Source organism: Ambystoma mexicanum, chromosome 3q (assembly GCF_040938575.1).
Source record: "Ambystoma mexicanum isolate Mex_15411 chromosome 3q, UKY_AmexF1_1, whole genome shotgun sequence".
NCBI lineage: Eukaryota > Metazoa > Chordata > Amphibia > Caudata > Ambystomatidae > Ambystoma > Ambystoma mexicanum.
The window spans coordinates 892,263,379-892,840,094 of record NC_090926.1 but is presented as its reverse complement, the minus strand read 5'-3'; the positions used below and the strand labels follow the sequence as shown (position 1 = coordinate 892,840,094).

General features: G+C 47.5%; 1 protein-coding gene across 1 annotated transcript; it reads right to left on the bottom strand.

Annotated features, from left to right (window-relative positions):
* Positions 1-185,714: 185,714 nt before the first annotated feature.
* On the bottom strand, positions 185,715-456,413 carry PSMD12 (proteasome 26S subunit, non-ATPase 12). Its single transcript, XM_069655033.1, has 11 exons — positions 456,037-456,413; positions 430,579-430,638; positions 381,114-381,242; positions 365,228-365,335; positions 322,891-322,995; positions 316,607-316,756; positions 300,771-300,905; positions 250,726-250,838; positions 225,490-225,664; positions 225,099-225,176; positions 185,715-186,420 (listed from the first exon to the last, which is right to left on the bottom strand). Exons 1-11 carry the CDS (start codon positions 456,142-456,144, stop codon positions 186,211-186,213), a joined length of 1,371 nt encoding a protein of 456 aa, XP_069511134.1. The 5' UTR covers positions 456,145-456,413; the 3' UTR covers positions 185,715-186,210.
* Between the last annotated feature and the right edge of the window lie 120,303 nt (positions 456,414-576,716).

The window sequence follows — 576,716 nt, the reverse complement described above, 5'->3', positions numbered from 1 at the left end:
CGAGGCACCAGAGGCAATTACGATGAGGGTCGGTCAGCGACAATTTTCTCCCACACCTTTGGCATTTCTTAAAACCCGCTTTCGGTGTGGACGGGTTCAAAGAAGACGACATAATTAGTTATAACTGAAGCGCCGTTTATCTCGATCCGAAGCAAAGCTAACAGAAAAACGGAACTGAGGCCAACGGGCGCGCTGAAGGCTTTTATTCAACAGATGACATCGGTGCTCAACGGATGCCGCCGAGGGACATCGACGCCGTCGCCTCGAGTGGAGCGCCATCTGCTGGAGAGAGAAAACATTTTCCGAAGCGGAACTGAAGGTAAGGAGATATATCTAAGATGAGGAATACGTGAGAGGGCACAATCCATTCGAAGATATAGGTTGCACATTCACAGAAGATATAGGTTTGAATGGTTTATGGGCCAAGGCCATCAAGATCATGTTCAAGTATCACGCCGGAATAGACCTATGCGTAAGTAGAAACAAGTGCCCCATGAAACAGCATGTGTTAATTGAACAAGCTTTCATCCTTCTCCTGGTTTGATAAATAGGCCCCCAGCAACGCAAGATGGTTCTGCAGGAGGAAACATGCATTGCTGAGGGAACCAAGCTCGATAAAGGACAAAACATCACCCACAAAAACTTGGATACGATTCCGAGCCCTTCCCAGCATTTAGAGGAAGAATTTAAGCGAATTGCTTTTATTTTGCAATCTGTTTTTTGATGTTGAAGGAGGCCTGGAGGGGACGGTAGGAGAGGTGGTTCAGATGCCATATGCAGGAAGTTGGAAAACCAGTCTCTTGCACAACCAGTAGAATGACAAGTAGAATGACAAATCCTGGAAGTCTGAACTTTAGGAATTAGGGGAAGATGGGGCCAATGCATACCCAGACTCGGTTTAGAAGAGAAATAAGCAATGTGGTTAATTAGCAAGTCGTCTGGATACACTGGGGCAAACTTACACACTAGTTTCAGTGTATTCTCCTAACAAGAGGCAGGAACCAGGCCTCCAAATAAGGTGCATACTAGTGTCATGATTCCTGCCCCTCATGTCCCCAGCCCTCCAAGATGTCAGGCTGGCGCCAGGCCACGATCACCTACATGGCCCTCATGGTCCTCTCCATCCCTCCAAAGACCCACTTGGAGTCAGACTTGGCGCTTCTGGCACCAGACTCACTCACTCCCATAGGATAACATTGGGGATTGGACTTGTAGTGCATTGATGGGGACAAGATGGATGCACCCACATATTTCGGTTCCCAGAACTGCATGTGCAGTCTAGTCTTTTGGGTGTGGTTCAGCCCAGAGACACCTGGGATAACTAGAGACTATTTGAGCCACGCCCAGGCTGAATAACATGCTTTGTGTTTTCTGCACCTGCAGCGTGACACTCACCGTGTTCGGATCGGTCTCCAGTAGGCCAGCATCTTTCTTCTGCGCTCAGTTCCTGCAAGAACAAGAACACAGATAGGAACAGCCTTACCTTGCGGCGCTTCTGCCCATCATTCATCGCTTCTTCTGTTCTGCGGGCATCTTCGGCGGTGTCATTCCCATCCCGGCACGCCGCTTCCTAAGGAAAAGGGAAAAGAACAGAAAAAAGGCATTAGTAAGCATTCAGCAAATCTTCGCTTATTTTTAAAGACTGTACAAGCTTCAAACGCTTACCTGAATCCCAGCCGCTCTGGGGGAACTCTGTCTTCGGAACTTCTCATCCATCTGCAAGAGGGAAAAGACACTCCAGGTTAGCGTGGAAACATCTAGAGGCACCGCATACCTCGCTTACTCACCGCATTTCTTCTTCATAACCGGCATCCACGCTGAAAATGTCGCGGCACCTAAAAGACACAGAAAAAGAACTCAGTTCAATACAAATACGAAAGGGTTGCATTGCGCATCGCGCTCTCACTCACCTTCAGCGCTACTCATCTCAGCAGCACGTCGCCATCCCCGGACGCCAGCCATCATCTAAGGAAGGAAAGAAATGAAGTTAGAGAACTGTTCAAAAGGCTCATTATAATTACCTGTCAGACTCTTGCCGGTGAAGTAACTAAGCAGCAACGAGCCTGCATCAATATACGTGCCCCTGCGTGGAAAGCAGGACGGAGAGCACACTTTCCAAGAAAACAAGGTGAGCTGTGGATCAAAGGGAAGGGTTGGACCCTGGGGAAGAAGGGGTTCACGTACACAGACACAATAGGGAGTTAAACTCTACCAATCCTGTGTTTCAGGCCCAGTCTCCAGTCGAGTAGACTCCAGGGAAGGGTTCGATGTCATAAGAGGTCAGAACAGGCTGAGTGACGTCCCCGTGGATACCAGGTGAGTGTTACAACTAGGCCTTTTTACACATGAAAATCTTGTAAATATGACAGCGTTGTTATTTTTCTGTGTACATTTACACACAAGTTTAGAGCAGAGGGCAGTGCAAAGGTCCACTTTTTTGTAGTTGCGTAATTGTTTTTCTCTTAGTTGCGTATTTATAAAGCGTTTAAACACCCAGAGATTTCTAAGCGCGGACCCAGGGATCAGAACCTGTGTTGCTTCGTGTCGTCTTGCTACCAAGGCACGCACGTTGCCGCTGAGCTATCCTCCCAGGATGATGGAGCAGCCTTTAATGAAGTAAGGGCGAGGGTATGGGATGTCCTACAAAGGATGTACCCAGATACCTGAGTTACATTCTTTAATGCAGTGCACAATGGGTGATGATGAGGAGCCAGTTAGGTTTTTTCTTAAGTTACAGGAAATGTGGAGAGTTGAGACAGGAGGGCAATGGGACCATTTGGTGCAATTTTTCTACTTTATCGTAAAGGGGGGATTACCAAAAGAGGTCCAGAAGGCACTAGATAAAATTGTGGGAATTGAACCCAAAGGGTGGGCGGAGATAGAAAGTATAATAGTCCACCATTGTAAGAGAACCAAGGAGCGGGACAGGGAGACAGCCTAGAAGCGGCAAACGGATGAGGCAAAACTAGTGAAAAAGAAACTAAATAAGGTTGTCATCGAAGCATCAGTGACGCACTGGCTCAGGGGGAAAGGACAGGAGACACTCAACAAATTGTGAATGCCATAATTGCGGCACTTTGGGGCGAAGGAGGACGGGGACAATGGATTGGGGGGCCAGTACACCACCCCAGAGTAGCAGTATGAAGGAGCACCAAGGGGAAGAGGAAGATTTTGAGGAGCAAGAAAAGGAGGCTTGGGGGGGGTAGGGCCCCAGGGAGGAGGGTTGGGAACATTGCAGTGCTGGTATTCGGGAGATGAGAGCATTTCGCAAGGGAATGCAGGAACCAGCCTGGGATGGGCTTTAATTATGGGCCATCACCTCCAGGGCATGGATTCCAAGGGCCTCAAGGAATCGGACAACAGCAATTTGGGCGAGGGGGTCAAAATCAGTTTCCTTATGGAGCTGACAGGCAAGCGAAACGTGGAAGGAGCCCAGTTCCAAGGAGTTACAATGGTGGGGAACGGCCCTTTTTAATTCCCCGGACAAATACATATTCTGTTAAGGACAGCCCACAGAGAGCACTTGCATGTCCAATCCTATTGACAACCGCGCACACTGAAGGGGAGCCCTTGGTGGAGGTGGAAATAGGAAACAAACAATTTATGTTTATGGTACATTCAGGTGCAACTAAATCATGCATTATGAACAGGAACTTTCAATTATCAGGTAAAACACGTGACACGCAGGGAGTCTCTGGGGCTATTTCTACGATCCATACACTGAGGAGCTGGATATATAGGGGGGGGAAGGTAGTACGAGCCCCCTTGTTATATTCATAGAGTTCCCCTATTAACTTATTGGGTAGGGATCTGCTCAGTAAACCTAATGTGACTTTATCATTCACAGATCAAGGGGTAGTGTGTTCCACTCCAGGGATGTGTAGCTCGAGCGATGGTAATAATCAATGCAATGACAAGGGAGTCAGATGTCGGTGGGGTTCCTGTGGTCCAGGACATATTTGTCTATTGTCAGGCCTCCAGATAAGGTGTATACTAGGCCTTTTTACGCATGAAAATCTTGTAAATACGAGAGCTTTATTATTTTCCTGTGTACATTTACACACAAGTTTAGAGCAGAGGGCAGTGCAAAGGTCCAGTTACTTGACAGAAACCAGAACGCTTCTTTTGATTTTTATCTACATGGATGTAATTGCAAGCAATGGATAAAAGATTCTGAAACAGAATGTATTTCTCAGAAGCCTTTCAAAAAAGGAAACTGCACACTGTGATAAAGGAACGGTTTCTTCCCATTCAACTTCTGCTGTGTTGATGCTCATGGAGCAAACAGTAGCACTGTGCATATTTATTTTCCTAGTATTTTAGGATTGTATAATGAATAAGATGAAAAACTAAGTTGCAATTGAGAATTCATCTTTTGTAATAAATTATGCTTTCTTCCAGTGAAAGCAAACCAGCATTGCACAATTGTATTTTTCAGAGTCCCTGTGCTGTGTGCATAATCATGCAAATCATTTTACACTTATAATTAAATTTACATTCTAATTATAAAAACAGTGTGCAAAATTATGAGTATGCACAGCCTAGTTTACATCCATTCAATCTTGCAGTCAATGGGGTACAGAATTATAAATGGTCATTGGCAGGGGAGTCTTTGCTCAAGGGTGAGTGATTGTCATTGCACCAATCACATGTGCTCTAGCCTCTCAAATCTTCAAGACTACAATTAAAACATCCAAAACCTGACTCTCCAGGAAGTGCAATCGTCGTTCAAAAACAAACAAATAAATGTTACATTTGTAAGTGAAATAGAAACTCAGCAAAACATGCCCCTGTGATAATCCAGATATGTATTTAACTTTATGTAGCATTTCATACATGGTTCGTCAAACATCTAGGCACTGTGATTATTATACCTCAGTCGATACTCAGTTTACTGACCTCTGAAGGATGTTAGTCAATAAGAATGTTCAGCTGGTTGAGAGCTTGTTGCTGCATCGTGTGCATGATCTGTAGGTTGCAGGTTTGAATCCCAGCAAGGCCAACTCAGCCTTTAATCCATTTGAGGTCGATAAAGGAGTACTGACTTAGGTTTGGTGATAATTGTGATAAATAGGTTCTATGTACAGCGCTTTGCCAAAAGCACTATATAAATAACTATTTGACCATGAGATAAGACATAGAATTTAGCATGGAGTCCTTGCCCCTCTGCAGTGATGTATCATATCATTGGCATACCATTAGGTAGTAATAGCTCCAGGAAATGAGGACTTTCATTAAGCATCAAAAGACAATTCTGCTATCGAACCTCAAAACACACCATAAAATGTGAGTTTTAAACATTTAAATATATACAGTAGAGATCAAATGGCCAGATCTTAGAGAAATAATGAAAAGTGTACTCTGTCATAATGCAGAAAGCTGCCATATAGTAATGATTTCCATAGTTTGTGCGCACGTCGGCAGGACATCACACACATTTTACTCTCTTTCAAAGGAGAAAAGTCATTTTTAATCTCTTGAAATCACATTTACTCTCAAAGTTAAAAAATGGGGAGTAAAATACTCCCACCTCAAAATCTTACCTGGGGCACTAGCTGGGAGGCAAAGCAGGTACAGCGAGACATGGAATATTGCAGGTTAGATTCAGGCCCATAAATCTTGGTCTGGGATGGTACAATACTGACGGCACGCATGACTTTTGGTTTACTACTGCCGGGACTCTGAGTCGCATCTGGGACATCGCTTCTGTTCGCAGTGTTTCCCAGGAGGACTCCACTTGAGAGTTGGGGCTATATCATCAAGTTGATGGTGAGGGTGAGGTGCATGGCTTGGCAGCCATGGAGTAGGCTGCATCTCTACTGAGCTCCGTGATGCGGCAATTGATCCTGGGAAGTGTGCGCTGCCTGACAGCAGATGGCTGCATTAAAACAGCATCACAGATGTATGAAGGTGATTGGAATAAAAAGCACGCATCCGCGAACAAATTGACCCAAGCGAATGCAAGATCCGACACTTTGTGCCATGGACCGAGAGCGGCTACAATAATAACAAGATGGCGGCGACCTCAGGACAAAGGGACCCGTGAAGATACCAGGAGCAAATGCGAAACGGGCTGTTGAGGGAGGCGCAATACATAAGCGATTGAAAGAAGACTTGCGGCTGTGACAACATAAATACACTGGCCCGCATACATAAGAGAGCGTAGAGTGCAGCACCCAGTGGCGAGCGGAGACCGTGGGAGACTACGCGGCACAGCAAGTGGCTCGTTGCTGTGCACGAATGGAAAGAACTGCGGACCCGCCCCCCGTGAACACTGGGAAACACAGGGTGCCCCCCTGTGCAGGAATAGTAGCGCGCATACGCACACAGCGTATACGGCTGACGGCGGGGGCACCCACGAGAACAATAGCGTGTCGGGGGCTTGAAAGGTTCGTGGCCGCAAGTGTTGCGCTGGTGAGGAGGAAGCGGACACCGTAGGACACACTCCCTACCGCATCGAGTGCCAACAAGAAGCAGAGGCCATGCGACCTGGAAGACATGCACTCAAGAACAACGGAGTAACACAGAGGACCGTGCTACGTTTTTTGGGGAGTCGGTATGGGTGCGCACCACTGGAGATGGAGGATGCGGGAACCCTGCACATCACATGGCCAGTAAGCGGCGGCAGCCAGACCCGAGCACTGTACAACGATCGTCGCAGGAGGATGCCTGCACCCACACAGAGGCTTAAAGATAAGCCGACAAAGTAAGGAGCGGAGAACGATCACTGAGAGACGGGATTGGATAGTCGTGGGCCCCCTCCCCCCCTGGGGTCGGTCAGTAGGGCGATCTCCTGAAAGGGGTGGTAGAGCTATACATAGCCCCCTGAGATGTTGCACACAGCGAAGTAACTAAGCACAACATTCCTGCAACAAGCATGATGGACATCAGAGCAAATAAGTCTGTAAATAAAACGCACCAGGAAGAACTGGATTAACAGGCAAGCTGAGGTGCAGGTGGCAGCACAACATAAGACACTAAATGTGACCATAGTAAGGGGAAGGTACAGCCGCAGACAACACGCTAAGACACGGCCTGGGACAATAATCACTGGGGAGCATTAAAATGCATAACACCGGATGGAAACACATGATAAATTGGAGTAGCCAGCCACCGGCGAGGACGGGCCCTGGGGCACAAACTGGGCAGAGCAATGTCTGTAAGGGGCGGAAAAGTCAAAAGCAAGCAGCCCATGATAGCCATCTTTGCCAAGTCACAGCAATCTCCCACCACCCCAACGCAAGGTACAGCAACTTTACCGACAGACGTGGCCACTCCACGAGAGGACAGTGCAATCTTGACAGCCATAACAGAACTGAAAACCTCATGGGGGGAGCGATGGCAGACCTGAGAACGGCACTGGAAAACAAAATAGATGCAGTGGGAATTGAGGTCAACCTGCTGAGACAGGATGTGAGAGCTCTGGCGGAATGAACGAGCAGCCTAGAAAGTGCAGTGAAGATTAACACAGACACTAGCAGGAACAATGCCAAGGAAGTCCACATATTGAAGCAACAAGTGGCTAACTTGGAGAATCGAGCAGAGGAGGCTGAAGGACGGGCGAGACGCAACAATATATGAGTGGTCTGGCTCCCGGAGGGGGAGGAAGGGCAAGACACCACAAACTATGTGGAGAACATGATATTGCAGGAGATAGGAGCAGGCGAGCTCTCCCAAGGGTTTGCAACTGAGTGCGCACACAGGGCTCTGATGAGAAGACCGCAACCTGGGGCCCATCCCAGAGCAATTATAACAAGAATCTTGAACTACAGAGACAGAGAGAAGATATTGGAATTCTTCTGAAAAGGAGGAACAATAAAAAGAGGATCTACGACCATCACTGCATATCCCCAATACACCATGCAGGTACAAAGACAGCGGTATAGCTACGTGGCGATCAAGAGGAAACTACGCACAGCTGGATACAAATACATGCTCCTATACCCCGCAAAGCTCAACATTTTCCACAAAGGCAGAGCGCACTTTTTTGATACTCCGGAGGAGGTGGCGACATGGCTGGATGCAAACGGCTGTCTGGAACGACAAGGCCAACAAGAACACGATAAGTGATTATAGTGCCATTTATGATGGGAGGAGGGAGGAGGGAGCCAGGAAAGTGGCAACAGAACTGGTAAATAGAATAATGTTGGGAGATGTTAAACAATTGACATTTGGACATGTTGGACTAGAATATAACCCGCGAAATGCAAGATGGGCAGCGATGGGAGCGCTTAGACTGATATATGAAGTAGGAGCTATCAGTTGGAGAAGGCCTACCCCCTAGTAATAGAATAGTTGGATCGCTGTTAGGGCGATATTTCCCTGCTGAGCCATGAGGACGGCATTTGCTGGAAAAGGGCTAGATGCGGGGGTGCCTGAGATCCAGGGATGGAGCTGGGCATCTGTTGACGGAGGGTAGGGGTGGGAGGGAATTGCAGTGGAAGTTGGGGCAGGGTGGGAAGGGGGAGAGGGGAGGGACGGGGTTGGGGATTTTGAGGTGTTTGTAGTTGGGGAGAGCTTGGGGAGGGGGGAAGTTGGAGAAACAGTTGGGGTACGGGCCTACACCCCGAAAAGACAAGATATGGACTGGATTTGTGGAGGGAAGAGTGGGCACTGAATATGTCATGGGGTTCCTTAGAGTAGTCACCTGGAATGTCAGGGGGCTCAATAGCTATTTAAAAAGAAATAAGATTATGATGTACCTGCGCAGGCAGAAAATAGACATAGCCTTGCTACAAGAAACTCACCTGACGCAAGAAAAGCTCGAGGTGGTCCGCAGGAAGTGGAGGGGGACCGTTGTGGGTGCAGCATATTCAGCCTATGCTAGAGGGGTAAATAGCTGGGTGGTACTGCATGTCCCATTTCAATTACTGCACTCTACGGTCGAAACAGACGGAAGGATGGTAGTGATAAGGGGGTTGGTGGAAAGCAAGGGAATATGTATTATAAACACTTACGCCCTGAATCAGGATACGGCGGCATATTTTAGAACTCTGTTTAGCAAACTCAGTGTGAACCTTGGGGGGGGGGCGGTTATTTGGGGAGAAGACTTCAATTCTATGTCAAGACCGGAGGCTCCCATTATGCTTCTCTTTCTTTTATTCGACAATAAAGAAAAAAGCTCAGCAGCAAGATATTTGTGCACCAAAAGTGAATGTGCCATGAGTAATGTGCAGAAAACAGGTGCACCAAATATATATAATAAATATAGCAATATAACAGTATTATAACAGTAATATCTTAACATAAAAGGTAAGAGTCTCTGAAGAAAACTACATTTCCCAGGGATCTTGGCTCCAGTTCATTTTGAGGCCATCAACACGTGACCTAGTCCACCAATAGTAGTTCAGATCCCCTGCATAAACAATCCTAAACATGATGACACTTCCTCTTTCTTTGCTGCTCACAGCAAGAGATATGTACTTCATGTTTAGCACTGCTTACGTCATGATTTTATAATTTAAAAGACAACGTTGCAAAATGTCATAATATATGTTTACTGCATAGTTATAGACTTATATGAATTTTACTTTCAATATTTAAAAAAAAAAAATATATATATATATATAATATTAATAATTTGTACTTTTATGTTGGGCTCCGGCGTCAGCCCACTGACCTCGGAGACCGCTTCACACGGTTACAACTGATCAGTTATTTATTGCTCGTCGAGCGGATTCTCCGACGGCTCGCGCCGCTTCGCCGCAACTTTGTTGCGCTCCTGAGGTACTGGGGATCCCGCGCGGCCTAGTCGGACCACGCTGCACCGCATGCAGGCCGCCAGGGGAGCTCTTGCTCTCCGGGTCCTTTCCTCTCCATTCCGGCGCTCGAGCTCGCATGCCCGTTATAATATAACGGTTCTTGCAACTTGAGCGCCAGAATCTTTCCTCAGACAAGAGCGACCGTTTCTTCTCGCTGTTTTTTCACCGCGCATATATCAAAGAAATTTGCTATTCAGCATTTAAGAACAATTACAAATCTGAACTGAAATAACATTCCTGGGCAGTGAGAGAAGGCGTTCGGAAGCCCAGAAAAAAAAAAAAAAAAAAAAAAAAAAAGTGAGTAAGGTCCATTTATTTTATAATGGCAGAACAGTACTCGCCTCAATTAGATCAGGCTTGGTCTGAGGCTGAGGGAGATCACTGTTACATAGATGAAGTGACAATGGATAATAGTTTACAGAAGGTTCTGGGATCCTCTGTGGAGACAAGTGTTAAGAAAGCTGTAACGGATATGCTCATTCCCATACAAAATCGTCTAGACACTATGGAGGAGCATTTCAGAGGGACCTCCCCTCCTGGGAGGAAGAGAACACAGAAAAGGAAGCACCTTACCGAAGGGGGATGTATACCGGCTCGCAAGTGTAAAAGCTCTACGACCCGCCCCGAGCCAGCCATCTAATGCCACAGCTGCCGTAACGGCCGCCTTCTCAAGGCTGAAACAAGCCTTCATGAAAAGGAAGGTAACCCCTTCCCATCTACCCTCTTACCCCGAGGAGGAAACCAGGGGAACTAGACCCTCAAGCCCGGAGGGACATGGACAGGGCTCGGAAGAAGAAGATCATAACAAAAACATCTACGACGCTGATCTTTCTCACTCCTCTTCAGATGAGGAATTTCATTTCGAGGATTCAAGACCCTCTGCGTCAGGGATTGCGGCAGAGCCCATCCCTAATGACACAACCGGGACCAAACCTTCTACTGAAGGTACATTTACCCCGGAAGACTTAATACACCCCAGGTCCACCGACTGGGAACCATCTTCCAAGACATCGAGTTACATCCACCTTAGGCTGCGCAAGCCGCTTGATAAAGAAGTTCGCACCAGACTACGTGCTGAATGTCCACGACCGGACATTGCGGATAAAGTAGCTCTGACTCCAGAGCTCGATTCTAAAATGATTACCTTTTTGGGTAAAAACGTTAAAGACCCCAGGAAGGGTATTGATCGTGCCTGGAAAGCCTGCCAGGACAAAGTATTGGACATAGCAGGTCCACTAGCAAAAATCTCCGATCTTGCGAATGCAGCCATCTCCTCATCGGACCCCATCGACCCAGTGATACTGTCCTGTTGGGTCCAGAGGGCTATTTGCCTCTTGGGCAACGCCAGTTGCGCCATCTCAACAGAGCGACGGAAAGGCATCCTATACAAGATAGATGCCACATTAACCAAGCTGGCAGACACAGAATCCAGCCCAAAGGCGCAAGGCCAGCTTTTCAGAGAACCTTTCATGAAGGAGATGGCAACATTTGTCGGGACATTCACGGCGTTGGACAAAGCACAGGCTTCAATAAAAAGAGTATTTGCTACCAAGGCTTTCTCCAGGGCCGGATGAGGAAGAGGTCGCTCTTCTGGCCGTTACTTCTTCGACAAGAGACCTCCACAATCTCGAGGTCAGCATAATTCCTGGCAAGAATGCCCCGACACTTTCTTCCCCTCGAGAGGTCGTGGAAGAGGGCGTCCCTGGAGGAGAGCGGCCAGATACCCAGCCCAGCAACAACCCACAGATCAGTGTACTGATAACTGGGCCAGCACCACTAACACCTATAGGAGGGAGGTTAAGGATGTTTGCAAATGCTTGGGATACCTTATCGGGAGATGCCTGGGTCAGGGACACAGCTCGTGGTCTACACCTAGAGTTTTTTACACAGCCCGTTCAGACATGTCGCCCCACTCCCATAGTAATGTCTCTATCAGACCAAACCGCCTTAGACAGCAAAATACTCCATCAGAAGCAAGCGATTCGCCCCTGCTCAAGTCAGGGAGGCTTCTTCAGTCCCATTTTTCTGGTACGCAGGAAGCAAAAAGTGCGCCCAGTCATAAACCTTAGAGCGCTCAACGAGTTCATCCTTTACCCCCATTTCAAAATGGAAGGTATACACATGCTCAGAGATCTTCTCAGACCGAACGACTGGCTTATGCGCCTATGCTTAAAAGACGCTTACCTCGCAGTACCGATTCATCAAACACACATCAGTTACCTCAGATTCTCCTGGAAAAACCGAGATTGGGAATTTACAAGTCTCCCATTCGGACTCTCTTCGGCGCCTTGGGTATTCACCAAACTCTTAAGACCTGTAGTAGCTCGATTAAGAGAGCAAGGTGTCCGTCTCATAATTTATCTAGACGACATTATTTTCATGGCTCAATCACAGGAGTTAGTTCAGAAACAAATCAAACTAGCAATAAACTTGCTACACAGCCTAGGTTTTCTTATAAAATGGGAGAAGTCAGTTCTACTTCCATCCAAAAATATGGAATTTCTAGGATTCATAGTGGATACACAGAATTCGCAGCTTCGACTCCCATCAGCCAAGATTCACTCTACGAAAAGAGAAATACGCAGACTCTTACAGAAGAACATGTTCTCCCTTCGAGAACTAGTGAGAGTGATAGGGCTACTTTCATCTTCCATCCAAGCAATATTTCCCGGCCCTCTTCACTATCGAGAGCTGCAAAGACTAAAAGGCCAACACTTAAGGAGAAACCTTTGTTATTCTCAACTCCTGACACTGTCTCCCCAAGCGAGGACAGAGCTCAACTGGTGGCTCTCTCACATGGAAGCCTGGAACGGCAGAGCCATCTTCGGCTCCGCTCCAGATATTATTATCGAGTCGGATGCCAGTCGCTCTGGTTGGGGAGCGAGATGCGGTCCCATAGCCACGGGAGGGACTTGGTCCCCACAGGAGCTGAGCCTTCATATCAATTGTCTAGAGCTTCTTGCAGGTTCCTTTGCAGTGCGCTCTTTTGCCAAAGACAAATCGAGTTGCTGTATTTTACTAAAGATGGACAACATCTCAGTGGTAAGATACATCAACCATCTGGGCGGCACCAAGTCGAGATCCCTAGCAGAATTAGCCAAAGACTTCTGGCATTTCTGTCTGGATCACCAGATTTCAGTTACAACGGAGTACCTTCCCGGCCTCTCAAATGCAGTAGCGGACTGGTACTCACGCCACTCGACAGATTACAGCGATTGGAGAATCAACAGAGAGATTTTCCTCCGCCTTCAGGAGATCTGGGGTCCGATGTCCATAGACCTCTTTGCTTCCAGACTCAACTTCCAACTACCAGCTTTCTACAGCTGGAGGCCGGACCCAGCAGCAGCTGCAACAGATGCATTCCTACAGTCATGGTCCCAGGGAATACTGTATGCCTTTCCTCCTTTCACTATGATAGCGAGGACCCTGGCAAAGGCCCGTCAGGAGCATGCGAATCTGATCCTTATAGCGCCGGTCTGGACATCTCAGACTTGGTATCCAGTTCTTCTGGAACTTTCTACGGATTCTCCAATCCTACTACCCAGTTTCCGGATCTTCTATTAGATCCATCAGGTCAACGTCATCCTCTCCTCCTCAACAGATCTCTGACCTTAGCAGCCTGGAGGATTTCAGGTCAAGATGGAGAGTCCCAGGCATGTCTCACAAAGCGATCAACCTTATCGAAGAGAGCTGGGCTCCTAGTACCCGGAAGAGATATTCCAACTCTTGGAGCATCTGGAGCTCCTGGTGTCTTGAGAAAGGATTGCATCCAATTTCAGCACCTGTAGAAGAGATTTTGAATTTTCTAGCATCCCTAGCGGAAAAAGGGCTCGCCTACAGGTCTGTGAACGCCAGCAATTTCCGCAGGTCATGACCTTATCCAAGGAGTACCAACAGGAGAACACCACCTCGTCTGCAGGTTGCTCAAGGGTGTTAAGACTTACCGTCCCACGTCCAGCTCGCTATGACAAGCTTTGGGACGTTAATAAAGTACTGAAACTTTTTCTGGCATGGCCTAGTAACGAAGAACTATCGCGTACAGCCCTATCTTGCAAACTCACTACTCTGCTTGGTCTCCTGCAGGAGAGTCTCAGACATCAAAGCTCTAGATCTAGCAGGCAGAACATTTTCTCCTGATGGCATTGTATTCCATATTCATAGAAGAACAAAGTGCAATTCCAGGGTGATTTCCTATCCCGCCTTTAGAGATCAACCGAAGCTCTGCTTGGTTAAATGCTTGAAAGTCTACAAAGAAAGGACGGCTCCACTCCAGCTACTGATCGCTCTGCGTAAACCGCACAAAGCAGTATCAGCACCGACCTTAGCACGTTGGATCCGGTGGACGCTAGCTCAAGCAGGGATAGACACCAAGCATTTCGGAGCCCACTCAGTTAGAGGAGCCATGGCCTCCAAAGCCTTTCAAGCAGGAGTTTGCCTAGAAGATATCATGAGGATGGCAGACTGGGCTAGTGAATCAGTGTTCAAACAATTCTACCTAAAGCCAGTAGATCAGCCGGCATCTATTGTGGTAAGTAAACTTTAAACAAGCATAATGGGAGCCTCCGGTCTTGACATAGAATAAAGATTTTCCATAATAACTTACTAGAAAGTCTTAATTCTATTAAAGACTCGGAGGCGAGCATTATCCCACCCGGCGAGAAAATAACAGCATGTTACCTGATGTTAATTAAAGATGTAATGAAAAGGCCCTAGAGCCCCATGCGATATACCTGAGGCAGCAGTATGACATAATAGGTATCACCATATAAGGGGAACCGCATTTAATTTCTTTGTACGCAGATGATATGTTGCTGTATTTACGCTACCCCGAAGAAAACCTCCAGTATGTCCTGGAAGTGATGGAGCGATTTGCAAGGCTCTCAGGCATAGCTGTGAACCCCAAAAAATCTTGTATATTTCCACTGGGCAGGTACAAAGGGATCCCCTAATAACAGCTGCCAATCCTGCAGATACCATGGGAGATCAGCAATTTTCGATATCTTGGGATAGACATATACCACACGGTGGAAGCAGAGCATCAATGCAACACTGAGAAAGCTATCAAGAATATTGAAAACAGTATGAAGTTCTGGGCAAATCTCCCCTTGGCGATGATGGGACGGGAAGCAATGCTGAAAATGGTGGTCCTACCAAGACTATTGCACTATTTTGGGAACATCCCATATTTGATACCTAGACGATTCTTTGTTAGAATAAACAGCATATGTAGGGAATTCCTATGGCATGGGACAAGGAACAGAGTGGCCCTTTGGAAACTACAAAACCCACATGAGAAAGGGGGCATAAAATTACCCAACTATGAGATTTATTATATAGCAAGTCAACTACAATACTTAGCTAAATGGCTCTCTGAAGAGCCGACCTCGGAATCTAGGTTGCTCCGCTTGGACTGTGCCGCATTCTTCCTAAAAGAAATGATGTGGCTGCCCAGATCGGATATGGAAGGACGTCCAAAGATGATGATACTCGGATGGGAGATATGGCGCAGAGCCTGCCAGATAATGAGGATACCACTCCCGTGTTCCCCGCTGGTCCCACTGGTTGCTTTGGCGGGGAAAGATAAGCAATTAAAACTGACGATTAGGAAGAAATGGAAACCGGTGGGGATAGCAACAATGGGCGACATATGGCAAGAGGGAAGTATAAGGGACTTTGAGGGGCTGGTGGAGGAAACGGGGCTACACACGGGGCAGTATATCACATACCATAGGGTGGTGCAGCAAATTAAAGAGGCTTAGTCCGAAGTAGTGCTAGCGGATGAACCAGACGCCACTATAGACATAATATATGACATAGCAGAGGGGGGACATGAAATATCCAGAATATATGAGCTGATGATGACCAAAGTGGGAAAGGAAGTGGCACAGTTTAGACTGTACTGGGAAGAGGAAGTGGGTACCCCAATGAGTGACAGGATGTGGGAGCGGGCACAAGGATATCACAAGAAAGTGTAAAGAAATGCCAGATTACAGCAGATACAGTTATATATAAGCCACAGAGCGTATATGACCCCACAAAGGATTGCCAAATTCAAAAATGCAGGACGACAGTCATGCCTCAAATGTCACGAAGAAAACGCTGCAATGGTACACATGGTTTGGTCGTGCCCAATAATAGAGAGATTCTGGGGAGAAATAGCACATGGGATGGAAGAAAAAGGGATCAAAATGGTGGTGGACACAGTGTGGGCTTGCCTGATAGGAGAGTTTCCTAGACCACGTAAACTCAAGCACGTGAGTAAATTAAAAGACCTGGCTTATGTACTAGCAAAGAGAAGAATCGCTATGGGGTGGAAGGCATGTCATAGACCAAGAATAGAAGTTTGGTGGAAAGATCTACAGAAATGGGCAGAGGCAGAAACTGCAGTATGGCAGGAAGCAAGCAACGTTGTGGGGGATGAAGAGGTTGGAACCTTGATAGCTTGGAAACAACTAATAACTGAACTATTTGGGCCCACATATGATGGAGCAAGTGACCAAGATCCAACAGAAAACATTGAAATGGAATCCCTACCGCAAGACGGAGAAACAAAACATGAGGGAGAGTAGGTTCAGGAGGGGGGGAGGGAGGGAATGGGCGAATCAGTGGACACGGATACAGCGATGTATATTCAAATGTTATTATGTGCACTGTAAATTTGGTTTATGTTGTTGGTTGAAATAAAATGAAAAAAAATTGTCTTAAAAAAACCAAAACAAAAAAAGTTGATGGTGAGGGTGGGGAATGGGGAGGGGTCAAGGGGCAGTCAGGTTGGTGTAGGGGTGAGGAGGGTGGAGGCGGGGGGGGTTGAAGGGGTTTGGTTATTAAAGTTGGTAGACATGATGTATCTTGCCTGCGAGCTGGGACCAGGACATTATATGTGAGATGGAAATGGTGGTATGGCTCATTGTCTCAATGATAATAAAAGGTTGATTCGTTAACGATAATCACCTTATACATCCGCGTACTCAATAATCCTGTTAAAGCCAGGAGAGTACTGGCGTATCTGGACCGCCACATGCCCAATATTGTGATGCTGCAGAAACTCATGCCTCTGCACAAGGGGTTTGCGCCTAGATGGGGGTGGCAACAACGCTTTTATACAGATTACATCATCCCAGGCTAAAGGGGTTCTCACTTTGATTAACTGGTCTTTGTGTTTTCAGGTCGATAAGAGCTGTATAGACTCTGAGGTGCGTTATGTAAATGTGTGGGTGAGCATTTTGGGAGTGAAACTTAGTTTGGTTAACATGTATGGTCCAAATATAGATACACTAGATTTTTACTGTTGCTTGTCAGAATTGTTATTGAACACATCAAACGCCCCTTTTATGTGGTGAGGTGATTTCAACACTACTTGATGCTATATTGGACCATTCCAGGTCTACCCAGCGCACCCTCACAGAGACGGCACAGATGATTAGGCAGTTTATGTCCCAGATGCGCCTTGTTGATGCCAGGAGGAATGAACATCCAGGGACGAATGAATATATGCATTATTCAACGGTCCATGACAATACGTCTAGAATCGACTTCTAGCTGTTATCCTCCAATTGGGTGCCACGAGTGTGCAACTGTACTATACACCCGAGGACCTCATCAGATCATTCGCCTGTAAGACTGGCCCGGCGGCTGGAGGTAGCCCCTAGACCCAGGCAATTGTGGAGAATGTCACCAGTGCTACTGCAGGATGCTGGTGTGGTGGCTTCCTTGCAGGGCAAGATTGACATTTTTTATTAGAAATGAAGGGTTGGTGGCACAGTATTCCACTATTTGGGAAACATTTAAGATATGGCTGCAGGGGGGAGCTGATATCCACAATAACAGAGATACTGAATGACCGGCGTAGAGCGCTGATGGTGGTTGAGGGGCAGCTGAGTCATCTGGAGAATGAGTATGGGGTGACAAGCGATAGGGCACTTTTAGGAATGATTAAGGGGAACATGCTGACATTTCAGGAGTTGCTGTATAAAGAGGTACAGTGTATGTCAAAAACCCATACTGGCACGTAGATAAAGGGAGGCTACCAAACCTGAGCAATTCTTTGCAGGGTTTGGAAGGTTCAAAGGGGGGTGCAATCCATTGCGAGGATTGATGGGCAGATTGAAGAGGTGTTGACCACCGCTGAGGAGATTAATGGCAAATTCCTTCACTATTATGTGTTCCTATATGGCAACGCGGACACCTGTATAAGGAATTTGGGTAGACTTACACCTAGACTGCTCAAGGTATGGGAGGAATCGCTGAAACGAGGGAAGCTCCCGCCAATGCTTTCTGAAGCCATTATCACAGAGTTGGCAAAGCCAGGTAGGCCTCCCCATGAAATGGGGTCATACAGGCCTCTCTTGCTCATAAACGCAGATGTTAAAATATTTGCGAAAATATTGGCTTCCCCGGTTGCTCCCATACATGCAAGGGTTGATACATCAATCAGGCTTCATTCCCAGTCAATCCACAGCATTACATTTACGTAACATTGCAAATTAATTCACAGACTCAGGTGGTTGCTGCATAGCTCGATCCAGAGAAAGCATTTGACTCTATTTCATGGAAATTCCTTTTCGCAGTATTACAACATTTTCAGTTGGGACCTGTTTCATAAACTGTGTGCGGCTGACGTATGCAGCGCCAACTGCAGGGTCTGCATGAACGCGGTCCTGTTGTGCGCCTTCCATCTAGGTCGGGGGATGAGACCGGGATGTCTCTTGTCCCTGCTGCTGTCCACCCTTACAATAGAGCCACTGGCCTGCCTGATGAGATCACTGCATGGCCAGAAGGTGATTAGAATAGCGGGGGCACCACAGATCATGGCCTTATAAGCCCCATAACGGAAGAGGTGCAAGCGTTTATGCATTTTCTTGGCTTACTGCACAAAAACCCAGACTCATTTAAAAGTGGAAAAGGTCGCTTTAATGTGACAGGCCAAAGCTTACAATTCAAAATGCTTAACTGGCTCCAATGGCCTAACAAACTAAATAAATATTTCAACAAACAATTAAATAATTAAACATTCTCCTTTTTCATTTTCATTTTTCCCAACAATTAAATAAATAACTCAGCTATTTCCTCCCTACTTACCCCTTGGAGCCTACCGTCTCCTTGCCCTTTTCCCAGGCGTCCCGCTTTCTCCCAGGGGCCATGCCCCTCCAGGCTCAATACCTGTTCCCCCGGGGTGACCTGCTTGTGCAAACAGCGCCACCCCATCCTTTCCCGTGTCATTCCCCATTGTGCTTCCCTCCCCCCACATCAAAAGGGGCCATGCCCCCGGCACCAGAAAAATCCTCCCCTGAGGAGTTCTTTCTGCCCCCCTCCAACTTCTTACCCAGTCTCCCAGCCAGGAACTCAAATCCGCCAGGTAATGATTATTCCCATACATGGACAAGTGTACTCCATCCTCTCTAAAAATAAGGAGCCCTTCATACGTTATTTTTTTGTGGTCCATCACTTGTACCGCCACCGAGGCACAAAACGTAACCATTTCCCTGTTTATCCCTTTCCTAGTCCTCTCTGTTGCTCCCTCATTTCTCGCCCGCCTCCAAACTCTCCGCGGCAACAACTTGGTCCAAACCACCTTTGCTTGAGGCCACATTTCCCTCATCCAAACTAAATCCCTCTTCATTTTCCTTCGCAGAGAAACCCCCGTATCCTTCACCAGGTCATTCTCTCCTGCGTGAATAATCACCACCTCTGGAACCCCATAGCGTTCCCTTATCCCTGCTAATATAGGAAGCAGCTGATCCCAGCGCAGACCCCCCAAACCGTGCCATCTTACCACCACCTCCTTATAGCTGCATCCCAGCTGCCTCCCAAGCACCCTTTTCTCCGCCTCTTTCCCAGCCCACTTAACAATTGAATGGCCAACAATCCACACTTGCGCCAACTCCCCTTCCTTTCGCGCAGCATCTGAAAAAGAAATTAAAAATCACTGACAAGTCAAAAACATTACAATAAAAGCACTCGTCCCAAAATCCTTTCCTTCCTTTCTTCAAACATTCCCCTTATCAAAATCCCTGACGTACCCCTTGTATTTCCCAGACCTCCAACGCCCCAAGCTTTTCACTTTGTCTTCGGAAAATCCCAACCTACTACCTTCAGATGCTGCGCCCATCCTAAAAGAATGAGTCCGAAAATCCTCTGCCTTTTCACCCACTGCCGCCAACGCCTTCCTCAATACCCCCAGCACATGTGCCGCTGCCACCGGCGATCCATCCTCATGCTGAAACACCAAGCCTGTCCTACCCCCACAACGCTCCTTCCACACCCTTCCTACCTGTACTGGACATAAATCCTTACTCCCCCTACCCAGTAGAACCCAAGAACCCCTCCCCTTCTGGTCAGTCTTGGATCTTCTGATCTTGATGTCCAGACCTTCTTCTGTAATTCGAACATCTTCCCATTGCAGTCCTCCTACCCCCCCTTTTCCCCCTACCAACTCAGAAACCCTGAAAGCCCCAAAAAATAACCAAGTAAAACAAGTCACAAACAATTCCCCTTCCCATACCGACCAGCAAACTCCCCCCACCACCTCGATCAGCCTCTGCAACAATTCCGCCGATATCGGCCTCCTCTTATCCTTGTCCCTCTTACTCTCCCTTGCCCATCCTTCCAACATCCTATTTGCCATTTCCCCCCCACTTGGTTGAAAACCCCAAAACCATTTCCCATAGAAAGCAATCCCTGCTAACTTCCCCGCAATCGTTGCCTTTGACCAGCCCCTGTCCATACACCTCAGGAGAAAATTCATAACATCATCTCTCCTCCTCTCTTCCGCGTCCCATCTACCCTTCCAACTACAAGCTCCCCCTCTAATAAAATACTCCCAGGCCCTCCTATATGCCTCCTTAGATGCCGAGGCCAATGAACCCTCCACCAATGAAAGCGCTCTCAGCTTCCTATCTTCCACAGCTCCTCCGGAATCTGTTGCCCCTCCTGCTCTGCATCTGGAGCCAATCCACGGAATTTCTGCCATTGAAAACGAGATAATGCATCAGCGATGCCATTATCCTTCCCCGGCACATGTGTTGCCTTAAACACCACATTCCATTCCATGCAGCGCAGAACAAATTCTCTCATCAGTCTCACCACCCTCTGATCCTTAGCTGACTGCCTGTTCACCACATGAACTACGCATTCATTGTCAACATTGAAATTCACCTTCTTGTTTTGCAAATCTTTCCCCCACAACTGCAATGCCACTAGTAGTGGAAAAAATCCAAGAAATGCTATACTCCTTCCTTCCTTCAACCACCGCAATGGCCATTTCTCCGCACACCACTTTCCTCCCCAGAAAACTCCGAAACCTCCCGCTCCTGCTGCATCAGAAAATATCTGTACTTCCCAAGTCACCGGGTCTCCCTGCAACCACATCGACACTCCGTTGAAACTCTCCAAAAAGCGCAGCCAAATTCTGCAATCCTCCCTCACTGTCCCTGACACTCTTATCCGATGATGTGGGCACTTCGCTCCCGCCATAGCCCTCGCCATGTTCCTGCAAAATGTCCACCCTGGGGCCACCACCTTGCATGGAAAATTCAGATGCCCCACCAAACTCTGCATTTCAACCAGCATCATTGGCCGCCACCGCTTTTTCCAACAAAACCACCAATTTGCTCACCTTGTCGTGCGGCAAGCGTGAGGTCAGGGCCACTGAATCCAGCTCAATTCCTAGAAATGTCAATACCACTGCCGGCCCCTCTGTTTTGTCTTCCGCTAAGGGCACCCCCAGCTCCTCCATCAGCTCCTGAAACGACTGTAGCATTTTTTCACAATCCTCCACTCTTTCTGCCCCGCTAATGAAAAGAAAATCATCCAAATAGTGCAGCACACTCTCCCAACCTGAACTGAATGAGAAGACCCACTGTAAGAAAGAGCTGAACTGCTCAAACAAAGCACAGGAAATTGCGCACCCCATTGGCAAGGCTTTATCTATGTATATGTCATCCTCAAACTGCAAACCCAACAACCAAAAATCCTCCGGGTGCACCGGCAATAACCTGAAAGCCGCCTTGATATCACACTTGGCCATGAAGGCCCCTCGCCCTTCCTTCCTTATCAGTTCCACCGCCTGGTCAACACTGGCATACACAACCCCACACTCTTCCGGGGCAATAAAATCATTAACTGACATACCCTCCGGCCATGACAAATGATGTATCAGTCTGAACTCCCCCAGAGCTTTCTTCGGCACGGCACCACCCCCAATGGGGATATAACTAAATCACCCGGCAGGTCATCAAATGGGCCCACTATCCTTCCTGCCGCTATTTCTTTGGTCAATTTATGTCTCACCACGTCAACATTTTCTCTTGCTGACTTCAAATTTTCAGCCCACCTGCGCACTCTTGGGCCCTGGTACCCTAATCTGAACCCCTGACAGAAACCCTCACTCAAAATCTTTGCCCCTTCCCTGTCCGGATAAAATTGCAACCATTTTTCGAGCACCCCTACTTTAATTGGAGTAAAAGCTTTTCCCCACAACCCCTCTACCTGTCCCCCTCCCCCTGTCCCCCTGTTGGAAACACTGAGTGAGAGGGTGTTTTCCACCACACTTGCTACACTCGTGCCTGAACCTACACAGGGTCCTTGCGCAGCCGTCCTTATTATACCCCCAGCACGCTGCTGATGACTGCCCCCTACCTCCTCCCCCCACCCCCTCATGGGCGGGGCGACCAAGAAAGGGCCGGAAAGGTACGGGCAGCCCGCTCGCCGTGTGCAGCGTCGGGGCAGGCCTCGTTGGAGCCATCCATTGCAACCAGAGATCCATGTCTATCTCTCCCCAGACCACCTGACTGTCCTCCGCCAATCTCGCTCTGAATTCCTCATCATACCGTACCCATGCAAAGCCCCCAAAACTCGTGAAAGCCTTCCTGATAACATCCATATATTTGAGCAGGGCCACGCAACGCTCTGGAAATTTTTCACAATAAACACTGGCATAAATGATAAATGCCGACGTCCAATTCTCAATAGTCACCGGGACCCTTGGGCACAACGCCAGTTCCCTTTCTTCTTCTTTAGACCCCTCTTTTGCTCTCACTTCCCAATGCAGCAATTTGAACACATCTACAAATTCCCCAGCCTGAATCTTCTCCCTTGTCGTTGCCATCAAGTGTGCCCCCAATGGTTTTGTTATCCCCATGTACGGCAATTTTTTCTCCTTTCCTTTCACTTCATCCTCTTTTTTATTTTCAGCTTGCACTTCGAGCACCAATGGCTCCATTACCTTGTCCGTTTGGACCTCCACTGAGCAAATGCTCTTCTCAACCCCCACGGCTCCAATGGCCTGCACACCAGCTTCTTTCCTTACCCCATGCAAATTCGCCCCTTTATTCCCCGTCACCCTTCTCGTGACTCCTCTCTGCCATGCAGATGACCATTCCCGTTCCTGCTCACCTCTTTCCACGCCTGCCGTCTGTGGTCTGGCGTCCACCCCGATGCTCCTCATCTCCTTTCTTAGAGGGCTCCTACTGCGGGGACAAAACATGTCAACAGACTCACCCAGCCAATAGTTTCCCCGACCCCCTACCTCAAGCTTCTTTTCTCCTCCACCCTTTCCCTTGCCGATCTATAACCTTCTACCTCCCATTGCCCCACATATTCCTCCAATCCAACTTCATCATCCCTTATATATCACTGCTGATGCGAGCTCATGCCCGAGTTGAGATGATCTTCTTCTTGCGAGCCCGGGGTGTACGCCCCATCACTCCTTTGACGTCTTCTCGGCGGGGCCGAGGGGACCCCTGCCTGGTCCTCTTCTCTCGGGCGAGGCGTTCCGTCCTCCACCCTGTAATCCTCATTGCTAGGGGCCATGCTGCTCCCTCTAGGCTCTCCTTGTGCTGATCGAGGCGGGGCCGTACTAAAACCCTCAACCTCCCTCTGACCAGCGGGGGCTGCGCAGCGCCCTCCACCCTCCATCCTCCTACCCATGGGGGCCGTTCCACGCCCCACTCTAACCTCCTCAATTGATGGGGACCTCTCCCTCCTTCTCCCTCCTGTACTCTTCTGCAAGTATTTACCCCCTCCTCCCCTCTGCCCTACCATCCCTCTCTGTACCCCCTCACTCGCCCCGCTCGGGTTCCCAAGAGCCCTCTCCATCTGCGCACTCCTATCTTCCCTAGGGTTATTACTCACTCCCTCCCTCACTGGCTCCCCACACGAAATCATCTCTCCCTCAGACGCCCTCCTGTCTATCTCCCTTCTCAACCTCCTTCCCCTGGATTCCCATACCTCCCCTCTCCCCGCCGTGGGGGTGCAAGCCACCACTGCCGCAAGAGCCCCATCAGCCGCGGCTCTACGCTGCGGCCTGCCCCCCCTACCTCCCTCACACCCGTGACCTCCCCCACCGCCCCCTCCAGCTGGGCCTTAGACGCCCGGCTAATAATTTCAAGGGCCTCCCACAAAGCCCTAGCATCGACCATACCCTTCTCACTAGCTCCCTGTCCCACCATGGTGCACTACTCCTCTTAGAGTGCACTAATATTCCGCCCTATGAAGCTAACTAGCTAAGCCCCCGAGCCAGAACCTACCCTTGGAATGTCCTTGTAAACTGGCAACCCCAATAAAATAAATTGCTATAAAGAAATAATAAAGAAGCAAAAATACCTCATGATACTATATAAGGATAATAAATAATTATTACCCCAAAAAACAAATTATTTATTATTTTTTTTTTTAATAAACCCTTAATTACAATTGCCTAAATAGCACCCCCTAACAAAAGGAACCACTGTATAAAGTTTGAACCAAAAATAAAACACCCAGATAAAATATACTTAGATATAAAATTTTTCACACTGCCCCCTGCCTGATACACAACCTTAAAGCACCCTATTAAAATTAAGACACGGTCCCTTTAAGGAAGACCATGCCTCTCGCTCAGGAGAACGCAACACGCGCCGCTCCAGGCGAAGAAGCCGACGGTCCGCACCACAGCAGCACGCGGGGTCCCGAAGCCAGACAAGCCCGCGAGAAATCCCGCTCCCCCCCCGACACAAAGAAAAAGAAAATACAAATTCCTCCACCCACCCCCACGCCGTGCAGAGACGCCCGCCCGGCCCCCGAAACACACAGAAAACGCTCCCGACCGCGACCCGCCCCAACACGCAGGTAAGAAACAGGGGTGCTTTATTTTCCGGCACCCCTGAATGAAAATAAAATAATTTCTCTTATTTTTTTTTTTTTATAACTAAAAACCTAACCTCCTACTCCCACTAAACCCTCCCCTACCTCACCTGCACTATACTCGCCCACACAACTAGGCCTGGCTATCTCAGGGAAGGCTCGGGAGCAGGCGACCCGGACTGACAACAATCTTCAAGTCCTAACCGTCGCCTGGCTCCCGAACCTTCCCTGAGCCCCTTAAATACCCAGGGAGGCGCTCTGCCTCCCACGGCCACTCGCTGGCCATGTGCAGCGCCAAAAACTCCCCGGGGGGAAACGCTTTGCGTTCCCCCCGGGGCACCCCTTCTGGCTTTCGGATCAACAGGGCCAAATCAGAGCTATTCCCGCTAACAGAGGGAACGTTGTGCCCGGGAGATCTGATGGGGTTTTGTTGGCTTCCCCAGCAGGTTAAGTATTTGGAAATCTTAGTGTCCCGTTCACAGCGCTCGCTGTGCAAATACAAGCACAAAGCATATTTGACTACTCTGGCGCACGCACACGGGCAAGTAAACAAACAAGTACCGCTTTGCCACTGTTCCCCTGTTGGATTACTGGACTGCTGCCTTCACAGCGACCGCAGCATTTCAAGACTTTTTACAAAGTGAATGACAAGCACTTTGTGCATTTGAATTGGTCCTGCCCTGAAGTATTGGGATTGGCCTCTGTTTGGACTAACAACTTCCTATTTAAACGTGCCTGCATGCGCACAGCGCGCACGCACACGGGCAAGTACACAGAAAAGTACCGCTTTACCGCTGTTCCCCTGTTGGATTACTGGACTGCTGCCTTTCACAGCGACCGCAGTGCTTTCAGTGCAAAGGTGACTCTGTGTATGGTCTTGCTTAGTGGACACATAGCTGGAGCACCATGTTTTGTCATTGTAATTGATTGCTGACGCCTATCTGACGCCGTGTTTTCTCCTTTGCCTTAGTGAATGACAAGCACTTTGTGCATTTGAATTGGTCCCGCCCTGAAGTATTGGGATTGGCCTTTGTTTGGACTAACAACTTCCTATTTAAACGTGCCCGCATGCGCCCAGCGAGCACGCACATGGGCAAGTACATGAACAAGTACCGCTTTGCCGCTTCGCTGCGGGGGTGCGGCTCCCGGCATTAGAGGTCTGGTAGACGTCCTTTTTTTGATTCAAAGTAGGTTTTTGTGTAATCTGTATGCTTTTGAATTTTATACCTACAAATGTATACTTTGAAATCAAACATGCCGGTGGGTCTTGTACACATGAACACACCTGTAGCCCCCATGGCACTACACCCAAAACCCGTTCACTCTTCCTGTACTGCAATTATGCTAACACCAGTGAACACACGGCCATCAATTCAAGGGCAAAATATGGCCAAACTTAGTTCTAATACAATCAATCCCTTGATTTGCAAAATGCCCTTTCCTCCATTCAGGATGTGGACATCTCGGACCTGATGAACATAGCCGGTCAAGTACCTTTGTCTACGCAGCAGCACCATGGGCGTACTATATCCAACCTCACCCTACTTGATTCAGTAAGATCAAAGGCCTCAATAACGATGTTTCCGTTCCTTTGATATTGTCGCCTATCCCATATCCTAAGCATACGGAAGACAGCTCGGGTATCTCAATCTATGCGAGCCAATGTGAGTCTCCGATATCTATTATGGAGGAATTACAAGTGACCAAGGCCTCCGTAAGGGTACTTGGATCCTCGCTTTCACTTTCCCGTTCCTCATTGCCTTCTTTTGCACAGCCTACACCTAGGGCATCCAGGAATATGCTAGAGACTCATGCAATTCAAACACATGGTTTAGCTAATTCAGCTATGTCTGAATTGGCTCTAACGGCCATTAACACTTCTGTTTTGAGCTTATTTAAACTGTTTGAAACCTTAGAAGTCAAAATGGAGAACCAAGCTGCCATGATAGCTAACATAACACGGGGGATTGATTACAATACAAGACAATTAACATTGAATCAAACCCTTCAGGTACAATGCCCATAAATCATCCAAGGTTCGCTCAGAGACCCCAATGCAATGTTGCAGTCGAGGCGTATACACCATCTTTACCAACTATTTTGGACATCATTCGCCCAGCTACTTTGGTTACTTTAGACGAGTCCATACTTGTGACCCAAGATGCCTCCTATATTGATCTTTTGTCAGATGTTGAAGAGATGGGGGGTGAGGAAGTAGCACTAAATTTCCCTAGCTATGCCAATGTTCGCCAACCAGCAAAAAAGATAAAACTCATACGCTTATGTACACAGGGTCCTCGGACCATGACAAAAAAATCTAAGAACATATTAGGATCTAGGGGCCCCAAACATACGCTCAGTGCATTTTTTCGGGCTATTGGTGGTACAGTGCCGCCCACTAACACTTGTAAGCTCCCCACTTGTGAGCAATCTGGCAATGAAAGACCAAAGTTGTCTGAAGCGAAAACAAAAACTAACATTTGGAATAACCCTAAAGATATCAGTGAGACAGTTATTCAACCTCTTCTTCCACCTTCACACTCACCATTAAATAATTTAGTTGCCTCTCTTGAATCTATACAAGTACCAAATACAAAAAGTCTGAGTGAAAATCATATTAAAGACATGAATGCCTTAAATCCGCCACCAGCGTCACTCACCACCTCAGGCGAGGGTCAGTCACAGGCTATTACTGCAATGATTAAACATATGATTGATGCTTATTTGGCAGAACACACAGTGGCCCAAGTGCCACCTGTGACCCCTGTGGCTTTTGCTCATCAAAATGAGCAAGCATCAAATAACTCGTTGAGAGTTTTCCATCACTTACCACTGTGAATAATTCTGAATGAGGCCCCCTGTCTAACAATGTATCATTCACCATTCCAGTTCGACAACTGAACAATGTTTTAACTGGTTCAAGTTTACCTATCTCTAGCCAATCTACATAACATATGTTTGGGAAGTTACATTCCCTCATCCTAAAATGCACAGAAGGTAATTTTCTGAGTTATTTGTTAAATCGTAGAAGTGTGCTCAACATCTTTAGTGATGTGAGTGCCCTTTGCGATGTGTCATCACATGACATAGCGCAAACTGAATTCATCTCTCATATTTCAAATTCGATCATAAGATTATGTATCCTGTCTGGTGTGGTGGTCAATCTATTATGGCAAGAAAGAATGAGGCTATTTGACATGGGCTTTTTATTGGTGGAAGATCCAGAGCGTAGTACTCCGCAGTTTCAATGCTCTGCCCCAAAATCTAATATATACGAAAGTACCTATTCTATTGAGACGAGAGGGGGTGCTACTCTTCCAGAGAAGCGCTCGTAACCATTATCGTCAGCTGCTATCCCAACGCTGAATATTGCGAGCTGTAACTCTAGAGGGCATTCTCATTTACAAACCTTGTTATCCAATTTTCAACAAACTTTTCATATTATTGCTTTACAGGAAACGTGGTTGTTGGAGCCACCAATATGGGATAGCTTTGACATGATCTTGCTACCTCTCTACCTACTGGAGGTAGACCATCTTCAGGACTGCTGGTTGCGGTTAATCTAAAAATGGGTCTTACAATCACTGAGTGGGCAGTTGAAAGTGCTTATATCCTTCTGGTAAAAATTATGTATGATTCCCAAACTATAGCCCTTGTGAATATATACCACAATCCGGCAGCAATGACGGACCAGGCTTTCTATACTAGCCTAGGACGTATCCTACACAAAATTAACATCACTAGCCACATAACCTATACCATCATTTTAGGCAACCTGAATCTAGATTGCTGGAATCCAAAAAGAGACTCTAAAGACGTTCGTCAATTGACAACATTTATGTCAGATAGACAATTCCAGATGGTCAACGCGTCAGTATGCGGGGATATGCCAGCACACCCCACATGGTTTTGTCAGTCCAGTACCAGCACCATCGATTACATTTATGTAGATAGGTTGCTGTTTCAACAGGTTCAGAGCCTAGAGATGATCAACTTGTAATGCAGCGATCATAAGCTTCTATCTCTTACAATTTTGGGAACTTCTGACCAGAATCATAGACTATCAATCAACCAAAACTTGGCCATTAATCCCTCCAAAAATCGTCTCAAATGGACCGACACAACAGTGTTAGCTTATCGTCATATCTTAGAAAAGAATGAAAGAGCTGCTAACCCAGTTCATCATACAGATTTATTATTATCATTTACTAACTTGGTCACTATTTTATCTAAAGGCCATATAAAACATAAAGAGCTATCATAGCAATGGCTGGTCCAACATACCTAGAAGAGTTGAAGATTGCAAAATGTCAATATAAAAACTGGATTAAATCCAAGAAACGTACCATGTTCCAACAAGACAGTGAGTATATGGGACACGTGATGGCAAACAAAAACTCGGCACAAATGTGGATCCTATTAAATAATCAATCCCATAATTTGCAAGCCGATGCACAACTAATGGCTGTAAAAGAGCATATATGGATTGAATATTTTACCAATTTATATGCTGATCCATATTTTATAAATAAACAGATACAACAATCTTCAATAGGGACATGGTCTTTGAAATTCTCACCAAAAATTATTGAGGACCTCATACGAAGCACTAGCACTTCAAGGACAGCCAGCCCCGATGGCATCTCAAATGTCACATTAAAATCCAACATTGTTAAATGGGTCCTAATTTTGGACAAAATCTTTCAAATGGTAGTAAGGACGAAGCACTAGCACTTCAAGGGCAGCCGGCACTGATGGCATCTCAAATGTAACATTAAAATCCAACATTGTTGAATGGGCCTTAATTTTGGACAAAATCTTTTGAATGGTAGTAAGGACTCGAACCATTCCATTGTCTTGGAAAACCTTGGTGATCATACCGATTTTCAAAAAGGGTGATCATTCGCTACTGCAAAGTTATCGGCCCATAGCCTTGCTAGACACGCCAGGCAAGATTTTTACAAAGTCAGTGCTTCAAGAGTTCAATATATGGACTCAAAACAATAGATTGCGTGACCTGTCGCAAACAGGGTTTGTGCCTGGTATGGGCACGCAAGTCAATTTGTTATATCTGAACGCAATCAAAGCACAGTGCCAGTCCACTAAACAAGCAATATTTTTTGCATTCGTGGACTTGCAGTCTGCTTTTGATTCCATCTCCCGAGTCCTCCTCATGGAAAAATTGGTGAGAGACCAGTGTCCACCCACACTATTTGAAATTATTTATGCTCTCCATTCTGAAACTTCTATCCGTGTCCGTCTCTCATTAGATGGTGTTCTTTCTGCTCCCATAAAGACGGAGTGCGGACTGAAACAGGGATGCCTTTTAGCATCCTCTGTATTCAACTACTTTTTACATGATCTTAGAGATGCATTCCATAAAGTAATCTCAGATTCACCAGAATTAGGAAGTTTTGAGGTTAAAGCTGTCATTTATGCAGATGACCTTGTGCTTCTTCCGAAAACCCAGATGGGTTTACAAAGGCTTCTGTCAGCCTTTCAATTGTATATTCATCAAAATGAACTCAAAGTAAACACACAGAAAACACAGACTGTCAGATATGTGCCCTCGAGGACCACCACACGATGCTTTAAATGGTCAATCAATCAAGTACCCTTACAAATAGTAACACAGTACATATATCTAGGCATGTGTTTTGAGGGCTGTCTTAATCCAAAAGGTCAACTTGATACAGTGCGGAGGAAACTGGACACAGCTATAGCCCAAACTAAAATAATTATGTTTAGATATGGTAAATTTTCAATCAGACCAGCATGGCTATATTGGACACAGAAAGCCACACCAGCTCTATTATATGGACTGGAAACACTAGCCATTAATACTCGCTTCCAATTTGACCAATGGTAAGCCAGATTCTGGCGTCAACTTCTCCATCTAGCTATCTGTGTTCCCATTGCCTGGTTAAGGTATGAACTGGGCCTAGTTTCTCTTAACACACTATACAAGTGGAGACTTTGTTCCTTATTCAGGAAATGTTTATTCTATACCAATAATTAAATGATTTTGAAATCACTGTCTACCTATATGTTTTCTACTAAACATTGTTTTATGGGCAATTGGGTTAACAAAATTTCCCAAATCCTTGGGTCTTGTGATATTTCTATAGAATTGTTGCTTTACAATCCCAACAAGGCCAAAGAGAAATTATACCAGGCCGATCGGATAAACACCTATGACCTTTGTTTGTGGTACCAAGGGGGCGATAGCATTAGGTTTCCTCCAAAGAAAGGGCATACTCTACCTTGTTACCTTGAGAGAGCTCCCACAGTAAAATATAGATTGGCGATTCTACGCCTACGCTTTAATCTATGGCACACAAAGGAGGTCTTGACAAAGCGACATCTTTTACAACCACGAGACAACATATGTCGCTATTGCACCAAATCTGAGTCCACAGAGACACTAGAACATCTATTAATTGAGTGCCCTGCTCTGCGAACTCGTAGACAAATTCATTTTGCCAAGTATTGTAAGTACTTAGGTAATCTTGAGGAGAAAATGTGTTGGTCCATAATCCTGGGTAGCTCTTTTTTTCCAATACAACTAGCCACTGTTAATTTCCTGGAAAGTTTACGAATGGAAACTAATATGGTGTACATGTCAAAGTTTGGTGACCTTTAGTGGTTCTGCTTGATTGACTACTAGCTTGCAACTACATGTACTGTACTCTCCCATAAATCAATAGTTAACAAACAAGAGAAGCAAAGTATGTTATCTAGGTTTAGTGTATCGTGTTGCACATTTACTATGGTTTTTATTTTGCTTGTATAGCTTTGATTCCATTTTGGATATGAATTAGCTATCATTAGGGGTTATGAGTTTTGACTCTTCATTTTTATTCATACTTTGTGTTTATGAGGAAAACAATATACTACTTTTTGCTTATGTATTGTATATTATAATGTTTTTTAATGATGTTATAATTATTGAAAGGTTGATTAAATTCAACGAAACCAATAAAAAATATATATATATTTGACCACTCTTGCAGTAGTTCAGCTACCTCTTTGGGCTAACCTCCCTATCTCCTTGTACGCAAGGCTGTCGTTATTCAAAATGATAGTGGTCCCTAAGCCGATATACTATTTTAATACCATTCCAATATGGCCTGGGCATGCCTTTTTTAATAGACTGCACTCATTGGCAGTCAGCTTTGTCTGGGGAGCAAGAGCGGCTCAAATTAGCTGGGATAAAATGGTGGAATCAGATAACCGGGGGAGGATTAGCCGCACCCGATTTTGAAGGCTACTATATCGTAGCACAGGCCCAACTCGCCAGTAACTGGTATGCTCCGGATCCTGGTCTGGTACATAGGGCGTTAGAGCGATATAGCACTGCGCCTATGCAGATTCCTGCAACTTTGATCCGGTCCGCGTCACTGCGTGGGCAAGGCTATTTAAAAGGTTGGGTGTTTTAGCGCCCCGTACGGTGGCGCGATCCCCCTATGGAACTGCCCTTGGCTTCCTCCTGCGTATGACTCAGATGTTCAAATGTTCTGGGATTGTGACGGGCAGATGGTTCTGTGGGATCTATTCCCGGTGGGCAGATTTGTGTCACGGGAGGGGTTTACAGAGAAATTGGATACTTCTCCCATCAAAACGTTACAATACTTCAGAATGAGGACAGCTGTCCGTCGTAGAGGGCAGTCGTTTCCGCAAGAACTAGATCACCAGAACTACATAGAGGTAACAATGTTAAATGGAGGTACTAGCAAGTTGATATCTAAATATCGGTCCAAACCAGCCAGCCTTCAGGTAACATGGCGCGCAGTAAATGGGAACGCGATCTGTTGGTAGAAATACAGGATGCACAATGGCTTAAATACTGTCCTCTGACAAAAGAAGTTTTGCTAAATGCACGATTTCAACTCATACAGCTTAAGGAACTTAACCAATTGTATTACACCCCAAAAGAAATCTCTAGGTTTTCGACAATGAATGATGAATGTCTAAAGTGTCGATGGTGTGTCGATGGTGTGGGCGGACTGTTACCATATGTTTTGGGATTACCCGAGTGTGAGACGTTTATGGCAGGAGGTTGCTGGTGTGTTAAACAAGGTTGTGGAAGTCCCCCCAACGATGTTGCCACTAGAATATGTTTTGGGAGATATTGGGAAGGTATCCATAATTGTGTGCACACTATTTGACCTTGGATATGTTATAGCAAAAAAAAATGTATTTAGAAATATTGGAAATCTAAAGTATCTCCCACATGCAATGAATGGCTTAGAAATGTAACTTATGTTAATGAGAAGGAGGAAGGTTACATGATGATGGTCGTATTCTCGGGCCGACCAGAGGATATTTGGGAACCTTTCCAGGACTACCTCCTAAGGTCACATGAGAATGTAGACTGTAGTGCTACATTAGGTGGTGACTCTGATGGGCTTGGCACCGCAGGACAAATATAGTTGCCCAGAGAACTACTGGGTTGTAGTAAAGGAACTGAACAGATGTGATGTATTTGAATTGGTCTTAGAATGTGTATCATGTAATGTCAAGTGCAATGTGACTGCCTGTACTAATAAATAATGGTTTAAAAAAAAGAAGAAATGTCTAGCATACGCAGTATTGAGGGGATATACAGTCAATTGGCATCCTTAAGGGAATACGCTATTAAGGGAGACCAAACATTCCAGAACCGTGCTGGCATCATGACTAGCTGCTGTTATTTTTTCCATACTAAGGAGTTCCCATGCTACATAATACTATTGTACAATCCAGGGTGACTCTCTTCCGCCACTGCCTTGCAATACAGCGCTTGGTACTTAGCACCAAGTTTGCACCCAAAATTCTCCCCCTGATCATAGTTTCTCCTGTCGCAGGGATGTTAAGCAATACCAGGGCTAAGTCAAGGTGAGGCTAACCCCTAAGATCTCGCTAACCCTTGATTTCGCTTCGTGACAGAAGTGTTTTGGTTGCCGACACCCTCACCAGATGTGATTCACCATCCCCTCCACCCCACAGTCTTGCTAGCACAGTTGGGAGTTGGATTCTTTCAATTCATTCAGATTTTTTGGTGATTAGTTCTGCCTATGCAGGATTTTATATTGCTGTTCCTGGCTTTGTGCGGACCCCTTGTGTTGCGTGTTCCCCCTCCCTGTCTGCGAACTGCCTACCTGCATCTAACTCCCACTTGCTCCTTATCTTCAGTGGACCTTGCTCCGCCTCCCCGGTTAGAATGTTATAGTTTGTGGAAATAAGACCTCTGTTAATCCCACTGTCTGAGAATGTCCTCTCTCATGCAGTTTGCGTTCTGGTCGCCTCTTCACTAATTGTTGATGTGCATGGACAATGTTTAAGCTGCTGATATGTGAAGAGATCTCTTTTATTTAACCCAAATTCCAGAGTATATTAATCAAATGTCTAGAACAGCGCTGCGTCGTGCAAATACCGAAGTTCCCTCAAGCCCCCTACTAACCATTGTGTGAACTTGTTGTGCTCGATCCCGGGCTGGAAAGCTAGATTTCTACAAATGGGTGTTCTTGGTGATGGCCATGGTGTCAAATAATACTTCCTGTTCATCATGTCCCATATCTCCAACATGCATCTCATTATAATGTTTTACCTAAGTCCCATGGGCCTATCCCCTCTTCTCAACCACTGTATCTTCCATCTGTACCCAGTGTCTCATATTGCCCTTTGTGAGGGGTGAGAAATGAGGCAGACACAAAGTTGTAGTTTTCTTAATGTTTGCCATATTTATTAAAAGAAAAGAGGGGTGAGATAAACGCCTATCTGTCCCTATCCTATTGAATGTTCTTACCTAGCAAACTAAAGAAAGATGACCTTATGTCAAATGTATCCAACCCTCACACTAACACATATAATCAAAGTGTACCAGGTAAATGTATCTGATTTCAGTTCAACAAAATAGTGCAAAAGTTCAAACTTCTAATTCTCACAAAGTACTCCTTTTGACAAGGTTTTGGTTCCCTTCCCCAGAATGGGCCTTCAATTCAGGAAGACCTTTGAAAAAGTTCAGATTCAACACAGGTCTTTTCAGTTCAACACAAGCCTCATCGCGAGTTGGGCGGTAGCGCCAGCGGTATTACTGCCGGCGCTATTAGCCCTACCGCCAAACCCCCCGGCGCTATTAGTGCCGGATCACGGGTTTGGCAGAACGATAGTGCCCATTCCCCATTGGGCCCATTTGGGAATTCCTCATTCCTCATTGGGCCCAATTGGGGAAAATTCATGCTATTACCACTCAAACATTTCACTGATTTTCGTACACCCCACCTTTCCCCGGCTCCCATAGGCCCCTTTTTCCTGTCCCGGAGGGAATTCAGGGTTCCCAAACATTGGTGTAAACGGACCCGCGATCCCTGTAAGGGTGCCAATCCGTGCTGGATCGTCCCATACAGGGGAGTTGCTAGGTCTGGAAAAGACCCGGGGCTACGCTGATGTCGGAACTGTTGGGACTGGGGCTAGCTAGTCTTTTGGCTGTAGCTCCTGAGATTCTATCCGGGGCTACAACCAAAAGACCAGGGGCTATAGCCCCCTTAGCCCCCCCTAGCAACGCCCCTGGTCCCATACATCCAGCTAGGCCATCATAACTTCACTAATGCGTAGGTTTGGGTGCCGAGTCTGTCTCCTCTTCCACAGCAGTTCCTTCATTGGGGTTCTCGCCACCGCCCTGTCCTGCTCGGCCCAAACTTTCTGATGCCCCCCCACCAACCATTCTTTCAGGGTCCACAATTGCGCTGCCTGGTAATACTTTAGAAAGTGCGGCAATGCCATACCTCCTTTTTGGGTTGGCGCTGATAAAACTGCCCTCGCTACCCTTGGGGCCTTCCCCTCCAAACAAATGAAGATATTGCCTTAGATAGAGCCCTGAAATAGGACCTAGGGACCCTAATCGGAATAGCCTGAAAAGGATACAAGAGTTTAGGAAGTATGGTCATCTTAACCGCTGAGATTCTCCCCCACCAGGAGATCACCAGCGGGCTCCACCTCTCTAGTTCCCTCTTGACTTCCCCCATGAGAGCCGGGTAGTTCCCCCCCCATATAGCTTGTCGACCCTAGCCGTAGGGGTTATGCCAAGGTATTTGATCCCTTCTTGTACCCTCTTTAACCCGAGGGTGTCTGCCACTCTCTTTATTTACCCTCTCTCCCCCCGCCAACAGAAGAATTTCTGACTTATTCCTAATGATCTTCAACCCAGGAAATGCCCCAAATATCTCTATTTCCCGTATTACCTCAGGGAGAGTACAAGTCGGGTCAGTGATAGCTACCAGTAGGTTATCAGCATACGCCACCACCTTATGCCGCCTTCTTCCCATTTCGATCCCTGTATCGCGGCGGACTCCCTTATACTAATTAAAAGAGGTTCCAGGAAAATTGCGTACAGAAGGGGCGAGAGAGGACGCCCTTGTTTGGTGCCCCTAGACAGCTGCACTTTGCCCGTGACCTCACCATTTATGGCAATTCTAACTGAGGGAGAGTTATAATTCGCCCTTATCATGCTTAAGTATTTCTCCCCAAAGCCCACCCGCGCTAATATTCTAAATAAGATTGACCATTCCACCCGGTCAAATGCCTTTTCGGCATCTACTTGTAGCAATATTGCGGGGGTCTGTGTGACTCCTATTTTCTCCACCAAATGGATTATACGCCTCAAATTATCGTGGATTTGTCTACCGGAGACAAAACTCGACTGATCTTCATTAATGAAGTCTGGAAGGAGTGGGGACAGCCTGGCAGCGAGGATTTTTGGATAGATTTTGGAATCTAAATGTATCAGGGCTATTGGGCAGTATGACCCGGCTAGTGATGGATCCTTTCCCACCTTGTGAAAAACCAGGACCTTAGCCTCATTCATAGATGTGGTCACGTTCCCTTCCTCCCTGAATGAGTTGTATAGTTTTGCCAGGAATGGCATTAGGTCCTTCACATGCGTTTTATAAAAGGCGGCGGTGAACCCGTCTGGCCCCGACGCCCTGTTCACCCTGAGCCCCTTGATTTCTAACAGCATTTCTTCTTCACTTATATCCTCGTCCAGCTTCCCCCTATCAGCATTCGTTATCTGCTGCAGGGTGAGGGTGTCAAGAAATGTGTCTTGTACGGTCCCGCTAGGGTTCTCTGTATACAGTTCCTGGTAGAAATTCCTAAACACCTCCCCCATATCCCTAGAGCTTTTGAATTTGACTCCATGTGCATTACGAATTTCCTTAATCGTTAATTTATGGTGCTTAGCCCGCAGTTGCCTTGCTAAGAGCTTGTCTGCCTTATTAGCCTTCGTGTAGTACCAATGTCTGAGCAGTGGCGTAACACAAGATCTGGGGGCCCCCTGCAAGCCATGCTGAGGGGGCCCCCTCCAACTCAGCAACAAATCACGAGTAGCGCTACACTCTGGGCCGTCCTAGATTGCCACGCTTGCGCAATACGCACAAACATGTTGCTGAAGGGGTATGCCACACACTGCACTAGGAGGAAGATATAAATATGTGTTTTAATGCAATATACAGCACACTCTGAGAAAAATTGGCTAAAAAGCCACAGTGTTTGCTATTGTTTTGTAGGGTAACAGCAATCCAATACATGCAATTCACCAACAGTGCACATGAACATTACTGCTTTGCTATTGAAAATGCCATTGTCATGATGCCTACCTCTAAGGAGCCAGGCCGGGCCCAGCAACCCCAGAGGCAGACATAATTTTCCCCAGGGAAGTCTCAGCGGGCCCAAGTCGGGGCCCTTTGGACTCAGTCCTGGTGCCTTAGGTGCCAGGCTCATAGCGGACCCCAGTCCTGGCGCCTTAGGCGCCAGGCTCATAGAAGAGGATATGTGTTTAAGTGCTTGGGTGCACACTTACCTGAGGCAGACTTTGCTGCTTCATCCAGGCCCTCTTGAGGCCTGAATGGGACTACTTAACCTGTAGGACTACTTCACCACCCGGGTGTGGTCGGGGAAGGATACATACCTGATTGGTGGAAGGATACATACCAGGAACTTCTTCCAAGGCTATTTAAACCCCACCCGAACAGCCACACATGCTTCGCGTTGTTCTGCACCTAGCAGCTGGACGCTCACCGTGTCAGCTCCTGCATCCGGACTTCAGCCACGCCTGCCAGCACCCTGGAACACCTGCAAGGGGAGAAAGGAAGAAAATGAAAACATGTCGAATTGGCTGCACAATGTAGACCAGTGTAGGCATATAATAACATGACAGTAAAGCATGCCAGGCCACATTAAGACATGCCTAGACTGGTTGCACCAAAATGCCAGTTGAAGCAATAAGACTCATCAACACAGCCAAACTCTTTAAAATATGCAAGGAACTGGCCAATCCTGTTGTGGTTTCTACCTCTCCTGTTCCCCCAACAGGCCCTCCATACAGCTTTGGCCTCTCACTTCTCCGCTAAAACTCAGGACATCCTGCCCACTATCTCCTCTTCCTCTCCCTCTTCCTCACTTGGTCCCCTTTGGCTATCTCTCCCTTTCCTCCTTCTTTCTCCTCTTTCTCTCTAACACCTGACAAGGTTTCTAGACAAGTCATATCTATGGAAGTGTCGTCGAAAAAGGTGCTTGCCTGCGCCTCCAGAACCTTTAAGGACCACATTGACACCCTTGATCCAGCCTTGGCCGATTTCTGTAATCATTCTTTTGCCACTGGAACTTGCCCCTCTCCCAAACTCCTGGAAAAGCTGGCCAACTGCCAGCTTACTCTCCGCACTGAATCTGTTGGTTGTCTCCATGACCATCAGTTTGGCTTAAGAGGTGCCAGAGGCACGGAAACTGCTCTCCTGAACACCTGTGAAGATCTGATCTCTAACCTTGATTCCAGCATTCCCTCTGTCCTCATCATCCTGGAACTTTCCTCTGCTTTCGACACGGTGAACCACGCCATCCTGATCAATTGACTCTGTGAGAACCTGGGCATCATGGATGAGGCCCTGGAGTGACTGACGACCTTCCTCTTGGACCGCCCCTCCCAGGTCCAACTTGGTCACTTTCACTCTGCCACCCCTCTCTACATGTAGCATTCTCCAGGGCTCTATCCTCTCACCCTGGTTTTTCAACCTCTACTTGGCCCCTTTGACCCACCTGATCTCTACCTTCTCCTCTAACTTACAGTGTTATGCGGATGACACTCAGCTTTCCTTCAGGCTCCCCTCAACCTACTCTGCTCTCTTGCTCATTCCTGGTGTCATCTTCAACTCTACTCTCTCGTTCTCTCCTCACATCATGGAAGTCGCCAAGAAGTCCCACTTCCAGCTTCACCTCCTCAAAGGGACTCTTCCATTTCTCACTTTCTCCCAGAAGCTCACTGTCTCCAGAGCTCTGGTTCTCTCTAGGCTGGACTACTGCAACAGCCACTTTCTCAATCTGCCTTCCTCTACTCTCCGCCCTCTTCAACCAATCCAGAACAGGGCTGCAAGATTTATCCTTGGCCTCAAGTCAAGGGATTGTATCTCTCCAGTCATGAAATCTCTCCACTGGCTCTCGGTGGCTGCAAGGATCAAGTTCAAGACCCTTTTCATTGTCCACAAAGGCTTTCTGGCGCTGGGATCCGCACTACATCCAACGCTATCTTCCAAAATACCTTCCTTCTCGAGCCCTAAGGGTTAGCTGCTTCTCCAGGCAGAGAGTGGGGGGGGGGGGGGTTTGATCCTACTCCCCTGTAGGTGCCTCCCTCTGAAATGGCCTCCCTGACCCTCCCAAACTTGAGCCAGACCACCTGAAGCTCCGGAAGCAGCTCAAAACATTCCTCTTCTCCTCTGCTTTCTCTCTCTCCCTCCCCTGCTGACCTACATGTCCGCTGTACCAACTGGTTGCTTGGCTACTCTCTGTCTCACTGTGTCCAGGCTCTTTCTTGATCAGTCACCCTTGCACTCCCTCCAGACCTACCACGCAGTTAGGGGCTGTAACTGTAACCCTACAGTCCCTTGTTCTCCTTGCACTACCCAGAGCCGCGCTGCCCTGGCGTCACTTACTCAGAGCACTGCTGCCATGTTTTCCCCTCCCCTCTCCCTTGCACTTCCCCCCTCCCTTTTCCCTTGCACTTCTCATTCTCACACTTGCACAATCTGAATGACACAAGGCTTTGTAAGATCATTTGTCTTGTCCTCCCTCAGTTTACCTTCCGTTGTCTTGTCGTGCCTAAAAACACTTGTGTACAGGTGTGTTATATCTGACTTATCATATCGTAACATATCATTTTATCACAGATGCCCAGAAAAATATACAGTGCCGCACTAGCAGGACTGCTTTGATCAGAAATGCCCAGTTAAAAAAAGTCATATCAAACTGAGGAATGACTAGACTGGCTGCACCAAAATGCCTCTCTAGCCACTAATACCACATATCATGCCTGCTTAGCATGGACATGGATGACCATTATGATTTATTGCACAACCCCACCCCCCACACATCCCCTCTCCCTCCCATCCCCTACCCCAACCTGAAAAATCAGCTCATTGGCCCAGAATTACCTCCATTTCCCTCTTCCTTGTCCCAGTGCTTACGTATGAGGCTCCTTGCCTCACTGGTAAGTACTGGGACGAGGAAGAGTGGGACTAGGAGTAATGAAGATTACAGGTAGCTAAGTCAGGCATTACCTTCATGTACCTCTACCAAAACCAAACTATGGTTACTTGAACAACCATTACTTGCCCCGGCCTCTGTCAGCTGCTAGTGCTGTTTTGCGCTGCTGACCGCACTTTCTGTGACTCTGAACACGTCTGTATCTATATGTGCATAATTTGCTTAGGCTCGCTACCATATCGACCTTGCTGTGATATAATTTGACCTTGATGTAAATCTTGTAACTTGTAATTGCATACTGCTTTTACCTTCTGCTGTAACTTGTAACCTTGACTTTGATGTAACTATAACCTGTAACTGTATATTGTTTTACCTCTGCTGTAACCTGCAACTTCCCCCAAACATGCGCCCGCAAGCCTCTGGGCAAGGTGCGCAATACAAATAAATACAAATACAAATACCTTAACCCAGTACGTGCGTATGAGGCATAGTGCCTCATACGCAAGTACTGGGATGAGGAAGAATGGGGCTTGGTGTAAAGAACATTACCAATAATTAATCAAGGCATTAAACACAAGTAGTGGTGCAACACCATTGATCTGACTGGGCTTCAACAATCCCCCCTGGGCTATGTTGACTTGACCTGGCTGACCTACAGAGCAGTTGCCAGACAGAAAAGGACACAGATGTTAAAGGGCTCCTGGGTTTTGCAGTTAACAAGGGCCCGGCAAATTCTTTAAGCAATTGAAAATGTGATGTGGGTTTAGTATTTGCATGCCAGGAGAGTGATTGGAAGGGTAGAGAGGAAGCAGGAGACCAGTCATTCTCACAGCAGCCCATAATTGGGTGCTTTCAAACCTAAAGGAGAGAGTTAACTGCTTGTAACACTGAAGCTGCACTAGAATAGTCTCATTAAAATGCGTAAAGAAGTTAGATGCTCCCACACAAATAAGTTTGCTCCTCCCGACTATACGTGAAGTTAGCGCCTCTCCCAACATTTGAAGGGTTAGCCCCCCTGAAATGTAGGTTTTGTTGCGGCCCTGAACACAACCACACACACCATTCACCATATATACACATGCACACCCAGCCATTCATATATTTAAGAGTACACTATGTCACCATACAGGTACTCCCAGGCAGCCACCCGTACATTTAAGTGTGCAACGTTTCACCACACAGGCACACATTCCCAGTCACCTACCCATACATTTAAGTGTGCACCCTTTCACCATACAGGCACACCCAGGTAGCCACCAATACATTTGTGTGCACCCTTTCACCATACACTCACACAGGCAACCACCTATACATTTAAGTGTGCACCCTTTCACCATACCCTCACACAGACAGTCACCTATACATTTAAGTGTGGACACTTTCACCATACAGGCACACCCAGACAGCCACCGATGCATTTAAGTGTACATCCTTTCACCGTACACACACACATAACCAGCCACCCATACATTTGTGTGTACCCTTTCACCGCACACTCACACACGCACACGTCATGGGTTGAGGGGTGCCATAAGACTTCAAAAATACATTGGGCCTCATTAGGACCCTGGCGGTGACGGTATGAACGGTGGTGGTAAGGCACCAGCACCGTTCATACTGTCCCGCCGCATTACGAATTCTACTCATGGGTTCCTGACAGCCCGCCAGGTCTTACCTGGAGGTTTGTGCGGCACCAGCGAGCATAACTCGTAATTGCGCCAGCACAGTTATCAACATTGCCGGCGCAACCATGCTCCCCACCCCCATTCTGCGCTAAGGGGCAGAATGGGGATCGGGAGCCCAGCAATACCGCCACCCGTGAATGGGCAATTACCGGTCCATTCATCTTGTAATGGGCCGGTTATTGCCCAATCGCGGGAGGCGGTGCCGGTAATGCGCATAGGGGTAGCCGTGCCTGCTATACAGGCACGGCTACCGCCATGCTCGTAATGAGGCCCATTGTTTTTTTTTTTAAGTCACTCTGACTTCATAAATACATTATTTCCGTTAAGGACTGAACCATAATGGAAATAATTTCTTTATGAAGGCAGAGTGACATCAAAAATAAACTATTTATTTTTTAAGTCATAGGGCTTCCCTCACCCCATGACATGGAGGCCTCCAGCCTCGGGTCTTCATGTCATGGGGTGTGGGTAGCCACCAGACTTTTTGTATTCACTCTGCCCTCATAAAGAAATTATTTCTGTTAGAGAAATAATTTCTTTAGAAATGCAGAGTGAATTCAAAAAGAAAATGTAAAAAAAAGAAATGTTGAAAAAAAAAACCTTTTTGTTTTTTACTCCAAGTGGGGCCCCCTTCCAGAACATGTGGTTGTGGGGGCCCCCGCACCGTGGGGGTTGCGGGGGCCCCTGTTACGCCAGTGTGTCTGAGGCATAATAGAATAGACTCTGCATGTTTTGTGCAAAGAGCATCCAACTGGTCCTGCACATGTCTCAGTGCCCTTTTCAAAGTCAGCGTGGGTTTTTTCAGGAGTTCCCCCTGTATTTCTGCTAGCTGCTTTTCCAATTCCCTTTCCCACCCACACCTCTGCTTGTCTTTCGAGGCCTTCATGGCTATGAGATGACCCCTAATAACCGCCTTAAAGGCCTCCCACAACGTTCCCAGCTTAACTTCTCTCGTATCATTATGAGCAAAGCACTCATGTATCTTTTCCCTGATGTCGTCTCTCATGATGAGATCTTGGATAATGTCATATGGGAACATCCACCTCCAGAGGTCCCTTCAGCCGGCCAGACTCTTCACTTCCAACCACAATGGGGCGTGATCCGACAGTGAAATTTGGCCGATTTCCATCCCCTGAACTTCCCCCAGCAGCCTTACTGAGACCCAGAAGTAGTATATTCTTGAAATAGAGTTGCAACATGTGAGAAGTGGGTATACCCACTCTGTTGGTCTTTGAGTTCCCACTACACATCTCTTAGTGCCAAGTGGTCTATCATGCGGCAGAGAGATTTTGAAGGAGCCCCCTGGCCCGCGTGCCCTCCCGATCTTTTGTCTGTTGTCGGATGCCATGCCAGGTTCAGGTCCCCTCCCAAGATTATCTCCCCTTTGGGAAACACCTCCAATTTTCTGAGGGTCTCCCGTAGGAAACCTTCTTGCCCCGAATTCGGAGCGTATACTGAAGCTAAGGTAAGCCTGAGCTCATCTAATGTTACATTCGCGAATGTGTATCTGCCCAATTAATCCACTAAGATATTCTGTACAAGTATGTTCTGACCTTCATGGACCGCAATCAATACCCCTGCTTTCTTGTCTACAGTGTTGGATTGCTCAATTACCTTGTAACCCCTTAATCGCATCTTTGCCTTGACCCGCTGCCTGATGTGAGTTTCTTGCAGCATTAGTACATCCCCTTTCTCCCCGCCAAGCATACCCTCCACTTTCCTCCGTTTCACTGGGGAAGTTAGTCCCCTAACATTAAATGAAAGGATTCTCAACTTACCCATGGGCCCTAATATCCCACAGCATCTCCCCCCTCCCAACCAGCTGTCCCGAGCCTACCCTCCTGCTCCCCTCAGCAACCCTCCCCCTACCACCCATCCCCCTAACCCCCCCAACAATAAACCCCCCCAAAAATTTAACAACGAACCTGAGGAGGCCCAGGTACCTAAGGATGCTAGGGCGCCCGGCCCATCACTCCTGGCCCTCAGATAACTCGGGAATAACTTCCCGGGGAGTCCTTAACTCTGTATTACCTCTGTGGGGGAAGAACTCCAGAGGCGGCGCCCCTGTCGGGCCGCATTCCTGACTGGACCTTGGAATGCAACATGACCCATCCTACCTCCGACCAGCGGCCGTCCCTCTCTACACAGCTGTAGCATCGTTCCCGCTCAGTTCCATCCGTGAGCGAGTCCAGCCCTTCACCATTTCCTGCCGCCAGGCTGCTTCTTCTTATTCTGTACCGTTTTCCACTCCTATGGTTTCCTATTGGTCTCCTCCCTTAAGCGGCTAGCTCCAGAGTCCTGGCCCTCCTCTTGTAAGCCCAACACATGCAGGCCCTTGTCACACGCCGGTATACAAGGGGAGAACTGAGCTACCCACATGGGTTGCTTAGCAAACTTCTAATTTTAGTGTGATTATTTAGTAAGAGGTGAGGCTCATATAAAGTTTGCCTCCAAGAGCAATAAATGTTGAACCCAGAAAAAGCTCTGGATAATTCAGTGAGTCTAAATCCTTGGCTGACCCATTTGGAGACAGAGGGCCTCATTCCGAGATTGGAGGTAGTCATGGTGCTATTTGCGCCATGACTGCCTCCAATAACGGTACTGGCACCGGTCTCGTTCAATGGGGACTTACCGGTGTAGTCCGACCTTTGCGGGACCGGTAAGTCTCCATTGAAAAAACCATTCCCCATTCCCATTTGAGCCCCCATAGGGCTCAATGGGAATGGGGAAGCAGCTAATAACGGTACTGCAATTTGCGGCACCGTTATTAGCTCTGAAGTCCCTTAGCGGGTCCCGTCCATAACGTCTGGTAAAACCAGGAATTGAAGGAGGGACCCGCTAAGGGAACTCGTAGTAGGGCGCTAAGGGATTACCGGCACCGGTCTCCGCCCTACTCGTAATGAAGCCCAGAGGCACCAATCTGGAGGGAGCGAGCAATAACTCTGACTGACTACTGTATTGACTTAGTAGTCATTATTTAATTTAAAAATGAAAAAGCAAAACATTTATAGATGTAAAACAGTTTAAATTTTGAGGTATTCACCAACAAATGGTGTGCATATTGATTTCCAAGTTTTTACCAACAAATGGTGAACAAACATATAAGTTCATACAGGCATTGATTAGAACAAATCAAGTGTCATAGACAATACCCCAAGTATAAAAAATTGTTGGATTTCCCTACCGTTCATCCTGATGTGATCCAGACCCCTCGCTTTCCTCAGGATCTCTGCATTCTGTGAGTACGATGACATTGCCACTAACACATCTCTCGGCCTCTCCCCCGCCTCTCCCGTTCTCTTGGGGCCCACCCGATGCACTCTGTCAATTTTAATATCTTCTACCTCTTCAACAGCTATGATATCCCTAAAGACTTCCTGCACCGCCGTTTTGAGGTCCTATCTTCCACCGATTCGGCCATATTTTTAATGCAAATGTTTGCCCGGCGGGACCTATTTTTAAGATCCTCGCACTGCAGCTCTAAGATATCGGTGAGCTGCACCAAATGCTCTTGCGTCTCGCTGTGTTGCTGAGCTTCCTCCTCCGCATTCTGGACTATCTTCTCCAGGGTGTCTGTACGTTCTTCCAGTTTCGCTACATCCATTTTCACGTCCTGCACCGCCTGTTTCATATCCTGCCGCAGAGTTCTGAATTGCTCCTGCACCGTGGACATGAACCTATCTTGAAGTTTCCCAAACCATGAGTGCATGTCCTCCTTCGAGGCCTGTATCTCTTGTGAGAGGCAATGCATTCAGTCATCCTGCGACTCTGGGGGTGGCTTCCCTCTTGCATGCACCAAATTGTCTGTTGCCCACATTTGAGTCAGGCTAGCGTCCTGCCTGGATGCCTGGGCTGGGATGGCCGGATTGACCAGGGCTGGACTGGGAACTAAAAGAGGCCCTGGAACTAATTACTGGGGACCAAACGAGGCCCTGGAAATAAAGTTCAAAGTGGCCCCAAATGACACATTTTCAGCAAGCCCAATGCTTTTCCTATGAAAAAATTTGGAAATACCACAGAAAAGAGGCCCAGGGTGCAGAGGCCCACCGGGAAATCTCCAGAGTTCCGTATAGGCCAGTCCACCCCTGGGATTGACCCCCTTCCCTTTCGCCTTGGACATCCTGTCGGGCTGCTCTTCTTTTAAACAGCCCCAGGCAAAGGTTGCTAGTAGGCCCCTGCAGCTCCGTCTGAATGCGTCCCGACCCCGCAGTGACCACCCGGGGTCCTCTCAGTGTGTGCCTGCGAGGGCCGTGTCCACTGCCTGCCAAGGGCCATTGCGGGAGGGGGGCATTGTCCAGCACCCTCTCCTTTGTATGTCTTACAGTGGACAATGGCCCGATAGCCTACCCGGGCCTCCTTGTGGATTTCGAATCGTTGCTCCTTTCACTCCAAGTGAGGGCCCAGTCCGGACCGGACCTGACCCGCTCCAGGGATTGCACTCCCCGCCGGGGGCCCGCAGGTTCCTCCAGGTATGCCCCTGAACCCGTCCCCCCCACTCCAGATGGGGCACCACGACTCCCTGCTCACTCTGTATCCCCCCACGGGTGTTTGGGAGCCTTCCCACGGCACTTAGGGTAGCCGCTACTGCCGGGTCTCCTGCGGTCCGTGTACACATACTTCCCTTGGGAGGGGGCAGCTTCCTCACCTTCACCAGTGGGCCAGCGGGATCTCCTGTGGGCCGGGATCCCAGGCCTCACTGATCTCGTTTACTAGACCCTCCGCTGGTTTCCAATCTTCGTGCTCGGCCCGCCAACGCTCTATCCCCCCGTCTCCAGCCTTGCAATCGACTTCAGCTCCCTCTCAGGTGGAGACCCGCTTCTCTCTTCCTGCACCTTCTCAGCCGGGAAGCCTCTCCACCTGCGGGCGGGGCACCACCTCTCCTTACGCAGCCCAGCCTTCCCCCACACGGCCGCACCGCAGCTTGCCCTTCACCTCGTCTTCGGGGGACTCGGCGCCAGCCACTCAGCGCTGCATCACTTCTTCACCAGCGGCGATCTGCCACGCCCTCCAGGGCGCGCACCTGTTCCACCCGATCTGCTCTGGGCGGTCCCTCCAAGGCAGGGCTGATATGGGCTACTATGGTGGAGTCACCCGGCAGTGGCGTAGTGCCAAAGCTTTGCTGGAAACATTATGGAGCAGCCGGCGGTGACGCGCACACCCCTGCGCTTCTGGCCACTGTAGTGCCCTAACCGCTGGTCTGGAGCGCACTTTCTGGTCTCGTAGCTGCTTCTAATGTGTGCTGTTGTCACGGCCCAGCGGGAGAGACTTCTACTCACGTCTCCTCACTGCGGCCGCCATCTTGGAATTACAGGGATAGTTTACTTTAAAACGTGTTTCTAGATTTGGGTTAAGTTCACTCCCAGAGATCGCACTGGTCCTTCTACCCAGCAAAGGGTGTTTGAGTTTTAAGGTGCTACTACTCCCCCAGCCCCAGCGATAAGGTCAGTATTTCAGATTTGGAAATGTTTACCTTGAACCTTGAGACCCTTGAACTTGTGGATTTCCCCCATGATCTCTTGCAGCAACAGTGTCGGTGTTAGGACAGTTTTTCTAAAGTCCAACTAAGGGCTTCATAAAACCATACATCTGAGACAGTACATAAGCTCCACTCTTAGTATGAGGCTGTACCACCTGAGAATGAGGTAGCATGGACAGAGCAGCCAGGCTTATTTTAAGAAGGAGTGAGGGCTGTAGCTTGGTACAAACAGTTTGTAGCATACATATGGTCCAAAGAAACACTGAAACACTATGGGCCTCATCACGAGTTGGGCTGTATTCCCTCTGTGATACCGCCGACTGCAATAGCCCTAGCACCGACCGGCCCGGTGGTATTACCACTGGATCACGGGTTGGGCCTTAACGGTAAATTCCCATTCCTGATTCCCCATTGGATCCAATGGGGAATTTTCGGCGCTAATACTGAAGGCTAATACAGCCGGCTGTAATACCGCCAAAAACAGGGATTTTCACCTCCAGAAAAAAGCTGGAGGTAAAACAGCCGGTTTAGCGCCCAACTCGTGATAGGGCCAGCCCTTAAATGTGGCGGTAATACCGTTACCACCGCTTTTAAGGGATACAGCCCAACTCGTGACAAGGCCCTATGTTTGTAAAAATAAATGGTTTATTTAAATTCAAGTAGGCCCAGATAAATCTTGGGGAAATAAGTACTAAAACATATCGTATAAACACAATTCTAAAAACCAACTCAATACTGGAGGGATACAACCCAAATTATTAAGAATAGCAATCAGCAATTCAAGATGAGTCCAAACCTATTACACATTCAAAATGCAATCAACTATTCTTGGGGAGTAAAACTGGGTTAGATATATTTTGAAAATGCAGTCAGTAATTCAACGGTAGTAGACCCTGCTAGTCATGCAGTGACACTCAGTTAAAAGATCCCTTAATAAACCAACGCTGTTACAAGTATACTCATTGCAACATTACTTTTTAGAACTCAGTTCAGAGTTAGTAAAACAACTACTATACTTTCTGGAGAGTCCTTAAACTACTCAATTACAGGTATGAACACACAGTAGTTATTTTAGGATGCACTAAGCAAACCAGGGAAAGAAAAACCCTATTCCACTTTAAGAAGAATACAATGTTATTCAAGGTAAGTAATTGACCAGATGACTATTTTGGAAGTGCTCTAGGCAGCTTTCAGGATCAGTCACAACCCAGTGTTACAAGTTGAGAAGAGTAGCAGCTATTCAAGGTAAGTAAGCCTGTACTTTTTAAGAGGGGCTTCAAGCAACTCGTAAGACCTGTATTAACTTGTAGACTGTTTTAGGTCTGTATAAACCTGATCAAGGGGAGCAAAACCCATTTACACTTTAAGAAAAACACAATGTTATTAAAGGTAAGTAAATCCTATTGGTAAGCTTTTATACTCATTCAGGTAAGCAATGCTAAAACACTACCAGCACGTATTACTTTTGAAGTGTGGGGGACACCATTCAAAGTAAGTAGTAGTTCACCGAAGTACATTAACCCAGCCTAAGCCCAAAAGTTATGGGAAACTATAACTCCAACCTTACACTATGGAGAAACATGAAAAGGTCATCCATACAAAGAGTAAAAAACTAGGTGAGAGGGGAAAAAGATTCCCTTTGACCTAGGGACAAGGGAAATTAATCACCAAGTCCAAGCAAAAGGTTCTGGGGTTGACACAAGTTGGGAAGATTTATCACGAATATGAAAATCTTACTCAACAGTCGGGTTAGTTACCATTAGCATGACATTGTTCACAAACAAACTGTTTTTTTGCTGCGACTTGTCCCACTTTACCCCCTCTATCACTGGGTTATCTCTTTTCTTTTGCGCAAATGGCTCCATCACTATGGCAAATAGAAGGGGGGGTGGTGAATAAAGGCCACCCCTGCTTGGTTTTTCTAGTGAAAGGGTCTAGTGAGCCTGCCAATTACCTTTACCCTGGCTAGTTGGTGCTGATAGTTAGCTTGAACCATCTTCAAGAAATATAGTCCCACTTCCAGCATTTGCAGTACTTTAAACATATAGGTCCAATTTACTTGATCGAATGCCTTCTCGGCATCAAGCGCCAAGAGAAGCGTGGGGACCGTAGCACGATCTATGATATGGAGTATTCTCCATATGGTATCAAAGTGTGTTCTTCCCCTCTAGGAATCCTGACTGGTCTTGTGCAATCCGTTTTGTAGAAGGTATCTGTGAGGACATCGGCCCCTTGGCTTTTGTGTAACTTGAGTCTGTCTATAGTTCGCCAGACCTCTGCCCCCATTATCCGTGCCTCCAAACACTCCTCCTGCTCACCTGACAGTCTTATCCCTGTCCAGTTCCCTAGATAGGCTTCCTGTTTCTGTGTGTCACATGGCTCTGCACTTTACAATTACGTGAAAAAGTTCTCCATTAACTTTCTTTTGCCTCCTTCTGTGACTACCATCCTCTCTCCCTGGTTCCTTAGGCACGTCATGAAGTGTTTCTTTTCCCTTGCTCTTAATTTTCTTGCTAGAATGTTTCCCACTATATTCCTGTGTTTGTAGAAAGGTTGCCTACATTTTAATGAAGTACTCCCCACCGACCGTTGGACCAGTTGTTTCAGTTGCCACCCCTATGTGCCAGTAGCCTTGCTAATTTAGTAGTCTCTGACTCCTTGTGTGCTGCCTCAAGTCTCACTATTTCTTCTCCAAGTGCTTTTCCTCCTCCCTCTTTGCATCCCTCAGCTCTTTTGCGATATTATTGTAATTTCTTTATACAGGTTTTTGTGGGCATTTTCTTTAAACAAAACTTAAAATAAACTCCCCCCCTTCCAAGTTCCAGTCCTCAATTTGGTTTTGCTCCTCAGTTTTTCTCCCATAGGGCACAATTGCCTCCTCACTTCTCTTTTCGTAGGTTTGTGGGTTGCTCTCTCTCATTCCCCTCCCTATTAACTGCCCCCTCCATTCCCTTCATTGGTTTGTTAACATTTCTGTTTCTCCAGGCGGGGGCTAAAGCTTTAGATTACTGCCAGTAGTTTCATCCTCCTTCGGCACCATGCGTTTTTGGAGTCCTTCATTAGAAATGTCATCACTAGGTCCCAGGCCATAAGGAATCTCTGGTGATCCCCCTGGAGGGAGTATGACACCCACTCCGTGGCGACAAAGTCCCATATCTTCCCCACCCATTCATGTTCTGTGGGTGCGGTCTTTGATTTCCACTTGCAAGCTACTAACAGGGCCCCAGCCATTACCAGAATCACATAGACTTTGCATTGTACTCTTGTGGGAAGGCTCTCCAGTTTTCCCCCCAGGGAAAACTGGACCCAGGTTGCCTTTCTCTCCCACCCCTAGTATTTCTTTCACTGCTTCTTGGATCGTTAGCCTAAAAGGTTGGATTTTCGGACACTGCCACCAGATGTGTCCCCAGTTCCCCTCTTCCCGCATTCCCTCTAGCAGAGTTTGGATGTAGTTCGCTAGATTATAGACAGTTCAGTGGGGGTAAGGTGCCACTGGTGGATCATCTTCATTCAAATGTCCTGTATCTGCAGTCACAGTGCGACTTTTGGGATGATTGACCATGGGTCGTTGTCAATTGTATGTTCTGTCTCCTTTTCCCAATTGGCCATGAAGCGTCTTCCCCTTCTTTTTCCCCCTGTTTAATAAGCTGTATATTGCCCCCACTATCTGTTTGTCTCCTGCGTTGATAGTAACACTTTAGTCAAATGGGTTCAAGTCTTTTGTTGCCGTCACTTTTACTTTAGGGTCCTGAAGCCAATGTCTCAGTTGGGCGTAGTGGGATCTTTCCACTCCCCCCACCCCAAAGTCCAATTTGCACTGTGGGAAGGTTTTCATCTCCCCGCCTTCACACATGTCCCTTATCTTGTGGCGTAAATTGTGCATTCCTGAAGATCGGTGTGAGGGGTGACGGGAAGGTGGTTATCTTTGAGCATTTTGCCAATGCATCCCATGAGTTTCATACAAGGGTTTCGATTTTGCTACAGTACATGTTATGGGATCTGTCCTCCCTGGGCACTCAGAGGTCCTCCTAGAGGTGCACCCCCGTCACTGCCCTGTCCCTTAGTCAGCCCTTGACCATCCCTGATCTGTGCTGCGTGACAGTAGGCTTTCAGGTCTGGCTCGCCGATACCGCCCCTGTTTCTGGGTAGTAACATCACCTTATTTCAGATGCTTTGTTTTTTGCAATACCAGATGAAGGCTCTCATGAGTTTCAGGATAGCCAGAAAGTATGACCTGGGGATTTTTGTGGGGAGGACCATAAATACATATAGCAGCTTTAGTAGGAGGACCATTTTCAGTACATTGATCCTTGCCATCCAGGAAATGGCCAGAAGGGGGGGGGCTAATGTGCGGTGATTAGCTGGGCTAAAGTTTTAGTGATATGGATTCCTAGGTATTTTATAGTGTTGGGGGCCCAAGAGTATGGAAATCTGGATTTTAGTTATTTTTCCCTTTCTGTTGGTACTGACCAGTTCAGTATTTCAGATGTGTTTCTATTTGCCTTTAGGCCAGCGACCTCTCTGTTCGTCCATTGCATATAGGGATTTCCCTGGGTTTGTTATCATTCATAACATGTCAGTGAATGCTGCCACCTTCTTCCCTACCTCCGAAAGGGACTCCATCTATATCTTTGTCTCTTATCTTGCTCAATAGAGGCTCTAGGTGAATGGCGTATAAAATTGGGGACAGGGGGCTGCCCTGTTTCATTCCTCTTGTTACTGCTATTGGGTCCGACAGGTCTCCGTTAATTAGTAGACGTAGGGAGGGATTGCGATAGTTGGTGGCTATTTTGGCAATAAAGGTTTCCCCAAAACCCCTTTTGGTCATGCTGTGGAATAGGTGTTTCCACTCCACCCTGTCAAAGGCTTTTTCTGCATCTAGCGCGACCATTAGTGCTGATGTGTGTGCTTTGTCAACATTTTCGACTGTGGGTGATTCTTCGGGTGTGATTGAGCGTCTGTCTGCTTCTTATGAAGCCTGACTGATCAGTGTCTATCAACTTGGGGAGGAGGTGCTCCAGGCAGTTTGCTATGGTTTTAGTAAAGATCTTGGCATCCGTGTTAATGAGCGCGCTATCAGCCTATATGAGCCGCATAATGTTGAGTCCTTCCCTGGTTTGGGCAACAATTTGACTTTCGCCTCTTCCATTGAGGGTGGGATCCCTCCCCCTGCCCCGAGCCTGTTGAAAAGGGTGGTCAGGTGGGGGTCAGGACGTCCCAGAATTGCTTGTAAAATTTGGTTGTAAAACCATCTGGACCTGGGGCTTTATTGGGTGGGAGTGACAAGATGGCTTTGCGGACTTCCTCTATGGTGCTGTATTTCTCTAGTAATGCCCTCTCATTGTCTGATATTTTTGGTAAGCTACAGTGTTTCAGATATTCTAGTTGGGTTTCACTCTTTAAAACTTCTGTCCTGTATAGGGTTGATTAGTATTTCGTAAATTCCCTCGTAATCGTTTCTTGGTCGGATCTTTCACCCCCCTCTGGTTTCCTGATTTTTAGGATGGTCCTATCTTTTTCCTCTTTTCTCAGCATCCTTGCAGGGGCTTTTCTGCTTTGTTTGCTTTCATGTAGTATCTCTGTCTAAGATGTCTTAAGGAGCGTTCGGATCTACTGGTTTGTATGATTTTAAGTTGGCCCATAATTGCCCTGTATTACCTTCTGATCTAGCCTGTCGTCCCCACTGCCATTTTAAGCATAGCTACATTCAGTTTGACTTCTAGGTCCTCCTCTAGGGGTCTGTGCTCCCTGTCCCTTCAGGCCTTTATTGCTATTATCTATCCCTGTATGGTGGCTTTGAATGTGTCTGAGATCATGTGAGGGCTTATTTTTTGATTGTCGTTAGTCTGAAAGAAATTCTCCATTCCCACCCGTAATTCCCCTTTCAGGGTCTCGTCTTTAAAGATGTAAGAAGAGTATTTCCATTTCCATAGCCCCTAGGGTGTTTGTTCCTTCTAATTTTCAGTGTGATAGGGGCATGGTCAGATAGTGTTACTGCTCCCACTTCTATGTCTGCCACTTGCCCCAGCAAGGATCTTGAGACCCAAATATAGTCTATTCTTGATACTGACCTGTGTACATGCAGGTAAAATGTGTAACCCTTCGTGTCCCCTCTCTTTTCCCTCTAGGCGTCTATCAGTGATAGGTTGTCAATTTCATCCCACAATTCCTTAGAGGGTTTATTTTGGGAGTAAGAGATTCTAGTGCTCCTGTCCCTATCTGGGTACTACGCTAGGTTAAAGTCACCTGTGAGTATTATTCTCCCCTGCGCGAATCCCTCCAGATTTTTTTAGTTTCGATTGGATGAATCGGTGGCCAGAGTGGTAATCTTGCCCTTCCCCTGGAGAAGTATGGGGACGTACCTCCCTTTAGTATCTTTGCTGACATCTTGTGACTTGAGGTATAAGTTGTTCCTTACAGATATTAAGTCACTCCCCCCCTTTTTGTCATGTCATTTGATTGTTGGATTTGGTTATAGCCTCGCAGCTGGATGTTATGTTTGTCTTTCTCTTGTATGTGGGTTTCTTGCAGGGTGATCAGGTCTGGGGTTTCGATCGACGGATGATCTAGTTTTTTCCTTTTTATTGGCGAGTTTAGGCCTTTAATGTTTAGTGATAGAACTTTTTGTGTTGTTTCCTTAGCCATTATTTGAAGGTTTTCTAGCTGTTGGCCTTAGTTTGCGTGCCTATGTGACTGGACCTTTGCCCTGGTTTCCCCCCTAGACGCTCCCCCCACCCTCTCCTCCCGGCAAATTTGGGGCTTTCCCCTTTCTCCGCCTCTGTAACCCCCTCACATCCCCCTGCCCCCCTTTCTGGGTTGGCTCAACCAGCCTCTAGCCCCTCCAACTCTCTTCCTCGGGGTTGAGTTCCCTTCCTCTCCCAGTGTGTCCCCTTGCAGGTCTCCCACAACCCATTTCTCGAGACCAAGAGTCCCCCTCTGCTTTACCCCCCACCCGCTGCGGTTGCTTTGTGTGTCCGCACCCCGGTTGCTTTTTTGTTCTGTTTTTCTTCCCACAGGCTTGCGTTTAAGTGGAGGAGCCCCTTTCTGGGAAATCGTTTTCCTGCCGATTCTTCTCTGGCGGTGGTCCTGTGCCTTTCAGGCCCCTCTTTTTCCTCGCTTTCCTCTTTGATTCATGTGTGGACCATTCCCATGCCTTTCTTTTTTGACTGCTCTTTCGATAAGACCTGGGCATCACTACTGGTTGAGTCGAGCTCTATTCCCAGGATGTGGAAGGGACATGTCCATCTATGTTTGACTCCTTTTTTCATTAGCTCCTGCACATTTGGACACATCAACCTTCTCTTGGTGAGCGTGACCTGAGAGAAGTCTTGAAATAGTTGGATAGCGGAACCATTAAAGTTGAGATCATTTGCTCTTCTTGCAGCGGCCAGGACTCTTTCTTTTTGGGGGTATACGATCGATCTCAATTTCTGCTGGGTCCACACGTCCACCAGGTCTGCGAAGATTTATCTTATTGTCTGGGTCACTTCTGCATCTCCAACCACTTCAGGTATGGCTTTAACTCTTATATTCGCTCTCCTCAATCTGTTTTCAAGGTCCTCGGTTTGGATCTCCAAATTGTGGGTAGCGCTGGGTAAGTGCTCCATCAGGTCCTCCACTTTGTGAGAGTCGGCCTGCTCCCGCAGGACTTTCTTGTTGGTGTCTACTCTTGCTTCGAGCGTGTGTAGGTCTCCCATGACTTCTTTAATGGCCCAGCCAAGTCTTCTCTAATTTTATCTAATTCTCTAATTTTATCTAATTGGGACTGGATGGTGTTCACCATCCTATCTCCAAAGTTCTGGAAGCATTGTTAAAGGAACTTTTGTGTGACCACTCGCTCCTCTGGAATTTCCTCTTGAGGGGCCTCTTCTGTGTTCCTGTCCACCTCATGCTCGGCCTCGGCTGTGATCCCCCTCTCCTTCCTCCACAATTTCTGAATTCTTCCCTTGTGTGCTTTTTTAGCCCCTTTTGGGGGTTCTGGCATTCGTTCCCTCTATTTATTTTGACATGTTGCCTTGGTCTGATGCTGTGGGTGAGTTGCCCTTGGCGAAGTTCCATATGCAGCTCTACTCTCCTGTGTTTTGGGTGTGGATGGGGGGGCTGATGGTATGGGCTCCTGCCGGCAATGATAGTGGTCTCCTCCCCAGCCCTCCTTCCGCCCTTGCGGCTATTGGACTGCTTTGACTTGGATCTTATGAGAGAAGACTTCCTCAAGAAGAATAGATATTGCAGGTGACAGCGGGTTTATAGTAGGCTGGCAATAGGGATGAGACCCAGGGCTTTCTCTGGTAGGCTAAGTCAGGCTGGAAGCTAAGATTGTCAGCTAAGTCTCCAGGGTGTCTCTCTGTGTTGCCACCCTGGCAGCTGTGTCCAGTGCTCCGTGGGTTATGTGCTGCTTTAACACCCTGGACCCACTCCTCTGTTGAAACGGGATGCCTGTTTCACTGCTTTTCTTTCGGCCCAGGTGGGCCTCTTCTCCCTGAGCTGCACCAGCTAGCCCATGTTGCCCGGTGCTGGACCTGGTGAGTTTCCTGGTTCTGCCAATGATGTTCCCATGGGTCGTTTCTCTGGGGACCTCCCCTTCAGGGGCCCCTCCCTTACTTTTCTAGGGGTTCGCCCGCCTGTGTGTGTATGCTGGGCAGCGTTGGAGAGAGGCTTTGTGGTGGTGGTTTATGGAGCAGGTCTCCACGTCCCTCCAACAGGAGCCTGGAGCCTTGTCCGTTTTTGTCCTGCCCCTGGGGACTTTATCATGAGGGCCTTGGACGGGGTGGCGGGCAGTAGGGGGGTGCAGAGTCTTGCCGGCTTCTCTAGTGAGTGCTGACTTCAATTTATGTACCTCCTGGCCCGGCACCTCCATGCGTTTCCCATCCTCTGCTGGTGTACGCCGTCCTTGGCCGATCATATGTTCTGCCTTGGGCGGGGGACGAGGGTGCTTCGATGTTGGTATCCAAGGTGCCGCCTCTTTTGTTGGGTGCTATATGGGCCAACCCATGCAGATTGAGCTCAGTGGGTGTACATGTGTGGGTGGCCCGGGATCGCACTAGTGGTTCGCTGGCTACCCATGCCGGCATCTCTACGCTCACAGAGTTGTCCCATTAGGGGCTGTTCTGGCATTCCAAAGTTCCACTCTGGGTCCGCCGCGAGGCCTGCCGAGCCAGGTCCTTGAGTCAGTGCTGTCTGTGTGCCTGCTGATTTCTGGGGAGAGGATTTTCGGCTTATTTATTCTGGTTTTCAAAACATACGCGGCAGAGAACACCTCTTTACGGTGTACTCCGTACGGCGGCCATCTTGGAATTATTGTCATTTTTTATATATTTACATCTGTCCCATCTCTCCCCTTCTGTAACACCAACTTCATTGCTGCTGGTAAGCCTGCTGCGCTACCGAGGCAGTTGATCTCCTTATTATCTGGCAAGCGCTTCTTCCCCACCATGTCACCGATCAGCATGACCCGTAGGCAGGGCCAGTTGAACCTGCACCACGTGTGCTTCGAGACCTGCAACGGTGTATTAGCCGCCATTATTCTCACAGCGCAGTCCCTCTGGGCACCAAGGCCAGGAAGGTAGCCCCACGACACACCGCCAACACCAGACAAAAAGGCAGACACACTGCTATCTCCCCCGCTGCTGGGCTAAGAAGCAGGCTCGTAAATCTGCCCTGCTCCGGCTCCCACCACCGGCATGGGCTGCCGTCCGCAAACCTTTCTCTCCCTCTCCGCAGTCATTTCCAAGGCAGCCGTCACTTCCAAGGTGGCTGTCACTTCCAAGGCAGTCGGCTCTTCCGCACCATGACGGCCCAGCTTGCAGCCATCATAGGACCACATAATAGCAGACACAGAGCTCCAGTTGGCTTGGGCAACGTGCCAGTGCCACAGACAGCTTTGGCTGCCCGCCCCCACTTTTACTCCATGGATCAAAGTGGGATTGAGCAGCCACGTTCCCAACACCCTCCTGAACCAGCACAGTTACAGGCTTTACTAGATTCTGGCACAATATAGGATTTTCTATGAAACAGAATGATGTCGGGCCGGTGCTTGCAATCAGGCAGCCATCTTGCTAGCTGCTCAGGAGTGACCCTGTATGCTGGACATTCTGCAAGAAGAAGAGTGAATACTGGACAGAGTATTGATGAATGACCTGATGGGGAGGGGGAGGAATTATAGACAATAAGGGAGTTGAAAATAATAGGATGCAGATCTTTGTTATTAGCATCTAATGATATATAAATTGTTGAAGCTATTCAAGAATTAATGGGCAGAAGGCAGGTTCATAAAGTATAAAAAATAGGAGTGAAAGAGGGAAAAGGACAGGCAGAGTTGAGTGTCATCAGCATAGAAAAAAGACACTCCAAAACATGAGATAATAGCTTCTAGAGAGGTATAGAGAAAAAAGAAAGGGTCCCAACACAGAACCCCAAGGTACCCCATGAAGAAACGTTGTCTTGGGCAGACAAGTCTTCTGCAACTAAGTACGTGAGATTAGATAACTATGAAGAGTACAATAGATTTAATCTTTCTGCACACAGACACCATTGAGGATTACAAAAGCTCAGTTTAGAAGAGTCCTGGAGAAAATCGCCGGGGACCTCCATGTGTAGTTTCCACTTGTGGTTGGATTGTCCGCTTCCTCAGGTCTATGCCTGCTTATAACGAGATATCATCATTCTGTGAGCCCATTAGCGTTCACATCTGGGAACAGTTGCTTGCAACTGCTGCACAATGAGAAACTATATGTAGCTGGCAACCAAAGCAAAGATATTTAAGTAAGAATAACAGAAAAGTAAACAAAAGACAGAAAAATCTATGTCCTGGGAAGGCTTCCAGTACCACTGAATGCAGAGAAAATGTGCAAAGCAAAGGGTGATAACTGAAAGGGTCAGGCTGTATTCGCATATGCGCCCACTGTAGGTGTAAAACTGAGATTTTCCCTGTGCAAAAAAAGTTAATGTCCTCTCCAGTTGAGTCACAAAACCCACAAGTAGGGGACAGGATGTAGAAGTACTAATAATAGAGGTTTGCGTATATCCAGACCTAGCCAATGAACATGTAAAAATGTTTAATGTGGCACAATACTTCCAAGAAGATAGGATTGGCTTTGGGATTGTATTGGCTAGTGCATGGTTTCTCTATGCGAGGAATACTTTTGATAGAGTGAGGGTGTGTTATTTCTCAGTTAAAGTAGTTTAAAACCCTGGGTGGAAGATGATTTAAGGAGGTTCTCCATTTCAGAGTAGTAATTCAGTCACTGAAGACTTGAGGTGGTTATCTAAATGATCCTTTGGTCAATGGAACAAAATCCAGAAAAGCCAATAGCAGGATCAATTCCAAACTACTCTGAAGGTTCTGGTAAAATCTTTGCATCAGTTCTCTGCAAATTGCATAAAAGGTAACTATTGAGGGAGATCAAGAGCCGTTTGTCTTGGCCAACGTATAAGACAACCTTTTTTCTGAAGGCTCAGTCTAGTGGTTGATTTAACAAGCCTTTGGAGTACTGCCCATATTGCGCTCAGGCTCACCCTTAACTACGTATCAGAATGAGTTTTGCCCTCATTGGTTTAATGTTGTAGGGGCTCCACTACCCAACAAAATGATTTTACTGCTTATGTTTGCATGAAAAAAAACGGGTTTCTTGTTGAATATTCTGTTTACCCTCAGCCTTTCGGCGTTAAGTACATACCAGTTTTTTTATTTTAACCCCCCCCCCCACCGTTCGGCGTTGAGTCACTGGCTCCTTTTGTTTTGACCCCTGGCCTTTCGCCATTGGATAATGGTGACTTTTAACTCTTTGCCAATTGAGGCCCTTGTTGGAGCACTTTCTTTCCACCCCACTGTTCGGTCTCTTAATGTCTAAAATCTCTAGTCTTATGGGATGCTGCCGTATTTCCTGCTGATACAAATCTTTGCCCTTCCTTCACTGATTACTACCCACTCATGCTCCTGGTGCCCCGCCAGGACGCAATGATGTTTATAGACAGGCAATTGTTCCCGACTTTATCTATCTGAGAGGGGGTTTCTTGGTGTGTCCCTATAATTTTGTATTAAGTCAGACCCTCTGCTTTTTACTAGCAGTCCACCCCAACACCTAATCTGTTTTGACCTTCTGGGTTCCTACGCCCTTTTTTCCTGCGCTGTTGCTGCTCCTGTTCTGCACATAGGCTGCGTGTTGGGTCTACTTCCCTCTGTGATTTCATCAAGGAGGCTGCTGCTCATGCCTGCTAGCCGGCATTTCACACTTCTGCGTGTAGGTCCATTCTGACATGCCTTTGGCGCTGCCGCACCTTTTCATTGTGCGGGCCATCGGTCTATGGCAATCTTATGTGGGAGATTTCCAGCAGCGTACTGCTTCTGGTCTACCCGTATCGCCGCTACGCCTTTGGCCATTGGCCACTGCAGCGGCTTTCCCAAATGTGTGACACATAGCTTTAACGCATCATTGCGGCCCATCTTCCCCGTATGTGGGGATCGTCTATCGTTTTTTGTGTTTGTTGGCGTGTACCATCCCCGTTGCTTTCTTTTTAAGGTCTCTGAGCCTTGTTTATCAACTAAGTTTTTTTTTTTAAATATATTTTTTATTTTATCTCAACCAAACAACATTACAACGAAACATAAATAAAACACCTCAAACAACAAACCAAACGAACAAAAAATAAGGCACTGCAGTCCCCATCCCTCCCCCCTATGAGCCTGTAGAGTGTCCGCCATCAGTGTCCGTTCCATGCGGTGGGGCCTCATCACTCTCAAGTCCAGCCGAAGCCGACCCCGTACCAAACAGCTCAGCTAACAATAACTTCCATGCCGTGAGAGAGCCTGTTTCTTCCTCTTCCCCTGCCATACTGCCATCCTGCCACACTGCCGTTTCGGCATCAGCCCATTTTTGGAGATCTCGCCACCAGACCTCCACTCGCGGCTTATGACATTTCTTCCACCCCATGGCTATCCTACGTTTGGCAAGCACATAGGCCAGATCTTTAAGTTTCTCAACATGTCGAAGCTTACGCGCCCTGGGATACCCTCCCAGCAGACAGGCCCAAGCCGAATCCACCTTAAGTGTGATACCCCTCCCTGCCAGCCTCCGCGCCACTTCACCCCAGTAGGTTCCAATCACTGGGCACGCCCAGAACATGTGTATCATGTCCGCATTCTCTTCGTTACACTTGGGGCACGCCTGGCGCCCATTATCCAGAAATTTGGAAATTCTAGGGGGGGTCATATATGCCCTGTGCGTAGTATAGAGCTGTATCTGCTTAAAACTGGCGTTCCTCGATACCTTTTTGTGGTACCCCAGGGCGCACTCCCACATCCCATCCGACATCGAGGCCCCCATCTCCGCTTCCCATTCCAGTCTCAGGTGCCCCAAATCCTTCCCAACCTTTGTCATCAACATCTCGTACAACCTAGAGACCTCGTGCCCACCCTCTGATGCGTCATACATTATTTCCAGCGTGGCATCCGGTTCATCGGCCAAAGTAGTTTCGGGCCACGTGCTCCGGACCTCCCGGACCACCCTATGATATGTCACATATTGACCCCTGTGTAGCCCCGACCCTGCCTCCAGTTCATCGAACTCCATCAGGGTCCCATCCTGCCAGATGTCGCCCATAGTGATCAACCCCACTGACTCCCAGTATGTCCGGAGAATAGCTCTCAGCTGCCCGTCTTCCTTCGCCAGGGCACCAGAGGTAACTGCCGCATACACGGCAAGGGGTCACCCATCATCCGACAGGCGCGCCGCCATATGTTCCTGCCAAGGGCTAGCATCTTAGGACGCTCTCTCATCCATGAACCGGTCACCCAGATCACCTCCCGCAGATAGAAGGGGGAACAGTCTCTCCCTAGCAGCCTGTGTTCGGAGGTCTCTTCATCCGAGAGCCACCTGGCCACATATTGCAGTTGCGCCGCCATATAATAGGCCTCAAAGTTCGGCAGCTTCGCGCCACCTTTCTCATAAGAGTTCTGCAATTTCCACAATGCGACCCTGTTGCCCGTGCCGTGCCATAGGAAATTCCTACATACACTATGTAACCTAGCAAAAAAACTTCCTAGGTATCATATACGGGATGTTATTAAAGTAATGCAGGAGCCTGGGCAGCACCACCATTTTAAGCATAGCTCCACGACCCATCATCGCTAAAGGCAATCTTTCCCAGAACCTCATGCACTTCTCAATCTTTCCCACAGCTAGCTCGGTATTATGCCTGTGTTCTTCCTCGGTCGTGTGATACACGTCAATGCCTAGGTACCGGAAGGAGCTCGTCGCCCACGGGATCCGCAGCACTGGCAACCTCTCCACCGGTATCCCCACATAACTGCCTAGCGGGAATAGTGCGGATTTCTGAGGGTTGACCGCTATGCCGGACAACCAGGCGTACCTCTCCAATACCTCCAAGATATACTGCAAATTCTCTTCCGGATGTTTCAGGTATAACAGCATATCGTCTGCATACAGGGATATAAGATGGCACTCCCCTCCCACCTCTATGCCCACCGGATCATACTGCTGCCGGAGGTAAATCGCTAAGGGCTCGAGGGCAGGTATGTACAACATTGGGGACCAAGGACACCCCTGCCTAGTGCCTCTACCTAACTGCCATCTATCTGACAGCACTGCGCCCGTACGGACCCTAGCCAGAGGCGCACTATATAATAGCTCGGCCCACCTCATGTAGCCTGGTCCCAGTCCAAACCGCCCCAAAGCCGCCAGCAGCCACGGCCATCGCACAGAGTCGAACGATTTAACCGCGTCCAACGCCACTATCGCCATTTCGCTGTCCTCATTGCACCCCCATTCAACCACCCTGTGAAGGCGTCTATGATTCTGAGTAATATTCCGATTCGGGACATAGCCCGTCTGGTCAGGATGGATCAGCTTGCCTATCACTCTCTGCATTCTGGCCGCCAGGACAGCTGTTAGGATCTTGCTGTCCTGGTTCAGCATCGACAGGGGCCGGTAGGAGCTACCATCATGTCCCGGTTTATTGGCTTTGGGGAGCGGTACTATAATCGCCTCCCTGAGCGATTCCGGCAGCCGCCCCACCTCGAACGCTTCATTAAGCGTCTCCAGCATGGGCGGGAGCACCTCCTCTCCATACGCTTTATAAAATTCACTGGGGAACCCATCCGCTCCTGGGGCCTTGCAAGTGGGTAGCTGCCGCACAATCTCCTGCAGCTCCTCCAGAGTGATCGGAGCATCCATCTCCTCTCGCTCTTCGTCACTTATCTTGGGCAGGCCTATGTCTTCAAGTACTACCTCTATCTCCTCCCGGCTTCCCCCTTCTCGATCCTCATATAATGCTTGATAATATTCCGCGAATGCCCCATTCACCCCTTCCTGGGTGTCCTCCTCCACGCCCTTTTCAGTGATAACTGATCGGATCGGGGATCTCGGGGTCTCGCTCTCATACAGCCAAGCAAGAAGCCTGCCCGTCTTGTCCCCCCCCACATGCAACCTCTCAATGTACTTCCTGTAATTCAGATTACAGAGCCTGTCCCAGTGTTCTGCGCACCTCTGCTGCAGATTAGTGACCTCCTCCGTATCAATCCCACCCTCCCCCAGCTCTTTCTCCAACTCAATCTCGGCTTTACGCAGATCAGCCAGGACTCCACCCATTAATCCCTTGGATTTCGCAATGGCAACCCCCCTCATTACAACCTTAAAGGCCTCCCACAAAGTACCAGCCGACTTGACACTACCTGTATTCGCCTCAAAGTAAGCAACTATCTCCTCCCTCATGTCCTCTCTGAAGACTGGATCCCTGAGCGCTTCCGCCCTAAGGCGCCATGTTGGAATTCGCGCACGTCGGGGACAAAGCTGCCATCGCATGACCAGGGGCGAGTGGTCCGAAAGGACTCTCGCCCTGTAGTCTATCTGGTCACACTCCGCGACAACGTCCGGAGTGGCGAAAAAGTAATCCAGCCTTGAGTGTAGCTGGGGCGGGGCCGAGTAATGCGAATATTGCCTCACGCCAGGGTGTCTCGTCCTCCACACGTCTGCCAGGCCAAGGTCTACCAGCAGCGCCTGCAGTACCCTAGCCGCCGGGCTGGGCCTGACCACCCTGTCATCCGACCTGTCCTCCCTGGGGTTTAGTACACAATTAAAGTCCCCACCCCAAATCACCGGACCCCCCATCCCTTCACCAAGTCTAGTGATCAGTGTCCTAAAGTATGTCGCCGTGTCGCGGTTGGGAGCATAAGTATTTATAATACACACTACTTTATTTTCCACAAGCCCCCTTACCATGACCAGCCTCCCATCAGACTCCACAACCTCCCCAAGTAGCTTAAACGGGACATGTGGTGCAACCCAAACCAGCACACCTCTAGCATAGGCAGAATATGTAGATCCAACTACTGTCCCTCTCCACTTCCTCCCCACCAGTTCCAGTTTATCCCGTGTCAGATGCGTCTCCTGTAACAAGGCGACATCTATCTTTTGCCTTTTTAGGTACAACATGACCTTGTTACGCTTAAGGTAGCTGTTAAGCCCTCTAACGTTCCACGTTAGTATCCTAAGGTCCCCCATGATTTATCAGTAGCTCCCTCCTCCCTCCCAGGTCTGCTCGCCTTCCCCCCACCTCAAAGACCCCCATTTCCAGTTTCTCTCCCAGGCTCATATAAAAACTGACCCACCCCAACCCCCTAACCCAACCAACTGCCCAGCTCCATCCCTGGATCTCAGGCATCCCCGTGTTCGGTTCTCTCTGGAACCCAAGTAGAGAACCCGACAGGGTGTCACCCCACACACAGTGACTAACCTAAACTCAAACTGAGGTACAAAGAACAGCCCCTGGAGGCTCCCCTCCCTCGCATCCGTATCCGCGCACACGGACCATGTTCCAAACTCCTAACGCATACACTTCCATAACAAAGTCACAAAGACTATATTCCAGTCCCAATGTTCATAGCCCAACCGGGCCCGCAGCGTCACTTATCTCTTCCCGTTCCATCCGCCGTCCACTCATCTGGCTCCTGAGGACAGTTTTGTGCATCGAGCCATTCCATAGCCTCCTCCGGAGTGTCAAAGAACAGCATCTTAGTCTTGAAGAAAACCTTCAGTCTGGCCGGGTAGAGCAACATATACTTGTACCCAGCTGCCCGCAATCGCCTCTTAACCGCCCCAAAGTTCATGCGACTGCGCTGCACTTGCAAGGTGTAATCGGGGTAAGCAGTAATGGTCGCCTCTCTTCGCTGTATGGTGCCCCCCTTACGAAAGTGTTCGAGGATCCTTTCCCGATCCCGATAATTGAGGATCTTGGCGATCACAGGCCTAGGCGGGTTCCCCGGCGGTGGTCTCCTGATCAAGGCCCTGTGCGCCCTCTCCACCGCAAATCCCTGTGACAGGGCTCCCCCAGTGATCTCCTGCAGCAGCAAGTTTTCAATAAACTCCGTGGGATTCTGGCCTTCAGCCCCCTCCGGCAGGCCCACGATGCGAACGTTGTTTCTCCGGGCACGTCCTTCCGCCTCTTCAGCCCTACTTTCCAAGTTGCCCACCCGCTGCACCAGGGCATGGATATCACGCTTATGTGCGGTGCAGTCCGCCACAGTAGGGCCCATCTCCTTTTCCAAAGGTTCCGTGCGCTCAGCCAGGGCTCGCACATCCTGCCTCAGGAGGTTCACGTCCTCCTGCACCGCCCCAACCTGTAGTTCCATCGCAGTTTTCAATTCGGCCACAGCAAGTTGGAGCTTGGTCTCCCACGTCGCCTTCAGGTCCGCGATTGCAGCGAGGACCTCCTGGTTCGCTCCACCTGCGGCCATCTCCTTGGTCTGAGCCTTATCCTTGCTCCTGGCTCCTTCCGGGCCGGGCGGCGTCTTGGCGTATTCATCGAGCGTGGGCTGTTTATTCTTCGCCCTCAGAAGCTTGTTCGACATATCTCCAGTCAGGAACGTCCTTCTGGCCGCGCTCAGGTCCAAGGCAGGGAGGCACTATGCCCATACACCACAACTCAGTTTGAGAGTCCCAGCTCGCCCAACAATCTCAGGCACCGCTGTTGTCCGGCGCTCCCCCCAGATGGGCAGGGTCGCGCTGCCCCCTTCGTACCGCCGAGAGGGCGCACGTATGCTGTGGTCCCGATCCACCGCTCCTTTGTCCCCTCGTCAAGCGGCGGCGGCCATTTTGTCGTCGTCGAGGTCTCGCCACCAGCGCTTCACTCGGCTCCTAAGTACACGTGCGCAATACGAACCCGTGTAAAAATGTATCCTCGCGTGCAGCCGAACTTCATGTACACAGTCTTCACAATCTTCGCCAAATCGCAGCGGTCCTTGCGCGGTATCAGTCGGATTATGTACAGATCAGCGGGAGCCCCCGTACAGGCACGTCTTTTCACATGGCTTCCAAGCCACGCCCCCTTTATCAACTAAGTTATCCTTGTCGGAGCGGTATTGTACTTGTAAGTGTGAAGGTATTACCCTTCGTGCCGTTTTTAGGACACTGCCGTCATTTAGCAGACATCGCAGATATCTTGCCTTAACACACATGCCCTGATGTGGCCTCATTGTAAGCCACGTAGTTGAAATCTGTGGGCGTGCCGTGTGCCTCATTCTAATTTAACCTGGCATATGTTGCCCACCGTTTGGCACTTAGAGACAACAGTTGCTTGGATGGGTTAAGGTACTGGTGCCTTATGGTGTTTATTGAATGTACATATTTGGATCTTCTAACTTCTCGCCACACGTTATTCTGGCCCCTCTCTGTGTTTTACATTTGTTCTTACCGCCTGTGACTTATAATTCCCAGAACCTTATTAAACCTACTGTAATGTCAGTTACGTACCTGCATGTTGGAGCTGCATAATCTGTACACTGGATACTCCTATTTTACGCCGCTGCTTTCCAGCTCACTGTTATTCCTGATGCTCAAACATTTTCACCCTGTCATGTGGCACTCCCCTTGCTCACGTGACCAGGGCCATGCTGTATACACCACATTCCTCCCAACCGAGGAATATTTGAAACACCACATTCTTATTGTCTCTTACTGGTTCTTTTCTGCTTCTCTCCTGCCACTTGGGCTTCTCTCGCCTCGAGTCTCCGGTTGTAGATTCCTTGTAGAACGTATCCTTGTAGTCAGGTCGAGGGTTGTGGTTTCTCTCGGAGTCGGTACCTCAGGTGCAATCTCTCTGGTAGTCCTGTTGCATTGAAGCCTGCAACGGGACCTTCTTCTACGTCGAGTGGTGGCACCGTGTGAGCTTGCTGGGATATGTTGTCGCTCGTCCTTAGTTGCATGTCAGAGTCCACCGGGGAATCATCGCCTGGTGCTTCAGGGTTAGGTTGTTCTCTCCATGGTGTTGTTGGTACCCTGCATAATTCGGATACGTTCCACGTCACCACTTCTTGTCCTCGGGTGGCAATCCCTATACTGTGATTTGAGTCCTATACTGTCCATGGGCATGATTCGTACGCCAGTGTCATCTTTTTCGAGGGTGCTCTGGTTTTCACCAGTATAGTGTCGCCAGCCTGTAGTTCTGTGTTGCGCATTACGGGCTTGACTCTCCTTCTCGTTTTGTCTCTCTCATCTCTCTTCCACAAGTGGTATGTCCTGTTCTGGAGTTACCCAGCTTGAGTGTAGCAGTAGTTCATCTTGGATAGGCATCCCGAACATTAGTGCCGTTGGGCTGACTCCTGTCGACGTGTAGTTTGTCTTTGTATCCGGAGGAACTGATACACTGCCAGTACCCAGTGTTGATGGTGGTCTTTTGCGATCCTTATGACTTTGTTTAGGGATCCCATGAATCGTTATGCATCTGCATTTGCCTGCGGCAAGCATGGAGTGATCTTTCAGTGTTTGACATTTAGGCTCGTGAGAAACTGCTTGAGCCCGTGACTGGTGAACGGTGGCCTGTTGTCACTTTTCACGGTATTCCATGTATGGCGAATACCTTCTTGAGGGCGGTTATAACTGACATGGCATCTGTGGAACGGACATGCTCTACCTCTGGGGATCTACTGAATTTGTCAATTAGGACAAACAGGGACCCTTCCTCTGCAATGGTGCAAAAATCCACACTCAATGACTCCTACATTGTTCTGCTCCTGGGTGCGCTTGTTAGGGGTTTGGGGGCTGCTAGCCTCCATGACGACTAACATGCCGCACAGGTTTCTACCAGTTTTGTTACGAGGTTCTGTATCCTTGGCATCCATCTTCTGGACTTCAGCTAGGCCTCGGTCTTCACGACGCCTTGATGGCCCCATGCGCTAACTTTAGTGCTCACTCTTCTAATGTTTCAGGTAGGATGTCTTCTTCTCATACTGTTAGTTCATGCCAGATTCCGAATAGCGCCTGTAGTTTCTCCTGATGTGCCGCAGTGCGGTGTGCCACCGCGGACAGATAGTTTTTGCAATCATTTGACTGGAGGGTCTGTTTTGTGCGTTGCAGGTAGGCATCGGTCATTGTCTCTTCTGCTATTTCCTGCAGCGTTAGCGCTTGTGGGCGTGCACAGGCTATCACATGGCACAGGTGTTCCTCTGTCTCAATGGCGTGTTCTTCTTCTTGTTTGGTCGTGGGTCGGGGGTGCGAGACAGATAGTCAGCAGGGTTGTCTGCCCCAGCCCTGTTGGACACGTCGATGTTGAACGGCTGAAGTTGGAGCATCCGCTTTTCCAGCCACGCTGGGGGGTTTGGGGCCGACCCTTTGAAGATAGGTACCAATGGTTCATGGTCCGTGAATATTTTTGCTGCTTGTCCTAGAAGATATACCCGGAGGTGATGGCAGCCCGATAGTATCGCCAGTGGCTTCTTTTCTATGTGAGCATAGTTTAGTTTGATTTTGGTTAATGCCCAACTGGCGAAAGCAACTGGAGACACAGTGCCCTCTCTGTCCACTTGGGTGAGCACAGCTCCCAGCCCCACGGGGCTGGCATCCACCAGCAGCTCTGTGGTGCGGACATTATCGAACAATGCCATCTTGGTAGTGCTTGATGAGGTTCCATGTGTTAATATCCCTGGAAAAATATTGCCATACAAAAATATCGCCATATTTTAGCTGCAATATTAAGGCATGGAACCTGCGGGGGACACCCCCGCAAATCCGCATTATTTTTAAAAGGAGCAGGGGACACCCCCGCAAACAAAAAACAAAAAACCCTTGATAATGAGTGTTTGATGCGTTGGAATGCGTGTTGGTGCTGTTCTGACCATTCCCATTGTTTCTCTTTCTTGGTTAAGTTCTCTCATTTGTTAAATTTGCATTTCTCTGCGTGAAATGTGAGGCCGGTCTCCTCTAGGCATCGTAGGACTGGGCCAGCTGCTCGTGGTGTTCTTCTGTCGTGGTTCTGTAAACTAGGATGTCATCACTGATGTTGGTGGTGGTTCCGACGAGGCCATTGAGCACTCTCCTTATTTCGTTCTGAAAAACCTCTGCAGCAGATGTTATTCCAAAATGTAGTCTTTTGTTTCTTCAGAGTCCCAGATGCAACAAAGGTCAAGATAAGCCTCAGGAGGCAGATGGCTGACAAAATTAAATCAAATGCATGCATTACATGGAGAATAAGACGACTTTCACAGTGTCAGAATCACGTGACCGAGCTAGCAGAAGAGATGAAACTTTCACACCTACGCATGGAATTGTGCCTTGCCCAGGCGCCTTCACTTTTCCAGACCAAGAGCAGTCTCAAGGCCAAGATACAAAGAAATAATTGACACATGATCACTGAAGTGATGATTGATTGTTGCAATAATTGGAGGGAAACTGGGGGAGCGAACAAGCTCCCTGGACCGGGCCGGCTAATCGGCACGCTGCTAGGCTGGTGGAAAAGTATGAGTGGGGTTGATGCCAACCCAGTCATAGTAGACCAAGTAATCTAGGGTCCTATAGTTAATAGAGCCAATGAGACATCGTACTGTTAGTGATGTCTATGGCAGCCATTTTGAAGAAAGGGCTCAGATGCCCCACCTGACACTGTTTATCCAATCCCCTCACTTTGTTACCATATACAGATATAGTACCTATATTAAAGTTACCTTCCTATAACCAATAGAATTGCATGCAACATTTTAAGTGTTACACGTCAGTGATTACGAGTTTTTAGTATAAAAGATGTTTTTTTTTTATGAAGTTCGCTAGAGTTGTGAAGCGAGAAGGAAGATCAAGCAACAGCTGATGTTCATGAACTCCTCGTTTTTTTGTACTTGTCATTAAACAGACTCCCTTTGCCAAACTATTGAGTGGTCATTATTGATTTGATGCGAGAGTATTAATCTGCATCCCCATCCATCTCACGGGTGCTGCTACTCATCTTAAAGTGCTATTGGGCAACCCCCAGCTTTATGGGCCGGTTGGGGTCCTAGTGCACAGACTTCCTTCGCCCACCAACATATACATTTGGATAGCATGCAGGTGTCCAAAGTATTCATGTGGCATTTAGTTGTCAAGTCGTACAGACACCGGGGGGTCAATGTTTATTAGAGTACAGTTCAGGAGACGTGATTGTCACAAAGCGCAGTAACTACTCCTGTGAGTCGGGGACCATCATGTTCTCTGCTCTCTCAGATAAGTATGCTCGTAATGGACACCAGTAGTCCCTGGGCCTGCTGATGGGTGGTAGCATTTGGTTATATTGTGTCTCTCTGATGTCGCATCTTGACATGGTATTGAGCCAATTTTGAAAGTTAGAAGCTCTAGTTGCTCCTCACGTTCTAGCTGTGAGCAATCTTGCCACTATGGAAGCCATTCCCATAGGACATTTCTCGCACTGAGTGCCCGATTCCGCTATGGCAAGCAACCAGATCTCTGGGGGATTGCGATACCTGGGTGCACATCATTGCTGATGCTGCCTCAGCTATTTTAGACCATAGTGTCTGTATCTGGGGGCACAGCCAAGCCACATGGTAGAAGTCATCTTGGGCCTGACCACATCTTTTGCAATTTGGGGGCCTGTCCAGGTAGGGCTTATGCAGACGGAATGGGGAGTAATATATTTCATATAAAATTTAAAGTGTATCAAGCAAAACCTGTTGTTTATGGATATGGTATTGGTTTGTGTGCATAGTGTCCCATTGGTCATCCATCAGTGTACTACTCAGGTTGTCCTCCCATTTGCCCCTATAGGGGTTTGCTCGAGAAGGTCTGTGTGACCAGACCATACCATATAAAGTAGATACAAGCTTCCCGGGGGACAGTGGCGTGGTGACATAGGGCATTATAAGAGAAGTGAAAGGCGCATCCAGAAAGTCTGGCCATTTAGTTCTTAACACCTTGCAGAACCGGTAATACAGGCACAACATAATGGGGTTCCACTCTCCCCTACTCTTGACTTCATCCAATGGGAGTAATCTTCCTTCAGGAGCTACATCCCCCATCGTGGTGACATGTAGGGTTTTGAAGTGTTCTTGGAAGATTACCTTGTGTGTATGTGGGATGCCCCGATCATGATATACGGCCATAGAAGGGAAGTACCACTGTTCCAAGCCGACCCATCTCGCCAGATGGGCCCATGCTTTGAGTGTAACTTCCAGGGGCTGCACTTCTGTCTAATATGAACCTCTTGCGTACCCCACAGCAGTCCCCTCAAGTTATTTGGTGGTATCATTGTTTTCTCTAGAAGCGTATGAGGTAAGTCACTCGTGGGGGAGCACCGGCAAACAGCGTATTGAGCCTGTGCTATCAGGTAATTCATGAGGTCAGGAAGGTCTAGGCTGCCCTGTGAGCATGGGCGGCACACCATGTCGAGCGACACCGGGGTTGCCCCTCCCGCCCAAATCAGCCTATTCATCATACTCTTGTGTCGAACCCAAAAGTATGCAGGGGGCCATATCGGCACATTGTTAAAGATGTATAATAATTTAGGTAAGACTACCTTCTTGGAAAGCGAGATCCTGGCCGCCTGGGAGATGGGGAGGTGTATCCACATCTCTACATTATGTTCCAAACTCTCCTGGGCTGCCACATAGTTCTCTTCATATAATTTTGCGGGCGACATGGAAACTCGAATACCCAGATAGCGGAATCCCTGTAGGTGCCAGGCAAAGGCATCGCCAGTGTCCTGTTGGGTCACACACGTGGTGAGCGGGCGCACCTCTGACTTGGACCAATTGATCCGTAGGCCTGATAATGCCCCGAATTCAGTGATCTCCTCTACCACAGGGTTCAAATTAATTTGCGGGTGTTAACATATATGAACATATAATCCGCGTATAAGGAGACGATAGAGGTAATGGAACATATTTTTGCCTCTCTATGGGTGTGAAATTCTCGTATAGCACATTCTTTGGATTCAATTGCTAGGGGGAATAATGTAGGGGAAAAGGGGAAGCCCTGTCTAGTGCCTCGAGAAGGGAGTATTGCCCCCGATTGTATACGGTTGGTATACACTAAGGCTCTTGGTGCCGTGTATAGTAGGCGTACCCATTGTAAGAAGGTGGTGCCCAGGCCGCCCCGACGAAGGACCTCGAACAAGAATGGCCATTCGACAGAGTCAAACACTTTTTCTTTCAGCATCGAGGGCTGCCAATGCTATAGGGACATCTGGGTTCACATTATGCATCAGTGTGAAGTGTCTCCATAAGTTGTTTTGTGTGGGGGGCGGCCAGGTATAAATCCTGCCTGGTCCAGGAGGACCAGGCTGGGCATATGCAGGAGTCGTCGGTCTGCTCGTAGCTTAGCTAGGATTTTATTATCTGTGTTCACCAAGGAGAGGGGCCTATAGGATGAGCACTTGCTGGGGTCTTTATCAGGCTCAAGTAGTACTGTCACTAGGGCTGTCCTAGTGATTTCTGGGAGGGAGCCTGCCGTACTGGCTGTCTGAAACATACTGCGCAGATGGGGAATAAGCAAGTTGGGGAAGGCCTTAATTAGTTTGGCTGTAATACCATCCGTTCCGGGGGCTTTACCATTGGTGAGGGAGCAGATTACTTTAAGAAATTCTTCGTCAGAGGGAGGGGGGTCATTTAGCAATGTTCCATTTTCCGATTCCAACCACCCCAAGGCTATTTTATCTAGGTATTGTGAGATGCTATCGTGGCCAGCTTTGCTCCGAGTGGTGTATAACTTCCCGTAAAATTCCCAGAATGTCTAATTTATTCTCGCATTGTCCCTGGTGAGTTCCCCGTTGGTCATCTCTACATCAACTATAGGGTCAAGGTGTCATTCCTGCTGATTGACAATGATAGGGTCCTACTAGGCCGGTCCCCCTCTCCATACCTAGCAGTGACTATTGGGTCGCCCAAGAAGCGTTACTCACTGGCCCTCAGGGTGTGGACTTCACCTTTCTTTTCCCCCAGCTGGGCTTGAAGTTCGGGAGAGTCACGCTGTGCTTAGTGGGTCTCTAATGTTTTAATTTAGTTTTCCTTTGTCAGCACTCCCCCTCTTTGGAGATGCAATAGCCCCAAATATACACTTTGACAGCTTCCCAAACCACCATGGGGTCTGAAACGGAGTCTGTGTTTATTTGGAAAAACTTGATAATATTTTGGCAGATTTCTTTGTGAAATGCATTACCTTCAAGTGCCCGGGCCCTGAATCTCCACCAGAGTTGTTTAGGCGGGGTGGTCGGGCCTGTGAATTGTACCAACACCGGGAAGTGATCAGACAAGGTTAGGGGTAGGATCTGTGCTCTATGGGTTACACGGGCCAGTTCTGGGGACATCTGGATGTAGTCAATTCTAGAGGAGCTTTTGAGAGCCCCTGAGTGAAAAGTGAATTCCCGGCTGTTGGGGTGAAGGAAGCGCCATATGTCGATAAGGGCATAGTCTTTCGCGATGGCCCTCCATTTTTGGGCCGCCCATGAGAGGGTTGTCTGAGTGGAGGAGGACCTGTCTTGGACCAATGAGAGAGCTATGTTGAAGTCCCCAGCCCACACCGCCTCGTAGTTCGGGAATGTGCGCAAGTGATCAGCACACTTTTGGAAGAAATCTGGGCTGTCGTAGTTGGGACCATATATCTTAATAAAGAGGACATGCCATCCTGTTATCTCTCCTGCGACCAGCATAAAGCGGCCTTCTGTGTCTGTAATCAGGTCATGTAGTTAGAACTCCAGTTATCGATATATATATATATATATATTTCTGAGGCTTGTGGAATCTGCTTAGATCACATGCTGTGCATAGGCCGACATCTAGTGGAAGCTGCGGAGTATTACAGTTTGTTTTTCGAAACTCGAAAATGGGCGTCTACACAGGGCGTGCCAATAATACCATCCCTAGTGTGACGTCCCCCGTACCCATGATCCCTCACGCGTCTAGGACCCTCAGATTGTTTTTTTCCACCATACTGGTCGGAAGCATTTCGCGTAGTTCCTGGCACTAAACCATAATTTTGCAAAATATTGATAATTTTACCCCTTTATCCACCCCAACGTCGAGATACCGAATTTCTACACTTGACGCCGGATCGGAGAGGATTTCGACCGTCGACTACACGACGGATTTGGGCCTCGAGGCTTCCGTCTCGGCCCGGGCCTGGGCCGCTGGCCAAGGCCCTGCAAGTAGGGAGAGTGGGGGGTGGTCATACTCTACACTCTTGTAATATATAGATACACTTATATATTCCTACATTTAACAGCCCGCTGCCACAAGGTGCCTATGAAGGGTACCCCTTTCCAATTCTGCCCCAAGTGCAATCGCAAATACCCTTGGGTCGACAGGCACGCCACGTGCAACCTCTGCTTGCCGAGGGACCACCCCGAGGCAAATTGCAGAGCCTGTAGTAGGTTTAAGCCTAAAACACTTAAGGACCGTTCAATCAAGCGTTGGGCCCACCACGCCAGGCGTCAAGAGGCCATGGCAGCGGAGGGCGCCTTCAGCGACGGCAGCGACGCCGTACTTTCGGACGGCGAGGGCTTTATGGTGTCGAAAGACAGCCGAGCGCAAGTCCCCGACCTCGGAAGGTCGACCGGCAGGGCGGCTATGGGGAAAACCCCCGGCGACACGAGCGCTTCTCATGACACTTTCACAAAGCACACAAAGTCCAACCGAGACTCGACGCGCACGTCGAGTTCTCAGAAAGAGGCACGTAGAGAACGGTCCGAATCGGCGTCCTCTGGGCGCTCTCGATCTAGATCGCCGCACGACGCCAGGCAAGCATCCACTATTGCCAAGAGTGCCTCGCTCCCTAAGGTCACGGAAGCTCGATCGTCGGAAGACGAAGCCGACTTCCAACCACCGGCCGCACTCCAAGAGTCGGCGCCCGCAGACCGAATTACTACAGATCCCGACCCCCTACCTCCACGCTCGAAGGATAGGGTCAAGACCCCCGCACCTCGACGCCAGGCGTCGAAAAGCTCAGAGGGCCCTAAAACACACGGGAAACACTCCTCCAGTCACGGGGAGGGAGGGAAACAGCAAGGGAAGCAGTCTCTACCCACTTCCAAGCCCGTAGAACACTCCACTCCTCAAAAACAGAAAGACAAGTCTAGGTCTTCTAATAACACCAAAACCCCTGCACAGGCTACCAAGTCTAGTCAGGATAAATTTGAAAAACTCCCAGAAAGGGTCATTCCCAGTTCCAGATAATGGACCAGTGTTGACATAGATAGGGTAATGTCAAGAATGTCATCTATGGCAGATTTTTATGCAAAAAACCCAGAGCACTTTCTTGCTTATACTCCCGACAGGTCAGCACCCTCTGGCTCTAAGGATCCTATACCTCCAAGTACAAGGTCCCACTTTGAGACACCAACAGGGTCCTCTGACCCCTTCTACGTCATGGTGGAGGAACAAACTGGGACAGGCTACCATGGGGATGATGAGGATCAAGATGAGGAGGAGGAAGACCCCTACAGGGTAGACTCCCCAGTAGAAAGAGAGGCCCCGGTTACCCACTCCCCTGTCGACAACCAGCCGCTCCTGAATGAAGTGCTGTCTCGAGCAGCCGAACATTTCCACATCGACACCCAGGGTGCCCAGGAGGAAAGAGACTTCGCAGGAGAGTTAGTGGGGGAGAGGAGGCCTGTTGCTCAGGCCATCCCTATCCTAAAATCTATTCAAAGAATACATCTGTCACTCCTCAATCCTAAACTCACCAGAGCAGTGAACCCTAGGATCGAAAAACTTTTCAAGGCAGCCCAATCAGACCCACTATATATAAGAGGGCAGCTGAAGCCGGACTCCCTGGTTGTTACTAACACCCGTAAGAGGGCTGGAACACCCTTATCATCGTCCGAGGCTCCTCCCGACAAGGAGAGCAAAAGACTGTACGGGTTAGGCAGGAAAGTGGCCTCCACTTCCGCCTACCAGGCAAGGATTGCCAACTCCACCACCGTGTTGGCCAGCTACAACTGCCATCAGTGGGAAGAGGTCGCGGCACTCATAGACTCCGCGCACCAGAACCCTTAAAGAGCCAATTGGCACGAGTTTCAGCAGAGGGAAGAGCCGTGCCCGGTTGTATTTTAAAGGCAACCTTTGATGCCGCGGATAACGCTGGCAGATTAATAGCAGAAGGAACTGTTATTAAGAGACACGCTTGGCTACGCCAGTCTGGTTTCAAGGCTGAAACACAAGCGTCATTATTGGACAAACTGGTGGAGCCGGATCTGTTGTTTGGTAAGGCGGTCGAGGACGCACCAAAGAATGCTAAGGACGAGTATGAAACACTCAAATCTCTAGGCCAGCTAACCACTAAACCCCCTAATCAGAGAGGGAATGGCAATTCTTGTCGCCCACGCGGCCAAAATTCACAGAGAGGTTCTAACTATTCCCAGGGGCAGGGTACACAGTGGAACAATAATAACCAGCAGTCTACCCAGGGTTACGGCAGGGGTAATAAGAGAGGACGTGGTAGAGGTAGAGGCAGCCCCAATAAAGGAGGCGGTACGCCTCCACCGACCTCCGTTCAGGGTCCCTTCTCACGCAACCCCAGTAGGGGGACGCATTTCCAACTTCACCCAGGCTTGGGAAGGGATCACATCAGACAGATGGGCGCTGTCAACAGTATCTGAGGGGTACTGTATAGAACTACTACAGCATCCCTGAGACCATCCTCCACGACAAAAAATACATTCTTTGGAACACCAGAAGATCCTCCTAGAAGAGATTGTCAATCTGCTAGCAAAGGACGTGATAGAACTCGTCCCGAGACACCAGGTAAACAAGGGTATTTATTCAACTTACTTCCTTGTGCCAAAAAAAGATTTGACAATGCGCCCAGTATTGGATTTACGGCCTGCCAACAAGTATGTCAAGCCCCAAAAGTTTCGCATGACAACTCTCTAAGAGGTAATCCCCCTCCTAAAAAAGGGGGATTACATGGCAACATTGGACATGAAAGATGCCTATTTTCATATTTCCATGTTCCCAGCGCACAGAAAATACTTGCGCTTTAAGGTGGACAGTCGGCACTACCAGTTCAAGGTACTGCCCTTCGGGATAGCTTCGGCCCCAAGGGTACTCACCAAGGTACTGGCGGTGGAGGCAGCACACCTACGCAGGGAGGCAGCCCGGTGTACCCTTACGTGGACGACTGGCTCATCATGGGGGAAACCCCAGTAATTTGCAGAACAAACATTCAAAGGACTATCGACCTCCTCTTCGAATTGGGCTTCTCAATAAACGAGAAAAAGTCAAGTCTAGTGCCAAGGACATCCAAACAATTCTTAGGAGCTATCCTAGACACTCAAGAGGGGTTGTCCTTTCCTTCAGAGGAAAGAATCCGGAATATACTGCTGCAAATTCCGCAATACCAGTCCGGTTGCCAGATAACGGTACGCAAAGCAATGCGTTTGCTGGGCATGATGGCGTCATGTAGTTACCTGGTCTCCCACACGCGCCTGCGCATGCGTCCCATGCAGGAATGGTTGGCGAAACAATGGTCTCAGGCAAGTGGTCAGTGGGACGATCTAGTGGTTGTTTCGCCAACACTGGTACAAAGCCTTCACTGTTGGACAAGAGAGAATCTGTCCAAGGGGAAACCCTTTTACGATCCCGAGATACAGGCGGTAGTCACAACAGATGCATGCCTGACGGGGTGGGGAGCTCACCATCTCCACCACACAGCTCACGGTCTCTGGTCTCACGCAGTGGCCAAGAATCACATCAACCTGCTAGAGCTTCTGGCAGTATTCAGAGCGCTTCAAGCTTTCAAACCCTACCTTTTAAACCTGTCAGTGCAAATCCGGACAGACAGCACTACAGCCATGTTCTACCTGAACAAACAAGGAGGGACTCGCTCGCCAAATCTGTCCAAGCTTGCCCAGAAAATCTGGATATGGGCACTCAGATGGAACATCTTCCTGTCATCGCAACATGTTCCAAGGGATCTTAATTCCCTAGCGGATGCTCTGAGCAGAGACCCCCTCCCAGAGGAACACGAGTGGTGTCTACACAGAGAAGTCGTAGAAGATATCTTCTCTCAGTGCGGTTTCCCCACTATAGACCTATTCGCCACAAGCGAAAACAGCCAATGCACAGGATTCGCATCCAGGTTCCCCCAACCAGACTCCCAGGGGAACGCCCTGTGGATGAACTGGTCAGGGATGTTTGCGTACACTTTTCCACCAACTCCTCTAATCAGGAAGGTGGTCAACAAGATGAACAGAGAATCGATGACGCTCGTCCTGGTTGTTCCCATGTGGGCGAGACAACCATGGTTCGCACACTTACGCAGACTGGTGGTGTGCGAATCCATCAGAATTCCGAGCTGGTACAACCTATTGTCCCAGCACCAAGGTCAAACAGTGCACCCTCAACCCAACTCAAAGAACCTGGCAGCATGGCTCCTAAGGTCATAGAGTTTGGACATCTCAATTTACCACAGAGGTGTATGGACATCCTAAAAGAGGCTAGGAAGCCGAACACGAGGCACTGCTACTTTGACAAATGGAAGAGATTCGTAATCTGGGGCCAGAGTAAGCAAGTCAACCCAGTTGATTGCACTCCTTCCACTATTGTTAATTACATGCTACATCTGCTGGATGCGGGACTGGTTTTTAACTCACTGAAGGTACACCTGGCAGCCCTGTCAGCATACACCACTACCCATAACAAGGTGTCGTGGTGGAAAGTACCAGTAGTTAAGGCCTTCATGGAAGGAGTAAAGAGACGTCACCCTCCTATTTCTAACCCACCTCCAGGATGGGACCTTAATGTGGTGCTATCTAAGCTCATGGGCCCCCCATTTGAGACCATGCATAAGAGCAGTCTCAAACACCTGACTTATAAAACTGCCTTCTTAGTAGCTATTACCTCTATAAGAAGGGTCAGTGAAATTCAGGCTCTATCAGTGCAAGATCCCTTCGTTACTGTCCATAAAGATAAACTGGTTTTACGTACACACCCTAGGTTCTCACCTAAGTTTATTTCAAAATTCCATGTAAACCAGTCCATCGAGCTTCCGGCTTTCTTCCAAGTCCCCAAAAGCTTGGCTGAGGAGAAACTACACACACTAGATGTGCGTAGGGTGGTCCTCTACTATGTAAACAAGACCAGACCGCTAAGGAAAACAGATCAGCTGTTTGTCTCCGTAGCCACAGGCAGAGAGGTGCCATCTCTAAGTGGATTGTTAACTGTATCCAACTGTGTTACTCACTTTCTGAAAAGACTCTGCCTTTCACGCCTAGGGCCCACTCCACAAGAGGCATTGGGGCCACCCTGGCTTTTATTGCAAATGTACCCCTTGACTCCATTTGCAAAGCAGCTACTTGGAGTTCTATTCACACTTTTTTTTTTTTAAATATATTTTTATTTTATCTCAACCAAACAACATTACAACGAAACATAAATAAAACACATCAAACAACAAAACCAAACGAACAAAAAAATAAGGCACTGCAATCCCCATCCCTCCCCCCTATGAGCCTGTAGAGTGTCCGACATCAGTGTCCGTTCCATGCGATGGGGCCTCATCGCTCTCAAGTCCAGCCGAGGCCGACCCCGCACCAAACAGCTCAGCTAACAATAACTTCCATGCCGTGAGAGAGCCTATTTCTTCCTCTTCCCCTGCCATACTGCCATCCTGCCACACTGTCGTTTCGGCATCAGCCCATTTTTGGAGATCTCGCCACCAGACCTCCACTCGCGGCTTATGACATTTCTTCCACCCCATGGCTATCCTACGTTTGGCAAGCACATAGGCCAGATCTTTAAGTTTCTCAACATGTCGAAGCTTACGCGCCCTGGGATACCCTCCCAGCAGGCAGGCCCAAGCCGAATCCACCTTAAGTGTGATACCCCTCCCTGCCAGCCTCCGCGCCACTTCACCCCAGTAGGTTGCAATCACTGGGCACGCCCAGAACATGTGTTTCATGTCCGCATTCTCTTCGTTACACTTGGGGCACGCCTGGCGCCCACTATCCAGAAATTTGGAAATTCTAAGGGGGGGTCCATATATGCCCTGTGCGTAATATAGAGCTGTATCTGCTTAAACCTGGCGTTCCTCGATACCTTTTTGTGGTACCCCAGGGCGCGCTCCCACATCCCATCCGACATCGAGGCCCCCATCTCCGCTTCCCACTCCAGTCTCAGGTGCCCCAAATCCTTCCCAACCTTTGTCATCAACATCTCGTACAACCTAGAGACCTCGTGCCCACCCTCTGATGCGTCATACATTATTTCCAGCGTGGCATCCGGTTCATCGGCCAAAGTAGTTTCGGGCCACGTGCTCCGGACCTCCCGGACCACCCTATGATATGTTACATACTGACCCCTATGTAGCCCCGACCCTGCCTCCAATTCATCGAACTCCATCAGGGTCCCATCCTGCCAGGTGTCGCCCATAGTGACCAACCCCACTGACTCCCAGTATGACCGGATAATAGCCCTCAGCTGCCCGTCTTCCTTCGTCAGGGCGACCAAAGGTAACTGCGGCATACACGGCAAGGGGTCACCCATCATCCGACAGGCACGCCGCCATATGTTCTTGCCAAGGGCTAGCATCTTAGGACGCTCTCTCATCCATGAACCGGTCACCCAGATCACCTCCCGCAGATAGAAGGGGGAACAGTCTCTCCCTAGCAGCCTGTGTTCGGAGGTCTCTTCATCTGAGAGCCACCTGGCCACGTATTGCGGGATGTTGTTAAAGTAATGCAGGAGCCTGGGCAGCACCACCATTTTAAGCATAGCTCCACGACCCATCATCGCTAAAGGCAATCTTTCCCAGAACCTCATGCACTTCTCAATCTTTCCCACAGCTAGCTCAGTATTATGCCTGTGTTCTTCCTCGGTCGTGTGATACACGTCAATGCCCAGGTACCGGAAGGAGCTCGTCGCCCACGGGATCCGCAGCACTGGCAACCTCTCCACCGGTATCGGCACATAACTGCCTAGCGGGAATAGTGCGGATTTCTGAGGGTTGACCGCTATGCCGGACAACCAGGCGTACCTCTCCAATACCTCCAAGATATACTGCAAATTCTCTTCCGGATGTTTCAGGTATAACAGCATATCGTCTGCATACAGGGATATAAGATGGCACTCCCCTCCCACCTCTATGCCCACCGGATCGTACTGCTGCCGGAGGTAAATCGCTAAGGGCTCGAGGGCCAGTATGTACAACATTGGGGACCAAGGACACCCCTGCCTAGTACCCCTACCTAACTGCCATCTATCTGACACCACTGCACCCGTACGGACCCTAGCCAGAGGCGCACTATATAATAGCTCGGCCCACCTCATGTAGCCTGGTCCCAGTCCAAACCGCCCCAAAGCCGCCAGCAGCCACGGCCATCGCACAGAGTCGAACGCTTTAACCGCGTCCAACGCCACTATCGCCATTTCGCTGTCCTCATTGCACCCCCATTCAACCACCCTGTGAAGGCGCCTATGATTCTGAGTAATATTCCGATTCGGGACATAGCCCGTCTGGTCAGGATGGATCAGCTTGCCTATCACCCTCCGCATTCTGGCCGCCAGGACAGCTGTTAGGATCTTGCCGTCCTGATTCAGCATCGACAGGGGCCGGTAGGAGCCACAATCATGTCCCGGTTTATTGGGTTTGGGGAGCGGTACTATAATCGCCTCCCTGAGCGATTCCGGCAGCCGCCCCACCTCGAACGCTTCGTTAAGCATTGCCAGCATGGGCGGGAGCACCTCCTCTCCATACGCTTTATAAAATTCACTGGGGAACCCATCCGCTCCTGGGGCCTTGCAAGTGGGTAGCTGCCGCACAATCTCCCGCAGCTCCTCCAGAGTGATCGGAGCATCCATCTCCTCACGCTCTTCGTCACTTATCTTGGGCAGGCCTATGTCTTCAAGTACTACCTCTATCTCCTCCCGGCTTCCCCCCTCTCGATCCTCATATAATGCTTGATAATATTCCACGAATGCCCCATTCACCCCTTCCTGGGTGTCCTCCTCCACGCCCTTTTCAGTGATAACTGATCGGATCGGGGATCTTGGGGTCTCGCTCTTATACAGCCAAGCAAGAAGCCTGCCCGTCTTGTCCCCGCCAGCATGCAACCTCTCAATGTACTTCCTGTCCCAGTGTTCTGCGCACCTCTGCTGCAGATTAGTGACCTCCTCCGTATCCATCCCACCCTCCTCCAGCTCTTTCTCCAAGTCAATCTCGGCTTTACGCAGATCAGCCAGGACCCCTCCCATTAATCCCTTGGATTTCGCAATGGCAACCCCCCTCATTACAACCTTAAAGGCCTCCCACAAAGTACCAGCCGACTTGACACTGCCTGTATTCGCCTCAAAGTAAGCAACTATCTCCTCCCTCATGTCCTCTCTGAAGACTGGATCCCTGAGCGCTTCTGCCCTAAGGCGCCATGTTGGAATTCGCGCACGTGGGGGACAAAGCTGCCATTGCATGACCAGTGGCGAGTGGTCCGAAAGGACTCTCGCCCTGTAGTCTATCTGGTCACACTCCGCGACAACGTCCGGAGTGGCGAAAAAGTAATCCAGCCTTGTGTGTAGCTGGTGCGGGGCCGAGTAATGCGAATATTGCCTCACGCCAGGGTGTCTCGTCCTCCACACGTCTGCCAGGCCAAGGTCTACCAGCAGCGCCTGCAGTACCAGAGCCGCCGGGCTGGGCCTGACCACCCTGTCATCCGACCTGTCCTCCTTGGGGTTTAGTACACAATTAAAGTCCCCCCCAAATCACCGGACCCCCCATCCCTTCACCAAGTCTAGTGATCAGTGTCCTAAAGTATGTCGCCGTGTCACGGTTGGGAGCATAAGTATTTATAATACACACTACTTTATTTTCCACAAGCCCCCTTACCATGACCAGCCTCCCATCAGACTCCACAACCTCCCCAAGTAGCTTAAACGGGACATGTGGTGCAACCCAAACCAGCACACCTCTAGCATAGGCAGAATATGTAGATCCAACTACTGTCCCTCTCCACTTTCTCCCCACCAGTTCCAGTTTATCCCGTGTGAGATGCGTCTCCTGTAACAAGGCGACATCTATCTTTTGCCTTTTTAGGTACAACATGACCTTGTTACGCTTAAGGTAGCTGTTAAGCCCTCTAACGTTCCACGTTGGTATCCTAAGGTCCCCCATGATTTATCAGTAGCTCCCTCCTCCCTCCCAGGTCTACTCGCCTCCCCCCCTACCCCAAAGACCCCCATTCCCAGTTTCTCTCCCAGGCTCATATAAAAACTGACCCACCCCACCCCCCTAGCCCAACCAACTGCCCAGCTCCATCCCTGGATCTCAGGCATCCCTGTGTTTGGTTCTCTCAGGAACCCAAGTAGAGAACCCGACAGGGTGTCACCCCAAACACAGTGACTAACCTAAACTCAAACTGGGGTACAAAGAACAGCCCCCGGAGGCTCCCCTCCCGCACTTCCATATCCGCGCACACGGACCATGTTCCAAAGTCCTAACGCATACACTACCATAACAAAGTCACATCGACTATATTCCAGTCCCAATATTCATAGCCCAACCGGGCCCGCAGCGTCACTTATCTCTTCCCGTTCCATCCGCCGTCCGCTCATCTGGCTCCTGAGGACAGTTTTGTGCATCGAGCCATTCCATGGCCTCCTCCGGAGTGTCAAAGAACAGCATCTTAGTCTTGAAGAAAACCTTCAGTCTGGCCGGGTAAAGCAACATATACTTGTACCCTGCTGCCCGCAATCGCCTCTTGACCGCCCCAAAGTTCATGCGACTGCGCTGCACTTGCAAGGTGTAATCGGGGTAAGCAGTAATGGTCGCCTCTCTTCGCTGTATGGTGCCCCCCTTACGAAAGTGTTCGAGGATCCTTTCCCGATCCCGATAATTGAGGATCTTGGCGATCACAGGCCTAGGTGGGTTCCCCGGCGGTGGTCTCCTGATCAAGGCCCTGTGCGCCCTCTCCACCGCAAACCCCTGCGACAGGGCTCCCCCAGTGATCTCCTGCAGCAGCAAGTTCTCAATAAACTCTGTGGGATTCTGGCCTTCAGCCCCCTCCGGCAGGCCCACGATGCGAACGTTGTTTCTCCGGGCACGTCCTTCCGCCTCTTCAGCCCTACTTTCCAAGTTGCCCACCCGCTGCACCAGGGCATGGATATCACATTTGTGTGCAGTGCAGTCCGCCACTGTAGGGCCCATCTCCCTTTCCAAAGTTTCCGTGCGCTCAGCCAGGGCTCGCACATCCTGCCTCAGGAGGTTCACGTCCTCCTGCACCGCCCCAACCTGTAGTTCCATAGCAGTTTTCAATTCGGCCACAGCAAGTTGGAGCTTGGTCTCCCACGTCGCCTTCAGGTCCGCGATCGCAGCGAGGACCTCCTGGTTCGCACCGCCGGCGGCCATCTCCTTGGTCTGAGCCTTATCCTTGCTCCTGGCACCTTCCGGGTCGGGTGGCGTCTTGGCGTATTCGTCGAGCGTGGGCTGTTTATTCCTCGCCCTCAGAAGCTTGTTCGACATATCTCCAGTCAGGAGCGTCCTTCTGGCCGCGCTCCGGTCCAGGCCAGGGAGGCACTATGCTCATATGCCACAACTCAGTTGGGAGTCCCAGCTCGCCCAACAGTCTCAGGCACCGCTGTTGTCCGGCGCTCCCCCCAGATGGGCAGGGTCACGCTGCCCCCTTCGTACCACTGAGAGGGCGCACGTATGCTGTGGTCCCGATCTACCGCTCCTTTGTCCCCTCGTCAAGCGGCGGCGGCCGTTTTGTCGTCCGTCGAGGTCTCGCCATCAGTGCTTCATTCGGCTCTTAAGTACACGTGCGCAAAACGAACCCGTGTAAAAATGTGTCCTCGCGTGCAGCCGAACTTCATGTACACAGTCTTCCCAATCTTCGCCAAATCACAGCGGTCCTTGCGCGGTATCAGTCGGATTATGTACGGATCAGCGGGAGCTCCCGTACAGGCACGTCTTTTCACATGGCTTCCAAGCCACGCCCCCCGTTCTATTCACACTTTTACTCAGCACTACTGCATTGACACTCATTCCAAGACAGATACACAAGTGGGACAAGCGGTTCTAAGACATTTATTTGCTCATGAGCCTTCTCACATCCCACCTCATTCTTCAGGTACTGCTCGCTAATCTATGCACAGTATGTGATCTAAGCAGATTCCACAAGCCTCAGAAGGGATACATTACTCACCATAATCATATTTCTGATGCTTGTATCTGCTTAGATTCACATGTGACCCTCCCTTCCTCCCCTCTGAGAGAAGGCGCATGGATGCTTGTAGTCTTACCTTTCTACCTTCTATCTGCTTGGACTATCTGTACTCACGCTACTCCTCATGCTACCTCATGTCAGAAAAAAAAACACAATCTGAGGGTCCTAGACGCGTGAGAGATCATGGGTACAGGGGACGTCACACTAGGGATAGTATTACTGGCACGCCCTGTGTCGACGCCCATTTTCGAGTTTCGAAAAACAAACTGTAATACTCTGCAGCTTCCACTAGATGTCGGCCTATGCACAGCATGTGAATCTAAGCAGATACATGCATCAGAAATACGATTACGGTGAGTAATGTATCATATATATATATATATATATATATATATATATATATATATATATATATATATATATATATATATATCTCGCTACCCCCCAGGAGAGAGTGGTGTAAGGTGAGCCATATCTATGGATGCCCCATCCTGCCAGATTAGGAAGTTTGTTCTTTCCCCAAGTGGGTCTCCTAGAGGCAAAAGACATTTACATGGTGGTTTCTGGCAAACTTCGTAATTAAGTGTGCCTTTTTACCATTTGTGAACCCCTGTATATTCCATGTCAGCAAGGTTATGTCTGTACTGGAGAGCTTCTCTCCGACTTGAGTGTTTGTCATGTTATATTAGAACAGAGATTCATGCCGAGAGGCACTGTGTCAGTGTCCTGTGTTCCCATTTGTGTGAAAGGTGCATAGTTGGTTCTGATCGTGTATAGTGCTCTGTGGATTTGGAAGAATACTTTCCCGCCCCTTTTCTCCCCAGTGCCTATAGAGTTAAACTATTAACAGCCCACCCTTCCACTCACCCACGCCAGGAACTCCAACCTACCGGCATTGTATCCCTCCGCCCTCTCTAAACATACTGAACATCAATCCCAACCAACATTACTTCACCACTGGGCATAGGGGGAGCCGGTGGCTGCTGCGCCTCCTTCCGTCAGGAGGCTTGTTACCATAGGTTTTTGTTTGTTGTCACTTTTCCTATAGTGTGTGTTGCCGGCAGCTGGCGACATGTGCTCTGGTCCAGCGGTCATGTTGTTGATGTATATTGTGATATTGACCCCTGTGGTTGCCGGGCTTAGTTCAGGGGGATCCCTGAGGTGAAGCTTCGGAGTCCGGGATATCTGCGGCGAACCACTCTGCCGCCTCGGATGACGTAAAGAAAAATACTGTGCCGCTGTGTACCACCCTGAGTTTCGCAGGGAACATCATGAGTATCGTATGCCTTTTTTTCTCAGGATGTTTTTAATGTTTGGTCCTGTACCTGTTGGCTGAAGTCTGGAAACAGGCGGATCGTCACAGATCCCCCACTTTAGGGTCTTTTTTTTCTCTTGCTGCTCGCAACAGTTTGTCACAGTCTCTGTAATTGAAAATTTGTGCTATAATGGCCCTTTCCGGAGCTCTTGTCGGGGGTCTTGCTGCCAATGAGCAGTGTGCCCGTTCAACCATAAACAGGTTCATGACTGGTGGGTTGTCGAGGATTTCTCTGAGCAGTTTTTCGCAAAACTCCATATTGTCTATAGGAGTGCTATCTGCCACACCCGTGATACAAATGTTATTCCTCCTAGATCTCCCTTCGAGATCGTCATTTTTAGCCCCAACTTTTTTGACTGTTTGTTGTGAGTGGCTACCTCACGTTGGAGCGCTGCAATTTTATCCTCACCGCCTCCGATTCGATGTTCTGCCTTGGTCATCCTGCCGCAGAATTTGTCAATTTGAATCGCACAGACGTCAACTTTGCAGGTTAAAGCATCCATTTCAGCTCCACGGCTATCCATGCTACTCGTTAATGCCAATAATGTCTGGTTTAGGGTTGAGATGTTGTCATGACCACTGTGAGGGGGCACAAGTTGTGCCACAAGCAGGCTCCCACCAGAAGCCTGAGGGTCTTAAAACCACTGCAAAAGGGCTCCTGGAGCCAGTCCTGGCACCTTTGGCACAAGGCTCATATGTAGGAAGGAAGGGCTGTTCAAACTAGGTCCCATTTATGTACCTGGGCCTTTAAATCCAACATGGAAGCACCCACACAGTCTAGTTCTAAGAACCAAGCCATGCGGTCTAGTGTTTTGGGTGTGGAAGGCCTGAAACTATTTTCCCTGGTACTACTTTACCTGGGCTATATAACCCACACCCTGACTGCAGAAGATGCTTTGTGTTATTCTGCAACCAGCAGCGTGACGCTCACTGTGTCCAGTTCCTGGTCTTCAGCATCTTCCTGTAATCCTGCAAGAACAATAACAACATTATTCTGTTTTACCTGAGAAAACATCATCCAGCACTCAGCATCTCAACTGGGTTGCAATCTGTGGAAACCGAGAGAAGAAGAAACATCACTCACCTGTGAGTACTAGCTTAAGGACTTCCGGCGAACCGCTACCACAGCTGCTGTTCGAACATTGTGACCTGCAATAACGAGAAAGGGAAAAACAATATTAGAATGCGCGCTTCCAAAACATCGAATTCCATCAGACTTACCTGAATTCCATCACTCTACGCCACACTTCCATCCGGAGCACCACAGCAACATCTGCAAAGGAAAAGAGACATATTCAGGTTCGCTTACAATATTGAACAACCGCACAGCCCTGTACTTACCTTAATGGATACCGGGGGCCTGTTTTTCATCGTGCTCTCATCCAATCGCAGCACCACAGCGGCCTGTGAGGAGAAGAAGAAGAAAACACAGGTTAGCTTTAAAAGACAATAAAGGCTCTCTGCACTTTCTCTTACCTAGAAACATGCCTCTCCATCCAGCACGCCAGCATCAAGACCTTCACACCTGAAAAGAAGGAGATAAAGACATTAATGAATTCCCACCATAAACAGAACAAAGACTTACAATTAACAAACCTACCTGCCTACCAGCAGATTCGGGGTCACAGCAGGCCTGGGCCCAAGGAAGGCATACTGCACCAGTGCAGCAACTCGGGCAGCTCGCCAACAAACATCAAACAGAACAGCCCTGCACAAGAAACGCAGGACGGATAGCTCACCCTACAAATAACTAAGTTGAGAAAAGAACCCAGTGGGAAGGGAATCGGTCAGAGGGAGGTGGGAGATTCACCCATTAGAGACAGTTATCACAAATCCTCCCTTCTGTAAATGCAGAATCATTATTCAGCACTGGGCAACTACGCATCCAGGGTTCAGGATCTCAGAGCCTTCCAGACGCCCCGGGGATATCAGGTGAGCGTAACAGATGTCCAGCTCGGATGGGCCTGGAGTATCCTCCTGCTGGGGTGGCTCCCAAACGGTTCCATCTTAGATTGTCTTTTCGGGTTGCCCATTCTCGAGAATACACTGTAAGCAGCTGACTGGTTGTGTTGCTGGGTCTCTCGCCCCTACGATGTCGACTGACACCCTGCTCTCGCACTGGCCCCTAACCACTGTGATGTAGTGAGCCGGCTGTATGGACCACTCACGGTGACCCTATGGGCTTCATCAGTACCAGAGACTTGGTTGGAGGAGGCTATTGCAGGTCCCAAAAGGATACCATCTATAGAGCCCGAGGCACCCGACGCTGGGAACCCGGGGACCTTTGTGTGTCACAATTGCTTAGCAAGGAGATCTACTGGTCCCTGCCAGCGGATCTGGACCCCTCATCACCGGGAAGTTCTCTTCATCTTGAAGGGGAGGCAGCCCTTGGGTGCTGTTGGGCTCTGTTTGTGTAGAGTAGGTACAGGGTGCGGTGCTCCCCGGCTGTGACCCGTCCCAGAGGAGCGGTGTGGGGCTCCAAAGGTACAACCCCAGTGGGTGACCTGTGGGCTTTGTATGAGAGGATTCATATGTGGCCCCACTCCTGCTGCAGCGCAGCTTTAAGGACAGGATGGATGATTTAGAGGTATTCCTGCACAGATCTTTCCCCTGCTTGAAGACATCTGCTTCAATGATTAGGAGGTAAGTGCCCACTGTTATTGGGCTTTCCTTATTGCCAGTCGAGGGAGGTGCTCACCGCTCCCATTAACAGGTCCATTGGGGCTGCTGTCTCTTGGCCAATGTATACTCCCCCCCCCAGTTGGTCAACAGGTTGGCAGGGGTACAGGCGATCGAGTATGCCAGTGGCCCATGTTGGGTGGAGGGGTTGATCCCTGCGGCAGCAGCTGCCCCTCAGCAGCCGTACACCACAGGTGGAGGGGGGGGTTTAGGCTGGAGGAGTACTGTTTAGGACTGGTGGTATGCCCCCTTAGCCACCCCGACTCATCGGATTTTAGAGGTTGTGTGAGCCGATGTTCTTGTTTCTGCAGCCGGATCGCTCGGTGGGTCAGAGGAACAGCGTTCCCTGCGGGGCCTAGCCTGCTGGGCACCCGCTCCCGAAGTCTCTGCGAGCCCCGGACCACCACGCCTCAAAGGGCCGATGTCAAAGCCCTTGCAGCGGGGGCACAGTCTGGGTGTACATAGGCGGCCTCCTGCCGCCGTGGAGCCAGATGCTGGTCAAACGCCCGGGAGGGTCCGGGTTGGTTGCCCACGGTCAAGCTGGGTCCCGATGGTTCCCGGTCCGGGGGGGGGCTGGTGGGAGGCTCACGCTCCCTGAGGGAGCCCGATCACTACAAGGCAGGTGGCGGTATTTCAGCTTCGCCTCTATACTCCTGCAGCCAGGGGCACATAGCTCTGCTGGAGGGCCATCGATTCCAGTCTTGAGAGTGCTGGTTGGTGCCAATTTAGCCGTTCAGGGAGGGAGGGCCTCCACGTATTTTGATAGATACACGACCGGTAGGGTCTAGGGCCAGTGCTCCGGATCCGTGTTTCAAGGGGCATTGTGGGGAGTGTGGGGGTTGGGGGGGGGTCCACCTACTTCCTGAGTGTTCCTCTGCCTTCGTAGCTAATATTGAGGTGTCCAACTGCCAGAATATGCAGCATTTTTATCAGGATTTCTGAGCCTCCGGCGGAGCGCTCTTAGGCTGCAGCCATTATGAAAGCCGCACAACAGCACCACCTCCTCCTCCTCTTCCTCTTTGTTGCCGGCTCGAGGTGTCTTGTTGTCCCGAATCCCTCAGAGGTGTGGGGTTCAGGCATATGGCCGCGAAGTGACTCAGCCTCTTACAATTCCTACAGGTTACTCCCAGGGCTGGACATGGTTCTCCTCTGTGCCAGGGTTCGCCACACCATTTGCATGGGCCATAACCCCCATCTGAGGGCCGCCGCAGTGGTGTATGAGTTGAAGGGTCTCACAAAGGTTGCTTGCGTAGTGTCGTGACTTTCCATTTCAATGTGTTGTCCCTTAGGAGTGTGCCGCTGATGACTGTTCTGGTTGGGCTTGCTTGGGGGCTGGCCATCCCTGCGTGGGCTTTCTGCTCTCTCTTGCGTGCTTTTGTATGTTTTATAGGATGCACACTTACTTCACGCTTTAACCATACGTCAACAGTCTGCTTACTTGATCTCTGGGTCAGCAACAGCGCTCCTACTTCGTTCTGTGGTCTTCCCACCTGGTCAGTGGGCGCAGCTCCTATGTGCCAGTTGCATAGGTTTTCCAGTTGCAGGTGGTTTAATATAGGTCTTTTCCTTTCCCAGACCCTCATGTACCTGGCTATCCATGGAGGCATTATTTGCACTAGAGCAGAACTTGCGCGCCTTTCCACACTAAGAGCACAGAAAGCATTCAGCGGGTGTGCCCAAAAATTATATATGTAGGGGTACAGGCCACTCAGGCTTCTAGCACTGGTCTTGAGGGGGAAAAAGACCCTAAAGTGGGGGATCTGTGACGATCCGCCTGTTTCCAGACTTCAGCCAACAGGTACAGGACCAAAGGAGGGGAGAGGAGGAGAAAAAGCAGAAGCAAAGAGAAAGGTTTTGTGGTGCTTCCGGAACCGGAGATAGTTCTCAAGTTTCAGGGAGGCGGGGAGGCCGTTCCAGAGGGAGGCCCCAGCCGAAGAAAGAGATCTACCACCAACTCGTTGCTTGGAGAAGCGACTGTCCCTGAGGGATTTGGAGGCTGATAAGCGAAGAGCTCGAGAAGGAAGATATTTAGGAAGAGAGAGTTGGAGGTATTGAGGCTCTAGGCCCCAGAAGGCCTTGTGGACAATGCAGAGGGTGTTTAAAGTAATCCTCGCAGCCACAGGGAGCCAGTGCAGAGATTTTGGTCCTGGAGAGATACGATCCCCGGGCTTGAGGCCAAGGACAAGTCTTGAGTCCTGTTCTGGATGAGTTGCAGAGAGTAGAAGCAGGCAGATTTAGAAAGAGGCTGTTGCAATAGTCAAGCCTAGAGAGAACCAGAACTCTGGAGACAGTGAGCTTATGGGGGAAGGATAGGAAAGGGAGAATACCTCTGAGGTGGTGCATCTGGTAGTGTGACTTCTTAGAGACGTCGGAGATGGGAGGAGAGAAGCAGAGTGTGGAGTCGAAGATGGCCCCGAGGGTTTTACCCTCACAGATGGGAGCAGGAAGGGGGCCAGGAGAGGCCGGTCAGAGAGTGACAGTGATTGGCCAGAGAGTGATTGATGCCCGCACTGGTCCAGCAAGACCAGACTTGCTTTATATTATGACAGTCTGCTGATTATTTAAGGTGCCTGCTGCATATAATCGAGGGCCGATCGGACCCAGGAGATGTCATTCTGTCACTAGATGCCAAAAAGGTGTTTGACAGGGTGCAGCGGGAGTATATGTTTGTGGTTCTACAGGGGTTTGGGTTCTCGGGCAGATTTGGTGCATGATACTATTATTGTACGAGTCACCCCAGGCCACAGTGATCACCATACATCTGAGCCCTTCCAACTACACACCCCCTGTCTCCCCCCCCTCTACATGTATGAAAAATAAGGGAAGCCTGATTATCGTCTATGGCCCTCCAGGCAGTAACACAATAGAAGAAGGGTGGGCCAACTAGACCAGAAATGACAGCTATCTATTGTTTAAATCATAGTAGCATCATATTTATTTTTACAAATACAGTCACAATTATGCTAAAGATGTAACAAATTAGGATCAACATACCAAAAAACCACATCCCTCCATGTACCATTCATTCATTCACAAATTTTGCACGCATTCATCATATTCACATCTATTGGGACAAACTGGTGATAGGTCATTGATATCACAAAGATAGATCGAACAAATGTCAGTTTAGCACTCTGTTATTTTACAATGTGACCCTCTGTGTTCAGGGGTTAGAAAACTGTTGTCGACATATGTTTTGGTTGAGTTCTCTCAGCAAGGGTGGAGGTCCCCTTATCCGGTGATTTAGGCCAACCTTCTTCAGGACGGAGTGCAATCAGCAATTCCGCGTTGCCTCTTCATAACACAAAAAGAGTGGGGGTGGGGGTATGGCTAAAGAGCCTCAGTTCTGGGAAAATAAAAAAATTAAGACTATATTGTCATCTCTGTTTGTTTAAAAAAAAAACTTTTCATGGTAAAAGAAAACAACTGTGTTGCTCAGTTGTATGGTACCGACTCACCTCCTCTGAGTTACCAGGGGCCGGGGAGACGGTTGGTTGGAGTCAATCCTGGTGTGTGTGCTCCCACTTTTGGTGCCTCACGTCATGTTTGATGTCCTGTAATATAGTGTAAGGACATAAGCCTCAATGTGGTGTCTAGTATTTGTGAATTACCTCATATACTGTCATTAATGGCTGGTACACACAATTTCTCTTGTTATTCATGTGTGACCCACACTGTAAATCACATGGCCAAAAGGAAGCAGCACAATTATCTAAATTCATAGTTCAGGCACCTGCAGAAGAGGAAACAAACCAAAGGGGGGGAGGGGACATCACCTTCTGTGTTTTTCTATCCCCCTACATGGCTAAATGCGGAGAAAAGAAAAATTGCTTACTTAAAATAGCCGCCTGTTTGTCTCAGTTGCTGCTGGTGGACAAGCGCATGAAGACACGTTGTCAGGCTGAAAGAATTAAAGGGCAGTGTCAGTCACGGTGCTACTCGAGCGGCATAAGCAATTCTAGAGTGTCCTAGGAAGCTAGTGTTAATATTCCTTACCTTCCGACAACCGTGTGATCAGCAATTGTTGGCTAAAGCCAGCTGCAGAGGTCCGGGCGTTTAACCTGTGTCTTCTTTTTCGGGCAGTGTTACTGCCGTTGCTGGGCAACGTGATCACGTATCCGGATTGGATACCGGTCTGTGTCACGTGTCCATTAAGAATTGTGGGAAATGGAGTCCTCTTGGAAGTAAATGAAATAGGTGCAGTTAATTCTATTAATTCTCCACCCTTGCTGAGAGAACTCAACCGAAACATATGTCGACAACAGTTTTCTAACCCCTGAATACAGACAGAGGGTCAAATTGTAAAATAACAGAGTGTTAAACTGACATTATTTTGATCTATCTTTGCGATATCAATGACCTATCACCAGTTTGTCCCAATAGATGTGAATATGATGAATGCGTGCAAAATTTGTGAATGAATGAATGGTACATGGAGGGATGTGGTTTTTTGGTATGTTGATCCTAATTTGTTACATCTTTAGCATAATTGTGACTGTATTTGTACAAATAAATATGATGCTACTATGATTTAAACAATAGATAGCTGTCATCTCTAGTCTAGTTGGCCCACCCTTCTTCTATTGTGTCCCCCCCCCCTCTAAACACACTGGCCATCGAGCCCCTAACTATGATGCTGCGCTTGGATGTGGGATGGACGGGAATCAAGAAGGGAATGGCAGAGCATATAGTCTCCCTTTATGTAGATGACATCCTGCTATATATTAACGACTGCCCGCCCTCCTTGCATAGAACTCAGACTATCCTACTAGACTATAAAACAATGACAGGCTACTGCATTAATTGGGGCAAGTCCAAAGTCATGCCGCTTAGACCAGACACCATTTCGGGTACAGATCCAATATATTAAATACCTAGAGGTCAATGTAAGCACAGACCTCACTACTACCCTGAATGACCCTGCCCTAGTCCAGAAAATACAGGTAGGACTTGGAGGGCTGGCATGTATTCCCATCTCCCTCACCGGTAGGAACAATGCCATAAAAATTAGCTCAATGCCCAAATCTACTTGGCCACCATAATTCCTGCACCCTGCCCGCAGCGGCTCTATATCGCCCTGGACAACGCAGTAGCGAGGTTCATTTGGTGAAAAAAAGAAGGCTCAATTGAAGGAGATTCTCTAGGCCGCTAAAGCCAAAAGGGGCTTAGCCCTTCCATCTTGGAGTAGCTATTACCTGGCAGCGCAGGTCGCCTGGGCCAATTGCTGGCTTAACGATACCGACACAACTTGCTTGGATAGCTACTGCTTGAATAATGAGCCCGTACACACCACAAGAAACATTAGCCTTCCCACCTAGGTGGCTCCCATTTAGACTTAAGACCCATCCTGTTGTAGGCCCCACCTTAGCGCAAATGCATGGATTACATGCCCTTATGGATCATAGATCGGGGGAATCCCGGCGTGTATCTGCCTCAGAGCATTGATATCCTTCGAGACTACGACACAAATACATAGTCAACAAAATACTCACTGCGGAGATGTCCGGGTAATGGATATAGTTCCAGTCCGCTAAAGATATACTGGGCCTTTGTGATCCCAGAGTGGCTAGTATACCTATCTATGAATTCAACTATGACTAAACTCACTACAGTGGAATCTAGGGTAAGGAAGCCAATTACTTGTGAGTCAGACTGTTAGGGAGAATTCTCTGTTAAGGCTAATTTCCCAAACCTAGTGAGGCCCCCAGCAGCTTTGCTGGATTTTTGGGGTTTATTTTTTTCTCCTGCTAAGAGTGAGACTCTTTTTCTCCCACTCTTAGGCATGATTTGAGAATGTCCTTTGACTGTGAATGTGTTTTATGGGCTATGGGGTCTTTCACTCCATAGGGCTTCATGTGTTTTGGTATGTGTGTTACACAGCACCCCCAGTGCAGTAACACAGGGGTGTCCTAGTGATCCCCAAACATAGACTCCATACCCTGGGACTGACTACTGTCTCCCAGGGCATGTAAAGTCACCATTGGCTTTACTCATCTCAAATTGTGAACAGAACCAGTACAAACCATCATATTGTGGAAGTACTGGTAGGGATAATTCGATTACCCCTGGGTCTGTTTTCCAAGGGGGCACTGTCCCGCCCCCCCCCTTGTCGAGTTTCTGGCTGGTGGCAGTGTATACCAGGCGAAATATTCCACCAGAATATTTCCTATGGGATTTTCCCATTCATTTTAAACGCACCACTTTTTGGTGCAATGTTAAATATACCGCCGGGTTATTTATTTAATATTTATTCCCCGGTTGGGTCTTTTTGCCAGGACTCGGTTTTAAAATGGCGTTTCTGTTCGCCTCTGAAACTCTAACCCAAGTCGAGCCCTTTGTTCCACTTTTTGGCGGGCTTCTCCACAGAAGCCCTCCAAATGGTGCCACTCTGTCTGGGGTCAACAGGATGTGTGGGAGGGGGATTAGGCACCCTGGACTGAGTTGCCTTGGCAACTCAAGTCGCTCTCTTGTGTGATTGGCCCAGTGGTGAACCGCCCAGCTCACCACTTAGCATGTTTGAGTGACAGCTAGGCTGTTGAATGGGGGTTTTTCTGCATAAAAGCAGGGCTTTGCGGACGAGAAATTCAGAAGTCGCCACAGGACCTAAAGTATCCGAAGAGGGGAGAAGCTGAGCCATCTACAACGACGACACCACCGGTGGAGCCCTGCTGTACGAACTCACCACTTCCCCGACGACAGAGGAGATCTTCTTCCAGGAGAGTCTTCTTCCCTTTGAGTTGTTGGGACCAACCAGTTTGCCTTTTTCCCCTTCCCGGATCGTCTCATGGTCGAATCGCCCGTACCAAGCACCCCGGCGGCCGGATAGCCACGCTTCACCACTATCGCGAATAAAAGGGTCATACCTTTTAACCGGGAAACTCCACGGCTGGTTTCTTCCCTGGCAGTGCAACGACCTCCAGCTTTCCTCCACGTCGAGATCATCTCATTTCTTCCCCTGGACGAAGCCCCGACTTGCATCCGCTGCCAGGAACAATTGCCCCCGCTGGAGCTTTCTCACCATTTCAGGTACTGTGTCCTACCTGGTCTCCCTTGCAACAAATTGTCCAAGGTGTCCCGTAAATCCTTGACTCTCTATCCTGGGGTGACCTCAGACCTGCTAACTTTCCCTTTCTGAACTGATCCAACCTCGTGACTTTTCTGCAAAGACTTTGAGTGCATTTCCACTGTGTTATCTTGGGCACATTCCGCCTTGCTCTCTCCAAAAGTGGGCCTGGCCTATGAACTTTTTGCTATACAGTAGTCCCTGCCTTTCTTGACTTGCTGTGGTTTCTTAAGTGTTGGTACTGTGTTATTTTCCTATTCTGCCTTTTCTCTCCCTTTTTAAACAAATTATTGGAGTGCCATCTACAGTTACGTGCTCACCTCTGTTTTGCTAAATAAGTGGTGACTTGTCGAATAATTAACTAGGGAGGTGTACATACTTATAGTGACTGTGTTTGAACTTGCTTGACATATTAGTGCCAGTGTATTTTTACAAGTGTGTTTTTAAATAAATAATTATATACTTTTATACCAAAGCTCTGGTCAGTGTTTGCTTGTGCTACTGTATTATTAGCCCTATTGTGTATACTCTATATACTGCCTAACTCTTCTTGAGAGAAGTCTGACTGCTCAGCCACAGCTACCAGGTAAATCTGGGTGGTGCAGGCTGCTACCAATTGGGTTTACTGCTTACTCCTGTAGTCTTAAACTTTTTGCAGTGGTCCCTAAGGGAACTGCACAGGTTTCTGCCTAACACAGACTTTGGATGGACGCAACTCATCATAGTTGCCCAGGCTTCAGACTTTCTAGGACTTCTGCATAACAGAAATGTTGCGCTGGCAGATATCTGGTACGACGATATAGCAACACCACTTGGCACGGAGGATATATGAGGCATTTGACACAATACGCACTATGTTCTGTAATTTGCAACACAGATAAATGCAATACAAACTGATTCACCGAGTATATTACACACCTGCCAAGCTACATGCCATGGGCTTATACCGATCTTCCCTTTTCTGTAGAAAGTGTGGGAGATGGGGGTGGGCACCATCGGGCACGTCCTATGGGCATGCCCCACTATACAGCCTTTCTTGGGCCTAGTGTTATGGCGCCTGTCCAAAATTGATGACAGCAATATCCCCTTGGCACCGCCGACAATGATTTTTGGCCTCCGGAATGAAGACTGGCAAGACAATCCCTTGACGCGCCATTTCAGGCAAATTACTCCATTTTCAGCTAGATAGGCTATACTGATTGACTGAAAAGCAGCTGTGGCATGAAGAAAGCAGAAGTGGCTGAATCTGTTGGCAAGGATTTATGACTTGGAGTGGGTCACTATTAGGAAAGCAAGGTCTCAGCCTCTTGCAGACAGGTTTAACAAAATAATGGACATATTGCTGTAGGTGCAGCAATGCTCATCCATCGCAGGCCTAGGCTGGTGACAAAGGCGATGTAGGGGGAATTGCAGGCTGCATTCTCGGGCGATACATTCACGATATATGTGACCAAACACACCACTTGCACGCACATCAAGACAGCAAATCCTCTGAGTGGGAATAGATGAGGGCATGTGAAGATTGTGGACTGTTATGTACCGATATATGGGATAAACTACTCACCGTGATTGTATTTCTGATGCTTGTATCTGCTTAGATTCACATGCTGTGCATAGGCCGACATCTAGTGGAAGCTGCGGAGTATTACAGCTGTTGTTTTCAAAACACGAAAAGGGACGTCAACAGGGCGTGCCAGTAATACTATCCCTAGTGTGACGTCCACTGTACCCCTGGTCCTTCACACGTCGAGGTCCCTCAGATTGTTTTGTTCCTGACAGGTAGCATGGAGTGTAGCGTGAGTACAGGTGTATCCAAGCACATTTGTATCAGAGAATCTCATATAAACATCCATGCACCTTCTCTCCAAGGGGATGAAGGGTGGGCGCATGTGAATCTAAGAAGATACAAGCATAAGAAATACGATTACAGGGAGTAATGTATCCCTTCTGAGGCTTGTGGCATCTGCTTAGATCACATGCTGTGCATAGATTAGTGAGCAGTGGAAGGAGGAGGAAGAGGTGGGATGTGAGAAGATTCATGAACGAATAAATGTCTTAGAACCGCTTGTCCCACTTGTGTATCTGTCTTGGAATGGGTGTCAATGCAGTAGTGCTGAGTGAAAGTATGTACAGATATCCAAGTAGCTGCCTTGCAAATACTGTCTAAGGGGACATTTGCAATGAAAGCCAGAGTGGCACCAGTACCTCTTGTGGAGTGAGCCCTGGGTGTAAAAGGCAGTGTTTTATTTGATAAGGAATAGCACAGTTGGATACATCTGACTATCCACCTAGAGATGGCATTCTTAGAGATGCGGTCACCTTCTCTGCCTGGCGCTATGGAGAGAGTTGATCTGTTTTTCTTAGCGTTCTGGTCTTGTCTGCGTAGTATAGGACCTCTCTCCTCACATCTAGTGTGTGGAGTTTTACCTCAGCTGAGCTGTTGGGTTCCTGGAAGAATGCCGATAGCACAATCGACTGGTTTACATTAAATGTGGAGATGAATTTAGGTGAGAACCTAGGGTGAGTATGTAAAACCAGCTTGTCTTTGTGTACAACAAAGAAAAGATCCTGCACTGGCAGTGCTTGGATTTCACTAACCCTTGTTATGTTATGGAAGGGATAGCCACTAAGAAGGCAGTCTTATAATTCAGGTGTTTGAGACCAGACTTGTGCATAGCCTCTAAATGGGGTCCAATGAGCTTAGCGAGTACCACATTGAGGTCTCAACCTTGCGGCAGGTTAAAAAATGGAGAGTGGAGTCTTTTTACCCCTTCCATAAATGCTTTGATGACCTGTACTTTCCACCATGAGACCTTATTATGAGAGGTTGTGCAGGCTGACAAAGCCTCCAGGTGGACATTTAGGGAGTTAAACACTAACCCTGCATCTAGCAAATGGAGCATATAAGTTAGAATATGGGATGGAGTACATTCTATGGGGTTGATCTGTTTAGCCTGGCACCAAATTACGAATCTCCTCCATTTGTCAAAGTAATAGTGCCGAGTGTTTGGCTTTCTTGATTCTTTCAAGATATCTATGCATCTCTGTGGCAGGCTGAGATGTCCGAATTCTATGACCTCAGGAGCCATGCTGCCAAGTTCATTGAGTGTAGCTGCGGATGCACTGTTAGTCCCTCGTGCTGGGTGAGTAGGTTGTACTGGCACAGGAGTTTGATGGGATCGCACATCACCAGTTTGTGCAGATGTGGATACCATGGTTGTCTTGCCGACACAGGAGGAACTAGAATAAGCGTCATCGGTTCCTTGTGTATCTTGTTCAGGGTATTTTTGAAACACACTAAAATTAAATGGCTGAAAGTAGTGAAGCTTAGGCATCAAGGTGTAATATATACACACATCTTTGTGATCCTCAAAGAACTGTGTTAACATTACTCACCCGTGGTGTTCCTACTTGTGTTGTTTTAACATATTGTATATGTGTGATGTACTATGATCATTTTTATGATTGTTTTATGAAATGTATTAATTCTTAACTAATAAAATTTTGTGATATTGAATGCCAATTGGTGGGAAGAGTGTTTAGATGACACCCAATAGACTAGCAGACTTTCTTTTTGTATAGAAAAAATATATGCTCACAGGACAAGAAGTTTGTTGATCCCTATCTGTGACTCAGAACCGTTTTTTGAGAATAGAGTATCTTGTTCACCACCTTCCTCATGAAAGGTGTTGGGGGGGGGAGCGTAAACAGATTTCCCGGACCAGTTCATCCATAGGGCGTTCCTCTTGGAGCCTGGTTGGGGAAACATGGACACGAAGTCTAGGCATTGACTGTCTTCGCTTGTGGTGAATAAGTCTATAGTTGGAAATCCCCATTGAGAGAAGAGGTGTTCTGCGACCCCCTTCGTGTAGACGCCACTCGTTTTCCTCTGGTAGGGGAACTCTGCTCAATGAGTCTGCTAGAGAGTTGCATTCCCGTGGAACATGTTGTGACGACAGGAACATTTTCCGTCTGAGTGCCCATTTCCAAATTTGCTGTGCTCGTCTGGACAGATTCGGAGAACGTGTACCCCCCTGTTTGTTGACATAAAACATTGCTGTAGTGCTGTCGTTAGGATCTGCACCGATAGGTTTGTTAAATGGTTTTTTGAATTCCTGAAGGGCTTTGAATACTGCCAGAAGTTCCAACAGATTAATGTGGTTCCGAGCTACAGTGCGAGACCTTTGTGAATACCATTGCAGCTGAGGCTATTCCAAAGGGCAGTACTTTGAATTGGTAGTGCTGGTTCGCTATCTTGAAACGCAAGAATCTTCTGTACACTGGGAAGATTGAAATATGAAAATAGGCATCTTTCATATCCAGTGTTGCCATGTAATTCACCCCTTTTTAGTAGAGGGATTGCCTCTTGTAGCGTAGTCATGCAGAACTTCTGTGGCTTGACATACTTGTTTGCAGGGCGCAAATCTAATACTGGGCGCATTGTTACATCTTTCTTTGGCACAAGGAAGTAAATTGAATACATATCCCTGTTTACCTGGTTGGCCGGGACTACTTCTATGGCGTCCTTTAATAGAAGTGTGGCTATCTCTTCGAGAAGGATACGCTGATGTTCTTCTGAGTGGATCTTCTGTCATGGGGAGGTAGTCGTGGGGATGTTGGAGTAGTTCTATACAGTATCTGCCTGCTACAGTGGACAGCGCCCATCTGTCTGAGGTGATTCCCTCCCATGCGCGAGTGAAGCTGGAAATGTGTCCTTCTACTGGAGAATCATGGAAGGGCACCTTAAGCGGAATGTCACTTGCTCTGAGGTGGTGTCCGAACTAGAGCAGGGCCTCTGCCCCGACCATGACCTCTGTGTTGTCCTCTGGGATAGCCCTGGGAGGATTGGCCTTGATTATTTACCCAGGAGGAACCCTGGCCTTAATTGTAGCTGGATCCTCATTGAGAGTTTTGGCCTCGAAAACAGCGAAAATCTCCGTTACCCCTCTGTCCAGAAGGCTTGTTAGTGAGTTGACCTAAAGATTTAAGAGTGTCATACTCGCCCTTTGCTGTTTTAAGTGTGTCTTCAATGGCCTTACCGAAGAGCACGTTAGGTTCCACTGGCATGTTAATTAGAGTGGCCTGCGTTTCCGATGTAAGACCTGACTGGCGCAGCCATGCATGCCTCTTAATAACGGTCCCTTGGGCAATGACTCTTTCGGCATTGTCCGCCGCGTCAAAATTGGATTTAAGGAGACTGCTAGACACAGCCCTCCCATCTGCAGCCACCTGTGCTAGTTGGGAATTGAGTGGCTCTGGGGCAGACGAAAGTGAAGCAGACATTTCTTCTCACTTGTGGTGTCAGTCTAGAAAAATTAGATGCCCCTCAAACGGAAGGCAATGTAGGATATTTGGTTGGCCGAAGAACAACGGCCACATTTTCAGTGTTAAGAATATATAGTTATTAGTCATTATATAGTCATTAGCTTAACTAGAGTGGAGCCATTTTAAGATGACCAAAATCGCCATTTTGTATTCTCTTCGTTTTCTCTAACGCTGCTTTTTTGCCTCATGTAAAACTGCTTTGCTGAGATATTATTCTGCTTCAATGGTCCAAGGTTGTTAGAAGGCATGTTGAAACATAACGCCGTAAGCCAGACAGAAATGCCCGGTTCCCTCCCTCATGTATCCTTGGAGGCGAGGAGCAAATCATTCTAATTAGTACACAGATGCCAGCGAGTCTCCCCAGATGAATAGCAATGTACGAAACTAATATTAAAAGGTTTAAATTATGTTCTTCTTTGCGGCCCCTCTTCTTGAGCACTGTGAGGCCCCAGAGAGTAAGCGGACCTCTAGAGCGTGAATAGAAACCAGGTGATAGCAAGGTTTGGAATGTGCCGTCCCCCTACGCACAGCTTGTCCACGAAAACAGAAGCGTTGTGTTCTTTAAAATAAAGACTTGTGTCTGTAGGTCCGAGATTATAAACTGTTGCTTAATATAATGGTCTAAGGTGTCATATTCGTCATTATGGTCAATCATCGCCTCCAATTTGAAGGGAATGAATTAGGGGCGGCATCGAATGTGTCATTACTGATTGTAAGATGCTCATTTTGTATATATGTAACTGATGTACGATTCTCGCTCTCTTGCGTCCCCCGAGGTCTGTTAGACAAACGTCGTGGGACCATTTGGCCAACTGGGACTATTTACTTTGCAATAAACCCTAGATTTTGGGAATACAACCTTGTGTCTGGCGTATCAGTTCGTGTGTGGTGATTGTGCCTTGTTTCCACATTCGAGGGTCCCTCAGGGGCCCCTTCAAGATGGCACCCGAATAGGGACCCTCCCCCACGTGTTCCATCATGTACGTTGCAAAATAAGGAAGGCGGTAAGAACGGCGAGGACGGGAGCGATCGAGCCGGGATCAAGAGGTGTTCGGGGCTCCCCTGCGTAAGCGATGAGACTCCTTTCTGCAGATCTGCACACAGCTGATCCCTGATCGATGTGCCCGGCCAGTGAATAAGGAGGCGAGGGTCCCGAAATGATGCAGAGCCAAGATATGCAAACACAATATCATTGGTTGCGTCAGTATACGGACGAATTGTGTCTTAGAAAGACAAATTGACTAATTAGGTGAGTCGTACCCCGATTCGTAAGTAATCCTGATATTGGTTGAGAGTTGATTTTGCAAAATCAAACACCCAGAGTAAGTTTGATTAGCCAAGGGTAAGGTTAAAACATGACTGGGGTATTGTCCATCCTAGCTGGGCTTTTCCGCTGCGGCGGACAATCTTTGGAAACTGGCCAGGTCGCACCTCCGGGGGGGAACGCCGGCTTATGATATGTATGTGAAGTATGGTGTGGGAGCGATAATGTTTTGTGAAATTTGACGTAAGAAAACCAGAAAGCAGGAAGATCTTCAGTGGCCGAGGAATGGGAGTTTTGATATGAACCGAATAGATAACCTGGAAAAGGTTTTGATAAGTAAGAAAACACGGCCTGCGGCACTTGATATCCTTATGGACTCGAGAAGGGAAGCAATGCTCCGATTTAGAAGTAGAGAGAAACATGCACGCAGGCATAAGTCAAAAGCGGAGAAAGCGGACGAAAAGGAGGAGGAGGAGGAGTGGAGTAATAGTTTGAGGAAGGCAAATAGACGCGACCAGTTGAATATTGAAAAAATATATCCACAAAGGGAGCTACACTCATCAGACGAGTTGATAAACAAAATATTAACTGAAACAAAACAAGGCCCGAGAGTGGAAACTAAAAAGACTATGTCAGTAGCTGCCGCTCAGCCCCCTCCCGTTGCTCAGCCCTTCCCAACCCCAGCACAGCCACAGGCTGCATCAGTAACCGCGCTGCCCACTAGTCAGCCCGCCAGAGTGTTTCGCAATTACCACAGCCCCAACAGACATCTCCCGCTCTCACTGCCCCCTCCGCACCTCCCGCTCAAGAGGGTGTCTCTGTCCCGACTGCTCCCCCAATAAGCGAACTGGAACAAAGTGAATGTGTGTGAGTGACCCGCAGTGCGATCAGCAAGGAGAGAAAGCGAGAGCTGCAAGAACAGGCGGTAATGTATATAGACGAGAATGATGAGGCGGCCACGTTAGCGTTGATGTATGATTTCAGGAGGAGCAATGAAAGACAAGTATTGTTGGAATGCATGGGGGAATATCTGTCGGCACAATGGAAAAAGTTAATTGGGAGGTTACCGTCACAACGATTGTTGGATTTGAATGCATTAGCCCGTTGTAGAGAGAGAGATGAAGAAATAAAAGAGCATGTGGGTCGACTTTTTGAACTTAAGAATGAACTTGATGAAGAATATACTGAAATGTTTGCCACAATGGGGTATAGAAGGAAGGATATTGAGAGGGGTAGAAAAGAAGCAGTACCCGCTAGACAGCAGCGATTCTTGCCACCACCAGGGCAGACAGGTGATAGACAAAGACTACGAGTGTGTATACGAGACACAATGAGATGGATGTCGAGCCCTAGGACTTCCGTGGGGGAGATAAATGAGATATGCAATGAGTATCCTTTGCAAATAAGAATAGAAGCCCTGCGAACGATAGTAGGGGTGTTACTCCAGCAATTAACAGGACACAACAGGGGAAGAGGAAATGCACAGGGCAGGAGTAATTTGAACATGCATGGAGGGCCCTTGGGATTAAATCACTGTGCGTATTGCAGAGAGGAAGGACACTGGCGAGCGCAATGTCCACACTTGCAAAATAGAGGTGGGTACGGTCAGAGAAGACAGCACAGAGGGCACCCAGGAACAGTCGGGAATGAAGAGCATAGATTCCTCGTAGATACGGGGGCGCAAAAGTGCTCGATAGACCTTCACTTAGTTCCAGATATACCACTGTCAGGGCGACAAAATATTTCAGTAGGGTTCGCAGGTACCCCAGTAATAAATCCTGAGTCCAAGCCAGTAGCAGTAACAATAAGCCCTTTTACTGAACATTGTCCATTTCTTTTAACAGAGAATTGTGGGGAAAATCTCCTGGGATTGAATCTATTGAAAAAACTAAGCGCAATTATCCACTGTACACCAGATGGGGTATTCTTGACTATCTCTCCACAGAATGTGCCAATATCTGAATTTGTGTCTAAACCATTAACAGGGGAATTGAGTGAGGTGGTGCCAACTTGCATTTGGGCTATGAATGACAATGATGTGGGATGTCTGAAATTAGAGACAGTGAAAATTGTTTTAAAAGAAGGAGTAACGCTACCGCGTATTCCGCAGTATAAAATTTCAGCAGAGGGAGAGAAAGGATTTAAAAGTATTGTTTCTGACTTGGTGAAATTGGGAGTGATTGAAGAGATTACAGGCCCATGTAACAGCCACATTCTTCCAGTATATAAGAAAGGAGGTAATGAAGTACCGTACCGTTTCATAATTGATCTGCGTGCACTAAACAAGGTAGAAGATCCTCAATTCCCGTTGGTCCCAGATGTCACCACGATTTTGACAATGATTCTGGAATCTGCAGAATATTTTAGTGTTATTGATTTGAAGAATGCTTTTTTCAGTATTGCAGTACACAAGGAGAGCAGATATCTGTTCGCCTTCACGTTATGAGGACGATCATTCACATTCACACGCATTCCACAGGGCTACACAGAAAGTCCGAGTATATACAGTAGAGCATTAAAAGAACAGCTAGATATGCTAGAATTACCGGCGGGCTGTGTATTGCTACAGTATATTGACAACCTATTAATCGCTGCTGACACTGAAGAGATTTGTAAAAAAAAGTACTGTCCTGTTATTGACTCATCTAGCTGCACATGGCCATGAAGCAAGCTTAAAGAAATTCCAGTACTGCCAGAAAGAAGTAGCTTATTTGGGTTACCTATTTTCAAAAGAAGGGAGAAGACTAACGCCGGAGAGAATAGAGAGCATTTCTGGTATACCTATTCCAAAGACACAGAAAGGAGTCAGAGCTATAATAGGCATGGCTTTTTATTGCCGTCAGTGGATTGTGAATTTTGCTTTAATTGTAAAACCAATGGTGGAGTTGACAAAAAAGGATGTTGTGATGCCTTTACAGTGGAATGGAGAATGTCAGAAAGCATTTGATTTGCTCAAAACTGTACTATGTTCTGCTCCAGTACTGGGCACGCCAAATTATGAAAACGTTTTTAGGTTGTTTGTGCATGAGAGTGAAGGCTGCGCCTTATCTGTTTTAACACAGGAACAAGGTGGAAGAAATAGGCTGTGTGGTTATTTTTCTTCCGCGCTGGACCCTGTAGCACGCACTACCACAATGTTTGCGAGCTGTTGCAGCGGCTGCTGCGTCAGTGAAACAAACAGAAGGGATGGTATTGGGGCACACCTTAATTTTAATGGGGACACATGCCATAGACGTTCTACTCAATACAACGCAGACGCAACACCTCACCTCTGATAGGTTGACTACATATGAAATTGTGTTGTTTGCACCCCACATCCAAATTATGAGGTGTAGCGCTTTGAATCCAGCAGAATTAATGCTGATGCCTGGGAAAAAAGTTGGTGGAAATGATCACCCTCCCATGATTGCTTAATGGTTACTGAGGAAGAAACAAAAGGGAGAATTGATTTAAGTGATACCGCACTAAAAGAACCAGATGGAGAACTGTTTTGAGACGGTTCCTGCTTTAAATTACCTGACTGCACTTCAACTGCTGCATATGCCATCACCACGTTAAAGAGCATTGTAGAGAGTAAAATAATTCCTTACAACTCCGCCCAAGCAGCGGAGATAATTGCTTTAACGAGAGCCTGTGAAATTTCTGAAAACCTAAGTGTAAATATATATACTGACAGCCAATACGCCTTTGGCGTGGTTCATAACTTTGCCGACTGTGGGCCGAGAGAGGGTTTTTAACATCACACGGAGCTAGAATCCAACATGGCCCTTTGATTGCACGATTGCTGTCTGCACTTACGTGTCCAAAGCACTTGGCAATAGTGAAATGTGTAGCGCATAAAAAGGTGACATGCAAGGTAGGAGAGGGAAACGCATTTGCAGACAGAATTGCGGCAAACTGCCACTGATTTGAATACAAAATGTTAACAGTACAGTCGGAGGAAGTGCCCTGTATGATAGAGAATGGAACTGTCACTGTCAAAGAGATGCAGGCGGAAGCCACTGTTGATGAAATCCAAGGGTGGGCTTAGGGCTCTGCAGAATTAGATCTGGAGGGTTGTTAGGTCGGCAAGAAGAGCGGGAATTGGATGTTGCCAAATGCCTTTGTAAATGCAATGGTCACAATGGCTCACAGCCCCACTCATATTTGTGCAAAGAAAATAATTCAACATCTAGCCACAGTTTGGGAAAATCCACTCATAAAAAAGAATGCCGAGAGGCTGGTACAGAATTGTATCACGTGCCTACAACACAATGTGGGGAAGGGAACGGTGACTCCAACAGGCAGTTTTGGCCCTCCCTCTATGCCGTTTGAGGTGATCCATTTTGATTTCATAGAAATGGAGAGATGCCAAAACTTGAAGTATGTTCTGGTGGTTATATGTGCATTTAGCAAGTGGGTGGAAGCGTATCCATTAAAAGACTGCACTGCCATAAGTACGGCGAAAGTAATGTTGAAGGAGTACTTCTCCCGCTTTGGTCTGCCCCGTGTCATATGGTAGGACAATGGACCGCATTTTGTAGGTGAAGTAATACTGCAAATTTGTGCAGGCCTCCAAATCGATAAGCGATTCCATTGCTCCAAACACCCCATGAGTGCCGGACTTATTGAACGTCGCAACGGCATCCTGAAATCCAAAATAAGTAAGATCTGTGCAGGCAGCAAGCTAAATTGGGTGGGTGCATTGCCAATAGTGCTACTGTGTATGCGAACATCTGTGCAGGCGAGAACTGGGCTCTCCCCATACGAAATCGTCATGGGAAGACCAGCAAATGTTTGCTGTGCACCTCAGCCGAAAAGGTTGAGGGAAGTGGAACACCCTGTACTCAGCATTTATTGTAATCTGTTAATGTAAAAATTGCATTTGATTCATCAGCAGGTGCAGGAGGCGTTGCCCATAAAATACACCGGCCCAGGACACGCATTGGAGCCAGGAAACTGGGTGCTAATAAAAAACTTTGAGCGAAAAATATCATTAGCACCCAGGTGGCGTGGGCCCTACCAGATCCTCCTGACTACGCAGACGGCAATACGAGTGGATGGGAGAAAGGCGTGGATACATGCCACGCATGCCAAGAAAGTCCCGCCGCCACTTGACACTTTGACTGATCGGGACGATGAACAGAAAGAAACAGCGGTTCCAGAAACGAAAGAAACAATTGCCAGTTCTTTGCCACAGAAACTGTCTGATCCTGCAACAAAGCCTGATGAGATTGCCATAAAAGAGGAAGGGCAAAGAATGCCCCAACGTTGTCCAGCAGATCCTGCATCACTGCTGGCCGACACGAAGCATATACCTCTGTGGCGCCCACCATCCTCTGTTGCGCCACAGCCTGCATCATCGCCTGGGCGCCCATCATCATCTGTCATTACGCCCCAGGCTGACTCCAAGCTTGAGTCCGGAAGTGCACCCGCACTATTTGTCGATCACACAATACCGGGAGCAAATCGGTATAACCTGCGAAGCAGAAAAAAAGGAGTGATCACGCTCTTCATCTTTTTGTGATTTTGTTGCCTCTGTTTCCTATTCTCGGATGAAGCAGGAACTGGAGGCCTAGAGGAGAGTGGTGTGAGGGTTGTGCGAATCAGACAGCCCAACAAACGCAGCTCTTCTGTGCTAAATCCATGTGTCCTGAACGCGAGCGGACAAGCGGGGTGCACATGGTACAAAGGCAACTGCTCTGAAACTTTAGAGTGATGTGCAGATGAACGGAAATCTTTCCAAACAAATGGAGGAGTTGGAAAGATTTCCGTGCATCTGCATAAGAACTGGCATAGAAAGACTGTAGCCATTTATCGACTTTCTGACATTCCAACGAGTGCATCGACAGGAGATATTCACGACAAGCACAGTGGAAGAAGAAGAACCGTGAGAAAAGATGCCGGAATCAGCTTTCGTCCCCTCCTGCACCAATGCTGATAATGAGTTAAACGCAACACGTAGAAGGTTACAAAAAGGGAATAGTCGGAAGAATTGTATGTTGGGTTTAATAATAATGCACCCTCGAGAAGTACTTTTGCCTGTTATGAACATTTCCACGACGGAAAGCCCAGTTCATGTGATTTCCTATACCTTGTCCCCAATGGAAGAGAGACATAGGGAAGGGTATGGGAACAACACATTACTATTAATAATGAACATCACACACTCAATATTAAGAAAAAACAATTGCTGGGTGTGTGCCCACTTGCCACAGCATGGTGGTAAGGGAATCGGATGGTATGTACAGCCTCTGCCATTGACCTCTCATGCTATGCCTCTCTGAGTTCCTTGTATTATGGGAAATAGAACGAGAGTGAAACTGGTCAGTTAGGCAAGACAAACATGAATGAATTTGAGGAAGTGATTATGAAACCCGTGGGTTGTTCCATATTCCATAAAGCATGATTGATTACACCAGCAATAATGCCACAGGATAGATGGTCTGTGCCTTATAAATCATCTGTGATCACGTTTCATATGAACCCAGAAGGAAATAAGGATCCGGAAACCCCTTCCTATACAGTAAATTATAATCCACGTTCTGTCCCCTTTTGTTTAAGGAAAAAAGGCTCTTTACAGATGGGGACATTCACTAGATGCAAGAACATAGCATTCCTTGATAAAGGAGTAGAGCCAATATATGTGGGAGACCTGTGTACTTTATATGTGGAGAAAAAGCATATCCTTGGTTACCTAGAAACTGGAGAGGTACATGTTATTTAGGTTTCCTGTTCCCTGGGGTGTTCCTTTCAAAAACAGCAGACATAGCCAAATTGACTAGGTCACAACCTCGCGGGAATATTGAAGACGGGTTGTTTGTAGAGGACATAGCAAAATCATTTATACCATTTTGGGGCCAAGCAATAAACTCTTATAATATAAGACAACTGTCCAGAATATTAGAGGAAACAATAAATGGAACAACCGACATATTATATAATATGACCCTTGAGGAAAAAGGAATTAGATTAATGTCACTGCAAAATAGAATGGCCCTCGATATAATCTCAGTTGATCACGGCAGTGTTTGCAAAATCATGGGATCAGCGTGTTGCGTATTTGTAAGCGACTCCTCCCCCACGATTTTCGAGGCGATAAGAAAGTTACATGTTTTGAGCTCTGATCTTCACCCCCCTGAGGGAGGATGGGAATTGAACATAAGCTCCTGGTTTTGGGAGGTGTTACGATCCTGGGGATGGAAGATATTTGCAATCTTAGTTGCAATTCTAGGAATATTCATGACATGTTGTTGCATACATTGTCTCCCTATAGTATGCACAGAGATTAGTGAAAATTGTGTACAGATGATGGAGAAAATAAAACACTACTAAAGCAAACACACACAGTGGTGATGAATCCAAAACAATCAAACAATTCATGGCAATTGATATTGATGATAATGAAGGGGAGACGAGTGTGTAGGATTCAGAAATAGATTCAGACACTTGGTCGAAGGAAGATGCAATGTATGGATGAGGCGTTTGGCATACGGCCAAGAGGAGGGTTTGTCAGTCTAGAAAAATTAGATCCCCCTCAAACGGAAGGCAATGTAGGATATTTGGTTGGCCGAAGAACAACCACCACATTTTCAGTGATATGAATATATAGTTATTAGTCATTATATAGTCATTAGCTTAACTAGAGTGGAGCCATTTTAAGATGACCAAAATCGCCATTTTGTATTCTCTTCGTTTTCTCTAACGCTGCCTTTTTGCCTCATGCAAAACTGCTTTTCTGAGATATCATTCTGCTTCAATGGTCCAAGGTTGTTAGAAGGCATGTTGAAACATAACGCCATAAACCAGACAGAAATGCCCGGTTCCCTCCCTCACGTATCCTTGGAGACGAGGAGCAAGGAATTCTAATCAGTACACAGATGTCAGCGAGTCTCCCGAGAAGAATAGCAATGTACGAAACTAATATTAAAAGGTTTAAAATATGATGTTCTTTGCGGCCCCCCTTCTTGAGCACTGTGAGGCCCCAGAGAGTAAGCTGACCTCTAGAGCGTGAATAGAAACCAGGAGATAGCAAGGCCTGGAATGTGCCGCCCCCTACGCACAGCTTGTCCACGAAAACGGAAGCATTGTGTTCTTTAAAATAAAGACTTGTGTCTGTAGGTTCGAGATTATAAACTGTTGCTAAATATAATGGTCTAAGGTGTCATATTCATCATCGAATGTGTCATTACTGATTGTAAGATGCTCATTTTGTATATATGTAACTGATGTACGATTCTCGCTCTCTTGCGTCCCCCGAGGTCTGTTAGACACACGTCACGGGACGTGGGACCATTTGGCCAACTGGGACTATTTACTTTGCAATAAACCCTAGATTTTGGGAATACAGCCTTGTGTCTGGCGTATCAGTTCGTGTGTGGTGATTGTGCCTTGTTTCCACATTCGAGGGTTCCTCAGGGGCCCCTTCAGTGGTAGTTGTAATTAGCCAAAAGAGTTGCATTGTTCGCTATCCTGGTTTGATAGGCTGCAGAGGAGGTGACCTTTCTGCCCATGGCATAGATCTTTTTGCTCTCCTTATCAGGTGGAGCCTCGGAGGAAGCAAGGGGTGTGCATGCCCTCTTTCTAGTTGTAGCCACAACTAAGGAGTCTGGTTTCAGTTGCCCTCTAATATATAATGGGTTTGAATAATTTCTCCACACGTGGGTTTATGGCCTATGTGAGATTAGGGGCTTCTAAAGATGGCTGTATTCTGTGCTGCACTAATTTCAGTAGCGGGATAAACTGGACCACTGTCTTCTTGTCCCCAGGGATTTGCTCTGCAAAGTTTCTAACCTCCTGTACCTTCTGGGTGCCAATCTGAAAGTGCTCAGCCGCCTTGGCTAGTACTTCATTGAGGAGGGGTTGATTATCAATAAGGGAATCAACAACTGGTGTGTCTTGGTTAAGAGGGGAATCTATAGAGTACATATTAGCCTCTTGGTCCTCATCAGCCCCATAATAAGGGTCCTCTGTATCCTAATCAATAAGTTGACGGTCAGATTCCTCTACAAACGAGAGATCTTCTTGGTTTGATTCATAGAGATATATGACTGTACTCTGTAAAGGAACATTTGAACGAGACATCTTAGAAGGGGGTTGAGTAGGTAAGGCAGAGGTTTGAGAGCCAGATGGAGCTGTGGTGGGAGGAGTGGAGTTGAAGCTCTGGAGGTAATCAGGGTTCTTCCCGAAATAATTGGCCATAAAGGTCATTCTTCTCATTACAATGTCCTGTGAAGACCATTCTATGGAAGTTGGGATTATCACAGACTGAGGGGAAAGTTCTAAGTCCTCATCTGTGGGAGGTACCACCTTAGGCCTAGAGTCTCCAGGTTTTTCTATGGGCTTGGATGATTTGCACTTTTCCTTCTGAGGGCTTGTGTCCCTATGAGGGGTTTTTGAGGTCTTTTTGTGATGTGTTCCCCACCACAGACGATCGACCTTCAGAGGGAATTTTGAGAGCGACACCCTTGCCGTCTTTCAACGGTTGGGCTCTGTTGTGTGGCGATCTCGAGCAAGATTGCCCAGAGGACCGGGACACAGCTGACCTTTCCTTGGGTGTTGATCACTCTACCCATGTGTCGAGACCTGACCGGGGCTTATGTGCTTAGTGGTGTGTGCTTCTTTGTAGCGCTACCACCGCCGGGTGTAGTCCCCACAACATGGCCGCCGGCCTGTCCTATGGAGTCAGGGGCCTGCGCATGAGTAGCTGGAGCTACTCCGTCACATCGCTGTCTGAAAGGACGGCGTCGCTGCCATCACTAAAGGAGCCTTCCACCTCCATGGATTTGAGCTGCCTGGAATAGTGGGCCCAACGTTTCGTGAAGCGGTCCTTTAACGTCTTTGGCTTGAAGAGCCTGCACGCTCGACAAGACGTGTCGACGTGGTCTCTTGGGAGACACAAGTTACAAACAAAGTGTTTGTCTAACCACAGGAACTTGCGATTACACTTGGGGCAGAAGTTAAGTTAAAAGGTGTATTTTCCACAACTATAGTTTATGGCAGCTGGGTGAACAAAGTGTAGGAACGGGAGTATATGCATCCTAAAATGGCCTCCCCCCTCTCTCCCTACTGTCCGGGCTGAGGCCCGGGGCGGCCTTCCAAGGCCGAACGGTCCGTCGCAATAGTCTTTGACAGGCAGTTTTTCCTGTGTTCACCAGCGTGGTGTTTAAGAGGTCGGTGAAAGGATATAAAGAAATACTATCGCTAATTGTAAATAGTCAATGGCTTTACGCCGAAAGGAACGCATCCGTCTAGACTGACGGAAAAAAACAATCTGAGAGATCCCGACGCATGAGGGATCATGGGTACAGTGGATGTCACACTAGGGATAGTATTACTGGCACTCCCTGTCGACGTCCCTTTTCAGCGTAAAGCCACCCTAATCTAGCAAGTGGAGCATGCAAGTTAGAATGTGCGATGGAGTACATTCTATGGGGTTAATTTGTTGAGACTGGCACCAAAGTACAAATGTCCTCCTTTTGTCAAAATAACAGTGACTGGTGTTAGGCTTTCTTGATTCTGTCAAGATATCCATACATCTCTGCGGCAGAATAAGATGTCCGAACTCTGACTTCAGGAGCCATGCTGCAAAGTTCATTGATTGAGGGTGCACTGTTCCCTGTGCAGAGTGAACAGACTGTACGGGCACGGGAGTTTGATGGGAATCACACATCGCCAGTTTGAGCAGATGTGGATACCTGGGTTGTCTTGCCCACATAGGAGCAACTAGGATGAGCGTCACCTGTTCCTTGTGGATCTTGTTCACCACCTTCCTCGTGGGAGGAGTTGGGGGGTGGGGAGCGTAAGCAAATTTTCCTGACCAGTTCATTTATAGGGCTTTCCCCATGGAGCCTGGCTGGGGGAACCTGGACGCGAAGCCTGGGCATTGCTTTGCTTGTAGCAAACAAGTCTATTGTCGGGAAACACCATTGAGAGAAGAGGTGTTCTACGATCCCTGCGTGTAGTTGCCACTTGTGCCCTTCTGGTAGAGGATATTTGCTCAATGAGTCTGCCAGAGAGTTGCGATCCCCTGGAACGTGCTTTGACGATAGGGATATCTTCCGTTTGAATGCCCATTTCCAAATGTTTTGCGCAAAACTGGACAGATTTGAAGAATGTGTGCCACCGTTTGTTCATGTAGAACATCGCTGTAGTGCTGTCTGTCAGGACTTGCACAGATTGGTTTGCTAGGTGAGACTTGAACGCCTGAAGGGCTTTCAATACTGCCAGTAGTTCTAGCAGATTGATGTGGTTCTGTGCTGCCGCATGAGACCACAGACCCTGAGCTGTGTGGTGAAGGTAATGAGCCCCCCACCCAGCGAGCGAGGCATCAGTCATAACAATCGCTTGTACTTCCGGATCGTAAAAGAGTTTCCCCTTCAACAAATTTTCTCTTGTCCACCAGCGAAGATTTTGTACTAGTGTTGGCGAAACGACCAATAGACCGTCCCACTGACCACTTGCCTGAGACCACTGTTTCGCCAACCACTCCTGCATGGGTCGCAGGCGCGCGGTACCAGGTAAATGCAAGATGCCATCATGCCTAGCAAATGCATAGCTTTGCGCACCCTAATCTGGCGGCCGGCCTGATAATGTGGTATTTGCAGTAACATGTTTGGACTCTTTCCTCTGACGGAAAGACCAACCCCTCTTGTGAATTCATGACAGCTCCTAGGAACTGTTTGGTTGTGCTTGGTACTAGGCTTGATTTTGTCTTGTTGATGGAAAAGCCCAATTGAAATAGTAGGTTAATAGTTCTCTGAATGTTTGCCTGCAAATTAGGGGAGACTCCCCTGTAATTAGTCAGTCGTTCAAGTACACAGGGATTGCCTCCCTGCGCAGGTGTGCTGTCAGCACCGCCAGTACCTTTGTGAATACCCTTGAAGCAGTTGCTATTCTGAAGGGCAGCACTTTCAAGTGGTAGTGCTGGTTTGCCATCTTGAAAGGCAATAATCTTCTGTGCACTGGGAACATTAAAATATGAAAATAGGCATCTTTCATATCCAGTGTTGCCATGTAAACCCTTTTTTAATAGAGGGATTACCTCTTGTATTGTAGTCATGCAGAACTTTTGTGGCTTGACATGTTTGTTTGCAGGGCTCAAATCTAATCCTGGGCGCATTGTTAGATCTTTCTTTGGCACAAGGAAGTTGAATAAATACCCTTGTTTACCTGGTTGGCCGGCACGACTTTGATTGCGTCCTTTAGGAGAAGCGTGGCGATTTCCTCGAGGAGGATGCGCTGGTGTTCTTTGGAATGGGTCTTTTGTCGTGGGGGTGGTTCTGCGGTTGCTAGAGTAGCTCTATACAATATACACTAGTTACGGTGGACAACACCCATCTGTCGGAGGTGATTTCCTCCCATGCTTAGGTGAAGTTGGAAATGTGCACTCCTACTGGAGAGACATGGGAGGGCACCTGGAGCGGGATGTCACTGTTTCTGAGGTGGGGGTGCCACCTCTGGAGGGGGGACCCCTTCCCCGACTGCGAGGTTTGCACAGTCCTCTGTGGTAGTTCTGAGGCTTGGCCTTGATTATTCCCCCATGCTGTTCCTCGACTCTGGTTATAGTTGGAACCCCTCTGGGAAGATTGCCCACATGAGCAACGAAAATTGCCATTTCCCCTTTGGCAAGGTTGTTTATTGGTCAATTGACCTAATGACTTCAAAGCGTCATACTCTTCCTTGGCTGTCTTCAAGGCACCCACGACAGCCTTGCCAAAGAGAACATAGGGCTCAACAGGTATGTTAATGAGAGAAGCCTGCGTCTCTGGTTTAAATCCAGACTTGCGTGACGCTTTAGGATGGTTCCCCCAGCTATGATTCTGCCAGTGTTATCTGCGGCGTCAAGGCTGCTTTTCAGCATGCAGCTGGAAACTGCCATTCCGTCTGAAGTCACCAGTGCTAATGGAGACTTGAGGGGTTCTGGAGCTGAGGCAAGTAATGCCGAGACCTTGTCCCATTTATGGCAGTTGAAACTGGCTAACAGAGTACAGTTATTAACTATTCTGGTTTGGAAAGCAGCGGAAGAGGCAACCTTCTGTCCATAGTGTATAGCCGCTTGCTTTCCGTGTCTTGGAGGCTAGGGGAGTACCTGCCCTCTTCCTTGTCGTAGTAACAACAAGGAAGTCAGGCTTTATTTGACCTCTGATGTACAGTGGATCAGATGGAGCAGGCCTGAAAAGCTTCTCTATGCGGGGGTTCACTGCTCGCGTAAGATTTGGTGTTTCTAGCGAGGGTTGCACCTTTCCCTGGACAGACTTTAGAAGGGGAATAAATTGAGACACAGCCTTTTTATCTCCCAAGAGCTCATCGACAAAATCTTTGTCCTGCGGATCTTCTTAAGTAGCTTTTGAAAGTGCTCAGCCGCTTTAATGAGTACTTCATTTAAAAGAGGCTGATTAACTACGGGTGAGACTACCACAGGGTGCAGGGGGTCATTATACACTGGGGAGTCGATGTTGTACATGACCATATCTGGGTCACCCTCATAGACCTCATTAACTGCATAATAAGGGTCTGCGGCCTCCTGACTATATAGATCCTCATGATCAGAGTCCGGGTCATATAGTTCAATGGTTCACTAGGGCGAGACCTTTAGCAGGGGATTGAACAGGGTTAATAGACCCAGAGGCCGCTGTTGCGGAGGTGTGGAGTGGAAACTTGCAAAGTAGTTAGGGTCTTTTCCATACAAATTTTTCATGAAAGACATTCTACTCATGACCCCATCTATATCTTCAGATAACCATTGGGCAGAACTAGGATAGTCTCTTGGTTGAGGTGGGAGACCCACATCTTCTGGAGTGGGTGGGAGTATAGTAGAAGGCGTAGCCTTTTTCTTTAAGGTTGAGGGCTGTCATGATGCCTACCCCCGGAGCGCCAGGCCCAGCACCCCTGGGAGCAGGCATCATGCCCCCGGGTAAAAGCCCAGCGGCCCCTTACAGGGGCTCTTTGGATTCTGTCCTGGCGCCTTTGGCGCCAGGCTCATGTTGGGCGCCAGGCTCATAAAGGAAGGTGTTTTGTGCACTTACCTGATGCAGACCATGCTGCAAGATTCAGGCCTCCCTGAGACCTGAAAGGGACTATTTTTTCATTGGGACTATTTTGCCACTCGGGCGTTGCCAGGGAAGGATAATTACTTGGAACTACTTTGGTGGCTATTTAAGCCACGCCCAGACAGTAGCTCACGCTTCACGTTGTTCTGCATCCAAGCAGCTGAACGCTCACCGTGTCTGCTCCTGCATCTGGTCTCCAGCCACGCCTGCCTCGATCCTGGAAAACCTGTAAGAAGAGAAGAGAAACGTGAAAACCAAGAATTTATCAAACTTCTTACCTGCATCCGGAACCTTCACGCCAGCGTTCCTGAGAAAAGACTTTCATTTAAAAGCACTGCGTAGCTCGCTGCAGCGCCGCGCTTCCCTCATCGGCCCTCAGGAGTTCTTCTGGCTCCACCGCGACTGTCTGCACCGGTCGCCACATCTCTGCACCTAGGGGAGAGAAGAAGAGACAAGGTGAGCAGAAGAAACATATGAGGAAAGCCTAATTTTCCGCCATAATACTTGCCGGTCTTCTGTTGGTGGATCATTCCTCATTTCGGGTCGGTGCCACTTCGTTGGCAGGTACCGCACCCCGGCCCCTATGGGGAAAGGACAAAAGATATTACTGGAGGAATATAAAGACATTAAGAGGGATCGCCCTCATCGCTAACTCACCTGAGTTTACCTTCGGCAATTCAAGCCTTCAATGCATCGCCTTCATTCTGCACCTGAAATAAAGGACAGATCACAGGTTAGGAAGGCAACAGAAAAGGAGGCTCAACACTTGAACTTTTGTAATCTTCATACTTACGGCGTTCCGCTCGAAAAAGTCAAGTGGATTTGCCAGCGCCATTCTGAAAACCAGTGAAGTAACTGGACAAACACGCGCCCCTGCACCAGAAGCAGGATGGAGAGTTCATCCTTTCATCCATGAAGACTCTGTTTCGGGAAACGACCACGCCCGACAAGCGTAGGGGTCCGCTTGCCGAGCTTGAAAACTAACTCTCAGACCTCGCATTTCATTGTGCCAATGGTCCTCGTAGATCCAGAACAGCCTAAGCGGTTGCATGCAATAAAGGCATACATCGATAGTGGGGCTATAGGAAATTATGTGGATCGTGAATTGGTCTCTAGGATTAACCTCCCTCTGCATCTTAAAACCAGCAAAGATATCATCACCACAGTCGATGGAACCGAAATTGCCTCTGGACCGGTCATTCCACTGCTGAGGTGACACTTATAGGTCCGGACGGCCATCGGGAGGCAGTTGTGTTTGATGTAATCAAGGCTCCACAGTTTCAGGTTATTCTCGGAATCCCTTGGTTAGAGACACATAATCCTCGAATTGATTGGCGAGCGAAGAGAATAACCTTCCCGGATTGTGCACAAACCTGCTACCCAGAAAATCTGAAGATTAGTCTAGCGTTTGTAACCTCTGTCTCCATGCAACTACCTCCGGAATACCAAGACTTTCAGGACGTCTTCCAAAAGGAACAGGCCAACACGTTACCTCCCCACAGATCGTACGATTGCCAAATCGATCTGGTGCCCGGTGCACAACCCCCTTGTAGCAGGATTTATGCCCTTACTGAACCTGAGAATCTGCATTTGAGACAATATTTAAATCAATACCTAGCCAATGGTTTCATTCGCCCGTCAAAGTCTCCGGCATCCTCGGCTTTGTTCTTCGTTCCCAAAAAAGAAGGCGACCTTAGAACTTGTATCGACTACCACGCATTGAACCAGATAACTGTTAAAAACCGTTACCCTCTGCCTCTGATCCCTGAACTCCTTGACCAGGTGAAGGACGCTTGCGTATACACCAAGTTAGATCTCCAGGGGGCTTATCATCTGGTGCGAGTAAAAGAAGGCGACGAATGGAAAACGGCCTTCCGTACAAAATATGGATTATTCGAATACCAGGTGATGCCTTTTGGGTTGTGCAACGCACGTGCTGCCTTCCAATTCTTCATGAACGATGTCCTTTGGGAACCCATCAATGTTTGTGTTGTCGTATATATCGATGACATTCTTGTGTACTCCTCTTCGGAATCTGATCACAGAAAGCATGTCAGGGCCGTTCTTGAGAAATTGCGCCAGCACAAACTGTTTGCAAAGCTGGAAAAGTGCGTTTTCCATACCACCGAGGTTGAGTTTCTTGGATTCATCCTGACAACTAAAGGGGTCCGAATGGACTCACGAAAAGTGGATGCCATCCTCAAATGGCCATCACCTAGTTGGGTGAAAGGTGTCCAAAGCATGCTTGGTTTTGCCAATTTTTATCGCAGATTTATTCCGGAATTTTCACGTGTGGTGCAACCCATCACTGCACTCTTGCGGAAAAATAAACGCTTCGAATGGACCGAGGAAGCCGAACAGGCCTTTCAGGAATTGAAAGCTAAATTCACGTCTGCACCTATTTTGAAGCACCCGCGTCCGATCTCCCATATATAGTCGAAACCGACGCGTCCAGCTTAGCCATGGGATCTGTCCTGTCTCAGAGAGACCCTGAAACCAACCAACTGCACCCCGTAGCATTTTGGTCCAGAAAGTTCTCGCCACCTGAGGTAAATTATGCAATCACCGATAAGGAATTATTAGCCATTAAGTCCGCCTTTAAGGCTTGCCGGCATTATCTTCTTGGCGCCAGGCATACCATCACCATGATCACTGATCACCGAAACTTACAATATTTAAAAACTGCCAAGGCTCAATCGTCACGTCAGCTCCGATGGGCTTTGTTCTTTGCTGAGTTCGATTTTGTAATCACTTACCGCCCCGGCTGTAAGAATGGCAAAGCGGACGCGCTATCTCGAATAGGAATGGGAGAAATAGACACAAACTCAGAACCTGTGCCGATAATTCCCGAACAAAGAATTTTGGGGATAACCTCTTTACAAACCCTTGAAGACATTCAAGCACGGGTAAAACAACTCCTGGACTCTACAGCCTTGCAGGATTGGATCCAAAGGGGGTCTTACTTTTCGGTCAACGATGGCCTACCTTACTTCCAAAGACGCTTATTTCTGCCAGAAAAGGAATTGCAAGAACTGGTTATTTCCCGTCATCATGATACCCTAATAGAAGGACATCCTCGCATTGCCAAAACTGAGGAAAAAATTAAACGACAATTCTGGTGGCCTTCCTGGCGAAAGGATATTAAATCTTTTGTGACGTGATCTACCAGCTAACATGCGGATTCACCCCGTTTTTCATGTGTCACTTTTGAAACCAGTGCAACCAGGAACCAGATTAATAAAGCCATCAGAACCAATCCAGATAGATGGGGAGCCTGAATTTGAGGTGAAGAACATTTTGGATTCTAAGATCTCAAAATCAAAACTTTTCTATCTAATTGATTGGAAAGGGTACGGGCCTCAGGAAAGGTCTTGGGAACCCAGCGACCACGTACATGCACCTCGGCTGGTAAAAAAGTTCCATCGGAATTTCCCAAACAAAACGAAACCTCCAGAGGGAACGACCTTGGGAGGGGCCTTGGGGGGAGGGGGGGAGTGCTGTCATGATGCCTACCCCCGGAGCACCAGGCCAGGCCCAGCACCCCCAGGAGCAGGCATCATGCCCCCAGGTAAAAACCCAGCAGCCCCTTATAGGGGCTCTTTTGACTCTGTCCTGGCGCCATAGGCGCCAGGCACATAAAGGAAGGTGTTTTGTGCACTTACTTGATGCAGACCATGCTGCAAGATTCAGGCCTCCCTGAGACCTGAAAGGGACTATTTTTTCATTGGGACTATTTTGCCACTCGGGCGTGGCTAGGGAAGGATATTTACGCTTCGCGTTGTTCTGCATCCAAGCAGCTGAACGCTCACCGTGTCTGCTCCTGCATCTGGTCTCCAGCCACGCCCGCCTCGATCCTGGAAAGAAGAGAAAGGTGAAACCAAGAATTTATCAAACTTCTTACCTGCATCCGGAACCTTCACGCCAGCGTTCCTGAGAAAAGACTTTCATTTAAAAGCACCGCGTTGCTCGCTGCAGCGCCGCGCTTCACTCACCGGTCCTCGGTAGTTCTTTTGGCTCCACCGCGACTGTCTGCACCGGTCACCACATCTCTGCGCCTAAGGGAGAGAAGAAGAGACAAAAGGTGAGCAGAAGAAACATATGAGGAAAGCCTAATTTTCCGCCATAACATTATCGGTCTTCTGTTGGTGGATCATTCCTCATTTCGGGTCGGCGCCGCTTCGTTGGCAGGTACCGCAACCGGGCCCCTATGGGGAAAGGACAAAAGACATTACTGGAGGAATATAAAGACATTAAGAGGGATCGCCCCCATCGCTAACTCACCTGAGTTTACCATCGGCAATTCAAGCCCTCAACGCATCGCCTTCATTCTGCACCTGAAATAAAGGACAGATCACAGGTTAGGAAGGCAACAGAAAAGGAGGCTCAACACTTGAACTTTTGTAATCTTCATACTTACGGCGTTCCGCTCGAAAAAGTCAAGTGGATTTTGCCAGCGCCATTCTGAAAACCAGTGAAGTAACTGGACAAACACACGCCCCTGCACCAGAAGCAGGATGGAGAGTTCATCCTTTCAAACCATAAGGTGAGCTTCAACCGGGGATTTCGGAGGAAGTTAGAGAAGAACGAAGGAGGTAAGGGGGGGAGCAAGCACACTATTCTGCAGACTGTTAATCCCCTTTCTCATCTGCAGAAGGATATTCCTACGGGCCAGACAAGCAAGATTTGAGGGTCCTGTTCAGTCGGTGTTCCGAGTTCTGCGCATCACGCTCGAAGAGGCCACAGCAACCCAGACTAGACCAGCGCCTCCGTGGGAGTCAGGTGAGCGTTACAAGGATAGAGAATACTGTACCTGAGGTTCCTTACTCTTGTGCTTATGTGATGTATCTCGCTGACGGGTCTTAGAAGAACTCTTTTTAGGCTCTTTAGATTTAGAAAGGCCTGTAGGGACGTGTTTTTCTATTCGATGGGCTAGTCCCGATTGTATAGCCTTTCTTACCGATTTGGATGTCAGACGTCAAATCTCGGCTACCGGCCTTTCAGAAGTCTCGTCATCTGATTCACGATCTTCGGGATTATCTTTATCCACGACGTCAGATCAGTCTTTCTGGGTGTGTTATGCTGTAGTGTTTGTAGCCAGGGCCTAGAGTCTTGGGTGCATGGCCATAGGCCATGCTCCCAAGACTGTAGGCCCTGGCACAACCACCGCAACATAACTCAACAATGCTACCAAACATTTTGATTGTGGTATGTCGGCTGCTTAGGTGGAAATGTTTTAAAAAATGTGAGTACTGCTTGGTAGTAGTGTAATCGTGTTCATGGGATAGTGAGATGTGTGGATTGGTGAGGGGAATCACTTACTTTTTTGGATGGAAAGAGTAGGTTTCTTCTGAGTTCTCATTCGTACTTCAGACGCTGTTAATGTAGACATGGATTTCTTTGTTTTTGCAGTAGTAGCGCTTTCTGATAACTGTGCATAGCATGTTTGCCCATGTGTATTCTGTATATTTTATTTACAATCTGTTAGCTGAATGTGCTTTAGAAATTAGTACAACAGTAAGTGCACGGAGCACACCTGGCTTCGTAAGGCGGTGTTATTAGATGTTAGGAGATAGAAGAAATAATTGTGTGCTTTGTTTGCTATTTTACAGGGTAAATGGCAGGAACTGTATGGAAAACTATTCAATGTATGTATTTGTGAAGGTGTGGGAAATAAATCAGAAGGATTTGATGGGGTCAGTAGCTTATTACTCAGTAGGTGATTACTAAAGTACTGGGCGATTCTGTGGTGCTTGGAGATGGGAGAGTCTGAAATAAAGTAAGGGTTGCAAGGACGGACCTGGCGCTTGTGTTGCAGACTGAAGGAAAGGGGGAGATGGTGTATGTCTTGCTTTATAACACTGTACATAGTTGTAGATGATGTGATAGATAAGACTGCACCTGTGCATAGTTGAATGCTGTTGTGAAATCTAGAACGGAATGGACAACCAGCTAGAATGAGAGAGCTGTTTTGACTGGAAGAACAGTTGTAGAGGCAGTGGTGTTGTTTTAGCTGGGAGCTTTTCAAATGATATTGGCCATCTGTGTGCATAAATAAAGATGCATGTACTCGTCCTGGCTGCGTGTAATTTTATAACACGCTAGAAAGCCTTTTTCCATAATTATACTTTTATTTCTCCCATCTTTTAACATGAAATGACACTTTGTTGGATATCCGTGTGTGTGTTGTGTCTGATTACTAATATAGTCATTTGCAAAGGAAGTTGAAATAATAGAATGTATGTGAAATATGAAGAATGTATAGAAAGGAAATTGTATGTACATCTTATGCACTATAATGCATTAAATGCTATCATGGTTGAAATGTGGTTAAATACGTGCCAGTGGTTACAAAACTGATAGAATGAATGAAGAAAATAACAGTTTGCACATTGCAGTTAATAATATGGGTAAATAAAAATTTGGACAGACAACTTTGCAAGTGACACTTGATGATAGTAGATGGGAGAAATGACAGTAAGCTTGTTTTATAGGTTACACAGGGTTAGTTGCAGTTACTCTGTTTCTATGCATTTATACAAGAGATGTACATGTACCACACATACAATCCTTCCAATATAGGCAGGAGACTCATGATTTTTCTGTGAAAATATTGTTATTTTTCATGTTCTCCCGCCAAAAACATATCTTTGCCCAATACATTCTTATGAGACAAATGTCTCTCCATTTTTCGGAGGAAATGTCCCTCCCAGGTAGGTCGGAACGTTGGCATGTATGATGTACTGTGCAAAAAATATTCATACCTGTACTTTGTGTTCATGCATGTGGATGTGCATGAATCTGCGAGTAGAAATGTTGGAGAGTTTACTAGTAGTTGCTATAGGTGCTTTGTAGTCACAGCGCAATTGTACTTCGAGTGATCAACAGCAGATCTAAAGGACCGAATTTTGATGATAGAGTTAGATATAGAGGTCTTGCATGTGACTGGTGGATGGTTGTGTGACAGTAGCCAATGAGGGAATGGTGCAGAGAGTGAAGTGGAAAGGCTAGATGGGCTGCCCTAGTGTTACTTATGCGCTCCATGGACAGCGCGGCTGTTCGCAGACAGGACATGCCACATACAGGGCTTCCGAGCATGAAATGGGAGTGTATTTTGAGGATTAGCCAATTAGGTGTTCAGGTTCCCGCTTCGTATTGAGAGAGGCTGTCTGTAGTGAAGATGGCGGAGGTGGAGAAAGTCAGGCTGGTGGTGCTTGGAGATATGTTTGTGAATGGTTTGGAGCAGTATGCTAAATCTAGGAATGTGGCTAAGCATTTTGACACAAAAGGAGTGGAAGTGGTGTAGTGCACTGTGCCTGGTTTTAATTTGCAGGCAATGCTAGAAGTTTGTCAGGGTATGGTTAGGTATTATAATCCACATGTGGTTGTTCTGCACTATGGTGCTCTGCATTTGGCTATGTCAGTGCCCCTACTTTGTTGCAAGATCTGCAAAACTTGGTTCAGGCAGTCATGAAAGTGCTTCCAAATGTGAAGGTTACTTTTTCTGCTTTGGTACCTAGCGCAGTATGGGACAATTGTTCTGTTTTTTTGTCCTCAGCAAAATGTTGGTAGGTGCTTAATCAACCGAGGCATGTTTGCTTTTATGACTAGAGCTGGCATGTTCTTTTGCAACAACGAGACCATTGACTCTGGTAATGTTGATTACTTTAAAGAAGATGGCATGTCTATCTTTTATGGGAAATACCATGCTGTTTTGGAACATAAGGGTTGCTTTGGAGAAGCTAATGTGAAGATTTTTGGAGGAAAATAAGGAAAAAAACAAAAGGAAATACAAAATAAAAGGTGTTTCTGAAGCATCTGCAAAAAGCCTCAAAGGGGAAGTGGGGCATACCATTTTAATTTTAATTCCCCACTGTTAGGGAGAATTCTCATTTTATGGCTAATTTCCCCCACCTAGTGAGTCCCCCGGCAGCTTTGCTGGACTCCTGGAGTTTATTTTTTCACTTGGTAAGAGCGTGAGTTTTTCCCCCACTCTTACCCATGTTTTGCCATGTGACTTTTACCAGTTTTTTTGTGATTGGGAACTCTGGAGTACACCACTTAAGTAGTCCCCTTCTTTTGTGTGTTACACAGCACTTTCAGTGCAGTGTCACAGGGTTGTCTGTTAGACTTCCCACCAACTCCATTTCTGGGGCTGACTACAGTCCCCCAGAAAAGGATAAAGTTGCCATTAACTTTACTTAGTCATTTAACCACAGACGCAGTACACCCCATCTTACATGGAGTACTGGAAAGGGTTACTCCGTATCCCTTTTTATCTGTACCTCCTACAGCATTGCTTCGCTCTTTTAACAATTAGACTTGGCTGGTGGCAGTGGTATCTACCCTAACTTTTCTACCGCGATTATATTAGATAAACGTGGTATTGTTTTAGGCTATTATATTAGCCTCAAACTTAAACTCGCTTGACCAAATACTTTTTCTTTTGGCTCCGATCGGGTTTATTCGCCATTTCTTATTATTAAAGTCCTTCTTGTGTTTTACTTTGCGCAGCAAACCAGTTTTGCCTTCTTTGTCCACCGCCTTTTGGCAGGCTTCTGCTCAGAAGCCCTCCTCCAGGCACCTGGGTGATTAGGTGGGCTGAATGTGAGGGAGGGGTGTAGTCACCCCCTGCACAGGGTATCATAGGAAACCCAAGTTGCACTTTTCCATGAATGGCTGAGGTGGTTGTCCGGGCCGGACAACCCCCCTGCTGCGTGATTGACAGCCAAGCTGTGTGAATGGGGGATTTTCGCATAAAAGGCAGGTCCCTTGGGCTAGAAGTCAGAGTCGCCACGGGAACTACAAGGAACCGAAGAGAAGTGGAGAAGAAGATGGCTGCTGCAACTACCCCATCCCGGTGGAGCCCTGCTACAGTCCTGAGCTATCTACCCTTTGACAACCAGAGAAGATCGAGTCCGGAGTCTTCTTCCCTTGAGCTTGGTGGGGAAAACCAGCTCATCTTCCACAGCCAGAGGATCCTCTCTTGGTCGAAATCGCTGCACACTGCTATAGTGGTGCGGATAGCCATCTGAAGAGCCTCTCCTGTTTTTAAGGAGCGCACCTTTTATTCACCGTCGCTGCTGCTGGCTTCATCCCTGTGTGGTGCAGACCCCTCTAGACGTCCTCCTTCCAAGAACCATGGGTCTGCAGGAAACCAACAGGAACAACTGCCAGGGCATCAGCGTCTCCATTGAATAAGGTACTGTGTTTTGCTTGAGGAATTCAGGTGGATCCTTTTCTTCATCTCCAAGGCTTGCCCTGGTCTTCCCTCTTTCTTATAACTTTTGCTTCCTCTGTTGACAATATCTAAGTACTCCTGGCAACGTTGAATCTCGAACTGTCTTGACTGTGTGATCCTCGCCAACAGGAACCCGGTTCCACTTAACACTGGCTCTGGTCTATTGACGCTTGAATTTCCGTCAACTAGTGTTCTCTGATTCTGTCTGCTTTGACAAAAGTATTGACTATGATTTTTGCCCCCAACTCTCTCTGGTTAACCCAGGGGCTAAGTGTGTTTTTGCCCCGGTAACAAGTCTTGCCACGGATACGCGTTTCTTTAGTAAGACCAAACTGTCATTACTGTCAAAAAGCGATCGCAAGTGTATTCCCGGTAACATCTTTTGTTTCGCAATACCGGTCCGTTAAAACACAGGATACTTACCTTGAGTTAGAGTGTACGAAAGTGAATTGGTTGGTTGTAGTATATGTTTCGTGTGGTTTTGAATTAATAGAAGTGTTGTGTTTAGAACAAATGGTTTAAAAATAAATGTACTTATATTTTCTACCTGGAACCTTGAGTCAGTGTTTGCTTGAGTCACAATAATTGTGGTCCCTTTGTGTAACCTTTGCTACTGCTCATATACTCTTGAGATAAGCCTGGCTGCTCCGCTACTGCTACTACTTTAACATAGTAGTATAGGCTTGTACCAAAGGTAAAACGTGTATTGCCACCTGTAGTCTTAATTGTGTGTAGTGGTCCCTAAGGGCACTGCACAGGATTCTGCCTAACACCCACGCTCAGATTTTTTGATTTGTCAGCGGATACCGCAGTTGTTTGCCGACAGCGCTTATCACATACAGGGAATTTGCAGCTGAGAGGCATGCAAATGAGACTGTGCAGAGCAAGAGATTGGTCAATAGTGTTTATTGGGTGTGATGTGCGAGAAGAGAGTTTGTCAGAAAGTCTTTTCCCTGAGGAGATAGCTATGGCTGTGTGCTTCAGAAAGCAGATTGTCTGGATTTTGGGAGACTCGTGGATAAATTAGTTGGAGGTTCATGCAGCTCGCTGTGGAGTGGCTGCACATCTTGGATTCCCTCATGTGGAAGTGCACTGGCCTGGAGAGCGTGGAATGAAGTGGCTGGATTTGGTACATCTTTGTGCTACTTTGGTGACACAGTGTCATCCAGACATTATTACACATTGTGGAGGGAACAGTTTAGGACACGTCTCTGGAATCTCTTTGCAATTTGCAATGAAAGGACTTGGGAAAGTCATGGACATGTTTCCAAAGTCCCGAGTAATTATTTCTCGTATTGCGCAGAGACAAAAGTGACTGCGTTCTTCTTCATTTGGTCCACAAATGGAGAAAGCGAGGCGAAATGTCAACAAGGCTGTTGTGCCTTTTTGAGAGATATTGGCATGTCCTCGTTTCACAACGAAAATATTATGTTTCGTAGTACATACATTTCACAGATATGGAGTACATCTTACTTAAGCTGGCAATCAGATTTTTCTGTGAAATATACAAAATGCATTGCAACCCTTTTTGGAATTATAGCAATCCATTTTGCAGTAGGTGTTGACCATTTGAAGTTTTTGAAACACAAAAAAAACCACAAAAAGGCTCTTGTCAGAGCCACCACTTCCTCCCAGAGAAAAGTGCAATGGTTGTTACAGGGCAGCACTGCACAGATTTTAGATGTCCGCGGACTTCTAAACATGCACATCGCCCTGCGCATTTCATTGACACTTCTCTTTTTGAACTGTGAAAGGAGGCTCTGAGAAGAGCCTTTTTTTTGGTTTTTGTTGTTTTATATTTCTTTTGGTTTTTTAAACACGACAAACAAGGAAAGGATGGGAAAGGAGGGTAAGGAAGGGGCACCAACCACAGGGATAAGAAAGGGCAGGTGGAGAGAGGAAGATGTAGGGTGGGCCTTATTCAGGTAGGTAGCAGTTCTTCTGATGCTCCTTGACCAGTCTCGAGAGCACTTCGAAAGGTTCTCCCCTTGCAGAGTACTGCATCCCAGTACACGCACAATACTGTGACCCTCGAAAGGTAAGGATCAACAGCATCATGAATGGCCTGCGAGATAGCTGGAGGGATGCACTGCCTCACAGGAGTGGAAACAGAGGCTGCTGCAGAGGAACTCAACCTACTACATTTATCACAAGGTACAACCTTACGAATAGTCCCACCGTGGAACGATTTTAGGTGTCGCTTCCTTGAGGTAGTACCATAGCTGTACAAACCCGGTTTCCCATGACTCAGCACCATCTTGCACTGATTGCAGGTCACCTTGTGTGCACGTGCTTTTGGTACTCCATCAACAGTGCTAAATAACCTCCACACCCAAGATTCATGGTGAGAACTAGTAGAAGGGACTTCCACTACCTCATCCTCTTCATCACTCTCCTCTGTATCCTGATGCCTGTTCCCCTCTGCAGGCCCTCAGGGAGGGGTTGGTGGAGGGGATGGGGGTGCTGCTGAGACAGCAGTAGCACCAGCAGGAGCCATGGATGCCATCAGGACAGCTGTTTCAAAGAGCAAGAGCAATCCAATGCAACAAGGAGCAGTCTCTGTCCTTGAAGCCCAAAAACAGAATAAAGAGCAGCTCTGGTGTGTGGCCTTTTATAGGGGTACTGGGGCGCACTTTGTGGACACCTGCACTTCCCAGGACACTACGAACACCATGAAAAGGCTCAAATAATTCCATAAAGTATGCAGCTCGCCAGGGGCATAGTGTGGGAGATGTGCAAGGGTGAACTTTCCCAGGAAAATATCTTGGACTGCTAAAAAAAGAAAAACACTTTTAGGTGTCCAGGGGCCCGGAAAGTGTTCATTACGCTTAGCGTGGGTGCGGTCACATGACGACGTAGAGGACACGTTGGCAAATGGGATGGCTGTCCGTAGGACACCAAATGCGAGGGGTCAGGTCCACACATGCGTGCGGGTGTTCTACAGACAGTGTTCCAGTCCCCGAAGTAATTAAAAGTGCGACACAAGTGCGGTGGACAGCTGCGGACAGGCACAATGTTTGTAGGGGCAAGGGTGTGCTATGCATGCGCACGGGTGTTCTACGGACACGCTTCAGGTCCCTGACCAAAATAAATGTGCATCACAACTTTGCGGACAGGTGGACGAGCTATGTGTTCTACAGACATATTCATTCTGGTTATGGACAATGCGAACAGGGGGGAATGTTCTTAGGACACTTTATTTTGCATAGCTACGAACATGCGGACGTCTTTAGTGTTCTGCGGACAACCCCCATTTTGACTACGGCCGATTCAAACAGGTATAGTGTCCTCAGGACACCCCCATTTTGCTTAATTACGGAAAGGTGGACATCTTGTGTGTCCCAAGGACTCCTCCATTTTGATTGACAACAATACGAACAGGTATAGTGTCCTTAGGACACCCCCATTTTGGTTAATTGAGGACATCCCGGACAGCCACGCTGTCCGCGGATACCCTAACGGTCTTTTTAGAAAAAATAAGACAAAGGAATATACTAACAACACACTTAATATTTTATTATTGTATAAAAGTATAAACATTATTGAAGAGAGGGGGAACCAGAAACACGAATACAGGGGAGTTAGGGGTTTAGACATGATGTATGGTAGGGGAGGAAGGGAGTGAATTCTTATCGTAACATTTTTTCTTGCTGGGGAGGTTTTGGGGATAGTTGGTTGGGACATGGAGAGGGGGAACACGTGCATGTGGGACAGTGATATTTAATGTTCTGTTTTACATGGTCCTCTAGAAAGTTTCTTAAAAGATTTAATTTTTTCTTAACAGATCCATTTTCAGCTCCATTTGCTGCATAGGATTTTCTAACGTCTCTGTTGGTATATTATTTTTAATGTCTGTATGGTCTGTTAAAAAAATAAAAATTGTTAAGTACACAAAGTAATGGTTATTAACTGGCCTATATAGGGAAGTGTAGTGTCTACCATTAGTATCACTGTCTTCACTCATTTCATCCCGAGGAACATTTTCTTCCAGCCATACCAAAGTACTGGACATTTCTATATAAAAAAAAAAGAATTTTAGTTTTAGTTAGTAATACAGAAAGTTTATAAATATATACAATAAATGTAGTGTACTCACTAGTTTCTTGTTAAGTTTTGCTGTTACTGTTGCATAGGTGTCCTGTTGATTTGTGCTGTACAATTTCTGTGAGGTAATTCTGTTGGAGGCATATTTATTGTGTTTTGGTATATTCTACTATGTTGCATATGGTATGTAATTGGACTGTTAGTGTTTTACATACACAATTTCACTTCTTATGTAATATTCAATTTGATTTATGTGCTGCTTTTTTAACAGGTTTAGTGTTTTCTTTGGATGATCTAACAATGTAAGATACCCCCTGAGTTATTGGATAGTGTTGATGTTGTCAGAGTCCGTCTGCGAACAGGCGCATGGTCCGCGGATATCAATCCCACTCGCGCAGGTAGGGGGTTCAGTATGTTATATGTATATAAACTACAGGCATCCTAGTAAACATTTATCAAATTTACATTATTTATATATCTATATTTAGTGAAAAAACTTTGCGACAGGAACAGTATGGTTAAGTTGCACTTCTAAAAACCTTTGGAATTTAGTTAAAAAAAACATTGTTAAAAAGGGACGTTATGGTTCCAATTAAAAATCGGAAAACCACTGAAATTCGCCAGTTATGGTAAGCTAAGCAACCATAACTCACGCCACCACTGTGTACTGCTAAGACTAACACCCAGGACAAAGATGACATCACAAATGTCATTAATGACATCAAATGTGCATTTAGTTTTCATGCACAGCCACCACAAGGGATTGTCATTATAATGTTGGCAGAAAAGTATCAGAGATCATTGAAGAACTATCATATGCCAAATTGTTTATTAAGCAATGCATTGCTATAAATACCATTGCATTACTGAGTTCTTTCAGTACATGAACGAACTCATGAAGAAACATAGGCATTGTCTGCAGCATGCGCCATAGAGGTGCAATATTCAAAATCTTCCCATGTTGGATAGTAAAAGGAATGCTTTCATTTCAGAATTTTGTATACTGTGAAACATAAGTACCTCCCAATGCTTCACTTACTGCATAATTCTACTACTACACACAAAACATAAAGAGACCACAATGCTTAGAAATAGAACCATATACAAGGAAAGTAAAGTAAGCAAAAAAACTGCAGTATTACCAGAAAGTTTTCATAACCTAACTAACTTCATGCACAGAGAAGATGTTTGTGTTTCAGGATTCCTTCTTCTCCTATGTATATGTATAATTTGCTGTGACTGTACCCTAAGGAAAGTAGTGTAAGAACATATGAGAAGGGTAAGGTCTTCAAATAAAGTACTTTTTTAATTCCTGACTGACAATGAAGAAAGCCACCTGACCTAGATATGTCAGTGAACAAAAAGAGAGGGCGACACATGTGATGTCATCAGTGATGTCATCAATGACATTTGTGATGTCATCTTTGATGTCCTGGGTGTTGGTCTTAGCAGTGCACGGTGGTGGCGTGAGTTATGGTTGCTTAGCTTACCATAACTGGCGAATTTCAGGGGGTTTTCAGTTTTACTTGGAACCATAACGTCCCTTTAACAACGTTTTTTTCACTGCATTTCATAGGTTTTTAGTAGCGCAACTTAACCATAACAATCCTTTAACTAAGTTTTTTTACTAAAATATATTATATATATATATATATATATATATATATATATATATATATACACATACACATACACACACACACGTTCTCAAATAATGCTGGATGGGACCACATGTGGTTTTGGGGGGGGGGTTTGTTCGGGGTGGGGACAGTTTTACGTTGTTGGGGTTCTGAAGATGGTGGGACTGGCTTTATGACTACAGGCTTGATATATCAGATTGGCAGTTAATACACCCATGGGATAAGATTTGTCACACTGATGCTGAATGTACTATGCCAGATTTCATGCTTCCCACTGTATGTCGTGTAACCCTTAAAAAGAAGTTTTGAAATTATTTTTAAAAAAGAATTCCACCTGTTGGCTGTGAACAAGGAAATGCGTTATTAGTAAAGAATGTGGGCTCTAGTTATTTTGCATAACTCTACCACCAGTGTGCAAATGAAGTACTTATTTTAATGTTATTGTTTGCTTGTTAGGCGCTTATACAATAGGAAAATACTGTTTCAAAGCGCCCACAGGGGGGGAAAAAGGTAGAAGGGACAAACCTACAACACATTGTGAGAATTCAGAATGTGCAAGTGCAGCAAGGAAGAGGGGAAAGGGGGTGAGTGCTGGGGAATCCGAGCTCATGGGTGAGCCATAGATGAAGTGCTAGGAATGTGAAGAGAAAAAATAAAGGGGTAGTCCTGCATTCAAAACCCTTATCCTTCAGGTGTAATATATTGATATCCAAGGTTGGATCAGTAGAATGGGATGACACTCTTATTCCATATTCAAATTTTTATTCAATTAATTCATTACATAAGAAGAAAAAAAAATAAAAATAAGAAAAAAAATCATCTAAATATCATAAAACCTGATAAAGAGACAGTTTCATACCAACAATCATGGCCACATACAACAATTCATTCAGACATTTAAACAGTAAGAACACCCCAGGTGTTTAGTGCATCAATGGGCATTGGAAAAATAATGGACACAGCGGCATACTTCAGATCCCTATATAGCAAAATTAGCCCCTTGGTGGGTGGAGCAACGGTGTGGGGAGGGGACTTTAATTGCACCCTGAATCCCAGGGAAGACAGGTCAGATGACAAACTAGAGAAGCCGGCGCCCGCAGCCGGCAGCAGTGTCGACACTGCTGTCAGACCTTGGCCTAGAGGATGTGTGGAGACGATTGCACCATGCGGACAGGCAGTATTCACACTATGCAGCACCTTGTGACCTTTACACAAGGCTGGATTATGTGTTTGCAGAGGCCGGGATTATGGGAGAAATGGTGGGCACGGAATACAAGGCCCGGGTGCTGTCTGACCATTCACCTTTGGTTGTCGAATGGCGACATCAACCCCCCAGAGCGCGGATCCCGACATGGAGGCTCAAAACTGAGGCCTTACAGGACTCGGGATTTTGAGAGGACCTGGAGGGAGGCCATTGAGGAATATTTCAAAATTAATACCGGTAGTGTACGCTCTGAAGGAACAGTATGGGAAGCATTCAAGGTGGTGGTGCGCGGGGTGGCTATATCCGGGGTAGGGCCAGGATATACCAGATGGGTCCAGATGTTATATAGCTCCCCGATTGCGAGAGTTAAAACGGGAACCATAATCTCTGACAAATGGCAGCTCAGCAGGGGGACCAGACAGGGATGTCCCTGGTCGCCCATGTTATACATTTTGGCATTAGAGCCGCTGGCAATATGCCTGCGACAACAATACGGGGAGGTGGGGATCCGAACGACGGGCACACATCTGATATCATTGTACGCAGGCGATATGCTCCTCTATTTGCGCTACCCTGAGGAGAACCTGCAGTATGTGTTGGAGGTGATGAACCGTTATGCCACCCTCTCTGGAATATCTGTGAACCCCGGGAAGTCCAGTTTGTTCCCCTTGGGTGGATATAGGAACACCCCACTGGAGAGATTACCATCCTGCAGATACCCTGGCAGCCTGTGACATTCTGGTATCTGGGCGTAAACATTTACCATAAGATAGAGATAGAACACAAACACAATACAGTTGGGGCAGTCGAGGGCATCAAGAATAGCATGGTGTTCTGGTCTCGGCTACCCCTTGGCATGATGGGAAGAGCAGCCCTGCTCAAAATGGTGGTTTTGCCCAGACTTTTGCATTTTTTTGTGAATGTCCCGTTCTTGCTTCCCAGACGCTTTTTTGTGAGACTTCACAGCATATGTAGGGGCTTCCTATGGGGAAACTCTAGGAACAGGGTTGCCTTGTGGAAATTGCAAAACACTAATGATAAAGGGGGCATAAACCTGCTGGATTTTGAATTGTACTACTTAGCGGGACAGCCGTTATATGTGGCTAGGTGGTTAGGACTCTGTGGAAGCCAGGCTTTTACGAGGTGTCTCTGCCCCTTACTTGCTAAACGAGACAGTGTGGCTGCATAGAACAAAAGTGGCGGAGAGGGGGAGATTGTTGATGCTGGGCTGGGAGATCTGGTGCAGAGCATGGAGAACAGTGGGCGACCCAGACCCGCTCTCACAGCAAGTCCCGCTGGCGGCGCTATGTGGGGCAGACTCCCAACTGCTTAAAGGGGTCCGTAGATATTGGGAACCGGCGGGCATAGCTACCCTCGGAGATATATGGCAGGACGGAGAGGCAGTAGAATTTCAGAGGTTGCAGGAGGAGACAGGGGTGCATGGAGGCCAATATATTACTTACACTAGACTTATCAAACGGGTGAGAGAGAGGTGGCCTGAGACGGTGTTAACGGAAGAACCTGATGCCACCTTGGAAATGATGTACGACGTCTCGGGGGGGGCACGAAATATCGAGGATATATGAGCTCCTGAGGACGAAGGCAAGGAGGGAGCTGCCCCAACTGAGGAATGCCTGGGAGGAGGAGGTGGGACAACCTATGACAGAGGGACAGTGGGATAGAGCCCAAAGGTACCACAAGAAGGTGTCCCGGAACGCAAGGCTCCAGCAGATCCAGCTGTATGTCACCTATAGAGCCTATTTGACCCCGGAAGAATAGCCAGGTTTAGAGGCTCGGCTATACAGAAATGCCCCAGGTGCGGGGAGGAGGAGGCAGGGTTGCTGCACATGTTCTGGGCCTGCCCTGAAATACAGAGATTCTGGGAAGAAGTAAGGGTGAGAATGGCTGGTTGGGGGAGTGGAGCTGGAGGTGAGGTCTGCTTGGGCATGCATGCGTAGGAGTTTTCCCAGGCCACGTACTTCAAAACATATCAGTAAAATGAAAGATCTGGCCTATGTTCTGGCCAAGTGCAGAATCGCAATGAGTTGGAAAGCGGCCCACAGGCCTAGGGTGGAGATTTGGTGGGCGGACCTCTTGAGATGGGCGAAAGCAGAAACTGTGGTATGGTTTGAAGCTGTTACCAGGGGAGGAGAGGAGGAAGTAGGCCCCTGATAGCCTGGAGGCAACTGGTGACCTCAATGGCGAACCCTCACCAAGACAACCACGAAACAGAAGACTCAGATGAGTCGATGAGCACTGAGACTCCCGTAGATGCTCATGTAGATGGCACAGATGTGACGGCTCGAGGTTAGGGGATGCAGGGGGGAGGACAGTAAATATCTCTGTGTAATATGACATGTGACACGGACTATGAACGTCCTCAAAGGTTGTAATGTTGTTTGGTTTTGAAATAATAAAAATTGTTCAAAAAAAAAAAAAAGGAGGGAGCAGGAGTCCCGATGGGAAGGTTCTCAGTTTTACAGGCGTTGAGGCAGAGATCATTTGAGGCGGACCAGTACTGGATGGCAGATAGGCAGTCAGGGATGGTGGAGGGTGCAGAAGGGTCAGCAGGGAGCTTGAAAAAGAGCTGTGGGTCACCAGAGTAACACTGGAAGTTGGATGTTAAAGAGCCAGGGGGAAGTGTATAGCGCCCTGGGGGACACCACAGGTGGAGAGGGAAGGAGGAGAGGAGAAGGTGCCCAGGATGACTTGGGAAGAGTGGTCAGTGAGGAAAGAGGTCAGCCAGTCCAGTGCTGAGGATATAGTGGAGCCTTTGTAGGAGGATGGAAGGCAGACGAGAGATCAAGAAGGATAAGGTCAGCTGGGGAGTTGGAGTCCAGAGATGAGAGCAGTTCTTCACCGGTGTTCAGAACAACAGTTTCCATGCATCTGGATGCTCGGAATCCAGATGGATTGTCGTGGAGACCACCAACAAGTTCATTGTATGAGTTGAGTTGGGGAAAGGCCAGCTTCTCAAGCAGCTTCCCCATGAAAGGGGTGATGGAAATAGGGCGGTAGCTGACAGGGCAAGTAGGGTCTGAGGGTGTTTCTTTCAGTAGTGGGCGCACAATGGAGTGCTTAAGGGGAGGAGGGGAAGATACAGTGGCAAAAGAGTGATAACAAAAATCTGCAGGGGCACGAGAGCGAATGTTATCCTTGATGGTCCTGGATGAGCAAAGAGAGACCCGTTCAGAGGAGACCTTCATGGAGCGTACAACTCTGGTAACTTCTTCAGGTGTGACAGGGGAGGAGGAAAAGGAGTCCAGGTGGTTCTCGTGTCAGCCGAATAGAGGTTTGCTCATATCAGTAAATTGCTTTAGATCAAGTAGGTAGAAAACTTTCATTACCCTTTTGGTGAATGGTGAAATATCTTGCTTGAGGATGATGGTGCTCTGTGTATGTCAGGACATTTACCGATAAGAGCAAACATCTACTCGGGTGACACAAGAACCACCTGGGCTTATTTCGAAATAGAAATAACTCAACGTAGAAACGTGGCGAACATACAGCGCATCGACCGGAAACCTATGGATGACATTGTAACCCAAACTAATGTTAATGATTTCATGCATGCACGCCTCGAGTGCAATGATATGTACTGAACTTGTGTAAATGAATTCATGAATGCATGCTTGAAGTACTAGGATTTGTACTAAACCGGCAACTTGTAACCTGATATTACAAATGTAACATATATACTGAAACAATATCTATTAAGGACAAAACAACTGTATGCACGCATTATCAAATATACCATAAAATGCCTTGACAAAGTCGGATAAAGGGTGAAACAGAAGCATGTGCAACCACCAGGTCTATGTTGGCTCTGAATAGGACTGGCTCACAGCACCCATTATTCACTTTGGAACCTATAATAAATCCCTAATCAGCAGGTATACGAACCATATTTATGGTCTTACTTCCTAGCACAGCACCTTACCTAATTGTTTTCACTAGTTTGTTTCCTACCTCCTGACTATCAGTCCCAGTTAGGCCACTGCAGCAAGGATTCGGCTATATTTTATACACCCATCTATCCGATACAGGGTGGCCCACATGCAATATATTCACCTTACCCTCAAAATTCTAAAAGAGCATCTACAGCCATGAGGGGACTTTCTTAAACATTTTTATAAAGTTTACTTTTTAAACATTATAGAGGACCTTTTAAGAGGCATAAAAGTAACACTATTTGTCTAAGTGATAAGAAAAATTAGGTGCAGCAAAATCAGTCACATCCAAGATGATTCATTTCAATCTGGCTTTCGGCCTGGTAGAGGTACTGAATCCATTCTTAATTCGGTGATGGATGACCTTTTCGTCAGGTGCAGCCACAACGAGACCAACGAAGCAGCTGTAACGCTCACCTGATTCCCACGGAGGCGCTGGTCTAGGCAGGAAGGTGTCTGCGACTCGAAAAGTGATGTGCAGGACTCGATTGGCTTCTGGGGTCGAACCTCTTCTCACTGTGTGTCGAACTCGAAGGGTGAGGTTTCTGCAGGTGAAAGAATATGGGGTTAGGGTCTGGGTTGTTGAATGTCCCTCTCTCTCTCCCTCTCCCTCTCTTCCTAGCTTCTCCGTAGAGCCCCCAGGTCAACGTGCTCACCTTAGATAGGTGAATGCTGGACTCTCCATCTGCGTCTGGTGCAGGGTGCCGTTGCCAGTTCCTTCACTGGTGAAACATAGGCCTCTTGAACTCAGAGGATCGTTACCGTCGTTAACTGCACGAGCGGTGAGTTTCCGGACACCTTTTTAGTCTTTATAGTCTTTAGGTGCGTGGCATGTTAATATTGAACAGGACTCTGTATAATGCTTTTCCCTTTTTGTCTTGCAGGACTCTGGAGATAGAAGATGGAGTGAAGCGCCTGGAAATGAGTAAGTAAATGCAAGCGCTCAAACTGTCTTTTTCCCTTGCTGCTTAGTTCGTGCTGAAGAGACGTCGGAGTATTTGCAGGCATTCTATTGTGACGAGCGCGATGGGCGTAAGTAAATACCTGTCTAATGTCTCTTCTTTTGTCTTCACAGGCGGCGATGCAGCGTGAAGAAATCCGGAATTCGCGGAGTGCCGGTAAGTAATACAATGCTTTTGTCTTCACAGGCGGAGGTGCAGCGTGAAGAAATGGCCGCAGCCGATGGATCAGGTGAGTAAGCACTGCGTGTAAAGGTTGCCTTGCTAACCTGTGGTTTCTTGTCTTTGCAGGTGCTGTTGTTGACTGGATACAGGAATGGTAAGTATAATTCTTGCAGGTTCAGGATCGAAAGAAGAAAGGCTGGAACAGACTCGGTGAGCGTTCTGCTGCAGATGCAGAATAACGCGAAACACGTTTCATCTATCGGGTGTGGTTTAAATACCCTTGGAGTGATGAGGCGTCTTCCTCCACGGCCCCGCCTAGGTAAGAAAAGAGTTCCAGTTCCAGAAGAGTTCCAGTGCTGTATCCAGGGAGTGGAGCTTGCCCCACCCAGGTAAGAAAGTAGCTCCTGTTCACAGAGGACTTCTAAGTGGCTGGTAAGTAAGCAGCATGGTCTGCTGCAGGTAAGTCCACCCAAGCATCTCCATACATAATATGAGCCCGGCGCTTCCAGTGCCGGGACCGATGACTTTGATGAGCCTGGTGCCACCGGCGCCCGGACAAGGTCCAAAAGGTCCCAGTGGGGACCGGCTGGTGCCTAAGATAACGGTTAGGGGCCTGCTTCCAAGGATGTTGGGCTGTTCCTGACTCCTTGGAAGCAGTGATCATGACAGCAGCATCGAGATCCGAAGCTGCATCCAGTCCGCTTCTCAGCCTGACGTGAAGCAGCTGATGAGGGAGACCTGAGCGCCTACAGCAACAAGTAAATGTTCTCTTTTTGGGCTTACTGAGGGCCCCGCACGGCATTTCCTCGCATCTGAACCGCGAGGAACGACCTAAAATGGTCGACGCAACTTTGTTGACACTGGTTGCCTAGCAACCTCCGAAGAGCTCATTGGCTCAAACCCTGCATATTGCTGGCCTGGTTCCGCCGGAAGGCGTGAGCCGGCATCCCCACTAAAGGCACCCTCTTAAAGCACCTAGCCTGTTCTGTGCCCTTCAAACTCATTTTCCAGCCGCTCTTCAGATGGGCAGGAGCCCATCCCTCCCTGCTTCGTCAGCTGCAGCCACAACGAGACCAACGAAGCAGCATCGAGATCCGAAGCTGCATCCAGTCCACTTCTCAGCCTGACGTGAAGCAGCTGATGAGGGAGACCTGAGCGCCTGCAGCAACAAGTTAATTTTCTCTTTTTGGGCTTACTGCGGCCCCCGCACGGCATTTCCTCGCATCTGAACCGCGAGGAACGACCTAAAATGGCTGACGCAACTTTGTTGACACTGGTTGCCTAGCAACCTCTGAAGAGCTCATTGGCTCAAACCCTGCATATTGCCGGCCTGGTTCCGCCGGAAGGCGTGAGCTGGCATCCTCACTAAAGGCACCCTCTTAAGGCACCTGGCCTGTTCTGTGCCTGTCCAGTGCCGACAGTGCCCAGGGCCAGGAATGCTGCCCGTGCGCCGACACCCCACCGTGCTTCCTGGCAACTCCTCAGACAAGCGGTAAGAAGCATAGACCTTCCCCCATCCACACAGAACTAACACTCGCTCTGTTCGCACCCTGAATGCCTGCAATATTAACTCGGCTGGTCTGCCGCATGCTCTGCTCCATGCGCCTCATCTGAATTGTATTATCACCTAACCTTGCCGTCCCGCAACCGTTACGGCTGCTAACCACCACCGGCTGTAGCATATCCACTTGTTTACCCAACACGATCTGTATTTAACCTGCTTAATTTGCTAGCTATTTCAGCATGCTGCATAACTCTAATCTAGGTGAACTTTTACTGCCAATCGCTTCCATCTTACTCTGATTTTTCGATTCTAAGTGACCATTATAGCACTGTTGTAACGATTTGTGGCACTATGATCGCCTAGTGGCCCTACCTCCTACCAAGGTGCGTGCACCCCATGAGCAAACCACAGTGCAACCCTGCTCTGCCCCACAGTCGCTCTCTTGCGCTCCAGCCATCGCTAATTGCAAGCTACACTGCCATCACCAAATTAGGATTTACTCAAAGAAGCCTTAAACCCACCCATGACAAGGGCAGAATACTTGACTGGGTGGCTGACTACAACTGCCTAGCTAACATTACTGACATCTCACCACTAGCCTGACCACCACCTGGTATCGTTCTTGCTGTCCACCACTAGACCTCCTCCTATGCAGCCCAGTAGGGCCCCACCCACACTCACGAGAAACAAAAAGAGTATCACGGTGGAGAGACTGATCCCCAACCTACTCCCCACACTCAACTCACTCCCTGACAACTTGGATCCTGAGACCCTGGTTGAGGAATACAATAAAATTATGTCCACTTCCCTGGACCTAATCGCCCCTCTCAAACTCAGGCCAAGCAAGCCCAAAACACACCTGCACATTGGTATACACCATTCCTCAAAAACCTAAGACAGCAAAAAAGAAATTGTGAAACCATCTGGAAAAGAGACCCACCAGTAGCCAATAAAATCAAATTCACCAAACTAGCGGTCCTGTACAAAAAAGAAATCATCCTAGCAAAACGTACCTCCTTTGACTCCCGTATCTCCCAAGCCAGTTCAAACATGAAGGAACTATTCTCTATTCTAAAAGTAGTAGAAACCCCCATAGCACCACCGGACCCCTGCATTAAAGATAAGAATTGGTGTACCGATATCCAAAATGCCTTAGCCAACAAAAGCTATGTTACAAAATAAAATATCTTGTAAAAAAGCATCCTTGAACAACCCTGCCTTGTCCAAGCCACCCATGAAGCAGACTACAAGTGAATATACACAATTCAATTTTACCAAAGTGACCATACTCGAAGTCAAAAAAATCATCTTGTCATTGAAACCCTCTAACTGCCAGGGAGACCTATGTCCACCACAGCTCATAAAAGACGCTGCCCGCGACCTCTCCCCATTTATCACAAAGCTGATCAATGCCTCCTTCTCCACTGGGTCCATCCCAACCAACCTGAAACAATCCTGGGTATTACCTCTACTAAAAAAACCTACTCTTGACCCAGCTACCCCCACTAATTACAGACCCATAACAACAGTCCCATTCCTCTTGAAAATCCTGGACAAGGTCGCCTATGTTCAAATACAGAAGCACTTGGAAGAACACCACCCGTTAGGAGCCAGACAATCAGGCTTCTGACCCAAACATGAAACTGAAACAGCTCTCATCGACCTTAAAACACAGATCGATCTGCTTAAAGACAATGGCCAAGCAGCACTACTCCTCCTCCTCGATCTCTCTGCAGCATTTGACCTGGTCGACCACTCGGTCCTCTGCACTCACCTACACACGGCCGCCCACTTCTCCCCCAAGGCCATTACATGGATTAGATCTTTCCTCGATGGCAGAACCATGAGGGTTTTTTCGCCTACAGATGCTGCAGACCCCATACCCATCACCTGTGGCGTACCCCAGGGCTCCTGTGTCTCCCCCACACTGTATAACATATTTACCAAGCCCCTTTTCGATGATCTGGATCATCTCGGTATCACCTACACTAACTATGCAGATGATACCCAGATCCTTCTTCCGCTTTCTGGAGATTATGGAAAGGATTTGGCCTTGGTGAATAGGGTTTACATCATCTTCCAGGCATGGATGGCCACTCACGGTCTATTCCTGAATGATAAAACTGAACTCATCACCTTGGGTACCACTGCCAGCCTGAAGAAATTATGCCCGGTTTACTCATCCTTCATAATTGATGGCAATACGATCAGAGTGGGACACAAAGTCAAAACATTTGGCTTCTACCTGGACTCCAATTTCACCTTTAACAGACAGGTGAACTCACTAGCCTCCTCCACGGCTTACACGTGCAAATTGATCCGTACAGCCAAACCTTTTCTATCCGTCACCAGTTGCCTGACCCTGGCCAGAGCCCTCATACTATCCCGTTTAGACTACTGTAACGCCCTTTATCTTGGGTCCTCCAAAGCCACTACTAGCAAGTTACAAACCCTCCAGAACAATGCACTCAGAGCGGCCATGGGCATCTCAAGAAGAGACCACATCACAGCACACAGCCAGCAGAACAACTGGACCCCTATCAGACAAAATCTCCCTAAAAACTGCCTCACTCACCCACAAGTCCATCAATAACACGGCCCCCATCTACCTGATCAACAGATTTCACAGACTGACATCCTTGAGACCGACAAGGACAGCATATAGAGACTGCCTCTCCGTCCCTAACTACAAACGCTCTACCATAGGATGTAACAGCTTCCCAGTGAAAGCGGCTAAACTGTGGAACTCCCTACCACCCACCCTCAGAATGGACTTACCCTACCAAAACCTCTGTTCCAAGATGATGTCTTGGCTGAAGACAGCCATGGTCTAAACATACTGAGCCAGGCTCCGCCTCCCCCTCTTGTCACTTGGACATACTGGACACAGAACTGTTAACTGTATATATGTATATATTCTGCTTACTTTAATTATTATTGTGTTTATGCCTTGTATATATTTTATTGTCTGCAACTAAGCTTTGCATATTCCTGTATCTGTTGCGCCCGGTTACCCTAGGGTATTCCGGCGCATTACAAATAATAAACAAACAAACCTTATGAGTCTTGTCGATCAGGGCAGTGTCGGAGCAGTCCTGCTTTTAGATCTGTCGGCTGCGTTGAACACCGTCGATTACTCTCTTCTAATCTCCCGGCTCTCTGAAGCCGGTATCTCTGGCCAGGTTCTCAAATGGTTCATAGCTTTTCTGACTGGTCGTTCTCAGTCAGTCGCTTTTCCTCCTTTTTGCTCTGCCCCTGCCTCTCTTGTAGTGCCCATCAGGGCTCAGCACTCTCCCCTATTTTGTTCAATATCTACATAAGATAACTTCTATTTCTGATCCGGAAAGAGCTAACAGGCTAAGAAAGTGCCTCGAGGAATCAGAATTTGGATGATAAAACCGAAGTTCTGGTTGTGGGTACCTCTACCCCTCAAGTGTTCTGGACGGCTGACTTCTGGCCCCCTTCACTAGGCCCTCTCCCTATACCTGTTCTATCGGTCAGGAATTTGGGAGTACATTTCTAGCCCACTCTGACCATGGATGAGCAGGTTGGAGCAGTTTGAAAATTGGGTCACTTTAAACTCAGGGTCCTCTGGAAGGGCCTCCCTTTTATTCCCACGGTTAGTCAGGCACCTGTGGTGGGAGCCCTGGTTCTTAGTGTCCTGGACTACTGTAACCCATATCTGGCCTAACCCAGCTACCTTATTGGGCATCTGCAGCTACATCAGAATGCTGCTGCCGTTCCATCATCCGCCCACCTTTTGGAGTCCACATGACTCCCATACTGAGAACTAGATTGGCTCCCTTTTGCCAAGCAGATCCTGTTCAAATCCATGTGTATGGTACACCGGGCCTTCTATGAAATGGGAGCAGAATATCTGCAAAGAAAATTCACTCCCTACCAACCCACCCGTACTCTTTGTTCTCTAACCACCCAGCGGGTGGCTGTGGCTTGGTTTAAGTTGGCCCAGAAGGGTGGCCGTGCCTTCTCAGTTGCTGCTGCAAGAGCGTGGGACCACCTTCCTATTCCTTTGCGTGACATCTCTAACCACCTTGCCTTCCGGTGAGGATTAAAAACCTTGCTTTTTTTAGCTGCGCTACAGCATCTTGCCTTACCTCCTCAGTGCCAAGATGCCCTCCGGTGTACATGCGCTTACATAAATGCATTTAACATAACATGTTGCAAACCTGGGGGGCGCTAGAGAGCCCAAGAGAGCTGCGAGCCCGCGAGCTCCTGGGCAATGCTACACAATACAGTCTTATCCTTTCAAGTCTGCAAGGCAATCACCCTTACATATAATTAGATATGCAGGGGAATGTTTGCTGCCTGAAACAACGTATTGCTGAGGGACAGAGCTGCCCGTAAAATATTGTCATCTCGAAAAACATTTTCAAAACACCCAGAGGCAGAGCCCACTGTCGAGATTTCAGGGCGAGTGCAGGCAGAGCAGAGGAGCACCCGGACGATGCCAGCAAACTTGGACCCAGCAGAACCGGAGGAGTGCCCAGATCCTCTATTGGGGGCAGTGGTGGAGTGGAGGGACAGGTGCACCTGTCCAGAGAGACACACAGGAACATTTGTGGAACACCAGAGCAAACCCAGGCATGTGTTCTGTAGGATGTCACCAAGTCCCAAAAATGAGGGAAGCAGCAGACCAAATTACACTTTCAAACCCCCTAGGCAAAACTCTGCTGCTTGGGGACTGCTCCATGATGGACACCTCACAAAACGTAGTGCTTAATCCAGGGGGGTGCTTGGTGGCATCAAAGCAATGTGGGCCAGGTCCAAGCTAGCATAACTGCAAGGTGGATTACCTAACATGCAAGGTATCCAGGTGCGACTGGGCAAACACATCGATTGGCTGGATGAGGTGGAAGGCAGAGTATCCACGGTTGAAGATGAGTCTACCACTGCCTGAAGGGAACCAATTGCGATAAAAAAAAAGCTATGAAAGAACTAACTGACAAACAGGATGACCTAGAGTCCTATTTTCGGCCTAACAATTTGCGAATTGTGGGGTTGCCTGAGGCAGCAGACCAACATAACATGGAGGCCATGGTGGAAGGCCTGCTGAAAGAGGTCCTAGGAGACGAGGAGTTCTCAGCAGTGTTTATAGGGGAGAGAGCCCATCATGTTCCTAGCGGGAGGAGGCCTGAACAGGGCTTGCCGGCCCGCCCCCTGATCACCAGACTACTGAACTATCCCAACAGAGACCTAGCGTTAAGTAAATCCAGGGAGACAGGCCCCCTGTTATTTCAAAATGCACAAATCAGGTTATTTCCAGACTTCTCGGATGAGGTGCAAAATTCCAGAAAAACGTTTATCAAGGCCAAAAAGAGGTTTAGGGAGCGGGACAAAGTACGCCATGCTCTTCCTGCCGAAACTTAGGGTGGAACATGAAGGCCGGACACAATTCTTTCACACCGTGGGAAAAGAGGTGACAGCCTTCCTTGATATCCTTCCCAGGGTACCGCGAATCAGAGGAAACAATGCCTGACAAATTTTGCCCCCAGCAGACTACACTGATGGGGATGACACGTGTGGGCGAGATATGCTGGAATTACAGCTAAAGGCATGGCACATTTCAGTTCTGAGGATCGGCCAGAGGACTGGCCCTGGTGAGCTCCCATGAAGGAGCTCAGGTTTGGCATTACAGAGAGGGTGGGGGGGGGGTACTGGCAGGTTGGGGTTTACTGGTGGGGAGATTGGGGTTGGGGCTATTGTTAAGACAGCACAGAGGAATTGACGGTCGCTTTATTTTCAAACCAGAGGTGGGGCACAGTAATTCGGACAAGACTATGCAAATGGTACACTTCCTGAGTGAGAGATACCAATAATGGTAAAACCTGACTGGGTCACTTGGCAGCATCACATGGAATGGGAAGAGGCCTGAACTGCCCGTCTAAGTGCCGCAAGGTATTTCCATGTATGCAGAGACATCATTTGGACGTTGGGGTTTCACAAGAAACGCACTTAATGCCGGGCAGGGAAATCAAAATTAAGGCGGAATTGGGGGCAACATCGCTATTTCCCCTCTTACTCCTCGTATTCTAGAGGGGCGTGTATTCTCCTGCACAAATCAGTTGGGTTTTGGATGATTAAGATGGTCAGCGATCAACAGGGGATGGGTCTGGTGGTACATGGTAAAAGCCGGTTATATACTCTGGTTAATTACTACAGCCCAAATCAGAACTCGCTGGAGACCCTGCAGTGGATTAGTCATTAATTGGCTGGGTTACCATCTGGGGAAATCATATGGGCAGGTGATTTCAATGCGGTTATGGAACCAGATCAGGACCGCACCAGGGTGGGGGCTCACCGTCCGATAAAGGTTCCAGGCAAACTGCAGGATATGTGTTGGGTGTGGGAAGTCAATGTCTGGCGGTCCAGGAATTTAGGAGAAAAGAAATGCACGTTCCACTCTTCAGCCCACAACTCGGCATCTCGGCTGGATTATTTTATGGTTTCTAATACATTGATTGGGGGCATCACTCATTACTGAGATATCCATCTTGGCGCACACACGATTAGATCATTGCCCGGTGCTGCTGACCATCGAGTTACCTGGGCGAGCTAAGGGGAGGACCCTGTGGGTATTTAAAAGAGAGGGGCTGTTCTGAGAAAAACAATAGACACTTTCTTTGAAATCTATGATGGGCTGGTGGAGTCCGCTGCGACGCTATGAACATTTTTTAAATGCATCATCAGAGGGGAATGCATTTCCAAAGAAGCCGGGGCGGTGAAACAAATCCGTAGGGAACTCACAGACACTGAAACCCATACACGTGAATTACAATCAGTGATGGCCAACCCCACCCAGACAGAACAGGCGGAGATCAAGAGTTACACATATTCAATGAACTAGCATACAGAGAGGTGAAGTTCCTTCTGATGAAAACTGCGGTGCAACAGTATAGGGAGGGGGAGCGGCCGGGCAGATTATTGGCGAGAGCTGCCAGACCAGAAGATTCTAAAAATCATGTGCCGTCAATAAGGGATGCACAGGTATCGAGAAATTTGCAGATTCGGACATAGGAATTCAGTAGTTTGTATAGTAAATTATACTCCTATCGATTGTCAGTTTCCCAGCAGGAGATAAATGACAACTTCGATCAAGTAGCCCTGTACTGGTGCACAGACAAAGAAAGAGATTGGTTGGGCCGACCTCTGTTGCTGGAGGTGTCGTCGGCAATTAAATAGCTCCCATCAGGGACGTCTCCAGGGCTTGATGGATATACAGCTGAGTTTTATAAATGTTATGCCCAGAAAGTAGCCCCTTATTTACTACAAATGTACCTTGAAGGTCTGAGGGAGGGCCAGCTGCCAGAATCTCTGAGGAAGCCGATGATTGCTCCTTCTACCGGCTCAGATCCCTTATAAAGCGCAGCTTATATATAGGATGGTAAAGGTGGACCAATCCGGGTTTATATCAGGACGCTCCACCTCTTATGTCCTGCGCAGGGTTTTTGGGCTTATGATGGCAGTGCAACAGGACGACCCCGTGGTGGCTGCACTTCGACACCACAAAAGGCATGTGATTCAGTGGAGTAGCCTTTTCTACTGCCGGTACTGTGCAGAATGGGGATGGAGGAACAGTTTATCTCACTAGTCTCACTGCTTTACACTCAACCATGTGCCAAGGTCCGGGTAAATGGCCAACTCACCTCAAATAGAAGGCTCGAAAGGGGTACTCGACAGGGATGTCACCTGCCGCTGATGACATTTGCATTAGCAATTGAGCCGCTGGCTGAGGGTATTAGAGACGCCTTATACAAAGGGGGTTTAACTCTGCATACATAGTTGGTGGTTTCTCTCTACGTGGATGACAACGAACCTAAGTGCAACCCAGACCCGATCACGCAGGATGTACTGAAATTCAGAGATTTCTCCGTGCTTGGAAAAAATGTAACACAAAGAAAATTAAAAAAAAATAAATCCATCCTTTTTCTGCTTAATGTCAAAATCGAACTTTATGCAGACAGGTGGGGGTTAAAATGGCAGGAAGAACACACTCGGTACTTAGGGATGCAGATCGCCTGAGCCCTGCATGATCTATATGTACACAAGTACTGGAACAGGCCAAAACAACAGAAGGGTGGAAGGATCTCCCTTTCAACCTTTACAGGAGCATTTCTCTGGTGAAGATGGTATTGCTACCACAGTTTCTATATGTGTTTCTTAATGTTCCACTAGTGGTATCTAGAGAGTATTTCTGGGATTTAAGGTTGGTGGTTCAAAGGTTCATCTTGACAGGGAAACAGGCTAGGATCTCTGGGGACAAGCTCACAGCGCCAAAAGTCGAAGGGGGGGCTTGGCAATTCTGGATTTTGAAACATGCTATGAGGCGGCCCAGTCTGGGTTCTTTCTGTATTGGTTTGGGGACCAAGCAGATAGGAGGCACGTGGAAGTGGAGATATCATTGGCATCACCATTCCTTCTAAGATCGGTCATCCTGCCAGCACCTGATGGAATTAACCAGGTAAACAACATGGTGGACCTGACCTGCAAGGCACGCACTTGAATTGAACACAAGTCCAAAGGCGAGGTCTACTCCCCGACCTTGCCGGTTATATACATACCAGGAATCCCCCTAACCAGTGAAAACAGCTACTTCATCTTTATGAATCGGATGAAAGTGACTTGTTTTTGCGTTCTCTTCCCAGATAGTCAGTTTATAACGCTAGAAGAGTTGAGGGCAGAAGAGAATTCACATCTCTAGATGTGTTTCTATACTTTTAGATTGAGAAAGTACTTGAGACAGAGGTTTTTGACCTTCCCCCGGGGAACTCGATGTGGCTCCTATATTAGACGAGATGCTTCAGAGTGATCGGAATAGCAAAGTGGTCTCTGCTATGTACAGTTTGTGCCCTAAAACCAAATTGCGAATAGGTACCCACCCCTTTGAAAGACAGGAAATCACATTGAGAAATTGTATCACACACCCGTTGCCCGACATAGGTTTTACTCTGAGGTTTCGGAGCATTGCGCAAGGTGCGGCAGCACAGCCGCAGACTTCCTTCTTATGGGGTGGGTATGCCCTACGGTCCTGTTTTTTTGAGAGGGGGGGGTCATCAGAACACTACAGGAAATTATAGGGGAAAGGCTGTATCTGAACCGGAACACTGCACTCTAGGGCTATACGAAATCCATCCCAAGGGGCATGAGACGGTCGATTGGGTTGCTGCTGCTCCTTGCAAAAAGGCACGCATTAATGATCTGGGGAGGGACTCAGTCCCTAGGACTAAATCAGAGGCACGCATCCTGTATTGCAACAACATAGAGGTAGAATACAGCAGGTCAGGCCTAGAGAAATATCACCGGACACCTTGTCCCCAGTCACAAGAAATCCAGGAGATGATGGCTCTGTGAGGGGAAGAGACTGTCTGATGGGAAATTTCAAAATGTGGTTGGACTACTTAGCAAACTCGGACTGAGAAAGCTATACCTCGGCCGGCTGTGCTATTATGATTTTGCTGGGGGTTTGCCGTTTCCCTGTGGAGGTTGTTCTTTTTAATTCAATGTTACCACACAAGTGCCGCTGTATTGAAGAAAATACAAATAGAGTTTAAAATAAAAAAAGAAGAAGGATGCTGTAAACCTCTGCACAACCTCCCTCTGATGATATGGTACAATGTAAACACTTGTCCGATTTAAACAGTGCAATGACTATCACTGCCCCGACTAACACGATATCTTCCAACCAAAGAACGGTCCCAAAGTGACAGGTCCAATTGGGGCACGGTCCACCTCGAGCACCGGAACACTTTACTACCCAGACCTGACTAACTACATTACAACTGCCCCATGCTGCCCTTCCTCTGATGGGGGTTATTCTAGGGGTGCATCTGCCAAAACCAGGGGCAAGAGAGTAATCCATGTCTCTGATACGGAAGTCTGCATACTGGATCAATACTCATTTATATGACCCCCAACCCCAAGACATTCTAAAGGAAAGAATAACTAATTGGGTTGTTAATACACCAAAACCTGCTACTGTAGATTGTATAGTAGTAACCTTTTGTTCCCCTGGGGTGGTGACCTATCTCCACCACTCCATCTTGGGTGTTTGTTCTCAAAGGAATGGGATAAGGTGGAATCCATTGTCGTATTCTTACCCTGCAAAATTGTTAGTTCATAATGCTCAGAATATTGCTGTGGGCAAGGAAGAGACCTAAAAATTACATCAGGTTGACGGGCAGGGGGGTTTTATGCGAAACGTATGACCAAACAGAACACATTTGTTATATAGTTGGCTTGTTAGCCATTGTTGTTACGCTTCTTAAATGTGTTATGTTAAGTTGTGCAATTCTCCTGAAGGGCTGGAACGTGACTACGTCATCAGGTGCTAGCAGAGTTCCAAGCTGTGATGCGCACGTTTACTTTCTTTTGGGAATTCCATGTTAGGCAGTTGATGGCTAGCAATATTTCATGGTGCTGTGCTAGCAATGCTGTGGGTCTTTATGCATTGTAACTGTCTTAATAAAGGACATTAATTCCGATCAGTGCCTGGGATTACAAAACATAACATTGGCGACGAGGATCTCTCGTACAAGACACCCAACGAAGGAAGGAATAGCTGTAGAAGAGGAGGCTGAAGTTTCGACTGACAGGGAATCGAGCCGCTCTGCCCCTCTCACCGTTGCAGCGGCCCCACAGATGGGCAAAAAAAGTAGAAGTTGCCCGCCACTGGTAACGAACATAGCCGCTCCGCTCTCGATAGCGTTGCAGCCGCCAACACAGCGAAGGACAGCTGGTCAACTTCTACTAGCGTTGTACAGGCCGTCCCATCACAAAAGCACAACACCAAGTAAGTTTCCCCTTACCCGCTCCTCACGCCACGCTGTGCCCACACGCTGCACCCCATCCGAATCACTCGTGATTGTAGATCCCCACACGCCTGTCTTACCGTGTCTCCTCTGAAGCTGCTTCCCGATTATCTCTGCACAGACGTGCAACATGCTTTTCTAGCCTGACAGTTTTACCATAATCACCAGTGAAGCGGAGCAGCAAATTGAAGTTCTCAGCTGCAATACGCTACTTGGGTCGACACTAAGCAGGACGAAAGCAGCAAACGAGGAGCTAGAACGTGAGAGAAGAATGAGATAAGATGAAATGGTGAACTGAAGAAAAAGGAGAGGTGCACAGAGTGGGGAAAGCGCATAGAGGACAGCAGAAGGAGAAAAGGAGAGCAACTGAAGAAAAAGGAGAGCAACTGAAGAAAAAGGAGTGAGAGGGAAGTGCACATAGTAGGGAAAGCGCACAGAGGACAGAGCAGAAGGAGAGAGGGAGCAACTATACGGATCCATTGGCACTGAGCTGAAGTAAAGGAGAAGCCTAACACTCCATTCAGTAGTAAAGTAGAAGCTACCCATCTCAAAAAGAAAGTGGAACAATAAAGAAGAAATAAAAAGGGAGACTGAAAGTTTTGTCTGTCCAGGTGTGCCATTCAAATGGCTATGTCCAATGTAAATGAACCACCAACCTTCATGGCTGGTCCGGCTCCAGTAAAAATCAAGTGGGAAGAAGGGATTTTTACATTATCTTAAAGCAATAGTGGGAAATTCCTTTTCTAATGAAAGAAAGCTTGCCCTCTTAATGCATCATATTGGATATGAGGGACAAAGAATCTTCTAAACTCCGCCGCAGATCCCAGGTGAAGGCAAGGGCGATGCCATGAATGGGCTTGAAAGCGCGTTTGCCAAGCTAGCTACTCGCTTTAATCCCAGAACTAGCAATATTGTGGAACGCTTTAATTTCCGCATGGGAGTTCACGAGCTGGGAGAATCCGTAGAAGAGTATGTGACAGCTCTGCGACAATTGGCATCTTCTTGCAAATTTTTGGGATCCTATGATGAACATTTAAGAGACCAATTTATGACGCATTGCAGTTCAGATCGTATACACGAAGAATTATGGCTTAAGGAGGAGCCAAGCTTAGATGAAGTGTTGAACATTGCCCACAGAGTGGAACATTCTTTAGCTTGGATTGCAAAATTGTCAAAAAAAAGAGACAAATTAAGTAAAGTCAGAGGTTTCAAATGTGAGTGAAAACAAGAATAAAAAGAAAACGAAGGACAAAGAATCAATTACCTCGCAATGGTAAGGAGATGAAAACGGGAAAACAAAGATTTGAAAAGGGCAGAACAGAGGACCGTCTTATCGGTGCACCAGTAGAGCCCATTTCGCAGCATCAGCCATATGTCCCAGAAGGAAGACAACATGCTCAAAGTGTAAAAAGGAAAGGACATTTTGCCAACTGTTACAAAACCCTCCTCTGATTGGGTAATTTTTGCATGTGAATGAGGAAGAAGGCCGTAAATCGCCAGACGAAGAAGTTGACTATCCTGTCAAAAACATTACTGTTAATACCATAAATGTGGTGTGTGGGGATGATGAAAAAGAATGTGAACATCCCTACGTGGATGTAAAGGTCAATGGAAGGGTTGTGTGGTTGATGGCCGATTCTGGGTCAAAGATTACTTTGATGTCTAGGGAAGTGTTTGAGAGGGATACGAGAGGTGACGTCAAAAATGTATTGAGATGGAGAGAAAGGGATTGAATGGAAGCAATCACTTTGTGGCCGTCTCCTCTTAGCCACATATGGTCCCCGAGAATTAGAGAAGATATCCCCCCACCCTAGGCAGGTTTCAGCACTGGTATAAGGCTGGGTTGGAGAGTGTAGGTCAGCTGTGGAAAGAAAGCTCCTTTATTGCAATCAGGGACCTGGAGGAAGCACTGGGATTAGGCACACTCATTTTCTGCAGCTCAAAGGCATTCTGTCAAGGGACAAGTGGAAAGAAAGAGTCAGTAGAGAGCTCACCCCGTTTGAGAAGCTATTGGATTCTAGACCTGAGACGAAAGGGCTTATATTTGCCAAATACCGAGAACTAATACTAGCTGGGAAGGGATCTACCATGCATCTGAAGAGTAAGTGGGAGAAAGACCTCGGGCATGAGATTGACCTGGAGATGTGGGGGAGAATGTGTGGGGCTGCTTGGCCTCGATTGCAAGTCAATATAAACTACATGCCCTCAAACTTCTATACAGGTGGCAATATGACCCCTGCAGACTATCCCGACAGTTCCAATTAACCAGCCCCGTATGTTGGCATAAATCTGATGAAAATGCAGACTACTGGCATATGTGGTGGAACTGTCCCCAAATTAAAGTTTTCTGGGAGGAGGTACTGGGATGGATCAGAGACCTTGTGGGAATTTTTCGAGAGGCTGAACCCTTATTGATCCTTTTCAGATTCGAAAGGTATGAGGACGAATGGAGGAAAATCATGGGTTTGGCAGCCCTCCCCCCTCCTACTGGCAGCACATTCTGACCGAGTGGGAGTGGGTCACTGTTGCGAAGAACATTTGTGTAATGGAAAAGATCACTGCTGCCCTACATGCAAAATCAATGCCATGTGACCCGATGTCGGGGACCTTTGTGAGCAAGTATATGCCAGAGTCTGTGTGAGGCTTGTAGGAGAGGAAATGGCCGGCCTCCACTGCCCTACACATGGAAATCGTGCAATGTCCTCCCTCAGGGGAGACCTGTATGTTTGTGCCAAGACAACATAGGATAACAACCATATCTATCGTTACCTATACAGCATAATCACTATGCATTTACCACAACTCAAAGTAGTCTGCTAATGTGCATGACAGGAATGTTTACTGTTCCAGGGAGGGGTAGGAAGAGAAAGAGAAACTTAATTGAAATGTTTGATGGATAGGACAAAGGGGAGGCGGGGTGGGACAAATGTATACGGTTTTGTAATGTTCCAAATATGTTTTATGCACGGTTGTGTATATATATATATATATAAATATATATATATATATAATGTATTGAGACCTGATATCAGACCCAGTGGGTCTGATATCAGGGGATGTGATTGAGTTGTTGGGGTATGTCATAGGGAAGTTTGAGTTTAAAGGTTGCATATGTGAAGGGAAGGTGTACGTAACCAAAGTGTCTTACATTGTTGGGACAGAGAGCAGAGGAAACCTAAGATCAGATTAGATCCTAATGAAGTAGAGCAAGTGTTACAGATTGGAAGCAGTGGTGTAGGTAGGCACCAGAGTGTGTTCAGGAAGGGAGTTGGTAAGATCAAAGGTGTGCAGCACCCGATTATACTCAGAAAAGGAAGTGTGCCAATCACTGCAAAGTTGAGACCCGTGCCCCTGGTGGTAAGGGAATGGGTTAAAAAGGAACTTCACAAATTGTTGTAATATGGGATCATTGAAAGAGCGGGAGGAATATATTGGACCTCTCCCCTGGTTGTAGTTAAGAAAGGGTCGGGAGAGCTATGGTTGTGTGTTGACTTGCGCCAACTCAATAAATGTGTGATGGTGGATCGCCATCTACTTCCAAACATGGGAGAAAAGCTGTCTCCAAGCTGGATTTGGCATCAGCATACCACCAGGTGGAATTCCGAGAGAGGTGTCGCAAATTAACAGTGTTTATTACCCATGAGGGGATGTTACAAGTCCAAAAGGCATTCGCCTGAATTGGGTCAGCGGCAGCAGCATTTCAAAAGGTCATGGATAGATTAGTTGGTGGTATTGGTGGAGTGTTTGGTTTTCATGATGATGTGCTGGTGTGCGGGCGAACAGAGGAAGAATGTGATGAGATTGGATAAAGTTCTGGTAATTTTTTATAAGAGTGGCATCGTATAGGAGGAGAAATGCAAATTTGGTGTTACGAGAGTGGAATACATGGGTCATAAGATATACGTAGATGGGGTTAGACCTAAGGAGAGCTTAGTGAATGCCATAAAAGAGATAAATGCCCGTAGGACAAAGCGCAATTAACGTCATTTCTGTGAATGACAGAATTTTATCAGAAATTTGTGTGCAACTATGTCAGTAAAGTAGTGGAATTAAGAAAATTGCTGAAGAAAGGGTGTAAATTTGTGTGGTCCACAAAATGAGAGGAAGAGTTTGAGAATTTGAAAAACTAAATATATCTAGCACAACCCTTGGGGCATTTTGACACAAGGCGGCAGAGCAGAATTACAGTTGATGCATCGGAAAGAGGTATTGGGGCAGTATTGTCTTAGATAGATGATGTGGGTGTAGAGAAGATTGCTGCTCATGCCTCTCGGGGCTTGAGGGGTGCTTAAGTACGTTATTCGGTATTGGAGAAGGAGGCCCTGGCGTGTTATTGGGCTACGGAGAAATTTAGGAATTTTGTATGGGGGACTGATTTTGTCCTATGTACTGACCATTAACCCCTAAAGGAAATATTCAAGAATAAAGGATTGGACAAAGTGCCAAGGAGAGTGGCTGGATGGATAACCCGGATGCAGTGCCATAGTTTTGTGGTTGAGATTGTTCCTGGAAAGGAACATTTCTTAGCTGATAGCCTATCGAGATTGAGAGTGAGGCGTGATTCCGATGTAAATTGTGAGGATATGGAAATGGTACTTGTTAACTCAGAAGGGATTGTATCTAAGGAGGAGTGGTTAGAAGAAATCAGTAAGGATGGGCCTCTCAAGTTAGTGGAGGAGTATGTGGAGTCAGGTATGTGGCCTAGAAAGGCAGATATGTGTCAGGAGGCCATACCGTTTTGGGAAGTGAAGAATGAGTCAAGTGTGGTGGATGGATTGGTATTCAGATGGGACCGTGCTGTAGTGCCAAAAGGGATACACAACATGGTAATTGACTTAAATCATGCAGGACACATAGAAATCACGAAGACCAAGGGTGTCCTGCGGAATGACTATGGTGGCCTGGTTTTGACAGAGATATAGAAAGAAGTTTGTTGGAGTGTCAATTATGCATCAAAATGGGGTAAGGAGAAGAGGGAAGAAAACAACCAGTGGTGGAAGTTAATGTGCCAGCTGGTGTTTGGAAAGACTTAGCTATGGATATTCTCGGCCCAGTGTATCTGGGGTACGGGAGAGGAAAGTTTGTAGTGGTCATTATGGACTTATTTTCCCGGTGGGGTGATTTTAGTATTGTGCGGGAAAAGGTGAAGCTATGGTGAAGGCGATTCAGGAAGTGTTTTCCAGGGAGGGCATTCTGGAAAGCATTTTAACCGATAATGGTCCCCAATTCACAGGCAGTTGTTTTAGCAAGTATTTGATGAAGTGTGGGGTGAAACATAAGAAAACGGCCCTGTATCAACCTGAAATTAATGGATGTGTTGAAAGAATAAATAGATGCATCATGGAGAGTATACGTATGGCCATGGAAACAGGTGCGACAAAAAGGTGGCGGTACGGGGCGTGGCCTGGAGTGCCAGCTCCTCTAATAGCCTCAGCATGGGAATCTCGGCATTCTTTGAAAAACACCAGTTCCTGCTATGGCCCAACCTCCTGAACGTTTGATCTTGGTAGCAGAATGCTGGAAGCCTTATTGACTGCAATCCGGGCTCATAACACGAACGGGATCCCGGAAAACGCAGAAGGGGTGTCTGCCGACAACGACCACCAAGCAGCCCCAAAATGGCAGGCGTGCCGCTCATGCCCAGTCTCTGATCAGCTAGCTGCCCGTGTTGGCCCCAGGACTGCCCCTTCCTGCTGGAGTCCTTCCAGGCTCACCCGTGGTGCCTGACAGCACCTTCCCAACAAGCTGTGCCTTGATCGCAGACCCGTCCCAGACTGATGCCCAGCTGGGAGCCCGGCTCAGACCTGGCCCACGTGGATCACATCTCACTGGAGCAGCGCCTCCGTGCCAGCACATCCAGCTCGTCTCTGCCCCACCGGCGCCCCCCAGACTCACTTGCCAACCTCTCTGGGGATCTCCTGCTCCTCCAGAGACTGATCCTCAGCCCACAGAGAGGACACCGGTGTCTGCCTCCTGCCTCTCCGGAGCTAAGCCCCCAGAGCCTGCCTTCTTCAAGCACACTACGCTGTCTTAGCCAGCGGGGTGCCTAGTCCACCCCCCAGAGGGGTGAAAAACACAACAGTAGCGCTGCTCCTGGAAGGGAGCCCCCCCCCCCACCTACCTCCTGCAGCAGACCCGGCATACAGGAAAGGAGGCCTCAACAGGCAGCAGCACCCTAACTCTGCGGTTCCACCCCCGGCGTGCTGGGTGCCACCGGGGGCACTGGATTGCGTCCGCTGTTCTGTTGTGGGACCGGACGGCGCTGGGCTCTCATGCCATCACAGTAAGGACGCTCATCGCTCTCACGGAGCACCGGCATTGGGTATGAGGCTTTGACACACCCCCCCACGCAAGGTGAGAGCCACCAGGGGTCCTCCCTTCCTAGCACTCACCCAGGTGCAGGACTATTCCTCTGCCCCACCCTCCCAGTCTTCATTGCAGCTTCTTGGCGGCCTCCACTATCCTTTCTCCCCACTTATGGTAATTTGAAAGTAAAGCGCCTTCCATCCACACCTACCAGGGCGGCGTGCTCGCCCTAATTGCCAAGGGTGGTGAGGCAAACCATGAGGGGCCCAACACACGCCCAAGAAGGCTTCCTCCTTGGCCTGGAGCCCCCCCCAGACGCTCCAGGAGCTGCTCAGCTGCGGCCCAGACCCCCCCCAGGGAACCTCACCACTGAAGGAAGTGGACTGGACTATCAAGAACCACTGGGCCTGCTTCCCCCTAACCCCCAGAGCCTAAGCTACTCCTTCCTCGGAATCCTCGACCCCCAGAACTTCCACAGCCCCGGCTGGCAACAACACCTCTCAGCTTCCTGGGGCACTCCTGCCCACCCCTATCATTAACAGATCGTAGTGGCCCAACTACTCCGCTTTCACCCAGGGAGGTCTCAGCAATCGATAAGTAGAGCACCAACGGCTATCATCAGCTTGGGAACATCTCACTCACGTCCCTGCATGCTATCCGCTTCACCATACCAAAGGACCCGACAAGCCCATCCTACCAGCCCACTTCCTGGGGCACGCCGGCCCACTCCACTCCCTCGCTGCTACCAAATCAAGACAGTGTGGTTGGGACCCTCCACGGTGCCACCAGCATCTCACCCACCAGCCAACGACCGTAACCTTGCATAGAACTTGCTAGGGGTCACCTCCCACCCCGGAACCATGGCTAAATCTCTGAATCAGCGGATATTTCCACCATGCTCCTGGCAGCAGAAAAAGGGAAGAAAGCGGACCAGCCAAAACTCACGCCGCAAAAAGCGCCAGATGAGAGGGACCCTCGCAACCAAAGAAGACCTTATGTCCGATATCAAAGCAGAGTTTAGATCCTGCATGTCAGAACTTACCACAAAGCTACAACAAACAGAGCAAAGGGTCAGTGACATCAAACGCAGGATGGGGGAATCTGAAGACCTAGCCCAAGAACACTCCGACTCACTAGTGGAAGTGCAACGCACAATCCAGACCTTAATGGACAGAACTGAGATTCTCGAATACAAGCAGGAAGACCCGGAAAATCGTGCCCGCCGCAATAACTTGCGCATCCGAGGGGTGCCTTCATCAAACCCCGACAGGGAGCTACCCGATTACTTGGCCAATTTCTTTGTCGCTGCTACTGAACCTGGATGAAACTCAACTTCTGCTCGATCGCACCCACAGACTGCGCCCACGTCGAGGAACCGACTCGGACTCCCCCCGGATGTAATCACGACAGTCCATTTTACACCACCAAAGAGGCCATCTCAGCGATAGGTCGCACACGTGATGAACTATCAGTCCAGAGCTCCGCTCTCCAAATATTTCAGGACCTCTCCCCCTGACCCTGCAGAGGCCCAGAGTGCTGCGCCCACTCATGCTCTTCCTCCGAGGCCAGCAGATTCGGTATCGGTGGCTGTTTCCGATGGCTCTACAATTCTCACACAATGGCATCCCGCGAACCATCAGCTACCTCAACGATGCAGCGTCAATCCTACGCCCCGACTCCCCGGGGGGCACAGGGTCATCCTCCCCCCAGCTGAAAGATTCCCAAACCAGGCACAACTTCCCCCAAGCCTAGGCATGCCCCCCTGGACAAGGGTGCAGAGAAGCCGCAAACCTAAATGAAGATCAGCAGAATGCCTAAAGAACACATAGCATTGGAACCCTGCTTATTTAAGTCTGCTGCGGGCCCCATGCGGTCCATATTCTCCTCCAAGGTGGATTTCACCGTTTTACCCTTGGAGTGAAATTCAACCACGTTGGCCGATGACAGCCTGGGTAGCGAGAGGATGTACCGATAAATTAAAACCGGTCCCCCTGGTTACGGTTCTCGCCCCCCGCTGGAGGACTATGTTAGAAGTTTGTACCTCCCGTTGGAGTCTACTTGAAAAACCTCAGCCTCGAGAACCCAAAGCAGCTTGCCTCTCACGACTATGGCTGACTTGACTGCCCCGCAAACCCCCCCCCCTCCCGCGGCAAGAGCTTAGAGAGCCAGCCCCCACACCTAAAATTGACGCGTACCACCCTAAATGTCAGGGCCTAAATATCCCTCCAAACATTTCCTGCAAGAGACTATCCTGATCCCGGTGGACTTCACCCACCTGCACCTGCGCAGCAGACTTTTTCCTCTACAATTCCTGGCTTCCAACGGCACCAAGAAGGGAGGCACCGCCATTCTTTCTGCAAAAGAGCTGAATCTGCAGGTTCTAGATTCGCTACGATGCCAGGAGGGTCACTTCATAGGAATTAAATGCATAATTTTTGGCCAACTCTATACCCTTATCTCTGCTTACACTCCGAACGAGCATCAGGAAGGGTTCTACCGAGACTTGGGGGAGTCCCTCCTCCCATTCATTGAGGGGCAAGTCGTTATTGGGGGGAGACTTTAATGGAGCCCCAGACACTATCAAAGACAGATCGCACCCCCATCATCCAGGGACCTAAAATTGGCAAAACACCTGCTCCACCTCTTTCGAAGCCGAATGTCGTTGACATCTGGAGAGTGTCATTTCCAGAAGAGAAAAACTTCACCTATTTATATGTGCATTGCACCTTCTCTAGAATTGACTTACTGCTAGGCTCCCCCCAGATCCTGGCCTTCACAGACATCACCGTTGGCCCCCGGATCCTCTCAGACTATGCCTCAGTCTCACTGATCCTGCAAGCTCACAATCCAGACCCCTGCCCTCGCCGCCGATGGAACCTATATGAACTCATCATGGGTGACATGGCAGTGAGACTTCATTGGCAGAACAAAATAAAAACATTTTCATGGAAAACCGCGACAAGGATACCTCCCCAGCCAACACCTGGGACACCATGAAGGCGGTGCTCAGAGGGGAACTGATCGCCCAAGGCGCAGCCTTCCATACACGAAAACAGGCAGTCCGCGCCATCCTGGAAGCTGAAGTCCGAGAAGCGGAAGCCACTCACAAGCGGAAGGGCTTGTCCTTGAAATCCTATAGGGGCCTACAGGTGGCAAGAAAGACTGAAGGTGCATTACGCTGATGCCACGGCAAATCTATGAACCAGAACAAAACAATGGTACTATGTCAATAATAACAAAGCTAACATGCTGCTGGTAAAGAAGCTGCCCAAAGTGAAGAAAAGAAATACTATCCTGGGCCTCCGCGACCCAAAGGGGGTGGTCCAATTTGCGGAATGCGAGAAGCTACACCCGGCAGTATCCCACCAGTTGGACATAATGACGGCAGTCCCAAGGAAGCTAAACAAACAGCAGTCTTATATCCAAGAGGAAGCTCTCCCATTCCTTACCCCTGTGGCGAGGGAAGGACTTGAAGTGCCCATCACAAGCAAGGAAGTCGAGGAAGCCATAAAAAGCCCCAGGCCCAGACTGGTTCTCCACCCGATTCTAGAAATTCTTCCGTCCTCAACTGGTGGCCCCTTTAACTCGGCTCTTCAACTCATTTGCCGCCAACAGGAATATCACCCCAACTATGCAGGAGTCCATCACAGTCCTCGTCCTCAAGCCCGGAAAAGATCCCAAGGACAATAGTTCGTATAAACCCATCTCACTAAAAAACCTGGACAACATATACTCCAAGATTCTGGCCAACCGCCTTGCGCCTATCCTCCCTAGCATTATAGACCCGGACCAAACTGGGTTCATAACCCACAGGTCGATGAAAGACAACATCTGCAGAGCACTAGCCCTAATAGAGGTCGCCAATCAGGAAGGGCAACAACTCGCCCTGCTGGCTCTGGCTGCAACCAAAGCCTTCGACAAAGTGGGTTGTACTTATCTAGGCCTCACACTTGTGGCCTTCAGCTTTGGCCCGACTTTCCAGAAAATGGTCCTAGCTAATTATCAATACCCCCAATACCCGGCTGAGAGTCAATGGCCGCTTGTCGGACCCGATCCCTCTTACATGTGGAACGAGGCAAGGATGCCCTTTGTTCCCCCTCCCCCTACTCTTCACCTTGGCAATGGAACCCCTGGCCCAATGCATCCGCTGAAACCCTCCGATCATAGGCCCGCAGATAGGCCCCACCCAACATAAGATTGCTCTTAATGCAGACAATGTGTTGCTGACAATAACTAACATTAAGGCTTCTATGAAGGCAGCCCTGGCTGAAATTCAAGGTTTCGGGAGGGTAGCAGGTTTCGCCATCAATTTTGGAAAATCAGTGGCCCTAGGTGTGGGACTGGGCCCAGGCGAAAGGGGAGCACTAGAGAAGCAAAGCCCATTCCAATGTAGCGTCAAATCTATCCCATACTTGGGGATCCAGATCCCCGCCCATCCAGCAAAAGTGTACTAGACAAACTCCCCCCTTCCCCCCACCTCCCTCTTCGAGGAAATGGAAAAGGACCTCAACTGTTGGCTGTCACAAGAGATCTCCATTTTGGGCCGCATTACGGCGTGCAAAATGAACCTCCTCCCACGGTTCTTTTACGCCTGCTCCTCCCTACCCGTCTCAACCCCGATCCCCCCCTCTGCAGCAGCTTCAAAAGGAAAATGATTGACTATCTGGAAGGGCAAGAAAGCGCGTATCCCCTGAGGAACCATGATGGGCAGTGCGAAATTGGGAGGATTGGGGGTGCCAGACCTCAGCAAATATCAAATAGCAGCACAGCTGGCCCACTTTCAAGCATGGGGAATCACTTTGATAGCGACCGAAATGGGTGGAGATCGGACAATACCGCATCCCTCTCCCCCTCAGCTTTCTCCAGTTTATTCCCTCCGCACTACGCTGAGCTTGGCCAAGCATGGTGACCTGCACTAAATCAATGAGGGCCTGGGATTGGGCCCGCAGACACAAAGGTGTCCCAGGGGACCAGAGTACATTCTCCCCAATCTTTCTTAACCCAGCTTTCTCCCCGGGCTCCTGCCCAACGAACTTTAGGAATTGGGTAGCGCGAGGTCTCGAATCGCTGGGGCAGCTCTTCGAAGGGGACACCCCGCACCTTCGAACAATGCAAAATAACCTTCCAACTTGTGAAAACAGACAGGTTCACCTACACCCAATTGTGCTCCGACCCCCAGACGCGAGCTGCAGAAACACAAGCTCCCGCCCCACTAGAGCTCACAGTAAATGACCTGCCATCCCGAGGGAAGATCTTGGCCCATCATAGTCTACTGCAGGAGGACCCCTTCCACATTAAGCCCTCCTACATGACCCAATGGGAGGCAGACCTGGGTCACATTATAGAGGAGCAAACCTGGATGGACATCTGGTCGAGAACACACACGGCCTCCCCCTGCATCACTAATCGGGAATGCGCCCACAAACTACCTCTGTGCTGGTACCCCCCCCGCCTTCACCACTTCCAGCAGGCATTGGACCCACACTGCTGGCGCCTCTGCGGCCTCCCAGGATCCCATCTCCACATTTGGTGGACATGCCCTAAGGTAAGAAAGTTCTGGTCCCAATGCCTCGCCGCAAAAAAGAATATTATCCAAGTGACAATACCGCTGGCACCCGAGCATGTCCTCATGAGGATCCCGATTCCAGGCTCTTACCCAAGAACAGGAAGGAAGGCAGCACTGATAACCCAACTCCTGCTGGCAGCCAAAATCACTGTGGCTCGCACCTGGAAGTCCGCGGCAGGCCCCCTGATGACCCTTTGGTGGGTTAAAATATGGCACATACTAATAGCTGAAAAGCTCACGCCAGCCAAAGCGGGCCTTCTCCATCGTTTTACAAACATTTGGGCACCGCTGTTAGACTATGACCAGAACTGTTCGGCCCTGACCTATCAGCCACGCTTAATCGCAAGAGCCCTCCACTTAACCAGCGAGTATTCATCGCCTGGCCCGGCCTAATGGGACTGGGAGACAAGACCCATCTGGGGATAACGAGGGAGGGACAAGAGAGTTGTCAATTTATATGCATCTCGAGGATAAATGTTAATCTATACATGTTCATCTGTGCGCTGATTTATAAACAAACACATTTTTAAAATAAAATAAAAAGGTGGCAATGCAAGAAAGACTATTTGCAATGCGGATGTCGCCGCATGCGAGTACGGGAATAAGCCTATTTGAGCTGATGAGGAGCCGAAAGCCCAGCACGGCAGTTAGTCCTCTGTGGTTGGGAAGAAGTAGAGAGAGTGACTATGTGGTGGATGGTGTGGGAAGAGAAAGAGGAAGAATGGGTGGCCCGTGAGAATCTGATGAGAGGAAAGAAAGAACTGAGAATCAAAAAGGGTGTAATAAAGACAAAGGGGGAGGAGTCATACTCCGATCCTGTAAGGGTAGTGGCAGTGATGCGTGGTGCTGTTCGTGTGGTAGGAGGGCAGGTGTGGAAAAAGGATAGAATAGCGGTTATGAAAAGAGGGCGATGGATGGCATGTTCTATGATGTGCAGATGCTTTGAATAATAAACAGAGGGAGATGTGTTATATAGTTGGCTTGTTAGCCATTATTATTCAGCCTCTTAAACGTGTTCTGTTAAGATGTGCAATGCTCCTGAAAGGCTGGAATGTGACTGTCATCAGGTGCTAGCAGAGTACCAAGTTGTGATGCGCTTGTTTACTTTGTTGGGAATTCCATGTTAGGCAGTTGATGACTAGCAATATTTGATGGTGGTGTGCTAGCATTGCTGGGGGTCTTTATGTACTGTAACTGTCTTAATAAAGGACATTTAATTCCCCATCAGTGTCTGGGATTACGTGACATAACATTAGTATATACTATCGTTCTAATCTCACCAATATCACAATGATAAACCTCACATGTTATTTAATACAAATTCATAAAGAATAACTTCTGGTGGCATCAACCTCCCAAACACCCTTCTGCATTGAGCCAACAGCACTATACAATATGGATATCAAAGTGCTACAGTGTCCACATAAACCTGATGAAATTTTAGGCATAGTAGGAGGCCAACCATCGATGTGGGGAGAAGCTGGCAGCACTCAGATGGTCATAAGTTATGACAAGGCAGACACACCAGAACTAGATCAAACAAGTACCACCCAGAGCCGCAGAGGTGCCGATTGCACCACAAGACAACTAGTTGGAGCGAGAGGATTGAGGACAGACAATTAACTGGGACCACAAATCTATCGGGGGCGATATTGACCCAAAACAGATTTGATGTCTTGTGTTCCCTGGAAGAAATCGACTAACGTAAATGCAATTAGAGAGGCCAGCAACTAATAAAGAGGAAACTCGATCATCAATCTTGCCGGCTACTCTGCCAAACCAATGGGACCAAGCTAATTGTATATCTAGGGGTACAGTTCAGCTCTGAGGCCTCGTTTACCTCCATCCTCTCCTGGAACATTACAGGAGATGTGGGGAAATTTGACAATGATACTCTTTTCAGACCTCATCCAACATAATATTGCTCCAAGAAACATCGGTGGGCATGGAATTTATTCTGGATGGCTATTAATTTGTAGCAAATCCAAGCAAAAAAGAAAAGTAGAGGGAAATATTATGGAGGGACAGCACCTTCTTTAAAGCTTAAATTTACTTGCAAAGTAACTACATGCGATAAACATTCTACCATGTGCACTCAAGCTTTCAGGATTGAAAGTACAAAACAGCCAGATCATGGTATTATTTAATATTTATAATAGCCCCCAGAAGGCCAGCAAGTTGAATAGTCTCCTGGCATTAAAGCAGAAATTGATAACACTATTCCAGGTGAGACTTCAAATTATACAATAATGATATGTGGTGGAGACTTGAAAATAAAATTGGATTGAACTCCCCGTGGATTTGATACATCCGGTGCAATAATCAGCTTATGGTATTCAGAGGGGGAAATGCAGGACCTTCGGGTTTGTAACAAGGGTCTGGTATTCCTGAACTGGTTCTTAGAATAGGGAATGTGTGTCATTAGACGAACTCCTGGTGACCGCCCTGAAGCACTCACCTTTACGTGGGAGCTCCACAATAGATTTTCCAATATCTATGCACCATTGGCACATTATTGAAAATAGTATCTGACCTACTTCGTGATCATTATGCTCTGCAATTAAAAGTGAGCCGACAGGTACTTGAGGAAAAGGGGGAGAGAGTATTTCCGCTAACCAACTTAAACTAACAGGAAGTTCCACCAAAAGATTCAAATGGTCTGCAATAGCCAAAGCTAGCATTTACCAGCAAATTATAACATTGCTTGTGGATTAATGTGATCCATTAAAAGCTGTGTCACATTTTTTGTTCGTAAAATCATACATTTTTGAAAATACTGTGCGAGGGAGTTAAGAAACTCAGACGCATTTATATTGTTTTGGCTCCAACATGCTTTTCTCTAGCATCACGAGGAGTTGGCAGTCGGCTCCTTCCAGCAGTATGCCATTCCTTCTTGTGATCTTTTAAATATCCCGGGTACAGGTGTATGCTCCCAACTAGAGCGCTGCCTGTCATCAGGGCCGACACTAATCTGCATTCTTCTTCTTAGTAGTAGTGGTGGTGGTGGTGGTAAGGGTTTTCTGGGAATGGTAGTTTTGTTTCATCAACTTGCATGAAAACGTAGTAATGGTTTCAGCATGCTTTGTAGGCAAGTCAAGGTTTGGGAACTGTCCTGAAGGCTTGCTTAAGGAAGTTGCAATACTTTCCTTTGGGCAAACAGGGAAGGAACCACAATAGATCAAGGGGTGTGTGGAATTCATCCCTTTTAGGAAAAGGGGGATACCATGTCTCATCCGTGGATAACCCACTCCTCCTCAGCAGCCGTTTCCACCCATGTGATCCTCCCTCATATAACCGCCCCCAGGGTCAGGACCAGGTGGTGGCTGCCGTCCCCTGGCCACATGGGAGAAATCACCACCAGGGAGCTAGTGATGGGTCCAGCGGATTCACCACACTTGTCAAAACACCTAATAAAATACATTAAAATGTTGGTTGGTTTAATGATAACTGCATTAGCACCAAGTGAAGACTATTGTCTGCCTTACAAAATCCAGATCCCAAAGTGAATCTCAAGAAAAATTATAAAAATGAAATTGCGAGAAGCAATGCTGAGCATGATAATCTCGCTTGACTAGAGTTAGAAGCAGCCACGAGAACGATTCCCAAACAATTTGGGAGATAGTAGCAAAAGGCATGCTGTACAATAGTCCTAACTGGACTGGAGATCACGCTATCTGATCATGCTTGGAAGACCAATTGCCCAAATCTATGTGAGGGAGGTGGCAGGGAAACTCCCTATTCAAGGGTTTGAATGGACACTCCCATCACGAGACTCAAATTCTCCCCCCGCTTCTGGTACAGGGTTTTCCATCTGGACCCAGACATCTATTTTCTGTAGAAGTGATTCAAGCGATAAAGTCTCAAGCCTGTAATCGCTTTCCCGGCACAGACTGAATTCCGGCAGACTTGTATTATGATTTAATAGAGGTTTGGGGACCATTAACAATTATATTCAAAGCAGTCATTGGTATGCAAACTATAGCCACTACTTGGGAGGGGATTGTCGTGAAAAGCATCTAGGCACTTGCAGTAACCTGCACTTGCACTAACCTACTGAGCTATCTTGTTTGTATTAGAGCTTATTCGAAGCGTGGAGGAAAATGCTGAAACCAGCCATGCCTCTCGATCCGAGTGAGCCAGCATGCTTGCGAGGGGTTAACTGGGAAGGCCCTTCTTCAAGACAAACATTTAGTTTTGCATGAAGGCCTGCGCAGCTTGTAGGAGCCAGGCACGGCCAGTCTCTTCTGCGCTCTGCGAAGTCAGGTGCACTGATAACACAGGAATGTAGAAAGGCGCTTCCCACAACAACGTGCACTGAGCTTGAGAGCCAAGACTGACAGTAATTTTCCAGTGAAAAACATGTTTGCTGCCTGGAAGGGTGAGCCTAGAAGATTCTCGAAGAGCTGGTACGTCATAGTGATTGACGTGCAGCCCCTAATAAGAGAACTATACCTGGGCCAGTGAGGGAGGGACTCATCCTGGGCTGTTGGTGAAACGCGCGCACGAAGAGGAACAGCGCCTGGACGACCAGCCGTGCACTATCTGGGCCGAGACTCCTAGCATCACATCCCCGCTCTGGTGCAGGCATGTGGGGGGCTTGGCCAGTCCTCCCCACCTCTCTCTCTCTCGAGGGGTGCCGGGCACTTGGAGTGGCGAAGGTCCTGGGTGTGATCCAATCATATCTCCATCTACAATATCTAGGAGCGTGTGATGAGGCGTGTGACGAGATGGAGGAAGATGAGGTACCTCAGAGTCAATTGATCAGTAAACAAACCAAGCAAGCAAGTCATCAAATCCCTTCGATTCCAGGAAATGTGGCCTAGTGATATGATGTCAAAGGGTACTGGAGGGAGAGCCTTCCTGTTTGAAAGACAGCCAAGTGGTCAAATGAGAAACAGAGTGGTGTTGACAGTGAAGGAGCGCTTTAATACTGGACTTTGTTTTGTTGCTCTTTTATAGTCACTGGAGAAGAGGGAGGAAGAAAGATGCCCTTCCGAAGAGGAGGTTGTGTACGAGTTGGCCTATTGAGCAAGTTGGCCCAGAGTTAAGCCGAAACATGCTCTTGTTGAGCGTCTCGTGAAGTTATAACGTTATTAGCATAAGAGGTTAAAGAGAGGGAAAGTTTAAGATACGAAGTATGGTCAGGACAGAAAACGGTTTGTTGTCCAGCCATCGACGAGAGGTTCAGCCGAACAGCTGAGAGGTGGGGAGTGCCGTTGCAGTCATTGGGCCCTGAAATCACCTTACCCCTACCCTCAGGCAGGGGACTCTCAGCGAGTCTGCCGAGAGGGACAGATCAGCTGAGCCGAGCAGAGGAGAGTGCCTCAAGCCCCCACCCTTGTAGAGGCAGGGCCTCGCAGTCCTTGATGAAAGCTGTCATTGCAGGTACGGCCAAAGCTGAGGGATCAGCTGTGATGAGCCGCTGAGCGCTGCTCTGGCCCCCACCGTTGCAGGGGCAGGGCCTTGAGCGGAGAGAGTAGCTCGGCCCCTTCAGAAGCCACAGCGGAGTGAAATCAGAGATCCGTGTCTCGCTGGGAAGCAGCCCAGGGTTGAACGGAGACAGCGAGGTGAGAAGGAGTCACTGTCCTCTAGACCACACGAGGACAGGCAAGGTGAGAGGCCTTTATTAAAACTAGTCAAGAGGTGTCACGAACTAAAAGGGAAAAGAAACGTTTGAACAGTGGGAAATAGAACTGAGGGTGAACTCATACCTGCCTACTCAGGCTGTTCCTGCTTTTATGATAAATGGGGAAATACGTGATAAGAAAAGAGTCAAGCTACAATCTAGCTGGTAATCTGTCAAGAGAGAGACTTTTAATAAACCACGTCCAAAGATTTCATAGCAAGACAAAGTGAGAGTCAAGACACATGATTGCTTATTTCTTAAGCAAGGATGAAGCCTGCCTCCGCAGGACAATGACACTATCAGTTAGCTGAAACATCTATAGCTCGGCACCGCAAAGAGGAGGTCTGCCTAGCAAAAATACCGACCCCTGAGTAGACAACATACTGGTTTATTCCGTTTTACTCAAGTTAAAAGAAGTTAATTAATAAACACTGTTTGAATCAAACCGGCTATTGTCTAATCTATCTCCATCTGCTCTATCACAGAGCATAAGATAAATAATTGCATATTCATCTGTGACTGACAATTGGTATTATTCAGCTTGCACTTTCATTCCCATATTATTGTAAAATGCTGCTTAGTTCTCATTAGACACTGTAGTAATAAATGCAAGCATCATTTATTCTGTGCGATTAGCTTTCTACCAGAATGAGTTCACTGTGCTTTGCATAGATACTTGTGTGGGAAGGTGATTAGGAGTGATTATTGCACTAAGGGCTGTCCCCAGGGGAGGGTGTGGGATCCCCTTTTCACTACAGGGATCCATCGCCATTTTTGATAATTGGAACAATGATGGACCTTCTCCAAAATAATACAGACCCATCTCCCTTTTGAACACCACTTTAAGATCTTCAGCAGACGTCGGATGACTAAGTTGAAACAGTGGGTAGTTGAACATCTTCTGGTGGCTAATTCATTGTATATATAAAATAAATGACCGGTCTACTTATCATTTATGGAACTGAGCACTGTCTTTGATGAAGTAAACCAAGACAAACTCTGGCAGATGCGAAGGTTCCCAAAGTGGCCACAATACCTAATGGAAACTTTAATGATCTGCATAGAGATAGTGAAGCCTGTTTAAGGAGTGAGGAGAACGGCCACTGTACCTCATGGTTACCCATAAAATCAGATAGAAACCAGCAGTGGATATGCACCCCTGTCTTACATTTACATTAACATCTGAAGGACATCCTAATAGACTGTAATGCGGATGTGCCAAATGTTGGTGGCATCCCAAGCCCTTTGCTTGCATACACAGATGACAGTGCTAACACCGAGAACCACCAGACAATAAATGGGTTTACAGCATTAGTAAATGCAGGTAAATTCACCAAATCAGCAATACTAGTCTGTTCCAGAGGATCTAATATTTTGATGACCTTGGTATTCGCTTCTCAAACAGCTGAACGACAAAGTCACACTGGGAAAGGCAATCAACAAGGATGAATCAAACTATAGGACGACTTTTAAACTTCATACAAAAAAAATGACATGAATTACTCACCGTAATATAATTTCTGATGATTGTATCGGCTTAGATTCACATGCTGTGCACCAGGTCTGAAGTCTAGATGTAATCGCAGAATACTGCATCTTTCTTTCGAAGACTGAAAGGGGACGTCAACATGGGCGTGACTAACACTATCCCCATTATGATGTGGAGTGTGCCCAAAATCCTGCATGCGTCAAGGTCCCTCTGGTTGTGTTTTTTCTGCTGTGAGTGAGCCTTATAGTCAGCGTGAGCGAGTACAAAACTGATAAGGTGTAAGAGGTCCATGTTCCTTCTACACCACGAGGGGAGGAAGGGTGGTTGTGTGTGAATCCAAGCAGATACAATCATCGGAAATGCTATTACGGTGAGTAATGCATGTCTACTGATGCTTGTGAATCTGCTTAGATCACATGCTGTGCATAGACTAGGAAGCAGTGCCCAGAGATGATGGTGGTGGGGTGTGTGAAGGAACAGTAGCAAAGAGATGTCTTAGCACCGCTTGTCCCACTTGAGAATCAGACCTAGAGTGTGTACCTAGGCAATAGTGTTGTGTAAAGGTGCGTACAGAACTCCAGGTTGCTGGTGTACAAACAGACTCAAGAGGAATATTTGCAATGAATGGTATGGTAGCCCCTGTGTCGAGTAGTGTGCTTTAAGCATGAAGGGCAGATCCCTTGGCAAGAGTATAGCACAGTGTGATGCAGTTTATGATCCACTTTGAAATAGCGGATATAGAGACAAGAGTCCTCTTCCCTACCACCTGCCATTGAAACGAAGAAGTGGCTTGTTTTACTTAGTGGCTTTGTCTTTTCCAGAGAATAGATAACCGCTCTCCTCACATCTAGTGTGTGGAGGCATCTTTCTACAACATTAGTGGGGTTTTGGAAAAAGGTGGGTAGTTCCATGGACTGGTTTACATGGAATGTTGAAATAAATGTTTGGTGCAAATTGTGGCGGAGTGCGCAGAACCACCTTATCTTTGTGAATCGTGACGAATGGGTCTTGAACTGAAAGGACCTGCAGTTCACCAACTCTCCTTATCGCAGTGATAGCCACCAGGAAGGCGGTCTTGTAGGTGAGTGCCTTGAGGCTAGCCTTGTGCATTGGTTCAAAGGGAGGCCCCATCAGCCTGGCAAGTACAATGTTCAGGACCCACCTGGGAGCTGGGATGGAAATAGGGAGATGAAGCCTTTTTACCCCTTCCATAAATGCTTTAATTACTGGAATTCTCCACCACAAAACTTTATTCTGGGACGTAGTGTATGCTGAAAGCGCAGCTAAGTGGACTTTCAGGGAATTGAAAATCAGACTTGAATCCAACAGGTGGGTTAGGTACAGGACAATATGTCTTGGTGTGCATTCAATAGGATTGATGCCTTTGCCATTACACCAGAGGAGTAAGCATTCCCATTTGCTGGAGTAGCAATGCCCGATGTTAGGCTTCCGTGCTTCGCCGAGTATGTCCATACATCTTTGAGGGAGTTGAGGTGCCTGCACTATGACCTCAGGAGTCAGGCTGCTAAATTGAGAGTTTGAGGGCACGGATGTAGTGTCTCCCCTTGGTCTTGCGACAGCATGTTGTAAAAGCATGGCAGCTTCCTGGGAGGGGAGACTGACATTGCCATGAGATGGGAGAACCAAGGTTGGCGTGCCCACATCAAGGCCACCAGAATCCTCCTGATTGGCTCTTGGTGCATCTTGTGCACTATCCTGTTGAGCAGGCAAACCGGGGGAGAGGGGCAGCGGGTGGGGCATAGACAAATTTCCCTGACCATGTTATCCAGAGAGCATTCCCCTTGGAGCTGTTCCGAGGGTACCTGGAGTCGTCATCTGGGCATTGTGCGTTCTCCAGGGTTGCGAACAAGTCAATCTCTGGGAAGCCCCAGTCTGTGAAGACGTTCAGTACAATGTCCTCATGTAGTCGTCACTTGTGCTCTACGGGTCGGGAGGAAGTGTCTGCTGAGTACGTCCGGCAGAAGATTGCGTTCTCCTGGAACATGTTGTGACAGGAGGAGACAGTTTGTACAGACCTAGAGAGCGAATGCCCCTTGTTTAAGTAGTACATGGCCGTAGTACTGTCTGCGAGGACTAGAACAGTCTTCCCCTGGAGGCGAGTTTGGAAAGCGCTGCTAATAGTTTCAACAAGTTTATGTGGTTGGATACTACTGGTGGGGACCACATACAGAGCGCCCTCTGATGAAGGAAGTGAGCCCCCAACCCAGTCAGAGTTGTCTGTGGTGAGAGTGGCTTTTACTGCGGGGGTGGTGAAGGGCTTCTCTTGCAGTTTTCCCTTGACCACCAATGGTGAGACTGAACAAGGGCTGCCGAGACAACCACTAGACCGTACCATTGTCCGCTGGCCTGACACTATTGTCTCGAGAGCCACTCTTGCATGGGGCGCATGTGCAGGCATGCGTGTGGAACTAGGTAGATGCAAGTGGCCATACTCCCCACAAGTCTCATGGCTTTGCGTACGGTCACCTCGTGACTTGCCCTCTCGTTGGAGGGAAAGGCGAGGCAGTCTTAAATCCAAATTAGAGCCACCCCCAAAAAACTGTTGGACTTCGCTGGGGGGTGAGGGGGGGTCTAGACTCAACTTTTTCTCCTTGATCGAGACCACTAGACTGAAGAGGAGATCTACCGTCTTCTGGGTATTTGTTAGGCATGTTCCATACGAATCCCCCGTTATTAGCAAGTCGTCATGGTAAGGGTGGACTGCCTGAGCAGGAATACAGCTACTATCGCCAGTATCTTCGTGAACACCCATAGAGCTGAGGTACTGCCAAAGGGAAGAACCTTAAACTTATAGGGCGTCCTCCATCATGAACCTTAGGTACTCTGTGTGCTGGCAACATTGAAATATGAAAATATGTAATCTTTCATATCCAATGTGGCCATGTAATGCCCTTCAACAGCAGTGGGATTACTTCCTGCAATGTCATTCTGAATTTTTGCGGCTTTACATATTCATTCGCTGGGCACAGGTCTAGCACAGGGCACATGGTAAGATCCTTCTTGGGTGCAAGGAAGTACACTGAATAAATACCCTTGTTTACCTGGTGTATGGGGACGACTTCTATGGCGCCCTTTTCCAGAAGGATCTGCACCTCTTCCAGCAGGATTTGCAGGTGTGCTGGTGATGGGCGCCTGCTCTTCGGTGGGTGGTATCGAGGTGGCCGGTGGAACTCTATGCAGTAACCATGGGTGACGGTCTTTAACACCCACTGGTTTGATTTGATCCACATGCGTGAATGAATGACAAGCGTCCCACAACCGGGGTGACTTGGGAGAGGACCAGAACCGGCGAGACACTGAGATGGAGGCCGGGGAGCCTCCGAGTACAGTTCCTGCCTCTACCCTTGCCTCTATGTTGACCTCTCTGCTGATACTGGCCGTTACCAGATGAGCCTTGGCAGGGGGACCATGGGGTACCTCCAGAGCCATATTGACCATGAGAAGAATGGGAGAAAGATTGACCAGGAAAGGAACAGCGAGAATTGGAACCTCCTCGCTGTTGGAAGTGCGACGCCGCAAACTGGCTGAGTGATTTCAGCGTTTTATACTCTTTCTTAGCAGTCTCCAGGGCGTAATCGACAGCCTTGCTTAACAGCCTTGCTTGGATAGGTGTGTTAATCAGAGATGCCTGAGTCTCTGGTTTGAAGCCCGAGTTCTTCAGCCAGGCATGCCTCTTAAGAAGAGCCCCCGGGGCTAGAGTACATCCAGCAGTCTAAGCAACGTCTAGAGTGTTCTTTACTATATCATGGGTCACCTGTCTGCCCTCAGTCATGATCGCCAGCAGGCATGATTGCGTGGGCTCCGGTAACCTCATGAAGGCCTTCCTTGAGCAGGCCCCATTGGACGTTGCTGTAACTAGCGAGGAGAGTCATATTGTTAGCTATTCTGGTAGAATAGGCCGAAGAAGTAATAATACGTTTCCCTAGGGCATAATGTTTTTTGCAATCTCTATCCTGTGGAGCTTCCTCTTTGGATAGCGGAATCCCTGCCCTCTTTCTAGTGGTTCTAACAACAAGGGAGTCTGGTGTGGCATGACCTCGTACATACATACGGTCAGATAGAGAGGGGCGGAACAATTTTTCAACCCGAGGGTTGACTGCCCTTGTAAGGGATGGTGACAAAGGAGCTAGGCGTTTATTGAATTAAGTAATGGATTAGCCTGACTAGTGGTAGGCTTCTCCTTGAGAATATTTTCAACAATGTCAGCATCAGGGGCTGCCTCATGTGTAGCAATCTCAAAATGATCTGTGGCTCGCTTTAGAATGACATTACATAACATTTGGTCATCCACAGGTGAGGACTGCCTTTGTAGAAGCGACGGTGGATCTAGACAAATAATGTTTGGGTCAGGTGTATGTGTGGGTGAAAGCCCAGGCCCCTGATCAGCTGGCTGATCCCAGACTGGGTCCTGGTCAGCTGTGTCCTCGTATATATCCTCTTGTTCCGAGTAATCAAAGACCTCCTCTTGGTGGACTTGTGTAGGAACGGGAAGCTTTTGCAATTTCTTGTGGACTGGAGCAGGAGCCTCTTCCTTAGGCCTCTTGGGAATAATATATCAAAGAAATCTATAAATTGCAAAGGGGGTCTGGAGGTGGGAAAGGCTGGTCATAAGGGGGTGGTATTCGTGCTAAAGCCTTTGAGAAAGGCTGGGGTCTTTAGAATACTCCTCAATGAGAGGGGATGCCCCGGTGTTCTTCCACTGCCGAAATAGCTGCGGGACTCTCGCATATTTTCGGCAACTGAATGCCATGTCTCGACGCGCCTAGTGGCGCAGTCGATGACTCAGCCGAAGCCTTATGTGCTTGCGCGCCCTTAGATGGCGTGTCAGCGACGGTGTGTTTTTTTTGGGCGGGGGTGGGAGACGCCCTTGTGAGAAGAAAGCCCAGTCGCATGCTGAGAAGACTGTTACGGAGGGTGCCGAACCGCGACACCAAAGTTTTCGGCGGGCTCACTGGCATTACGTGCTTCTTCAACAGGTCAGTCGAGGAGACCTTCAGGTTCTGTTTTTGGCTTAGGTGGTGTGTGTGCGCGCCCTTGTCACCAGGTTGTGAACTCCCCATAACAGAGCCAGTGGCATGTCTGTCGGGGACGAGCATCTGGGAAACAGGGTTCCACCGAAAGGTCTATAGCTTCCAGGTCGGAGCCGTGGCTGTTGCTAGAGTCCTCGTCATCCGAAGTGACGGCACCAATGGGGAAATTACTTTCGGCCTGCATTGCGTAGGCCGCCCACAGTTTTGTCCACCTGTCTTGAGAAGAAAGCGCTTGGAGGACTTACAAGCACACTCGTCGTGGTCTCGAGGTAGACACCTATTGCGACAGCGATGGGTGTCCTTCCAAGGGAATTTGCCATTACACGACGGACAAAATGTAAAGGGCGCCTTGCCCGTAGCAGAGGTAGAAGGCAGCTAGACCAAATGGGGAAGAGAAGGGAAAAGTAAATGCATTCTTGAAAAAGAATAAACCCATGGCCCCACTCTCCCTACCATAAGGGCCTGGCCAAAGGGCAGAGGCAACGTGATCAACAGACAATCAGTACACCAGTCGCCGAGCAGTAATGGATGTCTTCAGTGGCATGAATTCCACAAAGCAGTTGTTGAAAAGAAGTAGTTGGGAGACTAAACGACCATAGTTCGTGGGACGTAACAATATTGAGCAATATTAACTCTTGCAAGCTCCGCATAAGGTGACCAACTATTTGGGCAGGAAAAAAACAAACTGTTGGGACCTCCACGTGTGAGGGATTTTGAGCACACTACACGCCTAATTAGGGATAGTGAGTTGAACTGGATTCAGGTGAATCACGCTCTGTTTAAAGTTTCTGAGCAGTATAGTGATGTACAATTATTTCAAAGTCCTCCAAATAGGTCTTCCAAAAGAAGGATTTACTCTTAATGGGGTCAGCCAACACCTGTAGATCCTGAACGACCCTCTTTGTTGGATTGGAGGCTGATTGTTTAACACATCTCGGGATGGCTAGATGTTTGCTGCCCATATTGATGTAATCTTGCGCACTGAGTATAATCTTAGGTTTTTGGTCCCAAAAGCCAAGGACAGGCTGTGTTTATACTTAGATAACTTAAGCTACTGAATGTATCCACATATGGCTGGAATCCACGGTTGGACCACAACCTACCCCCTAGGCTCATAGCTCACAGCATTTACACAACTAGATCTTACAAACTATACAATATCCTGACCGTAGAGTTTCTAGACTGTTAATGCAGATATTTACAGAATATCAAGACAATGAGTTAAATTCAATCACAGTTTCGAAACGCAGGAAAATGGAAACATGAACCACTCATTATTTACAAGTGATGTCATACGTTTTCAACGTGCGACGTCGCGTACACTGACACCATTGTGCGCAGGGCATCACACATGATACCCTCAACCGAATAAGCGTCCACGTGTAGAGATAGGGATCCGACCCTAGGAAAGACATGCTTGTATTCAAGGCAAGCATGATCTGCTGTTTGACTTTAAATGACATAGCAATTGCAAGTAACATTACGTGACTGAATGGTGAACACCTTATTCAACGCGCACATTGCATTGTCGGACATGGTGAAAGATCACAGCATTTATACTTTGTTTCGAGGACCACCAAGGTTTATTACACAATACAGAGCATTTATGCACATTTTAATGTATACAGTTAACACTATGGGTTATGTTCATATAACACCTCAAGTGTAACGTGCATACAAAGCTGTAACAACAAATTTGGACAATATGTCCCTTTAATCTGATTCCACCATTATATACAGTAATCTATCGGCACTACGTATATTTTATCAACCTTTAAGCAATTGTAACTTTTAACAGGGTCATCAAAGGAATGTTTATACAAGCATAATGCATTGTTATACACATATGGAGCAAGTGCTACACTAATCGTTACAGGGATTTTACCAAAAAGTATACCAGTATCAACCAAACATTCACGCATATCAATGCATCTACTTAAGGTAAGGGACTATTAAGACAAGTACATCTCTTTGCTTTTTAGATATTATGGAGAGCATACGGCTCATTGCCACTTTATTGCTTCTTAAAGATGTACTAGGAGACTACCAAACCAGCCTTCATGTGTATTGTACACATATTCAGACTAGATACAGCGTCTACAAAGCAATTTACTGTATGGCTTATCATCCATGCATATTGTTTGACCACGTGATAATGTTATTTGAATCACCTTATGTACTTTGACAGAGAGAGATGATTTGACAATTTAACAGATCATATCTTATTTTAATTCAGTAGGTTTATCCATATACCTATGAGGAGCAAAGGTGAGTTACTACTTAACTCCCATCGATTACAAATGCAGGCAAGGCGATCACAGTGGGTGAAATAGCCATAATTAAAAATGATAGTACACTAATAAACCATGGGCCTAGTTTTTCATAATTCACTTGCTAACAGATAATTAAACCATCTGATATCCACCCTATACGAGTTAATAAGGATAATTTAGTGAGCACTAAGGAAAGAATGACTGGGTGCAAGTGAGGTGCATCACCTATCCACATACTCCAGCAAGCTCATGCTAAAAATATTCAAGCTATGCAATCATGATAAATCTGTCTTTGTTCTGCTTTCTGCATGACCCTCCATTGATGAACTGATGATGGGTATGTAACAAATTGATTCAATGAACTTTGTCAAAACATTGTTTATATGTACATATGATGTGTTACATATGTGTATACATGCACCATAACATACCATTTACTTGTGCCCTACATGGCAAAACAAATACTGGATTCACTTTTGTATATGCACCTGTACGATATCATGATTTCATTTATGTATGACACTTATTTTTCTGTCAGCCTTGAAGACGACTAAGGTCGAAACACGTGTCGGCTGACCCCAATAAGAATAAATCATTTTGGAAGACCTATTTGGAGGACTTTGAAATAGTTTTACCATCACTATACTGCTCATAAACTTTAGAAAGGCAGAGCACGATTCACCTGAATCCAGTTGCACTCAAGTTTCAAAATTTCAAGGCCCTTTTGGGTGGGCCTTGTGGAGCGGGTGACGCAGCCAACCACAATAAAAAGAAAATTAGTGGTTAAAGTGCACTACTCAGGTTTCGAACCAATATGCTTAAATCCACGTTGGGGATAGTGTTACAGTCACGCCCATGTCGACGTCCCCTTTCGATCTTCGAAATAAAGATGGAATACTCCGCCATTACCAGTAGATAGATGTCGGACTATATGCACAGCATGATTCTAAGCAGATTCACAAGCATCAGAAAATATATATATATATATAGATATATGATACATTACTCACCGTAATCGTATTTCTGATGCTTGTATCTGCTTAGATTCACATGCTGTGCATAGGCCGACATCTAGTGGAAGCTGCGGAGTATTAGTTTGTTTTTCGAAACTCGAAAAAGGGCGTCGACACAGGGCGTGCCAGTAATACTATCCCTAGTGTGACGTCCACTGTACCCATGATCCCTCACGGGTCTAGGACCCTCAGAATGTATTTTTTCTGACATGAGGTAGCATGAGGAGTAGCGCAAGTACAGATAATCCAAGCAGATAGATAGAAAGGTAAGACTACAAGTATCCATGCACCTTCTCTCAGAGGGGCGGAAGGGTGGGTCGCATGTGAATCTAAGTACATACAAGAATCAGAAATACGATTACGGTGATTAATGTATCCCTTCTGAGGCTTGTGGAATCTGCTTAGATCACATGCTGTGCATAGATTAGCGAGCAGTACCTGAAGAAGGAGGTGGGATGTGAGAAGGGTCATGAGCAAATAAATGTCTTAGAACCGCTTGTCGCACTTGTGTATGTCTTGGAATGAGTGTCAATGCAGTAGTGCTGAGTAAAAGTGTGAATAGAGCTCCAAGTAGCTGCTTTGCAAATGGTGTCAAGGGGTACATTTGCAATGAAAGCCAGAGTGGCCCCAATGCCTCTTGTAAAGTGGGCCCTAGGCGTGAAAGGCAGAGTTTTTTCAGAAAGTGAGTAACACAGCTGGATACAGTTAATAATCCACTTAGAGATGGCACCTTTAGAGACGCGATCCCCCTCTCTGCCTGTAGCTACGGAGACAAACAGCTGATCTGTTTTCCTCAGCGGTCTGGTCTTGTTTACATAGTTAGTAGAGGACCGCCCTACGCACATCTAGTGTGTGTAGTTTCACCTCAGCCGAGCTTTGTGGGTCTTGGAAGAAAGCCGGAGGCTCGATGGACTGGTTCACGTGGAATTATGAAATAAACTTAGGTGAGAACCTAGGGTGTGGGCGTAAAACCAGTTTATCTTTATGGACAGTAAAGAAGGGGTCTTGCACTGACAGAGCCTGAATTTCACTGACGACTCTTATAGATGTAATTGCTACTAAGAAGGCCGTTTTGCAAGTCAGGTGTTTGAGACTGCTTTTGTGCATGGGCTCGAATGGGGGGGCCATGAGCTTAGATAGCACCACGTTAAGGTCCCATCCTGGTGGTGGGTTTGAAATAGGAGGGTGAAGTCTCTTTACTCCTTCCATGAAGGCTTTAACTACTGGTACTTTCCACCACGACACCTTGTTATGGGAAGTGGTGTATGCTGACAGGGCTGCCAGGTGTACCTTCAGCGAGTTAAAAACCAGTCCTGTATCCAGCAGGTGGAGCATGTATGTAACAATAGTGGAAGGAATGCAATCAACTGGGATGATTTGTTTATTCTGGCACCACATAACAAATCTCTTCCATTTGTCAAAGTAGCAGTGCCTCGTGTTAGGTTTCCTAGATTCCTTTAGGATATCTATACACCTCTGTGGTAAATTGAGATGTCCGAACTCTATGACCTCAGGAGCCATGCTGCCAGGTTCATTGAGTTGGGTTGAGGATGCACTGTTTGACCTTGGTGCTGGGACAGTAGGTTGTACCAGGCCGGAAGTTTGATGGGTTTGCACACCGCCAATCTGCGTAAGTGTGGGAACCACAGTTGTCTTGCCCACATGGGAGCAACTAGGACAAGCGTCATCGATTCTCTGTTAATCTTGTTGACCACCTTCCTGATTGGAGGAGTTGGTGGAAAAGCAGACGCAAACATCTCTGACCAGTTCATCCACAGGGCATTCCTCTGGGAGTCTGGTTAGCGGAACCTGGATGCAAATCCTGGGCATTGTCTTATTTCGCTTGTGGCGAATAGGTGTATAGTGAGGAAACCCCACTGAGAGAAGATATCTTCTACGACTTCTCTATGTAGACACCATTTGTGTTCCTCTGTGAGGGGGTCTCTGCTCAGAGCATCCGCTAGGGAATTGATATCCCCTGGAACATGTTGCGATGACAGGAAGATGTTCCGTCTGAGTGCCCATATCCAGATTTTCTGGGCAAGCTTGGACAGATTTGGCGACCGAGTCCCTCCTTGCTTGTTCAGGTAGAACATGGCAGTAGTGCTGTCCGTCCGGATTTGCACTGACAGATTTAACAGGTAGGGCTTGAACGCTTGAAGTGCTCTGAATACTGCCAGAAGCTCTAACAGGTTGATGTGATTCTTGGCCACTGTGTGCGACCAGAGACCCTGAGCTGTGTGGTGGAGATGGTGAGCTCCCCACCCAGTCAGGCATGCATCGGTTGCGACTACCGCCTGTATCTCGGGATCGTAAAAGGGTTTCCCCTTGTACAGATTCTCTTTTGTCCACCAGTGAAGGCTTTGTACAAGTGTTGGCGAAACGACCACTAGATCGTCCCACTGACCACTTGCCTGAGACCACTGTTTCGCCAACCATTCCTGCATGGGACGCATGCACAGGCGCGCGTCGGAGACCAGGTAAATACATGACGCCATCATGCCCAGCAAACGCATTGCTTTGCGTACGGTTATCTGGTGACCGGACTGATATTGCGGAATTTGCAGCAGTATATTCCGAATTCTTTCCTCGGAAGGAAAGGTCAACCCCTCTTGAGTGTCTAGGATAGCTCCTAAGAACTGTTTGGATGTGCTTGGCACCAGACTTTCTCGTTTATTGAGAAGCCCAATTCGAAGAGGAGGTCGATCGTCCTTTGAATGTTTGCTCTGCAAATTACTGGGGTCTCCCCTGTGATGAGCCAGTCATCCAGGTAAGGGTACACCGGGATTGCCTCCCTGCGTAGGTGTGCTGCCGCCACCGCCAGTACCTTGGTCAATACCATTGGAGCCGAAGCTATTCCGAAGGGCAGTATCTTGAACTGGTAGTGCCGACTGTTCACCTTGAAGCGCAAGTACTTTCTGTGCGCTGGGAACATGGAAATATGAAAATGGGCATCCTTCATGTCCAATGTTTCCATGTAATCCCCTTTTTTAGGAGGGGGGATTACCTCCTGGAGAGTAGTCATGCAAAACTTTTGGGGCTCGACATACTTGTTTGCAGGCCGCAAGTCCAATACTGTGCGCAGTGTCAAATCTTTCTTTGGCACAAGGAAGTAAGTTGAATAAATACCCTTGTTTACCTGGTGTCCCGGGACGAGTTCTATCGCGTCCTTTGCTAGCAGATTGACGATCTCCTCGAGGAGGATCTGCTGGTGGTCCAAGGAATGTATTTTTTGTCGTGGAGGATGGTCTCTGCGACGCTCTAACTGTTCTATGCAGTACCCTGCGTATACTGTGGACAGCACCCATCTGTCTCATGTGATCCCTTCCCAAGCTTGGGTGAAGTTGGAAATGCGTCCCCCTATTGGGTTGCGTGAGAAAGGACCCTGAACGGAGCGTCACTGTTTTGGTGGAGGCGTGCCGCCTCCTCCACCTGGGCTGCCTCTACCTTTTCCACGTCCTCTTTTATTGCCCCTGCCGTAACTCTGGGTAGACTGTTGGTTATTATTGCTCCACAGTGTACCCTGCCCCTGGGAATAGTTAGATCCTCTCTGGGAATTTTTGGCCACGTGGGCAACGAAAATTGCCATTCCCTCTGATTAGGGGGTTTTATTGGTTAGTTGGCCTAGGGTGTTTCATACTCGTCCGTGGCATTTTTCAGCGCGTCCTCTACCACCTTACCAAACGGATCCGGCTCCACCGGTTTATCTAACAATGATGCTTGGGTTTCAGCTTTGAATCCAGACTGCCGTAACCAAGCGTGTCTTTTGATAACAGTTCCTTCTGCTATCAATCTGCCGGCGTTATCCGCGGCATCAAAGGTTGCTTTTAAAACGCAACCGGACACGGCTCTTCCCTCCGCCGAAACTCGTGCCAACTGGCTCTTTAAGGGTTCTGGGGCAGAGTGCCGCGACTTCTTCCCACTGATGACAGCTGTAGCTGGCCAACAGGGTAGTGGAGTTGGCAATCCTTGCCTGGTAGGCCGAGGCTACTTTCCTGCCCAAACCATACAGTTTCTTGCTCTCCTTGTCGGGAGGAGCTTCGGATGATAAGGGTGTTCCAGCCCTCTTACGGGTGTTTGTAACAATCAGGGAGTCCGGCTTCAGATGCCTTCATATACAGTGGGTCTGATTGGGCTGCCCTGAAAAGTTTCTCAATCCTGGGGTTCACTGCTCTGGTGAGGTTAGGATTTACGAGTGAAGGGTCTATTCTCCTCTGGATAGACTTCAGGATAGGAATGGCCTGAGCAACAGGCCTCCTTTCTCCCACTATGTTTTCGGCGAAGTCCCTCTCCTCTTGAGCACCCTGGGTGTCAATGTGGCAATGTTCCGCTGCTCGAGACAGAACTTCATTCAGGAGAAGTTGGTTGTCGACAGGGGAGTCGGTAACCGGGGGTTCCTTCTCTACCGGGGAAATCTACTGTGTAGGTTTCCGGGTCGTCCTCATCCTCTTCTTGGTCCTCATCATCCCCATAGTAGCCCGTACCAGTTTGTTCTTCCAACATGCCCAAATCTGGATCCTCACAAAAGAATGTCTCTCCTTGATACTGAGAGTAGGGCTGTACATACAAGGGGGTCTGAAGACAGTGGTGGTGTTTCAAACCGGGACTTTTTACTTGGAGGTATAGGATCCTTAGAGCCTGAGGGTGCTGACCCGTCGGGAGTATAAGAGAAAGTGTTCAGGGTTTTTTGCGTAAAAATCTGCCAATGATGACATCCTTGACATGACCCTGTCTATGTCATCACTAGACCATTCTCTAGAACTGTGGATGACTCTTTCTGGAAGTTTCTCTGACTTATCCTGACTAGACTTGGAGGTCTGGGCAGCGGTCTTTGTGATAGCAGAAGACTTGGACTTGTCCGTCTGTTTATGAGGAGTGGAGTATTTTAAAGGTGTGGAAGTATGCTTCCTTTGTTGTTTTTCCCCCTCCCCGTGAGTGGAAGAGTGTTTTCCCTGTTTTTTCGCCCCTTCGGAGCCTTTCGACGCCTGGCGTCGAGGTTCGGGGGTAGTGTCCCTATCCTTAGAGTGTAGGGGTTCGGGAGCCGCCATAACGCAGTCTGCGGGCGCCGACTCCTTGAATGCGGTCTGGGGGATGGAAGTCGGCTTCGTCCTCCGACGATCGAACTTCCGTTACCTTGGAGAGCGAGGCACTCTTGGCAACAGTGGATGATTGCCTGGAGTCATGCGGCGATCTTGATCGAGAACGTCGATTCGGACCATTCCCTATGTGCCTCTTTCCGAGAACTTGACGTGCGCGTCGAGTCCTGGTTGGACTTCATGTGTTTTGTGGAAGTGCTGTGGGAAGCGCTTGTGTCGCCGGGGGTCTTCCCCATAGCCGCCCTGCCGGACGACCTTCCGAGGTCAGGGACTTGCGCTCGGCTGTCTTTCTATGCCATAATGCCCTCGCCATCCAAAAGCACAGCGTCGCTGCCATCGCTGAAGGCGCCCTCTGCTGCAATGGCCTTCTGACGCCTGGCGTGGTGGGCCTAACACTTGATCGAACGGTCCTTAAGTGTTTTGGGTTTAAACCTACTACACGCTCTGCAGTTCGCCTCGGGGTGGTCCCTCGGCAAGCAGAGATTGCACGTGGCGTGCCTGTCGACCCAAGGGTACTTGCGGTTGCACTTGGGGCAGAATTGGAAAGGGGTACCCTCCATACGCACCTTGTGGCAGCCGGCTTGTAAGTGTAGGAATATATAAGAATGTACCTATATACCAAAAGAGTGTAGAGTATGTCCACCCCACACTCTCCCTACTTGCAGGGCCGAGGCCAGCGGCCTTCCAATCCCCGGGCCGAGGCCAGAGGCCTTCTGAGGCCCAAATCCATCGTGCAGCTGTCGACGGTCGAATTCTTCTCCGGGCCGGCGTCGAGTGTGGAAGTTCGGTGACTCGACGTTGGGGTGGACAAATGGGTAAATTTAACAATATTCAGCAAAAGTATGATTAAGGCCAGGGAACTCCGCTAAGTGCTTCCGACCAGTATGGCGGAAAAAAACAATCTGAGGGTCCTAGACGCGTGAGGGATCATGGGTACAGTGGACGTCACACTAGGTATAGTATTAATGGCACGGCCTGTGTCGACGCCCTTTTTCGAGTTTCGAAAAACAAACTAATACTCAGCAGCTTCCACTTGATGTCGGCCTATGCACAGCATGTGATCTAAGCAAATTCCACAAGCCTCAGAAATATAAATAGAAATGTAGCAAGTCACTATAATAAAAAAAGAAATTACATGATAAAAACAAAAGCTGCAGTGAAATATGAAGCCTAACGGAGTTCGCAAAGGTACATGACCTACAGGTAGTTGAGAACCAATTCCTAAAAAGAATATTGGGCTTCTCATGATCAGAACCCAACTTCATAGTGCACACAGATGGAAATGAACTTCATCCAAGATTAAGTTTCCCTGGCATCAGGGTTTTTCTGACTATGTATCTGGGCTAATCCACAGGCAGCCTTCTTGCACCATCTAATTTAGAACATGATACAGAAGAGTGAATCTAATGACATCTTTGCTGAAAAAGGTGAAATTATTGCTGCATACGATTAACGATGACTGCTACTACACAAATTTGGTGCAGATAACGAAACGGATACAAAATGAATTAAAATCCTGTCTGACTACTACGCAGGGGAAAATCAAGAAACTCTCCAACTCAATTTAGCTAATCTAACTCGCATGATTATTTCAGCTAATAAACATGCGTATTTGCTATGGGCTGACCGCGCAGTACAGAGAATGCCGATCACGAGAGCTCGATTTAACTGTACCTCTGGGATCTGTTTTACCTTGCACAGTAAGAAATCCAGAACTAGAGAAATGAACAGGCGCACTTTCTTTTGTCCATTGAACACTAAAGTTAAACCAATAACTTTGGTTTTGGCTATGAGGCAACTCGCTCGTGCAATTCCATCCAGCACTTGATCTTCTAAAGGACCAAACCCCCAATAGCATGGGCATTAATGCCCTTTGATCGACAAGCAGGGAGAATTAGGAGGTTTGAAATGACAGGGACTACACTTTGCACTAGGCACTTCACTAATGAACAGTTTACAGAAATGTATTCATTTTCTCTTTTGTATAACTATGTGTGCTTAATTATGCTAAATTGTTGTTTATATGAGTATTTCAACTTTACCACCTTTTTAAATGTCATTACTGTGTGTGTATTTGTGGTGTTTCATATCCGAATAAACTGATTGCTTGGATATATTTGTGTGACCAGTCTTTAAAAGTTCTGTTTAGTTGCTACCGCAAAACCCTTTCTGGAGGTACCAGCAGTGTTGGTATGCAGACTCTGTATCCTTTGTGCCTTATGGAGGTACTACAATCATAGGGACGGAAGTCCCTCTGTATGGCAGAGAATAGTCCATTACCTTTCCTTGGACATCCTCTTATGAGGTGTTGAAATCCCAGCAGAGAGGCAATAGAAGTCAGTCCCGGATAATGGCAACAATTCAGGTTTGCTTCTCTTTGCAGTACTAAAATGGTCAAATAAGGGTTCCCAGACGAAACGATGTATGTGAAGGACAAGAACGTGGGAGTACACACGTTTGCTTTAAACATGGGCCACCATTTCCGAACACAATGTTTAACTACAAATGCCGAATAAGCTTAGACAGTACAAAAGGTTCCCATGTATCACTAGGCAGTGCCGCTGAAATATTTGGTAGTAATTCTCCATGTCTTAATCAAATAGCTCAAAAATGGAAAGTATGCGCTAGAAATCATTCTACAGTACAGTACAATACATTGCTAACCTGTTATTTTACAGGCATTCAAATATATCGTTACATTTGACTGCATTTTAAAGAGCCATAAACTCCATGCCACATTCCAAAGTCCATTACGGCACCGCAAGTGGCATTCCATCTGCAAATATAAGTAAATAAAGGTAACTTTGTGAAAACTCGTAAATACTTTCCCTATAGTAAGCATGAATAATATCAACAAACCCTTCGAGTTGGCATATTCGCCGCCGATTCACATCTGGCTGAGTCTTAACCATTTAGATACCCATTTGCATTAGATTGGAATGCCCAGAATTGGAAATCTTACTCATATCAAACCTTCCCTGAAATAAGGTAAGCAAGACAAACAGTATTTGGGATTCTAGACAACACGAAAGTTGTATAATTCAAATCATGACAAACACGAAAATCAGCAGTTACACATTTCTATCATGACGAGACAAGGTTGACGATTCAAGGATTGCCAAATAATTGTCGATTCTGTTTTATTATTAGGTAGTTCTCAGGTACGAGATGACCTTAATAAAAATGCCAAAGAACATGTAAACAAGGACTTGCAGTTTAAATTCTCATTCTGCCACATAAGAACTGTTCATTCTCCACAAATGGTGCAAATATCCAACTGGATTATTACCACCTTTGGAAAGAATCAACCATTGTTAATAGGAAAACTTACAAGTTGAGTCACAATACTATGCTCGGGTACACTTGCAAAAATGCAGTTTTATTTTTATTGGGTGAATGCATGTTCTCTCCTCAAATGGAACAAATCAAAGTTAAACAATTAAGTCAACATGAGTAGTTCCCTGGAAATTAACACATCCCCGTTTCAATACACATTATTTCCCAAGTTCTCCATTTTAGAGTTAGAAAAAAACAACAATGTACATTGAATAATGCAGTCTTTTATACACACTTAATTTTAAATGCCTTCTTAGAAGCATTAGAGCATCACAGGTCGCCCTCACTGCAAATTGTGTATCATTTCCTCTTTGGCTATGAGATGTGTTGTTTTTGTAACTAATGCCATCAATGAGTTCAGCTTCTGCGACCAATCATTCAGAATGTCATTGGGATCCTTGGGCCTCTGGAAATTAATAATTCCTGCCATCCGGTCTACTTTTGCATAGATCGTCTTGCTCACTACCAAATTGGACAGAAACTCCTCGGATTCCTGTAAAAACAGCAGACACGAAAATGTTGGACTAGATTAAGAACTTTAGTCTTACAGAATGTTGTGTTCCAACCAAGGTCCTAATTTTTATGGAAACCCCCATTATCATGAACATATATATTCTTTTAAGAACACCTCAAATATTCATGCAGCCATCTTTGATCAGCCCAAAGAAGGAAATGCAGACTGCATATTCTCTCTTTTGCCAATACTATACATAGACTTCATCAGCAGCCATGGGGTTAGACAATTAGACAATTTTCAACAGTCACTACCTCCGATTGCAATAACAGGTTTTCAGTCTAATAGATGGGAAATAGGAAGAGCCATGTAGGAACTGTGAAAGCTATTTTCTTTCAGCTGGTTTGTTCCACTGCTACAAGCCAGGTTGCTAAATTGGACGTCAATGCTACATACCTTGCTAATCTCCATCTACAACAGAATTTCTGATGGATATTTAAAACCATTTAGGATTTACCAAAGCACCCAGTTAGATGTTTTTCTAAAGTCCAACTTCATTTGACTGCTCTTGTTATTAGGGACCCAACTCTTACTTAGGACTGTACTACGCTCGGTTGAAATGGGAGCAAAGGTTGCGGGGGTGTCCCCCCCGCCTCCCTTTAAAAACAAATATGGGGTTTTGGGGGGTGTCCCCCCCACAGGTTCCATGGCGTAATATCACAGCCAATAAACGGCACCATTCTTGTATGACATTTTTGCAGTGATATTAACACATGGAACTGTGTTGGAGCTGCTGAGCAGCCAGGGTCATCTTAAGAGGGGGTAATGTGAGCTGTAGAGCAGTATAATGAATTCAGTTCACACAAGTATCCAAGTAAATACTTGTGTATAGGCGCCATACAAATGTCCAATAAATACAATTACATTAAAATATACTTAACAAGTCACACAATCACATCTTAAATGCCGCAACTAGCAATAACATACCATGTAAAATGGAATTTATGTAAGAAACAATAAATATGAATGAATATAAGATCAACTTTTTCTATGCGTTACATATCCAGCACACAGTCACATCAATTAAGGTCAGTATCAGCATTTATATATGTCACCTTTGCAAAATTGAGAAAAGAGGGAAAGTTTCAAGTTAGGCAGAACATAACTAGCAACTAGTAACAACAAGTAGACTCTCCCAGAGAGATTTGGCAGTCTGTTTTCTAGCAATACAAGTGCCAACAATTAAAACCTATGGAGGAACAAGCATTGCTAAAGCCGGTATGTTCAATTAGATCGACCTTTGGGAAACCAGGACCTGCAAAGCCAAATAGGCAGTTCCAGTTCTGATGAAGGAAAAGTTAGTTAACCAGTCAGTGGTTCTTGAAGAAACACAGGAGCTCATGTGGGAGCCTACCTGATTGTGCAGGCCTTGCAGCTTACGCAGTGATGGGTTGAGGTCAACTCTTACTTGAAGAAAACAGCACTTCCCAAGCGAGGAAGCACTGAAATGGCACAAAGGTATTCGCACCCAAGCCCCACAGTACCTTGAAATTGAGGAAGAAAATGTATCTGGCTTCCTTCTTGGTGCAACGTTGCAGACCCCGATTCCTGCTCCTTGGACGTGGTGATGAAAGGGGGTTAGGGGCCTCCGGGAGGCTTCTGCGGCAACACTCAGGAGAAGGACTTGTCAGCAATGGATTTCACCATCTTCAGCGGCTCTTTGTGGTTTAGGCATCTTTTTCTTAGCGCAAAGAAATAAATATCGGCGTTGGAGTCATGAACTCTAGTGAAAGGACTTTTGGTGAAGAATTCCTGCCTCTGGAGGTCCACACTGAAGCCTGAAAAGTTTCAGGTTTCAGCCAGATTCCATCTGCGGAAGGTGATGCACTAAATAATGGTCCAGGTACCCCGGGTATTGGGATTCTGCAGCCCAGGAAAATTGCAGCAAGTCGGGGGGCGGCACAAAATGAAGAAGGTCTTGAGGATAGTTGGTCCCACCAGCCTAAGGGAGGAAGTAATCCTTGGCAGGTCTTCCCTGAAAAACTCACAGTGCAGGACTTCACTGGTGCTTCCACAGTGCTGACTTGTGCTGCTGGCGCCTCTACTCGCCTTCTGCTTCGGATACCTTGTCCCAATGGTCGACTCTGCCTGTGGTCCCAAAATCCTCACCTTTTATGCTGGAACCCATTCATTCACACTCAGAGCTGTCAATCCCCTGGGGGTTGGCTGTCGTCCAGGACAGCCAGCCGTCTAGTTAGAACTGGTTTCAGCCAGGCATACAGACAACAGACAGTGAAGTGCCGGGCTCCTGCCTCACTCGCTGCCTTCAGAGATACTTGGAGCCTGGGCTGGCAGGCAGTCAAACTTATTCTAAATGATAGAAGAAAATCCCAGAAGGAACAGACAAACGAAAAATGGGGGGGGGGGATGGGGGGAGGACGGGCATTTTGAGAAAAAGGTCACCAATGGGTTCTGTACTATAGCTGAGAAATCAGCCTGCTAGTAACCTGCACAAAAATTAGTGAAAAGTAACCACTGCCACCAGCCATTTAAGTTAGTCAGTGCAACAAAATGTTACTATGCAACACCCTACCTCCCCCCCCAAACCCCCACATAAGGTAGTGTGTACCGGACGCACAAAATCATCCCCAAGAGAGAAATTAAGGTTACTCGCCATAGTGACTCGAGTACTCTAGTCCATAGTCCCCTTTCCTCCATCCTTGTGGGTGATTCCAAACAAGAACATAGGGTGGAGCTGTGATAACCAGCCTATCTAGGAGGAAGCAAAAGGGTTCTTCAGAACTGCCTGACCAAACTCTGCATCACGCCTGGAGCTGGTGTCCAGCGAGTATTGCTTATAGAAGGCTGACTGAGTAGCCCAAGTAGCTGCCTTGCTGATGACATCCCAAGAAGCATGTCTCTGAAACGCGACGGCCGTGACCTTGGCTCCGATCGCATGGGCATGAATCCCCTCAGGAATAGGTCTGCCCACGGCAGTGTATGCCTCTGAAATGGCCTATACCATCCAAGAGGCAATGGAAGCCTGAGAGCCGGGGGAGGAGCCCCCAAAATTAATTAACAATGCCTCAGACTACCTGAAGGATTTCATCCTTGAGATGAGGACCCTCTTGAGGTTCCAGGAATGCAGGGCCTTCTCTGCATCCGACTGCGGGTTCGGCAAGAACATTTGCAGGCAGATGTTTTGATTCAGATGAAATTGAGAGACCACCTTGAGCAAGAGGTTTGGCTCAGTGCACAAGATGACCTTGTCGTGAAAGGCTTGCATAAGGACAATGCCTGCAGCTCACTAACCCTGAGCGCAGAGGTGAGAGCCACCAGTAAAACAGTCTTTGGCGTCACCAAGCGGATGTCCACAGAGCCCTTCGGCTCAAAAAAGGCTTGCGCTGCAAAGCTGCAAGACCACATTGCGTTCCCAGACCGGGAGCGGCCTGTGCACCGGCGGAAAAAGCCCAGACAACCCAGGTTGGCCGCAGAAGACGTGCTCTGAGGAATTCTTGTAAGCCCCAATGGCCTGCCAAATAAGTGAAGCAAGTATCCACCTGAACTCCAGAGCGAGCCAGAGGGGTGCTGAAAAAGCCAGTATGTCATTCGGAGGAAAGGGTCCAGACCGTCATCACAAGCCCAATTGCACAACTTAAGTCCATTTACTCTTATACTGGGGCCGAGTCGAGGGCCTCCTGGCCTTCTGAACGATGTCCCAGTTGTCATCCAAAAATTGAGCACGTTGAAGCCTCAGCTGGTCGGGAACCAGGCCGCCAGCGCCAGTTTGGCCAGATCCAGATATTCCACCCCTTGCTCTGCCAGGAATCCCCTGCTGGAGATCTGAAGGTGGGCGGGGCCCTGGTAGCACAACTGCAGCAGATCCTAAAACCAGGGTCTCGAAGGCCAGTGGGTGGGGGGGCAATCAGGGTGAGGCTTCACCCCACCAAATCCCAAAATATGTGGAGGGTCTGTTGGAGCAGAGGGGTGGGCAGGAAATCACAAAACCTGCAGTCGTGCCAACAGATCTGGAAGGCATCTTCCAGAGACCCCTGACCCCGTCCATCAAGCAAAATGGGGCACATGGAATTCAGAGGGGACTAACAAATCCAGCTCCACAAACCCTCCCAATCCTAGAACAGGGGCAACAAGGAGTCTGTGTGCAACTCCCACTCCTAGGTACTGTACACCAAGCGGATCAGCTCGTCTGCTTTGCATTGCTATCCCCCGGGAGGCGAACTGAAGTAAACCAAATCACCTATGCCAGGCCCCTTCCCAGATCAATACCGCCTCCAAACAGGAGTGAAGGGGGTGGGGTGGTGGGGTGTGGTAAACTAGTGCTACCCTGCTTGTTCCAGTAAAACATCCTAGTAGATCGCTGTCCTGACCATAACAGACCTGTCCCTTATGAGGGGCAAAAAACGCCTTGAGGGCCAGGCCCAGTGCCCTGAGCGCGAGCAAACAGATATGCAGTAGGGCTTCCATCATGGACCATGATCCCTGAATCGTGTAGCCCTCCACAGTAGCCCCGCCAACATAAAAGGGAGGAGTCAGTAGTCACCACCAGGGTAGGCTCCGGTCAGGGGAAGGGGCTCCCACTGAAACATTGCCATTAATCAGCCACCAGCAGAGATCAGGCAGTAGGAGCAATGGTATTGGGATCCTGTCCGACAGACCCCGTCTCCTGATCCCATTTGGCCACTAGGTGTAGCTGGAGGCACCTATCTTGAGGAGAGGGTAATGAAGAGTGAGCATGCAAGAGGCTATCAGGTGCAGAATATGCTGGAACTACCATGCCAAGGTAGTAGAGTTGGCCAGAAAGTGCCCCACCGCCTTGCAGAGGGGCAGGAGCCTCTAAGGCGTAGGTAACACCCGCTGAACTGAAGTGTCCCAACACACCTCTAGGAAGGCCAGATGCCGAGTTGGGCACAACTATAACTTCCTCTGGTTGAGGGAGCACCCCAGCTGATGAAGGATATCCACCAATCTGTGGCAGGAGTGCAAAACCCACCCTCACCAACCAGTCATCCAAATAAGGGTACAGATAATGGCCCTCCAAGCAGAGAAGGCGGTTGCTGCGTTCATTATATCCTTAAAGACACGAGGGGGCAGAGTTCAGGCCAAAGGCAGCACCTTGCACTCAAAGTGGTACAACATAATCGTTAACTGCAGAAACCTCTGATGCGGTTGGTAGATGGGTACATGTAGGTATGCATCCTTGAGATCCAGGGTACACATCCAGTCCCCTCAGCTATGTGCGTGGGAGTAATCATCTTGAAGCCTTCCAACAGTAAAGACAAATTTAGAAATGACAGGTCCAGGACAACCTGCAGGGCAGGTTGTGTAGAGGAGGAGCCAAATGCCTCTACCGGAAGGCCCGCCCCCATTCTTACTCCATGTTGAAAACCTGAAATTGCAACATGCACGTCAATAATGGTCCCTATACTGCGAGGAATCCTCGAAACAAGGTATCCATCGAGAAAACCCTACATGATGTACCCGCAGAGAAATGACAGTTTTTAAAAGAAAGTTCCGGAAGAAGTGTGAAGATGAATAAAAAAGACTGGTGATGTCATATGAAGCAGAAATGATGCACCCAGAGGAGATGCCCATGGAGAGTATATAGACCTTATAGAATCTGATGACGAAGTGAAGAATTGAACATTTCATGTGCAGAATGAGGATTGCGCGTGTGGATAGCACTGAAGAAAATGCAAGCCAGTTCATTATTGTACAGTTGCTGAAAGGCAAGTAGACTAATCCTAAGGCTGTTTATATGTAGTGAATGTGATAGATGAACTTCTTACCTTGTAACGTTCTTTCGACGGGATGTTCCTCCGACGTATTCCTCATCTTAGATATCTCCTTCCAGCTCTGCTGGCCTCGGAAAATTTTTTCTCTCTAGAAGGCGCTGCGCGTCGACGTCCTCCGAGTCGATGTCCCTCGACAGCAGCCGTACCGACGTCGACGTCATCCTGCCTATAAAGGCCGCGCGCAGCGTCCGTTGCTCAGTTCCGTTTTGTAGCCCACAATAATACTTTCTGGACTAAACTAAACACCCTGAAGGAGCGTAAGCTGCAACAACAAGGGAAGTAGAACTGCGGGGATGGATGGGAGGGTCGATGAGGAATACGTCGGAGGAACATCCCGTCGAAAGAACGTTACACGGTAAGAAGTAACTTGTTCTTCGAAGGGATTGTGTCCTCCGACGTATTCCTCATCTTAGATAGGCTCCCATAGCAGTATTCTATTATCGGAGGAGGGAGTACTGACTTCACGCTGTCTTCTATTGATGAATAGAATGCAGTGCAGCCCTTCCAAACCTAGTCTCTTGACTGGAGGAGGAATCCAAATTGTAAAAACGTGTAAAGGTATGGACAGACGACCATGTAGCGGCCACACATGTCTTTAACCGGCATGCCTCTTTTGAGGGCCGATGAAGCTGCAATACCTCTGGTCGAATGAGCCCTAAGGTTTTGAGGGGGCTTTTTCCCTGCCAGTTTATAACATTCCAGAATGGCTAGAATGATCCATCTGGAAATGGTCTGCTTAGTTATTGGTAACCCCAGCTTGTGACCTGCGTAACCTACAAACAGCTGGTCTGCCTGTCTTATCCTGGCTAGTCTACTGATGTAAAAACTTAAAGCCCTCCTAGGGTCTAGCCTGTGTAACCTCTCTTCCTCTTTCCCCGGGTGAGGAGGAGGATAGAGAGATGGTAGGGTAATCTGACTGATATGGAATTCAGAAACCACCTTTGGGAGGAAATTAGGCTTCACTTGCAGGACAACTGTCTTTGTGAAATATTGTGTGAGGGGGTTTACAAGAAAGAGCTTGTAATTCGCTCACCCTTCTAGCAGATGTAAGTGCTATTAATAAAACAGTTTTAAGGGTAAGGAATCTTAACGAACAAGAATGGAGAGGTTCGAAAGGTGTACCCATCAGGAAAGTTAGTACTAAGTTTAAATCCCATAGGGGAACTTGGAAAGGTCTTGGGGGATAAACATTGGTTAACCCCTTTAGAAAGTGTATTACCAAGGGTAATTTGAAATAGGATGGTTCTTCCGCAGTACGCTTAAAGATGGATAGCGCTGCAGGATAGCCCTTAATGGTGCCAACTTGAGGGCCTGAATTTGCCAAATATAGTAGGAAGGACAAAACCATTGGTGTACCACATGAAAAAAGGGTCGATATTCTGTTCTCTACACCAGCTGCAAAATCTGTTCCAACGGCAGCGGTATAAAGACTTTGTTGCTGGCCTCCTTGCCGAAAGCAACACCTCCATAACATCATCAGGGAGGTCCCAATCCTTGTACCTCAGCCTTTCAGAAGCCAAGCGTGAAGGTTGAGGGTTTTGATGTCTGGATGGAGAACCTGACCTCCCTTCTGTGAGAGTAGGTTCTCTCTGAGTGGAAGTCGAATTGGAGGGCAGATGGACAAGTCTAGAAGGTCCGGGTACCACGTTCTCCTGGCCCAATCCGGGGCAATTAGGATCATGGTTCGCCGGAATCTTCTCAAACTCCTGATCATTTGAGGAATGACAGGGACCGGTGGGAACGCGTACAGAAGCGGAAACTCCCAGTCCACTATGAACGCGTCTCCCAGAGCTCCTCTCGGGGGAAATTCCCTTGAGCAGAACAGGTCGCATTTCCTGTTTAGGCTGGTGGCGAACAGATCTACCTGAGGGTTTCCCCAAAGGGCGAAGATCTCTTGAAGGACTTCCTGAGCTAGCTCCCACTCGTGGGAGACTGTGTTCTGCCTGCTCAGAACGTCCGCTGTCAAGTTCTTCTCTCCGGCTAGGTGAACTGCCGATAGAGAGATTCCTTCTTGGATTGCCCAAAACCAGAGCTGCATCGCCTCTCTGCACAGGGGTAGTGATCCTACGCCTCCTCTTTTGTTGAGGTAATGCATGGCCACCGTGTTGTCCTTCATTATCAGGACGTTCTTCCCTTGTACAGCTGGCAGGAACGCCTTCAGCGCAAGTCTGATGGCTCTCAGCTCTAACAGGTTGATGTGTAGTCTGGACTCCGATGGAGACCAACGACCGCTGATGGTCAAGTCGTTGGCGTGGGCTCCCCACCCCGTGAGTGAGGCATCCGTGACTACGGTTATCTCCGGCCAGGGTTGCCAAAACTGTTCTCCTTTCAGAATGTTCTCCCGACAGGCCCACCACTGAAGGTCTCGAGCCACCCTGCCGGGAACCTGAAGATCTGTCATTCTCCCTGAGAATTGTGACCACTGAGTCCTTAGTGCCCACTGGAGGGATCTCATTCTCAGGCGAGCCTCTGGCACTAGGAAAATGCAGGATGCCATGAGGCCTAGCAACCTCAAAAAGTCGAAGGCTGGGAGACGTTGGGCATGTTGGAACTTGGTAACCATCTGTAGAATATCTGGAGCCCTCACCTCTGGTGGCGAGGCTTTTCCCAGGGAAGTGTCCAGGATCGCTCCTATGAACTGGAGTCTCTGCGATGGTATCATTTGTGACTTCTTTAAATTGAGGGCGAAGCCCAGTCTGTGAAGGAAGTAGCACACGTGATTTAGCTGGATCTGAGCTTGTTCCGGAGAAACAGCCCTGATCAACCAATCGTCCAGGTAGGGGTAGACTTGAATCCCTTCCCTCCTTAGACTTGCAGCCCCTACCGACATTAACCTGGTGAAGACCCTCGGGGCGGAGGTCAGCCCAAATGGCAGCACTCGAAATCGATAGTGAGAGTTGCCAATTGCGAACCTCAGGTATTTCCTGTGCTTGAGATGGATAGGCACATGGAAATAAGCGTCCTGAAGGTCCAGAGATACCAACCAGTCCTGGAACTGAAGGGCCTGGAGGATCTGAGAAAGAGTGACCATCTTGAATTTGTCTTTTCTGAGGAATTTGTTCAATTCTCGAAAGTCCAAGATGGGTCTCAGTCCTCCGTCTTTCTTTGGAATGAGAAAGTAAAGGTAGTACCAGCCCTTGTTCCTCTCCGCTACAGGTACCGGTTCTATGGCACCTTTCTCTAGCAGGTCCAAAATTTCCTGCAAGAGGAGCGGATCTGGAGCTTTCTGAGAACTGATCCCCGGTGGATGACTGAGGTATACGTAGGAAAGGAAGGCAGTAACCTTGGGCAACTGTTTCCAATGCCCAAGCATCTGACGTGATAGCCTGCCATACCGCCAGATGTTGAGTCAACCTGCCTCTTACAGGTGTCCTGTGAGGGAAGTCCTCAGAGTGGTTTTGGGGCGGCTGATGCAGATGCCGATGGTAAAGAGGCACCTACTGTTGCTGCGGCTTTTGAATATCTACCCCGTCCACCTTGGGTAGATCTTCTTTGTCCCCTTTGAGCCGGTCGTCCTCTACCTCTTCAGAATGCGGAGTAGAAAAGAAAGGACTTGCCCCTCGCAGAGGTTCCTGTGGGACGAAAAGGAGTCGGACGGATTGCAGCTCCTAGGGATTTTGCTGCTGCTTTTCAAGTTTGCAGTTTCTCTAAACTGTCATCCGCCTTTTTCCCGAACAAAGAAGAGCCATCGAATGGCATGTTCAAGAGCCTGGCTTGCACATCTGGGGCAAAACCAGACTTTCTCAACCAAGCAAATCTCCTGGTTGATGTACTTGCCGCCATTGCTCTGCTGATACTGTCAGCCGAATCAATGCCCGCCTGGAGGGATTCGCACATAGCGTCTTTACCGTCCTGTATAATATTCAGGAACGCATCCCTTTCTTCTCCCTCCGGGATGCAGTCAGCCGCTGTAGAAGCACACTCCCAAAGTGTATGGCTGAACCTAGCAAGGGTGCAAGTAGATTAACAGATTTTAACGCCATGCTACATGCTGAAAAGACTTTCTTTGCCATAGCATCATATTTTTTATCGTCCCCGTCCTGTGGGACGGTAGGATAAGCCGTCTTGACATCGGTAGAGGATGCTGCCTGTACCACCAGACTTTCTGGGGATGGGTGTTTAGACAAAAACTCCGGGTCTGTAGAAGATACCCTGTACTTTGTAGACAGTTTTTTATTTACTGCTGGTACTACATCTGGGGTTTCCCAGTTTGTCATGATCTTCCTCTGAAGAGCTTTATGAAAAGGCACCACAGGATCCTCCTGTGGGCCTTTGTCAAGAATATCCGTGAGGTCATCTTGTAAGATAGATTGTGAAGGTGCAGACCACCCCATGAACTGTGATCCTGGCCATTAAGGCTCTATAGGGGGTTTCAGCATGCTCCCCCGGGTCTGGCCTAGCAAACTCCACCTCAGGGGAAGTGTCTAACCCACTTGCCTCATGTAAGGAATCATGAAGATCCTTTAACCTGCGTTCTTCAGAGGAAAATTCCTCTCTAATTGGAGTTACAGGTCCCTGCAACTCAAATGTGTCTTCCTGTTCAGACAATTCACCCTCTTCCAAAATTGAGGACATAGTTCTCAATTGTTCTGAACTCATAAAAAGGAGTAAATCCCATTTCCAAGGCAGAGGGTGCTGAACTTGTCATTATCGGTCTCGAAAACGTCAATGTCGTCGACGGCTTCGAGCGTGGCGTCGAAAACAAAGGCGGAGGCCTCGAAGACCTCGACAGAATTGGAATTCTACTCGACAATCTCAAAGCCATCGACGTCGAGGACCTGGGGATAGTCACTGGGTGTGTCGTAACCGTGACTTTTCTTGGCATCAACGCCGGTGTTGAAGCTGGTGTCGAGTCGACAGACCCGTCGACGGAACCTTCGAGGAAGGTTTGGAGGTCAGTCCTATTCGAGGGTGCGAGACGCGCTCGAGAGGTTTCCTTCGCCGGGTACTGCGACTCGCGGCGTTTTTGACCTTCGGGTCTTTCGACCGGAGCATCGCTCTCAGCAGTCTTCGAGGGGGTCGAGGCCGCTTTCTCGAAGACGCTCGTCATATTTTTGCGGAATTCCTCCCATTCAGCCCGGGAACTATGTTTCGTGGGGCAAGGGATTCTTTTTGGCGAAACAGAGGAAGAGGAAGACGGAGAAGGGGATCTTCGACGTCTCCTCTTCGAGTGCTTCGATCGAGGAGTGATGAGACCCACTCCGAGACCTGGAGCGCGAATGGTGACGAGGAGACGAGTGTCTCGACTTCGTCGACGAAGAAGCTTTAAAAGTCTTACCTTTATCCAGCTTCCCCCTACGCTCCTTCAGGGCCTTAGCTGTCATGGACATACAGTCCTCTCATTCCGAACAATGGTGTTCAGCTCCCAAACACCACAGACAAACTCTGAGGGTCAGTCAACAACATCTTTTTCCCACAATCTCGGCATTTTTTGAAGCCGGATCGAGGAGTTGTCGGTTCCGACGAGGAAGCCATCGAGTACGGATCGAATGACTCGAGGTAAATAGGATTAATCTGACTAAGAACTGAGCAACGGTATTCCGAGGCACTGAGTAAGCGCGGAAAAACGGAACTGAGCAACGGACGCTGTGCGCGGCCTTTATAGGCAGGATGACGTCGATACGGCGGCTGTCAAGGGACATCGACTCTGAGGACGTCGACGCGCAGCGCCCTCTAGAGAGAAAACATTTTCCGAGGCCAGCAGGGGATATCTAAGATGAGGAATACGTCGGAGGACACAATCCCTTCGAAATGATATATATATATATATATATATATCACACACACACATACACACCGTAATCGTATTTCTGATGCCTGCATCTGCTTAGATTCACATGCTGCGCATAGGCCGACATCAGTAGAAGCTGCAGAGTATTACAGTTGTTTTCGTAACTCGAAAAGGGACGTTGACAGGGCGTGCCAGTAATACTATCCCTAGTATGGCGTCTACTGTACCCATGGTCCTTCACACGTCGAAGTCCCTTAGAATGTATTTTTGTGACATGAGGTAGCATGAAGTGTAGTGCAAGCAGATACATATCAGACAAGCTCATAGGCATCCATGCGCCTTCTCTCCGAGAGGAGAAAGGGTGGGCGCACGTGAATCTAAGCAGATGCAAGCATGAGAAATACAATTACAGTGAGTAATTTATCCCTTCTGAAGCTTGTGGAATCTGCTTAGATCACATGCTGTGCATAGATTAGCAAGCATTGTTAGAAGAAAGTGGTGGGATGTGAGAAGGTTCATGGGCAAACAGAGGTCTTAGAACCACTTGTCCCTCCTGTTCATCTGTCTTGGAACGAGTGTCAATGCAGTACTGCTGACTGAAAATATGTATTGAGCTCCATGTAGCTGCTTTGCGAATGATGTCTAGAGGGACATTTGCAATGAAAGCCAGAGTAGCTCCTGTGCTCCTTGTGGAGTGAGCTCTGGGCGTAAAGGGCAGTGTTACGTTAGATAGGGAATAGCACAATTGTATACATCTGACTAGCCACCTTTGAAATGCGGTCTCCTTCTCCGCCTAGTTCTTTGGAGACAAACATTTGATCTGTTTTTCTTAGCGGCATGGTCTTGTCTACATAGTAGAGGACCGCCCTCCATACATCTAGTGTGTGGAGTTTCACCTCAGCTGAGCTGGTGGGTACCTGAAAGAAAGCCGGTAGCTCAATAGACTGCTTTACGTGAAATTTAGAGGGAGAACCTAGGGCGAGTATGTAAAACCATCTTGTCTTTGTGTACAACAAAGAAAGGATCCTGCACCCACTATGCTTGTATTTCACCAACTCTTCTTATGGAAGTCATAGCCACTAAGAAGGCAGTCTTGTATGTCAAGAGTTTAAGACTGGACTTATGCCAAGGCTAAAATGCCCCCTCCCGCCCACCATGAGTTTAGCAGGTACAACATTGAGATTCGCACCTGGCGGTGGATTAGAAATTGGAGGGTAGCATCCCTTTACCCCCTCAATGAATGCCTTTACGACTGGAACTTTCCACCACGATACCTTATTTTGAGAGGTGGTGTATGCTGATAAAGCCGCCAGGTGGACCTTTATGAAGTTGAATACTAACGCGGAGTCTAACAAGTGGACCATATCATTTAGAATTTGGGATGGATTACATTCTATGGGGTTTAGACTGGCACCAGGTTACAAATCTCCACTGGTCAAAATAAGTGTCTGGTGTTTGGTTTACAAGCCTCCTTTAGGATATCCATACACTGTTGTGGTAGATTAAGGTGACCAAACTATGACCTCAGGAGCCAAGCTGCCAGGTTAATTCAGTGTGGTTGAGGGTGTACTGTTATTACCCTGTGTTGGGTCAATAGGTTCGTCTGACACGGAAGTTTGATGGGCTTGCACATCGCCAGTTTGCGCAGATGTGGATACCATGGCTGTCTTGCCCACATGGGAGCAACTAGGATGAGCGTCATCTGTTCTCTGCAAATCGTGTTCACTACCCTGCTCATTAAGGGAGTTGTGGGGTGGGGGGCAGCGTAAGCAAATTTCCCTGACCAGTTCATCTATAGGGCGTTCCCCTTGGAGTCCGGTTGGGGGAACCTGGACGCGAAGTCTGGGCATTGCTTGTTTTCTTCTGTAGCGAAAAAGTCTAGCATGGGGTAACCCCACTGAGAGAATATGTGGTCTACGACACTTGAATCTAGCTGTCACTCTTGTTCCTCTGTTAGGGGATCTCTGCTCAGAGAGTCTGCTAGAGTCAAGTACCCCTGGAACGTGTTGGGAGGATAGGGACATCCCCCGTCTGAGTGCCCACCTCCATATTTTCTGTGCCAGCTTGGACAGACTTGGAGAGTGTGTGCCCCCGTTTGTTCACATAGAACATTGCAGTGGTGCTGTCTGTTAGTATGTTAGTATTTAAACAGACTGGTGTGTCAGCTGTGCTTCAAATGCTTGAAGCGATTTGAATGCTGCTAGTAGTTCCAGCAGGTTTATGTGCTTCTGTACCGTGATGCGAATCCACAGACCATGTGCTGTGTGTTGTAGGTAATGAGTCCCACCCCCCCCCCACCCGGAGAGTGATGCGTCTGTTTTAACAATCTCTTGCGCTTCTGGATCGTGGAAGGGTTTTCCCTTGAATAGGTTTTCCTTTGTCCACCAGCATAGGTTTTTAACTAGTGTTGGCGAAACGACCACTAGATCGTCCCATTGACCGCTTGCCTGAGACCACTGTTTCGCCAACCACTCCTGCATGGGGCGCAGACATGCGTGTGGGACTAGTTGTATGCACAACCCCATCATGCCTAGTAAACGCATTGCTTTGCATATGCTTATTTGGCAACCGGATCGATACTGAGGAATTTGCCGAAGCATGTTTTGAACTCTTTCCATTGATGGAAAGGCCAAGCCTGCTTTTGTGTCTAAGACGGCTCCTAGGAATCTTTTGTTGTGTTTGGAACAAGACTTCTTGTTTATTGAGAAGCCCAATTGGAAGAGAAGGTTTATGGTTCTTTGCATGTTTTATTTGCAAATATGGGGCGATTCCCCGGTGATCAGCCAGTTGTCCAGGTAGGGGTACAATGGGATTGCCTACCTGCACAGGTGCGCTGCCACCACCGCCAGTACCTTGGTGAATACCCTTGGAGCAGACGCCATTCTGAATGGTAGCACCTTGAATTGGTAGTGCTGGTTTGCTATTTTGAACGCAAGAGTTTTCTGTGCACTGAGAACATTGAAATATAAAAATAGGCATCCTTCATATCCAGTGTTGCCATGTAATTGCCCCGCTTTAGTAGGTGATTACCTCTTGTAGCATAATGCAGAATTTGTGGCTTTACATAAGTGTTTGCAGGGCCCAAGTCGAACACTGGGCGCATAGATTATTTTTCTTTGGCACAAGGGAGTAGGTTGATTAAATACCCTGGTTTACCTCCTTGGAGGGCACAAACGCTATGGTGTCCTTGAGAAGCAGCGTGTCAACCACTTTGAAAAGGAGGAGCTGTTCTTCCTTCCTTTACTTTCTCTGGCACAGTGGATGGTTTGATGGTTTTCGGATCAACACAACCTCCTGCTACTGTCTATAGCACCCACTTGTCCATGGTTTATCCCTCCTATGCACGGGTGAAGTATGAAATACGCCCCCCTAGTGGGGACGCATGGGAGGGGACCTGTAGCGGGCTGTCATTGTTTGGGAGGTGTTCCTCCACCTCTAGATGTGGAGGATCGCCTCTGGCCACGGGATCGGTGCTAACCTCTTTGGTAACCCTGTGATGCTTGACCTCTGTCATTCCAGGATGAATTTTGACCTTGTCCGTAACCGGAGTCTCTGGGAATTATGGCCACGAAAACAGCAAAAATTGTTCCAGCCTCTCGGGCCAGGTGGTTTGTTCATCAGTTGGCCCAGGAACTTGAGGGTGTCGTATTCCTCCTTGGCGGACTTTAGGGCATCCTCTACTACTTTCCCAAATAAGACTGTCGGCTCCACTGGTATGTTAAGTAATGAAGCCTGGGTCTCAGGCTTAAAGCCAGACTGGTGTAGCCAAGCGTGGCGCTTGATTATGGTTCCTTGAGTTCCTCTGTTCACATTATCTGTGGCGTTGAGGTTATTTTTGAGAATGCAGCTGGAAGTAGCTTTGCTGTCAGCTGCTACCAGGGCTTGTTGAGACTTTAAAGGTTCAGGGGCAGAAGCTATTAGGGTAGTTATTTCATCCCATTTATGGCAATTATAACTTGCCAACAGTGTAGAATTGTTGGCGATTCTAGTTTGAAAAGCTGCCGAAGTCTCTACCTTCCTTCTAGTTTGAAAAGCTTCCGAAGTCGCTACCTTCCTTCTCATGGTATAAAGCTTCTTGCTCTCTTTGTCTGGGGGAGTCTCTGAAGAGGCTAGTGGTGTTCCTGCTCTTTTACTGGTAGTTGTAACCACGAGCGAATCTGGCTTAAGCTGGACACTGATATAGAGCGGGTGAGACAGCGCCGGGCGGAACATTTTCTCTACCTGCAGGTTTAATGCCAGTGTCTGGTTAGGGGTCTCCAAGAAAGGTTGAATCCTTCTTTGGACAGACTGTAAAATTAGGATGAATTGAGTGGCAGCCTGCTGGTCTCCCAAAATATCCTCCACAAAGTCCTGGTCTAGCTGGGTTTCTTGTGTCTGGATACCAAAGTGTTCAGCTGCCTTGATTAACATGTCATTATGGAGAGGCCGATTCGCCTCTGGCGAATCGGCCACTGGCGAGTCCTGATGAATTGGCAAGGCCAGGGTATACATCTCTACCTCATCATAATGATGATCAGATTGCTGATAGTCTTCATTATTGCCTTCAGTGTCTGTATGGACGTCATACAGATCACCTAGTACTGGTTGAACTGGTAGTGACTCAGGATGAGCTTTTAGCTGGGAGCTGGATGCCTCAGTAGTAGGTGTAACTTGAAGGTTTTGGTGAGCCTGAGGGTTTTTTCAAAGAAATTGGCCATAAAGGTAATTCTTGTCATGACCCGGTCTATGTCTTCCGCAGTCCATAGGGCTGAACTGGGAATGACACCAGGGTACTGAGGGGTAGGGACCAAGGGTGTAGGATGGCCCTGGGGTGTGGATTGGCCCTTGTTCTGTAAGGCTTCAGCCAAAGAACCCTCCTCCTGTGGGACAGAGCATTTCCCTAGAATGGGTAGACTGTCCATTAGCTTTATGATTAGGGCTCTTGGAGACGTGTTTCTCTTTGCCTAGTTGTGATAAACCAGTGTTTTTCAACCCCACAGCCGATTTCGACATGTCGACTTTCGGTAGTGGGGCGGACCATTGCCTAGTCTGCCGACATTCGGCGTTCAGTCAATGTTTTAGGGACGGCATCTTTTGATTTCTGGGGCCTGTCATGGGACCATCGGGACCTCGAGTGCGCAAAGGACAGGGATTCTGTAGACCTCCCCCCTTGACGCCATACTCTGGCGTTTGGTCGACAACGTCGACTCCTTGCCCCAGGATATGTGTTTAGTGGCGAGGGCAGTGGATCCTTGTAACAGAGCCACTGGCCTGTCTTTTGGGGCCTGCACTCGTCCGAAAAAATGGCGACACTACCATCACTGGAAGCTCCCTCCAAGGCAATGGCAGTCTTGACCTGCATTGCGTGATGAGCCCAGGGCTTGGTTCATTGGTCTTTAAAAGTTTTTGTTTTGAAGAGATTGCAGGCTCGAAAATGCCTGTCGTCGTGTTTGCAGTTCAGAAAAAAGTTGCACACTCGGTGCTTCACTATCCACAGGAATTTTTTATTGCATGCGAGGCAGAATTTAAAAAGGTGTTCTATCCATGTTTGGGAACGGCAGCAAAGCAAGCACGGGAATGGGTGGGACAATGCCCCCCCACCCCACCAACTCTGCCTACTGTAAGGGCCTAGGCCCGGTGTGGCCTTCCAAGGACGAAAGGGCCCGTCGAATCCTGAATTCATCCGACGGCTGTCTTTTCCACTGCGTCAATGAATTTGCCGAAGTCTGAAGGAAAAGGACAGAAAGACCATACTATTTTTAATTTGTCATAAGTAAAAGGCGTTAGCCAAAATGAACTCTGCGATAAGCGTCCGCTCACAATGGCGGAATAAAAACAATCTGAGGGACCTTGACGCGTGAAGGACCAGGTGTACAGTGGACGTCACACTAAGCATAGAATCTGGATGTTTCACAACGTTTAAGCAAACCAGGACCCCATGAACAGACAGTCTGAAAGTGGGGCGCAGTAGAAGAAAACAGCAGACAATGAGGGAAGATTCGGGAAAAGTTGTCTGGCCCAGTGTTCAGGGTTGGGGCAGCCAGGAAACTGGTTATCTATTCGAGAAGCTACAATAAACGTGAGAGGTGAGGCGAGCTCCTGTTGAGGTGTAATGAAAAGAAGAAACACTAGATGTGCCATGTTTTATTCATTTAACAGTGTTAAATACGAAGGAACGAGCTCAAACACTGTCTCCTGTCACATGGTCTAGATGAAAACTGACTTTGGGCAAGCTACATCGAGACTTTAAGATAAGACCATGCTCACACTCCTTTTATTCTCAGGCGTAGAGATACTTTGCAAGGCCGAATAAAAAAAAATGCGAATGGCAGACAGCAAGAGTGATGATGGGCTAATTGGGTGGGGAGGTATGGTCAAGTCCAAACCACAAGCACCTGGGGTACCAGCTTGCGTGCTGCTGGCGAGTGGAATATTCCAGAAGGTTACAAGCATGCCAACCATTAGTACAAGGCCACACAGTAAAGAGCCCTATAGTTTGAAAGCCAATGAAACAGTGTATTTCATGAAAGCGAAGAGGACTTGCACTAGGGGTGGGCATAGCTGTCCACCTGACAGACACCCAATCACAATCCTGTCCCCCATAGAAAGTATACCTAGATGTTCCCCTTAAGCCCATCACAACCCCAAGTAGGTTTTCTTATTTTGCCATATAGTAGGACGTCAAAAATAATGAATATTTTGCTATATAAAAGTAATTTATTAAATGCTTTGAGAGACTTGCGCGAACGTCCGTTGTACTCCCCGTTTTAAAACAGTTCTGTTTTTGACACCTTCCTGAGTCGGTTTTATTATTGGTGTAAGAGTAAAATCTGAATCCCCCATCCATCCCATATAGCGCTATCTCGCTTAAAGGGCCTACGGGTTCAGTTGGGTATTGCAATAATCCTGGAATAGTAACCGGAGCTCCCCAGTCTTAAAGAGTAACTGGTTCTATCGTCTGCATCTCCAAGAGCAAAAGGACCTCCGGTAAAAGAGCCGGGGGACCAGATCGGACGAGGAGAGAATGGTAGAGGCAAAGGAAGAGGAAGACCGGGGCCCATGCAGACTACGGATAGGATCCACAGGTTGCTGAAAAGACACTTCCAGGTGTCCTGGAAAAGAGCCAAACGGCCCCCCCACAGGCAAGCTGTGTTTCCAGACCTTGATATCACTGCTTCTCGGTGTCAGATGTGTGCGGGGGTGGGGAGGGGGAATCAGGGCTATCAGGCCTCTGTGTACTATGGTCCCAAACCCCCTTAAAGCCGGAGAAAGCCGGAGTAAGCACAGGGTTTGAACTCTGTCCTACCCTGGGACTCCGGGCAGGATTTCTGTCCAGGTTTTGTAAGGGTGGCCAAGGGCTTGTTGGTTTGAGTGGAGATTTTCTTCTTTGTCAACTAGTCATCAGTCGACAAATGAAAAAGGTCTACACCCTCGAACTCTGTCAGATGAAAACGTAGTGGCTTGCAACCACACCATCCTTCTCATCTCGACACCAAGGCACAGACCTCTGCTGGCTGTGTCGCTGTGGGAAACCAAAAACTCCATGAGGTCCTGCGCAATGGCCCAGGAATCTGCCAGGCTGGCCTTGAAGGAGGCTTCCTTATCCAAAAGTGAGGTCTGGCAGCAATTCCCCGAGCTCCTGCAAGAGCTTCTTGTTAGCCTTAGCCAAGAAGGAGTCTGTTTTGCCGCAGCTGCAGTCATGAGAGTCCAAGGAGGCCTGCCCTGAATTAAATATTCATCCATATCAGAGCCTGGCCCATTAGTCATCTTACGGAAGCTTAAACCCACAAGCTGCAAAAGGGACATTTGCCCAGCCGTCACCGTTGAATATTGTACACTGCAGCTAGCACTCCTAATTGCTAAGGTTGTGAATGCCTCCTTTGGGGAAAATAACGTCCCGAGGGATATTAAACAGGCCTATATCTCTTCCCCCGATTAACAAACCTTCTTTGGACCCTAGTTTCCAAGTAATTAATGGCCCATTACTAACGTGCTAAACTTACTCAAAATGCTGGATAAAGTAGCCCAGGTACAGATTGAGGAGTTCCTTCTGGAACATGATATTCTTGGGCAGAAACAGTTGGGTGTCAGACGGGAGTCATACCACAGAGTCAACCCTACTAGATCTTAAAAACAAAATATTCGAGATCATGGAGAAAGGGATGACATCTTTGCTGGTGCTGCTACATCTGTCTGCTGCGTTTGATCTGGTAGATTATACCATTGTAGCGGACAGACTATGCAGCACAGCACATTTCTCCCCCTCGGTCATGTCCTTCCTTGCAGATCGCAGGGCAAGGTTTTTTTTTCCAATGAGGCCAGAGTGGAGAAGTTCACTGTATTATGTGAGGAACCGCAGGGCTAGTGTGTCGCCTACGCTTTTTAACATCTTTATGCTCCCTCTGTACAGTTGGATGAAGTAGGCATTATATATGCCAATTACGCAGACACGCAGTGCCTTGTGCCTCTTAAGGGAAGCTATGCTGATGCCAGTAATTTGAACTCAGTCTATGATCTTGTTTCAACTATGGATGCGAGATAATAAGCTTGCACAGAACGTAAAAACGGAACTGATTGTTTTGGGTTGGCCTAAAATATAGCTCTTTTAGTGTGGCAGTTTTTATCATTGTCATTCAGTCCAAGGTCAAGACTCTTGGGGCCGACTTTAATAAAGAGCTCACTATCAAGGCCCAAGTCAACAGTCTGGTCTCCAGTACTGCGTACCATCTTAAACTACTTACCCAGCTCCGTCCCTTTAATGTTACCAGCTGTGCAACCATCACACATGCCATTATAGGGGCCAAACTGGACTATTGCTCGAGTCCCCTATTAGGTACTGCTAAAAGGGACATTACCCATCTTCCCGTAATACAAAACAATGGCGTCCATACAGTAGAGGGGCTTTGCAGATTTGATCATGCGACTGCGCCAAGGAAAGCTCTGCACTGGCTTCCCGTCTCTAGCGGAATCATTTTCCGAGTACAGTGTATCTCACACACAGGTGTCTGTATGGCCATGGCCCGAGATACCTGTCTAAATGCATCTCCTTGCTGCCTAATTAAAAGAACTTGAGGTCTATTGATACCTACCTCTTGGAAACCCCATGGTCTGGACTTCTGAGTGTAGCCCATGGTTTGTTCCTGCATGCCACCCAAAAATGTTGAATGCTCTGCCTCCAGATACGAGAGCTTGAGGGGTGCTTTCCACCTTTAAAAGATGACTGAAAACAGTCCGGTTCTCTTAATTACCCAGCTATCATCCCGCTGCCTTTACATCTTTGCTCTATGTTCCTATGATAGTGCTGTTGTAAGCACCATTATGCCTGCGGGCTCAGTTAGGCGCTATGTACATTAAAATAAATCAAATAAATGGAATTACAGCACTTTTCCAAAGACTCCAGGACCTTGTCCTCCTTGGAAAGACAGCTGGAAGTGGCTCCCGTGGAGGAAGACAATGGTTTAGAATATGAAAAGAGGCTGCAGCCACCCCTGAAGAATGCGGCTGCGAGGCCAGGAGGATTGGCTCCTGATCCATCAGCCTGAACCAGCAGTCCAACATTTTGTTCAACTGGGCGTTGGCCCTGGGGTTCTCCTAGACCTTTTGCGCCACCTGCAGGACATTCTTCTGGAGAGGGATACCAGATCGGATCGTGGTGCGCTTACCCACGACCTGTGCTATCACTCCCGACTCCTGGGGGGCGGGGGGGTTATTCCTCAGGCAGAGGGACCCTGCCACCAGCCCCCCCCCCCCCCACAAGAACTCACCCCAGGCCCTGAAGGGGGTCATGAAAGGTCTTAACCGATGCCAAGGGTCATCGTCTTGGGCGTAACCGTCCTCATGCCCCCCCCCCCCCCCCCCACCAGTCCCCTTTTTTATAGACCGAGGGGAGTCCGGGCCGTGGAACACAGGTGCCAACGTGGTCCTCCCTAAGTCTGGCATCGAAGACCGGTCCAACGGTTGTTGAGGGGGGAGGCGGTTGTGGTACAGGAGGTGGAGGGATCTGAACAAGTGGTAGGGCCTGTACCAGGGGAAGGACCGGCACTGGAACCAGCAGCGCTGGAGAAGGGGAGGAGTAACCAGAGGGGGCCAGGGAGGCGCCACTTATGGAATGACCTTCACTAAATCCTTCAGGAGCCCCTACCTCTGAGGGGAATGCATGAGGAAGAGGAAGCACTCAAAGAAGCGGTCCTCGCTAGTCGCTGGGTCCCTAGGGGGATTGCCTTTGGAGGCACTGGGCCTCCTGGTCAAAGCGCTGAGGCACCTGAGGCATGTAGCCGTATGGCTGTGAAGGATGTAGATGTATCCGTGAGGAGACCAGATGCCTGTACTGTACAATCCACTGCCACTTCCAGAGGCAAGGGGACTGGGATCATCATGCAAAGCCCAATGGACGAAAGCACGGGCAGGCCCAGAGTTAGATCCAAGATGGCTGCCAGCCTGGCAGGCTCCGCCACGCGCCTCCCCGCCATTTTGAAGCCTTGCCACACGCCCTGGGCAGGAGGGCACTAAGCCCCTGAACCACGAGAGGCCTCCCATATGGGAGGATACAGCTCAAGTCATGCACCCCAAGTGTAAGTATCAACCTCACAGATCACTCTGGTAGGCGCAGAGCCCTCGGCCGGTTGGTCGACAGTTGTAACGTCAGAAGAAGAGGACGAACATGATCGCCTTTTCAGGGACATCCCAGTAAGGCCCTCCCTCCCCCTCCCCCCCCCCCCCCCCCCCGAGCCCCTCAGATTGGGAGCCGGTACCCTGGACAATCTGAGGTCTCCACCCCTTTAGAGCGCCCGGAAGAGCCCCTGGGCCCCTCGGCTTGGGAGTCAGTCTTAAAGGCCTCAGGCCTGCCAGAACCTGAATCCGAGGAACCCCTATCCGTGGTAACCCCAGGGAAGGAGTCGCCGTGCTGAACAGAGAGTCTACCTTGTTTTGACAAGACATCCTTGAGACAAAGTCCTTAAGGTGGGGCGGAGGAGAAGCGTGGAAGATCTCCCTCCACCGCGACAGCCAATACTTCAATGCCCTGTGACTGAGAGCGTTGCAAGCCAAACATGTGTCCCAGCAGTGGTCGGCCCCCAAACACTCGAGACAGTGCATGGGGGTATGAGGCCAGGAACGAGCAGTCGCATGAGGCATATCTTGTGAATCCTCTTGCAGCCTCCATGCGCAGCGAGGAATCGAAGGGAAGTTAAATAAGGTTGAAAAAACAAAAACTGTGAGCAAGTGGAAAGCAAAATAATTCTCTGTGCTGGCTGCCAGGTCCGACACAGTCCGTGCGGAAAAAGGGACCAATGTGAGGCGCCGGAAGGAATGGCGTTCCCACGCCAGAGACTGCGCCCCTTCACGCTATACTAAATTTAAAGGGGAAACTTCATTTTTCACTGCTAAAGGTTCCGGTACTGTCCCCAAGCTGGGCGACGCCGCACAAGGATGGAGGCATGGGGACGTGACGTAGGAGTATGACCCCTCCAAGGTCTAGAATGCAACTAGCACATGATGGTAGTAGCAATACATGTTTGGAGGTGAAATAACAAAAAGTTACTTCAAGAGTGAGGAAAGTAAATAGTCAACTGAAGTTAGTAAATGAAACATGGTTTGATTTTGTAATATTTAAATAATATGGTGGTCTTCATAAATTAAGCATTTTAACTGAAACTTGGTTCCACAAACAGGTTTAACATTGGCATGCATTAGGTATAGGTAAATCTTTCTCGATCAGAAAGTGACTGCATTGCCAACGTTTTTGCCTTTTCTTTCCTATATTAAAAAGAATGTTGCAACAACAAGAAAAACCTCCCAGATGCAGAATTGCATTTTTGTTTCCGTCTGCTTCTGAAAACAATGTTCGGAATGCAGTGCATACCAGGAGTTGACAAGTCAGATTCATTGCAATGCGATCAGTGATGATTTTGATGTACTAATACAAATAAGTGACGCCTGGCATTTCCTACATAGCTAAATATCCCAATTTTGTTCATACTGTTTGTAACAAACATGTTCTTACCATTAAATGACTGACAACATAATGGGTTTGACTATAAAGTTAGGCTTACTCCCCACAGCCCTCAGAGCTGAAACCTCTCTCCATGCCTTCCTCAAAAACCTCAAAACTGCCCTCTTCAATTAGTTTGCTAGCTCATTGTCTGTATTTTGCATGCAACTATGCTATCTGCACCTATTGTAGCGAGCGCCGCAATGCCGCCTGCGCCTTTTATGTGTACATGTGTGTAACTAAGCTATGAACATCTACTGTAACCAGCGCTACGATGCCCACGGGCTGCTGTGTGTTTAACAAATGTGAATGAATAAATAAATAGGCTAGACACTCAAAATTTCAAATGCCCCACTAGGATCATTTGTACCCTACGCAAACTACTACCACAATATCCTTTACCCACAACTATCCTTAGACACCAGCAGTACTGTGGAACCTATTAAGACCTGCAGCTTCTCAGATCCCACTTTCAATATCAAGCCACATGCATTGGTTCAGTTTCCCGGCCAAGAGAAAAATTAATTTCCCATAGATGCCACAGCATACTCTAATAACAAGTGGTACTTTTCATGTGTACAGCTCCCTTCCACTGAATGTGCCACTTCAAAGAGTTCACTTATTTCTTAGGGCTTATTCGGGACTGCCATGGTATTGTATATAACTGACCTGCAAACTCCTCCCATTTCCACGCATAGATGCCTTGCAGGAATAGCTGAAGAATGAACTAAGGAAGAAGTTACTTACCTGTAACTGTTGTTCTCCAGCATGGGTCTGGCATGGATTTACATGCTCGAATATTCCCAGTCGTCAGGCTGGGAATCCTCGGTAAAGAAAAAACCAGTATCAGTTTCGTTTCTGATCTGTCTTTCGTAGTAGTAACCAATCACTGATCTCTGCGTCATACTAACCACAGCCAATGACTGCCCTCTACCTAAGCCTCGCCTCTGGCAGCCATCTTCAGATTTGGTAGCACGTGAAGTGGCAGTATGACCAAGTGAAGAGCCGCAGAGGGGTAGGCGGGAGGGTTCGCATGTGAATCCATGCCAGACCCATGCTGGAGAACAACAGTTACAGGTAAGTAACTTGTTCCTTCTCCAGCATGGGGTCTGGCATGGATTCACATGCTCATGAATAAAGAATACATAGCAGTACACACATGCATAACCACGGCAGGTGGCAAAGGCTCAACATTAAGCATCACATCAAACTCAACATTAAGCAAATCTTACCTCCTCACCAGGCTCACCTTAGGCAAACAGGTTGCGCAGCACTGCTTGGCCGACCCTGGACTCCTCCCTGGAATCCCGATCGACGCAGTAGAATTTCGTGAAGGTGTGCGTCGACCTCCACGTAGCATCCCTGCAGATGTCCAGCAAGGGCATACCAGATAGGAACGCCGTGGTAGCTGCGATCGCTCTGGTGGAGTGGGCTCTCGGACGGCCAGGCAGAGGTCGGTTTTCCAACCGATGACAGTACATGATACAGCCGGAGAGCCATCTGGAAATGGAAGCCTTCGAGAGAGCCTTCCCCTGATTGACAGGTCCAAAGTTCACAAAGAGTTGCGACGTATTCCGCAACCCTTTGTGCGGTCCACGTAGAACTTCAGCGCTCTAGCCACATCCAGCGAGTGCAAAGTCCTTTCAGCCGGCGATGAAGGCGACGGGAAGAAAACCGGCAACGCCAAGGGTTCATTGAGGTGGAAGTCCGACGGCACCTTGGGCATGAAAGAGGGGTGCGTCCTGAGCACTACCCTCGTGTCGTGAAAAGTACGGGGCCTTGCAGGAAAGGGCCTGGATCTCTCCCACCCGTCGTGCGGAGGTGATGGCCACAAGAAACGCTGTTTTCCACGACAAGAACTTCAACGGAGCCGAGTGCAGAGGCTCGAACGGAGGTCCCATGAGCTTGGTCAGCACCACGTTGAGCTCCCACGCCGGGGCCGGAGCCTTCACCGGCGGGAATGATCTGAACAGTCCCTTCATGAACTCTTTCACCAGACGATGAGACCACAAAGACGTACGCCCCGTGGTTCTGGTGTATCGGGAGATCGCAGCAAGATGAATCTTGATGGACGCGTGCGCCAGTCCAGCTTTGGCCAGCGTCAGTAGGTACGGCAGTACTTGGGGAGCCGTAATCCGCAGAGGGTCAATCTTCTGTGCGTGGCACCAGACAGAGAACCTCTTCCATTTGTGTCCGTAGCATTTAAGAGTTGAGGACGCCCTGGCCTTTGCAAGAACCTCTCTGCAGTCGGCCGGTATGTCGTATCCTCCAAACTCTAACGCTGCAGGAGCCAGGCCTGCAAGTTCAGCGACTTCGGGTCGTGATGGAGGATGGCGCCTCCTTCCCTGGAGAGAAGATCCGCATCCACTGGCAGCTTGATTGACGGGGACGCTGACAAGTCCAGAAGGTCCGGGAACCATATCTGCCTCGGCCACGCAGGTGCGACGAGGATCATCCTGCACCGTAGCCTCTTGAGCTGGTCGATGAGCCGGATCAGCAATGGCAATGGAGGGAACGCGTATAGGAACAGGCCCTCCCAGGGGAACGAGAAAGCATCACCCATGCTTCTCGGCTGGGGAAACCTGCTGGTGAACCTCTGGCACTTGGAGTTCGTCGCCGTCGCGAACAGATCGATCTGGGGTGTGCCCCACCGCCGGAAGAGGCGGTCCACCAGATCCTGTCGTAGTTCCCACTCGTGGCACGAGCGCAGCTCCCTGCTGAGTGAGTCGGCGATGGTGTTTTTTATCCCTGCCAGATGAAACGGCACCAGAAACATCCCTTGGGCGACGGCCCAATGCCACAGATCCTGCGCCTCCCTGGACAGGGCTGTGGACCTGGTTCTGTCCCGTTTCCTGATGTAGAACATAGTGGTGGTGTTGTCGGTGAAGATCCTCACCACCTTGCCCTTGAGGGACGGAAGGAAGGACCTGAGGGCCCAAAACACTGCACGGAGCTCCAGGATGTTGATATGGAGGGACTTCTCCGTCGGGAGCCAAAGGCCTCTCGCGTGCAGATTTTCGGTGTGCGCTCCCCACCCTTCCAGGGAGGCATCCGTGGTCACTGTCTCCTGGTGGCCGGGGGTCTGGAAGTCCATGCCCGCCGTCAGATGTGCGCGGGTGCCCCACCACCGGATTGCTCGGCGGAAACTCTCGTCGAGTGGGATTCTCTCCTCGAAGCTGCCCGTCGTCTGGATCCAGCGCACGTCCAGGAACTCCTGCAACGGGCGCATCCGGAGCCTGCACAGGGGGATGAGGTAAATGCAAGAAGACATCATTCCGAGGAGGGACTTGGCCGCGTCCGCAACCAGCATCCGCTGCACCTTGCCCAAAATGGCCCTCGTCCTTTCCTCCGATGGAGGCCAGAAGCGACACTGTGTCGATCTTCGCTCCCAGAAACAGTGAGTCTTGCGCGGGCACCAGGTGGGACTTGGCGTAGTTTATGGAGAATCCCAGGTCCGTGAGAAGTTGGACGGTCCTTGCCGTGTGCTCCACGGCGAGCTCCTTCGTCTTGGCTCGGATGAGCCAGTCGTCCAGGTAGGGGTAGACGTGGATCCCCTCTCGGCGCAGCTGCGCCGCCACCGTTGCGAGGCACTTGGTGAACACCCTGGGTGCCGACCTCAGTCCGAAGGGAAGGGCTCTGAACTGATAGTGACGCCCTTGGACCACGAACCTGAGAAACTTTCGGTGTCCCTTTAGAATGGGAATATGGAAGTAGGCATCCTCCAAATCCAACGACGAGAGGAAATCGCCCTCCTCCAGCTGACCCAGGACGTGTTGGAGGGTGACCATCCGGAACTTCTGTGCCTTGATGAATGTGTTCAGTCGTTGTAGGTCCAGGATGGGACGCCATCCTCCCGTCTTCTTCACAAGTAAGTATCTTGAGTAAACTCCGGAGCCCCGAAGCCTCTTTGGGACGAGCTCGATGGCGCCCTTCTTGAGCATCGCCTTTACCTCCAAGAGAAGTTGAGGGACGTGATGTTCTTTCCTGGCCACAGGGGGGACGCGCGGGCACCTCTTTAGAAACTCGAGCGCGTGACCCTGGGCTAGGGCGTCCAGCACCCAACGGTCGGTGGAGATGGACTCCCACACGCTGACGAAGCTCGCCAGCCGGCCTCACACCAGGGTGCTTCGGTGGGGCCCCGACCCCACAGCCGGTTCAGTCCTGCTTCGACGAGGCTTTGCCGCCTTGACCTCCTTGGCGACGACGGCGGGGTCCGCCTGACTTGCCTCGTACCCTGTAAGCTTCCTGCGACGACGAACGGGCCGCTTGACGGTAGGCGGAAAATCCGCCGCCGGAACCTTTGGAGGCACCCTGTTTGCCTCCGCCGCTCTGAAAGGGCGGCCGCCGTTGCTGGAGAACCACAAGAGCCCGGGCCGTCTCCGTGTCTGCCTTGATGGCTTGAAGGGAATCGTCCACTGTTTTCCCAAACAGGTTGTTTCCGTCGAACGGCATGTCCAAGAATCTGGTCTGCACGTCCTGACGGAAGTCAGTAGCCTTGAGCCATCCACGCCGCCTAAGGCACACGCCGTTGCCCAACTGGCAAAATCCAGTGTCAGCGATGTCCGTCGCAATCGTAATGGCATGGTCCGACGCCACCTCTCCTTCCTGCAAGATCTCTAGGGCATCCGCCCTCTTGTCGTCCGGTAGGAAGTCCAGCAGGGGGGCCAGTTTGTACCACAATTCCCTGTCGTAGCGGGCTATGATAGCCAAGGTGTTGGCCGCCTTAATCGTCGTCGCTGCAGACGAGATGACCCTGCGTCCTATCGTATCCAATTTCTTTCCCTCACCGTCCGGCGGGGAAGTCGATGTAGAGGCCGCGCCCCCCCCCGCTTTCTTCCTGGCCGCCGCGGAGAGACGACGGAGTCCGGGGTCAGCTGTGCCCGAAGGCACAAGGGGGCCGCGTCCGGGACCCGGTACTTCTTCTCGTACCGATCCCTTCTAGCCGGCGTCGTGGATGGGTTCTTGAGGAGGGCGAGGCCCTCATCCCAAATATCGTCCAGTAGAGGCACGGAGAGGACCATCTTCCTCTTGGCCTTGCGCCATTGATAAAGGAAACCTTCCTTCTTCTCTTCCGGGCAGAGCTGGAAAAGCTCGGATGCCCTGGCGATCATGGAGTGAAACGATCCAATCTCGTCGGGCGGGGAAGCCCGGGTGGGAGGTGAAGACGGCAGATCCTTGTCGTGAACCTCGTCGTCCGTACCCGTTGCGGCCGTGTCCGTCCCCGTATCATCCCCACGAGTCATGGACGGGGAGGAGGGCTGAACAGGGCACGATGGCTGAAAAGGAGGTGGAGGATGAATCCTCCTTCTCTTAGGGGGAGGGCTCCCAGAAGGGCCTGGCTCCGGGTCCCCAGTCGGGAGCGGTTCCTCCGCTGGTGGTAACGGCAGTCTCGTCCTTATCTCCGAGCATAAGGACTGTATAGCCAACAAAATGGCCGCCGAGTTGTCTTGCGGTGCTGGTTGAGGGGAGTCCGACGGGCGGTCAGGGGCCCCGTCGGCACCCTCGACGTTATCGTCGTCTCCTACGTCGGGATCCCTCCCGACGGGCTGGTCTTCTTCCACGCCAATGCCGTGGCTTAAGACTTCGATCAGCTCTTCCTCAGAGGTTGAGGCCGAATCCACGACGACCTCCTACCCCCCCCCCTTTTCTTCTCCGTCAGAAGTTTCACGGGGGTCCTGTCGATGGGCATAAAGGAGGACTCCCTCTGCGGTGCCAGGGAGACTCTGAGCCCCGAGGTCGCCACCACTGGTGTAGCCTCCACAGGCTGAGCCAGGGCCGCCGCGACTGTCTCGATAGAGGCCTTGGCCGGATGGATTAAGGCTTTCACCACCTTAGGTGCGCTCATCGCCTTCTCCTTGGGGGGAGGGACACTGCCTCGCTCTCCCTCCGATGGGGCCTTCGAGCTCGACAGGGTCCTCTCCAGGAGCTTCGCCGGGTGCTCGGCCTTCCTCTTATCCGAACCAGAGCGTTGGCTCATGGTCGATGGTGCCGGGGAGGATGCGCCCTGCCTGGCGCCCGTAGAGCCCGACCGTTCGCCGTTCCCGGTGCCAGCGGACTCGTGGTGCTTGGCCTTGTGTTGGACCCCGTCGCCGGGGCGTCCTCAATGGTCTTAGAAAACCGCTCTGATTTCTTCTTCTTCTCGCCTGACGGGCTCTTCCCTTCCAGCCAGTTGGCGAGACGTTGATGGCGGTCCTTCATGGTCCGCTCCGACATATTGCCGCAAAACACAGTCCTTCTCCACGTGCGTCTTGTCCTCATGTAGGCAGTAAATGCAAAGGGAGTGTTCGTCCTCCTTAAAAACATTCTGAAGCTGGCATCCAGGGCAGACCCTGAACAGCTTTCCAGGCGTCGAGCTTCCCTTCTCCTGGGCCATGTCCGAGATGGGCCTGAGAAACTTCTGGAGTCCTCCAATAGCGTGGCTCGACGAAATCTTCCCCCTTGAGGGGCATAGAAGAATCCGACACGGGTCCCTGTTGATCGGATGAAGAAATGGTGGAGCTTGAGGCTCTTTTTGACCGAAAAATCGAAGTTTGAGAGAAACAAAACGTGAAAAATAGCACTAACGCTCGAGAGCAATAGCACGAGGATCCCAACACTTGAACGTGCGGTAAAAATCTGAAGATGGCTGCCAGAGGTGGGGCTTAGGTAGAGGGCGGTCATTGGCTGTGGTCAGTATGACGCAGAGATCAGTGATTGGTTACTACTACGAAAGACAGATCAGAAACAAAACTGATACTGGTTTTTTCTTTACCGAGGATTCCCAGCCTGACGACGGGGAATATTCATGAGCATGTGAATCCATGCCAGACCCCATGCTGGAGAACAATACCACACCACTACACAAATTCCACTTTGTTAAACCCTGCTACATTTCACGTAGACCACCTTATACCAACATACTCCAATGTCTTATCTATACAATATTATAAAAGTAGATGGCAGGTTTATAGCAACCACAAACTTGTTGGTAGGGATATAAATGTATTAAGTAAAAAAAAAAACAAATCAGTTCAAATTTCCCAACTTTGATACAAGGTTGAAATGTCATAACTTTTATAGACCGTATTTATCTTTAGTGATCAAGTATGTGCAGCACATCGTTATGTCCGATGCAACACAAACTATTTTGGGAACTGAAATCTGAGTGAGGTAAATGAAGTATCCATAATCTATGGGCACTCCCATCCCCTGCACACCTATGAATACTAGCAATAATTTCCAGTCAAAATGAATTCATAAATTAGTTAATTGCATATTTGTTAAGTTACCATTAATAAATTCATTAGATTGGAAATTTAAGAAACAATAGTCATAATTTAGTTTCATGAGTATGTATTATTTTCATACATGTACCTCATACAATACTCGTAAAACAATGACCAGTGTCATAATTAAAAGTGATTTCTTCACAATCAAATTCAAAAACACCAAAATTACAAAGATTCAATAAAGTGCTCAACGCGTTTCGAGAGAGTCCCTCTTCTTCAGGAGCAACAGTTCAAAAAAATTATTTCATTAATATTATAATGCACAAGTGGTTCCATATTCCAACATCACTGTTAACATAAGTTCCTGTCACCATGTTACTCTTGTTCTAGTGTAGTAATGAAGTGTCCCCTGCAATTAATACAAATGACACTCAGTTATTAATCGGAAATATCCAAACTTACATCCACACCTATTAATGTGGATGAGTAGTTACATTGTATTACCCTAATCAGGTATTTTGGTCCTCTACGCAGGTAAGGGGATTCCATTTTCATATACTTGTAGCCATAATTAGCTTGTGTTTGATGAAACCCTCAACGTGAGTTTATTGTCCTGAAATACAGGAATGTGTGTTTCAATACCTGGTTATGTCACTCTATACATTACAACTTCTAACTAGCATGTCTAGTCAATTAGTCCGCTAAACCCAATGGTTTGCTACTCATGAGCACAGAATACAAGCTTTATAGTTCCGGTAAACTAGACTTAATGCTGGAAAGAATTGTGCATAATGCTCACCTCTAGGTTGATATGAGGTGAAGGACAGTTTGTATTCGTGGCCCTGCGCCTAGCTTGCAACGAGTACAAATGCTGCACTTACGAACGTGATGCATTCCTTTCACTTTCTATAGGATATAACATGTTTGTTACTACGTGGATTAAATAACTAATGCAAGATTGCTGTGCATTAAAACATTAATGAAATTATTTTTTGGAAATGTTGCTCCTGAAGAGGGACCATCTCTCGAAACACGTTGAGCTCTTTATTAAATATTTGTAATTTTGGTGTTTTGAATTTGATTGTGAAGAAATCACTTTGAATTATGACAATGATCAATGTATTAATAGTATGGTATGAGGTACATGTATGAGAATAACAGTCATGAAATTAAATTATGACTTTTTTTTTAAATAGGTTTATTTTAAACCAAGGCAGGGTGACAACGGTACAACATAAGTCAAGACATGTAAAACAAAACCAATAATTCCCCAACCGCCTCCCCCCCATACCCCTTAGTCTGGGGTCGGTTCCCGTTAGTATGCGTTTTCTGCGCTTGATTCAGGAAGTCTTCCCTCTCAGGGAGCCTCCCGATCCCTCAAGGCCCACCGTATATTGGTAGGCTTATAGGTCAATGCTGGGAATTTCAGGTAATATTCCAACAAATGGGGCACAAATGTTCTGAAAACGATAGAGGAGCCCGGCCCTTGCCGCCGTTACCTTCTCCGCGATCAGAATGTCCCATATTTTCTGCCCACCATTGGGACAAGGGGCTGGCCCTGGCTTTCCAGGAGCAGGCCATCACTATTTTCCCAGCCAGAAGGCATTGGGTCAGCAGTTTGGCTTTATTTCCAGAGCGCGGATAGGTCCCGGGAACCGGGACCCCCCAGGAGGATGGGCTCAGGCTCCAGAGGGAGAGCCATCTGGGTGATCTGCTCAATGGTGGCTAAACAGTTTCCAGAACTGTTGGATCTTTGGGCATGCCCACCACATGTGGAAAAAGGAGCCTGGTCGGCCGCACCCTCTCCAGCAGACGTGGTCGAGAGATTGGTTCATATGATAAAGCCTGAAAGGGAGCGGGGGGGGCGGAGTACTACCAACTTAGCAGAATTATGTATGCAAATTCTCTATTGGTGACACAAGCGGATGATGTGTGCGTGTTCGGGTCCAGATATCCACCCAGGCCTGGCGCTCAACCGGGTGTCTCAAATCAGCCACCCACTGGCCCATACACCAGGTTTTTGAAGCAAGAAAGTCCTAGAAATCGTCTGTAAGGTGGAGATCCTTCCAATTCTTTAAAGAGCTGGGGAAAGTTAACGTGATACGTGTCCTTCGGGTTTGCAGTACGTGGACCCCCAAGTAGGGAATAGCCCTCATTTTCCATGCAATTGGACACATCGGGACTAGTGCCTGCCATTCCTCTGGGGAGAGGCCTACACCTAAGGCTACAGATTTGTTGAAGTTGATGGAGAAGCCTGTGACCTCTCCATAGCTAGTTATTTTAGTCAGGGCATGCCTTAGTGAGGAGCGGGCCTCCGAGATTGTGAGCAACACGTCATCTGCATATAGGTCGATTTTGTGTTGAGATGGTCGACCTGGGGGCCCTTAATGTGGTTATTCAGTCTGCTCTTCTGGGCGAAATGTTCGATAAGTGCAAATAGCAGTGGGGATAACGGGCAGCCCTGTCTGGTTCCACAGGTCAGGGGGATTGAAGCAGAGAGTGAGCCATTAATCCTAAGCAAGGTTTTCGAAGATTTATAGTTGGCCAGGACCATCGCCTGGAACGCCGGGCCAAACCCAAAGGCCTCCAGAGTAAGGCTCCCGAAGGACCAGTCCACCCCATCAAATGCCTTGGTGGTGCCTAGGGCCATTAACCCCAGATCCTGGGAGCTCCGGGAAGTGAGGTCTACCAGGTCCAGAGCTCTGCGGATGTTGTCTCCTGCCGATCTGTTCATAATAAAGCCTGCCTGATCAAGGTGAATTATGCGCGATAGGCGGTTAGCGATAATTTGGGAGTATGTTCACGTCAATATTCAGCAGGGCTATTGGCCTGTAGGAAGCCGGGTCTCGGGTCCTTCCCTGGTTTGGGAAGAAGGATGGAGGTTGATTCTTGCATTGAGGGGGTCACCGTGCCTGTCTCCCTAAACGAGTTGGAGCACCACTGAGGAGGGGGGGTGAGGGGGAGTGACAGTTGGGCGTCAAAGATTTTGTAGAACCTAGAGGAAAATCTGTCTGGACCCGGGGCCCGGGATTTAAGGGACTTAATGGCCTCTTCAACCTCCTCACCCGTGATCAGAGCTTCCAGGCTCTCCCTAGTCGAGTCATGCAATCGGGAAGGGCAGCTTCTTGTAGGTATTTATTTATTTATTCAGATCCCACAGTGCCGCTGTCATTACCTGGGCCAGGTGGTCTGCCGCTAGCTGTTGCTTTTTTGGTTCCGCGTATTGTATCATGGATCTCGCAGTCCGATAATTGTGGTCCTATGCTTTGCTTTAGCCAATTTAGCAATGAGCAGCTTGTTTGCCTTATTATTCTTCACATAATCTAAGTGTTTGGCTTTAGCTAAAAGCTGTGTAGTGTGTTCGGCGTAGTGGGTCTCTAGCTTCTTTCTGGCGATACGGATGGCTCGCTGTGTATTAGGGGACCAGCCTTTCTTCATGTGAATTTCCTCCGATGCTTTGAGCCCCTCCTCGAGGATCAAGCAAGCCTAACACCTACTTCGGTGCAAAGCCACTCCCTGTGTTCAGTGCTCCCCTGATCACCGCTTTCAAGGCATCCCAAGTGTTTGCAGCGGAGGTGTCTTTGAACGGGTTTTCTCTGAGGAGGTTTTAAATCGCTGTTGCAATCATGTCCCTTAGAAGCATTTTGTTAAGAATTGGGTCGTAAAGAGTCCATCTGCGCAGAGAGTTGGGGTTGGGTTCATGTGCTGGGATCTCCAGGATTACTGGGGCGTGATCAGACAGAATCCATGGACTGATAGATACATCATTGGCGTAGGCAAGCATCTGGGGGATGTCAGGAGGAGGTCAATCCTTGAGAAGGTTCGGTGCACGTAGGAGTAATCTCTTTCGGAGGGATGAAGCATCCGCCACGAGTCCACCACTTCTAGGGATCTGAACAGGCGCAAGAGACCGAGCGCCTGAGTGAAGTCTCCAGGGTACTCCAATGAAGTCTCCCTCAATTATGACTCGGCCTTCTGTGAAGAGGGAGAGGGAGGAGCCCAGTGAGTCCTAGAAGGCATCTTACCCAGGCTTGGGGTACTGAGACAAATGTGTGTAGGTCTCCAAGCAATAGGCATTCGGTTGCCATAAATTGGCCTTCCAGGCATGTTTTTGTTTCCAGAACCTGGGGGTTCAGACCCTTCCTGAAGAGGATTCCAGTGCCCCCCTTCTTAGAGCTACCTGAGGCGAAGAGTTGGAGCAGATAAGAACGGGAGTTGAGACGCCCAAAGTCCACCGGTAGTAGGTGAGTCTCCTGGAGCAGAGCTACAGCTGCATCTTCGTCCTGAAGCTTTTGTAGAATCAACTTACGTTTGGCGGGGGAAGTTCAGTCCATTAACATTGAGGGAGAGAAATGTTATGTTTGATGCTCCTGGGCTAGGTCCCTCCCCGCTGCCGCGTCTGGGGGTGGCGGGGGTGGGGTTCGATGGGTGTGAATTAGCTGTCATCTCAAAGAAATGCTCTGAACGCATCACCCTGCTCTTGGGGTTTTAACACAAGCTGCCAACGGGAGGCCGTAAATTTAACTGGCCGGGGGGAGGGGGTGGGGGGGAATGACATTGTAGGTTCGGCCTTTCCCCTGCCCAACCAAGCCAATCAAGTAAGTAAGAATAATGTGGCAGTCCAAGGACTCATAGGTGGCATGTGCCTTGGAAATGGGCACGGGCTGTGAATGGGGCCCGCTGCATTGGTTGTAGCTGTTCTTGAGCTGGGTCAAGGTTGGTGAAGTTCCTTTGGGATAGAGATGGGAAATCAGTGAGGCAGAGTTCCAAAGGTTACATTCCTGCATCGGTCTACCTTCTCCTGTTGCTCAGTGGCACCTTCGAGCAGGAGGACCGCCTAGGTTTCGGGAGAGAGACAGCTCCCGCATCAGTAGTGTCCTCCGATCTCGGCGATGTGGCCTCTTCGGGCGAGGATGGGTCCATGATTTTGTTGGCACCCTCAAGGTGGCTGATTCTACGTACGGTACCGTTGTATGAAAACTGTAGGGCTGTTGGGAATAGGCATCTGTAGCGAGTCTGATGCTCCTGAAGAAAGAGTTAGAGGCCGGACGGAGAGATTTATTTTTCTGGAGTGCGAGTAGTAGATCTGGAGAGGTGAACCCTGGAAGGAAAGTTAGTCTTCAGAAAAACTGATTGCCGAGATGGCCTCTTTGTGGTAACGAAATGCACTTTAGTTATGACGTCAGGAGCGGGTTGAGGGGGGGGGGGTGGTCTGAGTCCACTCCCCGACATGGGCGCAACCTGCGAGTGCGATCCAGAAGGAGTTGAGGTTTGTCCAGTTGTGGGAGCAGGGATTGGAAAAAATCCCCCACATATTCCGCCAGGTTTTTGTCCAGGACAGAGGTCGGCATCCCTCCAATTTGGAGGTTGTTGTGCTGGGCCCCATTTTCAAGATGATCTTGTTTGAATTAGAGGATTTCACATTTGTCCTGCAAGGTTCTGATCGAACGTTGATCCCCCCCCCCCCGCCGTGTGGTTTCATGGTCCTGGGCGCGGTCGTCTATCTCCCCCAGCCTTTGTTCCCCCTCGGTCACCCTTTGATCGGTGTGCTCTAGCTTTGTGGTAAGCTCCGTCATGCAGGATCTAAATTCAGACTTAATATCAGTCATAAAAGCCTGTGTGTCCCCTTTGGTGGCAAGGGCTTCTCTATCCTCTTGGGATTTGTGGGGTAAGCTTGGAGGGGTTGCGTTTCTTCCCGTTGTCAGTCGATGTGAACAAAGTGGCGATATCTGAGTGCTTACCAGCTTTTAGTTGCTTCGCCATTGCACCAGTCCGGGTGTAGGGAGAGTGACTCAGAGGTCTCCCGAGAATGTAGAGTTGGGGGGGGGCTATTGTTTGAGGTCAGAGCGTTAAAGTTGCTGGAGTGAGGGTCCCGGTACCTTGGGCAGTAGGTGTTTCCGTAGACCGAGGCCTCCCAAAGCAGGGTGGGGCGAGGAGGGGGGTCTTTGGTTCCTCAAGCGAAGTATGGGATTGCAATGTTGTCCCTGGCTCCTTGGTACAGATTGAGGAAGAGGGGCTAGGAGTGTGGGCCAGGGCATCCAGGAAATAAGTGGAGGGAGGAGGGGGTGAGCAGAGCAGCCACAAGAGCGCACCTGTTCAGTGGAGCCTCTTCGGCTGGCTGCGAGCAGAAGTCAAAAGCCGGTTCCGTAGACGTAGCATTGCGGACTGGGCCCATTCCGGAGCTTCAGGGGTGCTGGGCCAGGTGGGCCCACATTCGCAGTCGCACTGCGTAGTGCAGGCTGAGGCCGGGTCCCAGGTCGATCCACCCTCCACTCGAGTGGGGGGGGCGGGGGGTTGGGGAGCAGGCCTGAGGAATGGGTTCAATGCTGTGCCGTCGTTCCGTGAGAAGCTTGGAACGTTGCTGCTCCTTCGCAGCTGGTGGAGCGGTCTACCAGAGCTTGAAGCAAGTGGGGGGGGGGCAGGCAGACAGAGGAACTTCACCCCGCTGCTCCGGCATCTCAATTTGCCTCCAGTTGGGACTCGTAGTCAGGGTGCCATGTGCCACCGGGAGGGACCCTCTCCACGTCAAGGTGCCGTAGCCCAAGCCGGAGCTCTCCACCCTGAGAGCAGTGTGTTCAGTGCTGGGTGCCCGGGGCTGATGGGCTCAGAGCTGCCAATGTGTGCGGCGGTAGGGTCCTCAGGCGGGGTCGCAGTCCCTCCAGGGGAGTGATTAAGAGGGGTGGGGGGAGGGGGGGGGACAACGTAGCTTGGGCCACCGGGACTTTATCTTGCATCGCTGCGGGCTCTGCCAGCTCCGCTCACCATTTTGGAAGGAGGCGGCGGAGGGGCCGCAGAGTATGAAGGCACGCTGTGTGTCTTCCTGGGGGCTGTCAGTCCCGATTTTTGTTTCCTCAAGTGTCGCAGGGCTTCAGACATCCAAGGTAGGGTTCCATCATGGTATTAATGGCTGGAGCTTGACCAAATTTGCTTGTGCAGCAGGTCCAACACGGAGGACTCTAGGAGAGCGTCCGCATTGCCGGAGCTCCAGGCCACGCCCCCCCATGACTATTGTTACTTAAATTTTGAATCTAATGAATTTATTAATGGCAACAAATATGCAATTAACTAATTTATGAATTAATTTTGACTGGAAACGATTGCCAGTATTCATAGGTGTGCAGGGGATGGGAGTGGCCATATATTGTGGGTACTTCATTTACCTCATTTTTCCTTGACTTTTGATACCAGAGTCATCACACTCTCCCCCGCACCCTTCATTTGCATTAACTACCAGGGAGCCTCTGGAGCTCCGAATAATATGAACTTAGAACCCAATTTTTTTCAAAAAATACAGTGTGCTTACTCTCTATTTTTCTTTAACTGAAATCGGAGTGTTTGGATCCAAAGTTCAGTAGGTTCACTCGCCATCCCACATCCTCCCTTTCAAATAGGTTCCCTTGAGTTCTCAACCAGTAGAACACCCTTTCAGAAAACATTTTGACTCAGTCCGAGGGGATGGAGCGTTACCCCATTTCAGTGGCTCTATCATGGTCTTGTTGACCAACAATGCGTATTTGACTTTCAGGTGGTCAGTCAACCTATTATCCAAGAGCCTTCTGCCAGGATATGGCTTCCCTCCCCCAAACCGCTCCAACCTCCCTGAGTGGTATCAATTCTAAGAACCTAGTCTGCAACAATGTTGACAGTGAGACAATTTATGAAATTCGACAGCGGATTGATGCCCACATGAACCTTGTCCAAGGAAGTTTCTCTGATTTCTGCCTATGTGCCAACAGCAAAAATCCAAAGTTTTCCACAGCAGGAAAGTTCTATTCTTATCCCTGGACCACCTTCTTTTTGGTATCGATCCCAATTACTGGTTGGATACTTAAATCTGAGAATGAGGACAGTTAACCTTTATCTTCTTCAGAAGAAAACTAGAAACTGAATGTGCCACACGATTACTGCCACCCAAACCCAATGTTATTTAACCCTACCACAGATGCCTAGCCACCTTAAGAATTACTTTGTTAATGACTAAATTCCTTGAAACTTACGTCAACGGAGAGATCCAACATCTGTTCCAACCTTTTCATTGTAATTCGTGTGTAGTACTTTGCCATTATCCGAATATTCTGGAATAAACAAATTGTTCAGGCAACAGGTTCATACCACACAAAATATGATCAAAGAAACAAATGCAATATTGTATGATTAGGGACAGAAATAAACAAATAAGGTGAGCCAACAAATAAAAATAAAATAGAAAAAGTACAACTATTTCAGTACGTAGAAAAAGGATTTTTTTTTTTTTACGATTGATGCAAAGCAAACTCCATCAAATATTAATCTAGGTTTCAATGCTTCATATTGACTGCATGTACATTAAAATGCACTAAAAAAAAAAGTAATTAACTACATCCTTACAAAATGTTGAAAGGCACTTACATGTTCCACAACTCTGTTCTTTAGGTCTTTCCACCTCTTTTCTCCTTCCTCTGTAAAAGCAAAGACATCTGTAGCCGTACTTTCAAGTGAACCTTCTCTGAGCTCTTTTCCATACTCCTCTACAAGGTTGGACCATCGCATCAGCTCCATAGTGGTGAACAACTTCAGCAACTCTCTGCAGATTACAAGGAGAATTACAGTACACTAAACCAGGTTTCTATAAGGGAGGCTACATCATTCCACCACTACATAAGAAATCAATGTGTAATCCCGCCATTTTTCAGTTTAACCTATATGAAACTTCACTAACATGATACTAGCTCCCCTCTAGTCATAGGCAAAAGATATACTAATACTTGCTAGCACTGGAGGAGGTCATTGAATACATTTAGGAACCTAAGATTTAGAAGCCTCGAAAAGGTAGCCCGACCTATAAACTGTCTTCAACACATATCACAGAGCTGTTCTCAAGTCAGTCCTCCACCACCTGCATGTTAGCATTAGTATATCATGGTCAGGAAGAGTCCACGGGTTAGAGGATGGATAATCTCCCTGAAGGACAGAGTACACCAGTAACTGCAAAGCAACATACAGCAGATTCCCAAACATGAATTGGAACAGGTAGACAAACAGACCAAGAAGATAGAGTAAAGAAAATATTCTTCCAAAAACATAAATTAACTGGGCCTCCTGGAGAAGATGTCAGTTAAAAAAAGCACAAGAAGGCATACAGGTAGGTAAGTCTCGGGAGGATAAATCGGGGGCAACGTGCTCGCCTTGGCAGCAAGACGACACTGAGCACCACAGGTTCGATTCTCTGGTCCGAGCTTAGAAACCACTGGGTATTACGCGCATTATAACCCATCATATCATTTAAGGCGACATATGAAGAGCCAAGGATGCAGCATCAACTCTGTGCAATTGTGAAAAACCTCTGGGTGTCTACTACATCTTCAAGATTGGTGTCTAATCAAATGGTCGACAGACAAATGGTCGAATTTTGTTTTTAGGTTTTCGTTTAGGGAAAAAAAGTCTTTTAGCAAAAAAAAAAAAAGAACAAAAAAAAATTCAATCATTTGACCTGTCGACCTTTTGGTATCGACCATTTGTCCTGTCGACCATTTAGATTCAATCATTTGACCTACAACCTTCAAGATTCCAACTCTCCATGATGCAGGAAGTAATCTACAGTTCTACCAAGGCAGTGGTGGATTATTTGCCCGGATGAAAACCACCATGTGACAACTTTAAAATACCAACAAAACTCTCAGCATCTGTCTGAATGAAAACCAGGGTTCTACAAACATCTAGGCTATGAAGTCGCCGTTCAATCTCCAAGGACAACTCTGATTGAGGTAGATTCAAATGGAAACTCAAAAACACAATTAGTTAACACTGGATGAGATTTCCCAAAGCAGGAATCAATACTGTCTGGAGCTATTTAGCTTCCGATTGCTACCTAAAAGAGCCTGGTTTAATAGATCCCTACATCAACTGGGAGATACTTGCGACTCTCCAGACAAACTGGTGCTATCCATACATCCCAAGGTGTGCATTCAAGGAGCATTAAGACACATCTAGAAGACAAGTCAATCATAAAGTGTCAACTGTAATGGGCATTTTAACATTGGAACCATTTACATTCAAACTACGGGTTCGACTGTGCCTCTGCAATAAGGCCATAATCCTGACTAAGCCATCATTTTATTTGCCTCCTAGGATGCCTGCCCGACCCCCAGCACTTTCTATTGAGTTGCCTCTCCCCTCCCCCTGCACATTACATGCCCCTTTTCTGCAGCCATCTCTTCCTGCCTCCCTAGCTTTCCCTACTCTCGTAGATGCTGCTAGCACCTTGCTTTACTGCCCCAATGCCACACTCCACCACATAAGTCTTCACCCCACTGCCCAAGTCATCTGTCCACACTCCAAGCTTATCCACCGACTTCAGCTCTCTTCTTCCTGCATGTCACTGCCCATGTTGGTCAGTATTCTGTAGACACATCACTCCATCAGAATCGCAGCACACCAAGGTTGCGCGCTATTTTTCCTTTCATTACTAGCTTTTCGGTTTACAACGTACACGTAATGTTATAATGCTGTTCCAGTCTGCCTTGGCTGAGCTGCAAAGTGGGTTACAGGCCCTTAACTACTGCTTTAAGCGCCCTCTGCGTCACTTCAGGAGTGGGGCAATAATCTGTGTTCCAGCCTGCCTTGCATCCAAGTTGCAGCATTCTATACATTAGCTTCTTGCTGTGCTGTCGATGGTAACTTTGGTTCACTGGATAATGACCGATATATAGAAGCTGCAATCAGATCCTGATCACAACAGTATTTCAAGGCATGTAAACAAACAGAGACCAGACCAGCAAAAAGTCAACGCCACTCCGTAGAGTAATGCTAGCCCAAAGGGAGTGACTCCCTTGCCCTGGATTGAAGGACAGTTGTGGAATCTTTAGTTCCTCAAGCGTTGGGGAATATCAGCCTTATTCAGGCTTCCTAGAAAGTTAAAACAGCAGTGGGGTGAGTGGGGGCAGGAGGGGCTCCCTGTCCCAGGCTTGAGGCTTGAAATGCAGTTCAACAGTTGCTGGGGAAAACTCTGCTCCCCAATTGGTCCTTCTCAGGCTTCTGTCTCTGGGTCCCTGACCCAGAGTGGAAGACCTGGTTCCTTTTCACCAGGCACAGTTGCAAAGAAGGAGTTTGGATGCATCTCTAAACTGTGGTTGATACCTGACCGAGGTGGTAAGAGCTGGTTTCTTCCCACCAGACAATAAGACAAAGAAGAGTAGGTTGGATTCACTTCAAAGCTGTGGTGGGTGCATGAGCCTGGTTGGCAGATCTGGTTTCCTCCTACCAGGTACCGAAACCTGGGAAGAACAGCTTGGATGCACGTCCAAGCTGTGAAGTCACATACAAACTTGGTTTACCCACTTGCCCAAGTACTGCTTTCATGTATATCACTCACAGTTCCCTTTGTGGTTCCTGGATTTTACATACAGGCTCGATTTTATATGGATGCAGGTCCCAGACTAGCACTGCAGGTTTTGCCAGTACCCCGGTAAACTTGGTTCACTGTTCTGAGAGTTATTCAGAAAGCTAAACCCAGATTGTCTTTTGACTTCCATCGGGGTCCTGTGATGAATCCTATGGATCCCTCCCTAAACCCCTTCCTAAAGTCTCCTTCCCCCCCAGGTGGCCAGGGAAAGAGACACTTCCTGGGGGTGGTGTTCTGCAGGAGTATCACCTGGGAGGAGAAAAGGCTTGGGGAAGTGAGAGGATGCCATGGGATGAGACAGTATTTCACAAACTCCACAGTATACAATAGCATGTCTCTCTCAGAGAGAGAGAGGGAGAGAGATACACACAGATGGAAAGAGACAATGAATATAATTTCTCAGCAAATCAGTAATCGCTAATGATATTCATGATATTCCAGATGAGCATACGTTATTTGGCAAAATGGTAATGATACATTTATGCCAGGACGTCAGACTGTAGTGAATGCAAAATGGTTATAGATCACTAGATGGGAACTGCTGCAAACGATAACACAATAATTAAAGGATTTAATGAGATTCGAGAAGAATCGAGGGCCATTCGATTGATCACCCGCCAGAACAGTTATGTCTTGGATTTGAATACAGCAATTGAAGGTGGTGTTTGCGCCAAGATCAGGCCTTCTTGCTGCACATACGTACCGGCCCAAGATGGAGAAAATGGAACACTGAGAGGCAATAACGATGTTATCTAATCTGCATAAAAAAATGATAGAAGAATTAGAAGAGACAACGGGAGACGATTGGTTCTCATCCAAGTTTTTCATGGATTCCGACCTGGGTGGTAAATGCTTTGAAGCTGTTACGAGCAATACTAGTGTTGGTAATACTGGGATTCTGTGTTGTGAGAATCATCATTGGGCAATGTCAGAAGACAATGAAAGCTGGTGAGATGAAAATAATTGACATAAATGCTGAAACTAGTGAACACAACATACAAAATGAGAGCATACCCGTTTAACATACAGAAAGAAATCCCCTAGCACTAACAACCCCAGGAATGAAGTTCTACTATCCAAAAGGATCACATGAATTATGCAGGACGTTGCATATTCCGTCAACCATCTGGCGAGTGTTGAGACATGCCTTGGAGTGTGGATGCACAGTTCAAGAATGCAGGGCACCTGAGTGAGAGGTGGGGGGGGGGTTCGGGTTGACAAAGCTATGGATCCCAAAGAATTCCAGTGCAAAGAAAAAGTGGAGAAGAATGAGGCGGTGGTTTAGGACTCAACCAGAGGGGAATGTAGAGGAGCAGGTGACATCTTCCCTCCCAGTCACCTCCACCACACTGGGCGAACCCCAGTAGAAGAGATCTGTGTTTGATACTAGTTATTGTCACAGTACTGCATCAAGTGTATGAGAGGCATTATGCACTCACAACCGTATTGAATGTACCCTCGTAGTGAAGTGGTGGAAGGATGTCAACACACCACTGGACATCAAAGAGCTCCAAGTGCAAGTTGACACGAGTATAGTGACATCATAACACGAAGATACGAGGACATACAGAAACAATATGCAGATACTTAAAGAATGAAGGAGTAATCCAAGTAACAAAGTAATCAAGTATAAAGAGATGACAAAATCATTGATGCCGAGAAGACAAGTGAGATGAAGCTAAACAGATTTATACATGCAGAAACGCAAGGTAGAGGAGTTACATAGAAGCTTACTACAGTAGAAACTAGAACATGAGTAAAGCGTCCATGACGGAAAGATGGAAGTCTGATTATGTTGCAACTACCTCAAGAGACAAACCAGGGCTGCAGATCAGAAACGCTGCAGAAAACCGCTTCCTGCAAGAAACAAAGAATATATTCCAAGACTAAGGATGACACAGCAAAGCATAATTGGAAAGTACAAAGGGAGTTAACCAGGATAATCTATAAATAAAGGGCACATTTCTATTAAGCAGAAGCAAAAACATCTGCAACTGCCGAGCATTGCCCAATCAAGGATGTGAAAAGCATATGTAAAATGGAACAATCGGGTTTCCGGAGGCCAAGAAGGGTAATAGTACACAGCACAATTAAATGAAATCGCAGTAAATAGAAGGTTGAAATGGACACATTTGTGGTCTACTAACACGCGATTCAGAAATTCAAAACAAGGACTATTCATTATTCCTCAGACAAAGGTAGTGGTGTACCCCGACTCCCTTAAAAGTTCCAGATAAGAAAAGAGTCAGCAAGGTCAACTATAAAGGCGAAGCCTTGGCTTGTGGCCTCACTGATGAGAAGGTAGGATAATTGACCAACGTGGTCAGTATTCTGAAGTCGTTCGGTGCACCCGGGTTTCATTTTTGTTCACAAGCCACTAGCGAGCCGAATGTCCAAGGTTGGGAGAGCATGCCAACCAATCATGAGTGGCTATGAAGCAGTTATACAATGTTGCAGAAGCCAATCTGCTGCTCGTAATTTTCAATCAGTATTATACGTATTTTAGAGGTAGTTAGAGTCGTGTCCACCAGATACAGGGCAGCCAATAATGTTATTGACACTTACACATGCTATAAGTATATATGTTCCGCTAACCAATCCCTCCGCTCAATAGGTTTTGTTGTTTACCACATAGGAGGTCATAACTGACGTACATCAATGTATAAAGTCTACTGTGTAACAGAAAGGCTTTGAGTGTGTGTGTTCTGCGATTTGTTATGCTTGCCAGATTTCCCTACTTTATTTGAGCTGACAATAAGTAGTACTTTGCCATAGTCTTTGATTCTGTCCAGTTATTTGGGTCGGAGGTCCTAGATTGAGGATTCCATTCTGCCCATGAGATACGCTCCAGGCTACTACTGCACAGAGCTCTCGGGGGATTTGCTACTGGTGTGCACCTCTATTCTTTAACAGACTTTACTCTTGTAAACTTTCAAACCAAGTCCTCCTCTTCTTGGGTATTAGCCAAACTGTTACGTGTAAAGTGTTTGTACATTTAAGTGGGCATCTCAGACCCCATCAGAGTAGGTTCTGAAAAATCCCCAATGCATACATAGCACATTGACCTACAAGTCGGACTATAACAAACCTGACTGAACCGCCAGAAGTTCGCAAGCTAGGTCTCTCCAAATGCAACCCCCATGATAACTTACCATTGGACTTCGCTGGATAAGGCGGATAGGAGTTGTAGTCCAAAACATCCTGCGACGGAGTTGGGAGGCCCCATCTCTTCTTGATGTGCCTGCATGTTTGAATTAAGTACCACTATCACCCCATACCTGCACTGGTCAATTCTGGCCAGTTTCACAACACGTCAGTGACCAGTTACTCTGTCTGTTCCATAGAACATCAAGTACCAGCAGCCAGCTAACAAGACAACCCAGAGAAGAGCAGATGGGACAAAGAGCAAACCAGAAAGCAGCCCAACCAAGCCAAGCTACTACACGACCTGCACCTCACGATCAGCATAGACATTGTACCCACCTGCAAGGGAGGCAGCGGAGCGGCTACTTCCTCAAGCCAACATTTTGAACCAGCCAGAAAGCAATCACATGAACTGCGTCACTGAATGCAATAATCAGCTACTGCCAGACATACAAGAGTGAGAAACCTTAACAGGCAGGAATGAAGAAGTTCAAAAAGAGTGCCCATTAGAAATGTTAAGACTAGATTTAAATCCCACGGGGGAACTTGAAAATGAGTTGAGGGGTGGGGAGAGGGAGGGGAAACGAGAGACTTTAATCAACCCTTTCAGAAACTGAATGACTAGAGGCAATGTGAAAGATGAAGGTTCCTCAGCCGTGCGTTTAAAGATTGATTGCGCGGCAAGGGAACCCTCAATTGTGCAAACTTGAAGTCCTGAATTTGCCAAGTATAGCAGGAAAGATAACACCATTGGTGTACTGCATGAAAAAGGGCCAATATTCTTAGCTCTACACAAGCTGCAGAATGTGTTCCTAAGGCAGCCGTATAAAGACTTAGTTGCTGGCCTTCTGGCCGAAAGCAACACCTCCATTAAGTCATCCGGGTGGTTCCAATCTTTGTATCTCAACCTTTCAGAAATCAAGCGCGACGGTTGAGAGTCCTGGTATCTGGATGGAGAACCTGACCTTCCCCTTGCGAGAGAACATCCTCTTTGAGGAAGACGAATCTGAGGACAGATGGACATGTCCAGAAGGTCCAAGTTCCACATTCTCCTGGCCCACTTCGGGCAATTAGAATCATGGGTTTATGGAATCTTCTGTGCCTCCTTATTACGCGAGGAATGACCGGGACTGGGGGATACGCGTACAGAAGTGGAAATTCACAGTCCACCACAAACACATCTGCTAGAGCTCCTCTTGGGGGAAATTCCCTTGAGCAGTATCATTCGCATTTCTTGTTGACACTCGTTACGAACCGATCTACCTGAGGGGTTCCCCAAAGGGTGAAGATCTCTTGGAAGATCTCTTGAAGGACTTCCTGAGCTAGTTCCCATTTGTGGGAGACTGGTCTGCCTGCTCAGAGCGTCCGCCGCCATTTTCATCTCTCCTGTTAGGTGAACTGCCGATAGAGATTCCCTCTTGAATGGCTCAAAACCAGAGCTGCATTGCCTCTCTGCACAATGGCAGTGATCCTACGCCTCCTCTTTTGTTGTGGTAGTGCATGGCCACTGTGTTGTCCGTCATCATCAGAACATTCTTTCCCTGTACTGATGGCAAAAAAGCTTCAGTGCTAGCCAGATTGCCCTCAGCTCTAATAGGTTTGATGTGTAGTCTGAACTGTAGTTGATGGAGACCAACAGCCGCCGATTGTAAAATCGTTGGTATGGGCTCCCCACCCAGTGAGTGAGGCGTCCGTGGCTACGGTTATCTCCGGCCATGGTTGCCAAAACAGTTCTCCTTTCAAGAGGTTCTCCCGACAGGCCCACCACTGGAGGTCTCGTGCTACTCTGTTCGGGATTTGTAGGAGATCTGACATCCTTCCTGAGAATTGTGACCACTGGGTCCTTAGCACCCACTGGAGAGATCTCATTCTCAGGCGAGCCTCTGGCACTAAAAATGCAGGATACCATGAGGCTGAGCAACCTCAAAAAAATAAAATAAATTGAAGGCTGGTAGACTCTGGGCATTTTGAAATCAGATCAGCATCTGTAGAATATCTTGAGCCTTCACCTCTGGTGGCAAGACTTTTCCCAGGGATGTGTCTAGGACTGCTACAATGAACTGGAGTCTTTCTGATGGTATCATGTGACTTCTTTAAGTTGAGGGAGAAGCCCAGCTTGTGGAGGAAGTGGCAAACAATCTAGATGGATCTGAGCTCGTTCCGGGGACACTGCTCTGATCAACCATTCGTCCAGGTAGGGGTAGACCTAAATCCCTCGCCTCCTTAGACTTGCTGCCAGAACTGCCATTAACTTGGTGAAGACCCCCAGGGCAGAGGTCAGCCCAAATGGCAGAACCCGAAATGGAGAGTGAGTTGCCAATGGCGAATCTTTAGTACTTTGTGCTTGAGATGGATAGGCACATGGACGTAAGCATCCTGAAGGTCCAGAGATACCAACCAATCCTGAAACTGGAGGGCCTGAAGGATCCGAGAAAGGGTTACCATCTTGAACTTGTCCTTCCTGAGGAATTTATTCAATTCTCGTAAGTCCAAGATGGGTCTCAATCCTCTGTCCTTTTCTGGTATTAGGAAGTAAGGGGAGTACCAACCCTTGTTCCTCTCCGCTACAGGTACCGTTTCTAGAGCACCTTTCTCTAGCAGGTCTACAATCTCCTGCATAAGGAGCGGGTCTGGCAATTTCAAAGAGTTGCTCCCTGGTGGATGACTCGGAGGAGTGTAGGAAAGGCAGGCATTAACCTTGGGCAATTGTCTCCAATGCCCAAGCATCTTATGTAATAGCCTGCCATTCTGTCAGATGTTGAGGTAACCTGCTTCCTACTGGTGTTGTGTGGAGAGACCTCAGAGGAGTTTTAGAGCTGCTGACGCAAATGCTGAGGGTAAGGCAGCACCTGCTGATTCGGACTTGGTACCTTTGACCCGTCCACTACGGGTAAATCGTCTGACCCCTTTGAGCTGGCTGCCCTCTGCCTTTTCCGAATGCAGATTAAAACGAAAGGGCTTTCCCCTCCAGGACATTCCTGTGGGGCGGTTTGGAATTTGACGAATTGCACCCCCAAGGGATTTGGCTGCTGCTTTGGAGGTTTGCAACTTCTCCAAACTGTCATCAGCTTTCTTGCCAAATAGAGAGGTGCCGTCAAAGGGCATATTTAGAAGTCTGGCTTGCAAATCAGGAGCAAAACCAGATTTCTGCAACCACGCACATCTGCGTATTATGGTACTGGCCGCCATGGCTCTGCTGATGCGGTCAGCAGAGTCAGGACCTGTTTGGAGGGACTCGCACATTGCATCCTTCCCGTCCTTGATATTCAATAATGTATCTTGTTCCACCCCTTCTGGCAGCCGGTCAGCCGCTGATGAAGCGCACTCCCAAAGGGTGTGGCTGAATCTCTCTAGCGTGCAAGTGACGTTAACTGACTTAAGTGCCATGCTGCATGCCGAGAAGACCTTTATGGCCATGGCGTTAAATTTCTTGTTGTGCCCATCTTGTGACGAAGTCACAGCCTGTACTACCAAGCTCTCTAGGTTTGGATGCTTAGTTAGGCACAAAGGATCTGAGGCCAACATTCTGTATTTCGCAGATAGCTTTTTTGCTGGGGTAACCTCTGGTGTTTCCCAATTTTCAGTTATCTTTCTATGTAATGCTGCATGAAAAGCAACTATAGGGTCATGTAAGATGTCTGTTAAGTCATCTTGGTGAAAAGAGGGTGCAGGTGCTGACCACCCCATAAACTCCATAATTCTCGCCATGAGAGATCTATAAAGACATCTCTGCAATGCTTGCCGAAGTCTGCCTCTGGGGAGTTATCTACTCAACCGGGGTATCACCTCTAGGCCTCTCCGAGGGGAACAAGGCCACATTCTCGAAGACACTCAGCATTTATTTGTAAAATTCTTCTGTTCTTGGGGCAGGTGACCCTTTCTGGGGAATTGGAAGATGAAGAGGAAGGTGATCTATAGCACCGCCTCTTGGTATGCCTCGATCTGGATGAGTAGTGATAACTACTTAGAGATCTCGAGTGACAAATGTCTCGGCCGAGGACAATTTTGAACTTTTTAACGGTCTTAACTTTTTTCAGCTTCCTGGTGCTCTGGGCCCAGGCACCACAGGCACACTGAGGATCAGTCAACGACATATTTTTTCCCCAAATCCCAGAATTGTTTTTTTTTTTTTTTTTTAAACCAGACCGTGGCGTCGATGGAGCGGACAAAGATGCCATTGCAGATTTGAAGGTTTCATCAAGAATATCGAAGTGTAGGAAAGCTTCACTGAAGAACGGAGCGTTGCGTCTCCGAGAATAAGAAAAGCACAGAAAAACGGATCTGAGCAATGGACGCTGCGCAAGATTGTTTACATCTGTGGTGAATTCAGCGCCAATATGGATGCCTTCGAGGAACACAGACTCGAGAGATGTCGACACACATCACCCCTCTACTGAATTATCCCCCCCTACTGAATTATCACCCCCTACCCCCTCAAGGCCAGCAAGCTGGAAGTGGATTTATCAAAGATAAGGAATACGTGGGAGGACACAATCCATTCGAAAATGTTATTTGGATAGGAGTGAAGTTAATAGAATATTTGACAATGCATTACTTACCGTAAAAGCATTTCTGATGGTTGTATCTGCTTAGATTCACATGCCGTGCATAGGTCCGACATCCAGTGGTCACTGCAGAGTATTGCATTTTGTTTTTCGTAGTCGAAGAGGGGACGTCGACAAGGCGTGTCTGTAACACTATCCCTATAGTGACGTGCGTTGTACCCACAATCCCTCACGCGTCGAGGTCCCTCTGTTTGTATTTTTTCTGCCCTGAGGGAGCCTTCTATATGTGAGTGAGTACAGAAAAGAGAGATGTAGAAAGATGTCTATGTTCCTTCCATCCGAGCGGGGAGGAAGGGTGGGCGCATGTGTATCTAAGCAGATACAACCATCAGAAATGCTTTTACGGTAAGTAATGCATTGTCTTCTGATGTTTGTTAATCTGCTTAGAATCACATGCTGTGCATAGACTAGCCAGCAGTACCCGGAGTTGGCGGTGGGTTATGAGAAGGAACAGTAGAGAAAAGATGTCTTAATACTGCCTGTCCCACCTGGGAGTCAGATCTAGAGTGTGCATCTAGACAGTAGTGTTTGGTAAAGGTGTGCACAGAAATCCAGGTAGCCGCTTTGCAGATGGACTCAAGGGGAACATTTGCAATGAACGCTATGGAAGCCCCAGTGCCTCGAGTAGAATGTGCTCTTGGCTTGAAGGGTAGTTCTCTTTTAGCAAGAGAGAAACAGAGTGATGCATTGAACAATCCATCTAGATATAGTAGACTTTGAGCCTGCATCTCCTTCTCTTCCTGCTGCCACCGAGACAAAGAACTGATTAGTCTTTCTCAGTGGCCTGGTTCTTTCCATGTAGAACATGACTGGTCTGCGTACATCCAGTGTATGCAGACTTTTTTCTCCCAAGTTGGAAGGGTTTTGAAAGAACGTTGGTAGTTCTATTGACTGGTTTACATGGAATTTCGAGATGAATTTCGGTGCAAACCTTGGGTGTGTGCGTAGAACCACCTTATCCTTGTGAACTGTTACGAAGGGGTCTAGAACAGAAAGAGCCTGTAGTTCACTTACTCTCCTAATGGAGGTGATAGCTATTAGGAAAGCAGTCTTAAGAGTGAGCTCTTTAAGAGTTGCCTTGTGCATGGGTTCAAATGGCGAGCCCATGAGTCTGGAAAGTACCACATTTAAGTCCCATCCGGGAGTTAGCTATCGAAGGGTGTATTCTCTTTATATTCTCTTTACCACTCCATGAAGGCCTTGATAACTGGTATCTTCCACCACGACACTAAGTTGGGAGGTGGTGTATGCAGAAAGTGCCGCCAGGTGGACTTTAATGGAATTGAACACTAGACCTGAATCCAGTAAATGGGTCAAGTACAGAACAATGTGTGTGGGAGAGCAGGCAACCGGGTTGATGCTCTTACCTCTACACCAGATGACAAATCTTCTTCACTTGCTAGAATAGCAGTGGCGAGTATTAGGTTTTCTGGCTTCCCTGAGGATGTCCATACATCTCTGCGGAAGTTGTAGATGTCCAAATTCTATGATCTCAGGAGCCAGGCTGCTAAGTTCATGGTCTGAGGGCATGGATGCAGTGTCCTGCCCTTGTCCTGTGACAGCATGTTGTACGGGCAGGGAAGTTTCACTGGGGGAGATAGGGACATCTCCATCAAGTGAGCGAACCATGGCTGCCGGGCCCACATTGGGGCCACTAGTATCATGGTAACTTTTTCCTGGTGCATCTTGTGCACAACTTTGTTGAGAAGGGGAGTCGGGGGAAAGGCGTAAACAAATTTCCCTGACCAATGAATCGACAGACCGTTCCCCTTGGATTGGTTCTGGGAGTACCTGGAGGCGTAACTTTGGCATTGTGAGTTCTCCAGAGTTGCAAACAGGTCTATTGCGGGGAATCCCCATTGCATGAAGACGTTTAAGACGATGTCTTCGTGCAATCGCCATTCGTACTCTTCGGGCAGGGGGAAGTCTCTGCTGAGTTCGTCTGCTAGCAGATTGAGTTCCCCTGGTACGTGTTGTGCCAGTAGGAACATGTGTTTGAGAGCCCACTTCTATATATTCTGGGACAGCTTGGACAGTCCTGGAGAGTGGGTGCCCCCCGGCTTGTTGCTTTAGTACATGGCTGTGATGCTGTCTGTAAGGACCATCACTGTCTTCCCTTGTAGGTGTTCCTGGAAGGCTTTTAGTGCTTTGAACACCGCCAGTAGCTCCAGTAGGTTTATTTGCTTGGATGCTACGCTCGGAGTCCACACTCCGTGAGCAGTCTGGTGGGATAGGTGAGCCCCCCCCATCCTGTGAGGCATGCGTCCGTGGTTAGAGTGGCCTCAACCGCGGGTGTGGCAAAGGGTTTTCCTTTGTCCACTACCGTAGCAAGAGAACCAAGGCCTGCGAGACTACCACTAGATGGTCTGACACCACTGGCTGTTGAGCCACTCTTGCATTGGGCGCATGCGCAGGCGCGCGTGAGGTACCAAATAAATACACAACGCCATCATTCCTAGCAAGCGCATTGCTTTGTGCGCCGTCACCTCTCGACCTGCCACATATTGGGGGATCTGAAACAGCATGTTTTGGACCCTCTCGTTGGAGGGGAAGACTAGGCCGTCCTTTGTTCGAATTAGGGCCCCTAGGAATTGTTTGACTTGGCTGGGGTCTAAGCTGGACTTCTTCTCGTTGATGGAGAAGCCCAGTTGGAACAAAAGGTCTACAGTCTTTTGGGTGTTTGAGAAGCATGTCTCGTAAGAATCCCCTGTTATGAGCCAGTCGTCGAGGTAAGGGTATACTGGGATGGATAACCTGCGCAGGTGGGCCGCTGCCACTGCCAGTACTTTCGTGAATACCCTTGGTGCAGATGCTATGCCGAAGGGTAGCACTCTGAACTGGTAGTGTTTGCCCTCTATCATGAACCTGAGGTATTTTCTGTGCACTGGCAAGATTAAAATATGAAAGTATGCATTTTTCATGTCCAGTGTTGTCATGTAATCTCCCTGTGATAGCAGTGGGATCACTTCCTGTAAGGTCACCACACAAAACTTTTGGGGTTTGACAAACTTGTTCCCTGGGCGCAGATCTAATACAGGGCGCATGGTTAGATCCTTTTTGGGTACAAGGAAGTACACTGAATAAATACCTTCCATTACCTGAGATAGAGGCACGACCTCTATGGCTCCTTTTTCCAGCAGTTGGTCCACTTCTTGGAGAAGGATGGCGAGGTGTTCTGGTGTCATGCGGCGTCCCCTCGGGGGTCTGTATGTTGGGGAACTGTTGAACTCTATACAGTAGCCACGGGCTACGGTGGATAGTATCCAGCGGTCTGATGTTATTCCCTCCCAAGCTGGAAGAAAGGATGTTAACCGGCCCCCGACCGGCGTTGCATGGGAGGGGACGCGAATCTTCACGTCACTTGGTGGTGTTGTTGGCTTGGGAGCCTCTGGGGGTGGAACCCCGGCCTCTTCCCTTGCCACGGCGTTGACCCCTCTGATTGTACTGGCCGCTATTACCCTGGTAGTTGCTGGCAGAATACTGTTGTTGGTTTTGTTGCTGGCGTTGTCCACAAAAAAAGCGCTCATTACCAAATCCCCGCCTGCTAGGGGGTTTTGAAATTTGGTCTAAGGTCTTTATTGTATCAAATTCTTTCTTCGCGTTCTCCAGCGCGTCATCCACTGCTCTCCCAAAGAGGTTGGACTCCTCTATAGGTTTATTAATAAGGGACGCTTGTGTTTCCGCCTTAAATCCGTAATTGCGAAGCCAGACGTGACGCTTTAGTAAAATTCTTTGTACCAAAGTGCGGCCAGCCGTCTCTGCTGCATCGAGGGTATTTCTTGACGATGCTTTGATTGCCCAGAGAGCCATCGTTAACTGTAGCCAGTAAACGAGTCCTTAGGGGTTCGGGAACTTCTTCGATGTCCTGTTTGAGCTTAGCCCATTGAGCCTCGGCGTAGCTTGCCAATAGGGTATTATTATTGGCGATTCTGGTAGAGAATGCTGCAGAGGTGGTGATTCTCTTGGCTAGGGCATGCAGCTTCTTCCCCTCTTTATCTGGGGGTGCCTCGCTGGTTGATAGTGGGACTCCTGCCCTTTTCCTGGTGTTGGTCACGACCAGGGAGTCCGGGATTGAGTGACCCTTAATATATAATGGGTCTGATTGAGAGGGAGAGAACAGTTTGTCAATCTTCGGATTGACCCCTCTCACCAATGCAGGAGTGGAAAGAGAAGGTGTAATATGTCTCTTAACTGAGGCGAGGATGGGTATAATTTGGCTAGTGGGGGGGTGGGGGGGGGGGGGGGGGAGAGTTTTCTTTGATAATCCTTTCCACAAAATCGGTGTCTGGGGTGACCTCCACAGTTTCGATTTCGAAATGTGCTGCTGCCTTCTTCAGCAGTGCATTGAAGGTGGGTTGATCGACAGGCGAAGGGTTCCTGACTGGTGTAGTTTCAGTAGACCTGATGACTATACTGCTACTGCCTGAGTCAGTCAACCTAGCCGGTGACTGCCAGGGATTTGGGTCGCCCTCGCCTGTGTCTTCCTGGAATCCCTCCTCACATAGGTTAGTTTCCTTGTGAAAACCTTCCCCTTCTTGTTGGTCTTCAACATAAGTGAACTCATCTTCCTCCTGGAAGAAGGTGTCTTCCTCAGTGGGATTGTAAGAGTATATGTCCTCCTGTATGGGGTTATAAAACTTCTGGTAGTTAGCCCTTGGACTCTCCAGGGGTGCCTCCCTTGGTCTCTTGGGTGCCCTGTCTTCTGGGATGGACATGAACCGGTCTAGTTTGTCCATGCAGGTCTGGAACCTTTCAAAGGTCCACTGAGGTCGGCCAGGGAAAGAAAAAGGAGTTTCTTCCTCCTGTAATTGTCTGGTTCTGTCCCATAACGTCGAAGAAAGTGAGCCTTCGCCTTCTGAGTAGCCTTCTTGCTGGCTAGGGCCTTCTGTTGGCGTCGGGAACTGACCTGATCTGTTTTCCGGCACTTTCGGTGTATCTTTGGCCTTGTGCGCGGTTTTCGGCATCTCACTCGCCATACGTCTCTGGCCGTCCTTAGATGATATACGCGCAAGGCTTTCGGCGATCATTCCCTCTTCCGAGGAATCGGTCGCCATCGCGCTATGTAACGTCGAGCCTTTGGTCGTCAAGTCCTTGCCCGTCGAGTCCTTGCGGGCAACGTGAGCGCTCTTGCGATGCGCGGCGCCGGAGGTTTTGGTGTTAGCGCCCTTATTTTTAGAATGCCCAGTCGCCTGCCGCGGAAGCGTTGAGGGCTGACGACCCTTACGGTCGGCAGAAGACGCCGGTGGGCACGGCGTCCCTGTTGGTGCTATGGCTGCCTTTGTCTTCGACGAATGCGTGCCGGGGTGTATGTTTTGGTGTTTTTCTGTGTGCTTCCTTGTCGCCGGGGTGTTCATCCCCATAAGCTGGGCGTGAGCCGGGCTTGTCGGGGCCGGGGACGGACGACGACGAGCGTGAACGCTCCTTTGAGAGGTCTACAGCCTCCGTTACGGGGGCCGTGTAGTCACTTGTCCTCGTTGTACTCAGCAGTGGCGGCACCAGACGAGGAGTCAGGCCTAGACATGGCGTAGGCCGCCCACCTTTTGACCCTGCGGTCTTTTAGAGTTTTGGGCTTTAGTAATTTACAGGCCGCACAGCCGTCGACCTGGTGATCGAGGGGTCAGCAACGGTTGCACGTTTGTGCTTATCCTTCCAGGTATATTTACCCTTGCAAAGCGGGCAAAACCTAAATGGCGTCCTCTCCATAGCTGAGGGCAAGATGTGTGACTACGACCTCGAAAGAGAGGGAGGGGAAAGAGAAAGGCATTCTTAAAGAGAAAGAAAGACCACAAAACCCCACTCTCCCTACTGAGTATGGCCGGCAAGGCCAGGCCACATGTTCGGCAGCGCCGAAGGATCCCCTCCGCTCATCCTTCCGAAGATCTTGCTCGGCGGAGAAACAGCTCTGCGTCGAGGGAGGGATCTACGTTATTGATATTAATAACAAACGACCAAAGGTCGAAGAAACTATTTGGCAATGTCTCTCGAGGAGCTCCGCATAAAGGCGACCAGTAGCTGGGCGGAAAAAAACAATCTGAGGGACCTCGACGCTTGAGGGATTGTGGGTACAACGCACGTCACTATAGGGATAGTGTTACAGACAAGCCTCGTCGACGTCCCCTTTTCGACTACGAAAAACAAAATGCAATACTTTGCAGTGACCACTGGATGTCAGACCTATGCACAGCATGTGATTCTAAGCAGATTAACAAACATCAGAAATTATGTTATTGAATTTTTAGAGTGCGTGTTCACAAGTCATCTTGATGCTAGTGATCCACAGACAGCTAAAATAGAAGAGTTTTTAGGACACGGATACACAAGATTTTCTGTAAGATTTTGTGGCATTGCATTCCAAAGCTTGGCAGCCTCTACCGAATAAGCACAGCCACCTGCTCGGACGGTCTTATAGCGTGAAATCACAAGGAGATAGCCATCCTGAGAACGAAGGACCCGAGTGGGAACATAAAGCTGAAATTTAGCCCAGAGGTGTTCCGCTCCCAATCCATATACAGACAGGTGAACATAGATTGATTTAAACTAAATGTGTTTTATCACCAGGAGCCAATGGAGATCCCATACAATAGGTGTCATATGGGTGCCATAAGGGGAACCGGTGGTCACTCGAGTAGCCAATTATGGGGTCGCTGAAGCCGCTAAAAGCATTAAAGGCTGTGCCAAGTATCGCAAGTTCCATTAGTCGAGGCAGCTTATTACCTGTGAGGCTACAACTGGGGCCTCGAGATGCTTCAGAAGGAAAGGAAGAACTCTCCGAAGTATCTTCAGCAATGTGGGCTTACACTGAGAGTAAAGAAGACTGCTACACTCTGATGTCCCTAACAACCGACACCGGGGAAGGACAAAGTCTTAGTGAGGGAGGTCAGAGGAGAGGGGTCCTTAGGGCAACCGCAGAGCCAACCACAAGGACCCATGTATTGTCTCCATTGAGTCAAATCCAGTTCGAGCATATCCACTGCCCCACAGGCTCCAGGCAGCTCAAACTGAAACAATGGATCAGTTTGCAGAAGATTCAGCTGGACTAGAATCTGTGTGTCTGCATAAGAGTAGCACCTGAAGCCATGGGAGTGAATGAGCCTCCTCCTTCCCCCATCAGTTGCATATATATATATATATATATATATATATATATATATATATATATATATATATATATATATTAAAAATAGGGGACAAATCAGAGCCCTGGAGTACACCACAGGACAGAGGCAGAGAGGATGAACGAAAAGGAAAAAGAAAAATTGTTTGTGCCCCATCTCGGACAAGAAGGAAGAAAACCATACCAGTACCAAAATGCCAGCTTGGGCGAGGTGATCCAACATGGAGTGGTCGACTGTGCCAAATGCTGCGGATAGATCTAACAGGATCAGCGCTCCCACTCCATCCTGGTCAGACAGCCGCACCAGATCATCCATAGCTGAAAAAAGTCCCACGGCCCAGGGGAAAGCCAGACTAGTACATTTTTTTAAAAACAGTCTTCCAGGAACATAAGTAAAGGTGAAATTAGAGACTCAATACGTTTCATTGGAAAGGAGAGAAGAGTGATGGGTCAGATGTTTGGAGTGATAGAAGGGTCCAAGAATGATCTCGAGTAGTAACCAATACTGTAGGCGTTAGTGGTGCAAGAAACATTCACCACCAGGGTGACTACAGGGGCCATCTTGGGCCTAATTCTCTTCCATATGTTCAGAGAGAGTGGATCAAGAGGAGATGCCAACTTGAGTTTGACAGTGGTCAACAGAATGTTTTTCTAGAAAAACAGGGAAAGTGAACCCGGTCTGAGCAGAGGTTTTCGGATTAGAAACATGCTCTGGATACACTGTGGCAGATATGCTTGTCCAGATGTCAATTTTTTTAACAAAAAAAAAGGCGAGGCATCACAGAGCCTGCAAGGGAACCACAGCCGAAGAGGAATTGGAGGAAGATGAAAGTGAACGGACCCATGGAAAAAAAATACGTTTCAGGCTGATCTAAAGCTTTTTCGACCTTCTCTTGGAAAAGGAAAACAAAAATTAAGCACCGTGATCCACCACAGTGAACGCTCGAAATGCCTGCGTATCATTATGAAGATAGCCCAGGCGACATTTACGCTCGGCTTGTCGACATTTAAACCAAACGGCTATAAACTGTTCCGAGAAACAGGGTTGTGTTGGACATTTGCGCGTTTTAACCAAACAGATAGGAGCAGGCTCACCAGCACAAAATTGATGCTTGTACAATGGCAGATAAATCCATCGTCTGGACACTACCACAGTGTCCTGTAAACTGTAAAACATTATCACCTCGCTCACCGAACACCAATTACGTTTAAGAACCTCTGCGGAAGCAGGTTCTGGTTGGGCCACATATGCCATGATGTTAAAAGGTAAAACAAAGTTTCCCGACCATATGGTCGGAAACACAGAAAAAACCTCCACTAGCGATGTTGTAGACAAAACAAGTTCAAGGGTATTACCCAGTTGAGGAGTTGGCTCATGGACTAGCTGAGTGAATCCAAACTGCCCCATACTGTCAAAAAACTGGGCTAAAAGTGGATCTGTCTTGCGATTCAAGTTGCCAAGATTTATCAAGTTAGAATATTGAAATGGAGATCTGCCTTGAAATCCATAAACAAAGTCCCAAAAAGGGGACCAGGTCGAGGAGGGCAGTAAACTAATATATGTAAGACCATTGAGGTGAGGTGAGGTAGGTTATGTGCAAAAGCCAAGGCTTCCATTTTAATTGTATGCGTCAATGAAAGAACAAACAGCCTGATCTGAGATTTGTATACAATTCAAGGTATAACATAAGCAGTGTTGCATGGCAATTTGCTATGCAATTCTGTAGGTTTGCTAATCAAATTGACACTTGTGTATCTAAGCTTGCTATTTAAGTTATGTTCAATCAAAGCACAGCTAGCTCTGCATTCCTCTCTTGCCTTTGGTACTCTGTTCATTACAAGTGCTAATGGAGAGAAAGCGCAGCAGTTATCAACTCCTCAACACTCAAGTGACAAACGCCTGTGTGGGAGTGCTAAGCAAAAATAGAATTTTTCAAACAATTGCAAACCAGAAGTAATCGGGATAATGGTTTTAGTGATACATTTATTAAGCCAACTTTATCTTGTCTGGCAAAGCCCAGCATGTGTTAACTTTATATTTTTTTGACAGCCATGCAATTACAATCCTAAAAAAGTAAGTTATTAGGTAATGCGAAATTACAGTACCAACACTGTAAAACACGGCATTGTCTCCCTGCATTACAGTAAAGATTAGGTTAGTGTATCTAAATCTCTGAGTTTTGCTGACGAAGATCCATCATATTTATTCGTGAACATTTTTGATGGCAAACTGAAACAAAGTGACCTCCTTAGTCTTCATGGTAGGTTCCTTTAGGCTTTATTAGCATCTCCTTAAGTTACATTAGCTTGACTTCTCAGGACCAGTTACATAGGACAGATGGGACACTGGCACCCATCACCCAGGCAAGGACTCTCCAAATGCCTGGGCTTGGAACCCTCACCACAAACATTCTCTCATCCACACCACACTATTCCACATTACATCACCAGCTCCTGCACACACGAACAAGCACATCACAGCACATCACCCTTTCTACCAAAGACACCACATACACAAAAAGCACATCACAACACAAACCTAGTTCGGTAACTTGCTGGTTGAACGCATCCGTGCAATTACTGTTCAACCCATGAGCTGATACCATACACAGTGACTTTCTATCATATCAGCCTTTAGCTTTATACCAGCTACCCTGAAATAGAGATGACCACAAACTACAGTTTCACCACTCCGCGTAGTCTCCTACTTTCTTTCCGCTTACACAATGAATACACAACGCTAATTAGATGTTTACGCAAAGTAGTGATCACAAGTTCACATCCAGTTGCTACATCTACAGGTCTACTGCACTATCATACACTGTAGTAAGCTAATCCATTTTTGAAAACTAATGTTTTATTCTTCCTCCTCTATCGGTCTTCAAGCCTATAAGACCGAGATCCTTCCTATCCTATCGGGATTCCTATTACCCGTTCCCCTCCCGCCCTCTTTGGGCCCCCCTCCTCCTTCCACTGAAGCCAGAAACCTGGAGGTCAGTCTACTCCTTTCTCTCTCTCCTTCACCCCTCACATCTTGGACCTTGCCAAGAAGGCCCCCATTTAACTTCACCACCTCAGACATTCTCCCTTTTCTCACCTTCACCCAAAGCTCAATGTAACTAGAGCTCTGTTCCTCCCCAGGCTAGATCACTGCAACAGCCTCTTTCTCAAGCTACCAGTTTCTTCTCTCTGCCCTCTTCACCTAATCCAGCATAGGGCTGTGAGAGACTTATCCTTGGCCTCAAGCCCAGAGATCACATCTCTCCACTGGCTCCTGGTTGCTGCAACAATTAAATTCAAGACCCTTTGCATCATCCATAAGGTGGTCTGGGGCCTGGAACCACTCTACCTGCAACTCTTCCTCACTAAATGCTCTCCTTCCAAATCCCTTCGACCTTCTTGCTCCAATTCTCTGCTGGTCAGACGTTTCTCCAAGTAGAGAGCTGGGGGCAGATCCCTCGCTTCGGCTGGTTCCCTCTTCTAGAACAGTCTCCCTCGCTGACTTGATCCGGAGCACCTCAGGTTCCGTAAATGACTCGAGACCTTTCTCTTTTACTTTCCTCTCTAGCTCCCGTGCTAACAGTCGCCGAGATAGGCAGCGCGGTCCCTTAAGAGTCCAATAGGGTCGTGGCCATTTGCCGACTGGACACCAGAATCGCCCCCCACCTCCTGGACTGCCCTTTGAGCCCACACCTGCTAGTTGGGTGCTTTGTCTCAGCAGTGCACTTAACTGATGGGCGTTAGAGCTTCCTGTTTTGCCTTGGGATGCCTTAGCCCATGCACTTACCTGTTGCCTCCCCAACAGGCACCTCTGGCAACCCACCTATTTCGCTGAGGGGGCCCTTTAGTAGTTACCCCCGCACGCCCCCCTTTTATCTCTGCACTTGCACATTCCAAAATGTCATAAGGCCTAGTAGGATGTTTTTTTGTTTGTTATTCTCTTATTTATTCTGGTTGCTTCCATTGTTTATTTGCTCCTTTGTTCCCTTCCGCCTTGTGGCGGTTTGAAACACTTTTGTTGGATAAGCGCCTTAGAAATAGCCAATAATTAGGGAGATGTAGATGTGTTATGCTCGATTCCACCCCCCTCCCGGTGAGACACCCCCCCCATCCCTGGAACTTTTTGCTGGACTTCTGGACCTTTTTCTTGCTCGTGAACCATGGGGAGTATGTTCTCTATGTTTTACCTTCTATTATGTAGTCTTGCCTTCCTCCGCATCTCTTCAAAGGCATCTGGCATTACATGTTTGCAGTACACATCACCCTCTGTGCAGTGTTGCTGCGGGCCCCTGGGATTCTCCTTTTATATTCTTTCATTTTCCACAAGACCTACTGTTCTTAAGGAAAGAGGGATACTTTGTATCCTTCCTAAAACGTATACTTATGAGCGATTCGCACACACTACTTTATGCAGAGTTCTAATGAATGGGATACCCACTATCCCCCTTTTCTCTGCTCCTATGACCTTTTGGTCACAGTGATAGCCCTAAAGTTAAGACTAGTGACAGTGGACGTGTTCTACGAACTTTTATGCTATTTTCTACCGCAGACTGCATTTACAGCCTTGGTTATGCACAAAAGGGTCCCCTATGTTCTAACATGGGGCTCCTTTCTTTTTTCACCATTTCTTGTGTGGTTGTCCTTTGTTAGCCCTTCTACCATTCTGGGAGGGGGAGGTCTGTGTGTGTGAGTTATGCCTTTGGCGCTAACCCTTTTGTGTCCCTGCCTAGGCGCGTGCGTGTACACAGGATGCAGGGGAGGAGTTGGACACTCCCCGCTATGGGCGTTTTACTGAAGTCCACTTGAGGTAAAACTTCATAAAACTATCCCTTGACATAGAGGTCCCGAACTCTTAGTATAAGTCTGTACTACCCAAAGGATCTTGGTAGAATGGCAGAGCAGCCAGTCTCACCGTAAGAGGAGGGAGTGAGCTGTAGGTAAACACATGAACCCACTAAGTACAATATTCCAAAGAAACTCTTACACAGTAAATGTATTTGAAACACACATGTATTCTTATTTATACAAGGAAGGTAGATACTTATTACACTAACCAACACACACAGGAAATCTTAATAAGTTTCAGAGGTGATTACTTCAATAGTAGTTGCTCACGGTTACAATTGTTAGTGTTTGACACTAATGACAGTTCTACCTTATTATCAGCACTACGCGCAGTATCGCATTACTTTACAAATAAATGGTAATTGTATTTAGATATCAGATCCACATCATATTAAGTCTTTTGGAAGGAAAAAGGTAGGTCATACACACAGCAGCAATAATCAATGTTCTAGAAACTTTTCCTAGCTTCTAACTAACGCGTTTAAAGTCTAATCACCAACTATACGAAAAAGTCAAGCAAGATATCCTCAGGATACTTTCAGTAACTAGAATAAGAGGCCTAATATACCACAAGTTAGGCGGACCCTGCAAAAGCATGCCCTAAAGGGACACAATCTGGCAAGCTCGGGTCATAGGATACCCGGACACATCTTCACGCACTCCAGTTACACTGGAGCGACTTTTGGGTTTAAGGCAAGTTCTACCTTTAACCCCACAGTACCTTAGGTTAGAAGAAGTAAACACAGCTGGATTCGCCTCTGTGCAGCAGCGACATACCCATTCTCCTGAATCCTCGGTCTAGTGACGAAAGGAAGGTCTCTGAATGAGATCTCAGCAGCAGTCTCGAGAGAGGACCCGTGGCACAGGATTCCTTGGTGGACTTGGTCGGTTTGCGGGTTCAGCATTTTTTTTATCAGCTTCAACAAAATACGGTTTTTGCCCAGTCAATCTACAATTATGAAGTCCTGCACTCTGGTGAGGGGACTTCGATGAGTGGGATTGTGCTTCTGCAGAACAAACTGGAATTCAAAGTTTTGGACTGATTCAGCCTCGCAAAAATGTTGCACTGCAAATGGGTTGGAGATCTCCTGGTATTCACGGTCTGCAGTTCTGGAGAGGCACAGCAACTCGGGAAATGGCTCGATTTGTAGTTCCATCTCAGGGTTGGTTGGTCCCACCAGCCAAAGGGAAGGAGTCTACTTGCCTTTAACCTCAGGAACCCCACCTTTTATTCGTTTTCCCACACACTCCTCTGCAAACTCTCAGCATTTTACACAAAGGGGCGGATGGCTATCTAATCAAAACAGCCAGCCCCATAGTGGGAACTGGTTCCATTCAGGCACTCTGGCAGATAAAGGGAAGGGGAGTTAATAACTCCTCTGCACTTCTTGCCTGCCCAGACACACTGGAGCCTAGGTTTAAAGCACTGTGGAAAGGACAGGCTAAGGCCCTCAACTATCACATCCTGCTGCTGGGGAGGAATGGCTAGGTTAAAACACCCTAGTAAGGCCTCCTGCCCCCAAGTTGAGGGGCTCAAATCTCAACACTAGCGTTCCATTTTCCCGTCCTGGATTTGGGCGGTATAGGGGGGGGGGGGTCCATGTTAAAAGGAAATCTAGTCATTTTGGCGAGTCGCCTAAAATATTCCTTTTCTGATAATGTTCCATTTCTGACAAACTGCCTTATTTCTTTATTTAAAAAGAAAAAGTAGGCAAGAGTTCTACTCGCCATTCTTGCCCCACCCCTTTTCTTTTCCCTTAGTTTTTTAAAATCAGGCTTCATGTTTTTTATATGGCCAGCAATGTAATTTGTCAAAAAGAGGCAATCAAGAAAGTATTTTATTTTGGTAAAGGTAGCCATTACCAGGTAGGGGATTTGTTCCTACTTCCAATGCTGTTCTAGTCTTCCTCTTTGATTCTGCTGTTACATTAATCGTCCAAATTGACTGCCTCTCAGTTACCCATTTCTCTACTAGCTTTTGCCCACTCTACTTACAGGGCTTAGCCCAAGATTAGTTCCTAGCACCCAGATGAGCTGAATCAGTACGACCCACAACCTGCTGCCCACAAGTTAATGTACATTCTCCAGAAGAACACGAGGCTATATATCTATTGACTATCCAAGGAATCCTGGTCAGGGTTATACCATTACATTCAGACATTTACCAGAAACTGTTGGCAACCAAGACAACGCTGACATTTCATTTTCTATACTCTGAAGTGAAACGTGAATAGCAACACAATCCTGCCCGCATGCTAGAAAAAAATCCCATTTACAAAAAGAAAAGGAGCCATAAATATCTTTTAAATATGCATCCCATCTCCTTCTCTTACATGACACCAGGTTATAAACACAGAGTAGGAGCAGACCAGCACAATATCTGATGGAAAAATTGCCTATGGCACCACCCCATGCAATTTATTTATTAGACGTCAAGCAACTAAATGCCCTTTACAAAAAAGTCAATTTTAGCATGGTGAACAGAATTGGCATGAGGTAAAAGTAAAAATGGAAACACCCAACATTGTTACCGGTTTGAAATGTTATGTACAGAACAGATCCCTCCATATACTTACTTGTACTTCGGGATATCGTCTAGCTTTTTGTCACCGTTTATCCGATGTACCAAATCAGATTGTTCATTATCATAGGGAGCCAGAATAACATACAGCACAGCACTCTTTAAAGCCTACAACATAAGGTGAGAGAAATGTGCTTTTAGATCCAAACAAACTACAACTATTTTAACAGAACTTTATCACGTGGGGGGATGGGTCATTGTTGGACAAGTAGTCATGGGGAATGAGTCTTTAAAAGTCAAGAGTGTTTTTAACTACATAAAACCGGAATGTACACCCACACCAACATTCTTTTTGCCCACTGGACCTATACTACATTCAGCGTACCACGATAGTTCTGAGAATGTGGAAATACTGAATAGGCATAATTATCTTTCTTTAAAAAATTCTAAAAGTTAAAAAAAAAAAAAAAAAAACAGGCATATGAGGCCAGACAGTCCCAACACACTTCTTGATAGCAACCACACAGCCATGCAGTAGACTGCGAAAAGTCTAATTTCTTAGGCACTGGAAGTCCATATGAGCATTTTTCTGTCCCCACAGGTCAGGAAGCAGGGTTAGTGACAAGATGGCCAAAGGACAAAATGAAAACCTCGGGGCACGGCTATGTTTGGACACTAGCCACAGTAGGTAACCAAATCAAAATACAAATAGCAAAAAGTAACTGCTGCCACCGGCTTGCCCCTTAGGTACACCAAAAGTAACCAAAAATCGTCTGAGTTAGTCTAGGGCAAAACAAAAAGTGTACACCATTGTACTGCATTGTACAATCATAAAAAGTTACCACAAGTGGCAACAATGGAACGAGACGAAGAGAAACAAGGTTTCCCAGTACAGACAGCCAGCCAGAAGGACATGTCAGTGTCCCCATGACAAATGAGCAAAAGGTAGTGCATTGTAAGGCTTCACTGCAATGTAAAAAGTTCAGATCAGATTAAAAAATAAAAACAAAACATTTGGTGGCACGTAAAAATGGAGGAAAAGGTGCTAAAAAGAAATCTTTACTAACCAGTGTCTCCCTGGGTCTGTGTCGTTTGACTGGTTTATGTATGACCTTCGAAGCAGAGCTAACAGGAGCAAAATGCTCCAGGCCGCCACATCAACGCTTCAAATGATGATGGACTTAACTTTGTCTCCTGGTGAGGGTACATCGGGTAAAAATCACTGACACGTTAACAGTCCCTGTGCCTGCTATGAACAACAAATGAATGAAAACAGCCAAGACCGCCACCTTCTTTAACCAAGTCCCGGCCGACTATATCCCTGTTGCTCTGCTCAACTCTGCAATTCTTTCTATTGTTAGGTGTCGTAACCATTCAATCCCTGTTGTAGGGCAATGCCCCTCAATTCCTGTAAGCGATATTCAATCAACACTACAGCTAAGTCAATGCCTAGTCTGGGATGGTGAGGAAGACCCTTATTGATGTATTTTTTATATCCAGTTCAGTACTCTGGATGACAACCCTTGTATAACACCCCCCTCTTAGAATCCCCCTGACCCCACTGAGCCAAGAAGTAGGTTTGTTTTGCAAATTAAAAGGTTTATTTGGACAATTCAACAATATATATCTATCACACTTTATAAATAAATTGATAACTGATATCACTTCAGAATATGACCGTGATCAACAATGGATAATGTTACAGGGGTACACTGATTTGGTTACTTAGGAGTAGTGTAGAGGATGAGGTAGCTGAAAATGCTTGATGGTTTCAAGGAAATGCAAGGTGGAATAAAATGCAGTACAGAAATAACTGGTTATGATTTTAGCAAAAGGTAATATGATCACTTTCTTTTGACAATTCACTCCCCCCCCTGCCCATGCAATACAAGAAATGGAAGGAGAGCACACAGTCTTCAAGAATCCCAACAAATCACACTTTATAATGCAATACACAGTTCCAGTTCCCCCAGCAAGCTTAGAGAAAACAGGGATTAGTTTTAAACACAGGCGAATTACTTTAATGTGGTTTGCAAGGAAGTGAAAGGTGCTAAAATTGCTTTTAATTCCCTCTAGAGGTTCAGGGTAGGTGATGGCTACTTTATATTAGTTCAGGCTCAATTTAAACAATACTCTATGAATGATTAGCAGATTGCAAACGAATTTAAGCAAAGAGAAGCAAAAAGCTGCTGATTTCTACAGATGAAGAAATCGGGCCAAATCGCAAATCGTGGTAAATTCCGCGAGTGCGTGTCTCGCGATTGCGGAAAAAGTATAGGGAGTAGGAAGGTTTGTGGGAAAGCCTAGATTCTAAGCTTTCAGATGAAAGTTAAATCTTGTTCCTAGCACAAACGGTTCCGGAGATATGGATGATTTAATAAAGGTAGATTTTCGGATTTAAAGTAAAACTCAAAATGACAGGCGACAGCTTGCAGCTGCAGAATTGACAGGTGGCAGTTGTGCAGCTTTAAAAATGACAGATGACACGATTTCTAGGAGGCTCTTCTAATTAGGTTAAAATAGCTTGAATTAGATTATTTTAACTAAGAGATTGGGTACTCACTCCTAATTTTGAAATGAATGGGCCTCGTCACAGATCTGGTCGACTGGACTGGACTTCGGTTCTCTCTGCTCAGCGGGTCAATCAGGCACCGGTTCTGCTCACAGCGGTCTGGGTCTCTCTGGATCTCTGGTCTGGTGTCTGGCAATTGTTCTTGGCAAAGAATTCAAACAGCTCGCCCGGCTGTGGAATAGTTTGCAAATGATTTTAAGGATGCTGAGGCCTGCTGAGAAGAGTTCTCAGTTTGTGGGTTTAGGCCCTTGCTTTTAGTTCTGAAGTAAAGTTCTGGTCTTTGGAGATTGATGGATGTGAAGTCTGGATCTCTGGATGTGAAGTCGTCGGTCAGCATGCTCCACAGCAAATGGAATTGAATCTCCCTACCTGTCCCAGCAGTCTCTTTTTGTGTGTTTTGGAAGTGGGTGTGTGCGTGGCATAACTGAGCCTGCCCCGCTCTACTTGTCATTGGCCCAATTCTCCCCTCTCCCATGATTGGCGGAATTGGGTTGTGAGTCAGTGATGAGGTCTGTTTATGGGTCAGAGGATTCTCCTCTGGTCAATTTGCCCACAAATCTATATTTGATTCAAATACATATTTCCCAGGTACACAAGTGGTTGACATTACATACACACATCATATATTACTAAAGATAGTCCCTGTCCCGACTCTGGAGTTTCTAGGAGCTTGCATTCAAAAAAGCCAACTTATTTTCGATTTTAGTGGGTTTCACAACATTGGTTTTTCATCAAAAATTATACAAAGGTACATTTCCCTTCCACATATATCCCAGTAACGTTCCATGTCTCTAGCTTACATACATTATCTACAATAATCATAATTAGCGGGGTTTTACCCCAGAACATGGTACAAATTGGAGTTTGGACTCAAATCGTGAGGGCATTTTTCAAACTAAGACTCTCAAAGTTGTACATTCCTGTCATTTGGTTACAATAAATTATCACTGTTTCTATAAAATATATATTTGTTGCAATTCAACTCCCCCAAAGTGTTTGGGTCCGCCTCCAGGTGTCTGGGTGGGTCAGTGATCACATGTCTCTCCTTGCTGGTAGAGGGCTGTTGACAGGAAACTCAAAATTAACATACCCCATTCAACAGAAAGAGCCTTTTGTGTGGGCTCCAGCAGGCTGCCTGGAAATCTCTCCTCAATCAATCAACAGGGCCATGTAATATCCTGCCTCCTAGTGTGGGAATCTGAGGTGTTAAGGTTTCCCAGCCTCTTGGCCTCTGGGAACAGCAGGTGGCTAGATTTTCAATTAACCAACAAGCTTTGAAGTCCCTGCCCCTCTTGCAACTCCTAAATACAGTTTCCCTGTCAGAGGTTAGACCGCTAGCGCCACCTTGGGGAATTTGTCGGTACTGCATCCATTTTTGAGTTGTCTTGAATTACTGCATTTCAAAGAGTGGTCTTTTGCTTGATAGTATAGGGCCCTTGCTTAACATTGTTTTGATGGCATCCTTACAGTAGAGTGGTGATGTGGAACCCCCCACAAGAAGGTTGTATCCTTAGAGTAGTCTTGTGCCAACTGCGCAATTCTCCTATTCTGGCGTGAGTGTGGGCGGCGATAGCTCATCCCCACATCCACCCAGTCTATTGATTTAGTTTGTTCTGGGATAGAATAATGGGCGGCGACAGCTCATCCCCACATCTACCCAGTCTATTGATTCAACATGGGTCAAAACCCTTGACATTCCAGACACATGCATACTGAGCTTTCACAACGTGCCTGACTTTGTACCCCCCCCCACTATCTCCTAAGACTCAGATACTCCAATTACATCTTATGCATCAACACCTCGTCATGTTGCTCTCATGAGATGGTCAACGTTGTATGGAAAATAAAATTCCGACTAGTAAGAGGGTGTTTGGCAAAACAATCAAGTATTGTGCATTCTGGTATCCTTATAGAAGAGATTCAAATTGGAGTCAAAGTAGCATTTAACTAGGCTGGAGACTGTTCAAATTTGAAATGATTGGTATGCATACTAAACGGATGGAATTTCTGCAGTCGAAGCGTTCTGTTGGGGGAAAGCAGGGATCCTCTACCAATCCCAACGCTGTTTGTACCACAGTACTGAATGAGGTGCTTAGCACTATGCCTCATGTATTAATTGTGGGCGAGCGGGATGTTGGCCCCGCTTTGTTGCCAGTTGCTTGCGTTGAATCCCCGGCCATGGATTCATCGTCTGTCACTGAACCCATGAACATAAATACCGTCCATGTCCTGCGCCTTAACTTGCAACTCTGAGTTGCAAGAACTCTGGTTCACTCAGTGTGTTGGCACCGGAGTCTGATGCTCGAGTCACTAGTGGTCAAGTTATGCAGGCTAAAATAAATATAAAACAAAAAAAGAAAAAGAAATTAAAGAATAACCCGTCAAGGACTAATCTAATGCCAAACAATCTTCGAGAACATGTTTTTGGACCATTACAAGGCAGACCACTGGCAAAGATGACATGGGTTATCATTACAACCCAAATGCATCACATAAGGAATGAAGAAAGGGGTGGTAGATCTCTGCTGGAAGAAGCCGTGGCTTTAACATCTTCAGAGTCATCTGTTCTCAGGGTGTGTGTTGGAGGTTTTGGAAGAGGACCTGTGTTTCACTTTCTGCTAGAAACGGTGTCTATCCTTCAAGAAAGCTCTGTCTTTTGGAAAAAGATTTGGGTGCAATACCAACAAGAACTCTTTGTAAGATAGGCGGTGTAAGGATGAACAGGTTGATCACCATGTGGGCAATACTAAAGGTAGATCATAGGTTTACAGTGTCCCGAAAGCCTCCAAGGGACTAGTTGACGCTCGCTGATTTTCCTGAGAACAGAATCCCAAAGGCACAATGATGTCCGACGACCGTAAGGGCCAATGGATGGCCCTAAAGGCCTTGCCGCTGGTTCCCCTAATAAGTCTTGGTAGAGTGCCTACTGCCAGATAATAAACATCTTGTGCTGAATAGATCCAACATCCTCACGCTTTTGGCAGAGGTACCCAATCAGAGCTATCTCACCTAAAGACATTGATTGAGTGGACTTCATTGATCAATATAGGAAAGATTGAGCAGTAATGGACAATGGATCCAAAATTGTTTCAGAAACCATTCTGAAGGAGATTCACTCCCCAAGGTAGCTTGGTTATGACTAAGTCATACTTGCCTAAGGGTGCCACTTGGGATCCCTTGGGTGAAAAAATGTGGGACCTCTCCCGCTCAAAGATGAAACCATCTGAGGAGATACAGCTGGCACAAAAAAGTCCTGTTCTGCTGTTGTCCAGGCTTGGTCTTGGTTAGTTGGAGCTCTTCATCAAGCAGAGTTGGTTCAGAGCTCTCAACACACACACACACACACACACTTTAGTAATGAGGGTCAGCCATTCACGATCTCCTGGAATTCTCAGGGAGTAACCTTTTTACTAATCCCTCATTTGGCTCATTCATTAAACTGTAAAAAATTATTTGATTACAGGAGACTTCGTTGACAGATTCACCCTCATTTGATAGATATGTTACTGTGTTTCAGCCCGCCTCAAAGGGTCGTCTTGGTCAGCCCTCGGTGTGCCTGATCGCAATGGTAAAATCTTGCAGGGGACATGAAGTATTACAAGTAGAAAGTTTGTATGGGTGCCCGTGCTACTCAAGTTAAGAGTCTCCACTGAAGGCGGCTCATTAATCTTGTTGGTCCTGAATGTTTACTGGCATATGAGTATCTGCAATCTCGATCTCCTACTTGATCATCTTTCCATATTTGTACATGATTGGAGTATGAATAACGTTTGTGGGTGGCAAAAACTTATTGCTGGAGATTTCAATACGGATACTCTTAATGGAATTCCGCTTTCATCCAGGTTTTCTGGCATCTACTTTTACTATTGCAGCACACAGTATTTTCTGTGCACTGTTGCTGGAAGCGCCTAAAACTTTCCTTTTTATATTTTAACTGGGTTAACTAGTTACAACAGTAGGGTGACGCCCTTCTTACCCTCCTGTATTTTATTGTGTGAGATAAACACAACCCACCTTGTGTAGTGTGCGAGGGAGGTGGGGGCAGGTGGGGTTCTTTTCTACCACAGGGTGTCTTTGCATCTGCAGAAGGGACATAAGGGTCATCATTTGCTTTAACTGGTGGCTGCACTTAAGCCACGTTCATGATGACTTTATCTTACTTGAACATTCTTCTACCATCCTTGGTAGGGGGATGGGGGTTCTTGACAGGTCTTTTGGCTTTGGCAGGATTCCCTTGGAAAGCCCACTAAAGGTGCTCAGCAATGTTCTCTAATTATTTTTCTCTATGTGCAGAACTGGTTTGCTGTTGTGCGCACATTATTTTCCATGTGCAAAACTGACTAATGAGGTAAGCTACTTTGTGAGCATGCATATTTAGTGAACTACTGTCGCGTTCCCCAACTCTTCTGCATTTCCTCTTCCCAGCCACTGCAATTCTTGACAAACCTTACACTTTTCCCAAACACATAGACTAAAATAGAATATTTCATATGTGATCAAACAGAAAACTCAACCAGTCCAAGACTTCAACATCTGCCACAGTACATTGCAAACGTTTTATGCCACTGGAGAATCACTCGTGTATAACAAAACCCAAATATCTCTTGCCATAAACTGATGTGTCAAAAAACATGCTGATACGAGTTCAAGTGCCACTTTAATGAAGTAATTCAACGGCCAGGAGAGCATGCTTCTAATAATTTGTTTAAGGATGTTGATGATTGCATCAGAATAACAACCTCAAAATATGATGATCAAATATTCCTATGCCTCTGCTTATTATCTACATTACGTTGTCCTTTGGGTAGTGAGAACACCAGCCTTACAGCTAAGAGACATGCACCATCCATTTGTACTCCCTAAAAATCAAAATGTGCCCAACAAAAACGAGAAACAATGAACATTTTGTTGCTTAAACCCACAAAGCTCCACTGATATTTTTTTCGAATTAGTGACCAGTAGAGCATTGGCAAAGAAAGGAACTCTAATAATATTAATGCCTGATCAACAGGAATTGTAAGGGGATGAACATTTTTTAATAAGCAGAAAGTATCCCTATTAGCAAAGCCAATTCTTTACTCCCTGAAATATTATTCGTCTCCAAGTAGGGAGCAAAATATGCTTAGAGCCTTGCTTGTAACCCTGACGTAGAAAGTTAAATAACAGGGAACATAATGTCTATAGCTTTGCCCACCCTTATGCACCATAGCCTAGACAAATTAAACATGAGCTTTGAGGTTTACTGTGGAACCTTGTGCAAGAAAATCACAGATATGCCCTTTTAAGTTAATGGCATCAAATCAAGAGATAAAACAGATTGAGTCCCTTCTTCTGTAACTATGGATCCCTCTTCTGTAATTCTTTGATATGAGTTAAATAGCAGGGAGATGCTAGAGATGATACATACCACATGGCTATATTGAAAAGCCCTCAGCCGCTGATCATAAAAATAAAAAGGTGCTGTTGTCTAGACGGTTACTAGAATTTCCTATCCTTTGGCCAACAAGCAACACATTTCCTTCAGTGTCCTACCGAAATTTCTGACTTGGTTTTTGAAATGTAGTGCTTTGTTCATCACCTGCAAGAGTGATGACCTGTGCTCTTCCACCCATACCCTTCCCCAGCCCCTGTGCTAGCCTCCAATGCTAGTTGGTACAGCACTTAAGAAAGTGAGGGATTGTAGCAGTAAACACTCACTGGGATATTTGCAGACCCACAATACTTTGCAAGCAAGGCATATTTAGTGGCTCAACATAATATGTGCATTTTAGGAATGTCATGACTCCATGTACGCAATTCTTTTGCAGTGCATAAAAGATTGTTTGCAACATACCCCACCTTTTGTTTAGGATTACTCAGTACTCAGTGAAACTATGTTTGCAGAGCAGCGAGTTACCATACAATGTGTGACAGTCTATGCCCAAAGGAATTCTGAACACTTTGAAATGAGGCATATTCTGTGAAAAGCATTCTCCTGTCTGAATATCCAGTGCCCTTATACTATGGACGAGTAATCCCAGCCATAGGCCACACCCATTATCCCTTGTAGGCTAAGTAAATGATATTGCAATGTTGCTCTCCACTTCTAGGGTAATGTTAGTAATGCTCAAGTGGGAGATAATGAGCATCACATTTGTCTTCTCAAAATCCTTACAGGACAAATTAATATTGGAGTTTTATAATGCGTTAACTTGCAAGGGGGCCGCTTCAAAGCACTTGCGTGACATGTACAAAGAAGAGGAAGTAAGGGATAAGGTTGCATGTCCAGGTAACCTGCTTACTTACAGACAGTATCCAATATGTTAGCTAGTAGTTAGATTGTATCGTGTGGGTGACACTTTTGGGAAGGCACAATGAGTAACTGGCACGTGAACGTTATTCATACTATTCCTATTACAACAAAGATAAAGCAAGAGGATGTAGGTACAAGTCTGCTAACCTCTCGCAGAGCCAAGATAGGAAGAGTCAGGGTTGTCCGGTACTATCTTAATGTGTTCTGGGGCAGAAGTTAAGAGTCATAAGGTCAAAGCGTGGTAGCATGAACCTTGGGAGTCATTGGTGGGGCGCAATGTTCCCTCGAAGCTGTGCGCTTGCCCAGCTTCCTTCTGGGTGCCGCACAGAGGATTTCTAGCAGTGCACACAGACAATTCTCACCTATTCAAAAAGATTTAATAAGGCACAAGCCACAGCAATTACCTGAAATGTTCTTTCTCTTAAAATAAACTAGTCTCTGCTCATGTACATAACACTACTATGCAAGGGTGAACGTAAAAACACCTAAAATCCATAACAGCAAAATGCACAGACAAGAGGTTAAAAACTAATATGAAGCAGAAGAATCTAACCAAGATATGCATACACACATTAACCAAATAATGTTCCCTCCCTGCCCAGGACTCCCATGACTCCTAAACTTGACTACCCGACTACCACACTTTTACCTTCCGACTAACTTATGCCCCAAACACATTAAGATACTACTGGACAACCTTGACTCTTCCGCTCTTGGCTCTGTGAAAGGTTAGCAGATGTGTACATACATCTTTGTTCAGCGGAGCGTGGGTGAGCAGACGGCGGCGGTCCTGAGGGAAGTGCAGGCCAAGCAAAGCCCTGTCTGGCCATGCGGGCCTCTGCGAGTTCTTTCCTTGAAAAATATATTGTAAATTTGTGCTTTTTTCGCGCTCTGTGCGCGTGTTTGGTGCCGCCTGCTCCCCCCCTCCCACTTCCTGGTCCTCCTCTCCCTTCCCGCCTCCCTGCCCGCCCACCCTCCCCCTCCCCCTTCCCCTTCCCCACTCTGCCTATAACCACCCCCCGCCTGGGCAGCCCCACTGCCCGGCAGCCCCCACGGCTAAGGGCCCCTTAGGCAAACGGCGGCTCCGATGGTTGTGGCTCCTTGTGTGTCTGCAGGTGTCCGCGGGGGACGCTTGGCGCCGATCCACCTGTTGGCTCTACCTGCTCCCTCGGCCCACCGCACTTAGACCCGTCACCCTGACTTCACTATGCCTTGCAAACTGTGGTAAACTAGGGTTTTTCTCCCCTCGCAGGATTGTCAAACTTAGGTGGCCTCTCCACTGGGTACCTGATCTTGCATTACGGTGTTCTGTTCCGAATTTGTGGTAAACTAGGGCTTGCTGCTCACTTCCTGTCCGCTCGTGCTGGTCCTACCCCCCCCCTCCCTCCTATCCCATGGTGCTCTCCATCTCACCTATCTTTTCTAACTGCTTCTCCATTGACTATCCTACTCTTCTCACTAAATCTGGTAGGAAAAGGTTTAAAAAGGACATCCTGCTCTCCAACCCAGGCCTCCCTATCGCCGACACCTACACCAGTGCCTCCTCTAAGGAAACTCTCAATGACATCCTCTTTTTTCCGTGCCTTCACCTTACCTATGGACCCTCCATATGGTCTCTGTGCTCTCTCCTATCTCCTCTTCTCCCATTAATGGTGGCACCAGTTGGGGATGTCCTCCTGGCCTCCTTCCACTCCTCTAAGGCCATCATTAATGTCTACGCAAATGGGACCGTCTTGGTCCAAGGCCCTCAGGCCAACCTTCACCTCTTTGATAGACGCTTCCCGCGCCTCATCAACTTCCTTTCCTCTCCTGCTGTAAACCCCGCCCCCCCTCTGTCCTCGGCTACCCTGCCTCTACCCTCCCTCCCTGCCCCCTCCCTTGCTCCTTCTCCTCCGCAGGGCGTACCTCTGATCTGTACCCCTGCCCGGAAGTCCTTCAAACAGGTCAACCTTCTCCACATTGCCACTCTTAACTCTCGCTCTGCCGTCAAACATTCCTCGGATATCTGCCACCTTCTTGAGGAACTGGACCTTGACGTACTCTGTCTCACTGAGACATGATTCACGGCCAGCTCTGTCACCAGCTTTGACACACTCCTACCCGACGGCTACAAGATCCTCTCCGTGCCCAGGCCCAACCATGCTGGGGGAGGGGTGGGGGAGGGAGGGGGTGAAGGGGGGGGGTTTGGGGTGTGGCCGTTATCTCCCCTGAGTGGATTCCTGCCACTGCTATTCCCACGCAGACCTACTCCTCTTTTGAATGTCTTGTCTGCCGTCTCTCTCCCTCTCCTAGCCATTCCCTTACCGTGGCTACTATCTATCGGCCACCTGGTCAAATTTCCTCCTTCCTCTCCGAGTGGGCGGACCTCTCCTCCCCACCCCTGTCCTCAACCACTCAACTCCTCTTCCTTGGAGACTTCAACATCCACCTGGATGCCTCCTGTCCCCCCCTCTGGACTCTTTCGCGAACTCTGCGACTCTCTCTCACTCTCTATTCTCCCGTCGGGGCCGACCCATTCTGCTGGGCACACTCTTGATGCCCTGATCTCTTCTGACCTTCCCCTCTCTGTCCCTCTCTCCACTCCTCTCTCCTGGAGTGATCACTTTCTCCTCTCCTCCCACCTCACCCTCCATACCCCACAGGCAAAGCCACCCTCATCACTGCCATCCTCCTTCTCGGTCATCTGACCCATGAAGCGTGCGTCAGTTGAGGCTTTCGCTGCCACCTTCTCGCCCACTCTTCCCCTTTCGGCTGACACCCACCCTGACACAGCCCTCCCCACTCTTTACTCTGCTATATCTGATACTCTTGATATCCTTGCCCCTGTCATGAGAATCCGCCTGAAGCCCAAAGCCAAATGTAACTCCTGGTTTGATTCGGATCTTGTCGCCCTCAAAGGCAAGTGCAGAGTGGCAGAGAGGAAATGGCGTGCTTCATGTTCATCCTCTGACAAACTGGCCCGTCGCCTGCTCCAAAGGCATTATTGGCTCTCCGTTCACACCAAAAAGAGAGCCCTTATCCAAGCCCGCATCACTGCGGCATCTAACAATTCGGCTGAACTCTTTAAAATCTGCAAGGAGCTGGCCAACCCTGCTGCAGTCTCTACCTCTCCTGTCCCCTCCCAGGCCCTCTGTACGGCACTGGCCTCTCACTTCATTTCAAAAACTTAGGACATCCTGTCCTCACTCTCCTCCCATCACCCCCCTCTCTATTCCCTGCCCGTCCTCTGGCCCTTCTGCAGCCACCCCTCCTCTCTCCTTCTCTGCCTTTCCCCTTTTTTCTGTTGAGGTTTCAAGACAAGTCCGATCTATGAAAGTCTCGTCAACACAGGTCCACCGCTGCTCCTCCAAAACTATTAAGGACCACATCAACTCCTTGGCTCCTGCCCTTGCTGACTTCTGTAATCACTCCTTCGCCTCTGGAGTCTTCCCATCCCCTCTCAAGCACTCCCTTGTGCACCCCCTGCTTAAGAAACCCTCCTCCAACCCGTCCTGTCCAGCTAACTATCGCCCTATCTCTATCACTCCTTTCCTGGGCAAGCTCCTGGAGAAACTTGCCATCTCCCAGCTTAATCTCCATGCTGAATCTGTTGGTAGCCTTCATGACCACCAGTCTGGCTTCAGAGCTGCCAGAAGCACGGAAACTGCTCTCCTGTACATCCAGGAGGACCTGCTCTCGAACCTTGACTCGAACATTCCTTGTGTTCTCATCTTGCTTGATCTCTCTTCTGCCTTTGATACTGTCAACCATACCATCCTGCTCAACCATCTCTGTGATAACCTGGGTATCACTGGTCAGGCTCTGGCTTGGCTGACCTCTTTCCTCTCAAAATCGACCCTCCCAGGTCCAACTGGGGTCTTTCCTGTCTGACATCTTTTTCTCTACCTGTGGTGTCCCCAGGGTTCTAACCTCTCTCCCTGGCTGTTCAACCAGTACCTGGCACTTCTCACCCACCGCATCGCTGCCCCTACTTTCAGTGCTATGCTGATGATACCCAGCTCATTTTCAGGCTACTCTCGGCCTCCTCTTCTCCTTCCCTCATCTCTGACTGTCTTTCTGCTATCCAGGAATGGTGTGCCGCCAACGACCTCTGCCTTAATGCCAGTAAGACCGAGATTTTACTCATCCGCACACCAACTCCCCCCTTCCCTGCAGCTCTCTGGCCGGCCTCTCTTGGCCCTCTTCCTGCAAGGCTAAAAACCTCAGGGTCATCTTCAACTGCACCCTCTCCTTCTCGCCTCACATTTCTGACGTTTCTAAGAAGTCACACTACCTGCTGCACCTACTCAGGAGGTATCCTTCCTTTCCTCTCCTTCCCCCAGAAGCTCACTGTCTCCAGAACCCTGGTTCTCTCGAAGCTGGGCTACTGTAATAGCCTCTACCTAAATCTGCCTGCCTCTACTATCCGCAACTCATCCAGAACAGGACTGCAAGACTTGTCCTTGGCCTCAAGTCCCAGGACCGCACTCTCCAGGACTGAAATCGCTACACTGGCTCCCTGTGGCTGCGAGGATTAAGTTCAAAACCCTCTGCATTGTCCACAAGGCCTTCTGGGGCCTGGGGCCAAAATACCTTCAACTCTCCCTTCCTAAATATCTTCCTTCTTGTGCACTTCGCTCATCCGCCTCCAACTCCCTCAGTGTCAGCCGCATCTCTAAACAACGAGTTGGTGGGAGATCTCCCTCTGCTGCAGGGGCCTCCCTCTGGAACAGCCTTCCTGCCTCCCTACAACTTGAGGAGAACCATCTCCGGAAGTGCCTCAAAACCCTCCTCTTTGCTTCTGCTTTCTCTCCCTCTCTCCCCTGCTAAATCACTGAAATTGTACTAAATCAGCAACTGGGCCACTCACCAATCTCGGTCCTTGGCCCAGCCACTCTCCCCTGCACTTCCTTCCCGGCAACCCCTGCACTGCGGGACTGTCTCTGGATCGCTACAGCCCCTCTGCCCAGCACTTGTTTGCACTTATCTTGCACTTGCCACCAGCTGGCCCTTATTATTTATCTTGTTTGTTACTAACCGTGTACTGCACTTTCCCCCCTCCCTTTCCCCCTTGCACTTTTCCCGTCCCCTTAACCTTGCACGATCTGAATGACACCTGGCCTAGTAGGATCGTTGTCTGTCTCCCTTTGTCCCCCCCCCTGCCTCGTCGCGCCTTGAAACACTTGTGTATAGGCGTGTTACAAATGCCATATCATATCCACTTGTTTTAGGTTTGTTGTAACATGAATAACGTTAACGTGCCAGAATTACAGTTACTCATTGTGCCTTACCAAAAGCATCCCCCACACTAAGCAGGCTACCTGGTTGTGTAACCTTATCCCATACTTACTCTTCTCTGTACATATGTCCCACAAGTGCTTTGATGCAGCCCCCTTGCAAAGAACATAACTCAAATATTGATTTGCCCTCTAAAGATTTTGATAAGTCAAATGTGATGTTCGGCATCTCCTAATTTAGGATTACTAACATTACCCTATAAGTGGAGAGCAACATTGGAATATAATTTACTTAGTCCATAACCATTATCCCTTGTAGGCTATGTCTGGGATTACTCGTCCATAGAATCAGGTCACCGGATATTCAGATGGGAGAATGCTTTACACACAAACTGCATCATTTACAAGTGTTGAGAGTTCCTTTGGGCACAGACCTTCACACATTCATGGTAACTGGCTTCTATACAAAAATGGTTTCACTGAGCACTTGTGTAATCCTACACAATGATATATGGGTGGGGTGTGTTGCAAACACTCTTGTATGCACAGCAAAAAATTGTGTACATGCAGAGTCATGATATTCTTAAAATGCACTTCATATGTTGAGGCATTAAATATGCCTTGCTTGCAAAGTATTGTGGGCCTGCAAATAGTCTAGTGAGGGTTTACTGCTACAATCTCCCCTCTCGAGCTCTCTGCTCCTCTACCTCCAACTCCCTCAGGGTCAGTCGTTTTTCAAAGAAGCCAGCTGGGGCTAGATCTCGGTCTTCGGCTGGGGCCTCCCTCTGGAACAGCCTCCTGCCACTCTAACGGAGGAGAACCATCGCTGGTTCCGGAAGCACCTCAAGACCTTCCTCTTTTCGTCTGCCTTCGCTCCACCTCTCCCCTGCTGATTTGTTCTCTTGGCACCGTGCACCTGGCCACCCTCAGTCCTCCGGGCCCAGGTACCTGCTCACCCTCCCGCACTGCCTCCGGGGCACCACTTGCACTAGGGTCTTATCTGTACCCATACAGCCCCCCCTTTTCTTCCTGCACTTAACAGACCTACCTTGTCTGCTGCCTTAAACCCAGCACTTGAAAATTGCTGGCTGCACTACCACAGTTTGTTGCCTTTATTTATTTATTATTATTTATCTGTTTCTCCTCTGCTTCGCCCTTTCCACTTCTCCCCTCTTGCATGCACTCCCCCCCCCTCAACTACTCCCATGCACTTGCACGTTCTCAATGTCACTGGGCCTAGTAAGATCACTGTTTTGTTTTCCCCTGTTCCTCTGCCTTGTTGCGCTCGGAAACACTTGTGTACGAGCGCGATAGAAATAAAATAGCAATCCCACACTTTTCACAGTGCTCTATCAACTAGTATTGGAGGGTAGCACAGGGGCCAGGGAAGGGTATGAGTGGAAGAACACAGGTCATCACTCCTTGCGGGCGATGAAAAAAGCAGCACATTTCAAAAACCAACTCAGACATTTCGGAAGTACACTGAAGGAAATGTGTTGCTGGTTTGCCAAAGGTTAGGAACTTCTAGTACCCATCTAGGACAACACCTTTTTCCTTTCTATGCTCAGTTATTGAGGGCTTTTCAATGTAACCATGTGTTCTTTGTGTATAGTCTCTAGCATCTCCCTGCATCTTATTTAACTGATCACAAAGAATTACAGAAGAGGGATCCATAGTTACAGAAGAGGCACTCAATCAGTTGTAGCTCTGATGAATTGATGCCATTAATTTAAAAAAAGGCATATATGTGATTTTCTTCAACAGGGCTCCATAATCAACCTCAGTAAGGCTCTTGTTTAATTTTCTCTAGGCTGTGATGCGGAAGGGTGGGCAAAACTAAACACTTTATTATGTGCTCTGCCATTTGACTTCCTATGTCAGGGGTACAAGCATGGCTCTTATCAGATTTTGCTCCCCAATTGGCGCCAAATTATTTTATGGGAGTAAAAAAAGTAATTAGCTTTGCCAATAGGAATACCTTCTGCTAATTAAAAGATCTTCTTTCCCCTTAAAATTCCTCTTGAGATCGGGCATTAATATTATTCGAGTTCCTTCCTATGCCACTGCTCTACTGGTCACTAATTCGAACAAATATCACTGGAGCTTTGTGGGTTGAAGCAATAGGTTCATTGCTTCTCGTTTTTGTTAGGCACAGATGCATGCGTCTTAGCTGTAACGCTAGTTTTATTACTACCCTCTGGAGAATGTAATGTCGATAGTAAGCAGAAGCACAGTAATCTTTGATCATCCTATTTTGAGGTGCAGTTATTCGATGCAATTATCCTTACACAAATTATTAGAAGCATGTTCTCCTGGCACTTGAACTTCTATCAGCATGTTTTTTTGACACATTGCTTTTAATTGCTATTAATCCATCGGCAAATTTATTCTGTCTGAATTTCTTGACAGCCACATCAGTTATGAGAAGAGATGAACAAGTTACTTACCAACTGTAACGTTCTTTCGACTGGATGTTGCTCCCACATATTCCTCATCTTAGATATATCCGTTAGCTTGCGGCTTCTTTCGGAAAAGATTTTCGCCAGGGGGCGCTGTGCTCGAGGCCACGTAGCTTGGTCCCTCGAAGGCCGCCGTCGAGCGTCGATGTCATCCGTCGCATAAAGGGCTCGATCCGCGCCCATTGGTTCAGTTTTTTTTCGATGTGACTGGTCGCATCAGTTGTATTGTGTCAGCAGATGTCAGGCTCTCAAGGAAGTACAAGTGCAAAAAGCGTACGAACTGTATGGAGGGGCAGGTTGGGAGGGTAGATGAGGAATACGTGGGAGGAACATCCAGTCGAAAGAACGTTACAGTTGGTAAGTAACTTGATCTTCTAATGGATTGTGTCCTCCCACGTATTCCTCATCTTAGATAGGCTCCAACAGCAGTTGTAATTAGGAGGAGGGAGCACCATAGTTCTATAATTATGCACAGAATGAAGGACGGCTTTTGCAAAAAGGCCTCCTTGGTAAGAAGTGGTGTTCAAACAATGTTTTGCAAAAGTATGCATTGATGACCAAGTGGCCGCAGCACAAATGTCCTGCACTGGGACACTGCTCTGAAGAGCCGTGCAAGTTGCTATGCCCCTGGTTGAATGAGCCCTTAAACCATCTGGAGGCTCCTTCCCAGCCAATTTGTAACATTCAGATATCGCTAGGATAATCCTTCTGGATATAGTTTGATTGGACACACCAAGGCCCAATTTGTGTCCAGTGTAACCGACAACTGATCTGTTTGTCTAAATCTTTCCAGGCTGGATATGTAGAAGCCGAGAGCCCTTTTAGGGTCTAGTCTGTGGAATCTTTCCTCCTCTTTACTAGCGTGCGGAGTAGGATAAAAGGCTGGTAAAGTGATTTTCTGTGACAGATGCAAATCTGAAACTATTTTAGGTAGGAAAAAAGGCTGGACCTTTAAAACAACTTTATCCTTGTGGAAAACCGTGTGAGGAGGCTTGCAAGAGAGCGCCTGCAACTCACTCACTCTGCGGGCTGAAGTAAGAGCCACTAGTAGAACCGTTTAAAAAAAGTTAGGAGCCTTAAAGGACAAGAATGTAAAGGCTCAAAAGGGCACACAAAAAACTTTAAAACTAAATTTAAATCCCAAATAGGAACTTGGAATGGTGTAGGGGGGGGAACACATTTGTTAACCCTTTAAGAAATTGGATAACTAAAGGCATTTTGAAATATGAAACTTCTGAGGAGCGTTTGAAGATAAATAGCGCTGCCAAATATCCTTTAATAGTTCCAACTTGGAGCGCCGAGTTGGCTAAATGTAATACAAAGGAAAGCACCATGGGAGTGGTACATTGAAAAGGATCCACATTCTTATCTCTGCACCAGTTACTGAATTTTCTCTAACGACACCGGTATAAGGATTTTGTTGCTGGCCTTCGGGCCGAAAGCAAAATCTCCATATCATCCGGGAGGTCCCAATCCTTAAATCTCAACCTCTCAGAAGCCAAGCATGAAGGTTGAGTGTCTTCACCTCTGGATGGAGAACCCGACCTTCCTCTTGCGAGAGAATATCCTCTCTTTGTGGAAGACGTATTGGAGGGCAGATGGACATGTCCAGAAGGTTCAGGTACCACATCCTCCTGGCCCAGTCCGGGGCAATTAGGATCATGGTTCTCCTGAACTTTCTCAACCTCCTGATTACATGAGAAATCATGGGGACTGGAGGAAACGCGTAAAAGAGTGGATATACCCAGTCCACTACGAACGCGTCCCCTACAGCTCTTCTGGGGGGGAAATTCCCTTGAGCAATACAGTTCGCCCTTCCGGTTGGCCCCGGTCGTGAACAGATCCACTTGAGGGATTCCCCAAAGGGCGAAGATCTCTTGAATGACTTCCTGAGCTAGCTCCCACTTGTGGGAGACTGCTCTGCCTGCTCAGAGCGTCCGCCACCGTGTTCAGCTCTCCGGCTAGGTGAACTGCCGACAGAGATTCCTTCTTGCACTGCCCAGAACCAGAGCTGCATTGCCTCTCTGCACAGTGGGAGTGATCCTACGCCTCTTTTGTTGAGGTAGTACATGGCCACTGTGTTGTCCGTCATTACCAGGACATTCTTTCCCTGTACAGAGGGCAGAAAGGTCTTCAGCGCTAGTCTGATTGCCCTCAGCTCCAACAGGTTGATGTGTAGTTTGGACTCCGATGGAGACCAACGACCGCTGACTGTCAGATCGTTGGTGAGGGCTCCCCAGCATGTGAGGCGTCCGTCACTAGTGATCTCCGGCCATGGTTGCCAAAAAGGTTCCCCTCTGAGGATATTTTCCTTGTGAGCCCACCACAGGAGATCTTGAGCCACCTTGGACGTGACTTGTAGAAGATCTGACATATCCCCTAAAAACTGGGACCAGTGAATCCTGAGGGCCCATTGTAGGGATCTCATCCTCAGTCGAGCCTCTGGCACCAGAAAAATGCAGGATGCCATGAGGCCTAGCAACCTTAGGAAGTTGAACGGCGGTAGATTTTGGGCATTCTGAAATTTTGTTACCATCTGCAGAATGTGGTGAGCTCTTTCCTTGGGAGGCGAGGCTTTCCCTGAGGTGGTGCCCAGGACCACTCCGATGAATTGGAGTCTTTGGCTCAGAATCATTTGTGACTTCTTGTAATTGAGGGAGAAGCCCAATTTGTGTAGGAAGTGACCGGTCTTGGCCAGATGCTCCTGGGTCAGTTCTGGTAAACTTGCCCTGATTAGCCAATCGTCCAGATAAGGGTAGATTTGAATCCCCTCCCTTCTGAGACTCGCTGCCACTACCGCCATTAGTTTGGTGAAGACCCTCGGGCGGAGGTCAGCCCAAATGGCAGCACTCGAAACCGATAGTGAGATCCAGCCAATTGCAAACCTCAGGTACTTTCTGTGTTTGAGATGGATTGGCACATGAAAGTAAGCATCCTGAGGGTCCAATGAAACCAGCCAGTCCTGAAGCTGAAGAGCCTGAAGGATCTGAGAAAGGGTCACCATCTTGAGCTTGTCCTTGCTGAGGAATTTGATCAAATTTCTCAAGTCCAAGATGGGTCTCAATCCTCCATCCTTTTTGGGAATGAGAAAATAAGGGGAGTACCAACCCTTGTTCCTCTCCCCTACATGTACATGTTCTATTGCACCTTTCTCTAGCAGGGTTAAAATCTCCTGCACAAGGAGCAGGTCTGGAATTTTTACAGAGTTGGCTCCCCGTGGATGATCTTGAGGCCTTTGATGAAAAGGAAGACAGTAACCATGGGTCAATATCTCTAGTGCCCAGGCATCTGACGTAATGTCCTGCCATTCATCCAGATACTGAGTGATTCTGCCTCCCACTGGGGTCTTGTGGGTTAAGGCCTCAAAGTGGCTTTGTAGCGGCTGAGGAGGTAGTAGCGACTGCTGTGGCTGATCTAGCGTCTCTCCCTTTTCCACCACGAAAGGGTTTTCCCTCTCCCTTTTCCAAAAGAGGAATAAAGCGAAAAGGGTGACTCTTCCAGGAAGATGACCCTGCGTAAGAGTGTTGCTGAGGTTGCCTTATAGCGGCACCAAGTGATTTTGCTGCCGCTTTCGAGGTCTGCAGCTTCTCCAAGCTCTCGCCCGCCTTGCTGCCAAACAACCTCAAGCCGTCAAAGGGCATTGAGTAATCTGGACTGTACATCAGATGCAAAGCCAGATTTGCGTAGATTCGCATGGCTAAGGAAGACTGCGCTAGATGCCATGGATCTGCGTATACCCTCTGCAGTATCCAGTCCTGACTTGAGGCACTCCTCCATAGCCTCCTTTCCATCCTTTACTATCGCCAGGAAACCATCCCGCTCCTTACCCTCAGGATGTGATCAGCCGCTGCATCTAAACAGCTCCACAGGGTGCAAGTAAACCTAGCAAATGTACAAGTCACATTTGTAGACTTAAGGGCCATACTACCACAAGTAAAAGCTTTCCTCGCCCAGGCGTCAATCTTTTTGTCGTTCCTGTCAGGGGGCATAGAGGGATAAGCCGACTGTTCACAGCCGCAGCTTGAATCACCAAGCTTTCAGGCAAAGGGTGCTTAGATAAATATTCTGGATCCGAGGGAGCAGGTCTATACTTTCCTACACATTTCTTATTTACAGCTGGTAGAGATTCAGGTGTCTCCCAATTTGTCAATTCTCTTTTGAAGAGCTGTGTGGAAGGGAAGGACTGGGTCTTTCTGAGGTCCTTCATCAATATCATCTGTTAAGTCGTTCTGGTCATATCTTGGGGACACTGACTTCCACCCCATAAAGTCTATCACTCTTCACATGAGGTTCCTATACCCAAGTTCAGCATGGTCTGTGGGGTCAGGCCTTTCATAATCTACCTCAGATGAGGTATCTAGGCCACTGGCCGATTGTAGGCAGTCAAAATGGTCTGACATTTTTGAATTAGGATCTACCAGTTCCTCAGGAACCTCTCGTCCCAAATTGAACACCAGCTGATGTAATTGCCTCAAAAATAGCAGACATAGATTAAAACAATTCCTGCTTGGGCTGAGCGTGGAAAGAAAATTCTGGTAAAGTTGGAACAGACCTAGCCTTAGCCATAGTTATCTTGGGAACCAGTATGAAAGATTTCCCAGACAAAGGAGTCAACGGAATTGACACCGGCTTCGATACCCTCAAAGAATACCATATCGTGGAGGGCTTCGACGTCGAGTAAGGCTTCGAGGCCGAAGGTATCGACTACATTTTTGGCTTCGACAGTGTTGTCGAAGGACGCGTCGAGTCGATAGCCAACTTCGACGATGAGGACGCCATTTTGTCCTCCGGCAACCTCGATTTATGCACCAAAGGTTTCTGTATACTCTCATGAGGTGCTGGAGAATCTTCGTCCGAGGACGCCCTCGACTTTGTCTGATTTAGTGAGAGAAGTTTTGGATTTCCCTCTGTCACCTTTAGAGTGGAAAGGGGCATGCTCTTCATGCAACTCTTTTTGAGGGAGTCAGGGCCGCCTTCCCAAATTTTTTTTGCATTGAAGCCCTAAATCCCTCCCATTTCTTTGGGGAATCATATCGAAGGACAGGAAATTAACCTTCTATTGGGCGAGGAAGAAGAGGACCAAGATCTATGATGTCGCTTTTTCGATGACGAGGAAGAGGACTTCCTCGAGCGACTTTTCGACCTCGATCGCCTCGACTCATGACGAGATTTTTTTCTCGATTCTCGAGTCTTAGTCGTTTTTGCAGACTTGAAAGACTCCCCCCCCCCCCCCCCCCAGACCACTAGCTTACCTTGGCGTTCCTTGAGAGCCGTGTTCGACATCGCCTAACACGACCCGCGCTTGTCGACTCAGTGATCAGGACTAAGGCATCAAAGACCGTTGCGGTGAGGATCCGTAATGTACATCTTTCCATCATTTGAGACACTTTTTAAAACCAGTCTTGGGTGTTGTTGGGGTTGAGAAAAAACAGAACTGAACCAACGGGCACGGCTCGAGCCCTTTATACGACGGATGACGTTGGCGTCGGTCTTCGAGGGACCGAGCTATGCGGCCTCGAGCACAGCGCCCTCTGGCGACTTTTTTTTCCTCGAAAGAAGCAGCAAGCTGGCGAATATATCTAAGATGAGGAATACTTGTGAGGACACAATCCATTAGAAATTTGAGTTTTGCAATACACAAGTGTTTTTCCAGTGGCATAAAACATACAGGTCCTCATTACGAGTTGGACGGTATCCCGGCGATAAATCCACCGGAATACCGCCAAAATGAATTACTGTTATCGCCACTTGGTCTGGTGGAATTTACACCGGATTCCAAGTGGTGGTGGCAGTGTAATTCCCCATTCATATTGAGTCCATTGCAGTCAATGGGCTTTTTTGGTGGAATTAACTGCGACAGAATTTCCGCTGTGATAATTCTACCAATTTTTCAGCAGTAAATTGGAGGATTTACCTCCAGGATTTTCCTGGAGGCAAATCCTCCACTCCAGGACCCGAAATTGTAATCTGGCATAGTGGTAATGTTGGCAGTAACTTATTACTGCCAACTTTACTACTTAGCGCCAAACTCGTAATGAGGCTGACATTTTTCTCTGCACAGAAGTACGTTTGCAAGGTACTGCGGCAGATGTTGACGTCTTGGACTGGCTGAGTTTTCTGTATAATCACATAACATTTCATTTTAGCCTATGTATTGGGAAAAAGTTTTGTGATATTTGTAAAGGAATGCAGTGGCTGGGAAGAGAATTTCTTTCCAAGCTCTCATTTGCGAAAGTAGCTCACAAGGGATTTAACTCATTAGTCAGTTGTGCACATGGAAAATAATGTGTGCACAACAGGCAACCAGTTCCGCACATAGAGGAAAACAATTAAGAGGGAACATTGGTGGGGATGTAACATTTGGTTAATAGGTGCAGGCATATCTTGGTTAGATTCTTCTGTTAGTGGAGTCAGTTTCTCATATTAGTTTTTAACCTCTTGTCTGTATTTTGCTGTTAGGGATTTTAGGTGTTTACGGTCACCCTTGCATAGTAGTGTAATGCAAATTAGCAGAATATCAAGACTGGTTTCTTATTTTAAGAGAACGCAAATTTCAATTCATTGCTGTGGCTTGAGCTTTATTAAATATTTTTGAATAGGTGAGAACTGTCTTTGTGCGCTGCTAAAAATCTTCTGAGCTGCACCCAGAAGGAAGCTGGTCATGCGCACAGCTTAGGGGGAAGACTGGTGCTCAGTGTCTGAAAGGACAGAAAATGGGTGAGGGAACTGAAACTCCCCTGGTCTTTGTCCTGCAGCGTGCCAGCTTTGAACCAGTTTGAACTGGGAGGTTGGCTCCCGGGACAGCCGCCCAGCAGATTTCATGAACGGCTTTAATGGAGATTGGTGGGCTCAGTCAGTTTTCTTGCATAAAAGCCGAGGATCCTGGAGCTGAACCTCAGAGTGGACCACTGGACTGAAGATCCGAAGATGAATTGGAAGGACGTCCCAGCAACTGCCAGAGCCGGTGAGTGACTGCTGAAAACCAGACTCTGAATTCCAAGCAACAGGAAATATCTCTTGAAGACCACTTCCTCCCATAGACTGGCGGGACCAATTTGTCCAACAACCACCTGCATTTTGAGCCATGCCGCAAAAGGTTGTGACCCTTGTGGGCTGCAGATTCCCAATAATCTTGGACCTGTGCTATTTTGCAGTGCAAAGTCGTGTGAAGCGTGGATCTGGATGAAACCTTTCACTCCTTGAATTCCCCTCCGCTGAGTCAAGGACTGAGAACCGAAAAAGTTTCCCAGGTGACAACGGTCGCTGAACCGAAGCTTGTGTAGGGCTCCATCGAACCAGTGCCATGAATAACCGCTGCTGGGCATCCCACTGCTCCTGCGCAACCGTCTGTTCCGTCCAATGATCCTACAACCGCCCAGGCCAAAGAACCCAAACAGGGGCCAACAGTCTTACATTGTGGACCTACCTGCTGCACTAAGTTCTTCATTGATAAGGTACTGTCCCAAGCCCAAGTACTTATCTTGGTCTTGTTGCATTGCTCAGGTGTTCTTGGAGGGCTGCAGTTAAGCAGTTACTTCAACCCCACGGCTCCCAGAGTCTGCTTGGGGTGAAAAACCATTGGGCTCTAAATTTCTAAAACTATTACCTACCTGCAACCCTGAGCACATCCTCAGACTTTGTTCTGTTGGCTGCTTAGCTACCTCTTTCCTACTCACACATGAGTGCCCCCCTTGACTCGGACCCCTTTAGCATAGGGTTGGTCTCTTGAAAGGTAGTAAGCTGCAAGAGTTAATCTAAGTTAGATTATTTGTATGAGCAGTTTTTACTTGTGTTACTTTACATTTGTGATAAAAAAATGTGCTACCTTTTATTGTACTATGATTTTACTGTGTGGATAGTACTTCCATGACTTATTTTCAAAAGCCTTCGTGAATATAAAACAAATAACTTTCATATACCTACAAGTGTGTCAGTGTTGCCATGAACCAATTGTTTGCTCTAGATTCGGCATGCCGATCGACTTCTACCCTCGAGTTGGTGGGACCAATCATCTCCAAAGTTAACTCGTCTGGAACCGAAGTGCCAAGGAGAGGAACACCAGATTGGAGTGCATCACTTTTAAGTCAGACCCGAGCTGCTGGAGGATTCTCCAGACTCCCAGGAAGCAGGACTGACCAAGCCTGAGCCACCTCAACAGAGTGCTGGACCCCAGAAGCAAGAAAAGTCCAGAGTGATATCCGAGAACCTGCGGTGGTGCGATTTGCTTAGACACAAGGAGCTGAAACTGCAAAGTGGCACTGAATGGAAGTTTGCCCTTTGCTGCTGATCGTCCCATTGCAGTGCAGGAGTCCCCAGAAGTCTTGTCCCCACGACAGGTACAGAAACAGGATCTGCAGAGCTGCACAGGAGCAGAAGCCAGCTGGAACCATTTCTTCTAACCAAAAGGTACTGTACAGTCTAAGAGACTAACTATTGTGGTGTAGCCTTGTTCTCAATTGAGACTTGCCTTGGTTGCTTCTATAGAGTGGCTTACAGCTTCTTTACCTCACAAGCCTAAACTGCTTGTGGCCCTACATTGATTCTTCTTTTCCCACAAAGACTTGTAAAACATTGTGCAAGAGACTTTGACTTACCTGCAAGAAGTACTTCAGCTCACCTAGACTTGTGCCCAATTGACATTGCCTGGCATGGCTCTCTGAATGACTTCTTCCCCCTTACTGTTTTTGTCTTCCTTCCAGGAAGGGGTTAATTACTTTGCATTGGGGGTTTCAAAGTACTTACCTGCTTCAGAATATTTGTGCGATCTTTTCTTCTAATAACCCTTTTCTTTGACATGCTTCTAGGTATTGCTCTAAATGTACCAGTGATATATTTATGTCCACAGTGTCCTAGCTATTAAAGTCACCTGAGGGTATAGGAAGTATCTGTGTGCCATCCCCAATGGGTATTTACTGATTTAGAGAAAGTAAGAGTGGGTATTTTGGAGTGCATTTGTGCCATTATAGTTCCCCTTCTGAAGAAGACTTTTTCAAACTGACTGTTAAATAAATGTATCATTGTTTAATCAAGAAACCTTGAGTGTAAGTGTTTATTTGTATACTCGTCACTGCGAATCTCTGTGTAACTCCCCTACTGCTCACATTGACCCCTCTTGAGATGAGCCTGGCTGTTCAACCACTCTACCAACCTGTATAGTACAGACGTATACCTAAGGTTGGGTTCCTATTGCCACGAGGTCAAGGTTGTTGTAGTGCACCCAAAGGGAACTGCATCAAATCTTGCTTAACAGAGACTAGGCCTGGCTGCTCAGCCATTGTCTTTGGGTAGTTCAGGCTAAACCCAAGGTGTTACAACCCCGTCAGATAACGTGGGCTTTTCAAAGTTCTGAGACAGATAGTAGCTTGTGTAAAACTCCCTAACACCTACCCTTAAAAAGCTGAATTACAAACTTACCACAGATGGGTATGACCAAGTTGCTGGTTAGGGTTGGGACTCCAGATTTTGAACGGAGCTGTCCCTGGCGATATTCCCAGTAGTTCGACCTAGCACAATGGAGACTCCTCCATTATCTTTGCGAGCAACTTGCTCTACAATAGAAGCAAGTCTCTGAATATCAGTCTCGCCTTGGGGCAACTACTTTATCCAAACGGTTGAATTTGAAATAATAGTAACTGGAAGCGATACACTTGGGCCGTTTGAGCTTAGCGCTAATGCTAGGGGGGACAGGATCTCATGGAATCCCTAACTGTCAATCGAGTCAATGATATTTCTTGCCTTTTTCCTGTCACCTAGTATTTTACTCTTTTTATGGGTGACCTTTTAATGTATCTTCATAGTGAAGGGTTGTAGTTATAGTTTCTTATACATTTTGGGCTTAGGCTGGGTGCCCCTTTGGGCATCCCGGTTAATTTCTCTTTAATGTACTTGGGTGTACTACTGTTCAAGGGATAAAGAGGGATTTTCCTCCCCCATTTACATTTTATATATGAAGCTAGCACACCCCACCATATGTGGAGTGCTAGGCGTAAGGGGGGGCATACAATGTACCCTTGTATACTTACCTGTAGAATTTTTGTTACAATTGCTTGAATGGCTGGCGGCAGTGGTTTTACCTTAGTGACTTTTTAGTCTCATTACTTGCAGGTTGTTAAATCCGCCTCGGTAATGCACAGAAATGCCACCATTCTGCTAGAATAGTGCGCCCCTGTTTTTTTTTAACATTTCTCATTTGCTTGCTGTCTGAGGTCTTACCCTTCCATTCTAGGTGGGAACGACCTCGGTGGAAGTTTTTTCTTCGGCGGCAATCCTTTGTAGTCCCCGCCTAGGCTTCAGTGTGTCTGAGAAGGCAGAAGCAAGGGAGGAGTCCAAAACTTTGCAGACCTTTGTCTTTCACCTGGCCTGATAGGAACCAGTTCCCAATGAGGGGAGTTGGGGGAGGGGGAGGGGGGAACGTTCCGTTTGGACAGCCAGACTGCCACCTTCTGTAAACTGCAGGGAAAAGTTGCATATGTGCTGTAGTTCCTGATAAACACTCTGATCCGGGAAGCTGACAAGTCATCCACTTGAGCTGAATCCAAAAAGCAAGATGAAGAAAAGACATATGTAGCGATTTCCAGAGACAGAGATCCTGCTGTGTAACCGAAGCTTGGTGTAACCCTTCCTTCCAATCGACGTGGGGTTCCCAAAAACTACTAACCCAGAGTCTGGTGGGATCCACCAGTTTCAAGAAGGCCTGCATTTTGAGCCATCCCACGACATGCGACAACCTTGCAGGGCTGCAAACCACCAATACCCTGAGACGTCAAGCCATTGTGCGGTGCATGGTCTTCCAAAGTCTGAATCCGTCTGAAAATGAACTCCTGATGGATCTCCAGAGACACGATTTAAATCCCTGAAGTCGTCTCACCAGAGTGCATGACCGAGAGTGAAGAGAATCCGACCAACGATATTCGTTCATCTGGCTCCTGTAAAAGGGTGCCAAATCCAGAGGCGCGAGAATCCATGAAGAAACCTTTGCTGCAAGCATCACCCGACGACTGCTGCTTCAAATTCCCATCCAGTGTCCAGTTCTTTTGTCTCTAGACGAATAATCCAGGGACCTGGTCCTGTACTGCTGCATCCTGAAGGCATCCACTCTGAAGCTCTTCTGTTCTCCTAAGGTACTGTGTGGGCCTGAGTAACACTTACCCCAGGTCTGGTTTGCATACTGAAAACCGGGAGGCAAACTGATTTAACAGAGATTTGCACTCCTCCTGTTCTAGTGTCAGATTAGAAGGGAGGTTAACTTCCATCTTCCCATCTAAAGGTTGTCCCCTGAGGAGGTCAGGTAGAGGTTCACTCTCCTCCTCCTGAGCAGAGGCTAGAAATAAAGCTCCCAGTTCTGGTCTAGAAATATAGGCTTTTAGACAGTTGGTGTAAATGACCCTGGGGGCCTACTTAGGATTGCCTAAGTGCACCAAATAATTGACCTCTCTAGGTTTTCCCACAACCTTGAAGAGTTCAATCCATTTGTCTTGTAAGGCCCTCTGCCTTCTAGGTACAATAACTAGAACTAGCTGGTCTTGAGTAAACACAACCATGCTGGCCTTCTGGTCATGCCAATGCTTCACCAGAGCCTGACCTGCTTTGAAGTGATCAGAAGTTTCGGTCATCTTGTGTGTAATTCTCCTTCAGAGACCAAACACATAGTCAGTGACTCAATGGCTTGGGGGGGTGGGGGGGGGTGAGGAGCACTCTCCAACCCCTCCTTAATTAGGGCCAACTGACCTCTAACTGGATGACCATAGAGGAGCTCAAAGGGACCAATTCCAACTCCCTCCTGAGGGACGTCTCTATAAGCAAAGAGAAGGCATGGCAGTAGAAGGTCCCACTTTCTATTAAAGGGTTCCTCTAAAGCACTCATCATGCTCGTCATAGTTCAGTTAAACCTCTCTACCAATCCATTGGTGTGGGGATGGTAAGCAGTTGAGAACTCGTAAGTCACTCCACAGTTTTTCCACATGGCCTGCATGTAGTGGGACAAAGTTGGAGCCCCTGTCAGAGATTACTTCCTTAGGAAAAATCTACCCTGGTATAAATACCAAGTAGGGCCTTAGCAACTGCCTGAGCAGTAACAGTTCTCATAGGTATAGCTTCAGGATACCTGGTAGCATGTCTACCACAACCAATATAAAATTGGTTGCCTGAAGATGTGGGAGGGTTTAAGGGACCAATAAGGTCGATTCCTACCCTCTCAAAAGGAACTCCCACCACTGGGAGAGGCACCAAAAAAGGTTCCACATTCTTGGCTCCACTCTTGCCAGATGTCTGACAAGTGTGACAGCTCCTACAGAATTCATCTACATCAGGCCCCAATTTAGGCAGTAGAAATACAGAGACATCCTTTCCGTGGTCTTCTTAAAGCTTAAGCGACCAGCCAATGGAATCTCATGGGCTAACCGTAGAAACTGGTGTCTTATCTCCTGAGGCACTACAAGACTTCTGTAGTCCGCTGGGATAGACTCAGTTGGTTCACTGTAGAAGAGGCCATCCTCCCAGTACAACCTGTGCTTCCCTGGCTCTTGTCCGTCCAGCTGGGAAGCTGCCTGTTGGCGAAGTCCTTCAAGAGTAGGACACTCTTTGACCTCTGCTGAAGTCTGCCCTACAGGGGGCCACATTCTGCCAGTAAAGACTGCAGCTCAGGATGGTCTTTAGGATCCAGATCTCCAACAGGGGGAATGTCTTCTTCCAGCTCTGAATCTTCAGCTGCTGATTCAACCTCTCCTGGTCGTTTCTCACCCGCAGCCTCAGCTGGTGGACTAGTCATAGGTGTAACTTTTGACTATCTTCTCTGGGATGTCCTGGTTTGATACACAGGAGTGCTATCTTTCTCGTTTTCTGAGACCTTGGGTTTCCCCTTTGTCTCCTTTTGCCTGGAAATATAAGTTGGCATTTCCTGTGTACTGGGTGTTATAGGTTCTTTTTGTAACAACCTCTTGAGAGCCATCAAGGGTGAGCTCTCTAGCCTTCCTTGTCTGTTCCCGTTTCCTTTTACTGGGAGGCCTGGGGGTGCTTGATACAACTGCAAGAGTCTAAGTCATTCCCCAGCAGGACTCTCCCAGGCACCTCACTTTGTACATTGACCGGTATCCTTAGTCATCTTGGTGCACTGGATGAGTGCTGGTAGTCTTGGAAGCAGTTGGACAGGGCCTCCAGCAAGCTTAGTGAGGCCTTTGGGGTCTTGACCATTTAACAAGTACACTGTCCTTGTAGTATTCCGTTGTGTTATCTGGTATAGAATTATATACATCTAAATGCTGCTGTTCCCACAGACCCAGGGACACGAAAAACACTGGCAGAGACTCCAATGGGGTTTCCACTTGCCATATGTACTTCTCCCTCAGGGATGAAGGCTAAGTAGGCAGTATGGAGCCCTAAAGGTTTACCCTTGCATCTGGGATCCCCTTTCACAGGGGAAGTTGATCCACAAGCACAACATCTTCCAAATCTTTTGACAAATGGGGGTTTCTGCCGACCTCCCTCTGGTTTGGCACCAGAGTTAATCAATAGACTGATTTTGGTTTCCCCTGTGGTTTCCCCTTTTTCTGTTTGTGGCCCCCTTTTGGATTGGAGGTTTTAGAATTCCTAGTCTTCTTTCTTTTGCTGCTTCCCCTCATCCTTTTTGTGAGTGGTCCCGGAATCCTTGTGAGTAGCCCTGTTAGCAACCCACAAGTCAGCAGCCTTTGCTAGCTTCTTGGGATCAATCTCTTTAGAGTCAGCCAAATGCTGTCTCAGCGCAGGAGAGCAGGCCTCAGAAATAGATTCCAACAAAAACAGATTTCTCATTCCTTCAAAAGTTTTAACTCTATAACGCTTAATCCAACCATCTACGTTTTTCAAACATTCACACACCCAGGTAGCCCAAGGGGTACCATCAGTCTTTTTGAGGGTCCTAAACCTCTTAACATACCATGAAGGGGTTTTCCAGCATTTTCATACTCCAATCTTTCAAGTTCCCCCACCTCCATTACAGCATCAGTTGCAACCTGGGAGAGCCTAGACAAAAGCCAAGGAAACAACTTGATTGACTGATTCCCTGGGAAACCCTGAATCCCACAGTTATATTCAAAAGCAGCCAACCAATCCAAGATATCAAGCTTAACCTCATACATACTCACAGCTTCCTTAGGCATGCAAGGTCTCTTAGGACTGGAAGACCTAGAAGACTGGGATAGAAACATTTTCAAGAGACAATTTCTTCATTTCAAGAGCATGTTGTAATTCCATTCCCTTTAGTTTGAGATCATACCGTTTGTTTTCAGCTTGAAGTTGCAATCTTTTGAACTCCAAGTCAAGTCTCATTTTTTCCAAGAGAGAAATTCTGGACTCAGCACTGGACCTGGTAGGGTCCCTGTGGCTAAAGGTTGAGGCCTAAGAGCTTGTTGAGGTAAACAGGGGCTCACATCCTGAGACTACTCCAACTCTTAAATAAAATTGGAGTTTGACTCTGAATCATTATCATCCTTATTTTCCACATTTTCGGAGATAGCAGGTGTGACAGGCCTACTACTCACGTTTTGATGATTCAACAATCTTTCAATAAATTCATTTTTCTTTCCTTTAACAGGGAGGTTCCTGACTTTACACATTTCTTTCAGTTGCACTACTGTTAGACTGATCAGGGCTTCCGGTCTGATGTTTTCTATATCTGGCATATTACAATTGCTTTTCTAGTGGTGCTTAGCCTTGTGAAGGTTACTATTTGAACAAAAATAAAGCAGAACTCTCAACGTAACATCTCAACAATTTAGCCTCATCGCCTGCTACCAGTGTTAGGCAATGTTTGTATGCAGTACCCTTTGGGGACACTATTCACAACTAGGACTACAGGTGTAAGCAAACCAACCTTTGGTATAAGTCTGTACTACACAGTTTTGGTAGCGGGGCTGAGCAGCCAGGCTTATCTCAAGAGGGGAATGTGAGCAGTAATGAGGTAACAGAGGTCTACAATCACAGGTGTTCAAATAAACTTACACTCAAGGTTTCTTTGATGAATACTTATTCATTTATCTGCCAGTTCTAAAACATTCATTAGAAGGAGGCAATTATATAATACACATATATACTCCAATGCAATTTCAGAATACTTTTAAAGAGGAGTAAAAGGCAAAAATTATTAGAACATGAAAGGTTACAATTATTCTTAGAGACAGTGCAAATATTTGGAGTTCACCAAAAGTGTCAATTCAATTGGCTAGGCCAAAGTCAATGGGCTAAAGTCTTGGATAGGATAAAGCGATTCTGGTAAGTAAACGGTAAAGTCTCTGTACAAGTTCTCAGAAGTAGTTTGGAAAAAAAGAATAATGTGGTGGGTCACAAGCTAGCTAGGCCTGCGAGTTGCAAAAGTTTCAAGCATTGCACCATGATAGGTAAGTACTCGGTCTTGTTTCACAGTACCTTACAATGAAGAAAAAGATGCAGCTGATGACTTCTGTTCCTGGCAGTTCCTGCCGATCCCGCTGTTCCTGTGCCTCAGTCGTGGGACTCCTGCACTGCACTCGGGCTAGTCAAAAAGCTTTTAACTGGCAAACTTCAATTCCGGTGGCTGTAAGTAACGCACACAAGCTGGTGTCCCTCTCCCTGGTCCTACGGTTTTCTGCAGCAACTATGAGGAAATTCAACCAGCTCCGAGATGGGTATCCAGGTGGCTTACTTTGGAGTGGATTGGTCACACCAACTCAAAGGGAGAAGTCGTCCTTTGCAGGGCTTCTCCGTTGATGCAAACTTGGCGTTTTGGACATGATGCAGGGCTTCACCTGACAAACCAACGGTCCATGAGTTGCAGCAGCCGTAGTCTTCAAGTTCTTCGGTTCCTTCGTCCAGTGGTCGACTTTGCCTTCCAAGCCAAGAGACTCGCCTTTTATTTATTCTCTCCCATCCATTCCAGCCTAGATGTCACTCACACAGCCGGGTGGCTGTCCTTGCCGGACAGTCAGCCAATCACCACAGAGTGCATTTGGGTCTCCTGGGAGACTAAGCACAGCGAGTTTCGGGCACCTGTTTTACTTCCTTCCCACCCCAGACACTCAGGCGCCATCAACGGTCTTCACTCCTGAAGCCCACCAAAGGTGAATAAAGAAAGAGACCAAACCTGGTTTGGCGCGCAGAGAGAAACTCTAGAAGAACTTTTCCACAAAGAAATGGCGAAAAAAGAAGACCGGGACCGGTTTTAACAAATGAGGCTCAGACGCCATCTTGAAAAACATGGCTCCCGCAGTTTAATATTACAGGAGCTACGAATACTTCGCGGGTATGAAAAATCATGGTAGTTCATTGTAAAACCCCTGCCACCAGCCATTCTGAGAGGAAAGGGTAGCATTTGACTGTTACATGAGTATCTAGACACACGGGATACTAAGTAACCCCTCCAGCACTCAGATAGGGTGAAAAGACTAGTAAAGTCAATTTCACGTTACTTACTCTGGGAAACAGTAGTTTATCCCAGATTTGGTAGTTAAACCTTGGGAAAGCCTGAAATGCTTACCTGTGTCACTGCACTGAGGGTGCTGTGTGACAATTGAAAAAGATGATTCCTATGGAGTTGGTTAGGCTCCATAACCAAAGAAAATGCAGGTAAAGCACATCACAATACGAAAGTGGGGAAAAAGGGTCACTCTCACCAGGTAAAAAATCAAGTCCTCAAAAACCAGCAGAGTTGCTGGGGGTCTCTAAGTTGAAGGGAATTAGCACATTTTTGAGAATTCTCCCTAACAGTCTTCTTGGGTCTAGTGGGTCTCACCAGGATTGGGCCGCCATTTTAAGAGTCCCCAGGTCGATTGGAAGGTAGGGCTACAACAGGCTTTGGTTACACAGCAGGCTCTCGGGTTGCTGGAAATCATTTCAGCCGTAAATTCCTCATCTTTGGTTTTGGTTCCAGTGGTCGACTAACTCTTCAGCCTCAAGGATCAGACTTTTATGCAGGAACCCAGCCAATCTAACAGCCCTGCAACATTCAAACTTGGGGGGGGGGGGCGTTGGCAATCCTTTCAGGACAGCCAGCCCCCCCAGTTTGTACTGGAATCTGGCACTCAGGCTGGAAGACAAAGTGCTGCAGAACCTTTGACTCCTCCCTTACTTCCTGCCTTCACAGACACTCTGGAGGCTGGCTGGGGAGGTAAAATGAGCACCCATGGGTGCCTTCACCAGGGCTGTACCAGCAGCCATCGGTAAAGGTTCACCAAATAAGGTTCACTGCCACCTGCCATTAAAGTTAGGTTTGTCCTTGTAACATAAGTGTTACATTTAAAATGAGAAAGGGGATACATGGCATCTCCCCAGCACTCCACATATGGTGGTTGGGGAAGTGGTGAGGGGTGGTGGACTGTAAAAGGGATACAAAAGCTCCCTTCTACCCTGGGAACTGTCGTTCTCACAAGGTTAGCCAGAGAAAGTTAAAAAAAAGGGGAGCCCCTAGGGCAACCCAACAACAGGCACGTATTGCCAAAAAGGATAAATTTTATAAGACATAAGACTCTATCGAGAGTCTTAAAAATTACACCCATGAAGATGGTGCAAAAAAAAAGTGCAAAATATTCTGGAGTGTAGGAAAAGGTATAAGGAAAAATAATCCACCAATAAAAGCAGGAAGTTCTGTGGTTGACAAAAGTCAGGAAAATGTAACATTGCTATGAAAGTCTTACCTAACAGATGGCTATGTGTGTTTGCTGGCCAGATGTGGGCAGGGACTGTCTGGTCCCTATCCACAGACAGGTTTCGTTGAGTTGTGTGGGTGGGTGCGTCAGTGGTGTGGGTGTGTTTGCGTGTGTGTGTGTGTTTGCGTGTGTGTGTGTGTGTGTTTGCGTGTGTGTGTGTGTGTGTTTGCGTGTGTGTGTGTGTGTTTGCGTGTGTGTGTGTGTGTGTTTGCGTGTGTGTGTGTGTGTTTGCGTGTGTGTGTGTGTGTTTGCGTGTGTGTGTGTGTTTGCGTGTGTGTGTGTGTTTGCGTGTGTGTGTGTGTTTGCGTGTGTGTGTGTTTGCGTTTGCGTGTGTTTGCGTTTGCGTGTGTGTGTGTGTGCGTTTGCGTGTGTGTGTGTGCGTTTGCGTGTGTGTGTGTGCGTTTGCGTGTGTGTGTGTGCGTTTGCGTGTGTGCGTTTGCGTGTGTGTGTTTGCGTTTGCGTGTGTGTGTTTGCGTGTGTGTGTTTGCGTGTGTGTGTTTGCGTGTGTGTGTTTGCGTGTGTGTGTTTGCGTGTGTGTGTTTGCGTGTGTGTGTTTGCGTGTGTGTGTTTGCGTGTGTGTGTTTGCGTGTGTGTGTTTGCGTGTGTGTGTTTGCGTGTGTGTGTTTGCGTGTGTGTGTTTGCGTGTGTGTGTTTGCGTGTGTGTGTTTGCGTGTGTGTGTTTGCGTGTGTGTGTTTGCGTGTGTGTGTTTGCGTGTGTGTGTTTGCGTGTGTGTGTTTGCGTGTGTGTGTTTGCGTGTGTGTTTGCGTGTGTGTGTTTGCGTGTGTGTGTTTGCGTGTGTGTGTTTGCGTGTGTGTGTTTGCGTGTGTGTGTTTGCGTGTGTGTGTTTGCGTGTGTGTGTTTGCGTGTGTGTTTGCGTGTGTGTGTTTGCGTGTGCGTGCGCGTGTGTGCGTGCGCGTGTGTGCGTGCATGCATGCGTGCGTGCGTGGGAGGGAGGGAGGGTGTACCTGCGCCCGAGTGTGTGTCAGCAAGGGGTTGGGTCAGCCGACTCTGGGACTAAAGTGAAACCAACAGTGGTCCCCATTTGGACCACTTGCTGGTTGTTTGAATGGTTCAGATCCTTACCATTGGTGGGCTTGGACTTGCTTCCACGCTGGATTGTGGACAAGACGACGACACCTGCAGCTATTGCCACAAATCAGCATTAGAGACCAGAATCCTATGTAGAATAACAAATGACTGAAGCTCCAAAGACGACTCCTCAAGAGTCCCAGCATACCTTCCTGTGTCTGGCCCATTGAAGCCCTGTTGGACTACCTGATCTGGATTGGCCTGTGTGGTGCTTCAACCCCTGGACTGTGTGGGAGCAACCAGACATGTTTGACAATCCAGCCGTCCTGAGCCTTCAGAGGTGTCCCTGGAACATCCCGTGGCCTGCCCGGCTCACCAGTTTGCTACCTTGCTAGAACCGTTGCTGTTCTGCATTTGCAGACGGAACTTCGGTGGTCGCCAGCTTGCAGTGCAAGTCACATTTAGCCTACCAGCTTCAAGTGATCCTGCTCTGGAAATTCTTTAACGGACGGGAAGTACGCCTGCCATTGCCTGTGTGCACTGGCCATTGCTGGAACTCTTTCCTGAGTCTTGTGAAGCGTTCTGAAGAAGTCTGCATCATCGCTTCCTGCCTCACCAATGGTTGCACTCTGCTCCTGGACCAGGCTATCGTTGCACCTGCAGCTCCTGGGCATCGCTCAATAGTACCAACAGCAGGAAATCCATCTTCCAGCGACCCCTTAGTCGACCTGTCCAGTCCTCTGTGCAAATCAGAGTCCAGAATGGAGACAATCAGTATACGCAAAGCATTTATTTTTTTTTTTAAACTTTATTTTATTAACATTTTCATAATATAACAAACAGGCTGGAAGCATTACCATAGATTCAACATGTCATCAGCCCTCAAAGAGGAAGAGCCCCCCCCGCCCCCCAGAGAAGAAAAAGGAAGAAAAAAGGAAAAAACAAACCCTCCCCCCCATTAACTTGGATCCAGTAGAACCCCCTTTGCAGGGAGATGCGTTGCAAACTTTGTATGACCGGAGTTCGGGAAAAAAAGCAAGAAAATTCCAACTGCGTGATAGGCTGTATGTCGTCCATTCTCCCCCGGGACGTGGGTCCTCATTTCCATCCACATTCCCTCCTCGAGCCTCAGTGGACCTCCCATCCCCAGATCTGCTGTACTCCGTACCAGTTAGCCTGAAAGGAGTTCATGTCATTGTTCATCATCGCTGTTAGTTTGTCCATCAAGAACATGTTTTTAACCTTGTGTGTCCAATCCTCCTTTGTGGGCATCCCCCTGCTCTTCCATTTCTGGGCCAATGCCACCCTCCCGGCCCTCAGCATTGTTTCCCACATCCTCGGGTATCTGTGTACCTCCGTATCCTCTGGGGGGAGGCCCAGCAGTATTGTTAGGGGATTGTGGGGAAGCGATTCCTCCGTGACTTCGGCGATCCAGCCCCTTACCCTCTCCCAGTATGTTTGCGCTTTCGGACAGTGCCACCACATGTGGCCCCTCGTGCCTGGTTGGTCACATCCCCTCGGGCAGGCGGGGGAAATTCCCGTGAACATTTTTGACAGTTTGATGGGATCTCTGTGCCACCCCTGTAGAATTTTAAAATTGTGCTCCATGTCTGCAGTGAACAGGTTCCCGTGGAATGCTATTTTGAATATCCTCGACCAGGAATCCTCAGATATTTCTTCCCCGGCCAGCTCGTTCCAGAAAGTGCGGAACCCCCTCCTCTTCTCCAGGTCAACCGTGTTGAGGATTCTGTACATTGCAGATACCGCCCCCTTCCTGGAGGTTGCAGTATCGAGTAGTTTCTCGAAGGGGGTCATCTGCCTCTTTAGCCGCTGGCCCCATGCTTGATCGCACAGGATACCCTTCAATCGGAGATACTCGAATATGGAGATTGTCTCCGGGCCGAGGGCGGTCTGCAAATCCTCGTATGGTAGGAAATCTCCCTCTTTGAACAATTGTCCTGCCCATTCCAACCCTGAGTCCGACCAGGACTGTGCATTACGGAACCCCTTGTTTCCCAGTCTAAATGGGTGGCCCCAAAGGGAGGACATCGGGGACGGCCATGATGTCAGGTGTGCCGTTTGGGGGCCCTCCCTCCATATTGCCCAGAGAACTCCCAGTGTTGGGTGGGATTTGAGTCTGTTCGGGATGAATTTAGGTGGGGCCCATAAGAGGTCGCGTACCTTAAGTGGGTGCGCATCCATATCCTCCAGATACGACCAGTATGTGCCCATCCCTGCCAAGAGGACGCGCAATTGAGCGGCGCGGAAATAGAGGTGAAAATCAGGGAGCCCGAACCCCCCCTCCTCTCTAGGTAGGGTAAGAACGGCCTTCGCGATTCTCGGGGTCCTACCCTGCCATACAAACTCGCGCACCGCGTTCTGGAGGACCCTGAATGTTTGGTCGGGGACGATGGCGGGGAGGGCGGTGAAAAGGTATAGTAGGCGCGGGAGTATATTCATCTTCACTGCCGTCATGCGGCCATACCAGGACAGGATCGTGGAGCCCCATCTCCTTAAATCGGCGGTGATCTGTGACATAACAGGGTCATAGTTGGCAGGGGCGAGTTTGTGCAGGTCCCTGGTCAGGAGGATCCCCAGGTATCGAATTGAGGTCTTCCCCACCGCTATTCCCCCCAGACTGTCCCGGGAGTCTAGTCCTGGGTCCTGAGTTCTCATAGGGAGGAGGACTGATTTAGATGTATTGATCTTTAGGCCGGAGAATCTCCCAAATGCGGACAACAGGGACAGGAGAGGTGGGAGTGAGGATCTTGGGTCCACCAGATAGGCCAGAATGTCATCTGCAAACAGGGAGAGCTTGAATTCTACATCGCCTCTCCTGATCCCCTTGATGTCTGGGTGTGATCTGATTGCTATTGCCAGGGGTTCCATAGTCAGGACATAAATCAATGGGGATAGTGGGCATCCCTGTCTTGTTCCTCGCGATAGAGGGAGTGGGGCCATCAGTCTACCATTCACTTGGACTCTGGCCCTAGGGGCCCTGTACAGTGCGGCCACCCAGTCCCTAATGTGGGTCCCGAAGCCCATCTTCCGGAGAGTGAGCTCCATAAACCTCCACTCGACCCTGTCGAATGCCTTTTCTGAGTCCAGGGAGAGGACGCTCGCATCTAGGTCCGACACCTGGGCGTAATGAAACAGGTCTATGGACTTGCGAATGTTGTCCGAGCCCTGTCTCCCCCTAACAAACCCCACCTGGTCCCCATGGACCAGCTTCGGTAGGACCCCCTCCACCCGGCTCCCGATGACCTTGGCCAGGATCTTGACATCAATATTCAGCAGGGAGATCGGGCGGTAGGAGGAACACTCCGTGGGGTCTCTACCGTCCTTGGGGAGCACTACAATGATTGCCTCCATCATGGAGTCCGGGAGTGGACCACCCTCCAGGACCGCATTGAACACCCTGACCAGGTGGGGGGCGAGGGCCGACCGAAACCTTTTATAAAAGTACACTGAGTATCCATCTTCGCCCGGGGAAGTGCCCACCTTCATGCCGCTGATCGCATGTTCCACCTCCTCCTCAGTCACCGGACCCTCCAACCCCTCCGCCATCTCCCTAGTCAGAGACGGGACCTGTATGGAGTTTAGGAATTCCTCAATCTCCCCCCCGTCCCCTCTGTACTCAGACGAGTATAGCCTTTCGTAGTATCGGCGGAAGGCCTCTCCAATGTGAGGAGTGTCATGCCCCAGCTCCCCCACCTCGTTCTTTACTGCCTTCACCATTCTACTCTTCTGTACTTCCCTCAGCCTCCAAGCTAGAATCCTGTCCGCCCTGTCCCCCTTTTCATAGTACTTTTGTTTAATCAGGTGGAGGCTTCTCTCTGTTTTGTGGAGGAGAAGGTCTTTTAGTCGGAGCCTATAGTCGTCCAGGGCTGCCACCCGGTCCCGGTCTAAGGGCTCCGTGGGGGAGCCTCCCGGTTGAAGTTGGGCAATTTTTCCCCTCAGATGCCTCTCCTGGGCTTCCCTTTCTCTTTTCCTCCGGGTTCCCAGTCGGATCAGGACTCCCCGCAGGGTTGCTTTAAACGCGTCCCACAGGGTGTGTGTACGCACCTCACCGTTGTCATTGAATTCAAAAAATTCTGTAATGGCGTCAAGGACTTCCTGGGCTAGGACCTCGTCCTTCAGGAGGGCGTCGTTACACTTCCATCTTCCCCTGTGTTCATTAAAGCCCCCTCTCGCTATGGTGACTCGAACCAGGTCGTGGTCGGACCAGGGGACTGGGTCCACCCTATGGCCAGAGATAAATGGGTACAAGGTTTCATCCACCAGGACATAGTCTATCCGGGAAAATGATGTGTGTACGGATGAGTAGTAAGTGAATATGGGGGTGTCCGTTCTAGGGGACGGGACCGTGTCCACCAGGCCCAGCTCCGAGTTGACCCTCTGGAAGCCCCGTGCCATGATCTCATCGAGTGCCCTGGGGGCCTGGGGACCGACTCGTTTCCTGTCCCGTATTGGGTCCAGGACCATGTTGAAATCCCCCCCCACCACCACCGTCCCATGGACAAAGCCTTTAAGTTTATCCCTCACCTCTTCCCAAAACTGGATTTGGCCCTCATTTGGGCCGTAGACGACGGCTAGGGTGAGTGGGGCTCCCTGTAGGGTTCCCCGCACCATCAGGTAGCGCCCCTCAGGGTCCTTCAGCACTGCCTCTTTCTCAAGCCCCACGTTCCTCGCAACCAGGATGGCCACCCCTCTCTTTTTGTTTTTATGGGAGGCACTGAAGACCTCCCCGATACCTCCTCCCCGGATTTTGGGTTCCTTCCCCCGTGGCCAGTGGGTTTCCTGCAAGAAGAGGATGTCGAGGTTGGCGCCTCTGAACTCTCTACAGACCAGGGATCTCTTTGTGGGCGTATTCAAGCCTCGTACATTGAGGGATCCCACTCCCAGGGCAGGTAGACTGTCAGCCATAGTCCCAGGTTCCCTCCCTCTCAGTCATTACCCACGTGTCTCTCTCCTTCGCATGCTCCCTTGGTTCTACTTTACGGATCTCACCCCCTCCCCCCCCGGTGGGCCTGAAACTCCCCAACTGCCCACCGTGTCCCAACAGTGACTGAACAACCCCTACTCCCGAATATGCCCCCACCCCCCTCCCCGACGTCCAGCCAATTAGTTCTGCCATTGCTGGCTTTTGGCCGAACCACCAGCCTGCCCACCTCGGCCAGGCATTTCACCCATAAAGCTCATCCCCTCGAGCCCCTAACGGTCCCCCCCGGTCGTATCTCGACCATGTGACCCCTGTACTTGCTGTTCGTGGAGACGGTGGTAGTGGTACACTCTCCGAATCTGCGCATGTCCGTCCCGGATTCAGTAGGTCACCCCCGTTCTCAGTCCTCGGAGTCGTGCCGTTCTCCCTCTTTTGCTGGAGATGGAGTCTTCATTTTCCGAAATTTCCTTGCGCCGGTGCGCCTTCTCCTCTCCCCGAATGGACCGGGGCTGTTCGTTCTGAGGTTTTCTGGTCCCACTGGACCTCTCCGGGGGTGCGGTTCTGCTGTATATTCTTGAATAGCGTTCCGGATGTCGTCTTCCGTGATCAGGGTTGAGCGTCGGCCCTTGTATTCAAAGCTCAGGGAGAAGGGGTAGCCCCATCTATAGCGCACGCCCTGCTCCTTGAATAGTAGTGTGAGGGGTCGGCATGATCTGCGCTTGGCCAGCGTGTAGGAGGAAAGATCCTGATATATTGAGACCTGGGCGTTGTTGTAGGTGATTTCTCTGGCCTTTCGGGCCTCCTCCAGCACCTTTGTCTTCTCGGAGTAATAGTGGAAGCGGACCAAAATAGACCGGGGGGCCCCCGCTCTGCCCCCTGCCCTATGCACCCTGTCGAATGTTGGCTCGGTTGTCATTGCCTCTGCGAATAGGAGGGTGATGATATCCTTCACTATTCGAATGACGTCCCTCTCCGTCTCCCCCTCCGCTTCAGGCACACCGAAAATTCTGAGGTTGTTCCGCCTCTCTCTGTTTTCAAAGTCGTCCATCTGTCGAGCCCTTTCCTCGTCCCTCTTCTCCAGGGCTTCCAGCCTCATACATAGTTGTATGTCCTGGGCTGCTGTCGATGATTGGTTGGCCTCCACTTGTAATAGTCTATCTTCGACCTTGTCCACCCTCTGGTCCATTTTTTCAAATTTCTGGGCTATATCTGAACGCATGTCCCTGATTTCCTGCAAGATCGAGGCAAAGCCTCTTTCCATTGCTGCCGACGAGGGGGCCGCATCTTCCTGTCGGGCCATGGTTTCCTTGGGGTCCGCGCTCATGTTGCCTCTGGGGGTCTCCTGGAAACGGTATCCCTGTAGGGCTTCCCGCCAGTTCATCTGATGTTCACCTGCACTTAGCAGTGTCGAGCCCCACCCGCTCTGGGTCAGTATCCGAACTCCCTCCGCGGTTCAGATGGGGGCTAGGCTCATTCCTGGGGGTTGGCCTTTGCCTAGGGGGGGCGGGCACACGCCCCACCCGTTCCTGGGTGGGGGCCTCACACCCCTCTCGATGTCGTTCCCCGTGCTCCGGGGCTTCTTCTGGCCCGTGCGGGTGGAATCGGTATGTCCCGGGGGTCCTCCCCGCGGCGTTCCGGGGGGGGGGGGGGGCGGACCCCTCCGCGTTGCTGCTGCTCACTCTTCTCGCCCCCCTCCACCGGGACTCCCTGTACGCTTCTTCTGGCCCGTGCGGCCTGGGCCCGTGGGCGCGGAGGGCTCCTCCGCCTCGGCATTGCGCCCAAGGGATCTTGTGGTGTGTGGGGAGGTGGGGGCGGGCACACGCCCCACCAACGGCGGGCGGGGGCCTCTCACCCCGTCCGCCCTGAGTTCTTCCTTCCGCAGGGGGGGGGGCAGGGCGGAGTCAATGCACCACGGGGGTCCTCCCCGCGGTGTTCTTGAGGCGCGGGTGGTTGTCCCCACTCGCGCCAGCGGGGGGGGGGGGGGGGCAGGTCTGGGCCCCTCCGCGTCGTTGTCGCTCACTCCCCTCGCCCCCCTCCTCCGGGACCCCGCGGTCCGCGGCAGCCCGATGGGGGCGGGGAAGGCCGAGCGCCGGACCTCTCCGCTCGAGCGGGGCCAGCCACGGGGGCTCCTGGCCGGTCGCTGTGCCTCCTTTCCTCTGTTCCGGGTGGTGGGGCGAGGGGGGAGCCCGTCTCCCAAGCCGCCGCCGGGCCTCCGGGCCTACGGCTACTCGTCGCGGCGAGGGGGCCTCAGACGCGGTGCTCGCTCGGACGCGTTCACGCGTCCGGGCCGCGTCCTCCTCCGCTGTGCCTTCCTCGGGAACCCCGGGGTCTGCGGGCTCCGTTCTTTTTCCCACGGGGGGCCCTGGGGGTTCACCCGCTCCGTCCGCCGTGTTGGTCCCGCCGGGGGGGTCTCGGGGGGGTCTCGAATCCCGCTGGACGCCTGGCTTCGGGGAGAGCAGCACGTTCAGGCAGCCATTGCCTGCGCGCCCCCTGGTGGCCTCCGCAAAGCATTTATTACCCCCTGTACTGCATAAGATAACACTGAGAAAAAGACTATGTATCCTTTCATTCCACTGCCTTTTGGTGGTCCCACCTGGGCAGTGAAACCTGAAAGAGAAGAATACAATTTTATCTACCAGTAACATTGTTGCATCTTTTCTCTTGAACATGAAGTAAGTTACCCCGCATCAGATCCATTCAGGGTAGAAGCATTTTGACTTTTGGGCACAAGATCCCACACTTCATATGGTTTGGAATTCTGAAGCTAGGGCATTATTCTTGTAACTTGGTTCCACCTTACTGCATCACTTGCTTACCTTATTAATTTATGTCACTGAATGAATTTTAGTACCTATGATGACATACATTATTATTGTGTAGTGCAACACCTGCTTGTTTCACTTTTTTATTGTGTTTTAGGCCTACAATAAATATAGTATTTTTGCACTTAGCCATCTACATTGAAGTAATGTGCACTTCATTGTATGGACTCTTTGTTTAATCGAATAATTGTATTTATTTTTCTTTTCACATACACTGTAAACAGTACATTTACTGATAGACTATGTGTACCCCCCCCAACTCCCCTTGTTCCCTGGGCATCAGTAGATCGGACTTGAACTCAGAGTCACTAGCAGTGTTGGGCAATGTTGCATTGGCCTTTTCATGTTTTGCACTTTAACCGTAGTTGTGTATATACCGGACTAGACAATAGCCCAGTCAGTGTAAGTCTTCCCATGTTTGCCATATTTTACTTGCTTTGTCAGGGCAACCTCTTGCTGTGTACACCCGGTGTTCCATTGCAGCGCACATGTCCACATCTGTAACCCACTGATCGAAACTGGGAGTGGCCTCCGAGCCCCATAGCTGTGCAATTTTAATTCTAAGTACTGCCGTGGCAGTTGACAGCGATACCTTTTCATATCTTGACAAATCACTCTAGTCATCCACCCCCAGCAATAGCTGCTATGGTTCTCTTGGTATTGTTTTGAGCATGACCCTAGATAGCTTGTCGCAACATGCCTGCCAATATTGTTGTATGTGGTCGCATTCCCATAAAATGTGAAAGAAGGTGCCTTCCTCGTGTTTACAGTGCAAGCACCGTGGATGTAAGCCTTCACCCCCGTCGGAAGAGGGCCACTCAGGTAGTAAGTTCGATGTAGGATCTTAAACTGGACGGGCCGAAGTCTGGATCAGATTGTGGCCGCCCTGGGGTACATGCGTGCAACAATCAAGTCTTCTGGTTGTAGCGCTCCTACAACCCGTTCCCATTTGGCCTGAAGGCTAACTAATTCCTTTGTGCAAAGGAGGGGATTGCATTGTACATGGTTGAGGTGACTTTGTATTTGACCTGCTCCGGGATTATGTTGCGTTCAATCGGGTGTATTCAGGCATATTGTTCATGTCCGGGAGATGGGTTCATAGTGCGCGTGTGTATCAGTATTGTTCTGTTGGTGGGAGGGAAACTGGATTGTAAAGTTTCGAATGTGACTATCTTGCCCTTCTGTATGACATCCTAGATCCTTGTTTTCCTGTGTGTTACCAAGGCGGGCCATCTAGGGAGCTTGTTAATTTCTGGGAGATATCCGTTCCATACTGGTTGCTCAGGTGTCAGTTTCATGTCCCAGTCCATGTACTTCTGTGTGTCTACCCAGATTCGTGACAGATGTAATAGCATGGCAGGGGAGCGGCTCTGAACAGGTTGCAGTATAGGAGTTCAATGGGGGGCATTCCCTTGCTAGTGTTTATTGCTTTGACATATGGCAGTGATGCATCCCCATATAACAGGTAATTCACGACTGCAATCTTGCTGGCCCAGTAGTATGTTTGTAGTCTGGGCAGTCCAATTCCTCCCTCCCAGATGGACCTTTGGAGTGTGCCAAGTGCTATATGCGGGAGTCCACTGCACCATAGCAGTTTCCAGAGGGCGCAGTCGATTTTCTGGAACTTGTGCATTGGGATATGTAGCGGGGCATTCTGTAGGATGTACAGGAAACAGGGAAGGGCAATTATTTTGAAGAGGGCTGCTCTGCCAAGTAGAGTTAGTGGTAGCGAGGCCCAGTGACACATGTCCTCTACGAATCTCATGATGGGATGCAAGTTTGTGGGTATGTAGTCTGTGAGACTATTTGTGATCTGTATGCCTAGGTACTTGAATCGCTTTGTTTCAACACGGTATGGGCAGTTTACAGGAGTTATGTTTGCCCTCCCTATCAGGAATAATATAGATTTGGACCAGTTGACGCATAGTCCACTGAAGGCTCCATACCTCTCTAACAAGTATGTGATTGCGGGACTCGAGTTGACCGGATACTGCAGGTAGATGAATAGGTCGTCTGCATACAGTGAGACCCTGTCCTCCCATGTATCCGACCATCGGAAGCCCTCCCACAGCTCCGACTCCCTCAGCAGCATTGCGAGGGGTTCTATCGCTAGGTCGAAGATCATAGCTGATAGGGGACAGCCTTGTCTCGTGCCCCTCCCTAGGGTGAAGGGTTCTGACTGCCAGCCATTGACTAGTTCTCGCCCTTGGGTAAAACTCCTTTACAATTGTCCATATCATGAATTGGTGACCGAAGCCCATACGGTGCATTATTTTCCATATGGCCTCCCAGTGCACAGAGTCAAAGGCATTCTCGAAGTCGACGGTGAGCAGTTTCAAAGGACCCCAGAGTCTGTCAGTTCTTTCCAAGGCCGAGTGTAATCTGTATAGGTTCATCCGGGTTGACCTCTGCGGCATAAAGCCGCATTGGTCTGAGTGGATCAGGGATGAGATTACCAATTGCAGTCGGTCAGCAAATGGTTGCCAGACATTGTCAAAAAAAATTCATCGACAGGACATTTGGTCAAATTTGTTTTTATTTTTAACCCCTTTTTTCCTAAAAAACACCTTTTTTTCCCTAAACTACAACCTAAAAAATATATATTTCGACGAAATGTCCGGACACCTCAGCAAATACCTTTGCAAGGATTTTTGTTTCGCCATTGATGAGGGAAATGGGTATGTACGAACCACAGTTTTCGGTGGGTTTGTCCGCCTTAGGTAGCACTATTATAATGGCTTCTCTGAGGTCCGGTGACAAGGAGCACTGGTCTTGCACATTCCGGTACATGCGCAGTAGGTGTGGGGACAATCTCATTTGCCACATCTTCTGCCATAGTTCTGTTGGGAAGCCATTCAAGCCTGGGGATTTCCCGGACTGGAGTCCCGACATGCCTGCTATCACTTCCTCTTCAGTGATGTCCTTCTCCAGAAGGGTCTGCTGCTCTGTGGTGAGGGTAATTACTTCCATGATTAATTTGTCTATGGGGGGGCGATTGGTGCCCTGTATAGGTTAGCATAGTATGTGGCGAAGCCCTCCGCTACATCTCTGTCTGCTGTTAGTGGGTCAGTCACCATTACTGAGTCGTCTAGCATGGTTGTGCCCTTCATCCCTGTGTTCCAAGCATGCCAGCATGTTGCCGGCTTTATCCCCAATCTCATAGACTCTAGCACATAGAGCTTTGTGCGCCTGCCAGGCATTGTCCAGGTCTATGATTTGGAGGCGTTTCTGCGCCAATATTAGTGCCCAGTGTGCTTTGGGCGTGGTCTGAGACAGGTGGGTCTTTTCTGCCCGTTTCACCTGCTGTTCGGCCTCGTGCAACGTGGCAAGATGCTTTTTTTTGTGCAATTGTCCAAGAGATGATCTCGTCCCTTAGTACAGTTTTGTAGACTTGCCACAGTATTCCCGTGTCGGCTACAGTCCCGGTATTTAGTTCAAAGTATGTTTTGGTGGTATCTTGGATCTTTTCTGCCAGTTCCGGGAATCCCAGGTAATAAATATTTAGGCTCCAGCATGGAGAGGGATTCGGTCGGGAGGTGTGGATTTCTAATACCAGAGGGGAGTGGTCAGTGATTCCTCTGGGGAGTAGATACGCCTTGCATATTGTATGTGCGTCTATAGAAGGGATGAAGAAGTAGTCTGGTCGAGAGGGAGGCGTGAGCCCCTGAGCGGTAGGAGTATTCTCTACGGCCAGGGTGCACAGTGCACCAAGCATCCTGCAGTCCTAGGGAGTTTATGAATGCGGCCAGTTTTGTATTTGTGGCAGGGTTTCTACCTTGTAGATGTGTTCGGTCCAATTCTACGTTCATGACTTTGAAGTCGCCTCCCATAACCATGACATCCGATGTGTCCCGAGTGATCGAGGAGAGGTCGGGGGGCGGGAAGAGGTCAGTAAGCAGAGTGGATAGCAGTGAAATAGATTGCTCCCATAGTGTCCCTGTTATGCATGTATCTGTCCACCCACCCCCCCCCCCATGTCCTGGGTGACAGTAGTTCGGTGGAGGGGGAGTTTGTTAATTAGTTTTAGTTTGCCGCGGGAACCCATAGTGAAGCCAGCGTGGATTACCATTTGGTAGTTCGTGCATTTGAAGAATGTGCAGTTTGTGCCTGCTAGGTGCATCTCAGTCAAGAATGCCATGTCTGGCATGTGCCTATACGGAAGTTGCACAACTAGGTGCTGTTTGATTCCGTTACCTAGCCCATTAACATTCCAAGTCAGGAACCGAAGGTTCCTGGTGGTAGCATTACATGTGGCCATGATCAGGCTGGGGCGGGATGTTGGGTGTTGCAGCATTTATGATGAGGTGCCTTTGTGTCCTATGCACTGTATTAGGCTATTGGTTCTGACTATATCTGGTGTTTCTGCTGAGTAAACAATATTCAGGTGTTGTCATTGTGCCTGTGAATTCGAACGTGTGCCGTGGTTGATCCATCTCTAAGATGCCTAACTGGGTTAATTTCTGTGCTCGCTGCTTTGGGACAAGACCACACTCCCTTTGTCCCTCCCCGTACTTCCCCCTAACTAGAAGCAACTGTTGCCTGAACTGTGCACCAACCAGGCGCGTAACTTGAAACCAAAACATTCTTGGAGGTAGCGGGGAGCTTAAGCCAACCGCAAGTGAGTTACCGTTTTCCCATGGCAGCCGCCAGTGCGTGGTCCCCTTAGTTCTGCAATGTACATGAGAGCGGAGTCATTGTGGCAGCCATCATCCAATCCCTTTTTTCTGACCGGGATGTCTTGTGACGATGCAGGGTGGTCGTAGTCCTGTGGGTTTTGCTGTGGCGGAGGGTCAGCCTTGCCCGGCATCTGCCTTGGAGATCTTTGGTGTGTTTAGGATTTGGGTTTCCATCCAATCCCATGCTTCATTTGGTGAGTGGAACACATGGGTGGTACCTTCATGGAGCACTTGGAGTACCGCTGGGAAGAACAGAGCATATTTCATCAAGAGGGATTGTAGTTTCTTCTTTGACTGAGTCGAAGGATTGTTGTGCCTTTTTGGACCTCCCTGCTGTAGTCCGGATAAAAGCAGACCCAATGGCTGTCGTATGTGATCGGACCAGTGGCGCGGGCCATCTGGAGGATTGGGTCTCTATCCCGGAAGTTCATGAGTTTGGCAATTATTGTACGTGGCGGTGCCACCGGTTGGAACTCTGTGGGCATGTTCATTGGAAAAGAACTTAAGAGAATTATTTTGGGTGTGAATACGTTGGCCAGCCAGTCTTCCAGAAACAGCTCGACGCTGGGGCCCTCTTCTCTTTCGGGAATTCCAAGAATTCAAATATTGTTCCTCCTCGCACGTCCCTCGCTATTTTCAGCTCCGTTTTCAAGTTGGGTTACTTTCTGGGTTATGGTGGAAAGCTATTTGCTCATCCATCCGAGTTGGAAATCCTCGGTTCGGTTTCTCCCACCCTCGAGGACAGGTTGTGGAGGTCCTGCCGTAGAAAGGACACCTCCGTAGCTAGGCTCCCTATTTTCCCTTCGAGGGACATCCGCGACTCATTGATGGCATTCATGACGTCTATCAGCAAGATGTTGAGTTCATCCTCTCCTGTCCCCCCCCCCCTTTTCTGGAGTAGAGGTTGGGGGCCCTGGAGAGGCCCAACCCTAAGAGATCCATCTTGCTCTGGACCCCTCTGCGACAGTGGTTGTTCCTTAGGATTGACCCGAGGCACTGGGTCCGAATGAGCCATTTCAGTTTCCTGGTGAGACCCATCATTGAGAACTATGCGTGTGTCCAGCTTCTATGATGCCGGCATATGCTGTGGGAGCACCAGGTCCTATAGTCGTTCAGGTACCAGTAAGGCTTCCCCCGGCTGCACGAGGGTAGGGCGCTCACCCTCAGTCCGCCAGCTGTGCAGAGTTGGGCGTCGTGTGCAATGTAGGTGCAGTCCACAGCGCCAGAGGAAGATTACTGGTCTACCTGCGTGTGGGTGGTGGTGGTGGTCGCAGCAGTATGATCAGCGTCTCAGAGGAGGTGTCTGTGGTGCAGGTGATGGGGTGGGTTTTCTCTGAGGTGGTCAATCCTTTGGCCTCCCAGTTCAAGCGGGTCCAGTGGATTTGGGGTTTCCTAGCCAGCACCCTGTCGTCATTGGGCAGGTCATGAGGCAGTTTGGGTGAACGGTGGTGTACCCCTCCCCCCAGAGCGGGGGGGGGGGGTGCCCCTGGTCATGGCTGCTATGCCCAGTGATCAACGCAAGTGTCCTCCATGGGGGGTTGAGTGGGCGTGCCACCGCCGCCACCGGGTGATGCACATGCGTTGGGGCAAATATGGAGCCTCTCACCTTGGTCTGCTGGCAATCACTGGTCCCCGTGGCTGGTGTCTGGTCAGTCGTGGGAGTCGGGTGGAAGGGATCACAGGTGGCGCCAGCGGCTGTCACGGACGTAGTGTAGGGTCAGGGTGAAACTGCTTCACACTGCAGATCGCACCACAGCAGCACACTCTCTGCCCCCGCTTCGGATTCAAACTGGCGGCCCTGCAAGTTGTAGTGGCTTGCGGGCAGATAGCTTCCCTCTTCACGCCGGCCAAGATGGCGACGACACTATGCCGACGGTCTTCAGCCCATTAGGCACTTCTTGGGAACCGATTTGCCGCAGGATTGCAGTGGGTGGTACCCAGACGGTACCGCCTTGGTATCGTCTCGGTTTGGCATGGATAGATGCCAGGGGACAAGGATATCACAGGATATTGGGCGTGGCCGCCGGGAGCCGATGTATCTAGGTCTTCATGTGCGGCTCACGCATGCGCACTCTGTATGGACTCATTGTTGAACTCTGAACCCACTTAAACTCTGAGAATAGCTTTAACTGCTCTTCATAGTTGCCTTGATTGGGTTTTGGCTAACCTCTCGGGGATCCCCTTTCCACTATAACCAGCGTGGCCTCCTAAAAAATGTCCACCAGGCCAGATTCTAAGAATCCAGCCTAACAATTAGTGTCTGGACAACTCAATTTGTAAATGCTCTTTCCATATGTACTGACTGAGTATGTAAACCAAAAAAAGCACAGTATTTAAAAATACAAAATGGCTTACTTTTGCAAACAAAAATAGAAAGGTAACAGCAGGCCACAATTCAAGAACAATGCACTAGTTACATAGTGATATTACAGTGGATTACCTGCTGCCACTTTTCACCTTCAGCCTGGATACACGGAGTATCATAGATTGCTCTATAGTGTTTGCAAATGGACAGGTAGGATCCCTCATTTTGATCCAATTGAATCATTAGGTCGTAGTACTTCAATTTTAACTTCTGAAAATGGGTTAAGAAATAGACTGATCAGAATTCTAGTTGACTGGAAATCATGACTGGTATTTATGAGACAAAACGCGTACATTAACCAAGGACAAAACAAGAAACATTTAGGTAATAATAAAAAAATATTTTAACAAACATTCATCAGATCAGAACCCCTCCTAAAATCAGTTATATAGTTTGTTTTGTAATGATTAAAGGTTTCTAACATCTTTGGGACACTTAGCCTGGAAGTTGAAACCAAAAGCAATTTGCTTACCTCTTAAAATTAGTCTGCTGGGTCTATAAACTTAAAATGCATTGCATCTGTTTGACCAAGCATGCTCAGTGATCCAAGTGAACTCGCCAAAAATGCATCTGCTATCAGTCCATTCTGGGGAAATACCCTGAGCATGTACTTAATTATTATTTCATATGCATTTATCAACTGAACAGTTCAATGCTCTGTTCGGAGCGGTTAGGGGAGTTTTCCTAAAGTCCTACTGGTAGTAACAATTTAGTAAGATATCCCAGTGGTTTGTAGATCTCCAACCGTTAGTATCAGTGTGTACTAACTCAGGACCTTGGTAGAGTAGCAGAGCAATCAGGCTCATCTTAAAAGGAAATGCAAGCTGTAAGTACGCTGAACCATAGTTAGACATGTACGCCAAAGAAACATACATATAATTTATATAAAATGATATATACACAAGAATCACTTTAAATACTTTAGAGATTTAGACTAGACACTTGAAAAAACACTTCAAAAACAGTGTATTCTATGCTCCTATCCTCATTTCTGTAAAGATTAAAGTGTGTTATCCTTGCAAGATAAGGACTTATCTCCCTAAAGGGGTGCATTCATTCCATTCTGGTGTGAGCATGGTTAGGGGTACGCCAATATATTTAAGAGGGGTAAATAAGTGCCAATACTTACCTCAAATGGTGTCACTCAATGTGCTGGAACATGTTTAGCATACGTTTACTCACCTACTTTATTGCTCTGATTGAACTGAATCCTAACTTTTGATTTAATGTTACTATTAGTTGCAGCTTTTTCAAGATGGTCTAATTCTCCTTGTTTATATATAAATTATAAGTTAGTTAGTCACCGTAGTGACTAACATACTCTTAGCCCATAGTCCCCTTTCCTCCATACTGTATGGGCGTCCCTTCCAAGGGACGGGAGACAACCTTTTTCACCAGAAAAAACCTTCGTCCCCTTTAAATTTAAAGGCGCGCAGGGGCACAGCCCAATGACCATGCGCTGCCCTAGCTCCGCCCTCCGGCGCCACACCTCAGTCTCCATTGACGAGTCGACAATACATTTAACATTGCCTAATGACACCAGTATTATTAGGGGGGGGGGGGAGGTTGGTGGGACGTATGGAGGAAAGGGGACCCTAGACTAATAGTACGTTAGTCACTATGGTGAGTAACTTATAATTACTTCCGTCCCGTTCCCTTTCCTCCATACTGTATGAGCGATTACAACTGATTGTAGCCCCAGGGTGGAGAGGAGATCCTCCTTAAGCAAATAGGTTCCTGAGAACCGCCTGTCCGAAAACTGCATCAGATCTAGAGCCGGCATCCAAACAGTAATGCTTGCAAAAAGCCGAGGGAGAGGCCCAAGTGGCCGTCCTGCTTAGGACTTGCCAAGGGACACGGCGTTGGAATGCAATAGCCGTTGCCTTGGCCCTGACTGCGTGGGCATGCATGTTGGCCGGAAGTGGCTTGCGCTGGCCCTCGTACGCTTCCTTGGTGGCAGAGACAATCCAGCGGGATATGGAGGCCTTAGAAGCCCGAAAGCCTAGTCTTGAGGCTCCAAAAGTGACAAACCGGGCGTACGACTTGCGGAAGACCTTAGTCCTGTCCAAGTAGAATTTCAGAGCACGCCTGACAACCAGGCAGTGCACCACCCTTTGTGCTTCGTCCTTAGGATCCGGAAAGAACGTAGGAAGGACGATTTCCTCGTTAAGGTGGAAAGGAGACGGAACCTTGGACAGAAAAGCCGGGTGCGTCCGCATGACTACCTTGTCCTTGTGAAAGGTGCTATATGGTTCAGAGGCGACCAGCGCCTGGATCTCGCCGACTCTACGAGCCGAGATAAGGCTGAGTAGAAAGGCCGTCTTAATAGTGACCACCCTGATGTTCACGGACGGCATTGGCTCGAATGGTTTGTGTGCCAGTGCGCCCAAGACTATGTTGAGGTCCCACACCGGGTGAAGTCTCTTGACAGACTGGCAGAGCCTAGCGAGTCCCGTCAGATGTTTTTTGCCGATACGATTGGAGAAGGAAAAAATGCCTTCCTTTGAGTTCCTGTCAGCCCCAATGGTTGCAAGATATGTGCGGCAGGTATCCACCTGCACGCCTGAATGAGCGAGGTGCGCCGAAAAGGCGAGCACACCATCCAAGGTGCAAGCCAAGGGGTCAAATCCCTTGCAGTCTGCCCAGTGGCAGAATCTGGGCCATTTGCTTATGTACTGGGCCCTGGTGGCTTTGCTCCTGGCGCCCTGTATGATGTCCTGATTGGCCTGTGTTTGAGGCCAAGGTGCCAAAGCGTTTCCTGCTCAGGTACCACGCTGTGAGGGCTAATTTCCCTGGCACAGGGTGGATGATTCCGCCCCCCTGCTGTGCCAGAAGATGTGCTGGGCCTGTCGGGAGGTGTATCGGGGGTACCTCCGAGAGGGCGAGTAGCTCCAAAAACCATGGCCTGGCCGGCCACCATTAGGATGATGGAGTCGGCGAGACTCCTTGATCTTGCAAATTACCCTGTGGATCAGAGGAGTGGGCGTAGGCTTTCATACCTGTCCACTGGAGGTGAAATGCATCGCCCAGAGAGGCGGGGCCCCGACCATGACAGGATGCAAACTGGGGACACTTCTTGCTGTGCCAGGTGGTAAAGAGATCCACGTGGGTGTGACTCCACCTGTTGAAGATCTCCTGAATAACGAGGTTGTTTAGCTGCCACTCGTAATTGTCCGCTCCCAACCTGCTGAGCGTGTCCACTTCCAGGTTGGATTCCTCTGGGGAGGTGGACTGCCGAGAGGTACATTTCATTTTCCAAGGCCCATTCCCACATGCTGATCACCAGTCTGCACAGAGCAGGGGATCTGGTGCCTCCCTGCTGGTTGACGTAGTACATGCTGGTCAAGTTCTGTCTGGATGCAGACAACCTTGCCCTTGAGAAGTGGTAGGAATGCTCTCAGCGCTAGCCAGATGGCATTCAGCTCCAACCAATTGATGTGGTATTCCTGCTCCTGTCGAGTCCAGGTGCCGTGGACCGAGAGATCGTGCAGGGTGGCTCCCCAGCCCTCGAGGGAGGAGTCTGGTGATGGTGGCCTGCGGAGAAGGCAGACGGAGGGGCTTGCCCATCCGTACATTGCAGTCCCCGCACCACCAAGTTAGGTCCGGGTGGAGAGATGGAGGAACGTTGATAATTTCGGATTGAGAGCCCCGCTCCTGACTCCATGAGGCTGTGAAATGCAGCCGAATCCTTCTCATCCTTAGTCCGTGTGCGGCCGCTAGTAGACCGAGGAGATGTTGGTACCACACCAAGCCGAGGTCACCTCTCTGCTGAAGAAGCGGGAGGCCCTCTTGATGGCCGAGAGCTTATCTTCTGTCGGGAAGACCATCTCGGAGCACATGTCCCAAATGAGTCCCAGGAATGTCAAAGTTTGGTAGGGAGCCGCTGCGACTTCTTGAGGTTGAGCGAGAAGCCCAGGTCGTGCAGTGTGTTCATAAGGGCATAGGAGGAGTGGTGGATCGCCGGACGAGCCAGGTATCAAGGTATGGATAGATATGAAGGCCGTTCTCTCCGAGGAGGGCCGCTACCGCATGAGTCTGGTAAAGACCCTGGGGGCCGAGTTGAGGCAAAACAGGAGGACCTTGTATTGGAAATGGTTACCCATGGTCCTGAACTGTAGGAAAGGATGGGGCTGCCAAATCGGGACATGTACGTACGCATCCTTCAGGTCTAGGAAGCACATCCAGTCTCCCTTAACCAATGTCTCCACTATAAAAGCTAGAATAACCATCTTTAACTTTTGCAGGGGTAAGGAGAGGTTGAGGGTGTAAAGGTCCAGCACAACTCTGAGGCCCGCCTGGTTCTTCTCAATGGCAAAAATCCTGGAGTAAGCGCCAAAGCCTCGCTGGGAGGCTGGAATTTCCTTCACAGCCTGGCTCTCTACGAGCGACCAGATCTCCGCCAACAGAGTTGCTGTCCCAACCTTTGGGGAGGAGGGAGGAGAGGCTGGGATGGGTAAGCGGTATCCAGGAGTCCGCAAAATTCTGGTGCCAGAAATTTGCATGGAGAGCTAGCCTGCCCCCCCACTGGAGACCCGTGGACCTGATGGGGCGCGTCATGCCTCCTTTCCCGCTGAGGAGGGGAGGGGGACTGAAAAAAGCCCTTACTTCCCCCGCCCCTTTTTGTTGTTTGCGCCGGCTCTGAGACGGCGAGTAGTCCGGCTGCCTGGATCTATGTTCCTGGAAGCCGCGGAACCCTCCATATGTAAGACCCTTCTCTGAGCGCTGCCGAGATTGGTTGTAGGATTTGGACACAGTCTTTGTAAGAATGGACAAAGATTTTGCCGTTTGTGAGCTGGTGTTCTTCTTGTCCAGCTCTTCATCCGTGGAGGAGTGGAAGAGGTTCGCTCCCCCACCCCCTCGAACAGTAGATCTAGAATACGCTCCTGGACGTCCGGGTTGAACTTCGTCACACGGAGCCAGGCTGTGCGCCTCAGGTCAGTGGCAATGCAGATGGCTCAGCTCAATGTATCGATATGCGCCACAGTGGATTCCATGAGGTCGTGTGCCACGAGCTTGGCCTCTGCCAGCCCTGCCTTGAAGCGTGATTATATTTGTATTTATTTATATAGCGCTACCAAAACCCTGGGGCATGTGGGCGCTGAAATTTACATGAGAATGCATACATAAAAGTACAAATGGTAGCAAAAAGGTAGCTACTCAGTTAAGTATAAAAAGAATATTACTCAATCAAATATATACAAAATAGCGGCAGCTAATATACAGTAATGACATTAAGGGACATTAGCAAACTAGTGTAAAGAGCTGAGTTTTGTGAAGTAGGTCAGTTTTGGTCCTGATAAATGAACCAAGCTTTAATCTTATTACGGGAGGTCAAAAAGGAGGGTTCTTCTCTTATGGAGATCAGGAGCGCATTCAATTTTTTTAAGGCGAGGACTGGGAAGCTGACCCCGCCTGCCAGTTGTCCGTTAAAATTGTGGGATGACAGCACAATGCGATTGTGCTGCTCTACTAGGGCGCAAAGAAGTATGTCGTGAGAAAGTGTTACATAGGTATATAGGTGCTTGGTTATTGAGATACTTGTGGTTGAGCGAGAGCGCTTTGAGGTCTATTCTTTGCTTAATGTTAAGCCAGTTGATATTCTGTCTGGTTGAAGTAATGGCATGACACCTCCGTTGGCCTGACGTAGGTGCAGGGAGGTATTGGAGTAGATCAACTTGTCGTAAGCCTCCAAGATCCTTGCCTAGCAGCGCCGCAGAGAGGAGGCTGAGGCCGACTGAGGCTTGGAGTAAAGTGATGCCGCAGCAATCACTGAGGAGTGTGGCTGAGGATGGGTCGAAAGCAAGTGTGTCCCCGCCATGTGCCTGTACTTGGCATCCAGGTGTCGGTTGACCAGCTGGACCGAGGGGGGCTTGAACAAACCCTTCTTGGCCAGGGAGACTACATCAGTTTGCAGTGGAATCCCTGTGTTGGCAGAGGGGCGTCTTGTGAGGAGTCCAGCCAGAACCCCCTTCTGCTGGCTGTTCGACCGCAGGCTGAGGGCAGCCTAGATACTCCGCCAGCAAGACTTCATGGAAGGCCCTGGCTGAGGATGGCGTGTCCGGATCCTCTCCTCGTCCCTGTCCTGCGGATCCGGAGGATCTTGTGGAGGATGAGGGGTAGATGGCACCAGAGGCTGGGGTACAGAGACCGCGGTCGGAGACCGAGGAGGCGGCAGAGGTTACCGAGTTGGCTGTGGAGACAGAGGAGGCAGTTGCACCGGGGTCAGAGAGCCCGATGGAGGAGTCTGTGGTACCGCTAGCATTGCGGGTGGGACCTCCCCGACTGCGTCCTTGATAACCCCCATCTAAGGAGACCTCATGAGGCAGAGGAATTTATCTAAGAGCCTCTCCTCATTGGCCGAAGAGGTGGCAGGGTTTACCGACAGGGTAGCAGGGGACTGCTGGAGCCGCTGCGTACCCAGTCCTTATGGACGCATGGGAAAGTTGCCTTGCGCATATGAAGGGTATACTGTAGGCCACGTACCTGGTTGCGACCAGTCCCACCTTGACACTCGTTCTTCGCTGAATTTGTGCAATGGCGTCAGACGGGTGTTCCTGTCTGGCGCTGTGGCCATTTTGTCGAGCTGCCTGCCATGTGCCTGCGACATGTTGCCCAGCCTGCTGGGCCTGGCCGCTGTAGGTGTAACACCCTCGATCAAGGGGTCAGTAGAGCTGCGTATAGGCGCCCCCTCAGACGTATTGCAGGTATTAGGGCGTAGCCCCTTGGCCATTGCTCCGGTAAAAGGGCGTAGCCCCTTGGGTGTGTAGACCCGCTACAAGAACCTTCCAGTCCCTCGACTCTGCATCTGGGAGGCTCCGATGACCCCTCGACCCCTTAAGGCTGGAAGCTGAAGCAGCCACGGTGCACGTGCCGGTGGAAGGACCTGGCTGGTCCCTCCCACGCGAGAAAGTCCCTGGGAAGGAGTCTCTCTTGCGGGGTGCGCTGGAAATTATCACCCCTACCTTGGACCTGGGACGATATTTCACGAAGTTCTTGAGATCCTCTGGAGGCGACTTCTGGAAAAGCTCCCTCCACCTGGCTAGTCTGTTCTTCAGTGCCTTCGAGGACAACGAGTCACACGCCGGACAGCCTTGCCAACGGTGGTCTGGGCCAAGGAAACGTAGGCAGAGGGCGTGGGGGTCTGAAGTTGGGAAGAGCATGTTGCAGGATGGACGTGCCTTTCCACTTCAAGACTAGGCAGGGCCCGTGCTGTAAGCAGTAGGGGCGCTGCCAACCCAGTCAGCCTTCTAAATTCACCATCGTCTTCCTCCATACAAAAATAGTAACAGCAGCGTTTTACTGCGCGGATCCCATCTAAGTTTTTGATCCACTCCAGGACCTCATCCCAGAACACTTGAATATGGTGACATCCCCACCACGTGCCAGTAATCTCCTTTCTCTGCACAAATGCCAGCATGCAGGGCTTGCAGACTGGAACATCTTCGATAACCTGACCGGGTCATATTGCCACCTGTGGAGGAGTTTAAAAGCATGCAATTTATATTGGCACAATATCGAGGTCCGCGAGGCCCCCATGCACATCCTCCCCCAGAGCTCTGGATCAATTTCGCTTCCCATATCGATTTCCCACATCTGGCTCAAGCTCTCCGTTGACCCCTTCCCCGGGATAACCAATTCACTGTACATGGTTGAGATCAAGCCCTTTGATCTAATATTTGTTCAAAGGGGATGAGGTCGCTCTGTATCCGTTCTTTCCATTTGTCGCTCATGAGGACCCCCTTTAGTTGAAGATCTGAGAAAACCGAAAGTCCATATGCCCAATACTCCCTCCAGGTCAGTGAATGTGATAAAGGTTCCTGCTTTCCAGAGTTGACCCACCCTCTCCAAACCCGCCTCATACCACGTTTGGAATCTGTAGGGGTTCGGTATAGCCTCCTGGACGCTGGGTGGCCAGAGATGGCTCAAGGGAGACAGCCATTTGGTGAGCCCCTCGCATGTCTGCCCTCTCCCTCCACATTTCCTGTATGGTTCCCAGGATCGGGTGTTCTCAGATTCTGCACGGTATCGTACTTTTCGGTGACCACAGCCACTCCGCCAGGGTGGCAGGGGCTAAGTTGGTATTGTCCAATACGACCCACAGAAGCTCCCTCTGTACCCTCAAGTGAACTGCTTCGTAATAAGTTTTCAAATTCGACAGTCCAACCTTTCCCCACCTTCTCTTTGGCCAGGCCGACAACATCGTGAGCCACTCTAGCTTTCTTACCCTGCCACAAGAACTTAAGCATCGACCCCTTTGTTTCCCTAAAGAATGGCTTTGGGACACAGATCGGTAGCATCTGGAATGCATACAAAAACCTCGGCAGGCAGACCATTTTCGGCGAGTTTAAGCGCCCCAGGCAGGACATAGTTAACTTTCCCCATTTCTTTAATAGTCCAAACAGAAAGAGACCCTGGCGAACTGGTAATTGTCTCGTTAGATGCCATTAAGGCCTTTGACTCAGTGAGATGGCCATGGTTGCTGGCGGCCCTGAGAGAATATGGGATAGGGCCAGGGTACACGAGGTGGGTCAAAATGTTATACAGTTCCCTAATGGCAAGGGTCAAAACGGGAGCTATAGTCTGACAAATCGCAACTCAGCAGGGGCACTAGACAGGGGTGCCCCTGGTCGCCCATGCTGTATATCCTTGCGCTGGAGCTGCTGCCAGTCTGCCTCAGACAACAATACGGTGAAATAGGGATCCATACTGCGGGAGGTTTGCATCTCATATCATATCATTGCATGCCGATGACATACTGTTGTACCTGCGCTTCCTAGAGGAAAACCTACAATATGTCCTGGAGGTGATGGAACGATATGCCATCCTCTCGGGCATAGCTGTAAATCCTAAGAAATCTAGCATGTTCCCCCCGCCCCTGGGAAGGTATAAACGTACCCCGCTGGGAAACCTACCGGTCTTGCTGATACCCTGGCAAACCGAGACGTTCCGATACTCGAGTATTGACATACCAACACTGCAGGAGAGTAACAAACGCAATACGGAAAGGGCGGTTAAGGGCATCAAGAATAGTATGGGAATTTGGGCCAGATTGCCCCTGGCCATGCTGGGTAGAGCTGCTCCGATTAAGATGGTAGTCCTGCCTAGACTGTTATACTTTTTTGCAAACATCCCGTATGATATCCCTAAACGCTTTTTTGTTAAACTCCACAGCCTGTGCAGGGGGTTCATATGGCACAATTCTAGAAACAGGGTGGCCCTTTGGAAACTGCAAAACTCGTGTGACGGGGTATAAACCTGCCGAACTTTGAGCATTACTACTTGGGAGGACAGCTGCAATACGTGGCCAGATGGCTGTCTGAAGAGGAAACGGCGGAAGCCAGGCTGTTGTGGAAGGACCCCACTCCCTTCTTTCTCTGAGAAATAGTGTGGTTACCGAGACCTAAGGTATTAGGAATGGCGAGTCTGTTGGTGCTTGGCTGGGAATTGTGGCGCAGAGCATGGCAAATTGTAGGAAACTCAGTACCGTTCTCCTTGCAAGTACCGCTAGTGGTGCTGTGCAGAGAGGACTCCCAAATGATGCAAGGGATCCACAGATACTGGGGACCAATGGGCCTGGCCACCCTTGGCGACATGGCAAGATGGGGTGGCAGTGGATTTCCAGAGGCTAGTGGAGGACACCGGGATACATGGAGGTCAATACATCACTTACTCAAGAATCAAACGGGTGCAACAAAAGGTGGCCTGAGGCAGTGCTGGCGGAACAACCCGACGCAATCATAGAGACAATGTATGATATCTCGGAGGGTGGGCATGAGATGTCTTGCTTATATGAGCTGCTGGGGACAAGGGTAGGAAAGGAGCTGCTGCAATTGTGGAGAGATTGGGAAGAGGAGGTGGGAGAACCCATGTCGGAGGGGCAATGGGTTAGAACCCAAAAGTACAATAAGAAGGTGGCCCGAAACGCAAGGCTTCAGCAGATACAGCTGTATGTCACCCATAGAGCATATTTGACCCCTGGTAGAATCGCCAGGTTTACAGGTTCAGGGGTTCGGAAATGCCCTCGGTGTGGGGAGCAAACAGCTGGGATGTTACATATGTTTTGGGCTTGCCCAGAGGTAGGAAGGTTTTGGACAGAGGTAAAGGCACACCTAGCAGGAAAAGGGATTATGCTGGAGGTGGAGTCAGCTTGGGCATGCATGCTAGGGGGCTTTGCCAGACCACGCAACCTGAAGCACATTAGTAAACTGAAGGACCTGGCCTACATCCTGGCTAAACGGAGAATTGCAATGTGCTGGAAAGCAGCCCAACGGCCTAGAATCGAACTATGGTGGGCGGACCTCATGAAGTGGGCGGAAGCAGAAACAGCGGCCTGGTATGAAGCAGTCAATAGGGGGAGAAGGGGGGGAGGAGGTGGGACCCCTAATAGCATGGAGACAACTGGTGGCTTTGATGGCGGGATTCCCCCAGGTGGACCATACTGATAATGATACAAGTACAATAATGGAAGTAGAAACGCCTGCAATGAGGCAGGATAATGACATAGAAGAAGGGGCTCGAGTTGAAGGGGTGGGAGGGAGGAGGACCGTAATGCTTAAGGTATAATGGGTCGTGAAACAGTGGTATGATAGTCCTCAATGTTTGAAGTGATGTTTATTAATAAAAAAAAAATAATAAATTTGACCATTTATTCAGGTCGCTCTGCAATCCAGTTACTAGAAGGGAAGTTTGCCTCGTAAAAAGGGCTCCAATCTCCCTTGTGAGATTTATCCCCAGGTATCGCAATGTGTCCCATTGAACCATTAATCCTAGTGGGGCAAATATATTCTCCTCCCCTTGCTCACCCACCTTCAACGGAAACAGTACCGATTTTGCTCCATTAACCTTCAAGCCGGCTAGTGCTGCGCACTGTTCAATCAACTAACACATCGCACTGATATTGAGGAGTTCTTTATGTGCAACAACATATCATCTGCGTAGAGCACCAGTGTGTACTACAGGCCTCTGCACAGACCTTCCACCTGGTGGTCCCCTCAGATTTTTTGCGCCAGAGGCTCTAAGGGGGGGGGGGGGGAGAGCAAAACAAATAAATAAAATAGGCGAAAGGGCAACCCTACCTCGTGCCCCGACTTTCGAACCAGCGCGAGTATTCCCCTTTGACCGCTACTGATGCCCTATGGAAGGTATACACCGCCATCATTCCCCTCCTAAACCTGGACCCCAGGCCCACTTCGCCCATGCCCTCTTCCAAGAAGCCCCATTCCACTCTAGCAAATGCCTTTTTGGCATCCACCGAGAGAAAGGCAGCTCCCCCACAATCTTTCCTGACTCATGACTAAGTGCAAAGTCTTCCTAGTCATGTCTACGCCCTGTCTTCCCATTATAAAGCCCATGTGCTTCCAGCCTGGCCGCAAGTACCCGTATGTAAATCTTGCCATCTATGTTCAGCACAGAAGGGGGTGGGGTTTTATTTGAGACTCACATCTTCAGGGATATTTACCCTCTCTATGAATCACAGTTATTAAAGCTTGGGGGAATGATTTGGGGGCTACCCCCATCTCCAAGATTTAATTGAAAAGGTCTACTATGAAGAGGAGGAGCGTGGAAATAAATGTCCTGTAAAAGCCTGCAGTATACCCATCTTCCCCCGGGGACTTCCGTAGAAGCAATCATTGCCTTCTTGACTTCCTCCGCCGTTATAGGGGCTTCCAATAGTGCAGCCTCCTCCCGTGACAGTCCCATGGCAACCGTGTTTCGGCTAAGTAAGAAGATATGGCTCCCCTCTCCCGGTTGGCCTTGGATTTATACAAGGTCTTGTAAAACGTTGCAAATTCTTCCTGGATCTCCACCTTCTCCAAGTCCCCCACTCCCTCTCCTCTATGGCGGCCACCCACCTCTCAGATTGCTGACCCCGTAATCTGCCCACCAGCAGTGCATCCGCCTTATCACCCTTCTCGTAGAACTTTTGTCTGAGGAACTGTAGCTTCCCACTATTTGGCCCTCTTCAAGGATTCTAAGCTCCTCCCTCTTCTTCCTTGCTTTGTGGACTTTGTCCTCCCTCCCTTCAGTGGCTCTGCATGCCTTTGTCAAGATGTATTATCGCCTCCCTCAGCCTATTCTCAATTAAGGCCCTCTCCTTTTTTTCCCACATCCCTCCCTGATGAGGAGCCCTCTCCAAGTGGCCTTACCTCCCACCCAAACAGTCTTCCTAGAGACCTCTCCTGTATCATTAATTCTGGAAAATATTACAATTTCTTCAGACATCTCGGCTTGAAACACCAGGTCCATCCACAGTTACTCATTGCATCTCCACTTTGATTCCTTGTGTGGTAGAGCTCCCCTTTTTAGGTCCACAATTACCACATCATGGTCCGACCATGCGACTGCTGAGATCTGTTCCCTTCGTAGCGTCCCACAACCCCCGTGAGACAAAATTAATCAATTCTAATAAATGTACCATGTGGGTCTGAGTAGAAGGTATACGCGTGATGGCGACGCCATGCGTCCCTGAGCCCATAGACCCCCCCCCCCCCCCCCAACAACTCCCACCTCTGCATGCCCCCTATCCGGAGGGTCCTTTGTCCCTACCCCATCCCCCTGCCTGTCCAGCCCAATATCTGCCCATATATTGAAGTCACCCCCCCAGAATTATATGACCTGAAGTCTCATGCATCATTTTCTGAAGTGTTTTCAACCAAAAACTCAGCTGGCCCTCGTTGGGGCACTATAGCATCGCAAGCATAAACAGATATTCTGTAATTTCGCCACAATCAGAAGGGCCCTAGCCTCTATGTCTGCCCAGACCTTGGTCACCTCCATTCCCAGCCCCCTTCCAAGGAGGATTCCCCACCCCTGCCTTACTCAGTGGACCCAAACCCCAGTACATCTGTCCCACTTTCCCCCCCCTTTGGCATACTTGGTCTCCTGGAGGAACATCACGTCTAGACTCGTCCGGTGGAATTCCCTGGCCACCAATTACCTTTTTGTGGGAGAATTCATCCCTTTGACATTTAACATCCCCATCCTGAGAAGGGATCCCGCCTGTATACACTGCCATTCTATAAAAAACACAAACGCCCACACCCACACCCACACCCCACCCCCTCCCCCCTCTATTGTAGGTCTCAGACCCTGAGAGGATTGTCATATCCATCTACCACCTCGTAAACCTCCTCCCCCCATAAGCTCTCAGAGGGCCTGGAGTCTGTATACCTGTTACACTTCAAGAGTCCACAGCTGGCAATGCATTCAACGTCCTATACTTCCAGGAACCGGGTTTCCTTTTCGGCCCCTGGATGCGCCATTGCCGGTCTTCCGACCTTTCTCCACAGGTTCTCTCGTGCTCTGATGCGCACATAAAGTCGGTCATCGCTCTCTTGATGTCTTGTTCTGTTTTTAACGTGCACTTCTGACAACCCAGTTCAAATGCAAGGGACAACGGCAACCCCCTCCCCCCTCTGTACCGCACTCCCTTGTCCTGAAGTCACTTCGGCAGGGGCATACACATCAGTCTCTGCGTCAGTGAGGACAAGTCCTGGAAGATTGACACTCTTGCAGAGCTCAGCGTGATCAGGCCTTCTGTTTTGCTTTCTCCTGGATTTTCATCTTGTCACTATAGTTGTGAAACCGCACTAAGACGGTCCTGGTTCCCCCGAGGGCATCCCCCCCCGCCCTATGAATCCTCTCAATCTTCACCTTGTCAATGGACTCAACTCCAAATACTCGCTTTGTGATCTCATTAATGGTCCTCTTCAGGTCTAGTAACGACTCCCCATCCGGAATTCCGAAGAGCATCAGGTTGTTCCGCCTTTCAAGATCGTCCATCTTCAGTAGAACTTCTTCGTCACGTGTCTCTTTCCGTCTGCCCATTTGTGACTTTAGGGTGGACAAGGTCCGATTGTGTTCTACCTCCTCCAGATGCTCCTCCATCTGATCTATCCTCTGGGTGATTTTGTCGAACCTTCCTCCGATGCCGGCCCTCATGTTGCGTATTTCTTTGAGCAGGGAAGCCACATCTTTTTTAGTCGCAGCCGAGTCCTCAGGCATAGCTGCCATTTTAGTCTGAAGTGTGGCCTCTTGGCTGGGGCGAGTCTGGGTATATTTATATGTGGCAAGCTTCGTTTCGCATCCATACACCACCTTCCCCGGTCCTGTATGTGGTGCTGTAAGTGTACTCTGCCTGTGCGCCCCTCTGCAAGATGGTTGCTGACACTTATGTCTGGTTTGACGAACCGGAATCTATTGCAATGTTGCACCTCTTTGGCTGTCAGTGTGTCGGGTGCACGCCCCTGTGTAAGGAGCCCGCACCTCCGGGGTTCTATGTTTTGCCATACGTACACTTATTTTCGAGGGGGACCCCTCGACATACCCCTATTTGCTCTCAGTGCCTCTGCTCCTTGTTTAGATTTGCTCCCTGGCTCCAATTGTTGGCATACTATAGCTCCAGGCCTTTTAAGGAGAGTATCCGCCACATAGACCCAGTGCCTCCGACTAGGGATGCCGATTAACTCCTTGGAACCAGGAAGAGGGCACACGCCCCGATTTCGGGGGCCCAACCCTCTCTGGGTAAACAAATGTCCCCAGTTTGTACCTTTGTTGTATGCTGGGGCCTGGAGCTTGGTGTGGATCTGCGGCAGGCTCCTCTTGCCCAAATGACTGCTGGGGGAAAGTGACCGGTATAGTAGGGCACCTGGAGGGTCAGACAATGGCGTTTGTTCCTAAGACTGAGGTTCCCCCAAGGTGCGGGAGAAGTATCCGGTTCACTAGGGATCCAGGTATCCGGACCGCCACCATCCCAGTAGTAGTCCATGGGGGCGTCCTAACACGAGCCCTGGACCTGCTCTCGCCCAAAAGCTGATCCCTTCCACCCTGTGGTCCGGCTTGGCCCCACTGTGGTCTTTGCCAGGGGACTCCTCCTTGTCACTAGGTTATACCCAGCTAACATAGGTGGCTCAGTGCCTGCAAGTGTTTGCTTTGAAGTTGGGCGGTCGTGTTGGAGAGGCGTCACCTCTGATCATGGGTTTGCTAGGTGGAGTGTGTCCACGTTCAATGGGGCACTGCACTTCTTTCATCACAAGATGGCCATAAGTCACTGATGCTCCAAGGTCCACTGCTACCACCGTATGTACCTCTCACGCCCCTGAGGCCGCTCTGGTGCCAGAATGCCATTCACCGTTGGCAAGGGCAATCGGCTCTCCCCCTGTAAGTGGGGGCTCATGCCACTTGAAGGTCTCGGGTAGAGAGGAGAACGCGTTCAGGGAACTTCCATGAGCGTGCCCCCCTGGTAGCCTCTAGGTTAGTAACTTTTAGGTATTGAGTTAAGGGCGGGGACTTCAGCATTCAATCCATGTTCAGGCATACATATCCAATTTCAAAGATCGCGTTATAGAACAGAGGTAAAAACCAATGTTATTTAATTGTTCAAAGTCTGCAAGAGAGCTTGGCGGTTCTAGCAAAGAAGAGCAATCGCAGGTCCTAAAATAAGCACAAGTCTCAGATAGAACACAGATCTCTACCAACGTTATTTTATGAGCCACAGAAAGGCAGAAGAGATCACAATTATAATGGATACATGAATTGTCAAATGTTGAAGGGACTGGATAAGTCTCTGGAGTTTTCAAAACTGACAAACCACCAATTCCAAGTCCGAAAGACAAAACGAGCAATAGTGCTTTCCCCAAACAGAGATGCCTACAGAAATGGAAAACATTTAACAAATAACCACATCAACATTTTCCTGTCTATCTATGAACACACAGCAATGCTGAATGTGGAATTGGCCAAGGATTCAGGTCAACACATGTAAAAGGCACATCCCTCCATTTCAGATCGTACCTGGTTAAAAACCGTAAATCCAGATCTTCTAGACTGCCCCCACAAGGCCCACCAACAATAGAGAATGTGAAGCAGACAGTGTCTTCCTTTCAAGAACACAAAGGGAACATTTTATTTACCTCTGTATTTTCATCTTTGAAGAATTTGGTGTTGATTTTTTTGCTAATGATTTGAGTCCGTATGTGGTCTTTCACAGCAAGGCATAAACGCATCTGCTCCAAAATGAATTCAGTCTTCTCTTTCTTCTCCATCGAACCATAGGTTTCTACCTAAAGAGGAGCAAAAGAAATATTCTTAACTGGACAGAGCATGTTCCACTATTCCACATGAAACAGGATATTAGAAAAAAGCTGCATCACAGAAAGATATTTGAAAAACAGGTCTACACCATCTGAAATGTATCTTCACTCGAGTTCAAAAGTGGTCTGTTAGTGTAGCAGGGGTTCAGATGTTGCAGATGTCCACTAAAGCATTTTATGTGAGGACCGCAGATATAACAAGTTAACTACAGAGCTCAGCAGAACGACTAAACGTGAGAAAGACAATTAAGGACAAACGCTGTCAGGATGCAGTTGAGGAACACCTATAAGCACTAGGGATGTATCTGCAAATAAAAGGCGATTTCTTTCTTGGAACAGTCCAAGCAAAAGGTGCCATGATGAATTTAAATATAAAATATTGCTCAAATGTTGGTCTCCAAACATCTCTACTCAACACGGTTAGGATATTGCAACACCACCTGACAGCACAAGCAAATTCAATCCATGCGCACCTTCTTGGAGTCTGGATCCTGCCGTCAGCAGGCTGGTTACTACTGGATAAATGCATCACTTTATCAACCCCTCTGGACCTACATATGCCTTTCCTCCCCAGCCCTATATTTGGTGGATCTGTACCATCTATGATCTTCTTCCTGTGGCCTTGTGAAGGGCTCAGAATCTTGTGGCCATCTGCCCCAGTTGTTGTGTGTCTGGCTCCCCAAGCTTGGAAAACCCTGGTGACCAGCTTAGAACCAAGTGGAAGTCAACCCTTTTTGTTCTGCTATGCTCTGAAGGATCATGATTTTGTGGCATCCCTCGCCATGACCTCCGATTACAAAAGTCTGTCTCTACCGGTCTGAGTGTACTCCCAAAAACATGGGGGCTCACAGTGCTGGTGCTATCTACATGGTTACTGGCAATAGTTTCTCATTCTTCCAAGGGAAACTTCCTTGAGTATCCACTGTATTGGGATTCTGTGGGAAAATTCAGTTTTGCTCTGGCTGTTTTGTCAGATGATCTACTCTTAAAAGTAATCTCATTAGAATTGAGCCCCACTCCTCCACCCCTTCTACTCAAAGCATATCCATACAAGGAACATTTATTTATGAAGTGACCAAAGGTATCTCAGCATCATTTATTTTAAATGTTTCCATAGCGCGAATATGGCTAACAAGAGCTTTGTGATTCACAAAAAACATGTACAATATAGGAAAGAAAAAAAAACTACTACATTTAAATATTTTAATAACGAAATGGCTAAAGCACACAGTCCATGACTCTAACATATCTTAAAGGACAGCTAATTAAGTTCTGAATTACTGAAAAGCTTCTACAGGAACAGTGCTTTAACTTTGTTCCTGAATTTGCGATATTTTCCAGTCTGTCGATTGTCGTTTGGAAGAAAATACCAAAGTTAAACAGTCGCTCCTGAAAAAGATCAAATCTGTGTGAACAAGTGTTTAAATCTTGCAACCTCAAGAAGCAGACACTTGACTCTAAGTACTACCTTTGGCCTCTTGAGATTTTTAGTTTTTGTATTAAATACTCAGTAGATTGTGCATAAAGTGCTTGATGGACAAAGCAAAGCAATTAAAAATGCATCTTGAAGTCAACGGGGAGCCAATGTGGGGATAAATGGAGTCCAATTTACGAGCTACTCTGACTAACCGAGCTGATGCACTGAAGACCGATTTCAAAGGAAGCAAATATTTTTTAGAAGCCTTGTTAAGGCATTACCAGTATCTATTCTAGAGATGACCAGCAACTGGATTAAAGTGCAAAAGTGCGATTTAGGGATAGAAGGCTTCACAGCCCGTAATGTAAATAACTGAAAATATGCAGATTTTACCATTGCATTGATATGATTATTAAAAGAGAAAAGTGTCCAAATAAAAACCTAATCTTTAGCTCAAGATTTTAGGTCCCCAGACGGGTTTGGAGACATGCTGCTTGTGCTCACTAACACTTCGAGGTAGCACATATTCCTGGATCTCAGAGTTTGCACCATGCCTTTGAAGGGGTGAGGACTGTTGGGAGGGATTTTCTTTTTGCTACTTTCCTCCCACGGGCTTCTATATCACGGGATTCTATGGGACACCCTTTCTAGCGGCTTCATTTAGACGTTTGAGGCAAGTAAAGCCTTCTAGTTTACTTCCCTGTCCTTTTTACTCATTCTCATGGAAGACTGATTAGTCCATAAGACTATCAGTACTGAGACACTGCCTCGCTCTGAATTTCTTGCATTATTACAAATGCACACAACATACAGCGAAGTGTGGTTAGGATACTTTGCATCCTAACAACTTCTTCTACAATGGCTTTTTGGGTACTTTTACAATGTGCCTAGGAGGAGGTAGGGGCTGCGGATATTTTTCTACCACGTTTTATACGTTTTACTTCTGCATTTACCACAAAGGGCTACCAATGGTGGCAAGCACCCCAAGATGACCATGCCATGAGGTTTTGGCTTGTCATTTACCATATTGTTCTATGGCCTTCTTCCTACCATCTCAGGTCAGGAAATGCCATATGTGGAATGGTCTTCAACAAGAAAAGCTGCTGCTTCGCAGGCAAAAGCGCCATAAGCGTGAGCCTTGGATGTGTGTCCTGGGACTGTCTGGTCCCATTACACATCCAGGTGCCTGAATGTCTGTCGCAGGGAGATTTTGAGGCCTGTGGCCATCCACGATTAGATAGCCACTGCCCGTTTGAACGGTGCAGATCCTTACCAGTGTTGGGCTTGGGCAAGCTCCCAGCCCAAGCAATGGATAAAAGGAGGGTAACTTATCATTGGAGCCAAGTCCTCTATGAAGAACAGCACAGCCAGTTGACGACAGGACTACCCCGGCTGCTGACCAGCACCAACTTTACTGAAGTCCCAGTGAAGCCCTGCTCCTCTGCCTTATCTCAAGACCACCCTCATCAGTGCTACGACCCCTGGACTGGTAGGAAAAAACACTAGACTCCCGCTAGAGCCTTTGGAAAGGTCCCAGGGTCAACCGGTGGACTGACCAACTCTAATGGGTTGGCTCACTACAGCCATCGCTGTTCCAAATGCATCCTTGGAACTTTGAGGATCATCAACTACTTGTACAACAAGACACCTGCTCCTGCATTTTCTGCCTTCTTGCATTAACTGAAGCCATGCAGGCCCTGCACCTTTGTTTCACCCTGGAAGAGCACATATCGCCACCGGACCGTGCTGACTCCCATTGCAATCAGTCTGCTTTGCATCATACAGATGTCCAGAGGCAGTCTACACTGATGCAGGTATGCATCTTTTCTTCGTTTAGGTGTTCAGCTTGGAGTTATCTGGCACCTCGACCAACTGAAACTAAATCCTGCACCGAAAAGTGACTTCTGCACCCACGGCTCCCGGGCCTACCTCGACCGGACCAAGCACAGAAAACTGTACCCAACGATTCTAGAATCTCTGCGGTGGTCTCTGGATGAACCAGAGTCAGCTAATTAGTCCCCCCAAACCCCACCGCCCCCAATTTGCGTCCCCGCAGCCAACCACCCACCACCTATTCTCCAGAAGGCCTCCAACAATCAATTTCAGTAAAGAGTAGTTCAGGGACAGAAACGTACACTCATTGATCATTGGAGTCCTGGTCCAAGATAATTTCCTAGGCTTCTGCTAGAGACTGGGTTTGAGTAGATTTTTTTGACTTTGTGATCATAACCTCTGGCATCTTCCAAATCTCTTATTAAACCTACCTGTGAAGTATAATTTTGGAACTGGTGACTTTAGGGCACGAGGACCTAAACCATCGCCAGTGCCCTTTTCAACCTAGACCAGCGGAGTCTCCAAGAAAGGAAACATAAGATCAGGAATTGCAGCTGGCTAATGGTGCGAAGGATGTCAGCGGTACATGAGACCCTCCCACACAGATAGCCAGGGAGGGGAGAAGCGGTTGCCATCGTGGTACCATCCTGGACTGGAGAGGCAGTAGACGCCAACAGAATTGATGGAGTCGAAAATAACTGATAATAGACCGAACTGTGTTGGGCTCAAGGTTGGGAAGAGCAACATTATATGTTATGTTATTTTGCATTGATATAGTGCCTTATGTACCTTTGGTATGGTCTGAAGGCGCTGGTAGGTTGAACGCCCTTGGGAACCGGAGTTCAAGTCAGTAGAAAGAGTAGAGAGTCAAAAGGTGCGTGTGAGCACCGGGTATGTGTGCAGCTGGTGTGGCATTCGTGTAATAGCTGCTTCTTAGCAGTAGGTGTGGTGGTTGAGAGATCAGGAGTATGTGTTCGTTTTGGCAGGATTTATCCAGACCGAATGTGGCTGTGTTAGGCCTGAGGAGAACGCCTGGTTGGGGGTGTGTAATCAGCAGTGTTTACTGAGAGTGATGGGGAGCATGCGGCAGATGTTGGTATTAGAACAGTTATACGGAATGGTGTCATAGTATCTTTGTGTTCTAGATGAATGGTGGTGTAAAGAAGATGGTGATGTGACGAGTTACATGCTCTTTCAAACATTCCATGCACTCCAAACCATTCCATGTAAGTCACGCAATCTATGCGCTCCAGTCCAGCCACACGCACTACAATCCGCCCCACGCATTAGAATCTGTTCTATTTACTCCGATCCGTTCAGTGTATTCTAGGTTGTTTTATGCACTTCATCCACATATTTCACCCGTACCATCTACATTTTCCACCTGTTCCATCCACATATGTCGCCCATTCCATACACATATGTCGCTCGTTCCATCCACATACGAAGAAAGAAGACTAATGACAAAGGTCCATTTTAAGTAAATTGGTATCGCGGTAAGTGGTTAGGCGCCAGGTGGGCGCTCATGGTCGAAGGACTCTGATACCCCGCTCTTGAACATGAAGAATGTATTGAACTGGGAAATCGAAGTGGTCCTGCATCAGCTTATGTTGAATCCTGTGCATAGTCGAAAGTCTTTGGTTGTACAAGTACCAAGGGGCCCTGGTGGAGGCTGGCATGTCATACGAGGGTCAAACCAAACCCCTTGTACAGTCTAAAAGTCTTTGGCACGTTGTGGGGCAAATGTGAACCCACCTGAGGGATGTCCACAGTGAGTGGTTGGTTTGAGCACGACTGAGGGAAGCTAATGTTGAGAGAAGCATCAGAGCCCAGCTGAGGGGGATTCAAGGGTGAAGAGCAATTACCCAACATGAAGCTTAGCAGAAGGAACTATTGTTTTGAGGTTAATGGCATATCAGGCCCTCTGAAGCAAGAGACTTTGCATAAAGAGGCTTGGTTACAGAAGGTCCAGATATTGAGAAAAGGAACTGTAACCTCGTGCCAGAGAAGCCCAGGAGTTACTGTGCTCAAGAGTCCCGCCTTGTCCCGTGCTAAAAATGTGGGGAAGGGGGACCCCGGCCATAACATTCCGACTTATTTTGTGAACACTTTGTCAACATTATCCCACACTTTTTTGTAGCATAGTGGTAACGATTGGCAATCGTTTTTTTAGTATAGGCCCTTTTTATTTGACTAAACCCCACTTGTATTATTATAGGATGGTCGTAGCTTGCTCCCTTCTTAGATTTAGATTAGGAGTTACTCACAGTTTTACAGTTTAATAAACACCCTTGAACTGTGATCACTTGGTTCGTTCTTTGCATTCCTTACACTTCCCATGAATAGGTGTGCCCTATACTAAATGTTTTTGATAAGGTCTGACTTGCATAGAAGTACTGTTAGTTTTCTGAACAGGGTCTATGCTTCAGTCTGTGTACTTTAAAGCATTGTGTTGTGTTTTTATAATGTCTATTACTATGACAAAGTACAACCCTACCCCCAGAATTACCTTGGCCTAACTGTAGTTATAATAAGCCTTTATTTTTTTTTAATAATACTTCTGGTTGTAAGTGTGTTGAACCCTTGTTACAATACAAGTTATTTGTACCTTCCCACAACCATCTCTCTCTCCAAAGATCAGCCTGGATGCTCTGTCTACGCTACCATATATTCAGGTGTTAGACTTATACTAAGAGTGGAGTTTTGTACTATCTCAGTTGTATGGTTTTACTAAGCCCTTAGTTGGACTTCAGAAAAATTCTAACAGGAATGATGTTGATCATATGCTGCAGGAAAAGAAGAATGAACACCAAAGAATCAATTGTGACAGACCAATGTTTTCTGACTGATTTACCTGCAGCTCTTGCAAAATTGACGCAGCCTCCTTAACGTCACCACTCTGCTCTTTTATCGTTGACAGCGTATTGGTCAATCGAGCACGTTCGATTTCCACATAAATCTAGAATAAAAAGCAATGTTAATAAACAAAGTTCCATGCATGCTGGATTTCACAAGGAAACAGTCAGTATAACACATCACAATTTACCAGAGAAACAATTATTAGATGACGGGAAGGTGTAGATACTCCTACGTTCTGAGACTAGAATAGCCTTTCAATTGACATGAGGGTCAGATGCTACAGTCTGAAAATAATTAAATAGTAAAAAGTGATTAAGTTCCATAATGGTGCTGTGATTTGCAAAGTCATCAAATGTTTCCCAAGTTGCCTCTTCCAGTCCCAATAGGACTACCACTCACCCATGTACCTAGAGTAAGAAACTTAATTTTGTGCTTTTCTTCTTTAAACAACCAACTTTGCATTTGTTGCAACTAGTTAACATGCACATTAACAGGACTTTTACGGAATAAATCAATGACGGACATTGAGAACACTAGCTAGAAGGTACATTGAACTTCTCAGAAAGCTGAAAGCATGCTTTCCATAATGAAAGGAATGACCGTCACATGTGTCGCTTTGTGAGCCAAGAACAGCTTTCCAATTTCTGCAGAGATACCCGGGTAGCCATTTAATTGCACCTGGACGACAACGTTCATCAAAGCTACGTATAGGTTTTTCAAGATTATGCAGTTGTGTGCCTAATACTTATTTCATCCAACAAACCTTAGCAACAAAGTGTCCTTGTATCACAATTTTTACAGCCTCACATTCTAAACTTCTAGTGTCTGCAGCACACAAAAATTGCAATATCTTCCCGGATACCTTCTGTAAATGCCATATCTTCATGCGCCTACATCTTAACAAATTGACAACGTGTTATAATCCTTCAGTGGGGAATCATATGAAATGACGCTAGCCAAGTCCTGCAATTATCCAAACCTGTGGTCTAAGATTTTCTCACAAAAATGTAGCCAATGCATGTGTGTATACATTCAGGAAAGAAGACTACTTTCCTAGTAGTGTGCAACTCACTCCAATTATCAAGCAGGGCATACTGATGGAAAACCTTCAATAAAAGCACTGGAAGCTCTGAATGTACAACTAGTCTAAATGTTTATTCAATTTGAAGCCAACCCTGCTCTTGCCTCCCAACCAGAGCAGAATACAACCCATATGCCCAAAACACTTGTTAGCTACATTGCTTAATAGGCTATCATAAGGAGTATTCATGGTATAAACAATTAAAATGCCTATGTGGTGACCATTCAGTAGGCCTGGCAAAATATATTAAGCCATAGGTCTTTATTCACCTCGGTCTCAGAGTCGGGTCAACTTCCCTCCCTAACCCCCCCCCCCCACCCCCCTCTTTGCCAGATAACTTAATGCAATAGTAATGGCACTTTTGCAATAGTGCCAGCTGGTACTTATATATGCTTAGTAATAAGGCCACCATAACAAACTGCACAAGGTTTTCCAATTCCCGGACATTCCAAGTCAAGACATTCACCTCACCGAATAGGGACACTTACAGAATACAATTTCCCAGGTCTATGCTGTGATACAATAATTGACATAACTACCATTTCCTCCCCATTCAATTTCATCCCATAAATGTACTAATAGCTATAACACAGATCTACAACACAAACATAACATACATAAGTTATGCTACAAAGGGTTTTCTACTGTGCCAAATCGCCACAATGGTCTCAGAGCAACTGGCTATCATGAAGGCTTGGGTGTGTGTGTGTGTGGCTCCATTAAGGTAGAGCACTGCTAGGGATGGCAGACAGGAATCTATGTTTGAAACGTGTCTGGCATCAAAAGTATTGTCTATGTAAAGCAGTTTAGAAGGGCAACAGACAGCTAATGAGCAGTGTTCAGCTGTGTGATGCCCTAGAGATGTGCTCCAGCCACTCAGTAAAATAGTAATGGCTTTTTGACACGTGATTACTGATTACCTTTCTAATTTATGAATGGGGCAAGTTCCAGAAGGAAAAAGTTACTTACCTGTAACTACGGTTCTCTAGCACTGGCATTTTACACAGTCACATGTTGAAGATTTCCCTGGTGTCAGACTGGGAATCCTTTGTATATGAGAATAGCAGTGTACACTATAGTGTACATTCATCTGGCAGCAGCTAATGGGTACCCTTTCCCTTAACTCCTCCCCTAGATGACATGTTCAGATTACCTTCATGCATGTAAATGTGAGTCTCATACGGCAGGGAATGTCACATGTTAATCTAGGAAAGATACCAATGATTGTGAACTCTAGTTACATGTTAAGTGACTTTCCTTCACCAGCATTGAAAGTGTAATAAATTCACATGCTGTTGAATAGATGCAAAGTAGTTAATAATACAACATTAGGGAGGAGGAATTAATAATGGAGGTGATCTTGTGCGAAAAGCCTGGGTAGGACTGCCTGCCTGATGATTTACTCCCAACGTCTTCCGGTCGACATAGAACACTGTAAAGGAATGCGGGTATCTCCATGTAGGTGCTCTGCAGAGGTCATGGTGAAGCACCCCCCCCCCCTGCAGGAAGGCAGAAATTGCAGATATCAATCTCATAGAATGAGCCTTTAGCTTGACAGGGAGCAGTCTTCACACCTTAGTCTGGCAATAGGCAATGCCGCACAAGAGCCCTCTTGCGATGTCACCTTGCCTTAGCGACCCCCTTTCCAGGATCCAGTAGGGCCAAAAGTAACAGTTGGTTGGACTGTACAGGCAAAACAACTTGGTGCGGCGAGGGAAAAACGTATGTGCCCTTCAGACACCCAATGAATCCATCATCAGAAGTAGATAGTGACGAAAGCAGGAAGCACCAGTGGTTCATGGAGGTATAAAGAGGAAGGAGCCATGGCCAAACTTGTGATTAGTTCGCAGAACCACCATGGGCTTGTGGAACACCAGGCATGGTTCTTGCACCAATATAGACAGCAGCTTGGCAACTCTTTTGGTGCAGGCAATTACAACCAACAATGCAGTTAAGTAATAGCCTTTATGTCCACTTCATGCAGCGGCTCAATCGGTTGACTCAACAACCTTGCAAGGTCTGGACTGAGCTTCTATAAAGTGGCAACCTTGTTACCGGTGGCAACATCCTGGAAAGGACTCATGTACTCGTTTATCCATTTTGTAAATCAAATGTGTAGACCACAAGGACTTCGCACCTGGTGTCTGGGTGTACCACGAAAGCTGCTTGGGCAATTTCGATGGACGAAGGGGCCAAGTCGCGTTTTGCTCGATGGAGAGCAGGTAGGGTAGTACTTGGTAAGCTTGACATGTTATTTGATCAATATGGTGGCTAGCACACCAGATTGTAAATCTTTTCCACCATAGTGGGAGGAGCCGCTGCTGTGGAAAGAATATGCCTACACTCATGAGGCACATCAACTCAACAGAACGCCATGTGTGCTGGAGCCAGGCATTGAGGCTGCGGGATGATGGGTAGTGATGCAAAATTCTGCCTCCTTCTACGATAATAACTTGATGATCTGTGAGAGGACAATCATCAGTCTGCAAGAGGAACAGCAGGTCGAGAACACAATTTTCTGTGCCATGTCAGGAATCAAGTTCAGTGTTCTTGGCTGCATGCTTAATGTCAGTTGCACCCTGAGGCGAAGTGAGAAAGGCATCACCACATAAAATAAACCATTGACCCATGAAATGGAGAACACCTCCCAGAGGCAGTTTTCCCTGGTGAGGATTTCCAGCAGCCCCAGAATACGAATATATTGTCCACTTGGTGGTGGTTTAGCCCTCACTTGTGGCACAATCTGCAATGAAGTTGCTGATTCCTGGAAGATGCTAGGGGACAAGGAACATTCCCTATTGCAGCGTCAGTTTCCATAGCAACTGTGCTTTGGTAGAAAGCACTTTTGATAGTTTTTTCCCCCACTTCCTGAAAAAAATCTTTGCCGTGATGTCCACCAATTCTCAACACATTCGCCTTGTCATAGGGCAGGAATGTCTTTAGTGCCCAGAAGACTGCCCAGCGTTCCAAGGAATTGATTTACAGCGCCTTTTCAGCCAGAAACCACAGCACTTGTGCAAGTGGGCTTCCCATGGAAGCATTTATGGTCGCCGACTTATGGTTGTGGTTCCATAAAGGGTGCCCACTTCGACAAGTTACTTGCCACCATAGAATGAATACACCAAGCAGATTTTGTCCTTCAAAATTCCAGACAACTCCTAAAGTGGGTGCGCAAACAGCCTACAGTCGCAGACCGGCAAAATGCGGGATGAGACAGTGCCCAGGAGACTTGAAGACTCAGACGGTAGTGATGTCTTACTTTTAATACTTGCACTTTGTGACTCAAGCGGCAAAGGCATTCTTGAGAGGGCTTTGCTAGCAAGGTTGTGGTCTCTAGGGAAGCTCTCAGAAAGACCGTAGCCCTCAAAATCTGGATGATTTGCTGTAGTTTATAGAGAAGCCCAACAATGTCAGACATTCCTCCACCATCTACGTATGGTGCTCTCTCCGACACAGAAAAAGTCAGGTCGCAGGGAATCACTCTGAACTGATAGTTATCCCGCTTCCATGAAGCATAACAACATGAGTTGCTTCGGGTGGACTGGAATATGGAAATAAGCGTCCAAGTCTAGGGACAGGAGGAAGTGTCACTTTTGAATTTGGTTTCAAATCCTTTGCAAGATCACCATTTGCAATGTCAGGGACATCAGAAATTAGATATGCAAGTGGTGCTGCCATTATCAAGATGTTTTGCGAATTAGGAAACAACAAGCGTAGACTTTGCTGCCGTTGAGGATGCTTGCGAGGTGCACTGCAAATTCCTGCAGCAGAAAGTCCATATGCTTTTCCTGTCTGAGACAGTGGGGGTGGGGCGGGGATTAAAGGTGGGTGGGAGTAGTTGGTGAACAAATTCCAGAGTATGGCCATAGGACAATATCGAAAGCACCAATTCCTCCCATCGTAATAGGTTTCCATAAATTTAGAATGTCTACTGGGGTGCTGAAGACTGAGGGTGGTTGGCCTCAAAATCAGGTCTGCTTGATGGATCAGGCTCTACGGTGTGAGGCACTTTGTGATCTGATGCCTGTCACGCGGCTGTTGGTCGTGCAGAGTATGGGCTATCCCTCTGTTCCCAAGTATCAAACTGACAACCACAATAATATCGCCAGAGTGATGCTTGGGGCCAAAGAAGGTAGTCCGTAGAGCCAGGACTCAGGAACAACCGGAAGAACCCCTGGAGCGCTGTAAAGGAAGGTATAAGGTTAGGTAACTGTACAGTATGTAAATACCTCGTGAATACACCCAGGACACTATATACCTGTGATTAGGAGCGTGGTCCTAGAGAACCGAAAGCCTGTTGTTCAGAAAGGAACAGTGGGTTCGAGCAGACGTGGCAGCAGAGACGGGCAGGTGACCACTTAGGACAGGGTCGTTGTGCTGTGAAAAGTAGAGAGTAGCAGAGCGGTCCAGGAGGCTAGACACAAGGCAGTCCGTAGGGCAGAGCGTAGGTCGGCATCGGTGGATCCAAATTCCGTGGTAGCAAGGGGTGAGACACAAGCAATCCGTAGGGCAAAAATAGTTCGTCAACCAAATAATCCAAGGTTCCAAAGCAGACAAGAGTTAGGCACTGAGCAATCCGTAGAACAGAGCAGAGGTCTGGCGAGGTAAGGAGACTTGAAAACGAAGCGCAAGCAACACGTGATCCAGAGAGAACAGCTGTGAAGCAACGCTTTCCGTAACCGGACTCCTTTTATCCCTGGGAAGGAACACGTGACCACTATCACGTGACACGTATGCCCAAGCATCGAGAGTTGCTAGGCAACGAGTCACGTGTTCCGGGCCGCGCTGGGTCGCGCGGTTCTCCGTGCGTTTCTGTGATGGAGCCTCCAGTTCGTTTGCCACACACCCGAAGGGCGATAAACTCCAGTCCTGCCGAGCATGCCACGTCGTGCCCCATAGCGTGACACCTGATAAGGTAATGAGGTACCCCTGTCGGGACGTGTGTGTTTGGGTGCTGGTTGGGACGGGGCTGTGGACGTGGGGGGGCGTGTCTGTGTAGGAAGCGTTGTAGCTCGAGCGGGGAGCGGTGTGACAGACTCCCCCCGCAATGGCCCACGACCCCGTGGGCAAGCCGGGTTATCCCTATGGAACTGCGACACCAGAAGAGGGGCCTGGACGTCATGGGAGGGAACCCAGGACCGGTCTTCGGGGCCATAACCCAGCCAGTCCACCAGGTACTGTAGGCGGCCTCTATGGAAGCGGGACCAGAGGATGGCACTGACCTCAAAAACGTCCTGGGAAGACACAGAAACCGGGGCGGGAGGAACAAGGATGCGAGTGGAAGCAAGGAACGGCTTGAGGAGGGAGATGTGGAAAACCGGGTGGATCCGCCAAGCACGCGGAACAGTCAGGCGCAGGGCCACGGGATTGAGTATTCTGGCGATCCGATAGGGGCCCACAAAGCGGGGCAACAGCTTGCGACAACCAGGGATCCGCAGGTGTCTGGTCGACAACCATACCCGATCGCCCACATGATACACCGGCGCCTCGGCCCGCTTACGGTCCGCTTTGGCCTTCATCACCGACTGAGCCTCGCGGAGGTGGACCAGAGTATGTGCATGGACACCTGCTAAATCACGCACGCAGGCGTTAGCAGCCGGAGTGGCAGAAGAGAAGTCAGGGAGCGGTAGGGCGCGAGGATGCTGCCCGTACAGGGAGTAGAAAGGGGAGAACCCAGTGGCCGAATGACGGGAATTATTGTATGCGAACTCAGCCAGATAGAGCAGCTTGAACCAAGAGTCCTGGTACTGGAGGGACAGACAGCGCAGGTACTGTTCTAGGGCTTGGTTAACCCTCTCCGTCTGCCCATCGCTTTCGGGGTGGTACGCCGAAGAGAAGTGAGCATCGATTCTCAGGAGACTGGTAAGAGCACGCCAGAAGCAGGACGTGAACTGGGATCCCCGATCTGATATGATGACATGTGGTAAACCGAAAAGACAGAATATCGTTTTGAAGAACAGGCGAGCTAGTGTTGGGGCCGATGGTATGCCTGTGCAGGGAATAAAACGGGCCATTTTGGTGTATGAGTCGACGACAACCCATATGGTATCGTAACCCTGTCTGCGAGGTAGGTCAGTAATGAGGTCCATCGAGATGGTGTGCCACGGCCTGGGAGGTATGGGTAATGGCAGGAGTAACCCCAATGGCCGTCCTCTACGTGTTTTACATTGTGCGCATATGGAACATGTGTTTACATAGTTTTCTATGTCCTTGCTCATGGATGGCCACCAGCACCAGCGTTGTAACAATTCAAGGGTGCGTTGTTGCCCGGGATGGCCATTTATGGCCGCATCATGCGACCATGCCAGCGCCTGGTTGCGTGCATCGCATGTAGGAAGGAATAGTTTGCCCTGAATGAAAGGGAGCCCATCCTGGAGAGTGATGTCCCATTCCGTGAGCGTATGGGGATGTTGAGAAACCCATTCTCTAATAGCGGTGAGCATGAGTGGCGAGGGCGTACATAAGCAGACAACATGGCTTTTCCCTAATAGAGTATCTGGGAACGAAACCAAGGAATCACCACCGGGAGATCGGGACAAAGCATCAGCCTTGCCGTTAATGAGGCCTGGTCTGTGTTTCACAACAAAATCGAAGGCAGCAAAAAACAAGTGCCAGCGTACCTGCCGACTGTTTACGCATTTCAGGGAGGCCAGGTCTTGCAGGTTTTTGTGGTCTGTATAAACCACCGTTTGGTCCTTAGCCCCCATGAGGTGGTGTCGCCATGTCTGGAGGGCGTCCTTGATGGCCAGCAGTTCTTTCTCGGTTACAGTGTAGTGAGTTTCGGCTGTTGTGAATTTCCGAGAATGATAGGCCACCGGATGTAACCGGCCCGTGGCTGGACATGGCTGGGACAACACCGCGCCTAGTGCAAACGAAGAGGCATCTGCTTCCAGGACGTAGGGGAGGTCGGGATCGGGGTGTTGTAGGACCGGGGCAGAAGTAAACCTGGATTTGAGTGCCTCGAACGCCCTTTGCTGCGTGGGGGTCCAAGAGTACGGGGCAAGAGGACTGGTCAGGGTGGTCAGTGGAGAAACGATGGAAGAGAAGCCGGCGATAAACCGTCGGTAGAAATTAGCGAAACCAAGAAAGGACTGCAGTTGTTTAACGTTAGTCGGAGTCGGCCATTCCATGACAGCACGAACCTTGGACTGGTTCATAGACAGGCCTCCGGGGGAGATGTGGAAACCTAGGAACTCCACTTCCTTTGAATGGAAAATGCACTTCTCCGGCTTGGCGAACAGGGCGTTCGCCTTAAGGCGAGAGAGGACCTCTCTGACATGAACAATGTGTTCCTCTATGGAGGGCGAAAAAACGAATATATCGTCCAGGTATACCACCACGTACGTATCCAAGACGTCAGAGAACACGTCATTGATAAACCGCTGTAAAGTTGCGGGGGCGTTGCAAAGCCCAAAAGGCATCACGGTATACTCAAATAACCCCTGCCGAGAGCAGAAAGCCGTCTTCCACTCGTCCCCACGTCGCATACGGATCAGGTTGTAGGCCCCTCTTAGGTCCAACTTGGTAAAAATGGTAGCCCTGGTTAATCTGTCCAGCAATGTGGAGATGAGGGGGAGAGGGTACCTGTTTTGTATGGTAACGGCATTCAACTTCCTGTAGTCCACACATGGACGCAAGTCGCCTTCCTTTTTTGGCACAAAAAATATCGGGCTGGCGGCAGGGGAACATGATGGACGGATGTGACCCAATTGCAATGCCTGATGGATGTCATCATTGAGGGCCTGCTCCTCTGATTGGGACAATGAGTAGATCCTCCCCCTGGGTATGGGCGCATCCGGAACCAGATCAATCGGACAGTCGTATGGCCTATGTGGAGGGAGGCCCTCCGCCGTGGCTTTATCAAAAACCATGTGGTATTCGATGGGGATACTAGCCAGGATGGCCCCCACAGTATGTGAAGGCCCAGTCTCGGAGGTTGCGTCAGTAATGCGAGTAGAGGCCATGGCGCCCAGGATATTGGCAGGAGAGGAGGGCGTGTCGCCATCCACAAGACAAAACTGCTGACACACCTCTGACTCGAACGTGACCTGTCCTGTCCCCCAGTTGATCAGCGGGTTGTGTTGTCGTAACCAGGGTATTCCCAAAATGACACCGAATTGTGGTGTAGTGATAAGGTCAAATGACATGATTTCCCTGTGGGTGCTCTGAATCAATACTTCCAAGGGTGCGGTCTGAAACTGAACGGGGCCGGACGACAAGGACTTGCCGTCAACAGCATGTATGGGTTCCGGGTGTTGTTTTCTGACCAGGGGTAGGTTGAAACGATGGGCCAAGGCGATATCGATAAAACAACCAGTGGCCCCAGAGTCAATCACTATATGGACCACATGTGCGACCTCCCTAGTAGGTTTCATAAGGGCCTGGACGATCACTGGTCTGACAGGGCCGAAGGCGGGTTCAGAGGTGTTTGAAGACAGGCTCGCCGGTGCCCCCTGTATCACGGGCGAGCCTTCTGAAAACCCAGGGTTTTGTTCTTAGGGCGTCGGGGGCATTCCCTTACATAGTGCCCATTTAACCCGCAATAAAAGCAGGCGTTATCCGCCCTCCGGCGTTCACGTTCGGACGGTGTTATCGGGCTTCGGATGCCACCTATTTGCATGGGTTCGGGAGGTGTGGCAGAAGAGGCCTGACCGGACTGGCTAGTGAACGTTGTTTCTGTCCTTCTCTCGGATCTCCTTGCATCTATCTGTAACGCGAGATCCACCAGATCCGAAAATACCGAGGGAAGGGTAGGAACCACTGAAAGCGCATCTTTCATGGTGTTACATAAGCCACGGTAGAACACGATCGCCTTTTTCTCCTCCGGCCAGGAAGTCTCGGCGGCGAGCTGGTTATACCTAGCTATGTATTCTATCAATGATAGCTTACCCTGTGTTAGGTCCAGGAGTTCCAGGTCCCTTGATTGGGTTTTATGGTGTGTATTAAAGACCTTGGCCATTTCCGTTGTGAGGAGGTCGAAATCATACAGAGCGGGGTGGTCGTTTTCCAACATTGGATTTGCCCAGGTGGCTGCTACCCCAGATAAATGTGATAGAAGAAATGCGGCCTTTGTGACTGAATCAGGGAAAGTCAAGGGTCTGCACAAGAAGTGGAGCTTACATTGATTAATGAAAGTTCGGTATTTCCGAAGGTCCCCCTGGTAGCGTTCTGGGGCAGCAAGAGCAACGGGTGTCGGAAACAACATAGGCGTGGGTGCAGAGGCCGGGGTAGGTGCTGGCTGATCCGAGGGACCGGACTCCCCGAATTCGGTGTCTGGGGGTAACGGGTAACGAGTGCTCTGTAAGGCATCAAGACGGTCATGTATGGCTGTTGTAGCAGCTGCCATGTCGGTCCTGAGGGCCGCTACTGCTTGCATCAAAGCGGTCACGGGGTCCCCGGTGGAGGGATTCATACTCTGAATGACCAAAGGCTTCACAGTCTGTCACGCGGCTGTTGGTCGTGCAGAGTATGGGCTATCCCTCTGTTCCCAAGTATCAAACTGACAACCACAATAATATCGCCAGAGTGATGCTTAGGGCCAAAGAAGGTAGTCCGTAGAGCCAGGACTCAGGAACAACCGGAAGAACCCCTGGAGCGCTGTAAAGGAAGGTATAAGGTTAGGTAACTGTACAGTATGTAAATACCTCGTGAATACACCCAGGACACTATATACCTGTGATTAGGAGCGTGGTCCTAGAGAACTGAAAGCCTGTTGTTCAGAAAGGAACAGTGGGTTCGAGCAGACGTGGCAGCAGAGACGGGCAGGTGACCACTTGGGACAGGGTCGTTGTGCTGTGAAAAGTAGAGAGTAGCAGAGCGGTCCAGGAGGCTAGACACAAGGCAGTCCGTAGGGCAGAGCGTAGGTCGGCATCGGTGGATCCAAATTCCGTGGTAGCAAGGGGTGAGACACAAGCAATCCGTAGGGCAAAAATAGTTTGTCAACCAAATAATCCAAGGTTCCAAAGCAGACAAAGCAGACAAGAGTTAGGCACTGAGCAATCCGTAGAACAGAGCAGAGGTCTGGCGAGGTAAGGAGACTTGAAAACGAAGCGCAAGCAACACGTGATCCAGAGAGAACAGCTGTGAAGCAACGCTTTCCGTAACCGGACTCCTTTTATCCCTGGGAAGGAACACGTGACCACTATCACGTGACACGTATGCCCAAGCATCGAGAGTTGCTAGGCAACGAGTCGCACGGTTCTCCGTGCGTTTCTGTGATGGAGCCTCCAGTTCGTTTGCCACACACCCGAAGGGCGATAAACTCCAGTCCTTTGCCACACACCTGAAGGGCGATAAACTCCAGTCCTGCCGAGCATGCCACGTCGTGCCCCATAGCGTGACACCTGATAAGGTAATGAGGTACCCCTGTCGTGACGTGTGTGTTTGGGTGCTGGTTGGGACGGGGCTGTGGACGTGGGGGGGCGTGTCTGTGTAGGAAGCGTCGTAGCTCGTGCGGGGAGCGGTGTGACATGCCTCAATAGGACTGGTGCCTCACTTTGTACTGCTTTGCTGTTGAATAAGCCGTGCCCTTTTAGGAATGTGAACTGTATAATGTATATGAATATCTGCCGGTTCCGGCGAAGTGTTGCCTGGAACAACAGGAATGATGCATCCCGAGATACTGATGGTACGCTCTGACATTGCACCTTTGGGACAGCCTTAATCGCTAGGAGTGTCAACCTTTCTCCCAAAGGGGTCCTCCCAGTAGAATGGTATGTATACCATCTTGGTTTAGACATCAGTTGTTACATTTGTAGCCTATAGCCAGTCCTGGCGGCAAAGCACTGCTCTGCCATCCATCTGCCTGAACTCCATGTCAGAGAAGTCCACCCCCACTGAGATGGTGTGGTCAGTTGAAGCTTTACCGTCTTTGAGGAGTGACGTGGCTTCCTGCATTCAATTGTTGGGCAAGAACTCCAAGAGTGGACCAAACTTGTACTACAGCGCCTTCTAGTGGCCAAGAATGGCAATAGATTTTGTTGCTAGGATTGTAATAACTGCAGTGGTTATTACTGGTTTGCAAAATGCACCGTTGTTGCCCTTCCTTGGAGGGATTGGGGGGGGGGGAATAAAACGGCGCACAGGGTGTTTGGGTGGGGGGGGGTCGTAGAGGGGTTGGTGGGCCACTGGAGTGACTAACTTACTTCTAGTCCATAGTCCCATTTCCTCCACCCTGTATGCTGTATGGGCATCCCTGCGCAAGGGACGGTAACGCAACCCTTTTTCACTAGAAAAATCACTTTCCCTTTAAATTTACAGGCACACGGAGGGGTGAGGGGGGGGACCAGCCTAGAGCATGGGTTCCCTTATCCCTGCCCACTGGTGCCACGCCTCAATCGCCCCCCTTTGACGTGTCAGCTGTTTTATGCTGAACAACCTCACTGCTCTTTTTAAGGGGGGGGGGTGAGGATAGTGGGACGTATGGCGGAAAGGGGACTAGGAGTATGTTAGTCACTCTGCTGAGTAACACTTAATTACTCCTACGTCCCGTCCCCTTCCCTCCATCCTGTATGGGCAATTACCACTGATACAACCGCCTTGGGAAGGAGAGTTTACCATTCTAGGTGAAAGGATTACAGAGGACTGCTTGGCCGAATGTTGCGTCAGCCCTGGCATTGGTATCCAGGCAGTAATGTTTGAAAAAGGCTGATGGGGTGGCCCATGTCGCCGCCTTGCTAAACACCTGCCATGACACATAGCGCTGAAAAGTGACTGCCACTGCCTTGGCCCTGATGGCTTAAGCATGCATGCCCCGTGGCAGATCCTTATGCTGCACCGTGTATGCCTCCTGGATCTCTGCGGTCGTCCATATAGCTATCTAAGCTTTGGACGCTTACTGACCCGGCTTTGAGCCGCCGAAAGTGACAAACAAGGCATCCATCTTGCAGAAGGATTTTGTTCTGTTTGGATAGAATTTTAGTGCTCTTCTGATGTCTAGGCAGTGAAGAGCCCCTTCTGCCGCTTCCTTGGAGACTGAAAAGAAGGTGGGGAGCACAATTCTCCTAGTTTATGTGGAAAGAGAAAGCCACCTTCGGGGGTAACATTGGGTGCATGCAGAGCACAACTTTGTCCCGATGAAACCGGGTGGGTACAGATGCCTCTTCACAACAGGATTGGCAGAAGAGAAAGTAAACGTGTCTGAGTTTCCGCATGCGCCAATAGCTGCTAGGTAGGTCCAGTGGGTGTCGACCTGGACGCCTGAACTAGCCAAGTGGGCCGAGAAGGGTCTGATCCAACATGCAGGCCAGTGGATCCACACCATTTTCTTTGGCCCATAGGTAGAACCTGGTCCATTTGAGTTTGTACTGCTTTTGTGTAGAAAGACTCCTGGCTACCTCTATGATTAAGGTTGTCACAAGATAGCTGGAGATGTTGAAGAGTTACCTGCCTCAGACGGAGGGCCTGCATGTATATTCCTACCTCAACAACTGGTTGGTCAGAGGGATGCCTCCAGAGCAGGTCAGGTGCTCAGTGGAGAGACGGACGACTACACTCTACAAGTGGGGTTTTCGATCAACTACCAGAAACCGCAGCTCTGCCATACTCAAACTCTGGTGTTCTTGGGCCTGCTGTGGGATACGCAGAAGCAGAATGTATTCCCTACGGGGGGGGGAAGGTGGCAGGTACCAGGCTGCTAGAACTAGCCTCTAAGTATAGGGGTGCAGGACGGTGCCCCCTTGTAGCGCCAGAAGAGGGCCTTTCCAGAGAGGGAGGGGCATTTCTGGTTGGGCGGACATCCGAAGGTCGGAGAACCTGGGCCATGCCGGCCACCAAGGTACTATGAGAATGTGGCGCAACCGCTGGGATTGCCTGAAGTTGCTCACTACCTTGTGAAGGAGTGGTTTTGGGGAGGCAGGGGGGGACCGGAGGGTTGGATTCATATGCCCACATTCCGTCCCAGGGTATCTGGAGCGCATCCCAGAGGGAGCCACGCCCCTTCCCAACCCAGGGCACGAACTGTTGAGTCAGGCCCCAGCTGTTGAAATTTCCTGGAGCACTCTCCCATTCAGCTGCCACTCATAATAAAATACTGTCTGAGCCTGTCCGCCTCCAGGTTGGATTCTCCCTGCAGATGGAGCGCTGAGATCCATGCATCTTGTGCAATTGCCTACTCCTAGATGTCTAGGGTCAACCGGCATAGAGTAGGGGGATCTGGTGCCCCCTGCTTGTTTAGGTAGTACATGCAGGTACAGTTGTCAGTTTGAATACAGACTGCACTGCCCCAGATAACGGGAAGGAAAGAATGGAGTGCAAGCCAAATGGCCACCAATTCTAGCCAGTTGATGTAATTCTGCTGTTTGGTCGGAAACCATAGCCCATGCACGGCATGGGCCCCAAGGTCACACCCAACCCCTGAAGAAAAGAGTTTGGTCAGAGTATGCTGTATTGGAGGTGATCGAAACTGTCTGCCTGCCTTAAGGTTCACATCCTGGGCCCACCAACTGAGGTCCCCTGTAAGTGTAGTGGTATGGTGACCGACTACCCTCGAGGACCAGATTCCTGGTCCCAAGAAGCCAAGAAATGCAGCTGCAGCCTCCTCATTCACAGCCTGATGAATGGAATAGCTATGAGACATGCTGCTAGTACTCACAGCAGGTTCTAGAACCACCACGCCGTCAATTTTCTGGTGAGGAAGTGAGCGACAGACATTTTGACCCCTGCCACTTTTCACCTATGCTGGCTTGGGGACCTGCCTGGTTGCCTGGCTCGGCGGTCCTGGAACCCCCGGAAGCCGGATTTCACCCCTCTTGTGAGCATGATTGCCCCGAGGGAAGGTTCTTACTGCTGGATTGATCAGAACCGCCAGTGAATTAGCTGTCTGCAAGCTGCTTTTTTTTTCTAGCTCTTCGTCTGTAGTGGAGTGGAAGAGATCGCCACTCTCTAAGGGCAAGTCTAGGATTCGATCCTGGACATCTGTATTGAACCTGGTGGCCTTAAGACAGACCGTCGTCCCGATGTCTGTCGCCACACAGATTGCCCTACTAGCAGTACCTATGTGGGCCACTGTGGACTCCATGATATCTCGTGCCACTATTATTGCCTCAGCAAGCCCAGCCTTCAATGAGGCCTGCTCATCTGTTATGGAGTGTCCGGAATGAAGTCTGAAATTTCTCTTCACAGCCGCTGATTGGCCGCCACCAGGATGGCATCAGTGTTGGCCTGTCCGAGATGCAGGCCCGCATTGGGATAACCTTTTTTCCATAGGCTTGTAGCATTTTGTCCAGTAGTGCTGAAGAGGAAGCCTGAGGCTTAGCATTTCATGGATGCTGCCGATATAACCAAGGATAATGGCTTCTGGTGTACCGACAGTAGTATAGCGTCACCCTCCACCTGCCTGAACTTTGCATCCAGCCTTTTGCTCATTGGCTTCTTCTTCTCAAGTTTCGGAGGCGTGGGCGGAACCACAAAGGCGCTTCCCCATCCTAAAGGATGATGTGCACCAGACCCACCCATCAATACTTAGCTCACATTAACTTAACTCCTCCCACCGCCCTGTCTGCCTCACAAAATCCATCATCACACTGCTGAAACAGTGTTCCGACGTCGTCCTGCTTCAGGATGATGGTCCTGGCCTCTTCTTTAATGTTCAGCACTTCTACCAATACCCGATTCCTGCTGCTCCTTCTGGGGCTGAGTGATGCCCACATATTCAGCTATGCCCGGTATCATGTCATGGAAAGACCTTGCAGAAGGAGGAGTGTCTTGCTCTTCATCAGTGTCCTGCTGATCCCCTGCATTAGCCGGGGCCCCCGCATTACCCGGGCCACCCCCTCTGACCCAGAGTCGGTCGGCACTGAAAGCGTTGGTACCGGTACTGAGACAAACGTTAACACAGGAGCGGGTACAGTGGCACCGGTGTGTGCTGCATAGGCACCCGTCGAAGCAGCAGTACGGGAGCCAGCATGTCTTTAATTATGCCCTTGATGATGTTTCCCATTGGCAAAGGCCTCATGAAGGACAGAAACCAGTAAAAGAAGCTGTTAGAAGGGAATTAGCATATTTCTGAGAATTCTCCCTACCTTAGAGACCACCAGCCCTTTGCTGGACTTTGACATTTCATTTTCATCCTGGAGAGAGCGAGACCCGTTTCCCCACTCTCTTGTGCAAATTTATTTTATTTGAACCCAGTGTTTCTTTTGGTTTTGGAGTCTGTAAAAAGATGATGCCTGTGGAGTTATTTATTGTGACAGCACCCTCCGTGCAGTGTCAGCAGAAATCCAAAGGATTTCTCTAAGGTTTAAATACCTTCTTTTGGATAAACTACTGTTTCCAAGAGTAGTGAAGTTAAATGAAATTTACTTTATTTACATTTTTCTCTTTGTAGACCCAGGACCCATCTTACAATAGAGTGCTGGAGGGGTTACTTAGTATCCCCTTTGCTACCTTCTCATGTAACATGTTAATGTTACCCCTTCTACAATTAATGGCTGGTGGCAGTGGTTTACATTTTCCTACCATTGTGCATTTTTACCACCGGCTGCCGTCGCAGCTGCAGTATTGCACCCATGGGTGCCCAATTTGTCAAAATGGGCCCAGCATTCTTTTTTCGCCATTTCTTTTTGGAAAGGTTCTTCTTGAGATTTACTTTGCGTGCCAAACCAAGTTTGGTCCCTTTGTTTGTTTTGGGTTCACCAGTGAACCGCACCAGCCTCTGGCTCCAGCATGTCTGGCAGGGCAGGAAGCGAGGGAGGGAGGTTCCCGAAACTCCCTGTGCTTAGTCTCCTTTGTTATAGGAATGCACCCAAAGGCAATTGGCTGGCTGGCTGTCCTTGGAGGACTGCCACCCTGCGGTGTGAGTGACGGCTAGGCTGCAAATTAATCGCAGAGACTTGCATAAAAGGTGAGGTCTTCTGCAAGGAAGGCAGAGTTGACCACTGGATGAAGGAACTGAAGAAGTAGGTTGCTGCACCCTCCTGGATCGTTAGTTTGCCCGGTGAAGCCCTGCTGCAGAACTGAAGCTCTGAATTTCTAATAGACTAGAGAAGGCAGGAAAGGACAACTTCTCCCCTTGGGTTGGTGGGACCAATCAGCCCCAAGACAAACTCAACTGGAACCCACCTCTCTGCTGGCTGTACTTCCTTTCTGCTTCAGGAGCAAAGTGCCAGGGGACAGGAACACCAGAATTGAGTGCATAGCCTTTAAGCCAGACCCGAGCTCCAGGAAGATCCTCCGGGGCCCCTCGAAGCAGGACTAACCAAGCCTGAGCCACCTCAGCAGCGTACTGGACCACAGAAGCAAGGCAAGTCCACAAGTCTCAAGAACCTCGGTGGTGCCATTTGCTGGTAGCTGAAACCTTGAAGTGCCGCTGATCTGAATTGCCCCATTGCTGCCGCCGACCTTCAAATTGTAAGGGCAGGAGTCCAGAGACATCCTCTCTCTTGTCCCCACGACTGAGGCCCAGGAACAACAGGATCTGCAGGACCTACAATAGGAACAGAAGCCAGCTGGAACCTTTTCTTCAGACTCAAGGTACTGTGAACGAAGGGGTACTTAGCGCTTGTGTGTAGCTTGCTTGCTCTCACTGGAGACTTGCATTTGCTGCCCTTTGCAGAGATGCTTGCAGCTTTGCCCTTCACAAGACTCCCAGGTTGTGGCCCAACAGTGATGTAACATTGTGCAAGACTTTGTGCTAATCTTCAAGAAGTGCCTCAGCTCCCCTAGACTTTGCTCAATTGACATTGGCTATCCTGGCTCCCTGAATACTTTCTTACCCTCCGACTTTGTGTTTTACTGTCCCTCCAAAAAATCATACATACCTTACTTGAATAGCTGAGAAAGGGTTGACCTACATTGCATTGGGGCATTCCAAGTGCTTACCTGTTTGAGAAACTTGTTAACCATTGCCCCCCCTCCAACCTTTTCATATTTCCCACATCTTCAGTATTCCCATTTAAGTGTGAAAAGTGATATTTAATGTTACCAGTGTCCTAGCAATTTTAAGTCACCTCAGGGTGTAGGAATATCTGTGTGCATCCCAAAAGGTTATCTACTTTATTTTACTGATGGAGTGTGTTGTATTGAAGTGTATTTTAAGTGCTGCATATTGCTCCCTTCTAAAGAAGGCTTATTTTAAAACTCTGTTAAATTTAAAAAAAAAACATTTTTGGAGAAACCTTCAGTAGAAGTGTTATTTGAATAGTTGCCACTGTGAAACTATGTTGCAACCCTACAAGCTCACACTGACCCCTCTTGAGATAAACCTGGCTGCTCAGTCACACTACGAACTTGTGTAGTACAGGCCTATATCAAAGGTTGGGTTACCTATTGCCAAGAGGACAAGGCTTGTGTAGTCTCCCACATGGTTACTACATACAATCTTGCCTAACAGAGCAGTCCGCGCAGGCAGGCTGGGTGCATTCCTGCACGGCCGCTGGAGGCGAATACACCTGTTGTCTGCCCCTTCCAACTCACACCCTCCCTGAAAGTACCTTGTAACAAGGTCATCAGATCAGAGTCATTGGAACCAAGTCTGCCATGGCCGGGTGTTTGCGCCTCTGCGGTTCACTCAGTTGGCAAGCTTCTATCTTGGCTGGGATGCTTTCCCGCCTTTGGGGGTCTGGCGTGGCCGCCATCTTGTCTGCACATGCGCCATTTAGCCTGTGCCTTCCGTACGTAGGACCATGGTCGACGCAGGGCTGAGCTTGGCCTACATACCTGGTTGCATCAGCTCTGCTCTGCCTTGCACCTCACTTCAGTCAGGTGCCTGGTAGGCTGTTGGCCCTCAGCCATGGGGCCGGTAGTGTTGCGTGAAGGTGCCCCCTCTGGCATGTGCCCAGTAATACAGCTAAGGGCCTCAGGGTGTGACTCGTACCAGAGCCTATGGGCTCATCAGTGAAGGAAACAGTGGGGCCCCTAGAAACCCTTGGCTGTTAAGCCGGTAGCTGCATGAGCCTTGGTGTCCCTTATGCCCGTTTAAGAGGCCAACTGATTTGCCCCCTCCCACCAGCAGGCTTTCCTGGCGAGAAGTCACCTCTGCGGGGTGCTTTAGAGAAGAGCACACTTACCTTCTTGGTCTTTCACCTTAAGCATTTCTTAATGCTCTCCAGCGGAGTACTGGAGAACAACTTTCTCCACCACGCGACCCGGTTTTATTAGGGACCAGGGTGTGAGTGGTGCACGCCGATTAGCCTTCCCATCCGTGGTCTTTGTGTAAAGACTGGAGGGGCGGGGGTGGGGGTTATCTGTACTTCTGCTCTCTATATGGCTGTCTCGATGCACAGAGAACCCCAGCCAAGATTCTCTAGTGTTGGTAGCAATAGACGAGCAATCAAGGCTTAGCTCTTAGGAGGTGATGCAGGCTGGTTAAGTACAGTGTAGTCCCCAAGCACCCACAAAGGAATGTCCACACACTATGTAAGTGAAAACACAGTTCTTTATATAAATAAGGTTCAAATTATATACACAATCACAATAACACGCTTTGTACTCTGGCAATACTATAATGGCAAATATATACAGGTCTACATGGTACCACTCTTCACTATAGATTCCTTTGCAGTGCATCAACTGCTAACAGTTCAAAATGGCATACGAATCAGATTATAAGATGAATCAACAATAGACACAGAAAGAAACCAAGTTACATCAAGCAATGGCATAACAGTCTCCCGTCTACCTAGAGACAGTTCCGGGGCGAGAATTCCCCCCACCCCCCCACACACCTGGGCAACCTGTAAATAAAGCGTATTTGACAAGCCCAGTCCAATTATGCTCCATATAGTCTATAATACCTCTAAAAAGGTTCCACGATCACATAGTACCTTGTTATGCAGATTTCTTCGATGAGTTGTCGACGGACCCTTCTTGAGTGCACTCCTAAGACCGGATCCACGGGTCGTCGAGAGTCGGTGAAGAAAAAGGGTGAATACTGTTGCAGCAGCAGCTTCGGTTCTTGCGGTGCTCGTTGACGATCAGTCGAAAATGTCCTGCAAACGGTGCGGTGCACCTCGACGAGTGTTTGTTGCCTTAATTAATGAAGACCTTTGGCCCAGCAAGGGCGCCGAGTCATCAGCGTCTCTGCAGTCTTCGGCTGGCCGGAAACCCACCGGCGGATTCTCCTCGGTCGTCGACAAGACAAAACCGGTCGACCATGAGGAGCAAGGAGTCCTTGTTTCAATGTTCTTAGGCAAATGAGCACTTCGGCTTCCGGTCGGCGACAGCGATTGACTTCAATGCCCGTGCGCTTCACTTTGTGATTCCGCGGCAGTCTGCTTCTCCAGTCAGGAGCCTTTCGAGGGTCTGACGTCCAAGGAACTTTGGCAAAGATCAGCTGGTGCACGATGGTCCCTCGTAGCTCGGGAAGAGGTCTCCTAGCCAGGTCCTCTTGGATCAGTTCCTTGTCAGTCATGCAGCTTTCAGATTAGCGAAGGACAGCAGCAGCAATTCTTCTTCTAGTGGGCTTCAAGGTTAAGGATCAAGTATCAACTTCAGCTGCTGTACGATTTCCATCAGTGAGAGGCCCCCAAATATACTGTTGACCTCCCATTCACACTGTTGGGTCACACTCGGTAAACTAATCATTCAGAAGGGCTTTCAGGCAGTCCGGCAGCCATCAGGCTTGCAGTGCATTCAGGCCATTCTTCTCCAGCCAAACACTCAACACGGAATGTGGATTCAGACAAGCACTCTGCCATTCAGCACTCCACACTGCCTTCATACCAGTTTCAGGGAGGGCTGTCTCAGTCATTGTGTCAACCACCAGAAACTAGACACTGATAACATGAAATGCGTATTCATCACACACTCCATTCACCCAGGTCCCACCCCACGAACGTACTCACAACATACAGTCATTGGGAAGGCTCCAGCCAGTCTGGCCTTGACTTTCCCACAATACCATATATGGAACTTCCACCCAACAGCCAGTCAGGGGGAAGGGATAGAGTCCGGTAATACAAGCCAACAGGCAAAAGAAAGCAAGAGGCCACAGGGGCCATCTTGTTTCCTATTAGGAACCAACTGATTCCAATGCCAGGGCCTGGGTATCCCAAAATGGAGGATACTCAGAGCACCTGCCAAATTGAGAATGGAGCTGCCACCAGCCCATACGGTGCTCTGCAGGCCACACACAGGTGCCCAAAAAACATACACTAGGAGTACAAGGCTGTACCCCTACCCATAGGTGACATAAGGGTATCCAAAGGGTCTGTTCACCATGACGAAGAGGAAGACCTGCACCGCCAGGAGTCCCACATGAACTCCTGCACGGAAAACAAGACAGAACATACATGATAAAGCAATAAAGGACAAGTATATGGAGGCCCTGGCCCTGCAATACATTTCCAGCATCGCACTGCGCTGCCACGGATTCCTAGCCGCCAAGGGAAGGGAAGGGAAGGGGGGGGGGGCTCCATAGAGATATAGTTCAAAAATAGCTTGGGTAGACCATGCGGGGGCCTGATCGTTGGTGCTCGTAATACGATGAGAATTGCAGCATTTAAGTTTTGGGATGGGAATTAGAATATCATAGCTGCACACTTATAGGAGTGCGGCATTAAAAGGTGTGGGCCAGGCCCTCTTTATGAGCATACGATTCCTCCGAGGCGGTGGGGGGTGACATGTGGGACATTACAGTGGCCTTGTCGAAATGCAACTGAAGCTATCAAACTGGGGAAGTGATAGTATGCAAGGATTTTAATGACCTCTGTGATTAAGTGGGTACTTTTCAGATCTGCAGTGGAAAAGTGGCATAAAGGGCAAATCAAGCATGTGGAGAGGTGGTTCGACTTCATGCAAGCCCATGGGTTAGAGTTTCTGAATCCGGTGGGTGGTGCAAATTCAAATAGTCGGTCTACTTGGTCCAACCCGACGGTGTACGGTCGAATGGACTACATTTTATGGATAGCTGCTCGAGACTGCAAGGGAACCAACAATGCATTCAACTGTTCTAAGCGATCATAACTTCTTAAATTTGAAATTAGTTAGAACGACGATAGTCTTTGTTTGGAAGGGGTGTTGAAGGTAAACTACCAGATCTATGTGATCCGACCACGGACGGTTTTGCCTACTGTTGGAACGTTCGCATGAGAACGGTGTGAACTACTAAAGGTTTGCACCTTTCTCATGCGAACACACATGCATACTACGGGGGATGCAGGGGTTTCCCCCGCAACCCTGCTCACTATACTGCGAACGATCAGGCCCCCACATGGTCTACCCAAACTATTTTTGAACTGTATGGTTAACCACGACTCCTGAAGGAAAAATAAAATGCAATTAAAAAGCAAATTCATTATGGCTTCTTTCCTGTACACGAAATTGGATTCTCCCCTACTATTCCAGTAGATAAGAGAAATCAAGACTTCTGCACCATTGCTAAAAGTTCAATTTTTAGATAAAACATTAGGCTGATAAGGCCTCACACCCCCTCCCCCTTGGAAGGTCCCCCACAATGGTGGGCACAAATCCCCAGCCTTTCTTCCCACTAGAATAACCCCTTGCCCTGGACATCTCTGATTAGTCTAGAACCTTCCTTAAGGACTAGAAGTATATAAGGCACCAAGCTCCCATACTGTGAAGTATAGTGAGGGAGGGACACCCCCGCAGTCTTTTTAATTTACCTGCAATGCTACCACCAAAGGTTCAAACTTTTGGTGTTCGAACTTTTGGTGGTAGCATTTTTAGAACTATTGGTCCTTGCCGACCTTTGTCGGTAAAAAATTACAAATTCAAAAGTACCAGGGCAAAAGAAACAAATATTGGTTCTCTGAATTATAGATTGCTCTTGGGTGGGGTTGCGATGGCCCTTGCACTTAACTGAGATTTTTGAGAGCGCGACAGAGTGATTATCTGCTTTTTTTTCATGCGCATCGACATGGCAGTGTGCGTCTTTCAGGCAAACAAGAAAAGGGGAGGGTTTCTGATGCTGCCGTTTTATAAACAGCAATAAAGTTGTAACTTTCGATCCATAAAAGTACTGGCCCGGAAGGGACTTCTGACTTCCCGCACAGAGGGTCTGATCACCAACATTTACACCAGATATAAATATTGGGTACGGAGCCATTGAAGATATACTACTAGGACTGCTAATTGGCAGGTGATCTACACCTTGCTTAGGAATATTAAAAATAGCAAGTGGTTCTGGCAGGTAGTGATGCCGGGACCGGGTGGGATCTCTAATCCTGCGATAAGAGGGAACCAGGGCTTTGGCACATCATTCTTAGCAAGCTCTACTGTACAATTAGAGGATGGAATTATACCTTTTAGGGACAGTTTTTCTAAAGTCCAACCAAGGGCCTCATACAACCATGCCCGAGGCAGTACAAAGCTCCACTCTTAGTATAAGGCTTTACCACCTGAGAGCATTTGGTAGCGCAGAAAGAACAGCCAGGCTCATAAGGATGGAGAGAGGGCAGTAGCTTGGTACAAAGAAATTGTAGCATACACAAGGTGGGGGGTGTGCTGGCTCACTATGTAAAGGGAATGGAAATCACACACTTTAACTCTTGGGAACAGTAGTTCACCCACAAAATAATAAGAGAAAAAGGGAAGCACAAAATGGCAACCCGGCCTAAGCCCAGATCAATCCAAACACACACTATGGAGAGACAAAGGGTCACCCATTTAAAAAAAAAAAAAAGGAAAGACTAGGCGGTTGGGGCGGGGGGGGGGGGGGGAGTTGGTTGGGTTTGGTTGGATTCCCACACACCAAGGAATAGTCCAGCAATAGGTCCTGGGGTTGAAACATGTCAGGAAGATTTATCACTGGAATGAAAATCTTATCCAACAAGGAATGGCTCCTGGAGGAAATCTCAACTCATCCCAGTCTTCGAAAATGGGGCTGGGAGAATCCAGCCAGGTACAGGCTATTCTAGCCATGCTGGATGCCCCCGGTAAGTTGTTTTGCGATTTCTTTCTGGATATGCTTTGCATGTGAGCCGATCAAAGGCAGAAACTGTCGCTGCAACAGACTGGTTTCCGCAAGAATGTGGGGACACATCTCAATGTATGGGTATGCAAATCTTAATTCATGATACCTTGCACTTGGATTGTGTGGCCAAAAGTAGTCTCTGGCCAAAAACGAGTTAAGCGAGGTATCGATCCGAGTCTCTTTAACCTAATAAGGCAGCTTCACACCGAAACGTAATTGGCCATTATGCTTAATCCAAACGGTCTAACAACTGACTGATTACATCAGCACCACTAATAATGGGGTCAAGCAGGGTTGTGTGCTTGCACCTTGTTGTACAATGTATGTAGCAGATCTGAAAGACCTTGGAAAAATGTAACTATTATCCATGTGGCGTATGTTTGCAGATGACAGTACTACGAGACATAACTCGCCCACACACACACACACCTCCAAAATTGGGCTGCAAAGGTCACTTAGCTCATTAGGATTATTCTAAAAGAGTATGGTTTGGAAATGAAACGCAACCAAAATTATGGCGATTGGAAACAAGCAGCCTCACTGTCATTTCAAATAGAAGATTGAAGGGGTGACAGTACATCAGGTAAAATCCTATGTTTTAGGTCCATTGTTCAGCTCGACTTGCTCCACGGCCCTTTTAAAGCAGCATATTTCGACTAAAGCCATGACTAAATTTGGGAGGATTAAAAGCTTTGCAAAAAAAACCGGGAACTGCTTGGTTGAAGGAATGTTGCAAGTTTACAAGATGAGCACAGTCCCAGATAACCTATATGGGCTAGAGATGTACACCGATCGAGACACACATTGGCTGAGAATACTGGAGGGGAGGCTATGGAGGCCTACTTCAATCACTGCCTATGTAGGCCATACGTATGGACATGGTCTTTTTGGCCACTTCAAGGTGAAGCAGAGTGTTTTACAGTTTAAAATGGCAAAACACATCAGTGATGCAATTCGAATGGTATAAAAAATCTGGCAAAGGACATCTGGTGCTAACCGGGAAATCAAGGCATAGGTGGTTGCTTGGAAGGATTTAGCGGATAACTTAACGTTTGCACAATGATTTTTTAGCAAAGAAGGCCTATGAATGGGACAAAACCTGTAACCTTAAATATTTGTCGGGGGAAAAAAGACCTTTAAAAAGTATTACGCAGAGCATTGTTCCCCGTACTTCGTCCCATTCACTCATCTGATAACATAATGGCCAGAGATTGAAATACTTAAATATGAAACAGAGCTTGAACCTCCTGCCTTCCTTAATGGTGTTGGGTGCCATAAATCCGGTACCCCACGATGAACGTAAAAGTAGGATTTATGAAACAGGGCTAGAAACCACTAGAAATCTTCTCACACAGTGTGCGAAGTTAGGGGAAGTTTATAGTAAAAATCTATTGGACCATAGGACAGTTGAGTGAAGGTTTGAATTGCAGTCACTTATGAAATAGGATATTTAACCTCTCCCTCGAGGGTATTCACTCATGCAGCATTTATGGTATGGAGATAAATTGAAATTATTAAAGGAAGGAGCATTAATTCTAGGAGTAGAAAGTAATTCAGTTTTATGTATAATACAGCTAATGCTATTAAACTATTGTTAAGGAAATGTTATGAATATTGTAAATTTATGTATTCTTATTTTTTAATAAATGATTTTATTAGTGAAAAGGTTGTTTTAACCATTACACTTAAAATTAAAAAAGTTAAAAAAGTGTTTAATAAAGATAGGTGGTGCTAAATACTTTGTCACTTTTAATGTGTACTAGTGTTGAGAGCATTTTCTCCATTTGCTCCCATCTGTGCTATATATACTAAGTAATACATCAGACTGTTCTTTAAGTTTAGTTTTTGGAAAATATATCTGCAAGACAATTTATGTTTATAGATTTTACTTTATCATGACAAGATCTTGCTGTTTTTAAACTCTACTTAAATTGCAGGTTATTTTGACCTTTTCATATTCTATAGTGTCACTGCAATTTCGTTTCTCAAAATTACACCATATATTTAATAATGTGTTGTGGAGGATTACTTTTTACATGTAGAATGCAGTTACCGGAGGTTGGTTGAATGCGCAGGGTGGTTCGGATCCATTTCATCTTTGCTACAAGACCATAACTATTTGTGGGGCAAGCAGTGTTTATAACTAATACAAAAACTGAAAAAAATAACGAATAATAGCAAAATAACTAATTCTGGGAAAGAAAAAGAAAAATTGGGATGATAATGGAAAAGTGGTTTGGGTGTTGGGGAATAGTATTAAAAATGGGGGCGGGATTCGGAATTCGTTTTTTATTAATTATTAGTTATAATTGCATGTAACCATTTGTGGAGTACTAGGACTCAGTTGAATGCTGTAGCTGGTCAGGATTGTTGATAGAAAGCCTACCGATTTAAATGTGTAGATCGCCTCTCTATATTAACAAAAGATCATCAATTAATCTACCAGAATAGATAGTATTCTGTGTAGTCAGTATGGGACCATGCATATTCAGTCTCAAAAGACATAGCATATGAGTTGCATATTTGGCACCCAGCATATGAGTTGCATATTTGGCACCCATTGCTGTACTTTGCGATTGTTGGTAGATCAAGCTATTGAAACAAAACATATGCAGCAAAGTGAAGTGTAGCATATTAATTAGCATTGGAGTGGTCAAGGAAATATAGTGACCTCAATTTGAGAAAGTGACATGTTTAATGCTAGTGTATAATAACGTCACATTAAGTGTTACAAATCTGTAGTCCTCATTCCAAATGGCGAGTTCAAATCCAAGTCAGTAGAGGCATGACGCCTGCCTGAAATCAACATGCCCTTCAATTGCTGTCTGAGCTCATAGGTGCGCCACTTGTACGCTAGAGATGTGACTTTAAAAATGTGAAATACCACTATATTTCAAGATTATTCTACCACCAGGTGGCTTGTTAATTAAGGTGGTTTTGAAACAGGTGTACACTTAAATACAACTCAGGTACTGCAGTGGCTTGGCTGTCACAGAAGATGCCAAACACAAACAGGGCAGCAGGGCACGGGCAGACATGCTTTTGGCATGAAGTTTAATGAAAAGATGGTCAGCTTAGCAGACCACCCATACCGAGACTGATCACCCACATAATTGTATATTTAAATTAGGATTTTTTTTTAAAGTTAGCAATTTTTATTTTTTTTATTTTTTACTGTTAGGGCTTTTACACCCTGGTCCGATAGCAATCCTTCCCACCACTGCACTGGCCTGAAAGGAGCCGGGAGTCCCACTACTCTACGGAGGGGCTGGGACCCAGTTTGACTCTACACAAGTCGCTGAAACTTTGACATCAGCTGCTCAGATTTCCATATGCTGCCATCTCTTTGATTCTCCAAGCAAGCCTCTCCCTTAATCCCTGCTCATCTTGCTCTTCTTTCCCAGTCCTCTTGCTGCGCTCAACAAAGCCGAAGACTTGCAGGCCACAACCGTTATCGGGTCAGAAGATAAGTGGGTGTCATTGCTATGACAAGTGTGACGAATCCCAGGGTGTTGTCACTTCTTCCATGGGCGAAGTTCATTCCAGGAGGCCAGGGAGAGTCCATTCCAGGAGGCCAGGCCACTACCAGATAATTGTGTCACACTAGGACATTAATGATGCACCTGGATGATGACCAGCTTGCCAAGAGTACTTCCCGTTTAGTGCCACCATTAATGGTCGAGGATGTGAGAGGAGAGAGAGAGTGGAGATGAAGGTCTGTACCTATTGGTGAGGTTCTTATTCATGGCTGACTCGTTTCAGGAGCCTCCCAATTTGGTTTTACCCTTTTTGAAGGATGATATGAAAAGGAAATACATGATCTTTCTGTGGACCTTTGACCAGTATGTCTGTCAGGTCGTCTTGCACGAATGGAGGAGCAGGCCTGCCCCATACCAGAAAATCAATTATCTACATGGTCTGGTCTGCCAAACAAGTTCTGATGACAGGTCTATACCACTTGCAGACTGCAGGTTTTTTTTAAATCCGGACTACAGTAATAAGGGCCTCTGGGACATTAGGAGTGCCAAACTTAAAAGGTGGAGTTCTAGGTCTCATGGTTCATGCTCCTGACAGAGGATAAAGATGTTCAGAAATCCTTCCTTGGTAAAGGCTTATATGACTTCTCAACCCCTTTAGCAGGTAAGGGTATTGATGGCTTCAATAGTGATGGCATCAATTGAGCCATGACCCTCGATTTGAAAAGAGCTGAGACCTCAAAGGTCCTCGATGGGTTAACAGTTTGCGTGCCGGGCTTGAGGGATTTAACCTTAGCCCTTTCCTTGTCTGCTTTTGATGGCGCAACGGGAGCATGACCTTTTGCTTTCTCTTTCGAGGGGGTTGGGCCTGCTTCTCGAAGATTTTAGCATTTCCTGCTTTAACTCCTCCCATTCAGCAGGAGCAGAGGATTTGTTTGGGCAGGATATTCCTTTTTCTGGAGAGGAATCAGAGGTAGAAGGTGATGCATAGCGTCTTTTCTTTGATTTCCTGGAAGACTAGGAACGGTGTGACCCACTCCTGGAGCGAGAACACATTTATGATTTTATTTTCCTTCCCGGAGTTACCTCTAGCATCACCGGACAAGTGTTTCTTCGACTGGCTCGTCGAGGGGGATTTCCTACCCAATGCTAATTTTCCTTTACGCTCTTTCAGAGCCTTACCAGTCATGGATTGACAGGACCCAAAGTCCGCCAAGGCACCACTGACCCACTCAATGAGATCCATGCGTGACATCTTAGTGCCACAGTCTGACATTATTTTAACCCGGTCTTCGGGGTTGATGTTGTGAGACCATCGTTCCAGCATTGCAGTTTTTCCTTTAGCAAAACTGAAGCGTGCCGTAATTCTAGAAACATCAGCTATCGTGGAAAAACAGAAATTAAGATAACGGGCACTGCAATGAAGTTGACTGCGAGACAGAAGGCCTCGAGGGACATCAAGTCGACTGCATCGATGCATAGTGCCCTCTGCTGGAAAGGTTTTTCCGAAGCAGCTGGAAGGGAAGGCACTTTTAAGATGAGGAATATGTGGAAGGACACACCGCATTCAGAAATGCCATTTTGAGAGTTTAATTTGGACTTATCAAAAACAAACCAGAGCACTATTTAGTGCAATGTGTTGCCAGAAATAAATGCTAGGCTACAAACAGATGCAGAATTAAATTAATGAGTAACAGTGCATGGTTTATGTAAAGAATCAATCCTTTGTACCCCACAATGCATCACTCCATGATTTGTGGTGCCTTATCGCACTGGCAGAGGCGTGCAGAAGGGGAAACAGCTTGCTGGCTCATTCTACACATGAACACGTATGAGCAGGGCCATTCATGAATATAAATTACCTAGCAGTCTCCAAACTAACTATAACAGAAGGGCAACAATTTACAAATCTATTTTGGGGGCTCAACATTGGGCACCTTCTCTGCCCCATGCCCAGTGGAGTGCTGGGTGTGTTGTGGATACAGCCAGGCACATCACAGGTGCCTTGCAGCTGCCTCTCTGAAGCCCCTCACTTCTGATCAGTCCCGTAACGAATAAACAAAAGAAATAATCTGCATGTACAAAGTCTGTGGGGATATGTTGCCTTCTAACTCAGATTTCCTATTTACCTTCTATTTCTCAGTAATTCCAATGGAAACTTTGCTAGTCTCCAATCTGGGTTCTTGGGTCCCCACAAAGAACCTGTAGTGGCCGGTCTGGCATTTGCTGCTGAAGTCAATGAGTTTAGAGCCTAGTGAGAAGAGATTGCCCCGCTCTGCCTCACCTCACTAACTCGGAGGGTGCCACCTAGACTGCTAGGGAGGGCTTTGTTCAGCAAACCTTCGTCCTCGATGAGAATATGTGCCCCACGCCAAGGCCCCTCCACCCCATCTTGAGCTTTGGTCTCTCTCACCTCCATGCCCCACCATCAGAAGGCCATCAAACTATATTATAGACGTGTTAATTTTTCATATCCTAGTTCTCTTCCTCGACACCAGATATTGGGCTTCCAAGCCTGCCATGCTCTTGCTTTAAAGCTTAGTAATATCAAGTAGCCATAAAAACTTGAGGAAGAATAATTTTTTCGGACCAATTACCAATGCTAGACCAAGGACAAGTTTACAAAATCTAATCCTTTGCAGGCCCCGATTGCATAGCGAAAAAGCTTCCTTCAGGAAGTTGCAGTATGGACAATGGAGCGCAAGGCATAAAATAAGCAGTGTTGCATAGCAATTTGCTATGCAATTCTGTTGGTTTGCTAATTAAATTGACACTTGTGTAGCAAAGTTAGCTATTTAAGTTACCCAGCTCAATGAAAGCACTGCTCACCCTGAATTCCTCTCTGGCTCTCAAGCCCCTTGAGACTCTCTGCTCTGTTCACCGCAAGTTCAAATGGGCTAATGGAGAGAGTGCAATAGTAATAATACCCTTAAGTGCCAAAGGACTGTGTGGGAGTACTAGGCAAGATTTGTTTTCTTCTTCAAACAATTGAAAAAGTGATCTGGATGATACTTTTATTAGCTATCTATATCCTCTTTGGCAAATACCAGTATGTGTAACTTTTTACAGTCAAGCAATTCCATTCCTAACAATTTAAGTTGCTCCATAATGCACAACTACAGTATTGCTTCTGTAAAACACTGCATTGTCTTCATGATTTACAGTACCGTTTAGGTTAGTGTATCTAAATCTCAGTGTCCACTAGATTTATCTTTGTTGGGGTAGTTGCATCACATTGACAAGTGAACACTTTTGAAAATGTACATTGTCCCATGGCCAACTGCTTTTAAGAACACCACATCTAGGTCTGTGACCTGCTGGTTGCATTTATCTGTGCAACTAGCGTTCAACCCATGAGAGGTTTTATACCAGTTACCCTGAAAGTGAGATGGCAGCAAACTACAATATTCCACCTAGTTTGTCCAATTCTCTGCCTGCTATGTATTCCATCTACTCTGTTTAGTCTCTTACTTTCTTTTCTCTAACACAAAGAATACACAAGGCTTAATAGAAGTTTACAAAAAAGAATGATCAATCGTTCCATCCAAACTGTATATCGACATATATCCTGCAATACAACACGCTGGTTAGCCTCCAGAGCTCACTTTTCTCTATGATTATGATTGCATTGCATATTAGCACCTGCAGGAGAGAGCTGACCAAACTGTTTTCAGAGCCTTTTTAATCAAATCTTTTTTTGTTGCACGTAACCTTTTACAGACAGAGCTTGCAAAGTTCACTCGCCCACTCCCATTTGCCAGCATTGTTTGAAACTTATGTAAAATAGACTTTTTTGCAGTAAATGTCAAATATTCACTGTGCTCAGTTGACAGCAGCGTGCCAAACAAAGTGGGTTTGTGGTGACATGGATCACTTTACAGAAAGCGCATTTACATGGTCACCCGTTGCGATAGGTAATGTGCATTTCTTTTAGGTCGAGTAGGTAAGGAATACATTACTCAGTGTAATTGTATTTCTGGTGCTTGTATCTGCTTAGATTCACATGCTATGCATAGGCCGACATCTAGTGGAAGCTGTGGAGTATTACAGTCGTTTTCGAAACTCGAAAATGGACGTCGAAATAGGTTGTGCCAGTAATAATATTCCTAGTGTGACGTCCCCTGTATCGATAATCCCTCACGCGTGCAGGTCCCTCAAATTTTATTTTTCTGACATGAGGTAGCATGAGGAGTAGTGCGAGTACAGAGTTCCCAAGCAGATAAAGCTCATAATATTTATGCACCTTCTCTCAAGGGAGGAAGGGTGGGTGCATGTGAATCTAAGCAGATACACGCACCAGAAATACGATTACGGTGAGTAATGTGTTCCTTCTGATACTTGTGTAATCTGCTTCCATCACATGCTATGCATAGATTAGCGAGCAGTGTTAGAACGAGGTGGGTTGTGAGAAGGAGTAGCAGCAAATAGATGTTTTAGAACTGCTTGTCCCACCTGTGTATCTGTCGTGGAGTGTGTGTCAATGCAGTAGTGCTGAGTGAATGTGTGAACTGAGCTCCATGTGGCTGCTTTGCAAATGCTGTCTAAGGGGACATTTGCAATAAATGCTAGAGTAGCCCCAGTACCCCGTGTGGAGTGGGCTCTTTTTGTAAAAGGCAGTGTTTTGTCTGATAATGAATAGCAGAATTGTATACATTTGAATATCCATTGGGAGATTGCCCTTTTGGAAACCTGTTCTCGTCTGCCTGTAGCCATGGAGACAAACAGTTGATCAGTCTTCCTAAGCGTTTTGGTCTTTTCTACATAGTATAGAACCGCCCTCCTAACATCTATTGTGTGGAGTATGACCTCAGCTGAGCTAGTTTGTTTCTGAAAGAAAGCCGGAAGCTCAAATGATTGGTTTACGTGAAATTTGGAAATGAATTTGGGGGAGAACCTAGGGTGAGTCCGTAAAAGCAATTTTTCTTTGTGGATGACAAGGAAAGGGTCCTGCACTGACAGGGCCTGGAGTTCGCCGACTTCTTATGGAAGTAATAGCCACTAAAAAGTCAGTCTTGTAGGTAATGTGTCTAAGGGTAGCTTTATGAAAAGGCTCAAAGGGGCGGGGGGGGGGGGTCTATGAGTTTTGCTAGTACCACATTTAGGTCCCACCCAGGTGGGTGGTTATAGATTGGAGGATGTAGTCTCTTTACTCGTTCCATGAACACCTTAATGACTGGCACTTTCCACCATGAGACTACTTTGAGAGATGGATACCAGTGTACATCTTTGAGAGATGTTATAGGCTGATAAAGCTGCTAGGTGGACTTTGAGAATTAAAGACTAAACCTGAATCTAGCAAGTAGGTTAAAATGTGTGATGGAGTACATTCTATGGCGTTTATTTGCTTAGATTGGCACGAAATGACGAATCTCTTCTACTTGTGGAAATAGCAGTGTCTGGCGTTAGGTTTACGTGCTTCTTTCAGGATATCCATACACCGTTGTGGAAGATAAGGTGACTGAACTCTAGGACCTACACACGTGAGGGATCATGGGTACAGGGGACGTCGCACTAGGGATAGTATTACTGTCATGCCCTATTTCGACATCCATGTTCAAGTTTCGAAAAGAACAACTGTAATACTCTGCAGCTTCCACTAGATGTTGGCCTATGGTAAACTAAATTACTTAACCTGCAGGTCTACTAGCAGAATTTTGAAGAATTTCACTACTACCTTACTTCAGCAGTACACAAAATGCTGTATTGATGCTCATTTTATGTTTTGGATACAAATAACTTCTGGTGACATTAAAAATATTAGTACAATATTGCTAATCAAATGCGTGTGTTTGCTAATCAAGAATATTTTAATTAGCAAACTCTGCTAATCAATTTCTGAAAACTAATTCACGCCTTGGGAGCGTTTGATGGCGAGTATTTTGGCATAATGCTAGGTAATGCAAGATCTTTATTGTAGTACCCAGGATTTAAGCAACATGAATAACTTTTTTCTGCGCTACTACTTACAGGTCTCAGTGATCACTGCTACGCAATCTCTTCTTAGACATAACAGAAGAAAGACAAAAGGTAGGGTGACTCCTTGATTCGTAGTACACATCCACCTCAGAGCTGCTCCAGAGCACACTCCCACAGAACGCCTTCAGCAATAGGTTTGAATGGCAGATTCCACAAACCGACTTTCAGGTAACGGAGCTTAAACTGATAACACAGCTGCCAGTGTCTAGAAGGGAGCTGAGGACAGCACAATTAGTGCATACAAAATTTCAGAAGGAACACTTGACCACAGGGTGGAGGACAATGGAAATTGAATTGTACTCAACCCTCCTAAAAAGTACTCTTGTAGGTTAGTGGTCAAATGGATTTGATGAGGACTCTAGATGCTGGGTTCAGAGTCCACCACAGGGCAGCCAATTGGCCAGAGCAGATGGGCTCACTGCCAGTCAGTGAACGGTACACTTATTGTATGCAAGTGCAATTCTTTCCTTGGCCTTAATTAACAGTCACCCTGGGCGCCCCTAAACATGAGACACCTCCAACACCTGGGGGTCAGTGGTGCGTATTTCATCCCAAACTTTAGCAGGGAGGCCCACTAATTGACAGTGCAGGGTCCGACATTACGGGGAAAAATTTAGCCTGCGCTTCTAACCTAGAAAAGCCTGGGTAGTTTGGCACCAACAGCTACTTTGACTCCTCAAGGCAACTGGCGCCATACAAACATTATCTTTGTGAGTTTGGGAACGTATATAAAGAAGCATTAGGACATATTTAGAAGACCTATGAAGCATATAGGGTCACACATGAAAGTTTGCATCTCATGTGGAAGTTCTATTTTGGGCACATTATGCAATAGCTCTTGGTTCCCCAGATGAAGCTCATGCGCAAGGGTGATGCTTGATACCCAGGAGCAGGTTTTCGATTCATTGGATTTCAAAACATGCAGTAGATTCCTCTACAGCCTTGCTGCCTGCCCAAGCGGCCACACAAGTGGAGTCATTAACAAAACATTTGATAGGACATAGCCATCTGTAGCACTAGCTGGGAATGCCCACTAGATTTATGAATGCTGCTACAGAAATCAGTGTAGATAGAACAACTGCCAGTGACCTGTGAACAACCTGTGGTGCCAGAGAAGGAACAAGTTACTTACCTGCAACTGTTGTTCTCCAGCATGGGTCTGGCATGGATTCACATGCTCATGAATATAAGAATACATAGCAGTATACACATGCACAACCACGGGAGGTGGCAAAAGGCTCAATATCAAGCAATACAACAACTCAACATTAAGCAACTCTTACCTCCTCACCAGGCTCAACTTAGGCGAACAGGTTGCGCAGCACTGCCTGGCCGACTCTGGACTCCTCCCTGGAATCCCGGTCGATGCAGTAGAATCTCGTGAAGGTGTGCGTCAACCTCCACGTAGCAGCCCTGCAGATGTCGAGCAGGGGCACACCAGACAGGAACGCCGTAGTAGCAGCGATCGCTCTGGTCGAATGGGCCCTCGGACAGCCTGGCAACGGTCGGTTTGCCAACCGGTGACAGTGCATGATGCAGCCGGAGAGCCATCTGGAAATGGAAGTCTTCGAGAGAGCCTTCCCTTGATTCACAGGTCCAAAGTACACGAACAGCTGTGATGTCTTCCGAAAACTCTTCGTGCGGTCCACGTAGAACTTCAGCGCTCTAGCTACATCCAGCGAGTGCAGAGTCCTCTCAGCCGGCAACGAAGGCGACGGGAAGAAAACTGGCAACACCAAGGGCTCGTTGAGGTGGAAGTCCGACGGCACCCTGGGCATGAAGGAGGGGTGCGTCCTCAGCACCACCTTGTGTCGTGAAAATTCAAGTATGGAGGCTTGCAAGACAGGGCCTGGATCTCTCCCACTCGTCGTGCAGAGGTGATGGCCACGAGGAATGCTGTCTTCCACGACAGAAACTTCAACGGCACTGAATGCATAGGCTTGAATGGGGCCCCCCCATAAGCCTAGTTAGCACCACGTTGAGCTCCCACGCCAGGGTAGGGGCCTTCACCGGCGGGAATGATAGTAACAGTCCTTTCATAAATTCCTTCACCAGACGATGAGACCACAAGGACGCCCGTCCTGTAGTTCTGGTGTAACGTGAGACGGCAGCCAGATGTACCTTGATGGAAGCGTGAGATAGGCCAGCCTTGGCCAAAGACAGTAAGTACGGCAATACTTGAGGGGCCGTAATCCGCAGAGGGTTAATCTTCTGTGCACGGCACCAGACAGCGAACCTATTCCATTTATGTCCGTAGCACTTGAGAGTTGAGGATGCCCTGGCCTTTGCAAGAACCTCTCTGCAGTCGGCCGGGATGTCGTATCCTCCAAACTCTAGTGCTGCAGGAGCCAGGCCTGCAAGTTCAGCGACTCTGGTTCGTGATGAAGAATGGCGCCTCCTTCTCTGGAGAGAAGATTTGCGGCCGTTGGCAGCTTGACTGTGTGGACGCTGACAAGTCCAGAAGGTCCGGGAACCAGATCTGCCTCGGCCACGCCGGTGCAACGAGGATCATCCTGCACCGGGACCACTTGAGCTGGTTGACGAGCCGGACTAGCAACGGCAACGGCGGGAATGCATAAAGGAACAGGCCGTCCCAGGGGAACGAGAAAGCATCGCCCATGCTCCTTGGTTGGGGAAACCTGCTGGCGAACCTCCGGCACTTGGAGTTTGCCGCCGCCGCCGCAAAGAGATCGATCTGGGGTTTGCCCCATCGTCGGAAGAGTCGGTCCACTTGATCCTGGCACAGTTCCCACTCGTGGCACGAACGCAGCTCTCTGCTGAGTGAGTCGGCGATGGTGTTTTTTATCCCTGCCAGATGAAAGGGTACCAGAAACATCCCTTGGGCGACGGCCCAATGCCACAGATCCTGGGCTTCCTTGGACAGGGCAGGGGATCTGGTTCCGCCCTGCTTCCGAATGTAAAACATTGTGGTGGTGTTGTCGGTGAAGATCCTCACCACCTTGTCCTTGAGGGACGGAAGGAAGGACCTGAGGGCCCAGAACACTGCGCGGAGCTCCAAGATGTTGATGTGGAGAGTCTTCTCCTCCGAGCACCAAAGGTCTCTCGCGTGGAGACCCCCTGGTGTGCGCTCCCCAACCTTCCAGGGAGGCATCCGTCGTCACCGTCACCTGGTGGGCCGGGGCTAGGAAACCTGTTCCCGCTGTCAGATGAGCGCGGACACCCCACCATTGTATTGCCAGACGGAACGCTTCGTCGAGCGGGATCCTGTCCTCGAAGCTGCCAGTCGTCTGGATCCAGTGGGCGTCGAGGAATTATTGCAAGGGCCGCATCCGAAGTCTGCAGTGGGGCACCAGATAAATGCAGGAGGACATCATTCCGAGGAGGGACTTGATAGACCTCACTCTGGCCACGTCCGTGCCCAGCAGAGGTTGCACCTTTCCTAGGATGGTCCTTATCATTTCCTCCAACGGTGAGGCCCGCCGCGCCACTGTGTCGAGCAGTGCTCCCAGAAACAGGGCGACTTGCGACGGGCCCAGGTGGGATTTTGGAAAGTTGATGGAGAACCCCAGGTCCGTGAGCCGCTGGACGGTCTTCGCAGTGTGTTCCACGGCGAGCTCCCTTGTCCTTGCCCGTATGAGCCAGTCGTCCAGGTAGGGCTGGACGTGGATCCCCTGGAGGCGCAGCCGCGCCGCCACCGGTGCTAGGCACTTGGTGAACACCCTGGCCGCCGATTTTAATCCGAACGGGAGGGCCTTGTACTGGTATGTATTGGTTTAGTCGTCGCAGGTCCAGGATGGGACGCCATCCCCCTGTCTTCTTCTTCACGAGGAAGTACCTTGAGTAAACTCCGGAGCCCCGAAGCCTCTTTGGGAAGAGCTCAATGGCACCTTTGCTGAGCATTGCCCTTACTTCCAACAGCAGTTGAGGGACGTGATTTTCCTTCCTGGCCACGGGAGGAATGCGGGGGCACCTCTTCCGGAACTCGAGGGCGTGCCCCAGGGCCAGGGCGTCCAGCACCCAACAGTCGGTGGAGATGGACTCTCACATGCCGACGAACTTAGTCAGGCGGCCTCCCACCAGGGTGCTTCGGCGGGGGCCCGACCCGACGGTCTGTTTAATCTTGCTTGGAGGCCGCTTTGCCTCCTTGACCACCTTGGCGACGACAGCGGGATCCACCTGACTTGCCGCGTCCCCTGTAGGCCTCCTGCGACAAAGACATTGCCGCTTAACGGTACGTAGAGGAGCTGCTGCCGGCTCTCTTGGAGGCACCCTGCCTGCCTCTGGAGCTCCGAAAGGACGGCCGTCGCTGTTGGAGCACACCCATTGCACGGGCCGTCTCCGTGTCCGTCTTGATCGCCTGAAGGGATTCATCAACCGCCTTGCCAAAAAGATTGTTCCCATAAAACCTTGGTCTGAACGTCCTGGCAGAAATCCGTCGTCGTCGCTGTCGCCCAACTGACGGAAACCGGTGTCAGCGATGTCCGTAACCACCGTAATGGCATGGTCCGAGGCAATCTCACCTTCCTGCAAGATTTCCAGGGCCTCAGCCCTCTTGGCATCTGGAAGGAAGACCAACAGAGGGGCGATCTTGAACCACAACTCCCTGTCGTAGCGGGCTACGATGGCCAGGGCGTTGGCTGCCTTGATGGTCGTCGCTGCAGATGAGATGACCCGTCGTCCCAACGCATCCAGCTTCCTACCCTCGCCGTCCGGAGGGGAGGATGAAGTCGAGGCCGATGCCCCCCCCCCTTTCTTCTTGGCCGCCGCCGAAACGACCGAGTCCAGGGTAGGTTGCGCCCTAAGGCATAAGGGGGCAGCGTTGGGGACCCGGTACTTCTTCTCGTAGCGGTCCCTCTTCGCCGGAGCCGTGGCAGGGTTCTTGAGGAGGGCGAGCCCCTCATCCCAGATGTCATCAAGAAGCGGTATGGCGAGGACTGTCTTCCTTTTAGCCTCGCCGCCGTTGGTAAAGGAACCCCTCCTTTTCCTCAGGGCAGAGCTGGAAGAGCTCAGATGCCCTGGAAATCATTGCATGGAAGGATCCAATCTCGTCCGGGCAGGGAGCGACGGGGGACACGATACCCGTCGTAGTTCTGTCCATGCCTGTATCATCCCCGTGGGTAGTGGACCGGGGGGAAGGCAGAGAAGGCCGCAGAGGCGGGAGAGGAGGCCTAGGATGCGTCCTCCTCCTCTTAAGTGGTGGGCTCTCCGAAGGTCCTGGCTCAGGCACCTCCGTCGGGGGAAGGGGCAACCTAGTCCTCATCTCCGAGCATAAGGACTGGATGGCTGACAAAATGGCCGCCGAGGTGTCCTGCGGCGCCGGGAGCGCAGGCTCTTGAGGAGCCTTGTCTGCGCCACCGTCGCCCTCGTCGGGATCCCTCCCGATGGGCTGGGCCTCCTCCACGACTTGGATGAGCTCTTCTTCAGAGGTCGTGTCCGTATCCACGACGGCCACCAACCCCTCCACTCCCCTTTCCAACGAGGACTTCGTGGGGGTCTTCTCGATGGGCCTGAAAGACGACTCCCTCCGCGGTGGCAGGGAGACTGGTACCCGAGGGCGCCTCCACAGGCTTAGCCAGGGCGGCATCCTCAATCGAGGTCTTATCAGGGTGAATTAAGGCCAACGTCACCTTCTGTACGCCTGGGGCCGTCACCTTGGGCAGGGTGGGATGGGGAGGGTCCGAGCCTCGCTCCCCCTCTGCCGGAATCTTCGAGATCAACTGTGGCCTCTCCAGAAGCTTCGCCGGGTTCTCGGACTTCATCTTACCCGAGCCAGAGTGTTGGCTCGTGGTCGATGGCACCGGGGAGGATGCGCCCTGCATGGCAGCCAAGGAGCCCGACCGTTCGGCGCTCCCGGGGCCCGCGGACTTACGGTGCTTAGCCTTTTGTTGGGCCCCCGTCGCCGGAGCACCCTCACAGGACTTAGAAGACCGCTCAGACTTTTTTCTTCTCGCCTGGCGGGATCTTACCTTCCAGCCAGTTGGCGAGACGGAGGTGGCGATACTTCATGGTCCGCTCCGGCATGTTCCCACAAAACACGCAGTCCTTTTCCTTGTGCGTCTGGTCCTCATTGAGACAGTAAAGGCATAACAAATGCTCGTCCTCCTTGAAAACGTTCTGAACTACCCTCTCCAGAAGCCCCACCCCTGGCAGCCATCCTCAGATTTTTACCTCACGTTCAAGTGTTGGGAGTTCTCGTGCTTAGCTCTCAAGCTTTTGCTGCGTTTTCGCGCTTTTTTCAGGAGATTTTCTAATTTTTTTCGGTTAAAAAGAGCCTCAAGCTCCACCGTTTCTACTTCCGATCAACGGGGATCCGTTTCGGAGTTTCTACGCCCCTCAAGGGTGAAGATTTCATTGAGTTCACGCTTTTGGAGGATTCCAGTAGAGGCCTACCCCGGACAGGAGAAAGGGAGCTTGACGCCCGGGAAGCTATTCAGGACCTGCCCTGGATGCCAGCTTCAGAACGTTTGGTGCTTCTGCCAGCTCTGAAGCCTGACTGATGGTCATCAAGACAGCCAACAGATTTGGTGTGAAGATTAAGCTGGGAGAGGCCAGCATTTCCAGGAGTTTGCCCAGGAAAGGGGTGATGGAGATTGGGCAGTAGTTCGCCGAGAAGGCCGGGGGTTTCTTAAGAAGGGGGTGCACAAGAGAGCGCTTCGGGGTGGTGGGGGGCGAAGACTCAGTGGCGAAGGGGTGGTTGCAGAAATCAGCCAGAGCAGGAGCCAGGGTGTCAATGTGGTCCTTGATGGTTTTGGAGGAACAGGGGTGAACCTGTTTTGATGAGACTTTCAAAGATCAGACTGGTCTAGAAACCTTGGCAGGGGAGAACAGGGAGAAGGCAGAGAAGGAGGGAGGAGAGGTGGCCAAAGAAGGGCCAGGGGAAGAGCAGGGAGTAGAGGGATGCGGGGGGGAAGAGGAAGACAGAGGACAGGATGGACTGAGATGAAATGAGAAGCCAGCAAAACAACCTTTTTTTGTCGTAGTCACTGCGGCCTTCAAATGTGTGTGGGTGAGTAGCCGTGCCTGAAGTTCACGTACCTTGAGGAACAGAGACAGAGCATTGCCTTTGAAGTAGTTGAGTGCTAAAGTCATCTGTAAAAACTGTATGCTCTCTAGGTGGAATAGAATATGCTGGCCTGATACATCATCTAAGAGTAATAGACATGTTGTCAATTTTAAATCTCTTCTGTTTATGAACAATCCCCATAATTCTTAGATCCTATAGGTGTGTAGCCAAAGCGGGGTGCTTTGATAGCCCAGTACTTATTTTGTGTCCTGGGCAGGCTTCCCGAATATATTTCTTGACTAATATATTGTGGGTTGTTGTGTGCCAATTTGTATTGAATGGTGTGTGTATTGCATGTGTAGGGAGGGCCGCCTCAACCGCCGCCATCCGCATGTAGGTTCTACACTTAATACAAAATGCTGCAGCAAGTTTCCTTATAAATTAAGCGATTAGATTTCTTCCTAAATTTCCATGGTGCATTGGCTGACGGTTGAGCACAGAGCAATTTAAAGCCATCAGTTAAACTTTAACTATACCATTGTGCACTAATCCAATTTTTCTAGACATATTGGTCATGTTTAACCAGGGTAAATGTTGAAAGTCTTCATGTAAAAGCTTACTGTAGCATTTTGATGTGGGTAGCAGACCAGCCAAGAGTTTTCCATCCAGACTCCCTACCAACAATGCGCAATTTCATCATATCTGCAATATACTGGCAGATTCTCTGTATCCAGGAAGTAGCCAAAGACTTTCCAGTTGCCTTTAACTTGCCTTTGTTCAGCGGTTTGGTTTCAGTTGGGGTCTCAGCTAGCCTCAAAATGCGCAGTCGCTACTAATGACTCTTGGTGATTAAGAAACAGTGTGCTATGTGTACATGAAGAACAGAGGAGTGACTGACTTTTTAAGCCTGGCGAGTAGCTTCGAATATGCCGTGTGTACCCAGCGTCTGTGCTCAAACTTACTGATGGGTGGGTGCATGCACATTTTAGCAAATAGTTTTTGTAACATTGAAGAATCTCTCCGACAACAAACTGTTTTATTGATACACTGCAAGAGAGCAACTGTTACATAATTTTGTAGGTGGGGAGAACACAAGAACAGCGATCTGGAAGTAAACGAGAGCGAAGGCAGTTTCAGTCCAGCATACTACACATGCTTTGGGCAGCATGCATAAACTCCCTGCCTAACGTCAAGGGCACCAAATCTTGGGACAGAATTTCAAATAATAAAAGATATAATAATAATTTTGCATTTATATAGCGCTATGAACCCTCAGGTATCCGAGCGCTGCTTATTATTACCCACGTTGTGTGGTGCTCATTTATTGACCTCTGAAGGATGAAAGGCTGAGTTTGGACCTGCCGGGATTCGAACCTATTTTAGCAAGATCTGCACTGGTGTCAAAGCAAGCACTCTACTCGCCGTGCCACTTGACCGGCTCCATATGGTGGAGAGCACCGTACTACCCCCAATTATAATACACAAGAACATTTCATAGTCTTCAAAACATACTGCGTAACAAATATCTTTTTCTTTCAGTTTAACATTGTTCTTGGTTGTGGTTTCCAAGAGATAATCCTGGTCATTTTACAGTAGTAACAAAAAAATTCCAACACCCAGAATCATACACTATGTCCTTTACAAGTCACAGAATGCATACCAGGGAACCACGTCAAAGTTGGAACTTGATACATGAAATCAAAACAAGCAACGAAAAAACAAAACTATTTTCATTATTCAGAGCTTCATTAGGGATGTGTCCATCAAGAGAGTTTTGTATACAAACTGGAGTAAACCCCTTCCCCGATATTGTGACCCTAAAAACAAATATATAGGAGTATAGGCAATGCACCACTCATTTAAAGACAGAAACAGTGTACTGACAAATACTTATTAAAAGCACTCTAATGATGCTGTGAGGCAAATGAGTTTGCCATAAAGTAAAAATAACAAAGCAGCCCATACCTTTCCTTCTGTAACACTGCGTAGTGTATCAATTAATCGCAGTTTTATAGACAGATCTGTTATTTCTTCTACATATGTACAGCACTGTTGGACCATCTTTACAACTGCCTGCAACAGCAAACAAAAAGGCAATTAATATGTAGTGAGCGGTAAGGTGCAGATTTAGAGATCAAATTCCTATATTTTTTGCAAGCACTTTTACAAGCTATTTCTTCAGTTGAAAGCCGTGAACTATACCTTTGGTGAACAGTCCCTGCACTTTCACAGTCACCCCGCTGACTGGTTCGCCTGCTTTTTTCCATGGGGAGTATTAATCAGAGGCCCCAATAGGTCTGCGACTGATGTAGCCCCAGAAACCTTAGGCCTTGAAGAGATTGGGTACCCAGAGAAACTCCATTCAGTGTACAAGTAAACACAGTTAGTGCTGTGGGCTACACAGGTTGGTGCAGGTTTTTTTGTAGGGGAAATTATAGACAGCAACCACCACAGTCTGAGAATCGTAAACATACCTTGGAGACATATTGCTATGGCCTTGCTATACAAAGAGCTGGTCCCCGTCTGACTCGGTAAGCGAGGGCGGCAGTGCCAAATCCAGATATGGCTGGTTTGTGAATAAGTCTGGATTCCACACTTGTGGAAGAAGCACAGCCAAGCCTAAATGGCACCTCTGGTGAATGTGTAGCTATCAAACATTTGAAATTAGGCACCCATGTGACTGGAAGTCAAATGTTCACTCAAGACTCTAATCATTAGCTCGCTGTAAAAAGTTGAATAGAACTCTGTCAGGAAGAGGTGGGTGTTGGTAGACTTTAGGAAAAAATTCCCCCAACAGGTGACTCGGAACAAGTTACTTACCTGTAACTGTTGTTCTCCAGCATGGGTCTGGCATGGATTCACATGCTCATGAATATTCCCCGTCGTCAGGCTGGGAATCCTCGGTAAAGAAAAAACCAGTATCAGTTTCGTTTCTGATCTGTCTTTCGTAGTAATAACCAATCACTGGTCTCTGCGTCATACTGACCACAGCCAATGACTGCCCTCTACCTAAGCACCGCCTCTGGCAGCCATCTTCAGATTTGGAAGCACGTGAAGTGGCAGTATGACCAAGTGAAGAGCCGCAGAGGGGTAGGCGGGAGGGTTCGCATGTGAATCCATGCCAGACCCATGCTGGAGAACAACAGTTACAGGTAAGTAACTTGTTCCTTCTCCAGCATGGGGTCTGGCATGGATTCACATGCTCATGAATAAAGAATACATAGCAGTACACACATGCACAACCACGGGAGGTGGCAAAGGCTCAACATTAAGCATCACATCAACTCAACATTAAGCATCTTACCTCCTCACCAGGCTCACCTCAGGCGAACAGGTTGCGCAGCACTGCTTGGCCGACCCTGGACTCCTCCCTGGAATCCCGGTCGACGCAGTAGAATTTCGTGAAGGTGTGCGTCGACCTCCACGTAGCAGCCCTGCATATGTCCAGCAGGGGCACACCAGATAGGAACGCCGTGGTAGCTGCGATCGCTCTGGTGGAATGGGCTCTCGGACGGCCAGGCAGCGGTCGGTTTGCCAACCGGTGACAGCACATGATACAGCCGGAGAGCCATCTGGAGATGGAAGCCTTCGAGAGAGCCTTCCCCTGATTGACAGGTCCAAAGTTCACAAAGAGTTGTGACGTCTTCCGAAAACCCTTCGTGCGGTCCACGTAGAACTTCAGCGCTCTAGCTACATCCAGCGAGTGCAAAGTCCTCTCAGCCGGCGACGAAGGCGACGGGAAGAACACAGGTAACACCAAGGGTTCGTTGAGATGGAAGTCCGACGGTACCTTGGGCATGAAGGAGGGGTGCGTCCTGAGCACTACCCTCGTGTCGTGGAAAGTCAAGTACGGGGCCTTGCAGGAAAGGGCCTGGATCTCTCCCACTCGTCGTGCGGAGGTGATGGCCACAAGAAAAGCTGTTTTCCACGATAGAAACTTCAACGGGGCCGAGTGCAGAGGCTCGAACGGAGGTCCCATGAGCTTGGTCAGCACCACGTTGAGCTCCCACGCCGGGGCCGGAGCCTTCACCGGCGGGAACGATCTGAACAGTCCCTTCATGAACTCTTTCACCAGACGATGAGACCACAAGGACGTCCGGCCCGTGGTTCTGGTGTATCGGGAGATCGCAGCAAGATGAATCTTGATGGACGCATGTGCCAGACCAGCTTTGGCCAGCGTCAGCAGGTACGGCAGTACTTGGGGAGCCGTAATCCGTAGAGGGTTAATCTTCTGTGCGTGGCACCAGACAGAGAACCTCTTCCATTTGTGTCCATAGCATTTAAGAGTCGAGGACGCCCTGGCCTTTGCAAGAACCTCTCTGCAATCGGCCGGTATGTCGTATCCTCCAAACTCTAGTGCTGCAGGAGCCAGGCCTGCAAGTTCAGCGACTTCGGGTCGTGGTGGAGGATGGCGCCTCCTTCCCTGGAGAGTAGATCCGCGTCCGCCGGCAGCTTGATCGGCGGGGACGCTGACAAGTCCAGAAGGTCCGGGAACCATATCTGCCTCGGCCACGCAGGTGCGACGAGGATCATCCTGCACCGTGACCTCTTGAGCTGGTTGACGAGCCGGATTAGCAGAGGCAAGGGAGGGAACGCGTAGAGGAACAGGCCCTCCCAGGGGAACGAGAAAGCATCGCCCATGCTCCTCGTCTGGGGAAACCTGCTGGCGAACCTCCGGCACTTGGCGTTCGTCGCCGTCGCGAACAGGTCGATCTGGGGTGTGCCCCACCGTCGGAAGAGGCGATCCACCAGATCCTGCCGTAGTTCCCACTCGTGGCACGAGCGCAGCTCCCTGCTGAGTGAGTCGGCGATGGTGTTTATCCCTGCCAGATGAAACGGCACCAGAAAAATCCCTTGGGCGACGGCCCAATGCCACAGGTCCTGCGCCTCCTTGGACAGCGCTGGGGACCTGGTTCCGCCCTGTTTCCTGATGTAAAACATGGTGGTGGTGTTGTCGGTGAAGATCCTCACCACCTTGCCCTTGAGGGACGGAAGGAAGGACCTGAGGGCCCAAAACACTGCACGGAGCTCCAGGACGTTGATATGTAGGGACTTCTCCGTCGGGAGCCAGAGTCCCCTTGCGTGCAGATTTTCGGTGTGCGCTCCCCACCCTTCCAGGGAGGCATCCGTGGTCACAGTCTCCTGGTGGGCTGGGGTCTGGAAGTCCATGCCCGCCGTCAGATGCGCGCGGGTGCCCCACCACCGTATCGCTCGTCGGAAACTCTCGTCGAGCTTGATCCTTTCCTCGAAGCTGCCCGTCGTCTGGATCCAGCGCGCATCCAGGAATTCTTGCAACGGGCGCATCCGGAGCCTGCACATGGGAATGAGGTAGATGCAGGAAGACATCATCCCGAGGAGGGACTTGATGGACCTCACTTTGGCCGCGTCGGCCACCAACATCCGTTGCACCTTGCCCAAGATGGTCCTGGTCCTCTCCTCCGACGGGGAGGCCAGAAGGGACACTGTGTCGAGCCTCGCTCCCAGAAACAGTGCGACTTGCGCGGGCACCAGGTGGGATTTGGCGTAGTTCACGGAGAATCCCAGGTCCGTGAGGAGTTGGACGGTCCTTGCCGTGTGGACCACGGCGAGCTCCCTCGTCTTGGCGCGGATGAGCCAGTCGTCAAGGTAGGGGTAGACGTGGATCCCCTCGCGGCGCAGCTGCGCCGCCACCGGTGCAAGGCACTTGGTGAATACCCTGGGTGCCGACCGTAGTCCGAAGGGAAGGGCTTTGAACTGGTAATGACGCCCTTGGACCACGAATCTGAGGAATTTGCGGTGCCCCTTTAGGATGGGAATGTGGAAGTAGGCATCCTCCAAATCCAATGACGATAGGAAGTCTCCTTCCTCCAGCTGACCCAGGACGTGCTGGAGGGTGACCATCCGGAACTTCTGCGCCTTGATGAACTTGTTCAGACGTCGCAGGTCCAGGATGGGGCGCCATCCTCCCGTCTTCTTCTTCACGAGGAAGTATCTCGAGTAGACTCCGGAGCCCCGAAGCCTCTTTGGGACGAGTTCGATGGCGCCCTTTCTGAGCATCGCCTTTACCTCCAGGAGAAGTTGAGGGACGTGAAGTTCTTTCCTGGCCACGGGGGGGGGACGCGCGGGCACCTTCTTTGAAACTCGAGCGCGTGGCCCCGGGCCAGGGCGTCCAGCACCCAACGGTCGGTGGAGATGGACTCCCACACGCTGACGAAGCCCGCCAGCCGGCCTCCCACCGGGGTGCTTCGGTGGGGGCCCGACCCCAAGGCCGGTTCAATCCTGCTTGGACGCGGCCTTGCCGCCTTGACCTCCTTGGCGACGACGGCGGGGTCCGCTAGACTTGCCTCGTCCTCTGTAGGCCTCTTGCGACGACGAGCGGGCCGCTTGACGGTAGGAAGCGAAACCGCCGCCGGAACCTTTGGAGGCGCCCTTGCCTCCGCCGCTCCGAAAGGGCGTCCGTCGTTGCAGGACTCCAAGGGCCCGGGCCGTCTCAGTATCCGCCTTGATGGCCTGAAGGGAATCGTCCACTGTCTTCCCAAACAGGTTGTTCCCGTCGAAGGGCATGTCCAGGACTCTGGTCTGGACGTCCTGCCGGAAGTCCGTAGCTTTGAGCCATCCACGACGTCGAAGGCAAACACCGTTGCCCAGCTGGCGGAATCCAGTGTCGGCGATGTCCGTCGCCACGGTGATGGCGTGGTCCGAGGCCACCTCACCTTCCTGCAGGATCTCAAGGGCCTCCGCCCTCTTGTCGTCCGGCAGAAAATCCAGCAGAGGAGCCATCTTGTACCAGAGCTCCCTGTCGTAGCGGGCCACGATAGCCAAGGCGTTGGCCGCTTTAATCGTCGTCGCTGCCGACGAGATGACTCTACGCCCCATAGTATCCAATTTCTTTCCCTCGCCGTCCGGCGGGGAAGTCGATGTGGAGGCCGCACCCCCCCCCCGCTTTCTTCCTGGCTGCCGCGGAGACGACGGAGTCCGGGGTAGGCTGCGCCCGGAGGCATAGGGGGGCCGTGTCCGGGACCCGGTACTTTTTCTCGTACCGGTCTCTTCTAGCTGGCGTCGTGGAAGGGTTCTTGAGGAGGGAAAGGCCCTCATCCCAAATGTCGTCCAACAGAGGCACTGCGAGGACCGTCTTCCTCTTGGCCTCGCGCCGCTGATAAAGGAAGCCTTCCTTTTTCTTCTCCTCAGGGCAGAGTTGGAAAAGCTCGGAAGCCCTGGAGATCATGGAGTGGAAAGATCCGATCTCGTCGGGCGGAGAGGCCCTGGTGGGAGGCGACGACGGAAAATCCTCGTCGTATGCCTCGTCGTCCGTACCCGTCGCTGCCGTGTCAGTCCCCGTATCATCCCCTCGGGTGGACGGGGAGGAGGGCTGGAAGGGGCGCGACGGTTGAAAAGGAGGTGGTGGATGGATCCTTCTTTTCTTGGTAGGGGGAACACCAGAAGGTCCCGGTTCTGGATCCCCCGACGGGAGAGGTTCCTCCGTCGGTAACGGTAGCCTCGTCCTTATCTCGGAGCATAAGGACTGTATGGCCAACAAAATGGCCGCCGAGTTGTCTTGCGGCGCTGGCAGAGGGGAATCCGACGGGCGAGCAGGGGCCCCGTCGGTCTCCTCGACGATGTCGTCGTCGACACCTGCGTCGGGGTCCATTCCGACGGGCTGGCCTTCTTCCACGCCTAGGCCGTGGCTTAAGACCTCGATCAGTTCCTCTTCTGAGGTTGAGGCCGACTCTACGACGACGCCCTGCCCCCCCCTTCTTCCCCACGGAGGGTTTCACGGGGGTCCTATCGATGGGCACAAAGGAAGACTCCCTCCGAGGAGGCAGGGAGATTCTGGGCCCTGAGGTCGCCACCACTGGTGCAGCCACCACAGGCTGAGCCAGGGCCGCCGCGACCGTTTCGATAGAGGGCTTGGTCGGATGGATCAAGGCCTTCACCACCTTAGGTGCGCTCACCGCCTTATCCTTGAGGGAGGGGGCACTGCCACGCTCCTCCTCTGCCTTAGAGCTCGACCGGGGCCTCTCCAGGAGCTTCGCCGGGTGCTCGGCCTTCCTCTTACCCGACCCAGAGCGTTGGCTCGTGGTTGATGGTGCCGGGGAGGGTGCGCCCTGCCTGGCGCCCGCAGAGCCCGACCGTTCGGCGCTCCCGGTGCCAGCGGACTCGCGGTGCTTGGCCTTATGTTGGGCCCCCGTCGCCGGGGCGCCCTCAAAGGTCTTAGAAGACCGCTCGGATTTCTTCTTCTTCTCGCCAGACGGGCTCTTACCCTCCAGCCAGTTGGCGAGACGTTGATGGCGGTCCTTCATGGTCCGTTCCGACATGTTGCCGCAAAACGCACAGTCCTTCTCCACGTGCGTCTTGTCCTCATGAAGGCAGTAAAGGCAGAAAGAGTGTTCGTCCTCCTTGAAGACGTTCTGCAGCTGGCATCCAGGGCAGACCCTGAACAGCTTTCCGGGCGTCGAGCTTCCCTTCTCCTGGGCCATCTCCGAGACAGGGCCTGAGAAGCTTCTGGAGTCCTCCGAAGTGTAGCTCGACGAAATCTTCACCCTTGAGGGGCACAGATGAATCCGACACGGGTCCCCGTTGATCGGATGTAGGATCGGTGGAGCTTGAGGCTCTTTTGACCGAAAGAATCGAAGTTTTTGTAAAAAGCGCGAAAAAATAGCACTAACGCTCGAGAGCAATAGCACGAGGATCCCAACACATGAACGTGCGGTAAAAATCTGAAGATGGCTGCCAGAGGCGGTGCTTAGGTAGAGGGCAGTCATTGGCTGTGGTCAGTATGACGCAGAGACCAGTGATTGGTTATTACTACGAAAGACAGATCAGAAACGAAACTGATACTGGTTTTTTCTTTACCGAGGATTCCCAGCCTGACGACGGGGAATATTCATGAGCATGTGAATCCATGCCAGACCCCATGCTGGAGAATATAAACTATCCCTTGGTACACAGGCCCCACCTTCTAGCATTAGGTCTGTACAACTCAAAGGTTTGGTAGTATGGCAGAGCAGCCAGGGTTACCTTGGGCGGGAAATGCAAGCTGTAGGCAAGTACAATTAACTCAGTAAATACACAGGCCCAAAAGAAACACTTGTAGTTCTAGTAAAATAAATATTTAATATAAACATGGTCAAGTTATATTCAGGTTAGTGCTATTTTCAACTTAACACAATATAAAACATAATCAACACAGTGAGTATACCAATAGTAGGGAATTATAGAGGTCATGAACACAGCTGAATGTTAAGTAAAATCAAATCATGTGTTATAGTAACTCAGAAAATGTTTAGTTGTAGGAATAAAAGGTGTTATACATCACCAAGCAGTTTAATACTTTAAAGACTTGCAACACTTTTCCTAGGCCTTAAGGCTTTAGCAGTCCATCCCTATCTAGGTATGAGTTCTTAAGTCAGATTGGAGGTAAAGCAGGTGGGTCACAGCAGCAGAAAAGGCAAAGATCCAGAGGATGCTTATACAGGTTGGCGAAATGCTTTTGTAGGTCAACAAGGTTTCAGGGACCTTGGGAAAGGCTCCCTATGGGCGCACATGTGTTAGGCATGTGCGAACAGTATGGGCACTGCAATTTGATCGGAGGACCCCGGGTATTGGTGGTTTGCAGCAGAGGACGGTCACAGCACATTGTGGGATGGCTCATCTTGCAGGTCGTCCTACGGCTAGTTGGTCCCACCAGTCAAAGGGAAGGAGTCGTCCTCAGCTGAAGGCTGGATATGAGTTAGCCGTACAGATAAGGTGCGTATCTTGGCTTTATACGCATGTAATTAAAGCCATTATGGAGAATTTAATTTTCTTCTGCGTACGGTTTACGCTGTATTTATTTTCATTAAAAAGCATACTTTCCTCCACCAGATGGCAGTAGAGGGCAATAATCTCCTTATCCGAGTGTATTACACAACTTCTTTTATTAAATCACTGAAAGTACAGTGGGGTTAACTAGATTTTTGGGACTTCTAGTTTACCATTCAGGCTTAACATGTTGATGTAAGGATTTACATGTTGCCATGTGGTGTTATTATGCAATTTGTGTTTTTGGAAGTACACTCTTTAAGACATCATTACTGTAGGCCTTGAAATCCAAACTATTTGAACTGAGTAACACTTTGAAAGTATGTGGTCAAATTTGCAGAGTGGATTACAATCCCTGCTTCACTGTTCAGCCAAGGTTTGTGATCCTGGTCCCTGGTCCCCTGTCCCCATACTCCACCTTGCCTCCCACCCCATCTGTCCGGCCATCCTACTCCCTCCTTTTTGGATGCAACCAGAGGACCACTAGTTCCTTTTTTCCCACTTCCACCACTGATGTGATTAGCGGTCATGGGCTGAATTTGCTGTGCGTCTTAACAGAACGCTCCGAAACAGGGTCCCTCCTATTCATCTAGATAAAAGGACATCATTTTATTGTGAAGGCTACGCAAAGTACAAATCGGGACTTGGGCCGAAAGAGTGAGAAATGGTACAGAAAGGTGGGTAGAACATTCATTTTTATGTTCGTAACAAGACAGAGCCACAATATCTTCTGGGCCCGACACCGGTCCAAGCAGTCAGCTAGTACAGTGAAAAGGGGAGGGAGATCTCATATAGAGACTTGATGTCTGATGGAATTGACACCCAAGCAGTCCACTGAATAGTGCTTCCAGGGTATCGGACAGTCAACTGATATACCATTTACCACTTATTGTGAAATCAATACCGCTAAGCCCAGAGACTTCGTGTAATTCACTGAGAACCCTGAAACCTGATCAAAGTCAAGTTCATCCATGAAGTGATATTCCCACCTCAGTTAATGTCACTAGAACATAGTAGGCATAGAGAGACACCTTATATTCCTTGCCTTCCTGTATTACTGTTATTTCAGAAACTAGTAGCAAAAGGGTCCATAGAAAGGTTAACAAGGGGAACAGGGGACAACCTTGCCTCGTCCCCCTAGTAATCCAAATAGGTGGCAATGATTTCCAATTAACCCTGATTTGTGCGGTTTAAGCGGCAGTTTGCAAGGAGGTATTTTTGAAGAAAAAAAAAAAAGAAATCAGATCAAAACCGCAATTATATAGAAGAGTCCTAAGATAATACCAGTCTAACTGGTCAAAGAGTAATGGGCATCTAGTGTGATAACACCCAATTCCAGTCTTGCAGTTGAAGCCAATTCAAACCACATTAAAGGATCCTCCTAATATTGTCATGTGCATTTCTATGGACTATGAAGCCTGTCTGATCGGGAGGATCAGACAAGAAGGCGGACCCATCAATCAGCTTGCAAGGATTGTTTAATAGATCTTAGGATCAATAGTCATGATAGTTTTAGGCCGATAAGAATCTAGTAAATTAGGGTCCTTATTTAAAGATTAAAATTGTAGACTATTCCTGCATCGATGGGGTAATGCACCTCAGGGTGGGCCAGGTGTTGAGGAGCTTTGTTAAATGGGAATCAGTAGGGCACAGAATGTTTTATAAACCTATGATGTGAAACCATCAGGGGGTTGTATTTTAAGGGATTTAATAGCAAGCTTGAATTCCTCTTCTCATATTGGCTGTTCCAAAAGTGTCCGCACCTCGTGAGAGAGTTCGGAGAGCTGCAGACCCCAGATAGTCTAATTGGACACATGACATTGTGGAATAATGATGAACAAAATCCAACTTACTGATAGTATAGGAATAAAACCTATCCATCTTTCAAAACCCAAATGTTATGGGTGTTTCGCTTGGCTAATTTATGTGCTAGAAGCCTGCTCACCTTATTCCCTTTAGTGAAGTACTATGGTTTCGTTTTCAAGATTGCCTGGGTGGCTCCTTTCACTAGGTTGGCCTCACACTGAGCCCTAGCAACTTTTAGTTGCCACCTAGCTTTCAATGAACCCAAAGCCTTGTGTTTTTTTCTGCCAAGTCTGCTTTGAATCATTCCATAGTCTTAATGTAGGCAGATAGCAATTTTATCAGCTCTCCCATGATGACTGCTTTCATCAGGTCTCAGACCACACCCAAAAGGTGTGGCCTGTCGTAGATCGATTTCAAAATAGTCCACTATGGTTTGCCTTCACTCCAGACATACCATAATCTCTGAGATTTTCAGACGGGGCACTCAAGGACAACAACCAAGATCCTAAGCGAGACAGGAACATGAATGCAGAGAATACTGATGTGTATGCAGGCGACTGAACTAAAGGGAACAATGAAGGAAGAGTCCAGAAGATCGCCAATTCTCTAGTAGACTCTGTGGAAAATGGAAAAGTGAGTCATTTCTACAGACGGAGTTCCTAGATGTCCGAGCCCCAGTTCAACCAGAATCTTTGTGAAAGCCAGTGAATTTCTAAAGTCTACTTGTGTTGCTGGGAGCGAATGGTCAAGGTCAGGTGCCAGATTGAAATCTTTCCCCACCACTGTTGTACCCTCAGCAAGGGCTTGAGCGCGGGAGCATAAAGTGAGATGAACGTGAATTTGTGTCCCATGAAATCCCTTTTAAAAAACACATGAACCTCGCATTTGGAACCTGTAAATTCCCAGATTTCACAAACGAGGTTGTCCTCGCAAACAAAATTGCTACTACTCTTTTTGCACCATCTGACACAAAGTAGCCTTGAGGGAAGCCTCTGTGGGCTTGCCTACTCTTGACAGGCGAGTCTCCTGAAGAAAGACCACTGAGGTGAACAACAACCTGATTTTGCCCAAGTTTCCTCTTGACAAGACAGTTCAAACCCCTGGGCATTCCAGGACAGCATACAATGGGAGTCGTCAGGGAGGTCTGTCGTAGATTTCACTTGCATAAATTTCCATCTTTTGAAATGGCCTCACTCAAACCTCCACATATATCCAGAACCTGAAAGCTGTCCGGCTTAACAGTTTCCCCGCCCTGAAGGCCCTTTAAGGTGAGGCCCTCCTCCAGCTACACAGCTCACTGGCCCCAGCCGAGCTGAGTCGCCACACAAATATAAAGGAGCCACCGGCATCCCCTCAACCACAGCCAGCAAAAGCCTGTTGGCGCGCCACTCAAAACAGGACACCCGTAGAGCCAAGTTCTGGTCACAATACTACAGCGCGCGTGTCCAGCATTGCCGGAGTAGGTCCTCTACTTTGTTATCTCACCAATCGCATAATCACAACACTAGCCCCAGCACTGGTAACTCGCTACACAGAGTTAGCGGAGGATCACGCAGAAGCCAGAATCAGGGGAGGGGCAGGGGTGGGCTCTCTACCAGCAAAGGCGGCTGAAAGTGGTGTGCAGAGCCCAGAGAAGCGACACCTGCAGGCGGCCCCTCGAACTCAAGGAGCACCATAGTGGCAAGATTACAGCAAAGGCAACCGCCCCTGCCTAAAGAAACACTGGGATCTCGACCAAGCCCTCTGACAGTATCAATGCGGAGGGGGTCGCGACTACCTCCCGTATGGCACCAATCTCCCAGAGCATTCGGTTCCCTCGAGCAGGAATCCTATGGAGATGGGCCTCGGTCACGTCCCACACTGTCAGCAATTAAGGCACTGTAGACTGCTCACACTGCTGTACGCCGCTACACCTTTGCCAGCATGAATGTCGGGCAAGGATCACGCCACTTGACACTCTGGCTTCAGCAATGGGTAGCCCGGGCCAGATCTCAAGTGGTGCCCCAAATAAAGGCTATAAGTCGCTGAATGGATATCCAGAGGAACACAGGCAGCCATGTTGTCCCCAGGCTAGCAAGGCCACACACCCAACTTAATCTATTTAACGAACGTCCCACATGTATAATGCTCTTGCAACAAATATACTGGGATTGGTGGTACGCTGTCTACTAACACCTTATTCTGCAGAAGCAAGTCTTGCTTACTGGTCAATGCGGATACCTCATACCCTAGAACAAACCAAGCATCTTGCTTCCTTTATCTAGTGACAGCACAAGAGAACTTAAACAAACCTAAACCCACTAAATCTCAGGATCCCAAAAACACCATCACTGGACCAATAATGCTAGATCTCTAGTGGCTCATGCCACAGAAATAGCAGACCTGATCACCATGGATGACCTTGACATTTTAGCCATCACAGTGTCACGGCTGCACGCCGCAGCTGGCCCTGCCCTCACCTTGGCAGTCCCTGATAACTACAAAAATTCTCAGAGTGGGCAGAACTGACGCCAGAGTGGGTGGCTTAGCCCTCATCGCTAAATAAAACCTCGCAATAAGACCAACCCCATCACCATTAATTAAATCTTGTGAAATTCTTACTGCTAAAGTACCAATCTCCAACTCCTGCCATTTACCTAATATATATATAGACCTCCAGGACCCATTGGTACCTTTGAGGAGAAGATCTCCAGCAGTCTTGCAAATATCAAAGATTCATCACAACTATTAATACATGGTGACTTTAACCTTGGGTTTAATTACCCTGCTGACAAACATGCTCAAGCAGTAGCTAATATCCCCTCAGAACAGGGACTTACCAAAGAGTATCTCTAACGACTCATGTCAAAGGAAGGACGCTAGACTGGGTGGGTGGCTGACCTAAACTGTGAAACTTCTATCACTTTCATAACACCACAACCTTGGACAGACCACCTCCCCAATTGCTTTCACCCTAGCAATCGACAAATGTCTAAAGATAAGGTCATAGCACCACCCCTCCCCACTAGGAGCAAAAGAAATATCACGGCAGATCGGATACTACCATATATCCTACCGTCCTTAAAACTTACTCCCGAATGCCACCGACACCAACTTACTAGTCGAGGCGTATAATAATACAATGTCTAAACAATTAGACATTATCGCACCTATCAAAATGCGTAGAAGTAAACAGAGTGCACATCTAAATGCCTGGTTTACACCACAACTTAAAGCCCTTAGATTACAAAAAAGAAAACTGGAAACCAAATGGTGACCTACTCATTCTGAAGAAAACAAGATGAACCTGACTAAGTTCGCAGACAATTATAAAAAAGAAACAATCCGTACCAAGAAAGATTTATACAACGAAAGAATCACTAAAGCTAGTTCCAATACTAAGGAACCATTTGTGATTCTACGAGAAATGGAAGCTCCCATTCCTCACACAGACAACGTGGTCAAGGACAAACCCTGGTGCACAAGCATACAGAATGCCTTAGCAACCAAAATAATATCACTCCAAAATAAGGTTGCTGACAAGAAAGCCACCTTGCCTAATCATGATATGCAATCTAAAATCACCAATGAACCTCCCATTACATCAGATCAATTTAGATTTTCTAAAGTATCCACCCTTGAAACTGAAAAAATTATCTCCTCCCTGAAACCGTCAAAGTGCCAGCGTGACAAGTGTCCCACCCAGATAAACAAAGACGTAGCTAGAGACTTGGCGCTGTTCATATCTAAACTAATTAACGCCTCCTCCATCACTAATTTTGTCCCAAGTAACCTAAAAGAGGGTTGGGGTCTTACCTCTGCTAAAAAAGCAAACTCTGGACCCCTCCATCCAAACTATAGGCATATTACAACAGTGCCCTTACTTCTTAAAATACTTGCTAAAGTAGTGCATCTTCAAATTCAGAAATACCTCGAAACTAACCATTTTAGGATCCTGCCAATCCGGCTTCAGGCCACAACATGGCACTGAAACGGCATTAATCGATTTAAAAACTCAAATTGATTAGCTGAAGGACAAAAAGGGAAAACTGCCATGTTACTCCTCGTTGACCGGTCGCCCACCTTGTCCTTGACCTGGTGGAGCACAAAGTTCTGTGCAAACACCTGGCTTCGGCTGCTCATTTCTTGTCTGTTTGACAAAATTGGACAGTCTTGGTGTCGCCTACACCAACTATGCAGATGACACGCAGATCCTCATACCCCTTTCGGGCGCTTACATCAAGGACACAGATTTGGTAAATAAAATGTACCTCCTCCTCATTCAGGCATGGATGGCAGCCCATGGCCTGAATGACGGCAAAACGGAGCTCCAGATTCTTGGAACAGCTGGCAAGCTAAAAAAATTGAATACAAACTATTCCGCCTTCAAGATCGATGGAAATATAATTAAGGTAGTAAATGAAGTAAAAACGTTTGGTTTCTACCTCGACTCCACACTTAACCCGTTTATAGTGATTATTTCCACAAAAAAAAAAGAAAAAAAAAAAAAAGCGCTGTGAAAAGCTATATTTAACATGCAAACTGCATTTCTTTCTAAACCAATCCATCGACAATAGTCATGGACTGGTTTCAATTGAAATGAACTTTCACATGTTAAAAGTATCATTTCAATGCTTTTTTTTGTAACTTTGAAACGTTACATGGAGCTGTCCAGTGCTGTAATGTCAGCACTGGACAGCTCCATGCAATGTTTCAAAGTTTTTGTGTATATTAGGGGTACCCCCTCAGCCCCGAAGCCCCAAGCCTCTGGCCACGGCCCTAACGCTAATATAAGACTTAAACTAACCCTAGCCCCAACCCCTAAACCCCAAACCCTAACCCTGGACCCAGCCCTGCACTGATACTTATCATCACATGTCAATGGCACCTTCGAATTTCTCTCAACGAAATTGTCATTCAAAAGAAAGGCATTTCGACCAACAAAAACATTTTTTTTTTAAAAAAAGGTTTGCCATTCGAATCTTTTACATTCGTTAGAATGACCGGATACCCACTAACCCGAAGCAAACAAGGCAACCATGTAGCATCAGCAACAGCCTACACATGGAAGCTAATCAGGGCCCACAGGCCATTCTTAGCCAAACTAAGCTGCATCATCCTTGCTAACGCCTTAAAACTCTCAAAATTGGATTATTATAACGCCCTATACCTAGGTGCAAATAAGTATATTCTGGACAAAATCCAAATCTTACAGAATAATGCTCTAAGAACTGCTCTGAACATTCCCAACAGAGAAAATGTATCAGATCTTAGGAGAGAATATCATTGGCTGAAGAAAAATGATAGAATCTTGCTTAAAAAAGCTTCCCTTACCTACAAATGCCTCAACAAAGCGGAACTCCCTTACCTAACCGAGAGAATAGTCAGAAAATCCTCCACCCGCCCCCTCTAGATCTGCAAACTCATTTTGCCTTAACATACCTGGATTTAATAAAAAAAAAAATCTGGTGGTAGTAGCTTCCCAGTTAAAGTTGCAGAGACTTGGAACGCACTTCCTCTTTCACTCAGAGTGGACCAATCCTTCCTCAGCTTTAGACGCCATACCCTGAACTGGTTGCGATCAAACGACATTTGATTCTGCTGTACCCTACTCAGTCTGCATGTATCATGTACCCTACTATTTTTCATTCTTGCCTGTATAATCCTGTTGCCAATATTACATACTATGTAACTTAAGCCTAAAGTATTCTTGTATTCGTTGTGCCCAGTTACCTCCGGGTTCAGTGCGCCTTACAAATAAAACAAACATGCTTTGAGAACGACGACGTATGTACAGCAGTTAACAGCTTGTTTTGGGCAGGAAAGTAAACATGCACCATATAAAATGGGCCAACTAGTTTGGAACACATAACCATTACAAATATGTATGCAGACTCCTCAGTCTCTATGACACAGGCACTATAATAAATACTCATTCTCCAATTATTGGAAAGAAACATTAATCGCTCCTTATCATATTGCTCAAAGATCAAAGATTTCCATAGTCACCCTACCACATGCCTTGCTGACTCTCGAGCTGGCAAGACCTCAGACACCTCACCATCGTTCATGTAGGCCTCACCATCCTTCATGTAGGCCTCACCATCCACCGATTGTTATCCAACGACCACTAAAACGCCCCCCTCCCACAGATAACTTTCTCAACCGGATTACTTTTATAAAAAAAAAAAACTTTAACTGGAAGATTTCCTTACTAGGGTCAGGCCATGAAAACAGCTTTATTTTCGATATAAAATATGCAGTTTTTAAAGCATCTTAAACTTACTTGTTTTAGTTGACTTCTCCTCTTTGACAAAATAATTATATTTTCATTAAGGGCGTCCCATTCTTTAGCTTCATAACACATTTTCACCACAGCAACCAAGATGCGAGATGTAGACACCATGTCAGACGCCTGAAATTAAAAAGCTAAAATAATTCAGTATGCATGCTGCATTCAAAAATAAAAATGGGGTAAGAGGGTTATGAAACAATTTTGCAACGAGAGTGTTATGGAGTCTTGGTTTAAAAAAACATGAATATTCAAAGAATTGCTTAGTCGGTGAAGAAAAGATTTTGTTGTGGAAAACAAAAAGAAAATAATTTTAAAACCAATTTACTTTTTCTCCAAAGGTGCAATTAGTGCAACTGGTTAAAATGTAGAGGACATGGCATCCACGTCCTCAGAACACCCATTATAACCCCTGGATGAAACACTAGGAACAAGTTACTTACCTGTAACTGTTGTTCTCCAGCATGGGTCTGGCATGGATTCACATGCTCATGAATATTCCCCGTCGTCAGGTTGGGAATCCTCGGTAAAGAAAAAACCAGTATCAGTTTCGTTTCTGATCTGTCTTTCGTAGTAATAACCAATCACTGGTCTCTGCGTCATACTGACCACAGCCAATGACTGCCCTCTACCTAAGCACCGCCTCTGGCAGCCATCTTCAGATTTGGAAGCACGTGAAGTGGCATTATGACCAAGTGAAGAGCCGCAGAGGGGTAGGCGGGAGGGTTCGCATGTGAATCCATGCCAGACCCATGCTGGAGAACAACAGTTACAGGTAAGTAACTTGTTCCTTCTCCAGCATGGGGTCTGGCATGGATTCACATGCTCATGAATAAAGAATACATAGCAGTACACACATGCACAACCACGGGAGGTGGCAAAGGCTCAACATTAAGCATTACATCAAACTCAACATTAAGCATCTTACCTCCCCACCAGGCTCACCTCAGGCAAACAGGTTGCGCAGCACTGCTTGGCCGACCCTGGACTCCTCCCTGGAATCCCGATCAACGCAGTAGAACTTCGTGAAGGTGTGCGTCGACCTCCACGTAGCAGCCCTGCATATGTCCAGCAGGGGCACACCAGAAAGGAACGCCGTGGTAGCTGCGATCGCTCTGGTGGAATCGGCTCTCGGATGGCCAGGCAGCGGTCGGTTTGCCAACCGATGACAGTACATGATACAGCCGGAGAGCCATCTGGAAATGGAAGCCTTCGAGAGAGCCTTCCCCTGATTGACAGGTCCAAAGTTCACAAAGAGTTGTGACGTCTTCCGAAAACACTTCGTGCGGTCCACGTAGAACTTCAGCGCTCTAGCCACATCCAGCGAGTGCAAAGTTCTCTCAGCCGGCGACCAAGGCGACGGGAAGAATACAGGCAACACCAAGGGTTCGTTGAGGTGGAAGTCCGACGGTACCTTGGGCATGAAGGAGGGGTGCGTCCTGAGCACTACCCTCGTGTCGTGAAAAGTCAAGTACGGGGCCTTGCAGGAAAGGGCCTGGATCTCTCCCACCCGTCGTGCGGAGGTGACGGCCACAAGAAACGCTGTTTTCCACGACAGAAACTTCAACGGGGCCGAGTGCAGAGGCTCGAACGGAGGTCCCATGAGCTTGGTCAGCACCACGTTGAGCTCCCACGCCGGGGCCGGAGCCTTCACCGGCAGAACGATCTGAACAGTCCCTTCATGAACTCTTTCACCAGACGATGAGACCACAAGGACGTCCGCCCCGTGGTTCTGGTGTATCGGGAGATCGCAGCAAGATGAATCTTGATGGACGCGTGTGCCAGTCCAGCTTTGGCCAGCGTCAGCAGGTACGGCAGTACTTGGGGAGCCGTAATCCGTAGAGGGTTAATCTTCTGTGCGTGGCACCAGACAGAGAACCTCTTCCATTTGTGTCCGTAGCATTTAAGAGTCGAGGACGCCCTGGCCTTTGCAAGAACCTCTCTGCAGTCGGCCGGTATGTCGTATCCTCCAAACTCTAGCGCTGCAGGAGCCAGGCCTGCAAGTTCAGCGATTTCGGGTCGTGGTGGAGGATGGCGCCTCCTTCCCTGGAGAGCAGATCCGCGTCCACCGGCAGCTTGATTGGCGGGGACGCTGACAAGTCCAGAAGGTCCGGGAACCATATCTGCCTCGGCCACGCAGGTGCGACGAGGACCATCCTGCACCGTGATCTCTTGAGCTGGTTGACGAGCCGGATTAGCAGTGGCAAAGGAGGGAACGCGTAGAGGAACAGGCCCTCCCAGGGGAACGAGAAAGCATCGCCCATGCTCCTCGCCTGGGGAAACCTGCTTGCGAACCTCCGGCACTTGGAGTTCGTCGCCGTCGCGAACAGGTCGATCTGGGGTGTGCCCCACCGTCAGAAGAGGCGATCCACTAGATCCTGCCGTAGTTCCCACTCGTGGCACGAGCGCAGCTCCCTGCTGAGTGAGTCGGCGATGGTGTTTTTTATCCCTGCCAGATGAAACGGCACCAGAAACATCCCTTGGGCGACTGCCCAATGCCACAGGTCCTGCGCCTCCTTGGACAGTGCTGGGGACCTGGTTCCGCCCTGTTTCCTGATGTAAAACATGGTGGTGGTGTTGTCGGTGAAGATCCTCACCACCTTGCCCTTGAGGGACAGAAGGAAGGACCTGAGGGCCCAAAACACTGCACGGAGCTCCAGGACGTTGATATGTAAGGATTTCTCCGTCGGGAGCCAAAGGCCTCTTGCGTGCAGATTTTCGGTGTGCGCTCCCCACCCTTCCAGGGAGGCATCCGTGGTCACTGTCTCCTGGTGGGCTGGGGTCTGGAAGTCCATGCCCGCCGTCAAATGCGCGCGGGTGCCCCACCACCGGATCGCTCGTCGGAAACTCTTGTCGAGTGTGATTCTTTCCTCGAAGCTGAACACAAAAGAACTATGGGGTGGGAATGCACAGCTCATGTAAATCAGGATAATTGATGTGGAGTAGAAGCACACCAAAGGTGTTAGTTCACACTATTAAATAAAGAAATAATGTCAATGAATTTTATGGTGAAATTTCGGGTGCAGGCGGGCTAACGTCACAAGACCACTTGGGACAAAATATCTAAACAACCTAAACTACCTATTGCTAGGCAGTAAGCCCAAATGCACTCCTACCGAATCTTCGTTCGGGAGTTAAATGTTGACTCTTAGTTGATCAATTAATACTCTCATGTGGAGAGAGTGTTAATTGAGTCTTGACTTTAACAAATTACAAAATAGAAAATAAATAACATCAATAAAGGATAAATCAGGCATGTAAGATCACTTATGTAACCAATTATACAGATCTGGTACTGACCAATACTTTTTGATACTTTTTAATAGACCTCTCAAGGTCTGTTTTTTCAAACAAATATACAATGTACAAAAGAATTATTCAGACAATGGTGAAGCATCCAGGAATTCTCATTCCAATTAACAAACAGAGTATAACCTGGTTTGTAAAGGTACATAAATGTAACAAAAGCAGAAAGCAAGTAGCTCAAAGCTTAGCCTTATTATTCACATCCTGTAAATGTTCAAAGGGACATGTATACATTTCAATAACCAATTGTAAACCAGCGATATAAATTTAACAAACAGCAATAAGTTCACTCTTAGGGTTTTTGTATTGTGAAGTAACACCATTCAGGGAAGCCCCTTTTAATAGGTGACATAGGTAACCAACGCGTTTCGGATTGAATGATCCATCTTCAGGGTGGGGACTTCACTGTTCCTGTATGTAGTAGAGTAGTGATTGTTAAATGCGTTCTAAAAGCCTTTCCTGCGGGAAATTCAAAAGAATAAACATTACCATTTAAGCTAATCAGTGAGGTTAACGGATATAATTTTAAACCGAAATAAGTAGAGAGATAATGGGTACTAACCTCAATCTGAGGCTGATAAAGTTCCAATTCAGACCCAGTCAACAGCTGAAATGCGCCGGAGGCCGGGAAGTGACAGAATGCGGCCAGGACACCCTATAAGGAATAGTGACAGAGCAATGATCAGACCAAACAGTCGTGAGTCCTCTGGATGGTCATAACAAAGTTTTCTCAACGAGCTATGTCTAAGCTATCCACCGAGGGGATAGAAACAGATATTAAATGTATGTAGGAGCGCCAGCCTGGTATCTCGCTACGAGATACATGAAGTTCAAAGCATCACGCCAAGTGTAAAAAGGCGGGTGCAAAAAAGTGCAGACGCAGGTGCGCCGTCCAAACGGAGTCCAAAGACTTACCTAGGTTGCAGATAAACACCGAGTGAGCCGACCGCTGTAAGCGTAGCGGCTCCACTACGGTAGGCATTAGTTGGTGTCCCGGTAACCCCGCGCATGCGCGTTGGGCCAGCCGGGAAATCCGCCATATTGGTGTGGGCCACTCATCGCAGAGGGAGGAGCTCCATAGAGTAATAGGTAAGAGCACCTTGGAATCAATATAACCCATGTAGCGGGGTCTCTATATTAAATATGTAGAGGAAAGCACTCAAACAGAAATTGATTACTCTGGGATGCGAGTGGGGGCACCACCGCGAAACCAATAGGATTCGCGGGGTGCCCCCATCTCGCATCAATATAAATGACAATTCCATGGGGGGGTATCTCAGGTGGCCGCATCTCTGTACTAAAAAGAGGTATTGAACTGGCGAGTCAAGCCAATATAGCTATGTGCATTCCTAATCTACTAATCACCAAGTGACAAACATGGGTTATATTGATTCCAAGGTGCTCTTACCTATTACTCTATGGAGCTCCTCCCTCTGCGATGAGTGGCCCACACCAATATGGCGGATTTCCCGGCTGGCCCAACGCGCATGCGCGGGGTTACCGGGACACCAACTAATGCCTACCGTAGTGGAGCCGCTACGCTTACAGCGGTCGGCTCACTCGGTGTTTATCTGCAACCTAGGTAAGTCTTTGGACTCCGTTTGGACGGCGCACCTGCGTCTGCACTTTTTTGCACCCGCCTTTTTACACTTGGCGTGATGCTTTGAACTTCATGTATCTCGTAGCGAGATACCAGGCTGGCGCTCCTACATACATTTAATATCTGTTTCTATCCCCTCGGTGGATAGCTTAGACATAGCTCGTTGAGAAAACTTTGTTATGACCATCCAGAGGACTCACGACTGTTTGGTCTGATCATTGCTCTGTCACTATTCCTTATAGGGTGTCCTGGCCGCATTCTGTCACTTCCCGGCCTCCTGCGCATTTCAGCTGTTGACTGGGTCTGAATTGGAACTTTATCAGCCTCAGATTGAGGTTAGTACCCATTATCTCTCTACTTATTTCGGTTTAAAATTATATCAGTTAACCTCACTGATTAGCTTAAATGGTAATGTTTATTCTTTTGAATTTCCCGCAGGAAAGGCTTTTAGAACGCATTTAACAATCACTACTCTACTACATACAGGAACAGTGAAGTCCCCACCCTGAAGATGGATCATTCGATCTGAAACGCGTTGGTTACCTATGTCACCTATTAAAAGGGGCTTCCCTGAATGGTGTTACTTCACAATACAAAAACCCTAAGAGTGAACTTATTGCTGTTTGTTAAATTTATATCGCTGGTTTACAATTGGTTATTGAAATGTATACATGTCCCTTTGAACATTTACAGGATGTGAATAATAAGGCTAAGCTTTGAGCTACTTGCTTTCTGCTTTTGTTACATTTATGTACCTTTACAAACCAGGTTATACTCTGTTTGTTAATTGGAATGAGAATTCCTGGATGCTTCACCATTGTCTGAATAATTCTTTTGTACATTGTATATTTGTTTGAAAAAACAGACCTTGAGAGGTCTATTAAAAAGTATCAAAAAGTATTGGTCAGTACCAGATCTGTATAATTGGTTACATAAGTGATCTTACATGCCTGATTTATCCTTTATTGATGTTATTTATTTTCTATTTTGTAATTTGTTAAAGTCAAGACTCAATTAACACTCTCTCCACATGAGAGTATTAATTGATCAACTAAGAGTCAACATTTAACTCCCGAACGAAGATTCGGTAGGAGTGCATTTGGGCTTACTGCCTAGCAATAGGTAGTTTAGGTTGTTTAGGTTCTTTCCTCGAAGCTGCCCGTCGTTTGGATCCAGCGCGCGTCCAGGAACTCCTGCAACGGGCGCATCCGGAGCCTGCACATGGGAATGAGGTAGATGCAGGAAGACATCATTCCGAGGAGGGACTTGATGGACCTCACCTTGGCCGCGTCGGTCACCAACATCCGCTGCACCTTGCCCAGGATGGTCCTGGTCCTCTCCTCCGACGGGGAGGCCAGAAGGGACACTGTGTTGAGCCTCGCTCCCAGAAACAGAGCGTCTTGCGTGGGTACCAGGTGGGATTTGGCGTAGTTCACGGAGAATCCCAGGTCCGTGAGAAGTTGGACGGTCCTTGCCGTGTGAAACACGGCGAGCTCCCTTGTCTTGGCTCGGATGAGCCAGTCGTCCAGGTAGGGGTAGATGTGGATCCCTTCGCGGCGCAGCTGCGCCGCCACGGGTGCGAGGCACTTGGTGAACACCCTGGGTGCCGACCGTAGTCCAAAGGGGAGGGCTTTGAACTGGTAATGACGCCCTTGGACCACAAACCTGAGGAATTTTCGGTGCCCCTTCAGGATGGGAATATGGAAGTAGGCATCCTCCAAATACAACGACGACAGGAAGTCTCCTTCCTCCAGCTGACCCAGGACGTGCTGGAGGGTGACCATCCGGAACTTTTGCGCCTTGATGAACTTGTTCAGACGTCGCAGGTCCAGGATGGGGCGCCATCCCCCCCGTCTTCTTCTTCACGAGGAAGTATCTCGAGTAAACTCCGGAGCCCCGAAACCTCTTTGGGACGAGTTCGATGGCGCCCTTCCTGAGCATCGCCTTTACCTCCAGGAGAAGTTGAGGGACGTGAAGTTCTTTCCTGGCCACGGGGGGGACGCGCGGACACTTCCTTTGAAACTCGAGCGCGTGGCCCCGGGCCAAGGCGTCCAGCACCCTACGGTCGGTGGAGATGGACTCCCACACGCTGATGAAGCTCGCCAGCCGGCCTCCCACCGGGGTGCTTCGGTGGGGGCCCGACCCCACGGCCGGTTCAATCCTGCTTCGACGAGGCTTTGCCGCCTTGTCCTTGGCGACGACGGCGGGGTCCGCCAGACTTGCCTCGTCCTCTGTAGGCCTCCTGAGACGACTAGCGGGCCGCTTGACGGTAGGAGGAGAAACCGCCGCCGGAACCTTTGGAGGCGCCCTTGCCTCCGCTGCTCCGAAAGGGCGTCCGTCGTTGTTGCAGAACTCCAAGGGCCCCGGCCGTCGGTGTCCGCTTTAATGGCCTGAAGGGAATCGTCCACTGTTTTCCCAAACAGGTTGTTCCCAGGACTCTGGTCTGAACGTCTTGACGGAAGTCCGTAGCCTTGAGCCATCCACGCCGCCTAAGGCAAACGCCGTTGCCCAACTGGCGGAACCCAGTGTCGGCGATGTCCGTCGCAACAGTAATGGCGTGGTCCGAAGCCACCTCACCTTCCTGCAGGATCTCCAGGGCCTCTGCCCTCTTGTCGTCCGGCAAGAAGTCCAGCAGGGGAGCCAGTTTGTACCAGAGCTCCCTGTCGTATCGGGCCACGATAGCCAAGGCGTTGGCAGCTTTAATCGTCGTCGCTGCAGACGAGATGACTCTGCGTCCCATAGCGTCCAATTTCTTTCCCTCGCGGTCCGGTGGGGAAGTCGATGTGGAGGCCGCACCCCCCCCCGCTGCGGAGACAACGGAGTCCGGGGTAGGCTGCGCCCGGAGGCACAGGGGGGCCGTATCCGGGACCCGTTACTTTTTCTCGTACCGGTCTCTTCTAGCTGGCGTCGTGGAAGGGTTCTTGAGGAGGGTGAGGCCCTCATCCCAAATGTCGTCCAATAGAGGCACTGCGAGGACCGTCTTCCTCTTGGCCTCGCGCCGCTGATAAAGGAAACCTTCCTTCTTCTCCTCAGGGCAGAGTTGGAAAAGCTCAGATGCCCTGGCGATCATGGAGTGGAACGATCCAATCTCATCGGGCGGAGAAGCCCTGGTGGGAGGCGACGACGGTACATCCTCGTCGTATACCTCGTCGTCCGTACCCGTCGCTGCCGTGTCAGTCCCCGTATCATCCCCTCGGGTGGACGGGGAGGAGGGCTGGAAGGGGCGCGACGGCTGAAAAGGAGGAGGAGGGTGGATCCTTCTTTTCTTGGTAGGGGGAACCCCAGAAGGTCCCGGTTCTGGGTCCCCCGACGGGAGAGGTTCCGTCGGCAACGGTAGTCTCGTCCTTATCTCTGAGCATAAGGACTGTATAGCCAACAAAATGGCCACCGAGCTGTCTCGCGGCGCTGGCAGAGGGGAATCCGACGGGCGATCAGGGGCCCCGTCGGTACCCTCGACGATGTCGTCACCTGCGTCGGGATCCATCCCGACGGGCCGGTCTTCTTCCACGCCGAGGCCCTGGCTTAAGACTTCGACCAGCTCCTCCTCCGAGGTTGAGGCCGAATCTACAACGACGCCCTGCCCCCCCCCTTTTTCTTCCCCGCGGGGGATTTCACGGGGGTCCTATCGATGGGCACAAAAGAGGACTCCCTCCGAGGTGGCAGGGAGACTCTGAGCCCAGAGGTCGCCACCACTGGCGTAGCCTCCACAGGCTGAGCCAGGGCCGCCGCGACAGACTCGATAGAGGGCTTGGCCGGATGGATTAAGGCCTTCACCACCTTAGGTGCGCTCACCGCCTTATCCTTGAGGGGGGGGTGGGACAGTGCCTCGCTCCCCCTCCGCCTTCGAGCTCGACCGGGGCCTCTCTAGGAGCCTCGCCGGGTGCTCGGCCTTCCTCTTACCCGACCCAGAGCATTGGCTCGTGGTTGATGGTGCCGGGGAGGGTGCGCCCAGCCTGGCGCCCGTAGAGCCCGACCGTTCGGCGCTCCCAGTGCCAGCGGACTCGCGGTGCTTGGCCTTATGTTGGACCCCCGTCGCCGGGGCTTCCTCAAAGGTCTTAGAAGACCGCTCGGATTTCTTCCTCTTCTTCTCGCCGGACGGGCTCTTCCCTTCCAGCCAGTTGGCGAGACGTTGATGGCGGTCCTTCATGGTCCGCTCCGACATGTTGCCGCAAAACGCACAGTCCTTCTCCACGTGCGTCTTGTCCTCATGTAGGCAGTAAAGACAAAAAGAGTGTTCGTCCACCTTGAAGACGTTCTGCAGCTGGCATCCAGGGCAGACCCTGAACAGCTTTCCGGGCGTCGAGCTTCCCTTCTCCTGGGCCATGACCGGGCCTGAGAAACCTCTGGAGTCCTCCAAAAGCGTAGCTCGACGAAATCTTCACCCTTGAGGGGCGCAGACGAATCCGACACGGGTCCCCGTTGATCGGATGGAGAGTCGGTGGAGCTTGAGGCTCTTTTGACCGAAAAAATGAAGTTTTTGAGAAAAAACGTGAAAAAAATAGCACTAACGCTCGAGAGCAATAGCACGAGGATCCCAACACATGAACGTGCGGTAAAAATCTGAAGATGGCTGCCAGAGGCGGTGCTTAGGTAGAGGGCAGTCATTGGCTGTGGTCAGTATGACGCAGAGACCAGTGATTGGTTATTACTACGAAAGACAGATCAGAAACGAAACTGATACTGGTTTTTTTCTTTACCGAGGATTCCCAGCCTGACGACGGGGAATATTCATGAGCATGTGAATCCATGCCAGACCCCATGCTGGAGAATTGCAGCTCTTTTAAAACAAACTCCGAACCCTTCTCTGGAGTCTAATTTTTACATGTAACGGGTTGTCCCTGTAAGAATAAAGTCAGCAGTTACACCAATACCTCGGCCAATAGCCCCATCACCACGGGCACACGAAGCCATCAACTGTGTGCAAATGCATCCATTCCTTCAATACAGACCGCCCACAAACAGACCTGTACAGAGTACAAGTATACATCAACCCAACAGCAAAACCAGCCTGAATAATCCCACTTTCCCCACTAACCTAATCCACTCCCCTCCCCGCTTTCAGGTCCACGAGAGCGCCTGGAAACCAAGCAACTAGCAGAGAGGCACGGTATAAATCCCAACAACATACTTATGGACTTCCTTGGCCAGGTCCTGTAAATAAAATATTACATTCACCTATAGGATCAGCACTCCAATATAATTAACCCAGACATCTCTTCTCCCCCCACATTTCTTGTAGGATCCAGGGAGAATATATAATGTGCTTCACTCCATCAATACTTTTTCACTTTGTAAAACACTCTTAACCGATGTAGCAACCCAGCGCCATACCATATCTTTAATATGGTTTGCATCTTGTGAGAATGATCTTCTCTCATGACATAAAAATGGAAACAATCGCCATCCAATAATTCATGATACAACTAATATTCTATTACAAGCCTAGACAATTTTGGCATATAAAGCCGTGCTGAAATTTCACTTTTGATACAATGTACTTTGGGAGACACCGTGTGGCCAAAAGGAGTATCTACGTTAGAATTCAAAAGGGATAATTACGTGTTGGTTGTAACAAGAATTGATTATGAAATGTGGGATATGTGCGGAATTGACAAGCAGTCCCGCATCATTCCACCTGCCAATTAATACAGAATATCACCTCTCGGCTATCGCTCCCCCCCCTCCTCCGCCTCCTCTTCTCAACGAGGGCGCCATTTGCCGATTGGCCATGAGCTGAAGAACTTGCATTGCATAAATAGACCACGACCTGCGTTTGAGGCAATAGCAGCTATCTAGTGCGGTATCAGTCTACCCACATTTAGAAGAAACAACTAATGTATATATGTGGTTTTCTGTTAAAACGCAGGAGTATAGTTCATAAACCTTCATGTTCGACATTAGAATAGAGTAATGAAATCAGGTTTTCATCTAGCACTTAATGGCGAATTCCTCCAACATCGAATTGGCTTGTACCCAAGGAAGAGGTACGCAAGATGAGCGATTTGACACTTCAACCTGCACATTTCACTTTTGAAATTGCGGTTGCAGACCTTTTCCCGTTCTTCATGCTTGGCAGAAGTATGGATCAACTTTACAAAGGGAAATTCCCAACTTCGACAGTTTAAGGCATGATACTGGGCACCATCTTAGCTTGCGTGAACTAGTGTTGTGCAGCAGATGACCACTAGCAGAGATTTGCAATGACTCATTTTGCTGCCGTTTTTTGGGGCGAGGGGAGCTCGGTGCTGTGACAAAGGACTGAAACACTGCGACAGGCAGTGCTCTAGATTGGATTTTGAAAGGGAGTATTTGACTCCCCTATTTTTAAACTGAGAGTAAATGTGATTTCAAGAGAGTAAAGGGGAGTTGTCCCCTTTGCAAGAGAGTAAAAAATATGCGAAATCCAGCCAACGGGTGCAAGAGCACATGGTGCAGTTGCACAAAAACCATCTCACAAAAGGAACAGCACAGTACTAACACTAAAGATTTCCCCCTGTGCATACAAAGCAAAGGTACAACAGCAGTATACACTTTTTAACTCTTCGCTCAAAAACAGCCGGTCAGCTTGAGTAGTAACTGTGCAGACTCCCCCCCCCCCCCCCCCCACAAACAGAAAGGGTGAATAAGGGCAATGCAAGCTTTAATTGTGTGAACAGGTGGAGATCAGGGCATGATGTAAAGCAAGAGTAGAAGATTACCCCATAGAAAACATATCAAGAATGTGTCTCCACAGTAGAAGCTCCCCATCATATGAAACAGGTGCAACATAACCTTTGGTAGTGCACACTCCAGCCCAAAAATAGAAAGGGTATACCATGGATCTCAGTAGATCATGCTTTTCTCGCATAGAACAGGAACGTTGCGAGTCTCAATAATACAAGCTTACCACACTTGGAACAGATACATTTTGGGTCACAACAATAGAAGTTCCACTTGAATAGAAAACTAACTGCATGGGATCGAACAGTTAATAACCCCACACTGAATAGATCAATTAAGGGCCTCAACACAGCAGTTCAAGCTACACTCACATAACAAACAGCATAGGACCCAGTATTCCAAATTACTGTCACAAAGAACATGCCCAGGATGTGCCTCAGTGATACAGCCCTTGCAAGCAAAGTACCTTGCTAAAGTACCGCTTGACCCGCTGGGACGCTCTGTTGTGTATTGGTGCTATGGACTTGATACTACAGGTGAACACAGGCGGATATGTGCAGTTTGAATGCGACCCGACCACGGTGGGAAAAACGCCTTGCCAAATATTTACATATGTTTCTTTCTAGAAAGCAACATTTTTTTCTAAGTCTTGTGACACGCCCCCAGAGGGGCTGGACATTTGCTTTTCCTACAATACATGCTCACACGCGCGCGCACACCTGCACCAGAGTAACTTGCTAAAGTACCGCTTGGCCCACTTTGCAAGATGGTGCAGTGGGGCTGACACGCATTCATTGCTCCGATTAGCTGATACATGGACATTTGTGTGTGTAGATAAATAGTGCCTTAACTTTGCACTTACGCATGTTCAATAATAAGCTATATTCCTCAACTATGTGTACGCCGGCAAATTGAATTACCCATTCCAAGAAGGCTGCTATTAACAATTCAACAGCATTACGCAGGTCTCGTACATCTAACACTAACACCTTCGAGGCAGCCATCCAATTCATCTAATTATATACCAATGTGTGCACCATTTAAAGAAATGCCAAAATCTTTATCCTGGGGAAATGGCAATTTGGCCTGCTGGCAGCCCCAGCCCTGAGCTCTGCCTCAATAACCCTTGCGGGCTCTGGTATGTACTCACCATTCTGCTCATGCAAGGGCATTTTCACACAATATTCCTCTTATGCCGCACCTCCCATCTGTTTCCGCATTGTTACTTACAGATGAGGTGATAGACGACATGCATTACTTACTATAAAAGCATTTCTGATGGTTGTATCTGCTTAGATTCACATGCTGTGCATAGTCCAACATCCAGTGGTCACTGCGGAGTACTGCCTCTTGTTTTTCGAAAGTCAAAAAGGGGACGTCGACATAGGCATGTCTGTAACACTATGCCTGTAGTGACGTGTAGTGTACCCAAAATCCCCCACGTGTAGAGGTCCCTCGGTTTGTATTTTTTCTGCCATGAGGAAGCCTTATGACTAACGTGAGGGAGTACAGAAAGAGTGAAAGTAATAAGACGTCCATGTTCCTTCCATCTGAGCGGGGAGGAAGGGTGGGCGCATGTGAATCTAAGCAGATCCAACCATCAGAAATGCTTTTACGGTAAGTAAAGCATTGTCTTCTGATGTTTGTTAATCTGCTTAGAATGACATGCTGTGCATAGACTAGCGAGCAGTACCCGGAGTTGGAGGTGGGTTGTGAGAAGGCACAGTAGTAAAAAGGTGTTTTAGCACTGCTTGTCCCACCTGGGAATCAGATCTAGAGTGAGCATCTAGACAATAGTGTTTTGTAAAGGTGTGTACAGAAGTGCAGGTTGCCGCTTTGCAAATTGACTCTAGGGGAACATTGCAATGAACGCTATGGATGCCCCAGTGCCTCGAGTAGTGTGCTCTAGGCTTGAAGGGCAGTTCTCTCTTAGCAAGAGAGAAACAGAGTGATGCACTGGACAATTCATCTAGAGGTAGTGGATTTGGAGACTGCATCCCCTTCTCTTTCTGCCACCACTGAGACAAAGAACTGATTAGTCTTTCTTAGTGGACGAGTTCTTTCCATATAAAATATGACTGCCCTGCGCACATAGAGTGTGTGTAGGCTCTTCTCACCCAAGTTTGAAGGATTTTGAAAGCACTTGGTAGTTCTATAGACTGGTTGACATGAAACTTTGAAATTAATTTCGGTACAAACCTAGGGTGTGTGCGTAGAACCACCTTATCTTTGTGAAAAGTTACAAAGGGGTCTAATCTAGAGAGCGCTTGTAGTTCACTCACTCTACAAATGGAGGTGATATCAAGAAAGCAGTCCTAAGTGTGAGATACTTAAGGGTTGCTTTATGCATGGGCTCGAAGATGCCCATTAGCCTGGTTAACACAACATTCAGGTCCCATCCGGGAGCTGGGTTAGATCTAGGAGGGGGAATTCTTTTCACTCCCTCCATGAAGGCTTTAATAACTGGAACCTTCCCCATGACACCTTATGTTGAGACGTAGTGTAGGTGGAAAGTGCAGCTAGGAAACTTGAACTTTAATAGAATTAAAGCCTAAACCTGAGTCCAGCAAGTGAGTCGGGTATAAAACAATATGTAGGGGAGAGCAGTCAACGGGGTTGATGCTCCTTGAGTTACACCAAATGACGAACCGTTTCCACTTACTAGAGTAGTAGTAACGAGTGTTCCGTTTCCTAGCCTCCCTGAGAATGTCCATGCATCTCTGAGGGAGCTGCAAATGTCCAAATTTTATGACCTCAGGAGCCAGGCTGGCAAGTTCAGGGTCTGTGGGCATGGATGCAGCGTTCGGCCCCTGTCCTGTGACAACATGTTATACGGGCAGGGTAGTTGGGAGGAGACACTGACATCTCCATCAGATGAGCGAACCAGGGTTGGCGGCCCCACATGGGGGCCACCAGTATCATGGTAACTGGTTCCTGGTGCATCTTGTGCACCATCCTGTGGAGAAGGGGTGTCGGGGGGGGGGGGGATGGGTAGACACATTTCCCTGACCATGTTATCCAGAGGCCGTTCCCCTTGGAGCGGTTCTGGGGGTACCTGGAGGCGTACTCTTGGCATTGGGTGTTCTCCAGAGTTGCGAACAGTTCAATCTCTGGGAAGCTCCATTCTGCGAAAACGTTGGAGACGTGGTCTTTGTCTAATCGTCATTCGTACTCTGCGGGTAGAGGGAAGTCTCTGCTGAGTCCGTCAGCCAGAAGATGGAGTTCCCCTGGTACATGTTGAGATAACAGGAAAATGTGTTGGGGAGCCCACTTCCAGATGTTCTGGGACAACTTAGACAGTCCTAGAGAGTGAGTGCCCCCTTGTTTGTTCAGGTAGTACATGGCCGTTGTGCCGTCTGGGAGGATCAGCACTGTCTTTCCTTGTAGGTGTCTCTGGAAAGCCTTCAGTGCTTTGATGACCGCCAACTATTCCAGCAGGTTTTTGTGTTTGGACACCACACTTAGAGTCCAACCTCCGTGCGCAGTCTGATGGGACAGGTGAGGGGGCCCCCCCCCCCCCTCCATCTTGTGAGGGGATCCGTCTGTGGTTAGAGTGGCGTTCACTGCGGGGGTGGCAAAGGATTTCCCCCAATACAAGGTTTTCCCTTGACCACCAGCGTGAGAACCAAGGCTTGCGAGACAACCACTAAATCCTCCCATTGTCCACTGGCCTGACACCACTGGCTGTTGAGCCACCCTTGCATTGGGCGCAGGCGCGTGTGAAGGACCAAATAAATACATGACGTCATCATTCCTAGCAATCCGTCACCTCTCGACCGGCTACATATTGAGGGATCTGAAACAGCATGTTTTGGACCCTCTCGGAGAGGAAGACAAGGCCGTCCTTTGTTCGAATTAGAGCCCCTAGGAATTGCTCGACTTGGCTGGGGTCTAGACTGGACTTCTTTTCGTTGATGGAGAAGCCCAGGTGGAACAAGAGGTCTATAGTCTTTTGGGTATTTGAGAAGCACGTTTTGTAAGAATCCCCCATTATGAACCAGTCGTCGAGGTAAGGATAGACAGGAATGGACAACCTGCGCAGGTGTGCCGCTGCCACTGCCAGTACCTTCGTGAATACCCTTGGCGCTGAGGCTATGCAGAAGGGTAGCACTTTGAACTTATCGTGTTTGCTGTGCGCTGGCAACATTGAAATATGAAAGTATGCATCTTTCATGTCTAGTGTTGCCATGTAATCCTCCTGTGTGAGCAGGGAGATTACTTCCTGCAGAATCACCATCCAAAACTTTTGAGGTTTTACAAATTTGTTCCCTGGGTGCCGATTTAATACATGGCGCATGGTTAGATCCTGTACAAGAAAGATAGAGGCACGACCTCTATGACTCCTTTTTGCAGCAGCGATTCCACTTCCTGAAGAAGGATGAGAAGGTGTTCTGGTGTGAGACTTCTTCCCTTTGGAGGTCTGAATGTCGGGGACCGGCTGAATTCGATACAGTAACCGTGGGCTATTGTTGACAGTACCCAACGGTCTGTGATAATTCCATCCCATGCTTGCAGAAATGAAGTTAACCGGCCCCCGACCGGAGATGCATGGGAGGGGACCCGAATCTTCAGGTCATTTGGAGGTGGTAGCCGGGGAGCCTCTAGGAGTAGGGCCCCAACCTCTTCCCTTCCCAGGACGTTGTCCTCTTGGAGCATACTGCGTGTTATAACCACTGGTTCCCTGAGGGGAGGACCAGTTGCTGGCTGAGGTGTATTGCTGTTGAGTTTGTCGTTGGCCATGAAAAAAGCGCTTATTGCCATATCCGCGCTTATTAGTGGGTCTCGTGATTTGGTCCAGGGTCTTTAATATTTCGTGCTCCTTCTTATTGGTTTGCAGTGCGTCATCAACCGCCTTACCAAACAAGTTGGAATCCTCAAGGGACGATGAGGGACGCCTGTGTTTCTGGCTTGAAACCCAAGTTTCTGAGCTAAGCATGTCTCTTAAGGAGTATGCCCTGGACTAAGGAACAGCCAGCCGTTTCCGCAGCATCTAAAGTATGCTTGATTATGCTTTGGTTCACTTGAGTGCCTTCTGAGACGGTGGCCAATAAGCGGGTACGAAAGGGCTCAGGGACTTCTTGTAGACCTTCCCGCAACAGGCCCCATTGGGCATCAGCATAACTAGCCAACAGAGTGGTATTATTGGCAATACGCTTGGCGAAAGCGGCAGAGGATGTAATCATTTTCCCCTAGAGCATAGAGCTTCCCCCACCCCCCTCTCTTTATCGGGAGATGCCTCACTGGTGGACAGCAGAACCCCTGTCCTTTTTACTAGTGGTGGTCACCACCAGAAAATCTGGTATGTAATGACCCCTGATATATAAGGGATCTGAGGGTGAGGGGCTAAAAAGCTTATCGATCCGTGGGTTTACACCTCCAACTAAGGCAGGTGTAGATAAAGAGGGAACGAGATGTCTCTTGATGGAGGCGAGGAGAGGCATGGCTTGGCTAGCAGGTGGCTTTTCTTTCCACAAAATCAACTTCTAGGGTAGCCTCCCCCGTATCGATTTGAAAGTGTGCTGCTGCCTTGCGTAGCATGGCATTAAATGTGGGTTGATCGTCCACAGGTGAAGGGTCTCCGACAGGTGGAGTCTGGAGAGGCCAGAGCATGGGGGGTCTGGTGACGCCCGTGGGGACTGCCAAGGCTGTGGCTCGCACATGTCGGGGTCTTCTTCAAAGTCCCCTACAGGGTCTTGTATATCCTCAGTATTTATGAACTCATCCTCTTCCTGAAAGTGGGGATCCTCTTCATTGAGGTCATATGTGTCTAGCTCTTCCTCATGTGGGTCGAAAAGTCAAAGGAATTTGGCTCTAGGGTCATCAGGTAATACCTTCCTTGGCCTTTTAGGTGTAGTGTGTTCAGAAGTGGACACAAATCTATCCAGCCTGTTCATGCAGGATTCAAATCTCTCCCTAGTCCTTTGGGATGACCCAGAACGGTCTAGTGGTGGAAAGATACTCTAGATACCCCCTCTGAGAACCCTTCCTGTGGTTACGACAGTGGGGACGGGGGGGGGGGAGGGGGTTGGGAGTAAATCTAGGTGTCTTTCGACATAGGGGGAGGTTCTAGCGTACCTTCACTAGGTTTCAGCAGGTCCCTGACCTTTTGAGCGGACTTCGGCCACTCCTCCTCCAGCCTATGAGACTATCCTTGCGATGCTTCCCCCAGACCATCCTCTCCGTTGGGGGCTGGTCGTGAGTAGTTTTCAGCAGAGCCGGAACCTTGCCGTCGACGGACGCCTTCTTCTGAGGCGTCTCGACGGATGATGTTTTAGAGGTAGCGCCCTTAGTACTAGATGGCCTAGGCGCGCATGTGGCTGCAGGGAAGGCTGCCGACCCTTACGGCCGGTGGAGGCAGCCAGCTGTGTCGGCGCTGAGGCCTTCTTCGATTTACTTGACAAATGGCCGTTGGGTTGTGTGCTTAGTGACTTGTGTGCGTCCGCGTTGCCGGTGTGTACATCCCCATAAGCAGGGCCGGAGCCGTGCCTTTCAAGGCCAGGGACAGATGCGATTGAGCGAGAGCGCTGCGATGAGAGGTCAACAACCTCCATTACGGAGGTAGAGTTATCACTATCCCCCTCGTCAAACTCAGCGGCAGCGGGCGAGGAATCAGCCTTCGACATTCTGTAGGCTGCCCACCTTTTGACCCTATGTTCCTCAGAGTTTTTGGCCAAAGGAGCTTACAGGCTGCACAACCGGCCTCGTTGTGGTCGAGGGGTAAGCAGCGGTTGCACCGCTTATGCTTGTCCTTCCACGGAAATTTGCCCTTACAGCGTGGGCAAAATCTAAAAGGAGTCCTCTCCATAGCAGAGGACGTAACCAGTGATAATGACCCGGAAGGAAAGGGGGGGTTGGGGGAGGGGGGGAAAGGCATTCTAGAAGAAACAAATGTCCACCCGACCCCCACTCTCCCTACTGTGTAGGCCGGCGAGCCCGGGCCATGTGTTCAGCAGCGCCGATCGGATCACCGTCCGTCAAAAACCACCGCCGAAGATCTTGTCTCGGCAGGGAAGTGGAATGGCCGTCGAAAGAGGACTGGAGGTGAGTTAACAATAATTAACAAAATCGACCAAGGGCTGAGTCAATGGCAATGTCTTAGGAGCTCCACTTAAGGCGGCCAGCATTCAGGGTGGAAAAAAACAATCTGAGGGACCTCGACGCGTGAGGGATTTTGGGTACACTACACGTCACTATAGGGATAGTGTTACAGACACCTATGTCGACGTCCCCTTTTCGACTTTCATCAACAAGATGCAATACTCGCAGTGACCACTGGATGTCGGACTATGCACAGCATGTGATTCTAAACAGATTAACAAACATCAGAAATACTGTTTCAATTGTGGAATCGCCTACGCATTTGCATATTTCGAATATTAGTTCTCCACAAGAAGACCATAGATCGTATGCGAGTCAATGCAAATCTCATCCATAGTGAGGATATGGGCTCGCAAGAATAAGAAAATGATTTGTTAAGCCCTTAGGGCTGAGATTGAGCTGACCCACCTTTCCCGATTGCTTATCTGCTTAAGCATCTACATTTCAAAGAGTGAGGAGGTGCGTGTGCCTTTAACGCTTTCAGCTGTTACCAGATCAGCCGACTATAAGTGGCCGCCTCCACAGCCCTTGCGGCGTTAAGCCCTGAGGAGAGAAGGGCTGAGATGCTTGCTGTTGGGCTGTTTGGCAAGTTGAGGAGCAGGAGCCCCCTAACGATGTCAGATTCCACCTTATCAGCCTTAAGGACTCCAGTGCAAAAACTACGTGAGGGTTTAAGCGGAGTCGTTTCCTGCTCACTCGCCCAACGCCCTCCCATCAACAAAGTAAGTCCCTATTTTTCATGTACATCAAATCAAGACTCAGTTATTGATGAACACTTATCGTATCTGATGAACGTTTCGATTCCAGCGACTCAACACGTAATACTAAAAATGTGCACCCGCTGCTGATGGTGTGCCTGCCTCTGAAGCCGCATGTCCATGCCCAAAAGTAAACATGACTGTCGAGTGCACGAGTACCGACTTTGTGCCGCAAGACGTTCCCCAAGCGGAACTGTTAAACACTGCCATTACTGGTTATGAGGAAAATGCATGCATTATAGTTCATAGGTATAGTGTCAAGCCAGTTGCCTTACCCGTTGTCGAGCTTTGGCCAAATCCGCCTTCCAGTGCAGGAGTTGGTGACTGTGGGGGAGGCGCTTCTGGGAGGGAGGCGGGCTTAGACGCAGATGGCGCCCGTGAAGACGCTGCCGGTTCCACCATGGAGGCAAGGCTGGAGGCGGCGCCTGAGAACGTGTGTGCTCCTGAGGAAAACAGCGGTGTCTATGACGGATTGAGCACGGGAGTAACGGACGGCTGGGGAGACGTGGCGCTCTTGACGCCCGCCGCGCTGTCTGGCTTGTTGAAAGAAACTGGCAGCCTCAAACAGCCCAGGCCAATAAGTGCCAGTTCTCCGGTTCACACGACACATAGTGAGTATTGTGCAACTCATTCGGATGATGTGTTTGTTCACCCAGTTCCCTTAGCGCCAAGTACAGGTCCGGTACTTGCTCCAGGTGAACAGGACGTTGAGTTTGATATGCCTGTGAGTTTACCGCAACTGGATACTAGTGCACTACCTATTAACAGGAGAAATTCTCCGAGTGTTGTAAACAAGGTACTGGGAAATTTGGTGTCAATGAATAAAGAGTGTTTTGAAAGAACAAACAGAGGTCTCTCCTCATCTCCGACAAGATTAGATAAACAGCCTATGAAAAGGCAAATTTCCCAATTAAGTGGATCTAATGAAGATATATGGCCTAAAGTGCATTACAAATGTTGCAAAATAACTAATCACACTCCTAATGGCCGACATAAACATGATGTATCCGACTCTGTGCTGACTGCTCAGAAAAGGTTGAAAACTGCACAACGGTATCCTAACAACGCTTATATGCCTCCCATTGATACTTCATAGTTGCCTGTTGAAAACGGATTCCTTTCTGATGATTCTCAAGACTCCTCACTGATGGAACGTCCGTTTCCGAAATACGCCACGTCAGAGATGATCCTACAACGGACGATCCTATAATGGATAATCGTTTTCAAGCCAAAGAGCCTAGTTCCAAAGAGAGCCTTTCCATGCCATCTGTAGAGCTTCAAGCCCTAATAATTTCATCAATGGCGATCTCTATGGCTCCCTTTATGAAATTGTATGAAAGCATACATGAAGCCACTAAGGATTTGACAACAATTGTGGTGCTAATGCACTCGAAATTGATTCAGCTTGAACAAGTATGTGATCGGTCCTACAACGAACAACATGAAAAAAATCAAAAGATTGGATGGATCCTATAATCTGTTAAACGAGCAAAGGAAAAATGACAATTGACAAAAAACTTTTGGCGGAGGTAGCGAGTGAGGCACTCGCATTATTTAAATATAATGGAACCACGTCAAATACTCAAAAACGTCAAAAGATCTTCATTACAGAAGATACCTTATCCACTCAGTGCCACAAGCCCTCAAACGAATGTGGCTCAAGTGAAACCAATAAAATTCCGAGGAAGGGAGTGGTGTTCACGCAGTCGGGCAGTTAGGTTCGTCTGGAACGATTGGTCCTCTTTCGAAAAATCTTGTGATGTCTTCAACTTTAAGTGCAGTGAATATGCCAAGCTTGACAACTATAACTGCGAATGTGCCTGCGCATGTTCCAGAAAATAGGTCAACACCAATGGCACCCTCCGAAGATGATATGGTTGACATCTCGTTTCATACTGATTTTGAACAGGCGATGAGCAATGAGAATCAGGCATTACTTGATTCCTAGGCAGCATCATCCCCACAGGGAAACCTGCGCCCCGTAGTTGACGCAGTAACTATCCAATTTTCAATGGGGCCCAAAACAACCCAACAAATGCACAAATATCCAAGCCCCCAATCAATTCCAAAATGGGGCATTGCAGGGGGCTCGGAAATTTCTGCGGAATATAAATATAAATGTGGTCCAGAACATGGCAAGCAGCATCAACAAGTGTTTAAAGGCTGCCTCAACAAACACCAAAACTCACCAAGCACCACGTGCTATAGAAACACATTTAACTAAGGATGTAGTGATTCCGGCAGGTCTGGACCATGATATACCCAGCGAGCTGCTAAACTTAACTTATAATGAGGCTGAATATGAAGATCTAGAAGTGGAGGCTGACTCCATTCCGAGGGATGTAGTGAAGGACACTCATATCAATATTGACGCTCCAGCAAAGAGCCCTGTAACTGGGCCTTATGAAGGAAAACAGCTATAACGATTCAAGCACCTGCTCAAAGAGGATTACCCAAACGACTCAAGAGGAACCGTTTACAACCAGAAGAATGTGTCATATCGTAGAAAAGGACGAACAGCAGGCTCATTCCAAACCGTCGGATAGCCCGGTCTTCATGACTTTACAGGAGAAAAGGATGCACATTACTACGGATCCACGGCTTGTCTCCCAGGAAAACACATGGCCTAATCCCCATGGTCCCCTCAAGTCGGTGACAGCGAGGACGCGCAGTGAGTCTGTACGAATGGTGTGACTGGCACCTGGAAGCAATCAAAAGAAAACCCAAAGGCGTCGCAGAACGACCTTCGTATACCTCCGTTAATAACGTCACGAAGCCCGATCACGACATCCTCTATGCACAAACTTGTAATTGAAAGGCTAGAATCGACAACTTAATATTGAATGGAAGCAATACGATTAGGCTCTTACATCTTGTACCTGCCTTACGTGCTATAAGCACAAACGACTTGAATATCGCAGAGTTTTACTACGAAAAACGAAATAAGGTGGTGCTTCACGTTTCATCATCCCCAATTGCAACATCAATACTGGATGCCAACGTTGCCTCGTTTTCCTTAGTATTTGATGTCTTTAAATTTACTGAAACATCCCAGCAATTATCAGATGGAGACGATGAGCCTTACTGTCCGAAGGCCCTATTCGAGGGCTCTGCTATGAATATGACTAGACTCAAGGAACTGTTAGCATTAGAATAAAAAATGACCTATCCACCAAAACAAATGGGGCACTTGGCAGAAAAAAAACTCAGCAACATCTAAAAAATTTCTACCACGAAATGTCAATATATGCCTCTGAGACGGAGCGACAAAAAGACAGCATACGAAATTACCATACGCAGTAATGTTGGACTGGATGTTCCAAATGTGTCCAGTAATAAATCCTTGAGTCCAAGCCGGGAAAAACATGAGTGGCAATGGTTGTCTGCAGCCCTGTGTGGCAAAAATTATCAATAACGCAGAGAAGATGCACTACAAAATGTGTGCAGATTGGCATCCTGGAACACTCAAGGCTTTTCACACTGGTTTAAATCAAATTGGCTCGACTCTCTGGATATTTCATGTATACAAGAAACCTGGTTAAGCGAAACTCCAGTTGTGAACGAATTTGAGGTGGCCTTAAACCCTGCGTTAAAACCCTTAAAAGGATGTCCAACGTCGGGCATGGCCACCATGGTTAGAAAAGCCTCTGGCTGGAGGATTGCAAGCTCATTCAATTATTCTCCATTCATTCAGGTAACCTCTATGGAAAAGCAAGACTATGAAGAGAAGTCTATCGAACAGTTAAGTGTAGTAAACTTGTATTGGCATCACAAAAGTGCTGGGAAACAGGACTTTATTGAACAGATCATGGAAATTCTTGAACTACTGGAAAAGTCTGGTTGGCAGAATATAATCATCTGTGGTGACCTAAATACTGACTTGTTTAAACCATCTGCTGCGGAAAAAGTATTGTTGGCCCATGTATGGTCTGAAGAGATGCCCATATGCAACGTAGAAGTATTAAATGGAAACACCCGTGATGACATGCCTCCAGCCTCTACCTGGCATTGTGACCGTTTGGCGTCAATTATTGACTACATGTTTGTGTCAGAAGCCTTACATCCACGGATAAAAATCACTTAAAATTATTTTTAAAAAACTGAAAGTGACCACAATATGTTAGTAACAGAATTTATAACTACACTGAAGCCACCACTGGAACTATGGCCTCACAAAATTCAAGTTGAATCCAATAGAGTGAGGTTAAGACTGGAAACACACGATCTGGAACATCTGGTAAACCAATATTGCAACGTTAGTCCTAATGTTGAATATGACCATCTTATGACAATTTAAAATCAAGAAAACGGGGCTTAAACATATGATTCTCGAACGCCAACATTGCTTTGAGTTGGAGCTGCTAAAACACAAGCGCCTGACACGCCGAGACATTAGAAGATTGAAGAACTTGAACGATCCGACATGGAAGCGCGATGTAAAGGCGGCTAAGCAAAGATACAAAAATTTGTTAAAATCTTATAAGCATGTGATGACTCAAAATGATGCAGAATATATGATGGTACTAAAAAACAAAAACGAGATTTCTGGAAGCTTATTAACAACTTGCATGCCCCACAAAAAGCCTTACAAGCATGCATGGTTTCAAAATCAGATTATATAAACCTTCAAAATGGGTTATCCAAAGTAATTGCGTCAATGGATGGCCCTGCCAACAAAATGCTTAAACCCTGGGCCCTGTCTTACTCAAAAGATGAAATAGTGACCATCATTAAGAAAGCAAAAAACTTGCAAGCTCCTGGCCCAGACGGTCTGACAAATTTTACTATTAAACTACATCCAGAGTTACAGGCGGAGATCTGTGTAACGTCGTTTAATCGAGTAAAAACAATCGGACAGACCGCAAAATCCTGGAAGACCGCGATTATTGTACCCGTTTTCAAAAAAGGCGACTGAGCAAACCCTAAAAATTATCGACCAATTGCACTGTTGGATGTATTAGGCAAGATCTATGCCATTACGCTACAACAAAAACTAGTAGCTTGGGCCCTAACATCAAACCACGTGGACAATCATCAATCAGGATTTGTAAAGCAGGTGGGATGCTTGCTGAATCTATTATTGCTAAATATAATCAAAATGGAAGCAATGAAGTCGAACACGAAGGTCTAATTAGCATTTATAGACTTCTCATATGCATGCGACACTATTGATGGATCGATTTTGTGGGAAAAATTGCAGCTCTGGGGATGCCCGTTAGAATGAATAGCTGCAATTACCACAATTCCAGTAAGATTGGACCAAACTGGGATATTATCCAAAGCGATTAATACCTTTAAAAGGAGTCAACCAGGGGTGTCCGCTAACCGCAGCATTATTCAGCCTCTTTATATCGGACATAGGCGATTCAATAGATGCAGTTTCCGCCACAATTGGCCAAATCACTTAAGTTGGCTACTTTATGCTGACGACTTGATCGTCTTGGATGTAACGTCCATTGGGCTACAAAGAAAATTAAACGCTGCTCAACATCCAATCATTTACCGATCAATATTAAAAAATGTGAAATATTGGTTCTACGAAATCTAAACGGCGGATGAGTGCCGCACAGACAAACCACAAAATGGACCTTATGCCAAGAAGCTTTGCAAATATCTTCTAGCGTAAAATACCTTGGAATGATAATAAGTTAAATCGATCAATGATGGACCGTGGCAGGCTGAAACAAAAAGAAAATGTAAACAACTTGCAAGCCAGGCACTTATCATCCAAAAAAGATTTGGTAAATTTTCGCTAAAACCTGTTTTAGCCTTTTACCATCAAAAGGTAATTCCTGTGCTGACATATGGGGCAGAAAACGCCCTCGGTTGCTCCTATGAAACTTGAGATTCACTAGAGAACTGTTTTTGGTCGAAAGTACTAGCCCTCCCTAAGGGCATGAAGACTGCATGCATACTATATGAATTATCGTTAATATCGATTCATGCCAGGATTTGTTGGAGCTTGCTAAATTTATATTGCAAAACATGTACTCGGGCGTAAATTTCTCATTTTGACATCTTTCATGATGTTCTGGCTGGCAACTCTAACGTTATTTTGATGTGGTCGAATAGATGAGAAGTGTTACTAGAGAACTATGATATCAAAGTCGACACGCTCCATGAAAACCTGGATGCGGCAAAACTCAAAATCTGGCTCGCAGATTGGGAACAAACGTGTATCGAGAGATCTGCGGCTAAGTCAATGCGTGATGTCCCACTGGAGATACGTGCCTTTAATAGTCAGCAACGCTATATCACATTGTTTCCGGATCCGCAAGCATGTAGGTTGTTTTTACTGTTTAGATTAAATATGTTTAAAACTACCGACCGTCTCCGCTCATGGAAGAGCAACGAGCACCTAAAATCTGAATGTAGACTTTGTTTGCAAGCTAATGAATCTCTTAAACATTTAGCGCTATTGTGCACTAAGTTAAGATCTGAAAGAACAATTTATTTGGGTTAATGGAGTGTAAATCATCCATCCCAATGCTCAGATGAATGGTGGAAGTTGATGTTTCAAGGAACAGACTTCAAATTGGTACTCCCACTAACACGACTCCTAGAGAAAATCGTCTGATGATGGCACCAGTAGAGCAAACATGATCGTAAAATTCTAAATTGTATGAAATGAGAGACGACGTTGTAAGAGCAGAGTGCCTAGGAATTGCTATAATTGATGATTGTTTTGTATGTTGTCATTTTAAAGGTTTGAAAAAAACAATCAAAGAAAAAGAAAAATGATTCGATTGCCTCCATTACACGTGGAGATACCTCACTATAAGTGGAACAAATTCCCAGTCAAGGTTCTAAACCCTCCTCAGATGCTCACACTTTGCATCCAATGATGCTGGAGGTAAACCCTCTCAGCCATCAATACAACTATTTTGAGTCTTTTTAAATTATTGGAGAGTTTGGACAAAAAGGTTTCAAAGCAATCATGCCAAGTAGATTCCATTTTTTGATGGATGCATTCAATTAAAGCTTCTGACACCCCTTCAGACTCCAACAGATCACAACTTTGTTGTTTTTACGAATGATACTAGTGCTCCGGTGGGACCATTAAGCCGTCCAACTTTACCACCATTCCCTGAAATCATTCCCCCACTTGAGACCATAGATGAAGCATCTACTCAAATTCCCAGAGAGGACTCTTGGGTTAGATTTCATAAGGATGACGACAATATAAACTGCGACTGTTTCGAAAATAGTGGTTATTCAACTCGAGATGACCGGGCCAACTCTCTGTAGTCATGCAAAAAGAATTGCTACAAATTTAAAATCCTCATTTTTCAAATCTGAGACTGTTGGTTCTAAATCGACAGTGCCGCAGCTATCTCAAATGAACATATCACCATTGAGTACACATACTATAGCTGATATAACTGCAACAGTCGATCATGGAGAAAGGTACCTTGAAACCTTCATGTATTCCAGATGTTCCAAAACACTCATTGCACTACTCTCCCTTAAATAAGCTGCTACAGGCTATAGAGAATTCTAATGCAGGAGTGATAACGAAGGATCACTCCTCTGGGCCTGTCACATCAAGTATTAATGTTGATCAGACAGGAGTTAGGCCCCCAGACACAAACATCGCTCTGGATGAGGTAAAGAAAATGGTTGACTCGTATCCTCACATGAATATGATGCCGAAAACATCCACTCATGATGAGGTGTCCTCCATCAACACTCCACAGATGGTACTCACCTTAAATGTTACTATGCAGGGTTCTGTGAATCCTCGCTCTTTTCCACTTTCTCCAACAACGCAAATAAGGTGAACAGTTGATGCCTATTTTGCTGAATGCATTGCATCTGGTACAACGACTCCAAGCTCCTATAAGCCTCCTGTACTTTCAAATCTTTCCAATGCCACTCGTGACTTGCATACTGACAGCACTCAGAACACAACTCAATTGAAATATACTTCCTATGCACATAACATGAGCGATTACTTGCGATCTATGAATTTGGCTACATCTAAGTTTCATCATACTACTACCACCACTGGGAATGTTAATAAGGAGAAAAAGATGTCCTACTTTGTCAAGGTTACTCCCAAGTGCCACTCTCCAATAATGAAATGTATAGGTGGCCAGTTCAATACTTACGATCTTAATAGGAGTGGCATGCTCAATATCTTTAATGATGTTGTCAATTTAGAGGATATCACAACTGGCAACACTGAACTGGTCACATTTGTAGCAGGGTGAGATTTGACAATAGTCCACTATTTAGAATGGAATTTCTGATCACACAAGATCCTGAACGATTACAAACACACTAAGACCAATCTTTGGGCCCTGTAGCCACACCTTCTAGAGCTCCTGTTGGAGTACAATACTATCTGCCAACTAGCACTGTTCCCTCTAAAACATAACTGACCAATTCGCAAACTTGTTCCACCTTTCCTCTATGTTGCTGGAATACCAGAGGCCATTCCCACCTTCAATCCTCGATTCACAATTTCTCAGAATCTTTTGATCACGGTTTTTCAGGAGACGTGGTTATTATCACCCCTCTGTTTGGGACAATTACGAGATCTCTTTGGTCCCAGCTCTTAGAGGGCCCAAGACGACCGTTTTCGGGTCTCTTGGTAGCAGTCAAACTGACATCTGGTTTTATTCTACAACCCTGGTCAACATACAGCATTTTCTTACAATTGGTAAGATTGGTGAGTCCAAATGGTAATATTGCCTTATTAAATATATATTGTAACTATCCTATTAGGAATTAACAAACATATTAGACATAGCGATATCCCCGGACATTACAGCTACCATATTGGCAAGTGTTATTAATATCTACCGTTTGGTATGCATGTCCTTTTTTATCAACCAAAAGGCCCGTAGATGGTCTGAATTTATGACAGAAAGAGGTTTTAGGATGGTTAACGGAGCCGTTAAAGGCGATATTCCAGCACGAACATGGCATAGGGAGAGCTCCACTAGCACCATAGACTATATCTATGTGGATTTAAATCTGTTTATGCAAATTTAATCTTTTGTATTATAAACAAGCAATCAAGTGATCATAATTTGCTTACTTTGAAAGTGCAGTGGATGAACACTCAGAAAGGTCCACCTAGACAACGGTCTACACAATTGTTAGCAGTGAATGGTGCTAAAACACGCTTTTCTTGGTCTCCTCATAAGCTTGATGAACTTAAGATTAGGACATGGCACTCGCTTTATAATCCAACATTTCAATATACTAATGTTTTGAACCACTCCAAAGACAACATTCTGATTTTAAAATCACAGCCAGTCATTCATAGACATGTATTTGATCCAGAGCTGAGAAAAAGAAGGGCAGAATATCGAAGAGAGCGAAAGTTTCTCATTCTAATCTCCCGTTGTCCTCAGACAGCACTCCAGTCTGCAAAATGTAAATATAGAAATTGGATACGAGGGCAGCGATCACTTATTTCAACATGATGGGGGAAAGCATGCTTGGGACTTTAGTTTAAAGAAAGTTCTGCAGATATATGGAGGTTACTTAACACTGAAAACTCAAAGCACCAAATTGAAGCCCAAGCAAATAGGAGTGCAGGAACAACAGTGGCTAGACCATTTTACAGAATTTTATATGGATAAGCAGTTTGTTTTCATTGAATGTGTGAAGTTATCAGAGTGTAGATGGACACTCGATTGCTCACTGGAAACTATTGAACATTACATTACAAAAAGCAAATAGCTCCAGGGCAGCAGGTCCTGATGGTTTAAATAATAATATTCTAAAGGTAAACTCCAAGCTATGGGCTAACATCATATTTAATATTTTTCAACAAATTCTTTGCACTAAGGCCCTACCACTGTCATGGCAAACCTTGTTAATAGTCCCCATTTTCAAAAAGGGGGACTGGCTACTACCTACCAACTACAGACCGATAGTTTTGCTGGACACACCAGGAAAAATCTTTGCAAAGTTTGTTCTAAGCTATGTAATCTTTGGACATGGTCTCAAAAACATTGTGATCCTCAGCATTCTAGTTTCGTAGCAGGTATGGGTACTTGTGTACATTTTTTTTTTTTAATGCACTAAAATATCAATGCCAAATCATGAAACAGGTATTTGTTGCATTTGTGTATCTACATTTTGCTTTTGACTCAATATCAAGAGTAATTCTTATGTCAGAGCCAACCAGAGATCATTGTCCATCATCATTATGTGACATCATTTACGATTTTCATTCAAACAAGTCTATTTGTGTCCGACTTAATCTTGAAGGCCTTTTATCTACCTCCATTCCCACATCTCGTGGACTTAGGCAAGGCTGTCTGCTGGCCTCTGCTATATTTGATTATTACATTCATGGTGTCAAAAATGCTTTTGATCTAGTGCAGTCTAACTCTACCCGAATCAATGGCATAGCAATTAAGGCACTTATGTATGCTGATGATTTAGCTCTCATATCCAAGCCACCAATTGGTCTTCAGAGACTATTGGCAGCATTTCAAGCCTACATTGCAGCAAATGAACTTAAAGTAAATACATCTAAAACACAAATAGTACTTTATACACCTAACAAACAAGGTTGTACCTTGAGGAATTGGCCCATTAATCATGTTTGTCAGTTGTTCCAAATTATACCCTTTTAGGAATGATTTTTGGAGGGAATACCTAATCCAACAAAGCATTTAGCTAGCATTGAGCGTAAATTGAACACAACCATGTCGCAAGCAAGAATTATATTATATATTGCTATGGTAAATTCCCTCTTGCTCCAGTCTGATTTTCTGGACAATGAAAACCTACCTTCAATTTTGTATGGGCTGGAAACTGGACCTCCTCTTGCAACTCATATTCTAGACAGATGGGAAGCAAAATTCTGGAGGCGCATGGTACAACTGCGGCAATGTATTCCGGTTTGCATCGCTCCGATATGACCTGGGCCTAACTTCACTCACTGCTATTTATCATTGGGACCATGTGCCTTACTTCGAAAATGTTTGATTTCTTCTGATAAGGTTTTAAGAATGACATCCATATCGGCATACCCATTTGTTACTCAACATTCTTTTGTACAAACATGGCTTAGTACAACTTATCGAGTTCTGATTCATGCTGAATATTGAATTAGTAACCAATCAGATTAAGGCAAAGTTTAAGATTTATTGCATGGACTGGATTGATAACTGTGCTCGGTTTAAAATACAAATGTTCATCCAGTCATTGGTTTTTACCCAAAACAATGGGAATTATGGAGAAGTACTGGTATAAAAAAGTCCCTCAGTAAGCTGTAGACATTCTATTTTGCGTTTTCGCTTTCAGTTGTGGCCAACTAGAGACCTATTACGCCCTCGTAAAATCTTAGCAGAAACTCAGAACATCAGTCGGTTCTGTAATAAGCCAGATGTTACTGAAACTTTTGAACATCAATGCCCAGCTTTGACTGACATAAGACAATGCTATTTCATGAAACACTGTACCTCCTATATTCCTATTCAAATTGCTACTGTGAATTTTTTTAATGCTTTGAATGTCATAGTAGAATAGATCTGCTTATGAAGTTATACTCTGTTAAATATGGATTTATACATTTTTGAAGATTGTTTTTTGCTTTTAGACATTTGAATGTTTAGTTTCATTACTTATTGTAAATAGAAATGTGATATGTGATATCAATATATAGGTTTTAGATAGTTGAAATTTAGAATTTATAAGCTGATTCAATAAAATAAAAAATAGCCGTCAGAGAACCACCCGCATGTAAGAGGAACATGGAATTGCCTCAGCAGTGCAATATTCTCAAAAGAACTAACCTAACATTGATAGACTAGTCAAAGAGCGTAGGCTAAATCGAATCAGAAACGATTTTCGTTAGCAGTAAGAATTCAGTACACCATAATTAGAAGGCGTTCAGCCTTTGAAAGCAACATTGTTTCTTTACCAATTCTCAGCCATTCTACAGCTGCTTCACTTACTAAAACATGTTGCAGAAGGGGATGTGTAGAGATAATACAGGAGCAATAGGTCACTCAATACGCATTTTCATTATTTCTCCATGTCTGGCCATTTGTTCTCTTCTGTACATACTTGATTTAGGGCACACAAACCCAGCCAATTGCATAATAAAGCAACCATGAAATGCATTTGTGTTTTGAAGTTTAATAGCAGAACTGTCTTTTGATGTTTAAAGTCCTCGCTTCCTGGAACTAGTACTACCTAAAGGTATGGCAATGTTAGAGGTAAAGGACTCCATGCTAAATTCTAGATCCAGTGCCATGGTCACATTTGGGCTGGACAGAGTTAATAATTTGTTAGCGCAAATGTTCTTTGTGCAGCCCTTTAGCGCTTTTGCTAAAGGGCTGCACAAAGAACATTTACATACAATTATCACCCAACGGACATTTGTAATCATTTATCAACCTCGGAAGGATGAAAGGCTGTGTTGGTCTTGCCGGGATTCAATTCTGTGACCTGCATATCATGCAAAAACTGCAGCAGCATGCGCTCAACCGACAGAGCTATCTTAGCGGAAAACATCCTTCAGAGGCTTGCACTCAGACTATCGACACAGGTATAATAATCACAGTGCTTACAAGTTGGACGAACCATCGATGAAGCTCTACATAAAGAAGTTAAATACATATCTGGATTATCATCACTAGAGGGACAGGTTTTGCCAAGTTTCTATTTCAATTACAAATCTGTTTCATGTATTAATTGTAGTCTTCATGATTTGACAGAGGCAGTGACTCCTGTGATTGGTGGAAGGATTATCTCTCACCCTTGTGCAAAGGCTCTGCTGCCACCAAAACTTTATAGTAATTTACCCGATTGCACATTAAGGTTGAATGCTGTAAACTAGACCATGCATTCTATCGTTTTACATAGTGGTTATAATTGGCGCTTAAAATTGTGGTACTACCTGTCCAATTCCTATTCCATTGCCATGTGTCAAAGGTCCTTGAGCGTTAACATTGCACCGCTCGTTTCGCAAATGAAATGACCATTTAATAGAATATGTTCATTTTCAATTCTCCCTGTTTTACGTTATTACCTTATGAAAATTGATCCCGTTTCACTCTATGGGCGTGATTTGTCACTATTGGACTTGGGTAATTATTTGAATTGTTTGCAGGGGCACCTATGGAAAGAGATTTTGACTTTGGCAATATCCATTCCAAAGGCAATTATTCGCCATGAATTGGCTATTGCTTCACTGCAGGCACGGTATTCATGGAGACAATTACCTACTCAAGTTCCTCAGACCAAGGGTACATTTCCTATATTGTGACCTAAACTATATGGAAGATAAAATGTTGCACTCTATAAATATGTGTAGCGTGCAAAACGCAGAGGCATCTAGGCGCTTTATCCTATGAGATTGGTTACAGTCATGGGGTACCATAAAGAGGATTACAATCTTAATTTACTTTCTTATCTTACATAATTTACATTGAATACACATAGTAGTCCATTATACTTGGAGGCATTTAGTACACAAGTAATTAGCCGATGTACAAGCGGTGAATCAGGCGGTCTCAAGGTAATTTGCCGGTCAGAGCCTTGTGCGGAGTGTAGGAGGTATGCAACTTCTGATCTACTCCATTGGTTCCTCAGAAGTAGAACTACTTAATTGACCTGGAAGAGCCAAGTCAAAATATTTTAGGCAGGATTGGCTGTCTACACCGGATGCTATTAAAACATATTCAACCTATACAAAGTATGCTAGCTTGAGGTAAAAAGAACACTTTCCGATGTATCCAACTTGCTTTCGCTGTACAAAAATGCGTTCTCTATATGCGTTATAAACTCAGTTTCAGACTAGAGAACGGACTAAGTACAAGAGGAAGTTAGAGGAACCCATAACTTCCAGTCTGCAGGAAGGACACCCTTCAACTTCTAGGACAAAGAAGGAGACAAAGAGGAAACCCAAGGTCTCAGGAAAAAAGAAAGGTGTCCCCCCTGTTCAAAGGACAAGGACATCCCCGAGACGACAGTCCAAGGTCACACCTGTGACCCCTCCACCAGCTGAGGCAGAGTGTGAGGAACAACCAGAGAATGATGATACAGCTACTGGTGAAACAGAGCTGGAAGAAGCCCTTCCCCATGTTGGAGATCTGGATCCTAAAGACCATCCTGAACTGCAGACTTTACTTGCAGAAGGTGAACCCTCGAGGACAGACTTTAGCAAAGGTCAAAGAGTGTCCTACTCTTGAAAGACTTTGCCAACAGGCAGCTTCCCAGCTGGAAGGGCAAGAGCCATGGGCAAGAGCCATGGAAGCAGATGGCCTCCTTTACAGCGAGCCTATTTAGTCTACCCCATGGGACTACGGAATACTTGTGCCTCTGGACACGAGACCAGAGTTAGCCCATGAGATTCCTTCTGGTCAATTAAGTTTTAAGAAGACCAAGGAAAGGCTTTCTCTACATTTCTACTGGCCTAAGATGGGGTCTGATGTAGATAAATTCGGTAGAAACTGTCACGCTTGTCGGACTTCTGGCAAGAGTGGAGCCAAAAACGTGGCACCCTTGGTCCCCCTCCCAGTGGTGGGAATTCCTTTTGAGAGGGTAGTGATTGACACTGTTGGTCCCCTAGACCCTCCCACATCTTCAGGCAACCGATTTATATTGGTTGCGGTAGACCATGCCACCAGGTATCCTGAAGCCATACCTATGAGGACTGTTACTGCCCAGGCAGTGGCTAAGGCCCTCCTTGGTATTTTTACCAAGATAGATTTTCCACAAGGAAGTTATCTCAGACAGGGGGACCAATTGTATGTCCCACTACATGCAAGCCATGTGGAAAAACTGTGGGGTGACCTACAAGTTCTGAACAGCCTACCATCCTCAAACCAATGTGTTGGTAGAGAGGTTTAATAGAACTATGAAGCCCATGATAGGTGCTTTAGAGGAACCCCTTAGAAGAAAGTGGGACCTTCTACACCTATGCCTTCTATTTGTTATAGAGAAGCCCCTAGGGAAAGGGTTGCTTTCAGCCGCTTTGAGCTCCTCTATGGTCATCCGGTTAGAGGTCCATTGGCCCTAATCAAGGAAGGGTTGGGGAGTGCTCCCTCCCTCAAGCCAGTGAGAGACAATTACTATGCATTAGGTCTCCGAAGGATAATGACACCAAGGATGACAGAAGCTTCTAATAACTTGAAAGCAGGTCAAGCTCTGGTTAAACATTGGCATGACCAGAAGGCCAACATGGTTGAGTTTACGCCAGACCAGCTACTTCCAGTTATGGTACCTACAAGCCAGAGTCTGATCAGGAGGAGGAGGAGGAGAGTGAACCTCTACCAGACAACCTCAGGGGACAGCCTTTAGATGGAAAAATAGGAGTTAATCTCTCTTCTGAACTGACTCTGCAATAAAAGGAGTGCAAAGTTCTGTTAAATCAGTTTGGCTCCCTGTTTTCACCAACACCAGGCTTGACCCCTTGGGGCCAGCATGAGATCCTCACTGGTGACCGTCTCCCTTTCAAAAGCAGGGGTTACAGAAAGTCAGACCATTAAGAACCCACATTAAGGAGGAGGTCAAGAGGATGCTCGATTTTGGGATAATAGAGCCATCTACAAGTCCATGGGCTAGTCCTGTTGTATTAGTACCAAAGGCAGGATCCAAGGAGTTGGGATTCTGTGTGGACTATAGAGCTCTTAATGCAGTCACCACGACTCATACCTACTCTTTACCTATGACAGATGAGCTGGTGGACAAACTTGGTTCAGCCAAGTTCCTCAGTACATTTGACTTAACATCAGACTACTGGCAAATGGCTCTCACAGACCATGCCAAGGAGAGAACAGTATTTTCCACCCCAGGAGGCCTCTACCAGTTTAAGGTCATGCCTTTTGGACTAAATAAAATGCACCTGCTACATTCCAAAGGGTGGTGAATCATGTTCTGAATGGGATGGAGGACATCTGCATGGCATATTGGTGACATTGCAGTGTTCAGACCCACTTGGGAAAAGAATCTCGACCACCTAGGATTTGTAATGCAGGCTCTTGAGCAGGCCCATCTGACCATAAAGGCAAGCAAGTGTCAGATTGGTCAGAGCAAAGTATTCTACCTTGGACATGAAGTAGGAGGAGGTGAAATAAGGCCATTGACTACTAAGGTACAAGCTGTACAAAACTGGGCCACACCTACCACTCACACCCAAGTGAGAGCCTTTCTAGGTCTCACAGGTTACTAAAGGAACTTCATTTACAACTATGGGACCATAGCTTCTCCCTTGAATATGATCTACTCACTTCTCCCTTGAATGTGATCTCCTCACCCAAATTCTCCAAGAGGGTCAGGTGGAATGAGGAGTGCACTAACGCATTTGAAGGACTTAAAGCCCTCTGTCAAGCTCCAGTCTTGAGCGCTCCAGACTACAACCAATCCTTTATTGTACAAACAAATTCTTCCAATAAAAGAATAGGTGCAGTTCTGCATCAGCTGGATGAGAAAGGCAGGAAACACCCCATCTGCTTCCTCAGTAGAAAACTGAAGGACCATGAAACAAGGTGGGCAACCATAGAACGTAAATATTTTCGCATTGTGTGGTCTCTGAAGACGTTTAGAACATACTTGTATGGATCTACTTTTGTGATTCAAACAAACCACAAACCCTTTAGATGGTCGATTTGATTGGATTTTTTTCTTATAAAGCGGTACAAACCGTTAGGCCTCAGAGCGCTACACAAAACACAGAACTTACAAACAGTATAAATATAATAAACAAAAATAATAACAGGAAAGGATCATCGGAAGTGAAATAGGGAGAAAATAACATTGGTAAAATATTTAAAGTATCACACTAACATCATAAAGAATTAGAAAGTCCCATTGGTACACAGGAGAGGAGAAATTCAAGCTTACAAATAGTAACACAATCAGATAAGCTTCAGATTAGTAGAGCCCATAGGCAGGTATTTACACAATTTCATATACACGAGCAAGGTACCAGCTCCACATCCTACCCCAATACAGTCACTATTCCTTTGGGAGCACCAATTGGCCAGGTTAATTCTGCGCAGGAATTTCAGAATGGAGGAACGCACTACACCTAGCCCCGTTCGTGCACGTAGCCAGGCCAGAACTTTATTATGGAGTGCGTCTCTAGGTTCTTTCTTCACTTGTTTAGGAACATTGGGAATAAAGTTCTGATTGTCCAAAACTAGGGCCTTATTGTCTTCACTTTCTGGGGGTGGCATGTTTGATTTCGTAAGGCGCATGAAGGGATTAATGCAGATGAAGGGGGAGCATCCTAAATTGTTTAGATGGTCAATCAGCCTTCAGGGGTTTGATTTCACCATAGAACATAGGTCAGGGTGTAATCACCAAAATGCTGATGTCTCTCTAGAAAGTATGACCAACTGGAGTAAGGAGATTAATCCAGGAGTGGATTAAGTCCTCATGGCCCTTAATCTGCAGGGGTTGGGGGCCGGAGGGAAGGTGGCAAGTGTTAAAGAGAATTCTCAGAAATGTGCTAATTCCCCTTCTACCTTAGAGACGCCCAGCTCTTTTTGCTGGACTTAATTTCTAACCTGGAGACAGCAAGACCCTTTTCCCACTCATGCATTTTTCTGTAATTTGGACTCCGTTTCTTTTGACGTTGTCTGACAAACTCCATATTCAGCTTTACATTGTGATACAGCGCACCTTCAGTGCAGTAACACAGGTAAATAACTTCTCTTGGTTAAACTACTGTTTACAAAAGCTGTGAAGTGAAAATGACTTTACTTACATTTTGTAACTTTCTAGACCCAGCGCACACCATCTTACCATAGGATGCTGGCGGGGTTACTTAGTATCCCCTTTGTTTAGGTTCACATGTATAATTTTTATATCGTTCAGATCCACATCAATTTCAATATCCACTGTTCTCAGTAGTTCTTTATATTTACGGATGAACTTTGCTGTAGCTAAAGTTTTGCAATGTAGCGCAGAGACATTGGGATTGAGACCGCTTAACGGCTCAACAAACAGAAAATCTTACGATGTTAACACTCGAAGTTGGGGAACACAGTTGAGCCTAGTTAATAGCTCTCAGCGTGTTAGCCATTTATTTTTACCACTGTGATACAAGTTCTTTATCAGGCACACCTTGTTATCAGAGGGGTCTTCCTGATTTTCAGTCAACTTAACCGGTGTTCTCATCGTTTTTACTTCGTCAACATTTTTCATACGTTGTTCCGGCGATCCTATTTCTCTCGCATCTTCTTCTTGGTCGACAGTCTCTGGATCTTCATCTTTTTCATCCACCGCTTGCATTATTTCTGACTCCTTACATAGCCAGCTAGTGAGCTGACCATTAGCTGATAGATTCTTTTTCATAGCTTTAATCGCTCTTTTCCTTGCTTTTTTAGAATGCAATTCGAAAACAGGTGAATCTTCTACAAACACCGGTTGAGTATTCAATTTGGTGAGCTTTTGAGCTTTCTTTGCCAGTCTTCGCTGTTTCCGCGAGAAGAACACATGTGGGCTATTCTCATAGTGTGTCTCCACCTCTTTATCTAGTTGTTCCTCCACCTCTGTAGGGATTATTGTTTGTTTCTTTAACTAGTTGTTCTTCATATTCTTTAGCTATCTGTATTGCTTCTGTCAAATTGGCCTCAATCTCTTCACTTTCCTTTACCTTATGCTCATATAGCGCGGTCAAGGACTAGGTATTAGCCAAGATACGTCCAGACATTTGTAAAAGAATCTTAAATGCAAATTGTAATGCCGCTACTGAGGACTGGAACTCTGCAATCTCATTTGTCATATTTGTTTGACAGCCCAACTCTTCCATTTCTTTATCAGGTGCATCCTCCATAGAGGTCATCACGAGGTTCGGGGAGGCTGATAGTCTCCCTATACTCTCTGTAGACATAGGTAAGTCGGGCGACGAAACTATTACACTTGCTGTCTGATGTCGTCCTTCATTTCCTACTGTCATTCAGGTTTGTGAGGACATCTCCTTTTGTATGCTTAAAACACAATTCCAACAATGAGTTGTTGTCAATATCCTCATGGTTAAGTGAGCTCATAAGCACACTGCTTCTAGTTTCAAGTACCTCGTCTTCCTCTATTATAGTTAGATTGATATCAGCTGGAGGGTTAGGTGGAAAAAACCTGTTATTGTACCTTGACCTGCTGCCATAGGTTTCCTATTTTTCTTTTTCGTCTTGGTATTGTTCATCATGGTTATCTACTCCACCCTCTCCTTATCTAGCTATGTTCGTGAATTGCGGAGATGGTATCGATTCTATGGAGGATGCACCTGATAAAGAAATAGAAGAGTTGGGCTGTCAAACAAATATGACAAATGAGATTGCGGAGCTCCAGTCCTCAGTAGCGGCATTACAATTTGCACTTAAGATTCTTTTACAAATGTCTGGGCGTATCTTGGATAATACCGAGTCCTTGACCGCGCTATATGAGCATAAGGTAAAGGAAAGTGAAGAGATTGAGGCCAATTTGACGGAAGCAATACAGATAGCTAAAGAATATGAAGAACAACTAGTTAAAGAAACAAACAATCCCTACAGAGGTGGAGGAACAACTAGATAAAGAGGTGGAGACACTATGAGAATAGCCCACATGTCTTCTTCTCGCGGAAACAGCGAAGACTGGCAAAGAAAGCTCAAAAGCTCACCAAATTGAATACTCAACCGGTGTTGGTAGAAGATTCACCCGTTTTCGAATTGCGTTCTAAAAAACCAAGGAAAAGAGCGATTAAAGCTATGAAAAATAATCTATCAGCTAATGGTCAGCTCACTAGCTGGCTATGTAAGGAGTCAGAAATAATGCAAGCGGTGGATGAAAAAGATGAAGATCCAGAGACTGTCGACCAAGAAGAAGATGCGAGAGAAATAGGATCGCCGGAACAACTTATGAAAAATTTTGACAAAGTAAAAACGATGAGAACACTGGTTAAGTTGACTGAAAATCAGGAAGACCCCTCTGATAACAGGGTGTGCCTGATAAAGAACTTGTATCAAAGTGGTAAAAATAAATGGCTAACACCCTCAGAGCTATTAACTAGGCTCAACTGTGTTCCCCAACTTCGAGTGTTAACATCGGAAGATTTTCGGTTTGTTGAGCCGTTAAGCGGTCTCAATCCCAATGTCTCTGCGCTACATTGCAAATTTTTTGCTACAGCAAATTTCATCCGTAAATATAAAGAAGAACTGAGAACAGTGGATATTGAAATTCATGTGGATCTGAACGAGAGAGATCCGAATGCTGTATAAGAACAATTGACTACCCTAGTAAGTTTAACAGACCTTTGAAGGGAATAAGCTTGGACTTGCTGACGCGCAATTAGTTTTAAAATGGTTGTTGGATTCACTGCCAGGGGTTTTGAAGAACCATTGAGATTTTGCTGTTTTGTCTTGGAATTGCCGTGGTTTCACACATTTATTAAGAACTGAGGGATCTACTGCCCTTTTATCAAATTATAGTTGTTTCTGTTTACAAGAGACATGGGCAGTTGACCACTTGGTATTAGATGGCTTTGTGGTTTATCAAGCATTTGCAAAAAGGGGCACAAGAGGTCACCCACATGAGGGATTACTGATAGGGGTGGCAAATGCATTAGTCTCCAAACGGCTATATGGTTACTTAGATGACTACCTTATTGCGGTGGAGGTGGGGAGAGAGAGAGAGAGAGAGAGTAGCTTTGAAAGAATTCTACTCATTAGTCTCTACAATCCTCCGGGTGCGGTAGCTAGGGATCAAATCCAAGAAGCACTCCGTGAACTAATGACAAGCTGGATGTTACACTCAGGGAACGCAGCAGTAATCGTCTTGGGGGACTTTAATTGCCATAAAGAGTGATGGAAGGGGTGTGCAGTATCCAGATCTAAAGGAGAAATGTATTATGACACATGTGAAAAAGAGCGAGGACGGACAGAGTTGGATTAGTCCGTTTGACTGTTGGGAATTAGAAATGATAAATGGACGTACTATTATTGATTCCCCAGGTAAACATACTTGGTCCACTGGTGTCTCCTCGAGCACATTGGACTAGATTTTTATTTACAACAGGTGATGGACATGGAAGTGATTAGTAACAGCTGGAGTGATCATGCGATCCTCGTACGTGCTTATTACTACCAGGGATTCTACCCCTCAGTCCAATATGGGTAATATCAAAGTAAATAATGCTGGAACACGAACAAGCTGGTCAGATAAGAACATAAGATTAGCAACTGAATCATTGATCCATTCTGATACTTTAATTTCTTTGGATTTTGAGGGTATGAACATTAATGCTATTGAAGATTGGATCTTGGCCTTTTCTGGCAAACACGCCTCCAGCCCTATGGGAGCAATGCTAAGAACAGAAGGTAATATGAGAACCTTTAATAAATAAATAAATTAGAGATGCTAAGAGGGATCTCAGAGCCGAGCTTCGTAGAATAAAGGTTTTGAAATTACCTATGCCTCAATTTGGCGAATTGACCAGGAAAATAAAAAACAGATATAGGTCAACTATTAAGAATATTAAAAAGGCTGAGGAAATCAGCTCATACCAACAAATGGTCCAGACAATTAGGTCTAGACATTCGCGTAGCATATGGGCATTGCTAAACGAGGCTAAGGCAAAAAGCAAAGGCCAATTAGTCAATCCCATAAGTGCGGCAGTATGGGTAGAATTTCTAGAAACCCGCAACTTAAAAAGACAGGTAGATAAAGTTACCCCAGAAAGACGGATCCCACCGGAGCCTCCGTTTGAATTATCATATGAGGTGATATATAGTAAAATCCAAGAGTTAAAAGTCTCAAGAGCCCCGGGCTCTAATGGACTGTCTAACGCCACTATTAAGAACTACCCAGAGTTCTGGACTACTTTATTTAAGAAGATCTTGGCAATAGGGGAAATCCCTAATACTTGGCAAACAGCGATCCTGATTCCTATTTTTAAAAAGGGAAACAGATTAGATCCCCATAACTATAGGCTATTGTCTATGTTAGACATTACCGGAAAACTGTTTGCTTCATTACTGCTTAGCGAAATCCAGAAGTGGGTAGATGAAGCTAACATTCCGTGTAAATTTCAGAGTGGATTTCGACGGGGCTATTCTACAACACATAATCTGATAATTAAGGACATTCTGCGGGCTAGAGCAGGCTTGAAAGGGCAGCCTCCTTTGTATGCATTATATGTAGATTTTAAGGCAGCATTTGATACTATCCCTAGGGACCGGTTATGGGTGAAACTCAAAAGTATGGGCTGCCCAGAAAGGCTACTTTACTATCTCAGACTTTTGCATTTAAACACCTCAGTCCGACTTAAACTAGATCAGGAAGGCCATCTGACTAGTAGGGTGCCACAGAATAGGGGGGTGAAGCAGGGATGCGTCACGGCCCCATTGGTCTATAACTTGTATGTCCATGATATACCAATGGTTCTAGCTTCCGTGGTAAACTGTCCCCCCAAAGTTGGAGAATCCCCTTGTGTGGTCCTAGCCTACGCAGAAGACCTGGTTATATTAGATAATACCATAAGCGGACTACGAAGGTCGGCCATAGCATTATGGGAATATGTTAATAATAATGGTTTGACCATTAATTTAGAGAAAACTAAAGTTTTAAGATATACCCATAAAAGAGTTTCCCGGGTCAACCTCGTGGTGGGTAATACTACTATTCAATCCTTGGCCTCCACCACCGCACACACCTGCAAACTGATAAGAGCAGGCAAGCCTTTCCTCTCTAATGACAGTTGCATGATCTTGGCTAGAGCACTTATCCTCTCCAGGATCGACTACTGTAATGCCCTTTACAGTGGCGCCAACAAATCTACCATCCAGAAACTTCAAACGCTCCAAAACAATGCTTTGCGAGCAGCGCTTGGCATAAATAAAAGAGTACACATCTCCACCATTAGACGTCAACACAAATGGCTATCTACAAACCACAAAATTCAATTAAAAATTATCTCCTTGACACATAAAGCTCTTAACAACGCCGCCCCAAGCTACCTCACGAACAAAATACAAAAAAAACCTCCATAAGACCCATTAGAGCTACCAACACCAACTGTCTGGTAGTACCTAGATTTAAACTTACCACGGTCGGTGGGAATAGTTTCCCTGTGAAGGCGGCTAAAACCTGGAATTTATTACCCAACAATCTATGAGCAGATCAGCCGTACCCACTATTCAGAAGGAATGTTATCCAATATCTTATCTCCAACGACCATTAGATATAGGTTTATAGTATTCCCAGACCTGACACTTGTCCCTCTCCACTGTCTCACGATATGTTATGCGTACCATCTTCTATGTAACTCATCGACCTGCACGATGGTGGTCCTGCACATTTGTATACTATTACTGTATCTTGTATAATATGTATAACTTTTACTGTATCCTGTATAATCTGTAACGATGTAAGTTTCGCATTATCCTACCTGCTGCGCCCTTCTACCTATGGGTCTGGAGCGCATTAGAAATAAAACAAACAAACAAATATGCCCCTTCGTATCGTTTTCTAGGGGTTGAATTTGAACCTGATCGGGATATCTTATAGGCAAATACGTACCATCAGAGGTGCCCAAATTACGGCTTTAATGGCCAACTTCACTCGGAAACGGGGTAATTTCACTCTGTGGGCAACACGTCAACTGTATGTACAAGTATTCATCCCTACGATTACCTATGGGCTGGAGGCTTTGTTAACCCTCGATCTGACTTGGTTACAAGTCATTGAAGGTACATTTTGGAGACGGATATTAGGGCTCCCTCCTGGTGTACCGATGGCCATTGTAAGATTAGAACTAGGACTCCCCTCTTTAAAAGCAGTGGTGCTAAAAAAAGAGAGCCGTGTTCTTTTTAAGAATGATGAGCAATACTTCTAATACCTTATTAACTGCTGTTCTCCAGGAATTAAATAAAAACTATAGTATTGGTAAATTATACGAACCTATGACGAAATATCTAGCTGAGATAGGTTGGAAACAGAGGAGCTAGTATTTCAACACCGGTTATCAATGCATTGGGAAAGAAAATTGACAGGTGGGACTGGCTTGAGAACTTTACTCATTTAAGTACACTGAAGAACTATCATTTTGTTCAAAATAGAACCTATACCTTTATGCAACCACAGACCTATTTGAACCTCTGTCCAGCTAGAAAACTTAGACGGTTCATCATTCTTCTTAGAATGGAACAGTTACCAACTATGATGACCCTGGGGAGCAGATTTAAGATACCTATTAAGGATCGTACCTGCCATCTATGTAAACAAATGGACAAATTGGAAACAGCTAGACATCTATTAACTGCTTGCCAAGAAATGGACAATACTGCTAATCTACTGCTTGGTAAATATGTTCACAATTTGGAATTTTTGAAAGAGCCATCATTCTGGTATTATTGTATAAATTCAGGTAACATGCGTTTATTAATTTCCCTCTATAATGTATGGTTAAAGGTGGAATCTAAGATAGAAACGGTAAAGCGAGGCATGGATTTGAAGGAGACAAATACGACGAACATAGGGGATGAGAGATGGATCTGTGACAATGCTTGATGATGTGATGTTAACAAAAACTGTTGTTAGAGTGTGAAACTAATTGGTGATTTAGTATATGTTGGATTTAGTTATAAATGTGTGTGATATTTTTGTATAATCTGTGTAAAGTTTGAGTTTTCTCAGACTAAATCACATTAAATAAATAATTTTTATATGTTACCCTTTCTACAATTAATGGCTGGTGGCAGAGGTTTACTTTTTCCTACCATTGTGCGTTTCTACCGCGGGCTGCAATTGCATCAAGACACCCATGGGTGCCCATTTCGTAAAATGGCTGCAGTCTTTTTTAGCCATTTCTTGTTGGAAAGGTCCTTCTTCAGATTTACTCTGCGCGCCAAACCAGGTGTGATCCCTTTGTTCATTTTGTCTTTGGCAGGTTTCACTGGTGAAGCCCGCCTCTGGCTCCACCATGTCTGGCAGGGGCAGGAAGTGAGGGAGGTGCCCGAAACTCCGTGCTTAAACCCCTTGGTTACAGGAATGCACCCAAAGGTGATTGGCCGGCTGGCTGTCCTTGGAGGACAGCCACCCTGCTGTGTGAGTGAGCTATGCTGTGAATGAATGGGAGAGACCAGCATAAAAGGTGATGAGTTTTCCTTGTAAAGGCACAGTCTACCACTGGACGAAGGAATCCAAACAAGAACTTAGCAGAGACGCGGCTTGCTCTAACTCCTGGGCCGTTGGTTTGCCCGGTGAAGCCCTGCTGCATTGCTCAAGCTCCAGATTCGCCTCAACTAGAGAAGCCCTGCAACAGACGACTTCTCTCCTTCCGTTGGTGGGACCAATCAACCCCAAAGTGAACTCATCTCGACATCCTCTCCGATTGCTGCTGTAGGAAAGGAAGTGCCAGGGAGAGGAACATCAGACCGAGTGCATCGCTTATAAGTCGGACACAAACTCCAGGAAGATCCTCCAGACTCCCTTGAAGAAGGACTGACCAAGCCTGAGCCATCTCAAAAGAGTGCTGGACTCCAAGATGAGAGGAAAGTCCATAGTGGTATCCGAGAACCCGCGGTGGTCTTATTTGCTAGAGACTCCAGGATATGAAACCGCGAAGTGTCGTGGATCTGAAGCTTTCCCATTGTTGCCGCCGACCTTCCATTCGTAGTGCAGGAGTCCACAGACGTCTTCCCTCTTGTCCTCACAACTGAGGCCCAGGAACACAGGATCTGCAGACCTACAACGGACAGAAGCCAGCTGGAAGCAGTTTTGCTTCCAACCAAAAGGTACTATAAAACTAAGCAGACTTACCTCTTGTTGTGTATCCTCGCTAGCTCCCAGTTGAGACTTGTCTTGGTTGCCCTTGCAGTGTTGCTTGCAGCTTTGCCCCTTCAGCAATTTCATTTCTACAAACTTTTCTAAAAACATTGTGCAAGACTTACTTACCTGCAAGAAGATCTCCAGCACCCCTAGACTTTGCTCAACTGGCACTGGCTGTCCTGGCTCCCTGAGGGACTCCTTACCTCCGACTTTGTGCTTTTGCCTTTACGCCCAGAAAGGGTTAATTTACTTTGCATTGGAGGGTTCAAAGAGTACTTACCACTTTAAGAATTATTTGTTAACCTTTGTTTTATTCCCCCCCATCTAACCTTTGCACCAAACTCAGTATTGCTCTAAATGTACCAGTGATAAAACAATGTCTGTAGTGTCATTGCTATTTAAATCACCCGAGGGTGTAGGAAGTGTGCGTGCCATCCCCAATGGGTATTATCTGATTAGAGAACCTAAGAGTGTGTTTTGAAGTCCATTTTAAAGTGTTACATGTTTTGAACCCTTCTAAAGAAGGCTTATTCAACCAGCTGTTAAATTAATAATTGTTTTATCAAGTAACAATGTTTATAAGGGTGCATTTGAATAACTGTCATTGTGAAACTACCTTGCAGCTCACATTGACCCCTCTTGAGATAAGCCTGGCTTCTCAGTCACTCTACCAACTTGTGTTGTACATGCTTATACAAAAGGTTGGGTTAACTATTGCCAAGAGGATAAGGCGGATGTAGTCTCCCACAGGGTACTGCATACAATCTTGCCTAACAGACCTTAATTCAATTATTGATCCAGCACTAGATTTGTTATACTGGGTGAGCGCGCACAGCCAGAGGTACACTGAACTAATTACCTGAGCAGCACACTCCGTGGCAATTTTCTCGTCGACACATGGTGCCATGCACCCTCAAACATGAGCGTTCACATTCTATTCACCCCCTTTATTTTCCATTTACAGCAAACACTTTGTTTGCAGTAAATAGCAAATACAGATTTCACTATGCATGCTTGAAATATGAAGTGTGCTAAAGAAGACATGCACCATTTTACATATATTTTGGCACCAGTCACCTTTGGACAAGTGCATGTCTCTTAATTCGAGCATGTAAAATGAGGAACTCAGCCTGCAGGTCTAGTGGGATTAAATTGTAGGCCTGATGGTCTAGAATAGATTACACACTCCTGGAAGCAGAACAGGAACCAAACATAGTAGCGGCAGAGATTTGTGTGGTGGGTTGGTCCGATCACAATATGTGTACGACGAAACTAGTTATCAGGTTGCCATGCCAGACTGACCGTAGATGGTCTGTAATGATATGCTCTTAAGAGACCAGGTGGTTAACTTTTTTTTTGCATAAAGAGATCAGGGAATATTTCAAGGCTATTGACATGGGGGAGATCCCACTTCCTATTACATGGAAGGCATTTAAGCGACAATATGAGGAATTCTTACTGCGGTGGGGACGGCTAAGAAACGGGAGAGGTTGCTGCAGGAATCCCATCTTAAAGCCCAGATAGGTATGAGAGAAAGAACTACAGGAATAACCAAATCGGCAAGCAACACTGCTTGTAGGGGTTTGGGAATTAAGACGTGAATTGGGGGGGGGGGGGGAGATCGGGAAGGGGAAAGTACTGGCCCAAATGCGCTTCTTGAAGCACAAATAATGAAGAGGGCGACAAGGCCCACATTGCTAGCTGCATGCCTTCGGCAGCAGAGAGCCAAGCGGGCTCATGACAAAGTCGTACACTAACCTGTGGACATTTCAACGCGGTTCTTACAATATTACTTGCAGTTATATACAGCACAATACGCAGGGTCTGAAAGCGAGATACATGAGAATATGCATGGTCTGAGAGCGATACATTATTATATAAGGGGCTTTAAGTTTCCAAGTTTATCGGAGGCAGAGAAGGCATCCTTGAATGCTCAGATAGGGGCGTGAGGGGAGATCTCCTGGACACTTCTAAACTAAGACCCAGGTCTGCCCCGGGACAGGACGGATTCACTACCAATTTTTACAAGAGGTATGGATCACTACCGATAACTCGACTAGTTGAGAGGTGGACCCCCCCCCCCCAGCTCCTTCACACAGGCTAGTCACCTATACAACTCGTCACTGCAAACTTATCCACTGATCACAATCAAAACCATTTCAGAATCTCAGCCCATTTCATCACACAAGTGTTTCTAGGCGCAAAAAGACAAGGGAGGAAGACAGAGGGAGGACACAATCTTACTAGGCCTTGTGTCATCCAGATCGTGAAAGTGCAACAATGAGAAGGGTAAAGGGGGGGGGGGCAGAGGAGGGGGTGCCAGGGAAAGGGGAAACAGGGCACCATTGCTCCCAGTAAGTGCAGCTCGGGCAACGCAGCTCTGGGTAAGTGCAAGGAGGCACGGTGACTGTAGAGCTCACAGTTACAGCCCCTAAGTGTGTGGTAGGCCCGGAGGCAGTGCAGGGGTGGATGATCATGAAAGCCTGGTACCCAGAGAGACTCAGAGTAGCAAAGCAACCAGTCGGTGCAGCAGACAGGTAGGTCAGGAGGGGAAGGGGGGGGGGGGGGAGAGAGAGAAAGCAGAGGAGAAGAGTAAAGTTAAGCTGCTTCCGGTGGTCTGGCTCAAGTTTGAGAAGGGCAGGGATGGCATTCCAGAGGGAGGCACCTGCAGAGGAGAGGGAGAGATCTATCCCCACCCCCGCACTCTCTGCCTGGAGAAGCATCTGATCCATAGAGAGTTAGAGGTAGCTGAGCAAAGGGCTTGAGAAGGAAGGTATTTTGGAAGAGAGTTGGATGTAGTGCGGGCCCAGCCCTAGAAAGCCTTGTGCACCATGGAAAGGGTCTTGAACTTGATCCTTGCAGCCACTGGGAGCCAGTGGAGAGGTTTCAGTGCTGGAGAGATACAGTCCCTGGGCTTCAGGTCAAGGATAAGTCTCATCTACGACATCCTTATACAGCATCCAGCCCCTAGACTGGTGGACCCTGTAGACCTCTGGAATCAATGTTCACCTTCTTCAAACTCCGATCCTGCCACTTGCACATCACAAATTCCCAGACCGTATGCACTTTTCACTTTGGGGGGGCAAAATTGCTTGCGGAGAGCAAAGCAGGTCTTTTGTCTCAGCTTGCAATAAAAGGGCAGGATGCTATACACTGCATCCTCCATTTGAGATAACAATCTCCCCAGTTCACCTCCGAAAAACAAATCCGCACTATGACAAAAAGCATGTCAACAAAAAATAAATCAAACCTCAGCAGAACAGTCCTTTAAACAACTTTTTTCTGAAACCTGAGGACACCAAAAAAAAAAAATGATCCTCAAGGAAGAGGAGGCACTCCTCAACCTTTTCCAAAATATCACCAAACAAAATGATCAGCCACAATCATGCCAAAGCACAAACCTGCTCTCACCACAATGCAATCACTTGAATGCCCACCACTAATTTCACTTTATTGCACCGTTCATTCGGCAATCTCATTTGAGATTCACCATACCAACCAAGGCCAGCCTATGTCTATTGAACGTTTTTACTGCTACTGAAGGAAATTGGCCAGGAACACTCCAACATGGCTTCATTACAGTGTTGCACAATAATTCACCTCCTACACCACCAACTGCCTTATATTCATGCAGATAGGCTACCACGGATCACAACATCTCCCTGTGACTTGCAGGATTCACCAAAGAACCACCCTCCCACCGGTCTACTTCAAACTTTACAAAGAACCCTCCGTAAATATTACTCTCCAATCTCGGTCAACCACTAGGCGGGCTGCTCTTTGCTACACCTACATGTATCCACAATGAAATGTTAACATAAATTCAAGGAAATATTTGCTCAATTGCAAAAATGGTTGCATAGCTTGAACTACAAACTATGCCACTGAAAGTTTACAATGTAGTTGGACTACTTTACATGCAAACACTACAACACTGCACAAATAATTGACAGTGGCATTTCTTTCATGCCAATCATAGCTAAGAAAGTCCCGACAGTCTAGTATAATCATTTGTATGTATGTAAATCATACCTGACCAGGCTCTGGTCTTCTAACTGGAAAGGTCTGGTGAAAATCTGCTCTACTAACAGGAATTGCTTTTAAGACTAAAGGTAATCAAAATTGTGACTCAGGGTATGTGCTAATCTTGATGTGAACAGGTGAGGCATTTTGGCCAATCTTTGAAGGGGTAGGCTGTACCAATTCCCGTTCCGATACCAGAAATCATGTGTTGTCTCAAACTGAACATCTTGAAAAGGTGCATTAAAAGACTTAAGCAAAACAGTTCTTTGGAAATTGTTCTACTTACCGTTCGAGTCTGCTTTTCTAATGACAGCAAGCTTTCAATTACTTCCTGGAGCTTCCCTTCCTGAAGTGAGGAGAAATAAAAATAATAAATTTAAAAAAAACACTAAATTATCTACAGTACTAGTCTCAAGTCCAAATTCAAAAAACGGGCAACCATTACAACTGTGCATCACAGTCATTGCAAGCAATTAAGTGGTGTATATTTATATATTTACAGTAAAAGTGTTTTGTTTTGCATTTTCAAAAACGTTTTTTGGAACCAATTTACATATCCTGCGGCACATGTCTCCGAATCAAGTGCGGAATGGCTGGTGTGTGTTCGGGGGCACCTTCCTGGCAGCTGTTTCAATGCTGAAGTTGTTTGGTATGTACAGGATTGCCTTAAAACGCTGCTATGATTGAGTGTTTGCGTACTAAGTTATGGAAGGTTGATACATGCAGCTTTTTCCAGGAGGTGGCTTTTCGCGAAATAAGGTTTTTGTGATACAGGCAGGATCGAGTGTTCAGATAATCAAGTAAACTCTTGTTAACTACATTTTAGAGACAGGCCGAAAGTAAAAAAATAAACTAGATGTTACGGTACCAAGTGTAACAATCCAAGCTATACAAGTTATATTGGCATAATCAGGATTCATACTAATACAAACAGGACACTGGTTCATTGTCATCAAAAGAAGCAGCTAGGGCCCAAAGTCAAAAAGATAGGAATTTGTTTCAGCAGGGGGTCTGCGTCTGGATTCCCCTAGTAACTTAAATTGAGACCCAAAGTTACTTAAAATATGCAAACAGGGGGGGGGGTCGTGGGAGGCCCTCTGCCAGTCATTAGTCCTTGTTATGAGAGCCTTACCCAGTCTTTAGCTCACCATCTTTCACAGAGGAGAAATATCCTAAACATATCAGTCTTTGTCCTGCCCTGGGGTAGTCCAGCACCGAAATGCTTACTAGGGGAATCCAGATGTGGACCCCTTGCTCACTATTCTTAGAGAGGCACAGCTCCACCCTACTGAGGTCCAACCAGACCGAAACACGTGTCTGGGGGTGCTGTTGGTACTCTTGTTCAAAGGAGAATTGCTTAGCATTTCGGTGCTGGACTGCCCCAAGGGAGGACAAAAACTGATATGTTTAGGATATTTCTCCTCTGTGAAAGATAGTGAGCTAAAGAATCTGGGTAAGGCTCTCGTAACCAGGACTAATGTCTGGCAGAGAGACTCCCAGGACCCCCCTTGTTAATTAGCACAGTCCGAGCACATTCACAAGAAAGTACCCCACTTTGTGACTGCAACAACATGTTAAGATAGCCAAGATCATGCCGTTAACCCGATCTTATAGGAAACTGCGTTTACATAGATAAGAGGGTTTATAAAGCGCGATAGAAGTGGTTTCGTGCTACGGCCAGAGAAGTAAATGCCTTCTATGGTTTGTTGGGTCTGTATTTAAGAATATGTTTTAAGAACTATCATTTGAGAGCTACATGTTAACACAGTCCCGGGAGAGAAACGGGTATTGCATTTATACAGAGTAAATTGTGTTTCACACAAAAATACATACAAAGAAAAAGAACAACCGGGCAAACCTGAAACAGATGTTATACACTAGCAGGAAAGGGAGTAAGCAGTTGAACAGTGGATAGTGGGAAAAACGTGTTAGAGATGAAACTGTGGACAGGAAAAATAAACAGCTGCCTGATGGTACTGAATATATACGAAGTAGCACATGGAATATTCAAGGATTAAGAAGATTGTAGGAGTAAGTAGATGGTGCTCATTTTAAGAAGCATTTGTTACTGTCGCCACTTCTCTCTGATCCAGCACTAGGATTCATCCATACATGTACAGACCCTATGAGCTATACCTACAATGTTTTCCCCCTCAGGAGGAGATGAACAGTAGAGACCTGTCCAAATTCATCTCAGAGGTCAAATTGAAGGTTGGATAAAGCAGGAGCTAAAAGCAGCTCCTGGGTATCCGGCATTAAGCAGTGAGCAGTGACCAGGAGCTACCACTGAGGAGCAAGTACATAGCGTTTTACAAATCTAACTTCAATATAAGATGGAAATATAATTTTTTCCATTATTTATGGCTCCTTGTGTTTTAAAATGTCAAAGATGTGGGGGGTTGTGGCCTGGAGCACCAACGATGCGTACGCTCTGATGGCCTCCGTGGGATGCCTGCTGCTTTCATGATTTAATGCAGCTGCAGCACACCGCCGCACAAAGAAAACCCCTACAGTGATGCATGATATCTAAGGGCATCTGCTGGCCGACTCTCATGCGCCTCTAACCCGAAAACGGCGAAACACAGGCGAGATCCTCCCGCGGCCCCTCCGCTCGCCGTCCGAGGGTTCCAAGATGGCGGACGGGACTGCAGGGCTTGAGTACAACTGGGGGAGGAGCGAGGAGATGATGCGTGCCCGCTCGCTCAGAGCCCCTCAGCGGCACCCTACCATCGGAGGGCCCCCCATACACAGCCAGTGGCACCCCGCCTGGCAGACTGCACTGAACGCTGACCTGGAGGAAGAGCCGTGGGACTCCCTCGTAGCGCTCGCCCAGCCCCGCCCTTGCTCGCACTATGTCCGCCCGAGCCTGCTGCACTGAAGAGGAAAGCACGCCTGCTTAAGAGCGCGCCTGCTGGTGCAACAAAGACAACGAGTGACCAGCACGAGGCCTAATGCCAGCCACCCCCAACAGCCACTCTCCTCCGCGGTTCCACAGAGGAATTAATCAGAATTCCCCTGGATCCACAAGAGTCCCGGCAAGCTCCTGCCTCATCACCACTTGGGAAAGAGACACGACCCTCAACGTTAAGGCAGCCCAGACCCCGCTGGCAACACTGCAATAATCTGTGGGGCTGCTCCTAACCCGTCGGGAGGGGCGCTGAAGCAGGGGCTCTCCACCACTTGCCCTCTATCTACAGGGAGACCCGTGGGTGCCTGTGCTGCCCCTCCCCTTGGACTTGATCCCACTGCAGAGGCCCCCCCGTTGGAAGGGCAGCCGGCCTCCCCCCCCCTCCCGCTCTTCCATCCAGGGACCTCCCAACACAGGGCCCCATGGTCTCAATAAATCTTGGTGGCCTGCGGGAGCCCTTCAAAAACTAAGCCCGACGAGAGGGGAGCCGAGAAGTCACACAGCCCTCCTTGTACGCATATTCATCTAACTTGACACAAGCTCCGCTTTAGGGAGCCGGTGAGGAGCTCCTCCTCCTCCTGAATACTTTTCGCCCCCCACCTACCTCCTAAAGGAACAGAAACCCCCCCCCCACAAGTAACCTCAGCATCCATGCCAGCAATATGCCCTTTACCTACCTTGGGGGGACCTGCGTGGCAGCTAAACTACTTTACCAGTGACCGAGGGGGCGATTCGCTCACCACCTTTTCTCCAAAAGGCGTAGTTCCCCCCCCCCCTCTGCCCACAGGGAGACACTATGGCCAAACAATTCAAGTCCGGTAAGAACCCGGACATTGCTGCAATGTTGATGTCATCCGACAAAGCCAGGAAACAGGATCCCCCTGCCTCCTCTCCACAGGAAACTTCAGATGACAAGGGTCTCTCGCATTCATGGACGACATCAAATCTGAATTTAGATCTTGCATGACTGAAATTACCACTAAACTAGAAAGTACTGACCAAAGAGTGACAGAGGCCAAGCAGAGGCTGGGAGAAGTCGAAGATCGGACCCAACATCACACAACCGCCTTGATTGAAGTTCAACGCTCAGACTCCTCCAAGACAAATGCAAAATCTTGAAATTCGAACAAGACCTGGAAAATGGGGCCCGACGTAATAACCTCAGAATCCAAGGAGTTCCAGCCTCAGTCCCAGACAAAAATTTGGCTGAATATGTGGGTGACTTTTTTCAATCCCTCCTTCCACAACTAGAGAAGTCACAACTCCTTCTAGACCGCACCCACAGGTTGGTGGAATCAGACGCCTCGCCGGATGTTTATTACCAGGGTACACTTCATTACAAAGAAGCCATCTCATCGATCGGCAGCACCAGGGATGAAATAACCTTTCAGGGCTCTCCCCTTCAGATTTACCAAGACCCATCTCTCCTCACCCTCCAGAAAAGACGATCCCTCACTATCTTCCTTCAGGACCAACAGATCTGCTACAGATGGCTCTTTCCCACGGCCCTACAGTTCTCCTACAAGGGCACCGGAGGAGGATCAGCGACCTGGAGGACACAGAGAAGACCATGCGCCCAGCCTCGCATAAGTTCCCGTCACCCCCAGCCTCGGAAAACACCATTGACACAGACTTCATCTCTTCACCAAAAACTAAGCAAAACTCATGGTCAAAGGTCTGAGGTTTAGGAGAAAGAAATTATCAGACACAGAGACGCAACAGATTCACTGAAATGTCAAAACTCCAAGCAGCCTGAAGCCAGAACATGGTCTCTTGGTCCAGCTCTTACCCGGCCCGACCCAGCTCGCCTCCTCCACATACCTGGAACTATTTTCGGTTTACAAGATGGAGTTTCGCCACCTACGAACATCCAGATGAACCCTGACAGCCAAAGCAGCGGGCCCTACCCCACGGCCTATGCCCATTTCCAGGGCACAATCCACATACGAGTCCTTGGAATGATCCACTAAGTCTGCTCTTAGTTCTAGCCATGTCAGCTAAAAACAGTTATTTGGCCCTGTTGGCCAGGAGTGGTGCCAGGCAATAGGGCCAGAAGGTCGCACCATGGTCCTGGCTAACTATAAATCGCCCAAAACCCTTCTTAAAATCAATGGCACCCTCTCCGCTCCCATCTCCTTGTCTTGTGGAACCAGACAGGGATGTCCACTATCCCCACTCCTATTTGCACTGATTATGGAACCATTTGCCAAACGGATTAGGCTAAATACCTTAATGAAGGGCCCCCATGTTGGTACCTCATACCACAAACTGGCTCTACGCAGACAACGTCCTGCTGACCATCACAGAGCCCTGCTCCTCCTTGACACACGCTTTAGCTGAAATAAACAGCTATGGAAGGGTCACTGGAGTCTCTATCAACTTTAACAAATCAGCGGCACTGGGGATAGGGATACCCCCAAGGGAGCGGGAAGCCTTGATCCCAATGTGCCCAATCCAATGGAAGACGAAGGCTATTAACCATCTAGGGGTTCACGTTCCGGCCGACCCTAAAGAGGTTTACCATGCAAATTTTCCCCCACATTTCAAAGAACTGGAAATTGACATGAAATGCTGGGCGACGCAAGAAATATAACTAATGGGCCGGATTACTGCCTGCAAAATGAATCTGCTCCCGAGATTCCAATAAGCATGCTCATCCCTCCCGGTTGCGATCCCGACATCAGTCCTCTGAAACTTGCAGAGGAAGAGGCTACAATTCATTTGGAGGGAGAGAGAGAGAAAAAAAAAAATAAATAAATAAAAAGACAGGATTCCTAAAGAAACAATGCTGGGTAACGCAAAGCTTGGCGGCCTAGAGGTCCCAGACCTACCAGACGGCAGCTCAGTCGGCATGCATCCATGCGTGGCAAACACTTACTAATCGCCCCAGGTGGGTGGACCTGGAACAATCACGCTTACCCCTCCCTCTACGCTTTCTACCACACATCCCGTCACCGATGCGGCGGCAATGGCAGGGTCTACTGTCGGCCACCAAACACACCATAACCATCTGGGACAGAACCCTAAAACAAAAGGGGATTCCAAGAGGACTCTGCCCTCATCCCCAGTGTTCTTGAACCCAGCCTGCTCACCCAGGGCAACCCCTCAAAACTTCAAAACCTGGAATGCAGGAGGACTAGAGACCTTGGGGCAGCTCTTCGAAGGAGGACAACCTTGTACCTTTGAACGATGTAAAGAAGTCTTCCAGCCTCAGGAAACGGATAGATTTACATATATCCAGCTATGTCACTGGTGCTCCGACCCTCAGACCCCTAACACATACTCTTGGGCGTCCCAGTCCCCGGGATCTACCCAAGATCGGAGCCAAAGCCAAATTGCTGTCCCAATGCCTTCTGGTGGGTAGAATAGTGGTGGCCCGCTCATGGAAATCTGTGGAGGGTCCCGTCTTGCCCCTCAGGTGGGTGAAAATATGGGATGTACTAATCGTGGAAAAGGTGACGGCAGCCAGGGCAGGTCTCCATCGCTTTCGGAACATTTGGGGCCCAATTCTTGACTTTGACCGAGACTTCCCAGTGCTGACCTACAAACCACAGCTGGCTTGGAGGGTCCTGGACAACGGGGATACTCCACAGGATCAGGAATAAAGAGCTCGGCCTTAGATAGGCCCAACTATCACAAGGAAGGAGGGGAGGGTGAAGAGACATGCCTTTATGATGATGCATAACATGCTTTAATAACAATTCTGTATTGTTGCTACCCTGCCTTGTTTCAAAAATAAACTTTTAAAAAAAAAAATTAAAACATTTCTAAGATGTGTCTTCATTAGGGGGGCGCTTTTGCGCACCACTGAAGATGGCCGCCTGAGTGAGGAGCTCCGCAACTCGGCATGGTTAAGCGGCTAAAATCCTTGCGTACAGGGTGCAAAATACGAAATACAAGGACCGCCCACCCCGTGGAACACCGACACAGCTGACCTGCTGAATCCTATCTCTGCTGAGCCTTTCGGGTCGCTCCATGTGCCCTCACTGCTCTGGAGGCGCATTGGCGCAGTCAGACAGGCCAGCGCTTCCCACCCTTCCCCTGCAGTACTCAGTCGCTCGGGCTGGTGAGCGCCACACACTAACTGCCTGTGTTCCACAAGTGTTCCCCTCTTGTGCTACACTGTATACCAATTCGGATATAGTAACGCTTCCCATCAGATGCATACTTAGACAACCTACTGCTGTCCGTAATGTCCAATGAGGCTAGGGAAATTCTTGATCGCCCCATATCCTCGGAGGAGATATCCTGTGCCATTGAGGCCTTCCCATCCGGAAAGGGCCACACCCGATGGCCTCACAATGTAGTTTAAGCATTTCAAATCCTGCCTTGTCCCTTGATTGTCTTACCTATGGGAAGAATCCTGTGCCTCGGAAATACTCCCTCTCCCCCCCTTCACCACACTATGCAAAGCCAGGATTACAGTCTTGCTGAAACCCGATAAGCCGGCTGGGCAGTGTGGGTCTTACTGCCCCCTTTCCCTCATAAGCTCTGACAAAAATATTTGTGACGGTACTAGCTCTCAGGTTAGCCCCTTACATGGGACACAATCACCCAGACCAGTCTGGCTTTGTTCCCGGCCGGTACACAGCACTTCTGGAGGTGCCTTTTCGATGTCCTAGCTCAGAAAGACCCAGACACACAGGCAGTTGCCGCAGCTCTAGATGTTCAGAAGGCCTTCGTTTCGGTGTCCTGCAAGTTTATGTGGGCAGTACTGATACGGCAGAAGCAATAAAAGAAAAATGCTTTACCAAAAAAAAAAAAAAAAAAACGAAGAAGATAATATCAGGAATCAGATTTTACCACTGCCATCACAAGACATAGGACCCCCTCTGTCCTCCCATGGTAGTGAAAAACAACAGCAGCAGCTGCAAAGCCTTGGAGTTCCATCACCAAGTCCAACTCTCACTCAGACTTGCGGTCTAATAATTAGAATCTTTTCAGGCTTTGAATGTAAGAAGATATATGATCATTTTGACAATTTTTCCTTAGAAGTGTTGCAAAAACAATTCAGCAAACCAAAAGGTTTGGCATAGCCCCTGTGGGTACCCCTTCTGTGACCATCGTCCTTCAGAAGGAGCATAACATATTGAATTTGAAAATTGGGCGTTCTTCCTTTTACGGTGGCAGGATGACCTTGAAAAACGATCCTCTGGTCTGGGTGACTGCCCAGAGCTATGAGACCCTAGTGTCATACAGTCTTGGCTTCCTACTTCTTTAGTTACATTTGTAAAAAGGTTTTATTGTTTACAAAGTTAAAACTGGACCTCCTGCTCCGTTGAGTTTAAAATAAAATAAATGTTTGTAAGAAGAACTAAGACAACTTCTTGGTGATGTTTTCTTGTTTGTGTATTGTGTCTTGTTGAAAATGTGACTTTTCCTGGCAAAATAATATATAAGACAATGTGTATGCACATATACCGTCAATTCAAATGAATTTTTTCATACCGTCAAAAAAATTATTATCGCGACATCCCTATGTCCCTCCCTAGTCTATGTAATATTCTGAAAAAGAGATGACCGAACCTCCACCCACAGATGGGGATCAAATCTTAATAGAACATTTGAGAGGCCATTTGGCCCTGGGGCACAGGATGTACTAATCTTGCGCAGGCTTTCCAACCAATTTCCACCCTAACATCTTCAGGGGTTGGGTTAGGCTAGTAGCATTCGCACATAGTGGGAGAGTTTTGTTCTTTCCTAAATGACCCCTTCAAAAACTCTGGAGAAGCGGGAGACTCGCACAGACTGACTCCATTCACCTGGATGTGTGGTTGGGATACGTCAACAGCATTTATAATCTGCCAGAAAGCTATTGCATCTTTGTCCTTGAGGTGACATAACATCACCTCCACCTCCTCCTGAATATGCTTAGCTTTAGACTGGAGAAGCCAGTTCTTATAGGTTTGTCGCGCTTTTCTGATCCCCTCTGCCCTTTCCACCCCAGAGATCAAGGGTGCTTTTTTAAGATGAGAGATCATTTGCCTCATTCATTTTTTGTGGGCAACTACATCTTTGTTAGAAGCATGGCAGTGGGGGATGGATCTACACCACGAGCGTCCCCTCATCCTTTGGCAAGTGTAGCTATACATTTCCCCAAAATTGGCAGGGGTAAAAACGTGATATTTCCATGCCTCTGTATTTGACGTCACATACATGGACAGTTGATGGTTAAGCCTCACCAAACACCCATTCTAGGAGATCCTATTCCCACTGTTCTTGCCCCCCACCCCACCCGTTACACACCTGCACTGCCTCCCTGGCAACCCCTGCACTTGGGGACTGTTTTCTGTATCCCTGCAGCCCCCCACCAGCACTTAACACCTCCTGATGTCTGCACTTAGCCTTGCACTTGCCAACAGCTGGCCCTACTTCTCTTATTGTTATTTATTCTAGTACCCCATGTACTGCACTGTCTCCTTCCCAACTCCCACTCCACACTTTTCTTCGTCCCCCTTCCCCTGCACTTGCGCGATCTGAATGGCACTCGGCCTAGTAGGATCGCTCTCTAGGTCTTCCCTCTGTTCCCCCTCCCTTGTCGCGTTGCGCCTTGAAACACTTATAGGCGCGTTATAATTGCCATATCATATCATATCATATATTAGGTGTTTGGAGACTACCAATACGGGCTGAGCTACCCCCTGGTTACGTTCAATCGAGAAGACAGCGTCTAGTAAAGCATGGTCACTATGAGATGTAAAGTGAACCCTAAAGTCAGCACATCTCAGAGAACACCATTTGTCTGCAACAATGTAGTCCAGTACTGACGTTGACCGTTCCTCCTACATGGACAAATGGTCATTTATTCAGTTGAGATAATCCAAGACCCTCCAGGCATGTAGACCAGAACTTCCCATTTTTATTCTTACTGCCTAGATATTACCTGCTGAATCCCATTCATCGTTGTTGAAGCAGTTATAATTTAACTCCCCCGCCAAGATGACATGTTTCCTTGTCGAGGTAGAAAACCATGCATTCTTCGATTCCCCAACAGAAATTCTTCCAATTGCACAAACCCATCATGCCAGTACACATTAATTAACAGAAACTCCAAGCATCCATCTTCAGTGGTAGCTTCGGCTCCTTGGTGGATGTTGCGGACGCTCAAGAGTAAGTGCAGGAGACGCATTTATCAATGTGAGGCCACTGAAGGAAACCCCTTTGGACCCTGGGTGGCTGGTTGCCCAGTCTCAACATATTCCTTCAAGGTAGGAGTCTACATAAGCCATGTTTCTTGCAGAGCAATAACTGAATAGGTATTCAGGAGAACAGACGCCTGTGACTCCTTGTATTCCAGCAGGCTAGATTCAGCAGCTTGTACTTGGGTGGATCTAATTCAGTATGCTCCCAGCTCATTCACTTAACCTTCATCCAGTTTAATGACCAAGACCAATCATTAGATGACCCTGATTGCGCCATCTTCTGTTGTAAGTTTTGAATCGCTGCACGGGAGTGGGGGAGAAGAACCCCCAAGGATACCACGATTGTACTATGGCCTCTGTACGTTCTGATTGGCTCTCGAGACATCGAAACCCTGTACTCTCCAATACCACCTTTTTCGTTCAGAAAAGTGTCTACTAAAAATCATGTGGTGAAAATCACCACTGAACATTCCAAACGTTGCTGACAAGGAAAATCCACTTTCAGAATGTCAGTGGTCGCAATTCCCTCGAGATTAGGAATCAGGGAAAGAAGGTGTAATGTGCTGGAGCGCCGAAAAATAACTTTTATTCACAGGTAATGCCAAAGACCAAAGTACAGTTTCCACAAAAAGCTAGACCCCTGTTTTGATCAATGTTCCTAGAGGACCCGTTTCTAGGGTAGCCCATTAATTTCCTCTTTTCTATTAGTGCAGGAACCTTCGGCCTATTCGCCCACATGGGTTTTTCATCCACAATGCTCACCTCCATTGTAATAGGATAAGGATAGGACCCTTTTGCTAGTTGGCCCAGGACACTAGGAAGGTCACAATTGCACAAGGGGCTCTTACATGTGTCCCTTGCAGTAAAAAAAAAAAAAATACAAAATAAAAATAAAAACGGTTGGGGGGAATTCTAGATGATCTTTCCTGCTCCAATTACTTTCTTCCAATTCACTAAGATCCCCATAGTTTTCGGTAGGGGTGGGATTGAAAAGACAGATGCCCTCTGGGGGACAAAAGACACTGTCTCATTAGCTCCGAGGAACTCATTAACATGTTTCCCTGCACCCGCCCCCCGCCACATGAGACAAAGGTGAGGCATTACTTGGAACTGGATGTAACCCCTCCAGTCCCGAAACTTTTCCTTTGTCCCAGTTTTCTGCCGAGTTATCCGGTCGTTTCTTTTGCTTTGATTTTCCATGCTGAACCGCATCTCTGGGTAGTTGCGTGTTTCCTGGGGAAAGAGCTAGGGACTAAATAGCAGGGATCCCAATAGGGGGGGTGGGGTGTGTGGAGGGTTCAAAACTTTAGGAATATTCGTTTTTCTGGTATCCTTAAATAGCATATCTCCCACCACAGGCTGGTTTGGGACAAACGTTTTAGTCCCCCCACTAGTCAGCTTGGACAGTGGTAGGTTCTTAGATTTTTTTCTTTGCGGGTACACCCCCAGGGCTCCTGCATCTTCCTTTATTTAGAAGTATAGGTGTTATTCATAGCGACGCCTGTAATGTCAGTCTCGTGACAGGATGCATCAGTTGGGGCTTCTAGAGGTTGAAGACTACAGGAAGGACTAGGATTTAGAGATGTCAAAATTCTCAAATTGCGAGGGTCAGGTTTCACAACATTTCCAAGCATCCCACCTTCAAGTCCGTCCTGGTTTGCATGTCTTCCCCGCCCGCGCCACCTTCAAAACATTCATACAACCGAACCCTGCTTCCAGAGGCTCTTGTACAAAAGGTTTACTCGCTCTTGTACAAAAGGTTTACTCAGATTTTCTCCTGGATTCCCAGGTCTTAATTTCGTAGATACTGATTGGGGATATTTAGCTCCCCGTTTTAAGTGGGGCCACATTCCACCTATGATTGTAAGACAGTGAAATTGGCCTTAATGTCATCTTTCATACCCTCATTAAGAGATACCAAGGTACAAAGAACTTGAATGATTTCAAGTAATGTCTGGTATGCCGGGGCTTGCCAGCAAAGTTTATTTGCCGAATTTGAGAGCGAGGGGCACCTCAAAAAGGAGGGGGACTGGGGGGAGGGTGGGTGGGGAGGTTGTAGTAACAAATGTGTCAAAATCAATCACTCCTCGGTCATTACTCCCCGAAGCAAGCTTTCTGCTGGTGGAATCATGAGATGAAATGTCATACACGGAAAGGTTCTCCTCTGATAAGGGTGACCGATGAGGGACAGAGTTGGAGTGTGTTGCAACCTTCACCAGTGGCCCCTTTGAAGATACAATGTTAGCGCTAGTGGACCCATTAATCCCATCCTTTGGAAGGAAGAACAAAGTAATCAGAGACCCCTTTTTTAACCCCTCCTCTGTAGACTTGGTACCTGGGGGGAGGCCCTCAGATTTGCTTCTCTTGTACTAGTAACTTGTATGTTTGAATCAGCAATACCATCTGGTTAGAGGGGAAGTAGAAGGGTCATTGCCAATATCATCAGAGCCGGTAATATACTGGAGTTTTACTGTGTCGGAATTGTAGTTTTTCCCCACTCCTAAATTCATGCATCACGGCAGCTAAATGTAGTAAGGAAGGTATCCACAAAAAAAACAGGTCTGTCAGAGTTGAAAGGCGCCGAGCGCCCGCATCTACTATGACTGAGGGAAAGGCAGAACAGCAAGGAGCCTGGGCTGTCCGATTCTTAATGCAGGCTAGAGTCTACCCAGAGCTCAAAGGTGTAACTAGCGCGCAGTCGCTCCGGCAGGTATTTTGAATTAGTTAAGTGGTGTGTTCACAGAAAGTTAGAGTTAGTAGGTCGCTGATATCACTTAGTAGAATCCGGTCGGAGCTCAAAGGCGAATGACACAAAACGCTCACAGTCACTCTCACCCAAACAGGATACAGTAACAAAATAAAGTGTAGAGCAATACCTACATAGGCATTTTTCTTGGCCGATGTTGTATGGGAGGACAAAAACCTTAGCTAAGAGACGGCAGGCGTTACAAAGTACCATAAGCGTCTCTGTGTACCCGACAGTCATGTCTTATTGCCTTACGGAGCATCATGACTGACTACCCCAACAGCCGAACACCAAACACTCAACCAAGCACTCCGCCACACTCTTTCCTTTCTTTCCAATTATCGAATGCGTGGGCGGACCAACGCAGGCGCTTCCCCATCCAAAAGGATGAAGTGCACCTACCCCACCAATCTTACACACAGCCGTCACATTCTCATAACTCCTCCCACCACCCCGTCTGCTCCACAAAATCTAGCAGCACACTGCTCCTCTCCCTGCCGCTCACCCCGACTCCTCCCAGCAAAGCCTTCCCACTCAGTTCAGCCACTCCCAGCGCAGACAACCAAACCCTCATCAACTCCCTCTCCTCAACATGCCTCTCACACGCAAGCAAAAAATGTCCTACAGTCTCAGGCACCCCGCACAGTCCCTCGACTCACGCTTCTCCACTCGAAACAGACTGTCATTCAGCCCGACATGCCCTATCCTCAACCGGTTCAGCATCACCTCCTCCCTCCTCCTCCATTCCAGTTTCCCTGCATCCACCTTCACAGACACTTTCTCACGAACACCAAACATCCACCTGCCCTTCACCTCACTCTCCCACTTCTCCTGCCACTCACCCATAACCCACTTCACCACCACAGCCTTCACCTCATCCACACTCAAAGTTATCCTCACATCAACCGCTCCTCTCCTCATACCCGCACCCGCCGCCAAATCCACCAACTCATTACCCAAAATGCCACTGTGACTGGGGACCCACGCCAACTCCAGATCCACCCCCCATGTACACACCGATCAATCTTCCTCCTGATGTCCAAAATCACATCCTTCCGATCACCATCCCCTGCCACAATCGCATGCAACCCACTCAATGAATCCGAAAACACCACCACCTTCTCAAACCCCAACTCGCACACCCCATCAATCGCCAATGCAATCGCCACCAACTCGGCCATACAAATTGACACGTCATTCGTCAGTCGCCCCACTTTATACTCCCCAGTGCTTTCCAGATAATACGCCATACCCACTCTCCCAGAAACAGGATCCTTGGAACCATCCGTGAACACCTTACACCCTTCCTTCCCTGCCACATACGCCCGACGCAAAGCCTTGATCTCACCCAGCAAACCCCCGCTTCTTCGACACCAGATTCGCCAACTCCAAACACACCTTTGGAGACCCCATCATCCACATCGGCCATCTCACCAAATCCGTACCTGTCACAGCCAACAACTCGCCCACACCCCACTGCACCCCCTTCTCCCACATGTGAAACCCCAAAGTGCCCCCCTTCCTCCTCCACCGGTCCCTATAATAGTCAAACTTCCAATTATACAGCAAACATTCACGCACCGGATGAGCACTGCACTTCACCCACCACCTCATATTCAACACATCCCTCCTCAACCCCAACGGCATCTCCCTTGCAAGCACCTGAACTGCATTCACTGGAGAGGACCTCATCACACCCTCAATGCCCTCGCCAGCACCCTATCCAACCGCAGCTTCTGACTCGCCGTGAAACCCACTGCCACCTGACATCCAAAATCCATCACACTCAAAATCAACCCCTTATATAACATTCGTAAACACTTCTGCTGCGCACCCCACTCTTTCCCAGACACCGCCCGCAACAAATTCAACCTACGTTTACACTTATCCACCACACCATCCACCTGCAAATTCCAGTTCAACTTCATATCCAAAATCACCCCAAGTACCAAAACTCTTCCACGCTCTTCACCCTCACACCTTTCCAAACCAAGTCCAACTCCTGCTGCACTCTTCTCCTCGAGAAAACCATACTCACACTTATCCACAGACACTGAAAAGCCCCATTTCCCACACCACTCCTCCATTCGCACTATCGCAGCTTGCAGCCGACTCTGCACCAACAACAAACTCCTCCCTCTTACCCATACCACACCATCATCTGCGAAGAAATCCACCTGACACCCGAAACCCGCCAAAACCCGAATCAATCCATCCACCATCACATTAAACAACGTCGCACTAATCACACTCCCCTGCGGCGTCCCATTCTCCATCTTCCAAACCTCAGACATCACACCCCTCACTCTCACCTGAAAGGTCCTATCAGCCAAAAATGCCCTAATCCACCGAAACATCCTCCTCTTCACACCCATCTCCAACAGTCTCACCAACAACCCACTCCTCCACACCATATCATATGCCTTCTGCAAATCCAAAAAGAACGCCCCCACCAGCTCCCCATCACACAACGCCTCCTCCACACCAGTCACCAACCTCACTAACTGATCTGCCACCGCCCGATTCCTCCTGAACCCACTCTGAAAATCACTTAAACACCCATTTGACTTCAAGTAATACCACAATCGCTCACCTACCATCCGTTCCATAACCTTACACAGCACAACAGTCAGCCTATACGACTTACACTCCCGTAGGGACCTTGCCACCCTTCAAAATCGCCACCACAATTACTCTCTTCCACAACCTCGGCAAAACTCCACTCTTCCAGATCTCATTGAACAGAGCCAACACCTCCAACTTAAATTCCACTGGCAACTTTTCCAAAAATACATACATGACCCCATCCACCCCTGGACTAGACCACTTCCCCTTCCGAATCGCCCCATCCAACTCCACCATAGAAAACGGAACCTCATACTGCTCTTCCCAAGGCCCAACATCCGCCAACAACTCCCACATCTCCTCCTCAACCACACCCATACCTAGCCTCACCACCTCCGGGAAGTTCCCTGAACTGGGCACTCCCGCAAAATACTCCCCCCAACAAATTTGCCTTCTCCCCATCCTCACTGACCACCTCCACCCCTTTCAACAACACAGACATACCACCCTGCGGCCTCATTTACCCAGACATCCGCTTAAACTGCTTCCAAACCTCACCCAAACCAGAATTACTCCCCAGGGACCCACAATAGCCCCTCCAATATCCACGCTTCCTTTCCCTAATCACCCTCTGCACCACCGCCTTAGCCTGCTTATATGCCAACAAATCCTCCAACATTCCCGATCTCAAAGCCCTGGCCCTAGCCTTCTTACGCGCCGCCACAGCCTGTGAACATTCCACCGACCACCAAGGAACCTCAACCTTCCCACCCTTCCCCTTCACAACCTCTGGAACTTCCGCCACTGACACCACTCTCATTCCCTGCACCAGATGCTCATTGCATTCATCCACCCCCACCATCCCTACCCTGAGGAACAATCAATTCCTGACACAATCCCTTATACAACTCCCAATCAGCCTTCCTAAAATTCAACCGACTCCCAAGCATCGGGGATCTGACCCCCACCTCACCCCTCACAGTCACCAAAATGGCAGAAGGGTCGCTCCCCATATCCCCATCCTCACGCACCTCCCACTCACATTCACCCGCAATCGCAGCAGACACCCAGGTCAGATCCAAACACGACAACTTCCCAGTCCTCGCATCCAACCGCGTGCCCGAACCATCATTCAACAAAACCAGACACAATTCATCCGCCATGCCCTCCAACAGTTCCCCATTCACATCCGTCCGATCACTACCCCATAACGTATTGGCACTGTTGAAATCACCACACAAAACGCAAGGTCCCGCATGTCCCCTTATCACTCCAGACAGCACGCCCACCTCCACCACCTCACACGGATTATAATAATTCAACACCAATACTTCTGACCCCCCTACCCGAATCCCCGCCCCGATAGCCTCCACTGCTCCATCTACCACAATCTCCCTTGCAACCAACCCCTTCCCAACTGCCAGAGCCACCCCCCCCCCTTCTCCAGCCCAGCCTATCCTTACAAAACAACTCAAAATCCGGAATCACAAGCCTCAGATCACCCCTTAACCACATCTCCTGAATACAAACCACATCAACATTCAATTCCCCACACAACACCGCTTTCAACTCCTGCCGGGGCGTGGCCTATGCCGATGGCGTAAAGACGTGACTGTGTGGAGCTCCCGTCCCGATCCTGGCCTAGATCCTTCATTCGACCCTTATTCCTGGCCCGATTGAGTGCCAAAACTCTTACCCAAGTGGGGGAGGCGACTCAGACCCCGTTCGGCGCTGGAACGAGAGAAATCGGAACCAGCGTCCCCGAAAACGCGACCTTGGAGCTGGCGCCCCCGAGCGAAACAAGATGGCGGACGGCAGCGAGGCCTGACGGAGGGGCGGACCGTGCGGGCAGCGAGGCGAGGGAGGAAGATCCATCGGGCTTCGCCTCCCCTGTCCCTGGCGCAAGTGGCGGAAAGACCCCAGCAAAGCCACCGTCCGAAAGACCGGACACCCCCGCTTTTCCCTACTCCTCGGGACTCGTCCTGCCGCTGGAGGCCACCGAGCACACGAGGGGACCACCACACGGGGAGCGGACGGAGTCGCATCTACGGCCCCGGGACCACTGCGGAGGGGACACGAGGTGTGCATGGTCCACTGACGTGATCCGCTGACCGCGGGGAGCTCTGTGTGAAGGAGCGGCAGAGACCTAAACAGGCCCCCGGTTGCCGCGGGGCCCTTCTCCTCTCACTGAACGGTCAGCCCGAGGACGGAGGAGTGAACAGTTTACCCACTAACGCACTGGTAAGCCTGCAGACCCTAACCTAGCGCTCGGGAACCGGAACTCGCCTGTACCATAGACGACGGCGTGTCGGGAAATCACTGAGCGCCCTGTCGCCCTGCCGGGGGAATACCCTGCATTGTGTCGCCAAGGAATACCACTGCTCTTCACTGGAATACGCCGTCCTGTGGGGCCGACGGAGGGCTCATCTCTGTTGCCACACTACCAGGTGGGACAAATGTCTACTTCGCGCAACAAGAACAGGGGTGCCACAATCATGGACTCATTCTCAGGGGCCAAACCCAAACAGCCCAGCCAACATGAGATCCCCATGCAGACTGAAACCCCAACAACTGCTACCGACCCCAGCAACGCCCAAGTGCTACAGGCTATCGCAGCACTCCAAACGTGCATGGAGACTAGGATAGACGAACTCAAGGTGGACATGCAGCTAATCCGCCAAGACGCCCGCAACATGGCAGAAAGAATAAACAAAGTGGAAATAAACCTCCAGGACACCACGGATACTGCCAAGGACTTAAAGCAGAAAGTCATTACACTTGAGAGGCAAGTGGCTCATCTTGAAGCGAGATCCGAAGAAGCAGAGGGAAGAGCCCGCCGCAATAACATCAGAGTCCTGGGCGTTCCGGAGGGGATGGAAGGCGCTGACCCCACGGAATTTATCGAGTCCCTACTAATGCAGGAAGTCGGAGCTGGCAAACTCACACAGGGCTTCTCCATCGAGAGAGCCCACCGCGCCCTACAAAAGCGGCCCCCTCCGGGATCACACCCTCGCCCAATGGTTGCCAAGGTCTTGAACTTTCGCGACAGGGAAACAATCCTCAAATTCTCGAGGGACGGAGGTGACATTAGACGCGATGGCTCCAAGATTGTAATCTATCCCGATTATACCCCGCAAGTCCAGCGAGCCAGGAACTCGTTCATACCTATCAAAGCCCAACTGCGGAAGCTCGACCTTAAATACATGCTACTGTACCCCTCGCGCCTCAAGATTCTATACAAAGGTAAAGCCGTCTACATGGAGACCCCAGCGGCAGCCACCATGTGGATGGAACATAATAATCTGGCCGAGGGAGAGGACCACGTCTCGACACCCAACGGCTAAACCCAATCAGATCTGTCATAGCAACGATTGATTAGCTCTCTCAAGGACGGGAGCCCCGCGGACCACCCCACAGACATCGGTGCAACCCACCCCACCCCAAGCATGGCTGGCCCAAGGCCAACACCACAACCGCACCACATGACCTGGACAGGCCGATGGGTAGCGGATGCCCCCGAGCGTTGTCCTCCCAGAACAGCTGCTGGGGGCAACACACAGTTAGCTTTTTTGTTCAATCCACCTGTTCGAGTGGAAGTTAAATTCGTTTATAAGTCTCCAATTAACACGTCAACGCAACAATCAAGGCCAACAGGAAGAAAGCAGAGCACAGACCCCGGGGGCGACCAATCGGCACATGGAGCTGGCTCAAGGAGGGTGGAGACTGCCACGGGCTCAGTGCCCTGACCACATTACCATCATCATGCCCACACGCCTCAAAATCGCCACCTGGAATGTGAGGGGCTTAGGTACCTACTTACGCCGGAACAGAATAAAATCCTATCTACACAGAAAGAAGATAGGGTTGGTCCTATTACAAGAAACCCATCTAACCAAGGAAGCCATGGCAGCACTCCAATCATACTGGGGTGGACAAGGGTTCGGGTCCACATACTCCAAATTCGCCAGAGGGGTGTTCACCTGGATCAGCCCTCACATCCCCTTCCAGCTCACCAAAATCGAACAGGATCCCGATGGAAGGTACGTCATAATTCTGGGCCACATTGAACAAACAAAGATCTGCATAGTCAACTCATACCTCCCCAACAACAACATCCCTGCGCACCTCACCACGTTAAGCACAAAGATTGCGACCTACAGAGATACATTCCTTATCTGGGGAGGCGACTTTAACTGCGTCAGTGACCCTGCACTCGACAGGTCGACCCCCCCCTTGGCGGGCCCATCAACTGCCACCACCGCCCTGAACACCATGCTGAACCGCCTAGACCTGGTCGACATCTGGCGGGAACAACACCCCAAAGATCGTGGCTATTCCTTCCACTCCTCACCACATAATCTTTACACCAGAATCGACTACCTCTTCATAGGCAGAGAGAGCTTCCTCCAGATCGACTCTTCCAACTATCTGGGCCGTACCATCTCCGACCACTCTCCCCTCGTAATCGAATGGAACATCACTGGACCCAGATCCCCCATACCCACATGGAGGATGCCCACTGAGGCACTTAAAGACCCTGAGTTCAGGGAAAGCCTTAGAGAAACTATAGAGAACTACACCAATGAGAATAAAGGCAGTGTAGCCCACCTAAGCACGGTCTGGGACGCTCTCAAAGTGGTTGTAAGGGGAGAGGTCATAGCAAAGGCCGGAGGCATGAGGAAACGCCTAAGAACTGAACTCGAATCATTAGAAGCTGAAATAGAACAACTAGAATCCAACACCCTGGACCTCCAACCACAGGAAGACAAGCTGGCCAGCTCTAGGGCCGCCTGCAAAGAAGCTTGGGACAGACTGGCCAAATTTGATTATATCACCAGAACCAACAAAGCGCACGCCCACGCCGACAAACCTGGCAGACTACTCGCCTGGCTGTGTAAGAAAGAACACCCCAAGTACTCGACCACTGCCCTAAGAGATGCCGATGGCACGCTACAAAGGTCCCAACAGGGAATTAATGATACCCTTAGGCTGTTCTACACCCAGCTGTACTCCCACGATGAAGAGGTACCCCCCGAGGACATCTCAGGCACCCTGGACGAAATTGGCTTGCCCCTTCTCCCGCTGCCACACAGGGAGGCCCTAGATGCCGACATCGACATAGATGACATAAAAGACGCCATCAAGTCACTGGCCACCTGCAGGGCACCGGGCAGCGACGGGCTGCCCGCTGAATTTTACAAAGCCTATGAGCCGGAACTGTCCACGCTGCTACACGAGGTATTCCAAGAAGCCTACGAGTCGGGCACCCTGCCCGAGAGTATGCGAGAGACCTTGATAGTTCCGCTCCTCAAGCCTGGTAAGCCTGCGGATGACTGTGACTCCTATCGCCCTCTCGCTATGCTCAATTATGACGTTAAAATTCTTACAACCATATTGGCCAAGCGGCTGTCCAGGGTGATCGGTGAAGTGGTGCACCCCGACCAGAGTGGCTTTGTGCCGGGCCGTAACACCACTGCCAACCTACGCAGATTACAACACATATTGTCACATCCCTCTCACACTGGGCAAGCCCACGCATTACTTTCTTTAGACGCCATTAAGGCATTCGATTCAATTTTCTGGGAATGGCTGATTGCGGTACTTAGGGAGTTTGGCTTCGGGGAACGATTCATTCGTTGGATCATAATTCTCTACACCAAACCGCGAGCACGGGTGAAGACTGGTCGACTCATATCCACGGCATGGGATATACAAAGGGGCACACGGCAGGGCTGTCCGCTCTCCCCCATGCTATACATAATAGGGCTTGAACCCATTGCCATCTTTTTTAGGAAACAATTTTTTGATGCTGGCATCAGGATTGATGGGGTGGACCACATAATTTCCCTATACGCGGATGATGTTCTCCTCTACGTGAGGGATCCGCAGCTGAATGTCCCAACCATGCTGGAGGTCCTTGACAACTTTGCCAAGGTGTCCGGCATACACTTTAGCAAGCGCAAGTCCTGTCTGTTTCCACTGGGTGCCCTCAGGGACACACATGTTGATGACCTCCCCTCACTGGGTATAGGATGGTGCCCCACTACGTTCCGCTATCTAGGCATCAATATTTACCACACGCCTGAACTCATGCACGCCAACAACACGGTAGCGGCACTCCCCCCCTTGCGCAAGTCAATCGGGTTTTGGGCTCGCCTCCCCCTATCCATGATGGGCAGGGCTTCCATCATTAAGATGATTGTCCTTCCCAGATTTCTCTATGGCTTCCAAAACATTTCGTATTACATTAGGGCTCCCTTCTTTCGTCTCTTAGGGAAGATACTTACAGACTTCCTGTGGGGAACTAGTAGGCACAAATTTGCATTATCCACCCTGACCCTCCCTTACGAGCAAGGAGGCATCCGGCTCCCTGATCTGGAGCGTTACTATCTGGCCGCCCAACTAAGCTTTGTGGCTAAATGGCTAGCCGATGATGTCACCCCTGAAACATTGCTCTTACAGCACTCGATTGCCCCAATCCGACTAAATGAACTCATTTGGGCCCCTCAACGTCTTGTGGATGGGATACCCTTCTTAGCTACCCTGGGTCGTCAGGTATGGCAAAGGGTTAAAAGTCTTCTTCGCCTACAGCACAGTTACAATCCAGACATACCGCTCTTAGCTGACCTATGCCAGAACTCAGTAAACCTTGCCTCTATTCGACACTGGGAAAGGCTGGGAGTATACACGTGGGGGGACCTATACAGTGAGGGCACTTTCCGGGACTTCTCCTCCTTGCAGCTCGAGGATGGCGTCCCAGCCGGTCAATTCCTTTGGTACGTAAGGATTCGCAATTTGGCTAGAACTAAATGGGACACGTGGCCTGAGGAGCCTGAATCTGACACCTTCATAACACACCTATACAGCCTGGGAGACGGGTGGAGGCCTGTGTCCCGCATATATAGTCACCTAATTGACAGGCCCAACCCCCGCAGCAAGGACCTCAAAACCAGGTGGGAGAGTGATTTGGGCCACGAACTGTCCGAAGCTGAATGGAACAGAGCGTTAGCGTTCCCCAATGCGGTATCCAGAAACTCCAGATTTAAATTAATTCAACTCAACATGCTATACCGATCATACGTGACACCACTTAGAATAGCCAAAATATATAACCTGCCCCAGCATAACTGCCCATGGTGTGGCAGAGACGAAGCCAATCTATTACACATGTTTTGGGGATGTGTCCAGGTCCGGAGACTCTGGGCGAGAGTTGAACTCCTCTGCAGCAAGGCAGGCATGACCAGATACGAATGGACTCCATCAGAGTGCCTCCTCGGAACGTACTCCAGACTGGCCAAGTTCAAACACTCAGTCAAGCTAATGGATCTGGTATGCATTCTGGTCAAAAGGACCATTGCCATGGCTTGGAAGCGACCCAGAGGCCCACAATACCAGGCATGGCACAACGAACTTGAGCGCTGGATAGGGGCGGAAACTTCAGCTTGGGAGAATGGTCTCACCACTTCCCCCGAAGACACGAGCTCGGGACTTGCTGCCTGGAAAACACTCACCTGGGCCTTACTTAACCCCCCCAATGACGATAAACCCCCCTGAACAATTAGCCCCTGTTGACTCACAATACCTGGAACGGAACACTGGCACAATATCCAACCTGTGCTCCCCTGCGGCCAGGCCCCCCCTTGTTGCTTACATCATTGACATTATGGAGACTCGTTAATGTTGTTATTGTTTTGTTATTTCTGTTTATTTGTTTCTTCACAAAAGACCTATTTTGATGTATTCCAAATTACTACTACTGTGATTGTTTGGATCAGTGATGCAACTGCTTTATAACGTAAATCTCAATAAAGAAATTCGAAAATAAAATTCAACTCCTGCCCATTCCTCAACAAACTCCTTGCGTACCACTGCAAAATCCTAATGCCGACACCCCACTCTGCTTCCGCACTTTAGCAACCATCCTAAACACATCCTGTTCCAACACATCCACAACACTCAAAAACCTCCTCCCCGCTTCCACCACTCCTTTCATAAGATCCAACACACAGACAAATTCCCCTGAACCAGCTCCAGCACACTCACTATATAAAGCACATAAATTCAGTTTTCGGGACAACCACCATTTCTATGCCTTTCACCTCACCCACCACTTTCTTCCTTCCCACAGTCTCATCCACCAACAGCTCTCTCCCACTCACCTCACTCACTACCCGTACCGGTTTCACCTTTGCCATAGCCTCCGCATAAGACAAACCTTCCGCCGCCCTCACCTGCACTACCTCTCTCGCCACCCTGTGGCTCTCACACCCCCTAAACGCAGTAGAGTGCCCCCCCCACAATTCACACACTTCTTCAGGGTCTCCACCTTGCATTCCTTAATATCGTGATCTCCACCATGCCGCCCACAGTGCCTCTCATTCCTGCATACTCTCGCCACATGTCCAAACTGCTGACACTTATAACACCTCAGAGGCAATGCTACATAAACTTTCACACTGAACCTCTGGTAACCCAACTCCACCACCTCCGGACACTCCGCCCTCGCAAACCTCACTGCCACAGTCGTAGACACCACATCCCCAAGTGCATTTCTCCTCCCCAACCTCCACCACCCCCACATCCGCCAGCTGCTCCTCCACCTCAGACATATTCACAGACACCGGCACTCCATACAGCACCCCCTTACATGACACACCACTTTGGTCAAACACTCGCACTGCATGCCTACCCAGACAACGCACCTCCAGAATCTTAGCCTTACTACCAACATTCGTCCCCTCCATCAACAACCGGCCCCCAGCCACCACTAGCACCCGAGTGACATCCCCCACGGCCACCTTCACCCATCCAGCAATCACCATCGGATTCTCCCCCAGAAATGTCTTCACACGACTATCAGGCTTCAACACCACCTTCCACACACTGTCACACTGCATCTGCTCCACCCCAGGCACACTGCTCCCTGCGGCCCCCAGTCTCTCCAAAGCGCACTTTTCCTGGGTCCCCGACCCAGAGTTGACCCGGTCCAGCCCCCCTCTATCATCCCTCTGTGGAGACCTGCTGCGATGCCGCCCCTCACTTCGCTCCTTCCCCCGCCTCCACAGATGTAGATTTCAAAATCTGCGTCTTCCCCTCTACGCCCCCTCCTCCACCCCCTTCTTTTCAGCTTTCCCATTCCCCTTTGCCATCCTTACCACCTCCTCCAAGCACACTCACCCCCTGCGCCCGCCTAGAGAGTCCGCTCCGCCTCCTCGAGCCCAGCACCCTCCACCCAAACACCGCTCCGCCCTGCCCAAGTCTGCCTCCTCATCTGATGGAACACTGCTCTCTCCCTCTTGTGTCTGTGCACAGCCAGCCACGAGCGTCAGGGAAACTGGATGGCCTCCGCCACACTCCGCTGAATGCTGGTGTTTTCTTGGCTCCTCCAGAATACAATAGGCACGGAAAAAGTACTCCAAGCGTCCAATAAACACTGTACACTCAGCCAAGCACTCTGCCATGGCAATTATATGGCGACAACCTTATTGAAACCGTAAAACATCTTATGCTGCACTGCGAAGCACTAAGAAATCAGGTGCTGGGGCACACGAGAAGAGTACAATGGGCAACTAGTAAGGGTGGAAGCAATGACGCGTGCATATTTCACGTACCACAAGTTTGGATTTTTATTGAAAATATTCATCAGATTATTAACTGTATTATAAGTGGACTATATGTTACAGTGAATAATACTAAAAATAATGCCCTTCCAAGCTTAGCAGGGAGAAGATAGATGGAGTCGCAGGCAGCATAGATACCAACAAGAAGTCCTGTTAGGATAGACGGAAAAATAAAACTGACACGTTGAGGGGGTCTGACTGTGTTATGCTATCAGTTGATAGGAGTGGGGCATGTGTGGTGAATAGAAAAATGGAATTGACGTTTAGAAATCGCACAAACTAGGACGAGGAAGAGAGAGATATAACTAATGCGAGAAAATACTATTTTAACGCATGGATCCTTCCCAAATGGGAATCCCACGTTGCTCGACTGTGGCATCCGTCTCAAGATGCCAGCATGCCCTTTGTCACCCCCAGAAACAACTACCCCGGAACGATATTTCATTGGCAGCTTCGTGCATCTTGATAGCATTACTTTAAAAAAAACTTCCAGATATTGGTCTACTTGCCAATCACATCTAAGGTCTATTTTCTTTTATTATTGATCTATCGACTCCGCTTCCCTAGACCAAAGGCGGAATCTCCACCCTCAGTTCCTCCGTACCCGCTTCTGGAGATACCCTGGGCTGCCTTCGTGCTATGAATGACAATCTCCCCCTAGAGCGGCCAAACACACAGCTCCCTGCTACTATGGCCAAGCACATTTCACTCGTGAGTCTCTCTGATGCGGCCTAACCGGCTCGATGACTCAGCCACCCCTCACCTTGGCCAGCTTTTCACATTCGGGAAGACGCTGGTCCACAGTGGCACTATAATCCACATCCATTTTCACGATCTTGCCATCGGCGCGCTCCGGCTCCTCCGCTGCCATGGTCACTGCTTGCCGAGTCCCACAGAAACAGTCCAAAGAGCTGGAAAAAAAAGCACTCCCGGTAGCGTGAGCGAACACTTCTTAGACAGCACCACTGACGTTCTGTCACATCCTGACGTCACACGCACGGCACGTCTCAACAAGGGAAAACATTGGAAACACTAGGCCGCGTACACCTCTCGGACTACTCAGCTAGCGACCATGTTAGACAATGTGACATCTATCCAATAGCGAACCGGCAGAGAACGCGTGGTTGACGGACTCTACCTCTCCTGCCATTGGACAATGTCGGTTTTATTCCACCAATTGCGGTACTCGCCGCGGTCAGCGGTCACTGTCACTACAATGTAAGTTTTAAATCTTTATTGTTATAACCTGAAGTGTAAGCGTCCTATAAATCGGTGGTAGCCTTCGCGCTAGTTCATTTGTTTTTCAAAGTGTGTACCCTTAGTTCAAAGGATTCGGAAAAACGTACTGGAGGTATTTTTTTTTTCTCCCAGTCAAAATATACAACCAACTGGCCTCGGAGGATAAAGCAGTGACCAGTAGCGTCGGTGGCACTACAGCAAGCAACTCAAGGAAGTCGCCAACACGCCTACGACAGACCCTTTCTCATGCACTTTGAGTCATCTTTCAAATTAAAGCCAGCAACACAACAAAGCACCCTTTGAAAGATGTGTGCAGTGGCCTTGAATGACAACAGGACGCAATGTGTTTATTTAACACCTGATAACAACATGGATAATGGGGGTATTTGAGTCCATGGGTGGAGATGGGGCAGTACTTGCAGTTCAGTTCCTGTGCCCAAGCAGTTGTCTTCACTTCATGGTGCTTGTGCTGGGGTACTGATAACCCCTGCTAGCTGGAGCTCCCACGAGGATGCCCTCGGCAGTGGCAATACGCTCCAACTAACGGGGATCTGCAGCTGTGGCAGACTTCACAGGAGGGCTGATTTCCCTCATTAAGGAGGAGCGCAGAGACTGTATTCTCCTGTCTTGGTCCCACTCTGTCTCATCGCGCAAACTCTTTCACAGCGAGAACTCGTGAGTTGAGTCCCCACACACCTCCTTTCGTGGGTAAAGCTGGTTTCTAGTTCATGACAAAGTCTGTGAATCTGGTTGGTTTTCTTTTTTCCCATTAGGGCGGTTCTGGTCGGTGGTTTCTTTGGGGGTTTGGGTGGTTATGCGGGAAGTGTCACAAGGGGTTTGTTCCACTGAGGTTGCTTCCTGGTATGGTTCCCTAGACCAGGGTGTGGAACTCACGTGTTCATGTTCATCATGGTTTCTTTCTTCCCTAACGTCCATCTCGGTTGTTGGAGGTTGCTGGCTGACTCCCATGGCTCCTGGTTGTCTCCTACTCCCGTGGAGGGGAAGGTGGTGGATGCTCTTTTCTCGAACACTGCCACCCTTTTCAAGTTCCACCTTCTTCCATCACTGGTGTGGACATGGTTGTTTACTTTCCATGTGACTTCTATGGCCTTGCTATACTTTGAACCTGTGGCAGTGTCTTTGTGTGGTAGATGTATTTTCACCAAGTCTCCTTCATTGACTTCTGTGCGAAATGCTGCTCTGCATTTGTCACCCTGAGATTTCATGATCTCTTTGTTCTTTTGCAAAAAGAAGACATTGTCGCTCATGTCGATGTTATTGTCCTCTCTGACTTTGTGTAGCCACGGTGGTACCAGGGTGGATGCAGCCCTCCTTCCTTTAACATTTGAAATCGAGATACTCCTGTGATGGCATTCGGCGTCAAGCGATGTGCTGCTATGTCCTCATTCATGATTTTGCATGGGTTTGTGCCTAATACGCATGCTAGGTGAATTGCTCCTTTGACGAAACGGTTTGCCTTTTCTACCAGCCCGTTGGCTTGTGGGTGGTACAGGCTTGCTCTCAACTGACGGATGTTGTGCTTCTTCAGAAAGCTTTCCATCTCCCTGGAAACTAGTTGCACCCCATTGTCCGTTATAATCTCTTTGCGGAGCCCTCCTCTTTGAAAAGATGGAGCTGAGTACTTCTATGACTATGCTTGTGGTGATGTCCGGCATAAATTCAACTTCGACCCACTTGGAGAGGAGAGATAGTCCACCATGACTACTCCATACCTGTTGTCGCTCAACATGCCGTCCAATGGGCCAATTAAGTTCAGCCCTATTTTGTGCCAGACGGTGTGTGGGATTTCTGTAGGTATCATGGGTGCATGCCTCACCTTCAATCGTTTGTTGCTGTTTGTGTATTCATGGCATCTTCAAATCATTGCCCTTACATCTTGGTCCATTCCACCAATATGCGACGCACACTCTGCATCATGTCATGTTGCTGCCTAGATGACCTGCATGCGCTCTACACAATATTAACTTTCAGATGCCTCTTGGAGGAATTAGTTGGTCGCTTCTCATTATTAGACCATCAGTTGTCATGATTTCATCACTGACTTTCCAGTACGATCACAAACCTTCTGCCACTGCTCTCACATTGAGCCACCCTTTGCGGGTCCAATCTGCTACTCTGGCCAGGGCTTTTAGACATAGGAGGTAGTTAGCCTATATCAACAGCTTACAGTAAAACGCGCATTAAATCTTTACTGTGATACATACATAATTTTTTAAAGTATTCTTCTAATGTTTTTCCTAACTGAAGGCATTAATAAATTATGAATTATGTATGTATCACAATAAAGATTTAATGCACGTTTTACTGTAAACTGTTGCTATAGGCTAACTACCTCCTATGTCTAAAAGTCTCTTGCCCCGATAAAAGGTAGAGCCACTACTTATGTAGCACTATTGGGTTTCCCTTTAATGTATACCGACTCTGGCCAGGGCGTCATCCCGTACCATTTCCTCCTGCCAATGTGACTAGCTCATCTCTGTGAAGTCTCTGTGAAGTCTTTGTTCCTTAGATCTCCTATGGATGCCACAACACATTAGTCTTTGAGGAACATGGTGCTTGGGGTACTTTGAGCCAGTAGCCTGGACATGCAGTCCGCTTGGGCATTCTTCCAGCCCGCAATGTGGGTAATCTCATATGTATACTCCTGTAGTTTGGTTGCGATTCTTGCTAGGCGTGGTGTCACCGTTTTTGTGCCACCAGGGCTCAACATGTGTATCAGCGATTTGTGGTCGGTGACTAGCAGAATTTGGTTCCCCAAGAGTACGACCTGAAATGCTCCATAGCCCAGGTGCACGCCAGCATCTCTTTTTCTCTGAGGTGGACACTGCTTTAGACACAAAGGCGACACATATTTTCGATGTCTCCCTTATTTTGGATGAGGGTGGCGCCCAAACCGTATGCACTGGTGTCTGTCGTTATGTAGGTTTTCCATTCTGGATTTAACGGTTTTAGACATGGTGAGTGCAGTATTCTTTTCTTGTTTTCAGGGAAGGCCTCAACTTGCCGTGATTCCCATGTGTACTGCGCACCTTTCTTCAGGAGCTCTCTCAAAGGTGATGTGGTTTCAGAGAATCTGGAAACAAATTTCATGTAATACTCTGTGAGACCCAGGAACGACGAAGTTCATCTTTTGAAGTCAGGGCTGGGGCATCAACTATGGCTTGTAGAAGGTTTTTCTTGGGGCTTACTCCTTCTCTTGACTTAACTTGGCTAGCTCCAAATATGCACTTCTCGTGACGCAGGTGGACTCCTGCGCTTTATAGTTTGCCAAGTACTTCTTCAGCACCCTGTCATGGGTTTCTGTTTCCTTGGCGTATACCAGGATATCATCTTGGAAATAAGACACATTGTCGATGCCGTGCAGCAGTGAGTTCATCATTCTTTGAAATGCTGACGCTGCGGATGACAAACCAAAAGGCATTTGTGTATATTGAAATGTGCCGAATGGCATGATGAATGCTGTGAGTGGGCGTGAGGCCTTATGCAGATCAATCTGATGGTAGGCATCACTCACATCAAGTTTTAAAAATACTGTTACTTCCATAATCATCAGTATGATTTAGTTGATGCTGGGCAAGGATAAATTGTCCGTAACCAGTTCCAGGTTGAGGCTGCATAGATCTATGCACATTCCCAGCTCGTTGGAGAACTTCATCTTAATGAGGACCACCAGGCTTATTCATTCGGAGGACTCAACAGTCTCAATGGTTCCTTCCTTGACCATTTTCTGAAGTTGGGATTCAAGTGTCACTCTTGCTTTCGCTGGAACGAGCCTGACCTTGTGCTTGACAGGTACTGCATTGGGTTTTAGGTGGATTTTGTGCACGTAATTCTTTATTTTCCCAGGTGTTTCAGAGAACAGCATGGGGAATGCACTTTTGAGATTTGGCGCTCCTCTTAAGGAAACCAGCAGCACTTGTTCAGGAGTGCTGGGGTCTAACTGGATGCTCAATCTATGCTCGTCGTCCCGTCTCAGTACAGCTGGACCCTCAGACGAAAAGTAGACTTCCGTTGTGGTGCACCTATCCTTGAATTTGAGTTTGGCTTTTATGTAGCCTAATTGGTCTACAGTGGCTCCCCAAAGACTGTGGACCTTTGCTTGGTGCTTCTAATCTCGAACAGGTCGCAACCCATCATGTTTTTGTATGTCTGAATGGGGAGGATGGTCAGGTCGGACCCTGAATGGGCCATGACGTGTGTTTCCTTTCCATCCACCCTCACGATGCAATGAGGTTTCTCCCTCCTTGCTCAAGGTGAGTTAACCATGATTACCATTGGCTTATCGTACAAGTTTTCTTCATCTCTCGTTCCTCTGTCTCCATCAATGTGGCTGACTTTCTTTTCCCGCCACGTGCAGGCTGCGGCAACGTGGCCAAATCGTCTGCACTTGGAGTGTTCTTTGTTCCTTGCGGGACAATCTCAATTGTTCGCCAGCTGCTTGGTACTAGCGCATTTGTAACACTTGGGTGCTTCTCTCCACTTTGGTCCTTTCTCCGTGGCGCCTTCTCGCAGTTGTCTCTCTCTACGCCTCTTCCATTGCTCAGCGGCCATTTCGGGTGCGGGCGACGGTCCGCTTCTCTGCAACTGCTCGAGGTCTCCTCTTTGGCCCTTGCAATTTGTATGGTTTTGTCTAGGTCCAGTTCTTTTTCCTGTATGAACTTATCCTGGACTTTGCGGGAATTAGTGTGGAGCACTAACATGTCACAGATGACTTGTTCCACTTTGTCCCCGAATCCACACAAGGCTGCCAATTCTCTTATCCAGGTGATGAAGTCATCGACAGGTTCATTACCTTCTTCTTTCCGCTTGTAAAATTTGAGTCTGTGGAGAACAACGTTTTCTTTGTTGGATAATCTTTTGACTATTCGCCGAACTGCCTCTTTGTAGACGTCATCATCCTCGTTCGCGGTGCACACAGCCTTCAACCCTACGAAAATGCGCTGTCCTTTGACCCCCCATGACGTTAAGTAGCATGGCCTTCTTTCTGGCTGGGGAATAGCCCATACCTCCTAATGCTTCAAGATACGTGGAGAACAATGGCTCCCATTGCTGCCACGGGATTGCTGGCGTGCCACGGGACAGGAGGAAAGCGGGGGGTGGCGTGGCGCCCTGCATGGTTCCTGCATGGGTGATTTCTGGTCCTCCTCTCCAATTATGTAGTGGCCTTCAATGACTACAGGACGCTTGCGTGATAGGAAGAGGTGTTTATTTAGCACCTGATAACATGGATAACAGGGGGGTATTTGAGTCCTGGGGTGGAGATGGAGCAGTACTCACAGTTCAGTTCTTGTGCCCAAGCAGTTGTCTTCACTGCATGGTGCATGTGCTGGGGCATTGATAACCCCTGATAGCTGGAGCTCCCACAAGGCTGCCTTCAGCCATGGCATTACGCTCCAGCTATAAGGGATCTGCAGCTACGGCAAGCTTCACAGGAGGGCTAATTTCCCTCATTAAGGAAGAGCACTGAGGCCTGACTGTATTCTCCTGACTCTCTCCCACTCTGGCGTGGATCCGTGTCTCCATGCGCTTCCCGCACAAACTCTTGCGATATCTCGCTGTGAACGAGATCTCGCGAGTCCCCGCAATGTGTTTATAATCATGGGTGCCGACTTAAAATGTTTACTACTGGGTGACGTTTTTCATTTTACATATATTATTAGAATTATGGTATTTATTGAGCGCGGACCTAGTTCGAGAAGCAAGGGCTCGCTTTACAGAGGTATATAAAAGTACAGATGCATAACAGTGCTTTTCCGAGGTAACAACAGAACAGATATATACCTGGGGGAGAGGGCGGGGGGATACAGAGGAGGGGTACAGCTGTACCTGGTGGCGGGGAGCAGAGGGGCAAGTGGGATGTGATGGCCTAGATGTTGACGGTGAAGGATTCCTTGAAGAGGTGGGTCTTTAGGTCTTTTCTGAGTTGTAGGAGCATGGGGGCGAGCCTGATGCTGACTGGGAGGAGGTTCCATTATCTTAGGGCGTAGGCAGAAAAGGCTTGTTTTCTGGCTCTTTCCTTTTTGCAGCAGTGGATTTCTGGTCTGCACGTCACGTGTCCTAGCTTCTGGTGGTGCGCTGTCCGCTGGAGATGCTGAATTTCTCTGCAAGGTAACTGGTTGACTTGAGGGCGACTGCCTTATAGATTATGCAGCTAGACCTGAATGTGATTCGTGCCTGCAGTGAGAGCCAGTGAAGGTTGATTTGGGCTGGGTGATGTGGTCGTATCTGCTTAAACCCTTGATGAGGCGTGCGCTCGCGTGTAGGACACTTCTCAGGTGCTCAAGGGAGGACGACGGGAGGCCTTAAAGGAGTGCATTGCCCCCATCCAAGAGGGATAGGACCAGTGCTTGAATGGTGGATCTAAAACTATCAGAGGGAGGAAGGGCTTGACTTTTCGCAGGAGGGAAAGCTGATACCAAGCTTTCTTGAGTTTTCCTAGCTGTGTGTGTCTTGAAGGGGAGGTGTTTCTTGATGTGGAACCAGGTGTGGTATGCTGAATCCTTAACCCTAATGCCTGCGTTTGACTATTTACATTTCCACTACATGGTGGAAACAAATTGACGCAAAGGGCAAACAGAATGGTTCCCTCTGTGCACCACAGTCAAGTACCTACATTTCTGGCAAGTGTCAAATTCCGGCTTCACCACATAACCAAAGTGTGTGATCCTAGGTAAATCATTCAAGCTCCATGTGCCTTGCCTGCCGATCTTGGGTTGTCATAGAAATGATACCGCTTACAGTTTACGCTATTCCCAAAACAATCCACACTCCTGGTTAGGCTAGTGCTGCTCCATTTTCTAATAATAGTGACCGTACATATTCACCATACTCGCCATTCAAAGTGGCAGATATTGTTGCAAATGTGTGTGTCTCCATTGGTTAAATTTACAGTTACTGTTGCACCCTTCCAAAGGCATACTAGCACCACCTTGCACACTCAATTCAATTAAAAATGAGCTGTGAAAATACAGCAAAAATACAATTTCTGTACTTATAAAAATGACATTCTGTAAGCCAATACATCTCCCATATCAGGCACTGTGGTAGAAGGAGGGATCTGTTTTTCACAACAAGATGCCAGGCCCCCGTTGCCCTACTCCGAGGACTGGAGGGACTAGTCACAGTGTTCAAGGAGGCATTGCTGGAGCACTCTGAAACCGAGCTGGAATAAGGTCTGGGAGCCACATTGGTCTGCCCCGGTAGAGGAGAGGAGGCGTCATAGTTGTGTCTCTCAGCCAGGCCAATAAGACACAGTGGGGATGTGTGTACTGCATGGGAGGGGTGGTAAATGGGAATGGTGGTAAGAAGGAGTGGATATAAGGTGACTTGAGGGGGTAAAAGAAGGAAGAGGAGTGGATGGAATAGAAAGGCATCAGTAGATGGGAAGTGAAGAATGTCAGGCGGATGTCACCACAGGTTTTTTTGTTGTTTCTCTTGCTGTGGGTTAGTAAGTACTGTTTTTATAGCTCAAAAATGTCCACCTGTTGAATAAGGTACATACCTTTTATTCTTATGGCATGGTTAAATATGATTCACCTTTCAGGCTCTTGTTCAAGGTAGTCCAGTTTACATTGTTATTAATGCTGTGGCAATAATTATCCCTCCTCTTCCCTTTACTCTACCATCTCTCCCACTCACCCACCTCAATGTCCCTCTCCCGCAATCTCCCTTATTATTATCCCTCTTCTCTCCATCCATGCATCAGTCTTTCTTATCTCTTCCCAAACACACTTACCTTCACTTTCTCTTCTCCTGTTGACCTTGCCCCTCCATCCTCTACCCTCCACATTACTACCTCTCACCCTCTCCCTGCTTCTTTCTCTCCTTGTCTTTACGTACCTTCCTCCATCACATTTTTCTTCTCTTTTTGTGCTTCTTCGCCACAATCTCTGTAGGAGCAGAGGGAATGCCCTTGCAGGGAATGAAACGAGCCATCTTGGAAAAGGAATCAATGACCACCCACAAGGTATCGAAGCCCTGGACCCGGGGCAAATCGGTGACGAAATCCATGGTCAAGGTGTGCAAGGACCTGGGAGGGACGGGTAAAGGAAGCAGGAGACCCACAGGACGACCCCTACGATGTTTACATTGTGCGCAAACTGCACAGGTGTTGACATAACATTCCACGTCCCTCTTCATGGACGGCCACCAGCACCATCGTTTCAGCAACGCCATCGTGCGTTTCTGGCTTGGATGTGCATGAACAGTGGCGTCGTGGGACCATTCCAAGGCCATGTTGCGGGTATCTGCAGTGGGCAAGAATAGGCGATCGGAGACAAAGGGCAGTCCATCATGAATCACAAGGTCCCATTCGGACAACTGGTCTGGGTGTAGGGTGACCCAGCTTTGAACAGCTTTGAGTAAAGGCAAGGTCGGTGTAAACAAACAAAGTACTTTGCCGACATCCAGAAGAGTATCCGGAAACACCGGCAAGGCCACACACCCCCAGGGGAATGCAACAATGCATCGGCCTTGCCGTGGGTAGAACCCGAGCGATGCTTAATAACAAAATCAAAAGCCGCAAAGAATAAATGCCATCTGACCTGTCTGCTGTTGACACATTTCAAGGATGCTAGATCCTGCAAGTTCTGAAGATCTGAATAAACCGTGACCCGGTGCTTAGCACCCAAGAGATGGTGCCGCCAAACGCGGAAAGCATCCATGACAGCCAGCAATTCTTTTTCGGTCACAGTGTAGTGGGACTCGGCATCAGTGAATTTGCGGGAGTGAAAGGCCATGGGGTGAAGGCGACTGGTGGCAGAACAAGTCTGTGACAAAACCGCACCCAAGGCAAAGGAGGAGGCGTCAGCCTCCACGATGAACGGCAGTTCTGGGTCCGGTTGTTGTAGGATAGGGGCGGTAGTGAATGCCGTTTTGAGGACCTTGAAGGCTCGTTGGTGTGACTCCGTCCACAGGAAAGGAGTGCGAGGACTCGTCAAAGAAGTAAGGGGCGCCACTAGAGACGAGCACCCAGAGATAAAACGCCTATTGAAATTAGCAAAGCCAAGAAAAGACTGAAGTGCCTTCAGGGTTTTGGGGACCGGCCAGTCCAACACCGCCCGCACCTTGGATGAATTCATGGCCAACCCCCCGGACGTGATATGAAAACCGAGGAACTCCACAGAGTCTGCATGGAACTGGCACTTCTCGGGTTTAGCAAACAAGGAGTGTCATTGTAGACGAGAAAGCACTTCCCGAACATGTTGTACGTGTTCCTTCATATTCTGGGAAAAAATCAAAATGTCGTCTAGGTAGATCACGACAAACACGTCCAGGATATCGGAAAAGATGTCATTCATGCATCTCTGGAACGTGGCCGGTGCATTGCATAGGCCGAATGGCATGACTGTGTATTCGTACAACCCGTAGCGGGTGCAAAAGGCGGTCTTCCATTCGTCTCCAGGGCGCACACGGACTACATTGTAAGCAGCACGGAGATCCAGTTTAGTGAAGACAGTTGCGTGTGTGAGGCGGTCTTGCAGGGGCGTGATTAGAGGAATGGGGTAGCGGTCTTTTTTTGTGATGGCATTAAGCCGGCGATAGTCCACGCATGGCCGCAAATCACCCTCCTTTTTGGGGATGAAGAAAATGGGGCTCGCCGCTGGGGAAGTGGAAGGGCATATATGGCCTAGGTGGAGGGACTTCTGGATGTAATCCTTCAGAGGTAGGTCTTCTGTAGGAGAGAGAGAATAAATCTGGCCTGTGGGAATAGCACTACCTGGAACCATGTGTATTGGGCAGTCGTAAGGACGGTGTGGGGGAAGTACTTCAGATGAACCACGATCAAACACCCCTGTGTAATCCTGGTATTGGGTGGGAACAAGTGCGGAGATCAGTCCTACTATATGTTGTTCTGTTGGGGGAATCGTAGAATCCTCTATGGTCAAGTGAGCAATGGCCCCCAAAGCCTGAGCGGGTGTGTTGTTGCTAGTAGGCAATAGTGTTGGTAGAGATCAGATTCGAAGTGCACGGAACCTGCTTTCCAATCTATTAACGGATTGTGCTCCTGGAGCCAAGGTATCCCCAATATTAAGCCAAACTGGGGCATCGAGATGAGATCAAAGCTCAGGGTTTCCTTGTGTATAGCCTGTATGGTCAGGAGCATTGGGGAATGTCTGCTGTTTGATAGGCCCAGAAATCAGAGATGTACCATCGACTGCCTGCACTGGTTCTGGCCTGGTTTTAGTTAGAAGTGGTAGTTTCAGGGTTTGAGCAAGCGCGATGTCAATATAATTACCCATGGCCCCGGAGTTGATGATAATAGTAACCGGGTGTGAGACATCAGGCGTGGGTTGAAGAATAGCCTGTACGTGTATGGGTCTGATGCGACCGAATGCAGGAATAGGGTTCGGGGTCTAACAAGAAGCGCTCAACCCAGCCCCCGGTTCTAGGGTCGAGCACTCCGAAAACCCAAAGACTTGAGCTAGCTTTGGCCGAAGGGGACACTCTTTCACGTAATGACCAGTTAGGCCGCAATAATAGCATGCATTGTCCACCCTCCTGCGTTCCCTTTTTATGGGTGTGATCGGGCTCCTTATGCCCCCGATCTGCATGGGTTCGTTACTGGTGCTGGAGGCAGCAGGGGTGACAGATGGGGTTGACATTTGAGCAAAACCGGCCTCAGCCCTGCGTTCGGAACGCCTGGCGTCCAACTGTAGGGTTAGGTCAACTAAGTCCTGGTAAGAGGTTGGCAAGGAGGGAACAACAGCAAGATTGTCCTTCATAGCGTTGTTTAGGCCTCTATAAAACACAACAGCCTTTTTACTTTCAGGCCAAGACGTCTCGGCTGCAAGCTGATTGAACTTTGTTATATACTCGATTAAGGGTCCTCTCCCATGTCCCAGTTCCAGGAGTTCCAGATCTCAGGACTGAACCATGTGATGAGTGTCGAATACCTGGGACATTTCCGTGACCAGTAAATCAAAATCATAAAGTGCTGGGTTATCATTTTCCAGGGGTGGGTTAGCCCAGGCAGCTGTTGTACCGGCTAGGTGTGAGAGGGTAAATGCTGCTTTAGTGGTTGAGTCTGGAAAGGCTTGGGGTCTACACAAGAAATGCAGTTTGCATTGATTCAAGAAGGTTCTTAACTTACTAGGATCCCTATGAAACCTCTCGGGGACAGCCAATGGAAAAGGAGAGGGGAGCACCACAGATATGGGATTCGGAGGGGATGGAACAGTAGGCTGGACAGGGTGTGGGTCTGGTGACACTGGTGAAGCATCCCCAAACTCAGCATCAGGAGGCAGGGGGTGTCTAGTGCTTTGGATGTTGTCTAAACGTTGGTGAATGGCAGTGTTTACTGCGGCCATATCTGCACGTAACGCGGTTATGGCTTGGACCATAGTGGCCAAGGGGTCATCCGCGGCTCCCTCCATTAACTACATGACAGGATGGCTTCACAGTCTGTTGTGTCTTGACTGTCGTGTAGTCAGAAGAGTCCTCTGTCCACAAGTGCCGCACAGAGAGAATCTAAATTACTCTCTGTACAACCTTTGAGACCACAGATGGTAGATGATCTTCCGGAACCGTGGACCTCTGGGAACCCCGAACCACTGTAAAGAAAGCACCGGTTAAGTAACGAGCCTAAAACAGCAATAACAAACCAGACAACAAGGAAGTGGAACGGTTTTACCAATAAGTGTATCTGCTGCACCTATAGAGGAGGTTCCGGGACCCAGCAAGGCTGTTTCCTTTTGCAGGGCAGTAGGTCAGACTGTGCTGCGTGTGCCGGGCCCACCTGATGCCAAAATCCGGACAAGGAAACTAAGCGGAACGTAGTACCAAAGGGTTAAGTAGAAGTCCAGAAGGCAGTCTGTGAATCGTAACAAGGAATCCAATGAAGCAGAAGCCAGGGGGAATCCGATAGCAGTCCGTGGTGTAATCCGAGGTCAGTGTCCAAGTAATCCGAAGGCATAAATGTAACGCCGAACAGGTGTCCAAATAAACAGCTGTGAAGCACCGAAGTGTTGCAATGCGGCTGTTTAAATACCGGCGCTGCCTATTACCTTCCGGTCACATGAGTCGCAACCGCATCACGTGAGCGTAACTTGGAAACACGTGAGCGGGAGATGTTGGTCAGGTGACGCGGAAGAAGCCGGTCTCGCAATCGCCAAGGAAGACGCCAATGGAACGGGCGTCTCCACGAGTAGGCAGCATGTCGAACCATGCGCGGTAGCACATGGGGACTCGGGGGAAGCACAAGTGAGTCCCGGAACCGGGCAAGAGGATGGGATGGGATGGAGGTGCGAGGACGGGCAAGGGGAACACTAGGGACAATGAGGGTTGAGTGTGTGGAGTTCGTGACACAAGGGCCTTGCCCCACTCTACAGAACTCTGAACTCTAGGTATAGCCTCTATCTTTGTCTATTGTATGGTGAAACGTAGTGTATTATGAGGGCTGGGCCTCTAGCCCACCACACAGGATTCTTAACTCTAGGCACTTGGGCAAACTATGAAGGCCAGCTTCGAGACATATAACCCACTAACCAAAAATTCTCAAACTCTGCATACCTTACTCATACAAAAACCTACACAACCTCCTCTCGCACAGCAAGATGCACGCACTTCACCACACTGCAACAACAAACAAACAACGCATAAACCGCACCAACAGCACACAAGGCCTGACTTTGATCCGATCCTCACACCAAAGCTCAGCACACGGTGTATACCGAACTGAAGCCGCCAACAGGAAACCACTTCTCTCACTATCCTACTCCCTCTTCACCTTACTAACCCAACCCGCCTTCTCGTTTACAGATCCACCTGAGCGCCTGGGGACCAATTCCGTTGGTGAGGGTGCGCTATACAAATACCTTTAACATAACATAACATATAGGTGCATCAATGATCTATATATCAGGCTGCCACTTTACCTCGGCAGATGAAGATGTGGGCACCAAACAGAGAGCGAGGGGACCAGGAAGACTCCATAGGGGTGGTGATGTTTGAGAACAGGGGGTCGGCTGACCAGCTTTTTGAGAGAGTGAGGTACACAGAGAGACTGCCGCAAAATGAGTGTTGGAGGCGGATGAAAGAGGCAAAGAAAAAGGGAGTATTGGCAGGTGAGATGGACAGAAAAAAAGCAAGTCAGAATGAAAGAGGGGAAGGAACGAAAACAATGCAAATACATTGAATTGTAGAAAGTCAAAGCAAGAAAAACTAAAAAGAAATAGCGAAAGGAGGAGAAACTAAAGAACAAACATGAAAACTATAGAGAAAAACTTAGAAATCATTTATCATAAAAGCAGTAAATACAAATGTGTAGACCTATTTGAATGTAGTTCATAAAAGACACACGTTACAACATAAAATAAAACCTTCAGCCAATTTCCATAATTAATGTATGACACAGCCCCAATTTCCCCACGGAAATAACTGCAGAGGCTGATAGCAGGTACCCTGGAAATACCTGGATACGCTGTGGAGGCTGGTATTCACAAGGCACAGAGAAGTGGGGTCCTGGGAGTGTCTCGCTACCGGCCTAATCCCAGGTTAGAGTCTCAACCAGAGTCTTTAGCTCACCATCCTTTCACAGAAGAGAAATGTCCACTACATATCAGTCTTTGTCCTGCGCAAGGGCAGTCCAGCACCGAAATGCCAGGCAATTCTTTTTTTGAACAAGAGTACCAACAGAAACCCCCGATGCCTGGTTGGGCCTCGTCAGTGAGGTGAAGCTGTGCCTCTCTAAGACCAGTGAGCAGTGGTTGCACGTCTGCATTACCCTAGTAATTTAGGGTGAAAACCCAAAGCCACTTAGTATGCACAAACAAGGGGAGTCCTGAGAATGGCTCTATGCGTCTCAACCAGAGGCTTTATCTCACCATCCTTTCATAGAAGAGAAATGTCCACTACATATCAGTCATTTTCCTGCCCAAGGGCAGTCCAACACCGAAATGCCAGGCAATTCTCTTCTGAACAAGAGTACCAACAGCAACCCATACACGTGTTTCGGCCTGGTTGGCCCTCGTCTGTGAGCTGGAGCTGTGCCTCTCTAAGAACAGTAAGCAAGGGTTTCATGTCTGGATTGCCCTAGAAACATAGGGCGAAAACCCAAAGCTACTTAATATGTGCAAACAAGGTGGGTCCTGGAAGTGTCTCTCTACCGGCATATATCCCAGGTTAGAAATGGTATTCCTATTATATGTTTATTCACTGCTTTATCCTGCTTCCTGAATGCATGCTCTGTCCCTGTATGTGTGAGGTCATGAATGGAATGCCTGGAGTGTGACTAACTGGAATGCTGAGTGTATAGGATTCCACCCAGGGCAGTTGGTAATGATGTAGCCTGGGTGGTGGGAGCCAGTGGGCTTCCCTAGTACTGTACTTCCTAATCTTCTTGTGATATAACCTGATTAAAGTAACCTTAAGATCACAGCTGGCTACCAGAGTATACTTTATAATGACCCTGACCACTGGTCATAACAATTGGCGACAAGCTGGCCTTGGTGAGTACCTTGGAGAACCCAGGAGAAGACAGGTACCTGTGTGAATGAGAGCCAGGGAGAGGGGAAAGGAGACTGCTGTCAGGGGTGAGGGGGAGCGGGGGGGGGGTGCAGAACAGGAAGCAGAGAAAGCAGAGGAAAGAAGAGGGATCCCACTGCCCCCATGATGTGTCCCACCACCCAGGGGGAAGAAAACTGTCCTGGCAGGCACCCAGGGAGGAGAGAGAGCCCAGGCAGCACCCAGGGGAAGTAAAGGTGCCAGAGACTGTAAGGTGCCAGAGACAGTTTATAGTGATGCACCTAAGGCAGTTTAATGGTGCAAGTGACTGTGAGATGTCACCATGTTTCCTGATGGGCATCTAGAGAGACTGAGGTCAAGAAGAATCAGTCACTCCAGAGGACTGCAGCACCAGAGCACCTAATGTGGAGTGGGCTTCGTAAGGGAAGACCTCATAGTGTCCTCTGTTAAATGTGCGCAAAGATGGGACTGGTGTGAGGGGCTCTGTCCAGATGTTCAAGTTTCTTCATTTCGTTGTGCAGTGTGCAAAGTGCGCAAGACCTTATAACTGTTTACTAGCAGTGCGCAAGACGTTATAACAGTTTACTAGCTGGTAAAGGAAAGGTGTTACCATGGTGTCTAGGAAGCGTTGGGGAGCGTTTAGCTCTGCGTGCTTTGGGTGGCCCTAATGGAGTGAGCGGCAGATGTGATGACACGCGATCTGACGGTCAGCTGAGGCTACGGTTTGAGCTGCGGAGCACCATACTGTTAGCTGGCTCTTGAGTGGTGACGTCACTGGGCGTCCTGTGGGAGCTGGCGGTGGTGAGATTGTTGATGCCGTGACGATTCGATGATCCACGGCTGGTGATGACGCCTCATACTGTGCAATGGTGATTTTAGTGGAAGGCACTAAGAACGAGAGTAGAAACCCCAATGTGAACAGGAAGTCAACCCTCGCCCTGAGAAATATTTTGAGGAAGACTTCGGTCTGGCTTGATTGTGGATCCCGTGGCTGGAGGAGTTTTAGGAGCTGCGGAAGTTCAAGTGAGGTGTTACTTGCACAAGGTTTAAGGTGCTTGCTAACGCACGCGCAACTGTATTATGTCGTTCATCATCATGGTAAGGATGCCAGCAGGTGGGACAGCCACTTGCAGCCCGTGCAGTGTTTTTTGTTTTGCGGGGCATTTTTTAACAAGGACGTTTTGGCCCACAGGTTTATTTGAGGATGAAACGGGATTCATATGATGTTGACGATTTTCCTGTTCTGCCAGGCTAATTGGTCTGGAGTCAGTCCATATAGGGACGGTTTGTGCTTGGGAGTGGCAGCTCCAAGATCTATCAGTGGCAGTGATGGATAGAAGGTGGTTAGTTTTTGTTGGAAGGGCTTCTGGATTTGTGTTTGGTCACCCAGAGGGGCAGGCAGTGCTCAAACGTGGCAGGTTGGAGGCTCTCTGGTCGTAGCGGTGCGCAGAAGGTGTTTTTTGTCTTGTCTTGTTGGTTTGGGATGGTAGTTGTATTGGTGTCGTCCTACTGCCAGTAGGTTGGTTACGCCTGTATGTGTAACCTTTCTTTTGCATTTGGAATTGGGTTGAGCACGTGTTTGAGGTATGTATCCTTTGTGTGGAAGAAAGGGAGGTGTGTTGTGTGTCTGGTTAGGTGGAAGAAATGGTATTCCTATTATATGTTTATTCCCTGCTTTATCCTGCTTCCTGAATTCATGCTGTGTGTCTGTATATGTGAGGTAATGAATTGAATGCCTGGAGTGTGAATGACTGGAATGCTGAGTGTATGGGATTCAACCCAGTGTAGTTGGTAATGATGTAGCCTGGGTGGTGGGAGCCAGTGGGCTTCCCTACTACTGTACTTCCTAATCTTGTGATGTAACCTGAAGATCACAGCTGGCTATCGGAGAATCCTAATGACCCTGTCTACTGGTCATAACAATGTCTGAACCAGAGTCTTTAGCAGGGAGCTACACAGGCCGTCCAGGTGTGGATTTCCTAAGAAAGGCCCTGGGAGAGGGAGCGGGGCAGGACTTTGGTGTGGAGATCATTAGGAATTCCTTCTGGCTTTTTCCGCATTGTTGATTAATATTCCTGAAACCTGTGTGCCCTTATTTCCATCTCCTCATATTGCATAGTGGGGGGAGCGAGTAATAACAGGGGAAAAAGTGATCATATCATCCTATGATTGAAATCATATCAAGTTTATTTCTGTGTTGCATTCTTTTCCATCATTGCATTCCCTTGAATCATACAAAGTATTCTCTGCTACATTATCCTTTCTATTCCTACTCCTAACTCATTAAAGAGATTGTTGATATTGTAATATTACCCATTGCTGATTGCCGTTCATATTCATAAGTGTGCTATTCAGATAGTATTTTATTCATAAAAGTGTGATATATATACTGTTCAATTCTTTCAATAAACCTTTTCATTTGCAAGACAAACCTACTTCTTGGCTCAGTGAGGTCGGGGAGATTCAAAGAGAGGGGTGTTATATAAGGGTTCATCATCCAGATTTAAAGAACTTTGACATAAAAATATATAAATAAGGGCTTCCATTGGGCATCCCATACTAGGCATTGACTTAGTTGGAGTGTTGGATTGAAGTCACTTACAGATTGGGGGCTTGTCGCGGGACTTCTGGATTAGAGCTACCACTTGTGCAGCTTAATACAGTGTGCTAACTAATAGGATACATAAATCCTGTTGGGCTACCACGCTGTGTTACGCTGTAAAAGCACCCCTCAAAAAGGAATGCTCTCAGGAAACGGTCTGTTTTGCAAAATAAAATAAAAAACTTCTGTAAGTCAGGAAGGAAATCAATTTCCAGAATGGCGACATTGGTATACATCAACATAGCTAGAGAGCACCTTTTACATAAGCTATTTTTGAGAGGTGAATGGACTGAGCAGGACCAGAATGTGTGGTTGCAGGCAATCACACAACAGATCACTGCAACTGGGGTAGAGTCTGGAGAGATCAGGGCCCCTTACATGTGGTCGTAGGGAACTATATATGGCCCCTAAGGCCAAGGATGAGCACAACAAGATTGCCAGGATAGCCGCATATTTATTATTTATATATGGGAACCATACAGGACAAATGTGCTGAAGGCCAAGATCTGGCAAGTAGGCAACTGTTGGCATTAAAGAAGGCCCAATCTGATCTGGACTCTTCTGAGAAGAGGCTGCAGAGGAGTCAGAAAACGAAAGTAGGCAGTATCTAATTAAAATAAAAGAGGACATGGGTATCCTGCGACAGGAAAAGGCAGACCAGGATACCAGAATTCTGGCCTTGCAGAAGGAGTATCAAGAAGGTTTGGACTCCCTACTGCAGAGCCAGAAAAAGCTGGAGCAACAACTGGATTTCAGTAGGGCATGCGCAGAGCAGGTAGTCGCCTTGCAAAGCCACCTAGATAGAGAGAAGGCAGAGAGCAATACATTATTTCTGAAAGACCTGGGCATCCAGGCAGAATTTGAGGAAGAGCTCCAGAAAGCTGGTGCCCTTCAAAGGCAGAGGGACGACCTGGCGGTACAGAGGCAGGTTCTTGCTCAGGAAAGGGATACCTTAGGCCAGGAAGTCTGTCACTTAAAAGGGAAGCTGGAAGAAAATCACCTGGACCTCCAGGGACTGGGTGACCTCCAAAAAGAGCATCAAAACGTGTTGGAGCACACCAGGAGGGTGGAAGATGCTCTGGCAAGAAAGGAGCAGGCCAGTGAGGACGGGACTCGGGAGGTAACCCTCCTGCAGCAAAGACTGGCCCAGTACTCCAAGACAAACCAGGAAGCACAGAGCGAAAATGAGGCTCTCTGTCAGCACAATGATAGGTTCCAGCGACAGGTAGCCATGCAAGAGAGACTGATAGAGACGAGTAAGGCCTTGATTGAGGAACAAAAAGCTCAGGCTCTTGCATGGCAACAGGGAGCAGAGGCTGATGGAGATGAGGTTCACTGGGAAAGGGAAACACCTGAGCATAACCTAAACCAAAGACCTTCATTTCTCCCAGTCCCTGGACTCTGCCACCCCCATTACCCCTGGCGCACATGAGCCCAGGGCCATGGGGATGGCAGAGTACTAGCCAGTCAGAAGTATGGGGCTCATAGGCCAGTACCTCCCAGGAATGGATGGGCAGGCATCCGGGTATGGGCTCCCAAGTACAGTGCAATTTAGTGGGGAACCCCAGGAGAGTAGGCCCACTAAGGGCATCCTGAAAACCTCTGCCCAGTTAGGTCAGTGGGGGGCGTACACATCAAATCCTGGGAGCAAGGAGGAATCAGAAGACTCCTCTGAGCATCACAGGAGACTAGGTCCCCACATTCTGCCAGCCATTCCAAGGGTCGCAGAATCTGGGAAGATCAGACGGGCACCTCTGGGAGCAGTGCCTCTGTGTCAGAGGATGAATGGACCAGGGTTACCCGAACCAAGAAGGCCAATAAGGCAAAAAGGGCCTTGCTTAAGGACCCCTTAAAACAGATAAAGCCAATAAGGAGTGTCATCACGCCTTATCACAAGAACGCCAGGTATTCTGTGTGGGAACACTTGGAGCTCTTTGAGCAAATGATGGAGACTTTCCATTTGAAAGACAACAGTAGCTGCATTCAATATGTAAAATGGACATTCTCCCCAGAATACTCCAGTTTCTTTGCGGGGCTGGAGGACCAAAATCATTCAAGATGGTCCACATACAGGGCGGCCACCTTAAAGCACTTTTCTGTTCATAGAAATCCCCAAGAGGCTCGCAAAGGCAGCCTACAATTTACAATGTGGGGAGGATCAGGCCCCAAAAGAATTTGTGCAGGAGTTGAAGCGTGCCTTTGTGCAGACTACCAAAAGGGTGCGCACGGACAGTAAAGAATTTGTTAATACGTTTTTCCATGCGCTGCCAAAATACATCATGACCCAGCTAGTGAGAGATTTTCATGAGAAAAGGTCACTAGACTGGATCATTGAACAGGCCACCCAAATCTATGAGGTGCAGAAGCCCATAGAAAATAAAAATAACGCTCAGAAAAGCCCCAAACCGACCAGCACCCCTGCCGCTGCTAAGGTGGCAGAGGTAAAGGTTGCCCCCACTTTAGATTTGGAGATGGGTGGGCCTAAAAACCTGCCTGCACAGAATAATTCCAAGCCCGGAAGGCCCTTGGGCCAGTCACAGACTCAAGGAGGAAGTCCCACAAATTGGGTCCCTCACTCCCCTGACTATGTAAGTCCCCGCTACAAGGGAAACCGACCCATCCTGGGTTATGTGTGGCCTCCTCCAGCCCAAGGGGGGATCCAACCCAGCACCTAACTCAGGGAACGTCTCTCCTAACTTCCCCCAGGAGGGCAGAAATGCCCCAAATCCTGTGCAGAACTTTTTCCCCAGGTACCCGCAGAACTTCCAACCCCAAAATCATCCATCCTTCTGTCCCCACTTTCCTGAGCTCAGACAACCTAATCCGGGAGAGGGGAGGCCAAGGGTGGAGGGGTACCCAAATCTTCCCAACCCGGGTTACTACCAGAGAAGGGATAGCTACCCTTCCCGGGATCAGCCCAGGGGAGAAAACAGAACCCTGTATCAGCCTGAGCGGGTTTCCCAGCTTGAGCGCCAGGTCCAAAACATGGCACAGGATCTGGGTCTCATGCTGAGGGCTCAGCAGAACCCTCAGATGGGCATGCCGGCACAGAATGCCTCCAACTCTGGACCTGGTGCTCCAGAACAATGACGAGGGCAACACCCCGACAACTCAACGGTTCCCAGGGAGGAGGCACAACGGGAAGGGGGGTGTAAAACCTGAGAGGAAGCTTCCTTCCCCACTTGTAAACAGCCCCTGGAAACCCAGGAACCGGAAACAAAATCCCCTGCCCCTGAAAGTCTGCCACCCAAGGAGCAGAGGGGGGGGGGGGTAGGAGAAACAAAGGACCCAAACAGACTCATTTTGAGGAGGAGGTACAGATCTTCCAATTTGAAGGAGAGGGATCATCAGAGGATCCTGGGAAAAGGATCTTCTCCTTCAGAGATGGGGGAACTCCTCCCAAAGATGAATGGGTCCCAAGGGATTCAAATTCAGACTGGGTAGATGTGGGGACTGAGCTAGCGCCGCCCATCATCCAATCCCAGAACCAACAGCATCAAAATCCCCTGGTTCAAACCCATCCTGGTGACTGCCTCCAAAAGGGGGGGGCAGCCCAGAACCGGAACCAGGGGAACCCAAAACCTCTCCTATCTCTAGTTACCAACTTTTTCTTTCAGATTCCCAAGACTCCCCACAGAATTCCACCCAAATCACTTCTCTTTGTATGTCCAAAACTAAAAAACTAGCCCACCAGTTCTCCAAAAATGTGCATTATCTGTGCCCCCTTGCGGAGAAGAAGGGAAGATACTATGCCGAGGTTCAAGTACAGGGGCAGGGTACAATAGTGGCACTGGTGGACACTGGCTCCCAAGCTACCCTTCTGTCCAAAAAGGCCTTTGATGAACTGAATTCAGGAAGGGGGGAGAAATACCAAATTCCTCTCACCTCTCTTCCTGAACAACTTTAGAACTTTGACAGCAAGGAAATTCCCGTTGAGGGGACTGCGGATTTGGACATTAAAATTGGGCGACACAAGGTGAAACACCCGGTCATAGTTGTAACTCCAGAAGGCACCCCTTGTTTACTAGGGAATGACCTCTTGAGAAGGTTGTCACCCCTAATAGACTGTGTAAACAAGGTCCTCTGGACCTAGACTAGCCGACCAATAAAATTGAAACAGAGTGTCAACCATGTTAGTTTAAACGGCACATGCCACATGGTTGAACAAAAATCTGACCAAGTAGAATTTCACTTCCTGAACAACTAAATTCCAGACGTGACAGTAATAGCAGTAGGACAACAGACTGGTGATGGGGGGTCCTCTCTATTTCTGAAAATCAACCTTCCTTCCAGTTTAAGGTGGTATTCCACACTGGAAGGAAACACTCTGAAATTATTTACCAATCCACAATCAGACATTCCCACTCCTATAGTCCAGAAAGATGTGAAATCAGCTCAGAGCCTGGCTGATATTCAGCAAATTGGAGAGCAGTTGTTCATCCCAATTCAGTTAAATGAAGGGAAGGACTTTGTTCTCGCCCGAGTGTGTGTGAACAACGGTAAAAGCTTCATCAGCGAAGCCATGTTCCGCCAACTCCCTAAAGATCCAGCCATTCCCACATTTAGACTCATAGACAAATGGGAAATGGATCTGGAAACACCCAATTCCAAACATCTCCTGCCAAGGAGGTCTATGCTCAAAATCTCCATAGGCAACAAGAGCATAGTTCATAATTGTTGGGTCGTGCGAGATGTCACTGCCGCCTTTTCCTTAGGCAGTGACATTCTCAACCGCTTTGCCATTAGTTTGGATCTAATAAACTTCAAAGCTTGGTCCCGATTAGAGGATAATCCCATGGGCTTTGATGATCCAGATAAAGCATTTAGGTCAGCTCAATTGCTGCCTTACGCAGTTGAAATTCAGATTGGAGAGGAATTCACCATCCCAGAAAGGACCCGACAATTCTCCCTGGAAGTGAAAGTTAAAAGAGGACAGAAATTGAAAAACCCTGATGCTTATATTCATTTCAATGCTTCTCTCCAACAGCAAGGGTTGGGGGTAAACCCAACACCACTAGTCAATGTAGAACATGACACCATTCCAATAGAGGTGGATAACAGCGACTTAAAGAGTATCACTCTAGCCGCAGGCACCATTATTGGAATGGCGGTAGATGACCGACATTTTTCCATTGATTTAGGAAATGAACTGTTAGGACCAATCCCCAAGGACTGTTTTGACAGTGACAGTGATGACAACACAACACCAGACAGGATCTTTACCCGGCATGGGGGGAACTTCCTGGTGTACACTTCCTGCCCTTATGGTAAGGACGATGTGACTTGTGACTTAAGGAGGGATGAGGTGATTTTCCAGGTCCATGAGGGCTTCCTTTCCCACCAGAAGTCACTAGTCCAAATCAGCACTCTGACCAGGGACTTCTCCACCCAGCTGGAGGAGGCCGCTGAGATAGCGAAACCAGAAGTCTTTCCAGGCTTCAGGCAGATGTTGAAGAGAGAGTCAACCTAGCTGATGTCTGTGAGACTCTGGAGCAGAAGCAAAAGTTCAAACAAGTTTTCATGGATTTTCAAGATCTCTTTGCGGTGGACTCATGACTGTTGTCGCACCGACATCCACACAACAACAATTCCCACGGACCCTGGTATGACTCCAGTGTTTGTGAAGCAATATCGCTTGCCTCTCGCATCAATGGAGTACCTTACTGAAATCATTAAGAACCTTGAGTCCGGTGGGATAATCCGTCCAGTCCACAGCACCTTCAATAATCCGGTGCTGGGGATATTGAAGCCAAACGGCCAGGAGAGACTCTGTGCCGACCTTAGGGAGCTCAACAAACGGGTCCATACTTCCCGATGGCCTCTTCCGTACATTGACCAAGGGCTGGCCCAGATCCAGGGATCACAGGTATTCACTGCAATAGACCTGACCAATGGATACAGGACTGTACCTGTCAGTAGAGAGGACCAATACAAGCTAGCTTTTACCTTTGGGGCCAGCAGTACACATGGACCCGGACTCCTTTCGGATACCTCAACTCCGGCAATGAGTTCAACATTTTTCTACATAAGGCCATGCCCGACCTGGGTAAAAGGGGTAACCTGGCTTATGTAGATGATGTCCTCATCAAAAGCTCAACTGTGGAGGAACACATAGCGGCGATCCGTTATGTTCTGACACAGTTGAGGGCCGCCAGAGCAAAACTTTCCTTTCAAAAAGCACAGTGGTGTAGAACCCATGTTAATTTCTTGGGGCATGAGATTACTCCTCAGTGTCTCTGTCCCCAGGAAAAGAAGGTGAAAGCACTCCAGAAATTGAAGGACCCCACAACTCAGCGGGAACTAAGGAGCCTCCTTGGACTGACTAATTACAGTAGAAAATTCATTGAGGGCTACGCAGAGATTACCAGACCCCTGATTCATCTTTTGAAGGGGGGTCAAGTGGGAATGGGGCCCAGAACAAGCCGAGGTGGTAAGATAACTCAAAAGAAGCCTCTCACAAGCGCCTTGCCTAGCTTACCCTGTCAGAAACAAGGAGTTCTTCTTGGAGACAGGGTTCTGAAATACATGGTTGACTGCGGTATTATACCAAAAGTATGACAAGGTCAATAAAGTGATCTCCTATGTGAGCAAAACTTTATCCTCCGTGGAGGAAAAATTGAACGACTGTGAGAAGACACTCCTGGCAACGGTGTGGGCATTGAAGAATTACTGCCCCTTAATCCAGGGGGAACACATCATAGTGGAGACTCCACATCAGCCTCTGCAATATCTCCAAAGTGACAGAATCCGGGCCGGAAATGTGAGTAATTCCCGAATTACTTCCTGGATTCTGCCAATGCAAGGCTTTCCTGTGGAGGTCAGGTATGGCCAAAACAAGAAGAGTCCCCTCGCGCAAGTTCTGGCTGACTTGCATGATTGTGCCAGAGAAAACTGTCTCGAGGACAAAAGTCTAAAAATCTAGGACAACATGGAGGCATACCTTCATTCCCCACACAAAGTCTTTGAAGAAGACAAGTGTGAGGGAATGCCCACTGTGTATGTGGATGGATGCTCTTACCATGTTGACAAAAACGGGGAAAAATAACTTGTGGCCGGCGCAGGGAATACATGGGTGAATGAGTCCCCAGAACCCTCCGCTGGGTACAAGATTGATCCCCGAAGTAGTCAAGTGGCAGAGTTGATGTCTCTGCATCAAGCCATCCTCACTGCTGTACAACATCAACTCCACGAACTGGTCATAATCACAGATTCTGATTATGTACGGAACGGGTTCGTGGAGCACCTGGTTAACTGGAAAACCAGAGGCATGCTATGTGCTAATAACAAACCCTTGAAACATGGGAAGTTAATTCAAAATATTGATGATCTGGTCACCTCGAATGGGATGACCATCTACTGGAAAAAGATCAAGGGTCATTCCAAAGTAGAGGGACCAGACAAAACTGGAAATTACTTAGCTGATCAGCTGGCCAAAATCGGGGCCATCCAAGGGGATCTAATAGAGATCAAGGGTCTTATTACACGGTAGGTGCTAAACCATGGTGCTATTAGCACCATGGTTCATGCCGGTAATTTACCGATTCCGCCATGGCGGAATGTGGAATTACCACCCCATTCCGAGGTTGGCGGGGCGGTAATTCCCCATGCCACCATGCCCCTTCCCCATTCCCATTTTTGCCCCATAGGGCATAATGGGAATGGGGAAGGCGCTAATTGCGGTACCGTAATTAGCACCAAGGTCCCTTTGCGGGTCCCTACTTTAACGGCTGGTCTACACCAGCCGTTAAGGTCGGGTCCTGCAAAGGGACCTCGTAGTAAGGCAGTAAGGTGACCGTTAACCCTTACCGCCTTCCGTGTAATGAGGCCCCAAGTCCCTGTTGGGGGAAATCCAGGTCACTGCTATCACTAGGTGCCAGACAAATGCTCACAATGATCTTTCAACTGCACAATGGAGTAAGGAGACCCCAGATGCTGATTTGATTACGGCTCAAAAAGGGGATCCGATAATTGCTAAGTTTTATCAACACATTGAGGACCCTGAGAACTTTCCCCTGACGGATACCGATTACATTGGGAAAGAGGACCTCACAGTGTTGATGAAATGTCCAAAAATGTTCCGAATCCAAGACGGTTTGTTGGTGAGGAAATCCCTAGCTGGTCATGATCAGTGGGTGGTTCCTACCTCATTCCGAAGCCTGATGTCAAGTCATGCCCATGATGCGGCCACAGCCGGTCATAGGGGGTTTCATACAACACTTGAAATCTTAAGAGAGGTTACATACTGGCCACACATGGGGCAGGACTTCGACCAATACTTGAAGGGGTGTCTTGTGTGTGCACAATTTCAGCCAACATCCCTCACACACCGTGCGCCTCTCCAAAAGAGGGGGATGACACTGCCATGGTCAGATTTGCAAGTAGATTTCATTGGGCCCGTGATTCGCTCCTCTAGGGGAAATAAGTGCATGTTGACCGTGACATGCTTATTTACTAAATGGGTGGAATGTCTCCCGGCCCCAAACTGCAAGGCAGAAACAGCAGCTGCCCTGATGACCAACCACATCTTTTTGCGTTTTGGACTACCCCAAAGGATAGAGTCAGACAGAGGTAGCCATTTCACCAGCGAAGTAATGACAAAGATGTGGGAGATACTTGGGGTTAAAAGGAAGCTACATATTGCTTACCGGCTAGCCTCTAGTGGTGCAGTGGAATGATACAACCAAACCATTGTGAGCATATTAAAAAAGTTTGTGGCAGATTCTGGGCCAAGTTGGGATATTCGATTACCTCTTGTCCTAATGGCCATCAGATGTACCCCTTCATCTGCAACTAGAATGTCACTGTTTGAGCTGATGACTGGACGCAGGATGTGCTTCCCCAGCATCTGCTCTATAGGACTGTTATAATCTTCCGGGTGGGATAAAACACCAGTAAGACAGTTTTATGAGTTGAACGTATGTTTTTATTTGAAACTCTTACAAAATTTCCAAACTTAATAAACATTTTCCTTTAGACAGATGGCGATGGAAAGAGACCTTTGGGGATTTTGAGTCTCCTCACGTTCTGGCTCTGTTTAATGGTAGAGACTTTCTTGAAATCGTCTTTCTTTATTTTTTTAACGCCTTTTAGAATCCATACTCTTGGGCGGGGTATTTTAATTATGAGAGCTGGATCCCTCTGAAGTAGAATCGTATGTATAGTCTCTCCCCAACTTATAGGCTAGCGTGGTTTCACCCCTTCGATATGTTGACCACTCACTTGTACTCCGATGTAGCCGATTCGCTAGCAGCCCGGAGTCAGCTGGACGATTCTTTCTTTGATCCTCTCCCTCGATCCAGAGCTGGTTTCAAAAATCTGTTTTTATTTGGTGTCAAATTTGTAGAAATCATAGCTCAAAAACCACCCAAAAAGATCCAACCTCCTTGTCGGGTGGTCAACATCATTCTCCCGCAAGAATCTACATAGATATAAGGTCCACAGAAGTGTATCTATATCTGAACAAAGTCCACTTTTGAGGATTGCTTGCTGGAAGAAACCTGTCAAAAATGGGTGTAATACCGTTACTCACCTCTACCAGAAGCCGGCGTTTTAAAACCATTTTGTGTAAAGTTGTACATTGAGCCCAAACTATGTCAAAGAAAGACTTGCTATCAGAAGCCTAAGAGGTGGATACAATTTAAAACTATATTCTGAATAGGCTTAAAGTAAGAAATTGTTTGATGTAGGTGTTAAAAATGAGAATTATATTATAAGAAAAGACAATTTTTAGACATTGGGTTTCAGAGTTAAAAGTTTCCCACACTGTGTTCAAACTAATTCAACACTTCTCCCTGGACAAAGGAGACTTACCCCTGCCCTTGGCTAAGATTGACAGGCTGGTGTCAAAAGGAACTGGGAGTGGCACCCTGGCCTGTTGCTCTCAGTGTATACAAAGGAATCCTTGGGCTGAATAGAAAATGCTAATTCGGGCTTGACGGACAACAAACTGCTGGCAGGAAGGAGAGACATGTGACCTCTGAGTCAGCCCAGACCTTGGAGGCGGAGACACACCATTGTGTGGATTCAGAAAGCACAGCAAATATATGTTTTAGAAAAATGCTTATAACAAATTGCACTGAACTGACAAAAATGTGAAACTTTGAGATGATTAAAATGGAAAATTCACTCACAGTTGAAGACTAAGCTGGACTCTGTGCGATGTTCTGAGACCAAACCCTGGAATTATTCATATCGTAGATACTGTGTTTATGCCAGGAACCGGAAAAATTACAGAACTGTGCTCAGATGGGGTGTGCATGTGTGTCTAAAAATGGGTGCAGAAATAATATTGAGAAACCCACCAAAAGCGTAAAAAGTGGTCATTTCTGAACCAAAGCTCTTAGGAAGATGAGAGTTGAACAGAAATGTACCTTAGTTAATCTGTCATGTGATTTATGTAGTATTAACAAGTTGTGTATATTGTAAATATGTGTTTTAGGAAAAATAAGATGTACTGTACAGAGACAAAGGGGAGTGTTTTCCCCTAAGCCATAAAGATGACACAGGATGACACGCTGAACCTTTCTCCAATCAGGGGACAGGGAATCCTCTAACCTATCAGATCCTTAGAGGGTTGGGCATTGTAGAATCAGCCTCCCAACCCACTTTGGAAATACATAAATAGGGACTGCTGAGGACAGATAGGGCACACACTTTTCCACTAGTCAACCGATTTCTTGGCGAAGCACCCTGCAGGATGATCCAGACATAGATCCAGAAACCAGACTCCAGAACCAATCTCTAGAACCTTAAAGCAGAGAGGCCTAAACCACAAGCTGAACCTTTTTCAGAGGCCTCAGAATCTTTTGCAACCTGATTCTAACCCCTAAACCTCCAAGGGGCACCCCAAAATCCAACAGCCTTATGAGCTGTTCTGCTTCTAGCTAAGAACCCTGTGCTAGAATCCAGACCCAGAGAGCAGAGCTGTATCCAGAACCCGTCAGATCCAGTCCAAGAGGCCGCGCAGACCAGAGTGCCTGAGACCTGTCCGGTGGCGAGAGAGAATCCTAGCCAAACCCTTGACCAGATCTTTGACGGGGCCCACTCCATTCCAAAGCCATAGGAGTGAGTATCCAGTTTAGAACTGTACATAACCAATCTCTTAGTTTAAGTAATACCATTCCATCCATTTCAATCTGCCCAGAACTGCATTATAGAACCTCTTTTGTCTATCCTAAATTCTCCTCTCCTCCACATAATTCTTGATAAATTGTAGCGATAATCATCTATGCGCTGATATTTTTCAAGTGTCTTGACGCACAACAATCAGAGCGGAAGGCGCCCTGTTTCTGGTGGTTGTCCCATTGGGTATATTGTAGTTTCATAGCCCTTAGTATAAATCCATATTGATTCCTAATCTGTTCTTCCGCAATCACTTTTCCTGCATACGGAAAAATTGCAGCAAATTGCAATTTAGCTCAATTTCATCACATGTCAAAATAGCTGGTTCTTGTTTTCAACTGCTGAATTTTGTTTTCAATCTGATAATCATTCATGAATAATTGCTAGTGTTGACCTGTACCAATCCAAAGTAACCTGAATCTCCGTTAGTGAATTAAAATCATTTTAGCATATTTTCTCTTTCATTACAACCACATTCAAAAGTATTTTTGCCTGTTTTAAAATCATACCTATTCTCTCTAAGCTTGCTGGGGGAACTGGGATTGAACTGCATTGTTGATTAATATGCCTGAAACCTGTGTGCCCTAATTTCCATCTCTTCATATTGCATAGTGGGGGGAGTGAGTAATAACAGGGGAAAAAGTGATCATATTATCTTTTGATTGAAATCATATCAAGTTTACTTCTGTGTTGCATTCTTTCTCATCATTGCATTCCCTTGAATCATACAAAGTATTCTCTGCTACTTTATCCTTTCTATTCCTACTCCTAACTGATTAAAGAGATTGTTGATATTGTAATATTACCCATTGCTGATTACCTTTCATATTCATAAGTGTGCTATTCAGATATTATTTTATTAATAAAAGTGTGATATATATACTGTTCAATTCTTCCAATAAACCTTTTAATTTGAAAAGCAAACCTACCTCTTGGCTCAGTGAGGTCGGGTAGATTCAAAGAGAGGGGTGTTATATAAGGGTTCATCATCCAGATTGAAAGAACTTTGACATAAAAATATATAAATAAGGGCTTCCATTGCGCATCCCATACTAGGCATTGACTTAGTTGGAGTGCTGGATTGAAGTCACTTACACCTGGCAACATTATTTTATTCAAGGGGGACTAAACAACAATATTTTTACTCAAGGAGGGGCTCAGTATCAAGCAGTTTGAAGACCACTGGTATATCCATGATGCCTACTAGCGTGACTTGCAAAAATAGTTTGCTTTCTTGTCCATAGTCAAAACATCATGTATAACACAGTTTATTACACAGTTTCTTTTATTGTGTTTCTTAAAGTGCTGAAAGTACAGCGGTTACATAGATTTTTGAGATTTGCATTATTTAGCATATTTTGGGCCTCATTACGACCCAGGCTGAAAACCATGGTGCTAATAGCACCATGGTCCATGCCGGTAACCTACCCACTCCGCCATGGAGAAAGGGGGAATTACCACCCCATTACAAGGTTGGCGGGGCGGTAATTCCCCCTTCCTCCATGGCCCTTCCCCATTCCCATTTTTGCCCCGTAGGGCTCAATGGGAATGGGGAAGGCGCTAAGTATGGTACCGCAAATTGCAGTACCGTACTTAGCACCAAGGTCCCTTTGCCGGTCCCTACTTTAACGGCTGGCGTAGACCAGCCGTTAAGGTTGGGTCCCGCAAAGGGACCTCATAATCAGGCGCTAATGGGCTAACGGCGCCGCAGCCTTTTATGGCGCCTTTAACCCATTAGCGCCAGGGTCGTAATGAAGCCCTTGGACTTCGTTTTCCATTCAGGATGTGGAAAATAAAGCTACAATGATATTATTTTGGCTTATCATGTTGCTATGATGATTTACATGTTGTCATGTTGCTTTATAATGCAATTTGCTTATTTTGCAAGTCAAATCCATAAAACAGTATTGTAGGCCTGGGCACCCAAAACTGTTTGTACCAAGAAAAGCATTGAAGTTATGTGGTCAAGTGTCTAAATTACAGAGAGGTTTCAAATCCCTGCTTCACTCTTTAGCCAAAGTATGTGATCCTGGACAAATAATGTAATCTCACACTCACTTAACTGCAACAATTGGAGTGCTTGTAAGTGATGAATTTCACACTCTTACAATGGGAGTGATTTAATACGTTTAGGGACAAAATGATGTACCCTGGTGTTCCTCTGTCATTGGCCCCCAGGCCATCACCTATATTCTTGCACTAGCCACCCCTCTGTCCCATATTACTTGATGTAACAGACATATTGGAGTCAGATTCTCCAAATATTTTTTGGGCGCAAGTGAGGAGATGTGCCAAAAAAAGTGCAACCCAACTGACAAATGATGCTCTTTTTTCCCTCCCTTGCACATTTGTGCAAGTAAATGGTGCATATCGGAGCGTTTAAAAGCACATCCCAAACTCTCAAATGGGATGCCCTGAAATGAGGGTCGTGTCTGCACCTTTTGAAACTGGCATAGAGGAAGGCACAAATCATGGCTGAGTCCTTTCTGAAATGTATGAACCTCATGATTTTTTTTTAAGTATTACCACTGTAAGCGATATTCAATCAACACTACAGCTAAGTCAATGCCTAATCTATGATGCTGAGGAAAACCCTTATTGATGTATTTTTATGTCCAGTTTCAGTACTCTGGATGACAACCCTTGTATAACACCCCCCTCTTAGAATCCCCCTGACCCCACTGAGCCAAGAAGTAGGTTTGTTTTGTAAACTAAAAGGTTGATTTGAAAATGTAAACAATATACATATATCACACTTCTATAAATAAATTGATAATGGATATTACACTTGTGAATATGAGCAGTAATCAGCAAGAGGTAACTTATGAATAGGAACAGAAGAATAAGGTGGGAAAGAATGCTTTATATGGTTCAAGGAAACGCAATTATGAATGAAATGCAGTACAGAAATTAACTTGAAATGGCTTCATCAAAAGACAATGTAATCACTTTTCCTTGACAATTCACTCCCCCCTATGCAATGTAAGAAATGGAAGGAGATGGAAAGAGGAGCACACAGTTCTCAGGAATGCAATCAAATACAATACGAAATTCAGTTCCCCCCTGCAAGCTTAGAGGAAACAGCTAGAAGTTTGAAACACAGGCCCAAAATGCTTTGAATGTGATGACAATGAAGTGAGAAATGTGCTAAAAATGCTTTTAATTCCCTCTAGAGGTTCAGGGTGGGTGATATCTAGTTTATATTAGTTCAGGCTGACTTTAGCAATGCCCTATGTGTAACGAGCAGGTTAAAACGAATTTTAGCAAAGGAAAGCAAGAAGCTGCTGATTTTTACACGTGGCTGAAATTGTGCAAAATGTTAAATCGCGGCAAATTTACTCACGTGCGTCGAGCGTAATTACGGAGGCCCTATAAGGAGTAGGAAGTCGGTTCTAGGTTCGTTGGAAAGCCAAGAATCTTAGCTTTAAGATAAAACTTCCTAGCACAAATCGTTCCAGAGATACGGACGATTTTGTGAAAGTAGTTTTTCGGATTTGAAATTTTAAAGCTCAGAATGACGGATGACGGTTCTCAGTTTTAAAGATGACAGAATGACACGATTCTAGGAGGCAGTTCTAATAGGCTACAATAGTTTGGATTAGATTATTTTAAACTAAGAGATTGGTTTTGGCACAGTGAGTACTCGCACTATATTTTTTAAATAAGCCGTCAAGGTCTGGTCAGGTTAGACGTGGACTTCCGGCGGGTGGTTCTGAAGTCCCGGCTATCTGGGTCAGCTCTGCTCTCTGGGTCTGTCAAGCACTGGTTCTGCTCACAGCACTGCACAGTTCTGGTCTCTCTGGATCGCTGGTCTCTCTGGATCTCGGGTCTCTGGAGGTTGATGGATTTGAAGTCTGGAGTCTCCCGGCAAAGCGTCCTGCAAGAAAGTGGAAAGTGAATCCCCTACCTGGGTTTCAGTGGCCCTTTTTATGTGTTTTGAACATGGGTGTGTGCCTGGGCCTAGCTAAGCCTGCCCCTCTCAATTATCATTGGCCAAGCTTTCCGGAAGAAATGGAGTGTCAGAGTGATGCTGTAGGTTTTATGGTCAGAGGAACCTCCCCTTGTCGAATTGCACACAAATCTATTTCTGACCCAAATACATATTTATCTATGTACCATTTTTCTCATATTATAGGTCCAGTTAACATATTTTCTGTAGCACCAAACCATCCGATCCCTGTCTTTATACAATGTTGTGTCCACTGATGACAGAATTCTCCCCTTTTCATCCAGATAACGACCTCTAAACCTTTCCAGATTTTACACAAATGTGCACCAGGGATATGGGTTTCAGATGATAAAGCGTCAGATTTTTAACATGCAGACATTTGGAGTAACCTTTTTTCTGCTACTATCCCCAGGAACATACCATAGGGTCCTAACACCTCTTAAAATGTGCACCGAAAAATCACAAGAATAATGGTATTATTTATATAATTTTGACCAGTCCGCACTATGAGTTAGCTACCTTTTTAAATTATGCCCTGGTCAAAAAGGGGTGTGGCTTCCCACATCACATGGTGGAATAACTGGTTTATCCACTACCCCCAAGCTCAGCTTGCTAGCAGAGGCACTGCCACTCCCAGTTTCTCCCAAGTGAAAGCCACTTAAGGCCCCCCCAATATAACATTTGCCTGAGCCAAAGAAGGCCCATTGTTCAGTTCCCTGTAGTCCGAAGGGGCCACTCCCCTTTCAATCAACAGGGCCATGTGATCTCCTTTTGGTGGGGCCAGCAGGATGCAGCCAGGCCTGGCAAGAGTTGTTGAGCCAGTTCAACTCCTGTCGGGGGTAGTTGTCAGGCAGAATTCAGCTAAATGTCACTTTAGTTCCCAGTTTTCTACATTCAAATCCAACTTACATGCAGCTATTTTTTATATATACATTAAATAATTACTTCCTTCAAGTCATTTCAGAATATAGTTTTACATTGTATCCACCTCTTAGCAAGTCTTTCCTTGACCTGGTTTCGGTTCATTTGTTCAGTTTTACACAAAAGTCTGGTGGTTTTAAAATGCCGGCTTTCTGATAGTGGTGAGCACCGGTACTGCATCCATTTTTGACATTAAGAAAATGAATTCCCCACAGTTCTGAGTTGCTTTTGGCAATCAGCATTGCCATTCCCAATGGTTTCAGGCTACCGTGTGTGTAGCCCACTGGTGGCTTTAGGCAGTGTCCTCCTGTGCTCACAACATAGGCAAAAATGGGTGGCAGCCTATTCTTCATGTTTTCCCTGTGCACTCTATGGGGAGTTCTGGCCATCATGATGTTTATCATGCCTGTGCACTCTATGGGGAGTTCTGGCCATCATGATGTTTATCATGCCAGTACTGCACAGTTTTATGGTAGGGCTTGGATGCATGGGTAAAAACATCCCACACCACGCCTGCTTAAACCCAGACTGTGTCACGCCGCGCGCTCGCTCGCGGGCGTCGGCGCCACTTACCTGGGTTCCTGGTCCACGGCCACAGCAGTCTCCTCCTTCATGGAGGCTGTACCCGCGGTGGCGACTCTCTTCACGCCGACCCGCGGTTCGGATGGGCGCCGTGGACGCCGCCATCTTGCGAGGATCTGCGCATGCGCGGATCGTCAGTATTCGACGTCCCGCGCATGCGCAGCATCGGAACATGCGTTCCAAGCCTCGTTTTGACCCCGGACCATAAATAGGCATCGCATACACAGGGACAACGCGTCTCAACGCGGTTGTTACTGTGTATGCGCTGCTGGAGCCCTGGTGCTAGGTTTTCAGTCCTCCAGTTTCCAGGTCTACCTTTCCTGCTCAGTCCTGCCTCTACTCTTTACTCCTTCTTACTGGTCCTCCTACCCTTTCTTCCCTTATCTTCGTTACTAGTCAGTCCCTGGTTCAGGGTGGAGGAGGGTTCGTCTGGGTTCCTAGTAGTAGTGGGGACCCCTGTCAGTACTGCTTCTTCTTGCAGTTTGCCTTCCTTGCCTGTCTTGTGCCCTGCCGGTACCTGTGCCTTACTGCCTTGGAAGTTCCTGAGTTCCTCTCCGTTTTCTTCGGTGATCTCATCAAGCCTTCTCAGCCAGTGGAAACACTGTCCCGACGTCACGCTAATCCTGAGAAGTGCCACCCGTGGCGTTGGGAGTTGGTTCAGTGCCATCCTGTCATATACCGTCAGGAGGGGATTGGGCTAATTCCTCGCGTTACTCTTTCATCGGCTATCAAGACTTCGACAGACTGGCAACCTCAACTCCACGGTCTACAGGAAAAAGAGGTAAACCACGATCCCGTGAAGATTCGTTTAACAGATTGAGACGCCTTAACCCCAGTTCCGACATGGACGACATACAGGAACTACGTGAAGAAATGCGTGCCATGCGTCTTGAAATGACCACTCTCCGCCAGGAGAACAACACCCTCAGACAGGCATTGGATCGGTGTTTGGCTAGTCCCGCACAACCTGTCACACCGCCAGAGAACTCCATGGCTTACACGACTCCGATGAAGTATGATGGTGATCCGCGTCGAGTGGCTGAGTTCTGTACTCATTGTCGGATCCATTTCCAGTTCAGATCGACTCATTTTGCTCAAGACAAGGCCAAGATCGGGTACATCCTTGGCAATCTGACCGGCAATGCACTCGCCTGGGCAGCACCTCTAGTCTCTACTAACAGTCCTCTGTTGGGTGATTTCACTGCCTTTGAGAAAGCCTTTTTGGACGTCTTTAAACCACCCAATTTGGCAGCCATGGCTCAGAATCAATTAATGGAGATCAAGCAAGGGTCAGATGACATAATCCGCTACATCAGTCGGTTTTGACAATTAGCAACTGATTCACAATGGCCTGAAATTACTCAAAAAACCTTGTTTCGTCGGGGATTACGAGAGGAGTACAAGGACGAATTACTGCACATTCCGGAGCCAGAAACATTGCCTGCTTTGGTGGAACAAGTCTTACGCATAGACCACAGGTTGACCGAACGACGGAGTGAACGCCGCAGGTCTGCCAGGTATCAACCGATTCCTCTTGCACAGAACCCCGGACCAGCTGTTTCTACTGAAGTAGGTCCAGAACCCATGCAGTTGGGTGCTGTCCGTGGTCCGTTGTCCGAGACCGAAAAGAAAAGAAGACGACAGAAGAATTTGTGCCTGTATTGTGGTGGTTCTGACCACTTTTTGGGCACCTGTCCGCTGCGCCCGCTGAAGAAACAGGAAAACTAACAGGCCCGTTGTTTGAGGCGAAGGCAGCAACGGGCCGCCCTTCTGATTCCGTCCTTCCTCCCATGAACTCAGTACCTTTGTTGATCCTGAAAATCGGTGTTGCCTGGCTTGGAAAATGTGTGCAGACCTGGGCCCTTTTGGATTGCGGAGCATCCGGCAACTACATCGATGCCTCATTTGCGATTGCCAAGGGGATCCGTTTACATAACAAGGAACGACCTACAGTGGTCGAGGTGATCGATGGTTCTACTTTGTCTTCAGGTCCTGTTTGCCAACACTCTGATCCCTTGTGGCTCTCTGTAGAAGGGCATCTCGAACGTATCTCCTTGGACGTCATCAAATCCCCCTCTTTTCCGGTGGTTCTGGGGTTACCATGGTTGTTGTATCACAATCCCCAGGTCGACTGGACGCTCGCTCTTTGATGTTTACTTCGACACGTTGCCCTAGTGATTGCGTAATCCATGAAACCTTTCCTGCAGTTATGGAGTCCCTCAATCCTGCTGACGTGTCTACTCGTCTATGTGCCACTCAATCGGTACCTCATGAATATGCTGACTACCACAAGGCGTTCTCCAAGCCCGAAGACATACCATTACCACCTCATCGGTACTTTGATTGTTCCATTGACATTCTGCCTGGTGCGACCATTCCCCACGGCAAGATTTATTCGTTGACTCAACTCGAGAAAGGCATCCTACAGGAGTACATTACGGATTGCCTGAACAAAGGCTACATTATACCCTCCAAATCCCCTGCGGGATTCCCGTTATTCTTCGTCAAGAAGAAAGAGGGCACTTTGCGCCCTTGTATCGACTACCGTCAATTAAACGAAATCACGAGGAAAGACAGGTACCCGTTACCACTCATCCGGGACATCATCGAATCTCTGAAATCAGCACAGGTCTTCACCAAACTGGATCTGAGAGGGGCCTATCACTTGGTGCGGATCAAGAACGGAGATGAGTGGAAGACGGCCTTCAAAACGCCTATTGGTCACTTCGAATACAGGGTGATGCTGTTTGGACTCTGCAATGCCCCGGCAGTCTTTCAACGGTTCATGGACCATGTCTTTTCTGACCTTATTGGGATTTCTGTCTGGGTTTACCTTGACGACATATTGGTTTTTTCTGACTCTCGTACTGCACACGTAGTGCATGTTCAGGAAGTCCTCCAGAGGTTAATACACAACGGCCTGTATGCCAAAATCGAAAAATGTCAATTTCATAAGGAAAGCATGGAGTTCCTGGGTTATGTGATCAGCAACACAGGAGTACAGATGGATCCCGCAAAACTGCAAGCTATACAAGAATGGAAACCACCACATGGCGTGAAGTCGCTTCAAAGGTTCTTGGGCTTTGCCAACTTTTATCGGCGTTTCATCCCACGCTTTTCTAAACTGGCCAACAGTCTAACTCGCCTGACCAGTACCAAGGTGCCGTTTATCTGGGACACGCGGGCCGAGGAGGCATTCCTGGAATTAAAGAAATCTTTCATGTCGGCTCCTGTTCTTAGACATCCAGATGAAGAAAAACCATTTTTGGTTGAGACAGACGCTTCTGACTACGCAATCGGTGCGGTCTTACTACAGCAAGATGCAGTCACAGGAACAGAACACCCGGTAGCATACTACTCAAGGAAATTGTCAGTGAGCGAGAGAAACTATGCAGTGATAGAAAAGGAACTACTGGCAATAAAAGCTGCCTTCGAGGAATGGAGACATCACTTGCTGGGTGGGAGGTACTCGGTGGTGGTTCGCACTGATCACCGCAATCTACAGTTCCTGCGCTCTTTGCAATGCAGAACTTCCCGTCATGCTCGTTGGGCCTTTTTCTTTTCACAGTTTGATTTCACTGTCACGTACATTCCTTGTTCCCAGAACACGAAGGCTGATGCCTTGTCTCGTTCTTTGGAAAACAACGTTGAAGGTGTCAAGGAACCGGAACCTTTGATTGCATCCAAACATTTTCTATTGATGCTGACTCCCCGGCTCCAACAGTTTGTTGAGGCCACACGTACGGATCCCACAAGAACACAGATACTACAACGTGCCGACATTAAGGAACGTGACGGCTTGTTGTTCTTCAAGGATCGTCTGTACGTTCCCACATTGGAACTCCAGAAAATCATTCTACAGAATTGCCATGATTCCGTCGTTTGCGGTCACCGTGGAGTCCGCACAACACAAGAACTGGTTGCACGACAGAACTGGTGGCCTGGATGGGCTACACTGGTAAAGCAATACGTGGACTCCTGTCCTGTATGTGCCCAGACCAAGATTCCTCGCAAAAGGCCTATTGGCCTTCTGAAACCCACGCCTACGCCTCCGTACCCTTGGCATACCATCGCCACGGATTTCATCGTTGACCTGCCCTTGTCCGGTGGATTTACCTGTATAATGGTGGTGGTGGATTGTTTCACCAAGACGGCTCATTTCTTGCCCTTTCCTAAGCTACCCACTGCATCTCAGATGGCACGATGTTTTCTACATGAAGTGTATCGCCTTCATGGTCTTCCGGAGAAGATCTTGTCAGACCGGGGGTCTCAATACATCTCTTCCTTTTGGGGTCAACTGTGTCGACATTTGGACATTCAGCGAGCCCTGAGTTCCGGCTATCATCCGCAGACTAATGGACAGACAGAACGTACCAATCAGACCCTTGAGCAATACCTACGTTGTTATGCCAATGCTACCCAAGACAACTGGTCGGAATGGTTGGACACCGCGGAAGCAGCTTACAACAACGCTGTTCATTCCGCTACTGGACTCAGCCCCTTTTATTGCTCTACTGGTCTTCATCCTCGCCTGCTGCCTGTTCATCCAACGTATTCCAGCACCGTTCCTTCCGCAGATGCCCTGGTGTCCCTGATCCGCGATCAACATCGTCTGGCGGCCGGTACCTTGGCAGCGGCACAAGCACATATGAAGGAGCAGGCTGACAAGAGACGGAGCCCGGAGCCGGTCCTTCATGTTGGGGACATGGTTTGGCTATCCTCCAAGAATCTACCAGTACGCAACTTACCTGTGAAACTAGCCCCCCGCTTTTTTGGTCCCTTCCGCGTCTCTGAGCGTATTTCCTCTGTTGCCTTTCGTTTGTCTTTGCCTCGCTCTTGGAGGATCCATCCTGTCTTTCATGTTTCCCTTTTAAAGCCCTATGTGCCCGATATTATGGGTCGTACCTGTTCCCGTCCTGCTCCGCTATTGGTTCGGGGGGTCCCTGAATTTGAGGTGCAGGAGATTTGTGATTCACGAATTTGGCGCGGTGTTCTGCAGTTCCTGGTCAGCTGGAAGGGTTATCCAGCTTGTGACCGCACTTGGGAACCGCGCTCCTTCGTGCATGCACCGCGCCTGGTTCGGGATTTCTATCTCCGCTTTCCTTGGAAACCCGGTGCTCCGGGGTTGTCCGGGAGGGGGTATGGTGTCACGCCGCGCGCTCGCTCGCGGGCGTCGGCGCCACTTACCTGGGTTCCTGGTCCACGGCCACAGCAGTCTCCTCCTTCATGGAGGCTGTACCCGCGGTGGCGACTCTCTTCACGCCGACCCGCGGTTCGGATGGGCGCCGTGGACGCCGCCATCTTGCGAGGATCTGCGCATGCGCGGATCGTCAGTATTCGACGTCCCGCGCATGCGCAGCATCGGAACATGCGTTCCAAGCCTCGTTTTGACCCCGGACCATAAATAGGCATCGCATACACAGGGACAACGCGTCTCAACGCGGTTGTTACTGTGTATGCGCTGCTGGAGCCCTGGTGCTAGGTTTTCAGTCCTCCAGTTTCCAGGTCTACCTTTCCTGCTCAGTCCTGCCTCTACTCTTTACTCCTTCTTACTGGTCCTCCTACCCTTTCTTCCCTTATCTTCGTTACTAGTCAGTCCCTGGTTCAGGGTGGAGGAGGGTTCGTCTGGGTTCCTAGTAGTAGTGGGGACCCCTGTCAGTACTGCTTCTTCTTGCAGTTTGCCTTCCTTGCCTGTCTTGTGCCCTGCCGGTACCTGTGCCTTACTGCCTTGGAAGTTCCTGAGTTCCTCTCCGTTTTCTTCGGTGATCTCATCAAGCCTTCTCAGCCAGTGGAAACACTGTCCCGACGTCACGCTAATCCTGAGAAGTGCCACCCGTGGCGTTGGGAGTTGGTTCAGTGCCATCCTGTCATATACCGTCAGGAGGGGATTGGGCTAATTCCTCGCGTTACTCTTTCATCGGCTATCAAGACTTCGACAGACTGGCAACCTCAACTCCACGGTCTACAGGAAAAAGAGGTAAACCACGATCCCGTGAAGATTCGTTTAACAGACTGTCACTTGGATTTCCATCCCAAAACGGGGTTGAAAATAGTATTTCTCTTCTTGGCATTTCACTGAGACAGGCCCTTTCACACTTTCCAGGATATTCAGGATTTACAAGAGATAGGGGCTAATTCAGTAGGAGGGGGATCAGAGGGGGATCAGAGTAAGATTGCTTTCTTACAACTTGAAAAGATGGGGCTCTCTGCGCATTATGCAGTATACAGTATACATTTTAGATATGTTGTGAGTTGTCTGGAGCAGTGGTTATTGTGTGTTTCATGTTGCTAAGGTAATTGTTTGTGGGGTTGTCTGTGAGTGTGTCAGGATGCTGCTTAAGGAACGTGGAGAGTTGTGTTTGTGTATCTGGGGTGGGTACGTTTGGTGTTCAGGGAAATTTTAGTGCTGTTGTGTAACCTGTGTTATTTTTGGTGGGCGGGTTGAGTTGCTTCAATGTATTGTCAGTTAGAGTGGGAGGTAGATGATTTCTGATGTGGTTATTGCTACCATATCATTCTCTTGTAAATGCCTAAATTGATTACATGGACACACCATGCAAGAGTGGCATTTTGTGGCTTTAAAAGCTCACTTTAACCAGCGACAGCACATAGAAAATGGAATCGGTTGGCTTCTGATTGTTATGCCAGGGAGTCACCAGGGAGCCAGCGCCCAAAGGAAGGATGGACCAGAGGAGCAACTTACAAGGAAGCCAAAGACCAGAGGAGAGTGGCTCACCAGAGCAGCTAAGGATCAGATGAGCAATGGAACAGAGCAGCCAAGGAGTAGAGGGACAACTGAACAGAGAGCTTTGCGTTTACATTCGTTTAACTTAAGTCTACTCTTAGTTTTGGCTATAAGCTGAAACTATTGCACTAGAATACAGGAGGGAGATGACATGTGAGGAAGGACACACAGCTTGAGGGTGTTGTTTAGTTAGGTACTATGGAGGATCAGAAGGACGCGGGCGCCGTGAAGACATTTTTACCATATTGTTTATTGAAAGTAAAATAAGTCCTACCTTTCTCTGTGTATATGGGGTGTTCCCTACATATTTTACTAACTAAGGTGCTAACCCTGTCACCCTTTACCAGGAATTTGTGCCCACTGGCCTACATCTCATTATCGCCGTCCTGGTTGATACTGAATCCCCTGAACTGGTGTTGGAAGGGCTTAAACAATTGATGGGGTGTCTAATACTTTGCAGCGTGATTTTAAACAAAGAATAAGTGGCAAGAAAAGCTGTTTCATATGAAGAGTGAAAAACAGCAAAGAGGAATCTGCTGAAGGTATTAAGGGAATCCGACAATCACAGAAGGGATATAATAAGACCTAGGGCGGCATAGAAAGAGGCTACTACAACTAGGAAACAATCCCTGGAACACCAAGCATGGGAAGATCTACTTATAGCTGTTTCCATTAATGACTCCAAAAGGTTCTGGGAGTTTGTTGCAAGAGCCCCCCCCCCGCCCATAGGTGTAAGCCAAACATGAAGGAAATCTATGTGGAGGCAAAGACCTGTGTGGATCATTTTTCTTCATTGTATGAGGGCAATGTGGGCAAGATCACTGCTGGGGAACACGGGCAAATAGCTAACTTGTCCCTAAAAGAAATTGAGGTTTCAATTGATGCATAAGCATCCATTTCTAAGGACCCTGTCTTTGGAACTCCATACTCAGGAAGCTGGCCACATTGCAACATTAGGTGAGCAGGAGCTCCTTTTGCCTTTGCTGCAGGAGCAGCTAATTCTTACCCCAGCACACAAGGTAAGCCCTTTGGGTTTTACCGGAGCAACGCTGCATGAATGTATTAATCCTACGAAGATATATGATATGATATGATGGGTTATTTATAACGCGCTTAATACCCAGAGGTTTCTAAGCGTGGACCTCGGGATCAAGCCTGTGTTGCTCTGTGTTGTCTTCCTTCCAACAATGATCGAATGCTTGAATACAACGTTCTTTTGCGATGACCATTTCCCGCTGGTTTCATTGGCTCAACCTCGTTGTGATCAGCCTCAAACTCTGCCTGCAAAATGTTTTCCTATTAATGTTCATGCGTGCAAATGCACATTCTAAAATGGCTGTCGACGTCTTGGTCCTGTAACAGCTGACTACTCTGCATCAGGATCAGCTGACTTCCTCCTTCATCGCCCACGCTGATTGGCCTTCACTAGCTTTTTACAACCAATCAGCTATGTCGGCAGGCGGAAGTCAGCCCAATGTCCAAGACCTGTTTTCTAAGGCCCCTGTCTGTGCTATCCGGGCCTTCCGGAGCCCCGTGGCCTTGTCACTTCTACTACCATTGATCGGCATCCCCCGTTCCAAACCATTCATGGAGCCCAACACAATTCACCACATTAACCTTGATCATCGAAAAACTTACTGCACTAATAATATCAGAGTCCACCTATGCCTCTCATCTCAACCCACGGCAGTCGCATCACAACCCAACGCTCTGCCACACTAACATTTACACATCTCGAGCCGAATATCCACGGCGTCTCACTTGTCTGCGACCTAATGTTTAAAAAATTCACTTATGTGCGCATCTGCCGATTCCAGTAAGTCTCAAGCTTGTGCATATCTGATATTGCCTGCTATAACATCCTGTTGACCAACTTCTTGTCTAGGCTACTAGCCTAATCAAAGCCGGCGTATGTATTATTTTTAACCTATAGTGACATGGCAACCTGCTTCAGTCCACGCCCCTTTTACCGATTCCACCTTTCTAACTTGGTACACACAGTCTACCATCTACTGTAACTGTAACGCTATGAATTACTAATGCCTATTATCTAAAATGTATCAACCTTACTGAGCTTTAGTTACCACCTCGTATTGTAAGAACTGCTAACTTCACCTTGTCTAAAGTATATCAACGGTACTGTATTATGCTTCAAACTACATTATCCAATGCTAGTTATGTGCTTTAAACACCTTGTACGTACCTCTAACCTCTCCCTCCTTGGAGAGTGTTACCCACATAGCACTACCGTAATGCCTGCCACACATACCTTAGCTCAGAAGGCATCGACCTCCTCCCCAAAATAGCTTAATTTATTTAAGGAGCCCAATACGCACACGCATCACTCAATTGTGTCTCTATTCTACCCCAACTTTGAGCACTAGCTAACCTGGTTAGGTACCTGCACTAACTACTCCACAAACCCAAGTTTCAGCCCACCCTAGCCCGCTCCCAATTGTCTCACATATCCTCTCTCCAGATCGCACTGTGCAAGAGGGACCCCAGCCGTCCCATAGGACTGGGGTCTTCCCAAACAGCACTTTAATATGTAATAGCAGCACCTGTGAGATGGATGGGGATGCAGATTCATACTCCAGCATCAAATCAATAATGACAACTCAATGGTTTGGCAAAGGGCGTCTGTTTAATGACAGAAAACGGGGAGTTATGAATATCAGCAGCGGCGCAATCTTCCTTCTCGCTTCAACTCCAACAAACTTTACAGAAACCTCATCCTTTATACAAAAATCTTGTCATCGCTGACGTGAAAAATGGATTATAGGATCCTAGATTACTTGGTGCATTGTGATTGGGTTGATACCACGTCACCTTGTAATTTTCCACTTTGCCAACAGCATGCAGAATGGTCGGCCAGGTGCAGGGTGCCCGTCAGTTCCCCTAGCCTCCCACCAACCAGTACCACCATCCATCCCTGACCCACTGGCCATGTGTCAATTAGTTTCTAATTTGTAGGCCTCGATGCTGCCTCACTGTCTGGGAGAACTCAGATATCTGTGTGTGGCTCAAGGCTGCACGTAGGTGTGAAGGTCCGAACTCTTCTTGCTTGGCAGGTCACATGTCTTAGGCACAGTGAAATCGTCTCCGTCTGCATGTAATTTGTGTATTTGATTTTAGATTTCTGTCCACCAAAGGCCTTCTGCTGCTTATCTCGACTCCTTTGAACAGGATACTCCGCTCTTGGTATCATAAATTGCATTAGCCTGTGTCAGCTTAAGATGACCTTGGTTGCTTTGCACGGGCCTCATGCCTCTGAGTTTCGTTTCTGTCCTTGGATTTCGGTTCCTGTGTTTGAGGGCCTTCGCTCCTGGGGCCTCTGGTAACTTGCGGTTGGTTCTGCCCTTTTGCAAAGTGAACATATATGTTATATAAAGTGCTCCTTTTGAGGTAGATATGTATATGTGGCGCTTGCCACATCTAATTTCCTACTAAGCATAGCAAACCGCATGATTTCCTCAGTCTTCTTGCGTTTCCAAGCATATATACACGTGTAACCTGGTTGCATATCTGCATCGCTCTTATGGCATAAGCTTCTTATACTTGACATCTTCAAGATGTCGCTTATCCATGGTGTTTCATCTCTTTTGTTATTCTCAAGTTCTTGTGACATCACCATTCGTCTTCTTTAGGACTTTCTTGGCCTCTTCAGGGACTGTACTCAGATGATCTTCATTCCGTTTTATTTGTTGATATGGTTTCCTCAATGGGTACTTTACTGTCCATGTTTTCTTTGGTGTTGGTACTTCAATAGGTGCTGTCGGTCTGATCAGTACCAGGCAGAGCCCTACTGCGGCTCTCTGCTTGTTTATTTGCTCATTGTACGTTATGTATTTCGGCGTGAATGTTCCCGGCACTTGAAAATGAGTGCTTTGAGTGCGGGTCATGCTTGGGACCTCCTCCACAGCACATGCACACTCCAGTTGTCTAACCACAAACTAACTTACTTGCATGCACTCCTACCCTGACATGACCCACCCCTACCTTAGCCCGCTATAGACCCCTATTTACTATCCATGCACCATCACACTAAAAACCATGCCCAACCTCCCTCCCTCTAGCACCATCCCACCCACACGCTTCCTACCACCAGCCAATACACATGACCTCAAACCACCACTACCAAAGAGGTGGCTAGAACCAACCAGCGCTTAACCACCCCGCACAAACCTAGCTTCCATCTACCCTGCCCGACAGCCATCAGAAACAGTAGACTGGCAATTCAAACAACCAGGCTTAGTAGGCTCCCAGTCTCAACGACTATCCCTTCAACCACCTGGAGGAACACACATCTAAACTTCAGAACGCTGTTCCATGCCTCTGAGACATCTAGTCACCACACTTACAAGTCTAATACTCAGAATAAACTGACCTATTGCCATTCCATTCCATCTAGGAATGCCTCTACCTTGAAACTTAGCAAACCTAACCCTCAAACATCGCTATAACCACTAAAGACAGACTCCTTTCGTACACTAACTCAAAACTTTAACCTGAAAGCAACTATACTCCTGGGTGCCCTCATCAATGCCAGGTCACTTTCAGCCCATGTCTTGGAGATCGCAGACCTCATCACCTCTAATAAACTTGACTTCTTAGCCATTACCACAACACGGGTCCATGCCGCGCAGGCCCTGGTCTTTCGCTTGCGGTCCCAGAAAATTACACCATCTTTAGGACCGATAGACCTACAACCAAAAGAGGTGGAGTAGCAATTATTGCTAAGAACACCCTCAACATCAGGGAAATCCCTAACCACACCTTCCCTTCAGTCGAATTACTATCCATTAAAATTGCCTTATCCCCCACGGCTAACTTGATGTTACACTGGACACACAGAATACAACGGATTACAGTAATGAATGACTTATTGGTGCCTCTAATCTTGTCTTGATTCAGGTTGCTGAGCCCTGGTGTGAAGGTATGTTTATCGATGATTGTAAACCTTCCCAGCAATCGGCCACACTGGCAGAACAGAACATAAAGCCAATGCAGTGGATAACTGAAAAGGGCGCAGTGTTCCCTATTACGGGGAGAGCCCGGATAAAGAGGCAGTGATTTCAGCAGTGTTGTAGAGTCTCCTGAAAGAGGAGAACCAAATTAGTATGACAAGATGAGGCCGACTAACCCACCACTTTCCTTTTGACATTAACACCCAAGGGAATATTCCCTACCTGAACCGGTAGCAGCTGGAGTTCAAATTCAGAGAGAAAGGGAGGTTAGTATGGTACTATAACCCGCACGGCAGAAGGGACGCACTATAGTTGGGTTGGTGCACTAATTCCACTGCAAAGCGTCCCTTAAATCCAGTGCACGTAGTACAGTCAGTGTTGGTTCAAATATAATAATAATCCAAAGTTCAATGATTCCTGGTAAATCAGAATCCAGTTGAAGAAAGCAGGAGTCGCTAAGAAGTGAAGCAGAAACAGGAGTGTAGCAACCCCGGGACAGCAGAAATCAATAATCCCAGCGGGAATGCACAGTACAAAGGAAAAGAACGGTAGCTTTGAAGGAGCAGCTGATGTGTATATGCCAAGAAAAACGCTCATAGCTTTACTGCTGTGTGATACTGAAACGGACCTAAAATGTCCCAGTATCAGTGCAGAATGTCTTTACTCCTTTGATGCTCTTCGCCGAGGAGCGATGCGAGGAACACAGTCAAATTGCAGAACAAACTACAGACAGAACCTTGTGGCGTAGAACGCTGCCGGAGATAGCAGCTGTAATAAACCACAAGTTGATCAGCGGTACCTCATGGAGTTGCCGATGAAGAAACGAAGCGTGGAACACAATGAAGTTTAGGCAGAGAAAATGCTGCTGGATGAATGCTGAATGGAGGTGCCACTGAAGGACGCTGCAGGAAAGGCAGCTGATGAATTGGAGTTCGGAGACACACTGCGGGCACAACGCGGCAGCTCCGAAACAGGAACGAAGACCAAAAAATGCTTTTCAATAGAGAGTGAAACGCTTCTGGAGCAGGATAGAAGAACCGTAGGCGAGGAGCACCCGGAGTTTCAATTGCATAATAAGAAGCACCGGGCTCCCGCCAGAGTCCGCTTTAAATGCACACACCACAGAAACACGTGGTGAGAGTCGCATGACTACGGCTTTAATGTTGGAAACTGCGTCCTCTCAACAAACGGCCGTCTCCAAGGGAATAGCCCAGCAAGCCTGTACCTGGAATAGAACAGCCTTGCTGCTGTTCTGTGAGCAAACTGTAGTTTGTAGTTTTTCTGCCTGGAGAATGAGGGACCTACGGGAGCCAATCTGGCAGGCATGACAGTACCATCTCCCAAAGGCCCTGCCACCCCACCCCCCTGAAAGCATGAAAGCGGCGAAGCAATGCTGGAGCATGGATTCCGGGCAAGGGTTCCCAAGATTGGTCTTCCAGCCCGTAACCCTTCCAATCAATCGAATAATACGGCTTACCATACCAGAACTGCAAGTCCAAGATAGCATTCACCTCATACTCATCAGAACCAGGTTGAACAGGTAATCGGGTTGGTGTAATTCCGTTCTTATGGAGTACATTTGCGTCACGCCACTGGATGTACCATCTTGGTATCGGGGCATTCTTGAGACAAAATAGCACCAATAGCGATACTAGAAACATCAGCCTCAACCAGAAATGGTAAAGAGGAATCCTGAGGTTGAAGAATTGGCGCGGTAGTGAAGGTTTTTTCCAAAAACTCGAAAGCTGCTTCTGCAGTCTCATTCCAACAAAACGTTTTTTTAGTATTGGTCAAAGCAGTAACAGGAGCCACCACAGATGAAAAGGAGCAAATGAAACGCCTGTAAAAATTGCCGACACCCAAAAATGACTGTAATGCTTTAGTGGTAGTAGATGTGGCCCACTCCAATATGGCTTTTACTTTAGAGAGATTCATTCTCACCCCTTGATTGATTATGTCATAACCTAGAAATGCCACCTCTTGTGAATTGAAACACACTTTTCTGCTTTGACATACAAATGGTGCTCGCGTACCCTTTGCAGCACCGTGGTGACGTGAATGACATGTTGTTGGCATGATGGAGAATATATCAATATAGGCAGAGTCCAGACGCTGAGTCTTAGGACTGTGTTTTGCCTGAGGAGTTGCTGCTTCCATACAGTTCTCTTTCTGTAGATATTGTTCTTCCCTGTTAAAACCTCCTTCTATCCGCGGAGCAGCCGCACAGTCCGGACTCTGAGCCTTGGGGTCTTTGAGCTCGACGGCACCCGGCGACCTGGACTCTGCTGACCCCTTCTCTCTGGTGGCAGTGAACTGGCTGAGACCCAGAAGCCCTTAAGCAAACCTTCTGACTTTACCAGAAGAGAATGGCAAACGCACTGGGCCCCCAGACCCAACTGAGAGGCAAAGCCGTATTCAGTCCGTTGACGCCTGTGCGGAAACCCGACCTTCAGATGACACTTGAACAGTTGCTTTCTAAAACTTTGCAGAGGAACTCAGTACCTTCGATGATTGAGCCACATAGACAAACAAAGGTAAGCCAAGCTGCCCTAATTGTCTCACCCTCAACATCAATACATCTTGCCACTTCAACCTCTATGCCCCCTATGCCACTATCACCTGCAGCCCAAATCCAATTCAGCTTTCCCGAAAATAACATGAACTCTTATCGAGTAAAGCCGTTTTCAAACTTTAATGCGACCTTACCCCAACTGGGTGAAACGCTGCTTACCTTATCGCGAACATGCACTGTGGACCTTTGTGGGGGGCCACTCTCTGCTCCGCCGTCGGTATCATTGGAACTGGCGGCACCGAGATTTGTTTGGATGAGCGTGGGGAGCACGGCTCGGTGCGATGGGGAGGTGCAGGCAGTGGATGTGAATGCCCTTGCGGATATAGTCACTATCAGCCGATTGCAAGACCCACAATTCGTTCAGCTGCAAGCCAGCGAGTGGGGCAGGAATCAAGTTACATGACTATCCCCAACAACAACGTGAATTCGCAGATACCTGAACATCCCGTAACTGTTGCCTGCCCTGCCGAAGAGGGCAAAACCCTGACACGGGATCCAAGCCCAGTTGACACATTTCCCTCTGCTAAAGAAGATGCAGTATGCAGCATTTCTCCACCAGATAATTGCATCGAAAAGTCTGGTTGGCTAGATGAGCAGACGGCTAACAGAAAAGAAAAAGCTCTGCGAGCAAAGAAACTCTGGATGCAATTACAGGCTAATAAGGGCAAAAAAGAAGTGCATTTAAACTCTTACTTGCAACCTGTGCCTAGCTGGACAGCTCGCTTGTCCCTCGATATTACTGAAATTAATATTTTTATGAGCATTAACGCAAGATCGGGATAAGTTGAAGATCTACAAGCCTCAAAGAGTGCGCTACGTTTCATCTAAACAACATTCAACAAACTTAAAGACGAAGAACTTTTTTTTCCACAAAATGAAAATCTGGCTCACAGTCAAGACAAAAGCTATGAGCAAGAGGTTTGTGAAACTGATAGCAATAATTTAAAAATAAGAGAACAGAAAAATGCTAATTTCAACAAATGCCAATGTGCCCAATTTGACAACTATAACTCAGCTTGCATACTGACAACGATGCTTTACCTTCAAAATCTTCTGATGGTGACATCACAATCGCTAATAAAATTTTAGCCAATGTAGATGCAATAAAATATCAAGCCACTCTCATTGCGCTCATGCACACGAAGCAACTACACATTGAAAATGTAATTCTACAAATTCATCAATGTCTTGAAGTAGAAGCAGAAAACAGCTGTATGTGGCAAACCAGACTTGCAGAGATAGCGAGTGCTGACCGAGCAGATAGATTGCACATTACAACGGCTATGATATCTCTGATGAAAGAGCTGACAAAGACATCTCCCAAACCTAGTGAACTCCAACGTCCAGCAAATGACCAACCATCCCTCGAAATGGAGACCCAACCAGATAAAGAACCTGTCCTGATGACAGAGCCTCCGCCAATACAAACGAACCATGGGACCAATCTTGAAAATAAGTCCCAGGCGGAGAAGGAATGCCAAAACTTTGAGATATTCAGTCAAGCAAAAGAACTGCAGACTTTAAAGACACCGAAAGAGAAAGTGAAAAAACCAAAGAAACACCAGACAGGATCTTGTGCTTTCCTGAGGAATCTATCTCTTCCACAACAACAGCCACTAAACCAACAAGTTAAATGTGCGAAGTAGCCTCTAACCCAGATATGGCGATTGAAGCTCTCCCATCGCCCGACGCGAAAGAACAACAGATTTCCTCATCTTGCTTCTTTTGAAGTAAGGCTATGAGACAACTAGCCGAATTAAGGAACCTCTCAAACTATAGTGAGGACATACCGACAAGGAAGTTTGAGCATGAGGTGGATTCTCAAACAACACTGCGATGATCATTTTGGATCAATACTCAGCAGACCACTCTATATATTCCGCTGATATTGAACTCTCTTTCAAAGACATTTCCGATGATGAATTAGGAAGCTCCAGAGATTGCACTAATAAATCACTTAACGGCGACAATCAAGAGTACCAAAACTCAAAAAATATATCAACAAAACGATCTAGAAGACAAAGTAACATAAGCAGAGCCTCCCTAAATACTAACAAACAGCTCTTGACCTACGCGCATCTGATAGCACCCACCTTTCTGGATCCAAGAAAAGCACAAGAGAAATTTGTGATGTCACTCTCTCTCTACAAAAAACAGAAAAACCACTGACTTTTAATAGATCAAACATACTATGTCTATTTAATGCAATTCCGGAACTAAAAGAAATAACTTAACATGATCTAAATAAAACTAGTAAAATTTGTAGAGGAAGAACACTTAGATAGAATTGACATCAAATTTTTCAATTGGTCTACAATTAATGCCATACTAAAGATGGATAAAAACCTTGCTTACCTGGGATTCCATTGTGCTCCCGGTCCATGGGCACCGACCTTCCATCGAAATCTTCACCAATGCAAGACCACGAAACTATCTGAGATGAAAGATAACAACTCTGACGCCGAATGGTCAAGTAGGGTCTCTGTTGACAGCGAAGAACCTGCCCAGCACCGAGATGAACAAAGTGATATCCATCAACACTTCAGTAATATATGGAATTACGAGACTCATCCCATAAGGAGAGAAATGTCCAAAGAACTGGACAGAGGTACTCGCCATACAGCGCTATACTCATAACAATCAGTAGAACAGGATAAAATAGATTGGCTCTTATGCCCATGGAACACACGTGGACACGGTCACCTTTTTCTACAAAAGAATACGGCACTAGTGAAGAGCCACATCAGTTGCCTCCAAAAAACGTGGCTGACAAAGCAACCAATATGTGATGGTTTCACGGTTCATATGAATCCAGCCCTTCTACAGATAAAAGGTAGGCCATCCTCTGTTCTCCTTACTCTGATAAAAATTGATTAAGTTTGGACGACCATAACCTCCACCAACTGGACCCATGGGCCCAATATACGATACTCCAGAGGATGGACAAACAGAAAGCCCCTACGCAACAAATCAATGATGCCCCTTGTTTAGCAATATTTAACTTATATTGGAATCTGATCGCCATCACTGAGACAACCTTTATGGATACTGTCCTTTCTGAAATCGATTCACTTACAGTGACATATTGTAACATCAAGATCATTATATATGGGGATTTGAATATACATATATTTCATACAAAAGGGAACTCTCTGAAAAAAACTGAACTATCAGTGAGGGCAAAAATATGGACGAAAGAGATGGCCCTAAGAAAGTTGACCCAGATAGGTAACCCTCAGGATGCAAAAAACCAAATGATCCCTACTTGGCTGCCTGGTGATTCTAAGGCCATAATTGGCAAGAAACTACGTTTTCTCAGGGCTGCATCCAGTCGTACGGCCACAAACCATATGCCACATAAAGCAACTCTTACCCCGTTTCGTTACTATTCCTCTCAGGTTGGGGAACGGAATCATCCATATGCCGCTTTGCACAGACACGGCAGGATCCCATTGCATGTTTCATTCCACCGGCATTGGGGATTGCCATGGCTACATTGGGTTCTGTTTTTGGTTTTTCACGTGTCTTTGCACGTTGAACGACGTTTGTTCGATCATTTGGTTTGCATTCACTACTTTAGTCCCTCCCATTCAGTGCTCAGTGCTTCTGAATCTCGTTTCATTGTCTTTTGATCCTGGATTTATGTGCTGTTTAGTGACCTTTGCTACGTTTGGATTGCAGACTTTTCTCTCGTCTTGCCCTTGCCTGATTCTTTCTTCTGGCTTTCGACCTACGGACCATCCCTTCTTGTTTTGCCTGCTCCTTGGATATATGTTATTGCCTGCTCCCTTGCTGAACCTCGGACCGTCCTTGACCTTCTCTGCTTGCTCCATTTTTTGACTATGTTTTACCCGCTCACTTATTTGAGACCACAGACCACTTTTGCCCTGCATTGTTGCTACATGCTGACAAAAATCACATTTTTGTTTGTGGAATTTATGTGATTGGTGTTGTGTTCTTTTGTCTACACCCTGCACTCCTCTGGAAAGTCGTCCATCCTCAAAGTGTTTTCTGCCCCAGGATTATCCTCCCACTGTGCTCGGACTAGACACTGCATCAGAGCACCTAGGCGTCCGTGTGCCGGCGGGGTTAGGTGGATTTTACTGGACTCACCTGGATTGTGGATAGGCGTCCTCGTGCCGGCGGGGTTAGGTGGTCCTATAAGACTGTCCCTGAACAGCGGAACTTGTTTTTTGCATCATTTCATTTCAAAACCTTCTATTTCATAAGAACCTTTTTGCTTCTCGTTATTTAACTATATTGAGCTTCCAAGTTTTGTTTGTTAATTATTGGACTACTAGAATTCATAGGTGTGTTCTCCCTATTTCAGGTTATCTTGTTCCACGAATTGAATATTGGGTTAATCGACTTCATTATTTAACCAAGAAAGGTAGCAATCACAGTCTACTCTATTACTTAGTATTTGAATGTTATCGTTGTGTTTTTGATTGTGTGTTTCTTTTGCAGCCAGCTGGTTCCTGTGGCTTCCACCCATCTTTTGTTTAATAGACTTCTCAGGCAGTCCTTTTGTACTCCTGAGAGGTACATTGACAGAAATAACTCGTCATCTACACAACCTGTTCAAGATTGGAAGCAGATCACCTATTACAAGTACAGGTGATTCTTAACAATAATAGACTACAGGCCTCATTACGAGTCTGGCGGTAGCTCTGCTGGAAAAACCGGCAGGCTGCCGTCGGACCTGTAATACCATTCCACCTTTGTGATTGCCAGAATCACTGGGCCATTACAACCCCGGTGCCCCGGTAATTCCGGAGGCGGAAATCTGTAAATCCCCATTCCCATGGAGTCCCATAGGATTCCATGTGGATGGGGACCATGGAAACATTGTTCTGTCTATGACAGAGCCGGTGTTTCCATGCACGCCTGCAGGCAGGTGGTGTTGAAAAAAGCCAAGTCAGACCTGGCGGGTGTGACACCGCCTGCCTGCAGGACTCTGAATCAGCCGGTCCGGAAACAACAGTGGCAGCAGTTTTACCACCACCATTCTTTCTGGACCGGCAGGGCCGTAATGAGGACCTGCATCTATGTTTCATCGGGGCTCCTGGAAGCAACTGAACAATCTACTGTAATTCCAACAAGGATGAGTGATCATCAAATATTGAAACTCTCATGGTCAGGAATTGGACAGAAGCGAGATACACAAATACTATCCCCAATGGAACTTAATCAACAATGAACTAGGCTACGAATCAAGCCGAATCAATTGGAACATCTGTTGCAGAATTACAAACAAGCCGAGAAGGAAGGGTTTGACAAGCTGAACTATGAATGGCTACTCGAACCCTATCAACAAAAAGTAAATATCAACACAAAACAGTCTTTGAATCACAACCATCACTTTAACCTGCAAATCAAGGGAAAAAAAATAGAACTGCGTAAGAACGTGAGAGAGCTAAGAAAGAGTAATACTGAAGAGAATCGGCAGCAAATAAAGGCTGCCAACCAGCGATATCGAAACTGGATAAACATGTCCATAAGCACATTATACTAACTAGATGCTGAAAAAATTCTCTCAAAAATCAAAACACGCAAGAGTTATGGAGTCTTCTGAATGCAACCCATAGTAAACAACATCACCTGATACAGAATGTTTCTGAGAAAAAATGGATAGACTATTTTTCTGACTTATGCCGCAAAAAACCAAATCCTGTGACATTAGACAACGTGATCCAGAAAGAGATCTGGAAGATGAGTTGGATTAAAGAAGCCATCATTAATATCATCAAACATCTGAACAACTTGCACGCCCCTTGCCCAGATGGCTTAACTAACAAAATCATCAAGCAAGTGCCTGATATATGGTCCGAGATATTGATGCAAATCATGACGCTAATCAATCTGCATAATCAAATCCCATGGAAACATGCTACTCTTATTCCCATATACAAACAATAAGATAAATCCAATCAACTATAGGCCTATTGCCCTGCTTGATCACTGGGAAAACATTTTGGGACAATTTTGCTGATGGACCTATGCGCCTGGGCCAGAAAAACAAACCGATTTGCGATAAGACAAACAGGCTTTGTGCGGAGAGTAGGGACAAACATAAATCTGATCATGTTGAATCTTATCAAACAAGAAGCCATGGTAAAGAAAACTGCAGTGTGGGCAGCATTTGCCGATTTACATCTGGCCTTCGACAAAGTGAACCGCCAATTTTTATGGGAAAAACAAAAAAAATGGCAATGCCCTGCCCATATACTTGAACCCATTAAACTGCTCTATTCGAACACAAAGATATGGGTAAGACTAACCAAAGAAGGAGTTCAAACTGACTACATTGAGACCTGGAATGGCCTGAAGCAGGGCTGCACGCTGGCTGCAACCCTCTTCAATCTGTATACGGCTGACTTTGAAGATGAGATGATCACAACCATTCTAAATCCCCCAAAACTAAATTACACTGCATTACCAGTGATGATGTATGCGGATGATATTTTCCTACTCGGCAAAACTCTGCGGGGACTTCAAACTAGTCTTGACCTAATGGGAGCCTATATGGAAAGGAACAAACTTAAAGTCAACATTGCCAAAACAAAAATTATGCTAGTGACATGACCACGCCTGAAAAAATTGAAGACTCCGTCTCTGTACATAAAAGGAACATCACTAGTTGTAGTAACAACATTTAAATCCCTGGGTATTTTGATCAATCAATCTCCAGACGAAAAATAATGGCCAGACCATTTGCAGATAAAAGTCCATTCAGTTGCACGACAAGGAAGCATGGTTCATGGAAAATTTGGGAAATTCTCATTTAATCCAATCTTAGCCTTCTACAGAAACAAAGTGGTACCATGTATAACCTACGGAAGTGAAACATTGATCAAACTTACACGCACAATATGGCCAAAAATTGAAGCCATTTTCTGGAGGAAAATCATGATGTTACCAACTTCCTTCCCTATTGTAAGAATACGATTTGAGATTGCCATACAATCCCTGGCCTCAATTGTTCTTTGGAAGAAAATTGACTTGTTCCGCAAAGTGATGAGTGAAGATTCAAAACCAGCTATAGAGATCTTGAGGACAAAGTCTAATGCAATATGTACCAAAGCACTGTCTGAATGGAAGGCGTACATGACTGTAACCATTGAAAAAGAAGTCATATCAATGGAAATGTTAATAAACCGCCCTCGTGAAGCGAAGCGGAAATTCATGCTGAATGACTGGATACATACGTTGAATGAAAAATCAAAGTACCATGAGAATTTAACATGTGAACTCGACATCAGAGCATTGAACCAACCTGCCAATTATCTGAAGATCTTCCCGGATAAAAATATCAGTAACCTTTATCTGAAATTACAGCTGAACACTCTACCCACAAGATCCAGACTAGCAAGAATAAAACCATTAGATGTATCACAGCAACTTTGCAGATTCTGCAAAAATACGGAAATTATTGAGACATCTACCACATTATCATGGAGTGCCCTGAGTTACAAACAGAGAGTACTCTCTGCAGAAACTACTTTAAGATTGAAGACACGACGATGGGTGTTAAAATAAGATGGGCACACATCCTTTTTGGCCATGACAAGAACTTGATTTATGTAATTATCCAATTTTGGATTAAAATTATGAGAAGTAATGAGATTCTCAGAAAGAAAAACATCAATTCATTTGTAATGATTTTATATGTAAAAAGGAAATAAGATAAGATGTGACAAAATGAAAAGTTTCTTTGTAAACTATAACATTTTTAATAAAAAATATATATATATATCAATATGTCATCTAGTTAAATGATGACGTATTGGTCCAAGATGTCACTGAAAATGTCATTCATAAAAAACTGAAAAGTTGCAGGGGCATTACAAAGGCTGAATGGCATCACTAGGTACTCAAAAAGACCACACCAGGTTTTGAAAATCGGTCTTACACTTGTCGCCTTGATGGATGCAGAAGTTATAAGCACAACGTAGATCTAACTTGCTGAAAACAGCAGATAAACCTAGCTGATCTAATAGTACAGATATTAGTGGCAGAGCGTATTGGTTCTTTACAGTGATGGAATTGAGAGCCCTATAATCTATACAGGGCCTCCGGTCACCTTCCTTCTTAGGTACAAAGAATAAAGGTGACGTGCCGGTGTCTTAGACGGGCATATGAATCCCAGCTGTAATGCTTTGTCTATGTACTGTTTAAGAACCATATCTTCGTTTTGTGTTCAGGAATAGACTCGACATGCAGGGATGTTGGCTCCTTGGACCGGCTCGATAGGGGAGTCGTATGGTCTGTGTGGAGCTATACCTTTGTCAAATACTTCTGCGAAAGAAGCATATTCTGGAGGTATGATAGCCTCTGTGCAGGAGACGGAACCACTACAGGAGCCAAGTCTGTCAAAGCTAGACAAGGCGACCTCCAGTTAACTTCCTGATTAAGGAAACAGTGGTCATTGCAATAGGAGGAAGAGAACTGTAAATCCGCAGCTGGATTATGTAATGTTAACCATGCTAACCCCAATATCACCTTGTATTGTGGAGCAGCAATGATATCAAATATAATGTCCTTGGTGGGCCCCTTGTGGGTGGTCCTGCATACCAGAATAGTTTCTTCAGTAACCAAACCAGAACCCAGAGCCGTACCATCTAAAGAATTAACTGTCTCTGGACTGTCTTTAGTTTTTAAGGAAATTCCCAGATTAGAAGCATAATGCTGATCCATATAATTCTTGGTCGCTCCTGAATCCAAGACAGCTTTGGCCTGTTTGATTTTGTCAGCAAAGGTCAAAGTAATCGGCACCACAATGGGTAAATAATTAGAGGAAACGAGGGAGTCAGGACATAAACCCGGCAAGGGGACCCCAACTATTGCCAGGCTTTGGAGTTTCCCTGCTTCTTGTTGGGTTTTTTAGGACAAGCAAATGGTCAGCAGAACCGCACTACATACAAAGATTATTCTTCCTTTGGTTTTCCCTTTCTGCCGTGGATAAGCGGCCTCAGACTACCCCAATCTGCATATGTTCTGGTTCTGAAGGAGTTGGAACCGGTGTATCAGACCGAGGAACAGATAGAGGAAGATTCCTCTTCTCGCCTTTTCTAGCTGATCTTCGGGGTCAATTTGAAGGACAAGGTCAACTAATTCACCAAAAACCGTGGGTACCACTGGAACCGTAGAAAGAGTGTCCTTTAGCTCCTCAGAAAGACCTTTGTAAACTCGGGCCAGTCAGTCTCTGCTGCCAATTGATGAAATCAGGCCAAATATGACAAAAAGGATTGATTTACTTGATGTAGGTTAAGTAATTCCAAATAAGTAGCCTGCGTGGCATGTCTCATGTCAAAAGCTCTGCTCATCGCAGTAAGGAGGGCTTTACAGTCCAATAAGAAGGGACTATTGTTTTGCAACTATGGATTAGCCCAAGACACAGCAGTCCCCCTAAATAGGAGAGCACAAACGCTGCCTTAGTTGTAGAGTCCGGAAATGATGTTAGACGACAAAGAAAATGTAATCTACATTGATTCACGAAAGTCCTATAGGTTTTAGGATCACCTGTGAAACAAAAACCACTAAAGCACACTCTGAGGGTGATGAGCCAAGCAGGCTTTTGGCATGGCTGTGCAAGAGGGAAAACCCGAGACATCTAACCACGTCACTTAGGAAAACACTGGGCGAGATACAAATGACACAGCGGAACATAAATGACACCTTCTGTCAATGCTACTCTCAATTGTCCCGCCATGACACACAAGTGCCACACCAGGACATATTAGATACGTTGGAGGAAATAGGGCTCCCCAAACTAGATAATGCGTATAAAGAAATGCTTAACAGCGAACTAACTGCTGAAGACATAAGTGAAGCAATCAAATCACTGGCCACTAGTAAAACACTGGGCAGTGATGGTTTGCCCCCTGAGTTCTATAAAATGTTTGTTGCGGAACTGATCCCGGTTCCACTTGAAGTGTTTCGGGAAGCATTGGAACTCAAGGTGCTCCCGGACACCATGAGAGAAACACTAGTGGTCCCGATCCTAAAACCTGGTAAACCCACAGATGAATGCGACTCTTATAGGCCCTTAGCAATGTTAAACTACGATGTAAAAATCCTGACAACTGTACTGGCCAATCACCTCTCCAAAAGTAATAGGTACCCTAATACATGCGGACCAGAGCGGATTTGTCCCAAATCGCAACACAGTAATAAACCTGAGGCGCCTACAATACATAGTGGACCAAACATCCAATAGACAGGAACACCTTGCAGTGGTCTCGCTGGACGCCATTAAGGCATTTGACTCCATATATTGGGAGTGGCTGATTGCAGTGCTGAGAGAGTTTGGGTTGGGTGAACACTTCATCAGATGGGTGGAACTGCTGTATGCGGCACCGGTGGCCAGGGTGAGGACAGGGAGAATGGTTTTGGCCCCTGGGATATCCAGAGAGGAACCAGGCAGGGCTGCCTGTTGTCGCCCATGCTCTACATATTGGGTTTGGAGACGATAGCAATCTATATTAGGAAACAGTTTTTTGATGCTGGTATCACAGTGGGAGGAACACATCACGTGGTGTCCCTATACACAGATGATGTGCTCTTATACCTACGGGACCCACATCTGAATGTCCCGGTGATGCTAGATGTACTGGAGAGATTTGCAGAATTCTCAGAGATATCTTTTAGCAGGGAAAAGTCCTGAATATATTCCGATTAGCGGGACTGGCAGGAAAACCAGGGGCACAACTACCGGTAGAAGGGCTTAATTGACGGCCCACGACATTTAGATATTTGGGAGTAAATATTTGGCACACCCCAGATCTGATGCACGAAGACAACACCAAACTAGCATTAAAGGGGCTCAGGAAATCCATGGGGTTCTGGGCTAAACTCCCATTGTCGATGATGGGGAGAGTTGCTATAACTAAAATGATAGTTCTGCCAAGGTTTTTGTATTTTTTCCATAGTGTGCACCACTACATCCCGGCCTCTTTCTTCCGCACGATTGAGAAATTGATGAGAGAATTGATATGGGGTACTACCAGACAAAGACTGTCCCTGCCCATACTGTCGCTAACATACAAAGAAGGTGGGGTCCAATTGCCGATCTGAAACGATACTACTTAGCGGCACAGCTCAGTCACGTGGCCAAATGGCTCGCAGATGAGGCTACCTCGGAAACGAGACTGCTAAAACAATTAGTGGCCCCCGCGCACTTAAAAAAATACTCTGGATCACGCTGAAATGCTTGAACACAGCCCCACTGATAGTAACACTGGGTAGGAAAGTCTGGGATAGGGTCCGAAAACTCTTGAAGATGGATTGCCCTTACTCCCCGGATACCCCAATAGCAGCTGTGGTTTGTGTAGTTAAAGGGGATCTATCAGGTATGAGACTGTGAGAAGGGTACGGTGTCTACACATGGGGTGACGTGTATAAAGAGGGGATCTTCGGGGATTTCGAGTCTATGACAGCAAGAGAAGCCCTTCCCGGCGGACAGTTTTTATGGTACCACAAGGTTAAAATGGTTGTGAAAAAAACCTGGAAGGAGTGGCCCGAAGAACCAGAGACTGTCCCGACCTTAGCAGTACTGCACAACCTTGGGGATGGGTGAAAACCAGTGTCCAGAATTTACACCCAACTGACGGATAGGCCAAACCCCAAAAATGCAACACTGAAACAAAAGTGGGAAAAGGATATGGGAGCTGACATCACAGATAAGGAATGGGCCAGAACCTTGGCATATCTCCGTGAAGTCTCCAGAAGCGCCAGGTTTAGACTGATTCAACTAAATGTCCTATATAGGACATATATGACCCCGGGTAGAATTGCTAGGTTTAACAAGAAGTTCACCTCACAATGCCCTTGGTGTGGCACTGAGGGAGCAGTACCAATTCACATGTTTTGGGAATGCCTGAGGGTGCAAAGCTTTTGGGATAAGGTTGAGCAGGCCTGTAGGAAGGCCGGGATGGTGAGGTATGAGTGGTCACCGAAGGAGTGCCTCCTAGGGTTGTGCCCGAGAATAAGCAAATACAGGCAGGTAATTAAGTTAATGGTTAGTGTGCATACTGGCCAAGAGGTCCATCGCAATGGCTTGGAAATCCTCGGGGGTGTCAAGATACGAAAAATGGTACAAGACAATGGAACACTGGACAAACGCTGAGACTAGAGTGTGGGGCGAAGGGGTCTCTAAAGCTGCGGGTGAAGCAGGCCCAGCATATGTAGCCTGGAAGGCACTACTGTGGGATATGTTTCACTCACAGGATGATAAACCCCCATGAACACAAGGCCCCGAAGCCAAGCCCTAGGTGGCCCACAACGCGGACGCTGCCATCGGGCATTCGAAAACTTCATAACTGATACCCCATTAAAAACGCTTGCAATAATGTTGTGCAATGTAATAATCTACAAAGACCCATTGGTTAACTGTTGTTTGTTCAAGTTTATGTGGTATGCTGAATCATTATTGGTAATATGCTATGCTTATTAATATAAATGCCCATAAAAACATTTAAAAATAAAAAAATTAGGATCACCTGTGAAACGTTCCGGTGGGACCAACGGGAACTGTGTAGGACAAACACAGGTACTGGATCCTGACAAGGTGGTGGACACCCCGATCCAGAAGCAGTAGCACCCAGTAAAACACCCCCTTGAGTAGGTGCCTTGATCTCGTCCTGTAATACATCGATACAATGACGCATAGCATTGTGCACTGTGGTCATATTGTTTCTCAGCTCAGTAACCAGTTGTAAAAGTGACTCTCCTGGACATCCATTCTGTTGGCTTCCTATTCTGTTACACTGGGCACGCAGAATACAACTGATTACAGTAATCAATGACTTACCGGTGCCTCTAATCTTGTCTTGATTCAGGTAGCTGAGCCCTGATATGAAGGTATGTTTATCGATGATTTTAAACCTTACCAAAAATCGGCGCCACTGGCTGAATAGAACCTAAAGCCAATGCACTGGATAACTGAAAAGGGCACGGCGTTCCCTATTATGGGGAGAGCCAGGATATAGAAGCAGTGGTTTCAGCAGTGTTATAGAGTCTCCTGAAAGAGGAGGACCAAATTAGTATGGCAAGGATAGGCCGACTAACCCACCACTTTCCTTTTGACATTAACACCCAAGGGAATGTTCCCTACCTGAAATGGAAGCAGCTGGAGTTCAAATTCAGAGAGAAATCCAATGAAACGAATAAGGAAGGGCGGTAAGTATGGTTCTATAACCCACACAGCACAAGGGGCACACTAGAGTCGGGTTGGTGCACCAATTCCACTGCAAAGCGTCCCTTAAGTCTAGTGCACGTAGTACAGTCAGTGTTGGTTCAAATATAGTAACAATCCAAATTTCAATGATTTCTGGTAAATCAGAATCCAGTTGAAGAAGAAAGCAGGAGCCGCTGATATGGGAAGCAGAAACAGGAGTGTGGCAACCCCGGGAATGCATAGTACAAAGGAAAAGAACGGTAGCTTTGAAGGAGCAAATAATGTGTATATGCTAAGAAAACCGCTCTTAGCTTTACTGCTGTTTGATACTGAAACAGACCTAAAATGTCCCAGTATCAGTGCAGATTGTCTTTACTCCTTTGATGCTCTTCGCCGAGGAGCACAGTCGAATTGCAGAACAAACTACAGGCAGAACGTTGTGGCATAGAACGCTGCCGGAGATAGCAGCTGTAATAAACCGCAAGTTCATCAGCGGTACCTCATGGAGACTGCAGGCAGACGAGCTGTGGCGTAGAACCCTGCCAGAGATAGAAGCTGTAAGAAACCGCAAGTTGATCAGCGGTACCTCATGGAGTTGCCGACGAAAAAATGAAGCGTGGAACACAATGGAGTTTAGGTGGAGAAAATGCTGCCAGAGGAATGCTGAATGGCGGCGCCACCGAAGGACGCTGCAAGAAAGGCATCTGATGAATTGGAGTTCGGACACAGGCTGCGGGCAGAACGCGGCGGCTCCGAAAGAGGAACAAAGACCAAAAAATGCTTTTCAGTGGACAGTGAAAAGCTTTTGGATCAGGATAGTAGAACCATAGGCGCGGAGCACCCGGAGCTTCAATTACATAATAAGAAGCACGGGTTCCCACCAGAGTCAGCTTTAAATGCACACACCCCAGAAACACGTGATGAGAGTCACATGACTACGGGTTTAATAATTGGTAACAGCGTCCTCTCAACAAATGATGTCTCCAAGGGAATAGCCTGTACCTGTAATAGAACGGCTTTGCTGCCGTTCTGTAGGCAAACTGTAGTTTGTAGTTTTTCTGCCTGGAGCATGAGGGACCTACGGGAGCCAATCTGGCAGGCATGACACCTGAACACACACCTTATCTACAGACCCCCTTGCCTGATATCCTCATTCGAAGAAGATGTAGCACAACTCCTCTTCACAAATACCAAGCCTAGCTCTCAAACCATACTACTGGGAGACCTTAACTTGGGCTTCAACGACTGTAAAGACAATTCCTTAGCCAACACCATTACCGCATTAGGCTTCACAAACCGGATCAACAACCCCACACTCATCAAAGGCTGCACACTTGAATGGCTAGCAGACATCAATTGTAACACAAACATAATCTCTAACGCCCAATGCCCCTGGTCTGATCATCACATTTAATATCGCCAAAACATCTGTGTCAGACCCCCTCCCCGCTCCCCATCTTTGTCACCAGCTGCCTTATCCAGAAACTCTCAAAGCATCACAGTCAACAATATCCTACCTTTGCTTCACCCCATCACGGCACACCATGACCCGCGGATCAACGACCCCTCAGTCATGGTTGACATATACAACCAAAAGTCCTAGCAGCCATTGATAAAGTAAAAACCCTGCGCAGCTCAAAGAATGAGTCCAACTGGATAAAATTCCCGACCAATCTGAATAAAGCAACCTTCACTGATGCTTCAAAAAACTATAAGCAAGCTATCCTTCAAGCTAAAAGCACCACGTATAATAAGAGAATCTCTAATGCAAAATCGGGGACCAAGGAACTCTTTGCCATCTTAAGAGAACTGGAGTTGCCAGTGCCACCAATAGAAATCTGCCTCAAAGACGAGAGCTGGTGCACTGCCATTCAAAAAGCCCTCCTCGATAAAATAGCCTGTCTACAATCAAAAATTGAACAAACAGAAATCAATCTTAAACCTGCCTGACTTCTACAGACTCCTAATTACGCTAGTCATAAAACTTGAATGCTTTTCGAATTCACACCGGTTTCAAATGAGGAAGTCTCTAAAAATCATATCCAGTCTCAAACCTTCAAGATGCCAAGGTGACATCTGCCCAGCGTTGCTTATCAAAGACTGCGCGCCTGAGCTGACACTGTTAATCACCAGACTAATCAACGCCTCTTTTGAAAGTAGCATGGTCCCATCCAATCTTAAAGACACGTGGGTCCTTCCTCTACTAAAAAATCCTACACTACACCCTAAGATACCAACTATCGACCTATAACCACAGTGCCCTTCCTCCTTAAAATTTTGGATAGAGCAGCATATCTCCAAATCCAGAACAATCTCGAAACCAACAATCTCCTTGGCCTATGCCAATCTGGAGACATGGGACTGAAACTGTTTTACTTGACCTAAAAATACATATGGATGAGATGAAAGACAATGGCAACGTAGCTCTCCTCCTCCTGCTTGACCTCTCCGTAGCGTTTGACCTAGTCAATCATGACATACTTTGTAATCATCTAGCGTCAGCGTCCTGCTTCTCACTGAAAGCCATTAATTGGATACAGTGCCCTTACAAACAGAACTACGAGAGTCTTCTCACCGGGCTCGGCAGCTTTACCAGCTCCGGTAACTTGCCGTGTACCACAAGGCTCCTGTGTCTCAACTACACTCTTTAATATATTCACAACACCACTTTTCGACCATCTTGATGACTTGGGCATCACCTATACCAATTACGCAGACGAAACTCAAATCCTCATACCCATCTCCGGCTCTTACGACACTGACTCGGAACCACTAAACATGATCTATCAAACCATCCAGGCCTGGATGGCCCAACATGGATTATGTCTAAATGATGAAAAAACAGAACTTCTTCTCATTGGATCACAACACCGTCTTAACAAACTCTGTCTCCTTCAAATCCTTAAATACAGACAGCAATATTATCAAGGTGTCAAAGGAAGTAAAAACCCTCGGTTATTACCTTAACTCAGCCCTCACTCTAACTAGACAAGTTAACGCCACGGCTTCGGCGGCAGTCTACACTTCGAAGCTCATCATTACCTGCATGCCTTTCCTATCACCCGACAGCTGCACCACGCTAGTTAGAGCCCTCATCCTGTCCAGACTGGACTATTGTAATGCCCTTAACACTGGCACCATGAACTATAATAACAAAAACCTGCAGGCGATCCAAACACCTTGAGAACAGCATTAAGCATACCCAAAAAGACTCACATCTCCATGATTAGATGGAACACCCACTGGCTATCTGTCCAGGAGCGAATCCTCTTCAAAGCACTAACTATGACCCACAAATGTCTACACAAGTCAGCCCCCCGAAATACCTGGCAGACAAATTCACCTCTAACCAATTTAATAGGTCCACACACTCAGCATACTCCCATATACTCTCCACCTCCCCCCCCCCGATTCAAACTTCAGAAATCTGGAGGCAGCAGCTTCCCCGTGGTAGCTGCCAAACACTGGGACACCTTACCAGCCGCTTTAAGGTCAGAAGCCTCCTTCCGGACCAACACCTGAAAACATGTTTCTTCACACAAGAACTACTAGAGTAACTCTCTATCAGAAACACACACTTTAGTAACAACTATATGTACACTGGAATTATGTTGGCACCTGCTAGTTACCTTCCTCTGCATATGCCTGTAAATCTTGCGCAGTATCATCATGAACATTTGCGTAACCTTGTAACTTGTATGCTCCTTATTGTAACTTTTGCGTAACCTTGTCACTTTTATGCCAAGACCAGCACCTAGATGACTGTGGGTTAAGTGTGCTATAAACATTTCAAAATAAATAGATACACGTGTAATCGTGCTCCAGACCCTGATGCAGTTCCTGCAGATCTTTATAAATGGGAGGTGAATCTATGAGCCCCTTTGTTGAACAACCGCTTTAATGCATTTCTCCAATTAGAGGAACTCCCTTGGAAAAATTCTATTATTTACCCCATTTTCCAGAAGGGTGACCGTAATCTTCCCAAGGCTTATAGACCCATATCACTTTTGAACACCTCATTTAAGATTTTTGGCAGTGCAGTACTGAGTCTGATTGATGGTTGGATTTTAACCATCTCCGCGCTTTCGGATGTCCAATATGGCTTTAGACCTGGCATGGGTACATGTGAACAGGCCTTGAATCTTTATTTGGTGGGGGTGTAATCTGTGTTTTTGAAGGGCAAGCCAATTTGTTTGGTCTTCATGGACCTAAGCACTGCCTTTGACAAGATTAACCAAGACAAGGCGTGGTCAGTGCTTGGGCCCATGGGCTGCCCAGTGGGGCTACTAAGGGTCTTGCAGATGATACACAAAGACACCAAGACGTGTGTCCGCTTTGGGGAGCAGGTAAAGTGCACTGGATACTTTGAAATTAATACAGAAGTATATCAAGGCTGTGCCCCAGCCCCGGTCATGTTTACCCTATATATAAACAATCTTTATAGGGCCTTGGTTGCCTCCTACGCAAACTACCCCCAGGTGGGGAATACACCTCTCCCCTTGTTAGCCTAAGCTGATGACACAGTGATTATTGCACGGACACTTAATGGCCTTCAGAGAATGATCGATGTTTACATTGATTTCATTACTACTTTGGATCTGAAAATTAATAAAATGAAGTCTGCTGTCTTGGCATGTGCTGATGGGCGGAAAAGGAAAATAGAAATGCTGAAGATGTACAGCAATGGCTCTATAATCCCCATGGTAAAAAACAGTTTGACTATCTGGACCAAAAATTGGAAGGGTATATCTCATATACACAAGCAAAGAAACAAGATGAGTCAGGCACAGGGGTATATCGATTTATGCAAATGTGTCAGGGGAAACGGCTCGACTTGATTATGAAAGTATACAATGTACAAACAAGAGCAGCAACGAATTATGGGGCTTCGCTCTCGGGTATGAAAACACTTTGTCATTACAGATTATAGAAAATAAATTCCTTAAGAACATCTTAGGTTTGCTGCTTTCGGCTCCGACCTTTGCGAAGCTCAGAGCAAAACCTATAGCAGACAAATGGTATCAGGCTCCTTTTTTACATTGGCTTAGTATCTGGTCAAACCCCACAGCATCTGTAACACAAGAACTTATTCAACCATTAAAATCTAATGATGTTTGGAAAAATTTCTCTTTGCACGACCCAGCTTAATGCGCTAAACCTTTTTCAACAAACAAATCTGTTGCGAGAGAGGAATGCTTACAAAAAGAACTTTGTCACAATAACCAAAGAGGGAGACAAATCAATGGGGTAGTATTGGCTTTTAACAGTATACATGCTATTGTGACTAAAGTAGATTCCCTGCAACCTTATTTGACCAACAGTAACAACCCGAGCTGTAACTAGAGCCAGGTTTGACCTTTTGCCGATTCAAGCTAATACAGCAAACTAGCAGTGTCAGTGGTGTAATCTAGCAGTTAAAAGTCTTATGCACTTTGTCTTGTTTTGCACACAGTATATGGAAGTGAGAAGGCAAACAATCCTTTCCGATACTGAAATGAGATAAATTCACCCAAAGCCAACCTGCACTGACCTTTTTATTACAGGCACAGCCACTCTCTGTTGTTAGGCATCCTTAAGTTATCTAAGGAGAGCCTGCAGGGCAAGGAAACATTGCCTGGAGAATGTTATCCCAATTGAACACGTGAACACACATGTTTTAGTCAGTATGTAATTAATAGTCTTATGATACATTTGTACCTCATTGTATGGTCACGGTTTTAATTTAATTTTATCTATGGTTAACTTTATGCTGTTTTTTATTATATGAAATGTTTAATTGATTTTATCCAAATAAACCTATTTGATGATGATGATATGTTACTTGAAACATGGGAAGAATTTGAGAAAACCTCTCTACCTTTATCCCAAACTGCTCAGCGGTTGAAAGAACATATGGCTGCTGTTCAGTCCATAGTACAGACTAATATGACTAGAACCCGAGAACAACACAAGGAGTACCATATTAAGAAAGCTATGTTAAAATCTTTTTCTGTTGGACAGAAGGTCTTAGTCCTCCTCCCTTTTTCAGAAAATAAAATGCTCTCTAAGTGCCATGGTTCCTATGAGATTATAGAACAGACAGGACCTTCTAACTATCGAGTCTCACAACCAGACAAATAAATTAAAGCTTGCATCTATCCTGTAAATCTTCTGAAGGAATGGAAAGAAAATCCTGTCGAAGACACTTCAGTGATGTTAGCTAGTCTGTTATCTAATGAAAATAACACCAATACTCTACGGACTTGGCACAAAATCAAAACCAAGATTTAATGGATCTGTTAGAACAATTCCCTGATGTGTAAAGTGTCATTAACCATCAGACGCGTCCCTTCTGGACTTCCTGGTCCCTGACCCATAGGGGCTTGCACTCAGCAGTACTCCCAACATGGCCGCCGAACGCAGAACACTGTTTACCAGTTTCCGCGATGTACGCATTACGTTCTGTAAAGCAGACACGCCCCCGCAGCCCTGCGCATCTCAACGCTACCGCTTGCCGTGGCTAGACGTGTGCTGCCGTAGTTCGCTTGTGCTTATCCTTTGTTTCCTGGTTCCCGATTCCCCTAAATTCCTCCTCCTTCATTCCCCTTCTTTTTGTCCTCTATTGCATCCCGGATCTCCGTGCATTCATCTTCCGTGTGCACTCTTTGCTGTTTTCCTGGATTTCCTCGGATTTCCCCGGTCATCTCAACGTTCCCAGGAGTCGGAATGCTGAACGCATGCTGGAACCCGAGGACCTACACACAGGGTTATACAAGACCCAAACTGTGCGAAAGAAAACACCATCGAAGAACTCCAACAAACAACATAGACAGGTGAGAAGGGGGGAAACCTGTGACAGATTGAGACGCCAACAAACTGATACAGATACGGACATGGAGGCTGCAGTTCAAGACCTCATGCACGGCATACAAGAGTTAACCACAGATGTTCAGCATCTCAAAGCCGAGAATGGCGCATTAAAACAACTAGTCCTGTCACGTAATTCCGCGACCAAGGACACTTTACCTTTAAGCCCCACTACTTTTCCACCCCCAGGGCAAAGGTGGGCTTTATGATTTCGCATCTCTCCGGGAATGCATTAACCTGGGCTATGCCCTTAGTTAATTCTGGAGATGCCCTCCTGGATGATTATGATGGGTTCGTACAGGCTCTAAAGACCATGTTTGACCGCCCAGAACAGGTTTACAGTGCCCAAGAACATCTATTGGATTTCCAACAAGGGTCCCAGGATATGCTTACCTATGTAACATGCTTTTAGCAACTGGCCAAGGAAGCAGATTGGTCCTCGGAGGCCTGCTTTACCCTATTCTGGAGAGGACTAAACAAAGAGATAAAAGACGAGCTAGCCAGGGTAGCTCGCCCATTTTACTTACAGGCCCTTATGGACCTCTCTTTACAAAGAGACTTTCAAATCCAGGAAAGGAAGGCGGAAAAGAAGAAAACAAAGATGCCTTACCAAAAGACCTTTATAGAATCTCCCTCTAAACCCAAGCCCCCTCCTGCCCCGACCACAGACCCAGAACCCATGCAACTGGGGGCCTTCCGCTGACCCATATCCCTGCAAGAAAGATTGCGACGGATTCCCACCGGGCTGTGTATGTACTGTGCCTCAGATAAACATCTTGTGAGAGAATGTCCTTTGGCCCTTCCACAGCGTTCGGGAAACGCAAGCTCCCGATCCTAGATGGAGCACAGCTTCGGGAGAGAGATGTTTGCTCCACATCTATTCCATCCTTGAACTCTCCTGGACAAAACAACCTTGTGATCTTGCAGGCCTTTCTATCGCAGTCCAAGAAAGAAACTTACCCCATTCTGGCATTAGTGGATTGTGGAGCCATGGGGATTTTTATAGATCAGGATTGGGTCACTACCCACCACATTCCATATGAAACTCGAGACATCATGCAACCTGTAGAGGCCATCGATGGACGATCTCTCTCTTCAGGACCAATAACCCTGCAAACCAAAGAGATCCAGCTCTCGATAAACCATCATCAAGAGATGATCAAGTTTGACATCATAAAGTCTGCCCATTATCCAATGGTACTGGGTATGCCCTGGTTACAGAAGCACAACCCATACATCAACTGGGCAGCAGGATCCTTGTTTCTTAGCTCCGAACATTGCATGTCTCACTGCCTATCCCTGGATTCCTCGTCAAGATCCTCTGAAGGTACGCTGACAGACCAGCAAGGCCCACTCAAGGTCTCAAATATTATCCAGGTCCCCAGGGCCTATCAGGATTACACTGATGTGTTTTCAACTGCCATAGTTCAATCCCTACCCCCTCACAGACCTGAAGACTGCGCTATTGATACTGAACCCTCAGCAGTGATTCCCTTTGGAAGGATGTTCATCCTATCAGAACCAGAGTAAAGGGCCCTCCGAGAATACTTGGATACCAACCTAGAAAATGGCACCATACGACCATCTAAATCCCCGGCGGGAGCTTCGTTGTTTTTCATCCCAAAAAAGATACTAAGGAGCTTAGGCCTTGTCTTGATTATCGTGGTCTTAATCAATGCACCCGCAAGGACCGCTACCCATTACCCTTAAACTCGGATATCCTGGAAGCGGTGAGAGGAGCTGTAATCTTCACGAAATTAGATTCCAGAGGTGCCTACCATCTGATCCGTATAAAGGAAGGTGACGAATGGAAAACAGCCTTTAGAACACCCTTTGGTCACTCTGAATACTTGGTTATGCCCTTCGGGGTCGCCAATGCCCCAGCGGTCTTCCAACGTTTTATGGACCGGGTGTTCTCCGATATGCTGTTCCTCTTCGTCATAGTTTACCTGGACGACATACTGATATAAACCAAGGATTATCTTAAGCATGAAGAGCATGTCAAGGTAGTCTTACAATGGCTACGTCAACATAAACTCCTGGCTAAACCCGAGAAATGCCTTTTTCATGTCTCTACTGTTCAATATCACGGATTTGTCCTGAGTCCAGAAGGAATTGGAATGGACCAGTCAAAAGTAAATTCCATACTATCCTGGCCTGTTCCAACTACTGTGAAACAGATTCAATCCTTCCTGGGGCTTGCCAACTTCTACCGGAAATTCATACCTTCCTTTTCGGAGATAGTTCAACCGATCATTACATTGTTGAAGAAGGATACTCCCTTCCTCTGGACCGCAGCCCAAGACGAGGCGTTCCAACGTTTGAAGTCAGAATTTACACAAGCCCCCATCTTGGCTCAACCTGACATTGATCGACCTTTTCTAGTGGAGACTGATGCCTCCAACTACGCCATCGGAGCAGTCTTAAAGCAGGAATTCAAGGACAAGTCAGAACACCCCATCGCTTATCTCTCGCAAACCCTAACTCCTAGCGAGACCCATTATTCTGTTCTGGAAAAGGAATTGTTGGCCATCCGTCAAGCCTTCACAGAGTGGTGTCATCTACTCCTGGGAGCTAAACATCCTGTTCAGGTCCGTACGGATCATTGGAATCTCCAAGTTCTACAATCCCTGAAATGTAGAAATAGTCATCAAGCCCATTGGGCCTTCTTCTTTGCCCAGTACCAGTTCCAAATCCATCATGTTCCTGGACGCCTTGTTGACGCCTTATCCCGACGTCCCGACTACGAAACTCTTGAAGATCGATCCTTCCCAAAGATGTTTGCCCATACAATTTTCGTAGCCCAAGCAATCACTCTCCTGGAAGACATTTGGATTCAACCCCAGTCCTCTGAGATCTGGAAGGAATTTACTGAGAAGAATCGATGGAATCTTAAAACGAAGGACGGGTATTTGTTCAACGACAATGGCCTGGTCATTCCCACACAGAGACTGCGACAAAGGATTACAAGCCTCTGTCATGATACCCTTCATTCAGGACATTGTGGCATTACCAACACTCTCGGTTTAATACAAAGACAGTTTTGGTGGCCAAAAATGAAAGTTGACGTCCAGCAGTACATCCAAGCCTGTGCAGTCTGCAATCAAAACAAGCATGATAATAAGAGGCCGGCGGGTCTCCTACTCCAACCAACGCTACCAACAAGACCCTGGGAATTTATTGCTACAGACTCTATTGTGGAAATACTACCTTCCAGGGGATACACAACTATCATGGTTACCATTGATTTATTCACTCACATGGCTCATTTTACACCCTAGTATAAACTACCATCTTCCTCAGAACTCGCTGGAATTTTCCTGGAACACATATTCTGACTTCATGGACTCCCTTCCAAGATCATATCAGATAGAGGTCCTCAATACATATCTCAATTCTGGAAACAATTATGCCATATACTAGGAATCCAACGTGCCCTCTCTTCAGGTTATCATCTACAGACCAACCAAGCTACATAACGTGTGAACCAAACCCTGGAGCAGTATCTTCGTTGTTTCACCACCAAGGTCCAGGACAATTGGTCTCTCTTAATACCTGTGGCTGAATTCGCCTACAACAATTCGGATCACTCGGCTGTCAAGACCAGCCCCTTCTTCTGCAGCCAAGGATTCCACCCTTCGGTTCTACCATCCCTTCTCCCACATCCTACACCAGTTCCTACATTCGACTCCTGGATTGAAACCCTCATCAACGTACACAAGGAAGCCAAAGAACACCTCGAAAGGGCCCGAACAAACATCAAGCACTATGCGGACTCCAAAAGAAGACCAGGACCTTCCTATGCAGTGGGTGATAAGGTCTGGCTATCCTCGAAACTACTGCCTCAACACTTAATAAGTTGGCTCCTCGGTACTATGGCCCTTTTCCCATAAAGGAAATCGTTAACCCAGTGGCCTTCCGACTCAAACTACCAGACTCCTGGAAGAAGATCCACCCAGTGTTTCACACATCTCTAATGAAACCATACGCCCAGACCTCCCGGACTGCTCCAAGATCTACCCCTGTGCTTGTCGAGGACCAGCTAGAATACGAAGTGTCAAGAATATGTGACTCCAGGTACAGACGTGGTCAGCTACAGTATCTGGTCGAGTGGAAGGGCTATCCACCCAGTTAACGCACCTGGGAACCAGTCTCAAACCTAAACACCTCCAGCCTACTTCAAAGGTACCACCTTATACACCCGGGCAAACCCGGAGGAACATGCCTTCGGAGGAGGCATGCTGTCATGAATCATCGGACGCGTCCCTTCTGGACTTCCTGGTCACGGATCCATAGGGGCTTGCACTCAGCAGTACTCCCAACATGGCCGCCTGTTATGCTTGATTTATGCTTGATCTAAAATGGCGCGGGTGCGCAATGCATTATGGGAGCGCTCGGAGCCATGTTGGATATTTACTTCATTCCACAGTGAAACGCTGCACACATTTTGCTGAGTGTTAGATTCACAGTGCTGAGACAAACATGCTTTTCCAAACCTGGTATGCTGTCAAGGACATTTCTGCTGGGAAAGCTAACGTTGTTATGGCTTGCTACTGTTCTCCGTGGAGCGTGATTTTAGAGAGGGGAGGCACTGTGCTTCTTGGGGGGAGCTTTCGATTGACCCAGCTGGCAACCGACGGCTGTTCCTCAACTGCGCAAGTGCAATTTCCAGAATGTTCGAGAATTAACTCCCCTTTGTGGAGTGTGTATATATGCGGAAGCCCGGAGGTGGTCAGGTGAGACTTCAGCCGGAGAAGGACGCTTACGTCCGGCCTTCCTGTGAGCTGTGGTGCTCTCTGCCTGGCTGTTCCCGGGGTCTTCCAGCTGCTTCTGGACGAGATGAGGAATCCTGTTACGCTCTCGGTGATGTATTTCCTTTTGACTTCTTTATTTCTTCTGTGATCTATGTCCTTATTATTTTTATGACTTATTTTTATGTACTTGTAAGCTTTGAATAAATAGCCGTAAAGAGCTGATTTATCTTCTAAGAGTGCGTGGCTGTGAATTATTGTGTCTGTCTGTTTATGGTTCATAGTATTTGCTCTATAATTGCATTGGTGATTTATGGTTGTTCCGTGCACTTTTAGGGGGAGAGCAATACATTTTTGGCGTCACGAACAGTATGCTTGTGATGTGTTGTTCCGAGTATTCAAGAGTCTGTTGAAACGTAGATAGGATTTGGTTGTCGTGTAAGTGAAGTTTTTCGAATAGTGAAGTTTTTTTCCCTTTTTTAAGTGTTTGAGTGTCTGTGGGAGTGATTGCAGTGTGGAGAAGAAAATATATAGATTCAACGAGGTTTTGCTTTGTTTGCGATAATGAGTAGTTTTGTTCAAGAAGAAGAACGTTACCGCTGGCGGTGACTGTTCTGAGGTTGTTATTCCAGGCTGGACTAAGAGTCCATATGATAAATTGGCTCAGGTGTGGGCATGTGGTGCCGGTTTAAGTGAAACATGGGATCAAGGATTGGGAGATGCCGATCCGGCTGATGTAATGGCATGCTTGCAACAAGTTCCAGTAGAACGTGGCAAAGAATGTGCGGCATTAGGTAGGCGAGGTTGGGTTCTTTTGCATGCTTATAGGAAAATACATCAAATGAAGGTGGAAATGAAAAATGAGGTCTTGCGATTAGAAAGAGAGCTAGCTGCAGAACGGCAGACTGCGTTAATGCAGCAGATTCAAATGAAACTGTTTAAAGATAAGGCCGACACATATCAGGCGGTGGCCGAGAGGGCAGCAGTCAGAGTAGCTCGATATAAGTATATGAAAAGACGGGGAGGGGTCAACAAAAGAAAGGTGGCAACTGTAATCGCTACCGCTGGTGTAGACTGGGATCTGGATAAGTGGGATGGTGATATTTTTGATTCGACCAGTCTAGAAAGTAGTTCCGCAGATGAGTCTGACCCCAAAACAGAGGCGAAACAAAAAACAGTGGCGGCTAAGCCCGTAAGAAGATGGCGAGCCGGACCACACCCGCAGAATCCTGGTGGCGGAATGGTGGATTTAACCATGCTGGAGGATTACTGTAACGCTTACCTGGACTCTGCGGGGACACTCACGATGGAACTACGTAACACAGCTTTTCTCAATTAGTGTGCCTCCAATTCTCCCTTCAACATACCATGAAAGGTTCCTAGAACAAACACAAGAGAACTCTAAGAATTTTGACTAGCGCTTCAATGAAGTTAAACTACTCCAAAAACACTAATGTCATTCTTCAGCTTTTCTCATTACCTTGGCAATTTGTGTTGTTAGCTCTCCATCCTGCATCGGTGCCGGGGCGCTAGTTCTGAAGAAGGGATGTGGCGCTAATTTAAGTGGCAAGGAAGAACGTTATTACGAAAGTTCAAATGAACTGGGAAGGTACTTCGAACAGATATTCACACGGATTGATAAAGAGTGTGAACCCTAGACGACTGTGCCTAAACTGAAGTGGCTGAAACTATTGGTCAATTCAAGGGACCCCCACAGGTGAATAGGGCTGGGAAAGATTGCTGAGTGGAGTGCCTTGGATGTGAGGAAAATTTCTACACACACGCTTTCGTGGAACCACCACAGAAAACGAATTTACCTCAGGAAAACGCTCGCAACCACGGAGCGTGCAAGCCTTTGAAAATAGCAAAATGCGTCATCAAAAGCTTGTTGCAAACAATGTGTGAAGAACACATACAACTAAAACCAAAAGCTAAGAAAGCTCAATAACTAATGAAGCGTAAAACCGGCTCCATTACATTACGCGCAACATGTGTCTAGATAATATTACAACGTAACACAGAACTTCACAATACCATGAAAAACCATGACCCTTCAGGGAAAATAAAAGATACTTGCGAAATATCCTGACTGAAACCCTTGAACCATGGAAGCCGCTCTGTGACTGGAAAGTGACGGGGCTAACTGAATGACAGGGAAGAATTCCGTGACTAGAGTTCCAAGACCCTACTGTGGAAAATTCTGTGACTGGAATTGTAGGAATTACAAAGAACTCCGGGGAAACAAATAACAGGAGCAGAGGGAACCAAAATGACAGAAAAGGAAGGGTGACTAGTGGCGCTGAACGTCACAGGACCTAAAGCTGGACAGCGGTAAGCGTTGACTGGATTCTTTCCGAACGCGAAGCAGGGAATGCTCGAGGGGAGGGGCTTAAATAGGAGGAGAGAGAAAACAACTAGACCTACACTGCGCACGCTACCAGCATAACCCAGGCAGCCCTGTTGAGTGTCAAGATGTACTACCCATGCCTAACACTTCCCTGAGTTGTCTTTTCCTAACATCCACGAATGGTAGATGGAAGACCAATTCTTTTTGGAGGCAATTTTAGGAACCTTTGCCGTGATCATGACAATTACACACAACAGGAGGTCGGGGAAATTATTACCCGTTTGAGGCAAAAATCAGGGGAAGCTTTATTGACATGGATGGTGAGATTACTAGACGGGGGTGCTGCAGGGTTGTTGGTAGATTCTACTGATTCACTGCGTTTTTTACCCCTGTCAATTGACACTAATGTACAGGAGGTCTTAAGAGCAGGACTGCCCCCTGATGCAAATGGTCAAGATACGCAGGTGTCTTTGTTGCACCTGGTAGCTCAAGCATGTAACCGTAAATACCCTATTACCACAGATTGGCCTAGTGAAGAAACAAAATGGTATACGTTGAGAGAAGCAATTCAAAAAGTCAGAGAGCATGCAATGAAAGAGGCGATTCACATAGATGCTCCTGATCACATGGAAGCCGTGCTGCTCTCAGTTTCAACTCGAAACATGGTGATTAGAACTGCGCCACCCGCATAGAAAAGTGTCATTAAGACTTTACTCGTAGGTATGACGGGCAAGGCTACTGATGAGGTAGCAGATGCCATTCGGCAACTTGCAGACTTGGGAGAGTGGGATAAGAGTGATAACAAGCCACGAGAGAAAGAGGGGCGTAGTGAGAGAAAAACCAAAGGCAGGCGGCAAGATAGCAGAGACTCCCGAGTATCCCGAAAAGACATGTTTTTGGCTTTGTTAAAAGATGGCGTGCCACACGAGGAAATTGATGGCATTGAAACCAGAGTAATGTATGAATTATACAAAAAATGAGGACTTGCAGCCAAAGAGCGCTATAAACAGGTTAAGAAACAAGTAGTCACCACGCCACAGAGGGACACCTCACCCTCTGCTCCCCCTGCGGAAGAACAAGACGAAGGGTCTATGGGGACACCTTCCCTATACCAGCCAACATACGCTGATTTGAGAAAGGTGGTGAGTGCGATGCTAGAGGCGGAGTGGAGTCACACTCATTCGAAGTTTGACTAGGGCTACGGCCAAGCCCCGACAGCGTCTGCCCGCATAAAAGTTGATAGGCGGCCTCATGTTGATGTCAAGATTTTTTGGGGGCCAGGAAATACACAAGGGGTGCAGGCATTGATGGACCCCAGGGCGGAAGCCTCTATGATTCATGGTAATCCAACACGATTTAAAGGCAACAGTTTACTATTACAGGTTTAGGGAGAAAGGAGACCCCCGCAGTACAAACGAAAGTGGAGATGAAAATAGGCAATTTAAAGAGGCAGAAATACCAAGTGTTGATTGTCCTGATACCTGAATATATAATTGGCTTTGATATTTTGGAAGGGCTAACCTTGGGACTTGGCGGTAAAATGTACCAGTTTGGGGTGAGTGCATTCATTTGTACACCCATTACTGTAGGCAAATTGAAGATGCCCCCAGTGCAAGTGCCAGTGGCAACCAAGCGGGTAGCAATGAAACAATACCGCATTCCTGGGGGGCAGAAGGAAATCTCAGACACCATTAAAGAGTATTTGGGGGCGGGTGTATTACGCTCTATTTCCACCTCATGGAACAATCCTCTCTGGCCTATTAAAAAGGGAGATGGGTCGTGGAGGATGACGGTGGATTACAGGGAGTTGAATAAACACACTCCTCCCTTAGTGCCCGCAGTCCCAGATGCCATTACCTTGATTGAAAATGTCCAAAGGTTTGAGGGTACCTGGTATGCAGTGATCAATTTAGCTAATGCATTTTTCTCCGTGCCAATTGCTGACGAGTGTCAAGAACAGTTTGCATTTTCGTGGAGGGGACGGCAGTACACTTTCACGAGGCTACCTATGGGGTACATGCACAGCCCGACTATCTGTCACCGGCTGGTGGCAGAGCACTTAGACAGGATACTGAGTAAACCTGACATACAAATCTCTCATCACATTGATGATATTTTGATCCAGGGCAAGGATGAGCACCGTGTGCAAAGTCAGTTAGATGTCCTAATGGAAGGATTGAAAAAGGAAGGATTGGAGATTAATCCGAGTAAAATTGAAGGTCCAGCTGAAACAGTGATATTCTTAGGGATTCAGTGGCATCATGGGCATCGAGAAATCTTGACAAAAGCTCGACAGAAAATACTTGAATTCACCACTCCAATGAACAAAAAGCAAGCTCAGCAGTTTATAGGACTGTTTGGGTTTTGGAGACAGCACATTCCTCATTTAGGGCAGATATTGGCCCCCCTCTACAAGGTGACACAAAAGAAATATGCGTTTTAGTGGGGGGAAGAGCAGCAGAAAGCCTTTGAGATGGCGAAAGACACCGTGCAGCAGGTGCTTGATTTATGGCCCTTGAAAGAAGGAGAGGTGGTATTAAATGTGTCTGTACAAGACAATTATGCTAACTGGAGTGTGTGGCAGAAACAAGACAGGAAACATGTGCCATTAGGGTTTTGGAGTCGTAAGTTGCCCAACGCTAGTAACTCCTACACTCCGTTTGAGAAGCAATTGCTGGCATGTTATTGGGCTCTTGTTGATACCGAGCAGATGACGGTGGGTCATGATGTATTTATGAGACCTGAAATACCAATCATGCAGTGGGTGCTGAGGTCTCCTAAAATGCATCGAATAGGACATGCGCAAGAAGCCAGCATAATTAAGTGGAAAGGGTATATTCAAGACGGAGCCAAATCAGGAAAGGGTGGAGTGGCAAAATTACATGAGCAAGTAGCTAACATACCGCCCACAGATTACATACCACCGGAAGTGCCTGAAAAACGTGAGTCTCCCGTGAAATGGGGAGTACCTTACAATGATTTGACCATGTAGCAAACAGCATGCTTGGTTCACGGATGGTTTAGCTCGATATGTGCAAACTGAGCGGTACTGGAAAGCAGTGTCGTACAATCCCAAAACAAAAAAGATGCTGACAACGACAGGGAAAGGGAAGAGCAGTCAGTTCACAGAACTTTATGCAGTTTACCAAGCATTGAAACAAGAGACCCCTGGTCAATGTTATGTATACACAGATTCATGGTCAGTGGCGAATGGATTGGCAGTGTGGTTGCCAACTTGGCAAAAGAATGGATGGAAGATTCATTCAAAAGAGTTGTGGGGAAAGGAACTGTGGAAAAATATTGCAGAAATGTTGTTACAAAGTGAAGTCACTGTATATCATGTGGACGCGCATTGTGCCACAGATTCATTAGAACGTTGGTTTAATTCTGTTGCAGATGAACACATCAAGATTTCCTCAGTGGATGCAGAGGCTCGGGAAGACGATATGGAAGGTTTGGCCAAATGGGCCCATCAGAAATGTGGGCACCATGGAGAAAAGGCTACTATCAGGTGGTCACAAGCTCGAGACATCAGTCTTCCTTTAGAAGTAGTGAAAACAATCATTTTGCAATGTCCCGTGTGCCAACACCAATTGCATAGACCTATACCTCAGATTGTTCGAGGCACATTGAGAAGAGGAAAATTACCAGGTCCAATTTGGCAGAATGATTATATCGGTCCCATGCCGATCAGCAGAGGTTGTCAGTATGCATGCACTATTGTGGATACATACTCGGGATATTTGATGGTTTTGCCGTGCAAACGTGCAACCCAATTGAACACCATCAGGTTGTTAGATCAGATCATATTACATTATGGAGTGCCTTTGCAGATTCAAAGTGACAATGGGTCACATTTCAAAGGCAAACTGATCCAAGAGTTTTGTCAGGAAAAGAGCATTGAGTGGATCCATCACGTGCCCTACCGTTCAGCTGCAGCAGGGCTAATTGAACGAATTAATGGGTTACTGAAAGAACAGTTGCGCAAATCTGGAGACAGCAGTTTGGCAGGCTGGCGTGATCGTGTGTTTGATGCGGTGCAAGTATTAAACAATAGGCCTGTGTATGAACATGAAACTCCTTTGATGCGATTAATGACTCCTACTTTACAGGTTCAACCCAATTCAGTCAGAGAAACGCTATTGTACTGGGAAATTACTCCAGGTTCTTTAGCTCCCTATCGAGCAACTCCAGAGTCAGCAGGGGTAGACTTGCATTCCCATGAAGAAATCAGATTAGATCCCAGAGGGATAGTTGTAATTGAAACAGGGATTGGAGTACAAATTCCCCCAGAGCATATGGGATGGATTGCCCCTAGATATGGCCTAGCATTAAAGGGAGTTCAAGTGTTGGGAGGGGTAATTGATGCTGATTACCAAGGCGAGATTAAAGTCATCCTAATGAATAGTGGGGATCAATTGTTATCAATACACAAGGGTGATCGAGTGGCCCAATTGATAGTCATTCCCATTAAGTTGTCCATGATTAAGAAAGGGGAGCCTCCTACATTGTTAACTACCCGTGGGGATCGCGGTTTTGGCTCTTCAGACAGTATGGTACCGGGTGCAAAGGTGTGGGTGGAAAAGCCAAATGGCCCACCAGTGCCTGCAGATGTCATTGCATCAGGCAGAGATCAAGTAGTTTTAGTTATGGAGCCTGGTAGAAAGAAATGGCAATATGTACCCGCAGACAAATGTTACCTGAGAGATTGATGTGCAACACTGATATCTCTTTTCTGTGTTTGCTTTGTAGATCCTGGGTCTGGTTGGTGTAACTGTGGCACTAAATGGACTCCATTTGGGCGAGTTAAACAGTCTGCTGTTACCAACGAAAAATGTCACATCTGTGCCAGTGATCAAGGGGATACTGATAGTGATGAATAATGTTGTCCCCAAGCAGCCCTATGACAGTGCCGACAAGCCAGCCAGACCGAAGACATGGATTCGTGAAATGCGACAAACACATCAGGAGCCAGTGAAAACAACCTTGATGCCAGCCGTGCAAGAGTCGTTTGTAGGAAGGAGAAAACACTCTCCTATAATTACGCAAGAGGAAAATATGAGGCTATATCTGGCACAGCAAGTGCTGAACATATCACGCTTTTGTCTTACTGATGTGCCCAATGCTGAGGCTTTATTGACTACGTATTTAGTAGCGGTGCCGACGCCTGTTCCGGTTTTAAAGCATATCTTCGGCGTCACACATAATGATACTTTAGTTCAAGATTCAGACATTAGACAATCTTTTTCAGTTTACGAATACTGTCGGTTCTGCCAAGAGACTGACAGGGAATGGAGAAATTTGACACGTGTTATTACTTACAATATAACTCAAGGTGATGTGTGTTACATTATGACGTGCAAGACACAAGAAATTGGTAAATGCCGACAATTAGAGTTGACCAATCAGTACAATCATACCATGTTCGAGAGGCGACTATGTTCGCGAATGTCACGCAAATGCACCAGTGTAAATAACACTATGTCTTGCAATCATACAGTGATAACTGCTAGTCATTTGAATCATGTGAAACTTCCAACAGGATGGCTCTTTTTATGTGGTAACATTACATATACTTATATTCCAACTAACATTTCTGTCCATGTGCTTTAACTCGATTAGGACTAATGATGTTTCCTTTACACTCAGCGATAACTCGAGGTAAAAGGTCAACTTTTGAATCTGTAGGTCTATCTCCTGACTGTGATTCACATGTACATTTGTTATCAGAAGCTGAGGTTCTAGCATTAACACTTTCATTAGTGGGAGTTTGGGGTTTAGCTGCTGGAGGTTACAAATCTTTGATGAAATTAGCGTGTTTAGTAGTTAAAAGTCTTAATCATACTTCGCAGGCGTTAGAAGAATTACTCCTTGATAGTCAAGTTATTAGAAAAGCAACTTTGCAGAACAGAGCTGCTGTTGATTACCTATTGCTAAAACTTAATTTAGGGTGTAATGCCTTTGAAGTTATGTGTTGTTTCAATTTTAGTGACCACTCACGATCTATTGAAAGTCATATTCGAGGTTTGAGGGATCTTGGTGGGATTGGTTATTTTCATGGATACCTGATATTGGGGGTACACTATGTTACATTTTTGCTTGCATTTTTATTATTTATAATTGCTTGTTGTTGTTGCATTCAATGTATTCTCAATTTAGTCTTAACATTTCATAGGTTTCAGAGACCGGTTCCTGTGCCACTGGGATATAGAAGATAAATATCCAAAGGGTGGAATTGTTATGCTTGATTTATGCTTGATCTAAAATGGCGCGGGTGCGCAATGCATTCTGGGAGCGCTCGGAGCCATGTTGGATATTTACTTCATACCGCAGTGAAACGCTGCACACATTTTGCTGAGTGTTAGATTCACAGTACTGAGACAAACATGCTTTTCCAAACCTGGTATGCGGTCGAGGCCATTTCTGCTGGGAAAGCTAACGTTGTTATGGCTTGCTGCTGTTCTCCGTGGAGCGTGTTTTTAGAGAAGGGAGGCACTGCGCTTCTTGGGGGGAGCTCTCGATTGACCCAGCTGGCAACCGACGGCTGTTCCTCAACTGCGCAAGTGCAATTTCCAGAATGTTTGAGAATTTACTCCCCTTTGTGGAGTGTGTATATATGCGGAAGCCCGAAGGTGGTCAGGTGAGACTTCAGCCGGAGAAGGAAGCTTACGTCCGGCCTTCCTGTGAGCTGTGGTGCTCTCGGCCTGGCTGTTCCCGGGGTCTTCCAGCCGCTTCTGGACGAGATGAGAAATCCTGTTACGCACACGGTGATGTATTTCCTTTTCACTTCTTTATTTCTTCTGTGATCTATGTCCTTATTATTTTTATGAGTTATTTTTATGTACTTGTAAGCTTTGAATAAATAGCCGTAAATAGCTGATTTATCTTCTAAGAGTGCGTGGCTGTGAGTTATTGTGTCTGTCTGTTTATGGTTCAAAGTATGTGCTCTATAATTGCATTGGTGATTTATGGTTGTTCTGTGCACTTTTAGGGGGAGAGCAATACACCGCCGAACGCGGAACACTGTTTACCAGTTTCCGCGCCATACGCATTACGTTCTATAAAGCGGACATGCCCCCGCGACACTGCGTGTCTCAACGCTACTGCTTGCCGTGGCTAGACATGTGCTGCCGTAGTTCGCTTGTGCTTATCCTTTGTTTACTGGTTCCCGGTTCCCCAAAATTCCTCCTTCTTCATTCCCCTTCTTTTTGTCCTCTATTGCATCCCGGATCTCCATGCACTCGTCTTCCGTGTGCACTCTTCACTGTTTTCCTGGATTTCCTCGGACTTTCCCGGACATCTGAACGTTCCCAGGAGTCGGAACGCTGAACGCACGCTGGAACCCGAGGACCTACACACAGGGTTATACAAGACTCGAACAGTGCGAAAGAAGACTCCCTCGAAGAACTCCAACAAACAACATAGACAGGTGAGAAGGGGGGAAACCTGTGACATATAGAACAGAACCCAGAACAGTGAAAGGGGAATGTCATTACATCCGTACCCCTCCAGGCAGCCCTACAGATAAGGTGCGTATCTTGGCTTAATACGCAAGTAATTAAAGCCATTACGGAGCATTTAATTTTCTTCTGCGTACCATTTACGCTGTATTTATTTTCATTAAAAAGCATACTTTCCTCCACTAGATGGCAGTAGAGGGCAATAATCTCCATATCTGAGTGTATTACAAAACATTTATTAAATCACTGAAAGTACAGTGGGGTTAACTAGATTTTTGGGACTTCTAGTTTACCATTCCGGCTTAGCATGTTGATGTAAGGATTTACATGTTGCCATTTGGTATTATTATGCAGTTTGTGTTTTTGGAAGTAAACTCTCTACGACATCATTAGGCCTTGAAATCCAAACTATTTGTACTGAGTAACGCTTGGAAGGTATGTGGTCAAATTTGCAGAGTGGATTAAAAATCCCGGCTTCACTGTTCAGCTGAGGTTTGGGATCCTGGTCCCCTGTCCCCATACTCGACCCTGCCTCTCGCCCCATCTGTCTGGCCATCCTACTCCCTCCTTTTTGGATGCAACCAGAGGACCACTAGTTCCTTTTTTCCACTTCCACCAATGATGTGATTAGCGGTCATGGGCTGAATTTGCTGTGATGCGTGTTATGTCTGAGATGCAGATTCTTGGCTATCTACGAGGAAACCTATTGGGCAATCAAGACTGCTCTCCTAGGATGGAAGTAGAAGATGGGGGGGGGGTTCAGACAAGTCTTTAATACTCGAGGAGCTCATGTGAAGTTATATTAAATAAGCAGCAAGGAGTAAGCCAAGAGACATAAACTTTTCATGTGTATTATATAAATGGTCACTACTATTAATGCTACAGGTCAAACAGTGGAACAGAGGCCAGTCAGGCTTTTTCAGTAGTAACTAGTTGGAAATAAATCACTTGTAGTAGCAATTTCTATTTTTGCTAAAAAGACACAGTGGCAAAAGTATTTGTCCAGGATCACACACTTTACTGTTGAAGTAGGGCTTTGGAACCTGTCTTCAACTTATGCACTTGCCTGCATTTCTTAACTGTAATTGCCAGAATTATGGTTTTTGGCTTTGTACACAAACAATAAACCAGTAAAACTATCAATATGCCTACCATAATGCAATTCAGCGTGCATGCACTTTTTGGTTATTTGAAGTGATATTGCTAACTAGTGTCTGGCGATCCACATTCATTTCCTGCAGCAGACACCAGGAAAGGTAGATTAGCAGTTTGTGACTTTGCTAAGATTATGTGTGCAGGTTGCTGTAAGTAAATCATATGCCAACAATTTCTTACTCACACTCCCTCTGCAGGCAATACATCAGTCTCAATCTATAGTAGATCTTAACAGAGTTTCTAGGCTCTAGAATTTTGAAAATGAAGCTGTGTAAGTACCAGGTACGTGTAAGTTATTTTATGGCAGAATATTTTCCACAAGTGTAATAAAATGGTTAAAGCCAAGCCAGAGAACTTTGATCTATAACTCTTTTGGGCTACGGGTCTGATTTTACTTATGCATTGGGTTTATGTTGGATACGTTTTACTCTCTTGCAGAGGAGAAAACACATTTTTACTCTCTTGAAATTGCATTTACGCTCTAATTTGAAAAATCATGCGTAAAATACTCCCACCTCAAAATCTTATCTGGAGCACTGCCTCCAGGAAAAGCTATTCATTTAAAACCTTATCGAATATGTGAAAGTAGAAAGAATATCATTCAAGAGGAGTTGGAAACGATGTTAAAAGCTGATATTCTACAACTTTCTCAAACCCCTTGGCCTTACCCTATTATATTGGTCGCGAAACCAGACCAATCATGAAGATTCTGCATGGATTTTAGAAAAGTAAACAAAGTTTCCCAATTTGATAGCTATCCCATGCCTAGAATTGAGGATCTCATTGACAAGCTGGGAACCACAGTGTAGCTCTTCACCATTGATCTTATTAATGGTTACTGGCGAATTCCAGTTAATCCTGTAGATAACCAAAAACCACTTTTTCCACTCCATTAGGTCTTTTTCAATTTAAAGTCTTGTCTTTTGGTTTACATGGGGCACCAGCTACTTTCCACAGGTTAATGGGTCAAATTATTTGACCCTATGCTTCTTTCTGTGGAGCATAGATTGATATTATCATCCATAGCAAATCTTATAAATAACATATGTGCCACCTATATTTGGTCACCAAAGCCTTAGGGAAAGCAGGACTTACTGCAAACCCAAAGAAATGTCATCTTGCTAGATCTGCAGTAATATTTCTCTGGCTCTTTTTAGGAAATAGACTAGTTCAGCCTCAAACTGAGAAGGTTAAAACTGTGAAAGAATCCCCTTCTCCAAAGACAAAGAAACAGTTGAGCACCTTTTTAGAGTTAGTCGGATATTATGGACAATTTATTCATAATTTGTCGTCTATTACCTCTCCTCTCACTGATAAACTCAGAAATGCAGAACCTCAGAAAATCAAATGGCATCCTGAAGATCAGTTATATTTTGAGAAACTAAAACATGTTTTATGGAGTGAACTTGTGTTGAGCAGATTTCAACTGGAACTTCATCTTGCAAACTGATGCCTGACATACAGGTTTAGGTGCAGTTCTTTCACGAAGTCCTGATGGTATTGAACATCATGTCCTAAATACATGTAGAAAGTTATTTCCATGAGAGAATAATGATGCAACTCTCGAACTTGAAGCTGTGATGAATCAGAGATGATCAGCCAAAAAACCCTGGCCTGGACTCCTCCTCATGTGGCCTGGGAAAGGCAGCCACTACGTGATCCTAACCCTGGGGGCAGTATTATATGTGAGGTTCACATGAGGGGAGGTTCAGGTCAGGAAGAATGGGAAAATACTTTAAATAATTTCCCTAATAATTCTACCGTATTAATGGTATATTGTAAAGTTGGAAATCTTGAGACAAAAAGGAATATGAATACGATGGACTTCAAGTTCCATAATGCTTTGAAGACTGAGATGAGGAAGAGGAGCTCAGAATTACAGAAATAGTGTGCAGTCTAGTGGCTGTGATGACTCACACCTGAGTGGGACCTTTGAACATTTAAAGGCCCTTCGGGTGCGGGCCATTAGAAGAGAGAAGCCATGGAAGCAGCAGAAGCATGAGGAAGTAGTTGGCGAATCGATGATGGAGCCGCCACTGTTTTGGAAGTGGGGTGCCATGTCGAAGTTGTGGCGGGGGTCGGGTACCCTGAGGGATGCAGAGAGCGCGCAGCGGGAAGCGGTACAGAAACTAGCTGTCCCATGGGAGAGAGAAGCTCTCCTGCTCCTGTATGCTGCTCCGGTGTGTGGCGTTCCCCAGAATGTAAGCGGAGCACAGGCAGGTCCAACTACAGGAGGCGCGAGCAACAGATAGGTTAACGGAGCTGTGAGACGCCTGTGTTCCCTGTAAGGAACTCCTGGAGGCAACAGTAAAGACAGAGACAAGTGATCACAGTTCAAGGGTGTTTATTCAACGGTATGCAAGTTGGAAAGCACCGAATCTGAACCTAAATCTAAGATGGGAGCAAGTGTCGACCATCAAATAAAAATAAGGCAGTCCTAGCGGCGTTGTCATATAAAAAAGGTCTATACTGAGAAACCTATTGCCAAATCTTAAAACTAATACAAAAAGTGTGTGGGATAGTTTTCAAAGAAAGAAAGAAGTGTTCTCAAATAATATGTCAGGATGCAGTAGCATTGGTCTCACTTCCCCACGTTTTGAGCACAGGGTAAAATGGGATCTTGGAGCACAGTACACTCTCAAGCTTCCCCAGCATGAGACGACAGTTCAGCTTCCAGCTCTCAGGACCGTTGATGGCCAAGTCTTGTTTCTTTTGAAATTATCTTGCCTTCGAGGGCCTGGATATTCAAATAACAAAACAAACACAAAGTTTCTATTCCACACATTCTCTGGAGAGGATGGATGAACCCCTGGGTCCCTCTCTTCCGGGCGCTGACCCTTCACCAATCGTATCGCAAAATAATAGTTCCTTCTCTAAATGGACTTTGGGTGATGGCTTCACCCCTGGATCTCCCTCATTCTTGCTCGGACCCTTCAAAGACAGTGCCTATCAGTATCAATGCCTTCCATAGATTTGCCTTCTGGGTCCGGGGGCCTCATAGATTTACACAAACAGTTCCTTCAACAAAATGAAAGTTTGTTTCCTGGTTTCACTTCGGGTGAGGTTTCTTCTCCCCTGGTTCCCCCCATCCCCAATTCTGCGCACAAACCCCTCTCAAGTTTCAGCCTCCCTCCACCAGGTTCACTGTGGCTTTCATTTACTTTCGCGGGATTCACTTCCCTTTACTTTTCAATGTCTTTTCAAACAGTTCATAGTGGACATCCCTCTGCTGGGTTCACTCTTGTCAAAATACTGTTTCTCTGGACCTTAGCCTTTGCCCCTTTTCATCGGCATCCCTCAGTCGGTTTCACTCTTGTCACTTCGTTCGCATCTCTCTTCCGGGTTCACTCTTGCCAACTTCACATTCACTTTGCCGTCAGTATTACTTTCTCTACAGTTTTGCTTGACCTCCTGTATGACCTAACTTGGCGGCTCTCCTACGGCCTTCTGGTATCTGTAGTTTTACTCAAATGGGGATCAAGCAGAGTCTCTCGAGTTAGAACCCACGTGGTGCTGGTTCCCTTCTGCAGCTGGTCTCCCCCAACACTTTTTACAGTTCTTTGAACTTGGTTCAAACTTGGCACTTTGCGACTTCCATTCACCACAGCCCGGTTCTTATCGGCTTCCCCTTCGACTCACCTGCTGTGATGAACTGCTTGGCTTTTCTCTCCACTGGAGTCAAGGGCGGTACCATGGTCGCAGGAGTCTCCCTCACTCTGACTTATCAGTGTCAACACGCTTTGTGCACCATTGACATCTGCTGCAAGACACTGGTGCTATTGTCGACGGCCTTGCAATTCCCACTGCGGAGGTTCCTCGGGTCTGCATCGAAATGGGCAAAGACGCGTCGCTCCTTGTTAGCCTCTCGATATCTGCCACCTTTTTCCTTCTCTTGCCGGGTCTGGATAGCTGTCTCGTTGTGCTGTCTCCCTCGCTCGTACTGTGCTCTCTTGCTCCACCTTTTATCCCGGTGGGGAAGGGAAACGGCCGTCGTGTGTGTGTGTTTCTGATCAATTGCCTGACTTGTCAAGTAAATGGCTCTGGTGTTAGTCTGTTCTCTTGTGTGTGTCGTGTGAAAGGGTTTGTGTCGGAAAAGGGGGGCGGTCAGTGGTTTTGAATGTCCTACGTGGTAGGATGGGGAAAATGTGTTGCAGGATACCACGTCTCACCTGTCAGTGTCCCACTCCCAGAGGACCTTCCATCCAGGTGATCCTTCCTCACTGGTCCACCCCCGGGAACTGGATCCAATAGCGATGGCTGTGTACTGGCCACCTGGATGACAGATCCCTGGAGTTTAGCCAGGGAGACACCCTCAGGTTTCTCACATCCCCAACAAATGAAGATATCGGGTACAGAGGAGACACGCAGAAAGACCAGTGAGTTGGCCTTGGTTAGGTGACCCCCGGGGGTGCTCTGAAACTGATGGCTCAGAAAGGAAGTTTTGAATACCAAACTAATAAATTAAGTCAATTTGGCCCAATATCTTATTTTTAAAATGGTGAGTAAAAAGGAATATTTTAATCACCATTGTCAAAACAAAAAGGGGACAATATTTGACCAGAGTGAACACAAATATTTTAACCATAATTACCAAAGACCAAAGGCAACAATATTTAAACAAAGTGAATGGGATTCACAGAAAGGAAATTCATTCATAAAATAGGGTTGTGACAAGTATTGCCAAAGAAAGACGATTAAAGAAAACCAAAGATGGCAGAATAGAAGCCTTCTTCGCAACAATTGCCTGGGGCAAATGAATCGGTGTTAGACATTATTAATGTGTACTGTATCCTTGAAGAATAAGTTATAACCCTCTGGGGGTTATTGGAAGCTAAAAGGATCAATCATGAAGCAGTTGTTGATTTAACTTCCCCATTGAGGATGTGAATGTGGAAAGTTTGAATCAATCCTCACCACAAAGTACTGCTAGAAGTAGTAGGAGAGTTTATCCTGGCAGGTGAGTGTACCAGAAAAGGTACATTTAGTGGTTAGTCCTGGCAGGCGAGTGGAACAGGAAGAAGAAATTGAAGTATGCCGATGTGGTAGAAGGTTATGGTGGAAGACAGTGATATATCCATTGATGTATATTGATGAGCTATTGTGGAATCATCCTGAAAAAACGGTCTTGCTTAGGAAGAAAAATTAGATTTAATGAAAGATGATTGGTCTTCAGAGAAAAACATAATTACATTGCATACATACTTGATATATGAAGATAAAGTCCTTTTGGTCTGTGAAACAGCAGTTGGAGAGTGAGAAGTGTTACTTGAAAATAAGACATTTATATTGCCAAGTGAAGGTCATGGGGAATGAACAGAGCTTTGTGCTTTGTGCTATATTTCAAGTGGAACTTGGCTATTGAAGAAACTTGATTTTGAACTTTGGTTGGAAACATCCTGAATTGATCCAGGGGAAGGTGATTCAACCCTGGTTACAAGGATATATGTTTATAATTTCTCTGTGTGAATTTAAATGTTCTTTTATGAGTTTGAACAGCCAGATTATCCCTGTATGATTTTGTGTGACGACAGAGATTTTTGGACATTAGATAATTTACCTTTAGCCTTAGTTTTGATAGGTAGGGAAACCCTTGTGAGGTTAGGGAAAGATAGGCGTTTGTCTCACCCTTAGAGTTCTCACAAGTAGCCATTTTAGTGAACAATATCTACTTCTGCGCCTCATATTTGTGAGTCCTCACAAAGCCCTGGCCATTAAGTGGCCCATAACCTACCTCAAATATCTGACTGTTAGAAGGTCCCGACTTGACACAGATCATGCCCCATTATCTTGGTTGAGCCTTCGCAAGGACACTAATGCAAGGGTGATGCGTTGGTTCCTTGATCTACTGCCCTATTGTTTTACAGTGGAACATCAGAAAGGAAAAGAGCAGGGTAATGTGGATTTCCTTTCCCGTTTCCACTAGATACTGCAAGAACCAGCAACATTAGGATAAGTGTCTTGCGAGCAACCTGAGGGTATTCTCACTCCTAAACCCCTTGGATCCTGACGCTGGGGGTGGAGAAGCGAGGGAGGTGGACGGTCCTTGGGGCCTGGAAGTGGGGAGCCCTTGGAGCCCCTTTTCCTATTAGTGACCAACCCAACCCTTTCCCCATCTTCATGAGCTGTTATAAGCCATTAGCCCTCATTTCTCCCTATTTGACAGGAGGTCCATTTAAGTGGTATAAAGAAACGTATTTGTTTTGCAAAATATATGGTAAAGAAGAATACCAGAAACACTTTTGCTATTTCAGAAGAACTGTTATTTGAAAGAGGTACTTTGCCATCCTCCCTAAATATCCACGGTTAGGGAACCGCTCTCTGGATCCAAGAATGTATCCTTGGAGGAACATACTGTTGGTGGATGTATCTATTTTCTTTTCATGAACAGTTTTTGCTTAACACAAATAGACATTTATTTTCTCCCTTTGTTGATCATTTCTAGTGTGAGGATCAGATTAGTGTAGTTCTGGACACAAGGACAGTTTTTAAGTTTGATGATGAGATACAGACCCTTGTTTTTAGTTTTAGTTTCCTAGGTAGGGAAACTCTCTTTAGGATGGGAACAGAAAGGCCTTCATCCAACCCTTTTATTTTAATAAAGCTGTCTGGTGTTGAAAACATTACAACTTTGTGTCCTGTGAGAAACCAAAGGATGTCTCACCTGCTAGTCCCTGAGGTTCTCTCTCAGGTGGCCAGGGCATGGCCCTCACCTTTGGATCCAGACCCTGGGGGTGGACCAGTGCAGGCGGATCACCTGGGTGAGGGGTCTCAAGAGAGTGGGCGTAAGGTGACCGATGGTGAGACAAGGTATTCCCCCATTTCCCGTACAGCTGACCCATTCTATTTTATAGGATTCTACGATGTCCCACCTCCCTCCCCCCTTTTGCACAAACACTGGCCCGAGGAAGAGGGTGACTGAGAGTAAAGAAGCTAACCCTTGCATATCTCATTGGACATGTCCCGCTAATCGGGTCAGGCAAAGCCAGGCACTTGACTAAGTGCATACATCTGATAACATTTAGCTCTTCTCACATGGATAAAGGGTGGAACATAGAGAGACAATCTGAGCAAGATGGAACACGAGCAAGAGCAGAACTTCTGAGTGAAGGCGAACCTACGGACTGAGGGACGAGAGCAAAGGGTAGAGAACCCCAGGAGTTCCCTGCAGGAGGTTTTTGCCTCCAAAAAGCAGCGAAAGACACATCCAGAAGGCCAAGCCCCAGACAAGAATACTGCATTGTGTTTCAAGGACGCCATCGACCCGCCCGGGTGAACGCCAGAGTTGGGGAGGTGAGGCCAAGCTTGTGGTATTAACCTTGACTCGTGAATTAAGAACGCCACAAGACAAGAAAGAAATGCACACAGCCAGTGAGTTGGCAAGCGACATGAAAGACCGGTGTGTGTTAAAGAAAGATTGAAGTTGCAACAGTATATCACACAATTGAAGGCTGCATGCGTGTGGATGAGACCCGAACAAAGGCAGACCTGTGATGAACTCTGAATTCCTGATAGCTGTGAAACCAGCGATACTGACTAGCGGAGTGGTCCAGCGAAAGGAAGTAACCCACTCGAAAGTCTCCGTGAAAGGTATTTGTCTGATAAAGCGAAGTGATCAAAATTAACCCTGGGAAAAGGGGGAGGAGTAAAAAGGTGATCGTTGAACTTTTGTGCTTATGACATCGAACTACCCAGACCAAGAGACACTGGGGCAAATAACGCAAGAGTGTGAGCTTAAGGGAAAGTCGAAGTGGTCCTGCAGAGGTCTATAGTAAAAGCCACGCACATTGGAAAGTCTTTGATATCAGAAAAAGGTCTGACGGAGGGAGACAGGAAGTGCAATAAGTTAGGGGAAGGGAACCCATAAAGGATGTGCAATAAACATGGGGAAGGGAACCCCTGCAAGTGTTGTGCTTTGAAGGGTCTGAACCCGACCTAGGGAGACTTGCATGAACTTTTGCCTTGAAAGGTGAGAGCCCGACGGAGGGAGATCGGTGCAAGCATTTTGTTGAACTGTAATTTGAAAGCTGGAAAGAGAGACCTTAACGTGCAAGGCCAGGCGGGCCTCGTCCCACGTTTTGGACTGTCTCTGTTTTGAGAATCTGAGCCAGAGTGTGTCATCCTGTCTACGGGGACTACCTTACACCGTGCTGTCTAACGTGGGGAGGAGAGCTGATTCAGATACATGTATTCTTTATATCCTAACACTGATTTTCCTTTGCATACATATTCTCCTTTATACATTTTATGTACAAGAAATGGGGCAGGCATTGGATTTTGTTAGTATAGGCCATTTTGATTTGACGGACGCAACTAGGACTGTTTTATTTATCATTTGATGGTAGAGACTACTCCCATCCTAGCTATAGGGCAAAGTAGGAGTTTTCCAACCCAGAAACTTTAATAAAGGTTTTACAAACTGTACCTTTTGTGTCAGTGTCATACTTGAGATACCATGCCTCCTCTACAGTGCGCCTCTCATTTCCGACCCCTCACATTATTCTTTGGACCAAGTTCTGCATTTCTTTTAGGGGACTTGGCAAGTGGGGAGAGGACATCCTTAGTTGAGAAATGGTATCCCCATTACCTTTTCATAATGAACCCTTCATCCAAGCCTTTGTAGGCTACTGACAGCCCTTTCCCTTTTCTTCCCTCCAAACTGTTCCCCAGAAACACCACCTCAACACTGGGATGACAAAGAGACCAACTAGGAAGACACATCCTCATTTTGTTGAGATAAACATATCAGCCTTATATTGTTAATACAGACACACATCAGTCAGGTACTAAGACGAGGAGGAGGCAGCACAGATGTTTACTTTTTTTGTATTTTTTTAATACTTCCTTTATTAACTCACACATCACCAAACACCACTCTGGTACTGAGACGAAGAAGAAGGCTATGGCGGTATACAGTTGGAACAACCAGGCACATCCACCTAATGGGTTTTGCCATAGCCAGGCAATAAGACTTAATGACCCACACCTGAGGTCACTTAACACTCATAACGGATAGAAAATACCTTTCCGCATAGAGCAAGGAGGAACAAGCTGGAGAGAAGGGAGCTGGAGACACAGGAGCAGGGAGCCGTGTCATGCAGGAGAAAGAGACGTCTAAGTCGGCCGCAAGAGGGTCTGGAAGTCCTGCTACCCTCCATATCGGATACACGCAGAAGGAGGTGTATGGTACGCCCAAGATCCCCAGCCGTTGTGGGAAACCAGGAGAGCGAGTGGGGCTCTCTGTTGCTGCCGCAAGAGAAAGGCAAAGACTGTGGAAGGCAATGTTAGGCAGAATCACATGTAGTACCCTTTGGGAACACTACATGCACTACAAGTGTAAGCACAATTTCACCTTTGGTACAAGCTTATACTACACAGTAAAGTGGTAGCGATGACTGAGCAGCCAGACTTATCTCAAGAGTTTAAGTGAGCAGTAGAATAAGTTACACAAAGAACCAACTAATATAGTGATTCAAACAAACACTTACTCAAGGTTTCTTGGTAAAAGAATATACATTTATTACACAGTTTGTTTGAAAGCATTACACTAGAGAGAGCAGCTCAATGTTACACACTAATAAACCACAATTACACAACCGCTAAGTAAATGAACAAGTTTAGCGCCACTGAAGTGGGAGCAAAATGTACTTCAGATACTTAATAAAGGGGTAAAAAGACAAGGTTATAAGAATCAACAGCACAAATGCATTCATAGGCAGGGCAAAGGGTTTCAGTATACTACCACCAGCAATTCCTCTAATAGGCTTGGGCCAAAGTCAATGGTTCAGAGTCTGTGTATTGGATAGCACAGTTCTGGTAGTAATGGTTAAGTCTTTGCCACAGAGTTTAGAAGAATTTGACTAGGTGAAAGGTTTGACGAATGTTTGGGGAAGGACAAGCCTTCGAAGTTGAGCAGAGCTCCCCAAACTTTAGCGGGTTCCATGTCATTTCATCGCCTGTAATTTCATCCCCTGTCATTTTAACGTGCACATTCCATTGAAAATGCTCATTGTTTTGCCCCCCAAACCCTCCCCCCACACTTATTTTTGCTATTGCCTACCTGCTCAAACCCTTATCTACCCTTTCCCACCGCCCTCCTAAAAAAATTCGATGAGCACATTTGATGGAATGGGCATGTTAAAGTGCCTGGGGATGAACATGCAGGCGATGAAAGTACGTCGTACACTTTAGGGATGTCCGAAAAGATTTCCGGACCGCGTTTGCACAGTACCTTGTTAATGAAGAAGAGCTGTAGCTGAGACAGTTGTTCCTGGCAGTTCGAGCAGACCTTGCTGTTCCTGGGCTTCAGTCGTGGGGACAAGAAGGAGGACGTCGGAAGATTCCTGCACTGCCCAGGGATGAGACCAAAAGCTTAGCAAGACGTTGGTTTAAGGTGTGAGTGCCTTAAAGACCACCAGCTAGTTTCCTTCCCTCTGGCTATCCGGTTTTCAAGAGCACTCTGATGAAAATTTGACCAGATGAGGACAGTGTCCAGGTGGCTTACGAGTTGGTTGTTCCCACCAAACCAAGGGAAGAGGTTAACCTTGAAGGGCTTCTCTGTCATTTGGAGTTTCAGGCAATTCAGACCTGCAGCAGGGCTTCACCAGTCATCCAGGAGTTGCAGCAGTCCTCTTCCTTCAGCTCGTCTTTGGTTCTTTCGTTCCAGTGGTCGACTCTGCTTGCCAAGTCCCAGAGACCTGCTTTTAAACAGTTTTCCCCCATTCATTCCAGCCTGGCTGTCACTCACACAGCAGGATAGCTGTCCTTGCCGTACAGTCAGCCGGCCAATCACACCAGAGTGCATTTGGGTCTCCTAGGAGACTAAGCACAGGGAGTTTCGGGCACCTCCCTCACATCCTGTCCTCCCCAGATACTCAGGCACCAGAGGAGGGGGGCTTAAGCACTGAAGCCTGCCAAAGGCCAACGAACAAAGAGACCAAACCTGGTTTGGTGCGCAGAGAAGGACTTTTCCTAAAAGAAATGGCGAAAAAAGATGTTTTTACAGATAGGTCTGTTGTTAGCAGTCGGGAAAGACCACGGTAGTTGATCTAAGCCACAGCCATTTAAAGTAGGAAAGGGTAACATTTTACTGTTACATGAGTGTTTTGACTCAAGGGAAGCTAGGCAACCCCTCCAGCATTCTATGGGAACATAGTGTGTGCTGGGTCAGTAAATTTAAAAAGACTAGTAAAGCCAATTTAACTTTACATGCTCTAGGAGACGGTAGTCAGTCCCAGAGAAGGTATTTAAACCATGGGGAGTCTGAAAGACACCCCTGTACCACTGCAGTAAAGGTGTTCTGTGACACACAGAAAAGACGATGCCCCTGGAGTTGTTTTAAAACTCCATATCCAAAGAACACAAAAGTAAAACACATTGAAAATGAAAAGTTAAAACCCCAAAATATAGCAAAAGAGCTGGAGGGCTCTAAGGTAGAGCGAATTTAGCACTTGTGTGAGAATTCTCCCTAACAGATGCAAAGCAGAACAAGGAGCGTGAAGAGTCCCGTCTGGAAGGGCATCGAACAGAAGGGAGATGCCTTGTGCAGCCGGTGAGTGGAAAACAGGGAAGCACTCATACCGGGGGGCTTTGGGAACTTGTAACAGAGTTACCTTTTGAATACCAAACTTTGTATCAGGAAAGAAAGACTTTTGCAAACAAATATAAAATATTGAAAAGCATTGACCACAGTCAAGGGGAATCTGTTAAGCTGTAGAGTAACAGGAAGTGGCCGTGAATATCGATCTGAGTGAAAAACCGTGGTGATGAAAATAGTTTAGTTTAGTTTATTATTTGTAGGGCGCGCCAGGCCCTGGAGCATCAGGGCGCACAAGACAAGAATATGCTCAGCTTTGTTACAGGTACAATTACATAAACATAATACATTCTGCCATAAATAAAATATATACAGGTACATGTGCATGGTCATAATGCAGTAAATAATAAACAAGAATGAGCAGGGCTGGAGCAAGGTTGAGACAGGAGGTGATCAAAGTACAGGAATATTCACAATGTGGAGGTGAAATACAGTGGAATAGGTGCAGTAATATACAATGGAGTAAAATACAGAAAGTGGTATCAGAACTGGGGCATGCAGGTGGAAAGCTAGTAGGGACAGTCAGGTCAAGCAGGTCGGATTAGTTAGATGTCATTAGCTCTCAGCCACTTGATCAAATTCTGCCTAAATTTCGCAAAGGGCTGGGGTTCTCTTATGGCATGTGGTAGGGAGTTCCAAAGCTGTGCTGCTTTGACTGCGAAGCTATGTCCTCCAATAGTGGCACGTTTAAAGCGGGGGACATAGAGGCAATTTGCATTGACCATTCTTGTTGGTCTAAGTGAAGTTCTTAAGTGTAGCCTGTCCATGAGGTAGGGTGGTGCCATGTTATTGAGGCACTTGTGAGTAAGGGAGGCAATTTTAAGTTGGATTTTGTCCTGAGTGGATAGCCATTTATATTCTCTTCTTATAGGGGAGATATGCTCTTTCCTGTTGATCTTAAGCGCGGCTCTCAAGGCATTATTCTGTAGTACCTGGATTTGTTGGATAGTCTGTTTGTTAGCCCCAATGTAAAGACCATTACAGTAGTCCAGTTTGGACAGAATAAGGGCTCTGGCAAGCGTGATGCAGCTGTCTGTAGAGAGGAATTGCTTGCTGGCTCTAATGAGTTTGCAAGTATATGCTGTGGAAGAGGCTAGGGAGTTGACTTGTTTGCCAAAGTTTAAGGTGGCGTCAAGGTAAAAGCCTAGGGTCTTGACTTCCTTTGCTACTTTGATATTGTTCCCATCGATAATGAAGCTGGCATAGTCAGTGTTGAGTTTAGTTATGTATGTCAGGGTGCCTAGGATTATGAGCTCAGTTTTGTCGTCGTTCAGGCATAAGCCATGTGTGGCCATCCATGCCTGAACGATGCTGTAAATTTTATTCACTAAAGCCAGATCCACAACGTAATCTCCTGAAAGCGGAAGGAGGATCTGGGTATCGTCTGCATAGTTGGTGTAGGCGATACCCAGATGATCCATTTCGTCAAAGAGCGGCTTTGTGAAAATGTTATAGAGGGTAGGTGATACACAAGATCCCTGGGGTACAACGCACGTTATAGGGATCGGGTCAGCTGAGGCTGATGGAGAGAAGACTCTCATGGTACGGTTATTCAGGAAGGATTTGATCCATAATATGGCCTCTTTAGAGAAGTGAGCAGCAGAGTCTAGGTGGCTGCATAAGACTGTATGGTCCACTAAATCGAACGCTGCTGAGAGGTCTAGCAAGAGGAGTAAGGCTGCTTGGCCATTGTCCCTACATTGATCTATTTGGGCCTTGAGATCGATAAGGGCAGTCTCTGTACCATGCTGGGGACGGAATCCAGATTGGCGGGTTCCGAGCAGGTGGTTGGATTCAAGGAAATTTTGTATTTGCATGTATGCCACTTTGTCTAAAATTTTTAGAAGAAAGGGCACAGTCGTGATAGGCCTAAAATTGGTAGCATTGGAAACTGTGTGAAACAAGCATTGGCAAGAGCCATTGGAACCTGTGTGAAGCAATCACTTTTGAATACTGAAAGTAATTGTAAGTACTTTTGAATGCTGAAACAAGTACTTTTGAATACCGAACAAACTGATAGTCATTATAAACACTTTTGAATTCAGCACAGAGTAAAAGCCAGTTCTGAGCACTCGTGAGTGGAGGGAAAGAAAGATGGTGCATGTAGCAGATAACACGGAATGTATTGTCTGAGACACAAGTATTGCAAAGTCAAGAGAATATCAAGAAAGAAACTAAGTATTGACCAAAGCTGAAAGAGTTCAATGAACTGCAGGTTAAGAGGAAACCTGCATTGGCAAGGATACAGATAGGTGTAACAGTGCATGGTTGGCAACCAAGCCATGGTACAGAGTCAGAAGAGTGTGACACTGGTGAATAAACCAAGCCTCACTGTCAAAGGAAAGCAGTGGCCAACAGTTGATGGAAAGCAGTCATGAAGGGCTATTGGTTGCGTGACATGTAATGCGTGGACCGTGTTGTCTGACAACTGCACCTAGACCAAGTGCCGCCCATTTGAAAAAGCCAATGAAAGTATCCATAGAGAAGCTTGGATTTTGCAACAACCTCTCATGTGATTTTAAAGTCAAGAAACAGAACTGCCTATGTGAACTAGTGAAAGCTAATGATATCAAAAGAGTTGGGAAGTGTCCCAAGGCGTTGTGTTGCTTGAAAAGCTGGAACATTTGGTGTTTTTTTAAAGCCTTTTTTAAAGCCGGAAGATTTGTTTTCTTTTTGGAAAGCTGAAAGGGAAGCTGATTACAAGCCAAGAGCTGGAAGAAGCTCTGAACTTTATTTTGAATACAATTTGATGTTGATATCCCTACACATTATATACAGTTAATTGTGAGGGCAGGTATAGGTTTTGGACACAGACATTTGATTTGGACACCCTGACACAGACTATCCTTCGTTTTCGTTAGGTAGATAAATCCCACCTTAGCATACAGCAAGTTAGGCCTTACTCCATCCTGCCTTTTAAGTTAATAAAACTTTGGCCAGTCTTGAGCCTATTGTCTGTGTCTACTTCATGATGCCTTGCCATATGATATTTATCTTCTTGTCCTCACGGGTCTTGACTCCTGACTCCAAGACACAGACAACAGATTAAAGTTTGGTCTCCAAGCTTTATTAACTCAAAGTGCAGGATGGAATAAGGTCTAACTTGCCCTATGATAAGGTAGGATTCCCTACCTAAGGAAAACTAAGGATAGTCTGTGTCAGGAAGTCCAAAGACAATGCCTGTCTGTGTCCAAAACGTATACTTGCTCTCACATCATAGTTTGTATACAATGAGTAGGGATGTTGGCATCAAAATAAGTAGTGTTCAAATAAGAGTTCAGAACTTCTTCCAGCTCCTGGCTTGTAAACAACTTTCCCTTGCCCAGGTTCAAGATGGTTTATAAGGCCTAGGGGTTCCCTTCCCCAAGAGTTCAAATCTTTCAGCTTCCCAAAACACAATTCCTTGGGACACTTCCCAGTTCTTCTGATATGGTTATGTTTCACCAATTCATGTATGCAGTTCATCTCCTTGATTTCAAAGTTCCTTGCAACACAAACACAAGTTCTTTGTGGGTGCTTTCAGTGGCTTTTTCATATAGGCGTACACTCGGCATAGGCGTAGTTGTCTGACCACACAGTCCACCCATTACAGATCACGCAACCAATAGACCTTAGTTGCTTCCTTTCCATCAGCACTTTGCCACTGTTTCAGCTTGACAATGATGCTTGATTAATTTACATATAGCACACCCTCTTGGTGTTGTTCCATGGATTGGTTTGCTACAATGTACTTGTTGCACTTTCTTATATTCTCCTGGCTCTTGCCAATGCTTGTTGTCTCATATTATACAGTTCCTTAAATTTTCTTGGCTCTTGCCAATGCTTGTGTTTGTTTTCTTATGTCACACAGTTCCTTGTATCAGAACATTTCACAAACTTGCTTTCACACAGATCGGTATTCAGAAAGTGCTTAAACATGCTTTCACTCAGATTGGTATTCGAAGAAATACTTGTTTTCATTAAAATCAGTGTTCATTGCTAGCTTTTCGTGCTCACCTGCCATCCCAGTGTTCCACCTGCTTGGTAGACTCACTGGTAGGAGCTCCCGGCTTTCCTGCAAGGTCTCCACCAAGATATCTCTCTCTCTCTCATGCGGCGCTTAGCATATTTCCTCCAGCGGCTCTTTGTTGCTTCACTTACCGAGCGATGCGTCTCCTGCAGCTCGGGATTCATGCAACCACTTTGCCTGGTCATGCTGGTTTCCTTTTCTGGTCCACCACCGGCCTCCAGCGTCCTTCAGCTTCGCTTCCCGCTGCATACACTCTAGATCTTTGAAGAGTCTTGAGCGCTCCACTTGCCATACTGCTTTTTTGGAGAGCTCTGCTTTTGCCCAGCAGTCCGTACCCCTGCTTCCACAGCTGACTCCACTTTCACAGTACTTCCTGCTTTTAAAGTTCGCACCACGATGATTGGTCCAAAAAGGACTATACGTCTCACCATTTAAACGATAGTCCTGCATTGTTCTTGCTAGCATCCTCCTCGTCCCAGTACACAATGTGAAGAATCTGAGGGCGGCCTCGATTCTTTCCCCGGATTATCCTTCTCTCAGGTGGCCATGGAAAGGCCATCGCTTTTGGATCCTGACCTTGGAGGTGGATATGCGAGAGAGGATCACCTGCGTGAGGAAGACTTGGGGAGAGAGGAGGAGGACCCCACAAATGAGACACAGTATCTCGCATTTCCCTTTCATAGGGAGGACCACATTCCCTAGGCCTTTATAGGATATTGTCAAACGTATCCCTATTTTCCCAATGACAATCATAGATACATAAACCACTTCGGGCCTGAGACGAAGAAGAGTACCAAACACCAGTTTGGCACTAAAACGAGGAAGAGGCTGACACTAACACCATGGAGAAAGAACTACAACCAGGAAAATTAGCTGTCTAGTTTCCAGAAGACCAATCAGCCTGATTGGGGACTTTAAAATACCCAGCACTTGGGAAGGTAGTGAAGTGGGTGGGGCAGAAGCCAGCTGGAATAGCCGCAGCCACAGCCGGTGGTGCGAGGGAATGCAAGCGGTGTACCGAAGGACCAGAGAGTGCAGAGCTAGAGCAGCGGAAGCCAGGTGTAGTGTAGGTCGGCAAGCCCACGGATCTACTGGTGCAACACAGAGGGAAGCTGCAGAGCCTGTGAGAGACCACTCAAACCACTGTCCACCACCGGTCAGAAAGCAGCAGAGCCCCCGAATGCCAGCGCACCAGAGACGTGAGAACCAGCACGGATAAATCAACCAGTGTGAGACTGGAGACTTGCAGAACCACTGTGGATGTAACCGGGTGAGTCCACCCAGGGAAGGGGGGGCCGGATAAAGCGAGGGGGCTAACAAGCCCACATAGACTGTTGAACTATCAAATTCTGTGGGTTTTGAATACTGACCTGAAGTTGAAGCATTGGGAAACAAGTATTGGCAAGAGCCAGTTAAAGCATTGTGTAACAAGTATTGGCAAGAGCCAGTTGAAGCATTGTGTAACAAGTATTGGCAAGAGCCAGTTGAAGCACGTGAAACAAGAATTGGCAAGTGCCAGTTGAAGCATTGTGAAACAAGCATTGGCAAAGGTCAGTAGAAGCATTGTGAAACAAGTATTGGCAAGAGCCAGTTGAAGCACTGTGAAATAAGTATTGGCAAGAGCCAGTTGAAGCATTGTGAAACAAGTATTGGCAAGAGCCAGTTGAAGCCATGTGAAACAAGTATTGGCAAGAGCCAGTTGAAGCATTGTGAAACAAGTATTGGCAAGAGCCAGTTGAAGCACTGTGAAACATGCATTGGCAAGAGGCAGTTGAAGCACTGTGAAACAAGTATTGTCCAGAGTCAGGTGAAGCTAGATGAGACAAATAGTGAGCAAGTGAAGTTAAAGAACTTTATGAAAGATACAGCACTTAGGGGACGTGACACCTGGGGGAACCAAATACCATTTTCAAGCCAAGACAGTGGCAACAGGCTGGTGAAAAGGATGCCAACCAGGTGTACCGGTTGCGTGACCTATAGTGGGTGGACCGTGTGGTCCGATAACTGTGCGTAGACCAGGTAAACCCCTATTGCAACGTAAAATGTCTTTTAGCTTGTGGAAGGGAACCCCAAGACCACTTAGAATCAAGGGACTCCGAAAAAATTTTGTGGCAATGTGTTGAACTTGGGGGAGGGAATGCCAAGACCATTCAGTGGAGCTGTCTTGAACTTGGGCATGGGAACCAAAAGGCAGCCAGGAGCTGGAAGAAGCTCAGAACTTTCATTTGAACACTGTTTCCTTGGTTGCAGACATCTCTACACATTGTTTAGCTTTAGTTGTGAGGGAAGTAAAGGTTTTGGACACAGCCAGACTTTTATGTTGAACTTACTGACTGGGACTGTCCTTAGTTCATTTAGGTAGGGAAATCCCACCTTAGTATATAGGGATAGTTAGGCCTTGCACTACCCTGACATTTCAGTTCATGAAGAGCCTTTTGTTTGAACTTTAAGTTTGTATCTCAATGATGCCTTCGCAACAACTGATGTCTCTTTGGGAATGTTTTAAGGAAAAAACAGGGAAAGGATTGACAATAGCCCACACAGTCTTGAGGGCTCATTATGAAAGGGAAATGGGGAATACCATGTCTCTCCTAAGGACGTCTCCTCCGCCCAGGTGATCCTCTCTCGTATATCCACCTGCAGGTTCAGGATCCAAGAGCAATGGCCTTTCCTTGGCCACCTGAGAGGAGGATGCATGGGGGAAAAGAAGTGAGGACGCCCACAGGTTCCTCACACTCCCCAAATATATCTTTGGTTTCTGTCCTTTCTCATCTTCGGGATATCATCGGAAACCAAAGGGTGTCTCACCTTCTAGTCCTTAGGGACTTGTCATCCAGGTGGCCAGGACACGGCCATTGCTTTTGGATTCAGTTCCTGGGGGTGGACCAGTGCGGGAGGATTACCTGGGTGAGAGGTCTTCAGGAGGTGGTGGGATTGAGGCAACCGATGGTGAGACGAAGTATTCCCCCCTTTCCCGTACCATGACCCATCCTATTTTATAGGATCCTCCAATGTCCCAACTCCCCCCACCCTTTCTACACAAATACTGAGCCGAGGAATAGGGCAACTGAGAGCAAAGAGGCTAACCCGTACATATCTCATTGGACATGTCCCGCTAATTGGGTCAGGCAAAGTCAGGTACTTGACTTTAATTATATACATCTGATACCCATTAGCTCTCCCCACACAGATGAAAGGCAGAACATAGAGACACACTCAGAGCAAGGTGGAACACGAGAAAGAGCCGAACTTTCGGGTCAAAGGCGAGCCTACTGGAGCAGGGGGACAGACAGAGGGACGAGAGCAAAGGGTAGAGAAACCCAGGAGATCCCGGAAGGAGGTTGTTGCCCCCGAAGAACCATGAAAAATACATGCAGAGAAGGCCAAATCCCAGACAAGAAGACTACATTGTGTTTCAAGTGCGCCAGCAAACCTCCGGGTGAACGATAGAGTTAGGGAGGCGAGGCAAAGCCTGTGGTATTAACCTTGACTCATGAATTAAAACTGTAAAGACAAGAAAGGAATGCAACCAGCCGGTGGGTTTGGCGAACAACATAAAAGGCTGGTGTGTGCTAAGGAAAGATTGAAGTTGCAACAGTATACCTCATAATTGAAGACTGTACACATGTGGATGAGACGTGAAGGAAAGCAGACCTATAGTGAACTTTTAAATTACTGATAACTGTGACGTCAGTGATACAGAGTAGCAGAGTGGTCCAGCGAAAGTAAGTAGCCCACTCAAAAGTCTCTGAGATAGGTGAAAGGCTTTTGTTATAAAGCAACAAAGTGAATGAACCCTAAGATGCGTAATGGTCAAGATTAATACCGGAAAAAGGGGAAGCGAAAAGGGGAATGTTAAACTTTTATGCTTATGATACTGAACTACCCCGACCAAGAGACACTGGGGCAAATAACACAAGTGAGGGTGAGCTGAAGGGAAAGACGAAGTGGTCCTGCGGAGGTCTATAGTAAAAGCCTTGCACATTCGAAAGTCTTCGACATCAGGAAAAGATCCAAAAGTATGATTGATAAGTTAGGGGAAGGGAGCCCCTAAAGAGTGTGCATTAAGCTTGGGGAAGGGAACCCCTGCAAGTGCTTTGATTGAAAGGTCTGGGCCTGACCGAGGGAAACCTATATGAACTTTTTTTGTTGAACTTTTGCTTTGAGAGGTGGGAGCACGACCGAGGGAGACATGCGTGAACTTTTTGTTGAACTGTGAAAGAACTTTTGAAAGCTGGAATAAGTGACTTTAATGTGGAAGGCCAAGTGGGCCTCTATTCACGCTTTGAACTGTGTTTGTTTTGAGAGCCAGAGTGTGTCATCCTGTCTACGGGCACCGCCTTTCTCCGTGCTGTCCAACGTAGGGAAGAGAGCTGACTCAGCCACATTGATTCTTTATATTCTAACAATGATTTTACTTTGCATTCATATTTCCCTTTACACACTTTTTGTATAAGAGATAGGGCAGGCATTAGGTTTTGTTACTATAGGCCATCGTTGATTTGACAGAGACTGACTACGACTACGTTTTCTTTATTATGTGATGGTAGAGACTACTTCCACGGTAGTTATAGGGCAAAGGAGTTTTTCCAAATCCAAAAATTGAATAAACGTTTTTAGAAATGGTATCTTTTGTGTCCGTGTCATACTTGTGATACCATGCCTCCCTTACAATATGGATTGACCTTTCACTTTTCACAAGGCAATAAGATTCCGACATTATTTCTCTCCCACTCTGTCATTAGTGTGTTTCTCTTTATCCCATTAATATAGATCAGATTCATATGCTTATTTCCAATTCTGTTCCCATTGGTACTGGAACGAGTTTCGTTTAACTTAAAGTGAGTCCCTTTTAACTTTCCAGTATTGCTGTTCCCCGTATTACCTTCTGTCTTCAGGGTTAACATTGTGAGTACCTGTAGGACTTTGGACTCTCTCTCGACTTCTTGGTAGCTCTGCGGTACACTTTTTGCAAAGTCTGTTTCATATGCGTCCTGCTCTCACTTTGTGGACAGAACTGTTACCGAATCTCACTTCGGGACTTGTTTCCTCCTGCTGGTGGTATTAGCATCGTTTTCCAGACCGGCTGCCCACCACGATTGCTGCATGACCACGCCACTACTAAACTCTCGGTTCCAACCTGTTTGTATTTCCTCCGTTCTCGCATGCCAGTCTCCCAGCGTTTTGCGTTCCGTGCTGGCGCTGCTCTGGCTTACGCCAACTCTGCATTCTGCGCCAGTTCCGCCTCCATCCACTCCATTATGCACAGGGGGCTTCCCCTGGTATACTCAGCTTTCCGTTCTCTCTCGGCTTTCCGCCTTCTCTCGCTGGTTCTTTGGCTCGTAATCCCTTTTCAGCATCCTCGGCACAGTTAATTGGAGACCTTGATTTAGTGGGATAATTTCGATTTCTTCATGTTGATAATATAAGTTCACTTTATCTTCATGGAACTGATAACGATCTGGTGTATTAGATAAGTTCATATAAGCTATCAAATGGAACATGAGTCCCTTTCCCCAAAGGTGGAGTCTCTCCATGTGAGGTTCCACTTGCCTTGGCCCCTACGGAGAGTGTTACATAGCAGGCTCACCTCCTTAGCCTCACAGGTAGGTGCTCCCCCTGGGTGGGAAGGGACACATTCCCTCGATGTATCACAGTATCAACCCATTGACTGCCCATGGCCATGCTAATCTCTATGGCCAATCCCCCCAACCCGCTATCTGGCGAAGACCCATCATCCTGAGATTTCTTTGAGTTAGTTCTATCAAGCAGTCACATCATACTTTGGCCTGCCAGTGTTATTACTAAGTAGTCTGCTGAGAGTTATTGGCTTAGTTGCAGCTGTAAATTAACTACTAATTTAATAAACATGTCTTAACCAAGTGTGACCCCAAACTCTTCAATTAAATCTGTCAATGCTTGTTTAAACAGGGCCTCAGAGCAATGAAATGTAAACATTTTGGGATTGTGTATATAAGAGATAGGCATATGCCAGGCACTCATGTCATATGCCAAGATAATCGCACCAATGTCCAGTTGTTGCCTTATATGGGTAGGTGATACCATTGGGGAAGTTCCTGTCAAATGCCTGTACCATACCTACATAAAGCCCAAACTGTCGTCTTTGCCAATGCTTGTATTCAACTGAAGTGACTGCATTCAGATGGTTAAAGACAACTACAAAGTGTATTGAGGTTTAGTTAGCGCTATGGGCTTGCATTACTGTTCTACTCAATTACCAATATTTATACATAAAAGTATTTATTACGAGAAAATGATTTAGTAATAATTTAAAATAAACATTAAAGCATCACCTGTCACATCTAGGCCAATCTCCTGGACTATTCATGTAGCAAAATTACATTTGTACCTACTGACACTTTTTAGAGCCCTATGCTGTTCAAATTTAATTACAAGTGTAAATGATGATCCATAGATTACACTAATAAACATGTTCTAAAGAGATGAGTGTCAAATAATATTTTGTTTAATTAGCATGCACAGTTGGATACAAGATTTATTTATTTCTTTTTATGAGGTTATTGTTTTGCTATTCCTGACAATGGGCCTCATTCTAAGTTTGCCGGTCCCTCGTTTCCGGACCAGCAAACTACGTGTTTGCCTGCCATGACCACTGTGCCCAACAGGTCTGACCCTGTCGGTTTCAGCGTCCACAAGGGGCGGACCCAGCCTCAACATTTTGGGGGCGCTGGATGGCAGTTTAGAAAACTGTTAGTGAAACGGGACATTAAACCTATTGCGCTACTGATGCCCCAGCCCCATCGTACCGCCCCCTCCCCAAGCCCAGGAAGCTGAGTAGATATCACGCCTTCCTTTGGCCCATTAGAATCATTTTACACCCCAAGTCACCAGAGGCATTGCCATGATTCTGTAACAAGTGGGGCCTGCAGCTAATGTAGTAAGGCCCACTTTAAGAAGAGCCCGCAGAAGGAAGGGCACTTGTTCTGCCCTCAGCCAAATGCATAGGAGTGACGAAAAGTAGTGAGAGAGGGCGAACCAATTGAGCGGGTGGGTGTGTCCCCTTGAGAAAGATTTTTAAGTAATGGGTTAAAATAGAGCATTTTACAGTACACTTTCTGTGATAAATTAGGTAAAAAGCCACACAGTTTACAATCGGTTTTGAAGGGTAAGACATAAAAAGTACGTCAGATGCCAAGCCACCAGCAATGCACAGGAGCATTTTCAGACACATTTTTGTGATGCCTTTGCCCACTATATGCCAGTACTCTGCAAGCGTAAAAAGCATTTTCATATCGATTGTGCTCACACATGTCCATTCTGGTGCACCTATATATGCCACTATTCCCACATAGGAAAATACTCATGTTTGCTTTGTCTGTAATGCCAGTAACAATACTATAACAAAGCATGTTTATGCTAGCTCTCCCAATACATGGCAGTATCCATCCCCATGTAAGAACATACTCTTGTTGTCTTTGCATATATGCCAGTGAAAAAAAGCCATGCCACAGTAAGAAAAGAAATCCTTGCTGGCTACTCAAATTCCCCACTCCCCATATAAGAACACCCCATCATGTTATATTTGCTCCCTAACAGCAATAGAAAAACATTGCCTTGCAGGCTGCACAAATGCCCCCACCTCAATGTAAGAATACTTATGTTGCCTTTGGCCTTAACATCAGTAATAAACTGCAATGCCACAGTAAGAAAACATGCTCTTGCTGAGCACATACTGATGTAAACAGAGTGTGATGCGCAGCTTCAAATCCTGGCAAGGCCAGCTCTGCCTTTCATACAAAGTGACCTCCTTGATCTCTACCCTCCTCTCCGGACCTTGTACTATTATGTTGCTTTTGCACCTTGTTACCTCTCTCTTACTCTGTACTGTACTGTGTTTTCCCTGCTCCCCAACTTGTACCAGCACTGTGATACGTATGGGTTTGGGCGCTGTCAGTAAATTCAATACATACATTAATAAAGAACATTAAATGAGTGCAAACATCGGCTGGGTAATACATTTTATGTAAATATGTTGTATGTACAGCTATTTGGTGAAAGTGCTATATAAATACCATATCATTGCACAAATCCCCCATATAAGAACACTTAGGTTGCACTTATCATGTTATATTCCCCATGTAAGAATATTTATGTTGCCTTGACCTTAACACCAGTAGAATAAAAACTAACTCAAAATAAGGAAACATGTCCTCACCATGTAAGAACACTCATCATGTTGCCTTTGACCTTAATGCGAGTACAACATTCCATGCCACAGTAAGACCCAACCAGGCCAGCCTCACTGTAGTATCCCTCCCCCACCCCCACTCCAACACCACCATCACATAAAAACACTCAAGTTGGCTTTCCTTTGACCAAAAACGGCAGTAAAACATGCCATGCTCTTGTCAAACCCAGGCCCAGCTTGCAAAGACACAGATACACAGAGATATGGATATATTCAGACACATGCACCCACACAGCTAATACGTCATTCATACGAGCACCCAGAACATTTAGACTGTGCACTCATAAAAACGCACAGTCACACGCTTGTACACCGTTCACACTGCATGCATTCATAGGTGTGCACTTTCAGACACCTCCTAATATACAAACATACAACCACTTACACATTCCCTTGCATGCATGCACGCATACATTCATACATGCATACTTGTACACAAATATCATTTTTTTGTTTAATTAATGGTAATTATAGAAAGAATGGGCCATGTAAAAGCTGAGCCAGCAGTTAAGCTTTTAGCTGCAATATAGGGGGAGAGGGGTCTACTGATATCCCCGGGCATGCTTTTGTCCTCTAACTCTATGTTCACTTCAATGGCTGCTTTCTCACCTCGGAGAGTCGTGTATTTGCTTAAGTAAAATACACTGCTCTCCGAGGTAAGACATGTGACAGGTTCTTGCCCTCGGAGCCCGGGCTGAGTGTAACAGCAGAGTGATGCCTGTTGTGTCAAAGTGGGGGGGGCTTTAACCGTCCCAAGCCCATGCCTGGCACCGCCCCTGGCAGCCACGGTAGGCAAACACTTCACGGAAGCGCCGGCACTGTTATAAACGGCGCTGGCGCTTCGGTGTCCCCACTCCCATAGAGTCCTATGGCACTCTATGGGAATGGGGACTTACATTTTATGAGCGTCTGACTTCCATGGCTGCTGGAGTCGTAATCTCCCGGTGGCACCGGGCAGTCAGGTGCCGGTAAAATGTTACCACCGGAATCCGATGTCTTGCCTAGCCACAACACAACCAGAGCCATTGTAGATAACAAACCAAAGGTCAAGCCCTGCATGGCCCAGTCCTGCCTAGACTAACCCCTCCCACCATCCCATGCCATCTTTTTTGGATGCAGCCAGAGTACCACTAGTTCCTTTTTTCCCCCTCTTCCACCGCTGGTAAGGGTTCTCAGAAAGTTGCTTCTGATCATCCTGGAAGTTATAAACAGAGCGATTTTCTTTTTTTTCCTTTTTTTTTTTTTTTTTAAACATAACGCTGTTATTAAAGAACTGCTTACATCTTAACTAGTCATTTATTTACTCTAATGTGCAGCTGTGGCGGACCTTAGAATGATTTGCTATGTAATTTTGGGTGAACATATACACCCTTAGCACTTATATTTTTCTGCCATTACTCCTTCCCGCTGCATTACAGTGATTCTAATCAAATACATGCCAAATTTCAGATTGTAGTGTGCTAATAGGGTCAGATGCAGCAACGCATTCACGCAGGCATGGAGCACAGCACAGGCATTCGGGAGAGACACACGAACAGAATCGTATTCCTTCGATCCTACAAAGATGAATTTCATTACAAACGTACACAGAAAAATCTCCGATGATAATGATCACTTGCAACATGTCAGAGAAAAAAAAAACATTTAAATTCCTCAAGCTCTTATTACACATACATAGAGAAATCGCACAGCTGGCCACGTGGCAGGAATGGTATGATGCAAGATCCCTCCCTTTCTATCTTCACCCAATAAACCATCGATTTCGTGGACTCCTACGTTTGATGCTCACCTGGTGGCCATAGGAGGCACAACCTAAGCAGACCCAAGAAAAAAAGCCTTGCCATAATTAAACCATCTCCTTTATCAGGTGAGCTTGACAATATGTGCACAGAAGCTAAGCATACGCTAAAAGCCAGGTTCAAGAATAAACAAGATATTCATTTTTTACACCAGAGCCAAAGGACAAGCAGAACCTGAACAGGATTTTGTAGAGGGACTTCATGAATCAGCAGATTTAGCTAATTTTGGAGACAGTGCAGAAGGCATGAACAGAAAAACGTTTGTCAGACTGGTATATGCCGTAATAAATGTAGGACGCACATTCCGATAAAAGGTTGTCTAAATCTTACATGTGGTCTCAATACGACGAGGACCATTATTGTCTTGTTGCCTTTAGTGAGAGGAAATGATTAAGCAATCATTAAATGCCTCTTCTCATTTAAAGAAGCAGTTGCAAGTGTGAAGAATCAGAGATAACTACCTCAGAAAACTGGCCTGTGACCCTTCTCATGTGGCCAGGGAAAGACAGACACTTTAGGAACCTGACCCTGAGGGTGTCACAGAATTCCCCCTTTCTCACCTGGGAGTGATCCTTGCAGGATTTCTTGGGCGGTGTCTTCTTACGCACGGACCTGGTCTTGTATAAGCCCACGCAAGCCTCTTCTGGCTCCAGCGTGCGTTCAAAGCTCCAGGATTCAGACACTCCAGGAGCGAAGAAGGTAAACACACAGCAAACGAGTCCGGGAAACAAGGAGGAAGGAAGAGGGTAATTGTTACACATCGCTGCAAATGGTCTTTGTGGGCACTTACCCGTTTGTGCGGCACTCTGCTTTCGAGCAGTTCCAAGATGGATGCCCGTGAGATTCCCCGTACTACCTGCAGCGGTCCAGTTTTTGCACGTCTCTTCGACGTACGGTCAACTGCTCACGTGATCCTTTATCCGTAATCGAAGCGGACGGTGCTTCGCGTCGCTTCTGCTTTTGGCGCTCCGTGAGTTCGCTTCTGTAACTTCTACTTACCTCCACTAGTCAAAACTACTAGTACCTTCCGTTCCTCCTAACTCTGTTCTCTCCCCTCATTCAGATTCTCCCTTCAGCCTTCGCCTGCACACTGTTCATTCAGATCAATCCGGCAGACCTGTTTGTTTCCCGTCTCTCCTAGACTTCTGTTAGAGTAAATTTAGTCCTTTTAGGGCTCCCCCCTCTCTCCGATTAGCTTACTCACCTGTCCATTCCTTCCAGAGTCTCCTGCTGCTCCACTACACATCCTATCTCCAGTTCTGAACAGTCTTCCTCCAACTTCGTTCCTTCGTTGGTGAGAGGATTACTTTCTGCTTCCCCTTCACTGTTCTACTTTTTTCCCTCTTCTGACATCCTCCTAATTTTCCCTCTCCCGTGCTCTTAGGAGAAGCCTCCCGTGTGAAATCCTTTTCTGCCATCCGTCGGGGAAGCCTCCACTTCAACTTCCTCCTGATCCAGACGAAGGGGGACTCGACCAGGGTTTTCTTCCCATTAGAGGGTTTCCCTGGCGGTCCTGCCCTTTCTCCTGGGTTACTTTATCCTGGGTAGGAGAGGCCAGGGCAGTCTCAGGGAAACTTTCATGGCTGCATTGATCCTCCCATTTGGTTTCATCGACCTGTCAAGGTGAGCTTTATAGACTTTTACAACAGCTTTATTACTGTAACGCTCACCTGATTCCCGTAGAGGCACCGGTCTTGACTGGGCGTATACCGTATCTTCAAAGGTGATGTGTAACACACGGTTGGCTCTTTGGGCTGGACCTATGTGCACTGTATGTCTGACTCGAAGGGTAAGATGTCTGCAGATAGAAAATATGGGATTAAGGAACTGGGTTATTGAATGTCTCTCTCTTCTTCCCTTTCTCTTCTCCTGTAGAACCCCAAAGGTTAACGCTCTCACCTTAGGTAAGTGAACGCCGTGCTCTCCATCTGCCTCGGGGCAGGGTGCTGTAACCAGTTTTTTCACTGGATAAGGGGAGCAGGCCTCTTGACTTCAGAGGACTGCTGTCCGTCGTTTACTGCACGAACGGTAAGTTTCGAGTAATTCTAATGTCTTTAAAGTCTTTAGTAATGATGTTTCTTGTTTTGCAGGGTTCCGGCGATGGCGGATGACGGGCTGAAGTGAGTTGAAGATGGAGCCCGTGTGATGAATAGAAGCGCCTGGAAGCACGTAAGTAAGCGCTTGTTGCCTGCTTCACGATGCGCTCGAACTGTCTTTTTATTTTGCAGGTACAAGTTCGGAGCGGCTGCAGGGTGCCGGAATACCCACTGGGTTAGATGTGGAAAGGAGTAATGGCTCGTGAGTATTAAAGTTCCCCAATGTCTTTAAACGCACCTTGTTTTGTCTTTCAGATGCGGGATGCAGCGCCGAAGGCCTCCGGAGCGTGCGAAGAGTTGGTAAGCTTTTGTCTTTCAGATGCCGGAATGCAGCGCGAGGCGTTGGTGACAGCCGATGGACCAGGTAAGTGAAGAGCTGTCACTGAAGACCGTAATGCTAACCTGTTCTTTCTTGTCTTTATAGGTGTTGCTGAAGACTGGATTCAGGATGGTAAGCCTTTTTCCTTAGTCCCAGGATCAGATGCAGAAGACACGATGAGCGTTCTGCTGCAGAGGATGCAGAATAACGCAAAGCGAGATTCATCCATCGGGTGTGGTTTAAATAGCCTCCTGTAGTGCTTAGGTGTCTCCTTCCACAGCTACGCCTAGGTAAGAAAAGAGTTCCTGCTTTCCAGAAGAGTTCCAGTGTTCTGAATCTAGGGAGTGGCTCCTGCCCCACCCAACAGGAAAAGTAGTTCCAAACAGAAGAGGATCAGAGGCTCAACTGGCAGGCAAGTAAGCAGCATGGTCTGCTGCAGGTAAGTCCACCCAAGCATTATGAGCCCGGCGCTTCCAGCGCTGGGACTGGGCATATTTATGAGCCTGGTGCCACTGGCGCCAGGACTGGGTCCAAAAGGTCCCAATTGGGACTGGTTGGCACTCGGAACCTGGGTTATGGATCTGCTTCCAAGGGAGTTGGGAAAACCCTGACCTTTTGGAAGCAGAGATCATGACAATTACACTGCTTAATACAAACATATCAGTAATGGGAATGGAATTAGGAGGTCCAGGAACAAGGACAACAGAGTAGCGAACTACGGAGCACACGTCTAGTCGCTGCTTGCAGTAGCATTGAGACGCGTGGGCCCACGGGGGCGTGGCCTATTTGTAAACACGCTGCGTCTGACGTAAGGACAAGGAAGATGTTGCACGTAAGACGGCCTTGTAGGGAGTATCAAGGAGTACAAGCCCCGTTGTGACAAGGACCATGAGGTCCAAAAGGGGCGTGCTTTGTGGGTCATGACAGCATGCCCCCTCCGAAGACTCGTTCCACCGGGTTTGCCCGGGTGTATGAGATGATATCTTCTGAGCAATCGAGGAGTATTCAGGTTAGAAGCTGGTTCCCAGGTTCTTTCACTTGGAGGATATCCTTTCCATTCAACCAGGTATTGAAGCTGACCCCGTTTACACCTGGAATCGCATATTCGGGACACTTCATATTCCACTTGGTCGTCCACCACCACTGGAGGGGGTCTGCAAGATTTCCGGGAAGTATGTAGGGTTTTAATAAAGAAGTATGAAAAACTGGGTGAATCTTCTTCCAAGAGTCGGGTAGCTTGAGTCGGTATGAGACAGGATTTATGATTTCCTTGACGGGAAATGGACCATAGTACCGGGGGGCCAGTTTGTTTGGCCATAAGTGTCGGGGTAGAAGCTTCGGGGACAACCAAACTTGATCACCAACTGCATATGAAGGCCCTGGTCTTCTTTTAGAATCAGCATTTTGTTTAGTTCGTATTCTTGCCTTCTGTAAGTGTTCCTTGGCTTCCTTCTGTACATTGATGAGTGTTTCCATCCAGGAGTCAACAGTAGGAACAGGTGTGGGATGTGGAAGAACAGAGGGTAATACTGATGGATGGAATCCTTGACTGCAATAAAAGGGGCTGGTGTTGATTGCCGAATGATCGGAATTGTTGTACGCAAACTCAGCCACGGATATTAGGAGCGACCAGTCATCCTGAACCTTAGTGGCGAAACAGCGAAGGTATTGTTCCAGGGTCTGGTTTACACGTTCCGTAGCTCCATTGGTTTGTGGATGATAACCTGATGAGAGAGCGCGTTGGATTCCCAGAATGCAACAGAGATGTTTCCAGAAAAGGAGAAGGTGACAGAACAAGAACTTAACCTTCAGACCAGAACAGTGTGATGGTATTTGTGATTGTATTTGTGTGGGACAGAATTATTGCCAGCAACAACAGAGGGCGATACTAGGAGACCTCAATACAAACTACTATTGCCAATGCCACAAGAGAATAATATCAAGGCAAGTTATAAAGAACCAACATTGCCAAAGCCAAGAGAGGGCAATTAAGAATCCAGGTGTTTGTAAATCCTATTGCCAGTGAGTAAAAGAGGATATAAGAGTAACTGGCATATACCCACATTGCCAAAGAAGAGTAAGAGTGAGAGAAACCCATTGTCAGCAGTTGGTTGATCTGGAAGTGGGGAAACGAGTAGCAGGAAGGCTCTCCTTCTGACAGAAGATATTCAGGAGGAGTGTAGCATAATCTGCATTGTGTGCAGCAATCACAAGGGTGTAAAAAATTGTCAAACCGTAAATGCAATCGCATAGCCTGAATAATATGAATAGTATGTTGGCCAGAAGCAAATCGCATCATGTGACAAACATTGCAAACCATGAAACCTGAATGTGACCATTGGGAGTCCATTTTGTAAATGCCGACCATTTTCGTTTTATAAGGCTTTGCAAATATATTCTGTGCTTCAGATCCTCACACAGTGCAAGGCCATAGCTTGAATTCTGAATGCTAACATAGACAGGAATGTAAAACCATGCAGAAATATATTGTTTTTCTCTTTAGAAAGGCCTTGAAGCTGTGCAAGAGCCGTGACTAATCAGTAGCCCAGGTGCCAGTTTGTCTTGCAAGTGCTGTTGTAAAAGGCAGTTAAATGTGAATTATATGCAACTAACAGTGCTTCTTCACGAAGGATGGTATTTTCTCTGCTTCAGAACTGTCTGACCCTTAGCTCATGAGCGCAACAAACAGATAACGTTGGTTGGAATGTCTCTCTGGTGGAACACGATATCATTCCCTGTGCCAGTGCCCCGTGTTCCCCATAACAGAAAACTGTCTCTGCAGCCTCTGCTAGAAAATACTAATATTTAGACTGAATGAAGTTACGTGCATAACTGTCAATTACCGAACCCTAGTTTGTATGTCATATATAAGGGCAGGCCGACTAAGATTGTAGAATAATGATGTGTTAGGCATATATATGATTGCTTTACAGCTGCTTGCTCTCTCTCCTCTCACGGTGTCTGGGAACACACGTCGTGAGGCGTTGAGCCCCGGTCGGCCGACTGAAATACTCTATGAATGAACTAGACTTGTTTGGGAAACAAACCTCACGACTGGCGTGTCATTAATATATGGTTATTGTGCCTTTATTCCATATATTTTGTTTTTAAAAAAAAAGATTTTTATTGATTTTCAAAACAAACAAAAACATAACCAACACACCCGACAGTTTCTGATGCAAGTTTCACAAGCTTATTTTGCATATTATTATAATTACTGTCATCCCCCTCCCCCGCTTTTAACTCGAGCTTCCACTACCGTTCGTCGGATTGTCATTCTGCTGAGGTACGTCCACTTCCTCATCCACAGACTTGTCCTGTTCACTAGGGTTGGCAGGGGAAGGTCCCGACAATGAGGCTACCATTTGTCTCCATGCTATCAGAGACCCCACTTCGCCATCTTCCCCTCTATCGGCTGCCTTGTACCATGCGACTGTCTCGGCTTCCGCTCATTTCAGGAGGTCGTGCCACCATACCTCTAGTCTGGGTCTGTGGGCTGCCTTCCAGCTCATGGCTATCCTCCTTTTGGCCAGGATATAGGCCAGGTCTTTAGGTTTACAAACATGTTTTAGATTGCGAGGTCTGGCGAATCCCCCCAGCATGCATGCCCATATAGATTCCACGTCCAGCTTGATTCCCTTTTAAGCTAATCATAACTTAACTTCCTCCCAGAATTTTCCCACCTGGGGGCACGCCCAGAACATATGAATTATCCCGGCTTCCCCCTCCCCACATTTGGGGCACTTTTGTTCTTCTTTATTAACAAATCTAGCAACTTTCCTAGGGGTCATGTATGCCCTGTGGGTGACATATAGCTGTTTATAGAGACCTTTTTGTGATATCTCTGGGCTCTTTCCCACTGCCTGTCTTGCATAGCTTCTCCTGCTTTTTCCTCCCAGTCTCGTCTTAATTGGAGCGGCTCCTTTCCTTCTTTGGGCATCACCAGTTCATAGATCCGGAACGTTTTGTGCCCTCCCTCCGAAATATCATACATGGTTTCTATGCCAGTGTCAGGTTGTTCTGCTAGCACTATTTCAGACCACGTTTCTTTCACCCATTTGATTAGTCTAGTATATGTGATATGTTGCCCCTTGTGTACCCCGGTCTCTTCCACTATTGTTTGAAAGTCCAGCGCCTTCCCATCTTGCCATACTTCTCCTATGGCTCCAGGCCCACCGTCTCCCAGTGTTTGCAGATCCCTTTCCGCAGTTGCTCATCCCCCCGCTTAACGCCACAAGTGGCGTCTGCGGGGAGCACGGGGTAGAGTTTCCCATAACTCGGCACGCTTTGTGCCATGTCTTCCAGCCCGGTTCCAGCAATCCAGGTTTCCCCCACAGCTCTAGTTTGGGCAGCCATATCAGTTCTTTTAAAAAAATAAGGGTCACATTCCCCCTGCAGTAATCTAGATTCCGCCGTCTCTTCTTCCGACAGCTACCTAGCGACATATTGTAACTGCCCTGCCAGGAGGTTTATCTCAAAGTTCGGCAGGTTTATGCCCCCTTTGTCATGTGTGTTCTGTAGCTTCCATAGGGCCACTCTATTTCTGGAGTTGTGCCACAAAAAGCCTCTGCATATACTCTCAAGTTTGATGAAAAACCGTTTGGGCAACATGTATGGAATGTTTACAAAAAAGTATAGTAGCTTAGGTAGGACTACCATCTTGAGCAGGGCCGCCCTACCCACCATACCTAGAGTGATCTTAGCCCAGATTCCCATGCTATTCTTGATTCCCTCCACAGCTCTCTCCGTATTATATTTGTGCTTGTCTTCAATCCTTTAATATGCGTTAATCCTCAGATATCTGAATGTCTTAGTCTCACAGGCTATCTGCAAATTAGGTAAATTCTCCAGTTGGACCCCCTTGTACCTCCCCAAGGGGAACATGCATGATTTTTTAAGGTTCACTGCTATACCCGAAAGGGTCGCGTAACGTTCCATCACTTCCAGGATGTATTGCAAGTTCTCTTATGGGTACCGCAAATACAACAGCATGTCCTCTGCGTACAGGGATATCAAGTACGCCCACCTTTGTATAGACCCCTATTTCTCCGTATTGCTGTCTTAAGTAAATCGCTAATGGTACTAGCGCAAGGATGTATAGCATCGGGAACCATGGGCAGCGATGTCTCGTGCCTCTGCTAAGTTGCCATTTATCTGAGATGATCGCTCCCGTTTTGACCCTAGCGGTCGGGGAGCTGTACACCATGGTTACCCACCGCAAGTATCCCGGTCCCATCCCGTATTCTCTCAATGCCGCCATTATCCAGGGCCACCTTATGGAATCAAAGGCCTTCACTGCATCTAAGAAGACTATTGCTATCTCGCTGGGGTCTCCCTCCACCTGTTGTATTATGTAGTGGAGCCTCCTATGATTTTCGGAAATGCTTCTGCCTGAGACATATCCAGTTTGGTCGGGGTGTATGAGTTTACTTATTACCCTCTTCAGCCTGTTAGCCAGTAGGGCCGTGAGGATTTTACTATGCTGGTTTAGCATGGATAGGGGTCTATACGACCTGCATTCTGTGCTTGGCTTGTCAGGTTAGAGGAGTGGAATAATCATGGCCTCCCTCAGGGATTCTGGCAGCCTCCCTTTCTTGAAGGCTTCGTTTAGCATTGCTAGCAGTGGGGGGAGCACTTCTTGTCTAAAAGATTTGTAGAATTCACCAGGGTGCACGTCTGTTCCCAGGGCTTTACTCGTGGGCAGATGTATGACCACTGTCTCTAATTGTTCTATTGTGATTGGAGCATCCAGGTGTTCTCTGTCTTCCTCGTTCAATTTAGGTAGTTCTATATCTTCTAGCGTTTCTTGGATCCCTTGCACTGCAATTTCCCCTGCGTCTTCATAGAGGCATTTATAGAATCTAAGGAATCCCTCATTCACTCCCTCCTGGGTGTTCCAGACTTGGCCCTCTTCTCCCGTTATCTCCCTGACCGCTAATCTTGGTGTCTCATTCTTGTATAGCCATGCAAGCAGCCTTCCAGGTTTATCACCCTCTGCGTGCTGTCTTTCAATATATTTTTTGTAGTTCAGGTTGCATAGCCTCTGCCAGAGCCCTCTACACACCTGTTGCAATTGGCTCCTCTGTTCGGCATCCTCCCGTGAGGTACCCTCTCTTTTCATAATTATTTCTACTTTCTTTTCTGTCTCTTGTAGCTCCCGCTCTATGCCTCCCCGGAGCCCTTTAGATTTTGATATGGCTGCTCCCCTCACTATCACCTTAAAGGCTTCCCATAGGGTTCCCTCGGACTCCACACTGCTTGTATTATTTTCAAAGTACCCGATTATCTCCTCCCTTAGGTCCTCTCAGAATGCTGTGTCTTTTAGTGCCTCGGCCCTAAGCCTCCATGTTGGAATCCTGGCTCTAGGGGGCTGATGTTGCCACTCCAGAACTAGGGGGGAATGGTCCGATAATATTCTCGCCTTGTATTCTGAGTCTGTCATTTCCCCTACAAGTTCCGCTGCGGATAAAATATAGTCCAGTCTAGTGTATAAATCGTGTGGGTCAGCGTAGTGGGAGTACTGCCTACCATTCGGATGTTGCTGCATCCATATGTCCTCCAGCCCGAAATCTTTCAGCAGGGTTTTTAGCGTTTTTAGGGTTCAGCGTACAATTGAAGTCCCCACCCCATATGACCACGCCTCCTATGTGGGAGCTGATTTTACTATATAGTGTCTTAAAATAGGCCACTGTGTCCTGGTTAGGGGCATACGTATTTATGATGCACAGTTCCCTGTTCTCTAGTAACCCCCAAATCAATACCATCCTCCCATCCGGTGGTTCCGTGGCCTGTAGCAATTGGAAGGGTACATGTGGCGCCACCCAGGTGATTACCCCCCTGGCATATGCCGAATACGTTGCTTCCCTGGTAATCCCCTCCACTTTTTCTTCACCCCCTCTAGTTTTTCTTTTGTGAGGTGGTCTCTTGCAATAGGGCTATGTCTATTTTTTGCCTTCTTAGGTACATCATCACCTTGTTCCTCTTCAGATAGCTGTTGTGGCCGCTGACGTTTCAAGTGACTATTCTAAGGTCTCCCATTGACATTTATCCCCTTCTTCCTCCCTCCGTGTCCTTCCCTTCAAATACCTTGGCCTAGTTGTAAGCTTGTTGCCTGTCTAATTTTAACATAAATAACTATATACACTGCAAACCCCTCAACATTCCCCCGTCCCTTCTTCCTCCCAATTCCCAACTGTAGCCCAGCTCCATCCCTCGATCTCAGGCCTTCCCGCATCTGGTCCTACCCTGTATAATGCTGCTAGGAACCCAGCAGGAGGTTGCCGCACTACTGGCAACCTAACTAGTCTGTCTAGTGGGGTGTAAGATGGGTCCTCCGTGCCACTGCATGTAACTTCAGTTTTTTCTGCCCGCCATGTGTACATCCTAACTTTTGCCAAAACTATGCAGAGCTATATTCCAGTCTCATTGTCATTATGTATACAGCACCTCAGAGTTCCAGGCCGGTTTGTCATTTCTCGTCTTTGCTCCCGCGTTGCTCCTCTGCCTCCTGCAGGCAATTCTGTGCGTCCAGCTAGTTCATGGCTTCTTCTGGGGTCTCAAAGAACAATGCCTTGTTTTTATGAAAGACTTTCAGTTTCGCAGGATACATCAGCATGTATCTGAGGCCCGCCTCCCGCAGCCTTCTCTTAACTGCTCCGAAGTTTAGTCTTCGTCTTTGCACCTGGAGTGTGTAGTCTGGGTATGCTGTTATTGCCGCAGATGCTCTCTTTATAGTGCCCCCTTTTCAAAAATACTCCAGGATTCTTTCCCTATCCCAGTAATTCAATATTTTGGTGATGATTAGCCTCGGCGGTGCGCCCGGGCCGGTCTTCTTCACAGTGCGCGGTGGGCTCTCTCAACCACAAATCCTTGGGAAAGCGCGCCTCCCTCGATCTCTTGCAGCAACATGGTTTCTATAAAGTCTGTGGGGTTTGATCCTTCCTCTCGTTCCGGAAGCCCTACGATGCGTACATTGTTCCTTCAGGCCCAGCCTTTGGCCTCCTCAGCTCTGCTTTCCAAGTTATCCACTTGTTGGCGCAATTTGTGAATCTCTGAGGCGTTCGCCGTGCAGGTAGTGGTGTTTGACTGGACTTCTTTTTCTAACTCACTTGTGCGTTCGGCTATCGCTTTGATGTCTTGTCGCAATAGGTTAACGTCCACTTGTACAGCGTCTATTTTGAATTCAAGTGAAGTCTTGAGATTTGCCATAGCTGCTTCCAGTTTAGTTTCCCACGTGACCTTTAAGTCTGCTATTGCCTCTAGGATCTGCCTGTCGCTTCTCGTTGGTCCGGTTTCCATCTGTGGGCTCCTTTCTTTGTTGCTCCATCAATTGGGATGACCTGGCGAATTCGTCCATGGTGGGTTGCTTCCCTTTCGTTTTGGGAAATTTAGATGCCATTTCGGCGACTGCTGGCATGTTCTGCTCTGGTCCAATGGGGACTGGGTGTCTTTGTGCCAAGGGGCAAGTAGTTGCTCTAGT

What these genes read in the sequence shown, in the direction of transcription:
- PSMD12 (XM_069655033.1), bottom strand. Translation starts at nt 456,144, where the DNA reads ATGGCAGCGGAGGAGCCGGAGCGCGCCGATGGCAAGATCGTGAAAATG. An exon ending in GCAGTGTTACAGAAGGAAAG is followed by an intron (nt 322,996 to 365,227) that starts GTATGGGCTGCT and finishes TTTTTATTCTAG; the next exon opens with ATTTATGTGGAAATCGAACG. An exon ending in AGAACAGAGTTGTGGAACAT is followed by an intron (nt 225,177 to 225,489) that starts GTAAGTGCCTTT and finishes TGTTTATTCCAG; the next exon opens with AATATTCGGATAATGGCAAA.